This window comes from Prinia subflava, chromosome 10, assembly GCF_021018805.1.
Source record: "Prinia subflava isolate CZ2003 ecotype Zambia chromosome 10, Cam_Psub_1.2, whole genome shotgun sequence".
NCBI lineage: Eukaryota > Metazoa > Chordata > Aves > Passeriformes > Cisticolidae > Prinia > Prinia subflava.
Window position 1 is genome coordinate 20,767,946 of NC_086256.1, and position 576,716 is coordinate 21,344,661.

A 576,716-nucleotide genomic window follows, 5' to 3' on the forward strand; every position below is an offset into this window, starting at 1 on the left:
CCTGTGCAATCACAGCCATGCGGCTCCCATTTCTCAGGCAGTGTGAATGTGCTGTTTAACAACCCCAGCCCAAACACTGCATCACCAGTTACAGGTCTGCCACCTCAGACCAACATTTGGTTGTTTTATGCCTGAGCAGCTGGAGGAGAGGGCAGGTTGCAACACAGACCTGCTATCAAAGTATCAGACTGCTTGCAACCAGGCAGAACTAGAGAGAAATTCATTCCTAATTTAAGTCAAAAGGGACTGAAACCAACAGCTTGTACTGTGATCATTTGGATATCATCATCCATCAAAATAAACATAATGCAGTTTCATCAAGACTACAATAAACACTTTCTTCTAGAAATATATTTTTATCTGTGACATGTATGAACTGATAAGTGAGTAAGAATTCAGTTGTGCCCACAAGCTATCCACTCTCAGGCTGACAACAAGCATAACACTGAAGCAAATGCAGAAAGCAGTAAAGCAAAATAGATAAAAGAAACAGAAAACCATCTTCACTACATAATCCACATCCTCACTTCAGCTGCCTCCAGCCAGGATTGGTGGTACAGCACCCTGAAAGCAACATAAACAGTCAGGATGCCTTTGCAGAGATATAGAAAAATGAGCACTGTTCTGATTCATAAATAAACTTCAGCTTCATGCTGATTGCTCAAATCGATCTAATCTTTTTTACACGGTTATTAAGAGCAATCCAACACTCTTTAATCCAAAATTTACATCCAAGGAATACATATGCTTTAAAGGTGATGGTTGAAGTTCTAAATATCTGAAAAACATACACTGCAGTTTTGTTTCTAAGTCATGGTATGTTATAGTGCAATATTAGAACCAAATTGCATTGCAAACACACTGGTGTCTCTACTGTATCTCATGTAATCAACTGAGCAACATTCTTCCAAATGAAGAACCCATATAACCATACAAATTCCAGAAAAATCGTTCTCTAAAAGAGTTACATGCAAGAGAAGGGAAGGGGCAAATGGATTCCAAGTCAAAACTCATGGTCAGCACAGCAGAAGGCAGAAATATTGCATATTCACTTTCCTCCTCTCAGAGTCCTACTAACAACCTTCTTCAGCCTCCTACGTTGTCTTCAGTCATTTCTTGAAAGGGGTTCAATTTCTCTTTCAATCCTAAAATTTGTTTCTCTTCAAAAGCTTTTACATTGGCTGCCTTTTTTTTTTTTTTTTTTTTTTTTTTTTTTTTTTTTTTGGTATTATTAGATTTTTTAAAAGAGAGAAAAAAGAAAAATCTACACCTCAAATATGAAGGTCTTTAAATTAACCAGCTGCTGAAGATATACTGGAAGTTTGTCCTATTTGCATCCTGTTCTTCTCCCCATACTCCATGAATTTATCTGGATTACAAGAGGGCCTAATTTACAGTCACCTCAGTACATCTTCAGCAGTTTCACCAGGACCAATCTTGCAGACAGATCTCAGCTTTGATTTTCATAACATTCAATGTACATCATAATTTTTTCAACACATCAATAAGCCAATTGCTGATGCAGTTTTTTCTTTAAATTTTCTATAAAAGAAATATATCTTAAGAGAACAGCAAGTCTGATGAAGAATTGTTCCTCAAAAGGGCCACAAAACCCCAAGGTTTTGCAGTTTTTCTCTCCTTCCAAGAGACAACTGTCTCCTTACTGGGGAACATGATCATAATTTTTTTCTTTACTTGTATCCTGTACTGCATCCTGTGATAGCAACACCTTTCCAGTTCTTTTCTGGTTGCTTACTTAAAACAAACAAACCAACCAACCAACCTAACCTACCTCCATTTGTTTAATAAGGGGCACATTTGCAAGCTTCCTGAAATAATTACTTCCTGGTGTCACCACAGCTGCTGCATTTAAAATATTTGTGTTTCTCAGCTTGGGGAAAATTAATAAATGAAATACAAAAAATAATAAATCAATACATGTACACACATTCCCTCTGCTTTGGTTACTCATGCAGACAAAATAGTGGAGTGGCCATGAACCTCAGGCACAAACCCACTTTGTGCAAGATACCAAATAAGGATAACAAAATGACAGATTTCTTCCCAAAGAGAAGCCCTTCACTTTTCCTAATTACTCACTTTATCAATGCGTTCATCAGTTCTGATGCTTAAAGCTTTCCTGCCTTTTGATAATAGCTCTTAAGTGCATTTTTAAATGCTACAGGCTGAAAGAGGTGCAAGCACAAGCAAAGAACTGCCCTCATTCGGGGGTACCCAAGGCCCACTAAAGTCTTGGCTGAGCCAGCCACACTCAGGGCTCACATCCCTGTTAGACCCACTCAATTACACCAGTAAAAGAACTGAGTTTCATGTCATCTGAAGTGATGTAGTCTTGTGCCTTGGCCATTTGCATCTTTCTCACATTTGGATACACATTGAACTAGCACTGCTTCTGGCCAGCAGCCTCCCCTGAGCCTCTTTGCTTTTGGCTGGATGGGAGTAAGAGGCAGGTGGCTGTAGTCCAGGATTTCACAAGGAGCCTGCTTGTCTTGCAGTACAAGTACATGAGGATAAGATGGCTGAGCACAATTCTTCAGTCATTTCTGACTGCTGCTGCACATGAGTATCAGCATGGATCAGGATTTTCCAGATGCATCTGGCTGCATCCTATAGCTACAGGCTCCAGTTTCAGAATTACTTTGGGAACTTTGCAGCAGAAAGTGAAAAAGCAACACTACTTGATTCTTATTAATCATTTGTTTGTGCTATTGTCTTACACTACAATACAACCTGAATTTCAGCAAAGCATTATGTTTTACTTGAAATAACTGTTTCAAGTAAGCATGGAAGAAGTTATAAACTATCAACCTGAAATCTAAATGAAGCCCTGAAAACAAAAGAAAAAATATACAAAGGAAAGAATAAAGTATGAGGATGTATGGAGCTCAGTATTGAATTTAGTTTTCATTAAAATCCTGGAAGATGCAGAGAAATAATTTGATGTATCAATGTATAGGTATTTATAAACCAAAAGGAATTCTAAATGCAAACACACCAAATGAACACCAAGATAGTGTTTTCAGCAAAAAATTGCCTGAATACATAAAATGCATCTGAGCATTTGAGAAATCAGTGATGCTACAAGGGAAAATCCTCTCAGACTAGTCAATGTGAAGATAAGACATTAAAGCAGTCAAAGAGCCTGCCTATCTCTAACAGCTAACTACCAAATAATCATCTTGAGAGTGGAAGGCATTAGCTGACCTCCCCTGACAAAAACCTTCTTTTCATTGAAGTTAGCAGAAATTTGTCCCATTTTACTGTCCAGAATCCTGGGTTGAATTCCTAAAATAGGATATTTGATTACCAGAAGGCCAAGTTGGAGCTTTCTGAAAACCATTCCTACAAAAGGAGAAAGCTGTTGATGTGCCACCTGTTTGTGCTGAAAAACAGGGAAGCCAGACTCAGGCAGCCACTCACCTCCTGCCAATGGGAAGGCATAGCATTTATGATAAGGAAAACGTTTGTGGGCAGGCAAAAGACAGGAAATCATCCTGTACTACTTCACATGTTTTAACCAAAAAGACTTCCTAAGAATCCAAGCATCTTGATATAATAAACAAAACAGTAACCTTGCTCTTGTTTTTTACCCCTTTTCCCCAGCTTGTCTCCATTTTTCATCTTCCACAGGTTCTTTTCAAAGCCTGATGATGATTTCAAGGTAAACCCAAATCAGATTACAGGATAGCAGATGACAGGATAGAAAAAACTCCCCTCTTCACTCATACAAAAGGAAAAGAGATGCTGACAAAAATAATTTTGTGGTCTCAACTGACAAGTGATATTTTTATCAGAAGTCAAGGTGTTCAAGTGCATATAACCAAGATATGAAAAGCTAGAAACTGGCACAAGTAAGCCTTAAAGCAAGGAAAAGATGGAGGACTTTTATGTTTTTTCATAGTCTATTCAGTACCCAAAACCAAGAATCCAGAAAGGTTTTCCTGCATGAAAAAAGAGATCAATTGCTGACAGTGTGACACTTACAGGAAACACTGTGCACTGGATGAGGTCTGAATATATAGAAAACCAAGGAAAAACTTCACATTAAAATAAAAAGTCTCTGCCTAAAGTTTGGAAAACCTGAAAACTCCCATTTATGAAATATCTACTCAAAGAGTGAGAGAATATCTGGAGTAATGTTTCTAACTCTGTTACTAATAGACTATTTATTTTAAAATTACTGCTATTAGGCAACTGAATTTTTCATATCCTAAAGGCACAATTTACTAGCAGCCTCTAGTCTCATGCTGTGTTAACTGCTAGAATAAATAGGGCAGTCACACAGAATCTCTGAGACACTGTTCCAGTTTTCCATTTACAATGTTAAATCGGTATTTACATACTAATCTAAGTTCAGTAAATAAGTTTCCTTTTATGCTTAGTCAAAAATATTAATAATTTTTAACAACAGAACATTCAAGTTTATTTTTAGAGAATTCAGTAGGCAAAATATTTCTAAACACTCAGTAGGCAGTGAAGCTTCATCTCTAAAGTTACCCATACTTGTCTCACCTCAAGAATAAAGAACATAAATATTTCAGAACATTCTGCTACCCACTTTTTTGTAGCCTTTTATAAGTGAGTGTACCTGGTTATTGTTTGTGCAATGAGGCTGGGCCAACACTAGACTGCAAATCAGCAGAGATTTAAGAGATAAGGGGCTCTTTATTCAGGCCATCGGGATTCAATTTGCAGCAACATGGACAACCACGCAAAACAAAGTAATAGGGGCCATGGAACCTTCACCTTCAGAGAAAAAGCCTCACAAGCTTGGGACAAGAATTCTCAGATGTCCTCTGTATGTTGTATACTTCCATTTCTGCAGGCTCAGTTTTAGACATGGCATGAGACCCCACTCCCCTGGATGCCAAGAACATTTACGCTGGGAAAAAAAACCCAAACCACATCTCATTCCAAGTCTTGAATTTTACTGTCTGGAATTCCCACTTCAGTTGAAGTCAGTGGTATCTATAGCTGCCAGTAACCTGGGTTATAAAGCTTAAAATCAGAGACCTTGTTAATATGATCAGTAGTGTCCTAAATCAACCACAGACAAGACACTGACAGGCAAAAATTATCCTCTACCTTAAGACATCATCACCTATCCATTACCAGAACTTCCCCAGTCTTAGTCGAGAAACATTGCTCTTGAGAAAAAACTATCAGAGTGGAATAATGATTTAGTAACAAAAATATTGAAACTCAGATCTACTATATAGATTAAAGTTAGAAATTAATTACCCTGCCCTTGCTATATTAGAAATCATGGCAGATGTGTGCTAATTTAAGGCACCTCAGACTTAGCCATGCCATGAAATACAGAGCAGCACACATGACAAGTATGTCCCTCATTAACTGCCTTTCTTCTGCTGCAGTGGAAAGCAGACTTCATAACATCTGAATAAAGACAAAAAGCCACACTGAGAAGTTTCTCAGAGGTTCATTTTCAGGTATGTTATAACTTAAAAGATCACAAAACTGCTGTGGAGAAGACAGAAGTTTCTTTGGTAGCAAGGTGCATTTATAGTGTAGGTTTATATGAGGTCAGTGGTCCATGTGGCAAACCCAAGTCGAAAAACTATTTCACCCTCTCTCCATTTTTCTTAAAAAGCTGTATCAGGACTAAAATAGGACTGCAGGTCCATTACTGCCTGCAAAAAGCCCTTCAGTTAACTCTGGCCTACCTATAGACTTGTCTGTGTTCTGTGAGCCACCATCCCATCCTCAAGAAAGTGAGGGATTGCCAGAAAACAGCTCATTGAAGAAATAAAAATGTACTTCTGGAATGCAACAGTAAAGAAGCAATCCTCTCTGCTAAGATGCAGGTTATATTAAAGGCACAGTGCACACAAATACAACTTGCCTTAAAGACCTTGTGAAGGTAATATGGACTTCAGTCCACTAAGCCACAGGTCTAATCACCCCCAGCACAGCAGACGTGTCTGCTAAAGGAGTGATCTAATAGGCAAAACTGAGAGAAAATTCAGTGTGCAAGCATCACTTAACTTGCCTCCCATTTTTATTCTTCCATGTTTCTAGACCTTCTTTAATCACTGCAACTTGCACACAAGGTTCAACCAAAGAAAACAAAGCTGAAATTAAACCAACTGTGAACCACACTGCAGCACTTTCCCCACCCTGGGTAAAAAGCCACTTTACAAAACAGCCTGAATATATCGATACCCCAGGCACCATTTTAATGGCAATAAATGCTTATATGACATCAAAAGGCTTCAGATCCAAACGAGATAAACTGATGCAAAGTACGCTTTTTAAAGGAATAAAAACATGCCAGTAATAGAACAACACAAGTATGACCAGCACAAATTCAACCCCAGCAAATCCTCTCAGCACGAACTGGAGCAGAATCTGGTGCTGCAATCACAAAAAAGATACTTTCCCTTGCCCATGGGGGAGTTGTCCCTACCAATTCCATTCCAAATTTGCTGTTTTATATTGTCTCCTTTGCTGGGTTGACAAAGAGGTCGTACAAATGAATGCAGGTGGAATTACAGAGTTTGGTTTGTTGGCTTTAACTTCTCTCGTTCCCAGGGAGGTACCAAAGGGCAGATGAAGCGTGGGCAAGGACAGACAAAGGTCTGGCAGCAGAGAAGCTGTCCTGGCATGCAGTCCCTGGAGCAGGAACAACGCGGAGAAGGCAGGGGGCCGGAGCACCGGGCTGGCCACTAGGAAGCCCCGGAGGTATGCAGAACACCTGAGGATTGATGCAAGGCAAATCATCAGCCATTCCCAAAAGCCAGTGTTTAGTCTCCGGGGAAACTAATGGCTCCCAGGTGTCTCAGCCAGAGCACAACTGCTGTGGGACCCAGATATGCTAAACCAAACCTCCTCGAACAGAATTCATGTGAGCTTGCGGAGGTCCCTGTTGGGTGTCTAAGAGAACACAAGATAGGTTAAACTTGTCTGAAAGCTGTTCTTGGAGTGTTTTGTGATTGGCAGGTTTTCTACAAATTTATCTGCCCTGCTAGTTTGTCAATATCATTCTTATACAGAAATAAAAGGCTTTGGTTTTTTTCCCCCAAACACTCTATGTGTTATAAATGAAATAATACAAGGATTTGTAGAGATCCAGAATAATGGCGAATGATTGGTACTTCACTGACAATCGATGCCTTTAACTCCACCAGCTCTGACATTCATTCCCTGCCGCTGGAGACAGCAGAACTATGGACAGCAGTCACTCGGGAGCTCTTGTTTGCAGGTGGTGCATATGCAAAGAGCCTGCCATGAATCTGAAAAGGCATCTGAAAAGCAGCACGTTTCAGCTACCCGGGTGGTGAAATGCGCTGTTGAGCACAGCTGATAAGGTGCAATTTTGGCTGGCTGAGTAAGCACTGCCTTGCATAGCAATGTCTGGTCATGAGGTCCCAACCCATAGCTCAGAATTCCAGCCCAGTCTGCAAGGATGAGAGAACTTACAAATCCACTACCGTGACAGGAAAGAATGCAAAATGGATTTTAAAGGATACAAAATTGGTACAAAAGTATATGCGCAATGATATGCTTACAGTGTCCTTTTGCTCTACAATTAAAAATTAAATAAATATTTCCAGTAGTATGACCCATCTACCACCATTTTCTCCAAAACAAGAGCGTGGCAAACACTGAGTTGTACAGATCAAGCTCCCCTTCTAGACAAGAACAACACTGGAAATGTTTGGCAAGGCCTTTTGCCCCTTCTGGAGACGGTGTCCCGTGGCACTCTCGGGTGGGAGCTGTGCAGCACAGCCCGCAGCCGCCTGCTCCTGTGCCCTCGCAGGGCCACGGCTGCCCACTGCCTGCTCTGCCAGCTCCAGGTCCCAGCCAGCCAGCACAGCCTGCAGGGACAGCGTGCAGCAGAACTCAGCCTCCAGCTGTGCAGGACTATATTCTGAAGGCAGCCTCAACGTTGTCTTGGCTTCCCACTGTGGGATGGCATTCTCAGCGATGAAGGATTAGCCAGCTACAGAATGTCACATTTCTCAACAGCACCCTAAAATGCAGGACTGAAGAAGATGACAGTCCTCTGCAACAACATTCACCAAACAAGAGCCACAAATTTCTGGGCAATTTACCATTAGCTACTTTTTAAATATTTCTTGGCATAGGTGTTTGTTTACATTTGTTTAGAATTCAGGTACCCATGAAAGCAAACATCTGAATTTCCTTTCCATTTTCAGGATGCTTTGCTCATGGAGTTTTGCATAAATCTCAGTTTCCTTTCAAAGACCCCAGGAAGCACATGTGGTTTTTTAGAGGGGTTTGGGGGTTTTTTCCTAGGAATGAGGGTGGGACTCCTGGGGGGAACACAGAGAAAATCTCGTATGACACCTTCAAAGCAAGCAGTTAGGGTCTAGTTGCTCATTTCATGTTCAGGGCCTGCTGCTAACAACCGTCTATATGTGTCCACAGCACTTGTAGGTACTGAGATAAATGTATCCCTGGTGAAAAGTGCTAATTTCAATAGATACAGTAGGCAAGAATTTGAGTCACTATGTCCTTTCAAAATGAGCCTGTTGGGATTACAGGACTGCAGTTACGCTCAGATATAAGAATTAGCAAGATCAAGGCTACTGCTGGATCACAATTACAACTGAGAAAAACAAATATACTAATGAGCTGCCAGCCAAGCATATGAAAATGAATAGCAATTCTAAGTATCAGCTATTTGTAACAGCATGCTCATACTTGGACCTCAGATACCTTAAACAATCTGGAAGTTCAGCATACTGATTACTCTGAAAAAGGAGAAAAAGCCCATGTGGATAACATTTGTTAGGAGACAGTTATGTTTTAAGCAGATGGTAAAAAGTGTCAGTTTGAGGCAAAATATAGTTCTCCCTTCTGCTGAATAATTAATGAAAAGCTTCTTCCCCGCTATAGCCATTGTAAATGTGTGACTGAGTGGTCTCCATTTAAGAAGGCCTCGTGTATCAGCTCGAGGCACCTCTTACAATCAGGTTTTTTTCATCTGTTTTGCACTCTCCCTCTCCTGAACCTCTTCCACAGGACAAATTCTGCTGTGCCTCATCAAGCAGAGCTTCCATTGACAGTAATCAAGGCAGTCTGATTTAGCAGTACAGCCTCCTTTTATCAGAGAAATCCTGACTCCACTGAAGGCAGCTGAAGCTTTGACATTGACTTGAGCCACGCAGACATGCCATGTGCTGAGTTCTCCCTCTTCAGTGAATTGTATCCTTCTGCTGCTTTACACCAGGACAAAGGTCATTTTCTCAGAAAGAATCCTTTTTTCAAGTATTTGAATATATTCACTGGAAATGTTCAAATACACCTGAACTAAAAAAATAGATAATGGAACCAGCTCTAATTTCAGGGTTAGTATCCTAATATTTAGAGCTTCTTATGATACCAGCTGCCATGAGCTATTGTCATTATGTTCTTGCATGTGTTTCATAACAGAAGGAGGATCTGGGAGCCTAGGAAGACAGAAAAAAAGAAAAAAGGAGAAAGTGAGATAAAAAAGAGATAAAAATGAGAAGAAAAGGAGATGGTCAAAGAAAAGCACAAGAGATTATGCTCTAACTTACCACAAGCTGAAAGACTAATGTGGACAAAGTGGTGGGGCAGGTCATGAAAGGACATTTGAAGCCAGCAGGTCAATGCCTGACAGTAGTACCAGCCAAAGCAGAGCATGAGCAGAGGAGAACACAGGCACTTCATATTTCTCTTAATTAATGCATTTAGCTGCAATATTTGTCACAAAGTACTGGGTTTTTGCAAGCCCAGCACTAGTAGGAACTCAAAGCAGTTGTCAAACTCTATGTGTACTTGAAGACTTACGACCCAAAAGTTACCTCTGTCTCCACAGGCAGGGAAGGCAAACCCTTGGAACCACATGAGGCAGACAGCAAGGAGCTCCCAGCTCAGCAGAGCCTCTGTAATACTTTGAATCTTGACCTCTGGCTCTCCTCCACTGCCAGGGCTTACATCCCTGTCAGCTACAGCCCCCAGGATCTCAGGGAATCTAGCTTTTTTCTGGGAAGGGATGAAATTGCTGGTGGGCGAGGATGGAGTGGTGTGGACTGTTTGCATTTCCTTACCATGCTGAGATCACAGCTAAGGGTTGTTTCAGTGCAAAGTTACTGTTTTTTAAAAGCAGGGCATTACTGCTTTTCCTCACCAGTAAGGGACAGTTGTGGCAGCTGGAGGGAAGGCACATTTACAAAAATAGAAAAGAAGGCAAGAGCCACAATTGTTTGCTTGTGGTGGACTACCTGAACTCAGTGGTGTAGCCCAGGATACTGCACTGAGCTCATCTCTTGCTACATTAAAGGTTTATATCTAGAGAAGAGAATTCATTCATGCTCACACAGGGCTGGCAGATGGAAACCAGACCTTTTCTCCTCTCTCTGCTGCGCCTCAGCTCTGGGGCGAGACTCCAGAGTCATGAGGCATTGGTGCCATGGGAGAACAGCCAGAGCTCACAAGCAGAACACCCACCACTGGCTTACGGCAATAAACACCGGTGGGTTCCCTCCTATATTCACCTGAGCTTCTGCAAGTAATGACAAAAATGGTTTCACATCAGAGGGCATTTCAGTCAGTCAGTCCATGCATACAAATGCCCTTCACCGCAGCAGAAATGGAGTACGGAAATACAAGCATTAAGCACGCTAAGTTTTAGTATGGCTGTCAGAGTAGTGTAAACAGCTCTTCCTATTAGTTCCTGTGATCCAGATCCTGCCTGAAATTAAATCTTAAATCTCCTCTTGGAGATTGCATGCTAGCAGATTGCTTTGTATAGTACTCACAGCTTGCCTTCAAACGTGTGCTGCATAAATAGCTCAGGGAAAGGAAACAAACTCAAAGTCACGCTTGTAAATTATTTGATCATGCTATGCAGTATTTGCCAAATCCCCTCATCTTTCTACAGAAAAAGAGAGGTTTTCTGATGCCCTACCATCACAGCAAATTCTTTCAAGAGAAATCCCAAAGCTGACAATCTGCAGCCCCTTGTAAGACACAGCAAGGCAAACAAAAGACATCTGATACAGACGACTCTGAAGAATGCTGCTGTAAATCAGCTGTATCAGTCTTGCAGAAACACTGTGCTATTTCTTATAGGTTGTTTGCCTTCAGCTTTCCAATAAGGACTAGCAGTTAATGTAATGCTGCTGCAAGTTTACAGAAGACTCTTTTTTAAAGACAGTGTTTTTAAGCATTTGGTTTTCCTAGGCAGGATGTCTGCTGCACTTTGCCTGAAGACTTGTGGACCATTCCTGGAACTGGCATGGCCAGCCAGGTCCTACATCCCTTGCTGGATACAGCAAGGCTTTTTTGGCTTTTCAGGGTTGTCACGGGAAAGAGCTTTGCTTATGAAACAAAATTCATGTTGAAAATAAAGATTATTTGAATCCTTGCAGTGACCACAGTTCATGTCTAGGAATACTACCAGCATGAGATCCTGAGCAATGTGTGCACTGTCTTGAAGGCAATCAGTGTTCACTGATCAGAGATCTCGCTTTAGCAGCACTGACCTTGAGTTCTAAACACAATGGATGACAACAACCAGGTACTCATTTAAAAATGAGAGAGAACCACCCCAGGACTTCTCAAAAATCAAAGGCACAGAAACCGCTGAAAATGGCAATGGAGGAAGCAGCCTTTGAAGTGTCACATAAGTGTATATCATTCAAGTAAAATGCCATTCTGACAGTCAAAAACTCAAACAATTACTCTAACAAAAAGGAAATAAATGAAAATTGAAAATATTTAAATGCAAGGCCAGGCAATGAGCTCAGAGATAAGGATTTGTCCATCATCTGTTGGGGCACAGACAGCTTTTACTGTTGTGTTACAGCACCTTTCCTCAGCTGAATTTGCAGGGGAGCCAGGGATGCTTTTGTCCTTTTGCATTCCACCAATTTGCATTTTGACACGTGATCTGCCTGAAGAGTGAGTGACGACCTAATTCCGACCTTTGCTCATCTTTTGCATTTTGTACATTTCTGGCTTTTTCCAGCCCCTGCCAAGTATAGTGCTGGGTGTGAAATGGGGATCATTTTCCTTTTCTTGGTGCTGTCTCCAGTTCTAAAGGCCCATTAATTCAGCAGGAACAATAGTAACAAACCCAAGTAATAACTTCCAACCAAATGTTGCAGACAACAACAATAAGCTTCACAGGAAACTTTCAGCTAAAGCGCTAAGGATTGCTGAATGAGACTACAGCTAAAATCTGTTCTTTCTCCATGCTGAATATATGTAGTTTTAAAGAACTCTTTGAAAAGACAAGTGGGGTCTTTTGTCCACTCTAACTTGACAAATTTTGTTAATATCTCAAAGCAAGAGCTACAAATTCTCAGGATATTTGATTCCTGCCCTTTCTGACCCTAAAGCGCATCCCTCTGGTACTGCTGGACAGCAGACAGGCTGCCGAAGCAGGACAAGTGTATGCAGCCTCCACACAAGCACAGACAGCTACACAAAATGCTCACCAGCAGAGATTCAGCTGCTTTGATAAAGGAGTGCTTCAAACAGTAGGAATTTAGGGAGAGAATTACTTTTACTGTCATTGTAATTAATTGTAATTAAGCTACTCATGAAGTTAAAGGAAAAACTTCTTGGAAGGTACCAGCTCTTACTTTATGTTGTTACCATCAGAAACTGTAAGAACATGGGGCTGCAGGTGTGACTACAAAGGAAATAAGTGTTACTTTTGTATATTTTCCACAGAGAATAACCTGGGAGCCTGCAGTAAATACGGGGGGCATGATGCTCCTTTTTAAGATACTGTGATTAATTTTTTAGCTAAAATTCTTCCCAGGCCCTACTCTATTATTATGATACATGAATATATAAACATGCAATTTATCATTTCGTATTGCACTTCTTTTCTTCTACTGACTCACACCTGATCATGTTTACAAGCAGATGTTATGCTTTGATTCTCTTATGGTCCATGTAGAGGATGAAGAAGTGACAGCTCGGGAATGTGTTTATTAAGCAATGTGAAACATCTTCTTCTGTCTTTCAACACATACTGCATGATTTACCTATTCACAGGACATACAAGTTTATATACAATTCACCATTACATCCACCGAATTGTTACAACTATTAATGCAATTATGATATAAACTTTAGTGCAGGAAGGAGCAGTTTCTTTAACCACCAAGGTATTGGGTGTCTGAAATACCCCACATGTGTAATGTCTCCAGAGCATGTCTGCCTGTCCCACCATCACAGCCAGCAGATCCGTGGATAGCAGGGACTATAACAGAAAAGTCCACCATAGAAATGCCACTCACCCATTTTTCACTCCCAGAAGAAGCCTTGTGCCTGGACAGATGGCTGGGGCAGCTCCTGTCCTTGCCCAGGGTGTGAGGCTGGCACGCAACAGGGGTCTGTGCAGCACACAGCAGGACAAGGTGACAACACAGCTCTACTGCTGAGCAGGTTTGCATGGCTACACTGCTTCCCACACATCTCCTGCAAGGGTTCAGGGCCAGCCAGGGCAGCCTTGCACCTGGGCATAAGCTCCTGTTACCTCACAGGCATTCAAATTGCTGTCCTGCTCCTGGTGCCATTCTAATGAATGGTTACAAAACAATACCTGCCTGTGGTCTGGCCGTGCTCTTTAGAAAACAAAGAAACCCGCACAAACCCCCCACATTTTTTCTTACACTAAGAGAAATATAGGGTTGGTGAGTGTCTAGAGTAGAGAGTAGATAAACAAAAGCAACCAAGCAAGAAGTAGGATGATACAGCTAATAAAAAAGACAAGCTAAAACCACATATACTAATGATAAACCCTTTCTTTTCATTCATGAAATAAGCTGAATTTAAACTATTTGGGGAAGTGACCACCTTCTAACAGACAGATTGCATATTTAGGACTTAAAACAGATTGAAAGTGAAAATTTCCCAAAAATCATTGGGGAATTTAAATCCTTGTTTAATTGGTGCTGCATGAGTTGCCAGGAATAATTACTAAGGCTAAATTTAACTGCTCTGGCAGTATTTCCTTTTCAGACACAGATCGTTTTGGCCAAAGCCCAGGAGATCTAAAGCAGGTCCATCTTTCCAGTGCTGCCAGGGAAGACCAGAGCTGGAGGAGATGTGATTCAGAAGCCCTGCAACAATTTTGTGTTCAACGGCACTGAAAAGCAACTCCTCTGCTCTAAGGTGCTGTTTCAGGCTGAAAACTTTTCAGTGTGGCTGCAAACCGGTGAAACCAGATGCAACCAAACAGGCAAGTTTCCTGTTCTCTTCTGTGCTTTGGTGTGTGAGCTCTCGTTGAAGCCACGTGTTCAGCTCAGGAAGGAAAGCAAACCCCGACACCGCACAAGCGAGCGATGGAGGGTAACTGCTGCTTGGGGTGTGGGGAACTTGGTTTTGTGAGATGTAAAGAGGTGAGTGACATTTGCAGCCCAGCCTGAAGGTTGGTCTTCCTCAATTTCCTGCCTCTTACAGCCATGCAGGGGAAAGAGCAGAAGAAACAAGCATAAACTTGTTAGCCCCCTAATTTAATTTTAGCATCTTCCTCCCACTGTTTTTCCTATGAGAAGTTCAGGCATCTGGAATAATACTGTTGCATTAAGAAATGAGAAACAAGTTGCTGAAGGGCACTGGGATTCAGGCAGCTGAACCCAGTGCCTTCTGCTGGCAAAAACAGCTGCCCCTAAGAAACTTGGCCCCAGATGCTGCCTTCAGTTCTCGAGGTGCAAGGCCTAAATTTGAAGGCAAATCAGGCTCCCAGCAGAACATGATCCCAGCAATCCAAATGGCTCAGCAGCAGCTTCAGCACAGCAGTAGCTCAGGAAAAACACATCTCCAGCAGCAACGTGGAGGTGAAAGCCAACCTGCCAGTCATGGCAGCAGGACCTAACCTGGGTGTTAGCTCACTGACTCTTTTTGTGTTCTGCAGCAGAAAAACATGAGTCTAAAGCTCATCCCTGTTAGATTGCAACAACCAGCCCTGCCCCATGCACAACCTCAGCTTCTTCTTTCTCTAAAATGTAATTAAAGAGAAAGAAAAGAATGACCCATAAAAGCCAACTGACTGGGAATTTATGAATAATTGTATTCCAAATAATTACCAAACTGTTTAGCTATGGGAAAGAACACCAGGAGGTTTTATTGTTGTTGTTTTAACACAGAAATACTGCAAAGCTCATATTGGATGATGCATACTTGTTCTTCAAGATACAGTGAAGAAAAGAAGTACTCATAGCAAAGGCTGCCTTGCACGAGGTAAGAAAATTTTTATTTTGATCCAAAGTGGGAGAAGAAAATGCTGCAGGCATAAAAGTAGTTGTCCAAGTGTCAAGGGAGCAACCATAGCACGGCAAAAACTTTACATTATTTTAGCACTCCAGATAACAAATGTTTTAAAATCCAGAACATACTATCCTTACTGAAAGAGAAAATTTGCTTTTGTGGTTAAGATGAAACTGGAAATTCAAAACACATGTTAATTCCTAGTCTGCATGACATGGGAGTAATTTGATTCTCTGTGTCCCAGTTCCTCACCTATAGCTAAAAATACTACCTTTTCTTTTTAAAGGCCCTGCCTTTTTGATTATCAGCTCATGGAGCAGTTAATACATCTTATTTTGTATTAGGTACAGCATTAAGAATAAAGCTGGTATAATCTCAGATGGGCAAGCCTATAATAAAAACTTAAATTTATATGGTAAGATTTTAATTTTAACCTAATTCCACATCTTGCCAAGTCAACCTGGGATGAACTCAAAGGAAAGTCAATAATAGCATCACACCTCTGTTTCATGCACTGTAATAACCCTTGGAAGAAAAACATGCCATAGAAAGTGAAAAAGAGATGAACTACAACTGTAAACCTTGCACTAACACAGCAATGGCTTCAGCTCACCTGTATAGGCTGTGAATGTGGAGCTGAGCCTTTTACTTTCAGTTGCTCCATCGGTGGCTGCCACTGCCATTGTGTCACTCAGCACCCTGCTGCCATCTCCTCCCCTGCTCCTCACCCCTCACATCTGCACCACCATTCGAACCCAGCCTGAGGGAGCTGCAGGGTGGGGGCCATGGAGCTGGGCTGGGCAGGGCAGGGAAGGAGAGCAGCCCTGCACGTCCCCCAGCAGAAGCATTGCTTCCTGCCTGTCTCCCCTCAGGAGCACAGGCTCTTGTGGAGGTTACTCTGCTCCACTCCTTGCATCCTTCCAGTGCAGACACAACTCCTGAGTGGGGAATGTCTGCCCCCTTTGAGCTGCTGCTCTAAACCTGCAGCCTACAAGCTCATAGTCCTCCTCCACACCTGGGAATCAGCGCTCAGCCTGTAAACCTGGGGGTTCCACATGTTGCACATTACTTTGCATGCTTCCAGCCAAGATCCTGCCAAACCAGCAGGATCTCTCCAAGCACTACTGCCTGGCCTAAAGCAGCTGCTCTCAGCTCCATGGGCAGCTCCCTGCACTTCCCTGAGCCCCAAGTGTCCCCTTGCCCCACAACAGCACCCATCCGTCACCACTGAGCTGGCACCATTGCCTGCAGATGTCTCCTGCCCTGCACAAACCAGCTGGCCCAGTAGCCCCTGGGCACAGTTCCCTCCCAGTCCATTTCCCCTCATCCATGCTCAACCACACCCCGTGCCCTCTTCAGACACACTTTCATTCTTCAGGCAAATGCAGGCAAAACATCTGCCTGCCACAGCCTCTTCTCATCTCTCCATGCAGGCTCTCGGTTGCTCTCTCTTTGGAGGAACACCTGGCTCTGCTCCAGTGGGTGTTGCTGGCTGAGCTTGGTTTTACTTGCATGGCTGAGCCTATGCCATGCCATTTGCCAGGGTCTTTGCTTTCCTACAAATCACTCACTCCTCATGGGCCGAGCCTGAGCAGGCTGCTCAGAGCACATGGGATGGCTCCCATTGCCACACAGGTTAATAGAAAGACTGCTGGTGTTTCAACATCATTTGCAATAGCTGACTCCCAAACTAGCCTGGCATCTTGAGCTGTTAAATTCCCCATCAGTGACTTCTAGGGACAATCCTCCAAATGATTTGTCTGTTCAGAGCCCCAAGCTGGATCTCAAACCCATATTTCATATTCAAAATAGGCTAATCAGTGAATTTATAAAAAGAACTGTGGAGGCCTAGATGGCTGGCAGTACACACCGAATAATAATTCGAACAAACACTGCCTGCCTGTGATGATAAAGGACAATTGCACAGCACAGGCAAACACATCCCAAATAGACTGCAGTGCAATCTGTCTCCATATAGCCCCATGAGTCATGCTGGGTTGGAAAATACTTTATAAATGCTAGTACTGGCAGGCAATAATTTTAATTAGATACGGCCTAATTAAAAAAGAATAGAGGCTTTTATAGTTCATGCTTCCCCAGTGTGTACTAGGGATCCCCACTGGTTGGCAAACAGGAAAAATGTTTGTATTATTTAATAAGCACAATGTTATCAGCAGAGCTTTAATGCAGGATTTAATGCATTTGCTCTGGCTCACCAGAGTGAATGCTGACTGGCCAGGGTGCACCCTGGCTGAAGGAATGTCACAGGTATTTCCAAACCAGATCTCAAAATGTGTTAAAACGATGAAGTACACACAAGGAACTGGCTCAACCTACTGGGTGTTTATTAAGCTGTATGTGAGTATTAGGCAGATTCGCCGAGAATAACAATTGGCCTAAAGCTGCAAAGAAGCACCTCAGGTTGATCAGCTTCTCTGCAAGCATAGAGTAACGAGGAGACAGGAGTGATGCCAGTGCCCTTACGGCGGCTCTGTGCCCCCACAGCCCACCCTCCCCAAAGAGGACCATGCATTCCTGGGTGCTCAGAGCTGGGCAGCGCTGCCACACTGGCCCTCAGGCCTCCACTGAGGACATGGGAACAGCCCCAGAAAGCAGACATCCACTGCTCCCATGACCCAAGCCACTAGCAGCATGGATTCCTCTCTCATTTTTGCATGTCATTGTGTAATGCTTCCACTCTTCTGGGAGAGGAAGCAAAAATACCACAAGCAAAAGCACTTCCTGCAGTATTTCTGAGCTAGTCAAATCCAGGAAATAATGGAAACTACAGTGATGCACAGGCTATTTGGGTTTGTGGTGCTCTTTCGCATTTCTGTTATTTCCTGTGTTTTTCACAGGAATATCTGAAGCCATAAGAAAGATAAGCCTGCATATACCTACAGGATAGCATTAGCGTAGTAACTTCTCCTGGCACATCTTTAAAATAATAGAAACCTGTAGTGAGCGATGACTGCACATCATGGTCACCGCATTGCCACAGTCAGACTGCTCAGTCTGCAGTATCTGGAATCCCAGGGATGCCACAAGCAAATGGAAGATCATTATTCCTGCTCAGAGGATCCCAGTGAGCCCATCTCACAGACCAGCCCAACAAGCTGAGGATCTGCAGCGTCTCCCTGAGAGCCTGCTGCTTTGCTACAATCCAAGGACCTCCAGGAGTTCAAGCCACCCTCCACATTACTACTCTTGCATGTGGGGGTGCTGAGGTCAGGTATGGGAGGGCTGCCATGGGGCAGGGGCTGGCTGGGGCTGCCCGACTCTGGCGTCGGTAATTCTGCTGAGAGCAAGTGCTGCTTTCAGCAATCCTGTATTGATTTCCCTCACCCAAGGTCACCTTAGAAGATGATTTATATTAAGAAAATCAATTTTTCAAAAAGTCATTGCTGAAAGCAATGCGTGATTTCTAAATTCAGAGCACAGCTGGGCATGTGTCTGAATTACCCAATTCTTACTAAAGGCAGAAGGAAATCTGCCCATAGCAGCCACACCATAGCTTTACACTGGAAGCTTATACAATGAAATTTCTATCACTCACTATTGTAACTCAAGAAGATTTAAAAGCAAAAGACTGTTTCCTTATAATTTTGGCTTTTCTCAACCCCACCTGAAGTTGCTAGCAGCATCTGCTTTGTCCTGGGAAGAAAAAGGGGTTTTGAAATGCAGTCCTTTCCAAGTATTTTGTCCCAGTTTCATCATTTCCTTCCTCAGTGAAACATGCATATTCACCTCCTTTTATTAACAGACAATCAGATGATACTTAGTCATCCCTTAGTCAAGGCTCTGCACAGATGTCATGCAATGTGCACAGTAACTCAGCAGTGTCATGTCACAGGAATATTCCTTCAGCAGGAATATTTCCCCGCTTCCAAGTTCATTCATGTTTTTCTCCTAATGGATAGCTAGATGCTGTGCACACATAAATGTTCTGCATGGAGGTCTCATGGAGGTCTTATGCAGGTCTCAAAAACCTTTTAGCAAGTTCTTACCAGCTCTGAGGGTCACTCTTTGTGATCTCTGTGAGGACCCACTTGAGTGCCAGAGTCCCCGAGGTGAATCCTCACAGGGCAGTGAACTGGCTGCTGCCCTGGCTCGCTCCTGCCTGCAGGCAGGGTGCAACCAAACCAAAACACAAATGTCGCAGGAAGAGGTAAAACTGGAAGAGAGCGTAGCAGGGCAGAGGCCCCAGCTTGCTGTGGCCTGCCTGCAGCTGCATTAGACATTCAGGGCAAGTTTCCAAGGAAGGTGTAAATAGTGGGATGATGGTTAAGGCATCTTGACATGACATTTTCTTCTACTCATACCGCTAACCAATGGCCAAAGGACCTGGGTAGAAAAGTGAGAATTGGGCTATGAGCAAAAGAGCAGAGGCAAGAAAGAGCTGATGTCCCTATAAACCCCATGTTCAGCATTCTCCTAAAGCTCCTGAAGGAATTGATTTATACGCAGATTTTTCTCAAACTCTGTTTTGGAAATCTGTCCTCTCAGACAGAGCCTGCCAGCCAGAGCTGTAGTTATACCAGCTTGCTGCATGCTCACCTTCCTTCAGACTGAGACCGGTGAGACTTTACCAGCACTGGGGTCACCAGCTGGTCAGGCTGCTCTGCCTCACGGGTGGCTGCAGGACTCTGTGCTGGGGATTACAGCCTCTACATGTATTTCCACTACAGGAGAACCTGAGCAGCACAGCATCTGTGCAAATGCAGCCTGGTTCTGACAGCAGAGGGTCTGCGCAGACTGTCTGTGCATCCACACTTGAGCTGGATAAGGCTAAGCTTGCAATATTATGTGACTATTCCAAGCATTTCTCTCCAAGACTTGGTCTGCCATCAGTATGTCTCCTTAGAGGGCTGTGAACCACCAGCCTCTTCCCTCCTTTGCTCTCTCACTTTACCTCACCTCTCCAGACAATCACATAATTCCTCACTCTTGCTGCTCCAGTTTGCCAAACTGCCCCACTGTAGGCAGGAGATGCCATGGTCATCTCCTATTACAAAAGGAATAGCAGTTGCAAGAACAATAACTTGTCAGTCAACCTGCACAGCTCCTCTGACGCACCACAGGTACCTTCAAAGTCTGAACTATCATCCTAAAAAATGCTGCATTCTTAAAATAGTTTAAAATATATTTACACCTCAAAAAGTCACTTAAATAATACATTAGTCTGTGATAGCCTCTAATTTTTTGAAGTCTTCACTAACGCACATATTTATGCACATAAAAATGTAATTATGTGCTTTATATAGTCATTTATCTTCTTTTCAGTCCAGCATGACGAGCTGCCAGGGTGCTGTCAGCACTGCGAAGCGCTGACGGCACGCGATGCCTGCTAGCTGCATCCGAGCACTTACAGAATGCACGTGTCAAGTGCTGCACATTTCCTGGTGTCAGCACCATTTGCTCAACACATGACAAACAAAAGGATGAGTTTAGGCTTTCCTGCTATCTTTTTTTTCCAGAGAATGGAGGTGTCTGTTCCTGAATCTTTTAAGTGAAATACAGCTGAAGTGTTAAGATTACTGATATAAACCGAAGTTGTTACTGCAAACCTACAACACAAAACCTTCATAATTACATAAGTATAATAAATGGTTCTCTGAGTCATCTGTAATTGGGAAGCACCACTGAGATGCTTCTACTAACACAGCTGGGCCTGGAGCAAGCATTTATTAAAGCTCCTTAATCTGGGCTACTTAGCCATCCTCACTGAGGCTGAGTGTTCTACTTTGTGTTAAGAACAGCAAGATGAGCTATATACACACACCGGCTGAGGGAGGGAGGGAAGATTATGAATCCCCAGCCTTGCAAGAATAATTAAACAAATATATTTCCACTCTCGTTTGGTATCACAGTAAGTTTGGCAACTGTTTGCCAAGGTTATTCAGTGTATTAGGAGCTTCCTCATCACAAAAGCCTCCTTTGGCCTTCAGCTTTCAATTTTGTATTAACCAGTCCTGACTTGTCCAAAATGTGTTACAGGAGTTTTCTGGAGCCATTAGCATCCAAGTATTTTCACAATATATTTTCAGCCATCTGCGAGCAGACTAATACAGCAGTACTGACAGGTTCTTCTGTCTCCATGACTGGAATACATAAATTCAATTACATGGTCCAGACAATTTTTTCTGAAGCATTTGCTTTACATCCTCATTCTGTGCATTTTATGTCCTTATCTGTAGAACAATGCTCTGTACTAACTTTGTGGTTTGCTTTTTCCTTCACACATTTAAATAATTAATTTTAAAAATGTATGAACACATCAGGACCAATCTGCCTCAAACTGAAAATTAGAATATTGAAGCTCACAAATTATGCCATTTTAAAATTATGTAATTACATAATGGATGGTGGAGAGAAATAAGATACATCCATGTATTAAAATAAAAATGCAGGGTAGCATTGCCTACCTTGTTTTTACATTTGATGAAGTTAACCTTTCTTTTTTTGTCCAATATAATATTCTGCCTTAGTCTGCCATATTTTAGGTCCAACTGTATGTTTTTATTCACCCTGCCGTTAAGAGAAGTGGATCCTGATACCAAATTTGAAATTGAATTTATGAGTGCTGCCACTCAAAAGCAAGGATGAAGGGGTGGAAGGATATAAGACTATGGAAACATCAAAACAACTCAGATTGTGAGTTGTAGGAACTGTAGGAAAGCAAAACAGCAGCTTTATACAAACACTGAAATAAGGCCCTCAGCCCCCTCTGTCTCTTGTAATGGTGGTATAAATCCTTTCTATTGGGGTTTTTTTCTAAAGGGTTTTCCCCTTTCATGATTTGAAATGCTGGAGATGTGTGACACAACAGAAGGAAGGAATTTAACCAAGGTTTAGTAGAATCATGAGGGACAAAGAGTGAGTTTTCCCAATCCTGTAGGTTTCACAGAGATATCAGTGTTGCTAAGAGTTTTGCTTTGGAAGTAATCCAAACCCAAAATTCTGCCAGGAAGTGTGTACTACCACTGAGAAAAGACATCACTGTGCAGCAAGGATTCAGGCTTGCCAAATCCTCCCCAAAAAGCCAGCTCCTGCTTGTGGATGCTGAACCACCTGTGTGTGCGTTTTGGGGTGTGGCTGCCAGGCGTGGCCCAATAACCCAGCAGATACGATTATGACAAAATTATCATAATTCTACTAAACATTACGGGGGGAAAGAAAGCAATGAAGTTAGTAAATATTTAAGGTACTCAGAAGACACACTACTGAAACAGGTCTGTGGCTTTCATGGCAGGGCCTGAGAATACTCCCAAGAAGGAAATCAGTCAGTTCCTCCAATCTGCTTGCCTGAAGCAAACGGACAAGGAATGATACTGATATAGAGGAAAAATAGGTCAGTTTTATCTCAGCTATTTTATGCAGCTACTTTCTATGATAAATAAAGATTTCTAGTGAGGCAATCTCAATTTCTGCGTGATACATTATATATTCCACTCATTCATCTACTTTCTAAGATGAAAGACCTGAGTGACTGCACTGGGTTTGATAGAATATTAATTAATGCATAACACTCCAGTGTTTAATTTAGCAATGGGCTAACCACATGATAGTCATAAATGCTAAATGATTATTCCTAAGCATACAAGTTCTTCCTAGAGAAACCCAAGAAAGCATGGCATCGAAGATTTAAATATATGAATCCACAGAACAAATTAAGAGAGAAAGTAATTCAAAATACATTTTTTTAAAAAAACTGAGAAACCTCAAAACTGTATCGCTGTCTACCACTTAGTCCGAGCTATGGACAGCAAATGCTTTATCCACAGCAAACACAGTTTCCCTTCCTCCTTAGCAGCTGGCTGGGAGGAACTAAACTTAGCAGGCCTGAGGTATAGGAAACCAGATAGCACAGTGTATGGCTGGATAGGAAGTACAGGGCTCAATGTGTTTGAGGTTAAGATTAAGCCCTGACTTCCTTTGGGTCTATTTTAAACGGTGGCAAATGATGGCATGCTTTCTTACAATAAAATGACAGATGATCAAAGGTCAAAAATGATCTGTATGTCAAGCATTTGCAGAAGGACCTTTCTTTGGGGGACTGTGCAGGAAGCGTTTTAGCATGGTGTCTCATACTTCCCCTCATCCATGTTTGTTCAAAACATGCCAGTAACTGGGGAAAGCTGGATGAATGGCTGCAGAGAACTGGCCAAGCAGTGTGTGCCTGCACAAGGAAAACAGTTGGGTTTGGACAGAGGGAAGGAAAGACTACCATGGCCCCAGCCATCGCTGGCATGAGGAAAACACCATTAGCTGTGATCACCCTTTCAGGTGCAACACCTAGGAAACAAAGACACAACATGTTGAGGCCAACTTCCCAGCTCTGGAGGTAGCCAGAGATCAAAGCAGAAAAAATGTAAAAAACAATTTGGAAACCCCGCTTTTTCCAGCTGCCATTTTAAGTAGTTTTGTATTGCCTATAGCAAACAGGATGCACGACTCAGTGCATCACACTGAATACTAATGGCACACTTGCTAAATTTGCTAGCATGCACTCATGACTGGTGCTGAGGCAGCCAAAGGAGGACTTCAACTTTATGTGAAATTGAAAAACAAGAACACACAATTCTTCACCCCAGAAAGTGCGGGGGTACCTCAACACCACAGCCACCCTCTCCGTCACAAGGCTCACTTCCTTCCCACCCTCTTTCTCATACCTAGAAATCTGCGGAACAAAAGGCTGTGTTTGAAAATTCCTTTTAATCAAATTTTTCAGCTTGCTTCAGGCAGTGTTGCAACAGTCCACAGCTCCAGCTCTGACCTGGAGCCTGCTGGCAGCTCTGTAGTTGCCCCTGCCAAATACTTGTCCTACTTCACTAAGGCAAAGGAAGATGTTGTGGCTTACTTTTTGCTAAGAAAGATAACTGGGATCACTTTGCTTCTCTGAAAATCCACAAAACCCTATTTATTAGTTACAGTAAGAGTTGAAAATAAAACTGTTCAGCTCACAGTTTCTGAGGATCCTGCTAGCAACACCTACTGTCATGAAAAATTGGTCATTTTTAAGTGCAGCTGTGTGGACTCTTAAAAAGCAGCACAAAGCTGCTTTCACTGAGATTTGACACTGGCTTAACAGAGCAGGGAGAATTTTTAAGTATAGAATATTAAATATGTATTTGAATCAGAAAAGCCTTCTTGGATGTTAAGTGGGTGGGAAATCAGAACATTTTATAAAAAGCTGTTGTGTTTTCTCTACACCCTGTCCTTCTGCCTCTGGCAGCACAGCCCATTTAACTGGCTAACAGGATGCCAGCAGGAGCCCTGGGAACTGAAGGGCAGTTTTAGAATGCACACTATGGTCTAAAGGGTGAGAGGTGAATATCCTCTAAAATGCTTCTGTGTTGTAGAGAGGAACACAGGTACCATTTCCCCATGACCTTTCTAGGATTTCTTAGCTTCCCAAGTGGCTCTGTGAGCAGTTTTGGACTATAGCCAGCTCTGAGTGTGAGTGAAACCCCATGGAGAAGGCAGTGGGTACAGCCTGTTACAGGCATGCTGTATGTCCCAGTCCTGCCATGATCAGCAGGAGAGGCCCACACACTTCTCCTGCTCATGCAGCTCTTGGAGGGTATCTCCAAGCTCCTGCAAACAAGGCAGGGCAAGGAGATGCCAGCCACCATATAGAAGTGAACTGGCACAGGCAGGGGGTGTTTTACTGCTCTGAGTAGAAGAAACCCATCAGCAACGCAATCATCAGGAGAAAAAGATAGGAATAATCCCACCTAGATGCACATGACTATAAACCTAGCATCTGACTCACACTAAGATGTACAGTCCATAGTTTCTGGACTAGTGACTGACCTACCAAAAAACTTGGGATCAAAAAAGGATCCAAAGCATTCACATTCAGTGTGAAGTATTCTTAGTATCAGAACAATAGGGAAAAATAGCCAAGTTGCCATTTTGTGTTAAAGCTACCATACTGTTCAGTAAGTTTAAAGTTTGGGATTTCATAAAACCCAGTTTTTCTGTTGTTTTTTATAATAAAATAGGGAGGGCCCAGAACTGGACACAGGATTCCAGGTGCAACCTCACCAGTGCCATCATTGTTTCGTGCCTGGTGCTATGGCACTTGGCCGGGGAGCGACACAGCCCCCGGGGTCCCAAGAGGCCCAAGAAGTCACTGCTGGATCAATGGAAATAGGAACAAAGCAGGCCTCACATGCAGCCTGAGATTCCTATATTAACATCACATAACTCAAACACAGTGCAGAGGTGAGGACAGGACACAAAGGCATTGACAGTGGCTTTTAAGGGACAGAATCAGGGTGGAGTTTAGGGTCAAGGGGCCAACAGGGAGAAGACCGGGAGGGACACAAGGTGGGGTTTACAAAACACAAACCAATGGGGAGGTTAATGTGAGGAGATTTATATAAACAGACCAATGGAGCCTCGAAGAACAGGGAATTCCCCAAGGGGCAGTCCAGGCAGGGGCTGGTACCAGGGGAGACTGACACAGAACTTTCGGGAATAAGGGGTATGTATTAAGAAAGACTGACAACCCAATGGGTGGACACAACTCAGGCTAAACCACCACCCTGAGGGCAGGGGTAGGAACAAACTATAGGGTATTAAAGGACAAAATTACACACTACTACAGCCATCTACAAGGGAAAAGCATTTAGAAAACACTAAGCCATTTTCCAAGTATCCTAATTCCACCTTGTGTCTCTATCTGAAAGCTTTTACTAAACTCAAGTGAAAATTACTTACACTTCCAATTTCTGCAACCTATTCTCTGGCAGATCACCCAGCTCTAATGGGCAATTAACAAACATGAAAAAGGGATAACTCAGCAACTCTCCTGAAACAGAGGATAGCTCAACAAAATATTGAGCTCACTTCTGGCCCATTCTTCTCAGTTCTGGTCCATTTTGACAGATGTCAAAATGACAGGCAGGAGCAATTTGGTTAAAGTCAGGCTGTGGTTAAAAACAGGAGAAGCTGACACAGGAGGACACAAGAATCTGCTCCCTGGCACATTCTTGTCCCACAGCATGCTGTCTTCCTACATCATGGCAACTGTTAACATTGCAGCATGCACACTACAGACCAGCACAGTGAGGCTGCGGGAAAGAGAGGACACAAATATCTCAGCCTTCAGGTTCAGAGGATCAGCAGCATTAAGGCATTAATTCTCTCAGCTGTAAAAGAGCCCCTAAGATATGTTTAAGAGCAGACAGAAAAGCTCAAATGCTGTCACAGTGAAAGGTACAGAGGCTGGCAGGGCCTCATTTCCTCATGGGCTGTACCCATGTTAGCTGACTGCCAGCAAGGGGCATCCAGCCCCAGCTTTACCCTTGCAGGGTGACTCTCCGTGCCTGGGAGCTGCCATTGCTGAGCTTCCCCACCTCCAAACTGCAGTGCAGGGAATGCAGAGCAGCATCCTCAGGATAGGTAAGGCCACGACTGAGGCATGTGAGGCCATTGCTGCTGCTGGAGTGGATCCCAGGACACAAACTCATGCTCCATCTTTGGTGCCAAAGCTATTGCCAAGGCATTTCCCCTTACTGTGACCACCTTCTGGTAGAAGAATGGAAATTATTATTCCCGCAGGGGAGGCTGACAAGGTGGAAGCTGAGCTTTGACCCACATATCTATTAAAAAATACATTCTCTATGTTCACTTACATAAACTTTTTTTTAGTATTTAGACCACATTTTTGTTCGTAGGCTTTCTCAAAGCAAAACCTTACCCAGAGCCTTCTGGAGTCACTTAGGATATGATCTCCTCACAGAACACAGAAGGTTTGAGGAAAGCATGGGGCCTTGGTTAAAAATAATTTATGCTCTTTAAAATAATTTACATAATTTAAAAATATTCACTATATTTAAGCATACTAGACAGAATTCTCATAGTTTCATGAGTGCTTATTGAAGACTGTGATTGACAACATGATCTTCACAGAAAGACTTAGCATTTTCAGGTGCTCTAGCTTTGATTCAGCACTGAGTGAAACAGCAGTATAAATAACGAATATTGTCCTGTAAAAGCAATAGCCAGATATTACATATATTTTAATCAGGCCTGTTGAGAAGGCTCAGTATTTTTCTCCTGAACATTCTAAATACAGGCCTGGCATGGGTTTTCTGGGGGAAGCACAAGGGAGTTGTAGCCTCCCTTCTAATATTGTCTACACTTTGTGTCTGCACCCCAGGGCAGCAGCCATCCTTCAGTATGATAGGCTATGACCAGAGATATAAACTTTAGATCTGAAAAAGTACTGAAGTATTCAGAAAGGCTACACAGGATCATGGTGAAGGGTTTAATTCACACCAAGCCAGTGTGGCTGGAAGGATAAGCACAAGCATTAAAGCACAGGAGTTCTCTTGCCAGCTCTGCCACTAAGTCCATGCAAATCACTTAATCTTCCTATTTGGTTACCCCTTTGCTAAAAGGGGAATGTTAATATTTATTTGCCTTCCAACTCACAGGCATGTTGTGAGGATTAATTAGTTAATAACTGTTAAGTGCTTTGAAGATACAAGTGACTCTGCAGAATACTGAGTATTATTAACTAACATTGGGCTAATGATGCAGATAGGAGTGGCAATTTTTTCATTAGCTGTATCAAAGCAGAGACTAGATTCAGCACTGAGATGCATTCTAGCTAGTGAAAAATTAGCAAGGTTATGAGAAAGATTAAAAAATACAGTGAATTTATTTCCACTGGTCCACTGGAACATAAAAAAAACCAAAAAACAGAAAACCAAAACAAAACAAAAAAACCCAACCAAACAGCTGTGCAATTCCTGACCTAGAAAACTCCGCCTCTATTAATAACTCAAGACCACATTCTGAAAGCTGTTACTTTGCACCTTGATTAGTCATTTCCAATAAGCAAAATGTTACAGTTTTGAGTTGGTGGCAATTTCCACTCCTACATCTTGCCCTGCACCTGTGAAAATAGTGGCACACAGCTTAAGGCAGGCAAGAATCAACCGCTACATGCAGGCCTTATATACTAAAATTTCAAAATACATTTTCTTGGCAATTAATTTCTATCAAACTTCGGTGAGAAATCCAGACAGTTGTGGTACAGCTGAGTGAGAAGGCAGGTTCTGCATTCAGACAGATCTCCTGATCCAAAGGAAGGGATAGCCTGGGGTTTGTGAGGGCTGGCTGCTCAGGAACAGCGGACAGCTCTGCCTTACACTACTGCTATAATTCTAGCAAAGAAGGATGGTAAAGACACAGCCTGGAAAGTTGAGACAGCAACTAAAATAGCTTCAGAAGATGCTTCCTCAGAGCAGCTGTCCACATAGCTCCACTAAGGAAGCCAGGTGCAGCTCCTAAGAGACATCAGTAGCCTCCACCTGTGGACCTAAATCACTTGCTGCTTGTACAGAAAGACCAGGAATTCCTCAATTTCAATTACAATCAAGCATTTGGTTGATATTTGCAAACAATTTACAATTCAAGTATATAACTATTTATTTCTATCTTATTATCTCAAGTATGATTCTCAATACTGTAGTTCCAGGTCCACAAAGCAGCATTTTCACAACTCTCTTTTTTCACTTCTCCTCCTGAGCCAGCAAACTCAGTTTTGGTTTTTTTAATTTTTTTAATTACTTCAGTTGCAGCAGAGGTGGGTAAACACACAATGATTTTAGGAGGGAAAAAAGATAACACTCCATAGATCTCTTTTTTAGTAAGTCTTCATACAACTGTTCTCATCCTGGACAAAATTTTTAACTTCTATTATCTCACAACATTGTTATACAAAAAAAAGATTATGAGACAAAGCAACACGGAAGTTGAAAAAGCTGAGAAGAGAGAAGGATTCCATTTATCTCCAAAAATCTGCAAAACCTTTTTTGAGTGTTACTCAAACACCTTAAGCCCTGGTGTCTTTTGGCAGACACAAAGTTTATTGTGAGGCAAAGATGACCCAGGATACCACAGACTCGTTTGGACTGAAGACAGTGGCTCTCAGGCAGATGGATGCCTGAGATGGATGATTAAGGAAGCAGCACAGCCAGGCTCTGCTGCATTTGTTTGACCCAGCTGAGAGGAAGGCGGCAATTCCTCTATTCTCACTTCCAGATTACAAAGGTCAGAGGCACAATGTGGTTCTCAGAGGTACAGGTTTGACACCAGCTTGAGAAGCCTCATTTCTTGTTGCATTACAATGTGCTAAGTCCTTTGGGGATCCCTACCTTGTGCTCAGTTTCCTAGGTGCACTCATCCTGGGGAGGGTGGGAGAAATGCCTTTGTGAAATCATCCCCTCAACAACACTTTTGTCAGAAGAGAAGCAGCTGCTGCAGCTAAAACAGGTTGGGAGAAGAGTTTCTCTGAGTAAAGTGAAAGCTCCTGAAGCCTGACATTCAGTTACAAGGCATTGTACAGCAGGGTGACAAAATGTAATTAACCATTAGGTACATTAAAGTTATTGTAAAACTTAAATGCAGAGAATGTCTTCAACAACTGTATCTCAATACAGGAAATAGGTTGAATTTCACATTTCAGTGTAAGGCTCAAAGTAGTGGTGACTGTCAAGGATGCTGGGCATTTTAATAGTCTTCTGATGATTCAAGTTCTGTTTTCAGCTATTTACAACATGACTAAAGAGTATTGATTTGAAGTTAAGTTTTATGTAACTCAACTCTGAATTTGATCTATTTATCTTAGCAATATGTGGGGATTTTTCCCTTCTAAAATATAGCGGACAAAGACTATTTTGCATGTTAAAAATGCATCCATTGTGACATACCTCTTCCTGCATCTTATTTACTAAGCTCTAACATTAGCTCAAGATTCCTGGTTGACTGCAAACACCAATTCATATTATGAATATACCTACAATCCATTTATAACACTGGAAAGGTTAAAGACATTTAAGCAAGAACAAAGGCCAAATACCCACTCTAAACATCTTTCCCTCTGGACATATTGTTGCTTAATCAATTTTCACATGGGTTTTACTTTTGCTGCTGAAATTGCTGGCTGTTGTTTGACACTTAGTGTTCGACTCAAAATACTATAAATCTGAAATGCTAATGTGTTTTCCACTGTGTGTGATTCCTACCAATCACATACATCATGCACAGTTACTTTTATCTCAAGCCAAGACTAGCAAGGGCAAAACAGAGTCTTTTATTGGCTTCAGAGCTTCTTCCATTAATTTCCCTGCTTTTTCAACCTCCAAAGTAATCACAGGCTGACAGCACTATCTTGGATTTTATTTTGCAGTATTATGAGCCCCTCTTCCCTACACATGGAGAATCAGAGGGGCTGGGATCCTTCTTGAGGCAGAGGCACATTACTCGCAGGCTGCCTGACAACAGGGGAAATTTCTTTTTCTTTTTGAAAGGCACAGTGAAGGGGCAGCTCAGCCAGTGCAGAAGCTTCCGTAGAGCCTCTGGGAAGAAGAGGAAAAACACTTCATGCTCCTTGCCAAGACGTTTTAGATGCTAAGTGGAGCAGCAGCAAACCTGAACCGAGAGACTAAAGCCCTCACAAGCCAGCCATGCAAACAGGAAAACAACCCTTCAGGAACAGATTTTTTCAAACAATCCACAGCAAAACAAGCAAATGCACATTGTTACAAATATCATTGCCTCTTATCATACATGAACCAGAGATGCTGCTGTTTAAAGGATGAAAAAATGGGGTCTGATGAGCACAACATCCAGTGCTTCAAAACCTGCTAAATTACCAACATATCTCCTGCAGTTTGCAATGCAGGCACACACTCAGCTTCATCTCACACAGCTCAAGCAAGCAGATCCAGCACACTTTAAATTGTGTGGAGCAGATTTGGCACAACTTTTTTGCAGTTCAAAAGAACCTGCCACAACATCCATAGAAGATCTGCAATTGCTCACCCCGGTGTCCTGGGCACAGAGATGCTGTGAACACAGTACAAAGTCAGCACAAGCATCTCATAACTCTTGTTGACATTATGACAGCTCCCAAGGCCAAGAGCCAAACACTGTAATTCCTACTTGTGTTGCTCACAGGCTAAAGAAACACAGTGTCACTCTGAGGGCAAAAGCATTTTTCCATTTTCTTGCATAGCTGATTTCACATATAAAAGTTAACATTAAACATCTGACTAAAACTGGCCAGAGAACACCATTTTTTCTCTGGAAAAAAAAAAGAGTTGTAGCATCTACCATGGCTAAAATCCAAAGTAACATCAAAGTGCTCTTGTATCCAGGGCAGTGGAAAAAGATCCATCAGCATTCAAGACAGCAGACTGCCAAAGCTCCTGCCTACCAATTCCCATACAGAAATTGTGTTGTAAGACCCACACGAGTCATCGTATCTAACTCTGAAGAATTAAGAGGGCAGCAAGGAATGAGAGCGCTGCTACCCCTCTAAATGCTAATAATTTTAATATTGTTTTGTTGTTCCATCACATAGCAGCTATGCACTTTGGAAAATGAGATATAAGTGGATATGTAATGCTACAGTGATAGATGCTTACAGCAGGGTCATGAGATAATACAAATGCTGTTACAACAGATGTATTCAATGTTGTACCTACAGAGGTCATTAATAAGTTAGATTCAACAATGATAATAAACCTTGAAAACAAATTAACTGGTTGATTTTCCTCTTTACTGAGTCCACATATTTCTCATTTGTTCTGGCTGGCAGCATAGCAACCTATTAGTTAAGACAGGTTTGTTTGCTTTGTCAGAGCTGTTGTCCAGATGTCTAAACACATATATCATTACATAAATTACAAGTTTAAAATCAAATTGTTTGTTAACATCAGAGTGTAAATTCATAGAATATGGGGGTTGGGGGCATTGGTTTTTTGGGAGTTTTGTTTTTTTGGGTTTTGGGGTTTTTTGCTAGGCTTGAAATAAAATGTTACATAAAGGAGATGGACATTCAAACACTGAAAATCCACATCAACATGCTGAGTTTATTACAGAACAGCTCGCTGGAAATTATTGGGTACTAATCTTTTAATACTGCAGCTGATCCTTGGTCAACCTGCTACAAGAGCAAATTGCCATTCCCAGCTGTGCCATGCTATAAGAGGATAAACATCAGAGTGGCCCTTAGGAACAACCTATTTCAAGAATATCTCCTCAATCTTTTACAGCTAATCAGAGCGACATTAGCAGAAGGAAAGCTGCCAGAAGGGAGCGTATGTAAATATCAACCCAACTGGATGCAGTAAAGCACTGACGACTTTTTTTTCTTTAAATGTAGTAAGATATTTAAAACTCACAATTAAAAGACTGCAGAATTGAGACTCGGGGGTCTAACACACTAAAAATCTGGCCCTAAGTACTTAGGGGAGTCCTATCTCTGTCATTGCAATAAAGCCACAGTGGAGCTCAGGAGGGAGTTATGTACCTTAGTGCTCAGCCCATTTCAAGGAGAATGTGGTGGACTCCCAGCTCTGAAGTCGCAGTGCCAACCAGAGCATGATGTACATTTGGGAATCCAAATGTCTCTGGATCTTACAAGCTGCTACGTAAGATAAATTTCCACTGAAACAAGTTGTGATCAGCAATTTTTCACTCCACAAATGCATTTTCTCTTTCAGTTTCTACAACTTTCATTTTTATGTGCACTGGCTCTACCTTGTGCTTCCTTCACAATTTCAAGATGACTGCTCTAAGTCACAACTGAACAAGAACCCCTCTCTGCACTCCCAGCAAGTCTTGTCTAAAAAAAGGCTGTCAGCATTTGCAAGCTTTTTAAGGCAGAAAAATTTACTTGTTGTTTGCACGACACCTAAAGTTATGGGTCTTTGGCCACTAGTGCAACATTAACATTACATAATGACTTTAAATTTATAATCCTTTTGCTTTCTATTGCATATGGAAAAGTGTATTCATAGTACTTGTCAGATGTCAGATGACTAAACACCACTTCTTTTTATTATCGCCACCCCATTCCAAGATGACAGTACAGAGTAACTGCAGAATCACACCGTTTATTTAATGTACTACAAGATGGCAAATAACCTCTGTCATTTCCCAAAACATTTATGAGGAAAAATAAAAGCTTCTGGAGAAAACTATTTTACTGTTGTCTTTCCAGTAATTACAGAAATATGGACTAGACAATTTTTAATACTGATAAAACCTAGCATATGGGCAGGGCCAAGCTCTGTGAAAGCCATCCCAATGCTTCTACACTCTAACCCACTCTTCTAGGTCAAAATATCAGAGGAAGGAAAAGATATTTCTCCACAAATAACCACCCCCCAAGGCAGCACCCATCCCATGGTGTGGGCAGGAAGGGCTGTGTTCCCTGCCTGCTCCCTCCCCATCACAAACAGTTCAGCTGCATCCTTGCAGCGTGACCTAGGCCAGTGAACAGTTGCCTTTTTAACCACTGCTCTTGAGTGTTAATTGCTGTCTCTCTGGTCTTGGTTTACGTAGTGTTAGTACTCACACTGTCGGTTCCTGCTGGAATTACAGCCTGAAAAGAGAGTGGAGGGACACAAAATGTCTTGATATTTGACTACTGAAAACTGAGGAGTGGTGTTAATCATTGAAAATACGAGGAGATATTGAGAACTGCAAATAAAACAGATAGCTGAATATCATTTATACATATTTTCCATTACTTATGCCAGAGCTAGATCTGAAAGCTGGCACTAAAGAACTATTCTTCTTACCAGTTTTACAAGCTCTTCCTTGGCATGTGTGCCTGCTACAGCACAGATCAAAGGGCTTCACAGGATGGACAGGCATTATAGGCTTTTTTTCATCCCCCACTCACTAACATCTTCAACAAAAATGATAGATTCATCTTTGGCCGTCTACCTGCATGGGGAATATTCGTCCAACCCTCATAAAAACCCTGAGCCCAGTTTGAAGGCAGCCACCATTACAAAATTATTTGAGCCATGCAGAGAGTCCTTCCCATCAAAGCCGTGTGTCCTTGTGCTGACGCTGCCAGAACCACCGGAAAGGCCTCTCCAAAGGCACAGAAGTGACTTAAGTGACTTCCCTTTGGTGCCACTGCTTCCCCGTGTGCAGGAGGAAGGACGCTCTTGTGGCTCAGAGACTCGGCTGTCAGCATGTGTGCCTTCTATTCCTGGTGGTCACCAACTTCTCTTGTGACTTCGGGAGAGTTATCTAACTTCTCCACCCACCAAAACATCTGTCTGCTACACAACATAACAATTCAATTTTGCCCTTTAATGGAGATACTTTTGGAAAATTTAATAGCTTGGCATAGACCGGAAGCAGTGTAAGAGTTAAAAATATTATTTTCATGGTGATATTATTTAGTGGCATTTCAGTTCTCTTTGAGTAAAATTTTTATGAGATATATAGTGACTTTATCTGACTATTGTCTACAGTGTTGAGGCACACAGAGGCAACTATTTAAATATATCTACTTTTCTGCACCTGAAGATGGAGTGTGGCAAGTATAACCAAAGCAAGCACATCTTGAACTCACTACACCTTCATAGTTATGGTAATTTTCAAGAATAAAGACAGAAACACTATTTATATGTATTTCTTGTAAGTCCATCTCCAGGCAACTGCTATCAGATCAATATTCCACATCAAACAATTACTGAAAATTTTCAATGTCTGCCTCATTTAATTGTAATTAGATGTATTCCCAGAGCCCACCAGCACAGTGCAGTGTAACAGGTGCCCACCTGAGTGACACAGCTCACATGGCTCAAAGGAAGGAGCAGCTATATTGGGACACATTCTTTTACTCCCAATTCCCAGTGCTAACATGGATTTTGATGCAAAACCAAACAATGTGCAGGATCTTTGTGATGCTGCTCTCCTGCAAAGCTGGCTGGAAAGATGACACACAAGGAGGTGCACACTGGCCACATGCTAAAATATTTTCTGCAGGTTAAAAGCAAATAGACAGAGGCATCAGGAAGGCTTCCACTGATAGACTTCAAACACTATATATTTGATATAAAGCTGAAGGCAGCTTCTTTGTGAACTTAGAGTAAATCAATTTCTTTAATCTTGACATTAAAGAAAAAAAATGTTACCTTATGTAAATAACCAGGCAACCTTGAACTGGAACTTGCAATTAATTTCAGAGCTCATGTTCTCAGCCTACCGCAACAAAACAAATTTCAGGTGGCTCATCTGAACACAGCAACTGAAATAAACTCAGTCTGAAACAGAGGAAAAAAAAAAAGTTTGAGATATAATTTCTTTTCTTTACATCATACATTTCTCTCTTAATCTCTGGGGCTGCCTACCTTAAGGGCTGCTGTAACAATGCAAGAAGTGATATCATCCCAGGGAATTTTTTTTTCACCAGAAGTACTGTATCAATCAATCACCATTATCTATGACTTGCCACTCAGTTTTAAAAATAGTTCATATTAAATTAAGCTATTAAGCACTGGATTACAGGTGTCTTGTCACATTTTAATTTCTCAGATAGAAGCAAAGTGAAATTGCCATCTACAACATTCTGCTGCCTTGTATTATTCAGAACTTTCTGCTGAAATGATTCCAGATTATTGCAGAAATACTAATTCAGGTTTTGTTCATGGAGCTCCTGTGCAGAAGTTTTACTCCTGCAAGGCCCCTGTGCACAGAATTATCTGGTAATGCCACGTGCACTGTGAGTATGCTGGGTGTGCAGGAGGAGGTCAATGGGTTTTGTGCTCCACATTACCATCACTAAATATTGATGCAATTAGGGGACATCCCCAAGTAAGAATAAGGTGTTCAGGTCTGCCTCTCTGCAATTGTAGCACAGTTACAACATTGTTGTGTTGGTTGGTATTTCCTAAGCAGTAATCAGGTGTGCACCCAGTTTTGTGTTCTCCTTTCATACAACCACAGGAACAGCAATTCAAACTGTCCTGTTGTTTGACTGAAAATATGGATTATGTAAAAATGAAGTTCTTTCTCACCCAAACTGGAACTAGCAGCACTGCTTTCAAGCTAGTCATCCCCTCCAGTGAAAACTGCTTTGTTTAGAACCCATCTGATAATTTTCCTGTAGCATCTATGTCTACAGGGACAGCTGTGTACAGAAAAAAACCAATGGAAGCTGTTAATGGGATCAAGCTGTTAATTTTCATTGTCTTAGCTCCCAGAAGCTCCAAGAGCCAACATGGAGACTACGAGAGAAACTCAGCTTTCAGAACTGATTGCAATGCAGCAGTATGAGCTACCATCACTAATGAAGGAGTAGAGTTGTTTTCGTGACACAATTTGAGGTGTTACAGGGACCTTCCTTTTGTGGGGGTCAAGTTGAAAATCAGAACAAGTAGCAATTAATCCTTTTCCTCCACATGCATTAAATTCCTTGTCAACAACAAGGAATCCTCGTTCCAGAGGATCATAGAGCATGAACATACAGAGCTGCTGCATGTGTCTTTATCCCACCCAAATTAGGCTCATTAGTACTGTCCTGAGGGAAATAGTTCTATTTTTATCATTTGTCCAGTTATTTTTATCATTTGTAAAACTTCCCAAGAAATGTCATAATCTCCAGCTGTTAACTGAATAAATTAGCTATCAAAAACAGTATTTAAAGTCTGATCAAAGGAGGTTGTTCAAGCTCCTCCTCTTTACCTCCCCACTACAGCTAATAAAACTCAACAAATTAAAACCCACAAAATGATTAAAACCCAGAAACTCAGTTATGGTGAACAGAAATGGACAATAAATTCTCCTACTTCACAACCAGCTAAGGAAGAGTGAAAACAAAACGTTCTCCCTCTTACACAGATACAGTGCAGTCACAGGAATACAGAAGGAAGGAGAAGTTTGTCTGCCAGACATTCCTAAGGAGTGTGTCCAAATAATTAGGTGTAGGGAGCACATTTGAATACTGTCTGAGAAAACTCTGATTTTTTTTTGCTTGAAGTTCTCAATAACTAAAAATTGCATTAATTAACACCTGAGGGAATATTCATGCATTTTTCATACACGAAAACAGTCTGCATGCAAATTCCATCCAGACTCTCCTCAAGTGACTCATTCTGACTAGAGCCAGTCAGAAAAGAAAGGACTTTTCAGCCCTTGGACTCGCCCCCGGAGAGAGCACACTGCAGGCACGAGGGAAAAGGAGTTTGAGTTGGCTTAGGTTACATTTTGATTCATGAGGCCAGTGCCTACTGAAGGACAAACCAGCTGCTGAACACATTCTGCTTTAGTGTAACATCTTTTCCCAAGGTCCCTGGTAAGTTTAAAAAAACAAGGTGAATAAAAATTGCCTGTTTCACTAGAAAGGGAAAACATCTGACATGTTCCTAGGAAATTAGCTGTGAGAAATTATCAGGAGATCAGCAGTTTAAATAAAAACATTGAAATGTCTGCATGTACACAGATACAAGAGAAAGGCTGCTTTATTCTCTCAGCTTTCATATCAGCTGGCAGATGTTAATTTTCTGTCTCTTAAAATGAGCATCTCTGATTGGAGATTGCCTATAGAACCAAACAGAAATTAAGCATGTTAGTCAAAATGCCCCAAATTTTTACATCTCTTCTTCATGTCTCCACAGCACGCTTCTAGTTTTTGTAATAGGACTTTAAGACCTTACACTTTATATTTAGCTATGATATACAACTGCAAACTGAGGTTCAACAACATGATCCATGAGTTTAATTGTGAACACTGTATATTTCCTGACCTTGACAGTTTAAGACTTAATAAAATATTTATTACTGATTTAAACTCTTAAAGCTGAACCATATTTGTGTCTTAATTCTATAATCATCTGGTGACGCATCAGAATATGCAATCCCTAAAAATGGAAAAACCTCCAAAACACTCTCTGGCAGATCAATAGCTTTAAAGGTATAAATGACAAGAAGTAAAACTCCCTTACAAACTGTTTTTGTTATTTTGTACTGAATTGATTACTGCCTATGTACATTAAGCACTGACCCCAAATACACACAGAATGCTTTAATCCCATATATACCATTTCACAAATGCCTCAAAAAATGCGAGAGTGGGCAGCTGCCTGATGTAGCAGCCTGCAATGGGGGACAAAGTGCTTCAAGAGCATAAGTTAGTGACCCTTATTCCCATGCTGGCTACTGAAGCCTCTAAGCAGGTCCTTGAACTTGGGCCTCTGGAAAACAATGCTAGGTGTGAGGAAGCAGCTCCTGCTCTAGACCTGATCCAACCCTGATGCCCTGCTGTGGTCCTGGACAGCGCTCCTGTGGAGAGTCCAGGGCACGAGGAATGCTCTTTCCATGGCATCCTCTCCCTAAGGAGCCACCTGAATGATTTTTCATACGAGCAGTTGAAAGCCATCAAGTCACTAAGAATTTCAAAATTGAAGCTTACTTCAGGAGGACCCGAGAGGCAGCTTCCCCCTTCTGCAAAGCACCTTATAGAGAGAACCACAGGAAGGCTTTTGTTGAATTTGGGTCATTTTTGAAGGCCCATTCTCAACACATGCATTCTTGTGTTTATACTTCAACTATGAATAAGGTATACTTGAAAGTTAAATAGAGAGCCTGTAATTATAAGTTTCAAGTAGTTCCACTGAATAACAACTTCTGGGGATAGAGATGGATACTTTGAGCATAGGCTACTTACCAACCAGCTTTCATGGCAAACTCCAGCCTTTGTACCTTTACATTGAGTAAATCACCTAAAAGTCGACTTCTGGCACCTGGGAAACTTTCAGAACTTGGAGGATCTTAGATGTTATTTGACTTGTTTCTTATAGCATAATGAAATTAAAGGATATGCACATAGAGAATGACTAAAGAGGATTAATGCAACTAGAAAGAATGAAATATCCAATTATTTGTCCAAAGTTTCTCATGAGAAAATAGTGTGGTCAGACAGAGCATCAGATTTCAGCCCAGAATGCTTATTTAAGCCTTTGCATTTGCCTACATACTTCATTTAGGCTCGAGACTGTTTAGCTGAGGCATCCCAGGTTCCTCAAACTCCAGCAGAAAATGTTAATAGAATAGAGATTCTGGGGATGAAATACATTGTCCTGCTGACTGCTAATGGTGATCAAAAACCTTTTGTCTTTGTGCGTATTGCAGCCCCCAGTGACCTACAGCAGTAAAGGACTGTCTGTGATTCAGTCTGTTGCCATAGATTTGAATTATTCTCTTTTTAATTAGTGTCTCAAGCAATAGCAATCCCTTGGGGAGATTTCTGCCCTGTCAGGAAAAAATTGTTGACCTTCAGCTTCGGGTTTCATTGCTCACTTCGATCCCAGCTCTCAGTCCCCTCCCCACCTCGGCGGTGGGAAGCCCTCTGCACGCCCAGAGCCTGCGGCGGCAGACAGCCGCGGAGCGGGACACGGCGCGACTGGGATCCCTCCTGCGGTCCCTCACAATCCGCCTCTCCTCAGAGCCTTCCTTCCACCTGCGGGTCCCTCACAATCCACCTCTCCTCAGAGCCTTCCACCTGCGGGTCCCTCACAATCCACCTCTCCTCAGAGCCTTCCTTCCACCTGCGGGTCCCTCACAATCCGCCTCTCCTCAGAGCCTTCCTTCCACCTGCGGGTCCCTCACAATCCACCTCTCCTCAGAGCCTTCCACCTGCGGGTCCCTCACAATCCACCTCTCCTCAGAGCCTTCCTTCCACCTGCGGGTCCCTCACAATCCGCCTCTCCCGTCCCCTTCCAGCTGCGGGTCCCTCACAATCCGCCTCTCCCCGCTCCTTCCACCTGCGGGTCCCTCACAATCCGCCTCTCCTCAGCTCCTTCCACCTGCGGGTCCCTCACAATCCGCCTCTCCTCAGAGCCTTCCTTCCACCTGCGGGTCCCTCACAATCCGCCTCTCCTCAGAGCCTTCCTTCCACCTGCGGGTCCCTCACAATCCGCCTCTCCCGTCCCCTTCCACCTGCGGATCCCTCACAATCCGCCTCTCCTCAGCTCCTTCCACCTGCGGATCCCTCACAATCCGCCTCTCCTCAGCTCCTTCCACCTGCGGGTCCCTCACAATCCGCCTCTCCCTGCTCCTTCCACCTGCGGGTCCCTCACAATCCTCTTCCCCGCCCGTCCTTCCCCGAGGGCGCCGGGGCGGGTGCGCCCCCTGCCGGGCCGCGAGGGAGCTCCGGCCGGCGCCGGGCAGGGAAAAAACCGAGCGGAAAACAAGGAAAAAACCTTGGAAAAGGAGCCGAGAAGCGGCTGCTGCCGGCACTACCCTCCCCGCCCCAGCACTGACTGGTTCCTGGGTGGAAAGCCCTGCGCAAAACCCGAAGATTATTATTTGCAATTCAGAGAGCACGAGACCCCCTCAATCCATGCGTATTCTCCAAGGGCCCAGAGTACTTCCAGTGAGAGAAGGCAGTTAAAGCAGTAGACCCTGTAGTTTGGCACTTTTCTTCTTTAAAGCCAGAATTTACCACTGCAGCTCAGTGGGTTCTTAGTATTTTCAGAGAGAGAGAGATACACTCTTTACTGCCAGTGTTAGAAATTGCTGTATTAGGGTGTGAGACACTACCGCAAATTAAAAATAAACTAGGAGAAATGGCTAAAAACAATAATCAAGAAGGAAGCCAAATTTCTTTTTAGGGATGAGAGACTATCTTTAAAATTAATATTAATTTATCCCAGCAGGCAGCTTTGGCAATCAACTTTTTTTAGAACATGATTGATTTCGTGCTTCCATTAGGTTTGTTCTAACACTGTGGTATTATCCTAATCATCAAACCAAGAGAAAAATCTCTGCCAATAAAATGTATGATACTTCAACAAGCCGTGCTGTATGCCAAGGGCGTAATTTTTAATCAGAATATTATTTGTATCATAGCACAACTACACACTGAATCATCACAGTATGATTGTAGTCTCAGGGAGCTTAACACCTTCAAGACATGAAAATACCAGGACCAGAGATGCTGGGGAAGGACGTATGTAAGATCAGCAGCAGAACTGAGAGGAAAACCACCATCTGTAAGACACTCACCTACAGGATCACACTGCTTCCCATCAAAATGCCATACTGTGGAAATGAGTGCCATTAGATTACAGCCCAGCAATGCCTCATAGCGAGATATGGACATTGAGTACAAGTCTGGAGGAACGAGGGAGAATACTAAATAAAACTCTTCCTTTATCTGGTTTTTCTCTAGGATGTAGAGAGCAACTGGAGAAGCAAACTAAAATCAGATACTCCTTAATGGACCAGTGAGCAATATTTGACATCTAAGCCAAATTAACTTCAAGATGAAGGCAGTGTCGGGGCTGATTCAGAAGTGTTCCTACTCCAGCACAATTCCCTGTAGAGAAATCCAACACCACACTTGCATCTTTTTTTCTGCTGCCAAACTCTGTCTGATTGGCAAAAGAAAAATTAAACATTTATGTGGCAGATGGATCAGATGTGTGCACTGTCTCTCATTCATCAGTAGAGACACTTAATGAGGATAGGTTACATATTGCTGCCACCCCAGAGGCTTTGTATGAGCAAGTCATGGAGGTTTGGGGAATCCAGGAGTTTTCCACCCACATAGTGCAACCTTTTCCTAAGCCATAAAGAGTTATTTCAGAACTTCTGTTATGAACAAGATCACTGTGGTGATGCATGAGTCAGAATTTTATATCCTTCCTCATCCCCACCAAAATTTACAATTACATCTCAATCCTCCTTACCTACTGAAACCTTTGCAAAATCTGTCCAGCTAGTGAGTAAAACGATGCAACAAACTTGGGAAAGGAATTCTAAAATGTAGCTCTTTCCTGTATACTGCAAGCAATCTTTGAGCTGACAGTAAAAATCTTTACATTTGAGATACATATAGAACCTGAATTGCTAGCTTTAGAATTTATTGTGCAAAGGTGATACTTTTATGTGCATCTATTTTCAGATGGATGGCTTCAAGAGCTACTGCCAGGACTGAGACAGTAATCTGTACCACCAAGATTACCCAGAAATCCTATTTGTAAACCAAGTCCTATTAAAACACCCCAGCCTCTGAACTTCTCCTTTAGTCAGTTATTGCCCAGCCCCAACTATTTGAAAGGGTTGCTTAGGTTTTTCACACTGGAAGGAATGAATGTGACAGATACAGACACATACCAAAGCAATTTAATGAAGCTAGTTGGCCTGCAGTTATCAGAGGAGGCCATAAAAGGAGCTAAGAGTGTGGATTTAAAAATCCATGAAGTTGTGCTATGTTAACCTAGCAGGGTTAGATAGAGCAAATACACACAAATCCCTGTAAAAGTGCTATCAATGCAATGAATAGAACTGCTGGAAGAGGCAGAGGCTGTTACATCTACACAGCAAGCCAGTTAATGAATTTGTTTAATTAGAGAAAGCCAAATGGTTCCATTGCCAAACTGCAACACACATGCTATGGAAGCATGGGGAAGGCTGCAGGGACATGCCATCACAGAGACCCTCTGCTAGGGCCAACAGCAGTTCAATAGTTCCCTTCCAAGCCAACAGATTCCATGGTTCTGTGATAAAAAACATGGCTTGGCTGGGCTTATCCTGCACTATTATAAACTGCTTTTCCTCTGCTGTGAAGATAACAGCAGGGAATGAACTCAAACGCTGGGCCTGCCAGCCATCCCCCTCACAAAGGAGTGTTGCAACACGACAGCAGATGGCACTGCTGGAATGCAGTCCGAGCCTGCACATTTCCAGCTGCTGCACAAAGGAGATGCACAAACTTGGTGCACAGAAGAAAGGTTTTATACATGTATATACATAAATAGATGTATATACATACACATACTATGTGTGTTTTCTAAAAATTACACAGTACATAACAGACTTCTTTGTTAGCTCCTTAGCAAACCAGATGCAATGTGTAAGAGTTTAGGTGCACAACACTCAAGTATTTAGTTGCCAAAAGACAGAGAATTTTTACCCTGAACAAATATTAACAAAAAAAAGACTAATACTTCTACATTTTCAGACACCAAGAGGGCTTAGAAGCTAGACCTCAGTAATACAACAAGACTATCAATATTCCAAAATCACAGTGTTAAATATTCCAATTCTTATCAATTATGTTTTCCACAACGTACAGTTTAGGATCAGTATCTGGTTTTAATTCAAGTCCTAAAAGCCATTCCCAAGACAATTCTGACATCAGAAGGGGAAGCATTTAAAAGCCACACTTCCTTGCACAGCAAATAGCCTGCAGGTTGAGACATCCTTGATATTTTAGTAATTTATACACGGCAATATAACTTACTGCAACACACTTCTTGCTGTACCTTATTCAACCATTAAATACCAGAAAGGCACGAAGAGAAAGCTGCCAAGATATCCTGCCCTACCGGTGAGTGCAGCCAGCTCAGAGTGTGCAGCAAGGCAGGAAAGTACAGAACTCACCTCAGCCTGGGCCTCTGAAGGCTCATGTGGGCACCAGGCAGGCCCACACCCAGCCTCACCTGGGCATCAGGCGTTCTTTAGCAGAAGGGAAAGCTGCCAAGGGGCTTTCAGCACAGAGATCACCTTTCCACGAGCAGCTGTGCCAGCAGCTTGGGCTGGGCTGGTGCCACTGTAAGGAATGCCCCTGCTGCAGCAGGCATGCCCTGCCAGGGAGCCCACTGCAGTCAAGAGGGAAAGACACACACTGGCAGCACTATTTTAGATTTCATGCCATTTCTGCAGTGTTTGCTGGTGTTAATGGTATTGAATAGCTATCACACCTCACATATATCTTGAAGGGAAAATAAATCTTTCCCTTTCCCTTCTGGGCTCTTCTGGCAGAGCATTTGCAATTAAAAGCATTCTTGCCTCGAGTCAAATTGAATGTCAAATTGTTCACTTAGTCAAGAATCATACATTGTGCCTCTACCTCTTCCATTACTTAAAAGAAAACTTCTAAATCTTATGTTACAAGAACTGTACTTGCAGCAATCACAGACAAGAAAAGTTTCCCCTAATTTGTTTACAATTATCTTTAACGTTTGAAGGATTGGTGTGAAAAACTCCAAAGGAGTTGTCAAAGCTGGCTGCTAACAAGCTTTTAGTAGCATAGCCATGCTACACATGCAGAGTAAATTAAGTCAATTACCTTGAAAAGATTTTATATTGATCCTTTGACTAACAAGTAAGATTAACAACGAAGCAAGATCAGCAGTAATACAAGCATGTTTGTCCCTGATTATTAAGAGTTCTGTCATGCAACACACACAGAAGCAAATTATTGGCTAATACTGTTCAAGGAACAAGCAAAAATATTAAACATGTGGTCTTCCATTAAGCAATGAGACAGTTTTAAACAGGATAACAACTTATCTCAAACTTTTTTCACATATCAGTGTAATAGCAAAGCATAGTCTAGTCTGAAACCTATTTTTAGATCATTTGCCTTCATTTTTTCCATTGAGTATTATGCATATAATGCAATAAAGAAGTGTCATCTATCAGACCAGGAAAAAAAACACATCAGCCAGCCAGATAAGGAAACAAAGATTTATTAGAAACTGGTAGTTTTATAGAGCTAGAAAGGTAAACATACATTTATGAGACAAAGTATACACAATTGAATACAGTCATCATCAAGGCACATAATGAAAAATCAAATCTGAAACAGCTCATCTTTTCAACATTTGAAAAGGTCACCATAATTTCAGTACTCATAATGGCACTTGCACACTATAAACAAAATGGAAAAGTCTGGAAGATTGAAATGCTAAATTCGTCTTTATATCACACACACAATTCATTTGCTCATTGGTCACAGTTGAATAAAATTATCAGCAACTGATCTCACAAATCCCACAAAGGTACAAAGATATTGGCAAAACCAAGAAAAACTCAGATCAGAAAGGCATTATACATATAAATGATTTGGACAGAATGACTTTTTTTTTTAAAGTGCAAAGTCCAACGTTTCCCTAAAGGGAAGGTGAAAATACAGCTAGAGCTGCCATTTTCTAAAATGGGATAAAAATTTTTATAATACAGATTTTATGGAATTGCTATGTATCAGTTTATGGAGAATAAACACCAGCCATGGAAGCACTGAGCACAAATTTACATATGGTTGCTTTTTGAACAATATGGCCCAAAGCATATGTAGAACAAGGGAGAATCAGGCAGTTATTTTTGCTTGCTTGTCAGCTTGAAAAAAAAAAAAAAAAACCAGAAACCAAAAAACCCATGCACTCCTCATGCCTGCCCAAAAAAAGAAAGAATTAGAAGGAAGACCCTTAATGACCTTAACAGAATAAAGTTCTTCAGTAATCCAATTTCAGAAAGTGGTCTAAGAGCAGTTGCTTTTAGAAGGTCAAGGTAAGTATAATCTCGAATTTACCAAGATTAAGACACTACACTTTACAGAAAGCAGAAAAAGCCCAACAAATGAGTCTGGTAATAATTGTTAATCTATTTCAGTGTTCAGGCCTGAAGGCAACTGTGTGCCCCTCCACACACACCAAAAAAAAAAAAAAAAAAAAAAAAAGAAGTCACTTTGGAAGGATTTGTACATGGAAATATGGAAATACCTGACTTTCTGCATTGAGGAAGGGCTGCTTTGTTTTTTGAGGAGGAGCTGTTCCTCAAGCATGCTTTGCATGCTACCTTAACACCTTAACATCAATCTGACGGGCACCTGAGGTCAGCGCTGCCACTTGGTCACCTGGAAAAAACACTTCAGGACTTTATTGTCCCAACTTCACATCCACAGCTAGCGTGCACAGAAGACTGATCTCACATGACAAACCTGTAAAAACACCTTTACACAATAATGCAATCCTCTACTGGCTAAAAGCACATAGTGGATGCAGCCCTCTGAATAAGGGAAAGAATGGAGAGTGCAAAATGAGAAGCGTTCCTGTTCCCAAGGCAGCTATGAACAGCTCTGCCATTGGCTGGGTTACAATTCCTATCAGCTTCACATTGGATCCTCCATCCTGTTTGTAAATAGCAACTTGCACTTGCATGGAATGGATCTAACATCCAAGCTTCTTCTGTTCCTTTGTATTCTGATCCTATCAAACATGCAGCTGTAACCCAGGTTTTGCCATGGTTAATGGTGCCAACATTTACAAGTGCAATGACAAGCAGGTCCAGTGAAGCAAGTTATCAAAATTGCTGATTGTATTACAAAAATACCGTGTGAATCCATTTGAGGTACTCCAATATCGCAGAACAGCAGATTCTCAGGCTCTTTAAATAATGAAAAATTAAACAGAAGACAAAGGTGATGGGCTACATTTTAATGTGTTATTCCATCATTGTGTGTGTCCAAGATCCTATTTCTTATGAATTTAATCTTCAGTCTTCAAAAATAATAAAAGTGCTCACTTCTAGGCATGCAAAATGTTTCCTGTGAATTGCTTGAGTATAGGCAGCATGACAAAACAAAAAGTCACTTTCATGTATTCACTATCAAGGCAGTATAAACTTCTCCTACCTTTGGTTTGATCCAAGACAAATACACATTTAGAAAGGACAAATTTTTTAAAAAACCCCAATGACTAAAATACGCATGATTTCGTAAAAATAAAAACATACTGCTGATTTAAAGACAGTTTCTTGATTTTTTTCAACTCAGTGACATTTTAAAGTGCAATGTTGGTATCTGTTTAGAAATGATGAACTAAAATTTAAGAAAGTTTCTTCCCACTAAAGGGCAAATGTGGAAGTTGCAGCATCTCTCTATAAAGATCTGTCTCTAATTGTGAGAGCAGATTACTTGAGATTCTTGCTCTGGTGTTTCCAACAGTATTATAAATATCTCACCTTTTTGCTTCATTTCATGCTATTCCCAAATTCTGTTTCATTTTTTCATATACAACATAGCTGATGCTGACAGCTGGAAGCACTTTCATAAAATTAGGGGCTATGCCCCTATAAAGTCCTCGGAGTCCCTCTGTAGCAACAATTCTTCGAAAGAGACCAACCATGTTTAGCTGTGGAGCTCCTTCCACTGAGGCTAGAACAAGAAGATAATGTGTTATAAAATAGTTCTAGGAATATTAAAAATCTCGAGCAAGTTACAAACACCTAGATCATGAGCCTACTATCACAGGGCCATTGGAAAGAGATCTGTTAATCCCAGACATTTGGGAGATATCCACGTGTCTAAATCCCACTGGAAAGCATTATCCACCTATGTTCCTTTGGAAATCTAGGCTCCCGTCCTTAAGTCTGTGCCAAAACCTATGAAACAAAAATCTCAACTATGAAACTACCCATCTGAAATGTCCTACAGAGCAAACATTGCTATCTACACTCACAGGACAATTCAACCCCCATCATTTAATCTCTAAAATTTAGAAAACATGGTCAAGTTTAGAAGAGTGCTTCTACATGATGGCAGGGGCTGTGTCTGGTAGTCCTGTAGCAAATGTGGCTCTCAGACGATACAAAGCACCAGTGCTTGAAATGTTACTTTTTAAATTGAGTATAAAGAACAACAGTATTGGGGGTAAGAGGGAGAAGGGACCAACATAAAGAAGAATTTTCCAGATATGTCCTCAGTTTTTCCCAGCTGTGGGGTTTTTTATTCCTGTGTCTCTGCCAGAGCTACCCCACATGCTACAATTTCCATGTGACCACGCAGGAGCATTTTGAGTACAGCAGAGCTCACCTTGGGCCTGCATACGTGTTCTGATAAGAGCCAGGGGGTAACTGGCCAGCTGCCCACACGTGCTGGAGATGGTGCCACAGCCCAGCAACACAAAAACACCTGGGTTCGCAGAGCTCGAGGCATAGTGCTCTAGCCATGTACTCTTTAGGAGCTGCAGGGTATGAAATTGGACAGTAAGACGAGAGATCTGCATTCAAAAAGGCAAACAAATACTTCTTTATGCATAACACATCCTAAGGGCTCAATCCTGAAAAGCACCACTTTCACTGGGCCGGCTCTACATGCTTGAAGTGCACAGGTAAAAACACCTTAGCACACAGGGAAGGACTTCAACCAGACTGCAATAGTCAGTACCTAGAGGAGAAATCCTTGAAAGATCCAGCAGCAGGAAAGTGCCCATGCACCTGTAATACTTGGGGGAGAGCAGGAGAGAAACAACTCAGCACCCCACAGGGTGCAATGAAAGCTCACACAGCTGAGCACATCATCCCATGCAGAAAGAAGGATGCAAACTGGAAAAAACAAATTCATACAGCTTTGAAAATGTTTGTTCAAGCAGTTCTGGTGATTAATAATGCAGTGTCAAAAAAAGATTTGTCTAGACTGGAAAAAAAATTAGTCTGTGCATCTGAGTATTTAATACACTTTGAAGCAACATATATTATATAAAGTAGATAAAAGACTTTCAATATTGCTGGTAGGTGAAATGGGTGCCAGTTTCTCTGGAAAGAAAAGACAGCAATGTTTCAAGTTCCTCAAAAAAGCTGTGTCAGCCAGAAAGAATTCTGGTGACATGCACAGACATACAAGGAATTCAGGTTAATAGAATCCACTCATAAACCTAACAACTGGCAAAAAACCCAGTATAAACTATCATAATATGAATATCCTTTTAAAGGCAAATATTTCCTATAAAATGGGTATGTTCCAGTCTAACAAGGTTAGGTAAGTATGAAAGCTTGTGGTACTGCCAAGGTCTGTATAATCCTCTCATAGCACGTTTCCTGCTTGGTACTCCTGCATGGAAGGGCCCATCAGCCTAGGCACTCCTCAAGAGGAGCAAACAGAAACACTGAGGTCTGGAAATATTAGTGAAAAGTCTCAATTGTCTTTAAAATTGAACCAACTGTAACAGAACAATTATACAAATATTCTAAAAAATATTTACGCTTTTTGTAAATTAATTAATGACAGCTACACACATTCAGTGATCTAAACTCACCTCATAAACAGCAAGGTCAATGCCAGCATAAGGAATTATACCCAGAATATTAGGAATATAGCCTTTGTAGAAGGCCTTTGGACCTTCTCTTTTTAAAATCTTCTTTGCACAATCAAACATCCCAGAATATTGCCCTGTTTTACCCACAGCCAATCTGGTCTTTAAAACCTAAAAGGAAAAAAATAGCAGTCTTAATTACATACCTGTTTATTAATCTATTTTAGATACACAGTAGATCTCTGCTTATTCAGTTCTCTAGAACTGCTTTGCACTTTGGTGCTGCAAATCTCCTTTGATTACTGGTAAGGCATTGTTAGCAGCAGGCTTCTTTCAGGTTCTGCCCTCAGTGCAGAGCACCAAACACTACTAAATAGTATCTTACAAATTTTTAGCCTTTTAAAACTGCTTTTTAGCTTTATTTTCTTGATTAAAAGAAAGATATTTGATCAGGCAGCTATTTGATCAACTTGAAGGCAACAGTGTAGGCAATATTCAATAGAAGTATTAGCTAAGATGCAAGTGAGAAGAGTACTAACATGCTAGCAGATGATACTTCTGGTCTGGGAACACTAAAGCATAGTAAGAAAATAATATTTCAAGAAGTATGACACAGAGAGGTAGTTGAGGAATGTAAGGATTGTGTCCCTCTACTGAAACCCAGCACCTGATTAATAATGCAAGTAAGTCTGTACTGCATCTTAGGACAAAGAAATTAATAACAGCATCCAAAGGAAACCACAGAGGAAGTTTCCTGAGCAACAATTTGGTCTACTTCAAAGCCTCATAAGACTCCATCTTCCTCAGGAATTTCCTGGCATTTGGCTTCTCTCTCTAACTTAGAAATATTCTAAAAGCACTTCTAGGACAGCACCATATCTTTCTGAGGAAGACCAGAAGATACTGTAGAACAGTTCCCTTTTCTCCACTGATCAATGTAATCCAGACAATCTACATCATGTTTCAGTTCTTCCCTGACTTAACCCATCTCTGTACCCAGGTCAGCTGGGATTCACCCTCTGGAAGAGCAAGGATGCTCTTTAAAGAGATCTTATCATTTCAGCAATGATAACAGTTCCATTCCTACTGAAATCCCCACCCATGAAAAAGCTATTTAGGTTACATTTGCCATTACTACCCAATGATGTTGGTATATGTTTAGTCCCAGCCACAACATCTATTCCAACAAGGATCTGCACAAGGGGTACTTTCTTTACCTTCTGGGGAAGGTAAAGAAAGTAACATCCTGTGTCTGTGAAATGGTGTGTAACAGTTCCACTGGAGCAGTTAAGATAATAACACTAGTTAAATTGCAATGGGTAGTACCACCTCCAGATATGTCCCACAGGGAAAGAGCAGCCAGTCCACCCAGCCTGAGCTGTAGCTGTTACATCCTTCCCCCACACTGTTCTCCTTATCAGGCACAGCTCCCCATCATAACACAACAGAACTGCAGTTCTGTCCAGACAAGACCATTCCTTGCTTACATATAGCAGGAAAAGGGTTTATGCCCAATTTACAAAATGCTTGAATACATACTGAATTTTTAAATGTTCTTGGGTGATCTTTGTTCCTGCACTATGTTTTATTTAAATATTGTTTAAAAAAATTATACAGCAAAATATATGGAAAAATTACAAGAATCAGTTAGAACATAGTCTATTCTAAAATGCCTAGCACTGAAAGTCTGAAAGGAAGTCCAAAGTAAAAATACATCAGGATATCAGACTAGAGAGGAATTTTTACAGTATTTTCAAGAGCAAAATGGGGTTTACTTAGGAAACAAACCTAACATTTTGCAGGCTCCAGTGGAAGCCGATTCTCTTACCTCCATGGGATAAATAGATGTTTGTGCTGTTGCTCCAGCCAAAGAACCAGACACAAATCTTTCAACAGTGCCTAACTTGCCATCATCCCTAGTGAGTATCTTCTTATACTGTATAGTTAAAACACAAACAAATGTTTTTTAGGAGTGGCAAGAGTTATTATAAAAGACAAGAGCATAGTACAAAATGTATTTTCAAGCTGTTCTTAGTTTTTCATGCATTTACAGTTACATTTGCTAACCCAAAAAGATTCTCCAGACACAATAAACATTCCAGCCTGCAAGAATTCTTTACATTAAATACCTCAGTCACCCACAGTGCCATCAGGTGTTGTGCAAACAGCCAACTCAAGGGTACCTACACTGAGAACTCCAGAAAACAAAGAGGAACCAAATTCCCTTGCACATCCAGTTGTCCAACCAAAGAATGAAATACCAACTATCAATTTCACAGAAGCACTTTGAGCCTGTACACACTGTGTCATTCCAGGAATAAAGAATAATGTGCCCGAGGTTACTCTGTGGCACCAAAATCTGCTGTTCAGTCTTGCAACATCCCCAAGTTTATTTAATATTTTGTTGCTTTTCTCTCTTCCTTGTACGGAGATATGCAGCATGCTCATTTGGTCTTACTTGAGGCACTAGCAAGCCCCACGGAGCAAAAATAAAGCTCATTTAAATACACCAGAATGGGAGTTCGTTTCCCAAAGGAGGATTAGGCCTTAACATGATGCTTAAAGCTGATTCAGAGGTAAATATAACCCTGAAATCCAGGATGAGGGCATCATACATAGCACTGTGATATTTGACTTTAAATGACTCCCCTGTAAGTTCAGCTAGCATCATGTGTGAAGTTTTTGCCTGCTGTCACTTCAAAGCAGCAATCTAGATATTAATGCAATACTCCACACAAAGCCATGCAGAATCAGGGACAGTTTAAAACATGCCACAGATACAATTTATTTGCACTGCTTACAATACAACAGTAAAATCTGCCTAATAGTGAGTACTCTATAGACTATTTTAAATCTGAAAGTCACTCAAATTACTATGACAAAATCCCCAAGCACAACAAGTCCTGTATAATACAACAGTGAAATAATGAACAGTGAGAGTGATTTAGGATTTCATTTAGCATTAAATTTAATAAATTTAAATAAATAAATTTAAATTAAATTTATCATCCTACCTGTTCATAAGCCCAGAACTTAATAGCTGTTTCAGGAGCTATTTTCACAACATTTACACCATTCCCCCTCCACAGGGATCGGACACCACCTTCTTTCAACATTTGCTTAAAACCACTGGCTATATTCATTTTGTTTGACTTTGAACCATGAACCTAAAAAAAACCAAAACCAAAGTCACAGTAGAGAACACTGCTCTGAATAGATTATAAAACTCATTGGTATTAAACTGATTAAATATATCAACTAGCAAAACCATATGCACTAGTGAAAAAATCTAATTTTAGTAGCACAAGTACTGTAAGGTCATGCTTACATTTTTTCCCACGTGTCTATAAAATACCACTTGAATGAACACAAAAACTGGCAATTGTCAAAACACAGCCTGCAATTTAAACACTGACCTCAGCCCTCAATTTTTTCCCAACAGATCTCTAAAACCTGAAGTGAATCACAGGAAACCAAGGAATTGTTGAACATTTTACCTACCTGCATCATGACTTTAAGGCGATCTAAGGGTGCTGTACCTGTTCGAGAGACAGCACCAGCCACTCCTCCTGCCAGCAGCTGCTTCCACCACTGCCCAGTCTTCTTCTCTTCCTCCGTGAACTCATCTGGAACAGTCAAACTATCTCCTATATCCAACACCTTTATGAATCCAAAGCAAAGATGTGCAAATAACTATCTCGTTCCATCACCTCAGTTTTATCCACAGTTCTAATTCCAAATTAATATACTACCTAAGAATGTGCAAATAAAGCGCTAGTTACAAATAAAAACTATCTCTAATTTACATTCTATAATTAACTTGCTATGCATTGCTATTCAGTGAAAAGCAACTTTAAGTGACTTCTACATAGATATTATGCAACAGCACCACAGACTCACCATTTCAAAGACTGCACCATCATCATTAAAAATTACGACAAATTTCCTCCTGGAGTACGGCCCAAGCAAAGACATCCTGTCATGATCAGCAGTCCTTTAAAGTCAGCACTAAAGCTCAAATGCTTATATGTTGCAGCTAACCTTTCACCAGACAGTCTTGTGGGATTAGTTTGGTAATCTCCTAAGGTTGCTAACAAGAGATTTCTCTCACGGTCATTTATTCACACATGTGGGATGTCTCCTTCCCCCACACTCCCCAACATTTTAAAGCAGGGCTTTAACAGATGATGTATCAGAATATTCAATTTCTGATAACTGCGGTGTTTTATCCTACAAGATGAAGTTTGAAAAATGCCTTATAGATTTTCTTATCATCAGTTATACTCAAAGACACTTTAATTACTTTATTCAGCTATAAAAGTTTGAAATTTCACTAAGGGGGCCTTGTTTGTATTGTCATTGGATTTGATCAAAGAACAACATTAATATAGGTTTTAATGATAAAACTAAGGCATGACACTATGAAATTTCACATGTCACTTTTGTTCTTAAATGTAACCTACAATCATGATACATGAGCAAAAATACACTGTAAATCATGCAAATCTGCTATTACACATAAATTACATGTATAAAAAGAATAAAAATGTATTAATAACTGATAAGTACTGACCAGAATGTTTGTTAACTGATAAACCTTTGAACCATCATTGATTTTAATTGTAGACATTATATCCCTAATTTATGCTGCATTCTCTCTGTTAGTAGACAGAATACTGTCCTGGTAATTTGGGACAAAAATTGCAGAATGCAGAGTGTAAATATAGCCACTGGACAAAAAGGATAAGCACCAACTATTCTGGATATTGAACACAGAAGAGATTAATTGGAAAACCCTTTCATCTTTCTCACATTTGAGGTTTCAAGGTAACGTGTCATCAGTTGCTCAACTAAATGGAAACATTAAAAGGTCAATCAAAACTCTCAAAACATAAATTGAGTGTTCTGAGAGATACTATGCATATCTACCTGGGTTAAACCTTGTGTGTACCGAGACCTAAACAAAACTAAGAAAAAAAAAGATAAATTTGAGGGTGTTTATAACAGAAAGGCCGCAGCTACGATGATAATTCTATACCAATGTAGCTATCTGCTTGGAAGGGTCTGATAGCATTTCTATAATAAAAACAGAATTGTAAGAGCTGTCTGTCAATGCCAGGCAGGCTGGGAGGTCTCACATCTGCTCTTATCTCCAAGAGCAGCTGTGCTGCTGTGTAGCTGGATTTTGCCTGCTGTGATAACTGGGTCATCAGCTGACTGCAACACCAAGATCACAGGAGACTCCCTCAGTTCTTTCTTGGGGGCAACTAGTGACATTCCATAATAAAAGAAGAAAAACACAGATCTTATGTTTAATAATAGTAAGGAGCATTTTATTAAAGCAAAGGTTTTTTCTACCAAGTGAGCTGGGACCAGGACTATCTGACCTCACAGCAGTGCTCCAAGTGCTTTCTTCAGCAAACAGGGAGCTAACTCCCCTTAGCAAGCATTCCTGAACTGAGGTTGTACAGTGGCAAACACTCAAAGCTCTCAGATCTCATAAACTGTTTTTTATTATGGAAATGCTGACTAATCCCCAGAGATATAAATGGTCTCACTATATTCAAAGGCATCTAACCTTATTTTATTTCCTCCAATAATCTACAGGAAGGATATTTAGCAAATAGGATTACTGTTGGTTTACTTACTTTATTATTGCTCTTAAAAATCAGTCACTGAGGTGTCAACAGCTCCCTTCAATAACAACTTTAAAAATTTCTTTGCACAGTGAATAATCTATTGCTGCATATTCTGTATGCTTAAATTAAATTCTATGGCACAAAATAGCACAGAAAATCACCAGTAAAGCCAGCAGTGATTTTATGATAATTATAATGATACTGTATAACTGCAAATACTAATTTCAACATAAGAAACAGTTAAAATGTCTATATAATTTGTTTCAACAAATCAAAATGTACTGTAATGTGCAAAGAAAAATATTTAGTATTGTGGTTATTATTTTTCTATGAAATATCTCCAAAAGAGGAGAAAGATTCTGGCCTAAGAATTACTGATAACTATTTGCAAAGTTCAGATGAAGTTGTTCATTCAGAAGGAACTCCTCTGACACAAACCTGCTTATAAATGGGAGAGCATGAAGTGAAAAGGAAAACCAAACAATACAGATATGCTTGAAATATAACAAGTGTGAAGCTGTTATACTCAATATCACAAATTAACACAGCAGAGATGAACTTCAGAGCTGCACTAAGTCAAAAGAGAAGTGAACTTACAGTGGAATGCTTCCAATACCGAATTATCTCCTCAATGTCTGTAGCTGGATTAAACATAAAATGATCTCTCCACTCATTCCAGTCTACTGTCATTGTCCCATCAGCATCAATACTGAAAAGAAATGGAACAAAACTATATAAGGAAATAGTAATGGTGGGGTTTTGGTCTGGTTTTTTTCTTTTTCTTCCCCCTCCCCCCTCCTTTTTATTAAACTTGAGCTATCACACCAATAAGAACTGACTATAAATTCCATATAGTGACTTTAAGGCTGAATCTGCCATGGCCTTTCAATATGATGCTTCTCTCATCCCAGTGCATCTGTCCTATTCCATTTAAAAACATAATTCAGTGCTTCTTTCTATCAACAACATTTAAGAGAAATGAAGTAACAGTCTTCTCCCAGAACCAGATGCTCCAACAGTAACTACCAACACCTTTCAAAGTCATAATCCCATTTATCCCCCTCTCTGAAATAGAAAAATATAAAAATTAACAACACAAAGAAGATTAAGTTGCCTCAAAAAAAAAAATAATTCCTGACCTTTGCAGGATCTTTTCTGCCTGTTTTTCTGAAATGTTTATACCCAAGATCTTGAGGGACTGGACAACTTCTGAGGCTTCAATTTTTCCTTGAAACATATTAAAATAAAGATGATACATATTTAAAATGTGAATCTTAATAAACTTAGCACCTTGAAACTCATTGTAACAGCTGAATAATTTCAAAGATGATTTAGAAATGAACTTAACACAGATGATGTGTTTTGATTGTCTGCTACAAGGACGAAGCAAATGGGATGCAACTATACAGTTAGTTTAAAACTGGTTTATCTTTAATAGTAGGAATAGTCAGAAATTTCCTCACAGTTTCTCCACCTGGGGAACAAGGAGCCCCAGTTCAATGTACTTGGAGAAAATAGAAAGAATAAATAATCTTTTTTTTTTTTTTATTTATAGCAAACTTTAATTATGATGATGATAAGGCAAAGTAGTAAGGATTCCATATTCCAAATTTTTTGTTCCAGTTCAGACAAATATAAATTACATTACTTTTAATGCAGTTTCTTCAAACAATGTTTGAACAAATAAAATAAATCAAGGTATACCATCATTGTTTTTATCCAGGCTCTTAAATGCCAGTTTCATCTTTTTCTCATGTTCTTTAAGATACTGCATAAATTCTTCAAAATCCAGCTGTCCATCCTGGTTAGTATCTCCAGCTTTAAAAATTTTCTGTTGAGAGAAAAATGAATATTTTATTTGTCCAAATTACAGCAGCTCACAAAGTATCATTTTGTTTTCAGAACTTAACACGCTCAATATTTGCATACAGAGAGAAAACATTTGACAGTAAATATATATTTAAGAAAGCATTATTTATTATTTACATAACTTTTCTGTGCAGAAATGTTAAGGTTTCTTACCAGCACTGGCAAATTACACCTACAGGTATCAAATAATTTATGGAGGGAGACATGGGGGACAGGAGAAAAACCTGAGAGAGAACAAGTTTAAGCCTGTGAGTTTCCTGTACATGAAATCTGTCAGTAAAATAAGCAGAACCTTGATTATCATCTTAATCAAGTGGTCTATTAACTATGAATTATAAAGATAAAAAATACAAACAGCAATTAACTCTTTAAATGCTGACCAAAAATTGACAAAGATCTTGCCCCACTGCTACTTCCAGCCCCCAGCATTTGAGAGAACACAGCTTTCTGCTTCAAACTGAAGCCCGGACTCCAATTTGAAATGAACTTGTAACAAATACAAACATCTTTGTTTCTTGCATGTGCTTCCTAGGAATTGTCCTGCAGATAGAAACACTTCATGTAAAATTAACTATGCACTGAATGTGTGGTATGCAATTGCCAGGACTGCAGGAAATCAGTCTCAAGTGGGCTGCCAGCTTTGCCAGGAGTGGGCTGTGGGAGGCAGAGTCAAAGGCCCTGCTGAAGTCCAAATAGACAACAAAAATTCTTCCAAGTATTTTCTATGTAGCAGACTGCCTTGCACAAGTGTAATTTCTGAACAAAGTCACCCCAGGACATCAACTCGCAACAAGATTTGAATGACTGTTCTAATCTGCAAAATCTGGTTTTAATTTTGTTTATTCCTCTTTAATTAGTAGAGATCCTCAAAAGACCAAAGTCCAACAAGTTCTAGGCTACAGAAACTAAACACAAAGGAAGCAGAGAACTGGTGTGTTTGTTGCAGGTGTCTGAAAAAGACTGAAGACATCTAAATACATTTACGTTGCCTCCCTCATCTTCCCTATCCCTCTACAAAAAAGTAATGTACCTTAAAATTTCATCTCAAAAACCTAAAATTTATAAGATATCAAGGACTTCTCAATGAAATGGAGCAAAATGATGTGGTATGCCGCAGTGAAATGAGCAAATTATTTACCTCAAATAATACAGCAAGTTGTGCACAAATAGATATGCTCATTAATTCAGTTTCATGCCTTTGTCAATATGGTTAGAGCTGTTCAGAATTTCCCTTTACAAAAAAAAGTTAGTTTAGATTTATAGATATTTATGGATACAGACCTGACCACAACCTTCTAACAAAAAATTAAGAAAGGCTAGTAGATTAATCATTTAAAAAAAAAAAAAAAAAAACAAAAAAAAACCACACCACCCACAAAAAACAACACCACCAACCACCATCTTAATACATTACTCTAGTCTGCAGAGTCCCCTCTAAAAGACACTGCAATCTCAAGCCACCTTTTACTCCACACATGGCACCTCCTGCTGCAGGGTCCGGGTGTCCTGCTGGGCTCCCACGCTCTCCTGAGGTGACTTAGGTGGCGCTTGCAATCACTTTGCGTGAGTTCTACTCCACACAAATTGTTACTGTTCCCTCTTGCTACCTGAACTACACAAACCAAAATGCAGAACAAGAAAAGTGGTTTTCTGTCTCACAGATAGGACAAAACTTGAACTAAATTATAATTGCAAAACCTCCACTGCTGAGGATGATGCGAGCCAAAGCAAACGGGAACTCCAAGGAATTTTAGGGAGCTGGTAATTTCTGTGTGTGAAGGGGGGCACCTTTCAGTTCATCTGCCAAAGAAGTGGATTCCATATTGCAACAATGAGAAAATGGTAAGCACAAACATATGCTCCATTTCCTACTTTGTTTTGACAGTTATTTTCCAAGCCAGTCTCAGCCACTCTCAGTGAAGCAGAACAGAAATGACAGGCAACAAAAACGTATGGCACATGTGTTTTTCTCTCAGTACAAATCTAAAAGCTCACGCAAACAAAAGCCTCTTGGCTGTCTATGAAATGAACTCATTATGTGGGTGTTAAAGTTTCAGATTAAAATCAGTAATTTGCAAGTTTGTGGAACTAACAGGAGGAATGAAAGAAGATTGTCTTCTACTTGGCGGGCAGAAACTTCCTCCTGGAGGGTTCCACACTCCATGGGCATAGCCAGCAGGAAGACAACTCCTGGATTCTGTGGGGAGCCTGGCACACTAAGTCCTAGGTACAAACTGCCCCTTCACAGTATCAAATAATAATTCAAGTTGGAAGGAACCTCTGGAGTCCATTGAACTCAACCCCAGCTCAAAGCATGTCTAATTAGTTCTAATTAGATCAGGTTGCGTGGGACACATCCAGCTGAGTCTTGGACACCTTGAAGGAAGGAGATTCCACAGCCTCCTCAAGCAAACCACTCCATCAGGCAATCACTCCCCGCTTCGGTTCAACACTGAATCCAGCTCTGCTGTCCTGCATTTAATATAGTCCCAGATTTTGTATAATTGCACCACTTGTCATTGTGCCAGTGCCTGGGTCACCAGTTTCTCAGGTGGAGGAGAACTGGATGCATTTTAAAATAGCCATGCTTACAATAGAGCAGGAACCAACCAAGGTGCCAACACTCCCATAGGAGTCCTGGGAAACAATGTTTGGCATGCCTGCCACATAAAACCTGCCATTTCTTGTTACAGCCTTACTGCAGGATCACCTCACCTTTACAAAGCCCAGACCCAAATGTTTGTTTTTCAAGGCACACCATTTCTTTTCTCATTGTCTAAAAACTGTAACCCCAAGCAATAAGGATAATTCACTGGATAAAATGAAATGGTGACTACATAAAGAGTTGTTAATTACTGACAGATATGGGAGGACGTGATGATGACATGAGCCAGCAATGTGTGCCTGCTGCCCCGAAAGCCAATCCTGTCCTGGCTGCAGAAAAAGAAGCATGACCAGCAGCTCAAGGGAGACTACATCCCTCTACTCTGCCCTCAGGAGACCCCAGCTGGAGCTCTGTGTCCAACTCTGGGATCCTCAGCACAGGAAAGACACAGACCTGGTGCAGAGGGGCCTGAGGAGGCCACAAAGATGACCAGAGAGCACAGGCACCTCTCCTGTGAGCTGCCAATGAGGAAAGGCTGGGGTTTGTCACACTGAGGAAGAGAAGGCTCCAGGGAGACCTTACTGCAGCCTGTTGGTACTTAAAGAGGCTTATAAAAGAGATGGGGACAAACTTTTTAGCAGGGTCTGTAGCAATAGGACTGGGAGTAATGGTTTTAAATTGGGTATTAATTTAGATTACATATAAGGCAGAAGTGTTTTACTATGAGGGTGGTAAAACACTGGCACAGGTTGCCCAGAGCGTGGCAGATGCTCCACCCCGGGAACGTTTGAGATGAGACTGGGTGGGGTTGTGAGCAATATGATACAGTTGAAGATGTCCCTGCTTGTTGCAGGGGAATTGGACTACAAGACCCTTGCAAAGTCACTAGCAATCCAAACAACGCTATGATGATGTGATCTTTCTTTTTAATGCTACAGGCCTTCACAAACAGACTAAAATGCTCCTGTGCTGACCTATTTGGTCATGACACTGTCACCTTCGCCTTTTCTCCTCCTTTTTTTCTTCATAATTCCACAATTTTTGTTCTTTTTCTGTTGCATATGATGTTAACACAGCTAGTTTCGAAGTCCTGCACAACCAGGCAACACCAATGCAAGAGGCCACAAGCAGACTGAAACACTGAAGGTATTTAAAAAAAAAATCCCCATCATATAAATCATGTTGCAGTGTTGAATTCCTGCTCTGTCATAAGACCTCTGTATTTGGTGTGGAAATGTAAGTAAGTCAGCAGGTCTGTTGGAAAAAAAAAGAATTACAGGCAGGCTTTATATACACATCAAACTCCCTACCCTTCTCTGTAAGTGTCCTGATGAATTATGAGCTTGCTCTATGCCAAAGTTATGAACTTTAACACATTCATGGCTACAACATAAAGACAAAGAATGCAATACACTAGAAGTCTCGATGCTTTTATGTAGACTTTTCTTTTAAATTCAGTCTAATTTTTACATTATTTAGTATCATTCTTTGTGTATTGTACACGAGCCTTGACATTCTGTTTACAAAACTGAACTGTGCATGGAAGGTGGGGCTGTTGAGTACAAAAGATTACCAATCTATTCATTAGCTTGTTATTTCAGCTAATTAATATAATGTAAAGAATATTTAAAAGGAAATGATTCATCAAGAAGTTACTGGCTTCCTATCATGCTATCTACAAGACACAAGCACAAAACAGCACTTCAAGATACATCGCTGGTGCAAGCAGCAATTATGTGTTCTGCAACCTGCAACCAGAGTTCCAATGGGCACAGATACAGATGCTGCATACAAAGAACTCCAGCACCATCATCCTATCTTTAGACATTCACACACTTCACATTTGCTTTTAAAATCAGAGGTACTATAGATAAAACCAATCACAATTTTTTCCTGTTTTCCAATTCTTTCCCTCTAAAGAATTTTTTAGCCATTCATATAGCTCTGCAGTCTACAGTTTTGAGTTATTTAAATTATTTTAATATTATTAATTATAAATTACATTACTGTAATATTATTGGATGCCAAATCCAGTCACAGCTGAAGTATACACAACACTTCTCCCCTTACTGGACATGTAGCAGGCAACAGTCTTTTCCTATTTATATCTGCTAAGCCTACACAAATCCATGCAGAATATACCCCAAAAAACACTAGCAAAGATTATTTAAGTCAGCCGGGTCAAACTGCATCAGTTGGGAGATAAATCCAGCATAAAGGGGAAGGGCCTGAGGATGTGTTCACACAGCATTGTGAACACGAAGCACATGAACTAGACTGACACTTCACCTCCAGAAATGCAACACAACACAGTGAAACAGCAATCTGCACTGCTTCTAAAGGCCTCCCAACATGGCCAAATTCATATTTACTCTCTTGCCTCCCAAAGGACACTACCAGCATGTAAACTGTATCCAACCAGGCCCTTTGAAGCTGCTGCAGACAGACACCAGGAGCCCCCACTCCAGTACAGCAGACCAGCACCCTGTGACAGCTGCAGATGTTGCTGCAGAGCTTCCCTCTCCTGTTCCCTGTCCCAACCACTCCTCTTCCCTGCAACTGGCAGAGATCTTCTCCCTGGCCCATTTCAGCTAACAGAATCTCTAGACAACGAGACAAAAAAGGACAAGATGCAAGTATGTGTAGGCTCTCCCAAAATGCCTCGCAGAGGCTGCTCCTCCAGGACCTGGATAAACTCTCTCAACTCATAGCTATGAATTAAATTTCAAGAATCTGAAACAGCATACATGGAAGATGCAAACTATCCCTTGAACTTTCATTCAGCATTCTTTGCAAGTTACACTGGTATTTTTGACTTGGAGCATACTTGGTAGACTGAGTTTTCCCATTAAACAGAACCACTCTGCTATAGAAGCATCCTGGCCATAGTCCCCTCAAAAGATTTAACACTTTCCCTTGTTTTCACCTGGGACACACTGCTGTCTCAATACAGGGATTTAGCAAAGCATTTCAACACAGCAGTTAAGAGATGTCTCTGAGGTGAGGCTCCCCATATCTGGGAATTCTTGGCATTCCTGCACTTTGCAGCAAAAGAAGGAAGAAGTCATCATTCACTGTACCCTGTCACTGTTCAGGAAAAAACTATCAAGTTAGTATTAAAGAATAATTCATTTTATCTCCTTGGATGTTTAAAGTGTTCTTCAGATTCATCTTGCTCTTTCTTATGGAGACTGGGAGACTGCAGCACGTGCTTAAAGCCTCTGATTAAAAAGTTAAAAGCCTCTGAAGCTGTGCACACAGAAATGAAAGAATGATTTACATGTTTGCTTACAATGAAAGCAAAGTAAATTGAATACAATCAATTTTAAAGTTACAAATTCCTGAAGATACTTGTGCTATTTCACAATTAAGTCCCCATAACCAGTCATAATTATAACATCTATTATGACCTGAAAAGGGAAGTTTAAAAGAACTAAATGGTTCCAGTTTTCTACAGTCACATGACATGACATCTGTTTTGATAAGAAGTTGAAGATGCCAGACTGCTCTAAATCTATAGTACCAGGTTTTGGGCAAACTCTTAAGGTGAGAGGAAGCTTCAATGCATATAAAGAATGACACAGAGACAGAGAAGTACTGAAGCTTTTAAAACTGTAAATCTGCATATCAGGTATGATAAATTCTAAGAGTAGATACAGTGTGATATAAGATGCCCATGTATCTTCCTCAAAGTTGCCAAAGTAATCACTTTGTTTCTAGCCAAGCTGCAACATGAGGCTTCAGTTACCCTGGACTATTACCCTTCTGGTTTTGCCACATAGGGGAAGTTACCAAAAATCAAAATAAGTGCAAAAATCTTAGTAAAGCAGTGGAGAAATATTCAAGGACATATTTAGCTCAGTCACTAAACAAGTGTGTGCTTTCTGGACTAAGAACTGCTATGGGAAGCTCAAGCTCTGAAGCATTCTCTGGCTGCAGTTTTTAGAGGCCCGAGAAAAGCCCAGAAGGGAACAATGCACACCTGGGTCAGCCATCCCCATGCTGAGACATGCCTCACTGGACAGAATTCTGAATTTCCTATGGTTAAATGCACACACGCTTCAAGGATTTAAAGTATTTTTAGACTTGAATGGACTCAAATTTTCAGAAACAGTCAATAGTCTGATTGTTGCAAATTTAGTCTCATTAGACCCTGTCTCCACCACACAGAGTTGACTCTTCACACTGTTTCTTTATCCAAAAGAGCTTTAATGTAGCCAAAGATTAGTCCAAATAAGATTATTAGACTGGTTCCAGAATGTAGTTACTCATTTCAGTAACATCTTCCTGCTCCTAGCTCCAGAACTCAATGTATAAATAGCACCTGAATTTGAATACTTGGCTGTTCCTATCCCAAACTGAAGCTTGAAACATGGGGTTCACCTCCTACGGATTTACTGTAAGGACTGATTGCAGCAGAAGGATGAACAAAAATAGTATTTCACCCAACCACTCACACCATTTATGGTGCTCCCGCCTACAAGACTCACGGCATTCTGAAGACACAGCATGAGATCATTTGTGATCTGATCCCAGCATCTATTTTGTGTCTCTGCTTATCAAAGTCACCGTACAATAGCCATTAATACTGCTAGTAGAGCAACATTTGATAGTTACCACCCTGAATTCCTCCTTCACAGATAATGACACATAATGCCAGGAATCTCCTGCAAAGCTTTGCAAAGTAACCCATTCCTGGCAGGTAATACACGACAATATGAAACAGGAGTCACCCTGGCAGCCTCCACACAGCACACATTCCTGATTTTCCAGTCATTTGCTTTTGTCTGTCAGTACTGCCACAAGGCAGCTCAAGAACACAGTCAGGAGGTTCTGTCAGCTTGAGCTATCATGTCCTGCTATGGGGGAAAAATGATTCTTCCTCAGAGGGAGATGCAAGCCGCCTCCAAAGCGTGCCACACAAGTTCACAGCTGATGGAAGGTGCATACCTGTAGTCTATTACCCCAATGGATAGTAGCTTTGTCTCCTTTAAAAACATGCACATTCCTTCTAGAGAGGAACTGCATTTAAAAGAGCAAAGCAGTACTAGTACTAGCAGTACAAACATTAATTTTTACTGTGAAGGTGGTACAACTCTGGACCAACCAATCTACTTTGCAGTGAAACCCAGGAACACTCAAAGAGCCCCTTTTCCACAGGTTGGCCAGAAAGATGTGCAGCTCAGAGGAACAATGGCCAACACTCCCAGGTATGTGGATTTCACACTGTGTTGGAAGCCGGCCTTGCAAGAGGTTTTTGGAAATCTAACACAGGCCAGCATCAACATAACGAGGCTTGAGTCTCTGATGCACCCATGAGGCACCAAAGGCAACTCTGCTCTGGGATATCCCAAGCTCTGCCCGTGCCATGGTGCCACTATGCTGGCAGGGCTGAGCAGTTCAGGAGATAATACTTTGCCTGTTTGTAAAATATTTTCATGTCTCAAATAATATTTTCATGTCTCAATTCCTCACTCATAAGTTATTAGTAATTATAAGACTACTTCTGCCTCTCCAAATATGATGATTCCATATCTGACTTCATGAATAAAATACCTTTTTACCTTTTAAGCATTAAGAATAACAAATTCAGCGTCACTTTAGAGCTTGGAGTGGGAGAGGGCAGCTTTGAGCTGCAAGAAAGTACAGGAAGCAGATTACAGGAAAGAAGCAGAAGACAAGACTTACTGAGGCTCTTGTATTACAAGAAGTCTAGTTATTAACAGGTACACAGCACTACTCTAGCTTCTGGTTCCCACAGTGCCCACCACAGTTTGAACAGTGAGCACACAGAGGTTCCCCTGCACTCCAATTCTTCCACCCCTCCCAAACGAGAAGATGACTCATATTGTTTACTCTGTGTGCTTTAACAACTGAGGCAGCAGTTCCTGCTCTCTGTTACATCCAGGTACGCCTAGCTTATGTCTACTTCATGGGCATCCTGAAGACACTGAGAATAATCTGACACCTACTCAGATGTGCACTATTAATGAAGATCACTGATTTTGAGAAAGAACGTGGAACTTCAATTCTAAGTTGCTCAAATCTTCAGCAGCACACCAGGGCTTTCAGTGAATTGTGTGGGAAGACCACCTTTGTTAAACACCAGAAAATTAGCTGGTCACCCGTTTCCCCGTTGTTCAATATAAGTAAAACCCCCAAATTGTTACAGTCAAACTGGTACAACAGGTTTACAACAATGTGTGTATGATATGTATGATGTGTGACTGAAGTTCATAGCTGCCATGCTCTAAACACTGACAATTCTCATGGATAACCAAAAAGGCCAACCTGTCCCTCCTTTAATTACAAAAACCTAAGAACACAAATGTGCCTATTGTAAAGATGATTTTGACCGGCAGCAATACTGAAGTGAAAGTGTGCTTTCATTTATACTCTTGCATAAACACCATTCAACTCAAGAGGCCTGTTGGATACTTTTCTCTTAAGTACAGGACACAGAGAATTAAATATAACAGAAGGAGGCAAAACAGAGACCAAATAATGAGACCACAGGAAAGAACTGTCACACAATCGGCATGAGGTCACTGAATTATTGACCCAACACATCTTTCAACAATGGAGTTGAAATTTAAATTCCTTTTCCTGCACCTCTTTCAGAAAGTATGCAACAGCTAGTGCAGGCACGGCACTGGCATGCCATGGAATCACTCTTTGAACTGAAACAAGCAGAATTGTTACAACAGGAGCTTCCCCCCACACATCTCACCTGTACCTGCTCAGCCTAAATGAACTTGTGTGTGTCTTGTCAGCGCAGACTTGCCTTACCACACAAACACACGTGCCTACAGAATTGTGCATTAAATGATTTTATATGCCCATCCCTGGGGACTACTGAAAATAATTAGGAAAGAGAAGTTTCTCTTCCAGGTCAGACCTGCTAGAGTAAGGCAGCATCACACTGGAATGCTTGATGACTTAAGTTTTACTGACTTCTGAGGTCACGACATTGATACAAGGGACCGAGGAATGCAATAGTCCGACTGATCACTGCAGGAGCCACAGCACGAAGAGTCTCGGCACTGTCGGTTCCATCGTTTGATGGCCACTGTCACAAGTGTGCATTTCTAATAAAGGGCCTCGGTATCTGACAACAGTCCATGCCAAGAAGAATAACTTGCATGTCTATGTGTTTAGCTTAAATAACTAGTTCTGAAATTGCAACCTACGGCTATGCAGGTTTACACTACCTGCTGCCCAAAGCAAGCCCTAATTTCACTCTGATCTAGGTTATGCATGGGTGGAGTGGCGGACAAAAGCTGTAAATTACCAACCTTTATCACACTGGAATGGGAATGTACTATCGAATATCACTCAACAAGGAGTCAAAGGATGTCAGAAGTCCACACATGATGAGTAAACCTACTTGGCAGAGGAACCGCCGGCAACCGTACGCGCTCGGGACTCTTCGCCTACAGCCCGGGGCGTGCCTGTACAACACGGCCCCTGGCCTGGAACAGCGGCCCGAGGAAGGAAAACGCCAGGCCCGAGGCCGCCTTCATCAAGGAGCGGCCCCAAGCCCCGGACGCGGCTGCCCGCCGGCCCTGCCCCGTCCCTCGGGCTGAGCGGCGGCCGCGCCCGCCTCGCCCTCCCTTCCCCAGCGCCGCTCGGCAGCGGCTGCGGGCCGCGCTTACCTCCTCCGCCTCCTTCCCCAGAGGGATGCCCATGGCCCGGAGGCCCGTCTGCAGCTCGGCAATGTCCACCCTCCCGTCCTCGTTGAGGTCCAGTTTTCGGAAGAGGTTGGCGTACCGGGAGTCGCCATCCCTGTTCCCGTCGCAGGCGGCCGCCGGCAGCAGGAAGCCTCGCAGGAGCTGGAACATGTCGGGGCCGTGCAGCGCCTACACACGCACAGAGTCCGCGGCTCCGCCGGCTGGGCGCGGAGCAGACACCGCCCGCGATGTGCCAGCGCCCGCAGCTGCCGGGGGCGGGGAGAGGCCGGGAGGGAAGGGCCGGGGCGGGCCCGCCGGGCGGAGGGAGGGCGGAGGGAGGGCGCGGTGACCGGCGGGGCGCGTCCGCCCGTGCCTCCCGCCCTCCAGCCCCGCCGCTGGGCGGGAGATGCGCTGAGGGAGGAGAGCGGCCCGCGGCCCCTGGACCCCGCACAGCGCTCCCGCCCGCACTTACCCGCTTGTACCAGATCTGCGTCCCCAGCACACGCAGAGAAATACCACAGACGGTGCAAAAGACCTAGTTTGGATACTTGCGCTCATTCTCGGCCCCCCATTCTAGTCTAGCGGTGAAGGGCTCAGTCGGAGGTGTATGAAGAGCACCCCAGCCTAAGGGCAGTCTGAAAGAGCTTGGCTACTTGGCCTAACAGAACAAGCATTAGAAGAGGAAACGCCTAGGGGTTGGGGGTTTTTTCATAATGGCTTCATAAATAAATCAGTGGAGTTAATGCAAAGTACACAGCTGGCCTAAGGGTAAATGGATAGAAAATGTCACCGAACAGTCTCTCTCTCCACAAGAGGGTTGCAGTGAAAAGGAATTTCAGCTGCCACTGAAGTGAATCTTGCTTTCCTGGTGCATCTTCAGCCAACACACAACCATGGAAAATGCATTTCAGCCTTACAGCAGAAACTGTGTAACCTTGCTCACAGAGTAATTAATAAAGCTAATGTGCTACAGTGTCTGACCATGGACTAGTTTTTGATAAAGGGCTACATGCTACTAGGACTTGCATATATAAAGACTGCTGGATTGTGTTATAGGTTCATTGTGTTGCAGAGTAAGTGGTGTGGGAAGGGACCTCCTGCTCAAAGTGGGCTCATCCATGGACTCTGGCCAGGTTACTCAAGCCTTTACTTCAGCCTTGAAGACCTCCAAGGATGGAAACTGGACAATCTCTCCAGGCAGCCTGGCCTAGAGTCCTCACAGGGAGGAAGATCTTCCCTTCTAAACACTGAGCTGTTCTCATTTCACTTTGTCTGCTGTCTTTTATCATCCCCATATCAATATGGTATATTAGGACCATACACCACTACAAGAAGCCTGATCTTTTTTCCTTTGTAAACTCTGATGGTACCTACCTCTCTGTAGGTACCAGCAAGGTGGAGGCCTCCTCTTAAGTCACCCCAAAGCCTTATTTTCTCCTGGTTGGCAAGTTGAGTTTCCTCAGCCCCTCTTCACAGAGCAAGTGCTCCAGCCCCCAGACATCATAGTGGCCATCTGCTGAACTCTGATCTTCAGGTACTGGGAACCCCAGAACTGGACTGGTGTATAAATACAGTCTGTATGTGCAGAGTGGAAGGGGATAATCTCCATCTCCTGGCCATGGTCCTGTTCATACAGCCCAGAATGCTGCAGGCCCATGCTCAGATTGCTCTCTGCCAAGGCCCCCATGTCCTCTCAGCACAGCTGCTCCCCGTGGTTGAAAGGGACTATTCCTTCCTATATTCCTATACTCATGTTCATTCATGAATTTCATAAAGTCCCTGTCACCCCATTCCTCCAGCTTCTCTGAAGGGCAAGCGCACCAGGGGTCCGCCACAGTTTGTGGGAAATACTGGAAAACACTGGAATATGAAGAGCCTGAACAAACTTTACCCCTATCTGGAATAAGGAAAGTGAATACTGCTGAAAGTCACTGCATCCCAGCAATGCACTAATACTGCTGGGTAGTACAGCCTTTGATTCTATTTTTCTCCTCACCCATCATCCTTACATCTCTGTCTAATGAAGTAACTCTTTGGTCCCTCACCAGAATATGCAAGTAGTATCTGTACTCATGAGTGAATACAATACCTAGATAGACACACGGGAATGAAAAGCAGTGCTACCCTAAGCTCTCCCTGCCTACCAATAGGTTCCTAATAATATCCAGCATTGTGGCTGTCTCAGGTCTCAATGTTACACTTATTTTCCTATGTATCATACTAAGTGCTGTATGTGTATATTAAGACCATACATGAATTAGAACCACGCAAAAAATAACACCAACATTCTGTCATTAAAACATGTGAAAAGTTAGTGCCAATAGTTCAAAATTCAAGGTAATCAAGGAAGAGATGCATTTGTTCTTCCTGAACAAGACAAAAAAGTGACTTGTGGCAGACCTGGCTTTCACAAATGCATCCTGCAAAGGTATACTTTGATGTGCCATACTGTTCAGAGCTGTGTAGGAATAAAGAGGAGGTCATGGTGAAAAAGCAGATAATAGCTTGCTGGTTTGACAATAAACTCCTGCAAATAGATTCTGCTTTGGCTTGTATGCACAGCAGAAGTTGGAAGTAACAGCTGTCTATCATTGATGCAACTTTTATCATCGTGTTTATCCACGATGAGACACAACAGTGAAATTCATTCTTCAGGTTTGCACTGGTCCCCCTGAAAATGGAGTAGGTAGCACAGAGCTGTGCAGAAGGCTGAAATGCTTTGACTTTTGTATGACTGGATAATAATGATAATAAGAGCCTCAGGTATTTCACACATGTTGATAGATAAACCATTAGACATACACCTGAGAAAGCCATTGCTCCTTGCAAAATACAGACACTCCTTAGTCTAGTTAACCTCCTACAGGAACATCTGAGACAGTGACCACAAACACAAATCCAGAGATCTGCCTCATTTACATCAACAAGAAAATGAGTCTCGCCTATTATTTGGCAGCTAGCTCTACCACAACTATAATTTCTTCTACAAATTACCTTGTTTGGCAGGTTCTGAAGCCGTATGATTTACGAAGTCCCTGTTTGTTAAAAAGGCGTCTTGAATAGTCCATGACTTTGCACATCGATTTTTACCTTGCTTGAAGGAAGTGCAAATGACCTGCAAAGGACATCTGAGTCAAGAAATACTTTTGCCCGAGACATCTTATTTTAAATGTTTGGGTGAGGGCTTCTGGTTTTGTTTGTTTGCTTTTATTTTTCTATTACATTTATATTGATTTTAGTATAATATGGCTTTTTGATATTGATGCTGATTAGTATCAGAAGAGCAAAAACATAGCAAAAAACCCAACAAACATATAACTTACCAGAAAAAACTTTTAATTAGTGTTATATCAATACATATACAATAAATATTTAAATTACATCAATACAATCCACTTAGATGAAGTGCTATAAATATCACAGAACCTCAGAGACTGGAAGCAGACTTGATATATATTATTAATAGACTAAAAGATAACTCAGCTGAATTGCACTATTAGGTGTCTGCTCTAGATACTGTAGCTCTTTTTCCATCAGTAAGGAAGCTCTTCATAATAATCCTAAGATTTTGAACATCATCTACTGCATGAGCCAGAAATAATTTCTGGCGTAACTCCAAGGACTGCAGGGAAGTTGAGTAATTTTCAAATTATGAGATCAAATCCAGTTCTGCTACACATTTAAAATGGTCTGCTAAGTACATCCAGAAGTTTTATGTCACCTGATGGAGCAGTCTTCAGTTCACACACAGGGCAATATAATTAAAGAACACAAAGAAAATAAATATTTAAAAGGCAACAGACAAAGTTCAGGTTTTTAATTTATTAAGGTAAAATTAATACTTGCTTCATTATGTAGATATAATTAGCTCAGTTTTAAACTAACATTATAAAATAATTCTTAAAAAAACTGTATGGAATCTCACTATCCTATAATAAACTATAGCAAATTTAGATTATTTATTTATTTTCACATATTTCTCCTTACTGCTTCTTGTCTAGAACACATCATTGGATTGGCTTAGCATGAAAAAGGTACTGTGTCTTAATTCAGACAGATTGGTGCTGCAATTCAGGTAAATATCATTTACAAGCTAAGAAATCATGAATGAAAATCAGCAGTGGAGGTTCAGCTGGGTTCTGACTTCTCCTGTGACACATCCCCATTTTAGAGGGCACAGAACACCCCAGGACAGGGTCTGGTACCTGAGTTTGTTTACAGCACAGCTTGAAACAGCCAGGGCACACTAAGGCACAGATCCCTCAGAGGGTAATCCCAGGGACAGCCCTGTGGGTCTGTTCCAGACAGGCACAGACACATTTGGAGGGCTGAGACTTCAGTGAGAAATGTCATTATTACAGAGTACACACATTGCATTTAGCTCCCACCAGACTCATTCTTTGGTTTAATTTCATTTCAGGCATCCAAATTAATCTCTTCCACAACCAAGGCGAAGTGCTTACAATGTGCTGCTGCTGGAAGCACTGATCTGGGTACAGACCTTACTTACATCAGAGCCAGAGCAGTGATCCATCTAGAGCCAAACCTGGAAGCATTTCAACGCTTTTCTGATGCTACTGTTCTCAGGAAAAAGAGCCACAGGTCAGGAATCAAGGGCCCAGCGGGAAAACGGTGCCACAGAAAATGTACAGGCCAAGGGGATGAATAATGATCACATTAGCACGACCTCTAACAATGATGATGCTCTGCAGGATTTAAAAATCCCAGAGACCTGCACTTCAGCTGTCCACTGAATCACCCGTCCATAAAGAACATTGTCTATTAACTCCTGCAATTTTGTAACTGAAATCTTTCATTCTTCGGGAGAGCAAACAGCTCTTGAATTGTGTTATTGTACCGTAACTGGGGCATTCTGTAAAACATGTTTTTCTTGAATACTTGAGGGTTTGTACCTGTAACATCCAACTTCTTTAAAGATTTAGGAATTTCTACCTCCAGTGCTTTAATCTTACAGAAGTTTTTTATCAATGACAACACAGGATTGTTACATTAACTACAGTGTTCATCTTCTGCTATTCTGAGAATCCAATTTTTCTTTAAAATATTGATTAATAACTGGATCAATTGTATTTGCTGAATTTTAACAGACAATTTAACTGGCCTGTAGCCCTATTTTTCTTTCTACATCTTAATGAAATGGACCTTCCAGCTAAATAGGGTAATGTCTTTTATCAGACAGTTTTTTTAAAAAAGGTTTTTTAAAAAACTTTAGAGCTGGGTCTTTTACTTGAAAAGAAAGGAGGCTGTTGCTAAAACTTGATACCAACTAAGTTCTAATTTAGTCCCTTTAGGTGCTGAAAGCTTTTCACCTTCCCTTTCTTTGAACAGAGAGCTGCTGAGTACAGTACCCAGAGAATTTCTTTGTATGATATATTGTAGGTGCTTGTGGTCTGTTAAACAGAGGACTTTCAGGATTACTTTAGGGCATGCCAAAGAAATTTTCTCAAAGGGGAAGCTATAGGTCAAGGCCAAATGCCTAGATCTCCTCTCTAAGACATCTTTTTATTAATTTTACTCCAGTAAAAAGACTTCTTTCAGGGCCAGTTATTTCTTAACATTTAGGAGTTCTGTAGGGAATTCTTTGTTAGGAATGCAAAACTGACAATGGTATCAGAGCTACCCTTGTAGTTTATTTTTTACTAGAAAATGGTATATAAATTCTTTTTATGTATGTTTTAGGACAGAAAAAACCCAAGAACATTTCTTTTCTAGACACTCCATTTTTATGTTTGTTTGTGGTTTTTGTTTTTACTCTTTACTACTACATTTTTTTTTCCTAGGATGGTTGGTAACATTCAATATACTTAGCTGAATATTATTTGTGCTACCTGTATTCATCAGGTATGTGTTCTATGAAAAATCTATTTCTATGTATTTATACTGAATGAGGGGCAGCACTACTTCCACACGCTGCAAGAAGATTACGGGGCAGATCACACTGCATACGTAGCCTTACAAGTTCTTTTTCTTACCATGTGATTAAGTGCTCGCTTGTGGGAAGACATGCTGTGTGTTTCTTACGCAACGCTGTAAAGAGGAAACTGATCTGCTGATGGACGCTGCTCGGAGCTTGCTTTATGTTTAAATCTCCTGGAATGGTCTTTTAAGACAAAGCTGTTCCCTGGAGAGCATATGCTGGTGTTGAACTATACATTAAACAAGAGCGTGGCGTATGTGCTGCCGTAATCATCTGCGGCACAGGACTGTTCTTAAATGTAAACACAGATGTGTACACCCTCCTTCTCTACAAGACCCTGAGTATCTGTTGCTTGCAGCAGAAGCGGCGCTGGTTGTAAATGACAGCTTGAACGGCTGTACACGACCCCTATGGGGTTTAAATTACAGAAGAAGGAACCTAAATTCCGGGTTGAAATATCGACGCCTGATCGACGCTGCGTTCAGTTACGGTTCTGTAAATGCCCAGCTGCGAGCAGCACAGGAGGTGTCCGCTCCCGCGGGTCCCTGCGAGGCGGGGGAGCCGCCGGGCCGGGCTGCACAAGCCCCGCTCGGCCGGGCCGCGGCCACGTCAGCGCTCGGGACCCCGTGCGGGCCTGGGGAGCGGCACGCCGAGCTCCCGCTATCCAACAGCCTTGTCCTGCCCGGCCCGACTTCGGCAAACCGCACTTCGGCGTTGGAGCCCTTGGCGGCAGCGCTCGCCAGCGGCCCCGGCGGGCGCTGGCGGCAGCGGGCGGAGCGGAGGCGGGCGGGTTTGAAAGGGAGGCGCCGGCTGCCATGTAAGCGCTGGCCGGGAGCGCCGCGGCCGGCAGGGGCTGAGCTGGGAGCGGCCGCAGCCCCGGCCCGTCCCGCGGTGCCGCCCTCGCCCCGGGCATGGGAGCGGAGCGGAGCGGAGCGGGGTGGCCGGAGCCGAGCGGAGCTGCCGTGGGGGCGGCCCCTGGGAGGCCCCCGGCCCATGGCCTTCATCATGATGAAGAAGAAGAAGTTCAAGTTCCGCGTGGAGCTGGAACTGGACGAGCTCTCCTCCGTGCCCTTCGTCAACGGGATCCTCTTCTGCAAGGTGCGGCTGCTGGACGGGGGCAGCTTCAGCGGGGAGTCCTCCCGGTAGGTGCCTCCGGGACTCGCACGCCGGCTCTGCTGGGCTGCCCCATGCAGGCAGCCCCGGGCGCGCCGCGGCCGCCCCCGTCCGACGGGCTCCGCTCCAGTGCGCGTCCCCCCGAGCGCAGGGGAAGCACGGCCGCCTCCGCAGCCCCTCCGCCCGCTCCTTGGCTGCCTCGGGGCTCAGCCCGTTCGGGCAGGCTGGCGGGGGCCGGGGAAAGGAGCGGTGGCTGCCCCGGGGCTCCTGGCGGCTGTGGCCGTCTGATCGCCGTTCCCCTCCCCGAAGGGGAAGCTCCTGTGGCACGGCGTGGCACCGGGCAGGCTGGCCGTCCTGTCGTCCCGCCTGCTTTGCCAGCATCAACGGCGAGAGAACACGTGTGGGAGCCCTTGGAGCTCCCTGTCTGCGTGGCTGCTCGCTGGCTGGAGTCGTAACGCTGTAAAATAAATACTGAGGCTCCTAAACACGGAGTAACAGAAGAAAGGAATCCCTGAGTGACGAGGTTGTCCCAGAGAAACGGGTCTCTTGTGCCATAGTGCTGGGGCTGCTGGGCGTATGGGTGATAAGATACGAGAGAATTTCTTGTCCTCAAGCCTGTAGTCTGAGCTGTCCCCTGTGAGTTGTGTGACTTATTGTTTAATTACTGAACACTGGCTTGCTGTGTTTCGTTCTGCGGATATTTACATGGAGAGCTAAGTTCCATGGAAAAGTCCTCAGTTTTTCCTCTAAGTGCTCAGGTCATGGGTTATGACTTTGTTCATGCCCAGCTCTGCAGTGCAAGTGCAGCAAGGCAGATGTCCTTTTCCCCTTTCTTTTCCTTCAGTTGTGCCTCAGCAATGGAGCGGTCATCTGTCGTGACAGTGGCTCCGCAATCCACGGGTAGGGATGGGTAAATAGAATGCCAGTGTATTAATTCTTTCCAAGTACCAGGCAGAGGCAGAACCTTGTCAAGAGGAAGGATGTGTGCTGTGGCTTCAGGTTTGGGGAGGAGCAGACTCCCCTCCTATTACACTTGTTGTATGAGTTATTATTTTACTTTAATATTATTATGAAAAGGATTTACTGGAAAATGTCTCATAGAATTCTGGGAGAAGACAGTAACAAATCCATGAATATTTAGTTATTTTCTTATTATTGTTGTTACAGAGCCTCCTAAATTATTTGCTTTTGATTCTGTAAATTGAATTAATCAAGGAGAAGGAATAAAAATGAAACTTTGGCCTAGAACTTAATTTAACCATTCCATTATACTAGCATGTATAATTGAAGATAAATTTTTCTTCTGTATGGTTGGAAGTTGTTCAACTTGTCAGTGCTCTGTTCTCATTTTGGGTCTTTCCTCAACATTTTTCTTGTGAGCGACTTCCTAAGTAATAGATGATGATGATGACAATCATGATTCAGGCACTAATGTGCCATTACTGTCCTACTCCAGCCCTTATTGCTTTGAGGTCATTTCCACAGGCTGACATACATCTTCTGGACAGGATGGCTATTTTCAAGGGCTTGCTTTCAGCTGGGCAGATGGGTTTGACACATTAGGGTGATCTTAGTCTTTTTTGCCTTGCCTATTTATGATGCTAAAATTAAACTCTTGAAAGCTGACATTCATATCTTTGTGAATGGTTTATTAGAGTAAAATGTGTGTGGTAGGATGTAGTGTGTGTTGGGGAACTGGTCTAAAAAACTGTGTTGGAGCTGAAGCTTAGAAATTGTTCCATTTTCTTTTTCTGGGGCTATGGGTTAAAAACTAACAGCAGTGGAACATATGCTGGTATGTCAAGGTTCCTGTGAGTGTAACTCATTCCTGCTGGACTGAGAAGTGTTTGGGTATGCTGGTAGGGAGGTAAAGAATTCTGCTGCAGTGATCCTTCAGTGCTAGTTTAGGGAGTGCCTTTGCTCTTGGCTTAAGAATTAACAGATGAATTTTCAGAGTGGTGATTCAGCAAAGGGCTGAATAAATAAGGAAGAAATTAAGCTTACACCAGAGTGGTAGCATTTGAAAACTTCAAAACTTGTAAGTTGCAAACTTTCTGATGGCCATAATCTTCTAGTTGCATGCATTTGTTAGTTTTGCTTGAGCTGGCAGTTATATCCCTAAAGTAGTGATCTTTTTAGCTTTATAAAAGGTATTCAAAAAATTCTATTTTTTTCAGAAAATAATAGACAAACTCATTCCAAAAATTTTATAATACAGGGGGAAACTGACTCTGTTTTCTTAATAGCCTTATTTTTGTTATTCACTGAGGTCTAGTAAACTATAATTATCTTGGGAGAAGTTATGAAGTTTTCAAGTTGGTATCCATACAGACCAGTACCCTGCTCTCTCTTGCCTTAGAAAGCTTTTTTAGAAAAGTCCAATCAATAGTGTGTAAACCACCCTAGCATTATTAGCACTTTATTTCCAAAGCTTACTCACAGAGAAGAACGTCATAAAAACCCAGGGCAGCAGTTGCCCTGTAATAGGGGCCCATATATCTGTAGCAAGTTGTCATGAAAACAAGTTTCACGTGATTGTCTTGTAAGCCCTGTATGGAGCATGCAGTATGAATGATTAAAGTCCTGATCCTGCAAGCAGTGTGGTACCTTCATCATCCCTCTGATCACTGAAGTGAGGTGACGAGAGTGAGGAAAGTTCAAGCTACTGAAAAATAGGGTTTTTTCACCTCTCAGATCTTTGCTGAGAAAGAGCTACCTAACAAATACATTATGGAGGCATGGGCTGTGTTGTTGGGGACTTGTCACAATCCAGTTACTTTTGTGGCTCCCACAGATGTGTACATAAATTCTGTGACCAGGTGAAACCAGCGTGTATAGTGCAGTACACAGTGATCTGGCTGGTGTGTAAAACCACGTCACTTTGCATTTTTGTGTTTGCATGTAGTTTTTTAGAACTCCAATTAGAAAACTTCTATTTGAAATATTCCTATACACATCTGTGAATCCTTAGTGTAGGAAAAGAAAATTCTGGATTATAACACTAAATGTTTAATTACCTGACAAGAATATTCAACTTTTAAAGTAATCTGGTAGTGCCAAATAAAATTTTTATCCAAGGACATTGACCAGTCAAGTGGCAGCAGTGTTTAAACTGGGAAAAACCTTTGAGAGCCTCTGCAAGAGCAGGACCCTGGAATTCTGGCAAGAATGAATGTGTTACAAGCTTTGACTCTAAACCAGGGAAAACCTTGAAGGGTGTTGTGGAAGGGGGAAGGTTCAGTTTGGTTGTTTCAGCAAACTGACAATCAGCCATAGAGTGTAATTCCTGCCCTCACCCTTTTGAAATTGCATTCTAGCATGACTTCTGGATCTTTACCACTGTGTTTTAGATGTTAGAATAAAGGCTGGATTTTCAGCCAATAGACTGTGGATATATGCAGTGTCATGCTAACAAACCTCATTTTCATTTAGGCAACTTTCCTGGCTTCAGCCTGGTTTCCTGTGTGGCAAGGCATCTTTCAATCTTTCCCCGGGCCAATGACAGTAGATGTCTCTCTTTGAAATTGGATACATTAATACAGGACACTTGTGCAGATTCCAGGATACTGTGTGTCTATATACTGCCTGGTCATAAAATAATGTGCACATAATGGCTAATGCACCATGAAAGGACACAAGATTATTTCAGGGCAGAAATTACACCTAGGAATATCTTGAACAGAAAAAAATACTATTTTAAGGTACAGACTTGACTAAATTCTAAGCATATTTATTCATGGCCATTCTAATGTAGATATAAATAGATAGCAAGTATAGGCTTTCTGCAACTGCCCTCATTTTAACAGGCTGAATCAAAAATTAATAGGTCCCTAGAGCAGATAACTGAGGCTCATAGGCTGAGCTGTTGCTCAATCAGCAGTAAGTGAACAGATGGAATATGAGGAAATCCAAGAAATTTTGGAATAAGGATCTGATTTCTTGAGGGTGTACTTTCAATGCTCTACTCCATCAGCTGAGGCTACAGTAGCTGTAAGCCTGCTAGTTGCATTTTTAGCTTGGTTTCCAGCTGCACCCCACTCAAGAAAAGGACTTGGTTGGTGTGTTCTTCTGACTGCAGCTTTCAGCTTGGTCATATTCCCCTTCCTTTCAGATCTGATTTCTGACAATTTAGTCTGCTGATATTTCTATCTTCTTTCTTTTACACAACAACATTCTAAATGAAGAAGCTGATTATGATTCCTGTGTGTGACAGACACATCAAGGTGGCCAAGAGCTATAAGTTTTCCATCAAATCATTTTATTTTCCAACAGATTTCAGTAATGTGGGGGATTTTTTATGTACCCTCTTGAGTTCTGAGAGGAAGTCTTGTGAGATCAAGCATGAATATATTCTTACTCCTAATAGGTACAGGCTACAGCATCTAATTGTTTTCTGTAGAAATTGCCTTCTTATCTGCCAGATAAGTACTATTTTAATTCTGTTGCTGTATGGCCACCTCCTTCTCAACTGTCTAGAACTACATCTATCTTTTGTGAAATCAGCAAGTAGGTTTTCTGCCTCAGTGGATTCTTCAAGTTGGCTTTTTACCATTCTTTTCCTGATTGCTGCTATTGCATTTGAAAGAGAAAAACTCTCCTGATAGTAACACAGCTTAACTAACTCTCTGTTTTTAAATAACAGTATTTGTTAGAAAGTCATACCTGTCACATGGAATCACTGTCCCTATCACTCTAATCTTCCTGCATGATGTATGAATCCTGCTGACAGTCTTCAGAGCTGGATAAGGGTCCTTCTAATAGCATTTTTAGCTGTAACTGGATTTGCAGTTGGGAAACTTGAAACAAAATATGTTTTTAAGTACTACAAAGAATATTGGTAGTGGGATAAAAATCCTACCTTGCCATTTTGGAGCTGCTTTTTTCAGATTCTGGAATGTCCACTTAATGTTTGTTTCCTCAGTTGTGAAGAGATACTTGGTTAAGCAGCTTTCAGACCGTGTCTTCTGTAGGGAGGAAAAGGTAAGGAGGAGAAGTTCTCTACACAAAGTACAACCTTTTCAATATGTAGTGTCTTTGTATTTCTCCTTTCATTAATAGTTAGAGTAAAATGTGTTAAGTCAACTGATTTAAAGGATATGGTTAAGAAAAAACAAAGAATTAATCAGAGGAGTAAAGAATATTAGTTTTGAAGGGGTTCATCTTTGGGGTACAGTAGAGAAAAATAAAATGTTTGCACAGTCTGCTCTTTGCATGGGGTGTAACTGGTTACTGCAGATACAGAAAGCATCAATCTTGGGAGACTTCTGTTACTGTAAGAACTGATAAGAAAAGTTTGAGGAGAGATACATGACAGACATCTGTTAAAGAGGGAGAGGCAGTGAGGAAAGCTTTCATGCTTAAGGTGCCTGGCTTCTGTGGAATTCGCACTTGGGTTTAAAAGAGCTGGTGTTGATTTGTTTCTTCCCCCTGACCTCAGCACAGTACACGGAGTACAGTATTTTTCTGCCACAAACTTGCCATTTGCAAGTACCAGAGCACCTGATTGCCTTCATATTTTAAGGACTATTTCTGTTCATGGAATAATTTAGGGTGAAGGAGAATGCTAGAGATCACACAGCCCAGCTGCCTGCTGAAAGCAAGACTAATTTCAGTTGGATCAGGATGCTCAGAGCTTTGTCCTGTCAGCTTTAGAAAATCTGGAATAATGGTGATGCCAGTTCTTGTAGACAACCTGCCCTTGAAAAGTTGTTCACCACTTTCATGGTGAATATTTTTTTGCTTATTTTACTGGAATTTACCTTGGTTTTGCCTCTTTTCCTTTCTCTGTTCCTGACTAAGAAATGCCTGGCTCCATCTTCTAACCTAGTAGAGCTGACTGTAGATGGCAATTAGATCTTCCTTCACCTCATCATCACATTGTAACAGTCCCATGTTTCCAAATTCTCCTGCATCAGAGAAAAATTCATCCCTGACTCCAGACCCTCATCTCACAGCCCCTGGACTTGCTTCAGTTCATCAGTCTTCTGCTAAGAAGGCTCCAAAACCAAGCACACTGCAGCAGATACAGTCTCCAATGTTCAATTTCCTCTGACTTGCTGACTACAGTCTTCTAATGCAGTTTACCCTTCACAGTGCTGATTCCCTTCTAGGTCTCTGCATTTGCCTGTAATCAGCAGTTTTCCATCCGTGATCAATTTATATATCTTTTATAAGAAGTTGTTGACTTGAAATTCTGCTAGTTAAAAATATAACCTGTTTTATTATGACTAAAAACATGTGGAATTGAAAATGATTACTGTTTGAATTTTGCACGTACTAACAGCAAATTAACTGGGGAGCTGTGCACTGTAAACAAGTGGAGCTCTTCCTGCAGAGCCAGCTGTTTGCTTACTCCTGAAATTTGTGAGCCATTGAAGCTCTGTTTGTAAATGACTTGTTTTGTTCGGTTTTTTAGCAATGCTTAGGAAAAAATGTTTTTGTTGGGGAAAATGCATCCTCTTATATGCCTCAGGCATGGAGGAAACAGAATATTAAAGGAAAAGTAAACTGAATTTGTTCCTGAATGGAGAAATACATTAAAGCTTTGCTTAAGCTTATTGCTACAGCATGTATTTTGAAGTTCATGCTCTGAGCACTTCAGGTGATGCACTTTGCTCTATGAAGCCTAAATTTAGCATTTTCGTTATTGGATAACAATTTCAAGTGTAGCTGGGTACTGCTCCAGGACTCTGTTGCATAGGTGCCAGTATCTCTCTCTGAATTATGACATGTGAATTTTACATAGAAGTAGACTTTGAGTAGGAGGAGTGCAAGAAAGTATTTGTCTCTTCCTCCCCAAACCCTTCTGTCTCTCATGCTGAAGCTTTTCCGTTTAACAAGAAGGGATTTTCCCCATGACACTGGAGGTCCTTCAAAGTGGTTTATTTTTGGGTTTGTAGCTATTTGCTGGAACAAGCTATTATTCATAGATTTTATCCGTGTGGAAATGAACAAACAATCTGATGAACATAAACACCTTAAAAAAAAAAGTCCATCACTTGTTAAAAATTTAGGATGAGGAGGTGACTGGATTAGGATTTATTGTCTACTATTTGAGTTTACTTTTTTTCTCTGTTGTGTGTCAAAAGTAAAATCTGATACTTTTATTCAACATTTTAAGTGGCAATTGTGTACAGTACACAAAACATCTACAAATAAGGATCTGTTTATAGCTTAAATCTTGCATTTAAAATTGAGTCAATGTAAAATTGTCCCTCTAAAGAAAAAACAGTGATGGTAAGACACTATACTTTGGAGTCATTTTATCCTACTTTATCTGTTTATTGAATTTATTCTTGGTTACATACTACTGACAGCATTTATTCAATTACACCAAAGCACTACAGCCTACTATGTATTCCAGTGCATCTTGGTAACCAAGATACATTTTGATTAAGAAAACAACTGGTTTTGCTTTGCATGTGGTGAAGTGACGGGGAGGCTCATAGGAAGCTGACTCAGAACGGAAAGCTCTCCCCAGCACAGCTGCCAGGAGTTATCTGCGTTCATTGCCATAGCAGCCAATCAATACAGCTGCTCATTTTCTAAAGGCCTTGCACTTCACCAACAATCTTAGAAACTTTGATGTTACTGTTGAAGTTAAGTGTTCTGAGTATTTGACCTTTTTTCAGCATGACTGGAACAGATAGATGGTATTCCTCTTTACTAAAGAAATTCCTGAATTTAAAGACATCTTTTTTTTTTCTTTTATATAGTGGAATTAGAAGAACTGTTTAGTGGGAATAGGGGCAGTTGGTTGGGTTGTGGGGTTTTGGGGTTTTGTTTTGGGGTTTTTTTTGTGTCTGTGTGTGTACAAATTTTTCAAATCTCTTGTGATTTATGTGCCAGTGAAAGAAACGAATAATACTTTTTTTCTGACATCCTTATGAGAAGGAAGCAGAATTCCTGGTTTTATTTGATTTTATTTTAGAAAAATTAGACCATCAGTATCCACAACTGAAGCCTTTTTACTGCCACTTTTACTTCTTATTTGCAAATCTTGGCCTGTGACATGAGTGGACTGAGTCTATTGAAAGCAGAGTGGTTTCGTGTTATCTTCCTTACTTGAACCATTATACTCATCTAGTAGTATTGGTGTGTTGAAATACATTCAAAATCTTTAAAGGTTTTAAGGATACTTACATTTACCTTGCATTTACAAACAAAAATGTGTTTAATGTTCACTGCATTATCTTTTGCTGCAATGTGAGTGATGTCTGGAACGTTGTAGAATGTGCAGCTGCTTTGAGTTTGCTGTAGAAGCAGAAGGCTGTTCTGAGAAGCAGAAACAACTTGAACCATTATACTGAGTAGTACAAAGATTTTATGAGTTTACAAAAACACTTTTTCAGTGGAAAAAAGTGTCATTATTACTCACTGGAAATGTTACAGAGGCAAAAACACTACAAGAACTTAACCAAATGATGAATAGCAGCAGAAGTGATGCTGTTATTGGTAGAGCCAGTGGTGCTCTGGGTGACAAGGAAAGGGTGGGAAGGACGATGATGACTGCTGTCCTGCTTCTGTAACAAACACGCAATGAGAAAGGATTTTCTGACCTTTATGGATGACCAGGGAACTCTTTCAGTTTAGTGGCACTGTTCTATATGTGTCACAAATGTTAGCAGTTATCAGTTATCCCTTTTAAGGGTATATTTTACGGGATGTCTGTTTCAGTAGAGATGTAACTATTTGTAATTTGCCTTTTTGGAATTCTGGGGTTTTTTTGTGTATTTAAATAACTCACATGACAGCAGGATGGGATTCTTTTTTCCCCACAGTACAGGAAAGTTAGCAATGTAAAACATCCCAGATAAAGAGTAGATTATGGTGTTTACAGAGCATGTTCCTTTCAGGTCACATGCTTGAATGTGACTCAGTGTTGTATCACCAGAATCTGTTAGTCTGTTGTGGTCATTACACTGACTCATTTTAGGCTGGCTGATTTATTCCCACCTTAGGAAGTCACAGTGGCAGTGAGCCCTGGAGCTGGCAGTCTCACCAGCACAGCCAAGGCAGCTTTTGTGAGCGCCCTGCAATTCTTAATTTTTCTATACATATGATGAAGTCTGGCTCCAGCTTGTGCAGAACCATAGGATTCTATCTGTTAAAGACTTCAAACTGCTTCTTCAATAATAAGCTGTCAGAATTTAGTATAAAACATAGGAATGGATGTATTAGGAAGGTGTAAGAGGAAAAAGGAGAATTATTTTTATATGTGAAGACGATACTTCAGTGGTTAGACTGATAGAAGAGATTATCGGTTTCTTCACCAAGTTGTGGATTTAGAAAGTTCCAAGTTGTGAATTTAGAAACATCTAGAAAAGAACTTCTGATTATTGAGGCAAGTCCTCAGAATCACAGTCTTTATGCCCCCCATTAGTGACAAACTGGCCAACCTTGTCATAAAATACAGTAAAGACTTTTTATGCATCTACTTCTCTTATTTGAAAGCTGTTCCAGAAACTTGCTCTATAGTTTGAGACCTTCTAACTTTCAGTTTTAAATGGATGTTTGGTTATGCTTTATTTTGGTCTTAACCACTTCTCATTTGACTCAGAATTGTTTGTTCTCTCAAGTATTCGAATCACCACTGTATTTTTTTTCTTTTAAGATACAGTGGTTTTCTAGTTATCCTCCCTGTGCCTGTTTATTTTGGGGTCTGTTCTTGGTCAGAACTACCCAAACAGAATGTGTTCTGTCTGAGCCTTACAAAATGACATTCATAACTGAAAGCATCTGACATCCTGCCTTTTTCTCACTGCACCATACTGTCAGATTGTTATCCTCCTGTGAGAAACAGATCCCTTCAGATGTGTCAGCTTATTTTGCTCTCAAATGGCAAGCTCACAGTATGTAGCTGCAATTCTCATTTGCCCCAAGTGCATTACTTTGTGTCTGGTTATTGCACATCATCTCCTTTCTACTTCTCCAGGCCTCCAAGTTATGTAGTTTTGCTTGTATGATGCTCCTTTCCTCTGAAGTGAAAAACAACTTGTCACAGATGCTATCTTGAGCGCATTGCAAGCTCAGCAGCTTGGGAGACAGTGCCTGGGAGCTGATGTTCAGGAAGACTTCAGTCTCCTGAGGCAAACTGCAGAAATTAGACTCTCATTCATTTGCAAAAACACATGGCTGTTGAATTCTTCTGGAGGTCTAATGCTGTGTTCAAGGTTCAAAACTGTTATTAGTCATGCTACACTGTTAAGAGCAGAATGAGGGATTATTATTATTCATGCCTCGGACCATAATTTTCATAAAGTGGTCACTCTACAAAGAGTGGAACCAGTGTTTGTTCTTGAGCTGTCTTATTGAAGTGCGTGGTTCTCAACTAACACTGAGCATTTGCTTTTTCCTTGCAGGGAAGTAGTACAGGCAAACTGTGTCCGCTGGAAGAAAAAGTTCTTCTTTATGTGTAAGATCAGTGCCAGTGCCACAACAGGGATTCTGGATACCTGCACTTGCAGGGTGTCTGTACGGAAGGTAAGCAGGTTTTTTTCCCCCTCCTCTCCTCTTTCCTTGGTTGTTCTTCCTTTGTTTTGTTTTAATTTTTGAATGTCTGATAAACTTCATAAAGCAAATTTGAGCTGCAATTACATTAGGTATTCCTTCGGTCAAAATTTTGTAGTAATCTTATTACTTACTTTACTTTGACTAATTTATGGGGGGTTTATGTTTTTATTGAAGAAAACCCATTTTCCATCAGGGCAGCAAAGGAATTTCTCTTCAGTGTTTAGAAAGTTAGCTCTTGACACTTCCAGCAAGCAGCAGTGTGCTTGGAAGCCTGAACTGTGCTAAGTACCAGAATTCTGCATGCAGCACATCCTACCTTTGGGGCTAGACCTTGTCAGAGCCAAATGCCAGCTGGCATCGGGCACTTGCTGTTCCTCTCTCCAAGACAACACTGTCTTGCTGGCCTGCTCCAAAGGCATTATGAATATTAAATGACAATGGCATAGTCTAGCAAATGTGTGGGGAGATATTTTAAAATAAAGATTAATGCTTGCTTTTCTTAAAAAAAACCCTCCCAAAACACACAAAAAACCCAAAGAAAAATCCTGAGTCAGTATATTTAATTGCTTAATGGTGTGTCTTTTTTCCTTTTTTCTTTTTCTAGGAATTAAAAGGAGGAAAATCATATGCAAAGGTAAAGTGAGATGTGGCTAATTTTGCCTACAGATAAGCTTTTCTTTCTTGCCATTTTATGCTCTTTTAAAGTAATTCCAGAATAGTACCTCATACCCATGACTTCAGAATGTGCCTTGTAGTGACACAGTTCTGTTGCAACTTTCAATCACTGTGTTTAGTAAGTATATAACAATGTTATACCATCAGAATTTTTTCTTTTGGGTTGGTATGCCGAAAGGGTTAGTAAAAGTAAACATTTACATTAAAAATATAAAGAAAAGTCTCTTCTTTCTTTTTTTCTCTTGGTACTTTAAATTTTTAACTGAAAATAGACCTATGCTGAATTTTACACTCTGGGTTTGTTTTCTGCTTTTTGCCTCAGTCCATTCCTTTAACAGGCATCCTCTTACACATAGTTGAAAGAAACTGCGATTGAGTGGTACTCAATGTGTAATTAGCAAGTACCTTCATTTAGCCAAATGCTTACTAATAATTGTCATTTTCTCTTTAACAGCTGGGATTTGCAGATCTAAATCTAGCAGAGTTTGCTGGATCGGGAAATACCACTCGTCGCTGTTTACTGGAAGGTTATGATACCAAAAATACAAGACAAGACAACTCCATTCTCAAAGTAATTTCTTTCCTTTATCATACTTAAAGCAATAAGCAGAGAACAAGTGCTATTTTTAAGCACCTAATGAAATTTAAAACTTATTTGCTGAACCTCTTTCTGGAAAGAAAGCTATTTGAAGTAAAACCAAAAGTGTTGTTTAGAGACAATCATTAAAATCCATGCAGTAAAAAAATAGAATTTGTCCTGTCTTTGAAATGGAGCTGGATAGCTGTTAAAGAAAAGCTTTTAAAAGGTGTTCCTAGTCTACAGGGAGCTGAAAAATGAACAAGTTAATATATGGTGTCTTCAAGACTGAGCAACTTTTGTGCATCTTTCTGAGAGTGAATCTATTAATTGGCTTATCTATGCACAAGCCACCTTCAATACCTCCATGGCTCCTGGGATTTTCCTGTTTTCTGTTTGATAGTAATCACTGTAAGAGTTGGGGACAATTCTTGCAAGACACCCACTCTGACATTCTCTTCCCTTAGTCCAGGGAGTTAAAAAAACTGAATAAGCTCCATAAACCTGAAAATATTTCCGTTGAGATTGTTTCAGGTAATTTTAAAAAAAATTCTTTTCCTACTGAGACACTGGGATTAATTTGCCACATCATTCAGTATGTAGGCTGTGCATGGACTTTCTGATCTGACAGTCACAGACTGTCCAGAGCACTTGTCACTGATGGCTTTGACCTGCCTAACAAGCCTTCAATGCACTGTATCCTATGGCTTATTTACCCTGTGTGCTTCTGCTGTCTCTTATGTTAGCACAACCTGTCCTGAGAGCCAGCAGTTTGCTGAACACCCTCAGCAAAGAACATACCTCAGCACCCACTGGTCTAAACAATGTTCTGTTTGCTCATTCAGGTTTTAGGTTTCTTGGCTCTGTTTTTCCCTCGAAGCCATCTTAATTATTAATAATTCTAAGATTCTCCTTGATAGATGTGTCTTTTTCAGAATCTTGTATGTGTAACTATGTTACTTTAAATGGGATTTTGTGTTGTTTGTATGCCTAAGAAAAAAGATGTCGTTTTTTGCCTAATTGTGTTATTTGCACGTGTGATGATGGCATTTTATTTTCCTTTAATATAACATTTGTGGCTAATATAACTTACTTATATGACCACGTATGTGTCACAAAAATTTTTTTTCTTTCTGATGTTGGATTTTGTTTTCTTAATGTCTAGGTTTTGATCAACATGCAGCTGATGTCTGGAGACCCGTGCTTTAAAACGTAAGTTTGTAAAAAATCTCTATGGGGTGGTGTTCTGATTGTACATTCCATATTGAGAATTACACTTGTAATTTGTGTTTTTACATCTCTCCAATCTGGCAACAGTATTAAAAAAAAAATCCACAAAAAAAAAACCTTAACTGAATAATGACTAACATGGTAAAACTGCCAGTAGAAGTAAATACCTTGCTGTTAGGTATTTAGTGTTAAGCACAGAATACTCACCTGTACATCTGTAATGTAAAATAACCACTTCAAGGAAACTGTTCCTGCAGCAACCTTATATAAATATACTTGGTAGGGGGTGATCTGACTAATACTTATGTCTGGAAAATGTGCTGCTATACCTTTTATTCACACGTCTCAGATGATTTTGAAATATTCATTTGCAAAAAAACCCCAACAAACAACAGAAGTGTGATATGACTTAGTACAAGAGAAAGCACTTACAGATATTTAGTTAGCAGACACATTATGCAGCTCAGTAAAAGATGCAAGAGGTAACATGTGAGGGGAAAATTCACTGCTATACACTGAGGATCCTTTGGCCTTGTTGTCCCTAATCTGTAGTTAAGGAAGTGTAATAGTTGTGCTGTGGTTTTCTACCAGTCTAGCTTAGGTGATTCACCACAGAACTCTTCCATGTCCCCTTGCACCACTAAATGTCCTTTCTTCTCTCTTCTACTAACCTTTAATGAGAAGAATAGAACACTGAACACTGTAGAATCTCATCTTGTGGTTATTGAATAAATAGCAAGAGGGTACTGTCTGAATTTGTCTGACTGGGCAAAACTTTTCTGTATCCCTAGTTACTTAGCACCTCTTTTACTTCAGAACAACTTTAGTGGATTTACTTTAGAGTCAGACCTATTAACAACTACATCAGTGGAACTGATAAACAATTCTTCAAAGGCAACTAATCATTAGTCTTGGATACTAACAAAGCAAGTATTTGTTTTTTACTGCCTAGTACCCAAGGACTTAAAATTAGTACCTAAATAGCTTTTTGGCTTCCTAGGAAAAAAAACTCTTATTCAAATTATTCAGACTTGGCATTTTCTTCCAAACTGGTGATATAACCATTTCCTGGAACATAAACTTTCAACACAAACAGAACAAAAAATTTATCTATTCCAGATGTCCTTTGTAGAAGGAAAAATAAACCTTAAAACAGCTTCACAATCTGGAATCAGCTACGTATTTTATGAAGAAGCCTAGAAGGCTTGGTGTTTGATCTCTCAGGATGACATCCCTGAAACCATTCAGTTCTTGCTTTCAAAAGTGTGTTATGCAGTTAAGTCACACAGGCACTGTATGTCTAGAAGTGCTTTTTTCTTTCTCTCTTTACTTTCAAACAAGCTAAAAGGGCTATGTTACTCTGCTTGAAGACAGTGACTAATATATTGACTATGTCAAATCTGAAAATGTCAACAAATACCCATTTGTATGCAGACCAACAGTCTGTTCCCAAAGTAGAAAATAAGAGAGCATTAAAAAAAACAGGAGGTAACATCTTGAAACGTATTTTGGTTGTATTTGCTTGCAAGAGATTGCTTGCACTTTGTCATTTTCTAATTAGTTTCTTTTGCACTAGCAAAACACAAGCTAAGAGATTTATTAATTTAATAAGATCTCGTTTTTGGCCTTGGTATTAACTCAAACAAGTCCTTCAGCTGTATTAAAAGCCTTTTAATATTGAACTAAAATTTAAATTACATGATGCTTTTTTATTTCATAGGAGGCAAAATTTAGAGGGCAATATATGAAGATGGTGCCATAGGCTCCTTTATTAGGAGCTGGGAGGGTTATCAGCCCAGAATCATTTCCTGTCCTGTGACAGGGATGAAACAAAGCCAGGACTATGTCATAGCACAGAAGCCAACCTGGCCAACTGATGTTGGGGTTTTTTTTGACTTACCACCTTTTCATGTATTCCATCAGATACTGAATTACATATATTCTTAGCATGTAAGCTGTCCTGTCATTCATACACTTAAAAAAAATAAGAAACAAGTTCAAATTAAAGCTATATCACCAGAAAAGGAAAGGCCTTTCCCAGGAACCCCAGAAGCCTGAGGGCTGAGCAGATTGATTCAGTAAAATGTCCTTAAGCTCAACAGCAAAAGCTTATTTTTCTTCATTTCCTTCTACAGGGGACTAGGCAGCACATTTCCAGAAAAGAATTGTAGGTCTGTTAACTTGATGCACAGTATGAATTATGCCAACATATTTGAAAGGAAAACGACGTGCTGATCATTTTGGAGGGATTACAACAGAAGTACAGCAAATCTTAAACATCTTTTTCTTACAGGCCTCCTTCCACAGCAACATCTATAGCAATTGCTGGAGAATCAGAGTCTTTGCATGAAGACAGGAAAGGTGGAGAAAACTTAAAAGTAGCACATCTGGGTATAGCAGGTATAAAATAATGCTCTTAATTTTTCAATGCCTTTCCAACTGGCCTCATAGCTTCAAGATGTCCAAAATCCTTCAAATCTGAAAGGGATGCTGGCAGTTGGCATGCAAAGGAATCTTCTTACATGGCTTGTGAGTTTCTGCTTCAAACACAGCTGAACTTTTAAAGCACCTTAGCTTTTCAGACAGAAAACATCCGGCACAACATTCTACTATGATACTGGAGAAAGAATGGTCATCTCTGTAATGTTGACACCAAACAAATCTACAACTACATTTCACACAAATCTATCTAACCCAATGGTACTCTCTGTTTTGCTCAGATATATATTATAATTTTTATTTTTTAAAGAATATATATTCATTAACATGCATGGTATTTTTGCAGCACTTGAATCTCCAAAAGGTTTGTAGGAAATTAGTGTCAAGTCTCTGGGAAATGTGACTTTTGAGTCTAATCAAGATTACAGGCAAAGTTGCAATAAAGCTGGCTTTAGGAAAACTGTCTGACTTGCACGTGTTGCAGATGTCTCATCGAAGAGTGCCTCAGTCCCAGAGGAACTTGGTGCATGTGGACATTCCAGAACATCAAGCTATGCAAGTCAGCAATCAAAACTGTCAGGTACATGTTCACAATTTTGTCAAGAGTTGTTGGGGATTATTTTTCTTTCACAGGCTTAGACAGTGGAAGATAAATTTACTTCATATTTTAAAATTTTAAAAAGGGTTTGGGTTGAACGCTTTTTTCCTAGGAGTTTCAGCTGTGGCAAGGGTAACATTTTTCCCCTCTTAAAATTTACTGGATTCACTGGATTATCTCTTCAGATGCAAGACAGCTTTTTGCACCTTTGTTCCCTCCAATTAACATATCTGAATGAGATTTCTACCTCTTCCATGAGTAAAAAAATGGATACTTAGCTCTAAAAGCTGAAAGGGATGATATTTCTCATACTAACTGTTCTGATATAAACAGGAGTTACTTAGAACAAAAATGAAATGGCAGGTGGTAGAATACAAAACCTGGAATCAGTTATCTAGTTGAGGTATGCACATACATTCATAGGGCTTTTGAAAGTCCCTTTCTAAGAAGACAAAACACAGATTCTGCTTTTAGGATGGACCTGGCCTTTCAAGAACATACCTAACCCACCTCTCCTGCATTTTCCCAACAGGATATAGCACATGTCACTCTAGATCATCCAGTCTGTCTGAACTCTGCCACAGGAGAAACACCTCGGTGGGGAGTACCTCAGTGGGAAGTACCTCCACAGGAACTGGAAGCATTCTAGAGCCATGCGAAGAGACTGAGCCAAAAGTAACTGAAGCTGATATTGATACATCTACTGAAGATGCACCACCGGAAAAACAGTGCAGGTACGCTTAATCTGAAAGCCTTATCTAGCACAAGTAAATTACTTCATCCTGTCTAAGAGCTCTACATATATTTATTTCTGCAGACATCCTGTAAAGCAAGACTCTGTGGAGTCACAGCTGAAGAGGGTTGATGCTACCAGAGTTGATGCTGATGATATAGTTGAGAAAATACTCCAGAGCCAAGACTTCAGTTTAGACTCAAGTGCAGAAGGTATGGAGATGAATAAGCTTAGGGAAATGTGGTGCACATTACAGGTCTTAGCAAAACCCACTCTCTTCACAGTCCCTGTTGTTTGTATTCATAAGAACTGTGCTACATTTCCTACTTCATCTTATCTACCAGAAATTGAAAATACCCTTACATGATTCAGGGAGCTTTCCCAGATAATTACTTTAAGCCTAAAAGAGCAGGTGCAAATCTGTGACAAAGTACTTCCTCCAACCTACACCATGTCGGTGGTTCTTTATTACCTGAAGTATTTGCATCTGAAAGTATCAGCTACAAAACTGGTAGATTTAAAATTACTTGGATTTAGCTAGGGCAACATTAAAGAAAACTAACATATTTTAAATTAATTTGCCTTTTAGAAGAAGGTTTAAGATTATTTGTGGGCCCTGGTGGAAGCACTTCTTTTGGAAGCCACCATCTACCTAACAGGTATGTAGCCTGAACAACTAATCCATAGGCAATACTAAATAAAAATACATCTCATACAGTAATTATTCTGTATCTACATTCTTGACCTTTGTATCTTTCTATTCTGCATCATTTAAAAGCACCAAAAGAGCTAGGCTGTCAGTTTTTAAAATAGGACACATAGATTAATTCCAAAACAGAACTGATGTGTCGGCTGTAAGAACTGTAACTCCTAAAGTTTCTGAAGAGTCTCAAGGTTTTCACATACGAGCAATGTTTGAGTAGGGACACAGGAAACAGACACCAGTCTCAAATGGGAACTCTACAGCCTTGTTACGTTACTTGGGAATGGGAAGAAAATTTTAAATGTTTTACACATCTGCCTTTACAGTATCAAACTGTTACATCTTCCTGATAACAAGCCTCATCTTCTTCAGTTTAGTTTTTCTCACAAATCCTGTTCCCATTTGTTACATTATTTGTTTCAATGGTTTGTTCATCTTTCAACTTTTTGCAGCCCTAAACTCTTTCTTTTGATAATCTGCTCCAGATTATCTTGTTATTTAGAACCAGAGACCTTATTTTTCTTCTCTAAATCTTCTTCAAATATCCTGATATATGACTTGACCCGAATGTGTTCATCTTCAGATGAGAAAGCATGAAAACCAGGCAAGAATATGCTCTAATACTGGATTTCATTTTAGTTCAATGTAATTGAACATTTTTAGCTGAAGAAATCAGAATAGCCTCAGTATTTCAGCAATTCCTATGAACTTAGCTATAAAGGCAGTTGATAATATATTGAAAGTCATAAAATAATAGCATTTTATACATGCACGTAATACTAATGGTTAAAAGGTGTTTCCTTGGTTAAGAGATGATTCCTTGGCTCATCTGCAAACTGGGCACACCAGTATCTGTCTAGGATCACATGAATGGGTACAGAACACACTCCTGCAGCACACAGAGATCTGTCCTAATGCAGCTGCCAGAACAGGGACGATACAGTACTAAGGCAGAGTTTTAGCCCTGTTAAGTTTTTACATAATTCTGCAATTTGCTGTGGAAAACCACCCACTATGGGCTGTCATGTGGGAGGTGAGAGTTTTGTTTACAATTCAGAGTGAACAAAAGGCTGAAGATGTTTTTCTTGTATCTTAATGTGAGGTGACAATCAGTTTCTGGATGTTTTAGACACATTGATCTGTTTATTTATAAATGTACAGAAAGAGTATTAGCTGCATATGATATAGCTGTGGGGATGGGTACCCTACACATGAAGTTTAAGAAATTCTAGTGAAGTCCAACAGTAACTTCTTGTTCAGTAACATTACTTTTTGTTCTTTTTGACTGTAGTACAACAAAATCTCTTCAGTGCATTAAAGTGTAGGTGACTCCAGGGCATGGTAATAATGACCAATGTTTTCTATCCTTCACATTTAGCTGGTTTGGTATTTGCTGTTTGGTTGGAGAGGTTTTGTTGGGGTTTTTTTGGGAGGGCTGTCTGGGTTGTTTAAACACATTTGCTGATATGTGATACTTGCTATTTAGCTTCCATTTAAATTGACATTGAACTATTTTCAAACTTTCAGAGTAGGCTCTGGAGCATATGAGCAGGTGGTGATAAAACGCTAAACTGGAATGACAAATGAGGAAAACTTGGAGCTCTGGTGTTGATACTTCTGGTATTTGCTCTGTTGCAAGAGCTGAGAAAGACAAAATGAACTCAATGTGATTTTTTTTCTGAAAAGCAGTGGAATGCCTCTTGCTCATAGAGCATCATCTGTGGTATGAAGGCGATGTTTAGCTATATGTACCTTGTGAGAGCACTTGGACTGTTTTTGTAAGCTCTGTCTGATATTAGTGGAATTACTTAATTTCTGTGAAACGTCTGTGGAAGCATCTCCCATTTCAATATTTTATATAAGAGATTACTTGAGGTGATAGACTTTGTTTGTAATGTTGTTTCTAAAGAAACTTCTGAAAGCTGGTCTTAAAAGAACCTGAAAAAAGTAATTACTGAATTTGATCCTAGATGCCATTTTCGTTTTACAGAAGCTAATTACTCCTGTCAAGTCAGTTTTTATCAGGTCAAAGTGATGGCCTCCAGAAAACAGGCCAGCTATGTTTTAACATAACTAAACCCTCCTCTTAAGAGTACTGAGCACAACTTCATTGTAAAGTTCAACACAAGAGGTGAACATCACGTACATTTAAAACAGACCCCCAAAAATAAATAGATCTAAACCAGCCACTAATCAGTTGAGTTAACTGTAAATTAAGGCTACAGGTTTAAATGCATCAAATGTGACCTTTTTTCTGTTCAAGTGATGGAAAAAGTGGGATTCCACACCAAAACACTAAGGCACAGTAGCGTTTCATCAAGAAAGCAGCCTTGATTGTTAAATCTGGAATTCAGCAGCTGCTCCCACAGAAACTGACCTGAATAATACATGAACATTGAGAGTCAATGGGATGGTACTGTTTACAAACCTTGTCAGTAGTTTACTACCACTTTTTTTTTTTAATTGCAGTTTAATACTTCACAGTCAGTGCTTTGCTTGTGTTTTTAATGTGCCTTGCGGGATTGGGGGTGTACAGGGAGATTAAACCATTTACTAAAGAATTTAAGCTTTAAAACTAGGTAAACATCTATACTATTATTAATGTAACTTGTTAAGAGAAGCACTTTATTTTGACATACTCTGCACACTGAAAAAGTCTTGGTGTGCAACAGCAAAACTCTTTTTTTGCTATCTGTCCACTGTTACATTAGGTCAATGTACTGTATTTAAATTTGCACAAGTAGTGATTTGCCTGACAAGGCAAGAAAGAGCTCTTTAAATTTTCACTGAGAATATGAAAGAATCCATTTTTAAAGGGATGTGCTGGGTAACAAGTAGGTGTAATTATTGTAAACTGCAACTTAGCTAATTTTTTTTTTGCATTTAGTGGTACTGTTTATCTGTTAAGGCCTGGAACAAGTAAAAATAGTGTAGCCACTTTTGAAAGCTCAAAATGCTTTAAATTTTTCTTAGACTGATGTCTGACACCTTTTTATTGATGTAAAACTAGGCTATATTTAATAGGTTAAGTCAGGAAAAGCAGACTTTGTTTTCCAGAAATCCATAGTCGAATTATTAAATTGTTATTTGTATTTTTAAGGGAATTTCACCTTTGAAAGTTAGAATGCTGTTATTGAATGTGATGAATATGAGCTATTTCTCAGTTTTGGTACTTGCGTACTTTTATTTCTACTGTTAATTATAATCTCTTTAAAGTGTCTAATTAGGTAAAAAAATTAATACAAAGATTCTATTTTAGCTGCTCTTAATAGAAGTGTGGTATTATCAGTTTCTGTTCTCCATAGGAATTTTAAACAGAAACTACTCAACTGCTGGTATACAACTCTCTCACAGAACATTATAGTCTCCTTTCCTGTTAGAGAACGAATTCATACCAAAAAATCCCACTGCAAGCAAAAGATGTCAGAAATTTGAATGCATTCTTTGCTGTCAGTACTCTTTGACACTGCTATCTATACTTGTTGACAAATCCATTAAAACTAGTAATAGTTAAATGGTAGTTTACTTACATTCACTAGGAAAACTACATGTAGTTTGAGGAAAACAGACTTTAAAAAATGTTGTACAGCTACTTATGTAATTCTCAAGGGAATTTCAATAGCCCGTTGCATTTTATGTTAAACAACACAGCTAATGGTCATAGATTAGATAATTTATTTACTAGAAACAGTCTTTTCTTGCCTGAGCAGATCTTTTCAGTAATAGGGAAGTTGACATAGAAATCCAGCTTTCCATAAAACTGTATCTTAGTAATTTATTCTTCTGACTTGACTTACAGCTCTTCATGAAGTGATAATCTAATTGTGCTTCATGTAAGTGGAACATAACCTTCACATTGAGGTGCTGTATTTTTGTTTTTGTAAACTATGTTACATGAATACTGGAGACTTCCATGTTGTAAACTGTTTGGGATGTACTGGTGGATTATGTAGTTTTTTAACTATATTTAAATACAAATCTCTCAGACATTCAATAAACTCATGTCTTCAGCTTGGAATCTGTTCCTAAAAATTGCCTCTCTTTTTTTAAATGCAAAAATTTCAAATTTAACTGGAAGTTTGAGTCCATTTCAGTTTCTCTTCCTGTTAAGGACTTCTTTAAGTATTTTACTTTTTTCTGCTTCTGTGTTATCACAAAGTGACATCTATATTATCAGGAAAATGTATCATTTAGATCCCATTCTTTTTCTAATCTAGAAGGAAATTTTTAAATTCAGAATACTGATCAGTGTGTTCACCTAGTCAGACCATAACCAAACAATAGATATCCCCATTATTTCCCTTATATTCAGGATACTGCACTCTTTTCTTGATGATGGTGTTGGAGGGGTTTTTTGGATTGTGTTGTGGAGTTTTGTTCTTGTTACATTTTTTCCTTACAATTTTGAACAATAGCTGCACATGGCAACACAGAACATTTTTCAGGTAAACCAGACCCAGGTTAGCATTCACAATTACTGAAGTTCTTTATATTTTTTAATTTTTTTTCAAAAACAGAACAAAGATGTCAGTTTCATATTTAAATTCAGCAGAAACAACAACTGGTTTTCATCAAGGCTGAGTATGTATTCATCTTGAAAAAGGCATCTATAAATTTTATAGAAACTAAGAAAAAACTTGCCCCAAACTTATGTCTGACTCACATTATTCAGCACAATACAGTAGATGGTAAAACAAACTGTCCTTGAAACTAAGAAGAGACTATCAGAAATACAATAAAACAATAGAAAGCAAACAGAAACACTTAATTTCCTTCTTGGGAACTAATTATTATCACTCACCTTCACTCAATGAGGTGCTGCCAGATAAATACCACTGATGGAAGGTTAGAAAGGATTTTGTGGTCTAGTTAGCATACAGAACATACCATCTGACAGCTCCTAAAAAACCCACTTTCATTACTTCAACTGAACTTTGTGTGAGAAATCTGATCTAATTCTCTTCATTTTCATGTTCAATATTGAACATCACAGCAGAACCATCACTGCTCAGTGGGACCTTGCCAGCAATAAGCTTGCATAACTTCTCAAAGGTACCACAAAGTCGATTCACTTTGGGAAAAGAAAAGATTGTTGTGAGAGGTATGTAAACCTCATTTCCACTGACAAATGATTCCATGTTTTTCTCAAGAACCAGTTTCTCAAGGTAATTTGAAAAACAGTCCATTGATGATTGGAATTTGGATTTTCTCTCAGGATCATCATCATACTCCTTACGTTTTGACATTAAACGGTGCTTAATGATTTGGGCTGTGAAAATAACTTCACTGATCACTGCATTCTGCAAGTACTTCTCCTCCTTAAGACTTGGGTACACTGCTTTGAAGACCTTTACAACATACAAGAATACATAAAATGTTTATCACTATCACACGCTCAGATTTTAACCTTTGCTGTCCAAAAAAGCTTCTAAAATGTGAATATCATTTTGTATTCAATCCTGTTTCGCTTATTAAACAGTTTCAGGTAACAAAAACTAGGCAATATGAGCTGGTTTTCTGTATTACAACTGCACTGGCAGTTAACTGAACTTAAACAAACACCCCAAAACCCAACAGGCTATGCCTGCAAGCTACACTGGTGGTTCGGGCAAAGTAAAGCCCTGCAATTCTTTACCTCTTTTCAATAATATTCTCACTTCTCACATTATGGGGTTCTGGGAACAGTTCCATAGTGATGGAGATTCTACTACTTCTGAAACTGTCATCTGGAACCCAAGACTACAGCATGTCATTTATTGTTTTCAGAACAGAACATTAAACATGCTCTTACAGCTCTCAGGACTGCTAAAAATAAATTGTGACATCAAAATCTGTGAACCTGGAGCGTGTTCTACACTGACCTATACAAAGCAATTAAGGAGAAGTGCTTTATACCAACACACTACCAATCAAGTTCCACTGTCTATAATTATTTCTTACTTTCCAATTACATCTTGAAATGTTAATTATTCCCATAAATTTCTTACCTAATAAGAATGAATTTGATAAGAAACACACAACATTAACACTCTTGTTTAAACTCAAAGGATACCCTTGCCAAAACTCTCTCCAAAATGACGCTGTAACGGCAGCTAATGAAAGCAATTTCTAGCACATGTCCATCACCTAGATGTATTTCCAAGTTTGGTGAGCATTAAAGAGCACTTCATGATTCTATTAATGGCAGTAGATGACAGGTGACATTTCACATGCATAGAAATTTCAAATACAGAAATTACAAATGTTTTTATAGCTTGGATACCATAAAAGATAAAGCCATGACACCATTTTAGGTTTCAGTTCAGGTCACAAGTCATTTGAAGATATTTAGATATTTTTACAGGAAGAACTGAAATATTAGAGTATGTTCACTGAAACAAATAATTTACGACCTTATAAAATTGAATAAAACCCCAACAGTGTATTTATTTTTGCACTGTTACTTTATGTCAACTCTGAAAAAAGTTAGAATTATACCACATGCATTTAGTAAGACATGCTGCTTTAAAACTTATGTATCTGAAAAATCTTTGTGATTGCCAACAGCCACATAATAAATAAAATTAATGACTAGAGGAAAAATAGCTGGCAGAAAGGAAAACTTTCACTTCAAGTATAGGAGTATCTTAAGAATAATTATCCATATTGTTATTTAGCAAATACCCTAAAAGTTTAAGGCCTTTGTACAACTGGAAACACAAAGAACGAGACTGTCTTTTTCTGATGACAATCAGAGCTAAGACAGGACAGTAGCAGCATTTAATGGTAACAACCTCACAGGCAGTCATACTTTACTCTTTATTCATACCTCTAAAGGAAGAATATAATACTCACTGTCTTGTAAACTGCTTCAGCGGGTTTCTCAGATTGAACAGATTCACCAGTTTGAGGATATTTTCTCACAAACACACCTATTTGGGTACAAAACCCAACCTTCTCCATTCCTGTTGGTGGGTGCCCAACACCAGTAAATTCCACTGAGTAATTATAGCATCTGGCAGTCTCTAGAGCCCTAAGAAAGACAAATTATTCCAATTATATGAAATATTCATCTTTCTATGTGATAAAGATCCATTCTTAAGGAGAAGCAAGACTCCAAGGCTGTGAAGACTTGAACTCGCATGCCTGAAGATGAGAACTGTCACATCTTGTACCAGAGCTGGAGGATGCCTACTATGGTCTGAACCATTTAGTATCAGTAATTTAGCCATCCAAACATTACTTTTTTTTTCTAAAATATCTGCATAGTACGTTAATGCTCACAGTTGCTTAGGCACCAACCTGGAAGTCAGCTAAAAATCGATTTTCAAGAACAAAATTATTTTCAGTAGAACCCATAAAAAACATACACACCTCTAAATCACAAGAGACAAATTAATAATTGCTGTAAATACAGAAAGACCAAAATCTACCTGATCAAGGTCACAACAGTGTACATAACATCTAAATGAAAAGTATCTCTTAGAACATGAGCCAGTGTGAACAAAGGGAACCAAAACAGCACTACCTACCTTCATCATTCTCCAGGAAAAAGAAGAAAACTAACTTAACATGTCACATATTTTAGAGAATAATGTAATATTTCTATTTCACAACACAAAGGCTTTCTCATGTTTACAGCTAAAAAAACCCCTCACATTTCTTCAGTGATATCAATATTTTTAATTCAAATCTATCTAAAAGCAAAATCTAAATCTACTTGAAGTAATAGAAATTGTCTTTAAGGTATTCTAAAGGTAGATAATCACAGGCAGGTTTTAGTATCATTACACAGGGAGAAATACATGCTTCCAGCATTGCAAAACTATTTACTCAAAAATCACTGGACACTTTAAAGTGTATGGCAGAAACAACAGAGTTTAAGGGGCAAAATTTCCAAGATAGATACAGCAAGAGTTGGCTACTGAGGTATGGCATTCTTTACTGTACCATGGATTTTCTTCCACAACTACTTGACAATTGAATGTTATCACAGCATCGCACTTTCTCTTTGTTTTGTTTTTATTACATTCCTGATATTAAGGGCAAGATAGATCTCATGTAACCCTCTGACATGTGCATATGATTTGCATTAAATCCTTCATTGTGCCATGATCCATTGAACTATCCTGTGTTCAACGTGCCCCACTGCTGTGGTTATCTGATCAATCTGCTTGCATACTCTTACTGAGTGCTTTGATTACACACCATATATAGCAAGCCCATTTCTTGGATTTTATGAAGAATTTCTGTAGCAAAGTATTATGCAAAAAGATTAATTGATACCTTACATTTCAACTGTGTTAATTGTAATAAAGATGTAGCAAAAGTAAGTAAAAGTTTTAAATCTTTTTTGCAGAGCAGCTACAGAAAGCTAATTTAACCACCATTATAAAATACAAAACTCACAGAATATGCTTAACTGCTCTCAACAGCAGAGAAACCACCAAATCAGGAGGTGACACTTCAGTGACAGCAAACCACATCAGTGAACCATTCTGAAAATGCACAGCCACTCATTTCCCACTGGGTACTCAGAGCTGCATCATATGCACCCAGCATATGATGTTTAGTACCTTACCAGCTTTGAAACTGTGCTTGGCTCCACTCGAATTTGTGGTCTGGATGCCTGTATGCCATCACTCTTGAAAGCAGAGGGTTAAATTCAGAATTTGGAGTGCTGATCACAACTATGCTTGGAGCCATGAAACCAAACACCACTTCAGGAAACTTCTTCAGCTCTGATTCTTCCAGGTGCTCTATTCTGAAAAGAATAAGATGTCTGTGTTTAAAAACACACTACTATTATCTTAACAACCAGTCAAAATAACCCCAAACTCTGTAACTTGTAATTTTACACATACTCTGCAATATGAGCACTGGCACTGTGGCCAAGTGGCAGCACAGGGGTTTTATTGGAGCAAATCTCCTTTTGCATTTTGTACTTTTTCATCAGTACCCTCTTCCCACCACAAGCAATACCTGAATTTCTTAGTACGGTTAATTTAAACACAAGTGAGAAGATGACACTTCTCTACTTTCCTAATTCTACTCTTCTGCTTGAAAGGTTTGATCAGGCCTGTTTGGAGCATGTACAAAATTCCAAACTAAACTCTAACAGACTTTAAAAAAACATTCTGTATTGTCCTAATACTCACAGTTCAATACACGTTACCAAGTCAAAACCAAGCATGCAAGGATCTTTGTGGGCAACTGAACCATGATACAAGGTAACAGTCAGGGATCTTTCAGATGGTTGCAAATAATCAACAGGAAGAGGAGACAACATATGCCTACAAAAGTATTAAAAAAATGTTACAGGAAGAACCTTAAGACAAGATAAATAGTGCATATAAATGAACTAGCTAACACCCTGCATAGATACCTCATAACTCTCAGAAAGGTTAACTGCTTTACATGGATATAAAAAAGGAATATGCAATGCAAACACTTTTTGTAACTACCTAGAGTAGGACAGAAAGAGCAGAAGTTAATCCAGGAACTGTCCTTCATTTACAAAAATTTCCATTATACTCTCAAGTCACTTGGAGAGCCACTTGTAAATTCTGGTAACCGTTCAATTCCAGACACAGAGCTTGTCTGTTTTAGACAAGCTTTGCAGGGTTTTGGGGGGTGTTTCAGGCAAGCATATTACCCATTTTTTCCAAGGAAAATACACAGAGAAACCAAAGTACATGTGCAAATTTCATTCTGAAATACAGCACTAGACAAAACACACAATAAATATTAAATGTAAAAGGTTATTTCTCTTCATTCTTGAGAAAGAGCAAGAGATCCCACATATGCACTGAAATTGTATTAATTTGCTTTCAAGAAGCCTACATTCATCCATTGGACCAAAGCTTCAAAGATCACAAGAACCTCTCATTTTAGAGAGGTTCTAAATTGGACACCACACACTGAGCTAACCTTCCTATCTCCCAGTGATAAACAAAAGCAACTCCCCACCATGGTGACTAATAGTTCCACGTCCATTTCAAAAAGATCCAAACTGATCTTTCTGAAGACAATAATGTCACATACATGCATACATAGATACTCCTAACAGCAGCTCATGAAGAACTGCAGCCCATGGGAAGGACCCACGTTGGAGAAGTTAATGGAAGTCTGCTTCCCCCATGGGGCAGATGACACCATGGAGTAGAGGAAGGACTTCTCCCCCTGAGGAGGAAGCAGCAGCAGAAATAACATGTAATGAACTGACTGTAATCCCCATTCCTCATCTCTCTGCAACACTGCAGGAGAGGAAGTAGAGAACAGGCAATAAAGTGAAACCCGTGAAGGAGTGAGGGGCAGGGGAAGGTGGTTGTGAAATTTGCTTTACTTCCTATTATCCTACTCTGATTTTGATAATAAATTCAACTAATTTCCCCAAGTCAAGTCTGGTTTGCCCATGATAGTAACTGATGAGTGATCTGTCCCTGCCCTTCACCTCATGAACATTTTGTTGTATTTTCTCTCTCTGTTCAGCCAATGAACAGGAGTGATGGAGCAGCTTTTGGTGAGCTCCTGGCCTCCAGCCTGAGCCAACCAACCCACCACACCACTAGGTCAAGACAAACACAAACTTCAAAGCAATCAAGGAGCTTACATTTTCTCTTTCATTACATTTGCACAGATATCTAGCCCAGCTAATACTTCAATGCAACTGCAGAATTTCAGCATCCAGAGAAGGCTGCAATCAGCACATCCTAAATCTGCCACCTGTAAATTAAATATTAAAAAATGTATAAATGCTATATATTTCTAAGTAATTTCAGAGACTTGCATAAAACTCCCTACTTATCAAAATAACTTTTTAATGATAAAGCATTTCAGAATCATAGCTAAAATTTACAGCTGCAAGCAAGCAGGATAGATGCAGATTTGAAAATGATTTTTAAAAAATGTACATGAAGTTCCTGCAAGATTTTTAAAAAATTATTAACCTTTTGTAACTACAGCTATAAACAAGTACATGCAGGACATTCCACTGACTCTGGAGAATGTCTTCCACATGGGTAACAGTAAGGCATGATTTTAAGTCTAAAAGCTGCAGCAATTTTCACATTCACCACTTTTCACTGGGCTGTTCTCCCTCCAAAACACTGAGAACAGGCTCACCAGCAGCCAAGTTAGCAGCAAAGAATCTGCATAAAACAAGTTTACAGGTTCAGTCTAACGTTTAAGTGGGGAACTCTGGGCATATTCAGACCATGAAGTCAAATAATAAATATTCTTTCCTGTAAGCTAAAAAGATAGTTGAGTATGTAAACCAACCCCCACTGTTCTTTCTCAGGCTCAGTCAAGGTTGAAGGACACTGCTGTTCTCCATGTGAAAATCCTGAGTTGTTTCTGTCCAGTTTATCTACCATCTGTGTAAACAGCCAGTTCACCCTCCCACCCCTTCCACATCCCAAATCAGAAAATGCAAACCTTTAAAGACAGATGTAACACTGGTGAATATGTTATATTTGAAAGCAGATTACAGTGCCACTGCATCATAGACTGGATTAGATTTTTATTAGCTACTAGAAGTATGATTACATAAGTAATGCAGGTGCATCAGTTCCTTGCATGCCCCAAGATATTAACATCACTTTAAGAGTTAAACACTGCATACTTGACAAGATCTTTTGGGGAAGGAAGTGGGGAGGACACACTAACTGAGAGCAATCACTACAGAACGTTACTTAATTATTTAACTTTTCACAGTGAGTAGTGAAACAAAAGTTCTGGTGTATTGGGGGGGACACAGGTGACAACACAGGTGGAGGGCCACAAGATCTTAAGAAAGTGGCCTCACATAATCCCACACTCTCAGTGTCACTTCTCATCTGAGACTATCCATGCAAGTGGTGAGGTAAACCTGACATGCTACACAGAACAAACAGCTCTGGAAAGAAAACCCAACTACGAGGAAAGCAGCTTGAACCAAATTCTGCAGCATTAAACTAAAAACAGAATGCCCTCTACTCCCAAAACCAGTCTAAGACTTTTCTCTTGTTTAAATATTCTCCTCTTCCCATCAAGTAACATTAATTTTGTGTACCCCTGAAAAACAACATACCACCATGTATCTGCTAAGGCCATTCAGTTTAACACTTCTTCCACAACTGTTGTTTGGTAATTAGGTCAACAAGTTATTTAGGCATTTTGTCTTCCAGAGATACCAAGTGTCAACCTACTTTCAGGTTTATAACCTAAAGAGAAAAAAACATACCAACCTTCTTAGGTTTATATTTCTCCACTAAATCTTTAACGAACTGATGGCGTTGTTTGTACAAAGGAGGTTGAAATTTAATAATCTGCGTAAACTCTTCTTGCAAGTTCTTATCCATAGTATTCTGGGAACGCTAAAATAAAAAGTTAACTCTTACTTTCTGAAGCATTTCATGACGTATCCAATTACAAAGTTTGCTGGTTTTGGTGGTGTTTGAGTCCCAATTAAGCAGGGGTAGACCTGATCTCAGTTCTATTCAAAGGATGACAAAAATATTGGGACCAGCAAGATTAGGCTATTGTCTCAACATGTAATTCTGTAAATAACCTTATGTAAACAACTCGAAATCATATACACATCTAAAAAAGCAGATTTCATAAGCTGTTATTCTCCATCCACACCTGATGACAGACTACAACCAAACACCACTAAACGCATCTGGGCCAAGCTTGCACACAACTTGAGGCCTTTTACACATAAACAGAAATACGTATTTGTGTATATATACGCTCAAAAGCCGGCTCGGTGTTCAGGCCAGTCCCCCGCCGCCTCAGGAGCTAAGCGGGCCTGCTGGGCATCCCTCAGCAGCGCCGCGTGAGGCACCCAGCGCCTGCCCCGCCGGCTCCCGAGCCCACCGGGTCCTGAACCCCACCGGCTCCTGACCCCACCGGCTCCTGACCCCACCGGCTCCTGACCCCACCGGCTCCTGACCCCACCGGCTCCCGAACCCCACCGGCTCCCGAGCCCACCGAGTCCCGAGCCCACCGGCTCCCGAACCCACCGGCTCCCGAACCCACCGGGTCCTGACCCCCGCCGGCTCCCGAGCCCACCGGCACCCGAACCCACCGGGTCCCGAGCCCACCGGCTCCCGAGGCCACCGGGTCCCGAGCCCACCGGGTCCCGACCCCACAGGCTCCCGACCCCCACCGGCTCCCGAGCCCACCGTCCACTGCCTGCCGGCCCAGTCACCCCCTGCCCCGTCCCGAGACTCCTCCGCACTTCCCGCTCCACCTTCTCTCCCACGGCGAGCTCCCGCCTGGCAGTAGCGGCCGCCCCCTCGGGGGTGAGGCACCTCCGGGGAGCGCCGGGAGCTCCAGTGGACAGCCCGCAGTGCGGGGATGTTCCCTGGGGCACCTCTGGGCGGGACGGTAAAGCAGCACCAAGGGCCGGCCGAGGGCCCACCTGTTGGACTGACCCGTGCCAGCCTTCCTCAGTGTAATTAAATGTGATTAGCGGCGGCGAGCGGTGTGCCTACATTTTTACAATAAACCCCACAAACTCGACACTCCTCATGCAAGCTTGCGGTGCTGCTGTGTCTAAAGCCGTGTAGGCTAGGCCGTGGAGGGGAAACACGCTGTTGGGCTGGTTGTCGTATGTAGTGAACCAACCCTGTCTGGGTGAGTGAGGTAAAGAGCACAAACATCTGAAATCGATGTATTTTGCAGGGTTTCATTTACTCTTTTCCACACTGCGTGTCTGGTTTCTCAGAAGCTGCTCAGGAGCCAGGTCCTGGCCAGAGCAGTGGGCATCGTACCCAGCCCAGGTATGAAGTGAACAGGCCGAGCCGTGCCCTGGCCGTCACTGCCCTCCGGGGCTCCAGCACACTGAACATGCCCAACATTCATTCCTCCTTCCCAAGTAGGGAGGGATGCTGTGGATGTCCCATCCCTTCAAGCCCAGGTTGGATGGGGCTTGAAGCAGCCTGGTCTAATGGAAGGCGCCCCTTCCCACGGAAGAGGATTGGAAGTAGATAGATGGTCTTCAAGGACCCCTTCCAACCCAAGCCATTCTGTGACTTCTTTGCTTCTCCACTGCTGTGGAGGCAGAAGCGGCCAGAGCTGGCTGAGCCGTGGCCTCATTACCAAAAACAAGGCACGGAGGGGACCAGTTTTAAACTTTGTTAAATCGGTGGCCTAATCTACTGAGCGCTGTGTGACGGTGTCAGGAGCTGTCCCCCTCGGGCCACAGAGTCCCCTCGCTCTCCCTAGCGGTGTTGTCTTGCCCGCCACGAGGCGAGGGCGGGAAGAGCGGCAGGAAGCGGCCGCGGTGTCAGCGGGAGGGGCCGCGCCAAGGCTCCGCAGCTCCCCGCCCGCTGCCCGCCGCTCCCCGCGGGCCGGTGACGCGGCCCCGGAAGGCGCCGCCGTCACTTCCCCGGCCGCCATCTTGTCGGGGCTGAGGCAGCGCCCGCCGGCCCCGCTCCGTGTGCGCGGCCCGCCTGCCCGAGCGCCGACCCGCCATGGCCAACAACAGCCCCGCGGTGGCGAACTGCCAGGGGCAGCAGGCGGCCCAGCACCCGCCCGGCGCCGTCCCGCCCGTGCAGCAGCCGCTGCAGAGCGGGGGCCCCAAGCCGGCGGCCTCGGGCAAGCAGGGCAACGTGCTGCCGCTGTGGGGCAACGAAAAGACCATGAACCTGAACCCCATGATCCTCACCAACATCCTCTCGTCGCCCTATTTCAAGGTGCAGCTCTACGAGCTCAAGACCTACCACGAAGTGGTGGACGAGATCTATTTCAAGGTGAGCCCGCGGGCCGCGCTGGCGCCGGGCCCGGTTTGGTTGCGGCCCGCGCCTTTTCGCCCCTTATCTTTCGGTGAGGGATGGGAGTAAATATCGGTTGCGTTGCTGAGCTGGGGGAATCTAAGGCTCTGCCTTCTCTGCCTCACCAAAGAGGCGCGTTCCGCGTCGGATTCGGAATTGCGGAGCTGCAAATTGGGTTTGAAGAGGGCAGCGTGAGCCGGGGCGGTGGGGGCGAAATGGCCGTCGGAGGGCTGCGCCTTCAGCCGGAGAGAGCGGGCAGGGCGCGGATGCGCTGCCGCGCCAGAGGCCGGCCCTCCCCTCCCCGCGGCGCGGGGCCGCCCGCACGCCGTGCAGCCGCACCGAGGGCATGGTGGTGACCGTCTGTGTCTGCGTGTGCCTTTCGCTCTCAGTTCCAGGCTAGGATTCCCTCCTCCATAACTCAGCTTACAACTTAACGAGTTCGTTTTAGTGCTTCTCTTGGCGTTAGGTAGGATGTGCTGGGGAGATGAATGATCTGTATCAGGGCACCTATGTCTCGGTTCTTGTTTTGTTAGCAGGATTGAATCAGTTTTGCACCGAGGCTTCCATCAAGCCACTCTCCCAGGTAGAGGTATGCATAATTAATGCTAATCAACGCAGCCACTTTCTTTGTTCTGATAACGAGACCAAAGTTTAGATAATTCAACCTTAGACTCTTCAGTTAGTCACCTGTGTTTTGGTCGTTATTGGCGTATTTTTTCAGGTGAATTCATTTTGCTTGATAATGTTATTGTGTCAGCTGGTGGATTTCAGTATATTTGAAATAAATAAAATAAAAAGCAAAGGTAGCCTTTTTGTTCCATTTATCCAAGCCATATCAAGTTACTTAAGGCACTATAACTGTGAAAAATAACCGCCGCAATATTTTGAGATTTTTGACAGTGCGCTTACTTATGCTGCTGTTTTTCCACATAATGATAGCATTTCTCTGCCTGTGCTCTGTCATTTGGAGCTGATTATTTATTTCTCCTAGTGCTTAGCATTACATTTATTGTCAGCAGCATCTCTCCAGTTATTTACTACATGCTGCATGTGTGAGAGACTCATGACTGTCTGAATAGAAAGTAGCAGAGTGTACTTATTCAATTGATTTGTAGAGCTGAAAAAATGATGAAAAATGATTCAGAAAATTTGAGAGCTTACTCTGTTTTTAAAGTGAACCCCTTTAGATGCACCAAAAATGATTTGGTGCAATTTGCCATCTTTGTACTGATAGAGCTCAGCAGCAGTAAGCCAAATAGTTAATTTTTGTGACCTGCTGTTTCATTCCAAAAGTGATTTTATCTTAAATTTGGGAGGAATTTTGACATGCCATTAACAATCTGCATATAGATCTGATTTGTTGACTGAACTTGACAGTTAGTGACTCAAAACTGCATGCTAAATAAAGAGAAAATTCAGCCCCTTACTCACTCGTGAGTAATAGCTGAGAGGGAGAACATAACCTGATGGTTAAGATGCTTCATTAATATTAAGAAGATTTGAATTTCCTTCATGTTTTAAGATTTCTGAATAAATGCTGTGGGTTCTTTTGTTAATTGTTGTTGTTTGGTTGTTTGTTTTGGGTTTTTTTTTGATAAGCATGATACCCGTCATAGCAGCTGTATTTTCAAGTGTATTTGTCTGTCTAAGAAACAAGTGGCTCTTGTAGCAAATTTTAGAATGCTGGGTGCTGGATTATCAGGAAAGGTGATTGTAAGTCACAAAGGGTGATAAGGACCATCTTTGAAGATATGGATTGTGTCCAGATATTTAAATTAATTCATTTCTAATTCTGGGCTCCTGTTTCAGTTCTGTATCTACAAAGTACAGGACTTCCTCTTTCTTTATCCCTGACCTTAACACCATGTCCATGTCCTCAGCTTCATTTCATCTGTGTATTTTCAACAAGTTAAGCATACAAAGCAGTCTTTGTGGGATCAAAACTTCAAATACCCCTTTTTGAAATGAAAATTATTTTCAGGGTTTTGTTGTTTGTTTTAATTGATACCTGTCAAAACCACCATGTTTACACTGACTGTAATTAAAAAAAGTTGAAGACTGGCATTTGTGATGGTGTTATACTTGATCCTTTGACTAAAAAATACTTTTAATTTCCTGTGGGAGGCAATAATATATAACCAGGATATTCAGTATTATTTATGTAGTATTTGTGAACTTCTTATGCTAGCAGTACAGGAAGTCATAGTGGATTTTGAATTCTGCAGTATTGGCATCTCTCGTATTTCCTGTTTGGCAAAGACAGCAACTGTAAAAAACCAAACAAACAGTTCAGCAGCTTCTGCTGTTAGTATATCTCTGATTTCATGTGATTGTGTGCATAGTTGGTTTTATTTCATGTATTATTAAGGAATATTAATTTGTGAAATACTGTACATCATAAACGGGTACTCTCAATCCAGTGTAGCACCATTGTATCCTTTTTTGTCTTTTACATATATATTAAGTTGATGTGTCAAGGAAATATACTTGTCTATTGAACCAGATATTGCTTCTCTGAATTTCAGATGTAGCATAGGCAGTTATGTGGTTCTGAGCTTGTTTATGCCTATTACTGTCAAGTTTTAGGAATGGTGTTGATTACCTGTGTTTGTGCACTCATCCCTAAACGTATCTCACAAGATTTGTCTTGGGCAAATTTTACTTTTTGATACTTAGGAATCATTTTATCTACGAACATCACTGCAGTCTAAGAGAAAAAACATTGACTTTATATTAAAATACTACCCTTGATAAATGTATTTCTTGTGTCATAATAGTGAGTGATAAAGAAAAGAAATCTCTAGTGAAGTTCACTTCAGAAATGAGACTTTAGAATATGAAACTGTATATTTTGACTTTTGTAGCTGTTATCAGCAGTTATCACTAAACTTGTAAGGAGATGGTTCACATAAAGGCAGTTATTTAATCACTGAAGGAAATAGTAATGGTGGGGTTTAGTCATAAAGTACTTGAAAGTACGTGGAGTATAGAATAAGCATGGGTATTTCCTTTGGGGTTATGGGGTTCGTTTGTTTTAAATTTCAATCAAGATTTTGGCTGTAATTTCTTAATGTAATCATTTAAAAAGCCAAGTGCTTTGCTTTGCTTTAATGACAAAGCAGACTTCATCTTTAATTGGTAGAAGACAGTTTTTTAAGATTGGTTTAGGATATCCATTGTTAAATTGAACTTACGTAGTCACCTAAACATTACAAGGTTGTAATGGTAATTTCCTTTCTTTCCTCCTGTCCCCCACCTCACTCTTTTAGGTTACACATGTTGAACCATGGGAAAAGGGCAGCAGAAAAACAGCAGGCCAGACAGGGATGTGTGGAGGGGTAAGTAGAAGTACGTGCCTTCTTAAATTTTTCTGTCTGGTAAATAACTTTCCAAAGCATAGATAAAATGTCCTTGATTGTTGGCTCAGTCTCTACAAAGAGTAGATACATTCTTCTCACTTCCAAAGCTGTGGATGCAAGTACTGTTACTTTTTCCACATGGCTTTGCTTATAGATTTAGATTTTATCCTGTGTTAGTTCTCATATTCTTTTGTAGGTTTGGGATAATGTCTTTGTGACTTCCTGCATCCTCACCTGACTTTCTGCTTTTGAAAGGTGCGTGGTGTTGGAACTGGAGGAATTGTGTCTACTGCTTTTTGTCTGCTCTACAAATTATTTACACTGAAGCTCACTCGTAAGCAAGTGATGGGCCTTATCACTCATACAGACTCCCCATATATTAGGGCTCTTGGATTTATGTATATTAGGTAAGTATCCATATCCTCAACTAATGACTGATCTAATCTGCAGAAAGCTGTATTAAAATTCTACATTGTTTTTGTGCTTAAAGGTACACACAGCCACCTACAGATCTATGGGACTGGTTTGAATCCTTTCTTGATGATGAAGAGGTATGTCGGCGAGGGTAATAATTTATTTTCTTTTGTTTCTTTTCATGTTACTACTTTAGGCTTAAACATTGCTTGATAGAGTTTTTTGTAGTTTGAATGTTACAATGTTATCTTGTTGTTACATTATGTACATCAATTAGTGCAGGAAACAGGTTTGAGCTGGGACCTGGGTGATTTCTCTTAGATTTTGAAGATCTAACTGATTTTTTCATTGGTTAAGATGTTACTGTGTCAGATTTACAAAGCCACGTGGAACAAGTGTACTGAATCAGAATGCAGACAACAGGCTGTGTGAATGTGTGTCTTCTGTGTGTTTTTTAAAATCCTAGTTACTTTTAGGTAAGGTATAGGAAGTCATGAGAGTGCTAAATTGGTATTATCTATTTATTACTGGCATAGGGGAATTGATGCTTACATAAAAGAGTGGGAACTATATGGTAGAAACCAACATTCACCTTGGAAAATACTGCCAGAAATCTTTGTGGTTGTTATTAATGTCCTGGAACAACTAAACCCAGGATTTCTTCAGAGGAGAAGCAAAAAGCCTGATTGCTGCATAAGGTGGCATTATTTCTGGAGCCTAAATGTCTTTGTTAATGGGGCAGATCAAGAGATGAGTTGCTGAAGAAATTCAGTAAAGAGGTTGCCTTATTATGCAGTCAGATAGGAGAATACCTTTAGTATCCTAGTCCTGATTTACTGTTTGGAGAAACAGTAGGGAGCTGGTGGGTGAGGTTTCTTGGGCTGTGAAGTTGAATACACAGTCTGCTACATACTGCTGCAATTTGTATTTATTGAGCAGGATTACAGCCTATATTTAAGACTAGTACAGGAAGGATCATTTGCCATCTTCATTGTGACAGTAGGCATCTACTTGAAGAAATTTCAAGTGTTGTAGTTGCAAATGATGTCCAAAAACTGGTATTAAAATAGTGTTCATTATACCTGTGTCTAACACTGCAATGCAGTGTATTTATTTTAAATGGCTTCTTTCATGCTGAGTATCAAAAACACTGAGCAAAGGAAACAGATAGTAATTTCAGGTAAACTCATGCTGTAGTAGACTTTCAACAAAAATGTAACCAAATTGGGCTCTTGTTTGAATCAATGTAATGTCCTTCTCCCCCAGGTGGGGCCAGCCAGTCCTCTGCAACACTGGTCTGTTATTTAGGAGAAGGATTGGAGTGGTTCATTCTCAGGGTCCCACAGAGTCAATCCCAAGGACAGTAAAGCAGTCACAAGTACAATGCATTGTGCAGGTCTTAACTGGTATATTAGTCAAAGCACTTTTTTTAGTTTATAGATTTCAGTTCTTGCTGATACTGGGTATCAAGATGTGTTTGTTTCTTGTTGTTTAAAATCTCCCACTATATTTTTGGAATTAGTGTTTCTCTCCCAGCTGCTATCAGTAGCTTTGTGTTATGTACAAAACTGCTTGGGGCTGCTTAACTTTCTTACCAGTCCTGGTCAAGCTCAATAGGATGAAACAAATTTTTATATATGGAATTATTTAAACCTACAGGATTTTTTTTTCCCTCCAGTTCATAAACATGTGGAAGCAGTTCATCTTTTGTCATGCTGCTGTGAAAACCTTCCCAGGACACAGAGTTATTTTCAAAATGCTTCTTATGTTTATTTTGTTTAACTGTACGTACTCTCCAGGTGCTACGTTTAACTCCTCTTTTTCTTCTTTAGATCTCTGCAGCGATTATATTTGGAAAAACTGTATATCTGAACACTTAAATGTGTGTGAGTGCAAGCAGTTTTACGTTCAGATTTTCTCTTCCTGTTTAGATAACAAATCTCACTTTCCTTGTGTGCTTGCACTATAGGTTTGGGACTGACAATAGCTGACTAACATGTCCTGAGCTGTGAGAGGGCATAGCAAGAAGGCCTTCATGCGGTAATGACCCTTTTCAGAGACAATGGTCATCATGGATTATGCGTTTCCAATTATTTGTTCATTTATTTCTTTTTTTACATGTTTCTAAATTAGAAACCTCACTGCTTCATGGCAGTTGGTTTGCTATTGCTTCCAATTCTGTTAGGATGCCATTTTGTACTAGAGGTTTTCTATGATCATTTTTAGCTAGGCAATGATGTAGTTTATAAATTATACAGGTCACAGGGTTGGGTATGATGGTACACAGTTGAGCATCCACAAAATGGAGTATTAAATGTAGTTTCAGAGGACTTCTCAACTTTGTGGCATTTAAATACAATGCAAGATCATACCATGTAACCAGACCGTGTAAGGGGATTTTGCATTAATCTCTTCTTCGACAGTCCCTTACCATCCAGATGGCTGCAGGATTAGTATGTGCCTGCATGCATATATATTAAGTCCCATTCCCTATCTGTAACATTCTGCCAAATCCAAAGAGTGCAGAGTTTGAATTTCTGTAAGGAAATGTATTAGAATATGAGACAAGTAAACTTTCATAATCATGAGACTTCAATAGGACAGTAATGTAGCAGCTTTTTTTTTAATCGGTAAAGAATATTTTTGACCATCAGGATATTTTTTGCTTGTATTTTGCAGGACCTGGATGTGAAGGCAGGTGGGGGCTGCGTTATGACCATAGGGGAGATGCTTCGTTCCTTCCTCACTAAGCTTGAATGGTTTTCCACATTGTTTCCAAGAATTCCTGTGCCAGTCCAGAAGGCCATTGACCAGCAAATTAAAAGCAGACCTAGAAAAATCAAGAAAGATGGCAAGGAGGGAATGGAAGAAATAGACCGGCATGCAGAACGTAGACGTTCAAGGTCACATAAACATTATTTTACAAATGAATGTTAAAAGTTCAATATTGAACTACTTACTATCAGCAACATGTTGTCTTTTCACTGAGATAGGTTTTAAGGCAAGAGTTTATGGATGCGAGTGGATTAAAATAATCAGATGATGTTTTGTATTTTAGATTCAATACAGGCTCTGTATGTAAAGTATCAATTTGAAAGAGGATATCTTAACTATTGAAAGAGGTGTTTCATAAAGCATATCTTCTATTTTAAAAGGTCTCCAAGACCAAGATCCATCAGTCCCAGGAGGTCTCCCAGAAGATCCAGAAGCAGAAGTCACCATCGGGAGGGCCATGGATCATCTAGTTTTGATAGAGAACTAGAAAGAGAACGAGAACGGCAGAGATTAGAGCGCGAAGCAAAGGAGAGAGAAAAAGAAAGACGGAGATCTCGAAGTACCGATCGCTCGCTGGAACGGAGGCGGAGCAGAAGCAGGGACAGATACAGAAGCCGGAGTAGAAGTCGTGACAGGAAAGGAGATAGAAGAGACAGGGATAGAGAGCGAGAGAAGGAAAATGAGCGGAGTCGGAAAAAAGAGAGAGATTATGATAAGGAAAGAGGTAGTGAGAGGGAAAAAGATCGATCTAGAGAGAGGTCAAAAGAAAGGAGAAGTAAGGGTGACACAGAGGAGAAAAGACACAAGGATGACAAAGATGAGAAGAAGCACCGCGACGACAGGAGGGATTCCAAAAAAGACAGAAAGCATAGTAGAAGTCGAAGCCGGGAAAGAAAGCATAGGAGTAGGAGCCGAAGCAGGAACACAGGTAAGCGCAGCAGAAGCAGGAGCAAGGAAAAATCAAGTAAACATAAAAATGAAAATAAAGAGAAGTCAAATAAACGAAGTAGAAGCAGAAGCAGAGGAAGAACAGATAGTGCTGAGAAGTCCAGAAAACGAGATCAGAGTCCCAGCAAAGAAAAATCTAGGAAGCGCAGCAGAAGCAAAGAACGTTCCCACAAACATGATCACAGTGATAGCAAGGACCATTCTGACAAACATGATCGTCGAAGGAGCCAAAGTACAGAACGAGAGAGCCAAGAAAAGCAACAGAAAAACAAAGATGAGACTGTGTGAATACTTTCAGAAGTGGATCACATTGAATCCTATAAATGTTTGATTAAATCCTGCTTATTTTTTCTTAAAGTTGAGATTGTGCAGTAGTTGATGAGCACTCTTCTCCAACCTCCCTCTAGGCTGCAGATTGTCATTTCCTATTTTGGGTAGGGAAGTGCCTTTGTAAACCCATTCAATGCATTGACCGTTTCAAACCATTTGTTTAGTTTAATTTGTAATGCGGAGATTGTTCTTGCATTTTTATTGTTCAGATGTTTCTGAAATGTACAGTCTGTACATATGTCCTGAAAATGTTTTAATTCCTTTGGCATGGTTGCCATGTTGGTTAAATTTGTATGAGGCAATAAACTGCCACTAATTATACTTTCCTTTTGTAGACGTGGAGTTATGGTTTGTATCCTGAAGTTAGCATGGCTGTGCTTTCCATAATAGTATGGCTTTTAGGGATGGATCTGGAATGTGTATTATAGCTGAGATGTTTATGTGCGTACAATGTACATTGAGGGCTGCAGATTTAGAACTAACATTTATGTCCACTGTACCTGCTGTTTTGTCCAAAGCTCTTAAAATGTATTATGTTGATCACCAGTGGTGTTAAATGGAGTGGACTTTCAGAGATAGTGGTTTTGATGCAAGGATTTAGATTATGTTGGGGCTTGTTTAGTAATTCTGTAGAAAGGCTACCTCAAGCGGACACTGTAAAGGTTGACGGATGAGTACCGTAGCCATCTATGCATTTTATTTGTTTGAAGAAAATCTATGTAAGCTTCCTTTTTTTTTTTCTAGAGAACACAGTTTATCCATTTGTGGTCCATTAATGTTTTTAAGCAGCTGCACTCTGTCATTTATGATAATCCTGGGCTAATAAAGGCATTTAAGATGGGAAGAGGGAGGTAGGGAGAAGAAAAATACTACAAAGGATTTCAGTTTCAAGCTTCCAAAGCATTTTTATAAGTGTAAACATTTAAAATAAGAATTAACTGATAGTGTCCTTTTTTAATTCATATTTTCTACAAATAGTAAAGATCACAGTTTGTGCTGAATATTTCATCTGGCAGGTTTTTTTTTAAACAGGTTCCTAGAAGCAAAAACCAAAATGCATTATAGAAAAAGATCATATCATTAAAGTCCCAGTTTATTTCATAGATTATTCTGATGACTTGTATACTAAGTGAGGAGAACCATCTGGAATAAACTCTCAATTAATTCCTTTGTATTGAGTGTCAGCTTTTCCCTGCACGTTCATTGCCAGTTAAAGAGTGCTTCAGTTCCTCCACATTTTATTTTCAGATCAAGTGACACTTTGAATGAATAAGGGATTTTATGTAATAAATAACTTACAATGAAGATGTAGCAAACAAATGCCGCAGCCCAAGATAGGAAGAACATTAAGTGGGAATCAATCGTGAAGCAACCTGAGGGTAAAAATATTTGTGCCTTTTTTTGGTTCTGTGTGATGCAGGTCATCTAGGCATATTTCATTTTAAACATCCAGGTAAAACAGTGTTTTGACTTCCAACAGTAGACCTCATTCCATAGTATTCCAGGAAGCAAACTTTCTTCCTCCCTGCTCTTCCTCTTTTCTGAAGCTTAGTAGTCTTTCCTTTATCACCATGATCCTTAGTAATCAGCATTTTTAAGTACTGATGATGTTAGGGTTGTCTGCTTATATTTGTGTCACCTAATTTTAAATCTGAGCTTGAAACAAAACTTGAGCTTCAACAAATTCATTCCCTTGCAGCATAAAACTGAAATACTGAGCTTCCATTTAAGATTGGAGAGGAAAATAAAAACCCTGTCTAGCAGATTACTAGAACTGTCTCTGCAGTCTGGCAAGGGATTGCATGGATTCTGTCCAGACACTGAGGACAACTTTAATTTATCTTGTTTGTGTCTAGAGGGCTTCTTTTGGCCTTGTTTTTAACCTTCAGTTTCTGAAACTAATATGTTCTGGGCAAAGAGGCTGTAGAACCAGTGTTTTGTCAGGGAAAATGGATTACTGATTTCCAGTTGTTCCTTTAGGGCTCTTCCTCCTCTTAGACTATTGGGCAATACAGCGAAAGAAAGGTTCATTTGCAGGAAAAAACACGGGTATTTGAGAGACAGTCTTTGACCTGAACATGGACAAGCACTGTCTCACTACAACAAAGATGGTGAACATTTTGATACAGCTTGTGCAAAGACTGGCCCATCCCAGTATGTCTTTACAAGTGCAGTAATTTCAGGACTGTGTTTAATTTTCCTATTTTACAAGTAGTCCTTTTTGACCTTTGAATTTAATATGATCAATATTATGTACTTGAGTTAGCAGTGTCATGGACAGCACATTATTCACTGCCAACCAAGACCTGTGAAAGTTATTTGAACCAAGACACCTGTCTGAAACTATCCTTGGGATTTACTGTCATACAGCTCTTCAGTTTGTATCCTGGGTCTCTTAATTCCTTTTTGTCTTTCTGATGCTGTTTTATTTCATGTGTGCCCTTCCTTAAAAAGCAGAAGGACTTGCAGGGCTGTGAGAGCAGCTGTGATGAGCGGGGTGAGCTAGTGGAGGTGCCAGTGCTGCCCACTCTGGTGCCGTTGTTGCAGTGCAGTACAGCTGCACTGGACATTCATCTCGGGGGTATTAGAAGAGGATTTCTGCCAGTTTTAGCTGGAGGAGCTGTGGTTGCAGAGCTGTTGTCTCACAGTCTGTGCACTCCTCAGTTCTCAAGGTAAATGACCATGACCAAAGCCCTATGAACCCAGAGTTTCCATAGTATGCCACGTGTCCATAATAGTGTAGCTGGGATAGTTACCCTTGTGAAGCCTCATCTGTCTTGGAAATTTCCTGTGGCTCCAGTGCTAAGTACTGGAATAGTAATATTAACAGCCTCCTATAGCATACAAGTTCCCCTCTTTAGAGGAACCTGAAGTTTGATGAATTCTGCTGGCTTTAGATGTCTGAGCCCTTTGCCCCACTGTGAAGCACATGTAGCATTAGGTACGGATGACCAGCAGCTATTAAGCAAGGTACAACAGCATCTAAGTGCCACTCTTGATGTTTTGCAATGAGGTTGTCATTTTATCTTTTTTACTCTTCACCAGCAATAGTTAGATGTGGTAGAACACTAAATCTCAGTAAATTTGAGTCACGTCTGAAATCAGGTGAGGAGTAGATTTTTGCCAGTTCCTGCAGTGGATTGAAAGCCTATCTAAGTTTTGAGCTATTATTTCTGTGTCAGATGCAATTAAAAACAATGTTATTTTAAATAATATTTAAATTTGTTTTGCAAGTGTTCATATTTGTGTAAGTCCAACTAATACATCTTTACTATTATGCATTGAATTTAAATATTTTATTAAGCATTAATGAAGATATCTGGTGTGAAATAACCTAGGTGGTTTTAATCACCTAATTTGTTAGTTCACATGATTTCACAGATACTGCTCTGAAAGCATCCATTTTAGCATATCCATATGCTGCCTACCTCCAAGCCTTCAGCAGGAATTTTCATGGTTCTCAAATCTTTCAGGAGGGGTTGGGTTGCTTGGGGTTTTTTGGTAAGATTTTTGTTGTTTGTTTGGTTGAGAATTTTACTGCTTGGGGGTTTTTTTTGCTTCATGAAGTCCAGATCTTCATACAAGCAAATACTACAGAAAGAGCATCTATAAAAATATGACATCTGATTGTCCTTTCCTGTCATCTGAAATCAGCATGACCCATTAAAGTGTGTTTACCTCAGTCTGGAGAGAATCTGCAACCAATCCTGACCAAATGTTTTAATCAGCTCAATGAATGCCAGTGTCATTTCATGTATCAGCAGTGTTAGCTGTTAGACAGTTTTTATTAGACAATGTCTAATGCCTGAATAACACCTTGAGGTTACACACTGCCATAGTAGGAGGTGTGTATCTGGCTCAGTTTCACTGTGTTGCTTTTCCTCCCTGTTTTGTTAATTGTACACATCTGCTACCCACTTTTTAGAGCTGAATCAAAGTGTTTTGTTCTTGAAATCATGACTCCTCTCAGCTTTTCACCTTTTTTTTTTCCCTAACAGACATACAAATAACACATTCTGATACAATTACACTTCTTTTCAGTGACAAAAGGGAGAGGAAGCTGATGAAAATAGTACTACAACATTGTTGTTCATAGTGTGTAATTGAGGTCAAGGTCTGTGTGCCAGGGAAAATTAAGAAAATGTACACCAACAGTTTAAAACAGCTTAAAGTACATTAGAGTTACTATTAGAGCATGGAATTGTCAGAATTGCTTTGGTGAAAAGTAGTTTGGGGCTTGAATTTGGTCCAAAAGAAACCAGTTGCTTTAGATCTCTGAAAACCCAGTTAAATACTTCTGCTGTGGTGACAGTGTTTGGCAATGATGTCTGCAAAGAAATACTGAAATAGAACCCTCTAGGAGTAAGGCTGTTCATTTTTTTTTATTAAGTGAGAAATAAAACCAACTTTCTATTAACTATTGCAGAGCAGTTTTAAATAATGTTTCCTAAAGAAAGACTTGTTCACTCGTGACTAAATGCTGATCATGTTTTAAGAAGCAGCATATAATTCTTGGGCCATCTACAAGCAACTTAGTGAAGCGTGAGATTCCCGTGAGATTTTGCACAAGTGATCGGAAGCATTGGCTGAGATACCCAACACCTCACGTGTTGTCTGAAGAAAGGCAATTTCCAGAAGGGACAGTGGCTGTTTTTTATAAGCTGAAAATAGTGCTAAAAACCCAGCTGTCGTTGGATACCTTTGTACACATGAGCTTCTGAAGACTGTGTTAGATTACACAGGTGTTTGCAGAACCGTTGACCTTAAACTGCTTTCAAAGTCAGCCGAAAAAGTAACCACTGGAGAAGGTCCTGCCTGGATTAGTCTCAGAGATGTTTAGGTGTTCAGCTTTCCTGCTCCCATTCCTCAGGCAGCTGGGAATGTTGCAGTTAAGCACAGATGTGCCTTTCCAGCTTCAGGGGGAAAAAGACTGAAAATAACATTTAGGGAGAATGGTGTTATGAACAGTGTTAACATCCAGGACAGCAGTAGGTGAAGAGCAGCAAAAAGGAGATCAGCCTTAGGGAGGAAATGTCAGCAGTGATTTCTTGCCATCCCTCTGAGACAGGAGCAGAAATAGTCAGAACACCGGGAAAACACAAGTGAGTGCTGAAGAACATTATCTGTTTGGATTTTAAGGGCTTTTCTGGAGGACTATAGCATAGTGAAGTGAAGGCTTAATGAACTGAAGGAAGGTCGTTACAAATGGAGGAGAGCACAAATCAGAAATAGTAGAAATAAAAGATTTCAGAGGTAAATATGATGGATTTTAACAAACCACTTATGATACACAGGACTGTGAAGCGTTTTCCCTCCCATCTCAAAGGTTTAATCAGCAGGAAAAGTTGGATTCATACATTCTAATATGAATTATGATTCTTATAACTTACCTCCTTATCTGAACCAGAATTTCATCTAGATGTGTTTTGCGTTGCTCTTTCCTCTATAAATAACTATAAAAGAATTTGGAAATTAAGACAATTCCAGTTATGGAAAAGCAACTGTCTTGAGCAATTTTTGTTTCAGTGGCTTCTTTTGAAGTTGGTTCTAGCAGTTTACATAGGCAAATAAAGTACAGTCCTGCTGAAATCCAGGAGAAATAAGGTAGAATAGATTGAGATAAGCCACACTTCTTTTTTTACCTTTTTGAAAACAGCAGAAGTGCCACCTAGCTTCATTTGTAATGGGATGTGGGAAGGCTATAAAAGATAAACCAGCCTTTTATTATGTGCCATCAAAGAGTAGCAAGTGTTGTGACCATGCAGGCCACAATATAGGTAAGGTTTTGTTGTTTGTTTTTTTTTTATTATACATTATAAGATGGGGGAGGGGATGAGATAAACCTGTATAACACTACCAGAAGCCTTGACTATCAAATCTATATGCTATATGCATCTTATTTGAAGATGATGCAAAAATATTCTATGAACTTCATGAATTTTTAATGAATGTACTGCTCTTACCCATTCCAACAGAGCTTCCAGAACAGGTGACTGAAATGACATGAAACAGTGGTACAAATGTTAGGTGTCAGATTGTAAGCTGGGAAATATTAGTCTGCAGTATGTAGTCCATCTATACTATTACACAATCCCAACAGATAGCAGTAGTTTTATAATGGATTCAATCCATGCCTTGGGAAAGGCAAAGTAACTTCCCCCCCTTTAAACAAATTTTACTTAAAAAATGTGTTCAGGAGTGATTCATTGCAGTTATTGATTTGCTTATTTAAAAAATACATAAAGCAAAAAAATGCTTATTTATTTGCTTCTATATTCTAACTATTCCTAACCTCCCAACTAAACATTAACTTTGCTGTATTCACCAGGATATGGGTGATCAGTTAAGAGGCACCCGTGTAGACAAGTGTGCCCACACCCAAAATGCTGCTGTGAAGTTCCCATCACAGATACTGCAAGACTCCTCTCATAAAGTTTACTCTGCAGTCAACACTGGAACAGAAAAGTTCTATTCCATGCCACTTTTACCTGCATAACTTTGGATTACATTTTAGCCATTTATCATGCATGGGAAAAAAAAATATTCAATGAAATTTAAACTCTACCTGAATATATTTTCTTAGGACAAAATGAAGAAAATAAAGTGAGCTTTGGCCCCTTGTCGGTCAGTGGAGCTACCACCACAGTGTAGACATCTCCACAGGGTATCTTGGTGATATCACAGTGACTCAGACCTGAGCTGGGGGCACAGCTGAAATTGCCCTTTGAGCCATGTAAATCAGCTTTGTAGTTTATTGTTTCATCAGGAGCTCTCCAGAACACCCTGATGCCATTGTTGCTGAGTCTATAGAGCTTCACCCCAGAAGGACAGCATGCACCTAAGAAAGTAAGAAACATTAATGAGCAAATTTTGTGAACTCACAATCTATTATACATTTCTAGAGTGCAGTTTACATCAGATTACTATGACTGCCAGCATTTCAAGGAGAAAATTCTTATTTCACAAAGCCTAAATAATTCCTGAACTGAACTAGCAGAGAAGAGTTTTATTAGAATCGTTCTGTGGAGCTGGAAGTCAGTCATGTTGTACATGTTGGAATATTGTTGCTCTTACCTGGCATAAGACCTACCTTGGAATGCCCAGAATGCTTTTGAGGTCTCTAAAATTTAATTATTCCATAGCATGATTTAAATTAAAAAACTGTTTCTGGAGCAACATTATTAGAACTTCTTTATATGTCATACTGATGGCTGTCATAAGAACAAATCTTGATTGTATGAAAATAATCTGAAATGCATTTATTTAAAGAGGGAACTGCAGGTGTATTAGCTGTGTGTTGAATTTCAGCTGTGCTATTTTTGTGAGAGGAACACCACACAAAGTCCACTGTATATGAGTGTTTTTCTTCCCAATTGCATTTACCCTTTACGTACTGGAAGAATATCCCTGATAGGTGCAGCTGGATGTCAAACCTGTCTCACTAATGGCTCTCAGAGACACTGTGTAGTTGGTGCCACACGTGATACATCCCAGGAGACAGTAGGTGTGGAGGGTGTGACACTTGGCCTGTCCTTTTGGAGACTCCAGTGTTGTTACATATGTCTGTGCACCCCTCCCAACAGACCAGCTGATACTGGTTACTGACTGTGTCACTTGAGTTAGTGTCAGGTCATCAGGGCAACAAGGAGCTGAAAGAGAACAAAAACCAGAGAAGTGAGTTCTGGTTTGTACCTGGAAAATGGAAGGGATTTGGAGGGTTACAGGTAGAATAGTACATAATCAAGAGTAAAGGAATGAAGAAGTGCATACTTTTCAGGCACGCTGAAAAATAGCTGACTCTGCTGCAAGCTTCTAATAGAATGTTAGTTTAAGAGCAATTTGTCTCTTAACTATGGCTTACAACCCTGGAATTACTATAAAATGGCTGTTCACCAAGATTCTGAAAATTATGAAGATTTTTCATCAGAATATCAGAGTACATCTATAGTTCAATTAAGCAGGGTCTGTCTCTACCTCTCAAGCCATATCTCAGTCCAGCTCTGTCTCTGGTTAAAGCCTCTTCCTCTACAATGTAAAATGACTGCAGCCAAACTGCCTGTTAAAAATAGATCCTGCTGTATATTAATCTCTGTACTGGGCCTGGGGATTGTCTGCAGAGGTGGCAGAGGACGAAACCTGTTAGCAAATTAATAGCAGGAATAGTGGGTAGATGTGCTTTAATCTGTTCTTTACACTGCTTATTTGTTGACATGGACATGACCTCATTGCCTCTCCTGGTAATACTAAATATCAAAATGCTGACAAGGAAGTTATGCATTACATTAGTGACTTATGTTGTTACATTTTAGTTAGCTGTGCCAGAAGATAATTGGTTGCATTAAGGACTCTCTGAGGCAACTGCCAGATGACCCTTCCTTGTCACACACACAGACAGGGTTACAGAAAAGGACACCCAGCAATACATAGTACAATGTGCACATATTGTAAATAAAAAAAAAAAAACAAAAATACAAAAAAACCCCACCATAGAGTCATAGATCTATTTAATGATTTTAATATTATGCTGCTAAGTATGTTGTATATAGTATGTAACTACAATTCCCATACCTGTCTCTAAAGGGATACTGTAGCTTGGGAAGCTCTGTCCTGCTGGTGATCTTGCTACAGCACTCACAGAGAAAGCAGACCCGCAGGGAAGATCTTTTAGGGTACAGGAATTCCTGGTGCTGGTGCAGTGCCAAAGTCCAGCCTCTCCTCTGGCAGTGACAACGTAGGTAGCTTCTTCATTGTTAGGTTGCCACTGCACACTTATTACAGATAGACCCTCCTTTGAGATATTTGTAATTTCAGGACTGCAGGGAGCTGAAATATTTCATATTAATATATTTAAACAGATTGTTTATGCATACTATGTAAGTTACATATGAATATTAAATTCCAGTTAGAACTGACAAATTACTTTGGAAAAGTATATGATCCTTATACGCTTTACTCTTGGTGAGAATTCAGCAATGGTGACAGAACAGACAATATAACGATTTTGTGTATAAATTGTAATTCTGATTTTCAAAATATTGTAGCTATCAGAAGCTTTCAATACAAATTTGATGTAAGTTCTCTTCTTATAGTGTATTCTTAAGGACTTTCAGTTTTGAAGTTGCTGGTTTTTTGGGTTTTAAAAAAAATTTTATTCGTACAACAGTTGAACAGTAACATAGCGCTCCAGTGATGTTTCTCATCCACGAGTCACCGTGGTGTATAACAATGCTTCCTTCAGCTGAAGGAACACGAGTGCTCACAGTACCTGTTGCCACGTAGCGAGGCGCACAGGAGGCGCTGCTGCCGCGGGCCTCGCTGAAGGAGTACACGGTGATGTTGTAGGCGGTGCTGCAGCGCAGGGCCGACAGGGTGCAGGCCGTGGCCGTGTCCCGGCACAGCAGCACCCCGCTGCCGCCCGCCGCCCGGGTCTCGTACAGGTCGGCGCCTCGCACGGGAGCCCAGCTCACCCGCACAGTGTCCCCTGACACGAACACGGCCCTGAAGTCACCGGGGCAACAAGGAGCTGCGAACAGGGAAACGCGAATGGGAGTGGGAAACTGGTGCGAATAAGAGCCTTGTTTCATTTATCTATGTCTTCATGTCTTCTCCAAAGGCAACACTGTGCAAACAGTCAAATGAATCACAGATTTACTTCGTAAATTAATTCAGTACCACTCCTTCCAAATCAAGAGAGGATATACGAGTGTTTAGGTCAGACACAGGATTTATGTATATCCTTGGTTTAAAATTTTAAAGGTATATAGGTTAAATAACAATGTTCTTCTTGATTTCCCATTGAACTTACTACTTTTTTCATTTTCTAAGTATGAAAACTCCCTATGAGGAAGCTGAAGACTTTGGTACATTCTTCCTGAGGTAAAGCTAAAAAAATTATCCATATAGGGCTAGAGTTCAAATGTTATGTCAGGTTTGTGTGTTATTCATATGTCCTTGCCTGATGATCGTGAATTGTTAAACTGTTTTCAAGTTTGTATGCATGTGGTTGCATTAGACTATGCAAATTAAGTTTAATTGCAATGTGAACTGTTTCTTTTTCTCTGCCAACCTTTGTGTGTTATACCCAAGACCTGAATAAAAATAGAAGTTTAAATCATTATCTTCCCATAAAAATGTCCAAACAGCTCTACCATAAATACAGTTAAAGGAGCCAAATGAACTTCCAGGAATACATGGCTACTTACCAGTAGTGTAATTGAATACATCACCTAAAGGACTCTGCCCTGCCTTGTTATATGCAAAGACACTGATGAAATAAGTGAAACCACAGTCTGACTGGAAATGGCATTGAGTATATGATGTGTTGCAGTGCACTTCCAAGCCATCATCACTCTTCACAAAAACCACGTAATAATGACCCAAAGTGACACTGGACCATGATACCAGCAAGTGACCAGGTTCATCCTCCTCAACTGAGATGTTTACTGGTGCACAAGGAACTGAAAAAAATTAAAGAAAAAAAGAAAAAAAATTCTCAGTGAGATTATTTTTTTTCTTTCTTTAAGTTATACTCTTGGGGAACAAAGGAAAATCAGGAATATATAGAATTATTCTACTCAGCTTGAACAGTTGCTCTGTCTTGATCAAGAGAACAGCAACTTAGCTGCCTTTACAGAGGTTGCTGCTTGTATTTAGATGACAACTGGGTATGATTTTTACAGAACAAAATAGATGCTACCATCATGTTTTACAGAAACATCCGCTTAAAGAGCCCTCTGAACAAAAACAGTGACACCAGACAATATTTCAAAAGGAACTGGCATAGTGTGTGCTCACAAATAGTAGGTTTGGATGATAATTGGAATACTAGCATGAATAGAATTTGGCATCCAAAAGCCTCTACATGGGAAGAGCCTTTATATTTTTGTATCAAATTTACTGTCTGTGTCTGAGTAGAACTAGCCTTTAGGTTTCCTTTCTGTTGGCATTCCAAAATGCCACATTAAACTGCAAACTCCATGGCTTTTGTTGAAATAACATTTACCTTCTTGCTAGTTCAGTAAAGTGCAGCTTGCTGCTGTTTGAATATACATGCTCTAGCTGGAGCAGTGTTGGCTGAGATTACAGCCCACAGCTTAATAGTTGTCCCTTGCATAAGGCTCTCTCATCCTGTTAGATGCTCCACAGAGTTGCTCACATGATTCGTCTATCAAAAGTCAAAATGAGGCAGGTTACATCAAATAACTAAGTGAATAATATTGTGTATTTCAAGTAGCAGAAATTGCTTAGATTTTGATTATATGGGCAGTTCATCTAACAGGTCAGGAAACAACAATCTCTGACCTGGCAGTGGTGCTGTAGCTGAACTGAGCAAGCTCTTGTCCTGAATATGGTTGATGGCTTCTTCATTTAGTCTAGTGGTGTTACTTTGGCTGAATTTGCTTTTACTGACCCCCTTTCTAACTAACAACTTCACATGGCCCAGAACAGTTCTATGCTCAGAGGCAGTCTTTAATGCCATTTCCTCACAAATTTGTTCCACCAATGCAAGTTTTTGTCACAGAAATATGAAGAGTGTTTAGGCTCTTACCCCTATAATAGAGAAGTATATGGCACAATTCATGAACAAAGGTCAAAAGCAGAACTATCTGAGAATCACCTGTGAATTGCAATGGATGCATTTACATTTGAAATGAAAGAAGTAGATGTTAAAATGCCATAAGCTACATAAGAATCAGTGACACATACTAGTTTTTAAGCTTACTGCATCAGTAGGTTCACTGGATCCAGCATCATTGTATGCTGTGACAGACACGTGATATTCCGAGCTGCACTGGAGGGATGGCACCATGCAGGAGGCAGAACTTGTGTTACACCTCAGTTCCAGGAGTCCACTGGACACTGTGACACTGTAAGTTAGAGCTCCTTCTGTTGGCATCCAGGAGACAACAGCTCTTAAAGCGCCACTGTTGAAAGCTACTTTAACATCCACTGGTGCATTAGGACCTGTAGCAAATCAATTTGGAACACATAAATATAACTTACATTATGGTGTACAGACATAATCTCTTTCACAACTTGCAAACTAAATGCATTTTTCTGGGGTGCAAACCTTACCCTCATTCATGTTAAAATGACATTTTTAAAAATAAATAATTCTAGATGACCACTGCTCATGGTGGTCAATTAGAAAAATCCTCAAAATCAGTCTGAGCTTGTGTAACCCTTATCCAGACCTGTCCTAAGTACAATTTCAGTGACAGTAAATGGTATCTTTGCCTCAGTAATGTTCACTGAACATAGTCATGTCATCTGAGCTTTCATAAATTTTGAGATGGGGCAAAAATATGATCTGAAAATCTACTCAGTGTATCTTTGAAAAACATAATACAATCACACGTACACATAAATACTTTCTGGTATATTGTTGCTTGTTGTTTTTGGAATGCTGACTTGGTTTCAGAGAAGAAAATTTCTTACTTGTTCTTTGGTTATATGTGAAATCATCTCCAGGCATCCCATTGGCATTCCAGGCATAAGCCTTGATGGTATAGAGAGCTCCTGGGTCTAGATTGGTAAATATCAAGGAGGTATTGGTGGTGTTCTGCTTCAGCATTCTGCCCACACCATCTGATCTCATGAGTGACACAGAGAATCCAGCTGCCATAGGCACAGCTGTCCAGCTCACTGCGATGGAGTCACAGCTCAGAGAACGAACAGACAGGAGCGGAGCAGCCAGCACTGTGAGAAGGAACAAAATCAGGCTTTTGGTTTTTCAGTAGTACAGTGTGAAAAGGCCAGATTTGAAATGAATATACAGAAAAAACAATCACTAATCCTGAGAGACAAATTCACTGACAATAAAATCAGAAAAAATAATCAATGCAAGATCAACAGAATAAATTTGGAAAGTGATTTGGTGCATCAATTATTGTATTGGATGTTTTGTGAAATGAACAAAACCTGTACAGAAAGTGTGAAGGGCTGCATGCATTGAAGAATGAAAATCACCAAGAAGATACTGCATTTCCAGTCCTCTAAGTTTCACATTGTCTTACTATTTTATACCTTTGGTTGTTTCTTCATTTCTTCTATTCTTTCAAGTTATGCCTTTTGTTAAAGTAAAATACATAAATTCATACAAATTCTAGTGAAACTCACAACTGAACTTTTAATTTACTGTCCCATCATAAAGTAAAACATTAATTTAGACTTTTGTCCTGGTCATTAAGTCAGATGGCTGAATTCTAGTACTTGAAAACTGAAACAAGAATGTGATCAGTACAATTCAAAATAAAGATTATAATAATTCAGAACTGGCACATGCATGAATGCTTTATGTGATAATAACATTACAGAATTCAAAATAAGATTTTGAAAGTCCACCTGTTTTTACTTTTCTGAAAGGTGAAGGCTGGCTTTTTCCTCCTGAGTTTATAGATCTGACAGTGATTCTGTACAAGGTGGCGGGCTTCAGTCCCGTCACTGTGCCTGGAGAATTTTTTACTATAGTTTCAACAAAGGAATCTCCATCTTGTGCAGTCAGCATGTAATGAGTAGCCCCAGGTACTGCTCTCCATTCCACTGTGATACTGTTGCTAAGTTTTGAATAAGCTTGGTCAATAACAGGTATATCTGGAGCTAAAATGGAAATAATGATAGAGATACTGAAGCTGGAAAACACAGTCCTGTGGAATGCTGTGTGCTCTGAACATTTCACAATGACAAAATGTAGGACAAATAGTCTACACTTTCTATGAATGATTAAAATTCAAGTTAAATGGATTTTCAGTGAACATTAACAAAATACAGTCTTGCTATATTCTAGACAAAACTTCATCTTTCCATAAAAATACTCTAGTACTCTGAAATCACTATTGTAAGACCATTATTTAACCTAGGTTGCACTGAGAGGTTCTCCTTTAAAACAAATTAACTATTTACTAACTAAAGCAATAGACAAAGCAATATATACCAAGAAGAAGTGCATATTTTACAAAGCAGTCTGAAATAGGATGCTGAACCATAGCCATTTCTATTTCAAACATACATACAATAATCTAGTCTGGAAGGGATCACGGGAACTCACCTAACCCCTTGCTCAGAGCAGATATATTCAGGTATTCAATAACATGACAATCAAATATTGTAACAATGCTTTGGTGTTATGTTCTGCCATTCTAAAAAAGCTCTTATGTACTGCAGACACAAAATTAGCTATTTCATAGCCACAAGTAATTTATGTTCAGAAATCAGGACATTCATACTAAAATCAGCATTTATAAAGCATTGCACATATTGCAAGGTGCACTCACTAGAAGAGAGAAAAGATAAAGTGAAGGTACATCCCCCACAAAATGAAGAAAAGGAAAGTAGAAGTATTTTGGATGAAGTAGGTACCTTGAGGCAAACTCGCTCATTGCAAGGCAGCTCATGCAGGATTTGGGATACCTGAGCAGGTATTATACACAGCTGCTCAGCTAAGTGCCAACATCCATGTGCTACATATTCTCTACTTGACTGTTAGCTAAGACCTAGACCTGGTTAAGGATTTCCTGCATGGAAATTTTTATGAATTGTTACCAAAGACAATATTTTAAAATGAACTAAAAAAATATATAGTGCAGTATTTTGCTCCACGATTGTGAAAGACCTATCTGTCAATGTTCCATAGGCATGGTCAGACAATATCTGGGACCATTTTTACAAATGGGGCAAAAGAGAGTGTCTGACTGTAACTGATAAGGAAGTGCTTGTGACTAAGAGTAGATGTCAATACTTAGCTAAGTAGCTGTGTATTAAATTCCAAAACATTGGAAATATTTGTGCACAGGAGATTGTGCTTCTTCTGGTGTGGATTTTTTTCTTTTTAAGGAGCATGATGGAGTTTTCTTTTTAATTAAATTTTTAAATTTAATTTTTAAAACATACAACAAATAATTAGTTGCAAATATGGGACAGTGTGAATCCCATTTGTACCACAGCTATGTAATGAACAGCAGAATTTGTTCGTCTGAGTGTTCTCCCTGGTTCACACTTGTCTCAAGGCAAAAGTCTGAATATTTGCGTGTGTGTCCAACAGAACTGTGACTCCTAAAACTGAGATTAAAAATTTATAAAGACATCAATGTAATTTTAAAGCCTGAATCAAACATGAAAACAATTTTTGTTTATAAAGCTGCTAGACCTTATAGAATATTTTATTAAAAACCACGAGTGGGTGTTCTATTCAGACCCATTCAAAAATAGGCAGGCAAAACCGAAACACCGTTTTTAATATTTACCTGTGTTTGCTGAAAATATCTGAAAAGGAAGATGTAACAAAATTAGAAATACAAGGTGACATTTAGTTTGAAAATTAAAAATCTAAGAATGTTAGTAGCAACAACAAGTAGCAAAAATACTATGTTTATTAATGCATTTTACTGATATAATGTATTTGCTCAGATTCTTTAAGCATGGAAAAAAGAATACACAACCAATGAGATTTGGTACAGGTATGCAGACTACTGCTTCTGCATTTTCTCCTCTGAACCTGCCTATTAATCCTGCTTGCAGTTGTTTGCACACTTTGAAAGTATTTTCCAATCATATGTAAACAGTGCAACCCTGTGAAACTAACGAAATACCAATGTGGAAGCGGATGTCTGACAGTGCTCCACCCTAACTTTTAGTTAACTTTTCCGAAGAATACAGCATCATCGCTAAAAGTAGCTTTACAGCAAGTAAGCCGCACTCACCATTCCTAGGCAGCTGAGAAGCACTCCAGTGAACGCTAATGATTCACTTTCTGCCCTGCTCATCTTGTCAGAACTCGGTTCCAGCTTCACAGGGGGCGAGCTGAGGCCGGTGCCCGGCGCTGTTCCGCAGCGGGGCTGTCACTGCAGCCGCGCTCCCCGGGGACAGCAGGGCGCGCTGGGCTGGCCGCTCCTCCCTGCGGGACCGCAGCTGGACAGCGGCCACCAGCCCCGGGTGACACGGGGCCACTCGGCTTCTGGCCGCACGCCTGGTGGCTCTTCCCTTCTGCTACAGGGTGCAGAGTCTGTATGGTTTATACAAGACTCATAAAATAATTAAGCTAAATGAAATTTTGTCTTCGGCTCATTGTCTGTTGCATTTTTGCCCGCTCACAAGGATCTTCCTTGCTGTCGGGAATGATGCCCTCATCGTACTCCCCTTTGAACAGCACACCGCCATACAGACTGGGAACTATCTATTCCTCATTCCTGGCGTCGGGCAAAGAGAAATTTTCCTCGTATTCCTTCGTATTTTGTCCCAGCTGCTGGTTCCCCTTTGAGAACACGACTTTATGTCTTCAAACTGTAACTTCTGACACGATTACAGGCGTCAACAGCCGCTATCGTTCCAGGACCCAGGACCCGAGAGTGTTTTCCTTGGTGATTTACACGCATGTCAGCGGGAACCTGGGAGCCGTTTCCGTGAGGGAACCCCCATTTTCCCCTAGGGGACCAGGACTAGGGCAGGTTTCGGGAGCCACCCCGGCCGGGCGGTCTCCAGCTGCCCCTGCTCCCCACACCGCGCCAGGGGCGGCCTCGGGGGCCGGGAGCGTCTCCCGCCGTCCCGGGCTCACCTGAGGCGGCAGGAGGCTCCTTCCTCAGGGGGCGAGCCCTCGTCACCACTTCCCCAGTGGGAATTTCGGACCCCATGGTGGCACACGAAGAGCGCCCGGCTCCCGGCGGTCCGGTGCGGGCTCCTGAGGGGCTGACCCCGGCCGGCAGGTGCCGCCCCGCCCGGGATCGGGCTGCGCCCTCCGCCGCCGCCCCTGAAGAGGGAGGGGAAGGCAGCGCTGCCAGGCGGGGCTGGCAGCAAGATGGCGCCGGCGGTGCGGGGGCTGAAGAGCGTCGTGTGGCAGAGTGAGTGAGTGACCGTGGGGCTCCTTCCCGGCCCCGCGGCGGGAGCGCTCCGGGGCCGCTCGGTGGGCGCGGGCCGGCCGGGAGCCTCCGGCTCCACCTAGCCCCGTGTGTGGGGTCGGGGCGCCGCCGAGGTGGGGTCCGGGGCCGCTCCCGACGCGGCCGGAGCCGCGCTGCGTGTGGGAGCTGAGGGGGCCGAGCGGGGCTGGGGTAAGGCCCGGGCCCGGCGGCTGTGTGGGCGGCCGGTGTCCGGCGGAGGCTGTGCTGGCGGCCTCTGCGGCTATTGCAGGTGGTGACTCGGCGCTCCGGTGGGAGGTGGCTGCCCCGGCTTGCAGCGCTGCCGCGGGTGTCCGCAGTGACTGCGCTGCGAAGAGACGCTTGTGCCTTTTTCCGAGATAAGGGTCAGCTCTGCAGGCTACAGCCCGCCTGACGGGCTCTCGAGGAGCCTAAACTTAAATCAGCTCTTCAGACACTTCTCTGTTACCTCCGAGCTGCTACTTTCGGAGAGTGCTCCGGCCCCAGAAGGGGCTCTGCTCTCTCTCACGGAGCAGCACTTCCCACTTTGTGTTTGGCTTCACGGTTTTCAGTAGAAAAAGCTGAAGGTGTTCCCAGGTAGTCTTAAAAATGAACTGCAGATTTTTATCTCCGTGTTTTGGAGCAGGTTCTGCTGGTGTTTGTTACAGAAAATGAAGGTGTAACTGCTCCCTTCCTTGCTGGAGTAGAAAGGCTTACAGTATTTCAGGTAGTGTGAGACCTTTGGGGAAGAGGCATTTGCAGCCGCCCCATCCCGACCTTAATTGTACTGAGGTTATGACTCCGTGAGCTGCTCAGCCAGCCTGGCGACTGGCACTGAAATGGGAAGGTCCTGCTGCCGTCTTGTTTTCATTTCCCCCCTCTGCTTCCACCTGAAAGCTCTTTGTTTGTGTTATTAGAAGTGAAAAGCAGGAGTCCCTCTGGAGTTCAGTCCCAATTGCTGGCACCTGTACCCTGCCTGTGTGAATTAGACACCTTTGTTTAAAACTCAACCTTTAGAAATCCCCACTTTTGCTGCGTTGCTTATCCTGCTGTCTTGCTCTGTTATTTGTGCCTATGGCTATGAAGCCAATGTTTTGTCCTGAGATATCTTATAGAAGACTCGGACCTTAAAAGGGAATAATTTGATCAAAGCGTAAGTGTGTCATTAAGAGCCATAAAGACTTTTGACAATGGTGTTGCTAGCGTGAGGAACAAAGATTAGAGTGACAGTGAAGCAGTGTGAATAATAAAACATTTATATTGCAAGCTTAGTTAAGAGGAACTTCTGAAATGAATGCTTTGTTAGTCAGCTAGTTCCTCCTGTCTTTCCAAGACTACAACAACAATGAAAATTGATGAACTAAGTTTTAGACATTGTCTGGCACTTTTTAAATGGGTGATTGAAGACCACAAACTGCTGCTTCCTAATGTTCGGCAAACATTAAGTTGGGCTTTTTATGAAGGCTGATTTGTCTGAAAATAGCGATGCTGATGTTTTATGTAGCAGCTTGTGTCAGTGTGTATCTTGTTCCTGTAATCTGTGAATTACATAGCAGTCACACCTGTGGTGTGGAATTGAAGCAGAAGTGTGTGGAAAAGTTAATCTGCGCAAGTTTGTTGTCAGTCAAGTTCACGGTTATGAGGACAGAGAAAGCTACCTGTGTTTAGGAGACAGTCATTCCTGAGGATAAAATCATGAAATACAGAGAGCTGCTGTATATGCTTCATCTCTAAATGAAGCACTTTCCACGAGAAATTCTGTCTTTTATTTTTTCCCCAACTTTAGATTGTTTTGTAGATTTGTATAGTAAGTTCTAGCCTAGCCATAAATAGCTGTATTAATTTTTGTAAGTGATTTGGCATTTCTGCAATTCTGTTTTTTGTTCCACTTGCTTAACAGTCCTTTCTTCAGGAAGTGTGTTATAAATGGGTCATTAATTTTGCCAAGGTGTGGTTTGCTGCTTTTTTTTTTTCCTCCCCCCACACAGAGTTTTGGCAGCCTGCTGTTCTGTCGGGGTTGTGTGTAGTTCTTTTCCTAGATTGTGAAGTAAAGGTAGGAAAAAAAAAAGCCTTTGTGAAGTAATTGAATATATTCAGAGAAGACAAAATCTGAAAAGGTGTTAGGGTGTATGGTTGGTATAAAATCTGTGAGAAGAAAATGAAAGCCTGGACAAAAACGGAGCGCTAACCTGGGTTTGGTTTTTGTGTGTGCAGAATGCTTGCAGGAGAAAAAGAATTTTGATATCCTGCAAACCATTTTAGGCAAATTATTTGGGTGAAGCAGCTGCAGATTGAGGGCAAAATAAATAATAATAGTTGGAATAATGCAGGGGCAAGTACACGGTGCCTGGTACACTGATAGCTTGGAATAAACTTTCATTTTACTATGGGAGAAAACTGATTTCTATTTTTTAATTGCAGAAATGAGTTTCACGACAACTGATGCAAGACAATGCATTTGTACTTTGTGGTGTCTTTTATAGGCAAATATTGTAGAAAAAATATAATATTTGAGATTTTGGACAGGGTTGTTGGACACCCAGTTTATTAAAAGGAATTCTGTGTGATGTTAAGACTAATTAATTGGCGAGAGTCTTCCCAGAAAAGATGAATGTTAATAAAATTTTCATGTGGGTAAAATTTTGTTATTATACCTGTGTCCAGTCCTAGAAACAGGCAGAAGAATTCTGTGCAGGTATTTATCAGTATGGGTTTTTAAAAATTTTTCTTTTCAGTGCTCTGAACGTATGAGTCTAAATGGATTAATTTTTTTTCTTAGTAACAATTTGATTCCTCTAACTGGTAAACTATTTCTTCTTACAGAGCTGAAATCAGCAATATTTGATGACTTTAGCAAAGAGGAAGAATGGAAGGTACAGTTCTGTTAAATTTTTTTAAGAGTTCTGGTGTCACTTGAACAAGAAATCTGTATCTCTGAGTAGAGAACAAATATATAAAATTAATGGCTGGCATTTTCACTTAAGATTGTTTTCTGTCCACGTAATAGATTTTACTTTTGGTGACTCAAATCTCTGTATAATACATATTGAAAAATCTAGAGGCTAGTACAGAAAGAACAAATGGTTAGTAGTCTCCTTTTCTATTAGTTGTAAAAAAAATTAGAAACTGTTTGTGTTTTTCTTCACTTTCCTTTTGAAAGGCTTGTACTTCATTAATTTAAGAAATCACACTGCTCTGCAGTACATGTGGAACAGGATTCAGCAGTATGATACCTGTTAGAACTGCCTAAGCTATAAAACAGTTTTAAGATAAATACAGATATATTTGAGCAGGCCATGCGGTAAATTAGCAGGAATTGAAAAGAGATGTGTCCAAATGAAACTTCCAAAGTACTTTCTAGTATGAGTAGAGGGAACAAAGCACATATTTAAGATTGAGCTCATCTTTGGAAATCCTCTACATTAGGAGCTGCCTTCTGAGATTAATTTCCCCCTGCAATGTTGGTATATGCAGGTAATGAAAAAAACAGACTAATAAAATTGTTTAGTGTCAAACTTCTATGGCATGCTGTTGAGGAAATGACATGGGTTTAATAAAGTTGATTAATTTATCTAAATACTTGTGTGTTTTCTTTAAATATATTTAGGTAATGCTTTTAGATGATTACACTACTAAGTTATTGTCACTGTGCTGCAAAATGACTGACCTACTGGGAGAGGGTATCACAGGTAAGCAGAATTCTTATTCATATGCCAGTGGCAATATCCTGGTAAGAAAAAGGGGAAGACTGAAATTGATGAAATTGATAGCACCCTTGCAAGAAATGTTCTTTATTTGATTGATGAAGACAAGCAGTTATGGGATATTAAAATAGTAGACTTTCAGGCTTCTACAGTAATTAGTCAGTTGTGATGTTTGGGGTTTTTTTTAATGGAAAAAAGAAATGTTTAGCTGCTGGAAAGCTCAAATCCCCCTTTAAAATATTTTTTTTCTAAAGACTGCTCTAAGGGTTTTGGTATTTTTTGTGCCTTTTTTTTTGGTTTGGTTTGGTTTTTGGTGGGTTTTTTGGGAGGTGGGAATGGGTGTTTGTTTGCTGATGCTGTTTTTGAAATTGAAATAAATTCTCAAAATATAAATGAACTAGTTTTAATTAGCATTAGGTCTAGGTTTTTAGAAATGCTTGTGTAAGAGGGCATTGTTTAGACTTGGTTATTTATTCCACAATACTATTCTTATTCCAGTTACTCAGCATAACATGATTATTCTGGAAATACAATAGTAGAGCTGTATCAATTTTGCTTCTTAGTGTGTGTTCTAAATAATAAGTGCTACTTATCCTTTGTGAGAAACTTTTGGTGAGCATGTATCCTCTTCATCAAGAAGAAACCTTTTATTTTTAGTGAGCACACTGCTGAAAGGAACCTGTCCTTCCACATCCAGATGTCTGACATTGCTTATCTTCCTTGTTCCTCCCCCACAAAATTTCTGAGCCACAAGAATCTGTCTGCATTCTCAGGCCAGTGTATTGTAACACTATACAGTAATGACTTTATTAAACAGAGAAAAACAAGAGATGAGTGAAGCTGGTTTGCTGAAAATGTCTTAATTTGTGCCTGCAATTATGTTGGAACAGAGTATTTGCCAGGAAATAGGCAAACAAAGGACAGAAGAGGCTGTGGTCCAAAATGATGCCCTGCAGAGTTTCTCTCTCCCTCTCCCTCAGTGTGCTGGAAAGAGAGCTGTCTTGCCAAGAGAATTCCTACTGGGCCCCATAGCTGGAGTATGTTTGCATTGCCATCCTGTTGTAGAAGTGTAGAATACCTAGGAAGAAATTAGTCCCCCAACTTTAATTGTTACTGGACTGAGAGTTGAGAAAGCCTCATGGTAACCTTCTGAATTTAAAATAACCAAGAAATAAAGGCAGGCTCTTGGCAGAGGGTACATCCTTACCTCTAATATTGTGGACAACTTGATTGCTGTTACTTTATTTTTATTAACTCGGTATTAAAATATGTGCAGTGTTTTCACTGAAGATGCACCATGTTCCTAATTATAAAAATGTAATATTTTTTACTTTATAGTGGTGGAGAATGTATATAAAAGCCGTGAGCCTGTCCCACACATGAAGGCAATATATTTAATAACTCCCACTAAAAAGGTTAGTGTTTTGAATTGTTGCAAGATCTTTCAGACTGAAAAAGCCCCGTATTTTAAAATGTTTCTTTACTGTGTACAGCTATGCAGTATTTAACTTCTGTATTTTCTGTGATATTCCTCTGTGTGATGTCTAATTTCCCAAGATGAAAAGACAGTGTAATGCCACCATGGAATATGTTGCAAAGGTGTAGTTTGTGGTCAGTGTAGGCATTCTATCAGTGCTCAGCAATTGTAACCTCACTGAAATGAGGTTACACTGAATGTTGTATCACATAATGATGCAATATGTTGAAAAATAGAATTCAGAGTAGTGGCTGTGATAAGAGATTACTGCTACTTCCTAAAAATTCTTGAGAGAATAAATCTCAGCACTGTTACAGCTGGAAGATGATGCAAATACTGTGATGTGTGTGCTTCCTGAAATGAGCTTGGTGCATGACTGACCATCTGTAATTGCTTGTTATTCTTCATCTGGAATTAAAACTGCTAAACTTCAGTGTTTTCTTATGTATTGAATTGCAGTATTCCTAAGTAGGTCTTTTAATAGGGCAGGAGGCAATGAAGGCAAAGCTTTGTCTACTGTGTGTAGAAAGGCAAAACAGTGGCATGATGTTGTTTGTTTTTTTTTTCCTCATTTTTCTTGCCCCCATAAGTCTGTAGATGGACTGATTGATGACTTCATCACTAGATCATCCAGCAAATACAAAGCAGCATACGTGTATTTCACTGACTGTAAGTAAGCTTTTGGGTTGGTAACTTTGTATGGGTAAATAAATAAGCTGCTCACTTCTCTTGTGTGTAGTTGAAAATAAAAATGAGAAGTTTGGGCCCTGTTTCTTGCAAGAAGGTTTGAGACTCAAGTCATTAACCATATATCTGGGTTGCCAGGCTGTGGTCACCCTGCTGTGTACAATAGTAATTTCTTTTGCAGTTACCAAACAGTCTTTGTTATTCTTCACCTCTGCTTTTAATCTAGGTTATGTAGTTTTATTTTTAAGTATTCCAGTCTTCTCCTGTGTTGGAGTGTGGAGGAAGACAATTCAAGTCAAACAATGTATCTCTGTATAAACAAAATAGTACTAAAAACATAACTGCATGAGGACTTTGTACAAGAGCTGTGTTAGTAATTGGTTGCTTCAGGTAGTTCCTTCAGGCCTCTGAGCCAGCTTTTTCCCTTTCCTGAGAGAAGGGGCCTACTGAGCCCTTGCATGCATGACCTCAGTTGCATAGACAATTAGTGGGAGCAGGGTTAATGGGACTGCACATGGCCCTGCAGTCATTCAGTGTGACTAAAACAGCCTGGAAGAGGGGAAAACAAAAAACAAATGTGCTGCTGAAGGCAGAGACTGAGGCCTGCCTGTCTGTGTGGACTGTGCATGTCTGCTACTGGTTGTTCTCAAAGCAGTATTAAATTGCTGTTCAAATTCTTGGTTTCATGTTTAATTTCATGCTGAAGCAGCAGTTATTGTTCTGGAAAAGTACTGCTGTCTTGCTGCATGCTCTTTGGTTGCAAGTGGGCAAGCTTTCAGTTTGAATACTTGCCAAAACCTTTCCTGTTGAGAGGAATAGTGCCTGAGTTAGAGAAATAACCCTGTCACTTCCAAGTCTGTGTAGCATTCGTGTCATCCATGTATTCCTTAAATTCAATTTTTAGGCTGGGATCCAATGTAGCCTGGAAGTGTGGTGGAACACCTTAGAGATTTATAATTAAATTCCATATTTCTTTGTTTTGTTCTTAGATATGTACACCTGATTTCGTTTTGTAGCTTGGGACTACATGACAAGAAACAGCAGAAATGTTTACTTTGATAAAATCAACATCCTTCACAGTTGTAGAGTGCTAATGAGTGTTCAACAACCTTTTGCTTGCAAAAGGCCAGTATAAATTGAGCAGTGGTGCTTTTCAAAAAAGATCCCATAAACAAAATATTGATTATATGATCTATTTCACTTTAGGAAGAATAGGTGATTTTTTTTTTTTTTGTATTTCATGGTTATATGGGTCTTAATTTAATGCTCTAAATGCTGTATGCTTATAAATGAGCTGACAGCTAGAGTAGTACAAATTATTTATACTTGGATTCTCTTTTTTTTCTCCCTAGTTTGTCCTGACAGCCTCTTCAATAAAATTAAGGCTTCCTGTGCAAAATCAATAAAGAGATGCAAGGAGATCAACATTTCCTTCTTCCCTTATGAATCTCAGGTAAGTTTAATTCTTCATCTTAACAGTAGTCTAGAGGATTATTTTCAAGTGCTGCTGACCTTTTAGAAAACAATTAAATAGAATGTAGCTTTTGACTGACAAACTCTATGTGAGATATTTCCATTTGGGCACATTTCCAGTGCTTGCTTGTGCTTTTCAGATGAAAACAGATGCTCTTGTTCTCCAAAGCTTACTCTTTGCACTTGACCTCTTTGCAAGTCTTGTGTCAGCTGCGATAGGGAGGTTAAAGAAGGAATCTGTTCCTGAAGAGCTGACAAGTATTCTGGTTGGCCTTTAGTAAGGATTTGTTACTGCTGGTGCTGAGGTGTTCCTTTGATAGGTGGGTACGTTGGTGCATGGAAACAGGAGTAAGTAGGGCTTAGTGAAAGTCAGGAAAGGAGAACAAATGGACTGAGAGAACTGAAGGGGTGTGGAACAAAAACTACTACATCTTGACAGTGTTATCAGTGAGAGGAGAACATGGAAATCCTGTTTTCTCAAAGATCTGTACTGCCAGTGGAAACCAATGAGTGTTTTCCATGTGCAGCCACACAGTGGGTGTTGTGTTGAGAAATAATTTGTTGTTCATGCACTTCCTCAGACACAGAGGGCTGAAATGCACACTGATGCTCACTAAGACAGTGAAGCCCCCAAGCTCTGCCCAGTTCTGGGAGCTGGAGAGCTAACCAGAACTAACCACAAATGTTTTCTGTGTCATCATTATCAACATATCAAGGGTGACAACTCTTCTGTATACCAAGTGGCAGGTGAATATAGGAGGGATTGCTGCCAGCTCTGTCTCACTGTGGTGCAGTTTCCCGGTTTGAAGACACACTCCTTTTTATTATAAAGGGTTCTTTATTATTTTGGTTGAGAGTCCATCAGGGGATGATGAGTATGTGGCCTGTTTGTTTGTTTTCCAGTGAGGTTGATGTTTACAAGTTCTGTTTCAAGCTGGTTTTGGGAGCCCTGCCAAAGCTGCTCTTCTGTACCAAAGAATGCTTATGAAAATGTTGTGGTCCTGGTTCTCTGGAGGACTCACCATGAAAGCAGAAATCAGGACTACTTTTCTGAAGCTGGAAATAAGCAGCACTTAGGCTGGGCAGCACTCTTCTTGTTTTTACTGTAGTTTTGATCTGGGGTTGTGAGAACCTTTTGAATCCTTAGCAGAGGAACAGTGTTAACTGGTATGCCTGCTTTCTGGGATGCTCAGAGTAAATCATGAGGCTGAGTTCTGGGCAAAGTCCAGGTGATTACCCAGAGAAGCAAACACCTTTATCTGGATGGACGTTTTTCTTTGACTCTGTAGTTACAGAGTCCAGCAGAAGCTAGAGAAAATCCATTTACTGACAATGGGATTGTTCCCATGCTTGCATTCCATTAACAAAACTGTTGAAAAAACCCTTTATCTCTGTAATACTAAGCTGCTTTAATTAAGATTTAATGCATTTAAAGAATTTCAGCTATTGAAGGTAAATTCTTCATATTAAAAGCAGATACAATATGTAAAATTCTATTTTAAACCAGTTTAACATTGATACCTTCGGTGATCATTCTGATACTGCGTTGTATAGCTCTGTACGAGACACTGACAGGTGTTTAGTTCCTTCCATCTGTCCTGTAAGCCATTTGAAAAATGGAGTAATTTACATAGGAGAGTAATAGGGAAAGTCTGAGAACAGGGAGATGAGCTCAGCAGGGATACAAGAATGAAGTGTGGGCTTGGGTTTTTTTCTGAAGTGTCCTATATATAACTTTTTCTTGCAGCACAGAGTTTTAAACTATTAGCAAACTTTTTTACCAGGTGTTTTGGCAATCTGTAAGTTTGTCCTTTTTTTCTTGCTTATGCTTTACGTAGGTATTTACTCTCAACATCCCAGATGCATTCTACCGCTGCTACAGTCCCACTCTGGAAAGGACAAAGGATAAAGATGCTGTACTGCAAGTCATGGCTGATCAAATTGTTACATTGTGTGCCACGCTAGATGAGAATCCAGGAGTACGATATAGGAGGTGGGGCAAAATTAGTGTTGTATAGTAATTGCTTTCACTTCTAGGGCTGAACACGTTATTTGATCATAGCTCCAGGCTGCTGCATAGTTTGGTTTTTTTTCTTGTGGTTGTGGATGAATTGTTTTTAATCCACAAGCCTGAAATATGGAATGATAGGAATTTGTGAAGTGTCGGTAGAGCAGTGTTTTTCTGTGTACATTCATGTAACAGAATTTGCTATACCCTGTCTTGTTCTGAATGGTTTCATGTCTGGTCAGCAGGGTGACACTGATATGCTGCATTCTTGTATGCCACATGCATAATCCTGTAACAGAAGTGCTGCTGTTCAGCCATTTGCAGCTCTGCTTGGCACCGGGGAATTCAGAAACTGCTGGGGTACATGGGATCCGGATTTCTTGTAGCAGAGATATTGAGAAGAATGCCTCTTTTGAGCTTTGAAAGGGATTTACTATCTTTGAAGTCAAAGTAGGCTTCTGAAATTGTATTCAAGGGCTGCATTCTGTGGTGTCTTATTCTCTGCAAAGGTAACAAATAACTGACTTTTTCTGTTCTTTATATTTTTCTTTTTGCTTTCTTGTTTCCCACTCTGAGTGAAACTTTAGGTGCTGGGCCACGTGCCAGCTAATGCCAGTCTTTTGACTGAAGCTGTTTCTGCTGTGTGAAATACCTGAAGCATTCAAAGAGTGAAATCATGATGTAAAAGTGAAAATACATTGGAAATACTCAGAATGGAGTTTAGAAACTCATGAAAGCAGAGAATGAATCTTGGGAGTTTTTTGTTTTAAAGACAGCATTTTAGTGTTGTGATGAAGAAATACAAGTTATTTTTGCATGCTTCCTTTTTTCCCAGTGGACCATCTGATAGAGCCAGCAAACTTGCAGAGCTTGTTGAAAAAACTCTTGAAAACTACTACAAAACAGATGAGAAAAGCCAAATAAAGGTAGGAAGTGAACTAAAATGTTTGGGGTTTTTTTTTTGTTTTTGTAAGTCTAGGGGAAACATATTTGGAATATTGTTCAGCAGTTAAATTCTACAAATATTGGTCTTATTTAATAATCAAGGCAACTAATTGCTGTTTAGTTGTTTTTGTATATGAAAGCAATGTAGAAGTACTAACTGTTGGAGTTAAGCTGTATTTGTAGGATCAAACTGCTTTTATTTGAAAAATTAGCCCAATGATAATGTGGAGGGATGCTACAAACCTGAAGACCAGTGGGTAAATGTTGTTTTAATATCACCTTCCATAAGGCCGTGTGTAGAAGAGGCTTCCTGCAGAATTAAAATGTTTCCCCTGAAGGGATTTCTTGTCCACAAAGATAAAGCTGTTCACATAAATAATGTTTTGATCTGTCACTACAAATAAAGCCTGATTAGGGCAAATGCTTAAACACAAAAACATGAGGTACACCATTCTGACTTTGACTTTGTGCTTTGCTACAGAAATAAATGTACCTGCTGCTACTGCCACTTCACTAAATCCCGAAATGAAACTTTCAGTTGAATGTTTGGAGGTCTTTTTCTGTATTGCAGCACTATCTGTTCTGCAATACAAACAATGAAGTTATCTATTAAATCTCTGGGCAGCCTTTTTTGGGTTTTGTTTGTTTTTCTTTTACATTTTTTGTTAACTACATGACCAGGATTTAGATTTTTGAGTGTGTTGCAGTGGGCTAAGAGAATTACCTTAAAATTAGTATTTAAAACCACTGTATATAATTAAAATGTTGAAACACTTGGACCATAGTGCAGTGTTTTTCAGTTATTTTTCTAAAAATATCTGCAGTGCTGTGACTTAATGCAAATAGATTTAACATGCATTAACTTTGTACTGTATGTCTTAAATTTGTGTTTGTTTGATGGCTTTCTAGGCTAAAACCCATTCCCAACTAATAATAATTGATCGTGGCTTTGACCCAGTATCAACTGTACTCCACGAGCTCACCTTCCAGGCAATGGCATATGATCTACTGCCCATTGAAAATGATACTTACAAGCAAGTACTTCAAAGAAAAGAAGCTAAATAGTTTATGCTTATTTATAAAACCCCTGAAATTGTTTAGCTCAGTTGCACCATGGCAGTATTAGCTGCTTGTATTGCATAATGGTTGCTTCCTTATTGTTAGTCTTAACTCTTGAATTTGGAACTTCATTTTTTTCTTGACTTCCTCCCTTAGCTGAGATTAGGTAGGATCTAACTGGCATTTTTGCCAAGTTTTGAGTCCAACAAATTGCATGTTTTAGAACTAAGAGCTTTGTACTACTCTTGGCCTTGGGAGTGCACATTGAGATTTTCTAGATTTTCTTTCATATTCTCAACTTTTTTGCCATGTCAAGACAAGCAATGCTACTAACTGAATATTGAGAAAAAAACTAGATTATTTCTCAGGAATGCTCACTTTTATAACTCCAGTCATTTAATATGTGTAGTTACTAAAATGTACATGTTTTACTGTAAATACACATTTAAATCAGTCATGTTCAGTTTACAAGCACTGTTTGGAGTAGTGTAATGTTAATTTGCCTAAGTTATGTGCTTTACTGTCTGATTGTTCTGAAAACAAGGATTTTGGTAGGACTTTGCTTTCTGATGACCCACTACAGCATATGAGACCTGATGGCCTCATTGTTTAGCCAGGCAAAGAGGAATGTGATGCTTCAGTCAGAAGCACTGAGTGAAGATTTTAATAGAAAGTGTGGAGTTCTATGAATCTGGGTTTGATTGCTGGGTATGGAGATGTAGCAGAGTATGTTTTCTAGGTAGTCACGATCTGACTTTCATCATTAATCCTGTAATTTATTCATTCTTTTGCTTTCTGGAAATCTACACTGTGTGAGTTTCTGTAAATGTGGAAATACGATGTGGCATGATTGCTCTTATTTTAGGTTTTTTGCTTTTTATAGTCATGTAATAGCTGCTCTGTAATGCTGTGCAGCAGTTTCTTTTGTATGTGAAGTACTTTGTCCTGCTTAGCTTTTTGTTGGTGAATGTGACTTCATTTTCCTTTAGTTATAAAGTCTTACAGTACCCAGAGAGAACTGCACTTGGCAATTGCACTGTGTATTACTGTGTGCAGTTTGCATTTGAAACCAAAGGGAAATTGGCGTGCATGTAATTGTGTGTTTAAAACTCCAGTTACTGTTGGTTTAAAAGAATGTCCAGAGGCTATTGCCCCAAAGAATCTTTCTAAAATTCATCTGCTGCTTCTATGTTAAAATATGTAATCTGTAAAATCCTTCTGTAAATTATATTGTGTCCGGCAATAGCTTGGCTTATAAATTACAACCTTTGTCTATTACTGTTGTAACCATTTATGTTGATTAAACTGTTACAAATAGTACTGTAATAAGGGATGAGAGCTGGGGGAAATCCAAACCCCAAATAATTGTCTGAATTTTCTCTTGGAAGATACAAAACAGAAGGCTCTGGTGGGAAGGAGAAGGAGGCAATTTTGGAGGAAGATGATGACCTGTGGGTGAAGATGCGGCACAAGCATATTGCAGATGTGATAGAGTATGTGAATAAATAACAAAGCCAACTGGTTGGTTTCTTTGAAAGGGAGGGTGTTTGAGCTCTTCAGTGGGAATACAGGCAGTAATGAATGTGGTTTGCAATACAGACTGGATTCAGTTAAGTAATCAATGCCAGGAAGAAATTGTGCTTCAAAAATACAGTATGTACTCAGGTATGCAGTTATACTAATTCTACTTGCAGTTCCTGAGGTAAATGGAAATCAAGTCCTTTCCTGGCAAGTATTTGCAAATATTTTAAATCTGAAGTATTATTTTGCATACAGTACTACCAAGCTGCTGCATCAAATGACATTATGAAGATATTGAAAATAGAATGTTTAGTATTTCCTTTGTAAAAAATCACTCTGTTTTCTGAAGATAGACCTGTATTTCAGGCTTTTACTTTAATTCAGAAGTTATTGTTGCACAGTGCTTTTAAGATTTTAAGAAATGATTTAAGAATTTGTGCTGTTGCTTATCATTATTTTCTTCTTTTCTTCAGGGAAATACCAAAACTTTTGAAAGATGCTTCATCAAAAACAAAAGCAGCAGAAGGAAAAGTAAGTTGTTGAGGTATTTTTTTTCCTGGTAATTTAGTTATTTCCAGCTGATCAGATCCATGTAACTCATGGATGTACTGCTGAAATTGAGGCTTTTCTCAACTGGAATTTTCAGAGGTTGTGGGGGAAGCAAGGCTGCAACAGGAAGGGAAATAAGCATGTCATTTATTGGGGAATAAATGCCACTTGTGTCATTTCTTTCCAGTTATCCATATCTGCTCTGTCCCAGTTGATGAAGAAGATGCCACTTTATCGTAAAGAGATTAGTAAGGTAAGAGGTCTTTTGTAATCACAACTTGACAGTAAATAATTCTGTGCACTTTAACTTTGTTCAAGTCCAGTTTTAGTCTGTCATTTTCCTGTAGTGTGGTATATAGCTGTTCTCCAAGTTAATGTTTTCATCTACTGTAAAATTGAGAAAAGAAAACTTTTTTCCATTTTACTCTGTAAAAGAATGAAATAATTTGTGTGCTGTAAGGATTGAATGTATCAATATTTTACAAGGTATTATGGGGATCAGTCTCTGAGTGAAGGGGAAAACACAGAAAATGCCTGATGTTACTGAAGGATTGACTCTTGTAACCAGTAAAATGATGGATATGCTAGAAAAAAAATCAAGTTACAGCAACTTGTGATTTTTTTCTTTTTTTGTTCTTTCTGTCTTATAGCAAGTTGTTCATCTTAACATAGCAGAAGATTGCATGAGCAAATTCAAACCTAACATAGAAAGGCTCTGCAAAACTGAACAGGTATGTTTAAAAAAGCCACAAACCAAACAGCAACATTGCGAGTATTTCAAGTACCACACTTTTGTTTGCAGGAATAGGAGCTTGTTCCAACTGACTAAACTATTATGTCTCTTGCCTTTGTTCTGTGATCAGTTTTTGAAGTGTTAGTATTAAAATTAAGTGCAGTATACAAAGCTCTCCATGTCCCAATAAAGAAGTGTTCCTAAGAGTTTTGGGTTTGTTTTTTTTTTGTCTTGAAATCTGGCGAATTTGTATAAGGATCACCTTTGTTTTCATGGCTCAAAACTCTTATGAAGTTGCTTTAATATGTTGTGCAGAGGGAAGCCCTTTCTAAATGTCTGGGAAGAGCACCCTTTAGGGTGAGGCACTGCATTGTGTCTATAATTTACATTTCTAAGAATTTAGATATCACTGTTTTAAGTGTTTTAAGAGAGTTATATAGCGTTATTATAATGCAGTAAGTATTGAAATAAATGTCAGACTTGTCATACTGACTTTAAACTGATGCAGCTTGATTGTTTCCTGAAACCTGGTATTTCATGAAAATGCCTTTCAAAACACACAGAGAAACGTTGATTTAAATTACTTTAATGAATTTAACCATGGTGTCTGTTTTTTATTAATTTAGGACTTGGCTCTTGGAACTGATGCAGAAGGTCAAAAAGTAAAAGACTCTATGAGGGTCCTCCTTCCAGTTCTGCTCAACAAAAGTCATGACAGCTATGACAAAATCAGAGCTATTCTCCTGTATATCTTTAGCACAAATGGTATGACAAGTTGCCGTGGTTTTTTTCCTCAGTGCTATGACCTTAAACTCAAATTTTAGGGTAGTACAGTGGTTTTAGTTAACCTAAGTCTCTGCAATGGAGTTCATAGCTGGATTTAAAAGAAATCCTGTCCATCCCCTATGTCTTCTCTCAGATTCATAGCAAAGGTACTGCTGATAAGGAGTTATGAGATGTAGTTCAAGTGTAGATTCATACAGTGTTTTAATATCATTTATATTCTTACATGTGTGCAATAGTTTCTTCTTATTTTCACACGGTATTGAATCTGTTAAAGGGGGAGCTCCATGTTTGTTGCATCCTGAAGATTAAGTTAGGGGGAAAAAATTGTTATATAGAGAAGGAGCAAATTGGCAGAATTTTGTTTTGTGGAATCTGTAACAATATTGAGTTTTGGTCTGAGGATGGACCATTAAACAAAATTTTATGTAAAATACAGTATTGTGTTAAATTTAGAGTGGTTAAACAGAACAAACAAAAAAGTTCTGGACTAAATAATAGCCCAGAATATGTGAGACAAAACTGTTGTTACTCACAGTCACTTGGTAATTGTTGTCTGTTTTCCATATATTGAAGGAACTACCCAGGAGAACTTGGACAAGCTGATCCAAAACGTACAAATAGAAAGTGATAGTGATATGATAAGAAATTGGAAATACCTTGATGTTCCTGTTATCTCTTCAGTAAGAATATATTTATTTATTTTGTAATTTCCTACTGTCCAAGGACCTACAGCTACTCTTAGCAATATTATCCAGGTCTGGGTTTGGAAGCAGATAATTATAGGAATTATATTTTTTTGTAATTTGTTTAAGTGATAAATCCTTTGAAAATTATTCATGTTAGTTGTTTAAAGTAAGATACCCATTATATTCCCTCTGCAATGATCAGATGATGACTTGAGCTAGTTGATTTTGGGAACTGCCAGCTTACTCAGTTCCTTGTCTCTAAAGTTAGTATTTCTAGTGTATCCTGAATTCTAGAGGTATTAATTATTGTTCTTTATCATTATTATTTCCTTAAAATCTCATACTTATCCCCCCTCCTTCTGCTACTGACAGCTAATAAGTTTCAAAAATCCAAACACTAAATAATACAACCATATTTTGAAAATCTTTTCAGTTTGTTGCTCAACAGCATAAATACACAAGAAGGGACCGTTCTAAAGAAGAAACCTTTCAGCTTTCTAGGTGGACTCCTATTATCAAAGATGTTATGGAGGTAAATTTCACCAACTAATTAATTAATTCATGGGTGCAGTGCAGAAAGTTACTCAATTGAGCTGTTATAGCCAATTTTTTGAATTCCATAGTATTTGGAGTTAATTTTGTTAAATACATCTGATGGGCAAAGGGAGCCCTTCTAGTCTGTCTCTAATATAGAACATTAGACTGCTGTTAGTAACAGTCCTTATTAGAGGTCATTTTAAAGGTGAAGCAAATGAAAGTGAAAGCAGGAAGTGTTTTAGAACAGTTTGTCCTGGGATTGGCAGTATTTGGTATAATTTCAAGATCTGTATCTTCTTGGTTCTAACTCCGATGGCTCTTTAAACTGCAATTCCATTCTAAACTGTAGTGTGGTAGAGCCTGGAAGATGTTACTTGGCAGAAGTGTGGTTTCATTGTTCTTAAATGCTTCTTTTCCTAAGCATCAGTCAGGGACTGATGTCACAGGATAGTGAGTTTACTGGAGTGTTAGTCTGACCCAGTGCTGTCATTCATGGATTCTTGGTGGCTTTCACATGTTCATTTATGTTTTCAGGGGACTCTGACTTCTCTCATATGTTGCCATACAGAAATTAAATACATTAGGGTTATTACAGATGAAAAGCTGCTAGTGAAATCTGAACAGTTAAATCTGTAGTATATTTATAAAGAAAGCATGTGTACTCACAATTCCTTGTGATACACAAAACACTTACAATCCATTTTAGCATTATGGGGTCTAGCCTATTGTTATGTAGGAGTGTTATTCATGAGATGCTACTTGCAATTATTTGTTGGGCTGCATGTGTTGGCATGAAATTCCAGTTAGACATCCTTTCTGAAGGCTGAAACTTGGTGGGGTTAAGGTCTGTGTGGCTTTTTAAAGTGTGTCTTTATTTTGCACTTCAGGATGCTATAGAAAACAAATTGGATTCAAAAGACTGGCCTTACTGTTCCCGGTGTCCTCCCACCTGGAATGGTTCAGGAGCAGTCAGGTAAATGGTTTAATTTCCTGAAACATGATTTACCCAGGTCTCAGTATTTTTGTCATTTACATTCTAAAGCATTACAGAATTGTGCTTACTGAACAGTGAAATAACACATGTAAGGTAATGTTAATGTGCCAAGCGTGTATTTTTATTTAATCTGAAACATACTCAACTTGGTGGTTATTTTAATAATTCTTAGTAATGTATAGCTTTTTTATTTGTAGTATCTCCCTTTTGCTTCAAGGTTAGAAATAACCTTTCATATTCCCAGAATAAGAAGCTTATTGAGCTTTATTAGTGTGAAGTAGTTTCAAGAATGAATGTTCAGTACTGTGACTTAGGTAAAAAGTATGTTTTACTGGAATGTTTTACTTCTGGAAGGTATCTCTGCTATGTTAGTGGTGGTGACATTATTGGGGTTAATGACCTCAGGAAATTAAGTTAATCTTCTGTAGGCTCTCTCGTTAGGAAATATGGCCCTGTTAGGCATTTGACCCCTGTTGCCAGGGAGTGGTTTAAACAAGTCCAGGATAGTTGGAGATCTAGAAATGAATTCTCTGCTAATGAATGTGAAATGTATACTTAATGATTGTCACTGTGAGGTGATTTTGGAATTTGTTTTTAGTTCACCTGTACTGTTCCTTCTTTCTCCTTTTTAATTCCACTAGCTCTTGAACCTCATGACCAATACGTGCCAATTGAGAGCTCTATCACTTTTTATAGTGTTATTTAAATGGACAAATGAATAAAGACTCCCAAGAGTGTTTCTATCAGAGGAATGCTCACTAAGAGTGTTCCTCTCCCAGGAATCCTCACGGCACTAATCAGATGCTGGAATTCAGGGAGGGAAACATTAAGCATATCTTAAGCGTGGAATACAAACTTGAATTGGAAGTTGTACTAAATAAAAACAAAAAAGGGAGAGATACACAGCCTTAGGGAAGTAGTTTTTTTTACATCCACTTCTAATTAAACTGTTGGTGGTGTATCCTCCCCTTCCTGGGTATGCACTAGGGTGATCAGTGCAAAGGAATACTGGAGCAAGTCCCTGTATGCTGGAACTTATTTCTGTCTTACAGGCTGGTGGAATGTGGCAATCTTGAAGGCACTGTAGCAGAGAGATCAGGACTGCAGATGATTTAACCTGACTCTGCAGTTACTACATGTGTAATTCTAATACTACACATAGATTTCTAAGCACTTCAGGCTGCTTTTGTTTTTCCTAGGTATCTGAATCTGATTAGATAACAGACAAATATTTTCTTTAGTGATTCTGTTCAGGTTCAGAGATGGAAAACCTATGACTCCAGCTTTTTCAAATGAACCTCTCATGAAAAATGCTACTGGAATTGGGAGCATGCAGAGTTAGGCCGCTTGGCAGGAGTCCTTGGCATGTTAGCTGTGTGTGAAACAAGGTTTTTGTTTTGAATTTATTTTCCCCCAGTGATACCTAAACAGTTTGACTAATGTGGTAACTTAAAAAATTTAATAAAAACAAGTTATCGATTAATCTAAATACTTTTGCTGACATTATAATCAAGCCATGAACTGTATGACAGAAATTGCTGCTGGTTGTTTACTGTATAATTCTAATCAAAAATTAATCAGGCAAGCTGTCTAAAGGCCATCTTGTGACATCTTCTGCAGTGCACGGCAGAAGCCCAGGGCGAGTTGCAGAGAGGAGCGCAGGAGCGGTGCAAGGCTGATTGTTTTTGTCATTGGGGGAGTCACGTTCTCGGAGATGCGCAGCGCTTACGAGGTTTCCGAGGCCTACAAGTCCTGTGAGGTTGTTATTGGTAAGCTTGGGAAAGGGTGGGGTGTGTGCTGTACTACATGGAAAATGTGAGCATCGTTATTCTTAGATTCCCTCTGTTGGTTCACCACACGGATACTGTAGTCAGTGTATTACTTAAAAGCATCTTTACAGGTTATCTCAACTGTTTGATGCTCAGAGGGATTTTTTTTTTGCCACAAGATGTGGAGGATAAAACAGTTATGCTCTACAGAAGAATTATGTCAGATATGTCAGTGTATAGCAAACAGGATTTGAAGAGACATCTATTTCTTTGCTTTACAGTTTCCTCATGAACTTTTGCATCTGCTTGTGCTTTACCTTCAGTGGCACTTGCTGCTCTCACTGCTCTTGGAAGTGGGAAAGCTGACAGACTAGTGCAAAATTGCTCACTTTGGAAGGAAGTATTAAAAACCCCAACAATCCTAATCAAAATTACACCCAAAAAACTAAACAAATAAACCCCAAACCACTTTTTCAGTGTAGCTTGGTTGACTTTGCAACATTTTCCAGTTGTGGCTACTTGAGAGGCTTTGTATAAACCACACAATGATTAATGACTTGGGTCCTGAAAACTCCCCTGCTTAGGATTTGGCAATTGGCTGCTGGTGTAGTAATCTCTCAGCACTTCAGAGGTAGTAAATGCTTGTTCAATCAGCTGCTGTGCTTCAAATGAATTTTAAATAACATTACAGGAAATAATTAGGTGCTAAAACATGTACATATATATAGTATATAGGAACAGAGCTCCTCGGTACAGAACCTTAACACAGACCTGTGTCCACCTTCAGGGCCAGCTGATGGCTGGGTGCTGGGTCAGCTAAAGCATTCCAAATAGCTTAAGAGGTCTGCATCTGGCATTTAAATTTACTCTTCAGAGTCAGAGTGGCACTATCTACCATGATTTAAAATAAATACTCTTCCCTAAAACTATGCCAGCCTTGATTCTGAGATCTAGAGTCTGTTACCTCAAAATATTCAGGGGTATTGTAGATGTGTTTGTCTGTGGTTGGTTTTGCTTTGGTTTAATTTTTATTTGCTGCTTGCATTGATGGTGATTGAGGTAGGTTTGATGCTGGTTCTAGTTCTGAGTAATAAGGGAAAGACCAGGTCAGCAGGAATGTAGTTTAACCAGATTATTTCTTCATCTGAGACTTGTTTACAATACCATGTTTAGTATAGGTGACTCTTTCACTGGGGTATCTGGCACTCACCACAGCACCATCTTCCCTTTTGTTTAGAGGTGATTCTTTAGTTTTGTTTGTAAGCCTGATTTCTGAGGGAAGGTGAAAGTTGCCAAACTTCCACATGGATTACTGAAAGATTAACATTTGGCTGTGTCCCTGATTCAGAACTCAGGAATTTTAGCCCATTCAGAGTGACACTGCTTGTTGCCTTCAGACCTGCAGGGTGACCCTTCATGGCAGAAGTTATAATCACTCTGTGAGAATAGGAGAGGTCATTGTGCTTTGAAGAATAATAAGGATTTTCTTTGCTGCTCAAGACTTGAATTTTGCTTTTTCAAGGAAATGTTAGTCAGTAACAGCCAGTGCTCTGTAACTGCTATTTCTGTGAAACACTATTGTTTGTGATAATCTTGAATCCAGATAGTTTCTTGATTTTAGGGTAAAGCCTCTCACTAACTCACCCTTTCAGAGAATGGCAGGTTTCTTGCAGGCTGGGACAATTGCCCAGGTTCAGTCCTGTCTTTGAAACAGGGCAGAGCAGGACTTGAAACTCGTGTTCAAAGTAGGAGTCCTGATCTGGATGTCTGAGTGTGGGAAGAGGGACATTACCTACCTAACAGTGACACTTAACATGATGGTGCTTTATATGAAAGCACTTTGAAATGTTGCATTTACCAGTTTTCTAGGTGTAGTAAGAAACACTGGTGTGTAACTGATGTTTTAAAGAGGAAATGTCTGAAAGTCAGAATTTGACTGATACTTTGTTCTTTTGTCAGGTTCTACCCATATTTTGACACCTAGAAGACTACTGGAGGAAGTGAAGAGCCTTAGTAAACCCAAGGATATGGTCTGCATTAAAGATGAATAGATGTGGTGATGTTTATGATGTATTAAAAACACAAACAGTATGTACATATTCTAATGGAACTGACCTTTCCAAATACTGCACTTCAATACTACATGGTTCCTAATGGGAGGTTGTGTTTTAATTTAAATTTGCTGCTTTTGGGGAGTAGAAGGCAGAGAGATGAAAAGATAAACACGTGTGTTTCTTAGGTTCTATTTTGTATTACTTAGGTTCTATTTATTATTGCAAGTGCTTTTTCAAAGGGCATGTTTGTTCCTAACTAATTATGCTAAAAGTTATTGTAATTAGATATAAACTGGAATTGCCTTTGAGAACTGTGAAAGCTTTCTATAATAGAATTTTTTTCTAAAAATGACCGAATTAAAAAGGGCCTAAGCTCTTGGGTAAGGACTTCAAGAGAAAACTTGTAAATACGGGTTTACGGTAAAAATGTTTCATACAAGTCCAGTGTCTTAAAGTGTAATGTTTTCTGTAAAAATAACTTGCTGAAAAGTCTTTATGTATGTGTAATTGTGAAAACTCTAAAGGCTTTTTAGATGGTGCTGGGTAAGGTAGATAGTTAATCACAGAATTATTGAGCAGTTCCAATCACAGTAAATAACTTTGGGGAAATGCTGTCAACTGTGCACTGAAGTACACTTTATATTTAAGTATATACAGAGATTATTACTGAAGTTTTTTAAAAAAGTTAATTTCTTAGCAAATTCCTTATGGATTGTCTACATAGTCTGTCTGTTTCAGAAGTTGAATTGCTTGTGATACAGAAATTCCAGAACTAAGCATGTCTCTGAGGAAGTGGAAGCAAGGGGAAAGCAGAGGACAAAAAGGGAAGCAGCTCAGTCTTTCAGAGGGCTTGGTAATCTGGAAAAGAAAAGCACAAAGCAAACAAATTTACAAATGCAAGAGAATTTACTTTTAAAAATTTTTGTTACATACGAAGAAATATTTAAATTTGCATTGAAGGGAATAAAAAATCAAATTGTATGAATTCTGTAATAGTGGTAATGTTTAAATTTCTCTTTTAAAATTACTTAATTAAAATCACTGAAATTTTAAACACTCTTAAGTCAACTGGTTCATCAAATACCATGTACATCACAACCTTAAAAAATGCATCAAAAATATCTGTGTTGTTTTTGTGAATTTTAGTTTATAACTCTATCACAGTAAAAATCCAGAGTAAAAGTACTTATCTAAGAAATGCTGTGTTCAATGTTTTCTTACTCAAGATGCACACTTTGAAATTGATACTGAAAACTTATACTAAAATGATGAATATTTCTTACACCTTTGGCAAGAAGAACCCAAATTTGTTGTAACAGCTATATGTAGGTGCAATTTTTTTCCCTATTCCTAAAGCTGGAAAGTAGTGAAGTACAGAGGAAAATAGCTGACATTAGTGTTACACTTGAGGACTGAAATAATTGATTTCAGTAAAATCTATTGTGTTGATATTTTTTTTAGTTGTACAGAGTTGAAGAAATAACAGCTCACAATTCTGGATTACTTCTGTATATTCAGGAGTTAAGTCTTTTTCCATGTCTCTGCTTCAGGCCTAAGTGCTATCACCAGCTGATAACTCAAAAGGCTTAGTTTGGTTTTTTGCTACCCTTTATTCCCTTTTTCCATCAGGCAAAGCAAAGCCAAATGTTAGTGTAAAGGTAGAATTATAAAGATAGGAAAATGATAGGAAATCTGGCACCAATATGTAGCTCAAAACAGCTTATGAAGCAGGTAAGTGGAAGTTATATTCAAGACATTTGGGGTTTTTTCCCCCAAGGATCCTCTCTGTTACATTTTCTCTAGATCAAGAATCAGATGATCAAGAATGGGAAAGAGTTCTGTCAGTATAAACAAAATCTTAGTATTTCAGAGTACATGTACAAGGTCTATTATAGTTTTGAAAGTTCATATTTTCATATTATGCATATTAAAAGACTTATGTAGTGCTACATATGGGCCCAGCAATTGATTTTTAAAGCTGAATCTGGAAATCTGGGCAAGATTCAGAAATTACTAAAGAAAATCAAAGGTATGGAACAATCTTCATGTCAAGAATGGCTAGACTAAGATCCTTGATCAAGGGGAAAAAAGATGATGGTGGAGTGTGTGATGGAAGCCTCAAAAATCTTTTTAGTGTTCAGACTGAAGGATTATCTTCCTATTCAGTGTGTGAAATAACACATGAAACCTGCAGCTGTCAAATGAGAACAAAAAGACCTTTAGTATCAGAGGTCATGCAGTAATGACATGCTCTAAATTGTTATATGGGAAACAAAATCCTCAGTGTATGACAAGTATTTATAGGGCTAGTAAGTATAAATGTTACTGCTGGTTTGGAAGGACTCTGGGCTTGACAGAGACTGTTCTGAGGAAATGTCATTACATTATTGTCTTTTTCAGTCTGATTTATCTTAGGCAGTTGCTGTCAGGCACAGGACAGCAGGTGCAGGGATCCAGGATAAACAAGAGATTTAGAACAAGCTGTGATGAGGAGAGATTTCTGTGAAAGAGATGAATCTTTTTTTTTTTAATTACATCTAGAAAGCTGCAGCAATTACTTCATTTATTAAGTTCATTTGCAAATAATGGGGATATTCCAAATATTAAACTAAATAAAGCAAAACCAGGGATAATAAGCAGAGGCAAATGAAGTTATAAGGATGTGTACAGTAAGAGGCTAAGGAAGAAAAGAGTTGAACGATATTGTTGGCTGTGAAGGGTGGAAGAAGCCCTGAAAAAGCCATTGACTCAGGCTAGTGAGTAAGTGGCACATGGCAGTGAGTTTAGCAGTCACTGCTTGTATGAACAGTCTGGATTATTTCTGTACCCACCACTGATGAGATTGCTCAGGTTTGCCTGAAAATGACTGTCCTTTTTAAGGAATGCATTGGCATTTCTAATTTGGTTTTCATCAGTCCTTATGTGCTTGGGCTTCAGTGAGTAGCATCCCTGATAACAACAAGGCTGTTAACTGCTTGCCTTTAATCATTGCAGTTAAATGGATGTTAGAAGGAAAAGAATTGATTACTTTTCTTGGCTCACAGTATTTTACAATTTTCCAATCTACTTGCCATCAGCTAAAATGTCAAAGCCAAATATATCTGACAAATGAAGGACATCACATTGAAGGAACCAATTTAATTGTTACAAATGCATAAACACCAAATGGTGTAATTCAGTCATTGCAACATACAAAGATGTTTCTGAAAAACAAACAACTCTCAATGTAGGGCACTCTAAAACCAAAATAATTCCAAATGTTGACTGATTTGGTATCTTAAGATGACGTGTGTTTCTACATGTCTCAGGTACAGAGGCTGTTTTCTCTTGGTGTGATTAAGCAGCTGCTGTTGAAGTGTGGGAAGAAATGATATGTAATAATGACTGAGGTTTATTCTCACACTTGGGACAGGGGGAGAATCCAAGTCAGAAAGTTAATTTTGCTTGTTTAAGCCAATTTTTATTAAGCTGTCTTAAGTGAATACTTAGAAAAGGTATCTGTACACAGTAATGGGGATTAGTCAACCTACTGAGGACTTTCAGTAGAATTAATAATTTGTTCTACAGTTTTAAGACTGAGTGTAAATGTGGAATACCTGTATTCCAGTGTATGCTCTGGTTTGGTTTAGTACCAATAGGTACAGAACAGCTGACAGAGTTAGCTAGCTGACATTTCATGTTCATTATTTTATTTTTGCAGAGATACTAAGACTTAAGTATGAACCAGCAGAACAATAAGCATTTGAACTAGGTGATTAAAACTCTTTTCTTTTAACTTTAGCTAGGTCTTCTGAAACTGCTTGTACCATTCGCTCTGTAGCTTTCTTCAAGCTGTTTGCTGTCTCTATGGCATGATCCAGAGTAGAACTTAAAATCTGTTGGAAATAATAAAATGTAGCCTTGTTAATAGTGAAGGCAGTTGTATACATAGGTACTGGAAAAAGGTGATGTTTAAGGTTTTATCCATGATTTCCACTCTGAATACATGTTGAGAATTAAAAATTGAGTCATGTCACAGACTGCTCTAGGATTCAAGTTGGAAGTATCTGTCAATTATTTCTCATTTTGACTGTGTATTCATCTGAACTGAGGGACATTTCTGATGTATCAGCTCTAGTGTGGTGCATGTTTTTGGTGCTGAGAAGGTTTTGATGGTGGTTTGTCTAGCTGGGCTTTGTTTCAGTATACGAAATACAATTCTAGAGATAAGGTCCAGTGCTATTTTTTGGTGTGTTTCACCATTTATACAGGGACTAATTTGCACAACAAGCCTGTACATATGTGTATGAAGTAACACACTAACATATGAGCCAAAATGCTTGGAGTTTGAACTCTCTTGTCTTACCCTCAAATGGACCACACATGCTTAGGCTGTAGCAATCAGCTTGCTATGAATGGGATGTTCTACATCCCATGATGTAGGGAGGTAATCCTTTCAAGAAAGTTGTGTGGCTTTTAATTTTCACTCAGAAGTCTTACATTTGCATAGGAATCATTGGCATTTCTGTTTCTGAGGTTGATTGCAGATTTTCTTTGGGCAGATTTCTTGCTGGCTAGGTACTGATGTGAAAGGATAATTTTATCATATGTGCTTGAACAGCAGGTTTGGGCAGCCTCAAAGGATTTCCTAAAGATAAGATATATAGAATAAAATACAATTTAAGTAAGAAAAAGAACTTCTAAACTATGAATCACATACATACGCCTTGATAGTAAATGGTTGCAAGTTAATTTTATGGTGAGTAGAACTTTCCACTGAATTGTAAAGCACAGCCCATCATTATTTGTGTTCTATCTGCATTGCAATGAGACAGAAAATGTTCTAGAATGCAGAGTAAGGAAATTTCTCATAATTGCAGCACTCTGCTGCTGCTGTTACTTTCTCTCAGTGTTCTATACCATTGATTCTCAAGTGCAGCTGCTGCACTTCCAGGCAATTACTGCTATTGAGTAAAACTGTCTAAAAATACTGTGACAAAGCTTGTTTGCATTTCAGTCTAGTCTTTGCTACTTTTAGGAATCCCTTTTATTTATGTCTCATAGTGTAATTTAATGTTAACAACAATTAAAAGTAGGATTGTTACTTATATATAGTTGGTAGCAAACAGCTGCATCCTAATACAGGCCTGCTTTTGAATCTTTGAATGGGAACATCCTCTTAAAGTGACTTTTTTTTCATTACTGAATGTGTCAGCTAAAGAAGTTACATTTTTACTCTTCATTAAATTAGGAGTGAAGAACTAATCTAAGAATTATTTACATACGTTCTTAGAGTAAAAATTTTAATTTCACTAAAGAGTGAAATTCTAATATACAACATGCACTGCAAAAGATAAAACATTCTTCTTGCTTGTGATACCTGGTGTGGTTTTTCCATGCTGAATTTTCAGCAGTGGGGTTTTCTGTTGTACTACATAGTTATTGCTACAGCTTACCTTTCACAAAGTCTGGTTACAACTTCACCTGGCTGTTTGGTTTTTTGAGCCTTCTGACTGGAGAGTCTCCTCTGTGAATAAGCTGGAGTTGTTGAGGCCATGTTTAAAACAAAAATAGGGTAATTTTCTCTGTATTTTAACATTTTTTTCTCTTTAGCATAAATTAAAGATCAAGTAACTATCATGGCTGAATAAAACTTGAGTATGTTTAAAGTTTTTTGTAAATGAAGACAGATTAACCTTTTTGTGTTTGCTCTTGAGTTTAGCTGGCAAATGGAATGCAGATTTACATTCAATTTCATACAGTGGAAGACTGCAGTGGAGAAGTGTGGAATAATCAGTGTCATAATCCTAATAATTACATGAATACCACTTTGATTTGTAGTGTGACAGGATTTCTAGAGACAGATGGCTAAATTATACTTTCTTCTTGATGAAATTTTGTATTTTTCTCCAAGCATTTTTTTTCTTATGCTGGAGAGAGAGTCTAAGTGACTTTAAAAAGTACATGTTCAGATGATCAACATTGAATTTTTTTAATTAGGCTCTCCTTGGCTTTGCTGCATGTTGCACAATATGGGGGTAGAGCTGGAATTTTCTTTAGTGTTTGTTTAAACTATGTTAGGTAATGGCTGGCACTATAAAAGTTGGCACAGTAATTCCTAATTTTCATATCCTTTCATGTGGCTCTGCAAAATGAGATATGAAAGGGATTCCTCTCAAAAAGAACCAGGGAAAGTTACATCTGCCATGTATGGATATTAAACTTGAGCAGGTGTGTAACAGTTGGATTTCCAGTGCTAATGACTGCTTATACTAAATTCAGTGTGGCCTGGTACATGCAGTGTGGCTTTCTGCCCCTTTAAAGCTAGCCTGTGTTTGTTAATTACACACCGTACTTACAGGATGAACCACAGCTGCTTTTTCTACATAGAGTACAAGAGTGAATAGACCCTTTGTAATTCCTGGGTTTTCCTTGATCTCTGCTTCCCCTGGGGCATCTGCATCGAAGTCCTGGAAACAGAGACGTCTGGTTTAGAAAAACAAAACTATAAGCAATGTTTCCTTGTTCATGTTTTTGCAATCACTGTACCTTTTCTCTCTCCACGTAATCTCATATTTAATGATTTGTAACTTAGAGTGTCACAGTTGTCAAGGTCCTTGCTTTGTGAATCATTATAAGAATCATGGTCTGAGAAGTCTTCTGAATCGCTGCCTAAAATTCAAAAAGTAAGTTAGAAGGGTCTGAAATATGAGAAGCTTTGGCTGATGTGTTCAGGTAATTATTTGGCTTTCAGCACCATCATTTCAGAGCCTTTTTTGCCATTAATGCTACTGCAATTTGAGGAAGTACTTTTTGTCCCCAGGAGAATGGAGATTGAATTCAAGATTAGCTTTCAGCCATCTTCAAGCTCTGAATGTATTTTTCTGGTGGTGCTTATTTTCAGACCAAGATTTTTTTTTTTTTTAATGGAGTTCTCCATCTCCCTGTCCATAGTGTTATGGAAACAGTACAGCATAATAGGAATGGGATGAGATTTTGAGCAGCTCTTGTATGGCACTGCTTTAACTATTGCACCAACCAGTATAAACCATAATCCCAGTGTATTAAAAGGATATCACGAGAAAGTTTAGGACAACTGATGGACAAAAGGTAAGAAAACCTCTAAATTCAGACTTAAAACTGAATGTAGGACAGCTCATGCTATTCTCCTTTAGTTGCTGGTTACTGAAAGCTTCAGAATATTCTGCAGTGGAAAGGTAAAATTGTTTTTAAGTAGAATAACGAAGTTGAATCCAAAAACTGAAAGTGGAAGTACTCATATGAAGTGTCTCAGTTGCCAAGCTTGGAATCATCATCTAGAACATGAAATAAATGCACATCAGAAGAAAAAGCAAAATCAAAGCATTGTGTGCACATCAACAAGAGAATCTGTCATGCTCTTGCAAATGCTAGCAGTGGCAGTGTTTGGAAACTTATCTAGAAAGCTGAATTAAATTTATAGAGTAATTCAGGACAGTTCTTCTGGAGGTCATCTGGTTCTGTCCTCTCTCAGAGCACACCCAACATAAATGAAGTTGCTTAGAACCCTGTCCAGTTGAGTTCTGAATGTCTCTGACACTGGAGATGCCACAGCCTCCCTAGAACAAACTGTTCCAATGTGTGACCAAGTTAAAAATCTTGCATTCATATCTAACTGAAAATGGCCTTGCAGCCTGTCTGTTGCCTCTCAGTCTGTCACTGAGAGTGCCACAGTGAATTTGACCTACTGTTCTTTTAGTTTTCTTTTTATTCTTATAAAACTTTACATTCTTATACATATGTCTTTATTCTTTATTCCTTTTTTGTGCTCTGCTGAGCAGTAACATCTGTTACAACTACAATTTCATGTTGAGACATAAAAGGAATGTATTTCCTCACAGGATTCCCTTGCAGGTTTAAGCACAGTTCTGACCTTTGTATGCCCTCATGACTTACTCAGGTTGGTATCTGATAAGTCAGTTGGTTTTCTCTGCAGGAAGGGTGGAGATGTGCCACTTTTTCCATCCTGGATGTTTGTGTTTCTTTGAGCATAAAAACAGAATATATTAATTGTATCTTAGTATTTTTATGATGAGACTTATAAACATTTTATACTAATGATTAATTACTTCTTAATTGAGAAGAAATCAGATTTATTCATAGAGAGAACTTAATTTGTATCAGTTATCTGAAAAGGTGGTAAGCAGAAATTTAAATTAATAATTAATGGGTTGAAAAATAATGAACCCTTTACTTAAGGGACACATTCTGACAAAAGCACCCTGATGTTTCTTAGCTGTTAAAACTTAAAAAGTAGAGATCTTGATCATCCTGTATTGGACTAGTAAAGTAATGTGAAATCTTAGCTACATCCATCTGTTACCACTGATGGTGTTTTGATACAACATACATTAAATATGATTTGGTTTCTTAATAACTTTGAGCTGTTAAGGCTGTAATTTAATACCTTTAGATAATTAGAGGAGTATTTGAGATGCACCTTCTGAGAGAAAAAGAACGAGGTTCCTTGTATGAGTTATTTGATGTGTACTTTCAGCTTTGGGTGTACAGGATCACCAAGTTTATTTGGAAAATCTTCTACCCATTCATGAACAGAATGATCAGAAGATGGAAATAATATTCTTTCAGTGACAGAGAAAAAAGTGGAAGCTAGGTGAGTTTTACTAGACAACTATTAACCCTACCCTGTAAAATAATCAGACAGAATTAGGTTACTGTGACTGTGTTCTATGCTGCATGCATTCTGTTCCCAGAAGCTCTGCTTCTCTACCAGAACTTAGTTCAATTCTCTTTTTTTAACCTTAGATTGGTTAAGGGGAGACCACTTATTTTATTTTTCTAATCTCATTGAGATGTTTAACACCTATAAAATGCTTCCCAGGAGGGTGGAGTTGGTATTTAGAGTTTTCACAAGGTTTTGATCATTAATTATGTAAGGATCTGCATCCCTCCCTTTTCTTGTTCAATTAAAAATACATACAAATATTGGCAAATTATCTTTTAGTGGCACTGTACTCTGACTAGTTATTCACTTCCTGAATTTGTGTGGCTGTCATGAATTTTATAAAGAAGTATGATTTAACTCCTAGGTGAACGTGATGGAGGTGTTTTGGCTTCAGGAAATACTTTCAGACTGAGAAAGGTAGGAAGACCAGGCTAGGAGAAATTCTTGGATATGTAGTTATAGAATTCTGTTCAGTTTTTATTCTGGAAGTATTTGCATTGCATTTCAGTGATTTCAGTCATCCTAACTTTCTTATTCAGCAATTAATTTCATGTATTTTTTATAAAATCTTCAACAGCTGTTTCCAAGTTTTCACTTACATGTGAAGACAGAGATTGCACTTTTTGCCTTCTAAAGAAAGTTGATTTGTTGGTGGGATTACATCAGTTGTCTGACTTCTTTCTCCCTCATGGTTCTTGTGAAAAAATGGAGTTTCAGGACCTCTTCTCTGTGGAAAATCAGCAATGCTCGAAACTGGGGAGCTCTGTACAAAGTAACAAAGCATAGACACAGGTGCAGGTGGGCCTTGCATTGCAAGGAGTGACTCCTACCAAACAGCATCTCCTCAGGTTCTCTTACCATTTTTCTTTAAAGCCCAAGTTACCTAAAACACTGATTATGAAAGCATTTGTTGAGACTTACCTGTAGATTTGTAGAAAGCAGTAGGATTTTTTTGGGGAGGGAATATGTATGTGTATTTATGATTTGGGAGAAAATTTTACCATTCTTGGGAGTAAACTCAATTTTCTCTAGTACAATACTGTTTGTTCTTCTAGTAATTCTGCAGCTTAACATCTTGGAAAAGCAATCTTGGACAAAGTAATTTTTCCTCCCATGAAATTATATTGATTAACTGCCCAAAACAGCTTTGCAGAAGTTAAATTAGCTATACTCATATTTTCTTACTGTGAAATAAATGCTTTTGAAACTGGAACTAAGAACATTCAGTATAGTTGTGTTTTTATACTTAAGTTTCTGTTACAGTTAATTACATATCATGAAGTCAGTATTTCATTAAAAATATTTTCTTTTGAAGTAACGTGCTATCTAAAAGCATCATGCTCTTACTAGAGGAGAACATACAATCACACAATTGCACTTAGGTTCTCAAGACTTGCATCAATAAAACAGAATAAGTGTAGTCTTTAATGAAAGTCAGTTACCTCACAGAAAGACTGGGCAGATTCACAGGAGGTCGGTAATGATGACAGGCTGCCTTTGCTGCCTTCGATTTGTTCTTGAATGTCTTCAAGCAGCATGCCAAGTCTGAATATTCCTCCTTCCACCCTTCTAAATCCAATCACAACCCACAGTTACTTAAAACCCTCTAAACTGATCTTTTATGTCTTACCAAGATAACCGTAGTGGACATCGCAGTACATTTCTCATAGGAAAAGAATAAAATGTATGGAGTTGACAGAGTCCCTTTTAAGTATTTGAATTAATCAAACAGACATCCCAATTACAAGTAGGATGTATAAAGCCCAAGGTGAATTTTGGCCAAACAACTTTTAGTTTCACACATTAAGATAATATTTTCATTTCAGGAAAGCTCTAATGCATAAATGAAATAGAAGCTGTAAGACAGTCAAAGAAAATATACTGTATACTACTTAACATTTCTCTTCTAACCTCTCAGGATCAAACTCTCCAAGGTTGATAGGCTTGTCCTTGTAGTTCTGCAGCTGTAAGCTGTGGTGCTCTTCTCTAGCTTTTAAATAATTTCTTTCCAAGGCATCAAGGTATCTTTTCAGTTGATTTAATGCCTTCATCAATAAGAAATAATTCAATACAAAATGTCACGATAACTTAGCAGAAGTAGCTATCACTATGTCTTGCTATGTAAGCCAGATGTTATTTGCAGTGCTGTTGGTAAGAATTTTGGTACTTCTCTGAACTGAAACATGACTGCATATTGTATATTTACCTAATACTCTGTGCTGCTCTAGTATGTCCAAGTAAAACAATAAAAATTATTTCTGAACTGATGCCCTACATGTCAAAATGCCTAACTTACATGGCAGCTTCAGCCCTTTTATTAATAATTTTAAGTTGAATCCTTAAAAGATTTAAGAATTCATCCACCTACTGAACACCTTCATTTTTGCTTCCTAATCTCATACCTTTAGTCTGAATTGAGAAGAGTAAACATCCATTTGAGGTAAACATCAAGCATCTTGCCAGAAAATTGTAAGTCTACAGCCATTTCAAGTGCATTTCAAATAGCTCAAAATACATAAATTAATTTACCAGATATTTGTCTTGTAAAAAGAATGTTTCCTGGATCATATGCTTAGAGAAGTCTTCCACCTTCAAGACAAAATATTAGACTTGTATTATATTTAAACAAATTTGCCAAGTGAGTATGGAATTTGAGCAAGGGTGCAAAGTATACATTGAAACAGAGCTCTTACTTTCTTAGCCAGTTGCTCTGTCTGATCCTTTAGTATTTGAGACATCTTTTCTCCTAGTGTGAGTTGTGGCAGTGAATGAGAAGGATTTAGACACTGTGCTGCTGCTGTCCCTGCTAGTGCTGAGGCTGCTGTTCCAGGCTGCAGTCCTATGGAATACAAGGTAAGTTTGATCAACTGCAATTTCAGCCCAAAGGTGTAATCAAATCACATTAAATAGTCATTTGCATAGCTACTGTAATTGTATTTACTTGCTTTAAGCAAACCGTGTGTAGGTTGTACAGGGACAGGAGCACGTAATGTTGTGACATCAGGTGGTGTCCCAGTGTGTCCTGAGGAAATGGCAATGCTGGCATTTGCAAAGTCTGACTGAGGAAGTATCTGTGAAAATGAGAACCTTCATTATAGATACAATGTATAGAAGAACACTTATGGACCTGGGCAAAAAACTTTAACTCAAAGTACAAAATATTAATGAAATGTTCATTATAACAGTACCATTTCATTTTCTGAGTTGATAGTTAGATGTGTGAAGTGTCTCATTGTATAAATAGTTAAAATACTTCTGCTCTGTGTTGTGAAAATATAGAGGATTTGTATAAATGGCAAATACAATATGAAGGTGACAAAATAGTTTTAGGGGATAGTCATAGTCTTAGAGGTAAAGAAGAGTCATCTTAAAAAAGAAATGTATTTTGAGAGATTTACCTTAGGATCAAATCTCAGATGGTCAATATGATTCTGGATGTCAGCTTGCTGTGTCAGCATCTCATTTGCAGCCAGGAAATAATAAGGAAAACTATTAAAACTTGTATCTCAAGCAATTTACCAAGATGCAAATCTAGGAGTGGAATTAAGAATCTGTAAGGCTCAGTGAATGAGCTCCATGTTAGGGCATGAAATGGAGCAGCAGTTATCTAATTACTAATAAGGTTTAAAATAAATTAAGTAGAGTAAGAGAAATATTGTTGTTGAAAAAAATAATTTAGAAAGAATTGACTTGTCAATAAATACCAGTCTCAGTAGCTGAAGAGTGTTAGATGTGAAAAAAGGCAAAGATGTCTTAACATGGGCACAGTATAAAAATAGAATATTGTTCTTAAAAATGTATTTGAAGTATTTTTTGTGAATTTAAACACTTAAATATAACACTAGAAATAATTTATAGTGGATTTCCTGATGATTTGATAGGATGCTTTATTATCATAAGCAATGCTCCAGTGTTAAATACTGGAGTATTAAATAATACTCAGCCTTTAAATAATTGGTAATGACAGTTCTATATAAAGTCAGTTCCATAGAACTTTATTTGTGAAAGCATTTTTTGAGTCAAGTGCTGTACTCCCTGATACCTACAGAGTGCCTAGAGAGCTAGTCATGTTAGATTTTATGGGATACAGAATATCTTCTTAAAATAAGCCACTCTTATCCAGTATGAAGAATTTCTTCAAGCGTCCTCATTACCTGTAGCTGTCGCAGCAGTTCTGAAATACTCCTTTCTTCTTGATTCTGTACTTCAGCAGAATTGAAGTAATTCTTATTTTCCAATATGTTGTTCACAGTTACTGATTTACTTTGCAAAGTAGGAAAGGGTTTTGCTCTCTCAGTTGAAGGAACTGAGGTAATATTGTCAGGTTTTTTTAGTACTTCTGAAGCAACTTCAGAGAAGTCAGGAAGGCAATAGTGAGCTTGGCCATATTTGAGCTCACAAGGTGAAACTGTTCTCTTAAACAGGGGTCTGTCATCTTTCATATTTTGAAAGGTGTGTGTATCTCCAGTCTCATCAATTGATTGTGAATATTCTTGTCTGCACCCACACTGACCAGAAGAAAAAACAGGTTTCTTTGAAACAGATCTGTTTTCATTGAACGCGTTTCCATTTTTGTCACAAGCCTTTACTTCTTCGTGCTTTTCTAAGGGATATTCCTCAGAGCTTGTTGCCCATTGTTCATGCACTAAAGGGCCTTTGATGTGTTCTGAAGGCTCAGGTTTGCTCCCGGTGTCATCGATACTGTCAGTAAAGGACACCTCTGGTATTGTCTCACGTTCAATTAAGTGGCATGTGCTTAGTAATTCTCCCCTAGAAAAATGACGCAGAAGGACATTGGACATCCTGGAGGTAGTTACACGTTGTTTGGTCTCTGGTTTACTGGAACTACCAACAGGTAATTCCCTCTTAAAGGGAGCTTCACTTCCAGGCATTTCAATTGGAACTGCAGTTGTTCCTCTGGTGCCTCTGTGATGATTGGAGAATTCTTCAGGCTGGAGAGGAGTTTCATAATTGGCTGCTGCGTTTATGTTTTTGCTGTCTTCAGAACAGGCTAAGTTTAAAATACCAGAAATATCTTTTGTACAACTACAGGCATTCAAATTATCTGAATTATTGTTGTATTTACAGCTTGTTCCTACATATCCATCATAAACTAAGTAATCTTCCTCTTCAGTTGCATCTGTGCTACAGCCTAATGGATCAGAAAATGAATTATTCATTTGGGCTTTCATCCAGTCTGATAGTTTGCACTTTTTTGTAGTCTCCATATCCAGTTTATGTGGAATATCAATGCCATTGCTTTGCCAGTTGTGGACAGAGCTTTTATTATTGCATGGATCAAAATCTGGAATGTATGATTAATGGTTATTTTATACTCAAATATACACGACAATAATACCTAGCTATCCATATAATTAATATTTAATTATCTCCCTAATGTAGCTTTTTTAGAACAATCGTTCCGCCATGGATGCTTCCCTATTTGCACTAGGGTGAGTCTGCATTAACTGCTGTAAGAAATAAGACACGAAGGACAGAAGCATCGGGACAGCGGCCGCTGCCCGCTGCCTGTCCTTGCTCATTCATCCCGCTGTGGTGCTAAAGACAAATAACTTGCTCACAGAGCCACGAGTGGTACTAGCGTTCAACCTCAGGCTGAAGAAACCCAAACAAATCCCCCAACCCCTTTCTCTTACCACTCTAAAGCGTTTCTTTAGCTTATGCTCTAAAGAAAGATCACCACCTTTTTTCCCAATTTACTTCTCGTCCCCCTGCCTCAGATAAAATGCATTTAATTAGCAGCTCAGCATCATGAAATGCCTTGTTTCACCTTATCCGCAGTCGCTCGAGGCGGCAGAGGCGAACTGGCAGCCTCGCTTTCCTGCGAGCACCAGTGCAGCAGCGCGGCCGTGCCATTCCCGTTCGGGGCAGTGCGGGCGTGCAGCGGGGCCGGTCCGGGCGGGGCCGGTCCGGGCGGGGACGGTCCCGGGCAGTGCGGGTGTGCAGCGGGGCCGGTCCCGGGCAGTGCGGGCGTGCGGCGGGGCCGGTCCGGGCGGGGCCGGTCCCGGGCAGTGCGGGCGTGCGGCGCGGCCGGTCCGGGCGGGGCCGGTCCCGGCCGTGCCCGCGGCGGGCGCGCTCCTCCCGCGCCGGCCCCGGGCGCGCCCCCGCTCTCGCCATTGGCCCGCGCGGACGATGCGCCCGCGCCGGCCGTTGGCGGCCGCGCCCCTGGGGCCGCGCGCGCCGCGCCGATTGGCGCGTTCGAGGAGCGGCTGCGCGTGGGCGCCCACCGCCCCTCACGGCCCCTCACGGCCCCGCCGCCCGGCTCGCACAGCGCCGGCCCCTCGGAGCCCAGCTGGCCCCTCGCACCGCCGGCCCGGCACGCAGGTGAGCGGTGCGCCGGGGAGCGCTGCCTGCCGGAACGGGGGTTCCGGACGCGGCCGGGTGGGTTGGCGAATGAAGCGGCGGTGCGGCCCGCTCCGGGCAGTGCTGTGCGAGCCGGTGCCGTGCGCCGGCAGCCGCCGAGCGCCCTTGGCGAACAAAGGCAGGAGGTGCCGTGCCCGGCGCGGGTGGGTTGTTGTGTGCCGCTGTGTGCCACCGTCGCCCCGGTGTCTCTGAAGGGAGCCGGTACCAGCAGGGCTGTGCACCGGGCGGCTTTGGGCACTTGTTGTCCTAACGAGATGGATAAATAAATAAAACATAAGGGCAGGAGTGAAGCTGGCTGGTAATAGAGCCGGAACCAAAGGATCTGCAAGCATAACGCGAGGAGTGAGGTATACAGGGAACAAGCTCTAAACTCTGAGAGTTTGAGTTAGGCATTGTGTTGGGTCGTATCCAAACTCGGATTATCCCAGACCTAGTCTCATTTATCTGCTAGACTGTAGGTTTTGCTAGTGTGGTTCCTGCCCTTCTACTGCTTTTTCACTTTTCCAGTGGAGGAGCATAGTAAAATCAGAAATTGCTCTCTGTCCCTTTATTGATCTGATTGCTTAGACATAAATTTTACCCCACCTTGAAGCTGTGGTCTTTCTCCTGCTTTAGAAGCCTTTTCAGCCTAATGTGCTGTTCCTGTTAGATTCTTGCCAGTGACTGCAGGGCTTTTGTACCCTGGGTTGCCATGGTGAGCTCTGAACCATCTCAGAATTTGGAGGAACGTGCTGAGTCTTGAATCTCAAAAAGATCAGATAAGAGATGCTACTCCCTGCTTAAATTTTGTCTGGAAACTTTATACCTCTTTTAAAAGCGATAATTCTATTAGACCTGAAAAGTGCTAGCAAAAAGACCTTCTCTAAAAAAGACCTCCTAAATTCGTTGCTTATATATATTTATAGTGTGTTAAAACTAATTGGTAGGCCTGTCCAGTCATTCCTTCTTGCTAGTTTGATTAGTGGTTAGCAGCAGACTTCTTCTGGACTGTGGTTATGCATCCCTCTTCGATAGGAAGGACTTTGTACTTCCAGTAACTTCTGTATAAAGCTGGGACAAAACTTACCTGAAGCCTCATACAGCCTCGTTGGACTAGAGGAAACCTTTGTCTTCTCAGTTGCTTTATTTAGCATGCTGTTGTTTAAATGCTCTTGTAACTCTTTCAAGCATCTTAAAATTACTTAGGATTGTACATTGCTGCTACTCTTGCTGCAGAATTACTTCACAAATTTGTGGTTTGAAGGTCAGAGTAAGTTTTTAAAAGCTTTTTTTCTAAAAAGAAATGCTATTTGTCCATAGTTTTAACTACTGAACATAAGGGATTTTTTATTTTTTAGAGTTTATAATATTTTAGTTTTTCCTCATCTTCCACTTTTCAAATTTAATAGCCAACATAGTAGTACTTTTTGTCCTCCAGGTTTATTTTAGCCTTTGTGTGGTCAGTTTAACTTTCCACAACTTAGTCCTGCCCAGATCTGTAACTATAATCTTGGTTTCAGTAACTTTTAAAGTTAATGTCTTAATGAAATTGGTTTTGTTTGAGGAGTGAGTGATCATCTTAAGACTTTCTGAGGGATCAACCTGTTATTGTTATCACTGCTCCTGCAAATAAAAGCAAAGAGAGATACCAGGTACCAGAAAAACCTTAAACTTTTCTTTAGCCATTTAGTAGCAAGTCAGCTGTATGAGAGATAATATCCAAAAAGAAGAAAACCCCATTATTTTGTGGAAGACCACAATACTGGAATGCAAAATACAGGGAAGGCAGAAGTGGAAGGACTGGCAAGAGATGATGTGAAACACATACAGTGTTGAACAGATGATTAATGTCAAGTTGCCACTTGGGACTCAAATTTGGCAGTGTTAGAGGAATATGGTTGTTGTTCATATAGTAAAACTTCTTTGTATTATAAATCTTTTACTAATAGGAAGGAAAGCTTTCATTTAGCTGGGTTACAAGGAATATAAACCACATGTGATTTCTAAAGAAGGCTCTCTGAATCTATTTTATTTCTTTGTTATTTCTGTTTGCTACACTACTTTTCCTCCTGTTAGTGTACTCATAGGGGTTTTGTTCCTTGCATGCAGCACTCGGAGTCTGGACCTTATCTACTGGTTGTTGGTTTGTCAGAGAATGGGATGTGCTGTCAGTGTAATCATGCCTGTACAGAGTGGATGAACTGGCACTGGGGGCAGAATGGGCTGCAGTGCAGCAGTCACCACACTGATGGAAGGGACTGCATTGGGGAGATTTTGAATGGATTTGCAGCTGCATCCCAAGGGTTGGCATGAATATACAAAGCAATGTACAACTTGGCACCTCAACAAATACTGTTTTCCTTAAATCCCCATAGATGATGTCTATGAATATGCTGTACCTGTCTATAAGAAGCAAACAGTGTGAAGTAACAACACAATGGTCTTCTCACTGTTGTGAGCGTTCATCGTGCAGCACAGCCTTTGCAGGTTGTGGCTGTAGCCTCGTTAGAGAGGATGTTAATGGCACAGGTGATGCACCAGGCAGTGCTGCTGCCATTAACCTGTCATGGGTCACTGCAGTGGGCTAACAGAGGTTCTGTGAGAGCTGCAGCTGTTCCCTGCACGATAAAACCCTGCTGGAGTGGTAAGGATTCGTTATGCTGGATGGCTGCTTTGGCTCTGAATGAGCCCCACAGTGCCAACTAGGAGTTTTGAAACAGCATCTGTATTGCTTCACTTAAATTGCTGCTGTGTCATACTGCCAGTGATTAAGGATTGCTATTTTTAAAAAATATTAATTTGTAGTATCTTAAGACAACTTCTTCTGTTTCTTTGTAAGATGCTTGTACAGTGTTTGTCTTCTTTCTTTTATGTGCCAGGATCTCTTTTTAAGAGATTTCATAGGCCAAGAAGGAGCTAAGCTAGGTGGAATATTTTATTGGAGAGATTTGTGATCAACTTGCTCTATCAGCTGAAGTGCGAATAGCCAGCCTTTTGTGCTGAACCCTTCCCATGTGGGGTTCTTTCACTCTGGATAACATGCTCCAGTTCCCAAACTGAAGGTAGTCGAGTGTCTCGTTGCCAGGGGGAGGCCTCGTATGTGCTCATTTGCATGATGAGATTGTACCAAAGGAGCAGGGTTCAAATTTACCTTCAGAGCTTGGTAACAAAACTGTTACTGATTAATTGGGAATGATTTCAACTTCCGCTGTGAATAAAAGGATCACAAGTTACCGCTTTGTTGTGAACTGTCACTGCAGTCTGTTGTGGCATTTGTGCACTTAAAGTGTGCTTGAGTGCAAATCTCATCTCTAGTTGTGGGAGATGTTGGAAAGAAGGCAGCACAATATTTATTTTCAGTCTGTGAAGGACAATTTGTAAATAAACTTGGATCTGGTTCTGATAAAAAGAAGGAAAAAGGATAAGGAGTTCTAATACCTTCAGTGTAGCAACATGTGGAAAAATTTGACCTATATTGACTGTGATACTATTCTGCACAGTTCTTGTATCTGAAATCTTAATCTTGCTGCATGTAGAATTAGTTTTCAGTTGCCTGATTAGTTTTATGATGGGGTTATTAGTTATATTTTACTGGCACTTCATGTTGTCCTTTTTTATTTTATTGTAGTGTGGGATTCCCCTAATTCAGGATTTAAATAGATGGCTTACATTAACTATCTACAGGAGTGTCTGTGTGATAAAAATACTTGTGGTTACTTGTGTTAGCTACACGGGGTTCTTTAACCTGCACACTGGACAGTAATTGTGTACACTAGGTAGCAAGTTGTTTTCCAGTCAAGTACTGGTTCTCTTAGAAAAAGAAGGGGAAAGGGAATAAGCAGGATAATAATAGGAATAAGCAGGATATACAGAGTTTGAAGGCGTGGCATGTTGGCGACCTTTAGCATTACTTAAAGCCCCAAACACTCCATTCAGATAGGTACTGTACAAACAGGAAAAATCCTCCTCCTAATCTACAGAATAGGTGGAAAGTACACGCAGGAAATGCCAGAGGGCAGGTGGAAATGCTCCCGGGCTTGTGTTTGCCTTTGAGACAGTGCTGTGTGAGCCAGGGCGTCCGTCAGTTGTGCCAGAGGTGGAGTGCAGGGGCAGCCAGAGGAGTTAACCTGTGAAATGGAGGAGATGAACCTTCTCTCACCTGTATTAGAACCTACCATGGGCAGGATCCATTGGGTTTAGGCAGCCAGTGAAATAAAGAAAACCCCAAACAAAAATGTGTACAAATAGAATGATAAATTATCATTACCATGTCTGTCATAATGCAGAGCCACACTAGCAGTTAGGTAATGGATGTTGGACTATGTTCCTCTAGCTGTCAAATATGGATTTCATTTCCAGCTGTGGATGTGCTGAGAACTTCACTTCATTGTGAACAAAATTTGTCTCAGAAACGCTTGATGCCTCTCATTCTTGGGGGGGTTGTTTGTCTTTTTTAAAATTAATTTTAAGTCTTGAGATGAGTATCTCATTATTAGGACATTTTAAAAGGTTTTTTTAAAATACAGATAGAGCTAAATAAACTAGTATGATTTATATCCTGTAAAGTAGTTTTTGAGTTTTATGCAGTATTTTCCTTACCTTGTTTCATATAGTTATTAATATTTTCAATAAAACTATTTTGTGTACCTACTTGAGACTCTTTGGGACTGTTCTGGGGATACTTGTGCTCCTTTGTCACTGGGGGGTTTCTCTTCCTGCAGTCATATTGATGACTAAATTAGAGTAGATTGATGAGTAAATTAAAGTAATTGGATAGAAACCCTTTTCTAGATTTGAGTTTGTGTACAGTGCTAGAAAGAAATTTGGGAGAGGAATGAAGAAAAGAATCAGATTACTCAGGAGTTTGTGACACACAATGATAGTATTTGTGTAACTACTTATTTAGCAATTATTTTTATTTTTTTGAGGAGAGTTGTCATGAGTATCCTAACTTCTCTTATTGCTATTTTTCTGGTCTTTTGTCACCTCTTGTGCTTCTGTTGACCATCTGGAAAGGCTGCTGGTTACTGGTCATTAAGTCTTGGGCATTAAGTGGCTAAAAAGGGAGATGGAATAATTTTAGAGATAACGGAGTCAAGTTTCCCTCCCTCTCTCACTCTAGTAATTCTTTTCTTTTGATTCACAAAAGGCAGCTAGCCCTGCATCTGTCAGTTGTGGTTACAAAATGCCTGTCTAGCTGAATGCTCTCAGTTTGGTGATTCTCTCTCTAGCAAGGAGAGGATGGTTTCCTATATAAAAGATAGCTCTGTGCATGTCACTTGGGAAAGGAGAGGAACCCTCATATTCCATTTTCCATTAGATGTTATAAGTGAAATTCCAGGCCTGTGGAGCAGTGGGTTGATAGGATTACAGGCAACATCACCTCTGGGCCAAAGGAGTGCAATACCCACCCCTTCCAGCCATGTCAGGCTCTCTGCAATATTCAGCAGTGTGTTTTACATTTGTGTGGGCCCGTATTTATAAGTCAGCATGGTAAATATAGGGTGAGTGGAGGAGGAAGTATGTGAACAAAGAACACGAGACAGTGGTTTAATTTATTTGCAGCTTGTCTGATGAGCCTGGTGGCATAGGATGTTTAGGTGGGGTCTTTGCCAGGCTCTGTGGTGATACAGGCTCTGCAGCACGAGCTCTGTCACTCACACCTGGGAGGAGCAGGTGTTTATGAACTTCAGCTTTCCTCCTGTGTCCATTTAATGTGTGATGTGAGCTGCAGAGTGGCTTGCGTGCTGGTAAGCCAGTCTTATGAAAGAATCCCTGTGGTTTATTCTGGGGTTTTCTGCTCAACAGAGAAATCCATCAGGAGACAAAGGTAGCATTTCAGAGCAGGTATTGCTCCACATCATCATGATCCTGAATAAAACCTCAAATTCACCTCATCAGGTAAGGCAGTTTCTATGTGCACTCAGCTCATCAGCTGTTGAGCAGCTGTCAAAAGTGGTGCAGAGAGGAGTTTAAAATTAAGCTGCCAAGAATAACCACAGTGGCCTTGGTACATACAGTTGTTTCTTGTATTTGCATGATCCACTCTCATGACTAGTCACTTGTACTGTGCTCAGAGTTTGGAAATATTACCTTTTCCCCAGCATGGCACACATTTACTTAAAGGCTCATTTACAGGGGAATATGTATTACTGCAGAAATGCTAATGATGATGCTGTTCACTATGTAAACACAAAATTACACTTGATGTGAAATTTTAAGGGTTTTTTGGTGGCTTATTTTAGGCTTATTCATTAATTCAGGTAAATTTTTAACCTATCCTCAAACAGCATTGAAGACTGAAATAGAGAATGCCTTACTTCAGCGTTCCTTGTGCTATTTGTATTTATATGCTCTTTTATAGGTCTGAAGCCAAGCTAATCTCTGTGTTTCAGTAATCAGGTTGTTGTATATTTTTATTGTCTAGTCTGGTTCTTCATTCACAGGGTATGCAAAGCTCTGTTTTGTTTTTAGATGATCCAGTTCAAGCTTCTTGCTGTTTTTTCTTTTTTTTTCTCTCCTACCCATTCTGTAGCAGCTTTCTGAAAGGAAATTCAGACTTAGTTCACCATTGGGAAATTTGTCTTGATCCTGAAACAAGAAGTCTCTGTCACTGGTTTTTCTCAGGAAATGCAATTTGTGCAGTAGATCTGCCTCTATCTGTCCTTCCCTCCAGTAGCTTTTGAACCTCTGTCGGTGATGACTTCATTTGGCAGATGCTCCTTTGGCACAGATTTGTGCGGAGTAGCAGATGGGGAGAGAAGGCCTGACTTGATCCTCTCCTTTAGGGAAAGGCAGGAGGAACGGAACTGTCTGATATTCCAGCAGCCCCCAAGTGACCGCTCAGGGGCTCTCAGCTGTGCTCCGTGTGACTGCATCAGCAAAGCAATGCTTTTGATCATCTGACAAATTCCAAAAAAGAACGTGTGGGTTGAGAAGAGGAGCGAAGGAAGCTGCTTAAAATATACCATTTTGAGGTGATAAAGGAGAATAAAACCATCTTGTCCAACTGTGTTGTGATTATTAGTTCTGTGTACTGCAAATGAATCACACCATTGGCTTTCTGTTGCTTGCTGATGATTTTTCACCTGTGCAGAAATATGGTTTTCTGTCAAAAGTTTAAATGGAGAAAATCTATTGTAGACATTCAGTAACTAAGACTTGCAAACTGATTCAACTCATTGTCTACCATTGAGATAAAATTTGCAGTATGTAATGGAATCACTGGTGAAATGGAAAATGCTTTAAAAGGTGAAACACCTGTCTGGAAGCTGTGATAGCTAAAACTTCTAGCTTGCATACAGGCTTTGGGGAAAGAAATAGCAGCTATTGTTTTATGACTGTCAGGAATTTGAAACATACTGATTAGAATTAAAGATGGGGGCCTTGGTTTCATCTGTCATTTTTCTTGAGAGAGGGTGAGCCTTATTCCAATCTTAGCATTTGTATCACTGATTCAGTGCAGGGATGTTAATGGAAGGTTGAGATGTACTTTCATCATGGAAACCCCATCTGTATTTATATAACTTCTATATAAATCTGTGATTTAATAATTCATGAAAAGTGACTTTCTGACAGCAACAAGTACATTTTTTTAGAAAGAATTTTGAATTCAGGCAAATATACCTTTTTATTGATGGTTGAATTGAAAATCCTGTAGCTGTTTACAGCCAGGGTGGGTAATCCCTACCTGTGGCTCACCATTTTTTCTAATAAAGAATTGATACAGTGCACGTTTTCTCTGTTGTGGGTTATGAAGTGGCTGCCACATTTGACTGCCCAACCTCTGCCTTGCTTCATTTGATTTGGGGGTGGTGAGGCTGATGTCCGTTTCTGTTTTGGTATCAAACTGTGTAATTAGTAACACCAATTTAATTTTTCTCTTCTGAAGGAGACCCAATCTTTTCTCTGTGGGGTTTTTGCTGTTAGTTTGAAATTACAGAAACCTGTAGGACTTCCTGTATTTGGTAGAATTGTGCATTTTAAGGTTGTGTATACAGCTTCAGTTTTCTATTTATGCTTTTCTGAAAGGCAGCTCTCTAACATGGACAGAAGTTTTATGTTGCTCTGAGGTGTGGAGAGAATAAATTTAAAGCAACTTGATTGCATTAATACAGGGTTTTTTTTCATAGTAAGCCCCAAGTGCTATTTTCAAGCTACATAAAATTTTAATTAAAAATGCAAGTTTAGGAGAAGGCCTGTTTCACTGTTAGTTATGCTGGTAACTCCTTAGGCGCTTCTGCTGGAGCCCTGTGTCCCTTGAGCAATCCCACGGTGATACCGCTCGGGCAGGGCTCAGTTACAGAGGTGCTCTCGGTGGTTGCGGTGCAGCCGCTGGAAGAGCGAGGCTTTGTTTGTTGTGCTGCATCCTCCCAAGGCTGGTTACACCTGAGAGAGGCTGTCCGTGCAAGCCCTGGACTGCCGCCCCCTGCGTTTTGCATTCCCCACTCTAATGGATGGGGCTTATTTGGTTACTGATGACACGCTGGCACGGCTGAGGGCGTAATTGACATCCGAGTGACTTACGCGGGAAGAAGCCGGGGATGCAGAGCAGAGCAGTAATTTTGGTTGGATCTGTGATGATGATGTGTTGGCCAATGTGGGTGTGTACGTATCATCCTCCTAAGACTAGGAATGTGCTGTATGGCCAGTAAGGAGGGAAGAAAACAGCTCTTGGAAGATTGTGGCATCAGACAATGAGGACAGACGTGTAGCTCCGATACACTGAAGCTATAAACACCTGATGTAAAATGTACTGCTAAAAAACCTGGTATTTAAATAAACAGGCATTATGTTCTGACATACTTTTAAGTATAACTATTTTTTTAAAAATTAAAATTGCCTGTTTATTTTTAAAAAGGCTTTTAAAATTATTCAGTTAATTATCATTACAGTATAAATATACAAACAATTTACTACAGTCATCATTTTGTGATCTGTGGAAGTTGCCAGAGTACACACTTTTTACTTTGTGGTGTGTCCCTCTTTGGAGGAGAAGTTCCAAATCCCTTGGATTTGCTGAGCAGCAGCAGTGCTGGAGGGTTCTGTGGACTGGGCCCTTGGCCTGTTTGAGTTAGCTGAGCTGAGGCTGGACAGACTCCCGCAGAGTGAATACCTGGGACACAGCCTGCCCCGTGTGTGGGTTGCAGTGCTACTGGAACCTGTGGGTGTCACGCCTCATAATTGCAAAAATACACCCACACCCACTTGTTGATGCCAAATAATTCTAGTGATGAGCATGGAAGGGCAAAATAGTTGTTTAATTGGAAGAATGTGGGTAGTCTGTTTGAGGGCTGCAGTCCGGGTAGAGTAGGATGGGAAGCATGAATCTTCACAGCTGGGACTTGATAAAACTAAAGAGAGGAAAAGGCAGGAGTTAGACTGACAATTAAATATACAGGTTTACATCGTCTTCTGAGGACAGCTCTGAATCTGAGCTCTCATCCTGTCTTTTTGACACCTCTGAAGTCTCTTGATGAAATATGCATTTGTGAATTACACAAGTCTGTTTACTTGCAAAGGAAGGTAATATTAGTACTGAGGCATAAATATGTCACTGTCTCTACTAAAAATATATTTTAAAGTGGGTAAACTTTTGATTACAGGTTTTCTTTTCTGTTAATTTTTCCCAGCCAGCCTAAACATGTCCAATATTTACATGCTGGCTTCTGCAGTCCCTTTGAAGCAGAGTTTAGAGCTCACATTGCTGTGCTGCAAATTTTTTGAATAGGAAGCCAGTGTTAACACCCCTTGCCCTCCAAACTCCAATACTCCTCCCTTTTCTTTTGGGAGCAATGAGGAGAAAAGTGAACATAGAGCTCAAACCTTTGAGCTTAAATGTGCTGTGCTTACAGTATTCCAGGTGGGACAATCTCCAGAATGGAGGCTCTCCAGATGGGACTGCTGTGGGCCTTCAGCTCATGATCAGGGTTTCAGTGGTAGTGTTTACATGTAAAGCACTTTGTGATCTGTTCCATATTAGGCCGTTCATTCTGTAGCTTTCATCCTTAAAGGTTTTTGACTGGAACTTCATGAGGCCAGAAAATACTAACAAGGGTAAATTCTTCAGAGTCTCCAAGAGAGGAGAGTGTTGATTTTTGTTAAACCTTTTTGGCTTTCTCACTTGCCTACAGGAATTGCCGTGTCTGTGTAGAAGGCTTTGGCTGTGCCTTTAAGTTCTTGAATGACGTTTCCTGCTTGGTAGGAGCAGTGTTATGCTTTTACATCAGCTGCAAATGCTGATGAGTTATTAAGTATGAGACTTCAAGCCAAGCATCTTGTGTTCCCTTTGCAGAACTGCGGCTGAAGGAGCTTAAAGGGCCACAGATGAAAGAAAGAACATGAACATTTCTGAAGGTGTGAGATGTGTCTGGCAGTGACCTCCTTACCTCAGTAATAAAGAAGAGTTTTTCTACAGGAACTTATGGTATCTTTACTCCAGCTTCTTAATATACTAACTGGAACGGTGCTCTGACAATTCTTCATAATTAAGCACTTACCCTACCACAGAACTGTATTTCTTCCTCTACTGATAATGTAACTCAATGGCGGAAAATAATGTTTTGATAAGCATGCGTGAGGATCACTCCTTTCACGTGCGATACAGGTAAGACTCTGGTCATTTTGCTGTGAATGAATAAGTGCTGTTAATAATAGAAAGCTAAACAAGTTGCAGCAAATAGCTTGATATCTCTGCTAGTAGTGTTACTGAAATTTAAAATTAAACCCTTTTTTTTTTCTTGATTTTTGAATGATGAAAATTCACTTTTGCTATGTAGCAGATTATATTGGTATGATTGTATGGTATTGGAACTTGTATGGTAGCAGAATAGTACATATTGTCTGTATTTCTTTGTATTTGGGGTAGAATGATATCAAGTATGGTGCCTGCAGGATAACAGCTGCTCCCTCTTTTGGGCTGCCTGTGCAAATTGCTGAGTTTTGTCTGATAGAGTTCTCTGTACTTGGCCCATTACTGTTTTGATAAAAGACGAGGTATTTTCCTTGCTTTAAAGAAAGAGGTTTGATTGATATATGCAAACTGCCTTGATGCCTTGCACTCAAAAGTACTGTTCTTGCAAGTGAAGAGGAGATGGGATTTCCCTTGAGAGCTTTTATCATTTTCCTTCTGAAACCCCTCTACAGACATGGGACAATGTGTCAGCATTTCAGACTCGCTCTGTTGGAGCTGAACTACAGGAGCATTGTGTACAGCATGGTGTTTGGAAGGGTAAATCTTGCAGTTCATTCAGTAGGAAGAGACACTGGAAGACTGAAACGATTGTTTAAAAAGAAATAAAAAATGTGGTTCTTGTGTACTGCCCCCACCCCTACCCTGGTCATCCTTTCTTTGGAGGCCTTTTCCTCGCTAGCTAACAGCAATAAGGCAGTACCCGTATTTGTAAGACAGCACATGCTATGGCTTAAAATTAATTCTTTAACATTCTGACAATGTTAGATTTCTGTTGGAGTGGTCTTCTCTTCCACTTCATAGAACAGAAGTTCTTCATTTCATACAAGTCCAGTGTCCTGGTTAGCAGGCCAGCTGGAGAAGATTTTTCATGGTCAGTAAGGAGAAAAATCAGCAAATAAGCTGTAATTTACTGTTTTCTCTCTTTATTTTGCTGAGATCTTTATCCTGTGGCTTTGACCCCAAGTGTGTGAGCATGGTAGCTCTGTGCTGTTTCCTGGAGGGTCCAACTTCCCACCATTCCCCCACCACATTTCCCCACACTGGTGCTGATGCTCTCGGAACTCCAGACAATTGCAGAACGTCCTTCGTCACTGTTTAATAAAAGCAGGAGCTGCTCAGGGTACTATTAGATAAGTAAATGGATGAAAAATGAAAATGTCATGGCCAATTGACTGGTTTAAACTGACAAGCTAAAAAAAACTTTTAAAAATTTGGCAAGCACAGTCAGTGCACAATGTCTTACTGCTCTGTGCTGTATTTCAGTACAGGTTTGAATGAGACTGATTAAAAATGTCAACAATAACAATATTCTTGACCTTATTAAACTTTTCTGCAAGAACTATAATCTGATTCACATTTAAAAAACATGATGGCAAGATACTTTTAATTTAAAAATATATTAAACTTCCCTAAGACTTTGAGAAACTGTGGATTAATTCAATATATTGACCTGGAATTTTATGATGATTTTGACAGCTATAATTTGGAAATTCTTTATTTTGTTGGGAGTTTAAAATTTAGTGCAGAAAATAAAAGGTCATAAATTATTGGGGAGGGAGTTAGCAGTTTTAAAAAAAATTACCTGCAAGTATTATCCTAGGCTTGCTTGGCTGTGGCTGCTTTTTCCTTCCTCCTGGTGTTCCATTAGAACTGATTTTAAAGAAGTTGGGGCCCACTCCCAGGAAAGGCTTTACTATGGGTCTGTTTCTAGCTGTGCAAGTGTTTCTTTCTCCCCACAGTAGTTGATCAGTGTCACTTCAGCAGTTATAAAAATGCTTATACTGGTGGGAGGAGATTTTTGTTGTTGTTGTTTAGTGTCTAAAAACAAAATGCTAATGTTACTTGATTTGTATGAATAAATGATCTGTAGGGTGAGTATTTATAGAACTTGCTTCTGTTGGCCTGCTAAATTCATACACCATAAACTTGTAACTGCTTTTATCTTGACTGGAGCACAAGAACACAGAATTCAGGTGAGTGGTTTCTTTGTGTGTGAGTTGTTTCTAACCTCACCATCGAGTGCAGTCTGAGGGAAGCAGTGCTGCAGTGGAGCTGTGGGGGAGCTGTTGGCAGTGGTCACTTTGCTCAGGTGGAGGAGCCAAGGAATGGTGTGTCAGCTTCATTACACCACTCTGTGGCATTAGTGGTGCTGTGCATCTGAACTACAGACATGGCATGGGACTTGCTTTTTCTCCTGTGTGTCATCTGTACCAACACGTTTCATGGCAAAATCATGACAGTCATGTTCCCCCTCAAATGCAAAAAGTCCTCTTAGTGGGAATGGAACTGAGTAAAACTAAATTGTGTTTAGAGATTGTAGTAATCAGTGAGTCTTACAGCCTTCTTTTTCTGCCTTAATTCTTACCACTTTTCTTGTCCTTATTGTCAGATGAGAACAGCTGAAGGGAAAGAGACAAAAAGAAGGAGGCAATATGCTTAAGGTTTATATTCTTAGAAAAAATGAAGGCTTAAAATAGCTTGTGAAAAAGGTCAGAAAGAACGGGGCGTGGAGGAGCGGTGTAGAGAAGAAGAAAAGAAAAAGAACTGGGGAGCCAGGCAGGAGGAAAAGCTTTGAGGGCCTGATAGGATGAGGTAGTTTTACAAATGAGAAATTACTCAGGAGATGCCAGGCAGCTACAGACAGTGTAACAAAATGAAGCCCTGTGTGAGCATTTCCAAGTAATATCTGAGAGAACGGTATCCTGTTCAGCAGGAAAGGAATTGCATTAGAAGTGCACAGATGAATGGGGCTTGTTCTCCTCTCTGCAGATTCAATGTATCTCTTGTTTGGCCACTGGGTGTTGAGTAAATAATTGAATTCAGCACAGAGAACAGAGAAAGTAATGTCATATTCTCCTTGTAACTATTTAATGACTTCCTAAAATATTGATAACCTGGCCCTGTCTATTCTGCCTAAGTGCTATTTAACCATTGGTAGTGACAGGTGGAAAACACATATGTAAATCCAAAAAAAAACCACCACAAAAAAAAAGTGTTAATTTGCATAAGAGTCCTTTAAGTAGCAGAGGGGAGGAAAAAACAACTACTAACCAAACCTCATCTGAATCCAGTTTTGGTACTTGATGGAAAAGCATAGGAAACTTTTAAAATAACTGAGTGATTTCATAGCTCTTATATAACCTGAATAAAATATTAATACTGAGTGCAGGCAACTGTGAAAATAAATATTTCATTTTCTCAGTTCTATTTTGCTATAGCTTATTTAGATTTTGAAATGGTAGGTCAGAAAGAATGGATCCAGATGGAATTAAAGCTTTAATTTTCTGTACAGATTCTAGCAACCTGTTAACACATTCTCTCTAGAGTTTAGTGATTTTTGCATTTTTTTTATTCAAACAATTATTAATTCACATTTTCATACACTTCCTGTAATTCTGGTTGAATTTAAACACTTTGTAGTAACAGCTGATTTTCATCAGTCTGAGTATAAGCCATTTGCTTCTTATTTGTGTTCTGTAGAAAGATCCCACATATTTCATTTTTATAAGTTCTACTAAATCTAGAGTTGCAAAGTCAAATAATCATTTCAAATTTCTTGATGAAATGGTAATGCTGCCTTGGCATTTGGCATTTTTTGGAGTAGTGTGAAATGAGTGCAGTCTCTTAGGGGAGCTACATACTGCAGCACTCTCTGATATTGCTCTTGTACCTTTTTTAACTGCCTTCTCTTCACTGGTTATGTGGCTGATGCATCACAGTTAAAAATATTTATATCTATTTGAATGGAATAAATTCACTTACGGAAGCAAAGTCCAGCGTAGCATTTTCACTGTTACGTCACACACACATTTTGCTGAAAGTTCTGCTCTTTTTAGCCATTCAAGCTAAAAATCCAGAGTGTGGCTGTGTAATGGTGCAAATCTCTGCTCTGAGAAGCACCATATTTTCTAGCTGTCACTCTAATTGGACATGTCAGTTAACATGAGGTGCCCGGAGAGAACCTCTTTGGATAGGATTAAGATTACCCAATGAGGTGTTTTAAGTCTTAAACCTTCAGTTGCTGATGTTGTAATCATTTCTGCCTTGCACTTAATTGTATTTAATCATTTCTGCCTTCTTCTGTCTTAACATTCGACACGTGCACAATGTCATGAGAGCCAGGTGGTGTCTTGTAGCTAATAGGAATGCTTTAACTTCTCTGAGGAGAGTGTCCAACCTAAGAAATGCTGCATGTGTTATGGATATCCATCCTGAGAAGTTGGGCTTGGCAGGAACCTCGTGCTGGAGTTATCTTTTGCTGTCAGCACCTTTAGCAACTCCCAGGCAGACCGTGCTTTCGGTTTCACAAGTTAAACATGTCGGTCATCTCGATGTGCTTAAGCTGTGGCATGTCCAAGACCAGCAGGTATGGTCGTATTTTGTGTTTTGTACTGTGCTTGTGATCCCAATTCTTCTAGTCCTTTTGGAAGCCATTAGATTGTTAAAAAATATTTCCTTCCTGTTCAGATTTGAGTAGAGGTTTGTATAATCAATTTCTTTCCAGTTTAAGAAAATAAAGAAATGTAAATATTGCAGGTACGTTAAAAACTTCATAACTGCATCAAGTCAAAACAGGAGGTGTCATTTGGTGTTTCCACTAAAATAACTTCTGCAAAAGCCAGCATTTGACTGTCCACTTTTTGGCAATATTAGCACATACTTTTTCAACAGTTACAGAATGTGTCTTACAGGGTTTTCATTTTGAAGAAAATATTTTAAAGACCCCAAAATGCTGACTTTTTTGCAAGCTTTTTAAAATGCATGTATCCCAAAAAAGCTGGAGAACCGTATTGCTTCAAGATTGAGACCTGGAGCTGTTGTCTTTCTCATCTTCCTCTCCCCTGCCTCCCTCACATCTCAGAACTGGAAAGTAGGAAACGTATGGATAAAATTCTTAACACTTACTGAAATATTACATTTTGTATGCCTGAACTCACAGGGGCAAAAATGCAAATGAATGGGTCTTGCCACTGCAGTTTTCTATCAGCTTCTTTGTTCATGTTTAAAATGTAATATTCTACAAATTCATTCATGACTGCAGTATTTTGTACCTGTATAATTGCACAATTACTTGTTCAGAATAATAGAAACTATTCCAGTGGGTTCTGGAATAATGGTGTATCAGTGAAGTAACTTGAATTGACATACATTTTGTCATTAATTAAATCCAGATATTTTTTCTTACACTGAGAATTTTCATAGCATTGCTAGTACAAGAAATGAAGTGCCAAGGAGTGTTGAATTATACAGGAAGCAACTTAGGGAAAATTAGTCAGTCTTTGATACACAGAATATTCTAATTTAATTTTTTTCCTGTGAATCATTTTGCAAGTTACTATGGCATCACCCTAAAAATGTGAAGTGCTTGCATTTGTCAGAGTTGGTATTTGTCAGCAATAGCTTGATTTCTAGGTAATTTTTCTGAAATTATCTAGATGGTGAAAACTGGTTTTGAATCCTTCAGGTGCTGCCTATGGACAAAGCAGAGTTTGTTTTCCTCTCTGAGACCAAAAAAAATAAGCAATTGTAGCTGTTTGTTCAGATGTTACTTTGCTCATCACTGTTGAAGTTGTAATTTCCCTTTCAGCCTTAGTGTCTGTGATACTCCAAAGCAAAGCTCACTGGTTGTGGTGTGGTGCCGATTCCCCCTCCTAAGCAAGCAGAGGCCCTCTGAGTAAAATAGCCCTGTTCAAGCTGGGTGCTGGGCAGGCTGTGGCACTGGGAGTGACTGGTGGCTTCTCTGTGCAGGATGGAGGCCTCCTGCCTGGAGCTGGCTCTGGAAGGCGAGCGCCTGTGCAAGGCAGGAGATTGCCGGGCCGGAGTGTCTTTCTTTGAAGCTGCTGTTCAGGTTGGAACCGAAGATTTACGGACCCTGAGCGCCATTTACAGCCAGCTGGGCAATGCCTATTTCTACCTGCATGAATATGCAAAGGCCTTGGAATACCATCACCACGATTTGACTCTTGCAAGGTAATCGCTCTCCGTGTCATCCCACTCTGGCAGATTCCAGCAGCTGACTGTCCACTGTGCTGCCAGACCCTGCTGTTAATACTGCCTAATGAGTGAGTGTGGCAGAGGGCTGGGGGCCTGGCAGGTCACTTGGGTGCCTCTAACATGGCAGCTAATACTTGCTCTAGCACCATAATCCTGGAACTGACAGAGGCCTCACCAGGTTTCTGCATAATGAAGTGGCTGCTTTAAATCCACCCTTTCTTTACTGTTTCATGTTTCTAAAACTCAGTGTTTCTAGTTCTCTGTATTGCTAAGCTGCTCTCTTGTTTACTACAGAAACTCCTGAATGTTTGTGTACTCCTAATGTAATGCTGTGAAATCTAAACCCCTATCCCTTTCCTATGCTATGTATCTTTTACTGATTTGTATAGATTCAGTAAAAGGCACAGGCATATAATGTACTTAACCTCAATTTAGGCACAGATGTGTTCTTCCCCCGCCTTACCCTGGTCCTGTGCAGGGACTTTGGGGCATTTGTTTTGTTGTGTTATCCCCCAGGTATGACAATCTGAATGGTTCAGTGGCAGTCTCTTGCCTTAGTCTCATTTAGAATCTAGAAATGAAGTAGTGCCTTGAGCCACAGAGGAGACTGTAAGTGTTAAACCTCACAGTTAAGTATCTTGTGGAGTAAAAGGAGACTTCTACTTAAAAGGAGATGGTCAAGCAAAACACAAATGCAGTTAAACTCTCTTTCTAATGCTGCTATTGTCTTTTTAAATCACCTTTAAGAATTTTCTCTCTATTCTCTTCCTAAAAAATATGAATTTTTAAGAAAATGTTAAGCAGATGATCAATACCATGAATGCCAGCAGTTGGCCTGACAGAACGAGATGTCTGTAACCACAGACTGAACAATGTTTGAGTGCATTTCAGATATAAAATGAACTGAATGCATACACATTTATATGGTTGTGGTCTCTGTTCATAAATTCATGTAATTCTCTACCATACACTGACCATCTGCTTGGTTTAAATTATACACTGTTTTCTGGGTATTCATTTCTGCAATTTCAGGACAATTGGAGATCTACTGGGAGAAGCTAAAGCTAGTGGGAATCTGGGCAACACCTTAAAGGTACTTGGGAATTTTGAAGAAGCTATTGTTTGCTGTCAGAGACATCTGGATATTTCCAGAGAACTTAATGATAAGGTAAGAACTGAGCAGGAATCTGGATATAAAGTGCCAACACACATTCCTGAACTCTGTGGTACTAGTAAGGAGTGTTCACCTTTCAGAGGGATATAGTGAATGTTCAATTATTTATTCTAGGCAGTAAGGATCTATTAGTTGGAATATAGTTGTTTGTACCTGGAAGACTACAGGTCCAGGTTAAATATTACCCTATTTTGTGGTGGTTTTGTTTTTAATTTTTAATGGTAATTGACCTCAAGAATGTATCTTGCTCTTCAAAAAGGAGTAGTATGCAAAACAATTGGAATGAGGGATATGACTGGGTAGGTGATAACATGTTCACAATGGGAAGAGTGTATTGACAAGTAGTTAAGGAACTTTTTTCCCATCTGAGGACTGTACAAATAGTTGTTGTGACAGAAGACTTTGAAGTGAAATTTTAATGCCTTCTTTTACTTCTGGTTCAGGTTGGAGAAGCAAGAGCACTGTATAATCTGGGAAACGTGTATCACTCTAAAGGGAAAAATGTAGCTAATGCTGGAACTCATGATCCAGGGGAACTTCCAGATGATGTGAAGAACGCTTTACAAAAAGCTGCCAAGTATTATGAGTAAGTAGTGGCTTCCCATGTTGGGGGCTGGGAGGATGTGAGCGTGTAGTTCATCAGAATGTGGGAGATTGGCAGTGCCAGGAGGTAAACTGGAATGCTCCTCTGAGGCACCTGTCAGTTTGGTCTTCTCAGCAGGACAGTGCCCTGGTTTTTATCATGCCCTCACTGGTACTGTACCTGAGAACCCTTAGTGAGGAACCAGCAGAACTCTTCAAACCAGGCTGAGACAAGAGCACCTTGTTATACCTGTGTGTGTAACTGGAGGGGAGCAAACTGGCTCGAGTAAGAATGCAGTGGAGTTTGGTCTCTCACAGGAAATATTTCCTACTCAGGTCTATGGTGATTTAAAGACCATTAACATAGGCCAAAGTAGAATACCTCTGCCTTTTCCTTTATATATTTTTTTTTACATTATAATTTAAATGACTGACAAAAATCATAAACCTTTTAAAAATCACTCTTCTCCTTCTCACTTTCCCCCAAAACAGGGAAAACCTGTCAATAGTAACAGAGCTGGGTGACAGAGCAGCACAAGGGCGTGCCTTTGGAAATCTGGGGAACACACACTATCTTCTGGGCAACTTCAGGAGTGCAGTTTTAGCCCATGAACAGGTACAACAACAGCTACCAATGAATTCTGGTCTAGCAGTATCAGGTTGCTCCTGACCTTTAGTACCTGTGTTGTGTTGGATCGTGTTGCAAGCTTTTAAAGGAAGGTTTTATATCTTAATTGCACAAACTTCAAGTTTGGCTGTTCTTATCAAGCATTGACAACCTAAAGAATGCTATTTTTCCATGCATTTCTGCATGCAAATGTATGTTACAAAGTATAAAGTGCAGTAACTAACACAGTTATTTCACATTCTTAAGCGTCTCCTAATTGCAAAAGAATTTGGTGATAGATCAGCAGAAAGAAGAGCATACAGCAACCTTGGAAATGCCTACATATTCCTGGGGGAATTCGAAACTGCTGCTGAATACTACAGGTGAGTGACTGCTGATAAATACCACTTATACCTCTTGTACAGTCTGCTCCTGTTGTGTCTGATACTGTAGCTCTCTGTGGAACAGCCATCTCTTCTACATGTACTTTGGAAAAATTTCCATTTCTTTACCAAAGAAATTTTTCCTTTGTTTAACTATTCTGGTTCTTTTAAGGGAGGGGCAGTGTTAATGCTTTTATTTTAATCTTATGCTACTTTAAACAGATTCTTTATATATATATATTTAAATATCCACTTTAAATAGATTCTCTGCAGTACTGTAGACAGACATGTTTCCACTGAAGCAGGCATTACTGTCTCAGCTCTGGGTGAGTTCTGAGTGATGTGAGCAGCTTTCCCACCCTGCGATGGGTGCCTGCCTCAGGTGTGCTCACCAGCTGAGAGAGCTGGTGCACAGCAACACCAATTTACATCTTTAGTCCGCATTTTCAAGCCAGACTTGTCTTGATCTCTGCACCACTAAGCTGCTGTACCTGGGATAGTAAAAGCTTGGCAAAGATACAATATAGGTGTTATTAGCATCTGACTGGGATTACTTAGGGAAAAAAGCCTCAGTACTGAGCTTTTTGAGCACTCAAATTCTTGCTCAGCAGGGCTAGGCTGGCTTGGTGAGTATAGACCTGTCCTGTTCATGCTGATGGAAAGTAAGTATTGTAACACTGGTATTAAACAGTGCAAACTATCAGGGAAATTCCTACAAATTATTAATGAAGCAGTAAATTCAAAGATGCTGTTTGAAAAATCAGCCTCTCTGTAATAAAGCAGGTGGAAGTAGGTTGCAGTGGAGGGGAGTGGAAGACTTTACTACTGTGAGACTGTAAGAGTTTACAAGACAGTAATTTATTAGCTGATAATTTGCTAGCCTGCTGCCCTAATTTGTTTGAGTTGTATAACTGATTTTCAGTTGTGCATGTGCTCTTGTGAAAGCTTTTCCTTGCAGTGGTTTCTGAGGTTTCTGTCCCTCTGTTGCAGGAGGACGCTGCAGCTGGCTCGGCAGCTGAAGGACAGAGCTGTGGAGGCGCAGGCCTGCTACAGCCTGGGGAACACCTACACTCTGCTCCAGGACTATGAGAGAGCCATTGATTATCACCTCAAACACCTTGTGATTGCTCAGGAACTGCATGACAAGTGAGCCCTAAGAGATTGTTTAATGTGACACTCAGAGCAAATCCTGTTACCTTCAACTCTATTGTCATTGTTCCCCATGTGACAGCTGCATTAATGTGAATTCCATCCATGCTGGGCTTTGGTTTTCATGTGGAAAACAAAAATTACTCACAATGGTATTTCAGCTAATGAGCCTGAGATGAAAGACAAATTGATGAATGACTGTTTCTACATCATCTCCTGTCAGCACGTCTGTGTAAATGAAAGAAAAGAAATGCAGATCTGTCATTCATGAGTTCACTATAATAATTCACCCTCCTTTCATAAGAATCTGTCTTCTACTTGTCCACAAGTTAATAATATAAGGAGGCATGGGGAAAGGAGAATAATACAGCAGCAAATAATGTTTGTATTACAACCCTGATTTCTGAGGCCTTTTTTATAGTGTCAGGTGCAACCATAATTTTTTGCAACATTTAAATGTGCCTCTTAGGTCAGTAAGAATACGGAGGACTAATGAGACATGCAAACGGAGGAAAAGCAAAGTTAGGTTGCAAAATGTTCCATGCTTACAAAAGTGACTGACTTGTTTGCTGTGAGCTTAAAAATTTTGATTAAGTTTGTTCATATTTCTTCATAAGCAGATCACACACCTTTAAATACGATATTGAATGTTTTGGTGTTAGAATGGTATCTGATGATTGCCCTATTTTTTTTTGGCCCAGCAAATTACTTTGGCAGTGCTGTGAAAACCTGACCTCTGGTGTTCAGCAGGTAGAGGTGTAATTGCAAATGTGTGTTGTTTTCAGAATTGGAGAAGGAAGAGCGTGCTGGAGTTTAGGGAATGCTTATACTGCTCTGGGAAATCATGACCAAGCCATCCACTTTGCAGGAAGGCACCTGGAGATTTCAAGAGAGGTATGATTTCATACTCCCACTATGCTGGCTGTTGGTTTTTACTCTCACTCACACAGGTTTTATGTGATTTTTGAGCGATGGGATGCATGTTGAATGATTCCAGAGACAGCTGGTTCCATGTTACTTCAGCCACGCTCTCACCGCAGTCAGCTCCTTAGTTCTAGTGCCACCACTCACAACTCATCACGGACTCCACGTTAGTAGCCCAGCAGAAATTATTTTAGGCTTTGCTATGTTACCTGTTAGTTGTTACTTCTTTAAAAAGATGTCCTCAGTCTTCAACCAGGAAAACTTTTTCAGCCTTTTTCTCTCAAGTCTAGGGGACAAGGATTGCTTTACACTTACACATGTGAGTATTCGTTAAGGTAATACAACTGCTTCTTTTATGTGCTTGAAGGTAGGAGACAGAAGTGGAGAACTCACTGCCAGACTCAATCTCTCAGATCTTCAAATGGTTCTTGGATTAAGCTACAGCACAAACAACTCTATGATGGCAGAAAGCCAAGCTGTGGAAAACAGTATGAATGGTATGTGCCTCTTTCTGCAGTACTTACCTATAAAGAACTTCAAAAATAATCTCTTTGTTATTTACTGACCATGGCTGAGTGTGCAAGTTTGCTTGGTTTTCTCCCCAGCAGCTAAAAAAGATTCTTGCAAGTACTGGACCCCTTCATCCCCTCTGTTTTTGGAGGATTTATATTGTGAATCCCAGGTTACTGCTTGGTTTCTTCATGTGTTCTAATTGTGTCTGTGTCTTGGACCTTAGATGAGTACAGCTACAGCTTTACTAGTGACACCATAAATTTTAATAATAAAAGCTGAATTTGTCTCTTGAAGGTGGCAGACCAAGAGGACGCCGTTACAGCATGGAGAACATGGAACTTATGAAATTAACACCAGAAAAGGTTGGCACTTTGCTTCTTTCTGTTCTGCTGCTGAGATTGCAGTGCAACGTTTCTGAGGGTGTGCTCATGTGCCATTTGCCTCCCTTTCTTAATTTAGTTGATCATAGGAGCTCCATGACAGCAGGTCTAACAATACTAACAAATGATAGTTTTGTCAGGTAGGTAACAGCATGTGACAGGTGGTGGCTGTAATGGCTTGTGGGAAGCTTGCTTTATTCCCTGCACGAAAGAGAAAGAATGAGGTTCTGTAATGAGCATCAAAGGAATTCTTTCATCTCTTTATAGAGATGGGTTGAGGTTGCAGCATGGAAGTAATTCACAATAAAATTCCTAAGCTTTAGCTTAGCTCTTCTGAACAGTTTTTCTTTGGTTACAGTCATTTTATAAGCAATTAAAATGCATGCTATGTTTTCCACTTAGAGATTTCAACCAACTTGCAAACCATCAGAAGCTTCAACCTCCATCTTGAGTAAGGATGCTATTTCAGAAATGTTACAGCTGAGTCACAGGCAAAACAACTTCCCTCCCAAGCTCAGAATTCTCTTGGCGATGCGAGTTCCTGATTAAGATCCTTGTGTCTGTCTGAGATTTCCTTCACATTCTGCCTTTCAACAGTGGGCTGGCAGTTCTGCATAAATGCCTCCAGTGGCAGACTGAAATTGCTATTTTTCCCTCCACACTGGGATGTGTAATTCCAGTCTCTTCAAGTGAGACAAAGCGTGTCATGTTAATCAGTAAAATCTCACAGCATGAGTACAATCAGTGCAGCTGAAGTCAGCACTGGTGCTCAAGAGCCTCTCTGGGCACTGCTTTAGAGACACTCTGGCTTTAGTCTAGGGCAAGGCCTTTTGCAGGGAACCGTGTACGCTTCTGGCCACTATCAGCTGGGTTTCCTTACTCTCTGAATCTTATTTATCTGGGAGCTCTTTTAAAATGTGTATCCCCTTAACAGCCTGGGCCCTAAATACACTAGAATGTGGCCTGTAGATCTTTGGGATTAATTTATTATTGCAGTCTAGATCTTACAAAGGGTTTTTCAAGGTACTTGTTGGGTAGAGTAACTCCCATAAATGTCTGATATGTAGAACAACCGCTGCCCTGAGCATCAGGGTTTGATTGTGCAGGACGGCCTCTTCTCAGAGTCTGTGTGCTGGTGTTCAGTAAAACCTTGAAAAGGGAAGTCCACTGGGTGTAGGCAGTGTTGCTGGAAGATTTGTGACTGTGTTCGTGATTTCTGATGTTCAACCAGGGAAAAAACTGGGCTGTTTTTATGCAGTTACAGGAGTCTGTCAGTTGTGGGTAATTCTGTTTATTTTAGAGGAAGTTTTAGGGAAAATCTGTCAGGTTGGTAAAGTTATTCATTCTGTTGTTTAGTGAAAGGAGATGGTTATTCCTGTTTTTTCTTGTTCTGGCATTTGTCTCCCTGTTTTTTTTCAGTCTTTATTAGGAAGTTTGTGTACACCAAAACTTTAGGGAAGGGTGGCTGAGTAGCTGCATTTGTGTAAGGGTTTCTTTTGCTCTAACACTTTGTGTAGTATGGGGTGAGTTTTTAAATATTTTTTTCTTTCCAGTTTCAAAATGCCAGGTGGGAAATTCTAGCTGTGCATGCAATTCAGCACTTACATTAACTGCCTTTCCTGCACTGCAGTCAGCAAGGACAATTTCAGTGTGTTTAATTCAACCACTGTCTGATCATCTTTTAATCCATCAGGTGTTACAGCACAGTTCAGTTCTCAGATTGACCAATAACAGCACTAACCTGCCACCAGCAGCTCAGGAATCATAACCACATCCTTGTGGCTGCACGAACAAAACAGTGCAAAGCTGCCTCATTTTGGGGAGGAAAAGCAGCAGCAAGTAAGAGGTACTGGTAAATAAAAACAGAAGGCTTAATTTCCTGACTCTTGTTTTCTCAGGTTCCAAACTGGAACAGTGAGATTCTTGCTAAACAGAAACCACTGGTTGCCAAAACTTCAGCAAAACTTCATTTTGTAAATCGACTAAAAGGCAAAAAGTACAAAAATGGCACCACCTCCAAAGTATTGCAGGATGCCAGTAATTCCATTGATCATCGACTTCCAAACTCCCAGAGGGTAGGTGTGGTGAGCTGTGGAGATCACGGCCTTTACTCATCTTTGTGTGATCAGAATTGTGGAAAACACCTTCCTGCAGCTGTCCTGTTCAGTTTAACTTGATTTAAACACTGTGGCTCTAAACTGATGCAGAATCTGTCGTTCTACAGCTCTCTCGGGGGTGGTGCCAGCTTTAAGATTCTCCTTCTACTGAAATATTTTATTTGTGGTGGATTTTTTGAAGTTAGAGCTCAGCTTGCAAATCAAGTTTATTTCTAAGTCTCTTCCAGACCCCACTTCTCCAAACATAACAAAATCTAGTTTTTCTGATTCAGGCAGTGGGAGAGATTTTGGACATACTTTTTAGGCTATTACACTCTTGAGAAGTCAGTTCAAAATGGAAGAACTGAGTCATTTGGTCATAGACCTGAGAAGACAATGGCAACTGTTCATTGCTGCTCTTGTTTCTTTTTCCTCTCATGGGCATTTGAGGTTTTGTTGGATAATGGCTGAGGAGTAGCTCCCATTGTACCATGATCAGAGCACTGTTTCTTTCCATTTCAGAGAACAGAACATTTCTAATATAGTCCACTCTCCTAAAAAGTGCTCCCCTAGCATTATTAGCATTTCCTCCTGTGATAGATCTGTTTATAGAAATGGCTGACTAAAAAAAATCATTTAATAAATTTCAGATATGTAAATATCAAACACGTTACTGGACTGAAACTCTGATGCAGTTGTCCCAGCCCGTAGGCACTGTGAGGTCAAATACCCTAACTCTTCTCCTTTTCAGAAAAGCAGTCGTGAGACAGTGGCAGACGAAGGCTTCTTTGATCTGCTGAGTCGGTTCCAGAGTAACAGGATGGATGACCAGAGGTGCTGCTTCCAGGAGAAGAACAGACTCGCAGCTGCTTCAGCGGCAACATCCTCTACTCCACCTGCAACGATGATAAAATGTAATTGTTTCAAAGTGCAATCTGTCTTTGCCTTGATTTCGCCAAATACTCCTTTCAGGACGTATTTGCATGCAAGAGTCTCTAGAGTAGTGGATTCACTCCTGTGCTAACTTTAGCGTGCGCTGTCTGTCCGTGCAGCCCTCTCCACGTCGGCAGTGTCCCCGCACACGGACGAGTTCCTGGAGCTGCTGGCGAGCTCGCAGAGCCGCCGCCTGGACGACCAGCGCGCCAGCGCCGGCGAGCTGCCCGGCCTGCGCGGCAGCCAGCCCGGCCTGCGCGGCAGCCAGCCCGGCCTGCGCGGCAACCAGCCCGGCCTGCGCCGCCTCGCGGCCAGCGCCAACAGCGACCTGGACGACGACTTCTTCGACAGACTCATCAAATGCCAGGTGAGTGCTGCGCACAGCGTCCTCAGCTCTGGGGACGGCAGTCCTGCCAGGGAGCCTCTGTCTGTCATGTGCTTTATCTGGCAGGTAAGGAAGAATGTAACCCAACTCTCATCTTTTGTTCTCTTTTAATTATCCAGTGTCTAGTAAGGGTAATTTTGTATTTATACCACAGTAACTACTGAAAGTAAGAAATGCTTAAAAAGGGAAGAGAAACAAGTGGGGCTATTACAAGGGGTATGTAAAATGGTTTGAAGTGTTTAGACCTGGACTTCTAAGGAGGGCACCTGCTGCACCAGCAATCCCAATTTATCAGCGGAAAGAATTCAGTATCCAGGGTTTGGTGGTAATAGTGGTCATCAGCCCCATGAGGTTAAGTTTAAATGATAGTTTATGGCAATACACAAGTGAGGTGACTGATTTTCAATTGGAGCATGTGCATGTACCAGTTAGACCAAAAAGAATTAAAAAGACTTCCTGGTTTGTCTGATGGGTTGATAAGCAGCCCAAAATACAAAACTCAGACACCAAGTTCTCCCCAGGTCAGTAAGTATGGTAGCTTGGGTGAGAAAGCAGCACCTAGAATCGAGTCTACAGTGCTGAAGTACCACATTCTGTTGTAGCAGCTTGTCTGTTTCTTTTTGTGAGTCAAGCAAAGAATACAGAAATATTCTATTTTAGGAATGAAAAATATTTAAACTCCTTTAAACAAGCACAAAGGGTTGCTGCCTTTGAGCCTTTTTGTATCAAGGTGCCTGTCCCAGGTCTACCCCCCACTGACAGCTGTGCCATTGCTGCTGTGGCCCCACTCCCTGCAGCAGCAGCAGCAGCAGCAGCAGCGTGTTCCTGTGGAGAACAGCCCTCCCCAGGAGCAGAGCCCAGCCCTGCAGGGTTTGCCACCTGCGCTGTGGCCTTGGCATTAAACTGTACCCAGCTGTGGAGGCAAGGCCTTCCCAAATCTTACACCACTGCAGCCATTTTTTAGTCCCTGTGTAAGGAAAGGAAGACAACCACACTTCCTCATGTACGAGACCAGAAACACCCTGTATTAATGCTAAAAATTCTCCTTCTGAACTAAGGACACTTAAATCTCATTTTGCAATATGTCAAAGAACTGAACTGGGGGGTCATTTTCAGACACATAGGGACAAGGGTGTCAGAGGAACCATTTTACTTACACTTGGACTCTTAATAATTTCATTTAGCAAGTTTAACTTGAATCAAAACTTATAAATTAAATCTACTAGCTTTAAATCTGATAGTAAGAGCTTTTGGTAGTTTTTTCACTTAATATTGTTAACTTACTCCACATCACCTTGTTAATATGCAGCTTTTATTGCTTGGTCTGTCTGCAGGGTTCCAGACTGGATGATCAAAGATGTGCTCCCCCAGGAGCTGCCAAAGGCCCCACTGTACCCGATGAGGATTTTTTCAGCCTGATTTTGCGCTCACAAGCGAAGAGAATGGATGAGCAGAGAGTTCACTTACCCTCAGCTGTAAAGGGCCCCAATTCCAGCTGAAGACCCCAGAGGCGTGCACTGTACAGCAGCATCCTAGGGCTCATTGGGGTTTGCTGGAAAAGCCCTCTTGCCTTTTTAAGATGATTACAATTAGTAGCTTTGTCTCCTTCTGATTTTTTACTGCACTAGCAGCAGCATCACACTCATGAGCAGTAGTTACAGAGCTGCCCCGCTCCTGCAGTTGGCAGCTGCTTTCAGAGCAGTGTCTGAGGTACTGGTACTGGGTCTCCCTCTTCATTGCCTCTGTCTATCAAAACTTCCATGATTTTTTTTCTCTGTCAATTCTCTCATTGCTCATAAGTGGATTCTACCACTGTCTCAATCTAGTGTACGACTTAAATTTTTATGTTCTTTTTAAAGAAAACTTGATTTTCCCCTGATTTGTACCTCTTGAAAAAAGATCTGTTTTCTTTTATACTTTTTTTAAAAAAGTAATTAAAAAAAAAAAAGAAGAAATAGCTTCAGTATTTAGTCTTTTTGCAGAAACACAGTTTGGAAGAATCAATCATTTCTATTAAAAATCCTAGTTTTAATTCTGTTTAATAAAAAATAGTTTTTTCAAACATGATGGGTTTTTGGGAATATTTAGTTAACTGTTTCCTACATTAATTCAGAACAGTTTTGCAATCTGCAGAAGTTTTCAAGCAGTACTTACTTTCAAGAAACAGCTGTCCACACTGCTCTCTACAGCTTGTGCAGTACGTGCCCCTGCACCAGGAATCACAGGGGTGGTGGGCACTGGGCACCAGCTCCCCTGGGCCTGGGGCAGTGCCTGCAGCCACCAATTCCCAGTGTCACACACAGGAGCTGCCTCCTGTACCCGACCTCAGCTCCTGAGCTGGGCTGGAGAGTTCTGGGGAACAACCACTGCAGTGCCCATCCCCAGAGCAGCTCCTGGCCCTCTTCAGCTTTGAACTGGCTAAAACGCGCCTGCTACAACATCAGATTCTCATTCTCTGCCAATCCTTACACCAGGAGGAAATCCATAAGCTGTCCTAAAACCGAGCTGATAAAGAACATAAACCCAAAGACAGACTGAGACATCTGGGCTGGGAATTAGCATCACAGGAATTACTCAAAACTTATCTCACAAACCTGATTTCCAACAAGCAGCAACACTACAGAAGCTTGGGGGGTTTTTGGCCACTTAAAGGTTAACACCTCTGTTTCAGATTCCAGATGCAGTGCATGTACTTACTCTCCCAGATTTTACAACCTTGATGTTCTCTCTTCTACACTTGAGAATGAGAGCAGAAGTAGAAGTACATGACAATTAAAGATTAGACAAAACTTACAGCAGAGCCTGGGTCTTCCTTAGTCTCTTTCCTGGGAGTCATGTAAAACGCTCTTTTTCTTCTCTTCACATGGTTCCATGGCAGAACTTTTCCCTTCTAGGTTTTTATTAGGGTCACAGTTTTCTCCAGTCTCTCCTTCTGCTTTACCCGTCTCCCGTTTTTGCTGCTCAAGTGCAGCTTCTTCAGTAAGGTTTTCAGCTTGGAGAGTTTCAAGTCTATGAACTTCAGATTCAGTGTGCAACCTGTTCTGCAAAAAATTAATAATACTCTATTAATTAAGCAATCAAAAGTGACAGCATCTATTGTTTCAAATGCATCCCAGCTCAAGGGGCAGGGCTCACCCGAAGCATGACAAGGGTGAGTCTGCAAAACAGAACACATGAATAAGCCCAAGATAGAGTATAAATCCTGTTTGGAATCTTCTGTAGTTTGCAGGGGAGTCAGCACTGGTTTTTTCCTCCATGTTTCTTCTGTGGGTAATCACGACTGCCCAGGCTGACACACATACTGATCTCTCAAAACTGAAGTTATCTTTACCATAAAGGGTTTTAATTCAGTAGTTTCCTGCCACAGTTAGCCACTGCAAGATATTTTTCCAGAAGAAACACATCCAAGACACCTCTCTCAACCTGTTCCTTGGGAGAACGTGTACCTCCTTAACTCCCCTCTCCCCCAGCTCTGGGTTAGGCGTGTTGTTTAAGTGTGTTCTAGCAGGCACCACTGCACCCTGCTCAGTTTAATGGCAGCACCAGGAGCCACAGCAGGCTCTGTGGGCCTCTGGCCCCTGTGGGACTCTGGTACCTGTGCCTCCGGCTCGGCGCTCCTGCTGCCACTGCCCGCTCTCACCGTAGGGAGAGGCCTCGTGGAGGCGTCCCCTCTGTCCTGGTGGCCCCTGGGGACAGACAGATGCTGCTGCACGTGAGACTCCTCTGCTGTCCTCCCATTGTGGTGCCCCAAGGCAGCTCGCTCCTGCTCACCCGCAGGCAGAGGAAGACTTCTCCTCTGAGAAGATGTTAAGTATCTTAATGCAGACACTGATGATCCTGCACCATAGCAAAAAGCCTGGGGGGAGGAAAAAACCCAAACTGAGCAAAACATGCACAGCCTATGGTTTTCACACATTTCATATCATATAGCTGAAGGAGCCTGAAGGAGAAGCTCAGTGAAGAGAAGGAGCTCCAGCTCAAGCTTTCTGCAGTCTGACCACGCTGCAGGAACTGCCAGGCTGGATGCAGTTCACTGCTGGTGCTACACTGAAGATGTTTAAGGCTCTAACTCAATGCTTTCATGTGAAATGCCAACTACATGCATCATGATGTAATGACTCAAAGAAGAAATGGGAACTGAATTGCAATAAACTGTCAGAGAGTCTAAGATTTTAAGCAGTTTGATGTTATTATATCCCACTTGGGGAGTGGGAGAGGAATACAGTTTGAATACAAAACTTGGCTCTTTTAATTCCTAGACCAATTGTAGTATGAAGCCTTTGTCAAGAAAAAAATTCCCTTGCAGAAGTAATTTCTTTCTGCTAAGAAATCTGTTCAGTTGTACAAATGAGAAATAAGTAATATAATAGATAATACTTAAACATAAATGCATTTAATATTTGAAAAATCAAACCGAGCTTTTCAATGTAAGATGAATGTATACAAACCAGGACAGCCAGAGCCATCATAATGAGCACTGGAACCTGCAGAATTAATGGTATTTCCTTCATAAGTGCCTTGATGAATTCACCAATTCCTTGTCCTACGTGCTTCAAAGGCTCGGTTACAAAGTTGGTGAAAGTTATTGCCAAGGCCTAGAAAAATAAAGAGAAAACCACTGTTGTCACACAAACAACAACCATGAACAGCCCCTTTGGGCTTGGCACATACCTTTGTTGGTGGAACCAACAAAATAGGATTGACAAGCAGAGTTTCATAATACTTCTGACAGGGATCATCCTGAAACGTCCATGTACTTCTAAGCCATTCTGCAGTCAAAGCAGAGACATTTTTACTACTTTTTAAAAAATATATTTTTGACACAGCAGCAATACAGAAAGGAGCATTTCAGTTACAGATGGAAGAGAACTCTTCTAGATACAATTCAAAAGTGAGAATTATTTTTACACATCTGAGATTGGCTTGGCAGTATAGTTTATCCAGTCAAGGGGATGCAGGAAGGGGAAGGAAGGCTAGAAAGAAAGACAAGAACCTGAAGTTTTCCCCTGTATAATCAAGAAAGGTTTTTACGTGAGATCAGTTCCCAGAAGCCTCAGGGAAAAAAGTCCCATCTGTGGAAACAATGAACTTGCACACTGTGTTCACAGTTACTCCTGACACAGCGTCATCCTGTGTTATTGCTCATCTGCCAGTCTGCAGGGAGACTGAAATGCTCTACTCTGCTTGCTAGACTCAAGGGTCTGTTTCAGTTACAAGCAGAAGTCTTACTTCTTAAGGGAATTTTTACATTACAAACAAGTGATTCATGACATCAGTGTTTCTGCAGTTCTGTTTTACTGCAGTCAGAACACAAATCCTTGACATGTATCAAAACCAGAAGAGTCCAGAAATTACACAGGGAAGGCCATAACAAGCACTCTTTAAGAGCTGCCACCCTTCATCTACCTGCTACAGCACTGGATAGAAATAACAGCTAATAAAAAATAAGCTTTCTCTGTAAAATAGTAACACCAGAATAAACAACTCCAGATCCAATTACTGAAATCCACTGTACTCACAGGCCTGATACATAAAAAGAATCCTTGTCCTAACTCTGCCTTTAGTAAATGGCACTGAATGGCACTGGGGATGGTGGCTGGGGAGACACAGGTAAGTTACAAGAAAAAAAATAACACCATGACAGACCCCAAGTGCAGTGCTGTGATCAGCTCTCCCCCCAAGGCCTAGAAAACAGAGTCTTTATGGGATGGAAAAATGGTAAAACCACATAATCGTGTATTGCAGAAAATTCCCTGTACTACTCATGAAGAAATCTGAGTATCCTGGGATACTCTGAACTGATATTTTGTGATCTTTAATACTCCTGCAAAGTGCCAAGACACGAACTCACCGAAGAGCGTTCCCCGCCAGTCGAGCTTCTCCACGCAGACGCTGTCGACGTGGCCCATCTTGGCGATGTCAGCCTGGTGCTGAGCGAAGGCCAGCTGCAGGGGACACGGACAGGCCTCCTCAGCTGCCCCTGTGCGCCTCAGCAGCCGTGGCACGGCTCCCCGCAGAAATGACACCTTCCCCACTGGCCCCTTCTAATGACAACTCCCCACGTGATACGTCTTTAGAAAAGCTTACTACCTGAACAATTTAATGGAGCTGAGTTCTAAGAACTTCCTAGGAATGGACAAAACCCCTGAGATAATGGCTACCTCCAAGTTATTCTCCAAAAGGAGTCTGAATTGCCAAAGGACCAGACTCCAATAGTCAAAGATACAAGTTCAAGGCAAAAGCAAACTGATGACACCTTTCCTTAAAATGTTTCTGGAACAGAGACACAGCTGTCATGCAATTACTCATTAAAACATCCTCTTTTATTTTCAAATAATTCCCATAAGATACCTGTATATATTAGTTTTGCCTCACAGTTTGCAACTGATACTCAAAACAGAAAAAATTCAGTCAAATCATCTGTTGCAAACCCAACATTCTTCACTGCCTCAACCCAAGCCATTGGCACGGCATTCCACCCCGTGCCAGGGCCATCCCACTGTCCAGCACTCTGCTGTCCCTGGCTCTGACAAGCTGTGAGGAAGATTCTGTGCCTGGCTGTTGATCTGGTAGCTTAAATTCCTCAACAAAACGGATCCTATTGTACCACCAGCCACTTAATCATCATTAATGAGGCATTTATCTGGTCTATCACATCAAACACTTTGTACCAGGGAATCTTAAGGAAAAAACTCAGAATGTATTTCTGTGTAACTTTTCTACAAAGCTGCTTTAGCCAGAGGTCAGATCTGCCTTGCCCACATAGTGAAATCAGAATTCCAGTGCTCTCTGAATTTTGTGCATCTCTACAGCAGGATAAAGTTGTCAGGGTTTCTTTGGTTCTTTATGCCTTACACACCCAACATGCAAAAGAAAATGTTTATCCCTTTTTTTATTTTGCAGCTAATTAAAAGCTACATGTAAACTAACCAAACAAAACAACCTTAACTCCCTCGTAACTGTAACATCCTAAGCCAAAAAGCCATTAAGATTACACAACTTACCTTATACAAGTAAAGCCAATTCCATGCAAAACTGATGAAAAAGTTTATTAATAAAATACGTTTCAGCTGAACAAACCAAAGAATTCGTGTCCAGATCTCTGTAGCTATTACCATCACAATGCACAGTAAGCACAAGAGTAGCTGAAAAAGAAAAGAGGGACCCACATTTGGAACTTTCCAAGCTTACTGACAGTACACATGAAGAAACATCCACCGTTTGTTTTTACTGATGTCTTTTACACAGAATAGCTGAGCAGCTTTTCCTTGCTCCCACAGCCCATCTGAGCAGCACAAGGCAGAACAGTTCAGTGGCAGTACTAACACTCATTCCTGCCCCCAGCTGCTCATTTGTTTCTTGCAATATTTCGTTATTTCTGCAGTAGGATGTTTGTTACATTAGCCACTGCACTTCTGAATTACTGAACTGGTGCCAGCCAGGGCTTGAGCAGTTTGTGCCTGCTATGAACACAGAACAACTGCTGCCAACTCCTGCACTTTGGTAAAGAGACAAAGTTACAGTCTGGGGGTACCAGCAGGCTTCAGAGAAGCACTTCACAAAATGTCTTTCCACCTGAGGATCCCTGTCAGAGGTTACTGACAGCCTGCTTTTGTCATCTGGCTTCCAGGGACCCCTCAAATCTAGACAGGCTACTTGCAAGACCAGCATAAAACATTGGCATATTCTGAATTGTAAAGATTTATTCAGTAAGCTCCAGTTTACTAGAGACTCTCAGCTTAGCACTTCATAAATACCATAGTCAAGCTCTCCTCTCCAACACGACACAATTTTTCTCACAAAATTTGCAAAAGCCTCTGACCTGCAGGAGTTCAAATATATACTTGTCTCAGTATAAATATTTTCCAACTCTTGGAGAAGCCAACAGCTTCAACAAGTACATGAACAAGAGACAAACCTGGAAGATCTATAATGCACGACATGTCAGTTCTAGTGGTAAGAAAGTGCTAGAGCATAATGAGTCTAGCAGCACAGATATAAAAGACAAGAAAAAACCCCAAAACATACCAGAAAAAAGCCCCAAACCAAAGTTACCATGAGAACAGATGACTACAGGAATAAAAAACTTGAATTCCTTCTTAAGGCAAATACATCCTTCAGCAACCACAAAAAAAAAGTGACTCACTAAAAGTGTGATGGAAAGAATTGCTGTATCTGTGGAGTTAAGATGGTAATATTAATTGACTAGCACAGAGAAACTGAAGAAAACAGCAATTAAAACCAATAATTAACCTTTATTCTCTTACCAGAAACAAATTATATAGATCAATTCCAAAGGCGTCCTCAAATCTCCACTGCCAAGCTTGATCATCATGGTGTTTAAAATTGATCAGAATATCACTCAGGGCCTCATCCAGGGCCCCTGGCTGCCAGGCTTCCTCACTGACAAACCTGAGGATCTCCAGATACGTCTGTCTCGTAAGAATGATCTCAGCATCGTAATGGACATGGCCCACATTTTCCTCAGGCTGAATTCAAAGCAAAGCAAAACAATGGTTAAAAGCTGCTTATCTGGAAATAGAAATGCATCTATAGGCCAAAGCCTGATCATATTCCTTCTGTACCAGCACCCTTCCGATGCAGACTGCAGGATGAAAACATGGGACAGGGGCACACTGAGTTCTGCATGGACCCACCTCTCAAGCCTGTCAGGGTCTCTCTGGATGGCATCCCTTCCTTAGGGGTTTAATTCTATCTGGTTTAATTCTAACCTGATCCCTGTTCCTGCTTGCACAATCTCTCTGTACTCCTCTCAGGCTACCTGTCCTCGCTTCCACCCTCCACAGGTTAACATGGCAGATCTACAATACAGGCCTTAAAAACCTACAACAAACAACCCAAATCCGGCTCCCTCCAGTTTCCAATCATCAGCATGAGCAGAACAAGGTGTTCCTATGGCTACATTCCTGCAACAGCTGTCTAGATACACTGAATTCACAAACCCTTCCTTCGGATGCTTTACAGATCAAATGACAGCTGTGTCTCCTCAGCAGCACTGGATGCACAGACTTATATCACCTTTTCCTTTGCCATTTCAGTTCATTTCATTTAAAGTACACCAGCGTAATTAATCAATGCTTGGTAACTGTAAAAACTACATAAGGCAGTAATATGAATTCATTTTGATTATTTTTTAGAATTACTGTTCAAATACTTACAAGGCCAAGTTTTCCAGCTTCATTTAAAATCTTATTCAAGTATCGCTTAAAAATATAAAAGCTGCGGCTCTCGTGTGATTTGGCATTCCTCTTCTCACACTCTGCAATCTGCAATTGTGCAAAAGACACTTTTATTCACTTTGCTCAAACCAGCTTCTTCAGAGGAAAGAAAGACCTCCAAATGTACCAACACATTTCTTTAGTTTAGCAATGATTCCATGTTTAGTATGCCAGATAAAAAGCACATGCAGTAACTGAAGATACCACTTTCCATGGGACTGGCCAGCACTGGAGATTTCCCATCTGCTAGTAATATTCAAATCCTGACCTCAGTAAGGCTACAAACAAATGCAAACATCTGAATTTCCTTACATTTTAATCTGCATCAGAAAAAAAAAGAGGGAACTGCCAAAAATTCTACGTAACTAAAACAACATTTAAATGACACATATCCCATTGGGTATCCAAAGGGCTGAGGGCAGTGATCCATCCCCACATGCTGGGAGGGGGCCTGACAGCAGCCCCTGAGAGCTGCAGCTCTGCACACTGCCCTGTCTCTGTGACACAACCCAGCCCTTAACATCAAACAGGACTGAACAGCTTGAGAACTGCACAGGGTAACATCAGCACCTTTAAACTGCTGGCCCTGGACAGAAGCACCCAGCTCCTGTCGATTTTGTTACACTGTAAAACACTTCAGGAAATGCGTAGGCAGAACAACAACATGAAAATTAATTCAAACCACTTCCAGTCTCTCCTCTGCCTAGAGGTTCCCCTCCATAAAGCATAAATTACGCCAGCAATGCACCTGTTTGATACTATGCAAAAGAGCATCATCAGAAAGCACAAACCATAAAACATTGGAAAATATTCTGAAGAACAAACCTTTGCTTGCAAGGAATCTATTACCCTGGAACAACGTGAGATTTCAGTACTGAGTGTATCCTCAGCCTTTTCCTCAGAGCCATGGTAGTTTGGCTAAAATTACAGAAGAAAAACATATTTTTAGAATCCAAGAATTTGACCAACATGCCCTGTTACACTTCTACAGTCACATCACTTTAGAAGGAGTAAAGGAGCTAAAAACTGAGTACAGAGCTCTGCTGCTAACACTCTCCCAATGATGCTCCAGTTATCCCTCTGCTGTTATTGAGGCTCCAGATGGGCAATTGCTTTGAGTTTATCTAAATGCACGCTGCCTCCAAACAGTGAGGTCTAGCCTGTCCACCCCCACTTGCCCTTTCCCCTCCTTGGAGTGCTGGTGACCCACAGAGTGCATCAGATTAGATAATGGCACTGGCTAAAAACTGACTCAGCGGGCAAAGGGGCAGTTTGAGGCAGGCAATTCCCAGTGCAGCTGGCCATGCCGCCAAGCAGACTGCAGGAAAACACAAACCCACTGTGGGCTGCCTGCCCTTCTCTGCTCCAGAGCACTCCATGTTTGCTGATCATTACCCAGAGCCAGTCTGGGCAGTGCTGCTCACACACAGCCAGCTGTGCTCACTGAGGGAAGGCTCCAAGAGGAAGCACAACCCCACATGAACCACTGAACTCATGCTGGAACAAAGCTTGGTTTGGAGGGCTTGAGCGGCCCCCACAGCCTGCCCACCTAAAAACTCTCTGCAGAGCAGAAAAGAAATCCTGAGAAGGTGGACTAACACAAAGCAGTATTTTTTTGCATTTAAGATGTAGTTCTGTTTCTGCAGGAGACCACAATAAAGCTACTGCTTTTTTTATAACTGCTGAAGCAGTTGGGCTCCAGGTTAAACACTCCTAAGTTTGCTGCTGGATCTTAAGGATGCTAATGACTATCAGGGGGTCTTGGAGAAGATGAGGAGGTTGATGAGGAACCTGTGGAGAGCATTAATGCACTCTGCATCTTCTAAACTTCAGAAAATTATGTTCTGTAGTGTTTAAACAGCATTGCTCAAGACTGTAAAACCAAACTTGAAAGCTGAACAATGGCAAGAATGAAGGGTGCCCTTACAACCACCCCCAGTTTACAGTGCCATGTGTGCATATATGCACAAGATAACCAACATGCATCCCACGGTATTTACAGTCTGCTCTTCATACAAGACAGAGGATACAATTCATCTTGCTAGAACTAATTTTTTTTCCTACTTCATCTTCTCTCCAATGTTAATGAATCATTAAAAGAACAGCAATCCTGATTCTGATCTTCCTTCTGAAAATTGAGGCCCAGCATTACAAAACACCACTGACTTTCACAATAGTCCCACATAAGAAACAAGAAACTGGTTCCTATTGCTAGGAAACTGGTTAATTAAAATAAAATACAATAATTACCTTTAACTCCCCCAACTTTTATCAGTTAGTAACCGGATTTGCTAGATATTTAACACTATACTTGAGAAACCAGAAGGAGCTGCTTAACCCAGTAGTTCTCAGAGCAGTGGCCTGTGGTGCCACAATCTGCATAGATCAAACACCAGCTGTGAAAATACAAAAAGCCTGCCTGATATGACTTGATCTGAGGGCAACAGAAGCTCACCAGGTAAAGGTCCTGAACTAATTCCACTGGTTTTTCCCTTGCAGTTTTAACCATGGACACCAAGACTTGTCTGTGTATGGATTTAGACACAACATAATAAGCCCTTAAAAACATCACCCTGCTACCATTATCTACTGTCACTACTTAAAAGCAATCTTCCAACAGTGTTTAGCTTTTTGGGAGACACACACATCCTTTCTTTTTCTACCTTGTAAGGTCTTCTCATTGTTCCTGACGCTGCATCATAATTGAGCATATCTGTGGGGTCAATCCATTCATCTTCTTGAACTTTACAGCTCCCTATCAGCACAACTGCACAGAACACCAAAGGAAACAGCATCCTGTATCACTGAATGGAACAAGAAATTCAGGTATTTAGGTCAGTGTAACATGCTGTATGAAAAAAATGAAACAATCTTACAAGAAAAAAAACTAAAAAAGGAGCTTTTGAACAACTCTATTCTCCATTGAGCAGGATTAAATTCACTTCCATACTTTTCCCCAAGGAAAATGCTGGCAATAATATGCACAATAAACTGCATTACATGATCAATACCCCTGACTTTGTTATCAGCAGGTGTAGCACAGAGTTCAGCATTGCTAAATATTGTAAAATGGTGCAGAACTCCAGCTCGCTTCACCAAAAGGGCACTGTGTTAACAGTGCAGCAAATTTTTGTGTCACATTAAGAAGATTTGGCAGAAAAACCCCTTTCATCTCAGCTGTTGCTCAGATACCAGAGGGGCTGGGGGTGGCTGTGCTTTGAATCTGAGGGACTAGCACTGAAAAGGGAAGCACAGAGCCAGTGCAGCACTGTGAGTCCAGTGACATTCAGTAAGAGCTACCACAGTCACAGATTCACACACTGAGTCTGCTCATGTCCAACAAACTCTCCTGGCCAGACCACAGTCTGAAAATGTTCATCAGACCTCAGGTGGAAAACACTGTAATTTACTGGGCAGCAAACGCTGGATTGTCAGCAATAGCACTGTCTGCGGGAGCACATGAACACAAAAAAATAAGCAATAAACCAACAAAAAAAAAGTTACAGTGGAAGACGACTAAAAGCAAAATCACAAACAGAAGCTGGCTCTCTGAATTTCCTGGGGGAGCACTCGGTGTTCGAGCCTTACCTAGCCAGCAGGCATTCCTGTGGGGCAGGAGAGAGGCACAGCCCCGATACAAAAACGGAGTCTCCTCTGACCTCCGCCCCTCTTAAACTATATATGCATTGGTTTTTTTTGAGGGAGGGTAAAAGGTACAGCTTCAGTTAATGGCATTTCGTACTTAGGTGCCTAAGTGTCTTTAGTCAAACGTAAAGCGTGTACATATCTCCATTAGCACACGTTGGTGTGTGGAAAGCGATACGTCCTTTCGAGTTCACGGAACAACGTTCAGGTTTTGGTCACCTGTGGGGTCACTCCTTTGGCTTAGCTCCCCTCGGCCGCATTGCTTTAGAACAACCACGGCCACACCACCTCCTGCCTCTCCACCACCCTTTGTTCCCCCTGAGAGCGATACACCGCGCTCCCTCAGAGATCCTCCTCCTAAGGGTGCAGGCAGCTTGTCCTGGAGAGCTACTGCCAACGCCAACATTCCTCCTCGCTGAACTCTGATTTTCAGCATTGTTTCCCGAAGGGACCAGCACGACCGTCACGCAGAACTCACCCCGGCCGGCCTCGCAGGGACATCGCTGCCCCGCCCGGCGCCACGGCCTGGTGCTCTCGGTGCGGCCCCGCCAGGCCCCGGGCCCCGCTCCGGCCCAGGCCGGCACTGCGGCCCGAGCGCTGCGGGAGCCCACAGGGCCATGCAGAAGCGGCTCCGCACGCTTCTCCCCCACCTTCGCCTCCCTCAGCCGCACCGACACCGCGCTCCGCCGAGACACGCAGCGCTCGGCCCCTCCCCGCTCCTCCTCGCCCCGACAGCGCGCAGGCCCCGGCCGGCGGCGCCCGCCCCGCCCGCAGCCCCGCTCGCCGCCTGCGGTACCTGAGGGGCCGCGGGGTTCCCGGCGTCCACCCGCTGTGTTTACCCGCTGTGTTTACCCGCGGTGTTTACCCGCGGTGTTTACCCGCTGCGGGCCGCCCCGGCGGCCGCTCCGCCCGGGAAGCGCCGCGGAGCAGCGGCCGCGGAGGCGCCGCCCGGCCCTGAGGCGCCGTCTGGCGCTGCGGCCCCGCCCCGGGCCCGCCCCGGGCCCGCCCCCGCAGGGAGAGCCGAACCTTCGCTAAACGCCCGCCCAAGCACAACGCGGGGTGGGAAATGACGGATGGAAAACCAGACCCGCCCTGTAAAGACACAACTCGGAGTAAAATTCATGTCACGAAACCACTGTTGTTATAGACATGCCAATTTAAATTAGATTGCCAGCTTTGACCACAGAGAGACAACGAGAAAAATGCTTTTTTTCCTCCGAAGTAGCTTTGTATCTGCATCATTATATCACACGTACATATAATTGTATATGTATCTAATAAAGAAAAAATACACAAGATTTTCAGCTCTATGCCCACTGTATGATTACTTTGTGCACTGCAAATTCCAATACTTGAAAGCAGTATCAAAGCTCTTAAGTCTTTATAGTTCTGGCATACTTAAATCATAGGTCAAGCTGTTGTATCATAGTTGGATTGAGGAATTATAAACCAAGAATTAAAAATAACAGATGAAGCGGGTGCAGGTGTTGGAGGTCTTTATTGAGATTATAGCACAGATACACTTCTATAGTTACCTTTCCACTTTTATACGATAGTTAAAAATGCTTGCTACAGTGCACATTTAATTTAGTAACCAAGAGAATCCAAAACTTAACTGCAGTTCAAATAAATAAATAACCTAAAGTTTAAAGTTTATATTTTAAAAAGTAAAAGGAACTGTACAATATGAAAATATAACAATACATAAACATTAGAATCTAAAGTTTTGTAGAAATAAAACTGCAATTTCCCATACATAAACAGTGCAAGAAATAAAATTCAGATAAGCTTCTGAACTGGGAATTTAAACAATTCTTAAATTATCATGCAGACATAGCATTTTAAGCCATGCTGGTTTCTATTACAGCATTAATGGTATCCCTTTTACTTGAAAAACTGATAGCCATTAAGCTCACCGTGACAACTGCTGCCAATCCACTCTTTCCTACAGTACATTATACACAGAGGTATTCTGTTGCATTCAAAAAGTAAAATATTACATGTTTCTACTGAAAAAAGTCAATATTTTACTTTTCCCCCTCCAACATGTTAGCTGGTTCAAAACAATGTTATGTAGTAAAAACAGCAACATTATTCCCGGGTTAGATGAAAATAAAGAAAAGCCCCCACTATATAATGGACCATAATCAAGAAGTGGTTATTACCTAGTCAACCTTTAAAGTTCAGATTTTCCTTTACTAAAAACATTGAAACTGTGGAGATGTTACAAACTTTGAGCTCTTGTTTAAAAGTGATGAATACAATAAATCTGAAAAAACAGTGGAAGTAGTTTTTCTTTTATGTGTGTGTGTAACTAGTTACATACAGCCTTGATTAAAGTGTTCCTCAACTTAAGTTGCTATACAAAATTCTCATTGAGGCAAAGAACAAGGAATGCAATTAATACCAAACTGTAAACACATCATTCATGTTACTCTGAGTGCACATCAACAACAGAAGAGTTCTCCTCATAGACTTTGGCAACAAGACTACAATAGGTCACAGCAGCATGAGTTCAACATGGAAGACTGGAAGCACTGCAAAAGAATATACTAAAAACACCAAGACCTCCTAGAAACCAGAAAAATCAGTGACAGGTGCCCTCCTCCTGATAAGACACTCGCCTGCTCAACTGCTGCTCTCTCAAAGCCTCAGTATTATTCTTGTTTTGACAGTTCTGTAGTCTCGGGTCTCTGTGCTTTAGCTGCATAGTTGCCTTTGTTTGCACTCTAACCATTGTAGGTCCAAAGGGTTACAGTTCTGTCTGCAGAAGATGACAAGAAGGAAAGATCTTGCGTGTGCCACCTGCACTGAATAACTTTGTCCTTGTGCTCCCCTACCACCATCAGAGGAAGCTGCTTCGTCAGGTCCCCTGTGGAGAGGAACAGAGATCATTACTCATTTCATGAACCTGTACCCCAGCCCTTGGGTGGTGGCTCTCTTTTAACCAGTTTGCTTACTCAAAGCTTACATCTGTATTTCACCTTACGAAGCGTACTTGACCTCCCTTTCTCTCTCTCACACATCTGCACAGAGCATAACAAAAGGCTCCAGTGTTTCACTTTTTAGGCATTACTGGACACAGTACAACTTAAAAATGCAGATCCCCACTATTTTCACACAAAGTGATTAAAATTTAATGGTCCAAGAAAATCAAGTCAATTAGATATACCCAATAACTTTCATATTCTTAACCCAATAAAAATGAGAATTACTGTACTTTTTTAGGGTTTTTTTTAAGGGTCAATTTTGTGAATGCTGTCTGAAAGCGATGGCCATCTCACCAGGCAAGTGTTAACCAGTGGTTTTACTGTAATGAGTCCCTCACCCCCAAACAAGGTTCAGTTCACAGCCTACACTCTCCGCATCACAACCAGCCAATTTCCACCAGACAATCACACAAATACACGTCCAACCTTTCAAAGCTGTACTTTCCCCTTTTAAAGTAAAACCCGATCCTTGAGCCAAGTTGTGAGCTGCAGCATCAGAAGCCCCACAGAGGAGGTGTGCCCGTGTTACCTTGCAGGTCTGTCACCTTGATCTTCATGTCGTAGGAGCCGGTGAGCAGGTAGTGCGCGCCCGGGGAGAAGCGCACGGAGCGCACGTCGCTGCCGTGCGGGTGGTAGCTCTGCACCATGCGGCCCCCGCGGATGTCGTACAGCATGCAGCTCGAGTCCTCCTGGCCCGTGGCCAGCAGCCTGCCGCTGGGATCCACCGCCACCGAGGCCACAGCACTCCCTGCAGGCCACACAACCCCAGCAATCACACAGCACAGTTAGACGGGTTCTTGTAAATAGCCAGGTTTCTTTTACACAAGAACGTGCATTGTAAAAGAACATCGAAAGCTGGCCTCAAATTTAAGGTGAACATACCCAGCTCAGAATAAAAAGTCTTTATGTTTCAGCACTAAAACCTCTGAAGCCATAAGTCACACTTGAATCATAGCAAAGACACTATTAAAGCTGAATGAGAAAGTATCTATTCCACCACAAGAAAAAAAGTCACTCTTATGAAATAATGTAGAATACTGCAAGGAATTCACCCTGGCCCTAAAAATTCAAGGTCTTCAGTTAGGCTGCTGTCGTTGAATGCACTTAAAAGTGTCTGTTTGAAAGTCATAAGCAAAAGTACTACCCATCTTCTGAAAGGAAATATTACTCTAGGAACAAACAAACCAACCAACCCCACAGGTATAGATATCCTCACAGGTTCTTTAAGCCAAGGCACCCTTCTGTGCCACAAACCCCCCTGACATTCACTCTATATGACCTGGACACCTTCAAAATCTATTTCCATGCCAGGATGATTAGAAGCATGATAGCAAATCTTGCCTGTTCCATGAAACGTTGTTCCCACAACACGAACACAGCTTGGCACTCTCAAATCCCAAAATCTTACAGTCTTGTCTTGGGATCCAGATGCAATCATCCAGCCACTCCATGTATAAAGTGCTAAAATATGTCCTGTGAACAAAAAGACTTGTTAATTTGATTAAGCATCACTAACCCAACACTGAAATATTACAGTTGGGATTCTTTTTTGCATTCAGAGACTCAAGGATCCCGTGGAAAACCTGCATGTTGTGTGATCCAATGCACCAGTGTATGGCAATACCCAGATTTGTGCCTTCTCTGGAATGAGGTGTGCACTGTCCCCATTAGCTTAACAGCAAACATATTTAACAATAAACACTGCCAGCAAACGTATTTAACAACAAACACTGCCCATCTCCCCTCAAAATACCTCAAGAGCAATTGGGAGAGGAAAAAAGAATTCTTGCTCAAAAGAAAAACACAATGACTTCAAACCAAACTAACCCAACAACTTCATTAGAATATAACAGAGAGTTAGAAAGTGTGACAGAAGCCACACTGTACCTACCAGTGTGACCACTAAGGGCATGTAGGCCTTGCCCACGCTGACAATCTGTTGTGTAAATATTGCAGTCGCCTGCTCCAGCACTTATTAAAATAGCACCACCACTTTCCGGGCCTTCCATAAAAGCAAGGTCTCTGATTGTGCCATCATGCATGCTGAATTCCAAATCTGGTCCTAAAATAATTTAAAAATCAAGGAACAAAGTAAGGCATACTTTGTTTGTTAGTGCTGTGCTCTTTAAAGCAGCTACAGAGACAATACAGAGTATTTTAGGCAAGGGTGAACATGCCACCAAGTGCAACCATGGCTGTGCACTTCAGCACAGAACACACTATTTGAGTTACTACAGTTCAAATAAAATCTCTATGAATCTCAGGTTTGAGTTCACTTGAGCTTCCTCCTTCCTAAAGCTTTGCAAAATGTACATAGACCATAACCACTGCCACCTGCAGCCAAGGTTTCTTATAGAGTACATTGACTTCTTTTTGTAAACTCTGGTGAACTCAAAAGGTTCTCTTTGCCAGGAGGAAAAGATCATTGAGAGCATTGAACTACAAAGGACCAGGAGCCTAAGTTCAAAACAGAAAAAATATGAGCCACATTCAACATATTGATTAGGAGGAGTGGGCATGAAAAGTAGTATTTGCTGGGACAGAAACCTTTTTAAGATGGGTGAGAAGAGAGAACTAGGCAGGAAAAAAAGGGAACTAGGAGTGGAAATAAAGTCTTAGTGACAACCAAGCTCTAGAAGTGGGTAAGAACACCTGGTTGTTTTCTGCATATAGGGAGGAATTTGCCAGGAAATAGAACAAAATCAGAGTCTTACAAAAAGCAAAACACAGTCATCCAACTCAGATAAAACCCTAAAGATAATTTTAAACCTCTCAGTGGTTCTTTGCTGGATAGAGACCACAGTGATGATAAAAGGGAAAAGAGACTGAATTAAAATATTGGAATAAAAATAACAAAACATCAATGTAAACTGAATGGTTTTGACAAATACTGGAATTGAAAATAAGTTATTTGAACTAAACAGCCACACTGTACCTGTTGCATTACAAGTTTCTGCATTGAAAGGCAGCACTTTCACATATTTATCATTAGAACCAGTAGCCAACAGCTGTCCACAGGGGCTCCAGGCTACGCAGTAGATTGATCCTTTATGATGCTTATTCCTCTTGAAGCGAACTACAGGCTGTTTAGGAGTATTATAAGCACTGGTAGAAGAAAAAAACCAACAAAATGAACAACATATTTCCTTTCATTTCTAAGGAAAACCAAGTATTCTAAAATGAAGATACTATTTTTCTGTTATTTTGGGTAACATGAAATTCATATGACTACTTGCACTCAAGCACACATATATGATCAAAGGCAAAAGGATCTTCTAATTTTCTGCATTTTTCCTCATCTACCCAGTCCCTTCATCTGGAAATGGTTGACACAGATAAAAATATAGTAATTACTAGCTATAGGACAACAACACATTATCCCCAGAGTCCCAAACCGGTGTGAGTTTTCTCTACATCCTTCATACATCAATACCTTACTTCTACGGCCACTTTTGAATATGCATGAGTTCAATTAAGCAACAGTAGGCTAAGCCTGTGCAAGAAAAACAGATTTACCACCCTACGTTAATGAATGAATCCTGACAGCATCTAAATATACCATACATTATTATTTTTAAAACCATATCAGCTTTACACACTGCTGAAATAAAAGCAACAGTCCCAGTAATTTACATTTCCTTGATTGCAATCAATTCCTACAATGTTCTTCTTATGCTCTCACAGCAGGAAGAAATCAAGTGCTTAGGATAAAATACTGCAGTACCCATCTCCATATCACTCCAGTAACATCAACAAAAATTCAACAAACTAAATTGGTATTGAAAAGATTCATAAACTTTATAATAAATACTTGAACAGAAGTGGCAGAGAGAAAAGACAGAAGACAATCATCCAAGCCTGTTGAAAAACTTTGGAGATTAACATCGCTTTAGTAAAGAACACTAAAGTAAACCTACATGGCAGCTAATTTTATTTTGCTGCCAGAGAGGAAATCCATGACAGATTAGCCTAAATCAGGATCATTCAACACACTACAGAGCTTCCTAAATGGCCTAATGCCTTATCTCACACTCAGTTTGGATTGACCACACCGTAAGAGCTGAGGATCACTGACCCTCTCAGGACATGGGAGCACTACCCAGGTCAGAGACCCCTGCTGCCAATCCACTGCACAGAAACACTGGGATTATCTGAGCAACACTGGCACAACTGTAACATGTATCTGTCAGTGTTTCACCTTAAAGGTGTGCAACCCCACACTACTAATACACCCTTAGACAAAGGAAAACAACAACTCCAGACCAGCCTGTCCTGAATAATTCATCGGTTTGAAGGACAAGTAAAAAAAGAAATGTTTACTAGGCCCAGCAGAGCTTCAAAGGACAGTTATTCTGCACAACCACAGCTCTTTGAAAAGCACATAATTTGGAATGCGTGTCTAGACTCATGTTGTTACAAGGATTAGAGTATCTTTAAGATAATGTAATCTCTCTGCTGACTTGTAAATCCCATGATGATGTATTTTAGGCAAACTGCAAGCATCGTTAAAATCAGCAGTGAGTAGAAGAAGTACAGGTTCAGAATTAAGGAAATCTCAGTATTTCTTCCATGTCCAGATGCACTGTGTCTCTTGTCACATCAGACTGTGCACTCCAAGTACAGCTAAGGCTGCAGAGATGCTCAAACCTTTCCCAGCCAGCAGAATAAGCAGCTGTGCAGGAGCCAACGCTTTGCACTGCTTATCAGTCAAGAGGCTGTTTGGGCTTCAAGCCCAGTAAGCTGCCTTGGATTAGGTAACAGAAATCAATTCCCTTTTTTGTTGTGTCATACATTGCTCATAAATATTTTGGAATTAAACTTCAAAGGCTACTCTACTGATGATATTTAAGGAGGAAAAGAAAAATCAGATTATTTTTTAGACACTTTGGAAGCCTGAACATCAGTCCTAAGTGGGAAGATTCCCAAATAAAATCATTGTGCACACTGGTAGTTCCCTATAAAATTGTGGAGTTTTAGAAGCTTGCACTTCTCTCCTTCTCCAAGAAAATAATTAAAGTGGAGCAGAATTAAGGAGGTTACTATTAATGTGGCAATATTTATTTTCAGGTATATTTTCCCCATTCTATTAAAAAATGGGTGAAAAGAAAACTAAAAATGCAGGTGCACAGTAAACCACAACTGGTGCTTTTTCTGTCAGAGAACCAATATATCTAGAAAACAATGTTTAGAGTAAAAACGGGCCAACAGACACACTCTGGCAAGTTTTGTTATAGAAGACAAGAGGATAAAACTTTCTTTACTGTTAAGTCTGTCCTCCTGCCAGAAACTGAACCTTGTGAAGCCCAGCTTGTGCTGGCTTGGGAACTGACAGAAGCTTTCTCCCACTGTTACAGCTGGAATATCAACACCACAGGCCAAGCAGCAAACTCACAGAAGCCCAACTGAGACAAAAAATACCACTTTGATAAGGAAAAGTGTGGTCTTGTGCCCATACATCTTGGAAGTAATAAAGAGAGCTAGGAAGTAGCTCACAAATATACAAATACTTCAGCACATCACCTTATTTTTGTTTAGCAGTTCAGGATGCCAAGAAGAGCATTACTGTATTTATGGCAATAAAATAAAGGTATGAAATGTACAGCTATCAGTAGCTACAGAAAAAAGAAGTGCTATCATACAGAAAAACAAATGATTATATTTATATAATCATTTATTAATGATATATAATATAATAAATTATTATAATGAATATTGTATATATTATATAATACAGAAAAATAAATTATTTTCTTACCTTGGGTCAATTACTTCTGGATAGGCACAAACTCTCAAAGTTTTAGAGTTGGAACCAACAGCATATAAACTCCCACTGGGATGAAAGGCTACAGCTCTGACAGCTTGTGTGTCTTCTAGAGTATTAATGCAAATAAACTGCTTTTTTGACTTGTCATCCTGTGTAGGAGGGTAACAGTAAAATTAGGTTCTTCCATGTAAAACTGGACATTTAAAAGTAGGTGTGACTGCTTTGTGGAATAATGTAAAGCTACTGTAACCACGTATTAACAACTAACAGCACGGCAGGTTGGATCAAAGTACAGTTTTGTAAACAATGTCTGCTCCAAGTCCAAGAATGCCCTTGAAGCTCTTTTCTTCAACTGACTTTTACAGATAACATTAATTAGTATTTCTCATTCTCTCCCTAGACTTCCACCTGCTTTTGTTTTTCTAAACAGCCCACTTCAGACAGGCAATACTAGTTTATTTCTGTGTAAATACATTTGATCTGTGTGAAACTTGCAAGGGGAACAAAGTTGTCTTTTTACTGAAAACGGCCCAAGTCAAACAATTTCTAAAACAAATATAATATTAAACGTAGGATCAGATTTTCAACCTGTAACACAAGTTATCATTAAATTAGGCTAAATTTTATTACATCATCCTCCTTCTGACTTCCTGACCACCTTTCTAAGATTGTGATTTTTATTTATGTAGAAAACTTTGGAATGTACTTCTTGCAGTTATTTCCCTATTAACTATTCCCCTGGTTTTCAGACCATGCTGACTGGAATCCAACACTCAAAGTCTTAACCTGGAAAATACAAAACAATGGTTGTAGAAGACATCCCACTGGAACATCTGTTGTACAAGGAGAAGCTGAAAGAGCTGGTACTGTTTGGCCTTGAGATCAGAAGGGCTTTTCAGGGTGTGCATGTGTACATCTCACCAGTGTACATAAATACGTGACTGGGGCAGTGAAGAAGATGGAGCAGGACTCTTCTCACTGATACCCAGTGAAAGGACTGGAGGCAGTGAACACCAAATAAAATAAAGCAAATTCCACGTCAACTTTTTTTGCTGTGTGTTTAAAAGCACTCTTTTTACAAAACACTCTTGGTGTTTTAAAAACACTGTGAGCGTGGTCAGACATGGGAAGAGGTAGCCCACAAAGGCTGGGGAACATCCTCCATCCTTGGAGAGACTCAAAACCCAACTGCACCCAGCCCCAAGCACCCTGTTCTCATTGACTCTCTTTTGAGCAGTGTGTTTGGATTCAGCCTCCAGATGTCCCCTCCATTCTCAGTGGTTCTGTGACTGTAGGCACAGCACCAACCAAAACTCATTCTAAAGGGATTTAAGGATTAAGTACTGAATCTTTTGATAACACACACGGTAAAAGACAAGAAAGCTCACCTCATCGCCTCTTGTCCTAGATAAATTCCCTGAAGAGTCTTCTGACTGTGCCTGAGGGACAGCATGTTCTGATGCACTGTTTTGATTTGGTGAAGTGTTTAACATCACAAGACAAACAACAAGAGCAGGGATACATTTTTTGGTAAGTACTTTTCGGACTAAAGTTACAGTTCCAGTCATTTTCAGAACTGACTAATTTGTGTAGTGTTACACATGTCTGAATCACTACCACTAAACTATAACTTTTACAAGGGACAGCCCTTTTTGCAGCAGCTCCAAGCATTGAAAAAGTGAACTAAAGCTAAAAATATTTTTCAGTCCATAACATACTTAGGTATAGATACAATATATATGCACACAGAGAGGTGGAAGAATTACTGTTTCTTTCAGGTCAGCACTACTTTTAGTTAACAGCAGAACTTGAGTTCCTATTCTGCCCTGCTTTTCCCTTTAACTAGTTTGTATTTCATAAAATAGCTTCCCGAAACTTAGAATAACACAAAATAAACAAGAACTACGCATATAAGATGGAATAAAAAGTCCAAAATTAAAAACAAGCCCATAACAAATAACCACTATTCCTCATGCATGCAGTCAGAAAGAAAAAAAAGACTTTATAATCCCTACATAAATATTTGGAAAACACTGATCACGGGCTAAATACCCCTATTCAATGACCAATTAATGACCAATTACCACTCAGCTACCAATAAGTACAAAGAGCTGTCCCACAGTGCTAGCAGAAGGACATTTCCAGCCCTGACTGCTCTGCAGTAACTCACCTGAGGTTCCCCTGTACAGGTGACTCTTCAGGAAAGGGTATCTGATTAGCTGATCCACACTTGCGAGGGGTGCTTGTATTTGGGCTATCAGTTGTTATCCTCTGGCTACCATCTGAAGGTGCTGATGTGAAGTTACTTGCTGGATTTGTAGATGCAATCCCTTTGCTCCCATTACATTGCTGGCTAAGTGCTTGTACATCATTTCCAAGACTGTCCATGCCCATATTTAATTCTCCCAGTTTCTGGATAGATCTAATAACAAATGACAAGTTAAAAAACCCAAACAAGCTCATTATGAGAACTTACAGAGGGATATGAGTGGGTAGAAGAATGAAACTTCCCCAACCTGTTAAGAAACTGTTCAGTAAGGTTCTGCTGCTGGTCAGCTCCATCTTCTTGATTGACTCCACCTTCTAACAACATCTGCTGATACAACTGTCGCTGCTGCTCCTTCTGCTCTAAGTGCTGCTGGTAACGTAGCCTTTGTCTGTAGTATTCCTGAAACTGCTCCGTGGAATCACGAAGCTAAAAAGAAATGAGAGGCACAGATGGAATTTAAATAGTTAATGGTGGTATTTAACATAAATATTTACTTTCTGGATCAGTATTTCAACACAGGCACCAAAAAAAGCCAGGAGATTCATCTCTGAGGACTGATGATTTCATTCTTCCTTAAAACCAGACACAATTTGCATATTAAAAAGAGAAAGCACAGCCGGCCTATACTATTCACTGTTGAAGCAGTCCTGCCATAATTCTAAAGGAGTCTGCTCTTTCCTACAAAGCTTCCAAAGTATTACTTAAGATCAAAACAAAAAACTGATTGAAAATAAAACCCAGAAAACTATGTAAGTCACACTTTCATTACAAATTTAGTATTTTCTGCCACGCTGACACCTCCCTGCCATCAGTCCGCAGACCCAATTTACCTCTCCCAGCAGCAGTGGTCTATCCAAGTGTTATATTTTACTTTTGAAATTGGTGTCCTGTTTTAACTCTAAATTTCTTTATTTTCTAGGCCAAGCAAACACATGAACTCCCTTTCTCATAGTCTTTTCTCTTTTACAAACTGTCTTTAGCTTCCCACACTGCCAGCTGCCCAGGACTTGCTGCTGTCTGCATTCCCAAACCTCATTTTTCTTTCACTCTTCTGCTAACAGCTAGATAAGAATGAACAAACAGAAGACCAAATGCACTTTAGTCCAAGGCCAGATTATCTACTCTGAACTGCCCTACATTTTCTGAAGGAAAAAAACAACCTGCATATTTACCTAATAGAAAAAACCAGAAAAATACTAACAGAAAAAAAATAGTAACAGTAAAAAAAGCCTCGTGTGGGTTTTTGTTTGTTTTCTGGAGTGACAGCTTTGCCATCTATGATTTAAGTTGGATAAGGAGATCCTCATAGCTTAGCTCTGCATTAGTTCAGACAATTCATACACATTCTGTCTTTAACAGCCTTTGCATTTCTTCTATTAATAATTATTAATACTTGCATTATGTTTTTGTTTTCTGACACAATAGGGTTTTTTATTTACAATGGATTTTCTAGCGCTGTTGCATTTGCAACATATTTACCACCTTAGGTTTCCCATGGTGAATACTTGCAATTTGGAAACTCCAAAATTATTGACAGAAGTCAAAAGCATTTGTTTTCTGCGCTTGAAATTCATGAAGTATTCCCCACTCCCTGGGTTATCATCCTACACAAGTATATATTCTTGTCTCTACTTCTTTCCATGACTGATACTTGTTTGTTACAATTGTATTCAATCTTCTGCTTTTTTGTATTCTGTGCCACTATTTCCCAACCAACATGCAAACCTAAAATATGTTGCCCAGGAGCCCTATTCTAGAAACTCTGGCTTCTAAATCAGCCTCTACAGGAACACATCAAAACCAAAGCTCTGAAAGGAAACTTAAGTTAATTTCTTACTCCTACAGGTAAGTAGGAGTACACCACTATGATGTGGGAAACAAAACAAGATGAAATTGCACCTACTGTAATTGGTACTACATTTTCTACCTGTATGTAACAGCCTGGCCAACACCACAGCACCTCCTTGCCCTCATTCTCTCCCACAAATTCTGCATCTGCTTTATTTTCTATCCCCTCTTGAAGCCTGCACTGTTCTGTACCTAGCTAAGCTCTTCCTTCCCTTCCCACATGCATCCAAAACACCACTGCAGCAGAGAAGAGACTCCAAGTCCTTGAGGAGTCCTTGAGTCCTCCTCATATGTGGAGGACTTTGTTAATCTTACAGCAGACTTCACTGCCTCACTCAAGTATCCAGAGCCTACTAGAACACAGCCCTGTCAAAGCCAGGCTGGTTTTCAATCCTACACACATGTCATGAGCCAGGACAAAGTTTACTTAAGAAAATCAAACCTGAATCTGCAAACAGAACAGACAGCACACTCAATGCTATTTTTCACTACCAAATGTAGAGACTGATATTTAACTGTGGGAAAAGAATAGATTAGGCAACTATTTTCATTGTTTCCTTATGAGCTATTATTTCACTTACCCCATATTGCTGTTAAGACAGAAAAAAAGAGAAAAAGATAGTCACGGCACATGCCTTCAAAGATGAATCCAAAAAAGTTATACTATTGGACTCTGAACAGCAAAGATATATTTACAAGGGAATTGCCCACTTTTAATCTCTCTGTGTTCTAGACAAGGACTGATGTAAGATGACCTAGGAAACCAAGTGTTAACACCAAAAATTACAATCTACATGCTAGATTTCTCACTAGAACATGAAGAGGATGCTTAAGCGCTGTTTAATCTAACATTGTTGGCTTTTTTTTTTTCCTTCCTTTTAAAGATACACACAACAGTTTAGCTGGACTACTGATGTGGCAATGCACTCTAATCAGCTGCATTACAGACTCAAATGACAGCAGGACTTTATACAATGGGGGCACAAAAAAAGTAGTAGCTTCTTTTACAAGATGCAATATGGCATTTTTACTATAGTAAAAACAAGATTCAAAGCAACCCATTGTCATGCATGAAGTTCTCCACACAAAGGCAAATCATTATGAAGTGATCAGAACCCAGCTCAAAGGGCTCATTATTTTTAAACAAGCGAGCAGTACCTCATTTTTCTCTTGTTTGGCTGATCCCTGACTCTGTGCTGCATGGAGGGGTTCATTTCCTGGCGCTGAGCTCTGGCACGAGGTCTCACTGCCAATGGGGTGCTGGGGCTCCACGGGAGTATCCCTGCTCGCAGCAACATGGAAGAGAAGGGACACTTAACTGAGAATAATCAAGAGCAGAAAATAAAGTGGAGAAAGACAACACTCTAGACTAAGATCTGGAGACAAAAGCATGCAAACTACTTACGTCACATCAAACTGAAGATACTGCTTAGGAAAAAACATACACCTGCAATGTGTTACACTAAAGAAAATAAACTCCCTGACAAACAAAAAGCCCAGCCAGTTTCCAAAAAGCCTTACTATCATAGCACACCCCAATTTCATTTTTGACATGTGACTTCTACATCCTTTAAGTTACACAAAATCTTCCATTTCAAAGCAATTATGTACACAAATCTATCTGATATACTATGAGACTAAACTCTTCCCAAAGATAACAGTTTAATTATCACTACCAATCTAAACTGAAACTAATATCCATGGATCTTTAACATCCATCTGCTTGAATGTTCCTGACAGTGCAAGGTAGAAAAATGTTTATATTGGTGCTACTTTTCTTCCATTATAAGTTATTTCTGCATGACACTCTTTCCAAAACTGTTTTGCAATCAATCAGTAAATGTGCAGAACACATTACAAGCCCTGGATGCCCATCTTCAGTTTTATCAACTTAAAGTCTTTTACCCAGGGACTTGGAGCAAAGGTTTTTTAGAAGTTACTTTGAACTTTTTGGGTACCTCTGTACAATAACAAAAGTAACTCAGCTGACTAAAAGACAATTGCCTGGTAAAACCCAAGATTTTAATCAAATAAAACACCTCCTTTCAAGGTAAATATTAAGATAAATATTAAAACATACATTACTCTAAGTATTTTCATTATCACTGGTGAACTGACATCAGTTTGGTCGTGTTTGTTTCCTTTTACTGAGTTTAATTACAGCCAGTCTTTACCATAACACAACATATGGAATATTGCCCCAAGGCAAGGCTAATAGAGATACCAGCTGTGGCCTGGATTGATCCTCACAGCCCCAAATCATCTGCTGGCCACTGCACCCAGTGCAGGGCAGGGCTGGTACCCATCTGCTCCTCTAAGGGCTAAAAAAGCTGGCAGCTGCTTTCCAGGGAAGTTCCACTATAACCATTAGAAAGGGACAGAACTGCTGATCCAAAGAAAGGCCAGGCAGAAACACGATGATAAACTCTCAACTGATAAGCACCATTTCCCCCAGTTACCAGGACATTCCTCTCAAAAGCCAATTTTAAAGTCTACATTTCATTTAAGAACTTATTGATAGCATAACCCAACTATCTCAATACAAAACCTATAATACCTTCAGCTGCCCTACTCATCTTTGGTTTAAAAGATATGAAGTAAATATTTCAGCTGAGCTACTATTGTAACAATTTAAGTGATACAGGAATGCTACAATGATGACATATTGTCACTTCCGCGGACTTCACCCAGCTATGGTACTTGTTCAAGTATACTTAAGTAACTAATCTACAGTGTCAGGACCAAAATTATTTATCAAGACTTGAGGACAGAATGCAATGGAGAAAGAAGATGGGAGTTACAGCTATTTCACTGTGTCCATTGATTTATCTGGAATGGGAGAACACAGTAATACTGAACACAAACCCTAGCTAGTCCATATTATATATTCAGAGTTTATTTGTGCTCTGTGCTAGGAAACTTCAAGGCCCAAATTGAATCCATAAGGCTCAACCTCAAAAATGAAAATCTACTCAGATCATAAAAGCATAAGGAAGAAAACACCCTCTATACAGAGTTTTCACTACAACAGAATTTAAACAACCAAATTATGCTTCAGTGTTACAATTATGTTCAGAGGTCCAGTGCAGGTAAGAACACAGGAACAGTGCAACAAAGCCAAGGTAAAAACGGAGCTCTAGCAGCACTTACCGCTCTGGTGACTCTTCAAAAATGCTGTGACATTCAGTATTCTCAAGCATGAGGCTCCTGCTGAGGTTCTGTACTCCAGGGTAATGGAAATTGGCGAAGGAGTGTGACATGGGGGAGGTTTTGGTCCCGAGGTCTGTGACCCGCTTGTCGTGGTTTGTGAGTCCACACGAGAGCCCGTCTAAGGCAGGGTTTAAGGAGCGGGTCATGTAAGCGTCCGCCGACTGCGGCCGCCTCATCGGGGATGATGGATACGGAGAGAGTTTGCTGATAAGAGGTGTCAGAAGGTCAGCATAGGCAGCTTTTGTAGGCTTGAGGAGTTTATCAACATGAATATTAAGCATCTTTTGTTCAAAAGCACAAGAAAACACAGTAGCTGGCAGATTCTGCAGCCACGATAATAGGCTTAGGTCCAAGTCATCACAGCCATTACCACACAAGAGATCAATGCCCAGCAATACTTCACTTTCTGTGATTTCTTCTCCTGTAGCTTTACTCTGACAGAACTCCACACAACATTCATAAAGCAGTCCCTTCATTACGAGCTGAAACAGGCGATTGTTACTGGCTTTGAAGCCGGCCTCGCTGAGCTTCCTGTCTGCTGGGATGAACTCTGCCACCATGACACAGGCCTCCTCGAAGCAGTGCACGCGGGCCGTGCTGGGGTTCCAGTCCTTGAACTCGGCGTGGTTGGTGAGGCGCGGCAGCGTCAGCAGCAGGCACAGCTTGCTGTAGTCCTCCTTGGAGGGGCAGTACTCCTCCAGGGCGTGCAGGCACTGCACCGCCTCCCGCATGGTGAACTCCAGCTGCGGGACACGACAGCAGCGTTACAGCCCCTGCAGCACACGGCTGCCACACCAAAACACCTGAACAGCCTCTGCAGCACACGGCTGCCACACCAAAACACCTGAACAGCCTCTGCAGCACACGCCTGCCACACCAAAACACCTGAACAGCCTCTGCAGCACACGCCTGCCACACCAAAACACCTGAACAGCCTCTGCAGCACACGCCTGCCACACCAAAACACCTGAACAGCCTCTGCAGCACACGCCTGCCACACCAAAACACCTGAACAGCCTCTGCAGCACACGCCTGCCACACCAAAACACCTGAACAGCCTCTGCAGCACACGCCTGCCACACCAAAACACCTGAACAGCCTCTGCAGCACACGCCTGCCACACCAAAACACCTGAACAGCCTCTGCAGCACACGCCTGCCACACCAAAACACCTGAACAGCCTCTGCAGCACACGCCTGCCACACCAAAACACCTGAACAGCCTCTGCAGCACACGCCTGCCACACCAAAACACCTGAACAGCCTCTGCAGCACACGCCTGCCACACCAAAACACCTGAACAGCCTCTGCAGCACACGCCTGCCACACCAAAACACCTGAACAGCCTCTGCAGCACACGCCTGCCACACCAAAACACCTGAACAGCCTCTGCAGCACACGCCTGCCACACCAAAACACCAACAGGCAGCAACAGGACCTGTCTGCTATCACTCATTCATTGCTATGACTGCTGACATGTTGATTACAAAAGCACACAGAGTCTGAAATTGCTGATCCAAGCGTAGTTACAACAGAGACAAATTCCTAGGTGCTTTGACTTCCTAGAATCCCCCATCCAGTCCCATTTTTTACAGATTTATGGAACGTTTTCATGTCACTGGAGGTTTGATGGGCTTAAAATTTTAAATCTGTGAGCAGGCAGCTCCAATTCTATTGTAGCACAAAAGGTTACTTCCATTCTCAAAGCCTGCTGGCTTATTTTCCCCTTTATTTCTATAACCTATGCCAGTAGCTTTTAATAAAAGCCTTGTAGATTGTTCTAGTTTCCAGTGATTAGTAGCTTTTACACTGAGATCTTCTGTTCTTCAATCAAAAATGTTAAGAAAGTTCAAAGTGTTCTCAGAAGACCTCCAAATGAACAGAGGGCTTTATTACAAAGCCTGTTGATAGCTAAGAGCCAAGAACCATGCAAAACCTGACATTTTTAGTTACACAGATTTAAAAGACAGTAAAAATCCCCACTTAACTACGCTACCTAAACACTTCAATACAGCGGCCTTTGACCCACAACATGCCAACACATTTGGTAACATTTAAAACAAAATAAGTAACAATAATCTGAACTTTCCCCTCTACTGCTATCCTAGTAGCAGTATACAGATTGAGGGATCAAAGGACTAGTACTCCTCCTAACTAAAAATATGGACTTCTAAAATTCTCTACTCTGTCAAGAAAAAACCCTGAAGTACAATGTAAATGTAATGGGACAGAGAATTAAAATCAATTCAGTCTGGAAAACAAAATCACTTGTCTCAAAACTACTGTAATCATTTTTAATTTCATAACATTTTTGTCTTAGAAATTTAGTATTACTGTATTGTCAACATAAATGAAAAACTGTAACTAATTTCACAATCTGCACACTTTCTTTGCCAGTTTGAATTAATGTCTCTTTCCATATCAAAAACTTAAGTCCACAACTCCTGCTGTTTGCACATTTAACTGAAAGAGTCCTTTGTGAACACATCTGCTCCCTCAGAAAAACAATTCTGACCTTTCTCTCCAAAACCAACAGAAATTAAGCATAAAATTAATTCAAACTTTCCTCTGGCCCGAACTACTACAATAAATTTCTGTGATTCTGAGGCCTGTTTCAGAACACTTCTGGGGGAAAAAAACAGTGATAAAAAAAAAAAAAAGAAGAGCCCTGTACTTTAGCACAATGGTCTAAAGTAAATCTGAGGGTAAGGACCACAGACACAGCATATGGTCACTGATCTATCTGCAAAGTTTCAAGCAACCCTTTTATGTACAATTGTATTTGAGACCAGGGAGCCACACTCACTTCTAAAGAATACTGATTATTTATCCAGTGTTTATGAAACCATTTGGTAATAGCTAAAATTTATGTATTTAATGCTGGGAGCTTCCACTCTGCCTTTAATCAGACTAATCTCAAGAGATTTTCTGACAACAAAAAACATTCCCAAACCAGAGGCAATTCTTACATGCTGAGGCTCATCTTCTGCTGACATGGCATTGTTCACACATAAGGCTTCCAAGAACTTCTGCTTCATAATGATGTAACGAAACCTGCAGGTGCAAAGGGAAAAACTATACATCTTGCTCCAGTGAACATTGTTCTAGAGACAAGCAGGTTATTTTACATCAAATTTCTGAGTTAGGCATAGCTATTGTTATGACAAGGAACTCTTACACGAATTTTAACAAATTGATAACCACATCTTTTTTCAACATATTTTTTTTCAACACAAAACATTTTTTCCGTAACTGCTTTCAGAAATATTCTATTACAAATATTGAAGGCTAATTAGAAAGAAAACAAGTATAGCAATCATATTATTTCTTGAATAGACGTATGACAGAGCATCTATTAAAAGGTTTTACAACATGAATCATATTCCTAAAGTGTATGGCACATGACAACTCATTACAGACTGTGTGCACATACTTTAAGTGCAAGTTAAAAAACACATGCACACACTTTAGAAACAGCACACAGGCTAGAAAAAACCACCAAAAACTAAAGTGAAAACTCATAACCACTGTTTTTATAGACAATACTTAGAAATCCATGTATTTTCCAGAACTCAAAAAACCTGAACTCTGACATACATTCTATTTTACCTTTTCTTGTCAAATTTTTCCATACATTCAAGAGGCTGAATAAACTGAAGAACCTCATCCCACTGGCCATCAAGAATCAGTTGCCTAGTAAAAGAAAGGATCATTCCTTGAATGTCACTAGATAAGAACACCTCTTTTCTAAGTAAGCAGCTCATTTAAATACAAAACAATTTAAATACACTATGTCTTGCACAGGTGCCAAGGTGACTCTTTAGTAAGACTAACAATAACATCAACATCCAAGCCTGTCCTCAACATTTGAAAAAATAACTGCATACTGGAAGGACAAATTTTAAGTACTTCTAAAGGCACATCAAAAAGGACAAAATGTTAAACTGAACAAGCAAACAACAGAAAAAACCTATGTCAATGCATGCTACTGGTGCCTGGTCAGTGACTCAGATTGGCTCACAGAAGGATGTCAGTGACTCTAGAGCTGGAACACACTGCAGGGCTGGGCCACAGAAGGGGACCACAAAAAAGCAAAATACCATGAGGGCACAAGTTAAGGTCTCCTGTTTAATGCCACAGGGCTGGTGACTGAATCACAGGCCAACCCTTGTGTTTTCATAAATGTGGCATTAAGAACCAGAAAATGAAGTCCTACCTTAGGAAGAGCATGTCATCTGAAAACAAGCCATTAATGACCCCACTTTCTTTCTCAAGTGCCAGCATGCTAATGTGAAGTTTCCTTGAGTTCAGAAAATCTAGTATTAGCTTAATTATTTCAGCTTCTTTAACGTTCACTGTTTCTTCTGCCGTCATGATGGCAGCCTAAAAGGAAAGAAAGAATTTTAGCTCTAATCAATATCTTATTTTCTGCTTGGTCAGCAAATGTTGGCTGTCAACAAAAATAAAAATGCAGATTTACAGGACAGAACATAGTGGCATTACAAAAATTTAACAAGATTAAGTAACTGATTTTGAGGTAGACTATGAAGCCATAATTAAGATCTACCAATGCACCTGCAGCTTTTCCATTTCTGTCCTATGCATAAACAGGCCCAGATAAACAAACCTACCAAGAAATCAATCCTCTAGCAGTGTGAAAATATTGTGCTTACTAAGTCTGCAATATGTAAAATTTTCCTCCCTGAAATGCAAACAGTGAAGTTCAAAGAGTGTGAGAGTCACTTACTACGTCATCATCTAGAGCTCTCACATATAAACTTAAAATATTTCTAACCCATATAAAAAGCACAGCACACTAAAAATGCTATCTCTCCTTCCCTTAACTTTGAAGTAGCGTACGACAGCTAAGCCAGGGGTTTCCATTCTTCCTAAGAAGGACTATTTCTGTCTCTCCCCTGATGAAGGCTGTAAAGTGCCAGCCCAAGGTGTCCTGAGACAGGACTTGCTGGCTGCCACGCCCCAGCGCTCCCCTGCCTCCAGCTGTGTGCTCCTGGCCCTTCCTCAGCCCTCCTCCCTCTGTCACTGCAGGAGCTTTTCACCAGCTCATGGAGCTGCCTCAGTGTTCTAATGAGCTGTCCAGCCATCAGAGGAAGTGGGCAGATGTAGCTGGGGTCAGCAGGCTGCATGCTTGAACTTCCCACAGGCACAAGGTCCAAGCTCCTTTGCAACACAATTCCTTCAAGGATTATGAGAATTCCAGCATGTACTCCTCTTAGGAAACCTGAAGTAAATTCTTCTTTTGGCTAAGTCTTGCCTGATTCCAATGAATATGACTTAAAGTAGAAGCTGTTGAACTTCCTTTTCCAAATGGTTAAATGACTTCACAAGTGTCTCCTGAACTGATCAGCTGAAAAGGAACCAGGGATGACGGGAGAAACCCACTAACACAGCCAATCTACACAGTATTGCCTTATCAGGAGCCCTAAAAAACCAAACCAAATCCGCACTACAGGAGCGGCACTCCTGTATCTACAAGACTATGACTTAACAGCAGGAAAATGTCAGTTTAATCCCATGTCACTACTGCAGAAAGGGACAGTGCCTGTTCTCACCTCGGCACTCATCCCAGCCAGCTCGCAGCCCCACAGCTGGGCTGTGTGCTGAGCCAGGTGCAGCTCAAGCATTAACTCACTCCATGGGCACACGGGCACAAATGCTGACACAGGGAACTGACAGAGCTTTGCTTTCTGGCAGTAGTAAAATGTCAGCCTGACTTCAGTGCACTCTCATTATCAGTTTAAGACCAGAGAAGAAACCAGTACCAGTGAGGAAGCCTCAGCAGGAGCAAGAGCCCCAGGACAAAGGAGGGACTGAAGCACAGTGATCAGAAAAACGAAGAAAGGTGGAGGGGAGATGACCACGCAGAGCAAGATAACCACAGCAATAGGTTATAGTTCCCAATCTCTTTCCCTTATAATTCAAAAGAGGACATGAAAATTGTTCTTAATTCCCTCACGAAATCATTCACTTATCCAGATGCAGCAACTGAAAGACAATCAGCTGTGGGCAACCCGTGTTCAAGAGAGCTTGAAAAAGCCTTCATGTATCCTTCATGTATGAAGGATACATGAAGGATGCAGCCTTCATGTATCTCATCCTTGGAAAACTGGTGTTAACAAACTATCTACACCTCCTACTAGGGAAAGATGCACAGAATCTCAGTAAGTTTGAATAAACCAAATAAAACACACAGTATTAACAAGAAATGAGTTATTTATCAGACAGGAAAGGAAGAGACAATTATTCCTCATTGATCACCATAAAGCAATGCCAGTGAACTTGAAGGGATACAAAACCTTAGGCCTTAATAACATGCTTTTTGCACTACTGTCTAAACCCCCAAATTTTCCATCTTCCTCACAATTGCATGTCAATGTTTTTCCACATAAAAGTTTTTGCCAGAACGTTTGACTAGCAAAGCATTTGATTATAGCAGCACAGTTTATTTTGGAACAACAGAGACCTAGTTGTGCCAGATGAAATGGCCTAACTTCTTAAAATGGGTCTAACTCTCATTTTAGCCACAGAAGACTCCTATCACTAAGTATTTTGATGGGTTTCATGAAAGATACACCCAAAGACCATAAGCACACTCTCAGTTAGTAAAGTTAGAAGGAAAAAATAAACTTTGGCTTGCAGAAAGCTTTGCTGCAAGAAAGAAAGATACACACACCCACAAATCAAAATCCAGAACTTGCAGAAAGATGCTTTTTCCTTATGTTGTAGCCCTGTTTCAACTTCCCCTTTTGGCAACTGGATATGGATTTTTGGTCCCAGACCAAAAAATCAACCCTACCCTTACATACTGAAGGGAAAAAAAATCAATACAAATTCAAGCAGCAGATTAGTATTAACATGTTAATTCACAACCTCATCTAAAGCATTTGCACTTCTCTTTTATTATGCTTCATGACATTGGTGGTTTTTACGTAAACTAATTAACCTCCTTGTCAAAAGACAAAGTAAGCTTAGGCAAAGCTCTACTGAGATTCCCCATCAGAAAAAAAATCAGACTAAGAATTCCTTTGAAGAAAGGAACATCAGGTCCAGCTTTCTTTTAACAGGCTCTACTGGACACAAGTGTAAACAGGAAGCCACCCTACACAGCTTCAAAGTTTGTCTTAATTATTTATATATTATACTGATGACAAAATGAGCATACTATTCAGTACTTTCAGAGTACATCTACATTATGTAAAATCCAGCATCTGTGAGCTGTCTTCCATTTTCCACTGCAGTTTTTTTAAAGTAAGAGGTTTGCCCTGACCACAAAGCCTCTGACAATTTTAACACTTAGCTTCATTTACTTAATTTTCACAAATCAGGGTAAAGAATGTTTGCACCCTCCAGATTTGATATAGGACTAGTGACAGCACTTTTGGGGTACAGTACAGAAAAGTCTATTAGGACCTCCAGACTTAGTCTGGATACTGAACTCCTGAAAAAGAGTTGAAGTACACTGATAAGCTGATCCATTAACAGCATTATGATAATATTCACTGTGCATTCCCTATCAGTGCAACACAAATAGCTAGAAAAGAACAGTAAACCTACTAGAGAAGATTTTCACATAATTGACGGTTTTTAGTCTGATGAGCTCAGACTTCCCTTATAAGCATTATGCTGTCAAAGCAATAAGCAGCATTTTAGCATTAAATTATAAATAAAAACAAGATTACACATCACCCTCTCTGAAATCGATGAGATTTTCTGACATTCAGTGGTATGTCAGTACATGTATAAATGAAAATAATAATAATTAAAACCCAAAGAACATCAGGGAAACTCAAGATTAGAGCTCAAGCTGCATCTTTGGTCCATCACACTGTATTACTTTCTGCTGGCACATATGGCACATAACGTCACAATCTGATCAGCTCAAGCTCTAATACTCAAGAATGATTGAAGCACAGCATTAGCTTGAGGCATAAATGAAAGCAAACCAGAATTAGAGCTTAATATTTCAGGTGCCTTGTATTAACCACACTTCCGATACACTTTTTGTCTTGCTCCGTCTTTTCAGAATGGCACTTCTCTACATCTTCCTTCCTTCTCCAGTCCACCCCCTCTTATCTTCTGCTAGTTATGTATTTAAATTTATTTTTCTACATCAACAAACCCAGAAAACTTCTTACCACAAACCTGACACGTCTTTCTCTTTAACTTCAGGGGACAAGATGTTGTTTAAATGAGCTCTTTGGAACATAAGACCTAATGCTAAATCTCCCGGTGAGAGGCTTCACCCTTGTTCTGTTCTTACTCGTGTTCTAAGAACATGTTAACAGCAAGAACCCTCTCATAGTGTTAAAAGCATAGGAAAATAACTCTTAAAACATAAAACATCTTTATAGGCACTTATGCGTATAAATATACTATTTCAGGAAAATGTTTATAAACATTTAGAAGCACCTAAAGATAGGTAGCTTAGAGACAGTTTAGTGCTTTCTTAGAAGAAATTTAAAATGCATATGCATTCACGTGATAAAAATGAAAAGTAAATTTTAATATTGAAAAACAAACTGTGAAATTCTAAAGTAGGCATAATTCATATATTATTTATCAAGTGAAACAAAACACTTGCCAATAGCATAGAATATACATTTGGAAAAACAGGCAAGGAATATACAGTCTTTAACTATTCTGAAATACAAGAAAAAAATATTACGGTTCAAATCTTAAGTGTCATGCTGTGAGAGCAGTGACACATTTAAAGGGACGCTCGATGCCAAATTAGGAGCCTGGGTTCACTGACAGCTGCGATGCAGACCCAACAGCCTCAGCATCCTGGTGAGCTGTCACAGAAAACCTCCCTGTGAAAAAGTCATACATATTTAAAAAGCTGGCTATTTTGCATTAAGCCATTTCACCTTTGAATCTACCCCACAGTCACTTACATTTGACTCCTGTGCCTTCCCCGAGGCCACTCCAGACTTCTGACCACACAGAGCCCACAGGGCACTCGGGGCCCAGTCAGTCCCTAGTGACTCCGATTCTGAAGTGCCCTCAATCATCTTCCAGTTATTCTACATCAAAAGAATTTACCAAAAAGAAAGAAAGAAAGGAAAAAAAGAAAAAAAAAGAAAAAAGAAAAAGGGAGAAGACGATAGGCCCAATTCTTATCACAACTGATTCCCACAGCAGTCAGCAGAGCTTGCTGACACCCATTTCACCCCAAGAAATCCCAGAGTTCATTATCTCAAATGAAAAGCACTGAGCATATTAAGGTCTTAACAGAAAACCTTCACTAAACTTCGAACTCTGAGACCTTTTCTTCTCCAATACACAGCAAATCAGTGTCCTCTTCCACACCAGCCTTTCCTGCCTCACACAGATTTTTCGCTGCCTTGCCATCTAGTAATCCATTTTGTTCCCCTGCTCAGATCAGCTGTTGCTCCGGAGCCGCCCGGTAATCCCTGGCTCACCACGCTCCGAGGTGACCGCAGAGCTCAGCGCTCACCAGTCCCTGCTACCACACGCACATGCCCTGCCCAGCGCATTCTGCACCGCGAATGACAAAAAGGTGACATTAAATTATGCAATACTTCACATCACAGTAAAAATATAAGGCAGAAAAATAAGAAAAGCCGAACAACTTCCAAAGACCAGATATTAACGCGTTTCGACTGTAATACCTCCCGTTGTTCCAACATTTTTTTCCTCTCCACGCGCGATTCCATAAGAAATCCATCTCCGCCGGGTTTACAGCAGCCGCCCCGGTTCACTGCGCCTGGCCGAGCCCGCACCGGCATTTCGGGAACGTGAGCTCAGCACCGGCGGCGGGCAGGGCCGCACGGCCCCGGCGCGGCTCCCGCGGGCAGGGAGCGCGGCCCCGGCCCGCGCCGCGCCCGGGCTGCCCCGGCCGGCCCACAACAAAGGGGCGGCGGCGCTCGGGCGTCGCCGGCAGCCGGGGCGATGCGCCCGGCGCGGGGAGGGCGCGGACGGGCCCCGGGCCCGGCTAGGACACCGGGCAGCGCCCACCTAGCGCCGCAGCGGCCGCGGCCCCCGCCCGCAGCCCCGCAGCCCGGCCCCCGCCCTCCGTCCCGCCCGCTCACCTGCGGGGCCCCGCGGCCCGTGCGCGCCGGCACCGGCGGGGCGGGAGGGGAAGATGGCGGCGGGCCCGGCTGTGCGGCGGGCGGGCCCGGCCCGGTACCGCGGTCCGTCCGGTGCCGCTGTCGCTCCGCTCGCCGCCCGCCCACACCGCTGCCCGCCCGGCGGCGCCCCGGGGCCCTCCCGGCGCCGCTGCCGAAGTGCAAAGCGAAAGGGGCGGGTCGGCACCGCCCCGCCGCGGGGGCGGAGGGAGGGAGGGACAGATGGCGGCCGCCGCGCTGGGCGGGGCCGCTTTGTTCGCGGCGGGGCGAACGCGCCCGCCCGCCGGCAGGGCCGCGCCCCGCGCTGAGGGAACGCGGGGCGGGAGCCGGGCGGGGCTGCGGCTGCCCCGGCAAGTGCGGAATCCGCCGCGGCCCCGCCCGTCCCGGCGGGGACACTCACCCAGAGCCCGGAGTCACCTCACAAAGGGCGCCGGGCCGCGTTCCGGGGCTTCCCCAGCCGCCAGCTGCCTCCGACGGCCCCGAGGCAGCGGCGCTCGGAGCACAGGAGCAGCGCGGGAGCGGCACTGCCCGTCCGCCACCGCCCGGCTCTCTGCGGGTGCGGCGCGGCTTGAGGCTCGCTGGCAGCACCCTGAAGGGCTGCATGAGGGGCGATTCAGGCCAGCCAGGGATGGTTTTAGCGCGTTTATGCAGTCAGCTGCTTCTGGAGGCTGTGGAGCGAAGGACGCGTTCTTTACAGAAATCCTCTGTATGCCTGTGTGATACCCGCGTTTTATGAAGATGTATTCATAAATAATTTGACTTCAGTTACATTTTTGTAATTGTCAAAAGATTATGGCACTTCAAATCATTACGTGGAGCAGTCAATAAGCTTGCTCTGTGTTTATGTGTAGTGGTGAGATGTTAAAATGCAAGTACAGTACTTGGACAGAGTGCTTGTGAACACTCTGCAGTGCCCTGGCAGGCCCTCCCAAAATCGAGATGGTGCCAATTTTCTGACAAGCTGATGCACGATTTTTATTTTATTATTTTATTTTATTTTATTTTATTTTATTTTATTTTATTTTATTTTATTTTATTTTATTTTATTTTATTTTATTTTATTTTATTTTATTTTATTTTATTTTATTTTATTTTATTTTATTTTATTTTATTTTGTTTTATTATTCACGTATGCCATGCATCAGAGATCCAAGGAAGGTTGTCAGGGATTTCAGTGAAGCTGAACCGGATTCTCTGTCACATTCACAGAATGTCAGTGAGGTCAAGTGTATTTACTAACTGTTTTGATAAGGATCTGCTGAAGGGCAGAGGGGAACCGTGGGGTTTTTTCTCTTCTTTTTGAGCAGGAATACAAACAAATGTCTGAAAGGCTGTCCAGTGAGGAGTGTGCCTGTCTGCACAGCACTGACTCTGCCAGGCATGTGCAAGGAGTGTAAAACTCCATGGTTCCTTTTGTTCCAGTCCCAGCTTCACTTCCCAGGAATATGGATTTGCTGGTAAAACATTGAATACTTCTATTTAATTCCAAAGCTACTTGTTGCTTAGTTGCCTTTGGAGGTGCTGCTTAAGAGAAAAATGTAATTATAGAAATGAAACTGTTTTCCAATACATATGATACAGTAGGGATGATAAATCAGAGGAAGTGTGGAAAAACAAGATGACTTTATTGTCTAAAGTGAGTGTATGTATAACTTTACTGAGTATAGATATGAAAAGTCCATTTAAAATATTGTTTAACCTACAAAATTCTAGGTAAACACATGTAGGCTTTTAAATTTAATCTTGATTTTAGAGTGGTTTTACAGTAGTTTATTAATCATTTGTGCATTAGCTGTATTTTCAGTGGAGGTCCTGAGACCTAACCCGTGAGACTATCCCTAGATGGCAAGAAAGAAAAAGCTTCTTCCCACTTATGGACCTGAAAGGAAAATGATCAGTTTAAAATTATTCTGTTTCCTGCTCAGAATGTTGGACCTTTCACAGGTAAGCAGCAAATTCCTGTACTCTGGAAAGAGATTTCAAGAACTATCAGGAAGAAATATGGAAGAGCAGCAGTAGTTGGTGGCCCTGCTTTGGGGGGCAATCATACTATTATTAGGTTTTGGTGAAAATATAGTGGCATTCTATGGGAGGAGAGCTGATGGAAGATCTTGTTCTCTGGTTGTTTGCAGCTCTTTACTTAAGCATAGAAACATGTTTGGGATGGTCTGAGCTTGCTTTGAACTCCCCACTCATTACTGCAAAGGTAACTCCCACGAAGAGCAAAGCTGTTGGGTGTGGGTTTTAGAGCCTGAAAATCAGGATTAGTGGAGGAGGAGATCTGCATTGCCTAGTGACGAAACAGGGTGCTGCAGTCTGTGCCTGGAGCACTTCAGGAAACAAAACAGTATCTGCGTGAGTGTTTTACAAATGTTGCAGGTGAGAAATGAGATGGCGGAAAGCAGCACTGTGGAAAGGGACCTGGGGTCCTGCTCCATGACAAACTGGACACGAGCCAGCAGTGCCCTGGGGACAGGAGGGACACCCCTGTCCTGGGGCACCCGGCACAGCATCACCAGCCAGGCGAGGGGGGGGATTGTCCTGCTCTGCTCTGCTCTGGGGCAGCTTTGGGCACACAATACAAACCTGACACTGAGCTGGCAGGGAGCACCCAAAGGAGCCACGAGGACGGTGCAGGGCCTTGAGGGGAAGCCGTGAGGAGGGACTGAGGTCACTGGGGCTGCTCAGCCTGGAGGAGACCGAGGGGAGACCTCACTGCAGCTACAGCTTCCCTGAGAGGAAGAGGAGGGGCAGACACCTCTCTGGGGTGACAGTGGCAGGACCCAAGGCGATGGCCTGAATTTGTATCAGGGGAGGTTTAGGTTGAATATCAGGAAAAGATTTTTAACTGAGAGGGTGTTTGGGCACTGGCACAGGCCCCCCAGGGCAGTGGGCACAGCACCAGCCTGACAGAGCTCAGGAAGTGTTTGGACAATGCCCTCAGGCACAGGGTGTGATGCTCGGGGTGTCCTCTGCAGGGCCAGGAGCTGGACTCAATGATCCTTGTGATTCCCCTCCAATTCAGCCAATTCTGTGAGTCTGTGCTGGCCCTAAAATGGGCCAATCCCAATTTTCTGAACTTGTAACAGAGCCATTCAACTCCTTACATTTTATATTTACATATTCTTGTAAAACTTAGAAAAAAAAATCTGTTCAAAACTTTATTCTGAAACAGTTTTTACTCATTTCAAGAAAGGATTTCCAGAACTGAGGTGACAATTCAGCAGAATTCTTGCATAATCTATAGAATCCTTTTTATGTCAGCACCATAGCTCCAGTTTCAGGTAGCTTAAACAAGAAAAATACTGAGCCAAAGTATAATCTGGCTTCAAGTAATTTAAATAATTGCAGGCTTGTGAGGCCTTGCCAGGTCTTGTACTGCAGACATTTAGATCAGTGACGATGAAGAAATAATAAGACAGAGCTGCTGTGATGCAAAGCTCCATATTAGCTTTTAGTCTTTCTGCAAAGCTCCATTAACTGTGACATAAAAGTACATATAGATATTACTCAGTATGTCTCCATGAAGTTCACATACCATTAACTGCAAACCTAAACACACATGAAAAAAATCTTTTAGTATCTCACTTAAACAAATTTGTCAGTGGATAATGAAATACTTATTTACCCCTAAGCATTTTATACATCAAGTTATCTGTAATGTTGAATAGGAGTTTGAAGAAAGTTTTAAATAACATTTTTTCAGCGAATGCTTACCTTATTTGTGCTGTTTTCTGCCCTTTCTTGAATCCTGATGGTTATTAGCTCTTCTGATCAGTGGCAGTTCTGTCTAGCATCCATCAGTGTTATCCTTGAATTCAGAAATTTGATTCAAAGAACTCCATCTCCCAAAGACTTTGCACTGAAATGTGTGTGTTGTAGATTGCTTCCTTGCCTCTTACAGCAGTGGTTTCAAGTGTAAGAGCTGCTTTTCTTTCTTGCTAGAAGGAAAGAAGCTGGAGTAACTTCCCTACCAGGTTTGACTCATTGCTGTAGTTGTGTAAATAAAACATGTATTTTTTATTCTGTATGTAAGCAAGTGAAGTCTGAAGGTAAATGTGCATTAGTATGTATGCATATACAAACAGTCAAATGTATTTTTACCTAAATGGAACAGATTGCTTTTAAAAATAAACTGCTTACAAATGTACACAGGTATACATGTTAAACACCTGGAATATGAGTGCTTATAGGGGATTTTTTTCCTTTTGTTGTTTTTCATTTATTTAACTACAAAATGTAAAAGCAGCTGTAAAAGGGCTGTGACTGTCAAGGCAGATCTTTATAGCCACAATTCTTCAAGCTGCTTATTCAGCTCATTAAATTAGTAGCAAGGCAGCAAAGAAATGCTAATTTGCTATTTGAAGAGATCAAAATAGTTAAAGTTTAGCCCTCTTTTCTAAAAAGTTTGAAATAGAAATAAAAATTTTCAGTAAGTTTAATAAGTTGTTGGAAAAAAGACATCTGCCATGGATCTGATCAGTACAGCTGGATTTGAGAAGCAAAGCTATTTTTTGCATCACATTTGTGTGGCGATGGATCCAAAACCTTCCATTCCAAGCATAACTCTACACTGGATCCCACAGCAGCACAAATTCTGAATCAGAGATTCTGTACAAATTCAGGCACACAGAGCACTCATATTATGTCAAATTAACCAGGGCATGAGCTGAGGTTTCTCAGGGACAGTGTTATTTGCTAAAAGACAGAAAAAATAAAGTCTGTTCTAAAGCACATCTGTACAAAGGCTGTTTGTAGATGAAAATTTTGAACTGGGCTCACCACTGAAAAAAAAATAGCTTTACTGGGTGCAACTGTGTGTTTGTATCCCAATATAATCCCTTGCTTGTGTCAGCCTGTTTGTGATGCTGTACAGGGAACGAACTGAGCTGCCTGAAACATAAGCAGTTTTCAGGGCAAGGAAAGCTATTAATTTTCTTCCACGTTAGCTTTCAATTCAAAATTAATAGCCCTGCTGTCAGATTGCTGGTATTCTTGTAGTTACCTTTAAAACAGCTCTGCAATTCTGACACTCCTCATCTGTGTAAGTTAGCCCAGCAACTCAGTCTGCCTGTTGACAGTGCAGGCATGTCACTGCCACGTTCAGCAAGTCCTTGCTCTTGCTCTGCAACCCAGCAGGATAACACAAAATCCAAAAAAGGCAGGATTTGCACTGGAAAAATTACTAACTTACAAATCTGGAAGAGGCCCCTCATTTTTTTGATAGGGTTTCTCTTCAAGATAGGATCACTAACAAGTACAAAGTGTTTCACTAGCAGTCACACACATGCTTTATACAGCTTTATACATGCTTTATACCTTGACAAAGATAAGACTTCAGTTCACCTTGGCAGCCTTGCAGTCTGAGGCAAACCTTTTAACCTGACCGGTAATTTTCTGTGGCTTTGGAAAAATGAAAGCTGACCAGAGCCCAGAAGTTTATCAGATGACTTAAAACTGTGAAATTCACTTCTGAAGCCTATTTAATTATTCAATAGTCTTCCTCTGATAACATCAGGAATCTAGATTATCTATGGAAGTATAACCAAAGATGGGAAACAAAAGAAGAAATTGTAGTGGTGCATATTTCCTACAATTTCCACATTGCTGAAATACGAGAAGAAACAAGATTTAAACATTAATGTGAACATTCGATAAATTTAGTTTAGAGGTAAGCAAGAAAACAAAAAAAAAAAGTTATTTTGGTGCCATGCTTTTATTTAAATGAAAGGAAAAAACTACACTGTACCACATAAGTAGCAATGACAATATTTTACAGCACAGCATTTGAAAAAATATGGAAGCTATGCTCCATAGAAGTGGACAAGTAAGCACACAATACACTGTACATTTTTCAACAGTGCCCAATAAATCATAATTAAATAGCTGAATTTGGCTTTAAACAGCCAAATAATAAAAACTAACAGTCATACTAACATAAAAAAAAAATCAGTAGCTATTATGACTGTTAGAAGATGAAATTTTGCTCCAAAAACTAAGATGAGAGTTTGGCAATTCAGTCGTAGCAACAATAATAATACCCCTGATGAAAGCACCAGTGTGTTCTGGAAAGGTCAGTGATAAATACTGGCCTTTATGGAAAGCTTTCTTTTTTTTTTTTTCTTTTTCTTCTTTTTTTTTAAACATGATCCCAACCAAAGATCCACTGTAATTAGAAAATTTGCAGGCTTAAAAAGGAAAAGCATCTCTAGCTTTACTTTTCCTGTATTAAGTAAAACCTTATACTGCGAGCAATGAAATTTTCAACTGCATTATTCACATTCTACTTTTAGACATTGCACAAATCTTTAACCTGTTGACAAATGCAAATTTCATAATACATTCAGTTATATTTAAAATTACTCAAAGAATTCCTGTCACGTGTTTAAGCTCACTTTGATTAGGTTGATGCGTGTGTCTTTATGGTGTTGCAAATCTTCAGTTAAATCATAGAACAGATTTTAGAAATAAAAAGCCTCCCATGATAAAACTTCTTTTGAAGTTATTCACCATATGTGTGTCAGTTAACTCCAACCTCCTGGTTTCTTGAATCACTGTATATTATACACAGTTTCATATTGTTATTCAAGATGTTCCTACAATGGTATCTGTAGGAAGTGTCTAACAGGCAGAATGTGCAAACCCTCGTTCCCCCCTTTTTAATATTATTTATATCCTATATACACAATATGTATACACTTGAAGTATAAGAGTTACATATCCTGGTGATATACATGCAAACAGTAGGAATCAGCTAACCACAAATAGTTTTGAGCCACATACATATTAAACATGTATTTTAAAGTGTTTTTTCTTTTTTTTTTTACAGTTTTAACAAATATACATAAATATAAGAACATAAATTACAGTAAACTGACAGCATTTTTTGAGAAAATGTTTATAATCCAGATGCATCGATGCCTAAGGCCTTATAATAATTTAAAAAAGTACTGTTCTAAACTACTTAATGACATCTCATTCCTGTGCATCTTTTCTCTAAGTCAATGAGCACATCGTAGTAGTGAGGCAGTTTCTCTCAAAGCAGTTTAATGAGAGAAATACAAACATCATTTGAGTCTCCCATGAAACTGAATGGACTACATACTTATAGCACAACACTGTCTTATGTGAATGGAGTTGTCACAACACTGAAACACAACAGAATCACAAATCATTCAAGTCTTTTCCTGAGAATGAGATTTCCCTCCCCCCCAACAAATTCTCTGGTGTACGATGGTATCAAAACAGCCACAGATTTAGGGGAGGCTTCAAGTTTGTGTTTTCTTCTTTTTTTTCCAGAACAGTGCTATGTTAAAAGCAAATTATAAGAGAAACAAACACTGAAACGGGATAGTGATTCATAAAATAATCAAACACTGTTTTGAAATAAAATGCAGCCCTTTATAAATAATACTGAAATATGCCTAGAGTTTGGTTTTGCAAATGGTCATGTTGTAGATTTACTGAAATGTCAGTTAGGCTTTTTTGCCATATGTACTTAAAAATTGCTGTGTCACAAGACATCACCTGTTAGTGTCAAGAAAACAATTTATGAAGACACACTGAAAATTCTTCTCAGATGTCTGTTCCCTAGAAAACTGATTCAAGTCTGAGCTGGCAGATCTGAAGGCAGGAAGTGGCCTGGATCTTAAAATCAATGGGAATTAGATACACGACTTCTCAAAGATCTGTGACTTAGGGAATTCTGTGAGTCTCCTGAATATTTAGTGCTCTGTTAGGCAACATCAGGGATCTGGTTCTGAATGTTTCATGAGTTCTATTCTTTCCTTGAAGAAGCAGGACCTGACTGAGCGCTCTCTCTCCAGCTGGAACAGTGCAAAGCAATGAATGCACACTTGCTGAAACCATTTCAGAGACCTACCAAAACTTTCTGCTTTGAGTTTTACTGGTGTTATGAACATGCACATGGTCAGTCATGACATCTCAGATGGCAACTTACTGAAACAGAAATAATTGCATCACCTTTGCCCTGAGTTGTTGAATAATTCATTTGAAGGAAACTTCAAGCAGTTCAAAGGTTTTTCCTTTACTGTTTAGTTTATAAGCAAATCAATACTATTTAATTGAAAAAGAATTATAAATACACAGGGGAATGAATCTTGGTTTTGTTACAGCACACAGTAGGAGTCTTGGAGAATGGACCCATTCAGCTGTTATTCAGTGAAATACAATTTATCATTTAGTCTTTACTGCAAGTCAGTATGCAAAGTTCGATGGTATTGAGAATATTAAGAAGTTTTTCTTTAGTGAAAGAAAAATAGTTCAAGACAAGCACAAATACAAACATATAAGGCAACAGATGTAAAAAATGTAGTTTGAGTCACTAAAGAGGAACATTCAGTGCTTCAGTGTATCTAATCAAAATACAGAGCAAATATACTCTATATGTTGCATTAGCACATACAAATTTCCACACAAGTCAAACATTTCCGTAATCACTCATAATTATTCACCTAAGAGTTTATCTTCTGCACTCCTAAACACTGTGTTTACATTCCAGTTGGACATGATAATAGAACTCGCTGTCCAGTTATAAGTTCTAAGAGTCTTGTTGGCAACTAGAAATCTATTTCCTATAGGCAGTAAAGATGAAGTGCAAGTTTATCATAATTGTCTCAAGCAAATTTTTTCCCATCTACTATGCCTTGGTGGGTAAGAGTTTCTTAGGAGTTACTGGTCTCTTGGTTTGCCACAAATGGCTGTGAATGGTAATTGCATCAACACTGGCAGACAAAGTTTTGGCAGGTATGTGGCTAAATTGCTTCCTGTCAGAGTTGTATTTATACAGTCCTTCTATCATTTTCTTTGTGATAGATTTGGGACCTATTCCTGTTAATTTATTGATTTCTTCAGTATCAGGGCAGTACGTATACAGAGATCTGAACTGGCAGCCTGAATCCCGGAACAAGATTAAGAAGTTATTGGCATCAGATTTTTCCATTTCCTTTAAAAGAAAGAAAGAAAGAGAGAAAGAAAGAAAAACATTCAGAATATGAACATTGCATTGTAATTAGAAAACATTTCAATTCATTAGATTTCATTTTGAATCAGTTTTCTACCAGAGCTGAAACCTATGTCTAACTCTGTCCACTAAAAGACCTCATTTTCAATCATTAGAATGTGCTACGCTTCACCTATGTGAATTTTGATAGGGTAGATATCCATCTCAACCACAATCAAATTTATTTAGATAATTTCAGCTATACTTGCTTAGTATGCAAGTATACACTTGCTTAGTACCTCAAGAACAGATATCCCAAAAATCTTTTTGTAGACCAAATAAAACTCTTTTCATCATTCATTTCATCAAGCTGGCCTAACACTTGCAAGTTTGGGAACATTGACAAAGGAAGCTTGACACATGTCTCGATATGTCTGAAAGATCCTCTGGTGCTAAAATGGAATTTTGGTCATCCCTAAATCCACTCAAGCTTGGTCAAACCATGAAGTCAGTTGAAATGTATTGAACAAAAGTTCTGTATTAGCTGAAATCTTCACATTCCCATTCTACCTAACAGACCTGCAATGGGACACATGCTCTGAACACATACAGCTTCTATTAAGTGATGTATGCTTCACCCTAGAGTTAAGCATCACATTTTTGCAGCTATTTTTTTTCTGGGATTTCTGAGGGTCATTTTGCTCCCAGTTACTTAAACTGCAATAGTGTGTCCTGATTCCTGACTTGGTATATCCAAAAAGTGTCTGGAAAGACGGAGAAAGCAGCATCTAGACATGGATGCAAAAGGATTACAAAGAGAGAAAAGGGCAAGAAATACTGCTGAAGTTTATTCCAGAAATGGAATTCAGTCTGGATTGCAAGTGTCTGTGAGGTTTGATATCAATTATCTGTTGTATTTGTCATAGCTGGTAAATGGAACAGTCCTGCTGTTCTCAATGCTCAGACTCTGTGTTACTCCTTTTGCCTGGAAACACACTGTCCCTGAGCTCTTACAGCACTTGTGCATCTTCAGAAAGGTTTCTAGCAGTGTAAGAGAGAAGCCTGGAAGGCACCTTGCTGTAGCAGAAAGTCCTGAATTTGCCCTGTTGCTTGGAAACTGGAGAAGAGCCTAGAAGGGACATATTTCAATTCTTTCTGTTCTTGAGGGCACTGTGCTTTAGTTCTAAAGGTCCCAATCTGAGGATCTATATGTAAAAGGCAAAACGAATTTGTGAGCAAATTACAAAATCCTAGATATTGAAGTTCCCCCATCAAACAAGCAGTAACTATTAATTAAACATGTGAATTAATTCAGCTTCCTGTGCTGCATGCACAAGTAACAGCTCCTGTTTCTACAGCACGGGAGAACCTTTCTGCCTACACAGGAAGCAAGTCACAGAAGTTACTCAATCCCTTCACTGATTGCTGCCATAATCTGAGGCTTCCTTTCAATATTGCTATTTTGCTTTGTTTTGACAATGCCTGACTTTGATTTGACGTAGGTATTCGTACTTCTAGGGGAAATATACTCTTACCTCCAGGATCTTTTTCTTTTGACCTTCATTTACTTTTCCAGCCAGGCAGCAATGTGCCAGTGCATTCTGAATTATATACTTATTGGATTTAGCACTGGGTTCTTTGAAGAGCTTTGGTCCTATGCAAAAGGAACAACAAATAAACTAAATTAATCAATAAGCCAACAAAGAGTTACTTTGAATGCTGTGAAGCACTTCTGGTGTGGAACCACATAAAAACACAAATCCAGGAACAATACAGAATAAGGTTAGAGACTACAAATTTCACAAACAAGTAAAATGTCATTCAGCTGTCACTGAATTCACTTACAAATGTGTCCTTCATTATTAAATCATTATTATTGGCAGTCTTGGTAAATATTTTTTCTCTCAGAGGACCTTTGCTATGAACAACAAAACATTTTGCTTTTTCTAACCAAAATTTCAGTTGTCCAGGAGAGAGCAAAGTCTTTCTTTTTCTTTTTGAACACCTCTGATTTCAAGGGTGCAAGGTATAACAATGAGGCATGTGCAGTGCTTAGAGTAACTGTAGTCTGTCCTCTTTGGAATTCCAGAAATGTTTTACCCAAAACCAGGGATGAAAGATCTGGCCTTACACATCACCAGTTATTCTGCCTGTAAAATGATTTATCTGGTTGAAGGAGAAATCTCCTGGTTTAATTTCTGAAATGTATGTGTACTTGGGTCAAGACCATTAAGAAAAAAACAACACAAGTACCAGTTAGGAAAATAATGTACAAAGATCAATTATATTTAAGATTAAATCTCAGGTTGTCTAAGATTTGGCAGAAAAAACCCTAGAAAATACCTAAGCTTTTGCTACTCTTCTCACAAAGAAAGTGATATTAGGTTGGCAAAAGTGAGCTTTTATGATCCTGATGATGCAAGGTCTTGGCAGTATCACATGTGGTATAGTTAGAGAAAAGGGAGGAAAATACCATTATTATTTGATTCATAATATAATAAAGAATTAGTAGTCTGATCATAACGTTCTTAATAAACAATAAAGGATCTGTTAGGAAACAAATAGTGCAGAATATTTATATCTGCATTGCTAAGAAGATTTTTTGCTGTTGCAGTTTGGTTTTTGAATTTTGTAACTCCATTCTAAATTGAAATATGAGCACTTTGTGCCTTGCTAGAGACACTACTGAGGTACAGATTGATGTGTGAGCCCATGTGCTGTCCTGAGCCTGACTGCAGTTTATTGAGGTTATCACAAGTGCTATTGAGTCAGTGCTTTTATTTCGGATTTAAAAGATTAACCTTGTATTATTACCCTCTACTTTGAAGGGTAAAACTCAATCAAGTTTTAGCAAGCCAAATCAAGGTAACTGAAAGCTTTTCATGCACATAACCACCAACAGGCAGGTATTTTTCTGACTGTTGTCACTGACCTGTGTACTCTGTAGCAGAGGCGACTGAGGAAGTTGTAGATGCATTCTCCCAATCTTTTTCTCCGTTACGACTACCACAGCGACTTGGAGATAAAAATCCTTCCACAGATTCAGACCTAAACATTAATTTTAAAATCTATTAAGAAAATTCACAATGTTCAGCTGGGAAGCCTTCTGATATGAAAAGAAGGCAAGGTAGAACACAATTATTTGAATTTTAAACTATAAACTTAAATGCACAATATTTAATGCATTTTGAAAAGTTGGTCTTTAGGTGAGGTATATGTTAATTTTTGGGCTACATCTGTGGGATAGAAACCTAATAAATATTCTTGGTTGTGAAATAGAATTGCTAAGTAGAAATTCGTGTTACTTTTAACATGTACTGGCAAACCAATGTTATCTCATGTAGGGAACAAACCAGTTCTTGATAGAATGATGAATATGAAGTAAAAATTTAGTTCATTTATACTTATGACTGCAACAACTGGCAGTGAGAACTGCTGTATTTAAGACAGCAAAACAATTTCCCTTCTAGTTTTTGTTTTCACAAGCAATAACTTCTGGTGCTCTAATTCTTCAGGCTCCACTCAAATGTGGATAATTTTGCATTTAAAGGTCTAAACAAGATTGTCAAGTTTTTTCTAAATTATTACAAAATATTTAAAATATTTTTGATTGTGACTACTGCAAAAGCCAGTCAAATTTGCAGCTTGGAATAAAAGTTTTCTAAGTGAGAAAAAGGCACAGAACAAGGAAAAAAGTGGTATCAAAATTTCTGTGCATGCTCATTTCAGTAAAATCAGCAACAGATGAAAATTCAATTTATAATATATCCTACACCTTTTGTGATAAGCACCTGCATGAGGGAGGTGACAAACATATCACTGAGATTCTCTCAGTGGGATCATCAAAAACAATGGTGATGCGAGGACAAGGTAACAATATGGGTTTGGAAAGATACTGAAAATCCTTCCAACTCTGTTGCTTTTATAATGTTTTAGAAGTCTCAATCCCCTAAACAAATCCAAAGCCTGAGGAAGATGTACTGCTCATTACAAGCATGGTACAGCACTGTACAACTCCAGCTCCATACACAGGGGTGATCTCCTGCAAAGCCTGTGTAGATGAGCAACATCAAGCCCTTTGTAATAGCTAATATGGCTGGAAGGAATCCCCCTCTCAATTAAAAGGGATAATTTTTAAGAGATGACAAGAGATATTAGGCTAATTGGATCATTCATGAAAGTTTCTTATGTAATAACTGGAAGGTCAGTTCTTGAGAGATCAAAGTAATTAAGAAGTCAACTGAAGCCAACTGCAGGTTTGTCAGAGCTGATGAATAATGTGTAGTGGCCATGGAGACATGACATGCAATACCATAATATGTAGAAGTCCTTATCAACCCCCTTCTCCTAGTTTGCCTTTCTTCCCTATTTCTTTTTTATACAAAGAAAATAGTATTTGTGTGAATATTATCAAGTAGTTCCCAGAAATAGTAATTTTGAATGATAACATGGAGTTTGTATTAAAAAAACTAAGTTTTTTCTGTTATTTTCAGGTGGTTTTTAATGCAAAATTAATTCTAGTGTTTGGAAAAGGCTGAAGTCCTTGTGAGCAATTAGTAATTCCCTGTACAACTGCTAAAGAAAAAAAGCAGAAAAGAAACTTCCATGTTAAAAAAAGAAAAGCAGCTATGTAGTTGCACGTAGCACACAGGTTTAGTAAAATATCCACAGGTTGAGACTTAGATAAAAGCAGGTGAATTAAAGAGGCTGTGTGAACAGCATTTTGTTTTGACCTCATTTATACCTGCCCAACTGGTTTACATGGTAAAATTTGCAAAACAAATGACGATGGCTTGGTTCCTGAATGTCTGCCAGTGGGAACTACCCATGTCCCAAATGAGGAAAACATACCTGTTCTCAGATTACACAATATATACATGACCTCTAAAAAATTCACACTAGTTTTACATAGCTGATTATGAAATTTTATTAAATGAAATGGTTATTTTAGCTTTACCTTGGTGTTCTCTTGCCTGACTGCACACTCTCATTGTCCCCTGTATTCAGCGATGCCAATGAAAGACTAGATACTGAAAAAACACGATAAAGCTGTGAACCTGGATAAAAACAAAGTTAAAGCTTATAAACCTATGCAAGTAGGAGAGTCTGTTCATCAGACCAACACCAGCAGCTGGAAGCCAGTAAGAGCTTTTCTCCATGGGACTAACACCCAACCATGATATACCTGCATGCATATGTGCTGCACTTCATGGAAACATCTGCTGACACCCAGCCCTTGGCAGCCACCGGGGATGGGCTCAGGCTAAGCACTAATGGGAAGTGTGGACATGGGAATATTGGCACTATGCAAATCAAAGAATGCAATTAAAGTTAATAAGTCCTCTTGAAAAAGAGCTCAAGAGGCTTAATTTAAAGCTTGGGATGGATTCCTGGAAGGTGTTAAGGAAATACTTTAAATTACACAGGAAGATGGAGGGAAGCAGCCAGAGAAAATGTAGAACAACAACAAGGGTAGAGGAGGCTGTGACGAAAAGGATCACTGAGCAATCTGGTTATTTTTTGTAATTATAAATTGACAATACTTCTTCCAGACATTACTGCAAGTTCTTTTGCATCTGAAAGAATGCTGAGTTGTTTCACATGGTTAGTGTTGCTATGTTCTTAACTATACATGCAGTTGGTAAGTGAAACAGAAAAAAACCATGAAGTATAAAAGCAACTTTCAATTTTTAATTTTGTCCATATTGTGTGAGTTTAAGTAATCTTATGGTCACCATTTTATTAATTTATATCTTCATTTATTTATTTCTCTATCTCTTATCTCCCAACTTTTATTTAGTCTTAGCTCTACATGTGCAAGAGATTAGTGAAGAAAACACGGGTGTGTGTGAAACTTGCAACACATATTTGTCCCTCCACTGGGTTTTCAGAGCTAGCATTTTTGTTTGCTGATATATGCATGCATGCATAGCAGGTAAGTGACATTCATCTTTCCATTTCTATGCCAAATTTTGCTTTCCACTTTGGACACGTGCAGTTTCAATTTAGTACAGGCCACTGATAAATGCACGTGCTTGTTAGGACCAAAACCCAAGCTGGTGTTTTAGCATGAACAGACTCTTTTTCCCATAAACATTTGTTACCTGGTGGACCTTTGATTGGTGTCTTAGGTGATTCAATATGATCTCTATGAATAGATTTTGGACGTGGCTTTTTCTGTTTGATTGAGAGGGAACGTGGCTTTATGACAGTATCCATGTCTTCCATAAGCTTCAGTTGTTTCCTTCTCATATATTCCTGCTTAATAAATTCTCGCCGTGCTCGTTCATCCTCCTTCTTCTGACGTTCTTCTTCTGTTTTGCGTCTGAAAAATCACCAAAACAATTCAGCAGTGGAAACTTCAAATAAGGGATTTCAGCTAGCACGGTGAGGACAACACAGGCATCAGATTTTTGGAACTTCAGTGTTCTCAAACACCAGTAAAAGACAACTGCTTTTAAATTTTTTTACGATTTTCAGAGAGTTCAAACTTTTTGGGATATTGCTTCTACTAATACCAAATGCAGGTTTATGAGCTTCATTGCTGTAACTGAGTGAACACTGTGCACTCGTGCAGAGAACCCTGTGGGACACAGCTCCCTCAGACCTGTGCTCTGAGGAGCCAGCACAGCTCCCAGCCTGCGAGAGCTGCACACTGATGCCACCTGCTGTCCTGCAGGGCCAGCTCTGCACATCTGGCTCCAGCAGGAGATAACTCGGATATTAAGGTGCGATTTTTCGACGTGCAGGTTACACTTTTAACTAAACCAGACATTTTTATGTTCACTATTACTGATCATTTGGATCAGGACATGTAATGTTACCTTGTCTCTTCCTTCTTATGTTCTAGTTCTGCTTCCAGCTGCTGCTTTCGAAGCAAAGTCTCTCTTTCCCTTCTCAAACGCTTCTCCAACAACGCTGCTCGTTTCATTGCCATATCATTTTCTGCCTTTTGATCATCCTAGCAACCGTTTTTGAAGGAAAAGCACCAAAAATATTAAGATCTCTAAATTCAGCAACCAATTTTGCCAAGTCAGTAACACTTAATTCTGTACACTGGGTATCTTAACATACTCCTGCAGCATTTGGAATAAGTTTATTTTTGAAGATTTTTCTTAAGACTCTTAAAAACTTCATAATGGATTTTTTTCTTCCTGAGTCAAACAAAATTCAACACTTTGATACAAGAAAACTTTCCAAGTCAGATCCCACATAGCTTCTTATTTCAGCTTTGGAAGAGTCTACATGTATGAACATGAAGGTAATTATCACAAACCCCAATAATTATGCACCATATAAAAGGAACTTCTGAGCAAGTCAGGTGTTGTGTTACAACTGAGGAATGTTTCCAGACAAGCTAGGTCCATCTAAATACATGATACAAAATTTTGGGGTATTCTAAGATGGAAATAAGTCTAGACCATTGTCTTACAATATGTATTACGATACAGTTAAAAGTATGTAAAGTGTTGTATATAAAAGTATTGCACATTAAAAAAATGTACAATATAGCTAAAAGCCTGTCTGAATACACCCCTTTAATAAAAAGTCTCCAAGGAATGCTCCCAAATACAAACTTCAAAAGGGAGTCTCTACAGACTTAATAGATAATTCTTTAGCCAGCTGAGAGAGGGAGAGAGGCTCTGCAAAGTGCAATTCAAAAATGTGAATAATTTTTAAAAATGCAGGCTGTTATGTACTTCAAAAACTTTTACTTAGATTTGGGAGTGAGGTGGGGAAGTGAGGGTGAGATGTGAGCATGTTTAATCAAGATCACCAAAACATATGTTAAAAATAAATCTACATTCAGCATGCATCCTCCTCACCAAGACCTTCAGGCACTCTTCCGTAACTATGAACAGAAAGGGATACTCTACATGCTCAGAACTGCAGTATGGTAGAATCTCACCTCACTAATGATGCCAAATTAATCGAGTCCAAAGGATAAGCCTGCACATTTAGAGTTGTAGTACCATCTGCTTTGACTTTAGTCATCAGCAACATCCACGTTTCAATTAGAGATTCAAAAGCTCAACAACTGACATACACATCCACTAGTTCTCTTACCTTAAAAAAGAATCCACAACACACTTTCTGGTCATCTTCAAACTGTTCTCTATCACTCTCACCTTCATACTTCTCAACAGATACCTCGCTTTTTTCTGGTGGCTTCAAATCTGATAAGGAAACTTCAATTAAGCTAGCTGTTTTGGGAGCTGGAGGTGGTAAAATCGGTTGGTTTAGCTGATCTTCATTTGGGGTGAGGCAGACGGTTTCTGTGATAGGCTGAGATAATACTTCAGAAACATTAGATTCAATAGGCTTAATCTCCTTTTCCTCCAGCTTCTGCTCACCCTGTTTTGGCAATTTTGGTCCTTCCTCTTTTGCTACTTCTTCTGTAGACTTGACTTCTTTCAAAAGATTTCCCTTCAACTGAGGTTCGCTTACGTGTTCACCATCATCTCCAAAGCAAACAAATGATCTGGTCTGAATGGGAACCTGACTGGGAGAAAACCTCCTCAAACGGGGAAGACTGTCCACAGAGCGTGGGGCAGTCAAGGTACGGTTCAGAGGCGTTATTTTCAGTTCATTTGGCCTAGGAGTCCTTTGCATTTTAATGTGAAAGGAGGCATTCTTCTTGTTGGAAGATTGTGGAGACTGATGTGTAGAGCGAGGGGATTCCTGTGAGAAAGGTGCAACAGGAGCTGGAGCTCCTCCTTGCCTTGAAGAAGACTTAAAGTCCCGAATCTGCTTCTGAGGAGAAGGTTGAGGAGGGGAAATAACCCAAGCCTGTTGCTCTCTCATCTGCATCAGCATCTCCTGCTGAAGGGATAGACGTTGCATTTCTTGTTGTAGAAAGTGTAGGGAAGAGTTTAGTTTTTCAATAGATTTTGTATATTCTAAGAGATCTCCATCATTAAGATTTTCTTCTGAGGGGCTTGCTAAATTCCATTGCTTTTCCACATCCCCAGAAGTAGCAGGAGATTTTAACCATTTGCTATGAGAATTTTCTGGGTTTTCTTTTATTAATTCTGGAGTCTTACCGGTTTGGTCATCTGATTTTGGAGTTTCTTTTTCTTTCAACCGATTGCTGTCAGTGAATACCTTCTCATCTTCAGCTCCTGCTGCTTCCTCTCGGAGAGGTGATACCCCATCACCTTTCTTTTTCACAACATTGAGAAATGCTGTTCTTCCCATTTTCTGCCGCTGCTTTGTGAATGCAGCTTCAACTTTCTTCTTCTGTGCTTCAATGGCTCGCCTCTTCTCCTCTAGCTTCATCCTCAGCTGCACCATTTCAGAAGCCAGTAATTGTGTAGTGTCTCTTCCTTGAGGAACAGATGTCTCCTCAGGAATGTGGGCCCAAGCAACCATATGAGGGATGTTCAGCTCAGAACCTTCTGGGGTGGTTTTCTGAGAACTGCTTCCACTGCTTTTGCTATCTGTGTGATTCAGCTTCCTGAATTTCTGCTCAGCAAAGCTGGTCATTTTAACGCCTGAGCTCGAAGAAGCACTGCTGCCTGCCTGTGATTTAGTACTTACTGAGCTGGGACAGGGACTTAACTGATCTCTGTGATTGCTAGCCCGCATGTCATAATCCTGGAGAAATTTGGATGGCTCTTCCATGTCAGAGTCCATGCTTACAGTATAATCTCTCAAAGAAGAATCCTCATCCATTGTCTCTGGGATATCTTCTACATGTATTCCAGTATCTACTTCTGTGGTGTCAGTCACAGGACTCAGAGCACCTTTAGTGTCTGTGATTATATCTGGGGTAGTCTGATTTGGTTTAAGGTTTGAATTCAAGATGCTCATTTCCCGGTTATGAAGAAAGAACCCATTTGTAATTTGGTCTGTTTGCAGAAGTCTGGGAGATTTTTCAGTGTCATGAATTATCTGCAAAGCCTCTTCAATGCTCGGCGTCTCAATCTGATTGCCAAAATCATCCAGAACTGCCCTGTTTTGCAGAGCTCCGTTTGGAAACCTGTAGTGTCTGCTCTCATTGGCATTTCTTTGATTTGCATTAAGGGACTGATTGACCTTTGTGTTTTTAAGAGGTGTCGTGTCCTTTTCCTCTTCAATATCTTGACTCTCCTCTTCTCCATTTACTGGTTTGAAGGACAGATTTTTCCTAGAGTGCCTCGGCATGCGGTTGATGTTTCCTGACAGGCCTTCATTGCTCACAGATCTAGGAATTCCTCTGTTGGCAGAAGATACTGGAATGCTTTTCTCTTTGTCAAAAGGAATGTCAAACGAAACTCCATGTAATGATGACCTAATAGAGAGCAGAATAAAGAAAGTAACTGAGCAACTCATGGTTACTAATAAAAATAACGAAATATTTGTATTTGGTTTTAAAATTATTTTAAGCTGGTAGTAATAAAGGCACTGTTAGCTGTACTGTATTTTACCTAGCTTCAAATATAATAAACATGCATATATTTTTAGATAGATATTTTTAAATTGATAAATTGATATAAGTATAATAAATTTTTTAAAAGCACAATAGAATAGAACATGTTCTTCAGACTCAGCCAATGCTTTTGCTACTTTGGAACAAATTCTGGGCATTTTAGAAGTACAAGAATTACCATCATAGATCAGAAGGAAGATGTGAAAAAATACAGTTTACATCACTGTAAGTCTTACTATTTTAACTTTGGTTTAAATCCTACAGATTAAGAGTTTATGACGGGTCTAACCAAAAACTGAAACATTCAGCCTCGTTGTTACCATCCCCAAAATAATACAAGCTTAAATGCTACTGAGATCATCAGCCATGTTACTGTTACCACATTTCGTTCACTGTGATGAGTAAATATGAACATATTTAACACCAACAATTCAAATATCTGAAGTATAGCTCTTTCAGTGTAAAGAATAAGCTATTTATTTCTGAAGATTATTTCCTATTAAACAGTTTTTAATCCATGATATGGTGTATCTTTATTTTTCTGCTTTTCCAAGTAGCTTACAAGAGTTCTTATTACAGGACTCTGAAAATCCAGACTGCAGTGGAGCATTTCCTGCTACAACTCATAACCAAACCCCAGTATTTTGCAACCAGCCTGTAAGACTACTTACCTTTTTTCTTTGGGCCATGTCCCTACTTGCCCATCTACATAAGACATTGATGTGGACCTCCTGATGACTCCTAAGTGAAACAAAAATAGGACCCAATGTAACTACTGTGAAAAATGATTTTTAACATCACCTTCTGTTACTTTAACAAATTCATCTGCTTCACTACTCAGAACACTGCAATGGCAAAAAAGTGTTTATATACTGAAAATACAACCAGACCAACAAAGCCAATTTCATCCTGGATATGTATTTTACCCCTCGTCCTCAAAGAACTTACTACAAATCCTACTAAAATATACCAAAAATACTTGTTGTAAGCCATCTTCCACATAACCAAAACAGAAGTCAAATTAAAAAAAGCACAGACAATGCATTTGGTACAAACACAAACTTCCCATTTATACATTTTATAAATTACAGAAGTCAATTATGTAAATTAATTAATTTTTCATGTAAAGGTCTCCCCCTATTTCTGCATAAATGATGTTTGAATAAATACAAGCAGCATAGCAATTTACTTAGAGGATGACACCTTGTCTCATTGCCTCTCCCAGCCCTGTGTGAATTGTTACCTGGAACAGATGAATAAGGCTGCTGGGGTGTATGCAGTTGGTGAGGTGGTGTGTAAGCTGGACTTTCCAATCTATAAAGCAAGAGACATTAACTCAGAATTAATACATCAAACACCACAATACAAAAGGGCAACCAGTCACCCTGTCCTTGGCCAAGACAAAAACAGATTTATTTTTTGTGGTGGGAAAGAAAGTGAGGTGTAGTTCTCTTCTGGAAATATTAAATTATTAACTAAAAAGAGAACACCATAACAATCTTGGACTGGAACTAATGCAGGTAGGGCAAAAAGTCAAAAAGTTATTTTTCATACACAAACAGCTACAGAGCTGCTGCACAAGTTTTGTTAATGTACTTGTCTCCTGATTTATTTCATGTAAATGTCTCTATTAGAAGGTTCCATTTTTTAGGTTTGATTTCAGTAAAAAGTCTAAACAAACATGAGCAAAATGAGGCAGCTCCTACTGGCCTCAAAACTGAGTGATTGCAGCCAATATCACATACTTTCCATGCATTTCTATTTTCAGTTGCTCAGTTTGAAACTTCTGCTTTGTGTCTGGACTGCAACATGCACTAGAAGTGGATAAAGAAGACTTTGTGATAGACATGATTTTATAAATAAAAAATATATTCACTACTGAAGGAGTAATTATAGAGATTTCCTCTGTTTCTACTTACACAGATACTTTATTTGGTTTACAGAGAAGGTCTGTAATTGAGTAGCTGTGTTAATCCAGGATTGGATTAACATAATTCAATGTTTTGATCAAGGTGCTTTTTCATGATCAGAACAAAGACACATACATAAAGACACATGGATTTGTAAGTAAAACACTTCTAGAGAAGCCAGACTTCAAACACAGGCTGGATTAAATCCTTTCATGTTTTGAATTTTGTCCATTGAACTGAAGAGCACACTCCCAAACTCACATTTTTCAGTCAGAATATTTGTTTAGTGTTATTATATTATAAATACTCTATAGTGTAGAAATATCTCTAAATAATATTTGCAAGAAGGATATTCACATCAATTTAAGAAAAATACTATCTACAAAAGCATCTTTCACAACTATATATTAAGTTATTCATTACAGGTCCCCATAAATTCCTGATTTTTTGTGTCAATAACACTTCATGCTAGCTATGTGACATAGCTGTTTTAAATGGCATTCAAGATTTCTGTGAAAATTTTAAAATCCTAACGACTGTAAGTTAGCTTAAAAGAAAAGCATACTTTCCAAATTTAACCCTGCAGCCTGTGAAAATTTGCTACCATGAAGAGAATCTATAGACTTAATTCCCCTTGGGGAAAAGACTGATTCTGGCACCAAGCCTGGGTTCCATGGCAACCTCAGGCATCGTAACTGCTCAGTGCCACAGTCCCACTCCCTGCTCTGTGCTGGCGCTGGGCTCTCCAGCCAATCCTCTGAGTCATTTCAACAAGCTGAGGCAACACAAGAACATTCACTTTTTCCAACTGGGTTTGTTTTTTCTGTCTTTGTGCGCTGAAATGGCAACTCAAACTCAAGGGGGCAGGAATGCACAGTTGGGACAGGGAGGAAGGGCAGGACCACAACATCCTGCAGTCAGGTCTGCTCTGCCAGGGAACCTGCAACCTGTGTGCTGGAGTCCAAATCTGAAATGACTTCTAGGGCCCCTTCTTTGTCCTGCAGTGATCATCAGGTTGGATGAAATACCCTGCTTTATGAGGAGACATACAGCAAATGGCCTTGGGAACCTGTGCTTCAAAGGCTTTGTTCAAAACTACTGGTTCTTGTTCTCCTGGCTTGTATGCTCGGTTTATATGAAAATGAAATCATTGTCTACAATAGAAACACACTTTGGATGCATACAGAGAAAGAATTTGGAATCCCAGCATATAATGGTAGTAATAAATATTACTCCCTTATTAAAATCAGCATAGATTCCAAAACACTAAAAAGGTTCTTAGGAACCTTAAATCTCAAACCCAACCAAACTGTCACCCCTCTCTCCAAAAACCCCATCCAAAAACAACAGAAAAGGCTAAACAAGATTATCTGGGCTGGAAATCAACCATTTTCTAAATATCCAGTTAAAATGCTAATTTTATCCTTCTCCTCTGTGCCAGTTTAGACACATTAAATAAACCAAAATAAAAGCCCCAAAATTATAAATGTGTTGCAATGCTGTCTCTCATTCACTAGGTCCAGATGAGATCACTGGAAGGTTTTCTTTACCTTGACAAAAGAAAGATTAAAAAGAAGGCCTAATGTACAGTTTATGTCCCTTATCACAGAAGAATAGGTTGGAAAAGACCTTTCATGAAGTCCAGCTGTTAGCCCTGCCAAGGCCATCACTAAACCATGTCTGCAAGTGCCACATGTACACATCTTAAATACTTCCAGGGATGGGGGCTCCATCACTCTCCAGGCAGCCTGTTCCAATGCTTGACAACTCTTTTTTGGTGACAAAATTTTTGCAAATAAATTGGACAAAATATCCAATCTAAACCTTTCCTAGTGCAAATGGAGGCTGTTTCCTCTTCTCCTATCCCTTTTTCCTTGGGAGGGGGGACCAATCTCCACCTGCCTACAGCCTTCTTTCAGGCACTTGTGGAGAGTGATTAGGGTCTCCCTTGAGAAATTCATCAAGCGTATGATCAGCCACAGAACATTAGGGAAAGAGAATATTTCTATATTGCTTCCCAACCTGTACCAGGAATATTAACAACAATGTTTCACATTGTATTGGTGTTGTCTGGAATACAGTGAATTTTCTTCCTGGTGCAGTGCCGTGTTATGGATTCAGTGTGAGGGCACTGTTGATAGCACCCTGGTGTTTGAGCTGTTGCTTTCTCCAAGGCAAGGACCTCTCTGTGCCCCGTGCCAGTGAGGAGGTGCAGGAGGAGCTGGCAGGGAGTGTGGGCAGGAGAGCTGAGCTGAGCTGGCCACAGGGACACTGCAAACCGCGGCTGCTGTGCCCTGCAGCAGCTGGGGGAGGTGAACAGGAGGGGCTGAGTGCTGCTGGAGGGAGCAACTGTACTGTGCAACACTTGTTCTCCTCTCCCCTTTTCATTACAATTATTACTATCATCATCATATTTTATTTCAAATTATTCAACTGTTCTTATCTTGCGAGATTTACACTTTCTTTCTGATTCTCCCCCCTATCAGAAGGCAGTTGGGGTGGGGAAATCAATCACAGCATTAGTATTTCTTTTTACATATTTGAATTTCATGGCACTATAGTAACATAACCAAATCAAACTAAACCCATCACTCAGGGTATTTCTTGCTGTTATCTCATTTTACTTTTGTTATAACTTTCGGAAAGTTTGCTGTTCACAAAAGCAGCTCCACTTGCAATTGAAGAGGACAAGGCAGTGTGACACTTCTGTGCTGAATGCTGAGGGTTGTTTTGGACACTGAGAACAGCACGCTGTCCAAGTGCACAGACAGGAACAAGAGCCTGCCATGCAGCAGGGATGGAGGGCTGAACCAGGGGATATTGCACAAAATTCCACAGATTGTATCTGGTAACTCAATCATTGAGCTTTGCAAAAAGGCAAAAAACCTAAATCAAAAAATCTGTTTGATTCTGAAGAGAAAGGAGGACATTGTGGTGAAACATTACCAGTGATTCTCTGACATTACCTGGCTACAAAGTCAGAACCAGATGGACCATCCACATAATTTCTTCTGTTAGCATTCAAGCTGTGAGCAGAAGCTGCATCTTTTGCAGGTTCAGCTGCCAGGAAGAACAAAGTTCAAGTTATTATAGTTTAGTATTCAGTGAAATTACATAGCAGAAAAGCTGTCTAAAATAATCTGAAATAATGATTTTCAAAGATTTAAAGAACTTTCATTGATTCCATTATTTAGATTAAAACTTTCACTTTCCTTTCATCTTTATGTTCTCCAAAGCTCCTAAACCGGCCCTAATTAAAGAAATGGAGACTGACAAAATAGACTAGAAAAAGCAAGGGAAGAACTAATACAGAAAAATAAACTAAAAAAGAGCCACAAAATTAAAAGGAAATGAACAGTTTTAGCAAAAGTTGTTCTTCTGAAAGAAATGTTTCTGATAAAAGTTCTTCTCCCCAAACCCTCAGACTGACTAGAAAATAGGATTTTTGTCACACCCTTAACCAGTTAGCACTATTTAAAGATTTATATCAGATTTGTATGTGCTTTAAAGCATAAAAATGAAGAAAAGGTGTAAGAGCCACCCAATGAAAATCTCTTCCTAGTGCATGGAAAGCCAATCACAGCACTGCTGTGTGAACATTGCAGTTACCTGGGATATTAGTTACCTGAAAGTAGTCATTAACAGATCTCGAGATCTATCTGAGAGGTGGATTTTTAAATATGAGAATTGCTGCTGGAAGATGGTGCCTTTGCAGCGGGTACAAAATGCAATTTTCCAATTAGCTCTCTATTCACTTTGCCCAGATTTATGATTCTGTCTCTTGGTATCTTCTCAGCAACACAACTACTTCAGGCTAAATTCTGTTCTTGGTTTCTTATTACATTTGTAATTCTTGCATGGGCATAAATGGATTCATATTTGTTTAGGTCAGGAAAATTTGCAAGTGATTATACCACAACAGTTTAAATGAGTTTTTGGTAACAGACAACAAAACCTAATTATGATTTATAAGATGGGATGAAGATTTACAGTGAGAAGGAGTACTCCTTCTTTAAGGGGGTTGTACACTGCCAATCCTGTTAACTAAAATATTCACTGCAACTGTGAACACAATGGCAATCTGTACACATACATATCAAAACATGCATATTAAGGCCAATCCACAACATAATTACCTTGGGGGTGCACAACAACACGGGGCTGTACAAATGATGGCTTCACCACTTCAAACCACCAGAACAATTCTGCCATGAACACCATGTAATTGCTCTACATGAAAAAAAAAAAAAGATGGAGGGAAACTGATGTTAGAAAACACGCCTGCAAATAAACAGATTAAGCAGCATCAGGAAGATGCCTCCGTTTTCCAGCCAGTTTCAGGAGTTTACAGTCTCCACTTATTTTACAATCTCCACTATTTTTTTAGAAATAGGGACCAGTACAAGTGATCTGTAGCACCAATACATAACTTGACCAGATTGCAACCAATTGGGTTGAAACGTTTCGTAATAAGCATATGCTCAAGCCTGATGTCTTGCAGGGAGGGCAGAGAGGAGCAGGAAGGGTGGAAAAAAATGCCTGCCAAAGATCAGCCATTTCCATTAAAAAACAGCAGTGAAAAACCCATTGCAAGGCTAGGCAATGCTTTTTTCAGAAATTTTTAACATGAAAAATTATGGTAGCCCTTTGTTGTAGTACAGGAAACTGGAATCTGATTTTGGCTTTTGTGTTAAGCATGTGCCTTTGTCAAACTTGTGAAGCTCTACCCAAATTGACAAGCCTTTAATACAAAACAAAAAACAGCAGCAGAGTTTCTTGACTGCAGGTCAGAACAAGGTTTTGGCTCCAAAGGTTTATGCACTGCTGATATATATGTCCTACTGTATGTTACACAGCCATTACACAGCCATGAAAGACTGTGTGGGAGCCACTAGATTAAACACTAGGGGAAAACAGCTGAAAAGGAAAAAACAACTGGTGACAAACTGCATCAACAACAACAACAAAATCAATAGAGGAAAGCCAGGCAGGAGCAGTTATTTGTGCTCTAAGAGCCTATGAGTAGTGCACAAACCCAGGAGGTTGTTGACTGTGGGACTGAAGAGTTCAGAGGCCAAAGGTTCTGCATGTCCAGTGCCACCTCATATCTGGAAATATCAACTCAACCAGACCAGCAAACATCCAGGCCTGAGCTGGCTCAAGCAGATGCACAGACCTGTGACGCCAGTCTCACAAAGTCTGAAGATGTAAACAATGCTTATACATTAAACTGGGAAACCATAATTAAACAACTTTTTCAAAGAGTTTCTTTCAAAAGTTCAAAACAAAAACGTCATTCTAATTCCAAAACAAACCACAGGCATTAAGGATAAGAACGTAATTCTAAAATAAACAACATATTTACTAAAAAAACCTTGATAATAAATGAGATAATCTCAATTTTGCATCAGTATATTTGAAAATATATTTTTGAGTATCTGTTTGACACTTTTGCTTCAGATTTATTTTTCCTGAAGATTTCTAATACAGATAAGCCTCCACTTCAGTAAAGGGATACTCAGACCAAAACCTGCTGCTACACTGTACTATATGGTGAAGGGATCAGGCAGATGTTTCATAGTTATTACACAGAAGTTATAAATAGAATAGGAAAAACCCCATCGCTGCTTATTCAGCTTGGCAGAACTGAATGAGGAAAAGTGCACAGCAGAATCCTTTCCATTCAAGTAAATGTCAAGCACAGCATTTCAGTATCACACACTGATTTCATTAGGAAGCCTAGACCAAGAAAAAGTCAGTTGTATTTCTCAGACAAAATATGACTTTTAATACCACAATTTCAAAAATATTTTAAATTCTCTCTGAACATTTTCCCCTTACCCTTCCTTCTCCTTAAACTTTTATATTTTTAACTCAATTTTTAGTAAAAAATTAAATCATAATATGTGCTAATCATAGCTTTGTCCCCATCCAAAATAATATTGCATTTAGATACCCCAATTTCTCATGTTTATGTTGAAATGCTTCATTTCAACAAAAAATAGACACACAAGAGTGTGACTATTTCATGAAGGACAGACTCTGCTTCCGAGAGTCTACTTCTACGCAGTCCTGAGCTGCTGCAAGACAGTTTGGTTTTCTAAAGTCATCAAAGCAGTATTTACTGAACTAAAAATGAAAATGCTGTAGAGCCCATGGAGAACAGAGGCTACTTTAGATGTCTGATGGTGAGCCACAATGGAAATCATGTTTTCTCACAGTTATTTTTAGTCAGAAAGGGACATTAAGAACAATCGAAGGGAAAGACTGATGATCAGTAACAAATTTTTTTTGGAAAAACTAGCAGTGGGTCTGTACTAATGTTGCTATCCAGGGCTCAAAAGAATGTAGATATGATTTCCATAGATTTTTGCCTTGATTATGGTGACAGAAATTCTAATAGCTTGCCATATGATTATCACATGCACTCACACACAACAATATTCAGACGCATACAGTAATAAAAACTAAGGAAGCTCTGAGCAGTCCAGGCTGGCTTAAGCCCCCTGAACAGCAGATGGCAGACTTGCAGCTTCAGAGATCACTATTAGCTAAACATTCTCATTTAATTTAATTTCATTTAATCTCATTTAATTTCAAATACTTCAAATAAATGATACCTCTCTAATACCTATAGGTTTTAGATCTGCATATTTATAGCATAACCACAATATCACAATGATACATATCATTTGTTTTCAGGCTTGCATCCACTAAAATTGGGTGTGAGAGCAGCCATAGAAGCTTTTAGAACCTTTTCTCAAAATTACCATAAAATACACTGTAAATTTTTTTCCATGATGCACATTAAATTCTCTGTTCAGTGGGCCAGGAAAATCCACAGCTTTTTGTAATACAGTACTTGCTCCAAGACTGCAGAACCTGGAGTGTCACAAAGTGTCTTGAGAAGGGCCAGACTCCAGCTGTGTATGATCCAAGCACCAGCACTTTGTCCTCTGTCCTGCCACAGGCTACTAAATGCCACAACAACTCAGTTTTAAAATCCACTATGCCTTATTTCAGACCAGAACTCAGAGGGAAGAGAGGCTGATTAACAATAGTGAAAGCACACTGCTTCCCTTTAAATAATGAGTCGGGAACATTTGGTCCCTCTCAGGGAGAAACTGTCTCAAAAAACTGTTCCCTGGTTGAATCTTACTTTTAATTCCTGATCCCGAATCCTTTTAGCCCAGCCAGATGGGAATGAAATGGCTGAACTGACTCCCACCATGCATAATAAGAGCCTCACCACGCACAGCCAGCTGCTCTCCCAGGTCCTTAAGGGGCTCCACTGCCAGTGCAGTGAGCACTTGGTGAGCAGCCTGGCTGGCAGTGGCAGGGACAGCTGTGCAACACGTGTGGACATTGTGCAGCCCTCAATTTCTAGGATTTATCTATGCAATGTATTTGAACACTATTTTCCATGTCTCTGGTGCTGATTACAGCCTCTGCTTATGTTGTTTACAAGTAAAACCCATCAATATTACATCAGAAAGTACAAGTATTCCAAACTGCTCAAGTGCAATAAATATTTTTTAATATAAATCAATCCTTCAGATATCATATACTACTGTTCCTGTTCAATTCAGCAGTGGAAAAAAAAAGAAGTTCTGGATCTGAATCAAAAAAGATTTGACAGTGCAAATGTTTTTTTCTGCCACTCTGGTTAGTAATCAGGTGCAAAAATAAGGTATTATAAGCACTATTCCATGTACTTAGTTGTGATTCTGCACAGTTTGGAGTCTGGCCCACATCTAGGTCAGAGGAACGCCCTTTCAGTGAAGACACAGCAACCATCTCTCAGATTTGCGTCATTTCACATTCTGAAAGCTTTCATTCTGTAATAAATAAATAAATTCTGCATCAGCTTGGGTGAGCAGACTCTACGGCTCTCAGCACAGAGCAGGCAGAGAAGCAGCATCTGTGCTGAAGGACCTGCGAGAGCCGAGAGCTGCAGAGCCCCGCAGCCCTGCTGGATGCCCATGAACCCAGAGCAGCAGGACTGCACCAGGCCCTTACAGGACACACGCCTGTGTCAACAGCAGCCTGCACAACCCTGCCTGTCCCACAGGGGCAGCAGTCACTACATGCAGACAAAGATTATATGTATGTACACACCCCGAGGGACACACGAACCCCTTGAGAAACTTTCTGCACATGTCCCCCAAAGGCACTGGTGGGCCACCAGGAGCCCCTGCCTCTGGGAGACCACGGGGCTGGGCTCCAACCCAGTAAAAATGACTCTGAGTGCATGTGCATGAACTCTGTGAGCAAATGAGTGCTGTGTGTGAGGTTATCTCTTAGTCATAAGTGAGTCATGCTACTGATAATGGCAGCTGAATTAATAAAGTGTTCTAATATTGTGATCTGAGCCTCACCGTCAATCCTCTATCAGTGAAGAGGGAATATACAACACGTGTACATTAAATGAATAGCACCAATTTAGGATCACTATTTAAGAAAACAAAACAAACCCATACATTTGTAAAGGCTCAGGTAAAGGAACACTTACAAAAGACAACAATTAAATGCCTATCAATTGATGTGATGCCAAGTTCTCGTGTAAGCTCTCAAACCATGTCTAACACCAAATGATTCAGGCTGTCAGTTCCCTCTTAGACAGGTCACCTCCTAAATTACTTGTTCTTAGATTTGAAGTCTATGGCCCTACGAGAATGAAGTGGCAGAGAACGATCAAAAATTATCAAGAATATACCCAATTACAACCAAAGACATGTTCTTTAACTCTTTAGAAATAATTTCTGTGTATCTCATGTGACAAATGGAACATGCAAGATGTTTATTTTAATTCTTTCTCTTCAGGGACCATACAGTATCCTTGCAGTAATTATAAATTCCATTGGACAACCAAAGCACAAATGCTACATACCTCCTATTCTATCACAGTGCTAATCAACTGCTGGGACAAAGCAATAAATATTTAGGGTCCTGCAGGGTGGTTCATACTTCTTGTGATGGCACTTTATGCAAGGCTTTCTATTTCTACAAACTTGTTTGTTGAAAAGGCAAAACAAGTGCATATCAAGTCGCAATAACACAGTTCCTTCAGCTCTGTGTACTTTCCCAGATACAGGTGAAGAACAAGAGACTTAGAAAATAAATCCTGTCTGAAGATAAAACTGCTTACAGGAGAAGAGCAAAAAGCAATCTGCACAACTGAAGACAGATCCAAGATTTCTCTTATTTCCTCTTGTTAAATATGCTGGGAGGATTCAGAAAACATTGTGATTATATTTATGTAATCACTCTTTACTTGTGTTTGTCTGTCTCAAAGGAAAACAACCAGGAACCAGTACGGTCCCTTGTTGGTGCCTCAAGCATCCATGGAATGCATTGAAATATTTTTTTCTTTAATATCAGTACCCGTGTCTTAGTAAACATCTTATGAAGAACTTTACAAATGTATTTTTCTTAGAGGAGCAGAAATAGGCAATAAAGAGCAACAAAACTTTCTGCTTCCTTTGATTATGACACATTAAAGCTGTCTAGAAACCCAGACAAAGCTTATTTCTCCTCTGTGCTAAACCAGAACTAAGCCAACAGTTTCATCTGCTGTGAAATCTGAGAGCCTCTCTCAAAGACTTAGGATGCTCAGCTGAAGCCACTGTTTCTGTGCGTTGTGATGGAAAACCGAAGGCAGGCAGTGTCATCTTGGTCAAGTGCTGCACTAAATTTCTGCATCATATCCTGACTCCAACCTGCCTTGACTGAATGTGCCAGGACAGTGCAGGGTGCTCTGGGAAGAATGTAAGGTATGTACTTTGTGCTGGATCCCTTAGGAAGAGGTTCTGCTCTCTTCCTTCTCAAGAACTAGCACCAAGTCAAGATACCTACTGGAATTTCCAGGACCATGCAACGCACAGCATTGTAATTCCAAAAACCCTGCTGTGATTTTTTTCTTGGGGCTTTTTCTAGTAAGATATCAGCAGTTGGTATTTTTTACTTTTTCTGTCACCACTATGAATGTAAGAGATTTTTAAGCCAAAAGCACAGTGGCACCTACTGTGCAGTATGAGCCACTCTGAAAACAGACAGGAATCTCTGCTGATTAACAAAGACACATCTCTATAAATCCTAAGATTACAATATACATTTTGTAGGCTGAGATAAGAGTAGCTTCCACAAACCAGTGTAATTCAGTGTGCAAAATTAAAACATCCATTTACAAGTTTTTTTAAAGTGACAATAAAATTCTTTGGACAATAAACACATTTATTAAAACTTATTCTAATCAGATGCACTGGAAAACTAAGGAGGAGCTCCTTTAACAATCAATTTATTTTTAAAGCAAATTAATTCTTAACACAGGAAAAACAGAGTTTACTACACTAGGTGAAGTTTCCATGCCAAGTTTTAGAAGAAAAACCTTGGCAGCCTTGCTTTGTAGCATTTACATCTAAATAAGCTTGCATGCCACAGCAACTCGTAAAAACATGATCACAAAAGGATGTTCTCAGATTTAGAAATACTCTAACTCTTTGAAAGAACTCTAAATCCTAGCTAAAAACAGTGTTCAGAAACAGCAAAATCACTGAGTCTGCAGCACTTTAAAAGTGTAAAGTCTGATGCATTGGGATATTGACAAAATATTTACTGTAGTTTTTTTGGTTTTTTTTTAGATTGAAGCTTCCTAGTGCATACCGGCTTGAGAAATAATTGCAGCCATTACTATAAAACTGGTATGACTAATTGTGATGAATCAAAGCAAGAATAACCAATTGTGTTTCTCCCGTGTGTCTGTGAGCAGGGACAAATGCACTGAGTGTGGCTGTGGGGCTGGGAGGTGCAGCCAGGGCACACTGCAATGCAGCAGACCTCACCAGCACGGAGGTGCATCCCTGCATGGGAACTGAACACCACCAAGAGCTGCATGAATGCAGTCACAATGCAACTCTGCATGCACAAAATAAACCTGCAACAGCTAGGGAGTCTAGCCTTTGGTCCTACTGCCCTTACTCACCCTGGCAGCTCATTACTTATGTGAAAAGGATTGGGTTCAACCCTCCAGGAGACAACAAACCTGTATTCAAGCTCTGGCCTCTGTGACTCTGCTTGTGAGATTGCTAGAACATCATAAAAGCAGTGAAATGACCCAGATATTTAGAAACCAATTACATCCCATCTGCAATGGATATGCTGACTTCAGAAATAATAATATTTCATTCCCCAAAGGCAAGCCAACAAGAATCTTAAGCAAATGAAGGGTGTTTTATATAGAAGAAAGTCTTGGCGAAACATAATGAAAAATTAAAATTAAAATTAGGCAAGAAATCATTCGGTTGCTCCTTTTCCTTCTGCACAGGCCTAAAGGATTACAGAATAATGCTTTATTTTCCTCTTTCTAAAAAAGCAAAATCTTTGACTGAAAACACTTAATTGCTTATTCAAACAACTGTATTTGTTGGAAGTGTGTTACTGCTTGTATTTGCGGCATCAAGCCATTGGATTTTCCAATGAAATTAACTCAGAAATTTACACTTTTACAGAAGTGAAAGAGCTTTAGGATTAAAACCCATGAAATTATTGTGTATATACAAATGAGTAAGAACAGTGAGTAATAATTCCACGAACAAGTCCTCAATATTTCATCCCTTTGTTAAGGGCTTGATACATTTAAATTAACACTGATCACTATTCAATTTCAACAGAAAATATTGCAGATTACAGACTTTAACAATTAATTAGTAAGAAAGAAGATAAAGTGGGAAATGTTTTGCACAAAATCAAAGTTTTTACAAATCCTTTTACAAGTGATTTTTAAAAAATACTTTGAAATTACTAAGAAAACACGATGGCTAAAAGAAGTTTTTCATTCTGCTGAAATTTGTGTCTTGCATGCCATGTCACAAGAGAAGCCATACAGCAGCAGACCAAAAAAAGACTAAACACATCATTAGCAAAACAGTTCTGTGGATTTTGCTTGCATTTTTATTTAATTAGTGTATTTTTACCTTTATTGAAGAAGCTGCATAGAGCATATCCTCAAGACTGAAATGGCAACACTGGTTGAGGTATTCCTGACAAAATTCTTGAATCAACTGCAGATTATACAGGCTGTCAGCCAAAGACATTGTATCTTTCAAACAAATATCTAAAAAGGAAGAAAAGTAGTAAAGATCAGATACAACTACAGATTTGCAAAAAAGTGGGTTTTGGCTTTTACAGATTCAGGAGCATTTACTGGATAATTTCAGACTTAATTTCTGCACCACCCCTCCCCACCAGAGACTTTTATTTTTCTAACTCAGAAACAAAAGCAATTATTAATCTACATTTTATCTTTGCATTTCTAAATATTTAGATAATTTTTAAAAAATTAATTTTGTTTTTCACTGTTGACAAATTCATTTGTTTCTGTTTTGTCTTTTGTGAAAATATGTTATTCTCTCACCCCACCTATTTCCATGTAATGAAAAAATACATTTAATCACTAATATAATTTTTAAATATAACTAGATTCTCTATAGAGCAATGGCAGTAAGAAATATACACGTTTTTGCATACATTGCTCTGCACATATTAGTTCTTTGTCTTTAAACAAGGACCTAGGAGCACATTTTAGCATCAACCATCCTGAACCTCCACAAAAAACCAGCCTGGTCTTAGGTATTCGTGTTTGTGGGCTGAGATGTTTGAGATGAGATTTTGCAAGGAGCTGAAGGCTGTTATATGAATTATCACTCTCTGTTTGAAACTGCCATTTAAAGACAAAGAAGTGGTGCTGTGAACAGACTTGTGTAGTTATACAGTATTCTCTGACTACTATTTAAGCCTCTGTTGTCGTTTTATGACTGCTTCTTGGAAAGTTAAGTAGCAATAATAAGTCCCATGAAAAGGACAGTCTTAAAAAAAAGGACTGAAGAAAAGAATTAGATATACTTCCAGAGCATGCATCAGATTTTATTCCTAAAGCAACAATGTATGACAGAACTCCATATAAGTTTTGAATTGTTAAGGAGAAAAGGTTTCCTCATAAAAGGAAACTGCTTTGATGCCAGCAGGATAAGGATTCCCATACTAAAGAAAATCAGACATAGTCCATAATTCCAACCCCACAGATGATGATCAATAGGAAAAAGTGTTTGACTAAACAGACTAAAATGTGATTAAATTTAAATGTGCAAAATGTGAAATCATACATTTGAGTCTAACAAAATTCTAATGTGATTCACTGACTGAAGGTGATATGGAGCAGAGAGTTATCATGTATTAGCCAGTGCAAACACATGTGCCTTTGGCATCATGCAGCTACGGAAAAAACCAACATGATGCTAAAACACATCGGAAAATTTATTTCCAGCAGCAACAGAGGAGCACTGCACAAGGCAGGAATGGGATGTCAGTCTGGATTTCTCTGTACAATTACAACCATCCGTGGTCAAGAATGATAAACCCAAACTGGACAAGTAGCAGAGGGAGACTATTGAGGATAATAATGAGAATGGAAATCCACCTCAGCAAGGGAGACTGAAAAGGCTTGGTTCAGTAGCCTGGGCTAAAACAAGAGCAAGAAAATAGATAAAAATGTGAACATCAAATTAGAAGCTATTCAAGCCAAAGGACAGTGCTGAAAGAACAACAAAAGCACATAAGACAGGCTACAGGCACTCTTAGGTAAAAACCCAGAACAAAATTTAAAATCATGTAAAAGAATGGAACTATACAACAGTGGTAAGAAGAGTGCAGATTTTCAAGAGTTTGACAGTTTTAAGATAGAACAAGATAAATTCATGAAAGAGAGTACATAATAGTTAACTTCTTGACTCAACAGGAGTCCTTTCTAGTTCTGTATTCCTTCAAGGAAACCTAGATTTGAAAGTGAAATGAAGATGTAATGAGAAGAATTGATCTATTTCAGACTACAGAGAACCCTAGAATACTTTTTTCTTTTTTGTTAATGCATTTTTTTTAGCATTTTTGCATATGCATTTTTATTACCTGCCTCCTTCAGTTTCAACTCAGTAAAATTCAACATGCATCAAAAATTATATTACCTAAGTACAGGGAAGGTGAGCAAAATCTTATTAAAGTGTTTCCAGTTTCTTTGGAGTGCCTTTGAATTTACTTCTGAGACAATGACATGCACATTTGTATCTTTGGGGAAGATGATGTCAGGACACCTAACAAGAAAATTAAAACTGAAGTTCCAAGGATGACATGTGCCTTGCCCTGTTTAAAGGCAGATGCTGGAGGAAGGTGCTGGTCACACCAGACCTTTCAGCCTGTCTGTGCTCTCATCATGCTGGAACAGGACACAGGGACCAGTGTTACCCCAGTCAACACCACCCAAGTTTTAACTCTTCCCTAATCACATAGAATAGGATGCATTTGGCTGCAATGTTTATGTAAATTGGAAGTTCTGTTTATCAAAATTCTCAAGCTGCAGAAGAAAGGTGAATGAATGCATCTCTGTGCCTTTCATCTTCAATGCCTACTGTGCTGGAAGCACCTTATAAAGTGGTTGTGTGTATGAATTCCAGATTTCAGTCCTTAGCAAGCTCTAAACCCTTCCTCATATTCCTGGATTTCTCAGGATGTTTCTGTATAAGTGTTCCCACGACATCAAAGGTATCATAGAAAGAACACAGGCAGAAAATGATGGGTGTTAGCTGCCAAGACATTTTACAGCTCTTAGTTGCCAAGAGGAAGGAATAACTATACCAGGCTGCTGAGCAAAAGCATGAGATGAAGCTGCTCATCCTCACAGACAATTGCTATTACAGAACAGCATGACACCAATACATTCTACACTATACCTTTTTGGTTACTCCAGAAATGCTCCAGGTAGGTCTCAGGTGAACTAAAAGCCCAGAATACAGAGCAACTATTTGCCATGCAGTGCAGCTATGCAGAGCCTAACTCTAAACTCTTCTGAGTTTTCTATCTGTAACTGCTCAGATTCACAAAAAGCACTTAGGCAGCTTCAAGAATAAGAGTTTTGCAGGTAGTTTCAAGTATGCTTATTTTAATGTGTCAACGTAAAAGCAAGCACACTAGGGAAGGACATCTAGGCTCCTTTTACTTAAATGTAAAATAAATAGGCACAAAGTTTATATTAAACCCACCACATTCCCCTTATGCCTGCTGTATACTGCATTTAAGCACCTTCCTTCACACAGTTCTCAAACACAGACATTTCAGCTTTTACAGCCATGTACACAAGCTGAGAGACATGCCAGACATACCCTCCAGTTTAATGATGTCTGGACAGTAGAAGTGGATCAGGGCTGCCAGAGCACACCCGTCTGTGCCATCCTTCAGCAGATTCTCCACCAGTGGGATGCAGGGCAGCTGCTTAAGCAACGTTTGCTCCTTCCGGTAACGAGCCTGCGATTGGAAATGGGGAAATTTAGAGAAACAAAGGCTTTGAAACATATGAGGAAACTTATTCATACTATGGGGTTTACACTGTTAGTAAAATGCAGTATTCCAGAAATAGCTGAATATTCTCTATTTCCTAAAACTATTCATGTTATGCTACATTTTGAACAGGATAAATAATATAAGAGGAAAGGAACAATGCTAATACTGAGCTTAGCCTTCAAAATTACCCAGTTTTGATGATCTCTCTATAGCACACTAAACTAAATAACATTCTATGCCCCAATTAAAATTTAGCAGTCATTATTATACAATCAAAAATTACCTGTGTGCAACCACGGTGAGACAAGACCCTAGCTAGTGCAACTTCAGTTTACTGGCAAATCACTCTGAAGTTAACACTCCTAAGCATCTTGCCCAAAATCTCATTCATATAACTGACTTAATGACAAATACAGAAACAAGGAAATCTGCATTTGATCAACTCCATTTTTATTACTAGCAAGTGTCACTATAAGTAGTCATAAACATAGAGAAGTATTAATGGTCAACTGTTATGACCATGCAGTGACCCAGTAATAAATGGAAATATTTCAAAAATCAAGTCAGCATATAAAGAGACCATTAGGTTAGAACACTGATATAGCATTTATCTGCAGTGAAAATATTATCAATGGGTTTCTTCTTTTTTTGTGATAGGAGAGGAGGGTTTACTGAAAAAATGGACTTAACATCATTTCTATTTTTTTCCACTTCTTCCTGGGAAAAGAAACGGAGGTGGAAGAAAGTGTTATAAATTTTAATTTGTTTGTATTATTTACTAAGACATTTTAAAACCAGTAGTGAAGGGTTATTGCTGTATTTAAACCACTGAACTACTTAGGAGTAGCAGAGTGTTTCTGAGTTTATCTTATGCTATTTGAATGCATCTGTACACACTGAAGTGCAAGTCTCCCTGTAGGGGTCAGAAGTCTCTGTGGAAGTCACTCTTCCCAGCAAGGCTAAATCTGACTGTTCTACCTCCTACTCTGCACCTTTTGGCTGTGCTGGAGCAATTGCTGATGGGACTGGACCAAAACCATCGTACCTTTGTTTCTGCAGTGAATGAGTGCGTGGGCAGGGATGGAGGATTTATGGGTGGGGTAGGAATTGTTTAAGCCATCTGTGCACATAAAAAGGTCTGTGGAAGCACAGACTAACCCCGAGGGCTGTACTTACTGTCACTGGATTTCTGTCAAGGGTCACGTGGGATTATTTTAGTGAATGCCACTGTCCCCTGACTGGCCTAAGATGTAAAAGCCTCATCTGGTAACAGCAGCCACATCCATTCTAGAAAAATAGGCTTGTGCTTGGCCCAGAGAACTTATAACTTAACCAATTAATAATTTAAAAACCCCCTGAGACTTAGTTGTTACTTCATGCTTTTAGTGTAGTCATTTGTGTGTCAAATATGCTTTATAAAAATGAAAATCTCATTTTTATGTGCTAGAGGAAACATTAACACCAAACAAAAATCATGCTCCTGTTATGCATTATTAATATTATTTTCTCCATGTTTTTAAATCTCCCTAGTATCTCTAATGAAATAGGCCAATTATAATTGCAGTGAAAGTTTATTCTTTTTCATTCTATGGCAATCCAGTGACCCACTATGATGAAAATACTCTAAGTTTTAAATTCCATGTATATCCTCTTCAACATGACTGAAATTACGTCTATGAAATGCCACAATTTAATTTTAACTAAGCTTCAATAATGGTAACAGATACAGGATACAGATGGACTGAACATCATGATCCAACAAGATCTGTTTAATTTATGCATTTATTCTTTTGAATAATATCTTTTAATGGAGTATTCAAAAATATTTGAAATTGACAATACAGTGGTGCTGCACAGTAAATCCTGTGAGAAAGTACAATTCACTTTGATGGTGCCTTCACTGGCCTAATGAACAGTGCCCACCCATGCTAGAAACTGTGTCACATTTTTGAAGAGGACATAGAGGATTTAATTCATTGTAGAGAATGCCAGGAACATTACCTCAGGAAAGATAAACTCATATAACCTGATCTGCTAGGTTCATTAGTGTATAGCAGGCATCATGTTTCAATTTGGTTGAAAAGATAAAAGAAATTATACTGAAAAAATGAAAGACACTGGTAATTGCATTGCATTTTAAAGAAACTCCCATTTGAAGAAACTCTTCTCATCAGCTGCAGTGTTTGCTACTAAATGCATATTCAATAATGCAAAAGATGAACTTCTACATTGTAAAGCTCTAGGGCTAATTGAAACATAAATGCTAATACAGGCATCTTGTTTCTGAGACCCTAAACCATCCTGATTTAGTATCTTTGAGCTTATTCCACTTAACCTAGTCTAGGTATAGTCGGGACACTTGCCTAGAAACAAAGTCAGCTAAAGATGAACCAACAGTGCCAGCTACTCTGCCATAGGTGCCTGTGTGCATTCAGAGTTATTCACTAACAATGAATGCTTTCACACATTTACATACAGTAGATAACATGTATAAATGTGCTTATCAGAGATTTTATCATCCTCTATGCTCAGGAATACCTATCACTATGAAATGTGCTCTATGCTAAAGGGAAGAGACAGAAGACCGGCTGAAGTGTTAGAGCAGCCTGAGTATTATCAGCAGCACTCAGAGTTAACTGCATCTCCACTGAACTATCAACACCAAATAACATAAATACCACCACTGATTCAAGTTGTTTACAGATAACTGCCAAGCAAATTGGGTTAGCTCCTCAACAGATGGAGTATTTTAGAGTTGAATATCATTTTTATGCAAAGGAAGAGACTCACTAGTAAACCAACACCCTAGACAAAAACAGAACACAGACATTGTAAAACTGTTTCCAAGTAGCCCTACTCTGACAAAATAAGACAAAAATTTTTGTGATATAATGGTCCAGCTTATATTTTTTTCTGCATTGTTCCCTCCCTACCTTAATTCCAAAACAAAATTAAAGGGCTGTATTATGTACACTACAGATAGTGTGTGTCACAACTGTAATAGGTACCTTTAGAGGGCAATTGCCCACAGAGACCGCCAGGAGTCTGAACACTGCTCACTTTTCAACTGCTTTCCAGACAGAGTAATTTTTATTGTTACCTACATGCCTTGTTATTTTCAATTTCCTTTGCAATGTAAGAACAGTGATTCCTGACTTATGGCAACAAGTATCTGAGGGACTGCTAGATCAATTATTTGGTAATCTCTAAAGCAGTGATAGATGGGAATTAGTTCTTAGGAATTCAGATAAGAAGTATGTAATATTGCATATACCTGAACAGCTGCTCCCAGCCAAACCTTGCTGAATAAACAACCTGAATGCACATCAAGTGTGAATTCCCACATGACAGAGGAAAGTAATGTCAACTCCAAGGTGACACAGCACAGAGAAAACAATCTTTGTATTATTGCAGACATGAAAAGCTATTTTTAAATTACTTTTAGTCAAATTATAGTCTTGCTAAAAGTAGGCTGCTTTGGGTAATTTTGTGTGGGGAGAGATTAACAGCAGTCTTAAATCAGCTGAAAAAACGGGGAATTCTAGATGAATAGTGTAATGATTGCATATGCTTAGAATAAATAAGATTTCAGATTGCGTGTAGCATCAACAATCAAAAACTACTTTTTAAAAGAGAACTGGTATCAAATAGCATGTGTTTATGAAAACATGTGTTTTGAAAGTTTATGAAAAAGTAGTTTATAAATGTTCATTTGACATGAGTTAGTAACAGGTAGTACTGCCTTTTACAAACCCACTGACTGCCTGAAAAGTAATTCCTCATCCAGCATCGTATTTCACATTTCTTTTGCACAGATTACCTTGCAAAACAGGCTTCTGCAAGTATGCACTCCTTTGCAAGGCAATCTCTTATAAAACTATCTCATACAGATAAATGAAATGAATGATTAGACCAGCATGACATGGACAAAGCCATTCCCAAAATAAGCAATTTGATCAAAGTGAAGCAGTTGGGCAAACTTACAGGAACCAGTTTCCAAAACCATTTGGTAGGAGACTTCAGAGGAAGCAGTAGGAAAAAAGGATAAAAGCAAAAAGCAAAGGAAAAAAAAAAAAAGGAACATTTTATCAGATTTCATAAATTACTTTTATAAAGCAATTTTCTTTAACATTCTCAGTTTTGTATAACAGTGAGTTGTAATTTAATGGCAAGCATAAGTGCACTGTAACCTCTGCACATTGAGCTAATTAGCAGCAATAACACTGGAGAAATATGTCTGCACTCTTTGTAGATCAACATTATAATTTTCCCACATGAACAGCTAAGATTGGCAGATCAATGCAGTTTTATGAAATGCTTTCACACATCTAATTGTACTCTACATATGCAATCCGACTGAAGAATTCATTTGAGACTTGAAGTCATGATATCACAAGTATCAAAATGAACTCCAGCAGCACACATGGGGAAGCAGGGAAGCTAAAGCAATGAAAAAAGGGATAAACACACTGTAGTACAGTACACCCAACTGCAGTGAAGCTTGTGTTAGTTACTTCAAGCCAAACAGTAACATTCAACAAGATTTTTAAACAATCATATGACAGTTCTCAGGACAACAAGAGGTACAGGCAGTTATATTTTTACAATGACAAATCACATTAGCATCAGCTGCATGATGTGCAATGACCTGAAATGTAGATGGAGTTTTGACTACTGGCAGAGGAATTATCAGAACTAATACATAAAACTCTAAACTCATACACAATCCAAAAAAAAAAAAACCCTAATCTGAAGCACACTGATTTTATTCTGCAACTCAGTGCACTAGTTTGGCATAATACTTCTAGTATTAAGAATAAAAATATTATGTACCAGTACTATAAATACACACATAAAATGTCATCACTCTATTGATTTCATTGTAGAAGAATAAAAAATCAAGGCCATTACCAAAGAGCAGGAAAGAATTTATTTTGTTTTTAATGAAGATAAATATTTTCTGGAAATGGTAAATAAATGTAGTTGAAATCTGCCATGGAATAAACTGCTATGGAACCTTATTATTTTATGTCGTTGTTAAAATATTGTGCTGCTATAAAACCTTGAAAACAACTGTAGTAATGACACAGAGCTTTTATGGAAAGAAGCTATTGTGCACTAATGGGTGTGCAGCAGTAACACAGCTGTTCTCAACATCCCTCTCCTCCATTTCCCTGGATTGGAGCAGGGAAGGATCCCAAAGGCACTCAGAAGAAATCAACTGCAGGATGCATGTCAGTGTGTGGCTCTGGACACTTCTGTCACTAAAGCACTTTACGTAGGACTCAGTTGCTCTTCATCTCACTGAAAAATAGTGTATGGAAAAACATGCGAACTGGAAAAGAAATCATCTTAATTTTCAACTGCAATCAGGAATTCTAAACCGTATCATAAAGCAAGGTTTTGGCTACATTGGCTGAGATCAGATCTGGGCTGCCTGTTCTTCTGTTTCACACTGACAGGAACATTGTTCTTGCATCTATCTAAGTGCAGCGTATTTCAGACCTGGACTCAAAAAGCCCTCCAATGTCTATTTAATGCTAGGCTGAAGAAGCACTCTGGAAAAAAGCACAGATTTGTTTCAATTCCAAAGACCAGCTCCTCTTAACAGTAACAACTCAAAACTAGTAATCCAATATATATTTTTATTTATCCACCTGGTTGAAACTGTGATTGAGATGACTAGAAATATGCTTCAGAGGGATGAAAGACTTTTGAAATTTAAATTCAAACATTCCATAAGATTTATAAGTATACATTTTCTAAGGCCACATAAAGGAAAAGAGATTAAAGAAAAGCTGAAGTCTCTTGGACAACCTGGGAATTCAGTGGCTGTTCAACTGTCACCTTAGATCAGCAAGAATAAACTTTTTTGCCCTGGAACTTCACGGAACTCAGTCACTATGAAACAAACTAAGCAGAGAATCCGGGCTGACTTCTTCCCAAAAGAACAGAGGCTGAAAGAGGCTGAAAGAACAAAATAATCCTGCAGGTTGAGAGCCTATGGTTTTACACAATGTTTTTTTTACCCTCCCCTAACAAAAAGTTTTCAACACAGCTCTGATAAATTTATTTCCATATAAACTCATCTTACGGTGCCAGAACACAATAGTCATGCCTTTCATTAACTGCTTGTTTCTGCTGTCCTCCTTGCACCATCTGTGTGCTCATGCAGCTGTGCACTGATTGGATCAAGAAGCTGATTCTGCTGCAAACTTCTCTTCTTGACAGGTTAGCTTTGGGGAGCAGTGTGGATTTATGAAACATTCAATTCTACTGGAAAGTGGAACTACAGTGTTAGTGTTTTACCTTCACACACGAGGTTGCACTGTTTAAACTGATCATACAAAAAGTTTGAAGAATTCAGGTACTTAAATGAAGTTACATTTGTTTCTCTCATAGGATTTGCACTTGATTTAAATCTGTTATGTCTGATTCAGTCTAAACCACAGAAGCAGATAGAAGAAGAACGTGTTTTTTGGGAAGTTCCAACCTCACTGGAAATCAGCAATTTAACCAGTGCAACTGTACATTCACTACATATTATTCAGTGGAAGCCTGAAAATCAAAGCTATTTACTACAAAACTTGAAATCCTAATTCTGAAAAGAGATGCAGAGACTCTACCAGAAAAAGATGAGGTTACCACAAATCACCAGCTGATCAAGGTCCACAGAGGACTACCTGGAACTAAAAATCACACACACTCCTTCCTCTCTTATCTTCTACAGACAGCTAGTAGCAGAAGACAGGGAAAGAAAACAAAAGCAACCTCATAATCTGTTCATACTGATTTTAGCTATCCAGACATAGTAAACAGGTATTTCTTATAATTTGTAGTATCTAATAATCTGTATTTGATGTTTAAACCTTTTGTAAACGTGGATATTTACTATTCATTGCAAAAAGATTCACCACAGTTCTATAACAACACAGTAACACAGTTTGGCAGGCTTGAAGGCTACAATGAAATTATTTTTCACAACTGATTAATTTAAAAATGTGTAACTGTAGGAAATTATGAAATTATTTTAAAATTTACATGTTAACTTTGTTTCACCTTTCAGGTACTTAATTTTCCTGCTTCTTGGCCAGAAATTAAACCTAGAGAAGAACTTTCCCTATGGACTAAAATTATCTATTTTTGCCATGTTTGTTTGGCCATGTCTAATCAGCAGAAGGGGCATTCAGCATTTAAATTTAGTTCAGGTTCAAGACCTGACCATACCTTGGAAACTCTGAAACGTAAATAAACAAAGGTTTTGTCTAGAAGAGGGAGATAGCAAAACTTCTTAAATTTTCATCTGGGGTTCTCCATTTGAACTGCTAAATGCCTTGGTAACATGGAGAACATAAACTAAAAAGCCCCAGGCTGAAAATGATGGTGGAAGAGTGAGAAGCTGAACAATGGATAATCCCAGTTCCCCTTCATGCTAAGTTTAAAAAAAAAAGAGAAGCAGCAGTTAGGAATTTAAAAACATCAAAGAAAGAAAATAAAACAATTCAGATACTGATAATTAAGCTACAACTGTAATATAAGCATAGAAAATGCTAAATATATATATACAAGCATAGTTTAGTTTTTCCAAAGAATGGAAAATCATATAGTAGGGCTTTAGTTAATACAAAGGCAGAATTTAATTCCCCCCTGCTCATCTTTTTTAAAACTAAGAATACCTATTGTTACTAATAACTAAAGCCAAGCACAACATGAAATTAAAAAATATATATATATTTCAACAAGACCCAAACCTGGTACAGGAATTCAGCTACAGTTCTTTCACAGCTTTGCTGAGTGCAGAGGTAAGGCAAATACCATCAGAGATTTGGTGCTTTTAAAGGAGGAATACAGGACTGGTGCAATATGGAGACAGAGAACCAGTGTAAAACACCCGGGCAGCTGGGAATGAACACTGAGAGATGCTGGACAGGAGCCACATTTAACAGAAACTCCTGTTGGAGATGCTGGCCAACCTGATTTGATGCAATGGACTCATCCAATGCATCTGCATTAGTTTTCCTTGTAAAGCCAGCATTCAGTATAACCCACATTTAAGAAATACAGGGTTCAGTTGGGATGTTTCATGTGTTTCTAAACCTCAGATGTTTGCATGCCTGCAGTGACCATCACCTTTAGGAAGAGTAAGTGGAAACTTGGGAAATAATGTGAGACATATGACTAAAAGAAAAGCTGAGATATCAGAGCAGTAAATTAACCATCAGTTGAACAGTTTTTTCTCAAAAAACCTGGAAATTAAATATTGGAAAAAAAACCCTAGAATTAAATGCTCCTCATACTAATAAAACCCCCAAGCACGGAATACCTTACTTGACAATGTCATTTATACAACTGAATCCCTAGTGAGGCAAAAAGCACAATATGTACCTGTGAAAATACTATCAAAAAATCAGTGTACAGAAAAGATGGCTTTAAATATACATTTTTCCATGATATAGCAACTGTTGCATAATTTTGCTATTTTACCAATGCATTTGTACCTTGGCCAACAAAACTGAGCTCTTGTGTTCTGTTACAGCTTCACAATTCATCTAAAACACCACAATACCATTTTTAGGTAGATGTGTTATTCCCCTGAGTCCATTTATGGGATCAGTTACAGACTATATAAATTCTTCAACAATTGATTTAAAAATGTTGACAGTGAAGATATATTATAAACTAAAAATGTTATCCTCTTACTCCTAATATAAATTGCAAATGATAAGTGAAAATAAATATTACTGAATACTTACAAATGCAGATAATCTTATGGAATTGCTCTGATAATAGTTTTCACTTTGATATATATTTGTTTATCATACTAAGACTCTCATGCACTTTTGATTTTCAAAATTGTTCTCATCTTTCCAAGTGACCTAAAAACCACATAAAACTCCCTACTATTATTTTCAGGGAAAAGAAAAACCACTAGAGGACAGAGGAAAGCAGGTTATCTCCCTGTCCTCTGTTTACTTTGTTTTATCTAAATTTGAGAAATGAAATTGCTAAGGACATCTTATTCTCCAGATTTCTATGCTACTATCACTACTGAACACAGTTTAAGTTTTCCATGGCAGGACACGCACCAGGGTCACACTGTTATTTTAAGAACCACCATTTTCTTTTGCTGAATCACATCAGCCTTCATTGGCATTCCTCATATTTTAAAAAAATGCTAAAAATACACAGATATTCACTACACTCCTGTTTCTTGAAGCTGAGCATCTACTCCAGGCTGGTAGCCTGCCATTCCCTCAGAGTGGCACTGCCAAGGAGGCAGCAGCTCCCGTGAGAACAGGCCAGGCTGGAAGGAGGATTGCAGCCTTGCAGCAGCTTGGAAATCTGGGCTGTAGTCACACACAGGGATAATACCGAAAGGTGTCCAGACTGATCACCAATTCCTCAATAATAGTTACATCACAACAGGGTAAAGATCTTTCTGAAGCAAGGAATTTTTCATACTCTGGAACTGTCTGCTATCCCTACGTATTTTGATGGGCATAGAACCCTACTTAATTAACTGAGCTCTGCAAACAAAAGAAAAACAATCCTGTTAGGAGAGGGACTCAAACATAATCTGTTTTTATTGTACAGATAATAAAACCTGCAATCAACCAGTATTTTGGATCATAGCCAGAGAAATCCTTCCCATGGTATCATGTACAGATCTCTTTTGAGATTCATGCAATACACAAGGAAAAAACTGTGAAGAAAAATTCTGGTCTTTTTCATATCAGATCTGTCTGGGGCTTTAATTTACTCAAAAGTATTCATTATTCTTAAATTCCTTAGCACTAATGTAACAGATGTTTCCCTGCAATCGAAGATTTATTTGTCAGAAAGGACAACTGGCTATAAAAAGTGCAACACTATTAGTTTTATTTTTAAGTGTGTATTTTCATGAAAGTGATAAAACTTATAATGAAATGAATAGTACAAGTTTGCTTTTTTTAACAAGCAGTTAAAAGCTCGGTGTCTGCAATGTCTGTTTATAAATAGTTATTCTTGTTTAAAATATTTTAACTCCTCCACCTACCTTTTGACCTCCTGTAGATTCTGCACTGTGATGCTCTTTTAATTTTTGTTCCTGTTCCATGATGTCTTTCAAATGTTCATTTACCTAGAGACAAATTAGTTCATTCAGTTGTCTGTTCTAAGAAACAAGTCATAGAAATTAGGAGTTCTTCAAAAGGTCTATAAATCACGAACACAGAACTGAAGAGAGAAACCAAACACTTCAGACTATAGCCCTGAAGCAAAAGCAGCAAATGTCAGTCTCAGATGCAGTCTAAGGTCACTGCTTGTTAGCTTTACATTGTACAAACTAACCTGTCCCCTATTATGCTCAGTCACATTTGATTAACAGGGTATCCTTGTCACTTGATTTGATTATGCAGTGAAGGTAGATCACTTCAAGCAAGATTTATTCAAACAAACAGAATACCTTTGGGTTTAAATCTTGACTAAGTACCCAATGAGATGACAACTTATATAGAGTCAAAAAGAGACCCTTGGGCAGGCACTGTGGCACCTCAACATGATGGTGACATCTAAGATATCATATGTGCTATATATTACAGTATTATTTTAGACTTCCCATTTATCTGGTTCACACATGTTCAACTTACTTCTGCAAACTTTTCTTTTTATATTCCACAAATAGCAGGTGAAGGAACAGTCTGTATCAGAACAGTCCTGATATACCTACATCCACAAATACACATCCTAGCCTCTCACCTCTAATCAAATCACACAGACAACAAAGAAAAGCCCAGCGTGCTTTTCCAGCACTCATACCTTGTTTATCCAGTACATGACAGCATCCTCAATGTCATAGGGGACCTCTGCAGCCTGGAAGAAGGTGGAATACTGCTGGGTGCACGCGATGACCTTCTCAACGCTGACCATCTCCACGGTGTAAGCCATCATGAGGGTGTCGATCATGGCCAAGTGAGCACTCTGCAACGACAGGCACCAACACCTCATTAGTCTGCAAATCAGCAGATCCTTCTCATGTCTTGCTTCTGAACATAGCCACATACAAGGAAAGACCAAAACTGTACATGCTACAAGTTTTCTGTCTGATTGTCAGTTTTAAATTAAAAACAAATGGAAACTAACATAACAGACTTCAGAACACAGATTAAATTACAAATTAAAATAACTTCTTTAACCAAATTTAAAAAATTGAAAGTTAACAGCATAAGGAAGTTTAATGATTCAAACATCACATCACTTTGAACAGAGCTAAAGAGATCTTTTACATTTGCCACCATAGGAAAACCAAACCTCCTGATCAATGTTATTTGTCCTGGAAATAAAAGCTGAAACTGCCTGCTAAACAACCTTCATCTTCATGAAAATGCCGCATTAATAAGTGAAAGTTCATCTATATTTAAAGTCCTAATCCAGGAAGAAGACATGATTATACTAATCTTTAGTAAAAAACCCCTAAATGATAGAAAAACATTTGGTTTTCTTCTAGTAAACTAGTTATATTATGCAGATGTAATGTAGGTGCCACAGCTATAGATACTCAACTAGGTTTAAAATAATATACCTTCTGTCAAAAGAGGAGGTACATTTCTTCTGGTATCATATATTGAAAGATGATGACTATTTCACTGTCTGTCATAGTTCAAAATAAACAATCCCCCCCACATTTCAACACTATAGCAAAAAAAAGATGACAACCATGATTTACATTAGATTACTTGTGACTGAATCACAAAATTATGCTGGTTTTTAGAGGCAGTGCCTACAGCTAAACACATTTACTTCTCCTTCATGATTAGAAAAACAGAAACAGCTTTCTAAGTATTAAACAAGATTGCCTATGGATCAGAACAATTTCCAAAGACAGTATTTTTAAAACATCGCCTTTAAACACAGCTCACAATGCAAACAAAGATCCCCAACACTTGTGAACACCATCACATCAATACTATTAAAAATATTCATATAAACATCTCACAAGGTAGCTGTAAGAGCCATGGTAACAGCAATGAACAAGGGGAGTCACATAGCAATATGCTATCTAATCATCACAGCTGAGGTAATTCAAGCACATCACTTATTCCAGAATTCCCAGCAGGAAAAAGAAGACCAGATCCAGACTGTGTGCTGCTCTTAGTGCATGTATCATCAATGAAAGGGATCATGCTGACCTCAGAAGTGGGCAGCAGCATGTACTGTTTCTTTAAAAGCAGTTAAGTTGCTTTGTTTCACAAAAAAAGGCAAACTACACTTAACAGACATGCACCAAACTGAAGCTGACAGCCAACCTTCCTGGGACAAACTCCCTGTCCTTGCACCCTGGGTATGGCCTGAGAGCCAGAGGCCATCTCTGCTCCCAGCAGCAGCAGCACAGCTGGGCAAGGAACCAGCACCTCCTCACTGCTGCCACTACTGATGGACTCAGCCCAAATAAACTCCTTCCACCACTGTTTCCATGCCTTAGGAGCTTGTTTACAGACCTTGATGGACTAATGCTGATACAAATTCCTAGGCAAATGAAGGAAAGTGCAAGCTAAATCTTGCCACTCCAAGTATTTACGAAGGAAAGGGGATTGCCTGTGTGCAGCCCCAGGAGGAGCCTGCACTCCAGGGTGCAGTGCAGCAAGGCTCTACAGGGGGGTAGAGGCTCTACAGAGGGGTACAAGGCTCTACTGCAGTGCAGGGCAGAGGGAGGCTCAAATCAGGACTCAGACGAACTCTGAGTAAAAGAGTTTTGTGAGGGATTGCAGAGCCTGGGACAGCCATACAAATCCATGCAGTTCTGGTAGGAGTTCCCAGCGCAGATTGCAGAGGGGTGGTTCAGCACGTGTAACACACACCAAAGAAGGGCAGGTTTGGATCATCTCTGACATCTGGGGTCACTGCTCTAATAATTATCTTTCCTTGCTACATCTTGCCCAGTCTGAATGGCACCTGGGTTAAAACCTTGCGCTGTTTTCAGACTATTTTCAGAACCTCCCCCCAAAAATAAAAAGGAGACATTAAAACACCAAGAAAATGATGGATTTGCTTTTTAAGAGGAAGTAGTACACAAAAATGTGTTTTCCAGCCAGACATAAGAGTGGCCTCATAGAGAATGGTACTGCCAGGAGTGTGCCAGGAGTCATCCAGGCTGATCCAGAGCTGTTCACACTGCCTGCTGCACAAGGGGATTCTGTCCACCCATCACTCCCTGCCTGCAGAGGGACACTGCCCTCCATGTGAGCTCTGACAGCCACAGAAGCTCCCAGAGGTGTGAAAGCAGCATTTTCTTGCCCAGCTGTTGATCCAGGAGTAGTGCCCTGGCTACTACACCTGTGCTCTGAGACCTGCAAGAGAAACCAGCACGGAACTCCCCAGAGGGAATTTAGCAGCCTTCACCTCCCATGCTGGAGCATCAGCTTCTCTGGAAAACACCCACCAAGTGGACTGTCAGTGGAGAGAGAAAGCCACTGAAGTGCTGCTGGAACTGCCAACATGCTCAATACATTATAAATACATTAGAAAAAGTAAATTATTTACAATCATTTAACTGAGTCTCATTTTCACTGCTTCTAGCAAATCATTAATGAAGTGCAAACTACTTAAACAAACAGAAGGAAGAACAACCTTAGATAATAATTTGTACTATCAAAACTAGATGTAATAAACTTTTACTGACACTGGCTAGATCGTTCACAATCTTTATTTTATACGAGCAATCAAATACAAGCTTCTTCAGTCTCAAAAGAGACTCCAAGTTATTTTCTTTATAATCCAGCCAGAACACACAGAAGACTTTTAAAAACTAGCAAATAATAAAAAGAAGAATTATTATTATCCTGAGGAAAAACCCAATGAATTGACACTTTTTTACCTAGTAAAAAAAAAATCAAACATTTTATTTTAGTTTCTTTACTAATAAAAATATTCAAACTTAGTAACATATATGGATCTATTCCTCTAGAAAACTGCAAGCAACTAAATAAACATATAGCATAACTTATATCTAAAATAGCTGTTTGGTTTGTTTGCTGTGGTTTTTTTTTTTTAAGGGAGTTACAAGAAGAACAAGAAAACTACTTAATTGCATATACAGCCCTACTGGTTTTCTTCCACTTATTCTGGAAAGAGCAGACAAGCTGTGTTCTTTTACATCTCCTCCTTCACTTCACTCAATGAGAAAGAGTAAACTAAAAACTGCACTATGGTGTCCTACTCTTCCAAATATAGGCTTTGTCAGCATAACTGATGAAGTTCTCTAAAAAATCCCAAGTTTTAAGAAATTCTGTTGATAGTAATAAAGTTCTGATTTTTTTTGGCCTCTCTCACTGAACAGCACATTTTAGGTGCAGCTAAAAAAAAAAACAAGAGGGAGAGTTCATTTTTACTATTCAGATCTGCAGTTATGAGTGAATTGTGTAAGGAAACAACATTTCATATCTGAGGGAGAAACAGAAACCACTTTGAGCTGGGCAGAAACTGGGATCAGCAACGTCTTCTTTCCCCAAGTGAGCCTGGGCACAATGGCTGAAGGAAGTCCCAGGAGCTGCTGACAACTGGGATGAAGACAGTACATTAAATTTTGGTATTTCCTCTGAGGTGGCACCATTCAGATACACAGCCTAAAAAACCCAGGCAGGTTTTCATGCTGTCACATACCTCCCACATCCAGAATTGCAGCAAGGCATAAAGATGTATGATTGCAAAAAAGAAAAATAATTTTAGAGAAATAATTTTTAAAAATCCCCAAATGGGAACAAAATTATACAAAACATAGTAACAGAGAAATAAAATAAAAGAGAAATATCTTTTTAAAAAGTCAAGAGCAACACAGCAGCAGTGAGCAACAGAGGAAATAATACACTTTTCCCATAAGTGTTATGCAGAGATTTGGTTTAAGCCAATTCAAAGAACCTTTTATTTTTTCTTTGACTGCTTCACTACAATGGTGCAAAGTAATAAAGTCTTAAACACAACACAACAATATATTAAAAAAAATACAAAATGCTGGGTTCTTAGAGGCATTTTATTTTCTAAGACACAAATGTGGTTTTGTCTTTCCCAGCTACAGCCTGCACAGAACACAAGAGTTTTAACTGACTAATCTTACCAATCTCATGTAATTACTGGTTAGTTTCTGCCCTGTAACGTAGGTTCCACAGCTTTTCCTTCGACTGCTGAATAGTTCAATAAGAAGCTTACAGAGCTGCAGAAGAAAAATTATTCTGAGCATGGCTGCTAATGCTTTCCTGTCTGCATAACACTTGATTACAGAGCTTTCTTCACCTCCACTGAAGAACTAAAACCAACTTCATTAAAAAGTGTACTAAGCAAAAGGTGTATATGATACTACATACAGATACTTATGGTTAAATTACAGACAAATTACAGACAGCTCCTACATTGTTACCTGCTACTATGGATATTTCTTTTATTCCATTAAATGATACTCTGGTTGGGAGTTCTCTTTTGAACTCCCTCTTTAGGAAAAACATAGACAAACCCATTTCCCACTACAGTACTTGAAGAAAGAAAACAGAGGATATAATTGTTACCCTCATGCTAAACAGAAATAAACAATTAATTCACTCCTTCCTGGAGATTTTTCTTGTAATAAAAGTCCCCTAAATTCATGAGATATGATCTTTGTCAGACTGGCTTCTGTAAACAGAAAAACATATTGCACAACAAATACATATATTTCTACCTAAACTCACTAAAGATCTTGTCTCAACTGGATCAGACTTGAGCAAACATCAGAAGAGATCAGCCCTCTACATTTAGCTGGGAGAATTTTCATATCTCCCTTGCATGAGTAGTTAGCATGTAACCAACTGCCTCTGCCTTCTGAAAATAGAGGTTTGGATCCAGGTACTTTTCACACTCCAGTAAAAAAGCCCAGTAATTCCAAAGGCTTGATGAAAATTACTCTGATTATCAAGAATATAGATGGAATAATCACTGTAGGACACAGACTCCAGGAAAAAAGGTAAAACAAGAGTTGCTCATATCCATGGTAAAAGAAAGGGAGTAATAACAGGTGAGTATGGGCTTAAACACACAGGAAAGGTTGTGGTAAGAGCACTGGGAGGATCTCCTTCCATACCACGCTAACCCACGTCTGTGCACCCGGCCTCCTTGTGGGTTCTGTGAACAACAGCTTGAGGAGGATGGCTAGCTTAAGCCTCCAGGCCCCTCTCCCAGAGACCCTCCCCAAGAAATCCAAGCCTCAAAGGAATCTGCTAGAATAAAGAGATACCATCTAAACTTCAAGTCTCAATTAAAAATTGCAGAATTCCAGGTCAGGGAAAGTACAGGCTTGAATATTGTAGGAGGTGAGGAAAGAATTAATGAGCAGTATCAATAGGTGATAACCCTATTACAAATTTCAAAGCTATTGCTTCATTTGACCATCATTTTTACAGCAAAATGAAGACAATTTTGATACTACAAAGGAAACAAATTCTAAAATATTTCACTCAACAAAATGGAGCAGTCTGAAGTAGTCGGTTCTGCTCTGTTTGGTGATTTTTTGATGCAATTCTTCTCTAGCCTCACACAATACTTATGCTTAGCACAATCCTAAAATAAGCCCAGCTGTCTGGTTAGTCTTGTCCTGCAAGGGAACGATCATGCTGAATTACCTCCTTGCTGCATTGCCATGAGGAACAAGGGCTTGACTCTGACAGGATGCTTACTCAGCAAGAACAGGCTTTCCTCAGTCACACTGAGCACCTGGAGACAGGTTCTGCAACTCAGAGGGAATGGGGTTTGCTTTCAATATTTTTATAGCCTTCTCTATTTGGTTAACTTCTTAAAATTCGTAATCTATCAAATGAATATATATATTAAGAGATCATTGTTGGGCTGACTATACACACATGACACAGGAAACATAATTCACTTCTATAAAACGTATTTATCAGATACAGATATTGGCTGTGTTAAGCACTTTGATAGCATTTGTAAGTTTGACCTAAGGTTTCCTCGTTATGCTCTTTAGGGAACTTCCTAATTTGATCTACTAACTCAGTCCTAACTAAATACCTAACAGAGATTCCCAGATTTTCTGGATGACACAACCACATGAGACTTTGACCTACTCCAGGACATAGTGAAACAAAATACCTGCACAACAGACACTGGAATCAAGAACCAACAAATAAAAGGTGTTCATCACTTTATTTGAATTTCAACTTATTTTATAGTTTCACATGACCTACTTTGAACTTTTTAAATATACTTACCAATTGCAAGTTGCAGTTATTTACTGGGAGAATCAAGCGCCTAATGATAAAAACCACAAAGGCTCTTCAGTGTCTTTATGCTGAGTACTCCATGTTTCAAAGATAAATACTGGGAGTTAGATAGTTTAAAGTAAAGTAAGAGAGTAACACATTTCAACAAGTAATATCAAGAGCCTCAAAGTTCCCAGAGGACTTTGTTTCTGCAGATAATTCAGGATTTTCCTGGAACACACTGTCAAATCCTGTCCAGATAAAACTCAAAACTCTTTTATAAAAATTACTTATGTGCATTGTCTCCTTATGCTAGTTCAAATCAAGAACAAGCAGTAATTGTATTCAATATCATCTGAATGTCTTATTTTCACAGCAAGCTCCACTACTATTTGAAGAACACAGGAGTGGGAAAAAGAAAAACAAGGGTTTGTCTTATCCATATATCAAAAAAAAGTAGTTCCCTCTTCCTGACTCACTCATACCTGCATAGGAATGACATTAAAAGCACCGGTTTAACTTCTCTGGCAGCTCAGCTAACACCTGCAGAGGCAGATATCACCAGGAGGGATCAAAGCATATTCATCTCAGAACATCTGCTGAAGGAAGCCAGCCCTAGGAGTGCTGGCGAATTGCTGCTTCCTCATAGACAGGCAGGAGCAGTGGCAAGACAAGCTGGATTTCTGCAGGATTTGGGGTGAAGAGTTCAGGGTTGGGTGATGTGATAGAAGTACGTAAGAGGGGAAGTTGGGCAAAGAGAAAAAGGGGCAGAGCTCCCAAAATAAAATACATGTGTAGGGCTGAGGTATGAATCCATGGAGATAAGCCTGGCAAAGGAAACAGGGATGTCTCCTCCAGTGCATGAAGCGTGGCACTGAGCCTCAGCAGGCTGCAAGCCCCCTGACAAAGCCTTCCGAGCCACGGCTCAGTCTGGGATCAGAGCAGACTGCTTCTGAAACATCCCAGCACACTGCACACACACACAGATGCTGCCTCATCTGACAATGAAATCATGACAGCAGTTCTGAATGGCAGCTGTTCCAGCCCAGGTAACTGATAGAACTTGCCTTCTGACTTATCTGCATTCCAGTTTTGCTTTTTTTTTTGGATCAAACTAGTTAGTTACTCACACCCTTTATCTCACAATCCTTAGAAGGTTCAAAGATGTGAATGAATGTAAAATACCCATTTGATAAAAGGCATGCAACCAACTTCATATTACAATAATAATTTACTAAAAAAATCACCTAAAGTAATACAGAGCATGATATTTCACATAATTCTCAACATTTAACAAATCTACAGCCTTGGTTTCTGATGAACTGAATAGTAATAATGAGCATTTCTTTGTGTAGTACTAATGATGCTGTAATTGCAGAGATAACTAGTAAATATACTGGCTTGTTCAATTAATCTGTTTCAAAAATTGAACTCTCAATATCATTATGTTTGTAAAAAAGGCAAACAAAAACCACTGCTTTTCTACAAGAGAAGAGATGAAGTTATCTGTGGTTCTTTCCCTCATTTCTCAAACAGAAGAGGATCAAAGTAGGGCCAAATTATCAATGGAAATCTCCAGCTGAATTCCACACAGTTCTGGACTGGCCTTCCAGGGTATGTTTTTAACTCCTACGTTCCACTCAGTTTCCTCAGGAAATGTGCCTCGCAGCTGGAACTTGTGTGAGACACTTGTCACAATACAGAACTGGAAATACAGACTTAAATTCTCCAGGAAGGCATTTTAAGAACAACTACTAGCTATAAACAAGATATTTGGGGTGTTTTGTTGCAAAAACCATCTTTGTTTTTGAGAGTTATCATCCTTCTAGGTCCTAATTTGTATTTTTATAATGTATGCAGGAAATGTTTATCATTCAGCACCTTAGATACGGCAAAAAAAAAAAAAAGTAGTTTGGAAGCTAATGCCTCTGACATGTAAGCATCCAAGACCTAGGGACAGCTTCATTCTGTCACATGTCCAATATCACCGTATTTTTACAAAACTCCTGCTGAAGAACCTGAGAAAAGCTTCTGTGGTTTTTGTTAAATTGCTGATGCACAAAAGTTTATTTTTAGGAAAGAAACATGAGAATCTTTCTTAGGCTTAGCTCTCTTTGTTGATCTAGCAAAATATTTGCTTAAGAAATCAAAACATGCATGTTCATTTCAACATGCTATCTTCAAAAAGAGGAAAACTAGTTTCAATTTTTACATGAGAACATAATATGAAATCTTCCTGCATTTGCATATGAACAGGCTCCTGATAATTTCCCTGCTGTTTCTTTATTAACCATACAATGGGAGAGAAATAAGGTCATCACACTCATTACTGTAATGGCAATTACATTAAGAATAGGAGTTATTTGACCTTCTCTTCAAAGATTTTTAGGAATACCACATTTATAGACCATAACAGAGTATAGTAAGACATGAGAGGGAAATTGACCCGGACAAAATTTTTCTGCTAAAATAACAGCCAAGGTCAAAAGAAATTTCCTAGTCTCCCACTTCAAATTAACTCTATCAGCAGTGTTGAATTATTAAAACAGACACATAAAGTTATACTGATCACAAGAAATCTGTTTCTCCATAGCTGTTATTGTAGTAAAACCTTGCAAGTGACAAGCTGCTGACTAATAGCATTACTAAATCAGACAGCTGACCAACATTTTTTCATCTACTTATTAAAGGATTAGGACAGGCCAGCCACAACAGTGGCTGCTAAACAAGGATGTGGCCCACAGTGATGTTACAGCAGAAGTGGGAAAGGTACTTTATGGTGATTTCAATAAACATATTCAAGTGTTTCCACTTGTTTGGTTAATCTGGACTAAACAGCAAACTTTAGGACTGATCTTGAACCTCTGAAGTAGAGTATAGGTTCTTCAGAGAAAGACTCTTATATATGCATACAGAGGCACAAAAGAATTGCTTTACTGTAAACCTTAAGATCTATTTTTTATTGTTCAAGGCAACTGTACTAAGGAATACACTTTATTCTTAAGAAAGAGCAATCCGCCCTCATAGAGATCATGCTGGACCAATAATCCTTTTTAATAAATTACTTGGACCCGAGGATGTCCACTTCATCTACTGCAGCAGATTGCTGCAGGACAGCTGGCAGTAGTGTCCATCTCCATAAGCTTCTGCTAAGCACAGGGTCATAGCCAGGCTCTGTCTGCATCAGGAACTGCAGCAGACCAGCAGCAGCAGATTGGTACCCAGAAAAGGCTTGTGCTGACAACAGGATACCTACAAGAAGGACTGCAGTGCCAACTATCATTCTGCTTAAAAAATATCTGGAATTCAAGCAGTGTACTAACGAGGCAGTGGATTGTCTTTCTATCAGCATTTCACAAAAATGGGAAGGTTGGTGACATAGTAACTAAAGTACCTTTTCTTGAAAGTTACTTTGGTAAAGGTATGAAAAGTAGTTATTGATATTTGATACCATTTTCAGGTACAATTCCATCAAGAAAACTTTATTTTGAAAATGAAATGGGAAATTAGCTTGCAGCCTATGCACAGAAAATATTAAAATGCTTCACCCCAAGAATTAAGCCAGAACAGGAGACAACTGTGAACTAGAGGCTACCTCTTAGTTAACTGGCAAGCAAGGTAAAACAGTGCCCATTCTCATCCTTCTCAAGTATCTGCTTGTGAACCAGCACTTTTCAGGCCATGGAAAAGAATTTGAAAGTCTCCTTCCTCCACCTCTCTTTGGTAATGAAATAACTGCCAGTTCATAAGTCTTTCTAAAAATTAAAACAATAAACCACACGATCATCTTCTCATTTCTCATGCATTTTTGGTTTATAATGTTATTATTCCAGGATGGGTTGCATAATTAGTGGCTCTTGAAAGAGTGAAGTCAGCTGCAGCAATAACCTATTCACATTGTAGTAAACAACCATTTTCTTAGGCAAAATATCCCTCCCCCTATTCTCCCCAATAAGGCACACTGAGTAAAAGAGTAGGGTGATAAATGAACAAAACAGAGAAAGCAGCTGGAGAGAAAATCACAATGCAGAAATGGGAAAACTGCTACCTCCAATCCTTTTATTTTTCAAATAAGTACCTAAGATAGCAATAACTGGATGGTAAGTATTTTCTTTGGTTACAAGAACACCAATAAATACCAACAGTATTATTGTGCTACAAGCACCAGATATGTCATTGCATGCTGTCCAGAAACCACACAAGCCCTTCACATGAGGAAACCTTTCCTTTGGCAAAAGCAGTGATCCCCATACATGAACCTCACCTTGTTAATTGGAAAGCAGAGGGAAGATGAATGGAGGGAAGGAGCTGCCAAGTGTTTTATAGCTGTCCCTAAACAGTGGATTCAGAGACCACCAGCTGTAAACGTGAAGTCCCATCAGCAGTACCCAGAGTGCCACACAAGGATCAGGGCAGGCCCTGTGCAGGATTCAGGCAGTTCCACTGATTCCCAGCATTGTTTCATTGGCCAAAAGCATAAAACCACAGAACAAAAATCTCAGCTGGGCAGTTTGGCTGTTGGACATTTGGAGGAACTGGAAACAGGGTGGTTTTTTCGGATGAGGTGGAAAAGAAGCTGATTTAAGTATTGAGGAACGACATCAAGCCAGGCCAAAATCCCTGGCGAGGTACTGTTGCAAGGACTTAATTGATGGTTTTTCTGAGTGGACTGAGTAAAGCAAAGCAAAGTAGAAATTGTTGTTTTCCATTTTTTTCCTAATTTCTGAATGCCTTATTTTGCTCTGTGTTTCATGTCTGTGGTTTGTTTGGGTTTTTTCCAAACCTCCTTCTCATTAAAATTAGAAATTGCCTGACATCTGTTCTTTCTTTTCAAGCATCCAAACTCTGAAATCCCATAATCCGTAAATGGGAAAGGACGATTACTGAGAAACTTGGCTGAACTACATGTGAGACACATTATGGGACGTTTCAGCAATCAATTTAAAATCACTGGCTTCAAGCGTGTTATTTCAGAATTGCAGGCAGTATCTGTAACTTATGTTACCTAAAATACCCAAAGGAAAATTTTATCAAACATAAAGAGCTGGCTGTAGGCATAGGCAAGTCAATCTGTAGTATTTGAAAAAGAAAAAATCAATACTGTGATAGAACAAGATGGAATGGGCACTATTAGAAAAAGCTGGTATGCAGTTCTCACTGAAGAAGAAATATCACAGGACATGTACTGGTCACAGCTAACAAGCAGGATATATTCCAGCATCTACCTGATCATCCAGACATATGACAAGCCCAAATCAGTAAGCAATTTTGCCAAAGAAAATTCTTACAGCACATATTATAGATATGAAAGACTGTGCAGAACTTGATATTAAACATGAAAACTTGTCAATATTTTAAAATGTACTTTAAAAGATGGTTTAGATAATTTGGGGGTTGCTTAGAAATGTTAATTATTCAAACTTGGACACAGAGCAGTCACTATTTTAGGATGTATTACTTCCGAATTATGATGTTTATTTCAAGTTCTTTGTGGGATACATATGGACACACATCAAGAGTACTGTACACATCCAGAGGTACTGTAAAGGCCCAAGAATGAACCCAGGCTAGAGGAATGCCAAGCCTACAGGAGAATGTACACATGGTTTCTCCCTGAACAGAGGCCTCTGTGGTATTTTAGCTTTGGGCAAATAATGTGTACTCTATGTATATAATGCAAGCACAGTGGATATATTGATTAAATGCATTATTTTATTACCCCATGACAGATTAAAGGTGTGGGTACAGTGAAGTGAAGAACTAGTTCACAATCTTATAGCTACTGATGGAGAACAATCACACATGCACCTGTAATCCTCACTTTAAATAAGGTTTCATTTCTGAAAGAATTTCATATGTTCACATTGCTGCAAAGAAAAAGGACAAATACAAAAACTATTAGGATAAACTGATATGAATATTCACATTAGTACCCATGCTTTCTGTTGTGTCTGGAACTCATCCCATTAGTCCTCTTTGCACCTGGATGCAAAGCTAACACTAGCCATCAAAGAATGTGTGGTGTAGCACTTGCTACATCGTTTGGGTAGTTTAAAAGGCACTATCTAATTCAAACCAAAGTAAATGTTTAATACAAGTTGCCCATACTGAAGGAAAACCAGGACGAAACAAAATCAGTTTTTCATGTCCAAAGAACAAGCATGGAAAGGCTCAACCAGAGCAGCTACTACAGACAAGAGGAACACGACCATTCCTCCTCACTCCTTTCCTTCCAACCTGCAGCCTCCTTGCACCACCCCAGGATGTGCAGGCCCCTCACGGGACGCGTGCTCCCAGCTCCATGGCTCAGCCGGGCATGTGTGCCCTGAGCCCCGGGAAGGGAGGGGCTGCTCACACACCAGAGCCACACTGAGCTACCAGAGAGCCACAGCCAGGAAACGGTGCAAAATAGAGAGAAGGCGTGGTAACAGTGATTCTTTAAACCTTGCACTTGGACACCCCTTATAACACTTCTATCATTGATTAATATGACCTTTGCAGTGATTCTTGAATTAATCCCTATCTGACTATACTGGGATTCTCTTTACATAAATTCTTACATAGATTCTTTTGGCAATGTAGATTTACATAGATTCTTTTGGCAATGCAAGTTTTATCAATGACTGACTATAAAAGTTATTTTGAATGCTGTCTTCATCTTAACTTTACATTCTAAATGTCTTCTTTCTCTTCCTGTAGATCTGGCTCAGTAACTCTCACGTTTGTTTACATACACACATTTACACACCAATATATCTACAGCAATGAGGTGTCAGAGTGGCTTTGAATACATATAGCAAATGATGTTTGCAGTGGGCCTTAATGAGAATGAATCAGTCATTCAAACAGTGTTATCCCTTTGTGATATGAACAAGACAGCTTGTCACATTTAGAGACTAGCGTCATGCTTTTGCCAGAGTTCCAAGACTGCAAATGAAAATGCCACTTTGGCTTTTCCTAGCTTTCCAGTATTTGGCACTGCCAGTAATTTTTTTAAACTTCTTTTCATGCACAGTTAAAGATATAAATAATACCCTCAATTTCATTTCTACAGATACTAATATTGGTATTAAAAAAATGATTTTTTAAACAGTTTTATAGAAAAATCAACCATTGCAAACACCAGCCATTTGCTTAACAAGTCCTGTTCAGCTCTTTGTATTTTATGTGTATATATTATGACTTTTTCCTTCCTCTGTTGCCCTGATCCAACATTAAAACTTGCTGTTACATCCTGGTATTTCAACAAGACACTGGATGAAATAACTTAAATTCTCTTCTAATTACTGATAAAGAATGTCTAGTACTGAATGCATTCATATTTGCAAATATAATGCTACATTATGATAAAACATGCTGCTTGGCGAGATAAAGAAAAACAATTCTTTTACATAAATAAATAATTAATAGATACATATATACACCTGATTTCATAGTCTTCTCCCTCAGCCTCCATATTTTATCCTGCATTTGATTAATTCCATAAATATTTCACTAAGTCCTATCTTAAGCACTATGTACTGCATACTGACATTTGTGATAGGGGAAAACAAGTGACCTATGAAGTTTTCCCACTTCACCTCAAAACCTCATTAAGTTTTCAATATATAATCATGTTCAAACACTTTATGCAAATGCAATTAATTGCATCCCCTAAAAAGGCATCTGAAATATATAAAAGTGTAAAAGCAGTTTCTGTAAATATAAGCCTACTGTAACATGCTTTTTCACAGCAGCAAGTACAGAAGTTAAACAATATAAAAAGTTCAATTAGAAGTTCAATTATTATACACATACTTTTCTTTAGGATTTCCTACTCCGATATAAATCCATTGTTTTGCTCCCAGAAATTATGACAAAAAGTAGGCGATAATGGCACGTCTAGTTGCCAACAAATTAACAGTGTATTATTTTAATCTGTAAAGCACCATGTATACTGATGCTGTTGCAAGAAGCAGAGGAGTGGTGGGAATTATACTGTGGGAGCAAAAAAAATTATCTCCATTCTGGAAGAAGATATTCCTAGCAATAAGGCTTTATCACATCATGCCTACACACAGATCTGGAAGTCTCTGCTTTCTTGGGATTGTCACAGATTGATGATGTCCTTTTGACAGAATAACAGAAGCACTTTGGGGAAACACCTCCAAGCACTTGGCTGTGATTATCTTTTAGTAAAAAGAGGGTGTTAAGTGAGAAGTTAAGTTGCTCTGGATCAGCGATGCTTTGTGAATTGAGGAACTGTGAGCTCCAGTCTCTGGAGAAAATTTGCTTCTCTCACCCAGCCATCGCTCTACATCCCCTTGAAGATCCAGTTCCCCTCCTAAACCCTCTAATCTCTCACATTTTTTCTCAGACCTGCATCCTGAAGGCCTCCTTGAACTATTCCCAGTATGTGCTGGCTCAGGAAGGAAGCTCATCAGAGTCCACAGCTATTTGGTCTGCACTTCAGCCTTCCCTTTGGCAAAGGAGAGAATTTGGCACACTCTCCTCTAGTCCAGCAGCTATCTCCAACATGATTGCAAGGACTTGTACAAGAAAGAATTTCTAAAATAAATAACCAGCAGAAGAGAGATAGAGGCTATCCCTAAGCAGAACAAACGGCAAAATTAAAATGTCATTGGACTAGGATTAAACTTGCAAATTCAGATCATATTTTAAATTCTTTTCAAAGATTTGGGAAAGGTACAGAAGCAATGCAAAGACTGAAAAATCAGCAGTGTGTGCCATCAGGAAAACTAAAAGGAAAAATTAGTCAGTGGTTGTACTGGAAGAATGGTAGGTATTTTTCCAGATAAAATAACTGCCAGGAAAAAACCATAATCCACCATTTAGAAGATTATGATTTGGACAAGACAACAAAAGTGACAATATGGTCAAAATAGAATACATTTTAGAACAATATGAAAGCAGTCTTGCATGATTTATCCTTAATTTAGTCACCAAGATGGCAGCTTACATTAGCTAAAAGTAAATATGAACCAAGAGCTTCCTCATCCAGGGGAAGAGTGATGTAAGTGGCAGGAGGGACATGCAGTTACACCATTAAACACAGCACCTTTTAAACTACCTGAGTGCTGACAGGCTTTTGTGCTGCTGTCCAAGGTTTCAGCCTTAAAAAGCTAGCTTGTAGCCCCTTTCTTTGATTACTGAGGACATTTGTTGTGTTTAAGGGTGGGAACTGGCCTACAGAGAAATATTTCAGTTCTGTTAGGAGTTAACATATGACCTGGAAGCTGACAACGGTCGTGTATTTCCCTTTTTTAAAATAAAGTTCTAATTCTGTCTTCTAGAAAATATATTAATTTTTGATAGTCTTTGGATTATCTGCAAGTCTGCCAATTTCATGCTTAACCTAAATCTTCATCTCAGTCTGGAGCAAACAGGGAATGAAAAAAATACCATGTTTTTAAAACTACAAAAGGATTAAAGAGCAGTAATCTGTACACATTGAGCTATTCTTCCAATAAGTCTAAGAACACTGGGGACATTCCAAAAGATTAGAAGACGTGGAACAATGGAATTTTTTTTTGAGAGTCAACAGACAATACAAATAATTTTAATCCCCCAAAATCCTTCTTCTGATCTCACGTAAAATAATTTCAGATTCAACAAGCAGCTTGATTTATGTATGATAAATGAACACATGCCAATTTAACAGAACATAAGCCACTTTCTAAATTCACATTTAAGTGAAAAGTGCAAGACTTATGAGTGTAAGGCATCTAACTTGATACTAACACGTTCTGAACAAAGAGACTTCTTAATGCTGGATACATTAAACTGATTTATAGAGCAGCCCTGAGCATAGAATCAGCAATGAGCTGGTGAATTTTTCAAGAAACACCATATGAATGAGTTATCAGCTCACCACCTCTTAGTATTTTTACCAGTGGCCTGGAAGGAAAACTCATCATTGATGAGGTTTAACAAGAAGGCAGAATTTGTGGGAAAATGATGAATTATTGGAGTAATCAGTTCCCCCTCTAAATTTAGTAGGGTAAGAAGAGAAGTCCCACAGAAACAGGGACTTCCACCTTAGCTGAAAAAAGGCAAGCTACAATAATCAGAAAGACATTGCCTTCTCTAATAACAGAAAGCTTAAAATTGTTGAAGAAAAGGAACCTAAAATAATTGACACTACAGCCATAGATATAAGAGCATAATTGTGTCAAGTCATTAGGACATTAGATCTTGTTACAACAAGCAAGGGTGAATTCTCCTCCTCCATCCCCCATAAGCAGTACAAGCTGATAACACCAAGGTACATGTAGCCCATTACATAAGTTCTCAATTTCCCAATGCTTTGGGAAAACCAGATAAACTATCCTCAGTGCTTAGAGGCGTATGAGTATTTTTGCTGTTGTTGTTGAAAGTATATAGTACTTTAGGAGGATTGGGTTTTTCCGCCCCCCAAAGCTTTGATCTGGAAAAATAAGAATTTTCATACATATGCATCATACTTTTAGAATCAGGATTTGCTTCTCTCCAGCAGTTCTTTGGTAGCATGTATACATATTTCTTTATCAACTTCAGTATTACCATGCTATTTTACTTCCCAACTGCTTAAGTTAAGTATTCTTTGTATTTCTTCCTGTTGCTAAAGAAAAGCTAAAAGCAGGAGCTGGAGGAAGTTAATCCTTTGCAGGTATCTACCTTAAAAGATACATTTTACCATAAAGAATTTATCAACACAGAGGTTATGAGGCTTCCCTGACAAAATGATATACTGAACTGCATTAATTAATAATCTTTCTATAGGCAGCACACCATTATTTTTAACCTCACATACACAGCTGTCTTTACAGTGAACATCTAAGTACCATTAGATGGTTTGGTTTTGCTTCTGGGAGCAGGGAAGTTTAGAACAGGGGTAAGGATAAGAAACAAAAAAGTATAAAATGTTCATGATTGTAAAGAGAATTTTCTTTCCATCAACCTTCTGTCCATTTCACTGTTTCCCTACTATGTATTAGCATGTAACCTGGCAGAGTCCTGTATTTCACTCACAACTTTTTTTTTTCAGTCCATGCTTGAAAGTGAATTGGCTGTCTTGGCAAAACAATGCCCCAGAACATACCAGAGGGATTTACACAATTCTTTCTGTGTAATAGACCAGGAAGCTTTCACAAATGTTTATCACCTCACAGAGTGCCCTTAAGAAGGGAAATCAAGTGCAGGGTATTTTCCACCAAAGCCTATTTCAGCAACATAGGGTATAATCAGTTCCAAATTCATCTTAATATGACAGAGAAAAGTCGGAAAAAAGTCTGTATTAACCTTTTGCCCCGGAGCAGAGAACACAGAAGTAAATCACTGGTCAGCAGGCACGATCTGAGGTTAGGGACTGTCAGCACCTGAGGAGGAGCACGCCATGAGTGTCCCTGCAGGAGAGCAGCTGACACACACACGGATCACACAGGCTCACACACACCCCACAGACCTGTGCCCTGCAAGCCCTGACAAGGGCAGCTGCAATCCTGCCTCCAGTTTCCAGCACAACCCGCCAAGAAAGACAGCCACCAAAGGGAGGGCCTTTGGAATGGAGAAAAGGTTTGGGAAACAAAGGGCCCGAGAGACATTTCCTGAACACACAAGAGCTGCTACAAAAAGGAAGGGAATAAACTGCTCATGTTCACACAGGCACAGTAGAAATTAAAGAGTTGATACTACATGATAGATTTTACAAAGTCTCCTTTTCCTTATATTTCTTTCTGATGGTAGGGTTCTTCTGACAGCTGATAGGGCAAAACGAAGTCTCCCTTACCCCAGAACCCCAGGAATTAATTAATAATTTGCAGGTCAGCAGGCCAGCATCAGTAAAAACAGGGTGAGGCAGTACAACTTCTCTAACTACACCTTTGAATAAATGCTGTTGACAAACAGGCAGAAAATGTCATCCATCCTTCAACAGCACTTAATTGGCACCTACTGCAGTGGTTTGTTGCTTAAATACCACTTACTGCTATTTACTTCAATATATGAGTATCCTTTAATAATGTAACAGATACATCAGTTTCAAATTTAAGAAACATGTTCCTATATAATGAGATTTCATATTGCACACTATATATATTTAATAACTGCATAATGTAAAATTAATCTGATGACCATTACATGCTTACCCAATATCTACATATTCTCTCTGCTTTTCTTGTCATTTTTTTCTTTTAAAGACCATAATATTTTTAACCTGCCACTTCTTTATGAAACCAAACAGTTAAAAGAATTTCAATACACATTTCACATTGTATATATGTATGTCATAAATACCGACTGCTGCATCTTCTAAATTGTATTTCAAACACCCAACTTAGCCCTTATAAAAGCTCTTGCCTTTTCAGCTTTAGAGAGATGTCATCAGTCTTGACAGCTGACTGATTTGGATCTCTGGCTACTGCTAGATGATTATATAAATTATGCTAAAGATAACCATTTCCATTATTACAAAATCATAGAGCTGCAGGATTTCTTTCTAACATACACTTTACTAATTTTTCCACTGGTCTTAGATTCACAGTTTGGAAAGGCAAAGACATATGCTGGGAGACATCCTTCCTCATGACCTGCTGATACATGAGGAAAACCGAATATCATCTACATTTATACTAGATAAACAGTTTCCTACAGAGCACCATTACAGTCCATTTAAAACTTAAACTATTCATCAAGTTACCAGATAATATTTTAATGTAAATCTTGTTTTATTTACATAGGACAAATTCTACTGGAATTTGCTTTGGCTGATTTGGAGATGCATGTGTGCAAGGTGATACAATTTTTTACTAGTTCATATAAACCTACCAGTTCCTATAAACAATGGACATACATTGCTATTTACAGGATTTCCTTAACTGTCACACAAGAAGAACAGATGTACTATGGAGACCTGAAGATGCTTTATTTATTCAACTTCAGGAAAAGAAAATCTCATAATTTTAAATTCCATAGAGTCTGTAAGAACAAAGATTTTGTTATGATACATCTACTGTGATGACACACAGTGTGTTCAGTGCTGATAAAGGTGGGCAGATTGCCAGGATTATGTGTGCAGATTAACAAATGCAGATTCAAAATGTTCTTTTGTACCAGACTGGAGCAGCTGCTGCATTTTGGGGAGTACAAACTGTGTTCCTTCACCAGTCAGTGTGGTTTTGTCCCCTTGTTGCTGTGTGTATGTACCACACAGAGCTGGTAGTGAAGCTCTCCTTATGTTTACATGACAGACCCACACCTCCTGCTAAAAGCTGCTCACTATTTTCCATAATAGGAAGAAAGCAGTGCTCCTCAACTGCCTGCTACGACCATGTAAGATTCTTAGCTTTGTGCTAGCCAGTACAAGGTATTAAGAAAGATTTCTCTTCCTTACCATGATTCAAACAAACTGATGAAGAAATTCCTTCTAGGTAGTCTGTAAAAAAGTTCACAGATACATCTTTTCCTAACAGCTCAGTTAGTGAGCTCCAAAATATACTTAACCCAGTAGAAGTAAGACATTTCCAAAACATTTATTTAAATAAACCTTCTCACATTTTTGAAGATACAAAGAAAGTACAGTAGCAAACCAACAGCCAAAAGCTGAACCACATTACATAGCAGTGCTATTGAAACAGGAAGAAAGTGTTCTTAAACTGTGTTTAACAAAACAGTCCTTCTTTCAAGGTTAACGAAAATACTTCCTGACATTTTTAGAAAGCATTTTATACATGGTATCTGGCATTCTTTATGGGCTTAATTCATGACATATTTCATTCATTCCTTATTTATTTCTCCTTTAAACTCGTTTTCTTTTTGTGCTTCAGGAGTGGATTTTGGTCTGTTCTCAGGTGGTTGTTTTGGGTTTTTTTAATTAAATCACCACCATCACCCCCTTTTTCTCTAGCTCTCCCTCCCCCGCAGGTTAAAAGCACCACAAGGTGGAATAATAACTAAGAACACAATCAGAAGCTCTTTGACTGAAAACTTGACTTTGTTCAAGGCAGAAGAACACCAACTATTTTGCAAGGAAGTGAACAAGATAGAAATCAGACAATAATAATGCATTGCATTATTTTCTCATGAGAGGCATGAGACTTCACTTTGGGAGGTGCTATCTTCTCTTGAGGTTCATTTAATTTCCTGTCATTATTCCAAAAGCAGCAGTTTCATTCAGTAGATGTATCTCATTTGGAAGACATATTGCAATATTCTCTCCTCATTTTAGTAAAAGATTAAATTAGTTACCACAGTTAGGCTAATTTTACATTAGCCTAACATGAGAAAATGTGCTACTATTTCTAAATATTTCCTACTACATTCAACTGGCAAAGGCCAGCGTAAGGGCAGCTCTGTAAACATCTGTATCCATCAGGGATTTTATGGAGTTCCGAGAAGGCACTTTCAAGACAATACAAGCAGCACAGATTATTTAATAGCTCTGCACAACTGGTATCAACCCTACAAGAATTGTTAAAAAGACCAATCAGATTTAGTCACCTTCTAGACAAGAATTCTAAGTAATACAAGTTTGAAATGCCAGCTACTGTGCTGGAGCCTTAAGACCAAAACACTATATAGATTTTTGTACTGAAATAAAAGATGCTGGATTAAAAAAAAACAAAAAAACAAACCACCAAACAACAACAACTAAACTTAAAGCTAGAGAAATCATAGAAAGCCTTAGGGTTTTTAGCATTAGAGTTCCTGGAAAGGACCAGGAAAGCATCCCTCCTTTGTTATTCTTTACAGACACAAATTTGGCATCAGTAGCTTTGCTACCTTCCATATTAGTTGCCACACTTGGTGCAAAAGTTGAGCAGACAAAATTCCATGAAAACCCAAATGATGTTGCAGAGGCCTTTGTGGTTACCTGAGTCTTCCACAAATTTCTGATACAGATATACAGAAGTACAACACACCCTACTATAACTCACACTAATAACCTGCATGTTTTGCACTCACTAAATTCTAGACAAACATACTGCAGAAAACATCCCAAGACACCGCTTCTATTTACATGACACAGAAAAAAAGCATTTTCTACATACGAGAAAAACATAATTAAATACAAGCAGCAAGCAAAACAAAATACTCAGGCTATGAGTCAACAAAAATTGCTTGAAAAGAAGCTAATAGGACATGAAGTTGTAAGTTAAAATGGGTAAGTGCTGAATGAACTCTGTGGAGAGCTGCAGCAGTTCCCCTGGCCCAAGTGTGAACTGGCATCCTGTGTTTGAGGGAGCCTGGTACAGAACCACTGTGGCAAACAGGAGTTAGTGCAGTGCTGACTCGAGTGGGATGGTCTATTTGACACAGTAAATCCAGCAAAAATACTGGATCCCTATTTTCAAGCAAATGAGAACCTTATGAGGAACGCATGTGAAGAGATGAGACTAGAAATGGAACAAAAAATATGGAACCTCTAAAGATGGCATTTTCCCAGCCCAATCCCACAGCAGACTGGTTCTACATAGCACATCAGATTCACTGAACTCAGGTTCTGTTTCACCACTATATTTGCTTATTATTTTAATCTTCTGTGAAACTTACTGCTATCAAAGATGATTATATACCACAAGGCAGTTAGAATTTGGTGCTTTAACTAACAAATTATGGTATCTATGGGCTCAAGTCAAGCAACTGCAAATTCTTTTTATGTGTCTTCATCTAATAACTAATTTACACTAGCATGGAATGGAAACTTGTTGCATCATGCCTAAAACCAGAAAAAAAATTCTTCAGGGCAGAAACCACATCTTATTTCTTTGTTCTGTGAAGTGCTTAGTACACGTTGTGTTGCTTTCCAGCCCAGAGTTAAAGGAGCTGTAGTGCAGAGTGCAGCATGTAGCTGCAAGTAACCGGGTGAGCCGCTGCAGCCCTTCCTCAAGGAGAAACACACTGCTGATGAAAGGCACTGTCATTTCCAATGAATGCCGTCTGCCAGGGAGACCAAAAGTCTGGAGTGCAGGATGAGTTAACCACTTATTGTCTGTTATCTCATCCAGAAGGAGAGCCAGGCTCTGGCTGTGGTACATCCACACCGAGCACTATCAATCCCCGAGTCCTCCTGCCCTCCACAGGAGTTTCACTGGCTGTGATTGACTCCACAATCAGTTCCACACAACAGAAAAGCAAAACTGGTGCAAAGGTCCCTGCACTCACCTCTGCTCCCTCCTCAGGGGATTCACTTCAGTCACCTCTGCTCCAGTCCTGGGAAATGAGTACCCCTGGGCAAGTGGGCTACCACAGGTGTGATCCCAGAGCCCAGCTTCCAGGTTACATGCTCAAAAAACCTGCATTTGTGCTCCCTGAGACACCCCCACACTGCAAACCACCAGAGCAGTAACTGAAGAAATACAAATGTTTGCCTCAAATATGCACTGCTGATGACTACTAACTAGCTAATACAGGCACACCTAACTATAGCTATAATACATATATATCTCAGTTATTGTCCAGATTCACAAACTGCTACAGAAAAATTACTGCCAGACTTCCTCACAATGGATATCTCAAGGAAGAAGGCAATTTGCAGCTAAATGGATACACAACTTGCATGACAACACACTACTTTTTATATTTAACCCCCATAGACACAAATAATGTCTCAGAATTAGGAAAACAGCAGTTTTAATTCCTACCAGCTACTATGGACTTATTGCTGGGGTTTTGCAAGAGCTTCTCATTCCCTTTCCATCTTGGCTGAAAATTGCAGAATTTTAAGAAGGACTTAGGTGTTACCTGATTAATGATAGTAATTATGCATGGGTGTAAGCTTAAACTACTTGCTCAGCTGATTGACTTTCTTGCAACACTATTTTTCTGAATTGAGAGTCCAACTTTTAACAAAAGTTATGCCATTTGATTATATTAGGCTTAGCATGGCTTTTATACTTTCCCACACTGAAAATATAAAAAATATTTGTATGGCATATATTCTTGGATATAGTATTTACACACAGGGTATTCACTAACCTTTTTCAAGTCATTGTATTTTATTTAAGAACTAAATATCTTCAAATGCCTTGCAAGTTAATAACTATTTTTTGTAGTCAGCTGAGAATGTTTTATCAATATACAATAATAAGCTTAGGCAAACAGATTTTTCTGGTGTAAATTTGATAAAAGTCTGTAACATTATCATATCTCTATACCCCCTAACAACACTGGTTTTAAACAAGTATTCAAGATTTGACATTATTACTCCTCAAGCAAGGAATTCAGATCGTTTTGGCCCTATCAGATTAAGGACAGAAGACAGAAGTCCACTGCTGGGGTAGTTATGCAACTTCTGTTTCCCTGCAGAGTGAACTGAGATGCTGATTTTTTATTCCTTTCCCCACATGGCAGAAGTGCATTGCAGGGACTTGAGGGAGGAAAGCATTTCTTAATTCCTCTCTGAATCTGTTTATTCTTCCCTGCACTTGAAGCAAATTGAAAGAGACCATATGAATACCAAGTGACCAGCCTGATTAAATATCAGAATTCTCGTAAAATTATTTGGCATGGAAAATAGATTATTCGGTTAATATAAAATTCCTGTCATAATGGAGAAATTTGTATCAAAATCTCCTCTGACTTACCCTGTAAGAACAGATATATATGTTTTTAAAACAGAGATCCAATGCTTATATGAGAAAAAAATTTAAAAAAATCCAAATTGCCTTCTTGTGTATCTGACATTTGAAGATTTAAGTCAGTTTTGGTTATGAAGGGAATACAAAATTTAAAAAAGTAAATCAGCATAGAAAAACAAAGTTAAGCTTGACTTGAACAGTGAGCTATGGATATAATAGCTGAAAGGATTAGAAAACAATTGCATCATTATCAGAACCATGCTGAATTCTTATGCTATTTCTGACTTCTATAGCAGGTCAAAATCTCACATCTCCATATGGGGATGCCTGCTGAAGACAGATTTTTTTTTTTCTTTTAAATGCAACTGGAACTTGCCAACTGACACAAATATCTTTGCAATTTTTTTTTTACAACATAGCTTCAATAAACTTTTTAAACATCAGATAATTCATTTTCTAGAGAAGTATAATTTCCAGGAGAAAAATACTCTGGTTCTTGGTTCAACACTGTCAATTCCAAGCCCTAGACTATTTCTGCACTGTTTGAAGTCGAGGAGAGCAGAGCTAAGCCCAGACAAATTTCAACCAGAAGAGAAATAAGATGCTATTTGGTTCTTTTGCTCCCCTACCAAAATTAAAAACAGGGTGATCCTATCAAACACAGAGCTAACAAAAGTAAACACAGAATTAAGTTCTAATATCTTGCAATACATGGAGAACAGAAACTGAGATACCACTGAATAACCCAGCTTTTGGTTTCACCAGAAATTAAACAGGACATGTGAACAAACCAAAACATGAGAAAGAGCAGAAGAATTAATCAGAGCACACAGGGCAGGCTTTATCACAAGCCTTTACTGCCATGGGTAATTCACAAGTGCCCCATTCCACCAGGGCAAACTACATACACATGTATGTACACACACAGAGAACACACACACAGCATGTGCAGCCTCTCAAGTTAGATACCACTGCAGGCAAGTCAGGCATGACTGACAAGCAAAGTGCCGTCTATCCTGACCCAGCACATTCATCTGCTAGACTTTTCAGACTTAAATATGTAAGGTGCTTCAGAGAAAAGTTCCACCTAACAGAGAGAAGACCAAAATGCCTGCTTCATTAAATAGTCACATGTGAACTAAGTCAACAATTAATCCCCACAGACGTCACTGTGCAAACATCCACTCCAAGGAATTCCAAGTCTCTTGGCCACAGCTACACATGTAATAATACACATGCAAAACTAAAACACTCCCTACTCAAATCTTTTTCCACAGTACCATTTTTTACTATAACTCGCCCCTTTTCAGCTAGAGAAAGTACAGTACATCTGAGAAGGTAACAAGAAATAGCCACTAACAAACACCAATATCTTTCCCTTATTCCTGGGGAAGACAGGCTAGCAAAGGGAATAACGACCATACTATGTTCTATGAAATTACTCAAAATTACATTTTACACAGGTTTAACACAATCTGGTCTACTAGAGGAACATATGTGTTAATTACAATTGAAAACTTTCTGTTCTACATAACTGAAAAAGAAAAAAACTCTTCCATGCTCTAAAACAGCCTATACATCTAAATTTGTAAGACTTGTAGAAACTGTGACACATGGAATAACAGGAAAGGATACTGGAAGGCATCAAGGGAAAAGACTGTCAATACTGCAACAGCCAGATTTGAAGTTCTCTGCCAACTTTACTAATGGAATAATAAGGAAAATGGTTGAGGCTTTCCAATTCAAATGTAATGCTGCTGCTAGGAGCTTGCATGGGAATGAGGGCATGGTTTGACAAACTAGAACTCTTGGGCTCAGGATGTTGGTATGGAGCTTCGCAGCCCTTTCCTTGGCAGCTGTTCTGGACAAGGCTGTGGCTCTGCCCAAGCCAGCTGTGTTCCCTGTCCTGGCCACAGCCCAGCTGCCTGAGAACTGACAGCAGCAGCACTGCACCCTCTGCTCCTGGGACTGCAGTGGGGGCCAGGGCCTGGGCACAGCAGGAACCTGGGGACACCAACTCCTACATGTTCATGTGTCAGTAACTCCCTGCTGAATATACCCAAACAACACTGGGAAACACACAAACAGCCCCACGAGCATGGGGGAAACAGAAAATGACCACTGAAATGCATTTTAAGCAACACGAATTACTAAATCAAACCATCAGCTAACCAAACCAGGTAATACTGACACCTTTTTTTTTTCCAATGAGAACTCTAGGAAGATGTGACTCTTACAACTACTACAGACAGGGAGCAAATTAAAAGAAGCAAATGGAGAAACCGGAGGCTCATAAATGCAAGTCAGTAATCTTATTTTCCTTCAGAAGCAAGAACAGAATTAAGTTTTGCAAAAACAAAGTCAGAAAGTTTATTTCCTAAATCTGACTTCTATGAACATTAGGAACACTCCTAACCATCCACAAGTATTGCAAGTATCCTGCAAATTTTGCTTCACTTAGAAACAGAATTATTTAGATTGGAAAACACCAATCTCTAAGATCACCACAGCTATATTCATTTCCACACATGTTCACTCTAGAGGCAGCTACAGCTCACTGACCACAAACACTTTGTTTACTTAATTTACTCTCTATATTAAATATAAAAAGGTGAACATTGTAAGTATTTCACTTTAAATGTATTAGCATCTTATTCTATCATACTGCCATTTGATAAACAAACATATGTAGACATCCTTTTTACAGTTAATTTTTTATAACTCAGCTCCAAACAGAAGAAAACCTATGATTTAGGAGCTTACAAACAGAATCATTCATCAGTTGAACTAATGTTTTAGTTAGCAGTTATATAAATGAAAGACATATTTTTAAAAGTCTCCACGAAAAAATACCATTGTTGTGTGTTTTACATTGACTGGATGTGCAACAGGTGACTATTCAATATTATTAGGTTGAATTGCCTGCCATCAAAACTTTTTTTTAAGCTTTTAACCAAAGATTTCTGCCCAAGAATAATGTTTTCAAACTTTTCCAAACAGAAATATTCACTTACAGTCATTACTGTAAAACTGAAATCAAAGTGATCATATTGTCACTGTTATATTTAAAATTTTAGCATTTTAACTAAGTAGGAAGATAGGTGTATTCTAGCATTAATACAGAAGAAATACACCTGCACTGATTGCTGATGATGTGGAAAAAAAACTCAAACCAAAACAATTATAAACTTCCCAGTAATGAATCCCACTGAACTCCTGAAAAAGTTTTTCAACATAACGATGCATTTTAAAAGATAAATCTGTAGGTATTGGGAATACAGAGATGGAGAGATGTAACACACAAGCTCTGAACACTCACCATCTGAATTGGTTTTTTGTGAAGATCTCGTTCAGTCACCAACTTCTCTTGGTCAGTGACATAAAGGCCTTTTTGTGCCAGGGCTTGTATAACAGCATCATGACCTAGAAGTGGTTTTGCAGCATCACTCTTGAGAATAAGGCTCCCAGCACGGCAGTAGAGCTCGGCAGACAGCAGCAAGTTCACAACAGGTGGTTTGATGTGCTCCTGGTCATACTGGTCTGTGTAAAAGGGTTCTCGGAGCTCCTCTGGAACGTTTTCTACAAAACACACACAGAGCACAAGTCAGGGTCAGAAAGGACACTTAGAGTATTAGGGGATTTTTTAAAACTATGTGAACTCTATGTTAAAGAAAGCTTAACCTAGGGGAGGCCAAAGTCTATACCAGCAATTATGTTATAAAATACTGGGAAAAAATCCATACAAAGGCAATATTTGAACTATAAATAGAAATTTGAGCAAAATTTAAAATGTCTCACACTGCAAAGGCCACAAGAGAAGACCAACCTGTGGTTTACAGCATCATTACATTAAAATTTCTTGGCTTCTCAAAATACATGCCCAAACATTCTCATTTCCTTTGGCATAATATTATATAGGTCAGACATATAAAGGCAGAACAACACCCATTTAAATACAAACCCTGGACTCTACTATGATAACAAAATGGAACTGAAACATTATGTTTCAGACAGAAAAGTTCAAAACAAAAAGCAGCCTTCTAGTTTTCCTATATGCAGAATTTTGATTACTATACTGTTTATTTCAAAGGTCATGCATCACAGAATGATGACAATCCAGCAGTTAAACATAAATATGTGGGCTTTTAACTGAAATTAGAAGAATGGAGAAAGAAGAAAAAATATTATCACTTTCTTTCTGACACAATACTGAGTTCTTATTGGCCGTGTTGTGTTACTGACTTCCCTTAAAATTGTGTTTTTCCTTCTTTTTCAGTGAGCTGGCTTAGCACCCACAGAAAGCTATGCAAGATTTTGTCAAATCTGCGCTGAGATTTTAACTCCAAAATTAGCATTCCAAGACAATCCAACAATATTTTCAAATATTGTACATAACACAATACAGGCAGACTATATTTATAATTGTCTACCACAAAAGTAATAATTATAAGTTAATTAAATATGGTACTAGATCAAATTAAATTAAATCATGAGTCAAGTGGAAAATAACTTTCAGATTTTCAGGCATACACACTGCAAGATGCTTCATTTTCCTCCTGGAAGAATTTCATTCTCTATTGTTGCAAAATTAGTTAAGCCAACAACATTTACGGGATAAAGAGCATGTGATTCTTTTCCTGAGTCCAAATGCATGCAAAAAGCCCATTTAATTGCTAGAAGAAAAAATAAGTGCGTAGGAAAGCAGTGATGCAACTCTAAGTTGCTATTGCTTTTGCCTTCAGCTGGATAAATGGCTAAACAGACAAGGTTTGAAGCAGTCTGGAGTAAACAGCCCAGTAAGGGTGGAGCAGGAGAAGGGAGAGAAAAAACAGAACATGCCATCACAAGATAATGACAGATTATCTTCTTCCTCATACATATTCAACTGCAGTTCGTGTGGTTCCATTATGGGCTTTGCAAGGTGCCAGCTGCCTTCTGGTTGTGAGGAAAGATACACTTTATAGAGTGCAAAAAGTGAAAGAAATATTAACACTTGCTTTAAATGCCAGAAGGATGGTAGGAAAGGGTAAGATATTGCTGCTTCTTTTCCCAATTCAGAGTATCAAGGGAAAGAGGTGTAGTTTGTAATTAGCTTAAACCATGAGCCTAAATTTGGCAAGAAAACTGACAGCTCTGCTTTGGAATACAGATCAAAATATACCATCAGCACAACTACTCTGCCCTTTAAAACACAAACCTAATGCCTAACAGCCCTACTTTTTTACAAGATGACAATAAAACTGCCAACAAAATTATCTACCAGTGTCAGGAGATATTTCCATCCTCCCTTCCACCTCCCAGTTTCACCTACTGACTACAGGATCCAGAGTCATCCAGTCCAACAAAAAGCATTTCTAATTGAGGATCTCAGAGCTGCTAGATACCTGCTTCCCCAGGCACTGTTTTCAGCTATCTCAATTCTACCTGATCTTCCTTCTCTTCCCTGTTTGTCCACACATTGTCTATTTAAATATTAAGCTTGTTATTTGTGAAGTCCCTAATGGTCCATCTCCAGTACCAGGAGCTCAGCTCTCACCAGGACTTTATCCTCTACAATTCCAAATGCCAACTCTCAAAACATCTTTATGCTATTTCTTCAAGCTAGAGAGGATTAGAAAACATTTTCTGTAAATATCTCACAATGCACAGGCAGCAGATTTTGCTTTTGAAAGAACAGAGAAAAACCCCACAACAAAAACCCAAACCAACCAACCAAATAAAAACCCAAACCAAAATCCACACACCCGTTTTGATGCAGATGAGAATTTCAATGGGGATGGGGGGAAGCAGGGAAGAACAGATAGTCATTTGTAATTTCTTAGACTTAAAAAAGCCTCATTCCTATTAAAAAAAAAAAAGAAAGAAAACAAAACCTCTTGAGGCAGGAGTACTTAGCTACACTCAAACAGAAGTCACATACTCTGTGGTTCAGATTCACTGAAGACAATGACAGATTTCAAGTCTGAAAATTTGAGCCAGAAGAGAAATCTCAAGACAGTAAATAACAAACCCAATGCCTGTTAATTCTCATCTTCTGTATCACTGAAGTACATCCTAAAGTGACAAGATGCAATAAATGCATTTATCATGAAAGAAGGACATCCGCTGCTGGGATTTAGTAATTAAAAACTCAATACAGTTATAAAAAAAAAATCAACATGATGACTAGCAAAGGCAAATAGAATTATTTATAAAGCTTAGTTCCGCTTCTGGAAATACAGAAAAAGACAAAATGACATGTATGGCATCTCTTTTACTTCATGAGTGTACACCAAAATAAAACTGGAAAAGAAACTTATTTGTCTTCATACAAATAAAACCAGAAAAATAAATTTATTTTCTATAGAAGAATAGAATATGGAAACAAAGGGCTAGAAAGAGAAGCTGTGGCTACAAACATATTCTGAATGTATAAAAAATGTGAAAGTATAAAAACATGGAATCTCTGGTGCAACAAGATCAGAATCCTTTATAAATTTCCTTTGAGTTCCCTTTGCATGGGCAGAAACACTGCACTTTGCCCCACTTCATAGCATATTAATATCAAAATAGCTCTTGATAGAAGATTCAAGTTGTGTTCTCGCATTAGAGTTTAAAAAGAAAACAGAAACCCCCACAGCAGATAGGTAACAGAGAAAACTCTTGCCTCAGAGTAGAAGTCCTTCCAGAATTGGCATGTGCTGCCTCTGGAGTCCTGTGGCAGGGAATTACAAGGCTCCATCCAGTTGTCAGCAGATTACCAGAACAATCAGCAGGGTCAAAAGCCTTTATTAACAATTCTGTCAGGACTAGAGATTGTTAACCAGGCTCTGCTAGGCAGAGAAGAGTCTTAACACTAATCCCCAATATGTGCATTTTACCAGTCCAGCTGACAACGAGGAATCTTTCAAGATTAAACTCTGAGGTAAATGACCCGTTTTAAAGAAACACCTTGCTGCACACCCTGCCATGAAGCACCATCTGACCCGAAATCCGCGGTAATGATGTCCCAGGGGCGTGCTGGGGACACGGAGCGCAGCGGCTGCACAATGAAACGCAGGTGAGCGCAGGATCCACACAGAAGGGGCAGGATGCACCTGCACTCTCCAGCACCAACAGGTTCTGGAAACAGGGACCTGGATAGAAGGCAGTGCCCATGGGATGATGCAAGGAGAGTTTTACAAGAGAGACCACCAGAGCATGGGCACAGCGTGCCTGGGGACCCAGCTGTGACACTGCCACTCACAGGGACTTTCAAAAGTACTGACAAGGCACTGAGAAACTTCTTCTAGCTTTGAGGCTGGCCCTGCCTGGAGAAGGCAGCTGAACTAGACCACCCTCCTTTTTCCTAGAATTGTGAGCAGGACCACAACTTTGGAAATCATTCTGACATTTTGAAATTTGTACATATTGTACTATGAAGAGAATAAATGAAGCTAGTGGGCAAGTTCAAGACACAGAGAACAGAACAAAAAAGAAATAATACCACATTAGCCCAAAACTAACTCAAATTTAACCATCAGGCTAACTTCAAAAAAGTAATCAATATATCTTCAGGTGATTTTTCATAAATGATCAAGGAATCAAAAGTCCTGCAGATGTTCTTTTCAGAGAAGAAAAAACATTAAAAAATTAAGAGCTTATTCAAAGCTTTAAAGCAAACACAGGATTATTATTGCTCCCTGTTGAGGTTTAACCCCAGCCCCAACTAAGTTGCCCAGCTGCTTGCTCTTCACCCCAGTCTCCCTGCTGGGATGGGAGGATAGGAAGGAGAATTGGAAGAAGGAAGATCCTGCAGCCTGAGATAAAAACAGTTTAATAATTGAAATAAAGTAAAATATTACAACAACAATAACAATGAAAGGGAAAAAGAGAGAGAGCCCATTCCCAAGCAGCACTCAGCCCCTCCTGTTCACCTCCCCCAGCTGCTGCAGGGCACAGCAGCCGCGGTTTGCAGTGTCCCTGTGCCAGCTCAGCCCAGCTCTCCTGCCCACACTCCCTGCCAGCTCCTCCTGCACCTCCTCGCTGGCACGGGGCACAGAGAGGTCCTTGCCTTGGAGAAAGCAACAGCTCAAACACCAGGGTGCTATCAACAGTGCCCTCACACTGAATCCATAACACGGCACTGCACCAGCTACCAGGAGGAAAACACACTCTATTCCAGACAAAACCAGAACACTCCCAACCGTGAGATAGAAATGCAACTTAACTTGCCATTTAAACAGACCATTTTAAAGGAAAGGAATGGTCTAAAATTAATTCACACATAACACTATTGAATTTACCTTTAAAAGTTGCTTTATAAGAAAACCTCTCTGCTCAGATAGGTATGAATTACTCCTTGGAAGACAGTATGATTTCCTGCTTTGGAAAAAAACCTGTCTGCTAATGTGAAAAGTCTACACTTTCCTTAAAAACAAATGGCTTTTTTTGTAAAGTTTCCATGCTTCCACAGAGATGAATACAATCCTTTACACAACTATTGAGTTTTTCAACTTTGTATCAGTGAACAACTTCAGATTTACTAATGTTTGCCTTAAGAATGTCCAAAAGCTTAGAAGTCTTTGTCAACAAGGTCTCTATGTTGTTTGTTTGTTTTGGTTTTTAATTCCTGAGGACAATATAAACAAGTTAAAATATTTTGCCGCGGGCTTTCCAATTAAATGATGCCATCACTTTTGGAAGCCACAAGGCCACATTAAGCCTGAGTCTAGAAAACTTCCTCTCTACAGGTTACTGACGTCAATGCACAAAGATGTTAAGAAGAAAAAATTATATGTAGAAGACTGACACATAATACAGAATTATTTAATGAAAATTCTAATACCTTTAACCACTTCCTAGTGCAAACCAGTAGATGAATGGATGCCAAGTCTTAATGGACTGGGCAGTTTTCTTCAGGCCAGCAGAGGTATGCTTTGGCCATGAAGTGACCGTGTCAAGTTACCTCATTCAGAATCCCACCTGCCAACAAGGATTCTGGTGCCACATTTACAACCTGGGCACAAGACAGCAGAGCTTACACAGAAGTCAAGAGTCCAAGAACTGAAAAGGGGTCAGAGAAGACAGAATTACATTATTTAACTTACAGTGATTTCTTTTAATGGACTCAATAGAAGCGAGAGACTTTTCAATTTGCTAGTTTATATTGGAGACACCATCAAGAAACAAGATTTTCAATCAGAAAGTGGAAAACAAAGTAAGAGAGTAGAGATTACAAAATAATTTTTCCTTTTGGATTTGTTGAACCAGTCTGCCACTTCCACTGTTCTTGGCTAGCAGGCTGGAGGTGTAGTTCTGTCTAGAGACAAGTATCTGAAAGACCAACGCTCAATTTATGGCACACTCAGCTTCAGTATAACCATTCTTAACTTTGTCGACCTTACTAGGATGAACTCCAGATATTCTTGAATTTACCATCACAGAAGTATTGTGAATAAACAGATCCTACCCTCCTGCCTCTAGATGCCACAAAAATAGACTACAGCAATTATCCACTGCTTCAACAGCTGTTCTGCACTTAAAAGGGATTCCTCATTCAAAAAAGGAAACAAACACACAAAAACCAAACCAAAACAAAAAACTCAAACAAAACACTAACCTGCCCCCCCCCAACCCAAACCCAAACAAACAAAGTCCAAAACATTTATGGAAAAAAAACCATGCACAGGCTCTACTTTCATAGCCTGACCAGACTTTAGTTGTTTTTTGAACACTGAAAATCACGTAAGAAATGCTGTATTAATTGTCACACTGTCCATCCAATCCAATAGTCTGCCTTCAGCAGCACAACAGGAAGTGCTTCCCACAAAACCTACAGAATGTGTCTGGTACTGGCACTTCTTATTAAAATAGGAAGATTAGTATCTAATTTACTAAAACCTGTGTATTGATTCAGGTTTTAATTAACAAAAGAATGCCTTAGCATTAACCCTGCCAATAAGGGGATCAATTTTAATTAACATAAATGCCTTCAGAACTTATTTTTGGGACAGGTAAGTTATGAGAAATGTAAAGATAATAGTATAATTATAATCCTATGTCACCCAGCTAGCACCTTGATGACTATTATAGACAAGTTATGATTTAAATATCCTATGAAGTATGGGAAAAGCTGTTTCAGAAAATTAGAGATAAATACTGAACTTATTACTAGACTTTATTAAGCCAAAAAACCCTTTTTGCCAGCCATAAGTAGATAGATGTGAATGGACACATCTTCTTTGGTGTCTGGCTTACAAGTTCTCCTAGTGTAAGACTGTTTTTACTGAATAAAAGAAAACAAAAGAAAAGAAAACTGTAGGAAACAACTAGAATGTACAACTCTTACATTTGGCAAACAGATTTCAAACATTACATTTCTACTCTAGCAGAAATGTTTATTATTACCACCTGATGCAGTAATAATGTATTGTCCAATTGCACAGAATAAAAAGAAGGGGGAGGAGGAAGAACTCAAACTACTTTTCTCATAAAATCTTGAGAGCTTTTCACTTCTCATTTTCTAGAATGACCAGCAATCATTCAGAGCTCTCGGTTTAGCAAAAGTTACTATTTTCAGGAGTGGAATTGTATCCAGTTGTGCTAGCTGTAGAATGGAAATTACATAACATCTTATTGAAAAAGTAACACAGTCCTGATCAACACCATACAAACAGTCCTCAAGTTTGAATGAGAGCCACCTTTAAACATGGAGTCACTAAAGTAACCCAACAGATTACTCTAAATCATAGGGTGAAGGGGAAAATTTTAAACTATATCTGCAGTAGTTATTGCAATAGTGGTCAAAAAATAGAAAGAGAAACCAGGTATAGGGAGAAGAAAAGTATTTCACCTCATCACCTGAAATCAGTGAGCCCTTGGCGACAGCCTCTGTCAGAGCTGTTACACTCTGCAGACAAGCACTTGGAGTTGTAAAGGCAAACAGGCTCAAAGGCATGGAGTCATTGAAAGAACAGATTCTATACCTCAAAGGAGGTATAGAATTGTCTACTGCCAATCCTGCTACTGTCCCCTTACTGCTCACCTTCCTTTACATTTGTACACACACAGTCTGCAACCTCAGAGACCTCTGCCAAACCTAACAGATCCAGAAGCTCATCCAATTTTATGTTTTTACTTAAAAAAAAAAAAAAAAAAAAAAAAAAAAAAAAAAAATCTACAGTCAAACTACATTACAATGTGTTTTACTAAAAGGAGTGATAGAAACACCTTCCAAGTAAAATATCTCAGTAAATGATTTGTCTAATCCACTGATTTTAGTAGGTCTGACTGAAGCATCAATTTGTCAGCAACTATTTTAGAAAGGTGATGGAATCTATAAAATAAAAATTCTCACTAGAATCTCAAACATTTGGTTTTGTACTACAAACCCTTCTAAAAAGTTTTGCTACTGCCAGACTGAATACAAGTGAAGAAACCAGGCCTGCTAGAAAAAGATTAAAATAGGTTCTGGCCTGCAACATCCCACACAGAAGATGAGAATATTTAGCTACAACTTGTTTCTGTCAGATACACAGTGTTCACTTCCTCCCTCCATGATTCTACTGGCAACATGGGCAAAGAGCAGTCAGTAGCCACAGATGAATTCTAAAAACATTAATCATCAGGAGAAAGCTATTTTTAAGTTTCTTGGGTAATATTTAGTTGCAGATGATCCAATTTGTAATCTATTGCTTCAAACACCTATAAAGGATACATTTAATGTTAAAAGGTATATGGACTATTTTATTTTGACTTCAGAAAACACAAGAATGTTCAGGACAATTGCTCTTTTGCAGTAAAAGAGTCATGCAGCTTTTATTTAGCTTTTAGTTTATTCCTGTCAACCTGTCAAAAAAACAAAAACAAAAAACCCCCTCATGCTAACCAGTCACATGTATTACTGCAGCAGAATAATGTTCTATGGATAGTAAAGTAGCAATAGATTTAACTTGACTTAAAACTATTCCCATAATTTTCTGAAAACCATACATGAGATACTCTTCACTTGGTAACTAAAAATTGGATGAAAAGATATTTGAAAACCAGTTTTCCAAGAGTACTCAGATGTCCCCCACCAAAAGGGAAGAACATGTACTTCCAGGTTCAAGAACTCACATCCTTCTTCACACTAGACAAGGTTCTAGAAAAGTGATTCCAAGATACAAAAGGATTGAAAGCCCTTTGGAGGACAAACTCATAATTCAAGATGATTTTGATAAGTGGAAGGGGTGGTTTGAAACTAGGATGCAGTTATGTAAGTATAGCTGCAAAGCAGGAACCTACAACAGTAGAATTACAAGATGGGAACAACTGAGTAGGCAGCAGCTCTGCAGAGAAAGATACGGAGCTACAGTGAATCACAGACTGCATGAGTCAACAACTCTAGGCTGATGCAGAAATGGCAAGCGTCATATTTTAGTGAATAAATCAGAGTATTATAGGTTGGAAATATGAAGTAATTTTGCATATTTACCTTGTACTGGTAATGGTTTAGCTGGACCAATAGATCTAGATTTAAGTACAGAGCTCATGTAAACAAACCACAGGGAAAAATTACACAAAAAACCAACCAACCAAAAAAAAAACCCCAACCCCTAATAAACCCAGAGAATATAAAGGTTTGACCTACAAAAAAGAAAAAAGTCTGTTTTATCTAAACAATATAACAGACATCGTTTGTATTATATGAAAGGTGTTACAAAAATGTAAGGTGCCCACCATTCTCAAAAGCACCAGGAAGAGGGTAAGTACTGGCTTAAAAATGTAGCAAAGGACATCAAGATTCTGTTCAAACATCTAAAAATAAATAAGGTCCAAACTATGCGAAGTCTATAATTAGAGATTTTTGAAAAACAGGCTAAACAAACATCTGTCAGGAATGATGTATATTTAGCTCAGCCTGTCTTTTGGAGCATGGATGGATAACAAATTTTTCAGGCACATTTTCTATTACTATAGCAGACTGAGAAAGCAAAAACTTCACATTCCAAAATAGTGAAACCCACTTCTGTTGTTTTAGAAATAAAAAGAGCACAGACTACCACAACATCCAAACATTTTTCAGCTTATTTCTAAGAAGTAAGTCCCATTATACTTTTAAGTTGAAGGCTATAGTGTCTATACCATTCATCCAGTTTCAATATGGGAAGAAATTTTTCTATACTGAAATGGTTAACTGCCAGCATTGGGAGACAAGGCTGAGATTAAGTATTTGCAGATTTAATTTCTAAGGTCAAACCTTCCCCCTTTTTTACTTCACACTTGTTAATTTTCCCCCTTTCAGTTCCTGCACGTTGTGTCACTTAGACAATTTGGTTATTACAAAACATTTAATCTGACATGTCCTAACACTGATATGTTGTCTGGCAGCAAAACACCCAGGCACAAAATCCTACACACCCTCAACACTTAAATATGAATTCCTTCTTCAATTAGTATTTCTTAAACAATTCTTCATAGGAGATGCCTTCAACATGACTGTTAATACATTCTTACTCTCTTACGACACCTCACTAATAGGACAACTTCTTTTGACCTGCTTATGTTGTAGGCCAAACTCTACACTTGTAGTTTTACCAAGGACAATAGCAATAGACAATTTGTCTCTCAGTTTTTGGACACAGTAAGGACCAAAAGTCATTACTAATGTTAATTAACAGTACCTATTTCAAAGTCTTTTTGCAAGACCAAATTCACAACACGTAGTTGAGCTGTATCCACAACTCTGACTGCATTGAAATATGGTTCTAAGACCATGAAAGCCATCCACTGAAATATGTATCCCTTTGATACATATTTTGATTTCTTTAATGGATACAGATTGTAACGGCCTATGCTTTTCATTAATGAAAGTGAACTGCAATATTTTGTTTCATAGACGGTAGGGAAAACCCCTTCACCTTCCCCTGCAAGCTTAGGGAACTTCAAAACTTCAAGCATAAAAAAAGAAATAAAATGTGGCACCCATAAACACACTAATAATCATCCCTTGTATTTCCTCTGTACAAATGTATATAGCAATGGTTAGAAGACATGACTGAGGCTGTGATCTATTCCCGAGAACTAAAAGAATTTAACAACCCCAAACTTCCTTCCTTCTTGGAAAAGGTGAAGGTCGGTTCTTCTGTTTCACTCCAAGTATAAAGGAAGCATTTGTACTGCAGACATGCAAGTCCTGTACACTGTCTTTCCCTACTTCAACCAAACTCTTCTTCGAAGTTTCTAGTTACATTAACTAGTGGAAGAACTGGGACCAGAAACACAACAAATGTGTGTGCTTACCTCTCTTCATACTCTTATATTACTGCAGTGTTTAGAGAGCAGATGAAGCAATTATTCCCTCTAATCATGTTTCATTCGAGCACCTCAGAACAACCCCAGTCATGAAGAGAAGGAGTAAAGCAATTTGGTTTGGATCACACTTTCTACAAAAAGTAGCAGAAAAGTAGCCTGCAAGTGGCTTTACACGTCCAATAGAAATTCAACCACTATAAACCAAGACATTTCAGCCATAGGTTAAGAATCTGTCAAACTCCAGTTGAAAAAAGTTTTCAGGTTAGAAGGCTGGGTTATATAATTGCACAAGCATTGTACACTCAGAATCCCATAAGTAGATCCTATAGAACCAAGCTACCCAAAACTATAGTGATCTCTGAAAATGTTAAATTAAGCACTCCCAAGAATTTTTCTCTACTATTTTACCTCTCATACCTGAATAGCTAATGAAGTCATATATCAAAATATTACTTGTCTAGATTTCACAAAGGAAAGCAAGCAGAGTTCATCAACAAACCTTTATATGAAAACAATGTTTTGATCTTTTCTTTCTTTTTAAAGTGATGTACTCACTGAAATTTCACTAGGGCCAAGCATTTTAAAAGTGGCTTTTTAGATGCATCACATCAAATATTATGAGTTGCCAGAAGCATGTCCCATAAAGACATGCTAAATACATACTAACCCTGGCTAAATCCATAACAGCAACCCGGCCCTAAATGTAAAAGGTGCAAAATTCCACAAGGAGGAACCTTTTCCTGTTATTTTACAAAAAAAAAACCCAACAAAACAACAAAAAACCAGGGGCAAAAGTAATGATCGTTGATATCTACCTCACCTTTCAAACAAGCCCATTATTTTTAATCATAGAAATTTAAATTATTACAATACTACAGCTATACTAAAGCCAAACCACACAAACAACAAGCAAACAGCCCCACCTCCCCGCAAAAAACATACAAAAAACCCAAACAAAACCCCTCCAGCTTGGTAAATTTTCAAAATGCTTCCCTCAGAAGACGTCTGCAAGTCTGGTATTCCTCAAGGCCCAACAATATTTCAGGCACAGAATAATAGGTCTGGTATTCCTCAAGGTGCAAGGTTTTCAACGACAGAGCACCGATGCCTTTCGGAGGCACTACAAATCGATTCCATTTACACTTACAGACAAGGAGAGCCTTCTGCATTGTGCAGGCCAAAACCTGCATTAAATGCTCTTTTTCCTGAAACCTTTCTTATTGCTTAGCCACTCAAATGGCTACAGGCTACTGTCACACACGTCAAAACTAAGAGCACTCACCCATTTCCATTGCTAGCCCCCAATTCTGCTCCTACTTAATATCAGGAAAATTTCAAGATGACAGACAAACGTGGATTGCTGAGGTTTTTTCGCATTGTAGAAGTGTGACCCGAGTAATAAATGAAACACCATTTACAGAGAAAGATTCACTCAGATAAAATAATACGAGCGCCAATACACAAAATTTACTTGCTGATGGAAAACAGTGGGACTACTCCAAACAGACTACGTGTAATTAAGGAAAAACAAAAGAAAAACAAAAAAACCCACAAGGTTAAGAGATCTTAAGGATAAAGGAACAGACCAAAGGCATTTCCCACACATCTCCCCCCCTCTCAGCTCCTCAGGGAATGCCTCGCACGTCCTCAGTAGCGAAGCAACCAAGCAGAAACCAGCATCAAAGAAAGGGAAGAAGGAGACGCCACCTACCTGTCCCAAAGGCTTTGGCCACCAGCCAGGCCAGATTACAGGCGATTTTCGCTCGGGAGAAATCATAATGGTCAAAGGGTTTGATGGCAGGAACAATGAATGTCTTCCTCATCTCCTTGGCGTCTGCGGCATCCCCCATCTTCTCACAGGACCCCCGGCAATTGGGAACTTACATGGTTGTTTCTCCGTCCTCCTCCCACGGCCGGGAGAGCCGGCTGTAAATACGGCGGCAGCAGCTGAGAGCAGCGCCGGAGCCAGCTGTCCGTAAAGGGCTAACGCCGCCTCCCGCCTTTCTCTGCACAGGAATGTAGCCGAGTCCGAGTGTCCTCTTCTTCCTCCTCCTCCTCCTCGCTCTTTGTCTAATTCACTCACGCCGCCGTCCCTCCGCCTCCGAAAAAATGCCCCCGGCGGCCCCGGCCCCGCGTTCCCTGGGGAGACTCTGCGGCCAGGGCTGGGCGCCCCGGGCGGCCGCCAGTCCCCCGGCCCGGGGCGGGAGCCGCCGGCAGGGCCCCCGCAGCCGCCGCAGGCCGGGACGCGGCCCTTCCCAGCGTCGGGATGTCAAAACGCCGGGGTCCGGCCCCGAAACGCCGCACGGCCCCGCACCGTCCCAGCGGCGGCCTCTGCGGGCCGGGAGCAGAGCCGGCTCCCCGCCGCTGCCCCGCGGCCCCGGCGCCCCCCGGCCGGCAGCCCGCTCCCCGCGCCGCTCGGCGATGCCGCTGCGGTTCTCCACCCGCGGCTGCCGCACTGGACGGGCGAGGGCGGCTGCGCATGTGCGGCCAGCGCCTCCCCGCCCGGGCGGGGCGGGAGCCCGAGGGGCAGCGCCGGGGCGGGCCCGGGCCGCCCCCTCCCCACGGGGGCCGCGGGCGCCGCGTCAGGCGGGGTCGCTCGAGGTGGGTCCGGCCTCGGGTGGGGCGGCCTCGGGAGCGCGGACAGGCCCGGCCCGGCCCAGCCTCACCCCGGCGGCAGCGGGAAGGGAAGAGGGGGAGTGTTTCCCGCGGTCAGGGGGCGCCGGCGGCGCTGGGAAAGGGCGGTGTCCCTCGGCCGCGGGTCCAGCCGCCCCGGCGTCGCCGCTCTCCGCGGCGTGGCCGGACGGGCCCGCTGCGGTGTCGCCGGGGAGGGTCGGGATCGGCCGCGCGTGTCTCGCCTGTGAGGGGGCTGAGGAGGCGCCGGGGCGCACGGGGGCCGGCGGGCCCGGGGCGCGGTGGCTGGAGCGCTGAGCGCTGCCGAGGAGGCGGGCTGAGCATCCCCCCCGTGCAATTGTCCCTCCTGTTTTAAATCGGGTCTGTATCTAACTTTGAAAATACTCTTGCAGAAAAATGACAAAGCCTTAAAATGGTTCAGGGCCTGGTCACGTAATCGCTGCAACAACAGCAGGAGTAGCGATTTGCCCCAGAGACCATCTCCTCTCTTACTCACAAGTACCTGGGCTGTTTTTGGGAGCTTGCAGGATCACGTTCACAGTGGGCTGCGTGGAGGGAAGCATTAGTCACGGTAGGAAGCAGTAACTGCGTGATTAATGACTCAAACAGGACTGGCTGGGTGCTCCCGGTGCGGTGTGAGGGCGCGGCCGTGCCGCTGAGGGGAGGCGGGCGGGGGCCGCTGCCTCCCTGGGCACGGCCGCTGGGTCATCGGGGCGCCCGCGGGGAGGAATCTCCTCGCTTTGGCAGCAGATAGTTGTTGTAGGTTATTGTCGATATATTTGCTTTGTATGTATGTGTATATATGTATATCTATCTATATATGTGTATATATATATCTATATGTGAGGTTTGGAGTAATGTCTAAGTCTACCCTTCTTCCCCTAAACAATAATTAGATCAATTCTTAGCATGACATTCTAAGATTTCAAATAATATTCTGGCCAGAGTGTTACTTCTTTGTGTTTCAAGTGGGCTGTGAATTGATCTGCACAGAGATATTTTCATTGCTGTGTGCTTCTAGCACTTCAGGTGCACAATGAGACAAACATCACGATTATGAGGCAAGAGTACTTTACAGTTGTACTGACATGTATCTACATTTATTAATAATGAGTAAATGAAAGGGTTGTGGAGGTCAACATTTGAAGAAATTGTTGCTGAGTATTCCCCATGCGCTCTCTGGGATGGGATTCCCAAACTGTCATGCATACCATTCATAAGTAGTGCATGAACGAGGAGCTGCTGTGGGCAGTACTCGGCAGAAGGGAGGGAAGGAGAAAAGTTGAGAAATCCTTGCTTTAGCAGGCTAAGGACTGAAATTCCCAGATCCTCTGCAGCAGAAATAGTAATAATAATACCAAATTAACATACAGGTGCACTTGGAAAATGTTCTCTATTAAGAGAGACTGTATGCTTAGTTTTCAACAATTAATATTTTCCTGAATTATTTTTATGCATACTTTGGAAATAAGTTACATTAGACACTTCACATTATTTTAACTAATTTTACACTGCCGATAAAAAATTATTTTAACTCTTCCTGCATATTTAATAACAAACACCTAAAATTCATAAGCTTTAAAACCTCAAAGGATTAGAGCTAAGAAGGAAAAAAACCCCTGTGTTCCAGATCCCAATTAATTTATTTCTTGCATGACTGAGAAAGTACCTCAAAATTAGGAAAACATGTTTAGAAAAACTGTAGGGCCATTTTTTAGCTATAATGGAGTTTTTTGTGGGTGCAGCATTTGTGCTGATGAAACCTGTTCAGAGTCACCAAACAAAATATCAAAAAGCTGTTTTGTGGTAACTGCAGTCAAAATCGGGTTTCACTTGCTTTGTGCTCTTAAAAGTGAATGCATGAATATAAAATCTAATATAAGTAAGTGCAAAAGAAGACATCACCACCAGTTGCTGGAGTTCCTGTGCCAGTTCTTCTACTTTTGCAAAGATGCCAAAATGTCATCTTGCTTATTGCATTGTCGAAGACATCAACAGCCAACATGGAAAATTATTAAAATCTGCTCTAATTGCTCAGAGTAAGTAAACAGGAAAACGAATGAGGAGTCATCCCTTTCTGCTCTGATCCACTTTATACATCTTGAAATATTTTAAATAGTGAGAATCTTTCCTGTATGCAATCTTTCTGCTGCACAGTGTTTTATACTTTAGCGTTAATTCCAAGCAGAAAGAGAAAGTATTAAAACAAGCATCTCACAGATTTTTAACTTTTTACCTTCTTTCTCTCTCCCTTTCCCCTCCCTCTACCTCAACTCAGAATCCCATTTGACTAGTTTTATCCTGTGATTACATCATAAGCCTAATTGTTCACTGTCATGTGTCTGGCCATTTTCACAGTGGTGTACCAGGCCTGTAGTGAGTGTCAGGCAACAGGAGCCAATATCACCGTGAAGCTGTGAATAATGATGTGCATGGCAGTTGTTGCTGATAGTTCTAACCTTGGGAGAGATGGAATGAGTCCTGACTAACAACTTCATACATTTTTTCCATTTGTTTTAAGACTCACTTAGCCTCTGAAGAGGCTATGTGTAGAGTAGGAGCCTGTAGACTAATTTCAGGCTAGCACTAGATTATAGTGTTCAATCTGGAATAGCATTTCACTCATAGTTTCTTCCTTCACAACACTTGATGATAAAGGCAAAGGAAAATGTTTTAAATTAGAAGTACCATGGCTGCGTTTGCAGTGGCACTGTCAGTAGCCAGACGGGGTGCTGCTGAGCAGCCAGCTTATCAGGCTACCTCTGCAGGACAGTAAAAACATTCCCACTTCAGAATAGCTGGTCATATTAGTGCAAATCCACAAACACAGCAGTTCACAGCAACTATTCTGCTGAGTAATGCTTCAGTTTTGAGGTTGGAAACAGACTTGGAATAACACCATGGGCATATTATCTTTAATTGCTGTTATCAAATTTGCCTAATTAAGATGATCCCATCTGTTTTCCTGAGCTTAGGGGATATCAGTCATGATAGAAGTGGTTTGGTTGAGGGGAGGGGTGCACCCTGTGGCCTGTAGCCTCTGCAGTGATGCTTCAGGCACGACTTGATGTGGTGCTGTCAGCCTGTCAATGCACAGACCAAGAACCAGTCGTGTCCCAGTGGGATCCCTGAGGAATGTGCTTGTTGACTTCAGCAGGTTTTGTGTTACATATGTGAGATTAAACAGGTGAGGTTATTACAGCTTAAGGATGACTTATGAAATGGAATTATTGATAGTCCAGCCTCTTAAACCATGGTATTTTATTAAATGTATTTCCTTATAGGTAGTGGTAAAACTGTCAGAGTTAAGAAATTATATTTTTAAATAGCAATCCAGCTGCCTATAAGCAATCTGAGAGACTCCTGGAGTGTGTAGAGACATTTTCCTGGTCCAGGCATTACATGAACCAAACAGAAGAGAAGGATGAGGGGAGCTGGTGCTTACCAATGCAGATGAGCCCATTAAAGAGGTTAAGATTGGTGGCAGCCTGGACTGCAGTGCCCACTCCCTGGAGGAGTTTGTGAGGACTGTGAGCCTGGCAAGGGGCTAAGTCAGGAGCCCAAACTTTGAAAGAACAAACTTCCAATTGTTTAGGAGTTGGTGAATGAGATTCCCTGGGAACTGTCCTCAGGGACAAAGAAGCTGACTAGAGCTGGCAGCTCTTAAAAATACTTTTCTTTAAACTAGGTGATCCTTAAGATCCCATCCAACCCAGGCTATTCCATGATAATCAAGTGAATGATTGAATAATTAAAGTTCTTTGCCATTATTACTAACATGCATGTATGTAGTTTCTGCAAGCTAGGAGTTTTCTCAGAGCATGATTTTGGAATGGAATGAGTTCTTCCTGTTTCAGGATAATACAAAAGTACAAGAACAGTTACATAATTACTGTCTTTCAAATTCTTTGATTAATTTGTCATCAGAAAGTGCTGAGGGAAGAAAACAGTTTACCAATTTTATACATTCTAGTAGTTATGAGCCAAAGAGAAAATAAAGGTTTGTATGACATTTTACTTGAATCATCTGTGATTTTTCATACAATTAAAACTAAAAGAAGAAAAATTGGAGTAATAGCTTCTTTAGTCGTTACTGCTACTGAAATCTGCACAGGCAAAAAGCTGCTCAATGAGAATCAAGTGTGGTACCTAATAGTCACTTCCCTTAATACTTGGATGCTACTGGTTTCATTTCCTCAAGCTGGCTTTGATCTAATGTAGCTCTGCAAAGAGGGGGGAAAAATCTACGTCTTCCCCCCCACAGTTCCACTGGGTCACCAGCCAGGCAACAAATCTGTGGCAAAACCTCTCATCTCCCTCAGCATTCAGGCCTGGTTGGTTTGTTTTGTCTTTTTCTCTGGTTACTTTGGTGTCTTCTTTTCTGAGATTTTTAAAATTTGCTTCTAAGTTTTAAAATCTGATTTCCACACTGGCTTCTTTTTTGTTCTTCCCATCTGGTGGAATTGCTCTTGTTCTAGGGGGTTTTAGATGAGCTGTCTTCCCACATATGCTGTGCAATGCTCTCTAATTCCAGGGCTTTCTTCTTTCTGACATTCCACTATTGCCAGGTTGTCTGTGAAGAAAAAAATGCCCTGCTATGACTTGTATTTTTACTATAAACTTTAAAACATATGGAAAAGATCCTACCCTCTTTCATTAAGTGAAAGATGTGCACTATATCTTTATGACCACCCAGTGCTTGACGTGTTTTCGAAGGAAAATTCTGAGGGTGATTTTTAATGAATATAATCTTTAAATGGCTTAGCTGCACACTGTAAAAGAGATGTATGGTGGGAAACTTGCATTCAGAAAAATACTTTGTACAAAAATAAGGCACCATGTTATTACTGTTGTTAGGTAATGCTTTATTTGCATCCCAGTTTGGAGGAAAATGGACATGACTCTAGTTTTCAAACTGTACATTCAGGTAAAAGAAATTTAAACCAGTTAGTAAGACTTTTTCACTAAATCTGAAGGAGTGTGACTACAAAATTATGCACTTCTTTGTGCTGTGACTGGCTTTTTTTGTGCTGCTTCCACATGTGAAGAAAGATCTGAACATTCATAAAAGCTCATTTGTTTTGAGCATATACATCATTTATTAGAAGAGCATGAATAGACTTCAGTTTCCCATGTTTTGGCCCTGCTTCCAGTTTTCACTGAAGCTCATGTGTGTCTGAATGAGAGCAGCAGTACAGAGCAGAGAATGCTATGTTTGAACAGTAAATTTCTGGTATCATTTCACTGCAGTGAATTTTTTTTTAATGGGATGATAATGAAGATGATTTAGGAAGGGAAAGCAAGGGAATAGCATAGAAGACTGTCCAATGAAGTTTGGGGGTTTTGTTTTTTGTTTGTTTGTTCGGAGTTTTTTTAAATCTTTGAAACATCATAATCTAAATTTTCACTGATAGTTTTAGAAATTTTCCATTTCCCTTAAATTACTGAGAAATTGCATGTTATTGAGGATTTTTTTATTACTTTAAGGAGCAGGTGTACATAGCTGGTAACTGTTTAAAAATCAGCCATGGAAAGTGTATTTCAAAGATTTTTATTGTAACCATTTTTGTGTGGGTAGTGAGGTCATCACAACCTGAGTGTATAGAACTCTGTTACATTTAATACTCTTTTGGCAAAACTTAATTTGTTTATAATACTTTCTGAGTAGCTTTACAGGGTGTTTGCCTTATGATTCATTTGAAAACATGTTCAAGATAGAAAAATGTATGGGATATTTAAGCCATGTACAGAACAATTTGATTTAAATACTCCCCCAATTTTAATATATATTAGAAACATGGAAAGAACAACAATTATTTTAATACTAGCCTTAAACCAAGTATGTGTATATATATATATATATATATCAATAAAATCTTGGCTCCAACAAGGATTTTTTTTTAAGTTTAGGTTAATCCTATGTGTTGCTCCCATTTGAAATCACTGGTGCTACAGACATAATTAAATATAAGTGTATATATAATTGGTTTTCTAGATTAAAGATGTCATGCCATTTATTTGTACTTGAAGGAAAAAAACCTGGGTGGTTTCTTTCTTGTAGAAAGTTTCAAAAGAGAAATGAAGTACAAAAGTTTTCTCATCTCTCTGGTTATTCTGTCCTGTGGTATTGTTGCTCTGTAATACACGTGGCTCCGTTAAAGCCTGGAGTGTTCTCTCTGCTATCTCACCTGGGCAGGGAGCAGTCACTTCAACACACAACAGTTCCACTTGTTGGCACAAAGAAGAGAAATGCCCATCATCTTCCTGGTTGTTGGAAACAGAGCTCTGTCTTTGATCACCAGTGGAGCTGAATGTGGGTAACCTCGCTGTCCAGGGCGTGTGTGAGCCCCAGTTGTGATGGCCACTGGCCTGGAGGCAGCCTGAGACAGACCAAGCACCCCTGGGACTCCCACTTCAGCACAGTCAGAAAGCCCCCCATAGTCCAGGGTTTGTTTTGACAGCCACAGCTCCATTGTTATGGAGGGTAATTCACTAAAGGAGTAGAGAATCAGCCTGGGGGAGAGGATGCTAGTGGGCACTGTGCTGAATCTAGGGGGTCAGTCCATGAAACAGCAAAAGTAACACTGGAGATTTTATTCAAGGAGGGAAACTTGCTGGGGTTTATACCTATTCCCTTTGATCTGGCAAGTCTCTGTGTTTGTGTCAAACTCTTTCCTCTTTTTTTATTTGTTCTTAACAGAAATGAAGCAATTGCCAGATTGGAGAATGTAGGGCAACAGAACAGATTTCACTGCAATGTGCCAGTGTGTGATACAGATCCAGCTTGTTCAGATGTGTGGGTATTTTGCTGTGCATTGGGAAACTGCTGAAATGGGGTGCTTGAAAGTCCATATTGAAGCTGATAGTCTGCACTTTCAGCAGTGGGAAAAGCAGTAAGTTATGGTCACCAAAAGTGTTGGGGAAGCAGAAATAGTCTCAGTAAGAAAGCGTGTTCAAGGTAGAGGGCACACAGCCATGCTTTATTCTCTTTTACCACCAAGGTCTTAAGTGGTACTCTACTGGTATAGTTAGGAATACTACTTGACATTTTTGGGTAGAGATGAATTGGAGATGGAATACTTCAGTGGAAACAGAAAAAAGCCCAAACCACATGCTATTTATGTTGTAGCATGTCACAGGACTTCTAATCAAAGACAAGGATACCATGGTGCAAATGCTGAACAAATGGATGAACCATTTTAGATCAGAGGGAGAATAATACAAGTTTTAGATATTGTAAGACTGTGCTAATGGTAACAAAAAAAGGCTTTGATTACAACATTGCTCTGATTTTGTTAAAGAGAGCCCAGTCCCACAGAAATATCCTCACTGCTGCTGGAGTACAGGTTCCTTGTGTATCAACAGCAGGTTAGGAGCCATCTAAATGGAGATGGTGTGTCTGTGCTTCTGCTGGCTCTTCTTTAATCATTAAAGGATGACATGTCATGCTACCCAGGGTCAACACCCTCTTGTAACCACTGACTCCCTTTGTGGCTCCTTGCAGAGCAGACAGTGTCAGTAAGACAGAAGCTTTTGGCAGCTTTGCCTTTTTGCTCCAAGTTCCAGTTCATGCAAACTCTCCAAGAATGGTAATGTCTTTATATGCCCAGCATGTTAGCTGAGTTGTAAATAATCTCAGAGGAACTGTGGCTTCATAGACTTCCCGTAGTTTTGATTTGTCTTTGCCTGTAAGGTAGGTAGAGATATTCTGGGGGATAATGTGATGTAGGTGAGAAAACACTGGCTAGTCAGGAAAATCAGCAGAAACTTTTTTAAGATACTCTGTCTCTTGTTTTTTTCTGGCCTTGTTTCTTCTAGTGTTTCCTTTGAAATGACCTTACCATATATATTAAGAAAAGTTTATAATTTATTGATATTGATGATATTTACATGTTTTGATTATCTCCTTTAGTTTTTAATTGCTGGTAGGTTTATTCCTCATAGGTGGAACTCCTATTCCTTTACACTACTCAGGCAACTGTCATAGCCTTCTTGTTTCTTGACACCTGGCTATTACCTGCTAGAAAGCTTCCTTACCTTGGGCTGAAATCTCTTTTGTGCCTGAAATCTATTTTCTGTATATCTTGCTAGTTGCCACAGGAAAGAATATTGCTTTGGCCAGGAACTCTACAAAATGGCCTGGTTGTAATGGGTCAAGAGGCAAAAAAGAAATGGGTACACTGAAATGGGACTTCTGTGTGGCTCAAAGCTTTGAATAATTTGTTCAAAAACAAAACAAAAACAACCTGAGATAATTTCACATGGAAATTCTGGGCTAAATTTTAAATAGCCAGGTTTTTTCACAATGTGGCATTACACCCAGGTCAGCTGAGTTGTATTAAGAATTAGCACAGATTTATTCAACTGAATTGTTTGGCAGATAGAATAAAGAGTGTTTCATATACATTTCATACAGTCTTCCTTAAAAAAAAAATACACATCAGTGAAATCTTGACCATACAGCACAAAGTCTCCTTTCACACTGCAGTACTTCAGACTCATTTAATACCCAAGAGTTAGAAAACATAAAATGATCTGGGGTGCAAACTTGATAACCACAAATTTTCTTACAATAAAGCAACTAAAAAATACATGAAATGTTAAAGTGTTTACCTTATTTAGTGTAAATTTAATTTATTAAAAGACTCAAAAATGTATTTTAAAACTCATAATCTGAACTTTTTTGAACTGAGTATTTTGCTGGAATTTTTTGCCGCCAAGTTTCAGATCCCAGAAAAATAAGGTTTGCATGAAAAGTTCTTGGCAGATCTCTCTTGGAACAGCACAAACAACAGTGCTTAACAAGGAGGCATTCATTATTTCTGTCTTGTTCCCCTCTGCTATTACAGCCACCAGCTGTAAGGTTACTGGCATCTTTGAATCTTCCTAATAAAAAGCATGGGGAGCAGCCATTCAAGGATGATAGTGAGAAATATGTTGCATTTTTCAGGTTTGCTTTTGTTTTTTACTAGCCTTTGTGCTTTGTCAAGCTGAGTTAATGCATTGTCTGCATGTTCTCACAGCAAAGTTTAGGAAAGTAACAGTGTCAGAAGGACAAACCTGTTTGTCTCACTTTAGCGGTCTGTGATCCTTGAGTGTGCAATTAAAAAAAGTGTTTTGCTTTTCAAAACTAAAGCCATCTGACATTTAACTTTTTTGTTAAAAAACATCATGGATAAATGACCTTCTTGGTGAGCATACATTTCTATTGCATTACAATCCTTTCAGAAGAACTTCTAACCACAGTTGTAATTTTTTTTTGTAAACTGAGCCACAGGTCTTGTATCCTCTATTTTGCTTAGCAGTCGTGTACAATGGCTTTTTTAGCACCTGACAAAGTCCCGTGCTAGTGAAATTAGTGCTAGGTGTGCCACAGGTCTGCAAAATTAATATCTGAGCCCTGCAGTATGAGTTGTTAGGAAAAAAATATCCACAAGGTGTGTTTTTAGTTACATTATTAAGACTGTATTTCATACTCTTTACACAAATAGTGATGTTTGAGAACTTCAAAAATCTATAGGCTAGAGCTCAACAGAAATAGGCACTTGGAGCAGTGCTAAAGGCTGTCATCGAGGAAAGTTTTGAGACCTGGATCCTGGAGCTGTGCAGGGATCAAGCCCAGTGCTGGTAGAAAGACCCTGAGTTTGGCCTCTACTCTTGCAGCAGCAAGTGTAGTTACAGCTTTCCATGCCCTTTAGTGATTTTTTGGTGAGGGATTCAACTGGGGCAAACTAATCCTTCATGCAGAGACAGAAGGAGCACCAAATGTAATGTAGGGAAGCATGAAGGCTAAACCCAGTGGTTAATACTGGCATCAGTTTTAACCAGAGAACTGATAAAAAGTCTGGTTTGCAGCATCTCTTTTGCATGTATTCCAGGCCTTTCTTGCTGGTGGTTTCTGCTGCCAAAACTAGCAGTGCTGGTAGGAGCTCTGGTGGAAAGAAAAAATTATTAGCCATTTACTCAAAAGGTTTATGTCCTAAATCTTTTCTTGAGTCTGTCACAGTATTGGATTTTAACTCTGTTTCCTTCATCTGGCAAGCTGGAACTTGGTGACTCCTGTTGTCTCTTGGGGAATTTCTTTTTTTCTCTTCTATCCTTTTGCATGAGACCCCAAAGGAGGGGGGAAAATGGTTTACTTTCAGTAAGTGCATGTTGTGTGAATGTTATTTTACTGTTAGAATAGATGCCAATCTCTTTTGCCTCCAAACAGACTTACTAATTGGAACACAAATATATCCTCTCAGAAAGAGAAAGAGATTAACACAAAAGGAGAGAATTTTAAATTCTTAATTCTAATTACATTATATTTCAAGATTTATTTAATCCTGTTAATTTCCACCTGAATTCTCTAACAATCTGGATTATAGTTTGCTGCCTACTGGAGTCCCTGGAATCTGGCAATTGTGTTTGCAGTCTTTTGATCAAATCCTTGTTCTCTAAGTCTCACAGACCTAACAGAGGTTTGTAAGTTTAAATTTGTTTAAATGATTCTCATACCCTAAAATCATTCCTTCTAATGGCAAGAAGCTGAACTATCTTGTACACAAAGCTTGGTAATTGAAGTCACTGTAGTTTTTATAGCTCTGCTAACAGTATGGTAATATTGAATTAGGGAGTCCATCAGATTTCAAAATAAATATTATATGCAGTATTTGGGCATGTAATCATATACATTAATTATGTTCATAATTTTTTCATGAATCGCCTTATAGAGTTATTTCCCTGTGGACTAGTGGCATTTAATGCTGAAGCTTCAGGGCAGGATTGCTGTTATTTGTGGGTTGTTTTTCTTTTTCTTGAAAAAAAAATATACCTCCTCAGTAATATGCTTTAAGAATTCAGATTTAATTAGATTATTTTTTAAATTCAAATTTTACCATGGATTTCTGCAGAGACTTAATCTTGGCCAGTGATACCTTAAAATGTGGTTCTTCAAACAAAGACAGTCCTCAGGAAGCCTGAAAACATTACTTCAAGTCTTTTTCTACTGATTATTTACTTTCAAAAACTGTAGGATTTGCCTGTTTAGATTAAACAAAATTAGAAAATCTAGGCCTCAGAATAAGTGTACTGCATGCAATAACTGTACAAAATCGGGACATTTTGTATGAATATGAATTGTGTAGTTAATGTTTAGCCACCATTATTTGTTTTTAGATTATCTGGATTTTTCCTGTGTGGTTCCTTTAAAACTGTAATTCAGAAACCAGTGGAATAATTGACTCACTGGTTCCTTCAATCAAAGAACTATTCATTAAATACACTTTGGGTTAGAGCTGCAGTTGAGTACCTACCTAAAAATCTGCTATGCAACTTCAAAATCCCCAGACATTAAAGAAACAGACCAATATTTAGTTTTACGGCATCAGGTGGAGCAGACACAGGCACCAATCCCCAAGTAAACATGCTGTGGCTTCCATGCCTCCTGAATGGAAATATATTCTCCCTCCTTTCCACCCAAGCAGTGGATATTTTGTTAACTCCAATTATATGTATTCAAGTGTGGCACACTTGAAAAAAAACAACTCCAGAGGATAATTTTTTTTATTCTTTAACTGACATCTTCATAAACATAATGTTCTTCATTCATTATAAGTTACTGAACAACAACAGCAAGTCCCTGGAATTCCCTAGTTTAGAATAATGTAACATGAGATACATATTGGGATATTTAAAACAATTAATAGCTTAAAGAAAACCCAAAGCTGTTCCTCTTGATGTGATTTTAGACACATTTTAATTGTCAGATTTGTCAGTCCTGGCACTGCCACTTGAGGGAGTGACGCACAAGGTTGGACTCCAGTTTGAGTCCATTCTCAGCAGATTTGGATATGCTTGGAGCTCACTCAAGGTGGAAAATTCAGACAGTGTGTGAAGATATTTTGGCTACAAAAGAACCTTAAAATGCTCTATATTCAAGTGTTTTGGACAGTTACCCTTTGGGATGGTTTTACCTGTTCCACGAATCCCTGTGTGGAACTTGAGAAGACCTTGCCTGCCAGAGGTGTGCAGAGGTTTGGTTCTGGGACGGTTTGGTTCAGGTCGGAATTAACGGGGTCACTGTGGGCAGTGTCGCTGTGGGGAGCTGAGGTGGATGGTGCAGTCAGGCTGCTCTTTGCAAAGCTTGTGCTGCTGTCTCTGAATTAGCACATGGAATGCCTGTTTCTTAGGGATTTACTGTGCCTGGGAGTAGAGGGATTTCAGTCTCCTGCTTTAATCCAGTCTTGTTTTACTGAATTATTTATTTGCAAGTGATGGGAAAGGTTGATTCATGCTTCAAAAGAAAGGCTGAGAGACATTATAGGGCAAATGTCTGTTTTTAAACTGAGGGCAGGAATCCTTTCTGTATATTTGATATATAAACCTTGAGCGAATATGAAAAAACCTTGATATAATTTAAAATAGACCAAAAAGTGGGATACTTACTATTAATAATCTGTTTGTTATGGTATTCATTATTTCTTTTGACTTTTAATCAATACTTACTGTCTTTGTTATTCTAACAAATTCCTGTCTTTGTATTTCTAACAGAAATTTGCATAAAGTTGAAATAATCTGTTGCTGTATATTTATGTAGTAAATCTGTCAGTATGTATTGGTTCTTTTGTACACATGGGGTTGTGTGTGCATTGTTACATTTCTGTAGTTCCTAATATTTACTTTAGAAGTTACTCTGAAGAGACACTTTAATTCTATAAGGACTATATTTGTGCAGGGGTTTCTATAACAGTATGTGATACCTTTCTGAGCAGCTATTGAACCCATGAGGGTAGGCGAGGTGGGAGTATAGTAAAGCCTTGATGTTTTACCAACTCAGTTAAATAACAGTGTAATCATACAAAATACAAATGCTACCCTGCTGCTCTGGAAACCTTAACATTTTCCTTTATGGCACCCCAGATTAATTGTTCAGAATGAGCAAAAATTACTATACATAATTGCTCATGGTTTTCTAGCAGGACTTAAATCCACTTTTATTCAGCCAGTGCTTGAACTAACTAGTTTTTAGGAGGAAAAATATGAAGACAAACCCCTTTGTAGCATATCTGAGAGCATCTTGTCTGGGATATTTAATGTACTCTAAAGGTACAAAAATTGGAATTCAAAAATCTTATTAAAATGCCATTCACCTCAGATCTGATTAGCAGCATCAAGAGCTGAGAGGACGGGAATTAAATTCACCAAGACACTTCTTACTCTCACATATTCCACATTCTGAAAGAAAACTTAGGCCAGTGAACGAACTAGAATGTTTATGTTTTATTCCAGGAAAAAAAAAATATTCAGTGAGCTCACAAAGTACAATATCTGTTTCAGAAGAGGTTTTGTTGCATCTATACTCATGAACTTCTCCATGTAAATAAAGAATAATTTACCACATTCTGTGGGAGCTTGCACTGCTTTTCAGTGGTGAGCACTTCTTATAAAGCATGTTACAATTTTTGTTGGAAGAAATAATGAACTATGTATAGCTGTCCAGCCTTTATGAGCCACTCAAGGTACAGTAGCTCTATTGTTACCTGTTATTAGTCATCTCTTTTTCAGATTGTTGAGTCTACATAGTTGTTTCTTGCATGGAAGACCTTTCATGCCTCTGAATATCCATAGAGTCCTTTTCTAAATCTTTTTACAATCTCTACTGTAGTCTTTCTCACTCAAGATGAGAATTTCCTACCAAGTAACTTTGTTTTTTCTTACTGCTGTTACACACTGAAAAATTAGAAAAAGCCGATACATGTAGGATGTTTGCATTTTGGTGCATGGACTGTATAGGGTATGAAACATATTAAATATTTTTGAAATAATGGTCTTTGTTTAGCCAATGATGTTTTGAATTCCAGGAAATGACCTTGTAAAAATGGAAGTACAGAAAGGAAATTTGCTTCTGTTAGGGGAGGAAAAATGAAGGAAAGAAAGTTAGTGCGAACAAAGGGGAATGACAGAGGCTGAATCTGAGAAAGGTGGGGATTTTTACAGGAATGTATGGAGTGTGGGTGGAAGGTGGCTGACAGTTTTTCAGTCTAGTGATGCCCACTTTCTAAATGTTCAATAATCTTTTCAATTCTAGCAGTTAATTAAAAATCCCAGAGAGACCCAGCTCCCCTATTTGCACTTTGTAGCAAACTGCTACAGAGAAATGCAGATTCCTTTAAGATGGACCGTGTTTCACGTGTGACTGGACTTGAATGTTATAGAATGCTGTAGGCAGCTGCTTGAAAGCCCCCAGCTTTGTGTCTGTGTTTTACCCTCCTCTCACTGCCTCCTCTGACTGGTCCTCTGAACTAAATTGTGCTTCCAAAGGGGCTGTTAGGATTATGATTTTCGCTTCAGCAAGAAATAGTGGTGGTGGTAGTCACCAACAAGAGTGATGAGGCAGAGATGGAATTCCCTGTCAATGTGGATGCTTTCAGATTAATGGAATTAATGTTGGAGTAGAGGGAGGAGGTAAGGGTTAGGGCATCTGGAGTGCCTGGGAGTACATCAAGCCAGAGAGCTCCCTGCAGGATATCTTTGCCATGCACCAAACAATTTATTGTCATAGGGTATACTTTTATTTTGGGAGTACTCTGGTCCTCCTGCGTATGGTCCAACCCAGAATCTGTACAGACACAATGACACCACCTATGACAGGTCTTGATGTAGTAAGGAAGCACCTGTACCTGTAAGGGACAGGTTGACTGACCTCCTTCTGGTGACAAGGGTCCTTGGAAAGCGAGGGAGTGGCAGTGACCACCCTGTTCACAACAGCCAAGCAGCTAAAACCATTGGCCTTCTCAGTGGACACATATCCAAACCCAGTACTCTTCATGAACTTGGCTTTGCCTGGGACAGCAGTCACATTTGGGCTGTCTTGCAAAGCACAGCTTGTCCATAATTCTGAAAGTGTTTTCTGCCCTGTAGTGAAATGTGATAAATTCTGTATTCTCATGCCTTGTAAATATGCCTTGTAGTGTTAATGTGCTTATTTATTGTTGGAAGTAATAACTTACTCAATTTGAAATACATGAACAGCTGTGTCACTGTGCCCATCATAGCAGGTTGGGCCATGTATTGGACTTTTCTCTTGTGTACCTTATGGCTCCCTTGTGTGCTGCAGGAACATCTTTGTCATGTACAAACGTGTATTTCTGTAGCATCTATGTCTGTAGGATCAACTTGGGCTCTACCTGCACGAGTGCTGGACATGGCCCTTCACAGAGCCAGTGTTCCAAAATGTGGAATGTGTAAAATTTTCATAGGAAGGGTTGTTCTTTGTTTGGTCTTTGTGTACTTTCAAGCCAAATCAACAAGAAGGGAAATTTAATCCATGAAACAAAGAGCAGCTAACAAACGAGCTCCAAGCGATGTCCAGGTGTTAGAAAAACAAATTACTTGTTGGTAGAATTACTTGTCACAAATTAGGGGTTGATACAATCTATGCACCTCAGACCTGTGGGGGAGGTTGGCAAAGACTGAGATGTCCACTGATACTGCACACAAAAGAGTCCAGAATTTACAGGAATGCAGGATTCACAGGAATTCCCAAGATACAGAAGAAACTAATAAAGACAACTCAGTAACTGTGCTGAGTGAGCTCCGACTGGGTAAAAGGTAATTGTGGCAAGAGGAGATCAAGACCACCGACTCATGGCCCACCACCCCAAAAGAGAAAGTCTGAGCGTGCAGACTAATTAGCACGAGAAGTGAGGGAATCATTAACAACAGTAGAATGCTCATAAGTAAGAGAACCATGAAACTTGTAGCCAGTGATCACGAATTTCTTTGTCGGCTACAATGTATAAATAGTAACAAGTTTCGATAATTGGCGTGTTTGATTTGTGGAATACCACCGCGCACCCAGGTTTGCGCAACTCAGATAATAATCAGTGTCTCTTCGAGTGTGTAATTATTGCCTTGTTGCACACTGGGCGACGAATGCGATGTTAGTGGGTAACGAGCCCGGGGCGGCGGTTCCGGTAGCCGGGCCCGCCCCTGCCCGGCGGAGCGCAGGCCCGGCCGCGGGGCCCGCCCGCTGCCCTGCCCTGCCCTGCCCTGTCAGCCGGGGCCGGGCGGGAGCGCCCCGTGCGGCCGCCGCCATTTTGCGCGGGGGGCGGCGCGCGGCCCGGCGGCGGCGGTTCGTGAGGCGGGGCGGCCGCGGCCGGACTGCGCCTGCGGGCGCGCCTGGCGGGCAGGGAGGGCCCCGCGCCGCCTCGTTCTGCCGTGGGGTGGGTGTCTCTTGCCGGAGAGCAGGGCTGCGAGAGCCTGGCGTGCTTCCCGGGGCCCCCGCCGGCCCCTCCCGAGCAGTGCGTCCGTCAGCCCTGCACCGGACAGGCTGCTGAGCTGGCACAGAGGTTCGTTGTGGGGGATTCTCATTAGGCGCGAAAGATTCAAAGGTGATGTTTGGCTTCTGGTCCGGGAGCGCGGCGGAGCAGCGGCCCCGGCCCCGCGGTCCGCCCGCGGAGCTGCGCGGGCCGGAGCTGCTGCCGCGACCTCGGGACTGCGCCCAGGTACACAAACACCTGGCTGTGCACACAGACGTAACTTTTCATATTAAAAAAACCCAAAACAACTCTTGTAAGAAGAAGTTCGTAGAGACTGGTAGGCACAGTCCTTTTATTCAGAATAAAATTGCCGTATTTTGTGTACTTTTTTACTGATTGTACGATAGCAAGCGATTGGCGAGTGTATCTGATGCATTTGGAGACAAGTACTGAAAGTTTCAGAATATGAAAGATGGTTATTTTTGAACACTTAATTTGTCCTGTATTACGATGTATATTTGGCAAATTGATCGTTTAAGTCTGTGCTTGTTTATGGAGTCCGTGAACAAGCAGAGCTAGACTCTAAACCTCAAAAATTTGTATTCTTATAATTTTAAGTAGACTTCACGAAGAGCAACAAAAGGAGTGATCGTGGGTGGATCCTGTATTGAATTTGACATCGTTTCCAAAATTGATTGTTTTATTTGGTTTTGGTTGGCTGAGTTGTTTTTCCTCTAGCTTAGAAGAATGCTTGCATCTGTGGTTTCCGCTTAGAAATAGGTGAACTCTCCAAGGATTTAAATATGACTGACTTGCAAAATGGGTAAATTTCCACACAGTGAAAAGCGAAGTTTTTACTCAGCTGCAAAGGCCTAATACTGACAATTAACTGTAGATAGTTCTCTATATTGTTTCATGCTTCCACAGTTACTTTAAAATACTTCTTGATATTGCATCAACATTGTTATGATTGAGATAATTTTTAAACAAGCAGATTCGAGATCTTTTCAGAGATTGAGAGTTGCTTTCTCTATTTGTCACTATTTGCTAGAATTTTTTTTTGTGCATGTGTGGTAACAGTAAATGTACCTTTTTCAATTGTAGCAATTTCTAACAACTGTCACCATTTTCTTTCTAGTATACTGAAGCATGTTTTTACCACGATCTATTAAAGTCAAGAGGGCTGCTGATGAGGACAAAAGTTGTACAGCTAAGAAAAGTAAACTGTCTTCTGCAGGATCTTTGCTAGAGGAGACCCCAGAGTTCCAGGAGTGTAAGTCAGTTGGAACAGAAACTTCTGCTTCAACAGACAATTCGAGTGAAATTGTACAAGAACACACAGAACCTGCAGCTGCAGACCTTGGAGTTGCTCATGTACCATTGGGAAAGGACAACCAAAATAGCGAGGATGATGGCTCTTTGGAAGAACCCATCAAATCCTTCAGCAAATCCCAGCGGTGGGCAGAGCCTGGAGAGCCTGTGTGTGTTGTGTGCGGCCGCTACGGGGAGTACATCTGTGATCAAACCGATGAGGATGTTTGTAGTTTGGAGTGTAAAGCCAAACACCTTTTACAAACCCAAGCAAAGGAAAAGCAGCTAACATCTGACCAACCCTCAGATTCTCAAGCAGAAGGTCACCTGCTTGATGCACCTTATTTCTACAAAGATCATCCCTTTATTTTAGGCTTGCAAGATGAGCAGGTTGAGAACCTTAAACTCCAACTGGGGATTGCTGTCCAGGGCCAGCAAGTTCCAAGACCTATTGTAGAGTTTGAACACTGTGGTTTTCCTGAAACTTTAAACAATAATTTAAAGAATTCTGGCTATGAAGTCCCAACTCCCATCCAAATGCAAATGATCCCTGTTGGACTGTCAGGGAGGGATATTCTGGCTAGTGCTGACACGGGCTCTGGAAAAACAGCAGCTTTCCTGCTTCCTGTTATTATGAAGGTTTTGAAAGAGGTAATGAAACTTCAGACAGTTAGAGAAAGCAGTTTGCAGCTTTGTCTGTTGGATTCCCAATGTAATGGAGAATGTGATTGCAATGCTTTTCATTAACATTCAGTGATTTATTTGACGTTTGATTGATCTTGTTTTGTTCTTGTTTTGTTCTTGGAGGGGGGAGGTGCTGATTATTTTTAATAAAATTGAATGTTTTTTCACTTTGGTCAGGAGATGAAGCAACTCTTTCAATATTACCTATTACACTGTCCCTGCTTGTTGAGCAAGTTAATTAAATTCTGCAGTAAACTTCCTAAATTACTTAAAATAGAAAGAGAAAATAATTCCAGACCCTCTGTAAGTTCTTCCTGTATCTTCATATATCAAATGGCTCAAAGACATTTCTTGGAATTTGTATAACTTCACAGAGTAATTTCTCTTGGAATATATTTGGTTGACTGTCAAATAATTACAGGAATTTGGGTTAAAAAACTCCTGAAATCCTCTAGTTACAGAATAACTACTTTTATACTTTTATAACATGGGAAAAAGAGGAACACTTCTGCTTTAAGACATGAATATATGATTAGAAGCAATGGCAAATAGTGTTCTGTACCTTGTGTGTGGTTCAGAGCTGTATGGGTTTTATTCAAAAAGAGATGCATAAAAATGTATTAGAGAATTCTGGACATGATTCTAGTGATGCTTTGTACTGTTTAGATCCTTTATAGAATGTATATACACACAAATGTGTGTAATTTTTTTCAAAGGAATAATTGAAAGATTTCAGTAACTCTTTTATTCTTTAAGATACTCTAGCAACTCCTAAGGTCTAGTTTAAGAATGAAAACATTATGTAGAAGTAGGTAAGAAAAGGGGTATACACTCCAGTAGTTCCTCTGTGTGATTATCATTAAAGTCTGCAAGACAGATACATGTTTATAGTAACATGTGCAAAATTGGAGTCTCAAAGAAAAATGCATCTGTACACAATCTTTCCCATGCTTCATCTCCAGGGTACTGTACAAGTTAATGTATATATCGAGAAGTAATTTTATTTTGCTGCTTAAAATAATTCTCCTTTTTAATGTAAAACATTACTTTGGGAGATTTGAAAGTTTTTTATCTAAATAATGAAGCAATTCCACATTGATGGGATTTTCCCTCTCGTCTCTAGGCAGAAACGCCATGTGCCCTTGTTTTGGCGCCGACGCGGGAGCTGGCGATCCAGCTGGAGCGGCAGGCCAAGGAGCTGATGGCCGGCTTGCCCAACATGAGGACCGTGCTGCTGGTGGGCGGTCTGCCCCTGCCCCCGCAGCTGCACCGCCTCAGGCAGAGCGTGAAGGTACAGCCGCCTCGGCATCCGTCCACAGAAAGGGAAACTGTTACTGGTGACACCTATGAACACACAAAGAGGCCTTTCTCCTAAGTCTGAACTACTGAAACATTTGTTACCGCCTGAAAATTTTACAGTTGCACGATTTTTAAAAAACTTTTTCACCTCTGATTAAACATTTAATAGCTTTTTATTTGTTTGTTTTTAAAGTTTCATGTGTGGTATTGCTGCTTTCAAAGACTGAAATGTGCCAGTATTTACACAAGGAGTTGTAATTGGGAGGAAAAAGTAGTTTGTTTTTCATGCAGATTTTATTGCTTTTAACTTAGATACCTTCATTAGAGTTCTGAAAGGTCCATTTCGTCTTAGAGCATCATAATCTATAAGTTTTCTAGAAGTTTTATGACTTGCTTGTATGCAAGTAACTTCACTTATTACTGCCATTGTTATGTATGTGATGATTTTTGTATGATGGTCCTCTGTCCTTTCATGGAATTTCATACTCCTGTGGGGTTTTTTCCTCTTCTTTTTTTTTTTTTAGGTGATAATAGCAACACCTGGAAGACTTCTTGAGATTTTAAAGCAAAGTTCTGTTCAACTGCATGGCATAAAAATTGTAGTGGTGGATGAAGTAAGTTTTTATTTATCAAAACTCTAGTAACCTATACAGAGGTCCTGGAAGAGGGATATGAGTGACTAGTCTCACTTAGTAAATATACAGAGTGTTTGTTACAAAAGTACAATATGTTTCTGAGGAGACAGTTTTATTTTTTGACACAATTTGAAATGTGTTTAAACAACACATGTTCTATTGCTGTAAAGACTTAGGCCTGACAGGATAATACTGTTAGACCAGTGTGAACCATTTGTTTTTAATTTTCTCACTTAGCTTTTCTTCTGACTGTAAATACTCCTGCATTTGGATCGTTACATGTTACATTGTGGTTCTTCTGTCAGTTTAAGTTCAGCATCTTGCTGTTCATGGAAAAAACGTGATACAAATCTAATATTTTTCATTTAGGTGGATACCATGCTAAAAATGGGTTTTCAGCAGCAAGTATTGGATATTTTGGAAGACATCTCTCATGATCATCAAACCATACTGGTGTCAGCCACAATTCCAGTGGGCATCGAGCACTTGGCAAATCAGCTTCTGCACAATTTTGTCAGAATAGCAATTGGAGAGAAGAATCTACCGTGTTCCAATGTTCGGCAAATTATCTTGTGGGTAGAAGAACCATCTAAAAAGAAAAAACTGTTTGAAATACTAAACGTAAGTTTAATATTTTTCTCATAAGAGCAATTTATAAAATGATTCATGTCTTTCCACATCTCTGTCAGGTCCTCATCTCATGATCAGGAGAAATTGAATCTGTGCTGATGATGAACAGCCAATGGGTGTAATCCTTTTTAAAATAAACTGTTTAATTTTACAGGATAAGAAGCTCTTCAAGCCGCCAGTGTTGGTGTTTGTGGACTGTAAACTAGGAGCAGATCTGTTGAGTGATGCTGTTCATAAGATTACAGGATTGCAGTGTACAGCTATGCATTCTGAAAAGTCTCAAGTGGAAAGAACAGACATATTACAGGTTTGTGCCTGCTCAAGTTAAGGGTGTTTTGGTAGATTTCAAATGTCCTTTTTAAAAAATGGGTCTTCATTTGAATGACTGAAGTCATAATTGACTGCTTTTCTGCAGTAACACCTGAGGTATTGCTGGAGCACATGAGACAGGACTAAGCAAAACTGTAGATAATAATCCTATTTAAATGTTGATAAATATAAAGACTGTTTCGCAGATTATTTGAAATGGGAATTCAAATAAGCATTTAACTGTAACTAGTAATTTCTGGAATTAAAATTGTGGGTTTGATCTCTTTGGTTATCTCTCTGAATTATATTCCTGTTTAAATCAAGAATGCAATAGAATAATCCTGCTGTTCTTATACCAAATAACTAGCTATTAACCTATGCTTGGAGAGGTTCAAAATACAAATAAAGAAAAAAGAATTAATTTTGGTTTGTTCCTTCCTTGCCAGGGATTGCTTCAAGAGAAGTATGAAGTTATAGTAAGTACTGGAGTCCTTGGCCGAGGGCTTGACCTTGTCAATGTCAAACTGGTGGTGAATTTTGATATGCCTTCAAGTATGGATGAATATGTACACCAGGTAAATAAACCAAAGAAAAGTATATTGAAATATGACATCCACCTGGGGAAGTTTAATTGTAAATAGTAAGATCATTTTCCTCTTCAGAATATTTTTTAATAGGAAAGGAAAAAATGGTGCTGGATATCTCTTCTGTAAGTCTCCTATGTAAATTACTTGAATTTAGAGTAGTGTTACTATTATCTCCTATACAAGTTATGAAAACCTAGAAGAGTGTTTTTAAATCACTTACTTTTGCAGCATTCTTCCTGTTTTGTACTCTCTTGTATCATTTTGTGTCTATAGAAAACACAGTTTACCATTTTTTATTGTGTGAAGAAGGTCAAATGCCCCTCTTGCAGGTGCAGCTCATCTGTGGTGTGGGGTATGCATTAATAGTCATGAACTTGATTTCTTCCCCTCTTTCTAGTCAAGCATCTCCTCTGGTATCTTTTTTCTGTGATTTCCTGCTTTAGAGCAGAGGATCTGTGGGTTGCATGTATGTGAAGGTTTATGTGCCCAGTCCCCAGCCTTAGTTTAGCTGGCACATCAAGAGAACTCATTCCTGCCCTCTTTGTGGCATGAGGAGGGCACAATGCTGCTGTGTGCAGTTCTGGGAACATCAGCTGTGGGAAAAGGCACCAAGCTGGAGGGAGTCCAGGTGAAGTCAGGGGCTGGCACACGTGACACTTCAGGACAGGCTGAGCAACTGGGCTGGTTTGGGCTGCCCTGGAGACTTAATTGCTCTCTTCCATTCGGGTGATTACAGAGGAGACAGAGCCAGACTCTCCTTGAGGATGCCCAGGGAAAGGACAAGAGCCAGCAATTGTAACTTCCCGCAAGGGAAATTGTGGCCTCATAGCAGGGAGAAAGGATTTGCACAGCAAGGGGGGTCAGGCAGTGGAGGAGGCCAGAAGGATGAGGGGACCTGTCTGCTTCAGCCACTTGAAACAAGGTGTTGAGGGAACTGATGTGACTTTGAAGTAAATCTTGTTCCGAACAGTTGAGGAGGAGCTCTGGAAGTTACCCACTGTAATGAGCTCTTCAAGTAGCCTGTGTTACTAACTGCAGTATTCCTCTCTGATTCTAATTATCTTTCTGCCAAAGTTTCAAGCATGTATTAAGTAAATAAAAATGGTCTTTCCTAGCATCAAAACTATACCAATATTAACATGTTAGCTGTTTGTAAACAGAGAGCCTGTGTAGATTCTTCTCCAGTTTGTTCAAGCATTTTAGATAATATTGGTAAATAACTTAAAGTTACAAGGACTTTGAAAGTAAAGGGCATTTTTGTGGCCATGCTTGCACATATTGTGCTTGATATGAAACATAAGTATTTGGCATCTCTACAGTATTTTTAAAGCCTTTTGTTTGGATCAGATTTGCTGTAAGCCAAAGTTTGTACCTCCTATCTCAGTATCAATATTGGACTTATGGTATGTCCCATAGATAAGTCATAATTTTAAATGCATTTCAGCTACAGCTTCAGATCTACACATCTTGAATTCAGGAATTTTATTGTAAATACCTTTGTGCTTAAAGGATGAGAGAGATTTGGCCCTGTCACGTAGGTTTACTTGCTGTTTTGTAACAAAAAAATAAACTTCTAAGACTGTTTGAAGGACTTCCATTTAATATTGCTAATTTAAAATGCATTTATGCTTTTTCAGGTTGGAAGAGCAGGGAGATTGGGTCACAGTGGAACTGCAATTACTTTTATCAATAACAACAGCAAGAAGCTCTTTTGGGATGTTGTGAAGAGAGTAAAACCCACAGGCACCATTCTTCCCCCACAGCTGCTGAATTCCCCATATCTGCATGACCAGAAGAGAAGGGAACAACAGAGACTTAAACAGTTACAGAATAGCCTTGTAACAGGAGATAATATTATGGACATTATTAAAAAACACAACAAAAATAATTCTCAGAGGTAATAAAGGCATATTTATAGTTATGTAATTACAATAAAAGTATGGTTCAAAATAAATACAAAATGTTGCCTTGTATATTGCATTTTAAAAAGAAATTTCTAGTTTTTTAAGAAGTCTTCTTTTTATCTCATCTTTAATTTGAAATGCAGACTATTGTGTGCTTGAATTACTGTAGTACCCAGTAAAACCCTCTTTCAAAACCAGTAGTCCTTAGTCTTGCTGTCAAGGAAAAAAAAGATTAGTGGCAGATTTGCCTCTGAAAATCTCTTCCTGTTAGTTTAAAACATCTTCCACTGGGAATGTTTCTCCACATCCTCAGTATGCTCTCCTGAGGTTTCTTAAGAACATACATGCAAGTTTTGTTTGTAAACAGTACTGAAAATGTATTTTCTCCGTTAGTACCTGTGGACCAGCTGGAAGTTCTGCTGAAGGACTTTACAACACCAGAAATAACCTGTTATTAGTGAAACTTCAGGGAAGAGAAATAAGATAAAACCTCTAATTTTGATTTTATTTAATCAAAATTACGTCTTCTTTAGAGATGGAATTTGTTGATTTTTCTGTCTTGTTTTAAATAATCCACTCCTGTCTAAAAAATGTTCTTGTGTAACTTTCCTACAGACCAATTTAGACATTGGTATGTTTAAAAGCATAGGCACCCCTGCTGTACCAAAATTCCACAAATTATGTTCAACAATCACGAAATGAGACAACAAACAGTTCTACACTACCTTTGCCCCAGGAACTAAGTGCAAGTACAGGTTGTGTAAAAGTAAAATTGTATCAGCAACCCAGTTCAGTTATCTTGTAGCCAGTGTTGCTATTGTTACAGGGTTTAGGTGTTTTCCTACTTTTTATTATCATTGGGTCTTTCACTGATACATCGATATATGTCCGTTGATTCCAGCACCCTGTTTTCATTTCTTCCGCTGGTGCTGCTTGGAGTGCCAACATTGCCTAAGTATCACAGCCACTGTCCCATTAATTTCTTTCCCACCCATTTTTTCCTCCTCTTTCCACTTGATGCGGTGGGATGGCGGCACTCCCCGGGCGCCGTGGCTGTACGGAACGGGTGGTACCGGGTGGGCTGGATGCGGTGGGCTAGATGCGGTGGGATCGCGGCACTCCCCGGGCGCCGTGGCTGTACGGAACGGGTGGTACCGGGTGGTACCGGGTGGGATGGATGCGGTGGGATCGCGGCACTCCCCGGGAGCCGTGGCTGTACGGAACGGGTGGTACCGGGTGGTACCGGGTGGGATGGATGCGGTGGGATCGCGGCACTCCCCGGGAGCCGTGGCCGTGCGCGGTCGCCGCGCCTCAGCCCTCGCACCTGCCCGCCGGGCGCCCCCTGGCGGCGCGGGGCTCTGCCGCGGGGCGGGGCCTGGGCGGGGCCTGGCGGAGCCAATCGGGCGCGCCCGGCGCGTTCAAACGGGGCGGGGGCGGCGCCGCGGCCCGAGCGGAGCCAGCGGGGCTGGCGGCGGTTGAGGACGGGCGCGCTCAGGTGAGGGGCGGCCCGCACGGAGCTCCCGCAGCCCGGCGGGGCTCTCCCTCCGCGGGCCGTGCTCCGGGCAGCCGCCAGGCTCTTCTCTCCGCGGGCCGTGCTCCGGGCAGCCGCCAGGCTCTGGGCCCCGCGGCTGGCGGGTGTGGAGGTGCTGCTGCCGCCTCCTCGCCCTCTCCCTGAGGGCGGGCCCGGGGTCGGCCGGGGAGGGAGGGGAGCTTTGCTGAGGGGGGACAGAGCGGCCGGTTGCTGCAGCTTTGAGCGCTTGCGTTTCTTATCTAGTTAGTGGTTGTAATTCTTTAAAAACGAGGAATAAGCGTATTTCTCGTTTTGAGTTCAGTTCTCTCAATGTGAGCCTCATTCTTTATTTTAGAACTAAGGAGCCTTTAATGGGGAGTTTCACTTTTCTCCAGGAAGACTTTGTGATTATTCGTAAGGCGCAGCTGTGGCAAGACAAGGGGAGAATTTACAAGACTTTAGGCTGCATGGAAAGGATGGACTTTTCAGAAAACTGACACTATTCATAGCTCACACCCGTGTTTCTCTATTTACTGACTACTAGAGGGAACCACTAAGTTTGTATTTTACCAGTCATGTAACATAGTTCCCTGTCTCAAACTAGATTGAGCAATAAATTCACTGGTCTGAAATGTTGATGTTTTCCTCACAAGATGTGAGCTATGAAAACTGTGCAGTCATGACATGTGTAAGCGGATGTAATTGCACGAAGTCTGAGAGTACTCTGAAAGCTATTACTAAAAGTGTAGCATTAAAGGAAACTTCTGTTGGAGCAGTGGCTAAATGATTTCTTCTACATCACTTTTTTTTCATGTTGCTTTCCTTTTTTCCCTCTGACCATCTGACCACGTACCGCTGTCGTTAATGACACTGCAGCTTTTGAAGGATCAAAGCCAGGTGACTTCTTGTTGACTTGTAATCATGAATTATTGCAGCTGGCAAGTCTGTGGTGGGTATTGATATCAAAACCATTACAACCCACTAACTGTGATGCAGATGCAACAGGGAAAACATGCTTTCCTAAGGCATAAAACATGCTTTCCATTACATATATAGAGCTTTTGAAATATTTACATGTAGAAAAGACAGGGAGTATATTTTATGGTTTTCTTTTGTCCCCTAGGCTAGGTATCTTTTGTTTTGCTATGTGCTTTATGTACCACAGTGCACTAAAATAACATCCACAGGTACTATTAATGGTCATCTTTGTTAACTGTCCTATTCTGATACTGTGTTATATATTGCATATCAAAATTCTGAAAAAATCTTCCTTCCATGTTCACAGACTTCCTATTCAGGGTTAACTTTGTTGTTCTGTTGGAGTCTGTTAGCTGTGAAACACAAAGAGTGTCAATAGAAGTGAGTGAATGGAGACATGATCTGGAATTTCCTTAGTTTGGAAATCATAGCCATGGTTATCTTTGTTGCTCCATAGTTAGATTGTTCTTTTTCCCAACTGGTGCTCCTTTGTGATGCTTGGTTTACTTTCTGAAACAAATCATAGAACTCAATAAATCAAATCACATAGCTTGCTGTTGGAAGCAGTCATTCAGATACAAAATAATTTCTTTAAAAATACTGGAGATGAAACAGGATATTAATTGTTCTTAATGTTTGGGAACATGTACTGCAGTGTATGTGAAGAGCTCCCCATGCAACAAAACATAACTCACGCTGCACATAAGCATCATAAACATTTTTTTGCTTTGTCTCTCCAGATTCCTCATGAAGCAGCAACTAGAAATAATCCTTTAGGAGAGGTGCTGTACTTGCCAATGTTTGGGTTTTAATTAGCTGCAAGAGAAGATGCCTATTTACACAGTTCCTGCCAGGAGCCCCGCTGGAACGCGATGCTCAGCGGCTTCCTCACACCATACCCCAGCCAGCAGTAAAGCATCTGGGCTGAGGTCACAGGTGTTGGGAGACAAGGACTGCCTGCCTTCAGGCCCTCAGAATAAGACTGAGGACGTGAATAGGACCTATGTGATTTCAGCTTGTGAAAAAGTGAGTGATGTGTCAACTTCTTTTAAACTGGAAGGCAGATTAACTCTCCAGAGGAGAACTGGAGCAAGCAAAAAATCAGTGTCCAGTGGTTACACAACACAGAGTACAGAGGAGCTACAAACAGAGAAAAGACTTACTCTGCAGAGGCGTGTGAGGACTGGCTCCACAGAGAGGAGTAAACTTAATCAGAATATTGTGCCTAGAAAAGGAAATTATGACTCTGATGCACAAGGAAATGACAAGATTGCAGTTCCACAGAATATTAAGGGTACAGGTGGTATTAAACCAAACTTGAAGTTAACTGAAAGTCAGTCAAGTACCAAGTTGCAGCATAACCTGAACAGCAAGGACTCCTTTAATTTCATTGGTGGTGTCTGTGAAAGTGCTATCAACACGTGTTTACAAGATAAGACAAGCACTGTTGACACAAAGTTCCAGAATGAAGTTCCTAAATCAGAACGGTTTGTTACCTCAAAATGTACTAATAGGCTGTCAGGAGAACAGCTGAATGAAAAAAGCAATATAAATAAACTTGCTGGGAAGCAAAGGGTACAGCACTTAATGATAAACCACAGCAGCTTGGAAAGACCAAGGACACCAGGAAAAGTTTTAACAGAAAGATTTACATTTACACCAAAGAACAGCACTTCTCAAGATCCACCATCTCTCAAGCTGCCCTCAAATGAACCAACACCTCATCTGCCAGTTTTAGCCAAGAAACTCCCTAGTGTGTCCAGCTCTCTTCCTGTGAGTACAAGCTCAGAAACAAAAGGGAACACAGAAACTCTAGCTGAGAGCAGCAGTGCTGGGGAAGATGTTTTCAAAGTGAGAAACAGCAAAGTGATCGTAGCTGTGCGGGTGCGGCCCTTCACAAACAGGTTTGTATCCTGGGTTTGCTTCTGGTGCTAGCAGTGCCTGTTGACTTCTCCTTTGTGCTTATTTCATCACTGATCCAATATGGATATAACACATACCTGGAAATTAGCTGATACTTCATGCAACACCAGGATAGATTTTATTAAGAAACTGAATTGACTTTCTTGGTATTTGGGTCTGTTTTTCACATGCTCGTTAACAAAAATGTTTTAAGCCTTAATACTTTGTATGTTCCTCAACCAGATATTTTTAGCAATGATCACTGATTTTTTTATTTTCCATTAGGCTGTGAAATTACTACCTTAAAGCATGTAGCTCATATGTTGTTATTTTCTCACCTTTTCCATTCAGAGAGAAAATTGAAAACTCAATCCCTGTGATCTCCATGAGTGGTTCAGAGACAACTGTACAAAATCCATCCACAAACCAAGTTTACAGCTTCAGTTACGACTTCTCATTCTGGTCTTTTGACAAGGGTCATCCCAGTTTTGCAAGCCAAGCAGTGATTTATGAAACTCTGGCACTGCCACTCCTGGAAAGAGCTTTTGAGGGATACAATGCTTGTCTTTTTGCTTATGGGCAGACTGGCTCTGGAAAGTCGTACACGTGAGTTGCTACTAATAATTGTTAAAATTCTGCCAATTGTTATGCAGTGTTAAGTCATGAAAGAGGTTGAATGGAATAGATTTCAGAGTGATTGAATTGTATCAAAAGGTTATTGTGTATTTTAAAAATAATTAAACCAGTATTTATAGCAATTAAGCAAAAGTTAACTTTGGAATATTTTTATGGATGTGACCCTAAATTCTTTCTACTTTTAATGGGGAAAATAAAAAGTTTTCAGAGATTTTAATGAAGGAAAACCTTTATTAATGCAGAGAGCTTGTCAGATTCTCCCAGTGCTCTTTTTCACCACTGTTTGTGCATGAAGTGGCATAGTAAAGTATAGCGTGTTTTTTGAGAAGACATTTAAGTGATCATTATAATCACGATCCTTATGCTTCAGAACTTAAATAAATCCAGATGTTTGTGGCTCTGCTTATTTGAAATCAAATCTTTGCACAAAATAATGCCAGATAAGTAACATTTTTAGGCTTTAAAGCCAATTGTGTATACCTCATTTAGGTTTTGAAATAGAATGCCTAGTGAGCTGTTTGGTTCGCAAACATGCATCTATTAAAATTAGTTTGAGTTTTATAATTCCTATCAGGTGCTATAGACTTTTAGTAAAGGTAGTTGAGGACCAGAAATGTTTCGGTTCAATTCACAATAAATACAGAACTTACACAGAAGTTCCCTTTTAAGTGGGTTGACTTCCATTTTAAGTTGATGAACTCAGTTTTTACTTACGCTGTTGTTTTTACCTTGGCCTAAAAGAAAGATAAACTCAGGATTGCAACTGCTATCCTATTTGTACATTTGTTGGGATTTTGTCTGGATTTTTTTCTTTCACTTAAACAGTAACTTACCTTCAGCCCTTTGTGTTTTGAACAAGGCTGAAATTAGTATCAGGGTCCTCTGGCCAAGTTTAAAAAACAAATTTCTGCTGTGCAGTCCTGTGTGTCTCTAGACTGCAGGTGGATTAGTCCACGTGTGCTGCTGTGGCAGAACTCAACAGGAAAAAACTGCACCAGAGCTGGAGACAGGCTTAGGTTGCACTGGAAGTGTCCAGAGAATATCGAATGCAGGCATGTTAAGGTACTGAACATCTGTAGGTTTAGTGTTTATGGTACAACTTACTCTTCAGCTGCTGTAGAGCCTTTGTTTTCCTGGGGTTTTCAACCTATTTAGGTTGGATGAAATTGAAAATACTGCTGGATATCACCTTGTCCAACTCCACACTTACACAAGCACCAGTTTAGGTCAGGTTAATTTCTGCTGCTTGTTGTTGTATAACTCAGAAGTGTGTGGCATGGCAACAGCAGAGCTGGAAGTTTACATTAAAACTGTCTGTGGAGAGTGACAAAACTAAACCAGGAGTTTTGTGACCGCAGGATGATGGGATTTGATGAAGACCGAGGAATAATTCCAAGACTTTGTGAAGATCTTTTCAATCAAATAGCACAAATGGACAAGGAACAGGTGATATGCTTCTGCCATTTACCCTATTGGAATTGGAAAATGATACTTGAGTACTGATCCCTTTATTAGTGTTCATATTCTTTTGCCGATTCAAGCCTTATCTGTATTCATAGCTCCTGAAATAGTCAAAATCAACATTGCTTTGTTTCCTTAATGGCAGTAATGCATGAAAGAAATATGGACATGATACTTTTGTTGCATCACTAGACTAGGATTCTTTCCTCTGTATTGCATATCTTACATTTTAAGATTTATGTAAGGAAAGGCAAAACAAAATCCCAGTGGGCTCCATACTTTCAGTGGAGGCAGTAAAATAGAGCTCAAAACTATGAATTTATCGTTAAACATTGTGTATCAAAGCAAAATACACTGTAATAGTATTCAAATTCTGGTATTCAGCTTGGTAGTCTAGCTGAAACAAAAAATAACTACCCTCACTTTCTTAGTATTTTTTTCTCTGTTGGTTGTTTGTGTCTGTAATGACCAACTTGAGGTTCAGTTACTCAGGCAAACTTTTCTGGTTTTAACTATTCCAAATTTCTTTACTGCTTTATATTTAAATTCTAGGCTTTCAACCCTAATACCTCGTAAAATCTAATATTCTAATCCTTCAGCAGATTTGATAGACACTGAGGAAATTAACAAAGTTATTTATTGCTGAGTTTGGCTATAGAGTATAACTTCTAAAAAATGCAGGGCTTTATTTTATTCCTTTGCTTTATGCATTGTAAGTGTTTTTGTTAAAGTGAATCGTCTTGAGTCTCGTGTTACTCCAGTGCTTTAGGGGCTTTGCTGCAATTTTCCTTCCTTTAAAGAAAATTCCATTCTTCTTGAAAACAGAAAAAAACCCCCAGACGCCTTCAGAGGAAAAAGATGTGTTTTCATGGAAGTGTTGCTGTGGTGTTTTTGTTTGGGTTTTTTTTATTGCTGTAGGTAGAATCAAGGTTACCTTTCCATTAGGTCCTTCTGTTCCATGTCAGGATGTTGACAACAGCAATCCATGCCTTCCCCATGACAAACATTGTGCTGTAGAAGCACGATCCCTAAGGGACAAAACGGTATTTTCGTGTACTAAAAACCCAATGCTGAAACTTCTGAAATGGATATATCTACTTTTTTTTAGTGCTTTAATATAGCTTCCATCTGGGAATGTCTATGGATGGAATTCCAGTGAACTGTGTTTTTGTTCTTAGCAAAGGTGTTACAGTAGATAACTTTTAAGGGTCCCTTTCAGCCCAAACCATTTCATGGTATCGTTTCTCTTGGAAAGTCCCTCCAGCAGAAATGTTTATAACACTGAAAATCAGGATCTGGTAGCCTAAGTTAATTTTTGAAACAAAGGATGATGAATATGTTTTGTGGACATTATTAATAACTATTATTAATTTTATTAGGTTTTGTATCATCTTGAAATGAGCTTCTTTGAGGTATACAATGAGAAAATTCATGACTTGCTTGTCTTTAGAGCTGAAAATGGACAGAAGAAACAACAAGTAAGTTGCACACAGGATCAAGTACCTGCATAACCTCTAAGTAGTGGCATTTATTCTGAAACAAAAATGCACAAATGACAAGTGATCACGGTTTTTTATCTAAGTATCTTAGTTGTGAACAATGGGATTCAAATAAAAAGAAAAAAAAAATCACCACATGACTTAAAGCAAAATGCTTGTCACTGGAGAAATGTTAAGCAAAATAGAAACAAAATAATTCTGGAGAATCTATCAAAATAGTTAAAAATCTCCCCTTATCTGCAAAATGAAGACAATCTTATCAGCCTTTATAAAAAGTCTCCTAGACTATATATAATCTCCAGCTTATCATAAGAATCTTCTGTACTGTAACTTGAGTTATAGTCTTGTAATTTAGATGAAGCCTGGTTTTTGTTGCCTGATTGTCTCTTAAGGAGCTGGAGAAGTAGGGAAAGGAACAAGATTGGCCTGATTAACTAGTTAAGGATCACTAGTTAAACCAGTTTAGCTAGTGATTGTGTATTAAAATATGTAAAACTGCAAATTAAAGAAATTTGTCTTAAGTAGTGTAGGTAGGGAAGGAATTTATTATGTCTGATTTATCAAAAAAAAGTACCTCCTGTGCTTTGACACTGAACACTTGTATGTAAATTGAATATTAGTTTATGATAGATGTGACAGCTGGTATGCAAAAGGTGATATGCAACATCCAACTTGCTGTTGAAATGAGTCCTTTAGCCTAAGCATGGGACTTAGGTGAAGTTGTAAAGAAATTAGGACTCTACTGTCTTGTCTAAAGCAGGAGTGCTTTCACTCCGAGTTTTGCCAGTGATTTTGGGGTAAGCTACTTAGAAACATCATAGATTTATGTTGTAGAATCTTTTTTAAAAGCTATTCCTGAGTACTAGCTCTAACTGATTCATTCCTAATAATTTTTATTTTGAAATTCTTCTCATCAGCTTCGAGTAAGAGAACATCCAGTGTTAGGACCATATGTGGAAGGCCTGACAGTGTAAGTCTTAACTGTACTTATTTTAACAGATGTGTGGTGTAATCCTGAAAGAGGATATGTCAAGGCTCTATGAACGCTTGTGTAGTCACCAGTAAATTAAGCAAGATCCCAGTGTTATGTAGTTTTAGAAAAATGCATACCCATGACTAGTTTAGTATATTTTCTTCATTGCCTTAATGAATTCTAAAAGTGTGGAAGTCTCAAGACAACTGCAGCTTTCATTATATATTTGTATTCTGTTTGTAACTGAAAAAATGTTTCAGAACTCAGGCAGCAGGGAAATCTGTAGAAAAAAACCTGTCTGAACCCAAACCTTTCTTTTTTCTCCCCACTCTAGAAATGTTGTCCGTTCTTACTCTGATATTCAGGTAAGAGTTTTTTGGTTATTAAAAGGAAATACAAATATTTCTGCCTGCTCCTTTTCTGCTTGCTGCTGAAAAATAATTCCATGGATGGGAAGAAAATGTTGGACAGACTGTCCAGTAGTCTATGCTATTTCAGCTGATTTTGTGAAAGAGTGATGAAGACTAGTCCTGTATAATGGAGCTGAGTAGATTTGTACAGTCAAGTGTCACTGTTCACATTGTTATTTCTAAAGTTTAACTTTTAATTCCTCTTTTATAATCAAAATTTGTGTTAATAACTGTATTTGCAAACATTTAAATCTTCAGTTAACCATCCAAAGTAGGGCTTGGGTTCATGTCCTGACTTTTGTTTTACAGAGTTGGCTTGAATTAGGAAACAAGCAGAGAGCAACAGCTGCTACAGTAATGAATGACAAGAGCTCTAGATCTCATTCTGTCTTCACCCTTGTCATGACACAAACCAAGGTATTGCTGGGGTTTTTTGTATCTGTTCAAATCTGGTAGTAAAAAGTTCTTTTGTGTTCTGCCTAGAAGGCTGTGAGAATATACTGGAGTAAAGCACAGGGCATTTTAACATGGCTTTCTACACCACAAGACTTGTTTTGTTTTACATGTTTTAAGTAGATTCTGATGTCTTTGTGCTAAATATATTTATAGCAGCAGCATAAATATGTCCTGGCTGACAGATCTAGGAGTAGTTCCAAGCTTCTCAGTGTGATTTTTGAGATGTAACAGGAATCCTAACTGAGGCCAGATTGAATTTCACACATTTCAGCTTCTAAGAAGGTTAGGCTGTGTGAGGTGTGTGGCTGTGCTGAGTTCCTGCAGACAACAAACTGGGGCAGTGGTAGGAGAGGCAATTTCTGCTCAGTTTTAACACACTTCACTGAATAAATGAAACATCTTCTTGCTTCAGGATGCCTTTTCCCCAGGGTCTCCAGGATAGGGACTACAACTCCTCATCTGATTTACAGATGCTTAGAAGACAAAACCTGACTTAGTGACATGAACCTGAAGACAGAAATAGAATAGGTAGAGATCCTCAGGAGTCCATAGACTGTCAGTTTTCTCCATTGACAAGTGACTTGTTGGTTTGGGGGTTTTTCTTCTTGATTAGTTTATTTTTTGGTCCCACTTTCCTGGATTTTCTCCTTTCTTCTTCCCCTTGCCATTCTCACCACTAGAATATTGATTTTTCTCTATCATAGCTGGTCTTGAGCTTTTCACTGACTCCTTAACTGATCTTCATTGGTCTAAGTCAGTAACAGCTTACTGATTTGCATGTTTGTTGGATAACTGCAACTGGATTGACTGCAGTCATCAAACTTCTGGCCCAAAGCCCTCATTTGGTAATCTGTTGGGTTTGCAGTTTATGTTTGTGCAGATATTCAGCCACAGCCAACTGATAGTATGGTTATAAGTCTGAGCTTAGTCTCCTTTAAGGGATGTACACGAGAGTATCCAATCAAAAATTAAATGGCAGCATGAAATTTTCATGTATTGTGAATAGCTTGTCTGATTTCTGCTTATCCTCAGGCTTTTTATTTTGGTTTGAATGGCAGCATCTCCCTTTCTTTCCAGGTAGACTTTGTGAATGAAGAGCAGTGTGATCGTAGGCTCACCAGTCACGTAAATCTAATTGATCTGGCTGGCAGTGAGTGCTGTACAAAGGCTCAGACCACTGGAGAAAGGCTGAAGGTAAATCAAGAGTGGAAATCTGTGGAAACGGCTTGGCTCCTAGGAACACCCTTAAACTCCAAAGCATGCTCACCTCACAGGACCTTTGGGCAGGAACTGTAGCTATAAAAGGATGTGTATAGCCCTTATGCTTATCAATATTACGTTACATTTTCCAGTGAGGGTGGGTGGCCTGAATAAGCTGTTTGGACTGTGCAATGTGGCAGATCTTGCTTAGAACACCTCTCCCCATGTTATAGAGGTGTAATGATCCTGCAGGAGGGGAAACTGTGACTTTGGAAATCACAGATCAAATATCACATGGAGTTGAGTCTTGCCCCTTTTTGGGGACATCTAATTAAATAGATTTTTCTAATAAGAGACTTCATTTCAAGCTGCCTTCATACGTTTGATGGTTCTTAACACTACTTGTTTTAAAGGTAGGGTCTTTGTTGTTTCCAAAGGAAGATGCTCTTGCATCTTATTGGTTTTTTAATAACTGGTGATACGTAATGTGGTACAGCTGTAACATACATTGAACAAATGTAATTAATCAACAGCACAAGTGATAACATCACACAAGAAACTGCAACTGCATTATAAATATTTTTATTTTTGCTTTGTGTAGGAAGGTGTGAGTATCAATAAATCACTGTTGACCCTTGGAAGGGTTATTTCTGCACTGTCTAAACAATCTCAAAATGGAAAGAAAACTTTCATTCCTTACCGGGAATCTGTCCTTACTTGGTATGTACATTCTATGGGGATAGAGGTTTTCTGACACTGTGGTTTTCTCATCTATTCATGAGGCCCCGCTTTCCATCCTTTCTCTCCCTCTCTCTCAAATGCATGTGGAGGGAAGAAATTAGACTGTTGCATCAGATAAAGACCAGACAGGAGCTTGGTTTGTGTTTTAAGTAGCTAACAGTCCCTCTCAACAAGCAAGACCCTGGGTAGTTTGTACTTAATCTGTTCCAATTGGGAAGTTTTGAATTTTTCTCTGTGTGAGGGCCAGGGATTGACTGGTGTTCTCTGTGCACGCAGGCTGTTAAAGGAAAGTCTGGGTGGCAATTCCCAGACCACCATGATTGCCACGGTGAGCCCAGCTGCCAGCAGCACGGAGGAGACGCTCAGCACCCTTCGCTACGCCAAACAGGCTTGTTCCATTATCAACACTGCCAAAGTCAATGAAGATGTAAATGTCAGACTAATCAGAGGTGAGACTGACATCTGCACTCTTTCAGGGGTGTCACTGTTGTGCGTGTTTAGCTTATTTCCTGTAAGAGTTGTTACTACTAATACTCTGTAGTGTTGACTGACTTCTTGTCAACTAGACTAATACAAGCTTGGGATGTCTTCCTTTTAGTATTATTGTTCTTTGTGAGCTTTTTTATTTTCCAAAATGCAGATGGGATCTTAGGCTACAGTTGAGAACTGGAAATACAGAAAGGTATCTTGTTTTTAAATAAATAACAGGATAAATTTTGTACTGTTGTACTGTGTAGTGTATTTTGCCTTCATTTTTTACGTGTACTGTGTGTCTGGTTTGTCTAATGTAGAACTAAAAGCTGAAATTGAAAAACTGAAGGCAGCTCGGAAAAGTGCTCTGAACACTGATCGTGAAAAATACAGGCGTTATTTGCAGGAAATTACATCTCTGAGGGTAGAATTGCACCAGCAGGAGAGGAACATGGCAGAAATGCAAAGGTCAGGCACTCACTAATGTCTTAATTTAAAATGGAAATGGTAAAATTTATATGCTGTAATTTTTCTCCTAATATGTTATGCTATTTTCTCCATCTATTAAGGGCCTGGAAAGGAAAACTTGAAGAAGCAGAAAAAAGGAAATTGGAAGATATAAAAGAATTACAGGTACATGTTTTTCTGTAGGACATAGTACAGAAAATATAACCTCAGCAAACCTTGCAGAAGAATGAGAGTAGCTGTAAGATTTGGTTTCCTTAATACTCATCTTTTAACAGATTGCTGTGACTTCTTAGAAAAATGTAATGTAGATATTTGAATGCATAAAGTAAATAGTTTTTTAATGCATAACTTTTTTTTAATCTAGAAAGCTGGAATTGCATTCAAAATGGACAATAATTTACCAAACCTTGTCAATCTCAATGAGGATCCTCAGCTTTCTGAGGTGCTGTTATATATGATCAAAGAAGGAGAAACTACAGTTGGAAGGTGTACACCAAATTCAAAACATGATATCCAGCTTTCAGGAGTGCTGATTGCTGATGACCATTGGTTTGTAGTGGTTTTTTTATATTATAAATTTCTTCTTGCCCTTCCCTTTCTTTTGGAGTCACTCTTCCTTCTGGCAGTAAAAAAAAAAATAGTTTTCTAGCCAAGAAAATACTATGTAGGGATATTTTTTGTAGTGCTCGATGACTAAGGCAACTACCTTCTGTTCCCTCCAGAAATCTGTTAACTGAGGTAGTTTAGTTTCTTTGTTCATTTCATTCATGTAGCTAGGTTTTCTTCTGCAGCATTTCTACATGAATAATACCTGATCAGAATATGCTGTGTGATAGATAAATGTTACATTAAGTTCAGTGGAAAAGTGAAATGCCCTGACAATTCTTTATTTAATAAAAATAGAGAGCAGCCTGGATGTACTGCAGAAATATTGCTTGAAGTTTATTCCATGCAACTGATTCCTCCCAAAATGCTGTAAGAAGTGTAACTAATCAGTTACTAAGAACATGAAAGTCACATTATCAAAGAAATTCTCAGATGGTAGGGTAATGTAGTAATTTTCTAGCAGTGGATTCCTAGATATAAATATAGGTTCTCTACCAAAATATAGGTTGTCATTCCTTAATTATTGTACCTAAATAGTATTAAGACAATACACATCTAGGAAAACAGTAACACCTAAAGCCTGCATTTTAGTCTATTAAGACACATCACTTGCAATTATCATGAGCTACTAATACTGCAAATGTTTCCTGTTTTCAGTGTTATTAAAAATACTGATGGCAAAGTAAGTATTATTCCACTTAGAGAAGCGAAGACATATGTAAATGGGAAATGCATTTTGGACCCAACAATTCTGCATCACGTAAGTAATTGATCTGCTAATAGTAATTTGTGCATGTGTGGGTTTCTTTGCATTGTTAATATCTCAGCTTCACACTGCAGGTTTTCTGAGAACTGTGTAACCATAAATACTTGTCTCTTCCTCTTTGATTTCTAACTTCACCTGCATGTTTTAAGCACTGAAAATTTGCTTATAAATCTGAAAGTTTCAGCAGATTTTTTTCCCCCAATAGGGTGATCGAGTGATCCTTGGGGGAGACCATTATTTCAGGTTTAATCATCCAGCAGAGGTTCAGAAAGTTAAAACACCTTCTTGTGGCACTTCGTGTTTACATGATGGTCCAAAAGATTTTGAATTTGCAAAGAATGAGCTGCTTGTTGCACAGCGAGCACAGTAAGTATTGATTCTTCTTGTTCTGAAAATAGGCTCAGTAGTTAATTTAACCATGCAATTAGTTTTAGAAATACCTGAAGATTATTTTGCAATGGGGAAAGTTGGAAAATAGCAACTCCATTTATAATGGAAGTCACAGACTTGGCTGAAATGATGTCCACCTCTAAGGTTCAATCACCTCAAGCTAGTCCAGCTACCAACAAGGTAGACCACTATCAGAGAAACACTGAGCTCCAGGGGTCCTCAGAGTAGTGTTTCTCCAAGCCTGTGATGAGTCTGAAAATGACTTCTGATGTTTTAAAGAGGTTTAAAGTCTGAGAGGTAAATGCCTTAGGAAAGTGAGAAGAACCCAAAGCAGTAACCTTAATCTTCTGTGACGATGGAGAATTTGAGAGACAGTGAAATGTTATTTGTACTTAATTCTGGGGGGCTATTAAACCACAAGATGCATTGATTAAAAATTTAATTTTGCGTCATAATGTGATTTAGTGAGTTCCCATTGCAGTCTTTAAATTTGTGAAACTAATATAATAAAAATGAAAATTGAGTGGACTTTGAAATTCTGGAACGTCTTCCATATTTACATTGGAAGTGTCTTCATTTTGTCCATGAAATCAAAAACCATGTAAAGTATGTAAGTTTTTTTGTTGAGAAAAAGATTATAATCTGTATGCACCTTACAAGAGATGAAGAGCAGCAGTCTAAATACATGACACTTGTAGGCTTGAATCAGAAATTGAAGAGGCACGACTCAAAGCCAAGGAAGAAATGATGCAAAGTGTCCAAATAGCAAAAGAGATGGTTCAGCTAGAACTGACCTCACAAAAAGAAGCGTATGAAAGCAAAATAAAATCCCTGGAAGCAGAGGTGGTAAGTTGCCATTGAAACATTACATAAAATATATCAATAAAGCAAACCAGAAACTGTAGTATGTGGTATCTGTTTGTTTGGTGCTTGGTTCAGCTTAGTTTGTGTGTTTTTTGTTTTGGTTTTCGTTTTCTCTTACATATTATAGCAGCATCTCAGAGAATGCAAAGCCTCATTCTTAAAAAAAAAGTCAGCCTTAGTAACAGAAGAATTTGTAAAGCAGTAAGGTAACTCTTCAGAGTTATTCCAGGGATTGTAAAATGTAAGCAAAGAAAAATACCTACAGATTCTACCTTACTGCATGAGGCTTTAAAGTCATTTTACTGGATTGATTAATACAGTCTTTTTTCTTTCCAAGCTCGCATGCTACTTTGCAGTTGGTTTTTTTTTTTTGGTACAGTTGCAACATATATAAGTTGGTGTAGAATAGTACATCATGGTAAAACAATAACGATGCATCTCATCTCTTACATATTCTATAGAAGACCTAAAGTGATGCTTGGGAACTGGGATATAACCATTGCTGATGTTGGGCTGTGCAGGTCATAGAGGCTGCAACTTTTACATGTATTGAACATCTGCCTGAAGGATGGGTCAGAAATGCTGTATAAAGAGTATTCCTCCTCTCACTTCTCCTTTTTGCTATTAGAGAGAAGAATCTCGTAAGAAGCAAATCCAAGAACTGAATAACCAAAAAGCCACAACTAAAATACAGGAGCTGGAGAATGCAAAGAAAAGCCTTGAGCTAGAACTCCACTTCAATAAGAAGCGTTTAGAAATGGAGACCTTAGCTACCAAGCAGGTAATTGAAAAAAACCTTTTATGGCAATAAACTCTGGTTTGGTTGGGGGACTTTTTTTTGGTTGTTTTTTTTAAAAATCAATTATTGTAGAAGAAATGATTTAAAATACTTCTGTGTGATTTTATGCAGAAGAAATAATGTTTTGTTTGCAGCCCGAGTATGGTAACGTATTAATGTTGGGGATTAACTAATGCTGACCTTATTTCTTAAATAATGTGGATGGTTTTGTTCCTGCACCAAAATTTAGCAACTGCTGCCTTTGGCAAAAGTTATTACTCCAGACATTAAGTAATGACTGAATCTTGGCTGGTGTTCATATCTATCTGACTGCTGCAACGAATGCAACCTTTTTAAAAGCTGTTCCTTTTTAATTCCAGTATTTTTTGAGCATTGCAATATGTAAGCAAACCTAGAGGACTGTCAGTTTGAAAATTAATTATTTTATATTAGTATAGCAGATGTCCAGTATAAAATTAATTCTGGAAGTCTTTAAAATGGCAGGAACAAAAAATTTATCTTCAATAAACAGCATTAAGAGTTTTAGGTTTTTTTTAACCACTGCCCATTTTCCCCCAGGCTCTAGAAGACCATACTATTCGTCATGCAAAGATAGTGGAAGCTCTGGAAGCTGAGAAGCAGAAAATTGCTGAGGAAATACAAACCCTTCAGAAGAATCATGGAAGTGGGAATAAACCTGTGATGAGTATGTGGATGCATAATGTTACACAAGCAACACAAAGGCTCCTTTTCTCAGTGGGCATGAGTGATGGGTATTGATACAGGAACTTCTTCTGTTCCACTAATACTTCTCCAGTGGTCCTGAACAAGAGGAGCCTTCTGGCTGTTACAATCCTTTCTATTCATTGTGTATGAATTGGACTGTTTGTATTGGACTGCATTAAAAGCTCTGTTTAGGGTGGTTAGGTGGGCATACCTGTAGTCTGTATTTATTCCAGTTACTTACAGGTCCTTCCCTGTCTGTCCCCACTGGTCAGGCATTAACTCTGGAGTAGCAGAATTAATTTTCTTCCATTTCCTATATTGGATTAATAATAATAATACAGTGTCTGGTCTTATGCCTCTGTTTCTGAAATACCCTTTACTCAACCATTTAAAAGGATTATCTTGCCTGGAAGGGTAATGATTTCCCAATGTGCTGGGAATTCTTGGAACTATTGTTGCCTAAATTACTTTTTTACTTTCAGGTTGTGGTTTCCTTTCTTTTTTAACCCTAAAGTTGTTGCATGACATTGTTTGGTTCACTAAATCAGTATGTTCTATTTTCTTTATTAGCTCCACTGAACTGGAAGTCTCTGAAGCTGTCTGTGATGATTAAAGAGGCTAACACCATTAGCAATGCATTAGGGAAAAACACTGTTTTCTGCAGGCCAGTATCTGAGTTACTTAATTATAATATGTATATGTCATGGATATATAAGATTGATGTATATATTTGAGGGTGGATTTGGGATCTACAGTGAGCTGTTGCTGTTTCTTTTAACAAGTCTTGTGCAATTGAACATGGCAAATTTATTTTCCAAACTATTGTTAAGTGTGTAGCTAAGCCTTGTTATTTTGAAATGTGAATTTCTGATTTGAATTTTAGATCAAAACTTTAAAGGTATGCTATAGACAATTAATTTTGAATGTAGTGTGCTTTGGAGGTGAATCTTCTGATGCCCATGTCTGTCTTACTTAGGTTCACATATCTTAGTGGTCCTAAAGCATAACTGTGAGATGCATGCTGTCTGAAGAAATTTTTGTATTGTATCACATTTTAGTCTCTGTATAATCCTACCTACAACTATCTTGTTTATTTTTGAAATGTTAATGTGGTTCTTTGTCTTGATTTTTGTTGTCTTCTTTTTACCTTTCTCCAATTCTTAGGCATGACAAAATTGATGATAAAACAGGAACAGGGTCTTCTATTCAGGTGCAGGTCCGTAACATCAAACTGGGAATAACAACTTTTTGGAGCCTAGAGAAATTTGAATGTAAACTAGCAGCAATGAAAGAACTCTATGAGGTCAGTCACAATTGAAGAAGAATCATTGGTAATCAGTAATATTTTGTTGAAGATAAGTTTTTTCATTATGCTGCATTTGTCCATCAAACAAAAGGAATACAGTAGAAAGAAATTATTCAGGTCATTTTGTGTAAAGAGTAAGAAGCAGTAAAACATGGACTGCTTTGTGATTCTTTTGGTTGTTCAATTGTTTTATGTTGTAGAAGAACTTGAATTTCTAAAGTATCACTTGAGTTTTCATTATTATGTCCTACTTATCCATATGTTGACTACCTTATCACTTTTTTCTGTTTAACTCTCCTCCTCCCCTGTGTTTCCTTTATTTTTTCAGAGTAACGATAGAAATAAAGCTGTTGTTGATGTGTTTTATGATCCTGCTGATGAGTGGGAACCTGACCTTTCAGACAGCTCCATTTCCTTGCTTTCTAGAAGAAGGTAAAATTAATTTCTAGCTACTCTTCTACACTTGAAACAAAGCAAAAAATTGTGTAGTTGTCTAAATATGCTTTTGTTCCATTCTCATACACTGTCATCTGCTGAGTCTTCTCTTGTTTTCACTCATTCTCTTGGATTTTCTCCATGGACAAAAGAAAGGAACAAAAGTTGTGTGTAGAACTTTCCAAAGTATCAGTGCAGAGTGAAATGTTTAGTTTTTAGTGTTTCATTCCCACTTCTATACTATCAAAGCATTGTTTTTCAGGAGTAAATGGCAAATGGTCTGGAACCTTGTATTTGAAGTTTTAGCCTTATAACAATATTTATAACTGACTCACACATTTATGCAAGCTGTAGCTCATCATGGAAAGGCTTGACACGGACAAATTCTTTTCTTTTCAAGGTTTCTCATATTCTTTTATCATCCTTTCTTAGAAGCAGAAGCTTCATGAAGAACAAGAGAATTTCTGGATGTTTGTCCGAGATAAAATTGCAATCTATTCAGAATAAACAGACTTCCTATCTATCAGGTACTTGCTAAATGGCAGAATACCTTTCATTTCATACTGAGAATTTAAACCTCCTACATGCATAAAAAGTAGGTGCTTCTGATAGCTGTTTAAAAACTGTGGGTTAGAAAGCAAAATTAAACATGTCCTGTTTATGATACCATCAAATTGATAATGTCAAGCTGTTAACAGTAGAGATTTCTGTATTTTTGATTATTCTTTCTTAGGACAAAAACTTCTTGACCAGCACTTTGAGTCTAAATTAAGAAATTTATCTAAAACATTACTGTGCTGAACTATGTGGGTTAACTGGAGAAAGAGGCTGAATCCTGATACAGTAACATGGAGACTTCATTTGCTTGAATTGTTGCTATTCATTCAATTACTGAGGTTTCCCCAAGCTTTTGGCCAGGTTTTACAACCTTTTTTTTCCTGAACTACAGGATTCTTTAGTCTTACAAATATTGGAATGCATTCATTTATTTTAGATTGGTTGGGGTTTATTTTTTTATTTCTCTGTAGATTTGATTGTTGAAACAAATGTATTCAAGTTAAAGGATTTCACTTTGGAATTTGTAGTAACAGAATTTATAGACTACTATAATATAGTATTATATTATATATATACTATACTATAATATTTTATACGTTTTATCTAAATGAGTTGTCTTGAGTAGGTGAATGTCTATATAAAAGTCATTAAAAAGACACTGACTGCTCATTCCTATGAAGAGTTTCATGCATTTATGTTTTGCTTTTACCTTGTACAGATTCACTGAACAAGTCCAGCATATGCTCAGGCATTTCTGAATTGTTTCTTCCTGGAATTTGCAAGGAATCTATAAGTTCAGCTTTAGATTTGCTGGAACAGAATCATGAAGGAGGAAAAAGCATAGCAGATAGTCTCCTAACTAATTTATTTATAATTTTTTCTGGAGCGTCTGCCATTTCAAAAGCCTATGAACAGCAAGATGAAGAATGTCAGGAAAACTGTAAGTCTCATTTTCATGGTGGTGTAAACATTTCTAATGACTTGTCTTTGAGATGCACAAGCATTCAGGTGTTTGTCAGTCACAAGAATTAATGTTCCTATGTTCATTTGCAAAGGGGATGGATCTGATAGATCTCTTTCTCTTGTAGTTTTCTCTCTTGATCGTGCTGCTCAGTCCTACAGCATCAGAATTGTCTCTGCTTTTGACCAGATTGTGGTTCTAAGTAAACTCTGGCTTAATAATGTCCAAAAGTGTCCTGGATCTAGAAAAGTTGATGAAGAAATGAAACAGGAAATAAAGAACTTGGGAGGTTATTTACAGTTGCTGTTGCAGGTAAAACATATTAAGGAATTCATCTGTGTATAGAGAACTTCTCTGCATTAATGAAGTATTTATTACAGACTTGCTAAAAGCTCTTACATGTCCAATGTGTGCAATAATGCACCTAAACAAGATAAATAGCCAAGGCTGCATTTTTTCTGGCTAAGTTGGTAGTTCCATGAGGCAGTGGAGAGTAATGCAGACCTTCCTGACAGAAGCATTGGTTCTTACTCGTAAAATGGTAAAATTAAACACACAATAAGAGCAAATGATAGTTTAGATTATGAAGTGCTGATGTTTATAAACTCATAAACCAGTTGCCAGTGATTATTATTTTTGTGCACACTACAGCCTTGTGAATTTTTTTTCTTTTAAAACTATGTGGTGTAAAGGTATTGTTGCTCTGTGGTTGCTTGGTGTTTTAACTGTGCTAGATAAGCCACTGGAAGCAGGAAGATGTAAAGCTTAAAATGCCTGAGTATTGTGTGCTAGGAACACTTGCTGTATAGAAAGAGTGTGTGTTCTTTGACCAGAGGTGCTCTGTGGCCTGAGTGAAAGATGTGCCTTTGTTTCCAGGGGTGTTCTTCAGATATATCCTCGATGGTAGCAGAAGCATGGAGCAAAGTAAACCAAACAGTAAAACAAGCAGTGAAATACACAGGACACGTGGCAGTAGTCACAACAACTGATATTTCATTTCCTGAAGAGAGCAACATTCCTGCCTCTAGTCTACAGGTGAAGAAATGTTCCTTAGAAATACTGATAATCAATAGTAATTATAATGTTGAGGTTACACTCAGCATCAGTAACTGTACTCAGGAGCAAATTGTTCCATATACCAACTGAATTAAGTATATTTAGAGTTTATCTAATACTTCAAATTTAGGGTGAAAATGGATCTATTGATACCTTTTTTTTTTTTTTCCTTAAAAAAACCCACATCCTTCAAATCTGTATAAGTTAAACTTATGAAGAAAAAGTGTACGGTGCTTTTAGGACTGTACCAGCACTGAGATTATACAAGTCTGTATAATATCTGTTTCACTGAAATTCACTACTTATATTTTAGTAATCTCTGTCTAAGTACCACACTGAATTTACAGAAATCTGAACTGAGCTCCTGTGGTCCAAGGAAGACATATCTGAATAGATCTGTACTGAATAACTTGCTTGATACAAAATTATTTCAGGCCTACTTGACAAAATGTGTTTTAATTCAAGACCGCATCAGTTTCTTTAACCATTGCATTTTGAACTTTTGTTTTAAAAGGAATTTGTACTTGCCATTTACGATGGAGTAGGCTCAGGACTGGAGTGTCTCATTGATGCTGTACAGGAGAAAGCAAGAACAGTGCAGAAAGAACTTGTGAAACAATGTCCACAAAATGAGGTGAGGTGAAATGAAGATTAAAAACTGCTACTACAGCTTGGAGACACTTGTTCATGTTTTAGTTTTTGTGCTTGTATGTTAAATCACAAAGAAGATGATACTAAAGGGAGTTACACAAAATAGAGAATAAAGAATAAGCAACATAGTTAAAAATATTTCTGCAACTGTTGGAAAATTCCAGTAGAGAAATTAGGGTACCTCTTGGAAACACACCACTTTTTTAGTGGATAAGCCCTTTTGACAGAAGGCCTGGCTGAATTCCAAGAAAATGCTTGGGAAACACTGTCGTCTTCTGAGTGATAAATTGTTCCTCTCAAGGAAAGCAAAACTTTCTTCCTACTCTGTTTTTTGCTATTGTCATTTTTAATCCTACAGGTAGTAGTGAAACCATCCAGAATATTTTTTCTTTTGCTTAACTCCCAAATACTTTGTGTTTTGAGCACTCTGCTTTCCAAATAAAGCTGTTCACTTGCAGCAAATTCTTAAGTATCTGCAGGATTTCTGTACATGCCTGTCTCTGGTGCAACTAATGTGAAGTTGAAAAGAAGAGCTACCTCTGCCCCTTAGAATGACAGTGATACAAAGTTACAGGATAACCTTTCTTTAGTGAATATTTAAATATGTTCATTTGATCCCCTCACAGTGCCACAGTGAGGGGTTTAAAACCTTGCAGATATAATTAATGTTTTCTTTGAAAAATTGCATGTTTAGTTGTAGAAAATATTATTTCCTTTGGGTATTTCTCCCCTTAGTATGTCAGTGTTTGTTTTTTTTTCTTTTAATGTACTTTGACTTGAATTAAGTATACAATATAATTAAAAGTTTCTTTATAGATTCAAAATCGAATAAAGGATAACGTGGTGGCATTAGCCAGATTCCTTGAAAATAATATGTCTTACTGCAGAAAGGTAAGAGAAATGTTTCATAAAATGTGTGCTTTGAGTCTGGTTTTTACATTTTAAGGGTGCATTTATCTAAGAAGAAGAATGTGTATATATATGTCTCCACTGTATATTTACAATTGTATGATAACACTTCCTGTGACTGGAATGCTAACTTTCCTTGCTACTGCATTTCTACTCTTATTTTAATTTTACTTAAGATAAAGAATTTCTGGAGGTACTTGTATCTTCCTTTTTGTGCTTATCTTGAACAGCCTAACTACTTGTTGTGGGGTTTTTTTTAAGTTGAAAGATCAATTTTGCTAGTGTAATTGTTTTATAACTGCTGCCATAGTTTATGACCACAGTTACTGGTATTTTGTATTAAAAGCCAGGATAGATGATTTATCTTCTAAGAGCCAAGCATTTCCTGGATTTTCATGTCATTTCCTTTTTTCTTCTTGTCCTAGCCCTGTCAAACATGTGCGCTTCTTTTCAGTGCTGTTATATGACATGACATTGATTTGATTTTGTGTATCAGCATTGGCTTGATCTAAGTGACTGAAACCATAATAGGCACTTTTAGTCATTAACATACTGTGAGGTATTTGATTCTCTTTAAATTGCTCTTTATTAATACAGAAAGAAACAGAATCTCAGTTGCCAGAAGAAGACTCTCTATATCGAGAAATAAGGAGGAGCACTAAGATTGCTGTGAAGTATTTGGAGCTGGAGCAGTGTTTGACTGAAATCTGTCAAATTGTTTCTTCCATGTTGCAAGGTATTGAGCTGACACATCACCCGTAACCTACCGGCTACAGGAGACTTGTAAAGCGAGGGAGAGGGCTCTTTGGTATCTGCAAAATGCTGCATTTAATTCCTCTTGTTTCTGTTTCTCATAGGGTTATACAGAAACACCAGCCCTCTCAGGAGCTTTGCAGAAAATATTTCTGTCATTGCCGGATATTTTAACAACTATTTCCGTTTATTTGCCTTGTCCTCTGCAAACAACCCTATCCAGAAAATGCACGTGCCTTTTATGGACCTGGAGGGATTGGACTCTCTGGTTGATTCCCTTATTATGAATTTTGAACTTGAACAAGGACAGCCATCACTGCAATCTCAAATTATTTGTAATGAAATTACTGAGACTCGAGGAGGCCAGGTTGAAACAAGTCAGGTTGAATCTGCTTGGAAATCGAATGGGATTCCAGAATGCAAACAGACTCCAGAGCTTTCACCTGGTAGGATAGAATGGGTATAAAATGTTAATATTAAGAAATTAAAAAGCACTCTTTTCTATTGCAACATATCACATAAAGCTAAAATTTATTGCTAATATTATTAGTGAATGAGTGGTGGGAAAGTGAAATGCTATGTTTGTGTAAGTACCCTATTATTTCACCAAAGAAAAAATACACTCCTTGAGAGGCTGTCAAACTTCACAATATAATTCCTTTTGTTTTACTAGAAGTCTATTACTACCTAATTTTGTAAGAAATAAATTAATTTCTTTGAATTTTACTTCACCTCAGCTGCATTATAACCTAGTAATGCTACTGCAACTTGAAAGTGTTTTTTATGCCTTTTTTTGAACAGAGTAAAATTTTTGTATTTATTTATGTAAAAGAAAACAATGAGAGCTAGTAAAAGTACTTTACAACCTTATTTGATGAATGCTTTTTAAAGTGGTTTTAGTACTATTCATGTTGGAATAGAAGCATATCTGTTTTAACATAACATATAAATTATCCCAGGTCATACAGTGCTCCTCAATCCACTGCTCCCTTGTGCTTATCACTGTTTAATGTCTTACTTTTGGTCTGCTGGCTGAGGTTAACAGGAAGGATGGAAGTTAATTTGCATGGGTTTGAGGAGGCCTGGACTGAGCACAATTTACTCACAAGAGTGCTGAGAAATTCTTAAGGTAAACCTAAGGTTTTTTCCTATACATCAATGTGCCTGTTGTGGTTTAAGCCCAGGTGGAAACTAAACACCACGCAGCCACTCTCTTGCCTCCCCCACCTGTGGGGGAGAATCAGAAGGGTAAAAATTAGAAAATTCCTGGCTTGAAATATAGACAGCTTATGGGGGAAAGCAAAAGCCATACACACAAGCAAAGCAAAACCAGGAATTAATTCACTGCTTCCCACGGTCTTCCCCATGGGCTGCAGAGGAATCTCTGGTCCCATACCTGGAGCATCTCCTCTGCTCCAGCAGGGGCTCATTGGTCCTTCCCAGAGACTGCACTTCCTCATTAACTGCTCCAGTGTGAGTCTCTTTCACAGAGTGCAGTCCTTCAGGAGCAGCCTGCTCCCGTTTGGATCCCTCATGAAGTTACAAGTCCTGCCAACAAACCTGTTCCAGCACGGTCTCTTTTCTTCTTGTGTCCACAGGTCCCTGCCAGGAGCCTTCTCCCTCCCTGGCTTGCCCTGGCTTTCCCTCCTTCAGGCCCACCTGTGCCAGTGTGGGCTCCTCCATGGGCTGCGGGTGGATCTCTGCTTCCACATGGACCCAACCCCAGGTCCCAGGTCTCTGGTTGTGTTCACACTGGATGTCCAGTCCATTCTGCTCAGCAATAATAAAAAAAATGTCTCTTTTATCATCCTTGTGTTCAGCACAAATCCAAACCATTGTCCTAAACCAGCTGTGGAGATTGACTGACACTGACTCAGCTTATGCCAGCAAAGCCAAGGCAGTTTGTTACACTGGGTTACCAGTATTTATAGGTCACTATGAATTCTGTTTGTACAGAATTTTCCACATCCATGCCTTTGTCCAATCCCCTTAGAAATATGATATTCTGAATATCCTTCTTACACTAGTCATGTCCTTCATTATGTCTTTCACCAGCAAAGCTCTTGTTGCATTTCCCTTCATCGAAGTGGTCAGCGTCAGAGTGACCAGACATGATGTCTTCACTTCTGCTTGTGCCTTGAGTTTATCTGTCCCTTGGCTCTCACTGTACCGGGGCTGAAAGGTCTGCGGTGCCACCCAGTTCAGCTTCTGTAGTTCTCTGATCTCTGACAATAAGCTGCCTTGAAAAAAAATTAACCCAGTCTAAGCCAAAACCAGCACAGCTTCCAAGGGGGATATTCATGGCTATGATCTCTCATTCTGGGGAAGATGTCCAGCACCTTGAGAATGTCAGTCTTTGAGGACTTGGAAAGCTTTTATGTGAGAAGACTGCAGTAGAATCAATGATCATGATCTTTTGAATATTTGAGTTATAATTGATGCTGTTATTCAGTGATTTTGTGCTTTTCTGATGCAGGGGAAATGGGGAAGGTAATTATGTTGCTCCAGTAACCCACATATGTATTTCCTAAAGACTACTACGCTGTAGTACTTTCCCCAAAAATGTCTAGCAGTGCAGTCCTGCCACCAAAAATACTCAGCACTTTTTCTTGCGGCTAATTATTTCCTTCTTACATGAGGTGTGATGCTTAATTGCTTTCTTAATGTAAAGGCCTTTGCAAGTTTACTCAAGGGTTAAGAAAGTATATTCAGTTGTTCAGATTTTTATGCCTTTAAAATGAAGAGAAGCTTGATATATTTATACTTGTGTAAATGTATTATTTTGTATTTGGCGGAAGTTCTAAAAATGTAACTGGTTCTTTTTTGTGTTGTGTATCTAAGCATGGGAAATGTAAACAGTAAAACTACGTCATGGACCTGATCACTGATTTTTCAATTCTAGTGTAAATTCCTTGTTGATTTTCTTCAGTTGATGTTGAGATCTTTCTTTGTCACTGAGAGTAATGTTTTCTTGCTCACAAATTGTAGTGTCAAAATATTAAATATTAGTAAGAGGTGTTTTCTGTAGCTCACAAGAGAAACAAACCAAAAAATTTCCTTACCTACCTAAAATTTCTTTCCTGTACCAAGACACATTAATTTCCCTCAACTAACAGCACACATCTGTAGACTGAGTGCTCATGAACTAATCTATGCCTATTAATGTCAGAACAGTCAATTCCTTTCAATGTCTGCTACTCAAGATTATGGTGTTATGTCAAGTGTTCATTGCAAAATTATGCTTGGGTGTTAGTGATGTTCCACCTGCTCACGTGTTTAATCACGTTAGCTTTTGTTCTTGTATTTAATGAGCAGCATTGCTCAGAAAACATATTGAGATTTGTAGCTCTGTGTATTGTTATGAGATTTTTTTTTTCCTTTCTACAACTGAAAGGAAATTTTTTTCCTAACTATAACCGAAAACCAAGTTTTTCACAAACTTAAAGCTCAAAATGACTTTGAGTTTTTAGCATTTTGGAAACTCTGGAAGTGACCGTGCAAATTAAGGGGTTTTGAGAGACTTTTAAATGAGGTATTGGAAGGGCCATCTTGATTGCGAAATTTGGCTTTTGCAGGATGAGTGAAAATGTGCCAGTAACTTCCTTCTGCTCAGTTGGAGCTTGTTGTTTTGGGTTTTTTTTGCAGTCTTTTTGTTTGCTTTTTCTTCTTCTCTGTGCTAACCAACCATCTCTAATCAACCCTTCTCTCATTCCCATTGCTAATGCACTATTTTAGAGTAAGATGTTGACAAAACCTGCTTCTGCTAGTGCTTTCTTCAGCTTGGTGCCCTTGTTGCAGTCATACATCATTGAGGTGCTTCATTCTCACCATCCATACGGTGCCCATGTATCAGCAGCGAGCCAGAGCTCCCACACCCTGCTGCATTAACACGTCAATGTGCCTCGCTGAGGCCCCAGCCACCCATGGGTGCAATATACCATAAGGTAAGGTGTATTTATAGCTATAGGCTTGGGTATCTAGAAATTATCAATGCCAAGGAACTGGCATCACAACTAATAGTTATTAGAAGACCTTTCATTAACCGTTATTAATGGAGTAATAGAATTGTTTCCAGCAGGTAACTGTTCACACAGTATTTTCACTTACTGCTTCACACTTTACTTGCACCCACATATAAAAATCACTCATGGCTACAAGGCTGGAGCACCAACTGTAAGCTGCTGACTCTGAAGTGGAGGCTCAGATTGGCTTTGATGAAACTTTGATGTGCCAGGCACCTCAGCCTGTGCGCTGCCTCTTTTTGGCTGCTCTTTGCTAGCTCCTGTTTCTTCATCCACAGGTACCCACAGAACCATTCATACACACTTACACAGAACTTTCATGGTTTGGGCTGCACCTTACTCAGTAGCTGAAGGCATGCTTCTGCTAAAAGCACTAAATTTGCTCTCAAAAGGCTTTGGGATTCTCAGATCTACAGCTTTCACTTCATGACACTGAAAGGAACTGTCAGTGAACATGTAGGAGGGGTGGGAAGTGCTATGAAGAAATGTTTAGGCACCTGACTGAGATGTATTGTTTTCTACAGTCATGATAAATTTACTTTGTTATATATATTGATGTAATCTGTGGTTTGTGGGTTGTGGTGTTGGTGTGGGAGTTTTGTTTGGGCTGCTGTTTTGATTCTTTTTTCTTTCTTTTTGGTTGATTTTCTTCTCTTTTTCCTTCAGGAAGTTATTCTTCAGTCAGCTTTCAGGTAAAAAATTGGTTATTCCAGTTATTGGAACTATAGGTGCTTGACCCATGGGTTTTAATGACTGACATAAAAGGAGACAGGCTTTGTTTTAATTGAAATGTGAAATGCAGAGACAGGGTACTCAGACTGCTAAACCCTAGTTTAATTTGAAAATGTAGAACTGAGAAAAATCTAACATGAAATCTAAAATGAAATACATTCCCTTTGCAATAGAAGTCACTTTAGGAAATGAATAAGAAATAATTATTTCTTCAGTTCCATTTTAAAAATATTATTAATTAATAAAAAGGCGTAATGATTCTGAGAGTACTCAAAGTTAGCCTATCTTTATTGAGACACATTGTGTGTAAATGAGCTTTTAGAAGAAAATGCAGTCTGGCTATGCTTTTTAAAGAATGTCTATTAGTCTTAGAAATTAGGGATAAATAAACTCTTGTAGTACTTGCTTGAAAATTCTAGATGAAGGAGAACAGCAAGCTGCAGTTTAGATTTAATTTGATCCAGTAATGGCATCTGCAGGCAGAAGAGGAGACTACATCTGATTTACCTCTGCAAATACTACCTGTTATTTTTGGACAGGAAATTTCTTCTCACTCTTCGTTTATGTGAAAATACTGTGGTTTGATGAGTCCTGTCACTTTTATGTGTTTTTCAGCTTTTATGATTTCAAGGTGGGTTTTTGCTTTGTTTAGTTCTGATTTTTTTTTTAAATTATTATTTTAAGACAATATTTTAATTCCCTTCCTAGCTTTTTGTAGGATATGAGAGGATTTATGCCTTTTCCCAAGAAAGAACTGTGCTTTTTTTTTTAGTCTTGATTTTTAATTTTTCTGTATTTAAAAAGCCCAACAATTCCCAAATTTTCTTTGTTTTATGCTCTTTTTATGAGCTGGAATTGGTACATGCAACAAGATTTGGTTGTTCTTGGAATTTTTTCCTGCTCCATTTTTGTTTGTTCGTTCTTGTTTTAGTATGTTTATGTTCATGAGTAGCATTGGCTTCTAGGATAGAAGACAGTTTATATAATCCAATCAATATTTATATGATTTGATTATTACAGTGAAAATGGGACAAAACAGATCATCTGAGCTAATGCTTCATCAATAGCAAGCACCACAAAACAACATAATAAATATTCCTTCAGGTGCCTTTGAATAGGAGCCGGGGCAGCTCACCTCTGTCCTGCTGGGAGTCTGTTCTGGGCACCCAGGCAGGACGATGATGCCACTGAAATATTCCCACAGCAACTGGGAAAGTTTCTCTTGCCAGGCTGACTGTGGAACCCTCTATCCACAACCCTTTCCCATTTATTAACACTTTAGAATTCCCTTAGCAGTCCTCACTCTGCCCCTTGTCAGCACCGCAGCGAAAACATGTCCACTTCTATAGTTGTGGATTTTTTCTCTCAGTTTAGGGAACTTCTGCTGGCACCCCGTGTGTGTTTCCCGAGAGCCGTGCTGCTGCTGGCGGCGGTGTTTTCTCCTGCCCGGGCTGGAGCCGTGTGCCGGGGCTGCGCTGTTCCCGCAGAGCCGCTGGATGGCGGTGCTGCCCAAGGGCAGCCGCTCCTGCTGCCGCCGGAGGAAAAGCTCCAGAGAGCAACTTTCCTTCTATACAGCCCCTTAATTAACTAATCGGCAGCTTAAAGCACAGCTGTAATGTATGTACAAAAATATCCGTTACCACACACTTCTTTTTCACGTTGTTAGTTTAGATTTTTCATTTTTTAAAAAGTTGATATTAAGGGAAAAAAGCATCTAATTTTGCTTGTGAATAATACAGTGCAGTAATATATTTTTTTTCAAAATCATGAGTGAATTTTGAAAATAGTGTGCCTAACTCTATAAGCAGTCTCAAGTATTTTTCTTGTCATGTTTACATGAATAGCACAGAAAAAAAAGGTCATGTTTAATACTGGGATATGTAAAGCTAGGAGAGATGATGGATAGTAGAGCAAATTTTATGGCAGTTTAACTTAATTCTGAAGCCACTTCTAATTGCCAAAATGCCTATAAATAAGCTAATGTTTTGCTGCACAGGGGCTTGGGTGATTCCTTTATTCCCCCTTGTGTCTTCCACAAGTCACATAATGGGTCGAGAATGAAATTCAAAAGGGAACTCGGAAATTCTGAGTTCAGAAATTCTGACTTGGAGTTTCCTGTTGTAACTGGTGGGTAAGAAATATCTTAAGATCTTTTGGCTTTTAACAGGTGAACTTGGTAAACAGAGGTGTTGTAAATGTGTTCAAATTGTGAAACCAAGGTTTCTTAGGATTCATGTTTGCATTGAGTAAGGCACATATTATTGGGAAAACCTCTTAATGTCTGCAGAGAAACTCAATACTTAAGAATTACTTGTTTAGTAACTCTTTTGTCCCCTGCTAAAAATAATCCCCAGTGCTTGTTAGCATGTCTTACATGATAATTTCAAACTGTATGCAAAAGTCTAAGAAGATCTGAGATAAACTATACTTGTCTTTCCTCCAGTCTTGACTATGCTTCTTGTGAGAGTGAGGTTGTAAATCAGATGGAGAGGAGGATTGTTTTTTTTTTTTTTTTTGAGAGAGGGTCTTTGTTTAATAAGCAATCTACATTTATGTGCAGTCTCACCTTTTCAATAAAAGCATAAAAATTGGTATGGAGCAATCCAACCTGGCAATTATTGTGCTTACAAAGCTTAGAGCACTTAGTAACTATTTTATTAACTCTGTCTTGATAGCATGGGATTCTTACAGAATTGTTTTGTCTGGCAGTGCAATGGAATAAAGGAGTTAGCCTGTTCCACAAGCACATCTGAAATTAAAGCAATAGTTTTAAAGCTGTCTCATATCTAAAAAGATAGCCAAACCAACCAACCAACCTAAAATCCAATTTGTTTTTCAAATAATGAGCATTAATAAATATTCTGTGTTTTGCAGACAGATCAGTGAGAGGAACACTGGATACATTCTCTGATGTATGTATCAAATCTGGCACTAAAGTTGGGTGGGATTTTTTGGTTTTATTTTTTGTGGAGTTTTGTTTGGTTTTGTTTTTTAGAAAGCCAGAAGTAAGTACTTTTCTTAATAGATGTAGTTTAAAGAAAGGATTTCTCTTAGCAGAGTATTAATATACTTGGGCCATAATAGCTATAGCTTGATCTTTCCATTTCTGAAGCTATTGAGTCATGCTAAAACTGTCTCCTGTTCTGCAGCTGCAACTGCATGAAAATCTACAGTGTTCCTCATGTAGTAGATCTCAGAGTGCTTTGAAAAGGTGAGAAACTCTGTCATTCAACAGATGGAGGAGAAATTATTCAAATAGGTTAGGTGGTTCCCATTGCTCAGCTGCAAAGCAAATGAGTGATCTGCTTATGAATAGATCTTACTGAAGAAATAGATTCTTAATTTTGAGAGGGGATCTGCTTAGATGAGGTGGTATTTTTTTAACCTCTATATAATAGACTATGTGTAAGTTGTTTTGAGAATTCAACTATAAATATAGTGCACCTTGGCATAGATACCATTGCAGCTCTGTAAATGAAGTTTGTGAGCTACAGCCTGGGTAGAGACAGACATCCTGGTATTAAATAAAAGGAAAAGTAGGCTTTATCCCTTGAACTTAGGAGTGCTGCCTTAGGTCAGCCTTGCAGTTTTGCCTGCCCATGCTTTTTAATATTGATGTTAGATCATGTGTGGCTGTTCTTACAGTACCTAGAACTCTTGCGGGACCCTGCTTTTTCATCTGACATTTAATGGCCCCTTTTCTCTGTGCTGGAGACTAGACTTCCATGCTATTAGTTTACAGCTGTGGTCCAGGAAAGATGAGGCTTCACTAAGATCTACAATAGATAAAGCACATTTCTGACACATTACACTGGCAACCCTGTATTGGTAGGCTCTGCTGTCCAGGGAATAAAGATCATTCTCTGCTCTGTGCTTTAAGGCAGCGCTGCTGTCCTGGGAGGGCATTTACAGCATTCTCTGCTCAGAGAAGTGAAGACATCAGTGATGTGTTCTTCACAAATGTTGTGTCTTGGCCAACAACATAGTTGGCTTTTCTCCTCAGCTCTCAGATAACTGGGGATTTGTTGTTCACAGTATCTAAAAAACTATTTTGTAAACAGAATTGAAATTTATCCCAGTATTTTGGCAACATCAACGATTGGATACAACCAGATAAACCTAGAAATAGGTTCTTGTGGCTTAAATTTCAAAGTTTATTTGAGGCTAAGGTGTAATGTGCCTGAAATATTTGTCTGCCTTGTCTAGATGTTAGAATGTGGGAGCCATGTATTTTAGCAGGATGCTGATACCTTTTACATTTACTCAGTGTTAGGGTGATTACTGCTTAGCAGAATTTCCCCTGTTACGAAATGTCTTAATTTCCTATGTCTTTTGTAAGGAAGGAGTTATCTGCCAGGGATTTTCAACAGGAAATTAATAATTCATAGGCAGTGCAGGGCAGCAGGTCCATTTCCCATTTCTTTCTGGGCTTTATAGTTACAATAGGATGTACTTTTGTCACTATGGAAATGAAAATGTAACTCTGAATGTGCCAAGCTGGCTTTTGTGTTGAATAAGGTAATTTTATTTTGGCAGTCACTTTTAGTCATTATAACATTTGAGTATTTGTTTGCATAAATTGGGAGTCATGTACATTTCTTTTGACAGTTTCAATGATCAAAAGTCAATAAAAGTCATATTCATGTAGAGTGGTGGTTTAGGACCAGGTGTTTGATTTTTCTAAGCATGGCCTGTGATGGATTTCTGTGCTAGTATGTTTTTATAAATAAAGAGTAATCACATTTCTATGGGTGTGCACATATTTGTTTTCTATTATTTCTGTACTCTTAAATGTCACTATATCCAGAGCACACCAGTATATCCCATCTGCATGGGATGCTTAGTTCTAAGTTGATGGTGCCTGTACTTTATTCGCCTGTACTTTTACCCACAGGAAGCTGCTTTTGCCCCTTGACTTTCTCGTTAATTTTTATATGAGAAATGTATTGACTTTTCTATTGTCCCCATTTATGTCCCAAGGACTTCAGAACTGAAAACATAGGGGAGAAGAGGAGAGCTTGAATTTGAAAACTCTTTCAGGTCCTAAGAATTAAAATTTTTCTTTTATAGAGATGCTATTTTTAAATGATGCTATTGTTCCTAGAAATGCCATCTAGAACAAGAATGAGTTGTATCTGTTTTGCAGGAAGAGGAAAAAAATCCTTCAATCTCCAATATGATGAATATGACAAAAGGTAGGAAGGTAATACATATTAAAATAAATAGCAATTTTATTGTACTTGCCATGTTTTTCATAGGGTTAGAAAAACAGTTAAAAGTATTGCATGACTTTCATGATTTGATTCTAAATTCAGAATTTCCACGGTAGGTTTACTGTGTCCATTCTGTTATGCGAGTACAACATAGTCATCTACTTGCCAAAAAAAAAAAGGCATAAAAATAGATCTTATAATATTACATGATAACATGCATCACATGAACAGCATATAGGAACTCTCAGAATTCTGGAAATAAGAGATTTAAAATGGACAGGAAAGACTTCCCTTGACATTTAGACAGTTGATGCCATCCTATGAAATAAAGGGTAGAATTCAAAAGTTAAGCAAGTTCATGCCAGTGGTAATTACTACTGCTCCCTTAAATGGGTGGTATAAATAGTGCTGTTTGATGTTGTTTTGTAGCACAATAATTATGCTAAACTCTTTCTTTTGCCTGTGGATCAACTTGAAAACTGTTGATGCTGTGTTAATAATAGCAGCTCTGGGCAAATACACCTTTTGAAGGCTTATAACTCACATGCATTTGTAATGTAGTCTTGGAAATAGTTGTGCCATTCTATGGAAATTAGAAAATTCTACAAATGCCACAACAGGCATCTAGTTCTTGTAAACCCATACCACTATTAAAATCCACAGCTCTTTATAAAAGGACTAAATACAATTCTTCAGTGGTTTGATAGCTGCATAAATATGAAAGCTACTGAAGTGCTGGATCATAATGGGAGGGTTTGCAAAACCTGCCATGTTCCGTGGGTGCACAAATTCCATTAGATAGGGAAGGGACTCTGACTTCTAAATCTGTTTGGGTATTCTGAAAACCTCCTTGCAAGGTTGACACTGACACTGCAGAGAGATATCCCAAGTGCACTTAATCCTTCCAAGTGGTATCTTGAAGCAGGTAGGCTCCTACTGAAGTGCTTTAATGCAAAGCTGAGTTTAACACTTGTGGCTGCCACCATGGGCCAAGGTGGTGCGACACGGCGTGCTGGGACCGCGTGCTCAGATACCAACAGCTCTCACTCAGCAGCTTCAAAGGTGCATTCCCAAAAGCTGTGGAGAGGTGTTCTTTGGTGTCCTTTACCATGGTGGGGAAATGGCAATTTGCCTTGTTCTGCTTTTAATTCACTGATGTTACGGCACCTGAACCTGCAGCTTTTTTGGTGTGAACAGGCCTGAGGCTGATAGAGGCAGGAACTAAATGCAGCAAGGACCAGAAAATGAGTGAACAAGCAAGCAAAGTGCAGAACTGCCTGCTCACTTGTTCTAGTGAACAAATATTACTGCAACTCACACTGAAAAAATTAGACTGCTCCCTACTCCTTCAGAACTTGCAGAATTTGAATATCAGGGGAACTGGAGATATATACAAACAGTGGTCATTGGGATCCCCTTGGTTTAGATAAAACTCACTCATGGTAGCAATAATGTCAATGGGAAGTAAACTTATTAAAGCAAATCCCAAAAATAATAAGAAATCTATCATCAATCAAAACATAGCTACTTATATTTAGCTAGTGAAATTTGGTACATTCTATGTATTTATGTATTCTGCATTTTTAATGTACTTCTGTTTTTTTTTCATGAAGAACTATATCTATAAAGAGATTCTTTTTAAAAGATAGGGTAAAAACTATTTATATTCTAGGTTGTTTTAAGGATACAGTACTGTAGGTATACTGTTGATCTCAAGTTTACTAAAATTCACATCTATGGTATAACTTAGAGAAAGGACAAGGGACATTCTTTTAATTTAAAATTGCACCCCAAAAAAAGTCAAAACAAAATTTTGAACAGTTTTGATAAGCAAGGCCTGTGGATATTCTGACTGTTGCTTGATTTTAAAAAATGTAAATATAATAGGTTTTTTGAAAAATAAAGTAAATAATACAGTGCTCCTGACATTTTTTCAGATGAACAATTTTTCAGGAAGATTACAAGGCTGAGTAGTCAGTTTTTGAGAGGTGGAGTATAGTTTAGTTGGTGGGCCTGCTGTGATTGGAATTGATTAATGGGTGTTGTGATAAGCATAGAAACAGATCAGTGGCAGCTTATCCTGCTTTCAGCTGTCACAGCTGTGCCTCTTCACTCTTCTTCTGGCCCTATCACACTCCCTGGCAGCCTTTAAAGTACCTCCTTCCCAGTGGAATTTCTGCAAATCATCTACTCAAATGCCGAGATACCCTGGAAGCAGCTGTGGCTGAGAAAATTTGTTCAGGCTCACATATTTGTTGTGATGAAGAATATCACGTTAGAGAATCCTTTCCTCCTGCTGGAGGAAGCACGCTGTGCCATACCCTGAAGAGAGTTAAATGATGATTCTGATGGGCAGGTGGGCTCCTTAGTCAAGAACTTTCAATGCTGGCTGGAACAGGAACACAGTTTGCAAACCTGCTGGCTAAGAGAGATCCCTGCTGCTGCTTGACAGTTGCAATAAATAACCCCTGAATGTTAATTTTATTGTTAATAGCTTGGGAGAAGCAATGCTGTTACATGTTTAAAATCCTTTTTTTGTTGTAGTGTTCGAAAGATTTTTCAAATGCAGGTCTTAGAAATTCTGAATGTGTTTTGAAAGTATTTCCCTGGTTTTCTTAATGTGATCTCCAGTGTGATCACTGATGCAGGTAGTTTGATAGGAATCATTCAGTTTTAGCAGGAAGTTATAGGTATGTGGATTTTATACAAAATAAAGGTGGGACCCTGAGGTCCCTTCTAAGCTGACATTCAATGAGCCAAACTTTTGATGTAACTTCATGGATTTGTGGAGGATAGCCCAGGAATTATGTGCTTTTCAGGATGCTCTGTAGGATTTCTCTAACTACTTACAAAAATACTTTGTTCACTTTACTGGAAAATGAATAAGCCTAGATCATGGAAATACCTGTACTACTCTTTCTGGACCTTTTGTAGATTATAATACTTAGTGGTAAATAGTCTTTTTATGAAATCTCTGGGTGCTGTAAATCATTGTTGGCTTCTCTGTATGCTTTAAATGCCTGAGGGAGCTATCCCAGCATTATCAATAAATATTAAAAAAACACTTTTATCAAACTCAGGCAAATTAATTTGAATTTAAAAGCAAATTATGAACACAGAAGGTCTCATCTCTGGCAAAATCTGTAGGGTGTCGAACTGATCCATCAAAGCAGTGCACAGTTTATCCACTGTGGCAGTCTGGGAACAAGAATAAGTTTAGACTCTTCAGGAAAATAAAAACTCAATAAAAACAACTAAAAAAGATGTTTTGTTAGGTTTCTATTATAAGAGCATGTACAGTTCCTGTGTTGTTTATATGGACAATAAGTCACATTAATGGGAAACTATTTCTCAATGAGAGTAAAAAAAAAAATCTTATTTCTATTTTTAATTATATTTTACAGAGGAATATATCTAAGACCATTTTAAAATCATGTTATTTATTTATTCTGCGGTTATATCATATGTCAGCTGTATCATGTAATGTCTTCTGGCATATCAAAGCAAACAAAGGCATGTTACATTAATGACTTGTCTGAGACTGCTTGTCTATAATTCCATGCTCCTTTGCTATAGAAAAAACATGGCCCTGAATCTTAAGCAGCTTTTGAATAAAGGCACCTACAATTATGATATGATAAAAAAGTACATAGGTTTTTGACTTAATGCTTTTGGTTTTCTTCATTTAGTGGGTTTTGCTTCAATTTAGATTTGCATGTTCTGCAATGAAAAAAGGGATATTTTAATTCAGTACAACTTAAAAATTCCCTGTTTCTATACTATCTAGTGCTGCCAAAATTGAATATTTTAAATGAGAACTGATTAAAAGGAAAGAAAAAATGTGATTGTACACGTAGTGTAATTGTTAAGTTTTCCACATCTTCATCTGCTACAGGGGTCTTGTTCTTTGGGAATTCAGCCTGCACTTTTGTCCTTCCTGTGATTTCTTATTTCAAGCTTGATAGAGAAAGCATCCACTGTTGTATCATTTCCTTAGTGCTAACAGCTTTTATTCTCTTCAACAAGTGTTTACAGAAAAGTGTTGATGCTTATTAATCTGTTTCTTGTCTTACAAATGTGCTTATGCATGATTTGTGGTAAAATTGGCATTTCTGACAGCTCTCAGTGTAATCTGCATAGCACAACAAGATTGTTACATTGAACAGATGTGGCTTGGAGTTGTTATTCTTCGTAATTACCATCATTAAGTGAAAGCATGTGTCAATCAACTTTGTACTTTAAACACACCACTCATTTGTGAGCCACATGCATCTGCATTTCAGATACAGATCTAAAGTACTTGGGTTTGAAATTTATTTCTGTTGTTTCTATTTGATACAATACTCCATGAAACACATAATGCCCAAAGATGTCAAAGCAACTGATCATCAAGTTAAGAAAGGCTTTACTGGGGGTTCATGTAGATATAATTTTCTTTTTGGAGGGAGAAGAGAGGAGGGTGATAACAGTAGATTCATCCTCCTTTTCTGGTGTAATGGAATAGCATTTAAGTTTAATGTTATAAATTTCCAAAGTCACTCTCCTATTTTGATGTTTATGACTCTTATTTGAGGGAAGGAGGTTCTGTTTAGTTTGATTATTTGGGGTCAAAAATTAATCTGCACCAGTAAAGTGACAATGATGCCTTTTAAGAACAAATTTTGGGCCGTTAATGTTGCCAGGATACCTTTTAGGGTCACGTATGTTCATACTGGTAACAAACAGGATTAGATCAGGAAATTATATTTTGAGTGGAGTTGAAAACAAAGGAGCTTGATTGTACAACAAATGACAATAGAATCTGACTGAAGCACACAAAAGCATGGACATTTGGAGATGACATTCATTTTCTCCTAATTTCCTTCTATGTGGACTTCAGTTCTTTGTGTCAGGGCCAGTAGAGATGATGGCACCGATGTACTGAGGGTCTGTGGGTTTTTCACCCTGTCCCGTGACACTTCTTCAGTGCCAAGTAAGCTGGACTTGTATATAAGCCACAGAGTGACTCTCATGTTGAGGTGGAATTGCCTTCAGTTTTTGGGGGTATTTTAGCCTCTACTTTTACAATGAAAACATTTATTCTGTCATATTTTTTTTAAATCCTCCTAAATTAATGAAAGAGAACGAAACATTACATTTTTTTCTTCAATTTTCCTTCAGGTTTTTGCCTGCTGCATTAAGATGATTCTGGTATCCTGGATGTGGATGTGGATCTACTTTCTGACAAAAAAACCATTGTACAACTATTCTTTGGAATATTTCATGAAAATTTATTGTCTAGGTCCTGCCAGAGGCATATAAGATTTCATATGAATGCTGATTATTTTTAGACTTAATCATCCTTAATCATCCTTACTGAATCTTCTAGAAGTTCTGAAGTAGAAATTTAAAAGAATCTATTTGAAAATTAGAAGCCATGAGCTACATCCAAAGAATAAATAATAAAAACTAGGAAATAACTCCTCTTTTCATCGAATTGTGAAGAAAGAATTTTATTTGCAGTCCAAGTCTAGAGCCTAATATAGAACCAGAAAAAACCTAGAAATAACATAGGGAACCCAGCAGTACAGTCTGACAGGGAGTGAAATCAAGTGTATTTTCTAATCTCAGCCCTTTCAGTTAAAGATGAAAGTGACCGTTTCATCATTGTTGAAGATAGTGTTATGTCTGCTTTTATGTTTTGTTGTATAATTTATTCTAAATGCTTTAGAATATATTTAGAATATATAGAATGTATTCAGTATTCGGTAGAGAAATGTAGGACTGGACAGTGCAACACACATTATACAACAGACATAGTCTGCTTCTGTGGTGAAACCCCAGCATCTCTACATTTCCTGTAGGCACACCTATTCTCTCTTATATATTGTTTTTTATTGGTTGAACTTTTCAGGAAACTTGGCACGTTTGCTGTCAGATACCAGCTTTGTTTTAGTTATTCTACCATGTTATGCTTTCAGTTACTTAAAATATGAGGAAATATTGCATGGAGGTAATGAAAAAATTAACTTTAAAAAGAGATATAAACTTTTTTAATATATTTGATTTTATTTTGGCAGTTTACTTGGATTTCAAAGGTTAGTGTATTTTTTACATTAATTACTCTGCTTTGGAACATGATGTTTTATTTATTGATGTTAGGGTCTGTCTATTTATTTACGTGTATAAAATGGACAATTGTTTAAACACAATCTTTGCTCACTAAGATAACATTTTCATGGCATGATGGCAGAAATAAGAGAAGAATCTGAATTGCACACTGCATGCAAATAGAGCAGATATTTTATTCAGATGATGCTTTAACATTTATTTTTTTTTTAAATATTGTTGTATTTTAGGGAAGTTGTACTGTTGTTCTGCTGGGAGAAGCCTGTACCTTCTTGAAGTGGGTGAAATAAAATATTTAAGTATATATGAAGATGGATGTAGATTCCTGGCCTTCTGACCACTGAGTTCCTCTGAAGTAGAAGCTACATTGTGAAAAAAACACTTCTTGAGATGTTCTTAAAATTGCTGTTATTTAAAATAAGCTAAAGGCTTATTTTTAAAAAGTTTTGCTTTGGGTTCACAAGAAACAATGTGCTATTAGGCTATATTTAGCAAATATTTCTATATCCTTATGTCAACCCTTAGTGCTTTCATGGAAAAACAACCATAATTAGCATCCATTTTTGAGAATTTAGAACTTAAAAGAAGTTTTAAATTTTATGTACTAATCCTTCCTTTCCTCCTTGCTACCATGATATTATTTAAAGGGAGAAAGGCAGCTTGGTTTTGTTTTCATTTAAATATCAGAGTAATCTATTTTACTCTAATTAGAAGCAATGAATAGACTCAATCTTAAAGGTCTTTCCAACAGTAAGGGATTCTATGGTTCCATGAAAAAAATCCAACTTTTGTCAGGGACTTCTTATTTTATTATTATCTTGGAAATAACCAAGGTTATTTTCTTGGAAATGGCAGCAAAAGAGAACATAACTTTATATCACTTTAACTTATTTTCAATACAGAAAATTAAGAGGTTGAAAGAGTAGCTTAAGTTACTCTTATCCTCTGAAGCTATATAAGTTGGAAGTCAAGAAAGGCATAGAAAAAAGATGTTGTTTGTAAAGATATTTCAGTGTTCCATGTGTGCTTAGAGATAGGTTTTGTAGACATTTAGTGGTATTCATTTCTGTTATGCATGTTTTATTTATTTTACTTTTTAATGTAGAACCATAAACAAATTTAGCAGTAACTATTTAGGGATGTTGTATGTCCCTAAAATGGGATGTGTTTGAAATCTGGAGCAGGCCCATGTTGTGTTGAGAATAGTAAATTTCTTGTAAAAATCCACCTATTAGGGCATTTTCTCCTCTTGAGGTGCATATAGAGCTTTCATGAATGTTAATGAGGTTTATAGAACTGCAAAGGAAAATGTGCACCAGAGTCGATGTTGTATATGTGATATTAACACCCCACAGGGCTTTTGTATTCCCCTTCATGTGCTGTGGAACCCAGAGATGCACAAAAGACCAGCTTGAGTCTGACATTTTGTTTGTTGTGTTTGGCAAAATTGCTTTTGAGTGTAATTGGCTCCTGACAAACCTGTTCCTGTCCCATTCTGGCAGCAGTCTGGATATTTATTGATACACGTACATGTGAACAAATTCAGTTGCCTAAATTTGAATTGACAGCTGAAAGAAAGCTTTGGCTTTCCCAATGGTTTATGCTGGGTTAAATGGGGATTAGTAATTGTTTAACTGTTAAAATTTCATTTTTTGTATTCCCATGACTTTGGCCTTGTTTGTTTGAATGCTAAAATTATCTTCAGAATATTAATCCAGTGCCTTTAATCCTTCATTCAGTAGCCACAACTCAAACAGTTTCACTTGAATTTAATATCTATTCCAAAATGTAAGGAAACATTTTACCTGTGGATAATGAGATCTGACAGTACCTGAGCTGCAGAAGGAAATGAAATCACTATCTATAGAAAATAATATTTTTCTACATATTCAGGTTAAATGTGTGCTCATCCTGGTAGCTGAAACATCTGTTTCTAGCTTGTTGTTCCTCATGGCTGCTTCTCAATTGGATTTCCTCAAGCAGGTCCAAAGCTTGTCACCTTAGCCAGGGTCTGTTAACTATCACCACTGGCCCCACATTAAGTAGGAGGTTCAGGGCTAAGCTAATAACTCTCCTGCCTTTCTGACTGATCACAGTGATTCTCCCTGTGGCTACTTATCATGCTGTGCTCCTGTGGGAGGGTTATCTTCTTTGTCTCTTCTTCAGCTGGGAATTACTTTTGTTTTCTTCATTCCTAAGTTTTCAGGTGCTGATTCTGAGAGCCTTGCACTTTCTGAAGCAGCTGTTTGATTTCCACCCATTATTTCTCCCTTATCTGTTTCATGCTCTCTCTCATATCTAAATTTTGCTGCTTTCCTTTTCTCTGGCTGTAAATGCAGCTGCTGATTTTCAGAGCAGAAGTTGTAATTAGACACAAGGTGGAATGGATGCAATAGAAACATGAACCTAATGCTAGTTTGTGTGAACCTTGAATCAATTCCTGTGTTGTCACAGGTGAAGGGATTTTCATGATTTTTGCTTTAGTGTACAGTGCTGTTTAACATTTTTATGTGTCCTATGTAGCTTGTTCGGCTGTACCTCCCCTGAGTTTTCTAAGAGAGTTCAGGAGAGTTGAGTGAGAGAGAGGAATCCGTGAAACTGCTGATTTGTGGTCATTGGCTGCCTCGAGGCATCACGTAGAGCGAGAAGTCTATGAAATTGTTTTGGTTGGCTTTAATGGGCATTGAGTAAGGCCCAGAATGAATTCAGTGAAGGCTTTTTGCTTGTTGAGAACTTTAGAAAAGATGGTGGTAGTGCAGGCAAATCCTTGTGTCTTCCCTGGAAATGCCTCTGGAATTACAGAACGAACTTGAATCTGATTTAAAAAGTGTATCAGGCTTGATATAATATGCGAACTCTTTGAGAATATATACAGTAAAAACTAAGTTTATTTAATTCTCACATTGGGGTCTGATGAGCTGTTGTGGCTTTAAATTCTCTCTGTCTTGAGTATGATGGTTTATGTCACTGTATTAGCTGTTCACCTGATAAATGGAAAAGACCCTGGTGTAAAGTGTTCGACAGAGTTTGTGTTTCAGGGAAAACTCAAATTGTGTGGGGAAAAAATTTGGCAAAGAGAACCAATATTGTTATCTCTCCTGTATTAAGTCTGGAAAAAAAGCTTCCTGGGTCATGACTAATACTGTGGAGAAGTGAAATGTTGTTTTACTGAGTAAAACTAGACTGTCATCCTGTTCAGCTTTGGTTTTTGTCTGCATGGGAAGAGATCAGCAGAAGGACAACCCTGTGTTCTGTGAATGGCAGCTTTTCAAATTGAAAACAAGCGTAAACATTGCATAACTCTCACACAATTGTATTTCTCACCTTTTATTTTACTGTACTATGGTTAGCTTGGGATTAGTCAAATCAGTCACAAAACTTGGTATAAGCAGGGACATGAAAATATAGTCCCTCAGTGAACAGCTAGTTTTTCATCCTAACAGGATGTGCTTGCTTTCACTTTATCATGCCAATAATTGTGAAGGCTGAACTGAGTTATTAGGCACTCTTGAAAAATTTTAATGATTTAAAGTAAGATTTCTCCAAATCTGTTAAGCAGCAACCATATTTTCAGTCCATGATGTAGCACTGTGAATTCTTAGGTCTCTTTTAAAGGTCATGAAATGAAGGAAAATTGGTGATGGCAGCAGATGAGAAATGGCATCTGAACTGAGATGCAGCCTAAACAGGAGTGATCCCCAAACTGCTCATGAGATAAGCCTTACAAGGTTGCATAGCATATGTCAGAAATAGTTCTAAGTGAACACGAGAGAACAGCAATGACAAGGAATGTTGGAGACTAAAATGTGAAAAAAAAGGGCAAAATTAATAAGCAGAGATGAGTGGGAGATTACAGGAAGAGGTAGGGATGTCTGGGAAACATGAAAAATACATAAAAAATCAGAAAGCAATTGGGCACCCAAACCTCTGTGTGATTGTGCATTCCAGACAGACATGGCAGACAGCAGGACAAGAGAATAAGGATCCCCATCATTAAAGTTGTCTTGCCAATTAATAAACTCTGAATTTCTTCCTTTAATTTCTTTCTCACCTATGGGTAGTCATTTCACAGTTTCTTACTGTCCTTTAGTCATAGTGTCCTTCTAAATCTCATCCTTTGTGGCCCATCCTCCTCTTCCCATTCTTAATTTATTGTTCTAGTTTTCCTAAAATATCTGAAGGTCTCTTCTTTAAACGCTGTATTTGGGTCACAAATAGTGTGGAAATGTTGCACTGAAAAGGCTACTAGAAGAAAATTCTTGTCAGAATTTTTTTCAATTTTTGTTCATTACTTTTTAAATATTTAGAACGCTATGTAAGTATGTAAGTATAACTACTAGCCAAGCTCAGACTATAACTTACTCTCATTCCTAACTGATTAAATTAGGACAGTGATCTACGTGGTCAGCTCAGCTGAGCAGTGCCAGCCAGGAGATTTATTATTTCAATCACTAAAACTTGCTGGGGAGTTTAGTGAAACTCCCACCCAATGTAATGGCCATGTTTTGGTTTAAGTTGTATGCGGTTTATTCTCTACAGAAAGTCTGAAATAGGCCACTTGAACAAAATTATGAAATTGAGAAGGCTGTATTTCTTTTATTTTTTTATCTGCAACATCAAAATAAATTTAAGAGGAATAGATAGAGCATTACAAGTTCTAATAAAAAGTAAACAAAAATAATGTTTGACTTTCTCTGATAGCAGTCTGTATAGTCACTTAAACACAGAATACTAAAAAATATTGCTCAGAATAAAATATTGCTTTTTAAAACGTATTTCAATTAATTCTGCAAATATCAAAAATATGACTCTGACCATGTAGAGGAAAGAAGGGAATAAAGAGAGGGAAAAGATGACAGAAAAGTTATTATTAGATCTGTAATGATCAGAAGTTTACTCTAGGGTTGAGGTAAAACTTAATGGTTCATAAATAGCAAATTCATTATGTTTTTAATACTCAGGTTATATTAACACTATATAACATCTTTATGGTACCATTAGTACCACTTAATACTAAACTAAGTTTGGAAATAAACATTTCCAAATCTTTTCTTTCATGGAACAATTGGCCAAATAAATTATTTTTACAATAAATATTACCTGATTAGTGCATGGCTTCTTCAGTTGTAGACTTATACATGTTTTATGCCAACCCTTGCACAGAGTTCTTAAATGTTAACAAATTAATTTATTTTAAAGGCCATATCAAGGTGAAAACACCAGGGCCTTAGGCAGCAGGACAATACATCACAGAGCCATTTCTCATTCAGTTACAGTAATGGCAAAGGATATGTTAAGACATAAAATGTGATATGGTTTGTTAAATATTCATTTATAATTTGCATTCATTATTAAATCATGTGTTAGAACTAATCTTTAATCTCAAAAATACATAATGTGTCATGAAGTCTATTTGAAAGCATAACAATAAATATTTTATGCTTTTTATGTTGCTTTTTAAAGGTTGACTAGAATACACCAAAACGCTTGTCATTAATGTAATTTAATTATCCTGAGGAGATTTGGTCTACACTGATATTGATTTCAATAATTTATTTCAACCTTTAGGTCAACATAAAACAAATACCTGTTTAGGAGATTGGCTGTTGTATGATTAATGGCACAGGGCTCCCCCAGCCCACCAGACAAGGCTGCAGTTCATTGTCTGAGCCCTGGCGGTGCAATGCGGTACCTCCGAGAGGTTCATTTTCCCGAGGTCCTGAGCAGTCTGCTGGGTGATTGCAGTGCAGCTGCTTCACTGCTGTGACTGCTGGAGATCTCCTCTAGTGACACAACAGCCTGAACATTTGTACTGCTGGGAGCTGCACATATTGCATCCCACTGCCTGCAATGTTGTGTGTGCTGGATACCCATGGAGCTGCTATTCCATTCCCAGCTCACACCCTGAGAGGAACAGCCTGTACGAGAGGGGCGAGGGTGACGGAGAAGTGATTTGTATTATAGGAGACTGGGAGCTACTCAACGAACCATGTAAAAACAGTTCATTAAAATGTTGATGTGCTTGGCTGGTTAGTGCAAAGAGAGCTTTATTGCTATCTTACAAAGCCTCAGTAACTTCAGGTTGGAGTCAGATCAATGCATCCGTAGTAATTCAGACAAATACCCAGTTTAGGTTAAGAACCACCAAAACAATTGGCAAGAAACAATCTTCCAAACCAAAACCCACTTGAGTATTTGTCTTGTACAACTACCCAATATCCATACTTATAAAAGATTTTTGGACAGAGTTACCATGTGTCAAGATTTCCCCAGACCTTTTCCCTGGAACCCTTACATGGCTGTTAGGTGGGATCTGAGGTGTCTGGACATTTTCTAATTCTGCAGCGCTCGTGCCAAGGCTCTGGGAATACTTGGGATGCTCTTAAGGTACATCGTGTGTCCTGTGTCTGCCCTTTATACCTCAACATATATACAGCTCTGGAAGAATTCTGGTTATCCTGCTTTTGGAGATTACTGCAAAGAGAAAAGAAGTTAAGCCTCTAAATTATACCTCTCATTTAACTGTGGACTTGATGTATGAATAAGAGCTTATTTGAAAATAACTGCATCAGTGAAACGGCCTTGTTTGTTAGTTTGTCCTGAACGAAGAGTATGATTACCCTAATTAGATGCAATGGGATTAATATTAGCAAAAGTAAACCCACAGTAAAATGAAGTTTCCTGGTTCCTGTCAAAGGCGATGGCAGAGAAAACTAGAGTTGTTCACACCAGCTTAGCAGGCAACTAGTAAAGAAACTCTGCAAGGAGAATGTGACATCCTGGGGACTGTCCAAAAGCAAAGAAACAGGTCTGCATAGGAACCCGCAGGAAAATGGGCAGAGCTGTCTCAGAAGCCCTGCAGGGCTGCCTGAGAACTTACAATGAATTGGGTAGTGATTAATAAAGTAATGAAGCAAACTGCCCTCCCTGGAAAGCAATGCCCTCGTTGAACAGTAGGGAATCTTCTCTTATTGCTCACATTCTTCTGAAAACTGCTAAGAGAGGAGAGGGATCTCTTTAAAAGATGCATAGTCAGAGCAAACCCCTGACTCCTAATCAGCCACATCCTCTCCCTATCCTTCTGGAGAATATGGACCATCAATTTCCCCATAAGATGAAGGGGAGGCAAAGCAATAGTTTAGCATCCTATGCATTATCTCTCTTTTTATGATTACAAATAGAACACTTATGTTCACTGACCCATATCTCATACCAGACATCAGTAGCCAGGTCCAGATTTAGGTTATTGTTCCAGCATGGGATTAGGCCATGCGATCAGAATCAAATTTATCTAATATGATCACTTGATTGTGACATTTCTTACTGGGGCTGTACGTGTGCACAGCTGAAACTCAAAGACATAAAGCAAATGCTCTTAAGGCCCCAAAGAGCAGTTGTCAGTGCTTTCACAATGAGCTTCAGAAAGCTTGAGGAGACACTCTCTATTGGGTTAATTAAGCTGTCCTTTTGCTTGCAAGTTTAAAAGGGAAAAGTGAGTTTGCTCCCCATGTGGCTTTCCCAAACTCTTTCAGCTGTAGCTCTAAGCTTAAATGACCCTCAGTCCTGCAGCATATCAACTTGATATATATAATTGATTGCTAAACTTTTTTTCAGCTTGTTAAATAGTAAGGCTAAAAATAAGTAATATGTGAATGTTGATTGAAGTGCTTTTGTAGAGAGGGGTCAGAGATATTAGCAAGTTAAAAAGAAAGTGTGTGAGCTCTGCTGTGGTATGGTACTTCTAACCTGTACACTTTATTTCAGATAATTGATCCCACATGTTTACTCTAAGGACATTTTTGTCAGATTTCAAACTGCAAATATTAAATTTAGGGTAGGGTGTGCTTCAGCTAGGACACTATGCAGAATGCTCAGCAATGTAGATTGCTGGTATTATAATGGCAACCATTATAAAAGGAATAATTACAGTAGCTTGTAATTGTGTGGTGAGGTAAGAGGAAAAAATATTAAGGTGTAAAACCTCAGAGTAACAGTAAATCTGAAACGGATGAAGACAGACATTCAAATTATAATTCTCAGCAATTTTGTTTTCATTATAATTTGTGGGGTTTTTTTTAATAACTGACATAAAACATTGTGTTTTTCAGGGGTTTGTGATATCTAGGCAAAAAATAGAGTCTGCCACAAAATCTTTGTAGCTTCTTTTATTGAGAAAGGTATGATGCTGTTACACGAACAGACTGAAAAACACTCTGATTGTACATGCAGGAGGTTTTACAGTGATTTGGTATCTGCAACAGAACAAATGGTTTATAAGTTTGTTAAAAAGCAAAGAATAATTATCCAGTCCTTGTCTGCGAAACAATGCCTCAAAAGTTTAAAAAACACAACTTTTTAATACCGATATGATTTCCTATTTTTTTATCTCTAAACTATTAGCACTGTTAAAGAAGAGGTGAGACTTGCTAGAGTTGCCCAGCCATGTTACTATCAATGAAATTCACAGGATTAGAAGAAAAGTTTGGTCATTGCTGTTTCTCTCTAGCTATGCCAGTTAATGCCAGTCACAAAACCCATTCCCTATGAGTTGAACACAGACACGTCTGACAGTGAGTACAGACTCAGGGCTTTGTGTAGATATTGTTGAGTAACTAATGCAGAAAAGCAAGGTTTAGTTTGCAGCAATCCAAGCAGGATTTGAAACAGTCATTTGGGGGTGCAAATTTCAGTGTTTGTTGTACAGAACTTCTGAACTGTCCCCTTCTTCTCCATAGCTTGGTTTGTCTGTTTTTCCTAAACAGTCTAAAAGTAGAATCTGTTTTTGTATTGAACACTTTGAAAATAAATTGAGATATAATTTATTCTCTGGAATGTGGTAGTTCAACGGCTATTTTTCAAAAGAATGTTCTATATTTGTATCTATGCTACTGGAAAAAGGACAGAATATTTGTCTGCATGGTAAAGTGTAGCAGGCGTTTGATATTATTAAGTCATAACATTATTTTAATTGGTAATAGCATCTGCAAATTATATGTACCACTTTTAAAAATAAAACTCAACTGAAGTGATTTATTTTAAAAATTGCTCAGGAAGATATATTTCACTTTGGAGATTTTAGATTAATTTATTTTTCATGTAATGTAAAACTCTAAATGTTAGGAAGGTGACTCTAATGTTATTTCAGCTCCCCCGTTTACCCATAAATAGGAACAATGCTTTCAATGTCGTAAGTTTTATTTTGATAAGTTTAAAGATAAGATAAAATGGATTTAATTAAAAAACCCCCAGTCATTATTAGGGTACTACTTCTAAAAGGCTTTGACTATGTCACAACTTTTTAGCTCCAAAGGACAGTATGTGTTAGCTAAAATGGACTTAGAATCAAAACCAGACAAAAGCTACACACAATAAATCCTATTGTAGAGGAAAAATGATTGGGAAAGTGTCAAGAGGAAATGAGAAAGGAATATCTCTCTTAACATGGTCTGTTTTTTAATTAATTTTGCAGAAAATTATCAGTAAGCCTTTTTTTTAATGGCACGGTATCTTGATTATACATAATTATCGTTAACTTGAAAGCTTTGTAACTCAGACAAAATATTTCTGGAATAAGTTTCATTTAAGACAGCAGAGCAACAGTGAAGTTAGAAACATGTTTGTGTCTTTTTTTTTTCATGACTAGCCCATGTCTATTCTCTATGAAATTGATGTCAAAAAAGTATTATATATTTTCAGTGGGAAATAGAAGGCTGCCCTCTACTATCCTTGTCAGGACGTCGTATCCCTTTAATCATACTTTTCATTTCAGTACATTGAAATTTCCGTTACCAAGGACAACATCATAAATAAAAGTGTTTGTGAAATTTTTACCTGCAGCTTCCTAACTTTGTGCATTAAGCATGAGACTAGCAGAGAGGTGGTCAAATGTGAAAATTTATAATCATTTATTACGTACGGCTGAAGCGAGAAGGGAATAAAAGCGTGAAGGCATACATCTATAAACTGGAGCAGAAAAGCTTAAATGAAAAGTAAAGTGAATTTCTGTGTCTTGTCATAAAGTAATGAGAAGCTAGAGCTTTATTCATAGCAACCCAAGATGCATTTACTCTCAATCTAGCTTTAGCAGTAAATGCTTCCCTGATGTATTGCTTCGGACTTACAAAGAAATATTTGTGCTCTACATAATAGTATAGTTAGGAGAATTACTGCATGGCTGAGGAGATTCTATAAAGGTTTATAGCTGGTGCTGTTACTGTAATTTAATCACAATGTAGCTAATGTAGTACTTTAATATCGCACGTTACTTTTTTTATTTACCATTTATTAGTAGCTGACAGTCAATCATCACCACATCATAAACAAATCACCCAGGATTCTGTAGGAACCCTGAAGTTCCAGAACAGATGACTGTAACTCTTACATGTGCTCCATAACGAACTAGACATCAAATTATTTTTTAATGGAACAATCATGTAAGTCAGGGTTCTTGTTTTCATTCAGTTCATCAGCCAAAGAAAATGTTTTAAGCTGTGAATACAAATAGTGTTGCACGTTGTGCATACATGTTTGAATTAGAACACCAGCCCTCTACAAGGAATACAGGAGAATGTCTTCCAAAATATGAAGATTTGGGTAAAAGGCCATTTACATTCTGATGAATGCATTTATACAGACTAAGAATTGTGCTCTCTCACTTTCAGCCACCTTTTTGTTACATTTGTTCTCATTTTTAAATGGAAAAAAGTAAATGTAGCTGTGCTCTTGAGGCACCAAAATAGCAAAAAATATGTTGGATTTTTTTATCTTAAGAATGATAATTTTATTGCCCTTTTTAGATGCCCTGTAGGATCAATTTATCTCAGATTTGATTTCATGATCCGGTTCTAGTACAGAATCACAGTATTTCTCTGAAGCTGCTGATGTTAGCAAAATTAAATGCTGATTGGAACTCTGAAAGTACTGCCTCTTTGGACTGAAACCTGTTCTTCTCTCAAGACTAAAGATCTTTTAATTGCAAACAAAATCTTTTTTGCCAGTCCTCTGCAGCTGTGGGGGAATGCCTGGTAACCAAAGTCAGCCTGCCATGCTGATTAACACGTAGCAGTAACCAGCCTCTCAGAGATGTGCATTTGTGCATGTCCTGGGCGTGTTGCAAAGGAACTCCTGAACACCCAGGGCCTTCCATCACTTGAAAGGCTTGCCAAAAAGTCCTGTAATGCACACCCTGGCATGGCTTATTGCTATTAGAATGTGACTCTTTAATTCAAATTTCATGGAATTTACCCTTTGATGGTGAAGAATTATTCCTAGAAGAAAAATGTAAAATATTTGGAGGAGGTATGTGGGAAACCCCCCTGCTTTGCCATCAAATAAATTAGAATATTAAATCTATCTCTTCTTTCATTCAGCATTGCATTGCTTATGTCTCCACAGGCTCTCCAGACTAACTGGACATTTCCAAGTAGTAAATATGATGTAAAGGGATTGCTGTTGATTTGACTTTTCTTAAGTGACTTTTAAAAAGACAAAACAAAACAACTCTCCCCACTTCGCTATTAGGAGAAGCCTGTGAGCACCCTTTTCCCTAAAATTACTGGACAAATATTTTAGGTCCTAGGGAACCTGTGAGTTTGTTTATGTATTCATAGACCCTTTGATATATTTTTGAAGGGAACCTGAATCACTCTGTATTCCCTTGTAGTTAGCTCAGGTAAATGGATAATTGTGCCAAGTACAGCCAAATGAAAATGGCTACTGAACATTTAAACATAGAATTAATGGTAATATGTTAAAAATCTTGTGAAAGGAAGATACTAGTAAAAAAACATCCTCATTTCTGTCTCTAGCTTTCTTTTTCTTTGGAGTGGCTCTCTCTTTCAGCGCATTCTTGAGTGGTCACCAAAGATCCAATTTAAATCACACTGCACAGGGATCCATTAATTTTTAGACATTATGTGCTATTCTGAATTGTAACTTCTAAGGGTACTTTCTGGTTAAATGAACCTTGAAAGTGTGGGTTGTTCTTAGGTGTAAATAATGTGGTTTAATTTGGATCTATCCACCTTTTAAAAATATCCTTCTGTGAGGTCTTTAAAAACTCCCAAATGAAGCCAAATGAAACTTAAAAGGTTTCGGGGTGTTTCTTATTGGGTGGTGGTGGGGTTTTTTGTTCCCTTAAAACCCTCCCCTCCCCACTTAAAATGTTTTTATTTCTTTTGACATGAGAAGAGAGAACATATGCATTTTGGGTCAATCCTAAAGTATCAATTAATTTCAGCACTTATTTTGAGACAGGGATTTTAAAATCAATTATTTATCCAGCCATACAGTTCAATGATTTTTTCTTTTTTTGTAAGATAAAGTGTTGCAAGGTTTTTTTTATTAATTATACCTGAGATACTGGTTTGTATTTAGTGTTTTTCAATCTTTTTCTAGAGGTTAACTATCACCCTCAAGTGAGCAGTTTAAGGATTCATTGTATATTATATGAAAATTATGAAGAGTCCTTCAAAGCGTGGAGCACAGGGGGTTTTACTGCCACAACACACGACTGAAATCAGAATTTCAAAGGCATGTTTGGAACCCAACATACACAGCAATCCAAATGGGTGAGAGACCTTGATCGTGCATAAGGAATCAGAACCCATCCTGGCTTTCACAGTCCTGTGGGAGGGCTCATGGAAGAACTCAAATTGTAAACTGCACGTATTTGCCATGCAACAAAGTGAAATGTAAGTATGACCCTTGGAAACTATTTTCACATCAACATTTTTAGACTTAGAATAAATTCCTAAGTTTCTCCCTCAAAACAATCTACTGTACATTTGACATGTGGATCTTTGGAAGCATCTGACTTTTTCCTTTTTCATCAGAATTATCATCCATTTGAAAATATAAAAACCTAATATTTGTAACCTTTTTCATATTATCATGAAAACCAGAGCCCATCTTGCAAGCAAGGATTAAAAGACACAAAAACAGGCAGTGATAAAAAACCTCAAACTTGCAAGCCTGTTTCTGGGTAGTTGCTTATTTGGGTAAGTTTCAGATCCACACCAAGACATCAATAATTTAATACATCATTTTGAAAATACAAGTGTATACCAGCAACTATTTCCCACTTCTGCAACAGCAGTTAGATTCTAACTCATTGAGAAATTAATTTTGAAATCAGTACAACTGGGATGTCTGAAGACCTTTGCAAATCTGGACCTAAGTGATTATTCTCTGTCCCAGAAATTCAGAAATAGAAATGTGTTGTATCTGTTAAGAAATGACATTCAAATTATTTCTAAGGACAGCACTTTTTATGAACAGGTATTTAAGTTTTAAGGCAGTTGTTGCATCAACAACAGGACAACAGTAATGTCTGAAAATCACCAGATAGTGATTTCCCTTTACAATAGAAGGTGAGGATTATTGAAGAGAAGGATTCACTGTCCCTGCACTGGAGGAGCTACAGGCAGTACATAGGGCTGTCTTTATGCCTTTCTCTAATAATTCAAGAAGGAGTTTGGACCAATACCTGTCCTGCTGTGTGCCAAGAGCCTTCCTGTACTGAATTATGAATTATCTAATGCTGGGCAGAAATTAAAACTTGGGCACAACTCCTGGTTGAAAGCCCAGAGGGGCTTCTGCTCATAGAATATGGCAGCACCAGAAACCTAAAACAGGAGGAAAAGGTGTATTTGGAATGAGGCTTCAAACACTGCTTCTTGTACAGTGAATCTGCACATCTAATCCACACAGAATTGATCTGCTGTGAAAAATGGGGGAGAGGATGTGCCAAAACTGTTCAGTCACATAATAAGCAGATTACATCTATGGGAAATAGTGTCCATTATGAATTCATCTCCCTGAAGAGAATTTAGATAGAAGGCTTTTATAAGGGTTTTTTTTGGGGGCTTATAATGAAGTCTAGGATGAATAACATTCCATCCAGAATGTGTGAAAGTGTATGTGGTTTTTTTCATTATAAAGGCATAGTTTAAGCTATACCTATTCTGTCTAGAATTATAGTTTTTTAAAAAATCCAACACATTCAATTGTTAATCTCAAATCCTTATTATTGTACAGTTTTTGTTACAGTAAAATAAGAATGTTTAGGATGGAGTCTGAGTACCTCTTCTAAATGCTTCACATGTGTGGAAAAGTTTCTGTTCATTTGATTGGGCAATATTGGAGTGTTTTTTAGCTATTCTATATGGGTTTATAAGGCTCTGCCTCATTTCTAAGCAACTCAAGAAAATTAGAAAAGCAGATACTGCATTCAGCATACTTCACTTAAGTTTTTTCTGATGTCTACAGCTTCAGAAAAGCTGTAACCTTAGGCTTCAATTATTGTTAAACAAAAAAGAGAGTAACACCCAATAGCTTGCAATATGTGTAACAGCCTTGGGATCTTTTGCAACACACTTCCCTGTTTGAGTGTATGAGCTGGAGCAATTCTTGCAAATACAAACCTGTAAATTGCAATAATAATACTGGGATTGCATTTTGTGTCCTAGCTTTCCTATGGAGATTTTGCAGTGATTCTTGCAGCATAATCGGCACCATTGTAATTCTAAATATTTCCCTTCCTAAGAGGTATTTTTTTTCTCACCTCTAACAATATTGTAATGCTCTGAGTGATCTAGCCTAAACTCATTAACCACCTTGTGAGATGTTATTAAATGTAAGGAATACAAAATTTAGCTCAGTGTGGTACGAATCAACATTTTTTGCACCACATACACGTTGCAAATAGATTTTGTGCTTATTTGTGTGTGTTGATTTATTTTGGGCAGAGCAGAACAGGAGCATGGATTAATTTTTGGGGTGAAATATAATCCACTTCCCTTTATGTTCCCTAGTTCAGCAAGGTACTTGGAGAAAGTTTTATAAAATGGGAAATTGGGGGTTCGTGACAAGAGGAAACTAATCTCTGAGCTGATGACAAGCACAAGGAATAGATGCAGCTGGAAGAAGTTATAAGCCTGTAAGAGTAGGTAGAATGGAACTTGCAGTTCTTTCCCCGCAGCCAGTATTCTAAGTACAAAAATGCACAGAAAGACACGTTTTGTGCAGCAGTGGAATCATGCAAAGGCAGAGCAAGACCAAGGTCTGGGCACACCAGTTGTTTTCAGACCACCATGTGTAAATGTGTATGAATAACAGATTACTGAAAAAAAGAACTGAAACGTGAATCTCCTCTCTCTGTGACTGGTGCTCCTTAGATTTTTGATGTGTATGGTGATGGTGTCATTATGGTAATTAATTTTCCCAGAAAAAAACCCAACTGGCTTCATGCCTTGGCTTTTTCATGCTCTGAAAGTATATCTTGATTTGTAAAGTATAACTGGGAAAGAAGAAACAGAAGCAGGAAACCTTTTCATAGTATGATAAAAACCCTTTAAAACCCCTGAATCCTGTAGCCCTAATATAACGTTTGTAGACTTATTGCAAAGGTCAAGAATTCTTCTTTAAGGACAGGCAGAAAATGGATCATGTTCACCTCAAAAAGTAGATTAACACAAGCTTGTCTAGGCACTCCAGCAGGAATCTTGGTAAGGGTAAAAGGAAAAAATCTGTTAGATGACACATTAATGTCAGAAATTTGTTATACTTGGCACACGAAAGCTTATCCTGACACTTAAATATCCTATCTTTGCTTATGCAGAGAGGTGGACAGCTGGCATCTCTAAGTCCTTTCCAACTTTTTTTTTATTAACATGGATATTTCCTATCATTCTAAACACACCTTTGTGCAGAGAGGTTATTGCTGGCTTTATCGAAAATAAACTTTAGGGCAGGCTTACATTTGGCAACATGGAATGCTAATTTACTCAGGCTGTGGAGAATGAGCAGTTCTTTTGATATCCTAGATCCCCGTTATTCTACTGGCACTTACATATCATTTCATCTAGCATTTTCTATGTGGATCCTTAAAAAACTGTAAAAACTCTTTTTGTACTTCAGTCCTGTCAGTGTGGAATCCAGAGTTACATCAACCATTTCCACTTCACCTGACATTAATAGAAATATCTTTTAATATGGCTCAGAACTAGGGATGAACCATGTGGTTCTTGATGCAAACGAGGCAAAGCACAATTTATCTCCAAGGCCAAAGCAAAGGCTCTGTTCCAGGGTAAGTTATGGATTTGCTCCAGGACCTGTGCTATGACAGTTTATTACTACCAAATTTCTGTGGATCTGTTAATTAGAATGTCAAAATTTCTGTTGGTGTTTGTTTGTTTGTTTTAATTCTAGTTTTTATAGGCAGAAAATCCAAATCAACCACATTGTTTGCTCCTGTTTGCAAAGCCTGCAGGCTGAGTGGTAACAATGAGAGCTGAAATAGTTTCCTGTGGGACAATGACTTTGAAATTTCACAACACTGCTGTTTCAAATGTCAGACTTCTTAAATGTGGAAGTAAAGATTTCAAACTTCATCAACTATGGTAGAAAAATCCCATAATTCTGGAATTTGATATTCTTTGCATTTAAACCGATGTTGGATGACAAAAGTTTCCTGAGGCTTACAGTTTCTAGCACTGATCTAGATTTAAAACAAATAGTAAATCCTAATCTCTACTTGCTAAGACAATTTTAATTTTTTTAGGATTACAGAAAGACTAATTGTGTGAGTAACATGAATTCTATTTGTAGGCTGCAGTTTCCATCACAGCAATTATGTTATTTTTTAATTTATGAAAAAAGCAGTATTATTCCAGTATAGCTGCATATGATCTATCTTTATGTCTTCCATAAATCTGAACATTTCTTGCAATCCAAACATTTTCAGTGCTGGAAATTTTTAATGCTTTAAAATATTGACTTCTTTTCATTAGGTATGGATTTCTTTAGAATATATTTCATTGATTTTTATTCTTCTACAGTTCTATCTAGTGTTTACATGCATATTTTGCTAATATGGTTTTATTTCATTGATCTTTTTAGGTATGACAATAAGGATTTTAGTAGCTGTGAATTCCTAAAATTCAAATTTCAGTTGTCAAACAAATCAGAGACCAAATGCTTAAACAGGAGAAGGATGAAGTAATTGCACATTCTCGAGAATGTGTATATTGAAAAAATGCTGAAACTGAAAATATTGAAAGTATCAGTGTAACAGTCTCAACACATCAAAAAATGATTGCAATTTATTGACTAATCTTGAATGAAATACAATGTTCAGAAAAAGGAAATGTCAAATAGTAACAGAAGGAGAGACAAACGTTAAAATCATTGAAAAAAACTTCTGATAAAAACGACTGCCATGCAAATTTCTGTTGCCCTAAAGCAGAATGAACTTGTGATAAGAGTGTCGACTTTCAGCGGTACCACCCAAACTGGAACAGATCCTGACAAACTTGCTAGAGATTAGAACTGTCCACGGGCTGATTTATTCAAGATAGCAAGGACAATTTGGGCAAGAGCTGCCAAATTTCAAAGCTGAGCAATCTGTTCCCGCCCTGCCCAGAGTGACAATCAGAGCTGTAAGTAAGCAGTGCTTTGCCCGGATTCCAAAGGGCAGCATTCAGCTCAGCTGAGGGTTTTTGACTTCTCCTTAGCCTGCCAGGAACACATCCTGCTGTGGCATGAGCCCTGAACAATGACAGGTGTGCTTGCACATTCTCTTTTCTCCAACGTGGCCAGATTTTCTATCTAGAAACCTTTACCTTTCCAAGGTGGAGATGGCTTATTCTGGATGTATATGGATTTGTTACTGAGCACAATGGCTACAGTTCCTCTGGGGGTTGCCATGTGCTATCAGAACACAAAAAATACAAATGTGCTTTCTATGCTTCTTCCTAAAGGAATTTTATTTTATTTTATTTTATTGATCCCAACAGGTAGAATAAAAAGCTCTGGATGAAATTACTGGCTTGATCACAACATTGTTTAATTCCTAGAAGTCAAAGAACATCTGACCAGCCTGAGCAACTGAGGCAGCTGCTCACAGAACCACACTGCTCCTGACACCAGGCCCACAGAAAAACCAGAGAAGCTCTTTTTGAAATTAATGAGCTAAAGAAACTGAACTATCAATTATGTCAGACCATATTAATAACATCTCAAACCACCTGAGGCTCTGCACCTCTTTATTTTCACCACAGATGGACCACACACTGCCTTGTACAGGTAATTGCTGATGACAGTGTTGTGTGCAAAATGACCCCTCCTTACCAGTTGTGGGTGCCAAGACCTCATAACTCATTGCAGGCAATGAGTTTTAAATCCTTGTTGGGCTGATTCGATTAGAATAATTTGATGTGAGTGGACAACTCCACTCTGAGATAAAACAAGACAAAAAGCTCCCAAAAGCCTACAAGAATTAAGAATTAAGATAAGAAAGTCCACAGCACTTCATATTTCTAACAGAAAAATATTCAAAGGAGCTGTTATCAAGCTCAAGAAAAACAAAAACTTGGCATGCCAATTTAAGATCTGGAATATTTAATAATTTGTTTCAATTTTCTGTAAAATTAGTGAATATCCAAACTTAAGTAGTTAACCAGTTTGTTTTTCTGGGATGATACGATTTTCACAGATTTCAGAAGAGACTCAGAAGCAATTAAAAACACTATTTTTGAATACCTGGGTTAAAAAGAGCATTCTAGTCTTGGAAGGCTTGATGTATATTTTTAAATTTTGTTTTACTCTTTATATCAGAGCAACCAGTATTGTTTGGAACTGAGTTTTGGCAAGAATTTTAACTCCTGAAAGTACCTGAATAACAAGCAGCATGTGGTTTTACTCACTCTCTTCTGGATCAGCCTGAGAAAGATTTTTTTTCTTTCATCTTAACAGCTGGTTACTCACTGCCTCTCTCTCTATGGCAGTTACCCATAGCAGCCTCTTCCCTGGGATGGAAATCCCTAAAATCCTGGGAATTTGAAATGAAAGTAGGAGGAAATAAAGGCATAGATTTGTACCCCTCCTTTTTCAATGCAGATTTCACATGACTCTGTGTCAGGAGACTCAGAGTGCTCCACTAACCCTGTATTTAGAGAGGTAACTGGGATTTTATTCCACAGTTTGACTGGAAGTCTTTTATGTGAGTTGCCAAGGTTCAGGACTGTGGCAGTTCTGTTTCCACACAAGCAACACAATATAATTGTGATATATATTGTAGGAAATCATACCCAAAACAACAGCTGGCTCTTTTTTGAATCTATTCTTACTTATTGTTGAGTTCATTGATGTAACCTGAAATTAACTGAAAGGAATTGTTGGATTTTAGCTTCTTTGAAAAATGAAATAAAAGAAATTACGCTGAAGTTCTTTCCTCCAAAGGTTTTATGCTGGCATTTGGTAATCCATGGAACTATTACATATGAATGGTACCTCTTATTCCTCCCTGCTTCATAGGATAGTGATTTTGCTGATGAGCAAATCCAATGAGAATTAATTAATTCTCCAATGAGAATTAATCCAAATGGCTTCAAGTAATTTGCATGTTGGATTAAAATGCTGCAATTTGTTTGCTATTCAAATGCAGTTTCTTATCAGAAAATATTGTCGGTTTGAAAATCAAGAGCTATTTCCCCGACATATTCAAGTGGGCAGTTTTAATATTACAAGGCAGGGTAATTTTATAAATAAGTTTAAAATTAGGTTATAAACCCACAGTGACTCTGAGTTACAGAAGCATTTTCTATAGCAAACTATAGATATTTTGCACTTATTTCCCTTTGTTATTTTATTCTTCCCAGTAATTTGGGTGTGTTTTTCATTTTCTGCCTGCAGATTGCAGGAATCAGAACCAAGTTGCACTGTTAACCCAGATCCTGGACACACACCCTTCAATAAGGCAAATATGTTCAAAGAAACTCATTAAAGTGAGTATTTTGTTTGGTTTTAGCTTGTTTAGTCTAATAAGAGACCAGTGTGAAGCAAGCCCTTAAAAGAATTTGGTGATTCATGTATACTATCTGCTTGGGCTATTTTTTTCTCTCCTCATACATTTCTTATTTTCTTTCAATTTCTTACATAATTAAGTGTATGCATTTGTCAATACATATGTGGGAGTATATTTTTATTGTAGAATTTGGTAGTATATGTTTTCTTACTTTTAGTTTTACAGAAAGAAATATCGGAAGTAGAGGTTGTTCACTCCTCAGTTTGCCTTAGCATCTTTATATTTTCACTTTTTGAAATAAATTTATTTTATTGGTCGAAAGACCATTCCAATATAAAATTAAATTTTCTTATTAATGTTATAGATCCTTTGGTGCTAAGTTTCTCATTTTCAAACTGCTGAATATCACAATATAGTTGATGCACTCCCATGTTATCAAATAAATGCTCAAGGTACAGCTTATAATGTTGAAAAATAGAAAAATAAATTGACCTTGATGAAGTGTGTCTTCTTTTGTCTGTTCCCAGGAAAGTTTATTTCAGGTATTTCTACTGCTGAAATGATTAGAGTTAACAGCTTTTTCCCTCCATTTTATTTTACAGGGTCTCTTCATCTTCCTGATATATGGGGTGTACAACACAGAGGTAAGTCTGCTTGGAGTATCTCAAGGCTGACAGAGTGAATGAGAGAAATGACAGGTTTCTTATCTTGATAACTGAGGGACAAAGTTGGCTTTCCATACGAGTGTCCTACTGCCCTTCATGCTTGGACTGCCTTATATGCATCCCAGCTTACCATTAAACACAGACACCCTGAATAAAGGGACAGACTCATTTCTCATAGGCATTGACTAATATTTTACTGCTGCTTTAAGTTTTTTGGATTCCTGGTCTGTCTTTTAACACTTAGCTAAACCTGACGGTCCTAAACTGTCGTAATCTAATGTGCACTTTGAAATTAACTGCTCGTTTGCGTGCTAGAAAATATTTAAGTTATAAAAGGAGTTAGTTTTACTTACTCAATAAAATTTTGAAGTACAGAAATGGCATAACTATCTACTTTTCTGCATCAACCAGATATGTTAAAGATTTTAAGATCTGACCTGAGCCTTTGTACCAGTCAGGGTTATGCAAAGCACTTGCTATTTATGGGCTCATCTCTCATAAAGGGAAGTATCTTTGACAGATAAAGCCTAAAAATCATAAGGAATCTATCCACCTTGTTCTGCTACTTCCATCACATCAATAATAAAAATTAGTGTGTTTAATTCCAAGTTTTTAAGCCAAGGTACCTCTGATGTTTGCATTTTTAAACCTTACAATAATACAAAAAGCTTTCGAAGTAAATACTCAGAAATTAAGCAGAATTCTATTTATATTTTATCATCCTCCAAGGAGGGCATGGACTATTAGAAAAATAGTGGAAAAGGTCTCGTAATTAACTGAAATAAGGTACTATTTCAAAGTGACGATTTTATCTCGTTCCTAGTATAAGAATAAATGATTTCTACACGTGCAGCTCAACCCATGGTCATCATTAGCACGGGTTTCGCTGCACCAGTGCGCCAAAGGAGCCCGACCGTGGCCCTGGGGAGCTGGGCTGCCAGGGAGGTGTCGCAGCCAGCCCGGCTGCTCCCAGTGCTCCCAGCTGGCAGCTGGAAAGGCAGCGGTGAGTGTCAGTGTGCCCGGCTGATGGACACACCCCGGTGTGTCAGGGCGCGGAGAGCCCCCGGTATCTCCGTGCCCTTACGGGCATCCCGTGCCACTGCTTTGGCTTCAGACAGCAACACCCTCGAGCCTTTGTTAAAAACCTCCGTTTCAGCCTTTCTGCATCTGCCGCTTCCTCACACGGGTCAGGAGCGCTGCCGCGTCCGGAGCCCTGCACAGCCCGGGGCTGCCCTGGATTGGCCCGGCACTGCCGCGCGTTGCGGAGCAGCACCCGCGCTCTGCTCCGGGGCTGCGCGGGCGAGCGGCGGTGCCCGGTCCCGTTATCCGGGCTGTGCCGGCGGCAGAAGCCGTGCCGGGCTCTGCCTGCGGGGACTCCGCGGCTCCCGGGGCGGCTCCCGGCGGTGCCGCCCAGCCCGGTCCAGCCCAGCCCCGCCCGGCCCAGCCCAGCCCGGCCCGGCCCAGCCCGGCCCCGCCCGGTCCAGCCCAGCCCGGCCCAGCCCAGCCCCGCCCGGCCCGGCTCCGCGGCGGGCAGCGCCCACCCCCCGCCCCCCGCGCTGCGCCTGCGCGCCGGGCCCGTGCGGCCGGCGCTCCCAGCGTGCCGCGCGGCGCGCATGTGCGGCGGGGCGGGCGCTGCTAATTCCATTGTGGAGCGGACGCGGCGATATTTGTAACTGGCGGCGGCGGCGGGAGCCGTAAGTGCAGCCGGGCCGGGGCCGCCGCGGGCGCGGGGCGGGAGGCGGCGATGCGCCCGGGCGGCGGCTGCCGCGCCGCCGAGGGAGCCGCCCGCTGAGCCGGCGCGGTCCGGCTGGCTGGCGGGCGGGCGGGCGGCGGGTCCCGCAGCCCCTCTGGGCCGCGCCTCCTCTCCGGCCCGCCTTCCCGGGGGATGAAACTCGGCAGCGGCTTCCTCGGCGGCGGCAAGAGGGCGGCGGCCATGGAGCCGACGTTCCCCCCCGGCATGGTGATGTTCAACCACCGCCTGCCCCCGGTCACCAGCTTCGCCCGGGCGGCCGCGCCCCCCGCGGCGGCCCAGCACCCCCCGCAGTGCGTGTTACCTCCGGCCGCCGCCGCCGCTTCCTCCACGGCGGCGGGCGAGCCCCCGGCGCCTCCGCCCCCGCAGGACGTGACTTTCAAGAAGGAGCCGGCGGGGGCTTTCCCCTCCGCGCCCTCCTCGCAGAGGAGCCCGTGGGGCTTTCTGCAGTCCCTGGTGAGCATCAAGCAAGAGAAGCCCAGCGAGCAGGAGGAGGAGCAGCAGCCGCAGCACCATCACCACTACGGGGGGCTTTTCGGGGCAGCGGCGGAGGAGAGACCCTCCGGCCTGGGCAGCGGCGAAGGGAGCGGCCCGAGCGTGATCCAGGACCTCAGCCTTCTGCACCACCTGCACCAGCATCCCCACCGAGACCTGCTGCTGACCGGCAGAGGCGAGGGCGCTCCGGGGAGCGCGGGTGAGCCAAAGCACGACGCCCAGGTCAAGAAGGCAAAGAGGCCAAAGCCAGAAACTCAGGGAATCAAAGCCAAGCGGAAGCCAAGCGCTTCATCCAAACCCCCCCTGGTGGGAGATGGGGAAGATGCCGTGGCGTCCCCCAGCCAGAAACCTCACGTCTGCGAGCACTGCAGTGCTGCCTTCAGGAGCTCCTATCACTTGCGCAGGCACGTGCTCATCCACACCGGGGAGAGGCCTTTCCAGTGCAGCCAGTGCAGCATGGGCTTCATCCAGAAGTACCTGCTGCAGAGACACGAGAAGATCCACAGCAGGGAGAAGCCCTTCGGGTGTGACCAGTGCAGTATGAAGTTCATCCAGAAGTACCACATGGAAAGACACAAGAGGACGCATAGTGGAGAAAAGCCATACAAATGTGACACTTGTCAGCAGTATTTTTCAAGGACTGATAGACTGTTAAAGCACAGAAGAACATGTGGTGAAGCCATAGGTAAAGCAGGGGCTGGAATGGAGCCCGGATCATCAAATAGCATGGGTAGCTTGGCTGCATTGTCTCAGGGAAATACAAGTTCCTCAAGGAGAAAAAGTAAAACAAAAAATACGTCCACGGAAAACAAAGGAAACAAGTGTAGCAGCAAAATAGCTGAATCTCAAGTTACAAGTAATGTGGCCATGCCAAGTTATGCAGTTGATATTCCTATTGTGTCTTCCAGTGGTGGTCTAGTTGGCACAGGCGTAGAAGAACTTCAGAAAAAGGTGCCAAAATTGATCTTGAAAAAAGCGAGCAGAAAACAAGCAGACAAAAATTACCTTAATTTTGTATCACCACTGCCAGATATTTTGGGGCAAAAACCACTATCTGGGAAACAGAGTGGCTCTCTAGGCCTAGTAGCCAATACCGGTGTAGAAACTATTGGCCTTCTCCAAAGTACAGGTGGTAAACCGGGTCAGATAAGTAGCAATTACGATGATGCCATGCAGTTTTCAAAGAAAAGAAGATACTTACAAACTGCAAGCAGTAACAGTGCCTTTTCACTTAATGTCGGACACATGACTTCCCAGCAGTCCGTCATCCAGTCTCCGGGTGTTAGCGTTATGGATAACGAAGCTCCCTTATCTCTTATCGATTCAGCATCTTTAAACAGTGACATGAAGTCTTGCCACGACAAGTCTGGTATTCCCGATGAGGTCCTGCAGAGCCTTTTGGACCAGTACTCTCACAAATCGGAAGGCCAGAAGGAAGATCCTTTCAGTATAACTGAGCAGCGCGTGGACTTGCACACCTCAGGAGAACATTCAGACATGGTTCAGGAAGAGAACTTGAGCCCTAACTCTCAAACAGTTTCAAATGATAAGGCAAGCATGTTGCAAGAATACTCAAAATACCTCCAACAAGCCTTTGAAAGAACAAGCAACAGCACTGGTTTTGCTTTTGGACCCAGTTTCCAGTTTGTTAGCTTGTCTTCAACTCTCCATAACCACACTCTGTTTCCAGACAAACAGATATACACTACATCTCCACTTGAGTGTGGCTTCAGCCAATCTGTTACCTCAGTATTGCCAACTGCGTTGCCAAAACCTCCATTTGGGATGTTGCTTGGCTCTCAGCCAGGCTTTTACTTGTCTGCTTTGGAGGCTTCGCATCAACAGTTGACTCCTTCTCAAGAGCTGGATGATCTCATCGATCCGCAGAAAAACTTAGAGACTTCATCGAACTACCAGTCAACATCTCAGAAACTGACTGGCCAGAAGGAACAGAAAAACTTAGAATCCTCAACGAGCTTTCAGATCCCATCTCAGGAGTTAACCAGCCAGATAGATCCTCAGAAGGACATAGAGCCTAGAGCAACCTACCAGATCGAGAACTTTGCACAAGCGTTTGGTTCTCAGTTCAAGTCGGGCAGCAGGGTGCCAATGACTTTTATCACTAACTCTAATGGAGAAGTGGACCATAGAGTAAGGACTTCAGTGTCAGATTTCTCAGGGTATACAAATATGATGTCTGATGTGAGTGAGCCATGTAGTACACGAGTAAAAACCCCAACCAGCCAGAGTTACAGGTAAGGTCCTGACTGTGACCAGGCTGTGGGGTCTTCTTAATGTAATTTGTTTTACTTTGACAACACTGCCATTGGAATGTTTCTACACGGTCCTATTAAGAATAATGTAACATGCCCTTTCAATGCAACTTTTCATATTTAGTTTATTTTGTTAGTGTGATTTTTTTAGCTCTGTTTATTATGGTTTTTAATCAAAAATCAATAGTTTTTAAAATAGCGTTTTTGTTCAAGTGACAATGTGTAGCAATCAAATTTACATTATGTAGATTGTCAGGGAATAGCCCAAGAGTTTAAAATGCAAAAAATTAACTTTGTTCCTAGGACTAAAGTTTATTCTAATTGCTTTACTCTCAGGAAAGTCTAATGAAGCGTGGGAATTCTATGCACCGCTAGTGTATTGGAACTTCCAATTTACAGATGATGACAAATATATCTCAGCTTTTTAAGGAAGGGATCTTTGACATTTCAAATTGCTGTCTCTTACGTCAGCTGATCTGAAAGAATTTTGCTACCTAAATCTTGTTGTTTTTAAAGTACTCCTGTTCTTCCAGGTGACGCTCATTCCAGGCAGGTGGAGCAAATGTTCTCGGGTCTGCACGATGAGCCCAGCACGGTAGCTTTAATCTGAACAGTAATGTCCCCAGAACTGCTGTGTAAGACTGTAATTCCCTAAAGAGATTCTGTTGACACAAACCATGAGAACAAAATGTGTGCAGCTGGTTCATGTCACTAGAACCCCAACTTGAAACTACAGTCCTAATCCAGATAGGGTTTTGGGATACGTTATTTGTTACACACGGTTCAAAAAAGTGCATCTCCTGCTCCTCCCCTTTTCACATTCTTTTAGTGTAAAGGGTTCCCTCTATTTTATTGTGTTCCTGGTTCCTCTGGACTTGATCTTGGTTATCTGCCTGTCCTCCCTGCCCCCCCTTCCCATCCCCTTTTCTTTCTTTTCTTTCCCTTTTCCCCTACTCACACTCTCACCCCGATGTAATAGCTAGCCTTTAAAAAGATTTACATTCCAGAAAGTGCATATCTTACGATGTGCTTTCTGATGTCTTACGACATCAGATGATGAACAATGAACACCCACCTGTTCTAGAACTATGTCGAGGTTTCCATGTAGGATAAGAAATAATCTACTCCCAACTGTACATAGTAAGGCCCCTGTCCTGCATCAGGATGGGCTACCACGGCCCCCTGTGCCCAGCAGTGTCCCCGTGCTGTCCCTGGAGCTCCCTCCAGAGAGGGGCTTGCAGCAGTTCATCAAGGCAGGCTTCTAGGGCCTAAGGCTGCAATTCCAGCAAAGGATTCTGCTGATGGCATCAACTGCAAAAGTAGAACTTGAGTGGCTTGTTAATATCAACAGAACTTTTCTTTGGAATTATTGCCTTACTTTATGTATATTTTGTGGTACATTATTTATTATATGTGAATCCTGATTAATGCCTGTGGAGCCATGGAAACCTGCTAGAAATACTGGTGGCCATTCAAAGCTGCTGAAACGCAGTGGCACTGCTCTAAACCACTTTTTGCAAATGATTTTTTGATTAGTTTTTTAATGTAATTTTGGTGATGTTTATGATGATGGTTTTTTATGTACTCTTGGTGATGTTTCAGTCTTACGTACTTTTCTGTTGTCAGGAAGGTACCAGTGGTTGTTTGCAGTCTTATTGTGTAATCAGCCTATTACAGGCTTCCATGTATAATAAAGTTATTAACATTGTGCAAGTGTAAAACACTTCTGTTATGAAAGTGGTGTATTATTAAAAGAAATTGTTACAAAAATCCTGGGTAATTTCTCCTGTTGTCCCTCACCACTATGAATAGAAACCTGAGCCCATTCGTGATCTCTTTTGCTAGAAAACTTTTTTTTTTTTTACCCTCACTAATCTAGAGTTTTTTCCTCATAGTATCTGTGTAACTCCATTAACTTTTTATTTATACTTGATTCTGTATTTCACGCTATTTCAGTTTAAATAATCAAACAACAACTGTTCTCTAAACACAGAACCCAGCCTGTTACCAGGGATGGCATAGTCCGTAACCACTGTGTTGGCTTTTTAAATACCTTTTCTTTTGTTTTACAGAGGTTATAATTTACATTCTTTATATTGTGTGTGGTAGAAGTTGCATATGTATTGTTCTGACTGTTTGCTTTAACTTAATAAAACCCATTATTCACAGAATCATAAAGGCATCACTTCTATTATCCAGTCATGCTTTTGAGAACTTGCTAAGGAAACATAAGGAAATTAAATGTTGAGAAGGAAGGATATAACTTACTGGAAGGTTTTCAGTTTCCTTTTGAGTCAAATAATCAAAAAATCATTCTGAAATGGTTTCTAAATGGGTCTAATTCATACCTTTAGCTAAGCAAAACTTAACAAATGTCCTGAAGTCCAATTCTTTGTACACACTCATCTTTTCAAATCTGTGGTTTTAGTTAAAATATCTAAACTGTATATTGTTAACTACCAAGACATTTCATAATTGCTGGAAGTTCAGAATGACAGATATATAATACAGTAATTTAATTAAAGGTAAGGTTGTAGAAAAGCCTCTATCTGCTTTTTGAGGGTCTTATTTGGCTGCAATTTCCCCCTCACCCTCCTGTTAATTCCTGCATTATAATGAAAGTCCTGTAAAAGTAGTACTAGAGCAAAATATTTTAAAAGCATTTTGGGTAATCTGAAGATAGGTTGTGGATTTACATGTTCGGTGTTTTCAACTTTGCATGCGAATTTGAATCAAGGCAATGACATGGATGAGAAAAATCCTTGGCATGGTGAAAAACAAGCACAAAAACCTTACAAAAAGTAAATATGGAATCTGTTCAATGTCTAATATTCAGAACATTGCTAGGAATCATTTAAAAGCATGATGGGAACTTGTAGTAGGATTTTACAAGTTCTTTGCACAGCTTAGTCATTCAAACATGTTTCCAAATAGAGCAGAACCAAACCTTTTTCTACTCTAATATGGAGTTCAAAATTTTTTTTAATGAAGGTAGGGATATGTTAAATTACATGGAAATCAGGCTATAGCTTTACCTGGTACATATTCAAAACCTACACAGTCAGTAGCAGTTAACCCACATGAACTTTAGGGATGTGTCAGTGAGAGAGGGAAAAGGGAAAGCAAAACGCCTCTTGAACTCTCTTCCACTTTATTTCAAGGTTTAGTTTGTACTTGTTTTTAAAAGAGTTATGGGAGGGGAATGATAACCTGGTTCCTACCACCAACAGGACTGTAAAGAGGAATTCACAGATGTAATGATAGGAAATGGTGCATAAACTGTTACACTTCCTCCTAGAGTGGTTCACATAGCATTACTGCCTTGGAACCTCGTGTGTTATGGTACCTTGAGCTGCGATTACATCTCTGTGTCCCAGGGCACTCAAACTGCATTGCCTGCATATGATCTAGAAGAGCTAACTACAATTTGTTGTAGTTCCTGAGTTACTTCAAATGGACACAGACTTGTGGGAGAATATTAGAGTAAGAAACCAAAATGAAAGGAGAATGAAAAAAAAGTGAAAACAGAATGATTTGAAGGGTCTGCAATTACAGGTTTATGGACTACTGGTAAAGAAAAGCAGCTTGATGCCTCATGGAGACCTTGAGAAGCTACTGGAATAATTCAATGTATTCTATTAGTAGTTTTTTGTTTCAATTGTTTGGTCTTCCCCTCACCCCCAGCATTATATACTTGATACCAGTGTATTTGTCTGAATGATGCTTCTATTTTTATTCCCACCGAGTAGAATCAGTCTTGTTCATGAGAGGCTGCTGTGGTGGCTGTGGAAATGTTTGTAACACCCGGGAAGATACATGTGAGAATGTGTAAGTTACCAGCTCGATGCTCTAGTGGTTGAAGAGAATCAGGTCACTTTAAAATCAAAGATCCTGTTTACAGCCCCTGCTGACTAGCAGCTTTAAACATTGGAGCTGTAATGTTCCAGTCTGTCTGTCTCATGCTCTGTGCACTTTCTCTGGGAAACTTCTGCAAAAATTGCCCACATATTTCCTAAAATTAGATTAAGGAAGAGAACTTCCTTGTTCCACTTGTGTTTTCATCCCATGTTTCTTTAAAACCAAATCAGAATCATCCCTCCCCAGGTAGGACTTTGGACTGTGTTGATGGATGTCCCTTGTTGAATCACTGTTTTTGAAAGATGTTTTTGTGTTCAGAAATGTGAAAGTTTGGTAGCTGTATCTCCAAAGATGATCCCTGCAAGGACAGTGCATCAGGCTGTTTCAGTCATTTGGTATGTTAGCCCATCTGGCAATCTTTTTTCTAATGTGTTTTATACTGTCAGACTGGAATCTTTTCTTGCTGCTGATAATTCGGAGTCTTCACTTTCAATGTTCTTAAGTGTGTTTTGTGCATTTTTTTTTTGTACAAACACCTAGGAAAATACAGTTTACTACTGCACACATCATTTGGAACACAGGATGTATACCCTGCTTAGCATGAGGAGCTCTCATACAGTTTGTAATCTGTGTTGTTTGAAACACATTTCTTGTGCAGCCTCACCCTGCAGAGTCCTGCCTCATGCTCTGAGTGCACCCTGCTCGATGTGGATACAAACAGCAAGGCAATGTTGCTTGGAAGAAATTCTCTGTCATCATCTCATCAGTCTGGTGTACATTGGAGATGGGGTGAATTGAGGGATCAACAGAAGATTTAGTTCTGGCATTTTTTTAGCTTATAATGCTTCATAATCTTTACAGTAATGTAAATTTTTGTATATAATGTACTGCTTGATTTTCATATTGATACTTTTCAATATTTTGATTCTATTAATTGGATAATGGATCTGGTAATCTTAAACCCAACGTTCTCATAAGTAGTGGGATGATGCCACACTAGAAAGCTGTCTGTTTACTTGGTGACCTGGCCTGAAATTTGTTAAAATATTGTATAGCCAGACTCAAAATGAAGAACGAATTAATAACTAATTTAAATTTTTTAATTATTATTTTAATACATTCTGTCTTACCTGAAATGTATCTTAAATAGTCTCTTATTTAGTGCTACAGTTAGCAAAACATTCTGTGAGCTAATGAGGCATGTAGTGGTTGTTATGCAGGATCTGCAAAAAGCAGATATCTGCAACAAGCAGATATCTGCAACATACAGATGTTCTGTAGTAGCTCATGTGCCACCTTTCATGCTAAAACCTGCTTTATCTGAAACTAGGTTATTACCCTTCAGAATATTCCTGTGTCTTGTTCAGTAGGAACCTTTACTTTGTGCTGTTGGCAAAAGATTTCATTTTGATTTTTATCTCAGCGGTCAAAAGGCTGGTGGTTTTTTCATCCCAGATTTCTCCTTGCAGTGTGTACTTCTCTGTGTGCACATACTCTGTTCCCCCTGGATAGGTCAGAGTCTTGACTGGGACATGATGTGTGTGGGTGCTGGCATATGGCCAGAAGTTATATTGAGGATGGATCAGGCTGCTCAGAGATTCTGAATACTCTTTTTTCTGGCGGGAGGAACAATACCTCACAGGTGGGAATGTTTCTGTATGGTATTATATTCTGAGATGAGTGGGAATAAAACTGCGCTGAGACCTGTGTAGAGTGGAATTTACAAAGAAACTCATGTGCAATTTGATGAGTGACAAGGTTTAGAATCACTTTAATTTGCTTTCCAGTAATGAGGAAATATATAGATGTGTAATAAAACATCTTGCAGGTTTTGCTGAGGTGTTTGAAATTCTAGTGGGTAAAATATGTCAATGCATCTTCTTACCTCTTTAAGAAAATGATCTCTAGAATGAAAAATACATTCTCTTGGAAGCTGCTTGGTAGTACTGGAAAATGAGACTAATGAGGATTAGCTTCTTCAGCTGCAGAGGGCATTCCTGTTGTGTTAGCTATCTGCTTGGAATTCGGTCAGGGCGGTGCTGACACATTTACTGGTGGAGCTGCTGGCCCCATGCTGTCTGCAGGGGCAGAAGGCACTCCAGGGTCTGGCAGAGTCCTGCCCTGTGCAGCCGGGCTCAGGCCAGGGGCTGGGCACTGGGAGAGGGCACAGCCAGCTCCGCTTCCTGCAGCTCTGAGGGGGCTTCAGGGCCCGCTCTTCCACGGATTGATTCACTTTGTGAAACTGAAATGCCAAAAGTCTGCTAGCTCAGGTTTGGCCAGAGGGTTGAATAACCCCAGGGCTTATTCAACAGTGATCAATGGAGATGTGACACTAAAACTATTTAACCTGTTTAGCTTAAGAAATCTGTGAAAGGTAGGTCAGATTATATCGTGTTTGTTACTTGGTCCATCAGGCCTTATAGCATAAGCATGACTTGGTAATCTTAGTGTAGAGTTAAGTCTGTATGAAATGTGTAGGTGATTTAAAAATTTACTTCATGAGCATTCTTAATTAAAACTTCTTTCCAGTCATTGAATATTAGTCTGGGGACATGAGAGTTAAACTAATTACTCTTTTTGTGTTCTTGGAACTTGGATTTTTGGAGAGATGGCAATTTTTGTGCAGAGATACTAATTTTGATTATTTATTTTGGAGTTGAGAGACACTTTAGAGTAAAAGTATTTTCATATTTTGTTTTATGTGTTCGTGGAAATCATACTTCACACGTTATCTTAAGAGTGGATGGAAAAGGGAGTAAGACTGCTGAAATCATTTGTTTTTACAATTTTTAACACCATATTTTGATGCTTACATGTTTTGTTCTTCTCACAATGAAGCTAAATTAAAATCTCTGAGAAAGAGGTCCCTCTAATATAGCATAATGAAGTCTTTAAATGGGTACAGTTGTAGGTCATCGTAAATAGGAATGCAGTGACCTTTGTCTTGACAATGAAGCTGACACAAGCTTCTCAGAGCTGTTCTTTTTTTTATTATTTCTCCGCCAGAAAGGACACAAATAAAACAGAGGATCTCCCTTCTCCCATCAGTGAACAAAATCAAAAGACTAGAAAATGCGTTGTAACTTGTCAGTTTGCAAAATCTAGAAATAACACAGACTTCTTTCTCATTATAGACACTGCTGCAGGAACAATTTGTGGCAAGGAGTTGGGAAAAGAAGGAAAGTCTACTTGACTGGCCGTATGACTGGTAAAGGGCCTTCTAGTTTCTTAGGGGACTTTCCTATAGCCTGCTTTGATTTTGGGATACACAGCAGCAAGGCATTCAAAATTATTATTTGTACCTACTTACAGTTTTGTGTCTAGAAAAGTCACAGATCTTCCTGTCATTATTTTACACTCACTTTTGCAGTACACTGCAGGCTTGCAATGCCCTGTGTTGGAACCTAGCAAGGCTTGAATTTCTCGGTGGCCTGTGTGAAAAAGCAAAGCATTTTGCAGAAAGCGCATAAATGTGGCTGTCTCCTATGGGGAGCTCTATCCAACTTCAGCAGAGGCTTGTGAATTGCAGTGCTCAGCAATTTTCTTTAACCATGGAGAATCATCTGTCATTCTTAAATAATGACACTACCTGCTCCTTCAGGACTTTCTCAAGGCTTCAGCAATGTTGATCTGAACTGTGCTGCCTCTTGTAGAGGAGAGGCCTGTGTAGCAGAGCAAACTCGAATGTGAGCAGTCAAGGTAACGAATGGGGGCTTGTTCCTTTTCTAAGAAGTTGTATCTATAAGACTGGTTCTCTGTGATCAGATAATGATTTTATTTATTTTCAGCCAAGGACTAATACTACTTTTTTTTTCTTTTTTTTTTTTTTTAAGAGAAGCTTGTTTACTCAATGATGATGAGTGATATTCCCATAAGGCCACAGCCTGGGTGAATACCTGGAACAGGTATTTTTACTGGGAATGTCCCTCTCTGAGAATACGCTTCATCAAAAGGAAAAAAAGTAAAGTTAAGAGTATGCACATGTTATTTCAGAGCTGTGTAAACTAAAAGAGTGAAACAGCAGTTAACATACAAGAGTATAAGTTTTTAAAACCTATTTCAGGAAAACAATACACTGATACCAAATAAAAAGATCTAGTGGACTGTGAGAAGTGACTTGAATAGATGAAAATAAAAAGGTGTGTGGGACAGTATGTTAATAATTGGCTAGAAATATTTAACTTGTTGTTTTCTATAAAAGACAAGACTTACTCATAAAGCTTACTTAATAAGCTGGTGACCAATTTGATGCCAGAACAGCAGTGTGCCCTTGTGGCAAAAAAGGAGTCCAGCAGTGCCACAGGGATGAAAAAGCACCTGGATTCTCTTTGGTAGTAGGAGGGGCTGAGGGAGCTGCCAGTGTTCAGCCTGGACAACACCAGGCTCTGCAGGATCTCATCAGTGCCTACAAATACCTAAGGGGAAAGAATGAAATGAGGGAGCCAGACTTTGCAGAACTACCCCCTGACAGGACAAGAGCCAATGGACATAAATTAAAACACATGAAATTCTCAAGAAGATTACTGGGAGGGTAGTCAAACACAGGAGTAAGTTGCCAGGAAAGTAATGGAATGTCTGCCTGTGGAGATATTTGAAGCCCAACTGCACATGATTCAGGACAGACTGCTCTGCCTGACCTGGCCTGAGCAGGGGATTTGGGTAAAATGAACTCAAGAGTCCTTTCCAACATCAATAATGACATGATTCTCCACAGTTTTGTTTGATTGGTGGTCTGTGCCAAATAGCAATGACGTGCTCCACACAGAAGGGACAGTGAGAGTCTCTAGGAACCCTGTAGTACAGTGGTGTGTCTGAAAGTGCATTGTTCAGTGGAACAAATGGGCTCAGGAATGCAGGATGTTGCTGGGACTCCTGGTAGGTAGTTCAGAGTTTCTGATGTCTAGCTTGGACACTTAAGTCTGCATTAACTTGCAGGCTTTTTCCATGACCGGTCTTCCTTAGACTGTTGTTAAAGATTAAGAAGAAAAGATGGTGAAAGCATTGTGAAATAAAATGTTTGCTGTTTCCATTAAATACAATACAAAATATATAATATAAAATATACTTTTTTTCATTTGTTACTTTGTTCTAATAACTTTCCTCCTTTCATTTCTTGTTAACTGTAGAAGTTACAAAAAGGAAACATCTGACACTAATTTACCTGATTTGGGAGATGGTAATTGCTTTCTCACTCTTCTCCCCAAAGTTAGCTGAAATGGCCTGAATTGAAGCTGTTCTTGTTCAGACCTCATGCAGAGCGAAGCAAGGAGAATGCAGCTCCTGGTTTTGGTTCAGACTTTTGGCTTGAAATCTTTCTTCTGGAGAAAGGCCCACACAGAGCATTATCTTATCAGCCTGTTGATAAGTGGTAACAGCATTAGGCTCTTGCAGGCATTGCTGTCAGCTGTTGTTCTGGTCACGGGCTCGGTTGTTGCAAAAGACTGTCTTGACAGGGTGAGACAGCTTTTTTTTTGTTTTTCATTTTTAAAGAGAAAGAAAAAAAATGATTAAAAAAGATGGGGATTAAAATGTGTGCAGTGGATGGATGACAGCAGGAACACAAGTTTTATATTCCAGATGTTTTTCGAAGCTTAATCAAAGCTGGATATTATGGTGCTGTTATTTGGGTCGTCCTTGGTGGGTCTCGTCTGGCTGTTCTCGACATCAGGGCAGCAAAGCTAAATGGTGCTGCAGTGAATCCTGAGCTTCCATGTGGTGATAGCTGTCACTTACAATGAGAAGTTTCATAATTTTCAAACATCTGTTGTAGATTTAATTTTAAGTACTTGCTTTTAACGGAGGTCAGCATTTTTCTGACATATTTGCAATAGGCCTTTCTTTTCTTTGCTCCACGATTCTTTTGTTTGTTAGACTTGATTTCATCACAGACCTTGGGTTTTATCAGAGGGCGTTGTTTGGACTAACTCAATATTTCCATCTTCAACTTTTCTGGCTTCTATAAATGGTAAGTCTGTGTTGGTTTATGCTTACAGGTACATGTTTTCATGCTTTTAAACCCCTCTTTGTGCATACTCTGTGTATACTTGTGCGTATTAGTTAAATATGCATAATGTAAATGCAGTAAAAATTTCTGTGAAAATCCTTGGTTCTCTGAGATGTTGCAACAGAAAGATGTTATAATTTTTAAAGGGTAGGTATTGGATGAATGTTCATCTAGAGCATTAAAGGATATTATCCTTTTTGACATGCAAAGCCATATGATTGCTGAATGCTGTGATTATTGATTTTTATGAAATTTCTTGCTCTAATAATGTGGGAAGGCAGCCCTTTATTCATGTATGTCAGTCTGTAATTACTGAACTTAGGGAGATTTTCAGAAAATATTAAACAACTAGCCTCAGGACAGATTAATGGCTTCAGGTAATCTTGATATTCTTCTATTGTTTTTCTGGATATATTTTTCCTTTTTATGTTTTGGGTTGGTTTGGTTTTTTTAAGACAGTGATCTGAGAAAAAAGCCAAAATGCCCCAAGGTGGACTTTCTATTGGGGATCATCCTTTGGTGCAGTAGGTGGGTCAGAAGCCCTTGGATGAGAAAGACCATTGGCATTGGAGCTAGGGAGTGACTGATGGCAGCAGCTGGTTTCACCCTCCATGGCACAGGACCAGGGGAGAACACACCTGTAGAGTTGTTTTCATGGCAGGTGCTGGTGTCTCAATAATGGTGTACTGGGGGTAATGTTGCTCTTTTGCATGGGTTAGGAGGCAGTGACTCAAGAGGATGGGCTCTTGTTCTCTTGGCCTTGACCCTGTTCCTTCTACCTTGTTCCAGTCCTGCTTCTCTTTGTGCACTTAATGCCAGTTCTCTCATTCAGATCTCCCTGTTCTCTGCCTCTCTCTTAGCTCCTGCTTTGCTCTTTCCATCATCCTATATGTCCCCTCCTTCAGGCCTAATCTTATTTCTGCTCCTGCATTCCTTGCCTGATCAGTTTCTGCATCCTGTTACATGTTCTGTTCTTCCCTCCCATTCCAGATTCCTTGTCTCTATGTGTATTTTCCCTTTGTCTGTGCCCAGATTTTATTTCTTTGTGTGAGATGCAGAGGGCTGATATTTACTTGTCATGGCAGGAGACACATATCCTAGCCCACTGGAAGAATTGGGCCAACTACAGTTTTTCTGAAATTTGTATCATGTGGATGAATTTAGATAGATTTTCTTGACAGTAGACAGTAGTGTACATCTGTGACACAAGGGTGCATTCTTACTGAAACTTTGGAAGTACCAGAGTGTTGGGTGTGGTTTTTTTTTTGTTTTTTTTTTTTTTTTTTTGTTTTTTTTTTTTTTTGTTTTTTTTTAATAGTTAAAACAATGTATTTTTCATTAGTATTCTTCCTGGAAACAAGCAGGGCTTCGTGTATAACTAATATATATATATATGTGTTTTCATGCACATATGTGCACAGAAAACATCTGACAGTGTCAAATGTGGTTGATGAAAATGTGATCAGCTTTGCAATCACAAGCTTGGCCACAAGATCATGAAAGGTTTTGGGGTAACATTTAAAAGGCAAACTGTACACTGTTAATTAGAGTAGATCAGTTGAAAAAATATTAAAGGTAATAGAAATAGGGAGAACTTTTCACAACTGAAGCACCAGGAATTGCATTGCCTTGGGCAATAATGTTACCAGATACAATAGGTATTTATCTGTTGCTGCAGGTTCCATATTCCTGTAGAGGAGCTAGTGCTGCAAATGACCAGTTGTAATGCAATAATCCATCAGACATCTCCTCCTTTTGAAGGCTATTTAATGGAATGAACTGCAGTGTAAACAAGTTGTATGGCTACATATATGAAACACCCAGAAGGATGTGACTCATTCTGTTGCCCTTCCAAACATTTTTTTTTAATTTCCAATGGAGAATTTTAGAATGATATTTCATTGTCGTAAACATTTAAGTATTCCAAATATCTCTATGTAAATTAATACCAAATCTTCCATCCTTTTAAAAAGTAATTGGAATTTTGTGGAGGATATTTAGGAAAGGCACTTTCTTCTTCCAGTAGTACCTGCAGCCAGAAATTAGTTTTGGTTTACATGTTAAATTGGTGGTGTTGCCTAAGTGAACCACTCTCAGCCTTCAGGGAATACTGAGCAGTAGTTTTGGGAAGTGGAATTTGAGCTGCCCAGATAATGAATTAAATGCTTGTACAGTCTTTTCTTACTGAATAAAGAAGATGACATCAATTGCACTTAAAATGTACTTTTAAAACCATTTTAATAAAATTTTCACAGTTATTTTGAGTTGAACCAGATTAACTTAGCTTGAGGAGTTATCTATTTTGAGCTAAATAGGAATCATCTTCACATATTGCAGATTGACCACAGGAAAGGTGTTATACTTTTATTTTAAAAGTTTGTCATAAGCTAAAGCAGTGCATCACATACAATTGAAGACTTTCCTGTCTGTCAGAAACACTGTCTTGTGCAGTGCAGAGTGCAAGAGTATTGTAAGTAAACTTGGTAGCAAATGGTATTTTTTATTCCACCTTTTTTGTGATGAGAGGAGTAACAGTGTGAGGGATTTAGGCTTTTGCACAGTCAATGGTCTTGTGTTCTGGGGCTGCGTTTTGAATGCTTGCAGGTGGCACAATAACTGAAAGAAGCCAGCCTGCCTTCTGCAGTCCTTGGCTGCTTGCTCTCTTCAGGAAAAAAAAAAAAAAGAAAAAAAAAAAAAGAAAAAAAAAAAAAAAAGAAAAAAAAAAAAGAAAGAAACAACAAAAAAGGCAGCTTATTTTTCATGTAGATAATACATTTCATCCCATTCTTTGCAGCTCACAGAAATACTTACCCCTTCACAGGTGTGCATGGGGGCACTGAATGAGACAGCACTAGTGGTTTTCTATGGAAAACTTGATTTAAATTGATCATCAACGTGTTTTTCCATTAGTTTAATTGCTGCTTGTTCCTGTTCTTTTGTTGTACTCTATCTAGAACTTCAGGTCAGGAGGTCAAGTCTGCTGGCATATTTTCCTGTGCCTTTGGAGTGGCGTTGCCTCTGGCCCATGCATTCATCTCCCCTGTCACACTGTTGGTGCTTTCTCTGCTGTACTCACTCTAAAAGCACTGTTTATGGCTGGAGATACTCCCTCCAAAACATAAACATGAATAATTTCATTTATATCTGACATCACTGTAAGTGATAGAAATGTATGTGATTGTGTACAGTATGCTAGGAACAAATTATTTCAGTTATAATGCTTGTTATTTCTAACTGATTACACTGTGTCTGTGCTAAATTCACCTGAAAGGAAAGAAATGGCAGAGAGCTTCTTTTGACCTTTTGAAAGTTGAGCGTTGCTGCTTGATGTATGCACAGATTTTTCACTTGTGACAAGAAGAAATTCTGTGTCATCCTCATTTATAATGTATAGCCTCTCTTTCCATATTTATATTATTTAAATAAAGAATACTGTGAGTTCTCAGAAATGCTGCCATTCAAGTGCAGAATGATGGTACCCAGCCTTCCAAGTGTACAGTTTGGAATATGGTGAGGATCCTCCTGGCTTAATTACTGTGCTGCTGCTTTTCTGATTAATGACTGAAACCTTGACTTACTGGACAACCAAAGACCCATCTGAATTTCATTGTTTCTGAGGACATGCACAGCTTTGACAGGTCTAGAGAAGGAAAAAATTAGCTGACTTTTGGCTAAAATTCACCAATTGCTCCTTTGAATTAATCAGGTCTTCTTGCTCAGAGAGTACCTATAAGTGTGAGAAACAGGAATTTCCTAATTCTTCAATCGCTAAGTTTTATTTAGACAATACATTGACAGAAGTTATAGAGTCAAAATATATTGTGGAGCTGGATTCTCCACAAATTGGCACCTTTCTGAATTCCAGTAGAAGCACTTGTGTCCATAGTTAGGACAACTACTTAGCAGTTTAATTGATTTCTTAGGAAGGGGGATTTCTGAAGGCAGTAGGGTCTCTGAAAAATTCATTGATTAAAAATAAATCAATCTCACAGCTGCATAATTTTGTGATCTGGTTGGACCCGTATATCTAGAAGACCACTTGGTTGTTCTGTGGGCTCTGATGCTGGGAGATGTTAGATGAATTCATAAGCATCATTGGCACTGGCTGTGCATGGCTGCAAAGACTTCTGTAGTTTCCTACTTTTAAAATTGCCTGTAGGTTGTTTAGCTCTTAGTGCATACACACCATCACAGCATCCCTAATCAAACCTCCCTGGCTGTATTCTCACCTCAAAGTCAGATTTTGTTTACAAGACTATGTCAGTAAGCTTTTGGAAGTTTTCAGTTTGTTGGTTTTTTTTTTATCATCTTACACTATTATAGCACTGCAATATTTAGGATTACAAATACAGCTTTATTTAAAACAAACAGCTTTCAGTGAAATTGCATTACTTTTCTACTACTAAACACAGATTTATATGTGAGGACTAGAACACTGAAGGTCTCTGAGTCCAATGTTATAAATGTGAATGCTTCCAGTAGCTAATATTTATGCTTTTTCTTATTTTCTGAAAGGTAATATTACTTGTTAGATACTCATAGTGAAGAGTTGAATATCCTTTTCTTTGTATGAAAGTGTAGCAGTCTTCTCTGACTGATTGTGCAGTCATGACATAGCTGAGGTGAAGATCCAACTTCAAACATTGCAAGATAAATCATTTCCACATTCTTGCTTAAGTGGCTATTTTAGTGTAGAGAAGCACATTTTCTGTTGAGTGCTAATGCCACTGTCTCCTTGACCCAAGGTCTTAACTATTCTGAGCAGAGTAGATTTGGTACTTAGTGTAAGAAAGAGTTTGCAAGTAAAACAGTTGTGCCATGTAGAAATTGTGAAATTTCTGTACCTTGTGGGATTGTCCATTGATAAAAGCATTGACTGAATGAAGTGTGCTTTATACAAGGTATAAAGAGACATATTCTCCTTTCTTTTTTATAGAAACTGGAGTGGGTGGCTGGGATTACAGGCTTGTGTAAGGGACCTCTGAGAAGGGTGCATGTTTCTCAAGTTATTATTTTGGCCAGCTGCTCTGCCCTTGTTTTCAGCAATGAGATCTATTAGCATGAGGCATTTAGCTAAAAGGGGAGGAAGTAGGAGTGTTTAATGTTGCTTAATGGGAACAAGACTGTAGTTTTATCTTAATTTTGCTGTTTGAGAGCAGTCTGGCAATTAACTCATGAGAAACAAAGACAGAATTATTTTGTAGTCATAGCAGATAAATCTCTGGAATTTTGTTAACTAACAATGCTGGTTAAGCTTCAGTAGCTTTATGGCCACTAGGAATATAACAGAATTAACTACAGTCAGCTACATTTAACATGAGCTCAGGCTATGGCCATTTCTGCTTTCAGTGTGCTGCCTTTGAGATGTGTTCCTGCTTTCAGTCTCAGTTGCCAGTACTCTGTCATGATGTTCCCAAACCCCTTGGGCAGAGCCTCTTCTGCCCCTGGACTGTACCAGCTTGTGGTGTCAGATTTTTCCACAAATACAGACAGGCCTTGACTATCTGAAAGGCTTTCTAAGTTTCAAAGAGGAAAAGGGAGAAACAGGGAGAACGCATGTGCAATTATTCTGCTCTTCTTTCGGCTGAACTTCTAAAGTTGAGCATTTACTTGGGAGTAAAAACAAGGATGCTCTTGCCCTGGTGCTACCTGGTGATTCTCCAGTTATTTTTCTTACACAGAACTGTCCAGCTTTATCTGCCAGCATAGAAGGAGTGTGGGACAAAGTCTCTCTGCTTCATGCTGTTCCTGCCTTTTGCAAGAGTAGTCTTGCATCTCTTGAAGAGATGAGCTATTGTTTGGAAAAGCCTTTTCCTATTTCTATTGTTTCCTCATCCCAAAAAAATAAACTGTAAAAGATAGCTGGCATTTCCCTTTAAATGAATTTTGCTGGGTTTAATTCAAGCAGCAACTTCAGTGACTGTTTATCAAATACCATCACACTGCTTACTTTTTAAAGGAAATGGAAAAATGTCTGACACAAAGGCCTCTGAAATTAAACACTCAATAATCACAGTATACCATGATCTTACCTACTGGAAATACTGTATGTCAGTGTTAAAAATAAAACATAGACTCATTTAGTCCTGAGCATTTGCAAGTAAATTGCTTGAAACTGAAGAGAATGGATGGAAAATGAGTTTTCCTGAGAAATAAACTTGGGTACTTCAATTTGTGCTTCTTACAATAGTAGTATGCATAATAAATGTAAAGTTGTTATTTAGTAATGCGAACAATAATGTCAGCAATAATAAGGATGGGTAATGACAGTCCAGCAGCATTTTCTGGCTGAGGATACCAAGGGAGAAACTGTTATTACTCTGCAGTTGGTAAAGTGTAGTGTATATATATTTTCTCATTCTCATTTCCTCCAAGCTGCCTGTCAATCAACAGTTATTATGCTCTTTTATGCCGGTGCATTATAGGGTGGACTAGAAAAGCTGCTCATGAAAGATTCAGCTGCATTAAAAGAATTTGTTTAAAAAACAAACTCCTTACTGGCTTTACAGGACTGCCCAAAGGAGTCAAACATTTATGGATATGGCAAGAAGCTAAGGAACCATAAAGTGTAAGTATGGAATACTGAACCATAAATAGAAGCTGAAAAGTAAAAGCAAGTGTGGTGTGTTTTGTGTAATAAACATCTTTAAGGATGCAAAGGAGCCATAGAAAAGTCACTCAAGACCTTGCTTCCCTTTCTATTCCTCTTCAGTTCACATTTGCACCCAAAATTAGATTTTAGCGAGTGAGAAAACTCAACGCTCTTTTTTCCCTTTGGAAACATGTTTAATGACACTTGCCTGGCTGCTTCATATTTCTAGTCTTTCTTTTCCCTCTTTGAAATGGAAAGATTTACACAGCGTCTGCAGAAGTATGAAACATGACAAAACGATTAGGTAATTGTTGGGCACAGTATGCTGAACATATAAAGCTGCATGTGACAGCATAAGGTATTAGCTGCAATTGAAGATAAATGTATATTCACATACTCTGCATACTAATTGGTGAAGTTCTGGTTGAGCTAGCATCTCCCATTTCCTTCCAACCTGAAAAATGTTTTCTTTAAAGTGGGATTGCAGTAGTGGTTTGCATTTAAATTTAAGATGGTTTTATATTTTTATTTTTATATGCCTTGATTCTAATAAGAGTAGTTGTAGATAAGACACAGGACAGATTTGCCTGTTTTTAGCTGGAAGTGCTTTGAGAAATATTAGATCTTTTTATTGTTCTTTCAGTTAAACAGTGGAATACAAGTTATGCACTACAGGATGAGTTCACAGTTCTCAGGAAGCTGCAGGTCAGTCGCATGAAAATTATTTTTGATAACTCCTTCAGTGTGGGGAAAATGTAATAAAGGAATAAGTGACATTTCACAAAGTGTTCCTGAATATACAAAGAATATTTAGTGTTAATTTGCGTATCCAACATTACAAGCCTTTCATCATAAAAAATTTTCTTTTAAAATTAATATTTCCTTTCACCATTGTTCTGAAAAGGAAGGGGAAAAAGAAGTCTTTGAAGTAAGTACCTATAGTTGAAATGAACGTGGACTGAATTCATTGTAACACAGAAGCAACATCATCTCAGAGGAGGAGATTAGCTCATAAAGTACTTGGTGCAGTCAAAATATTTAGTTTGACATTTTTCTCGCTATGGCTCTCAAGGCTTTGATCTCCTTGCAGAGAAAATGGAGATTTACAAGGAGCAAATTAGAGCCTAAATATTTAGTAAAAACTTACAGTACTTAGAACAATTTTAAAAATGGGGCATTTATTAATTGGATATTAGCATTAATTATTAGTGTGAATAAAAGCATGATTAGTTAGGTTATTATTTGGCACATTTAGCGTTGAGAAGAATCCCTTAAAATTGTTTTCATGTTTGCCTTAAATGCTACCCTTTTTCTCCCCTTCAGATTTATTACAGTAGTACTAAATTTGTAGGTTTTCAAATGTAGAATCTGAATTTCCTCAGCCCTTTTCTGCATAGCTTCTTGCCTTCTTGTTTTCTGCTTCCCTTCAGTTACCTTTTTCTTACCCTGAATCATTGTCTGTTAATTTTTATTTGTTTCTCTTCTGGCCCAACCATGACTGTGACCTTTAACACACAAAGAAGGACAATTTCTTCTTTTCTGGTGTTATACATTTATGTGCAGGACTATGTTTGTCTTTGCAAAGAAACTACCTCTTCTGTCGTTGGCCTCAACCAATGAAAAGCTCTGTATTTAAATTCTTTATTAAGACTTCTGTGCGTGGAACTTTTTTCTCAAACTCATGCACCTCCCATGTGAAGAAAATGCTTGCAGGGTGCTGCCACGGCTGTTTCCCTTGGACTGCGCTGTAGGGATTTTGTACTGTTTGACTTTGCAGGGCCGGGTGGAAGGAAGCACTGGGGAGCAAAGTAGCTCTGGCTTGAAAGCGTCAGCTGTTGTAGAAGCTAAAAGCAAAAATCAGCAGTGTGCTGAAAATAAATTGTTGTCTGGGAGAAATATTTTATCTGTGGTGTTTCTGTGACCACTGAACAACTGAAATAAATGTTTGATGTGTCATGAACGCAGCACAACATCCTCATTAGAAGAAGTTCAAGGTTTTTTTAATAGAACAAGAAACCAAATTCTCCATGTTTCTAAACACAGGTGGGCAAAAGTTTCTCATGTTTAAGTGATTCTTTAAAAAATGTATTCTGGATCAGTATTTGAAATGTTCTTTTGCATTGCTGCCTGTAGTTTTGACACATTAATTTACATAACCAATTATTTTTAGGATCTGTCTCCTTGGAGTGGTTAACCTCTACTGTGTTGCAGAAGAACGTACTCCATGGAGAACGTACTCCATGAAGATGCTCAGTGGAAGCATCTACTTTTCTTTTGGTTGCCTCAAAATTAATTTTTTTATGTGTATCCTCCTCCTTTTGTAAGGTTCAAGGTCAGTTTTATTAAAAATAATTGCGTGATTCATATCAGTGACTCACTGTTTTGCCCAGCCCATCAAAACAAATGGTGAGGCCACCCCAGGAGTCTGCCTTGGGTTAACACAGTGTGTCAAATGGGGAAAGCTTTAGTACGCAAATACAAACAAGGGTCTTGGAAAATCCTGGGCAGAGGAGAACGGGCTGTTTGGCAGTTTTGTAGTGTTTCCATGCTTCTCCTTTTGTGACAACAGATTTTGTTTCCCAGAGCCTGTTTGATCCTCAGTGTCACCGCGTTTAACCCGCGGGGCCCAGGAACGCCCTTGAGCGCGCGCGGGGCCCGAGGCGTGAGGGGCGCCCTCATGGCGGGGAACAGCGCCCTGCCGGGGCTGCAGCCCTGCGGGCCCTGCGCGGCACCGGCGGGACGGGCTGCGGGCAGGGACGGGCTGCGGGCAGGGATGGACCGAGGGCAGGGAGCGGCTGCAGGGCGGGGCTCAGGCCGGCCCGTGCTCCCCCGGCCCGGCCCCGGCGCCCCCGCAGCCGAGCGCTCCGTGGCCAGCAGGGCGCTGGGGATGCTTTGAGCGCTGCGGGTTGTGCTGGCCCTGCCGAGCAGCCGCGTTTCCCTTGTACTGGCAGTGAAGTGCTGAGGGATGAAGAGAAGCCGAAGAGTTGAGCATTCCTCTACTATTTCTCTTCCTCTTTGCTGACTTTGGGGTTCCCAATACTGTATTTCCTTCCATTGCTTATTCTTTCCAAGAATTTTTTTTTTTCTGAGCGAGCATAAAGTCTTGCTCATTCCTTGAAAGTAATCAAATTCAGCCTTCTGCAGTTTGAATGAACATCTTAAGGCAGATTTACAAAATAGTCAACAGATGTGTGTTCCCTGCCATCAAATGGGAAAGCAGTTATGGTTAAGATGTTTCCCTTTGTTTTTTCCTCCCCCCCTTTTCCCTTTTTCTGGTATATAAAATAAAATATGGTCCAAGACATCCTGGAGGGAATTGGGAGTTTCCATGAAGTTGTCTTACACTATTTTAAAGGAATACTTTTTATTCCTAAAAATCACGTTAGGCAATTCCTCATGTTGCACTTTTCTGCCAAGAAACGCGCAGGCTTGCACTCTGTTTGATTCAAACACTCACTGTAATTGAATCCCGTGTTATCAGCGGCTGTGCTTGTTCCCAGTCACTAACAGGGTACATACTTTGCTGACATCTACATATGAATAGGTTTGAAACTTGTTGTGTCCTGTCATCACTCCTCCTCAAAGAAGAGGCTTGGTGAGGAATGAGCCCTCAGGAGCTCCAGACTTGATGGCATTTATGGAGGGGCCGTCAAAATTCCTTTAATAGTTTATTATTCAGTGGAGAAACAGCCTATGATACTGTCTGAAACTCCTGAGTTTTGCAAGTTTTGCTGTATTTTAGAGCATACTGTTATCAAGTCAAGGGTTCTTGGAGCATGGTGTTTTGTTTTGTTTGTTCCATTTTGATCTGATTGCTTCAATTACATCCACCAGCTAGACAGTGCTGTGAGGTATTTGCAGGTTAAACTGATCCTTGTATCCCAATGATAAGAGTTATTTTCCATATCATGATGATTCTGTGGTGACTCAGATGTTTTAGTATTTAAATAATTCTATTTAATTATGCATTTTGTAGAAATTATTACTTAGTTGTAATTTTAACTGTTTTTTTCATTCCTTAACTGAAAAGAATTTTGCAGAAAATGTTAGATTGTTTTTTATTAATAATTATAGAATGGTTAAGGTTGGAAGTGACCTTAAACATCATCTACTTCCAACCCCCAATTACTTCTTGAGAATATGCAAAATTTCAGCTCAGGTGAGTGGGGAGAAGCTGAACAGCTCTAGATGTTACTGTTTTCTGCCCTAGGTAAGGGAGAAGGAAGAGTGCTCAGAATCAGGGAGCAGCTGCAAAATGAACCACAATGTTGGAAGAGGTGCAGCAAACCTGGTAAATTATTGTCTTGATACTGCCATATGTAAAGGTGAAGGAAAATTAAGAGGAAGGGGAAGCTCATTTAGCAGGGTGCATCTAGTGTGATTTCCAGCCTGCTGAGTGAAAAACCCCGACCAGCCCAAACTGTCCTTAACCTCCCTCTGCTACTGAGGTTAGGAAACTGCAGCAAGGGAGATGTGCTGATGCTGCTCATTGGCTTTCCAAAAAATGAGCTGTTGCAGATAGGTAGGCAGTAACCCAGGACTTGGGTTTGTGCTTCTTTTTTTATCTTTAATAATGGCATTTGAGCTTGTTTCAAGTAGTTACTGATGTAACTCACAGATGGTTCAAAAATTACATTTCTTTCTCTGAGAAGTACGATCTTCAAGCAAGGAACTTTTTCTCTGCTTTTTCCTTCATTTTTACTTTTCATTTTCTGTTTTTGACATGAAGATTTGGGCCAGCTATCTGTCATTTTTGCCTTCTAAACAATTTACAAAGTTGGTGTAGCAGTGCAATGTATGTAAACTGTGTGTCACAGGTTGAGAACAAATTTATTCCTGTATTAATTAGTTTATAATTCCTACTAATTTCTGTAGAATTTAAAGGAATTTAGAGTAAATGTATTATCATTTCAAAATGCATCCTGCAGAGATGTATAATATTGAATATCTGTTCCCATGCATGAAAACTCCTTTCAGTCAAAACTGCCATTGGTTACAACATAAAGGTGGTGGGGTTTTTTTTGGTGTGTTTTTTGTTTTATTCATTTGATGGAATTTGCAAGTTTCACTCAGCTTTGGAGACTGTTGTAATGTTAATTTAAAAGGCGTAAGTTATAGCACTGAATGGACTTATTTGGAAAGACCATAAGTTAAATCAAGTATTGACTATGAAGTTTTATTACTAGATGTTTAATCTTGGACAAATGGAAAAAGTGGTGGTTGAGTAATCTATTTGGTTTGTTTGGTTACTGAGTTAGGGAGCTTCTTCCTTTTGCTAATTGTAGTACTTAATAACATCATGGATTGTACTACTGTTGTGGAAAGCAAAACTGGAAATGGAAGGTAGTGGATCCTTTGCAGTTTCTGAGCAGATGATTCTCTAAATAAACCAGTGGTTAAAATAATTTGAAGCAAGCACGGTGTCACTTCTACAGCCAAAAGAATGGTGGCTGTTTTCATGAGCATCACTGAAGAAGAGGTGTAATATGTGTATGTTTGGGAGATTTTCCAAAGATTCTGGAGCAGAAGATAGAAGTGGCCTAGAAACACTTTGTGCAAAGCCATGTTGGAGTCATGAAACACATTCTTGATGCCCAGTAAGTGTTGACATAATTTTCTTTTTTAATATTAAATATTTTTTAGAGTAGTATTCAAGAAACATCCTTAACGTTGGTTTCTCTCCCTTTTGGGTTATCAGATGTGAGGTAGACAGAATAGCTGCAATCATTTTATCTGCTATGCCTTTGCTGTGGATATTTGTGATTCACAAACACACAGATCAGTGTCTCAAGGGTTTTTTCTCATCCTTTCCTTGTGCTGTAATAGATTTATAATGAGTTAAGAGTAAATGTAGAGATAATCTGTAGTGCCAATGGCAGCCTGTCACAGAGCCATCGCACCTCACCTTTCCTCCCGAAAAGCTGGCCTCTAAAAGCCACTGTCATGTTGTGTGCCTCAGGAGGTGACTCTCCATTCTGAACAAGTTGTATTGGCACTTTCTTTTTCAGAACTGTATATGCTCCTGCATTAAGTTATGCTGGCTCTGAAGTTTGGTATTTGGTAGATTAAGGTGTACTTCTTTCCTTCTTAGTGCCCCTGGCAGTTGTGTTTTATGACACATGGATAAATCAGCCCTGTTGTGTTCGTGTGCTGTTTCAGGGATGGTTTTGCATCTGTATCAAGCCAGTGGGCAGGGAATCTTAGGATGAGCAAGAGTTTATCTGCTTCAGCAAACTGGAGTACTGGTCTCTTCCTGCATGTTCTTGTTAAAATACCCATTTGCTTAATGACTGAAGACAAATGCATGAAGGATGCTGTGACCTATGTCTGGAATCATTAAATAGGGTTGTGATGATGAAGAAAGAATCAGGAAAATTAGGTACTCCTTCAAGAAATTGTGGTTTTTTATTATTTTTGATGCTGAGACTAGCTTAATTCACAAGTCTAACAGATCTCTGGTTTTTCTTGACCACAAGCTTTGAAAAAGATGCAGGCTGTTTTTCATTATTAAATACTATCTTTCTTGTGTGTATCAGTGTAGTGGTGACCAGACAAAAACTGACTGAAGCACAGATTATGTTGTTATGCAGCAATTACTTAAGACATGCAGTAATCTTTTTCTCTTCCTTTCAGCTATGCAGCAGGTTCAGTTAATAGATCCACTGCCATGTTTGAAAGTTTCTCGCTTAATACAGACCTGTGTGGTGCCTGCCCAGCCTGGCTTTGAGGAGGCTCGGTTCTGGGCTCTTTTCCTTGCCTGAACCATGCAGCCCAGTGTATTTTTAGTGCTGCAGTGTATTTAGGTTCTTAGATTAGCAGCAGCCTCTCCTGGACTGGGCAGTCACACATGGGCAGAGCTAAACCAACCGGGAATGCCTCCACAGAAGATGGTGCTGGTGTCTCTTGCTGCTGATATTCTAGAGAGACTCTTAAGGAGGGTTATGTTATCCATCTGATGTCTTAATACCATCCAATCATTTAGGTGCAAAACATATGAAAAGTTGTGAGTGCAAGGAGCAGTCCCAAAGTACCTTAATCCTTCTATCGATAGCACCGCTATTGGGTTACACGGTTTTAATCCCAGAGGAGTTGTTGCCTGACATTAAACTGTCCAAATAGTATTTATATCTGCTGCTGCCCTGCAAGATCACTTAACCCTGCACAGCAGTTTAAAAGTAGTTAATGACAGACCCAGCATGACTTGCCCCTTATGAATGATCACATAAGTTCGACCTGTGCTGTCATGGTTTATGGAGGAAGGCAGTTTGTCCATAGCCTGCTTCAGCCACAGCAGGTAATTTGAAATGAAATGAGACAGTTTCTACAAGCAGATTGATTTGGGAATCTTGCCTGTTCTTCCCTTTGACCCTTGACAAGTTGACACCACAAAGATTGTGACTTTAAAAAATGATTGGGTGCAAATACATTTAGGTAGATGATTTACTATGTGTTAAAGCAAGGACAGTGCATTTAGGATGGAGCTGTGAGGGAAGGTAATTGTAAACTTTAACAACTCGTGTTTTATGTTTCTGTATCTTATTAATTATCTGAGTGGGTGATCTTCTGATAACAGGAGACCAAGTACTGTATCTAATAAACTGTGTATAAGAGTCCACAGACTCTGCATACCACTATTCTGTATTTCAGTTATGCAGAAGTAAGTGTATAGGATTTAGAAATGCAACTGGAATGCTTTCTTTGAGCTGCAAGGGTTAAGTCTGAAAATGAACATCTGGATGAATAGGTTTCCCAATCCAAAGATGTCTTTATTTTGTTATTTTTTTTGTAAATGCAGTCATGCAAATACAAATATTGAAATAGCAAGTTCCAGCATACCACAGATAACTGGTAAATAGTGAATTAATGAAAGGATGCCAGGGAGAGAGAGAAAATCACAATTATGTGTCTATAAATACTCTGATTTTGCAAAGCATATGCCCTCTTAGTTAAAAAGAATTATGTAGAGTTTATAAGACACTAAATGGAGATTTTATTTGGGTGCCTTTTTCTGATTCATGTAATTGGATTTTTCTCAAACTATTATGTGATTAAATAGATAATTTGAAAATAAATAGCTAAAATTTATTGCTTCTGAAGAATTACTCTACAATGATCCAGGGCAGTGTGTAAAACACAAGTACAAATGTTGCTGAAGTATGTATCATATGAATTTCATTACATTTTAAAATTGAATGTTTAATTAAATAACAGTCCTAGAAAGCCTAAACTAATTTTTGATAACCCACCTAGCATGAAATGTGCTATGAGTGTGTAGTGTAAAGGCATAATACAAAGTCAGTGTTTGCACAAACATTCATCTCTCTACAGGTCTTTCTCCTACTGTCTGTTCAAAAATGCTTTGTATGAAGCATTATTTTGAAGGTGCTTATAAAAAAATTCTTATTGGTCTAGGTTGAAATTGCTTAACACCTTTTTGACTGTGTCTTTACTGGAGAATATTAGAAGTATTTTGCTGAAACGTTTCTTTATGTTGTCCATTGGGTTTAATAGACGTGCCATTTAATAAGCTCTCTACCTGTAAGGATAGACTATTTGACCTTTGTGACCTGCCAGTGGTAGACATAGTATAAGATTGCTTTGTGAAATAAAGCTGTCGGTAACATCAACAAAATAAAAAATGATCGTATTCCAATACTCTCTGCTCAGTACTATGACAGCACTGAAATATGGAATAAAATTGAAAGTAGATTAGTTTTGGGTCCTAAGTCATGTTTTGACAAGATATAAGAGAGGAGAACATATCTTTGAACTTTTAGTTTTAAAGTTTTTTAATGAAAATATTTATCATTTTGTAAGGTTCCTTCTTTCTTTATCACAACGGGGCTGTATAACCTTAAAACAATCCATTCTCTTATTGTGAGGGATATAAATACTGTACTATCTTTTATATTAAACATCATAAAGGATACATGCACAGTAGGAGATTGCTTGACACTTGCAAGTAAAGGACTGTCATGTTAATAAAAAGCTTATTGGAGAGGTTGAAAAATCAGTCATTAATAAGCCACATATTTTTAAACTATGTAAAGCATGTAAATACTGCAGGCAAGAAGGCAGGCTTTGCCATATTTTCTCCTCTCTTTCTGGAATACTTAAAGGTCTAAAGCAATAGTGTAAATGAAAATTATCTGATTGCCTCTTCTGTGCTTATTGTAAACTTTGTATGATTAGAAGAGAAATTAATTTTGTTTTTGCAGTTATTAAATCCAATGAAGAGTTTGGGGGGAGCAATGATGACATGACTGTAAATGTTAGAATTTAGGCAACTTGCTTTCAGTCTTTTCTGAAGAAAAAAACAAACCAAAAGAAGAAACCTTTAAAGAGGGACTAGGTAAAACCCGTCACCAAAATCCGCTTTCTACTATAGCTGTGTAGTGTGGGACATGGAAGGGAAAGTATAGTAAACAGTGACCATAGTCTGTCTGTTCATTTCCATGCATCAAAAATAGAAATAAATTGAATTTTAACTTCTCAATCCTGGGTTAACATCATCAGCTATTTCTTCTTGTTTGTTTTTTAAATACTACCTTTTTTGAAAATGCCTTTTAGTTTGGTTATTCTCATTTGTCTCTTCTATTCCTCTAAGTGTTCAATTTGGCAGTCTTTTTTAAAAATGCTTTTAAGTTAGCGGAGTGGATTTTTTTTCATGGCAAACATATATTTTTGAAGCCAAAGAATAAAATACCTTTCCTGAATGTAGTCACAGTATTTCTGCAAATATACGAGTCTCAGCCAATTAGAGTATTCTCTGAAGAAAGGTGAGATTTTTTTTTAATGGTAACTCATAAACAAAAATATTAACATAAAATCAGGTAGAAAATTCATACAGAATTTCTGTCTTACCCAGTGCCTCTAAGAGGACTGCTATGATGTGCTTTTAGCAGAGGTTTATCTTCTTGGAGCATGATATAACTCCAAAGTTTAGTAGAATAATGTAAACCAATAACAAAGGAATGTTGCCCATCCTCAAACTGTGCCTGAAGTTGTTTGAAATGAAGAGAAAAGCTTGCAGGAAAATCTACCTGCTCTGCATTGGATTGTACTAAAGGACAAATGCATTTGACTATATTACAACTTAGTGGTTTTGCCCTTTCAGATGATGTGAAAGCATTGTAATTGGATTATCCTCTGGCCCCCCCACAGATGGCTGAGGTGCTGTGTTGCTGAGATCTTTGGTGGAAACTGTTCTCTTTCTCTTAGAATGAGGTTAATCCCCATCACTGCTGGTTTCTGTAAGCCAGGAGCTGTGGCCTCAGTAGCAGCACCTTTGCTGTTCTGGGTTCTCAGTGCTGCAGGATCATTCCAATGCCAATGGCCAGCGCTGCCCAGAGAGCGGGGCAGAGGTGGAGAGCCTGGAGTATCAGGCACCAGCAAACACTGAGGAGGAGTCTCCTGCTGGAAGTACCGTGTGCCCCCTTTTCTGTGGTGAAAAGCTCCTGGAGAGAGTAAACACTTCCTGGCACAGTGAGGTGCAGTTTCCATGTGTGCCTGGCTGGGGTTGTCATCAGCAATAGGACATGGCTTTTTTGTGGATGATTCACTTAAGTAAAAGGAAAATGCTTCCCTGCTTCCCCACATTTTGCATCAGTAGTCTTTCTTGTGGCAGGAGTACTTATTTTTTTCCTTTCACACTTATGTGCATATTTAAAAATATAGTTTATTATGCTATTTTTCTTGCTTTCTGGTGATTTTGCAGAAGCCTGTTGTGTTGGAGGTGGGCTGTAAGGAAGTGAACAGCATAGTGAAGCACATGGTTTTGTCTGTATCTATTCATTTGCTTTTTCATTTCACCACGTGTCTTCTCTATCCTACCTTACTGTTCCTTGCCCAAATTACAGTGATAGAATTGTTCAGAAAATGGGCAAGAGAAAGTGGTGCTTGTCTGTCTATGCCAGACAATTTTTTAGTCATTACATTGCTAACTCCCTGAGATGAACCATGTGGAGTTACAAATGGACTAATCCTAAATGAGTTTTTTATGAGCCAGTATTCGTCAGTGATGAGAACTGTTGTTACAAGATGATCAGAAATTTGTTACTTTAAATTCAATTTTTTGGAAATCTTTACCTCATAGTGTTAAATAGAGACTGAGAACATTGAAACAATCGAGCAGATTTTCTTACTTTTCAACAGGAAATTTGGGGTCTTATGCCTATTTCACATGGTATGTGTTTCTTAAAACCTCTGACTTGTTTAAACAGCTGTGTAACCGTATATCTGTTAATTTAATTGCATTGCATCAAAAACCATAAAGATTTAAGCAGAAGCTCCAGATTCTCCATAATTGACCCGAATAATTGGCTTAAAAGTGAAGGTGTAAAAAGTAACATCTAAAACTTGATATTAAACCTAAGGTAGAAGGGAGGACCGGGAAGGATCAAGAAAGGAGGAATGGGGTAGCCCAAGAGACGATGGTGTAGCATACACTGTCCCACAGATCTAGGTCACTCATAATGCTGCATCCTCCAGCATTATGACAGTGGATAAAAATTATGACATTATTATCCATGGACAGTTGTGGGTGATTTTGAGGAAAGTCTCACTGTAGTCCAGACAGACTTGTGGAAGGCAGCTGTCTGTCACTGCTTTGCTTGGTCTTGGAAGACAGCCTGAGACTGAATGGGGAGATGGAAATTTTTGAGGATGGGCCTATTAACCCTATATAGGGAAACTGTCAATTAACCCATTATATACTTTCTGAAAAGGAACCTTGCCTTTTAAGAATGCTAAGTTGCCTGTAAATCAACACTTGACAAAGAAGTTATCCCACGGATCATATGGTGGGCTCTGAGCTGGATTGCTTGGCTCAAGCGTCTTTCGACTGGCATCGTGCAAAAAGCCTTTCTTGTAAGTTCAAACTCACTGCACACTGGCACCAGAAATTTAGCTTAGATTTGCCCTTTTGAACAGACGTACAGGAGAGTGCTGATAGAAATGGTGAACACAGTATAAAATACAAATACATAGTGTAAAATATATATAAATTATTCACCAGTAAGTATATTTCTGTGGAAACTCTCCCAGTTTTACTCTACAGAATATTTTTAAGCAATTGATCAGTCTGTGTTTTCTTTCCCTTCCTACCCCATCTGTGATTATTCTCATTCCTTTTTACAAAATGCATCGTAGTTGAGTTTACTTGCTTGGTTTTCAACTTATAGCTCAGTTCTTTAGAACCTTTGTTCAAAATTCCTCAAAAGATTTAAATCGCTGAAATAGGACTAATTCGGGAGGCAGTATAAACAGAGGAGTTCTGTAATTTTTTTTTTTTTTTTTTTTTTTTTTTTTTTTTTTTTTTTTTTTTTTTTTTTAATTCCATAGTATCCATAGTGACCGAGGCCCCGGGACGCTGTGCCAGGAGCGGTCCCTGTCGGTGTCGCGCTCGGGATGTCGAGGTGGTTTAGGCGGGCACGGCGGTGCCTTCGCTCCCGCACTGCTCCGGGTGGCCGAGAGGTGGCAGCGCCACCTGCGCTGTCCGTGCGCGGGCTCGGCGTGCGGGGACGAGTGCGGGAGCCTGGTAAAGCGGGGAGTGCCCTGCGCTAACCTGGCAGTACTTGGGTAGCATGAAAAAATATTATTGGCGCTGTGCTTTGCTAAGTGTTCCGTGCTGACGGAGACACAGAAAGTGATGCTAATGATTCCGAGTGTTACATGCGGGCTCCGTGCGTGAAACTTCAATGGCTGAGCAAATGTCTGACTGTGTAAACCCAAATTTTCTCTTCCCCAGGGCGGGGAGGGGCAGTTGATAACACAAGTCTCAGTCAGCTGCCTGAGGCCCTGGCACACTCTGCATCTCCTGTCAGCCAGGGCCGCAGCAGAATCTGCACAATCCTTAGCTGGTCGTCTGCTGTTCACTGAAGGTTTTGATTAATGACTTCCAAAGGATGCAAACTGAAAGAATTTGCAATGGTGGTTTGTCTTCAGTTATTCTTGTAATTATTTTTATGAGTAGACGCGCTAAAGAAATGTTCTGCATTTTGATGAGGACAGTTTGCTTTGGAAACCTACCTTTATAGCAGCTATTACTGCTGCATGTCACTTTTATGATCACAGTGAAATCATCTTAAATACAGCTTTTTTTTGTGTTGTACTGAGGTTTTTTTCATTTTGAGGATATATGTTTATTTTTTTATTTTTTACCATATTGAGTTAAAGTCAATGTTACTGCTTAAAAGTGACATTTTTTCCTTCTTTCTGCTTCTGCCAAATGTTTTTCCATTTACTCTTTCTTGATGTTGCCTGTATGGTGCTTTTGGAGGAAGAGGACTTGATGTTATTCCCTTCAAGGGCTTCACCAACTGATTTTCACCTTTCCATTGGTAATCTGTGATAGGTGAAATGCACCTCCTTGTATGTGTAATTCCATTCTGTCAGGCTCCAGAGTTTGTTTTGGAGTTAAGCTTGCAAATGGAGGGCACTTGCTGGAGCTGGTGGAGGTCTGTTAGTAGATTGTATTGCTCTTTCATTGCGTTCCTAATATGAACAAATGCTAAAGGGGCTTATAAAATGCCTCCTATTTTCTCAGACAAAAGAAAATGGTAATAGACTTGGGCATTGGAAAGCAGAGGAAACTCCTTAGCAATGGGAAGCATGCTGCTTTCCCCGTGGATGAATGAGCTGTTCTCCACGGCAGTTCAAGTCCCAATCGACTTGGGGAGAGAGACGGGAGACCATAATGATGAATGAAGCTGAGTGTCCCAGCTGACAGTGTTGTTCACTTATAAAGTACTCTAAGTTATTTACTGATTTTTTTCCCCCCCAAGGTTACACTGCTGTACATAACACAGGTCAGATCTGTACAAGAAATACTATAGTCTAAGGTGTTTCTGGTAGTTCTTTTTCTGCCCTTTCATCTCCTCACACTCTTCCTTCCTCCTCTTCTCCCCACCCCCTTCTGTTGGAGGTAGAGTTTAGATGATGACAAACCCCATCTATCTGACCAGCCCTGGGTCTGCCTGTACAGCTCTGTGTTCCTGCAGTGCACTGTGTAGCAATTGCGTGTCAGCTCTAAAACAAAGTTTATGATGTTTTTGAAGACTCTGTTAGTTTCTTCCAATGTTAACCTAGAAACAGCAACAGCAATTCACTACTCTGCAAAGTTATTTTATGGATCTGGTGGTGCTTGCCGAGAGGACTGTAACCCAGAAATGGCGGCATCCTGCAGGGAAGAAATCAAAAAGGAGTGGGCTGGATATTCAAGTGATTAAAGAGCTGTGATATTGCATGGCTTTGTCACTGCCACTATGGTCAAGCCTCCTGTGGAACTGCTCTGTCGTGCCACCAGTTAGCCAGGGGAGCTGAGTAAGATACAAATGCAGCATGAATAATAGTGGCTTCCTTGCCACTTCTATTTACCTGGGACTCATATCTCCTTAATTCTGAAAGGGACTTTTATGGGTTGAGAGAATGGGTGAAAATATCAATATTATGAACCCTTATGATGTATGCCAGCAAGGTTTTTTTCTTGTTGTATTTTGAATATGACTCTTTTTTTTGAGTAATTATGACTTTTTGTGTTACTTCTGCATTATCCCAGCTACTGAAAAAAAAACCCTGAGAAACATATGTAATCCTCTCCTTGAATATGTTATTTTTCCTTCTGCCTCATATGGCAACCCCATAATATGTGAGCACTATCAATCATGCGTAGGCTAATCTACAGTCCTTTGTGGAGGTAGGGAATACTATAGAATGGCACCTAAAGTGCACAGTCTTTGGGGACTTCTGTGGCATCACATAGGATGGTTTGCCCTGGAGTTTCTGACTGCAAAACCCATGTTCCATAAACCATCTTGCTTCTCTAATATATAAAAGAGGTAGAGGAGTAAAACTGAAAAAACCCACCCCAAATGTGTATCTTGAGTGTTGCAGAAAAGCTCTGGATATTTGCAGTTTGAATAAATAACACACAGACAAGATCATGTGCACAGCAGTCTGTGCACATAACAAAGAGCTGTTTTTCATGTGAGCATGTTTTTATATGGAACAGTAGCACTCTTCAAATACTCCTTTGTGATATTTTAGTATAGTGCTTTCATAAGAAGATAAGACTTGACCAGTGTGCTGTTAATCCCCTGTATTCAGAAGAAACGCAGTTAAGTGTTGCTAGACTTGTTCCAGCTATTTCTGTGCAGGGCAGCTGGATGCAGCATTCTCCTTTGTCTTTTTCTATCTGTGAAAGTTGTACTGCTTTTCTTGTAGTTTCTGACACAAAAATTTGTGTTATATTTTTTTTCTGAAAATTAACACTGTTTTATGGTAGCATTAGATCAGCTTCAACTATTTTGTTGCTCGGATTTATTTTGGACTCTCAGGCAAACTTTCTGCCATGGGCATTGTGTTGCTGCAGGTGGCATATCCTTGGCTTCATTTGGAGAATATGGTAAAATGTATATCAGCCATTTGTTTGTTCCTACTTGTAACCAAGAGGTTTTAGAGGTGAGGTGGGATGAGTGGGAGCTGTTCTGTAGTTTTCTGTAGCTGCCATAGGGTTCTGGCTGCCCTTCTTTGGGAATCGGCCAAGGTTTGGTGTTGGATGGTTGTTGGTGGTAGCAGGTCACAGGAAGCAATGACCCCGTTCTGTCCTTGAGACCACTGCCATGTGCTGTGCTGAGAGGAAGCTTCAGTGCCTCAAATGTCATGTGGCTGAGTTGTTGCCATTTAGTGATCACTGTGGATCAAATTCTGTTGTCCTCAGGTAAATACAGTTCCTCTGCAACCTTTAGTGGATGTTTTGCTTTCCTTGGTTTAGCCTGTGTGGGTTTTGAGGGATAAACCATGCCAGTGCAACTGTAATTCCTGCTTATCCTTCCTGTTTCAGGATAGCCCCATAGGGAGGGTATTTGGTGAGGTTGGAGATGTGGTAGTGATTTGTGCCAAGATTGTGTGGTGCTGGCAATGCTTTTTTGCTGTAATCCTTGTGTTGCAAGTTTTCAGGAGAGTAGCAAAGGCTTGATCGTTGCTGAAAAGGAATCTCTAGGAAACTATCCCTTCATGTGTGGTAATGAAACTCTTCTTTCCCAGAGGACCAGGTCATTTTAGAAATCCTGAATTACACGGCACTTTGATAGGGAGGTGATGATTTGGTTAAATTGCAGACAGTCTTAACCCTTTCTGAGGGGCATCATGTCCAGCTGGAGGATTTTTTTTGGAAAACAAGTATATGTCTTTGTCAGCTGGCCTGTCCTGCAGGTTCATACGAGCTGCTGCTGTCCTCATGTCCCCAAAACAAGGCCGAGGTCTCCTCTGCAGACACTGACTGTCTTTGCCAATGCTCTGGACACACTGACAGTCACCTGCCTTAGAGAAGGGCAGAGCTACAAGCATTTCCTTCTACACCTCTGTTGCTCTGCTGAGCAAGAATTTATTTTATATATATAAAATGTTTATAATAAAATGGAAAATCTAGAATAACATGTATGTAATACCACTGAAACTAAATTTATAAATATACAAGGTCTATTCCTCATCCTGTAATGAGTGAATGTAATATTGAGATGGCCCTTTGTATTTCTTCCAAAAATACAACAAAAAATATTATGGAGTTGGCTCAGAAATAAAACTATTTTATTTTTTAGCTATAAAGTAATATTCAGCTTCTTTGGACTCTGTCAGTGTTCAGAACCTCCATGGTACATTTAGATTTTTTCAAACATGTACTTTATTTTTAAATTGGACTTTTCTGTAATCTTGTCTCTCCATGAGCCTGATGTTAAAGTGGAACATGGAATACTCTGCAGCCTGCAGTAATACTCTGTAGTCTGCTGTAGAAAGCAAGTGCACTATGTGATCCTAAATAAGAATTAGCTGATATTTTTCATGTCTTCTGTGTGGATTGTTTGCAGGCTCACTGTGGGGCTGTCCTTGCCCACACAGAATTAAACCCACAGCCCTATCTATTCTGCAGAAAACACAAAATAGCTTTTAATGCATGCTTTCTTTTTCCTGGCAGAAGGAAATGTAAAGATTTCAAGTTGGCATAACATTTGACTTAGTAGAAAAAGATTGGTTCAGTGGATACCTGTACAAATACTTTATTAGAAGTATTTTATTTGAAGTAAACCTCTGTATTTGTATGTGAAATAAGGTTTTTGGTAGGATGTTTTTTCAAATTTCCAATGACATGGTGTAGGCCTGTAATATTTATTTATTGAATGAATGTGTTGAATGGCTCAAGAAGTAACATGCCTTGTTCTTCAGAATATTCATATTAAGTTTGTTACTGGTGTGGGAAAGCTCTCATATCTATAAAAATACTTAAGGCAATGCTTGGAATTGTAGATGAAGGATGTAATTATATTCTGTAGGGTTATAAAGGCTATGAAAAGACATTACAGAAAAATATGCAACTATTTAATGTCTGTTTAATGTAGAAAAGGAGAAGCTTTTAAGAGAAAGATTTTAGGGCAGCTGCCTTGCTTTTCTGAGTGAGAAGAGAGGAAGCCCCTGGAGGCAGGAATGGGTATAGATTTTGGAGATTTGGGTCTGGGTTTCGTGTAAGTTGCTGCTGACCATGTAATGTATTTTACGTGTTTTGCTAGAGCAAGCTTTGAAGTGTTTGGTGAGGCCAGAACTTCAGCGTAGTGATAGCTTTGAAGTGGTGGGGATAAACAGGCCTCTCCTTGAGCAGAAATTATGTGACTAGCTTCAGTGGAAGGAAAAACCTTATTTTTACAATAAAGCGTTAATAGCACACATACATGCCATTAGCTTTGGCTTAGGGATGCTGATATTGACAGGGGGAGAGGAAAATTGCTTTGACATCTTAGTGGCCATGTTTGAAAGGACCTCTCTTTTATCTCCATCTGAAAAGGTTTTGCCAGGATGATACCCTTTGTTTTTGCTTGCAATGATGTCAATATTTTCCATTGTAACAGGAGAGTGTGTTCCGTATTTAGGTTGCCTTCTTTTCGTTCATCTCTGCTGTGGTCGTGCTGGCTGGCCACAGTGCTGTCCCCTCCTTTTGTTCCCTGACCTGCAGGCTGGTGCAGAGGTGACTCTTGGAGCCAGAGGACAGGGCAGTGCAGCCCCTGCCTCTTTCCAGGAGAGCAGCTTCTCTGTCTAGGGCCATCCTTCCTCTTGTGCAGCGTACTGCAGTGTGAGAGCCGTGAGCGCCACGCATCTCCCTCTGAGTCAAGTCTCAGACATGCTTAAGAGGAGTTGACTTGCCAGCACCAGAAATCCCTTGTGTGTTTTGGGGAAAAGCAGGCGACAGGTTGCCAGCATAACTCCTCTTTTTTCCATAGTCTACCTAATCTGTCCTTTAGTCAGTGCTGCCGCGGGGGATTGCCTTGCCCAGGGGAGTGCTGTGTGTCCCTGTGGCAGTGCAGGGCTATGGAAGCTGGGAGGGCAGGGGTGCCTGTTTGCCTTCACCTGACCGTAGAGCTGTGCATGCTCCTCTGTGCTCCCGGCCACCTTGAAGTCCCGTTGAGGCAGTGCAGACTCCTCCTCTGGTCCACAGCCCCTGTAACGTTGTCCATGAATCCCAAGTGCAAAGGCTCTAATAGCTCTGCAGTAACGTGAGGTACAAATGCAGTGTCTGTTGCATTGCAGAATCCCTGACAGCAATACCCGGCCTGGGAATTGTAATTGAGGTCCTGTAGTGGTAGCAAGTTTCTGGATCGTGTCATGCGGGGCTGATAGACTGATTCTGCAGCCCAAAGGGAGCACACTCTGGAGGAAGGGGTTCCAGATGGCTGAACATGGTTCATTTGGCTCAGTTTGTTGGAATTGCAGGGAGCAAATGACTCAACTCTACTTTAATAAAGCCTTGTGGATACCAGAACAAAGGAGTTGAGGAGACTGTAAGGTATGACAAGACAATTGAGCCAGGCTACTTAGCTGCTTATAGACCCTAAGAGAATTGCTTCTTTGGCTCTGTCTGAAGGTATATCATGAACAAACTTATCAGGTGCTTATGCTTTAAATAAGAAGGTTCAAATATATTATTTTATATTTATTATCTAGGTATATAAAACATACAATTATTCATAACATCTATTTATATGTAATGGTATATATATTCTTTTTCTGGTGGTAAGCTATTTTAAAATTTGCAGTTGCGGTAACCTCTATATATGTATTCAGATTTCAGATAATGACTCCATCCGTCAGGCTGAGTGACTGATCTTCATTTTCTCTTTGAAAATGGAGATCAGCTAGGCAATTTAAAATGTGTTGCTTTCTTGCAGGTCCTGATTCTGCAATCCTTATGTGGAACTGTATTTACCTGAATGAATAGTACCATTGTACTAATTTGCAGGAATAATTGCTCTTTGGTTTAGTAAGGGTGACAAAGTTGAGCTTTAATTTGCAACAGCTAAGACATGTGCTAGTGATTTTCTCTTTGCTGCATATAAACAAAGAGTCAGCACAGAAGTATACAGTTTAAGGTTTTTTCCGTGTTGGTATTTTCTGTTTGGTTCTGAGGTATTAAGGGAAAAATCTGAAGACAGCATTTTTTCATTGTATAAGAATGTTTGTCTAGACTTGTTAAAACAGGGATATATTTCTTCCTTCACCTTTAAAGAAGCAAAACATCAGTGTCCAAAAAGTTCTGACATTAAAACTGCTTCTCCTCCTGGGAAAAAGAAATGGGAAGAACCAAGTCCAGATTTAAAAGAAAAAGTATTGACGGAAGCTTAGAATGAAATACTTGCTTTTGAAGAAATAGTGAAGTCAAGGCTTTTCATGGAGATGTTGCAGGAACTATTCTTGAGCATACATGTGATATAATCCTTTATCACACCTTTATCACACCTCTTGGCTGTAGCTGGTCAGTTTATTCAGGTCAGTGGAAACCCAATCCCTCTTTACTCTCCATCTTTCCTGACAGTATCAGGTAATAATGTAAAGACAAAAAACCCTCCAAAAAATCTTCCCCTCGCCCACCCCCCAAAAAAACAAACCCCAAAGCAAACAAAAATGAATTGTATCACACATTTCACTTTCCTCTGCCACCTTACACAATTTTTCCCATCACCTCTAAGAAGAAACTTTTGCCTCAGAAGAAGTAATGAGATAGAAAAATACAGGGGCTTATTTACCTTGGGTAAAAAACAGAAAAAAATCAAGAAACGTGGTCACTGAGGCTGCAAGAATCCCTACACATTTGAATAAATGACAAGGAAAATAAGGTGTCAAGCCTCTTAGTCTTGTGATGAGTGGTGGAGGCTTTTCTTTTTTAGTAGGTCAGAAATCCTTATTCTCACCTCCCGGTTTTGTATTTTTGTGGATGAAAGAGTAGGGGCTAGTGAGAGAAGATGTTGAACTTCGGGGTTCTTGCTGTTGGATGCTCAGGACAGAGACACCTAATGATACATAACTAAAGATCTTGAGTTCTGCTTAAAACTGCCTGATCCTTTTTGGTTTTTCTTGCGATTTTTGTTTGGTTTTTTGGTTGGTTGTTTTTTTGAGGACAGCAGGGAATTTCTGTCATTTTTCTTCTAGTGAAATGCAGTTCTGGGTAACAATTCTCTTTGTTTTGGTGGCACAGTCCTAATCTGGCTCAGTGAAAGCCACTCATGAAAGATAGGGCCTGACATTTGGAAATCTTGTGCTATCACAATAAAAAAATTGTCCTTTCCCCCACAAATTCTGCATACTTATTTTGTAGAATAAGTCAACTTCAAACAGTTTGCCCACTGTGAAAAAAAAAATGTAAAATTCAAAAGTATCAGTGCCCATTGTTCTATTGTAACATCTGTTAAATATCACCCCTTAGTTTATTTTTTAAAGAAGTCTAAAGTAGTGCTACAGCAAGGTATATGTAGGCCTGTTTCTGAAAAAAGCTTTATTTGACATTATCCTTGCCATATCAACTGTCCTTTATCACTGAGTTTCCTCCAGTCTCTTCCTATAACTTTAGCAAGCTGGACAACAACCTCTTTTGATTTGTATTCATTCAGTTTGATATAATTTCTTTTTTTCCCCCAAGTTAGGTAATTTTGCAAGTGTTAGAGCATTTGTAGAGATTGGAATACAATGCCATACTTGCGATGTCATTGTAATGTGGTCACCTATGAGAAAATGGGTGCTCCTGGGAGGGGGCAGGTCCCCTGAGGCCCCCGAGGTGGTGGCAGTGGCACACAGAGGTGACAGCTCGAGTTCCCTGTGTGCCTTTTTCTTTGGATACAGACCAATGTGACAATGCTCACGTTGGACCTGCACCCCCATTCCAGTCTTGAGGTCACCTGTTAGGATTGGGGAGAAGGGGCCACCTTGAGCTTGTGCTTTGGGTTCCTCAAGGACTGAGTTTTCTCCCTGGGCTCTCTAGGAGCTCCCCTGAAGAAAGGAGCATGGAGCAGCTCATAGCATTCCAAATATCCTGCTGGGAACAATCTGGGTTCCTGCTTAAGAGAAGGAACCTGCTGAACCCTTGCTTGAAGGGACCAGGCAATTTTAGTTGTTTTCCCAACATTCCAACCACATTATCTAAATATCTCTTAATTCTGCATGCACAGGTAATGCTCTGACACAATGTGTGCATCTCAAAACTTATATTGGAGAGAGGCTCCACTTAGGTTTTCTTTTCCAATCGCAGGGAAAGTGTAATTTTAATTCTTAGTTCAGTTTAATATTTCACAAACTTTAAACAGAACTCTTTCAAGGGCATGTATAAAGTGTATTATCTTAGTGGGCTTTCATGTGGGAGGAACTTAAGTAACAATTCTACACAAGTAATAAAATGTCAACTTCAGATTTTCCCTTAAGAGACTTTCAGTTGTACTGCACTGACTTGGTCATGGGCAGCTTTTGCCAGTAAGAATTCAGGACAAATGCATGGAGAACACTGAGGGATAGTGAACACTAAAGCTGCAAAAACTAAGGCAAATCCTCTAGCTATGAAAGTATTAAATAAATCTCTGTGGCATTTCTTGTAAGTGGATTTCCTTGTATATTAAACTGGTTTGTAGGAATAGAGGTATGTTTTCTGTTCCATGTTTGCTCCCTTCCTTCTGATCAGACAGTGGTGTACCTGCTGTGATGGGAACATTTATTCAGCTGGAGTGAAACCATCAATTCATTTTTGCAGAGGTCACCAAAAATCCATCAGGTGGTAATGACACTCAGTCACTACTGATGTGGGCTGGATGCGAGCCAGTGATCTAGAGGGGAAAGGCAGTCTAGCCCATTACCAATCCCCTGGAGCCATTGAGTCCCCCACTTTTTGCTCATCTTTCTGCTTCTACAGTTCTCATAGGTTAATCTTTCTTTTTCTATGTCTAATGTGATAATCTTTCTTCTCTTACATATCTGCTTTTGACTTTCATGACAGTATGGCTGACAAACATCCTCAGCATTTTTCCTTCTGATGCAGAAGGTATTAGTCAGTAGTGCAATGGTCAATAGGGGTTATTAAAAAAGAAGAAAAAATAAAGAACAAAAAAAAAGGGCCAGAGAGAGAAGGGAAAAAAGCCACTAGACAAAGGGAAACCTTTATTTTAGACCTTCACTGTAGGAATAGCTACTCAATGTTTTAAAATGTGTATTTTCTAATCATAATATGGCTATGAAGGCTTACTGTCTGTATACTGTAGCTATGGTAGAGTGTCCTGTAATTCAGGGCAAAATACAGAAGGAGGAATAGCCACCTCAGCTACTAGAGGTGATTCCACTGGGAATTTGTACTTTTCATGCTCTTGGTGTTGACATGGAGATTTCTGGAGTGATGTGAATGTTGAGAACAGTCCCACTGTCCTAGACAGCAGCAGTGTTTCAGCATCTCAGCCTGCTGGGACTCAGGTGCAGGGCTGTGCTTGGGTGGCTGTGCTGTTTCTGATGTTTGGGTTGGTTTGAAAGCCTGTGTGTGTATGGACCAATTGATAAGAATCCAGATTCAAAATGAGATACTGATGAAGATTTGCCTGGACCATATTTATTTTGAGAGAATAAAAGCCATGAATTATTCCTGACTTATTAGAATCGTTCCTCCGTACTGCTATACTGTATAAATGCATCCAAATCAGTATTTCCAATAAGAAATTAAAAATGAGCTGTAAACTATTAAGTTGCCTAAGTACATATTTATTCTGGAACAGGATTTGCAGACATTCTGAGAATACTGCTGGAGTGTACCTAGTTAGGGAGAAGAAATATCCTGTGACAAATTAATAACTTGCAGGAGTTGCCATGAATACTTTGGGAGGAAGATATGTGCTGAGATGATTTTCCCTAACAAACCAGAGTCTATTTTTATGCACTTTTGTCAACCTAAAAAAAAGCTTTGTTACTCAATTAAGTCTTGTTGCATCATCTTAGATTAAAATGGATCTTTTGCCCTTTATTGTGCGATATTCTGATGAACTGGGAGTTATAATAGGAACATCTCCTCTTGTATCCTGTGCTGTTTTCCTCCCCTCCTCCCCTTCCAAATTAAAGAACCTGGGGCCTACTGTTTCCATTTAGCAGAAATTGTTTTAAATTAGCCTGGAGGTGTGGTTACTCCTGTAATCCACTGCTTGTAAACATATGATCCTGCCAATAGAACTGCACAGGGTATTTTAAGCTGATACAAAGTGGACTTATGCCAAGAATTTTTTTTTTAGGAATAATTAAGTCTATTTTTCAATGTCATGCTTTTCTCTATTCAGCCTCAGTTATAAAATAGTCCTGAAAATAATTTCAAACCTTCTGTGAGGAAGTAAGTTGAAAGTGTTGAAAATTACACTACAGCAAACACAGCAAGCCTCCTTTCCCTGTTACTGGAAATTTCCTTTAATTTACATATAAGAAATCTGAAATTACTGGAAATGAATTGGTGCAAAGCTAATATTGCCACCACTTCCCTTTTGCATTTTATTACACCTTGTATCTTTTCAGGAACAGTTTGCACTTATCAGTGGAGCTTTAAATACTGCCCTAGTGAATAAACATTTCATTTTAGTAAACAATCCCCAGAAATAGATTTTTACCGCAAGTAGTTTGTTTTTAATAACACATGCTGCCTCTTGGAGTTAGATCCCTAAAGGAACTGTAAAATGAATTTCTATCACAGCATCTGACTTCCCTTCTTTGTCAACCTTCTCACAGATGTGTTGAGTTCCCTGTAGTTAGAGGTCAGCTTCTGTTTATTAAAAACTAAATCAAAACAAACCAAAAGAAAAAAAAAACCCAAAAAACAACGGAGTGGGGAGATAGAAAAGGAGTGTACATATATGAGATAAGTATTTAGATGCCAAATTGAAAATTTTGGGTCCAAAAATTTTTTTCAAGTAAAAAATGCTGACTCGGAGAGCACCCATCTCAAATTCTTGAGTGTGGTATGAAGGTTGCTGTTAGGAAGGCAGCATTATGATTCTTTATGGTCCCTGTTTAGTCAGAGAGTTTTCACTGTCATTTTGAGGTTGCCCACATTTTTCAAGGTTAATCTAATTTCTGGGGAACTGATTTTGAATCTCTTTAAAAATAGCTTAAACAAAGCAAGATTTGCCTGTGCAAAGCACTGTGGAAGCAATGACCACATATTCAAATCAGGTTCTGCAGCAGAAAGCTTCCCTACAACTTGTGCTTTTACATGTGGTGCTTGGAAAACACCTTGGTCTGTCATGAATTTTCAGAAAAAAAAATTCAGCTGTGAGACTTTTGTGGACCAGAGGAAAAAATCAATCCCTTGTGGATTCATCGTGCTTGTATATGAGGATTAGGCTAATGCAGATTCACAGGGAAAAATCAATATAGATTTCAGAAATCCCTCCTGCTAACGATGGAACTGATCATGCAGTTCACAGGCTTAATTATGTATCTTCTTTATGAGACTACAGTAATATCTCTTCACGTGGGCATACAAGATGAATTTAACCTTCACCCTATACTAATATTTTTCTTACTGGAAAAGTATAAGTAAAACGCTAAATATTACTTGCTTGATCATGGAATAATAAAAATGATAGACCATTGTATAATTTGTTCAAAATAACCGTACTATAAGGAATAGATTAACTTCTCCCATCTGTCCACCAAAACATCAAATATAAACACTATTTCCAAAGTAATATTGTCTGCAGAAGTTGCAGCATTAGGCAGAGGTTTATGGTAATTAGTGTTGCTATCAGATTTTATGCTTTTATGGAGTGATATTGCAGAGATCTTGTAATCTGTGCAAGGGGAGGGTAATTGCTCAAGGGGAAAACAAAGGACCCATTTATTTTAAAGGGATGCACGTTTCATGTGAAATCTCCCAGGTTGTTCTGAGAGCCACTGAAACACAGTGAAAGCACTAGTGATTTTTTTGCCTAGGGATTGCAGAACAGTGCTCCAGGATGGAGTTGTGTGAAGACGGAGAGAATGCAGGGATGGTTCACACTCAGTGAAATTTATGTTCACCTTAAGTGTATTGGTGGTTGTAACAAGAGGGGCAGGTCCTGGGGAGTCTTTGCACTGCCTGCCATGCTTCATTTTGAGATGTGCCAGCCCTGTTGGTGTTAGGCAGGTTGCTTTCCCCAAAAAGGTCTCCATTTCTCAGAGTCATCTATCCTGGGTTTCACTGCATACACTGTTAAATATTAAATAACATATTAAACTGCATTTTCTGCCTTCTAACCCCTTTGATCTGTCTCACTTCTGTCTCCCACCCACCCACCCCAGTTACAGTGACTTCAGCTGGTTCTGCAGTGCTGTGGGGTGCTGCATTAAGGTGGAAGTCATCCTGTGGTCCTGAACAAGGGGGATCTATTTGAAACCATGGTGTCTTGTGATGCTTACAGAATAAGCTGAGAGATTTTGTTACCATACTTTGTGCTATGATGCAAGTGGAAAAATGGAAGTAGTTTTATTTGGTGCTCCCTAAGGTACAAGTAGGGTCCCAAACAAGCATACATAAAAGAAAAAAATATTTGCCATCTATTACTGACATTTTTGGGTATATTTTTAGATTTAAAAAAAAGTGAGAACAAGCACTTGGGTTAATATGATGTGTAGCTGAGCTTGAGATGTATCCATTCTTTGTTGCTTCTAGAATAATGCAGCATATGGTGGTTATTGTTGGATTAAAGAAGAGGCCCAATTTTAATTCCAGTGGTAATCATGTGCTTTTTTTGCTGACTTAAAAAGGCTGATGAGAAATGGATTTAGAATATGGGATCTGAATTTTATTACCTTGATATTCTCTTAAAATTGTCAGTTCTTTAGAAATGAGGGTGTGCTGGAGCTGTAATGTTAATGGCAGCTGGGCACAGCTGGGGTTGGTTTGGATCCTCTTCTCTGTGAGACTCCACCATGTGATTGCAGAATGGAGAGTGATGTGATTTGTTAGGTGTTTAGAGTAGTCAAAATAAATCAATTTGGCCTGAGATGTAACTTTGAGATGTAATGTATTTCTAATATTGAATGTATAAAAGATGTTTTAGTTCATCATTAAGAACTAAAATGAGGAGGGAAACCCCAGGGGTAGTGACAATTAGGCTCAAATGGAAGAAAACTGTCTAGATGGGAGAAACAGAGACCTCTACAACATTTCCAAAAGCATAGTTTGAGTTTGTCTTGCATCCTGCCATGAAGTGGATGAAGACAGTGTTCAGAGGGAGAGTTTGCTGTTTTCTAAGATTTTGTTATTTTCAGTGTTATGCTAACGTAATATAGGAGGGGATTTACAAGGAAAATAAAATTCATTGATGGGAATTTCCATGCTCTTTCAAGTATACTTGGTGTTTTCCAAAGAATTCAATCTCTTGACCCCATGAATGCTTTCAGATTTCCTATTTCCTTCCTACAACTTTCAAACGTAACAGCCTCTTCTGTACTTGACTTTGTTTCTCCTCTTGGTAATATTTGCATGGTGAACAGTCAGATTCTCTCTTCACCATTATCACATTTCTCTTGAATAAAGTCATAACAGGTTCCTCAAGGCAAAATCTGCTTGGTCTGTTGAGGTGTTTTTGTCTTTTTTTAAAAACACAAACAGTATTCTCTCTTTTTTTAAACTTTCATCCTTGGGCTTCCAGGTTTCAGTCAGATGTTTTTCTATTGTGCTTTGCACATTCTCCTTAATTTTTACTGTTACTTGTTCCTGTTCAGTCTTCTCTGCAATAATTCTTCCAAATTCTCAGCCTTTCTTCCTGTGCTTTCTTTGTGACTGCATTCTACATTTGAAGATTTGAATTGTATTTTCATGTTGATGACATCAAAATTTCCTTTGAAATCTTTTCATGTTTCTCTTGCCTTTCCTTGTTCTGGCTCTCTCCAGCTCAGCTCCAGTCATTGTTAACTTCCCCAGCTATGTTGCCATTCTCTGGACATGCTCCAGCCCATCAATGTCTTTCTTGTCATGAGTGGCCCAAAGCAGGATTTGAGGTGTGACCTCACCAGTGCTGAGTACAGAGGGGCAATCACTGTCCTGGTCCTGCTGGCCATACTGTGGCTGATACAGGCAGGCCAGGATGTTGTTGGTCTTCACTGAACAATGTCCAGTAGCTCTCATCCCAAGCCATCTACACTCACTGCCTTGACTCCAATTCCTTATCTGCTCTAGTAATAAGTCACTTGCTCCTACTTCTCATGGAGTACAGGAGAAAAGAAGTGAAAACAGCAGCACCTTCCCTGTTCAGCCACCTTGCTTATGGTGAAATATAGAAGGCAGGAGCTTGTGCTCTAAAAAATGTAAAGGGGAAGCAAATATGTTCTCTCCACAGCCTTGTTGAAAAAGGAAAGGAAAAGGGGGTGGAAAAATAGGCAGGGAGACAACAAACAGATACTTGAGAAGCTCTGCCCAGAGGAGCTTGGTCTATCTGCCCAGAAGTGTTGAGTGCTGCTGTAGCAGGACTTTGCAGCGTTGCCTGTGCCACTGATGCTGATGGTGTGAGCAGTAGCTGTGTGTATCAGATCAAGCACCACCTCCTGTTTGACATTCCCGCCAAGCACAATGGTTTTGGCTGTAGCCTAATGAGAGAAGGGTCTGACCACTGAAGGTGGTGCAGATCAGAGCCAAGCCCTTCACTGATGGGCAGCTGTTGAGGCACAAGATCAGTTTGTACTGCTGAGCATGTGAAGTGTAAGAGGAACTAAGGCAGTCATCTGTACAGTCATCTTATAGGTAGTTTACTAGTAAAAGTTAATTTACTCTTGGAGTCCTGTAAAGTGATGTATGCAAAATGCTGATGTATGGATTTGTGTGGTGGGATGACAGGCAGCACACAAAGCGAGTCACAGCCATCTCATGCTGCCTCTCCCCTGCACATTTTAGGTAGCAGCCTTGTGAATGTGGATTAAAAGGGAGCAGTAAAAAATTAAGCAATAATAATGTTAAATAATTTGTTAAAACAGTATTGAAGGGACTGTTAAACTTTCTTAAGTCCTTCTCACTGTTCTTTATCCTTTGGGCCTATCTGGTCTCACCTAGTTTATACAATGTTTCTATTGCAGTCATAAATAATTTCAGTTACCACTTTAGCTGTTTCTAGGCTCAGATTCAAAGTGTACGTGGCACATAGTGCCTCCTGAAACCCTGCATGCTTTGCAGTGTTCTCTCTTATATTTACTCAAATAGAAGTGGATATAGTGTTTTCTTCTGAAATTTTTGGTCTGACTCCTGTGACTCTGACTCCAGTAAGTAATGCCAGTAGCATGGGTAGATGGATCTGACAGGGCTGAAAACTAACAGCATGTCAGACGCTTTTCTCCAATGAAGGCTATAGATCAGAGCTAGGAATCTGCTGGAGCTGGAGAGGGTGACAGGGGAATAACATCCCTTTCTCTTCCATCGACAGCGGTAATAACTCCTGCCTCCCTAGGGACAGATTGTAAAAGCCAATAGCCAGAAGCTGTGAAGCAGGGAGGGTAGAAGAATTGAAAATTAAAGAGGGAGTGAAATTTTGTGTAAGGCTTTAGTGAGATGTTGGAATAAACCATCAAGTGTCATTCTTTTAATTGCCTTATTGTTGACAGAGTTTTTGCAATGTTGGGTTTTATTAGTTTGTGAAGTTAAAATACCAGTAAAATACTAGTTAAAATGATTAAGGTATACCATTCATTCTTTTATATGTAGCTAGGCATTGTGCATTCTATGCTGTTAATATTGAAAGTATGTGGAAAACATGTTTTGCAAATACTGCTTTAAAATTAAATAAAACAATTTTGTTAATATTATTACTATACACATAAACATATTTTGAGCCTGGTTATGCTGTACACTGCATAAAAATCTGATCATTAATTTAAATGACTGTTTGATTTATAGGTGTTTTCATCATGTATGAAATTCCACATTGTTGAATCTTTCATAGTTCACAAGCATTTAAACTTTGGCTGCCTTTTTGTCCAGGAGGAGTGTTCTGGTCCTGATAGATTTTACTAATGTTATGATACTTGCATTATACTGTGGGTCTTTAATTCATTTCTTTGTGGAGCAGTAGCTTCTAACAGGTTAATGACAAACACTTGAAGAAGCAGAACCATAACAAAAAGGCACAGCTCCTGCACTTTTAAGAACTAGAAGTGCTTAAAAGTGTTATTTTTATAAGAGTTGTTCTTGCTTAGTTTTTAAAGTGTGACTGGTGTTTAGTTAAATCTTTTACAGACTCAGTTCACTGAAGGTGACAGAAGTACTCACTTGAGCTCAATGAAAAGTAGACATGACAGTAAATTTTTCAGTCAGAGACAGGAGATCTTGTTATAGGAGTCAGTATGGGGGTCAGGGCAGAGCCTGTTGATGATTGAGGAAAAGAGAAGTAAATTCATTCTGCTTCATGCACTTTGTCAAGTGCCAGTAGCTTACCATTGAGAACTAGTCACCCGTTCTAGTCTTACGGCCCTAGAGGTCACTCATTTGATATAAATCATAGCACTGCATAGGCTCAGCAACCTATTGCCATTCCAGATGAAATAAAAAGAGAGGAATGCTTCATTCTGAATTAAAATGGCTGTGAATATCCCACCACATGTTGCTGTTCAATGCAATATGTGGTTAGATATTGATCTCCAAAATCAAGTCATTAAAATGTGCAGTTTTTGTTTATTGGAATGAAGCAATTAAATGGTTCAGTTATGCCAGACCTTACCTTTTCTGATGAAAACTATTGATTTCTTGCCACAGCTTTATAAGCGACAATGTTTTTGATTACTCTTGACAAACCTCCTTGGAGTGTTAATTAAAATTGTACCAGATGAGCAGGTGTGGGAGATCATTAGATCGCCCGGATCACACACTGTACTTCATATTCTGCAGCCTTGCATAATGAATAGGGCACAAGAGGGGAAAAACAATATCTTCATCAGCAGAATTAGCATCTTCTCTCTCTTTTCTTTTTTAACTAGGTGACATTACATTTTACAGTACATCCATTTCTCATTTACTGAATAACTTCTTTTGAATCCTATTAAATTAAATTTCTTTTGAAATATTACATTGTTACAAAATGCAAAAAATTAAATACTCAAGTAGCTTGTGTGTGAATGGTGATAAACTTGCAATACCCACCTCATTCTTTCAAAAACAAAGCAGAAACGTTGACATTTTCTGAGATATTTTAATAATGTCTGCATTTTTCTTTTGCTTAACTACATGATTATGTAAAATAGCCTGAAAACTATTGATTATATTGGTTTTCAAAGAGCAAATTATTCCATGATTTATTAATTTACCATAGGTTTCTTGTCTGATATAATGGTAATTGGTTGATAATTTTTTAAAACCATAATATTATGCTAAGAAAATAACAGTGTGTTGTAGTTGTGTTGTACAGTACAAGGATGGCCTATGGTACTGATTATGAAACCTGTGCAAGGCTGTTCTGTTGACTAGGCAGTGTAAAGGAAAAAAATAGGAGTAAAACGAACTAAGAAAAGGATGTAATTAAGGATGTGATATTTGTTTGGAACAACAGAGGGGAATGGGCAGAATATGTGATCATAAACTCCTCAGCCTATAAATATATATAGCTGCCATTAACATCACAGGTGAGTTGCAGTTGTCATTAACTGGAAGCCTGTGTGATGTGTTTGTAGCTCAGGTCTTATTGAATTGTCAGTTTGGGCCTTAGAGGCTTTAAACTGAAAAAAAGTGGGGATAAGAAAGAAAAGAAATACTTGGAAATACCTGGAAAAATGTGGTGCACATGCAGTGTCTGGGATAGGTGTTCTCTGGAAGGGAACCAGGTAGACATCATATACCCTCTGATTAAGTTGCCTTCTCTGTGCCTGTCTGTCTCTCTGGAAATTAGATAGAACTTATTGTTTGCAGTTGCAGTTCATAGTATTGCAGCGCTTATTTAATGTTAATAAAGTTATTTGAAGTCTTAGCATAACTGTAAATTCAAATCACAAACAGACAGGAATTTCTTAATGATTAATTAGCTGTACATTATGCTTTTGAAAATCTGCCCAATGTAGAAATAATACTGAAAACAGGCAATCCTGTGTTAACTGTTCCTATTGCACAATTATAGAAGCCAGCACATTGCAACAATGGAAGAGAAGGTTCAGAAGTTACCTGCACATTGAGGGTATTTTCTTGTAGCAGAAATCCAGCTGGATGAGCTGAGTTGTCCCATTGATTTTAGGTGAGCAATATAAATGAGCTGGATGTTATTAACTCCATCTGTAGTGACTCCTTTGCAGTAGGAGTGGTCTGTATTTGAATGTTGTAATTTGATCACGTTTTTGAGTGTGAATGCAGAATGTTGATCACGTATATTTTTGACCTGATTCTGGAAGATGTGGATATTTTTGAAGTTCTGTAAAACATTCTTTAAATAATGAATCTAATACTTGTTGACTTCATTCACAGACTTTGCTTCTTTCCGTTACATTTGAAAAGGATGACATTAATTTGAATGCATATAATTTGCAGGACAATTTTCTGTAGATTTCAAATACAATTTGGAGGGTTTCTCAGCAATCTAGAAAAGAAAGTATTTCTATTTGTATTATTATGATTTCTTTAGGGTCAGAGTGAAAGAAAGGGGATGTTATTTGCAGAGCGACAGAAATTGCCATGCACAGTGTTTGCTTGGTAGCTCCAAAGTGGCTGAAACAGGATTCATCCTTGCAGGATGGTTTAACACGGATACCTCCAACAGCCAGTGTTGCTTGGTACCCTCTGGAATAGCCTTCAGGAGGCTGTTAAAGCAGAATGGAAACTCATCTGTGCTCTCAGCCCCTGTCAGAGCTGAGGTTTCATGTGGAAACCTTGGGCTGTTGCTGCCTGTGTGCTACCTTTGTGGTGGATGAATAGGATACTGCAGCAGCTTGTAAGAGTCAAGCGTGCAACAGCTAAACTTTACAGGAAAAGAAGAGTTACAAAAAAGGTGACATACTGTAACAGTATAAGTGAAGAGAAAGAAGAGAAGATCGTATCCTATGAGCATTTAGGGTGGGTTTTTTCCCATGTTTTTCAATACATTTGTGCCTGATGATTTGAGATTTGAAAATCAAATTCTATTTTAATGAGTATTTTAAATGTCTCATGTGATTTAGTAAATAATAATACTTCCTCAGGTGGAAAACCAGTTCTGCACTCTATGATCAGCACCCTAAAAAAGGCTGAGTGCAATAATTTCAGTTTTTTACCCAAGATTTGAAAATAATTTTTTTGGTATGTGAATGCATCCAAATAAGCTTTCAGATTCCAGCCTTTTCTGCTTTCCAAAAGTATTGGTTTTATAAAACTGAACTGTAGTGGTGTTTATGTAAAGATGCAGAACAGTAGTAATAATAATAACAATAATAAATAATTTCTATTTGACATAGTTTCTTTAATTTCAGGAGTCAAAGCATTTCACAGTCACAATTCCATCACAATCAGTGATTAAATGTGAAATGACCAGAGTACCTGAAATACAGCTTTGATTGCCAGCTATCCAAAATATAGGCAGCATATGATGTAGTATATTATTGGATAGCCATGGGAAAATCTCCATGCTTCTAACTGTTGATTTCCTATCTTTTCTTCAGAACAATTACATCAGTGCGTTTATAAGTAATTTTTTTCTTTTGTGGCATTCCCATGGCTGTTAGCCACGTTGCATGTAAAATGAGTGAAACCTGGACTCTCTCAGGATTAGTGGTTCTCTTTATTCTTTGCTCCGTATTGAAAATCGTTCCTGTCAGCTGGTGCTCTCCAAGCTGCCTGGAAGAACTTTGGCATAGTTTTCCTAACCTTTCAAACAGTAAAGGCAAAACCCTGCTTTGATTAAAAAAAAAAAAGAAGGCAAAAAAAAAGCCGGAGGACTTTGGCCCCGAGCCATTAAGGATGCAGGCGGCTGCGCTGCGGGCTGACAGCGTATTCCACAAACCCTGCAAAGTTCTCCTCGGGGTCCCTGGAGTGGCTGAGGCACTTTGCTTGTACTTAACATATATCAACTGTCACCCGACAGCAGTCGGTGCTGCACCGAACACAATGGAACATCCAGATGGTCTAAACAAAGCCAACAAATGTTCACTGCTATTAAAAGCTGTTTACATCAACTTCCAGTATTTCATGTGCTGAAGTTTATATTGTGTCACTACTGGGGTGCTCAGCTCCATCCTCAGTTCAGAGCAGGGATTTCTAAACTATTGTTGCTTATGTGTTAAAATAACATTCCGAATATGCCTTAAATACATGCCACTGAACTTTTTATTTCCTTTTAAGTAGGAAATTGGTCATTGTATGCTAATCGCATGCTTTCAAATATTGTAATTGATTGTCCCCTCTGATTTCCCCTCGCTTTTCCCCCAGTACCTCCTTCCAGCGCCTCCCCCCGCGCTGGCCTGTCCCGCCCGTGTGCGCCTGCCGGGCACAGCGCTGTGCCGGGCTGTGGCACCGCCCGCACAGGGTGCCCGCTGCTCCCGGGGAGCCGAGGGAGGCAGCGCTGGTGCGCGGGGTGCTTTGCGTTCATCCCTGCGGAGCTCGGGGGCACCTCCTGCTGTCCTGTTAGTGACACGCGTGAAGGTGACAAATGGACATTTTACACCTCCTTCCTCTGACCCTTGTTCCCGGCGTCCGCTTTACTGGAAATCCACATCCCTGCTTCTCCTTGCTGAAATAAATTAATTGGTGGGACACAAGAGTACCTCGGTCTATTGTTTTTCATGAGGCTGCAATAAAATTCTTAGGGAGACTGTGAATGAGGAAATCATTCCAAACCAGTGCTGTATTTTGCAAGTGTGATTTCTGATTAAACAAATACCGTTCTTGAATGAAATGACCAAAAAATGCTTAAAGCACTGAAAATATACCTTAATTGCAGTGATTTAAAGAATGGAAAGTTATAATATTCTTTCAAATATATGAGTGCAAGATCACATGCAAGCTATTATCCATCTGCGGAGTGTTTATTTGCAAAATAAGAAAACAACTGTTTTTTCAATTAATTTTAAAATGAAACCTGCCTAGCCTTCCCTCCTCCCCACAAGTACCAGATTAGGGCATTAGAGAAAAAATACAAACAAATTCAATCCCTAGCCTTTCCAGGTAAGAATTTTTTCTTTGGTTTGCACCCTGTACTAATCTAACTATTACTGGACACCATGATAAAAATAATAATATGGACAAAAATGAACCTGAAAAACATGTTTAGACCACAAGAATCCAATACTGGCATTCACTACCTCTTTATAACATCAGTGGTGTTTATCCCAGCATACATCATTCACCTGCATGTTACTTGCAGCACTAACTTTCACAAAATGGATAAAAACATGCCTATTCTGAGAGAGAAATCCCCTCCCACTTCATGTAACTGTAACAGGACCACTGCAAACATGTTCTGAAGGTCTATGGGGTATGACAGCAAAATTCTTTTTACAATGTTTATAGCTTGGAGAAGATTTTCGAAGATGTAAATGTATGAATGAACAATTGAAATTGTCTGAATCTTGCTTGGTGTTTCTAAAATCTAACAAAACAGAGGTACTTCTAGTAGAATGTAATGTGTTACAGAACTATTTTCCCTTCTGCATGTGACCATAGTGTAAGTAAAAAATACTAAATTTTACTATCTGTTTTCACTATTAGTTACAAAGGGGATATGGCAAATAGTGCATTTTCCTGTTGTGTTCTAGCTGAAACAAGACTAATTCCTGTTCTCAGAAGCTTCGAGCATGAGATGCCCCGATTAAAATTTGATTTGCAAAACTTTTCAAAGTTAGTTCCATTTCATTGTGAGCTTTATTAAATATTTAACTTTAGGCTATTTATTTGAAAATCTTGTTTGTAGGATTTCCCCCCACACTCCTCGAAGTGTTGCAGAGAACCAGAACAAACTCCCCTGTTTTTCATGTTCCCTTCATTATTTTTTGTTGCGTAGCTAGACCTCCTTTCCATACTCTGTACAAAGACCAAATCCTTGTCTTGGCTAACATCCCTAGGAATAAAGTTGCTGAATTTCCTTTAAGTTTCCCAATGCTCATGCTGTTTTCAGAGATGAAGTGGCTCCTTACAGGCATCGTTATCTGGACTGTAATGGAAGGAGCCTGATACATCTCTCTGTCATGAAAGGTCTGTGATTCACCTTATTGTCCTGCGTGGTTTTGGTCATTTTCCTGTCCTGGTGCATAAACAGCACTCTCTGCATGGAGATCAGCTCCTGGCATTACACAGAGCTGTGTGTGCAGGACACACACTCTGGAAACACCAGGTTTGGCATAATGAGGCTGCACAGTGTTCAATTTTTATAGGGTTGGTGCATCAGAAATGTGAAATATATATAAGAAGTAGATTTAAGTCCTGGTGGCATTGAAGGCATAGAGTTTGAGATTTCTTTTCTGAAAAGTCAGGCTAGTTCCTATGTTGTGTTGGAACATGACAATAAAAGAACCAGATATTATCCTGCATTACAAAATGATTAATCTCTGATGTTTCCATCCCAGGGAGTTTATTGCCAAAACTGTAGGAAGTGGATGCATAAGGAAATGTTTTACAATAATGATGACATAATTAATCTTCAGTATTTCTCTAAGCAAGACCTTTCCTGACCATGCAAAATGATAGAGAAAGAAAAATTTTCCTTTATGTAAGGGAACCCTGAGAGGTACTAGGACAGAAAACTCTTCCAAAGGCATGGTTTTCGTGTTTGACAGGGGTCAAGCTTTGTGCCCGGGGTAGATGAGCCTTTTGGAGCCAGATTGTCAATCCAAGCACAAGCTGCTCCGTTTCCTGTTTATGCCTGTGCAGAGTTACACATCCTGACTCGCTTGCCTTCAGCTGCAGGTTTTTCCGCACTCCCTAGGAGATTTCTTCATCAAAACGGTTTGTTATTTATCATTTAAGTAAGCCGTTGGAATTTTGTTAATTCCTGTTTTATTTAACACATGCAAGACGGTGTCATTAGCTAAAGGAAGATAATGTTAAGGTAGTAAGAGTTACTGATACTACTAATTAAGTGACCTTTGCAAAACAAAATCTGATCAGCCTATGCCTGAATGTAGAGAACTGATGCCAAGTTTACTGCTTCACAGAGGCCTGGCCTATTGTATATCTGACCTGAGGTTATCAGCAATTGAAACCTGGTCTAGTAATTTAAAAATAAGCTTTTTGTATATTACACATTTCCATTTTTCCATCTGTCATAAGATTAATTAAACATGTTTCAGCATAAAGGGACATTTTTAGAAGAGCACTTTGCTTGGTACGTTTATGAAGCTCCTCCATGGACAGAGACTGTGAGTTTTTTTTATTGTTCAGCAGTATAGCTCCTAAGTAGTCATCTTTTTCTTTTAATTCCCCAACCAATAAAGTGGACTGAAAACCAAAGAGATCTGACAGTTCATGGCGCTTTGTCCTTTCCCTCTAAATTGGAGCGCAATGAGAAAAAAAATTTGATTATAGCCAGGTTAAAGCTATCAGAGTTGTTCTGCATTGCCTAAGTCATGATTTCTTTAAAGTTTTACTAAATTTAATGAGCTTTCTTAATAGGTACCAAAGAGCTTTTGTTAAAGGCCTGTATGCCTGGCTTAAAAGCTAAAGAAGGGTAGTTACTGAGGAAGGACATTGCTAGTTAGGCCTTACTTCCAAGTAAATGTGGGTGCTATTTGATAAAATGACTGACAATGAACTACATATTCCTCCCTCCACCTCTTTTCTTGCTTTACTGTAGCTAGAAATTAGATCTTTAACACATGCTACACTGATTGATATAAAAGGACCACAATGAAGTTGGAAGAGATTTTATTACTTTAACAGTGGACTTTGCCATAAAATAATTAATATATGGCATGAGCAGAGTGAGTGTGTAATAAAAAGTCAAAGTGTGTTGAACAAGCATAATTGCAAGAAAAGAGAAGGCATTTTGCAGCTTCTGGAAATTTGACAGAATTGGGAGGAGCCATATTTTCACTGTACTCAGTAGGAGCAGAATCGTACATGATGTTCAGCTGGAGTCAATTGGCCTCATTTCAAACTTAATAGTCCTTTTGGCCTTTACACCATCAAATATTATAACTTGTGACATACTGATAAAGACTGGCAAAAATAGCAGCTGTAATGAAAATGAAGAATTTCTTCCTTTGATCACTTTTTCTTAGCTGTGCCTAACTTCATTAAACTTGGTAGGACTACCTATTCTTATTAATATGGTTTCTATTGGTATGGTATCTAAGTACCTCCCAAGGATTAATGGGTTTTAATTTACTGATACCACCATGAGGCACAAACATCTCATTGTTCCCATTTTAGGAGACTGAAACTAAGCAACTTTATGCATTGATTTGTGTAACTTAGTGTAAGACTTTTTGAGACGTCTTAGTTCCGCGGTGTTTCCACTCCCCGCTCTGAGGCGGGCTCAGCCATTCCTCCTAGAAACTTAAGTACCAAAGATTCACATCTGAAATCTTCATTCTGAACTTTGTGCCCATTCAAAACTCCCCCTCTCTCCACAAAATGAAACCCAAGGCAAACAAAACCCTCCATATAAACCATCCTAATCCACAAGCCAGCTTCGGAAAAGTCTTTACGCAAAAAAAATCTTGCATTTGCAAAACTGAATGAATTCCTTTTATCCCAAGGGTTGTTTATATTTAATGACAGAGTAGAGCTGAGGTTAAGAAATTTGGTTTTAATAGATGTTAAATTAATCATTAAATGCAGACAGGTTTGTTTCCCATGTTGTTTGAAGTCAAAAGGGTGGGCAGAGGCTCTTTCCAGACATTCCCTGTTGTCTTGATAAATTTTCTTAAATAATAGCTGATGAGAATATTTATATCTTGAGTAATGTGAGTATTGTTTGACTATTTTTTCTATTTTTATCATCATTTATTGTTTGCTTCTTACATTATAGATGTACCTGATGTAAATTGCAGAAAATAGCATTTTAAACGCTTTTCCTCAATTGTCTTCTAAGTACCTGTAAGATCATGAAAACACCCTGCAGTACCAAGTTAACTTTAGAAGGGTTAAGCAGCAATTCCCTTGGTGACCATGTTCACATTGTGAGATGCATCAACACACATGTTTTGTCTATCAAGCCAAAAGAAAATCCCATTTAGGGCTTTTCCCCACAGTAATCAAGGCTGAAGACAGCAAAACAGCATTCCCTTCAGAGAATGCAGCAACAACATGAACTCAACCTTTGTTAAAGGCTGAGCTCTGCTACCAGTTCCTTTTGCAATATATTGTAGTGTGACTTAGTTTCCTACAGTGAAGCAGCCAAGGTAAAAAATACAAGACTGCAGAATAATGTACCAAAAATGTGCTGCTCTGCATAAAACTCCTGAGTTTGAGCCTTGCTGCTGGTCAGAGCTGGCCTATTGACCCCTGTCCACTCTAGCTGAGTAAACCTGCAGGTCGTTGCTGAGGCATGTTTGCAGCAGGAAAGGTCTTGGGCTCTAATTAAATGCAGAAGTTATGCAAATAGGCTTTCCAGATGTTTTAGTTAATCTAATTAATATAAATCTGAACCTAATGCCTTCCTTTATTTTGAAGGTGAAAGCAGTGTTGTGAAATACTTGAATCTTTGAAAATGGTATTAAAAATGGCATTTGTTTTTCTCTTTTGTTTTGCAATTTTTTTTTCTTTTAGTTACAAAAAAAATAATTTTTGCCTTCAAGAAACATTTTGGCTACCGTCTCTGGAAAAAAAATTGGCTGGCATAAAAGCAAACAGCCTGTGGATTTGGCAAGGTGATAAACACAAAGATTTCTCTTCCATTTGCAGTAGAATCTTGCATTATGAGAAACATGAATAATAATCTCACTTTTATGCACCTCGGGATGGCTTGCTGGAGACCACTCAATTTTACTTCAAAAACCAACCAAATAAAACTAAGACAAGCAAAACAAGGTATGTTCACAGATTTATTTTTGTTTTAAAACGTCCTAGGCATATTTTTGCGAAGGACACTTAGTTTTGACAGCCTCTTTGTAGAATTCTCATCTGCTCTGATCATTTGATAAAGGCTAATTTTTCTAGGTTGCTTTGCTTTTGTTTATTTTTTTTCTTCAGAATTCTTAACCTTTTCATACTTTCAGTGTATTTTTAAATTATTGCAAAAATTCCCCTTCCTTCTCCTGTGGCTAAGCAGGAAGCCAGCAGGATACCAATACTGCTTACTCACGGAAATTAAAAACAAAACAATAGGTAAGAAAAATAAAGAAATAGAACAAACAAGAGACACTATCTTTTCTGTTAAAGCTTAATGTGTTGTGCACTGGGTATTCAGCGTGCTAGAGCTTAAAGTGTTGAAACTTCTGCAGAGACTTTCTGCAGAATTAGGCTCTTAGTTATTTATTTCAATGTCTGCAGCTGAAACATGGGGTTGAGCTACTGGTCTGAGTGTGTGCCCAAACTCCAGGGAGAAAAAGCAGTAAGTCAGCAATGGTGGCCTTGCAGTTCAGAGTCCAAGTTCAGTAGTGATAGTTTTTGGAGAAGCATTCTGTTTATTAGTTTATTTTTGTCATAGCCCTGCAGACACCAGTGTTCATGGGGCTCCCCAGGCAGGCACAGGGGATGCCAGGCTGTCTGGATTTGTGTGTTCTCCTACCCTCAATGCGTGAGGTGTCTCACTCTTGTCAAGTCTTTCCTGAGGTGCCTGGAGTCCTTTCCCCAAGCAGAACTGCAGTGTGTGCTGGGAGAGCATTGTCCTTTGACTGAACCAGCCCAGACAAGGGCACAAACACGTCCCCTGCTTGTGCAGTTTTACCTTAGGGGGAAAGAAAAGGGGAAAGTATGCTTCCATCTTCTTTTCCCTTTCTTCCAGTGATGTGCTGATGTGACCAAGTTGCCTATTTCCCCTTGAATCAAAATACACCTCATTAGGGCGGCTATTTGAAACATCATCTAATGCAAATGTTTTACTTCATTTATGTAACTTGTAACTCACCTCTCCTTCAAAAGCACTGATTCCAAATCCCAAGTCTCCCATTTTTCTCCAATGTTGCTTATTTTTTATTTCTTTAAGTTTTCATTTGTAAGTTCATATGAGTGGAGACTTGTATCCAGTTCAACATCTTCTCTCTAGACTTTGGGATAAATAGGCATCTTCATTTGCCACTGACGTGTGTGAAGAACAGCTCATAACATGACTGAACTCCATTGATTTTTCATCAAAGTTTAATAAGCTGATACAGGTCAAAAGCATTGGAAAATTTTTTATAAATTACTGTGATGACCTAAACAAGAAAATGGGGAGAGCTGGCACCAGATACACATTGAGTTACATGGAGGATAAGATAAATACATGCATAAATATGTGTTAAATTATGTGGAGGATAACAAGGTCTTAAAACTTTTTGGTTAATTATTTTGAATATTGTGCTTCAGATTATGAGATTTATAGCATTGCATGGCTCTCCTTGTTTTTGTTTTCTGTTTGTTTAAAGGTGATTTGCTCATAACTGCTTTAGTAGGAAATGGATCTTGGAAAAATACTTTAATTGCTTCCCAAAAAGAAAACCTCAGCTTTACATGTGAGCCCACTGAAACAGTTGACTAACATTGTATGAATCCATTCAAATCAGGGGAGGTTCCAGTTGTGCTACAGCTTTTAATCAGATCTGGGCAGAATTGTCTGATAAGTTCCCTGAGCTGGTTGCAGTATGAGTTAGGTCAAGTTTGAAAATCGCCTGGACAAAACGCAGATCCAGTGGTACATCACTTACAGATGCCCTTTGGGCTTACAGGACAGAAAACACCCATGCAGAAAACCTCAGTAGCTTCTCCAGGAGTTGGGGATTGCCCCTGGGCCCCATCCTCTTCTCTGTGCTGGTCTGTGACCGTGGTGGGGGAAGCCATGCATGGCCCATTGCTGCTGCTGAGCTTGTGGCCACAGGCCAGAGTGGCGGTCTGACCACCGGCCACGTCAGGCTGGCGTGTCATCCCTCAGGACGTGAATCTTTCATGAGCAGCAAAACCTTTTTATGGCTTAACTTTGTTCCTTGAGCGTGCAGACTGCAGAGGAACAGGATGTTTACTGTATGTACAGTGACCATTCCCACTGAAGAGGGGCTGCCTTTAGGGTGGGCACAGCTCCTTTGTGGGAATTGCCTCCTGTACCTCGGCACAGTGGTGTAGGTGTGAGTCCTGAGGACCTCTAATGTGTGCTGTGTTCCTCCCAAATGCTCTAAGAACAGAATTTATTACAAGTAAGGCATCATGTTAAACGTAGTCCTCAGGTCAGCATTATCAGATGAGGTCTCACAGGCTATGGTAAAATCCCCTTTATCACTAGCTGATGTTTTTGTGTTGTATGTGCCATATACATGGCTTCATGAAATGGTGTAAAATTTTCTTTAAAATTCGAAATATAGTTTGTTGAGAACATTAGTAAGTTTTGGCCACAGGTTTTGTGGCATGGTGCAAGCATCCTTTAAAGATAACCAAGAATGACAACTTTCACATGGATCTAACACAGTGAAAAATGAGCCTTGTGCTCCCTTGCTACCTGGCCAGTATAAGAGGGGACAATTCAGTGCATGAATCCAAAACCCTCTGGAAAGCATTTTTTATAGCTCCAATAAAGTCCTCTAGCTAGTTCAGTGTTTGCTATTGACACCAAAGACACCTGAATATTCCTTAATATACTGGAATGTCCCAGATGGTCACTAGTAAGAATTGTGCATTTTCTGGTATGGCACACAGTTTTTAAAGGTTCCTCTCTATTATCATCTTCATTGCTGTCCTACAGATGAAAAACCAGGCAATTTCCTCTTTGCTTTATGCGCTGCATCAGTGCAACGGCCGTGTTCCAGCATGATGCACTCAAAGTGTCAAGTATGAACCCGAAAGTGGGGGGAGGATTCTGCAGAAGCTATAAATTCCCTCTTTTCCAGAGGTTATTTCTGCTCTCACCCTTGATGTGCAGAACTTATTTCTGTGCTTGGGTTAATGTTTAGGTTTTCTTTATAGATCCTCTTTTATTCTAAAACTAAATAGAAATCCTTCTGTTCATCTATTAAATTTGTGGGTTCTGTGTACTGTACAATATGTTTAAGGGAGGGGGATATTCTTTTTTGAATTATAGTTTTTCAAGCAAATTGGTTATTTTCTCTATAACCTTTCCTGTCAGTGCCTTCAGAAAGGCAGTTCAGCAATCCCTTAGGTGTTTATATTTTATGTTTAGTATCTTATAATTAAAATATGTTTTCATATCATTTTAATTTATCCAGTGTATATGTCAGGCTCAAGATCTTTGCACAGTGTCTGTTGCTCCTAAGACACAGTAATTTGTTAGTAGCTTAGCATCTGATCTGTTCCTCATTTCCTTCACACAAATGGGACTTGAGTATGTTGCCATTAGTATTTATTCTGATAGAAAGTATGTATAGCAAGATTGCAGACAGTTAGCAGATTTCAAAAGTCAGTGGAGAAGTGATCTTTTAGTCAAGGTGGCTCACCAAGGAAAAAGCATCTCCTGAGGTGGGGATGGGCCCAGGAAAGGCATGTGGAGGACAGGACGGGGTTGCCCACTGGTGGGGGGATGGCAAGGTCTCGACTGCAGCCTCCTGCCTTTGCTCCAGCTCTGCTCTCAGGTGTAACTGGAAGTGTAGGGTCCTGTGGGCCACCTAGTCTTGTGATTTATGCTGAATATTGGACATGGCAGGGTACAGAAGCAGTTTATTTTCCATTTCTGTTCTGCAATGCCCAAATTACTTTGAAATGTTCCTGAAAGTCACTCAACTTGGATAAGTTTGGTGTGTCATGTGTCCCCCTGCCTTTGCTGTAAAGGGGATTCACCCAGGTGAAATATTTTTAGACCTACTGGGAAAAGAAACTGTATTTATGTGAAACTGTTGATTTTTTTTTCTGTTATGTGACCATTGTTTTTAGACAGGAAAAAAGTTATTTTACGAATCCATTCCTACCCTTTGAACATTAAGCACCTTTTTACTGTTGTCTTGGTTATATTTTCTCATGAATCTCTTACTCTGCTAATGGGTGTTATTTTTTTCCTTCTCTGCAAAGAGTTGTGACTTTTCGAATGCGTATGACTAGCATTTATCCCCCTCCTTTCCAATAATGTTTTGACTATTTATGTTCTATGCTTCTGAAGGATTCCGCACTGTGGGAAAACATAGAATGCTGTGTAGAAAATAAATCAAAGAATATTAATGGATTCAAATGAAGGGAAATGAAAATTGAATCCAGACTAACATTTCCCTGTAAAATTATTGGAATGAACACGAGTATAATTTAATAGAAAGTAACTGTGGCTTAATAATGCTGTACTTTATCCTGCATGTGAATAGTGAGAAATGTGGTGTGCCAGGCAGGGAAACCAGTGTTTCTTACAGTTTTCATTGGACCACTGGAAAACAGTAATGTAGGGAATCGTAGTGATAAATCCAGAAAAAACAAGTTGACATCCATAGAATTGGCTTATTTATGTGTAAATGATACCAGAGCTGCAGTTAACTCCAAACACTCAGAAAACTTTAAACATGGACTTCTGTCAGAGGCCTCTGAATTTTCTTCTTGTCTTCTCTGTCCTCCCTGCCAAGTTCCTCTTGTTTTCCACCTCCCTGCTTGGCAGTTCCTGCTCCCCTTGCATTGTCTCAGGTCTGCTCAGCTGCCCAGGGAGCTGGGCACTAATGCCAGCATGGGGCTGGCATCAGGTGGAGGCACTCCAGGAGCTACTGAGGTGAGGACTGCCAACACCAGCACTGCTGGGCTCTTGTCATTGTCACAGAATGTGACCTCCACTGCCCTAAGCAGGGATGAGGGACACCCAGAGGGGCTGCAGGAGATCCCAGCACATGGGCACACCCCACAGGCTGTGGGAGCAGCCACAGAGAGCTGTTGAGGAGCAGTGGCCCGTGTGCCACATGCAGCCAGCTCTCAGCAGGAGCACGGAGAGCCTGCAGTCTATGGACAGCCGTGGGTGTGTAGGAATAGGCTGTGTCTTCTCCAGTGGGACAAACGCGCTGCCTTGGACATGCCACGGTGCTGAGCAGGTGGGGGAAGCTCCCCGAGGATGGGCCTTGCCGCAGCCGTGGCGATGCTCACGGGAACTTCAGGCGAGCGCTTTAAAATGCAATGTATACTTGTTTCCTGTAGGGGAAGAGCTGTGCCCTGGGGACATGGGCAGTGCTTTGAATGTAGGGGGCTGGTGTCTGAGCTAACTTTTCTGGTGCCAGAAAAGGAGGAGCGTGGGGCTGAGGAAAGGGAATGCAGCTGAAGGATTTGTGTATCTTCCTGTTGTTTTCAGCAATAATTGTCTTTGAAGTATTTGAAGTGAAATCAGTGAAAAATGTATGATAAATAATAGGAGGAAAGATTTACATTTTGGCCATATAAATATTTTTGGACTAAGTTTTTAAGCTTTCACCTAAGTGTATTAGGCTCTGCAGTCCCAAAGAACAACTAGTAGCTGTCATTTATTTTTATTTCCCTTTTACCGTGTAATTTTCATGGGTTGGCAGGGTTTGGGGCAGTCGTCTGAGAAGTGATGGGTGCCTTTACTTGTGCAACCCCTGTGCTGAATTCCCTTTTGCCACCAGGCTCTGAGCCTGGCTGACAGGTGCTCTTGCTCTTCTGCTCTGCTGCCTCCTGTGACAATCTTGATGTCTTACAAGGTATGTTAGGAGAGAGGGAGAAAACTTTGTCCCTTAAAACAGAGGCAAGCAAATAGCAAAATACCTGAAAGCTTGTAAGGCTTTATGTGAAAGAGGGAGGTTCAGGTACACCATTCAGTGTTACTGATGTGTCTGAGAGCCCCTATCCACACTCTGGTCTCTGCTTTTGTTTGTGCTAGAGGAGTGACAACAACAGAAGCACAGGGACTAAAGTTTTCCTTTGTGGATGTTGCGTGGGTACAGTTTTTCTGAAAGGTTTTTGAGGAACACACTTCCTTCTTGTTTTTCTTCAGTTTATTTGTGAGGATTTTTTTTCTTTTCTCTGTTTTTTTTTTTTTTTTTTTTTTTTTTAAATTTCTTTTAAACTTTGCTTCTCAGATTATAATTCTGTTTTCCTCTTTCTGTCTTTATTTTGCTGCAGGTACTTTGTTTTAAATTTTTTGTACTTTTTCTTCTGTTCCAAAGTGTAGGCTGGTTTTGACCTTTGAACTTTCGCAAAATATCCCTTCCCAAAGCAAGCATGCCTTCATAACCTGCTTTACTTTGTACATATATAGACTCATTGATCAAACTGGATTCGGTGTGGTTTTGGCAATCATGCAAGTAAACAGCAAGAGCAGATCTACATATTCAATGTGAACAGTGAAATGCAACTGTATTATATCAGAGAAATTAAAGAGTGATTTATCTGTACCAGCATTACCTGTATTGCCACATGATTTGTGTTACTGTCTTCACTGACTAAAGCCTCTAAATCTCATGGAAAGGCATGATAGAGATGATCAGTTAAGGTCTTTTTAAAGGATTTGAAACAGGGTGGAAGTCCTTTCTTTTTGAGAGGTCCCCCCCCATCTTTCTGTGAATAGTCTCTATTAATATAACACATAGGTCACTAGTATGGTTTATGTTCTGTGTCATGAAATTAGTAACTAAAAAGGTTAAATTTTCATTTTGTTAAGTTTCTCCATTGGTTGCCAGGAGAGGAGAGAGGTTGGTGGGTAGTGCTGGGTGCATAAGTGATATGATGAGTGCACACTGTTTTGGTTGACTTTTTGATACATCACTGCAAATGTGAACACAGAGCTAAATAAGTGAAGCCTTTAAAAATTAATTCCACCCCTTTTCTGGCAATGCTTTTTTGACTAAGGTTGTCTGTAAGAAACCCTTCATTTTACGTTGCCTTTGCTGGTGGCTTTAAGGAGCTGCTGGTTGTTTGCAGCTTTTGGGTGTGACTGCAGAGGGGTGAAGCCCCAGCACTGTGTGCAGGGCTCAGGGCAGAAGGCAGGCGTGACCAGCACTCCCCTCATCCCCAGCTACCCTGGCACACACAATGATCCACACTGGGGGTGGGTTAGGATGTAATAGGTACTGGGCTGTGAAATACATTCTTAGATTCAATATTTATGTTACGAGCTTCTGTCCCTAGTGAAGGCTTATTTCTCAGAAATTAAAAAGAAAGAAACAACTCCCACCCACCCCAAACAACGAAAACTCTACCCAAACTCATAGGATGTAAATAAGTTGAAAACCCCCCAAAACTTCTCTTGAGAGCTTTCTGGCTGTTGCTATCTTTTGGAGTAATACATTGTTCAAGATACAGCACTGCTGTGATGTATTAGACTAATGTATCATAAGAGTGTCACAGCTTTGATGATGTATTAATGGAATACATTGTTAAGGTGCCATAGCTCTATGATGCATTACTCCAGACATGACCAACTGCAGGGGTTAGCATACAAGCATGTGTGTGTGAAAGAGTTTCTCTACCTGAAAGTTCATGTGCAAGAAGTTAGGAAGACCTGAAAGTCAGGAGCTTCTGAAGAGAGGAGTTGAGCTGGGTGGGACCAAAGTGGAGGCTGGAGCTGTGTGCTTGCAAAATCTCTGAATGTACAGAAAACACAGGGAGGGAAGAAGAAATTGCCTTTACTGAATCAATGATGAATTTTCATTCCCTTTCAAAGAGTACAGTGATATGTGCTGTATTACCTGAACAAGTTCAGCATTTTTCAAAAATGTCTTGACAAGTTTTTTTTCAGGGTGTTTTTTTCAATTTGTTGTCATATTTTCTGAGAAAATTAGGTTGAATAGGTTTTATGCAGCTATAAACACTTCTGTCATAGCTGTTATTCATCAGTTTTTCATTGTATATGTCAGCTATTTCTGGTTTCAGAAAAGGTAAGTTCTGGTAAGCAGTCTTTTAACAAAGTTTGTTTTTACCACATTTCCAGACGTACCCAGCTTTGGACAAGCTTTGGAGAAGCAAACTGATAAATCATCTTCACCCTGAAAGTAATATCAAACTTGAGAAAAAGGCATTATAAAGCACATTAAATACTGATGATGATACTCACCTCACACAAAAAGACTTTATGTGTTTTGTGTGTTTATACTTGCAGGCTTTCTACCTCTTGCCTGTTTTAAATGCCGTGTATTGTCATGTTATGGATGTTATGGACTGCATGTGTGTCCTTGAATAGAGTCTACTTTTTGCCTGGTTTTGCTGTAAATCCAGCTCACAATTGTTCTGGTCTTGCAATGGCACATATTTACTAAATTTAAATATTGCTATTTAATCTAATTAAACTCTTAGGGATTTTTTTCAATTCATAGAACTGGGTACAAGATTTGCCCATTATTGATTTCTTTTTCCTTCTGCCATGCTTAGAAAGAGAAGGATGCAGAGGTAGATGTAAAATACTGCTTTTTGCTGAATCCATAGAGCGGAAAGTGTGGGAATATTTCCAGGTACTGAAAACCAATCTTCCCAGAATAAATTGCCCTTTTACTCTTTATGATGAGAGGCATAAAGGATCCAGTGAAAAGGTTCATTTTTCAGGTTTCATAGCACACAACATTTGCATAACTTTGCCCACTTTTTACATCACAGTATCTTGAACACTAGATGGCATTGGCATTGTTAGTGTAAGTGGGGAGGAGATGGAAAACACTCAAACCTCCTCCCTTCAATGGTCCCTATTTTTCTTCCTGCCATTTGAGAAACCCAATCAGACATGAAAACCTTCAAGTTCCCAGAGTTAGAACCACACCAAGTGCTGAATTTTCAGGTAACCTTCACTGATTGCTGCACAGTCAGTGCAGAAATGACCCAACCTACATAGCAGATTCCTGCTACTGGGTGGCTTTGCGCTGTGCAGAGCTGAGACTGCACCCGCAGCAACCCCAGACATAACCTGTGGAAGACACAGTGCATGAACTTGCCAGCTGCTGTGTTATGATGCATTCAGTCATTAGCAGACTGCAGTTTGATTTTTGCTTCTTTAAATTCTGATAAGCTCTGTAATAGTTACTGCAGTGGTCAGTTCTGGTCCTGTCACCACTCTGACCCTTAAGTACAGGAAACTGTTATGTTGGTGAGTATTCTAGGCATCTCTCATTAGAAGCAGCAGTTAACTAGGGATGTTAAAAGCAATCTACATATATAGATTTGGATCTTTTCCAGGCCAGCAGAGCAGTGTTTGCAGCATGAAAACTGATATTAGAAAGTTGAGTTGCTGTCCTTTAATAGTGCTGGTATGAGCTTGGCTTTGAGTTCCTAGATGCAGAGCTTGAAGAAAGTCTTGGGAAGCTGATTGTGAGAAGTAATTTTTCTGAGTTGTTTCTGCTTCAAAGCTTGATGTGAACTGATATTAAGTGACTAAATCTGGGATTAGATGGCATCCCTGCATGATATGTTAGTTTGGCATCTCTTCAGTGATGCCCTAGACTTTCTTTAAAGATCTATTCTGACCCAAACCATTCCATGATGATAGAAGTTTAATTCTATTGACTGAACCTGTTTCTTCAGGGATGGCTGTGTAAAAAAGGGCTGTGAAACCATTTGTGCCTGGTATACCATAGGATAAGATCTGTAATAGACCCACAATTCCCTTCTTTCAGACATATGCTGTTTAAAACACCCTGGGTGGTTTCCATCCCATAAATTTACATTATTTTTGGAATTTATATATCATAAGTAGTAAAGGAATTGTTTGAGAAGCAATGCTTTGTTCCTACAATATAGCAGCATATTTCATACAAGTTTCTGTAATTTTTGACTGGGGAGTCATGTATAACCTAGTATTAGAAGCAGTTATTTTAATGACAGTTTAGTGACTTGTCACCAGGCTTGGAGCAGATGGGTAAATATATTCCCAAAAAATTGTGCTTTTTGTTCTGTGATTATCTATTTTTTACTGATTAAAATTAAGACAGGAGGTGGCAAAGTAATGAAAGAAGTAGAGTCTGAAAAATGGAGTAAAGAAAGCAACTGAACAGTTTCATAAGGGTAGTAGTAGAGAGAAGTATAAAAGCAATGCTGTCTCTTGCCTGCTATTCCTTTATTAAGCATAAAACCTTTTCAAATGCCTTTTATGGTTGTAGCCAGCAAGGGACTCAGCCCCAGGTCAGAGCTTTGTCGTGCTAGTGATTAACATACAGCTTCCTGTGCAATGGATGAATTTAAGGTTTTGTCTTCAGTTAGGGTTGGTGTTTTTTTACACTATCCTAGCGATGGTATCAGTGATATTAGAGAGCAGTACCTTTCAGTTGTAGAAGCTGTATTTCAACTCCTCTGAACACAAAAACACTCACTGCTAAGGGAAAGTGATAGAAACAATCATTCTTAACACACTGCCTGTGTGTTTGGTTAGCCAGAGCTGGAGTGTGAACACGCTGTTCTCAGTGTTTGGAATGCACTGTTTGGAAGAGCTGCAATAGCTGTGTCTGTGGCTTTACCTTGCACAAATCATATGCCACCAGTCACATGGTCCTATGGTCAACCCAGCCCTTATGGTGTGTTTGAAATGTTAAGGGTTCCTCTCTGAGGAAGCTTTGAACATCAAGGGTACACCTTGGACAGTACAAGAGTCTGGCCAGGGCTACACCCAGGATAGACCCAAAATGGTCACAAAATGGACCCCCGGTCACGAGGTCTCACACTTCTATAAGTTTTGGTCCATTTGCATATTGGGGTTAATTGTCCAATTACAGCTTCAGGTTGTGAGGTCCCATCCTTCTTGTTCCACCCTTCAGTCCACCCTTCAGTCCAAAGTTTGTGCTTTTGGGGCTGAAAACTTGTAGCAGTTGTCCTCCGTCTCAAGCTGGAAAAGGATTATTTTGTCTACCTGCTCAGTGAAGAGAGCTTACTAACACTTAATATGAGGCTCAGAACTACATTCCTAGGCAGCACAGAATCTGAAAAACATGGAAGCTAAAACTTGATGCAATCATGGGAAATCAAAATAGATTTTCTATCTGTTAGCTTCGCAAGAAGTTCCTTGTAACTGTAACCACTGGCCCAATGAGCCAAGTCCCCCCATCAGCTCCATCACTTAATGATGTCTTTTATTACAGTTCAGCAACCCAGTTGAGTGAGTAGCTGCATGGTGAACTAAGTGCCTCTGAAAGCTCAGCAGTAAAATTTCTGCACATCAGTTGCTGTAAAAATGTTCTCCCATGGCTTGAGTAGGCATTTTTAGTGTGGTTTAGCAGAAATTACACCCTAGGAAAACAAATCAGGAGAATCAGTAGCCATTAGCCTACAAGTAATGATCAAAGTTCAGTGTGGTTGAGAAAGGTTTTACAGTGTGTTGATATCACCAAAGACATCTCTGTGGTCAGAGCTTCAACAGCAAATACAAAATGAGACCCATTCCTATCCCAGTTTTTTTAAAAGTTTCTTTTTTTTTTTTTTTTTTTTTTTTTTTTTTTTTTTTTTTTTTTTTTTTTAAACAACCCTATGCTATCCTCCCTCCTGGCTCTTCCTTGCAGAAAAGCACACTCTTGTGTGGATTAGCTTGTGGCGTTTCCAATTTGCAGTGTTTCAGAAAACAGAAACCAAATAAACTCTGTTATGTGAATGGACTGTGGAAATAAACTTCTGTATAAGAATGTGAATTTACTGCCCAGAGTCATTCTCAGCTTCTCTGTTTGCTCTAATTGGTTTGCTTTGATTAATTACGTTGTTCGCACTTCTGTTGTGATTTTGCACACTTCTCATTAAGCCTTGCCTTTTACTTTTCCACTCTTACTGATGTGTGCAACAGGCGTGCTGACTACAGGTGTGCAACAGGCGTGCTGACTACAGGTGTGCAACAGGTGTGCTGACTACCTTTTAGCATCCTGGCTGTACAGTGAGAAAGATTTCAGTCAGCAGTGCCTTGGTGGTTGTACCCTTCTTCACATGCCATGTAAATACTGCCTGTAAACAGCCTGGGCTGGGGTACAGAGATCCGTTTGTAGTTCCAGAGGTAGATGGTACCTAGGGAATGAGGCATGGCAAAGGTCTGAAACTCCAGGGTTTTATTTCTAGGGAAATTCACATCCTTAACATCAGTTTTGTAATGCATGCTCCATTTCTTGGAAAAGGCCCTGCTTGGTTTTACGTTAATAAAAGATGTGTATTTGGCTTCATGTCAGAAACAGGAATTCAGAGACTTTGAAAAACCTTTGAAGACTGTTACAGCTGTAATTGGTGTGTTTTGTCTTGGGTGGAGAATTTGAAAGGTTTATTTCGAGAATATGCACTCTTAAGGGCAGGAACTGTTACTCATCTGTGTTTGGAAAGCAGCACCAACACAGTCTGGATAACAATGATACTACAGAAGGTTAAAAGAACAATTAAAGAGTGGAAATAATGACCTAAGGGAGGAACACTTAACTTAGCATGCTGACAACTGCACATCATGTGTTTGGGGAAATCCAAGAGGGGAGAGAGAGAGTGAGAGAGTTGTCAGAGAGACTAGTACTCTCAGAAGAAATATGTTGAAAACTCTGCTTACATTTCATAGAAATGATATCAAATAACTTGAAGAAAAATCCTTTGAAACGGAAAGAGGGAATTTGTCCTCATTTGTATTTTCTCCCAGGAGAGCTTGCCTCGTTTTTTGGTTCTTTCTCATTCCTTTCTGAGCACCTTGGGACAGGGGGAGTCTGTCAATAAAACAGCATCTCCAAAGCCCCACTTTATTGTGTGCAGGGAGATGCACTCAAAAACTGCTGGATAAATCCAGCTTCCCAAGGCCACTCCTCCAGAGCAGCCTGGGTGCTCTGGAGCCAGCCAGTGTCCCTCCAGGGCAGGTACACCAGAGGTGTCCTGACACCATTTAGCAGCTAGTCTTTGTGTTTGTTGCAAGTTTGAAATGTTACTGGGACAGTCATGTTACTGAAACAGCACAGGTGTAGGTCAGCCTTGGCTGTGTCCTACAGGAGGATCAAGGCAACGCATCCTGGGCATTTTCAGGGATTACAGGTGAGTTTATGGCTGAAGAGATTATGAATTCCTGGGTTGTGTGCTCTGCATCTCCAGAAAACAACTCTCATACAAGCTGAGCTACAGACCTGCCCTTCAAATACCTCATGTCTGACAGACCTGTGGAAACAGAACAGAATTTATATACACACAATTATACATACAAAATCATCATCATCATAAATAAGAATAATAATTTTAAAAAGGGAGAGAATTTTTGCTCTTTTATCCATCTTCTGGAACACATCAATTTTATGTCTGTATATGCACTTTTTTCTAAAATAAATCTTTAAACTACAAACAAATCATCATTTTCTTCCTGGCTACACTGGTTTGTATTGTATTACTTACAGCTTTCTTGAGAAGGCATTAAAACAAAGCAGAACAACTACAAAGTAACTACCAGGAAGAAAACAGGGTTTTTCTTGTGTTCTTGGCCTCGATTTTATCACCCTGAAGTGATCACTTCCTTTCTGGAACTTTTTTCTTGTTTTGTGTGTATTATTTCTCTGTGTAGTTGGCCGCATGAGAACAACCTCCTAACAGATCCAAAATGTAAATTAAAAAAAATTGGTGAGGAGTGAAGCTAACAGCATCAATAAAGTGATCCTTTAATAAATCAATTATAGTCTAAATATCTGAACAAACTGTTACTAAAATTCTATTATTTTCTTCACAGCTCCCACAGGCAAGAAACGAGCAGTGATTCTGTGTTATTAATCACTTCCAAGTACATAATGGGGAAACACAGTTCTAGAGCTGCAGATGATCTCCCTCAGTCTCCCTGCTGTCTGTGTTTCCAGGCTGGCAGCTGCTGACAGCGATGTGCTGTGCTGTCGCACGGGGAGCAGTCAGGCTGTGCAGTGCTTGCTTCCAGTGAGTGCCCCTGTTGTCTCCATCCTGAACCAAACATTGCTGACACACCACTGGTGCTGCTCTGCAGGATGCTCTCAGCACTCTGGCACACCAGCTGAGGTACCAGCCAGCTTTTCTGACTGCAAGGAAAAGTGTCTTGAATGTTTCACTACAGAAAGTACAGTGGGTTTTCTTCTTTAATTTTTTTTCTCTGCCAGATGCCCAAGGGACAAAGTTGTGTCAAAGTTGGATAAATAATAATTTAAAGCCCCCCAAAACAAAAAACCCAAACAAAATCAAAAATCCACAACAAAAAAAGCAAAATTTTGTTCCCTTTCCTCTTTTTGCCAATGGCTATTTCTTTGGTCATGTTGAATATTGCTAAGCATGTTGTTAGTGAAAAAAGGGCTGTTTTCAAATATTTTAATCCTAGCCCAGATGCCACTGTTTAGATTCATCTATTAATATTTCTGTGCAGTTCTTTAACTAAAATTCTGGGATGTTTCCTCTTTCCTCTCTGAAAACAATGTTTGGTGTGGAGTGTAGATTGTTTAGATCTGTTGAACTGGTCACTGTAAGCCAAGACACAGAGGGCTGATTGGTGACCTTGTCTTGCTTTTGGCTGGAGCTTCTTCAGCTTGGTGTGACCAGGCCCAGCAGTCGCTTTCCTGTTTTGACATTGGTGGTCACTCTGCTGCTTCACACATGCAGGCAATACTGTCCTTGACTTTTCCCACTCGACAAATGAAAACTCTCCTGAAAATCCTGATGTGTTGGTAAAGTTTCCTTATGAGTTTTGGTTTTGATAGAAGAAAAGGGAAACTAAAGTAGAAATGGAGCAGAGGGAACCTGAGTGATACAAAAGGAGCGGGAATGCAACAGAAGGGTCCCATGAAGAGTGAGAGCTCTCACTGGGAGGGTGTGGGGAACATCAGCTGGGTTTCAGTAACACAAGTGAGCAGAGGAGGGACACTGACACTAAGAAAGAACCAAAAATTGTGACAAATGTCCCAGCCCCACCTGCTCAGGTGCCGCACCCTGAGCTTCAGTATCTGAGGTTCTGTGTGCAAAAGCATGCTGGACTTGGGGGGAGTTTGCAACTGCAAATCCAGGAACTGTGGGGCTCATAGGAAAGTGATCTTAGGAATAATAGAACATTGCCATGGAATATTTCAACTGAATTTGTGAATTGAAAAACAATTTGACACAGTTTGTTAGGCAGCTGTAGTGTTTGATTCTAAATAAAAGCCTACTCCAATAATAAGCTTGTTTTCACAGCATGAGTTGAATGAATTGATTGAATAAATTCAGTCAATTATTCCATGTCATGTTTTTTCCTGAAATTTATATACAATGAAAAATAAAACCAAGTTTATTAAACAAAAATTAAAACCAATATGACTTACTATGGCAGGTCCCTAAAATACATACACGATAATTTATTCAGGCTGTGTTAATACTTCAAAACCATTATAATAATCCAGCGTATTTTATTTTTTCATTATTTTAGATTAAAAGTGAATCAAGATTAAATATTTATGAAACATAAATATCCTCATGTCTCCTCCGTGTCCACGTGCTTCCTTTTTTATTTTACTTTTGGAGCTATTCCTCCCCCTTTATCTCTTTTGCTCTCTACTATAGTTTATGGACTGATCATAATAGACATTTACAATACTCTATATTTTTTACTGTTCAAACACAGACAGTCCTTCTCTTAATGTACAGTTCTAGTGTGCTGCCTTGGTATAGGAAGCAGAGCTCTTTGCAGAACTTCCCTTCTTTGATACATGTTGATCAAGATCAAGTTGTAAAGAGCAGGACAGCTGTGGTGATGTAGTGCAAGGTATAAACAGCAGGGTATTGATTTGGGATGTCTGCTCTCTGCTGCTCTGCACCAACACTCTTCTGCTGACACGAGTGTGAGGACACCACTGCGAAGCAGGAATCGAGCTGTGCTGTGACTGAAGCTGTGTGTCCCCCAGGGAGCTGTGCCTCATAAAATATTTGATGTAGGAACAGAAGGATGTTTGAGCATGCTTTAGAAGTTCCCAGAGGTGGCATGTGGGGTGTGTGCACACATCTGTAGGCATGCCAGCAGCTACGGAATGGCTGTCAGCATTTTCTGTTGTACAAACAGGAGCCTGTTTGGGGTCCTTCCCACAAACAGGCTTTATTCCCTCTGCTGCAGAGTCCCTGCTTTGCTCAGTAATTGCAAGTGACAGCCTGGATTGGTGGTATCCAGCAAGTGTTCAGCAGCATCAGTGGCAGGGTGATTGACGCGGGCACCGCTCAGGGAGGTTCTTGCTCTGTGCAGTTCTGCTCTGCAGCAGCATGATGAGCAATCGGTGTTACTGGCGGCATTCTGACATGCTGCACCTCAGCCTGAGAGGCATCTCACCCATTTACACCCTGATCCCAAACACAGGGAGGACAAGATGGCAATGGACACGGTTGTGACTCCAGTGCTGTTTGCTTTGGCCTCTGTTTCATTAGCAACTAATGGTCAACCCTGCAGACCTTGCTGAGACAGGGGAGCACTGGTCTGGGCCTCCACGAATACAGACAGCATCAGGAGCTTGTGCCCCACCACCTTGCTTTACCTCAAGTCTGAATTATCCCCTGGGGCACGCACTGGATGCTCACAGCAGTTAATGTAGGACTTAGAGAAGTTACAGGGAAATGGAAATGGGTCAGGACCTTCCTGGGGCAATGGTGAAATCCCAGCTGGTATTGCAAGTCCAAGCTTGCATGCCAGACTTCAAAACTATCAGTAAAATAGAGTGCATTTTGTTATGCATTGGAGCAAACCCAAAGGTTTGCAAAGCGTGTTTGATGCAGAGTCTAAATCTTGTCCCACCAATGTGTGCCAGACCAGACTGTATCTATCCAGTAGCTTTTAGTGCTGCTGCCTTCTGCTGAAATCCACAGGCACCATAGGAGACATCAGCTCTGTACTGCAGTCAGGTCCCCTTTTACCTTTATCATTTAGGAAAAGTTTTTCTGTGGACAAGTTGCCCTTAGAAAATGAATCTTTGTTCTACTCAAGTGCAACTGAATTTGCTCGACTGTCACAGAAGTATTTGGGCTCATGCCAGTATCATAGTATAATACAGATCTAGGTTCTGCCCTAAAAGTTTATCTGCAACTTTCTTGGCTTGCTGTTAGTTTAATGCTGTTTGCCATTCCAAATTCTAACAGATGTAGCTATATAGAACTTCCCTGGAAAAAACCAGCAACTCTGTCAGAGAAGGTAAAAATAATGTTAAAACTCTTGTGATGTATTTAGACTATGGGCTTGAATGTAGGGGTTAATAGAGTGTAATTCAGCATTCCAGGAAATTGTCAAGATCACAAAGTATTGTACTGACTTGACCTGTGTTACATTGAACTCACTCTTTCCATGTTTCCAATAAAAACATACAGCAGATTGTTCCAGAAGCAGTGTCAAACTCAGTTAAAAATAAATCCCCTCGTACTTTAAACATGTAGTGTGTATATAAATATATTGCATCAAAATATATCTCTTGTAAGGAAAACTATCAAAAATACATCAACCCTGAAATCTCCCCTGGGTCTTCTGCAAAACCATGGGTTTCAGTTATGATTCCTAAAAGTTAAAATAATCCTCGTTTGTAAGCCAGCAAATCCTCTGTGTTTTACTCTGCTTTTATTGCAACACTAAACCAGCTTTGTTTCATTCAAGTGCAGGACTTGTAAATAACTAATTATAGCCGTGTTTTTTCCCTTGGAGCATTAACATTTGGCACCTGAGAGAACAGCCCCGTTTCAGCTTCCAGACAGTTCAGGCACAGCACTGGACTCAGAACAGTAGGGTACAGCTGACGAGCTCTCCTGGACCACTTCACCCCCTGCTCTCAGAACAGCAATCAAATGAGCCAGAGGGCAACTTTAGGAAAATATTTTTCTCTAGTAGCAGTAACATCTGTCTGCTTGGCAGCCTGCACTGGCAGTTGTGTTGGAAGCTGTGGGTTTGCCCCTGGCCCTGCCATGTATTTACATTGCTGAGAGGTTTTCCTGAGCTCTGCTGGATCCTGTTACCTGATTTTCTTTTGTTCTGTCATTTTCCTTCCCTGATGCTTTGGCTGCTTAACTCTTTATGGGTACATGTGTGTGCAGTATGAGATCAAAAGTATTAATTTGAAACTATTGAGTGGTAAATTTCTTTTGGATTAGAGATTCAGATTTTCTGATCTATTTTAGCTGTGTTTTACTTGGCTTCAGCCTCGGCAATGTCACCATTGCTGTCTGAGCTTTTGAAGGTGCTACACTTGTGTCTTCCACTTGTATCAAATGCTCTTTGGTGCTCATATTTCTCCTGCATTTTACTCTCCTCTTCTGATTAACTGATTCTTGACTGATGCTTCATTTCCGTGGAATGATGGTATTATAAAGACAATTATAAAGTAATCAGCACGGGCATATCAATATTTATTGAAATACTGAAAAAAAAAATTCCATTGGTGATGAGAAACTCTTGGCAAGAACTGACATGACAATATGTATTTCACTGATACAGTAAGAGAACTTCAACTTCAACAAGTAACTCACTGCACATTCTAAGAGTTGCATGGATTTAAATCCAAGGCAGCTGCAGAACATCTGTAATACAAATAGTCAGACTTTACAGATTGTCTGTTTACAAACACAGAACAACTATAATAAACCAGCCAAAGCCAAACCTCCTGGATTTTAGTCTGCTTTTGCTAATATATCCTGTGATCAATAAGGCAGTCAGAAGAAAATGCTTGGTTACAAAGTAGTTAACAATTAACGTGAGCGGGTTCTTTTTGTGATTTGTTTTGTTTTGTTCGTGTACTTTGGGCAATACCATGGGATTCTTGGAACCCTGGACGTGGGCAAAGATATGTTTGATCATCTGAAACCATTTCCATTAACCTAAATTGTTCCTTTATTCTACATTCTTATTTTAATTTGTCTGTCCTGTATAAGGATAATGTTGCTGGGAATAGTTAGCAATATTTTTTCAGCATTTTTCTTACTATTCAGTGATGTTCACTGTAGCATTTCAACAGGAAAAAAAGGAGAAAATACAGAATGCAAACGCTTGAATTAATGCTTTGCTTTTCTTTCAAAAAAGGGAAGAATGACCACACTTATCTCGTTTTTGTATTTCACAGCCACTGTCAATCAGCACCCGCACTTTGCTGTTGATTTTGTTTGTTTGAGGGAGAACACTGATATTTAAATAATGCTTCTGTCTGCCCTGGGGGGACTGAGGGGCTGTGCTTGGTTTGCTCGAGGTCTGTTCGTGTGTGCTGTGGTACAAGACAGGCATGTTGGAGTTGCAGACCCTTGGCTTTGCTGTGTTGGTACCCTATGCATGGACAGAATATTAGAGCTGATTAATACAGGCAATTAAAACAGTGTGCTTCGTATTAATGCAGATGTAATAACTGATGTCTTTGGTATACAATGTATGAATGGTTGGACAAAAAGTGAGAGAAATGCACCTTTTCAAGTTCACATGAAACAGAAAAAGTTATAACTCACATAATTTACAATAGATTTAAATAAACTACATTTAGGATTATGAAGATTTACAGACATTTAATCAAGTGAATGATTTTAATTTGTAAAGACCCTTCTGTGTCCCTGAACTATGTTCCACTAACTTGAAGACATGCTACAGTAAACACATATATTTGGCTTCTTCATTCTGGCTATATCTTATATAAAGATGAAACCAAAGAACAATAAATTAGCATCATAATTGTCTACACTGAAAACTATCATATACAATATAAATAAACTATTCAAAAGCCAGCAATCTTCATGAAAAAAATTAAAGTATTAGGATTTTATACAGTTTCTACAAGTGATTGTGCAGCCGATAATCTCAAAAATTAAAGTAAAAATGAAATACCCCTCTTGATTTTAGTGTCTCACGACATACAGTAATTAAGTACTGGTAAAATAATTACCAATTTAAAAGAAATAATAAGGAAATCACTGCTCTGCAATTTTATCACAGTTTTTTCCCCACAGGACCTAAAGAATGTAAACACTATGTTTTTGTTAATGTTAGAGATTAATACTTTATTTTGAAATGTACGTTGATCTACCTGCGCAGTTACCTTTAAGGGTAATGAAATAAGGCAAGACTTATAAATGTGGCACTACATGTTAATACTGATATCTTCACTTGGACAGAGAGAGAAGTGTTTGTTCTTTTCTAATATTTGTTCTGCAGCAGACTTTGGCCTACATAGACACAGCAGTATCACTCTTCTTTATTTGCAAAAAAATTGGTGTATTACCTAACTTGAAAAACAGGAAGTTTCATTAGATATTGGGTGTTTGAGTTGAAATTTGGTTTACAAATTACTGGCAATTTTAAAGATGATTTCCTAATTAGCTCCATGGCATCCTCTGGTTGTACAATTCACTTGTCACTTCTTTTATCACAAAACTATTTAAAAAATTCTTTTAGTTTTTTAATATCAGTATTTGATGTCCTAATTTCTGTTTTCTCATCAAAGAAAGTTGTTTGGGATAGCTAAAATATTTCCATTTCCTTTATTTGGAAACAGCCATGAATGTAGAGTGGAGCCATCTTTTAGCTGCTGGTTGAGCATGCAGTCGAACTGGCTAATTTACTTTGGGATATTTCCTTAGCTACTTAACAGCTGCCTGACAAGAGCAGTAGAAGAGGGATACTGCCTGATGGAACACCATGAACACGTGACAAAACAAACGTCAGCACACAGTTAGGAATGCCAAGCTGGCTGGACACCAGACTCTTGCTGGGAGCGGTTTGCGGGCCCGACAGCCTCTGGGCTTTGGGGGCCGCAGCACACAGCGCGTGGCCGAGGCCAGCTCTCTCTTGCAGCTTGTTCAGTGGATGCCACATCATTTAGCACAGAAGAAGTAAGTGTTGGGTCCTTGCAAGGATGACAGAAGATGCTGTAGATGCAGTTTTGCATCTGTTGTAACTGTTTTACGAGTCCTTCTATGCAGTGAAGGAATTTAGTGCACTCAAATTCCCCACCGTCTTAGCTCAATAATACAGATCAGTTATTTTTCACCTAGGTTTCTTCATGTTGGCAATCAGCAGAGTTAAATATACAAGGATCATTCTGTCCTTTTTCATGTTGACACTGGTGATGGTATCCACTTGGTAAGTTCACTCCAGTATAAAGTCCTATATAGATTCCTTTGGGGATGTGTAGCATATGATTCACAGTTTGCAATACAAATACCCTGATACATCACTTATTTACTATTAGTATTTGATTATTATACCATTTTGCAAAGTCTTAAAACCACGTTTTAATTAGTGTTGCTTGGAGCAGTTCAGAATAATTTCTTTTCCTTGAAAGCAGAAGCTCTAGTGGGTATAATTTATGCTCTCTTTGCATGCAGCATCTCAATGAGAAGGTTGTTACACGGCACGTCCCCGTTCAGGTGTTTGTAGTAGAGGTATTCCTCTGCCTGCATACTGATGGCCCGGATTTCTGGTAGTCGCAGGAGAAGCTGCCCAAATTTGTCTGTTTGCTGTGGGTAATTACACATTGTGTAGTCCAGCAGAGCAGCATTCACTTGTTCCTGAACACCTTCCACAAGCTGGAAGTTCTCGAGATTTTTGACATCTGAATGATAATAATAATAAAAAAAAAAGGTAACAATTCAGTTGCATTTTAATTCCTGTTTAGGAAGTCAGTGTTTCACTTAATGGATGTATTTTTTTGCCTCCTGACAAAAGCATACTTTACAAGCTGCTGAATATTCAGTGAACCCTTCTGCCAACTTTCCTGGGAAAATGATCACAAAAGAGCTTTAGTGGAGTGTCTTGTTGAAATTCTGCATATACCTCAAATCAATTAGACACCAATGGAGTCTGAGCAAGGTCAGCTCTTTTCATAGCTAACAAAAAGAAAGGTTGAGGATTCCTCAAGTAGAAGACCATAATATATTGCTAGCAAATGAGTCCCAGGAGGAAGCCCTATCTTTAACCTACTATGTTACACAATTCATATAATTCTGTATTAATTTTTCTGACCCAAGGTGAAATCTGTGTCCAGGGTATGATGTAGTTAATTCTAATAAAAAGTGACAGCGTTCTTGTTTCTGTTTGACATTTTCTAAATGATTCTGAAAGCCTTTGACTTGTCTAGCCTATGTTAATGAACCATCTGGTACACTCCAGTGACTGCCAAAATAATATTCCCTACTAGAAACTCTCTAAAATATATATTTCACTGACTAATGATCTTTATAAAATGAAATCATTGTCCTTTGGGTGGAATACTAGATAAGAATAGTGCCCTTTAAGCTGCCTATGGTTTTTGAAATCCAACACTGATTTTTTTTTTTGGTATTGGACAAGGGGGCATTTACATCAGCACGGCAGGTACAGTTTGTTCACTGTGCCTCTGTTTGATTATCTTCTGTTCCTATACAGCAAGTTCAAGCTCTGGAAATGCTGGTCAGAGATAAGTGCCAGCATATTATCTCCTCATTGTTTGCTCCCCTGTGTAAAAACCACTTGGATGGAATTGTCTTTTACCATGTCTGGTGAATGCAGAAGTTATTCTAAAGCTTGCAAATTAGAGTGCTGCTCTAATGCAGGAAGAGGGAAATGATTAAAGTGCACTTGCTGGGAGAGATGTTTTGGTTGTGTTTGATCATTTTTACCACCAGTAGAGTACTTTAGCACTTTCTTGTAAGCACTTGCTACTGGGCACAACTATGCTGCTAATTCACTTTGTATAAAGACAAATCTGTTCATCTGTGGATATTCTTGGAGCCCAGGAGATGCAGAATTTGGCAGAATTTGGTTCATTGTAAATGCCAGCCTTTGATTGTGGGGAAATGAGTGTTTTCCTCTGCAGAATAGGAACACACATTGGTCACACGATCCATCAGGAGCCTGGGAGCTGTGTAAATTGGGTCTCACTGCAGCTTTTCCTAGAAGTGCTTTAAACAGAGCAAATACTGGCTCCTGCACATAACTTTGTGCTGGAACATGAGGGAAATGTTTGGAGGAGGCAAACACTGTCTTTAGAGCGAGAGGGTAGGAAAGATGCCACGGGTGCCAGGCTTTGGGCAGGAGCTTCTCCCCTCTGGAATGTGCTGGCTGCCAGCTGCGCGTGGGCTCCCTCCTGCATGAGCCGGGGCCAGGGTTTCCTGCCGGGGTTGTTATTGCCTGCCTCTTTCCTGTCCCAGTTTCACTGTGCAAATGAGGCGAGTGACTCCTGGATTTGTGCTGCTTGTTTGGGAACTGGGGGCACAACATCCACCAGAATTTTGCTAGCTGACTTAAGGAACTCGCCAGTAATATTTAAATTGTGATGGCTGTCCAACAGGAATCATCTGAACTTTACATTATCCCAAGTGAAGAGGACTGGGAACTTCAAAGCTGCTGTGCCTGGTCCCTTAGCTATTCAAACTCATTTATCCAAAGTCTTTTTGCCAGTATCTCTGGAGATCTTTGGATAATCATGTTTTCCTGTATTACACTGGACATTTTCTCACACAAAATATAGCTGTTTATTATTTTATGTACCTACAGAAAACTCCCAAGGTATTTTGTAGCTAGTGTAACCTGGTTTAAAAGATTGGGTGTTCTAAGCATATTTTCATAAAGTTAAGAAAGAAACAGCTATCACAATTAATTTAAATAGGTTGTTTCAGATGCAAAATATAATCGTGAACTAATTGCTAGAACATAAAAACTCCCACAAAAAACCAGGGACTATGCTGAAGTTTAACCTGTTACACAGCAATGTAAAATGTATGATGATTTCAGAATCAGTATTTGGAACTTTTTTTCCTCTGTAAAAATAGCTTTAAAAGTCAGGAAGTTTTACAAACTGTTAGCTGACTCAACTCCCTTTAAATGCAAAGGGCATCTTTCTGTTGCTCCTGTCTGTTTTGAACCATACAGTGTATGAGATTGTGCTGGCTTCTTGGAAAACCAGGTTCATCATTATTTTTACCCCCTGTTTAAATGCTATTGCATGGATTATATATCTATTGAAAAATCACAAGGCAAATTTTTACAGCGATTAAGAAGAAACAAAATCTGAGAATTGCAAATTTTTAATAATTTTCTACAGAAGTGGCAAACTTCCGTGTCAAGAGGGGGCATAATATTTTGTGTATGATGTATTACCCCCAGAGACAGGATCAGTGCCTTCTGGCAGTGGGTGCACAGTGCAGTGAGGTGCTCCTGTACAGCTCTGTGGCCTCAGGGAGTGCCACGGGCACTGCAGATCTGCAGGGGAAGGGCTGTGCTGTTCTCCTCCCTCATCTCATGGACACTTCCTTCAATACTCACATGTGGCAGCACAAGCACTGCAGCCGAAATGGAAAAACAAGTCCAGTTGATACTAACAGTAAACCAAAAGCAGTTCTGGGCTCCTATGCCACATCCAGCCTGGGGAAATATTTTCATGTCCTTCCTCTAAACGAATTCTTGCTCTTTGTGGTGAGGGTCGATGCTTGTAAACAAGATGTTATTAGTTAACAGCATGTAGATTTTTCCTGACTTTCTACACTGAATCAGAGACAGTCCAAGTAATTATAGTTTAGGACATCACTACACAATTCATCTGTGTGTAGATCTCTCCAGGACTACAATTACAGCAGGAGGGACATAGAGGCAACCTGGTTTGGGATAAGTCTCCCTGAAGTGACCGAGATCTCTGCATATGACTTCAGATATGTGTTCTTATCTCATATACATTAACAGTGAATGCTGCAGTAAAGCAAATGAGCCAATCTGAACAGAGAGAAGTCAAAGGATATGTGCCGAGAGCACTGTGTAAAGCTCGTCTCTCAAGCTCTCCTGGGATATTTATATATTGTCAAAAATAGGTTTGCTGAACCCATAATTGCAATAAAAATGATGGGGGTTTTTTGAGAGAGAATTGTGAACTCTAGCTCTGCTAAAGATGAGCAATAACAAAGGAAAACATATGAATATTAAGTTATTTCCAGTAACTTCAAGTTATGCGGGTAGAACAAGAAATAGTACAGTTTTCACTAGTGGTACTTAGAGTTAGCTGGTAGTGATACAAATGAGATTAAATAATACATTTGGGGTTTAAGTAGGTGATTTTTCTGTGCTTTGAGTTTGGTTTTGTGCTCAGTCTTTATTATGTAACTCCTGCTAGACAGATTTAGTTTTACAAGTATTTCCTCTGACTGCTAAACAGTTAACTTGGTGAGACACCAAGCCATGCTGTTGTAACTGCTGAAGGCAGTCCTGTACAATGAGCATGAAATCTGCTGCTGCTGTGTACAGCACAACACATGCTTATGCTTTCACATGATTCCCCACTCCTGTTTTTTTTTTTTTAACTTGGATGTCTCATTAATCTTTACATCGGTTAGTAACAATTTAAAGTACACATGTTTAAGTGTAATGCAAAAAATCATTTTCTGAAGTTTAGATGGTTGTAAATTAAATGAGTAGGAGTAAGTTCCCCCCTCCCACCCACACACCCTTTAAATCCTAGCAGCTAGAAAAAGTGTTTTGTGTTGCTACAGTAAGTATCAGTCTCTTAGCTCTTCTACTTTATTCACTCAGGGACTAATTACCAACTTTTTACATGAAACAGCCTTACTGTGAGCTCACAGTGGGGCGCGCATCTTTTTCTATCCTTATTGAAAAGTAAACCCTTAGGTCTTCTGGAATATATTATATGTTTTACAAGAAATAGCAATTGCTTTTCTGTCAAACAAAGAATTTTTGTTCTCTATAGCTTACTTTTGGCGATTAAGACAAAAACAGTACTATAGTGTGTCAGGATCTGCTCTGCAGTCACAGGAAAGATCTGCCAGTATTCCCAGATATCCCCCCATTTTGATTATTTTCTACATCTGCCATAAAACCGAGCATTAAGCTGAAACTGCATACAACATTCAGCCCAAGGAGAACACTTCTGCATATTTTCCCCCAAAATGGGTCTGGTCTTTAGAGGGGAAAAATATTTAGGTTTCAGAGAGATTTTCTCCCTCTCATATTCCAAACATGAAATACTGAAAATTTGGGGATGTACTAATCTATAGAGAGTTTCCTTTGGTCGGGGAATTTTGAAAAGAAAAATGAAACAGAATGAGAGATTTAACTGTGAAAAATAGTAACTCCTTGGGAGCACTAAATATTTCCCGGAGAAGTCTGGTTACATCTTACTGCTTATGTCTTTTATTCGATGCTGTTTCTACATGAAGCAATGAAGAGGTGTGAACACAGCTCAGCTGCCTCTCTGCATTTTGCACCATTGCTAGGGCAAAATAAGATTTCGGGCCTCTCCATGGGAAAGAGGATTTCTCCCTTTCACAGGGTTGCTTCCAGTCTCATGGAGACTCCAGGCACTAGGGCTCTTTACCAACCCTGACCCAGCTTCCTCACCCCAAGGGGCTGATGAGCCCCATCACCTAAGGACTTTATTGAAGCCCAATGCCTCGAACACTTAGCAGCCCTTGGAACGACCGATTAGCTCATAGATAAACTGGTTTATCTTCCAAACTCTGCTGAGGGTGGTTTTGGCCAGGATGGCCTTCAGACTTGCCCTCTGAGAGGTTTGCCTGGTTCTTTCCAGCCATGCTCTGTGGCTTAAGAAGCAGCATCTCCTCTGCCTGGGAACATTCTGTTTTATCAGGGAAAGGGACAGCGTGCCTCCTCACATGGCAGGGCTTCTCATCAGCGGCTTTTGTGTGAGGCCAATTCCCATTTAGGCTTGAAGATGGAATATGTTCGTTCTGATGAAGGCTTTTAGCCCAAAATAGTTCAAGGAAGGAGAATTAACCAGGACTGAGGTGATGTTATGGAACCTCCCTCCATTTGGACAGTTTTGTACTACTTTTTCCTACTTTCTGCTAGCCCTGTAAGATCTGAGTTACAGGACTTTAAACACAGGTGGATTTTTGACACGTGCTAAAAACTTTTTGAAGGCAAGTGTAGTAATTGTTGATACAGTGCCAATCTCTGAAAATCACTCACAACTCGCCTTCATTGAAACTAAGGGCAACAGCAGCAGTTCCGTATGGCACATCTGTCACGAAGGCAGATGCATGCCATTCTACAGCTAAGCCTTCTTGACAGACAAAATGCTATAATGAAGGAAGATTTATAGTAAAGATAAGCTCCTTACTGCAAAATTCCCCTCCATTTTATTGCAGCAGGACTGTGCTGAATATTATTCACTTAGAAGTCATGGGAAACAATTCTTGAGAGATGTTTGTTAATCAGTGATAAGCTGCATATATTTAGCACTTTCCAAACCTTGAAAAACCTCAACACCGTAAGAACAAAATGCACTTTTCTTATGACTCCCAAGTCCAAACTGAATGTGTAGAAAACTTTTCCTGTCTTTAGGATTCTTTTTTGGCAGTGGCTAAGTGTCTGTAACAGTGCAACAGTCGATCTCTGACTATTTATTAGGGTCATAAAGTAATTTTCATTTTCAGTTGAACGTAACATCTGATAAAGGGCACATTGTTTTGAAAATCTTAATTAAATTCTTCTATAGCAGAATGTGTCATTCATGCCCAAGTATTGGGCAAGTCTGTATATATTTTTAAAATGAAAATAAGATACTTATGAGAACAAGCTGCAATTCTTAGTCTGGATCCTATTTCACTCCCTCAGTTTTCAATCTTGATGGACTTTTGGTTTCTTTCAGAACAACTCAGACTCAACGAAAACACTTTCATATTGCTTTAGAGTGGAAGGTTTCTTTCTAATGTTATTTAAAATATTGAAAGCTATTTTTCTGTTCTAAAAAAATTGTAAAATGATAGACTCTTACCAAGAAGCTCCTGATGTCTGTTAAAAACCATGCTTATTGATTTTGCGAGTAATTTTATAATTGCTTTCACCACTGTTAGAGAGACATGGGGAAATCAGGTGGATTCCTCTCCTTGTGCGACTGAGGAAGTAGGTTACTATATTTCAATTGTTTCTTTCCTTACAGCCCCAGTAAAGACAAAGGGCAAAGCTTAATTTGATTACTTGAATCTTTATGACTGATGTAATTACTGAGTCATCATTCAGGAGAATAAAACATCTTGACTTTTAGCAGCTCAGGCTGCATTTACTCCCTTGCAAGTCAAACAAACAAACAAAATCTCCACTCACTTCTTGTGCTGACACCCCGGGAACCAACATCCTTATTACTTGCATGTGAAGCATACGTGATATGGTGGCCATTGAAACACAATGAAATAAAATCCTGCCAGGCATCTGATGGAAGGATTGCTCACAGATCCTGTCCCAAAGTCCACAGCCAGCTACACCCCTAAATACAAAGTCCAGCATTTCTCACTGCAGCTTGGGAGGGAAAAATACATCCAGGTACAGCCACAAAGCCAGGGGTGGTAGATCCACACAGCCAGGGGTGTGGAGAGCCAGTGGGGCTGAAACTATGGCTCAGCCCAGAAGATGCGGGGACAGGCCACAGAGCACAGTCCCAAGCAGTGGTTCCACTGCTGGCACTTTGTCTTTTCCAGGCTTAAACTCCACTACCACCTCACTTTCTATCACTTTCTGAAGCTCCCTCCCTGCCTGCACTTCTGCTCCTACTGAGGTCCCAGCCCGGCCCTTGACCTGTGGTCAGCAGTGAAATGTGTTGCTTGTCTCTTGCTAATCTGGGACTGAGGGCAGTCCATCCACGGCCCAAAGGTTTATTCTGTAGGTATTTTAATCCATGCTTAAGCATTCATTGATGGATTATGTTCCACATAAAAGAGTAGCTGCTGCTTTCTTTGAAGACGTGACAGAGGAACAGGAATTTGGAGAGCAGGTGCTCTGTTGTGTCTTCAAGGAAATTCCTCAAACAATTGGAGTGTCTCACCATGCCAATGGGTGGTCTCTGCTTGCTACAGGCTGTTCTCAGTGAAAGTGTGCTCCAGTCTTCAGGATGAAGCTGTGCTGGTGCACTGAAAAAATTAACCCTATGTAATTAACCCAAATTTAGTGCCTGCCTTTGTAGGCTGGTGGAAAGGGAACCTGCCTGGGCTGATGTGGCTTCCTGGTTCCTGCTTCTAGGCTGCTTTGTACATTTGATCTAGTGACTGCTTAGGGTAAATGACAGATCAATCCTAGAAAAAATGTCTCAGTCTATGTCTCTCTTTTCTAGGAAAAAAATGTGCAACCATTGCCTTGTGGAGGCATGGTCATATTTGTATGCGAGCACATGTTGGTCAATGAGGGCAGAAATGATTTAGTGAAGGTCTTGCAGATAAACCGAGAAAGAAAGTGAGTCAAAACTCTTTTTTTTTTCTGAACTCTTCACCTCATCCCAGGGTCATAGTGTATGTTTGGGCTTTGAATATTCAGTTAGAATGAGCATTGATAACAAAACTACTGTTCTAATTATCTTGTTATCACCAAGCTTTTGTATATATATATATATATATATATATGCTTACATGCAGGCAAATCTACAGCCAGAGCAATAGTATCACAGTATCAAATTTCATAAAAGCAGAAATTAGGCTTATTATAAGTTAAAAATTAGAGTAAATAGGAAATTTATTGAACCAAAGAGTTTCCCCAGTTACTTTCTGCAACATCATTTTAATCTTCAATAGCACACAGCGTTGTTGGTGTTTTAAGGGAATTATCTGTCAATGCCTGAAATTCGTAGGGTGTGAATAGTTTAAGACGTCATAAATATGTATGAAGTTCCTGGGAATGGTGATAGGACATCATACAAAGTCCTTGAAGTTAGGAACTGAGGCAGAAAGGGTGTTATATGCAAATTGCAATAATAGTGTGGTATAGTTTTAAGAGGAGCAAAAAACAATCTATTATTTAGTGAGAAGCAGCTGAATATTTAGAAAATAAAGAATGAAAATTTTTGAGAGATTTGCTTTTACCTAGAAAAATTTTGCTGTGCTTTTGCCTAGACATTTGTAACTTTTCTGAATGTTTGCCTTTATTGCCCCTATGAGAAGCTTGCACATTATCTCTCCTTTCCCTTTCTATCCCTGTCTTGCTACTCAAGTACTGTTTAAAGTAGGAATAATGGAACAGATTAATCTCAGAGGTATTTCTACTGTTGCCACTGGAACTTGACCAAGGGGTGATATAATCCAAAAAGAAGAAATATAAATATTTTCTAGAAAAATATAGGATATAAATTTCTACTGAGGTTAAAACACAGAAATGCAGCTGCCACTGAAGCCCTTTTGAGTATCAGGCTCTGTCCTTTATAAAGCCCATCTGTCTCTGCAGAGTATAAAAAATACATGATCATAAAAAGCAGTACTCCTTAGGGGAAAAAATCTCTCAGTACTAATCTTGTAGTCACTTCACAAAACAGTTTTTAATCCCAAATTTGCATTTGATTTTCAGTCAGGAACTTTTGTGGTTTTTGCAAAGTTTTCTTATTCCATTAGAATAAGATATGAGGTACAGTTTGTTCAGGTGGCAAGTCCAGACTATGAATAAACCAACGTTATCATATGAAAGAGAATTAAACAGGCAGATCCAAGTGGGGATATATTAAGCCAAATTTAAGCTCCAGTAGTTGAATTTAGCCTGTACTAGATGTCTGGTTTGCCTCAGGATATATTCAGCTTTCCAGCTAATCGACTGAGGAAAACTGCCTCAGGTATGATAAAATTTACAAGAGAGCTCAGTCGAATAGCTCTTGTTATAAATACTAGCTTAAAGGCATTCTTCTGGTCTTTGGGATCAGAACTGTATTTGCATTTAATTATTACATTTCAAACTTTTTCAACTTGGTTAAAAATATTAGACTAGCCAGTTTGGATTATATCATTAGAGTGCTTTCCAGATAATGATTGAACTTCATACCAGATTTTTATTACTGGGTGAATATTGTTTGGCTTTATTCTTTTGTTTAGATCCAAATTCCCACAGGAGCAAAAATTATTATAATATATTCTCACTGAGAGAAGGAGAATTAAGCAAAGGTGTTTTAGTGATGTGCCAATCTAAGAGGTACAGCACTCTACTATGATTTTCTGTCAAGATAATTGACAAATAATTCAGAGTTTTAAGCCTCTTGCACTATTTTCAGACAAGGCTTAGTGTGAGAACTAATTGTCTTTTAGTCATTGATTTCAAAACCCCATTTTTAGCCTTTTCTGAGACTTTTCAAGACATGGTTTTACTAGTTCAGTATGCCAATATTTGCGCTAACAGTTTGGAGGTTTTTTTTCACTGAACCAAGTTGCAACAGTGGAAGCTGATTCTAGTTCAGAAAGAACATGAAAAGAAAATCACTTCTGCCTGTGTAAGATATGAGAAGTGGAAATCAGCAACAGAACTATTTTCTTATATGATTGTGCTGAAATAACACAAAATGAAATGCTTTCAATTATTTTCTCAGTACTGAAAGCACAGTAGAAACACATACATGATGCCTGTTATCCAAACATTTGAATTCTACTGTTATTAAGAGGTGGACTCTACTTTGGGCAGTTACAGTTATTTTCTGTGCAAATGTAGCTGCAGACAGTCACAAGACGTTGATGGTACACCAAAGCTGGTGCTTTTTTAATCCCCTATCAAATTAGCACTGCCAAAAAACCATGCTGGCTTAGATGAAAAGAGCCAACAGGTTTGGTAAGGTCATATTCAGGAGTGTACCAGTCACCAGATCACTACCACACCTGTCTGCAGCAGCCCATGAATTTGCTTAGATGTGCAAAGGAGTACTGCCAGTATTGGCTTCATGGACAATAAACACAACTAAGGGAGATCATGTTCTGCTGCAGTATTTGAGAGCATGCTGATTCTGACATTTGATATGAGTGGAAGTTGCAAATTTCACTTTTTACTGTCCCAGATGTCTGAGCTTAGTTGTGGAAATGGTTTAGCAAATGGGATGACAGAAGCCCAAATAAGGACACTTTTTGGTGCAACTACACTGCAAGTGTCAGTGCTGCCTGGAGGACACTGGAGAGGCACCCAGTGTGTGTCATAGACTCTTTGGACAGTTTTCCAAAGACTTGGATGTGTTCTTCATCCTTATTCCATAAACTTTTAAATACACAGATGTGAAAGCTAAAGAAAAGCCCACCAGAAAGTGCCTCTAGCAACAGGGTTATTCATCAGTCAAACAGGGTAGGGAAGTGAGGAGTAGAGCAAATACTCTTACACGTGCATTTCTAACATGCAGCTCTTAGGAGAGAATTTTTATTTTTCAGCTACCTCTGATTTCTTGACAGGAAGTCCTAGTCAGAAAGGAATGGACACTCTCAGCAAGGTACTGCCTCAGCAGATTTTTAACATTTCAATTGCTCAGTAAGGAACAGAGCAGGAAAACTCCAGATTTGTGCTCACTGCTCAGCTCAGACTGAAATGTTTTGGTCAGATATGGATGAGATGTTTCCATAGACAACACAGTCACAGCTTAACAGGGGGAGCATGAATTATGGGCCTTCAGATCCCCACTAGCCAAGAAATTGTGCTTTCCTGTAGCCTTGGAGCCACGACAGGCAGTGGGATATGCATTTGGCAGGATACAATTAATGTGCGCACACATGTGCATCCTGACGCTTGTTTCATGGAAATCCACAGGCTTTCAAAACTAAGGTATTGATCATCAACCACTGAATTTATAGCTGAAAATCACCATGGTCTCAAAATGCCAAAGTTCCCACTAACTCCTGCAGCAGAGCTGCCCACCCGCCCTGCAGGGACTCCTGCCCAATTGCTGGGGAAATGACCTGAAACGCTAAACGGCCCAGGCTCCTTCAAGGAAACACACTCACTTACTTACTGTTCTTGCCTTTCTTCATTTGCATTCCCTAATTGCAAGTTAATGTGTTCCCAGAGGCAGGCAAATATTTTTAAACCAAAAATTACATTATTTTTTCCAAACCTTGTGTTGAAAAGCAACTCAGTGCTTTTCCTCAACTCCATCCTATTTGTGTTTAACACAGAGATTATTGGTCTGTTCACCAGTCAGCTTGCTTTGGCTAATAAGATACACTAGTTCAGCAAAGATTAACACAATTCTTACCACTTCTGTCCAACCAAGTTAAGCGCAGCCCAGTAATTTATTTTGGTATTAATTTCCTCTGCCAGCCTTATAGTTAAAAATACACAGATAACAGTACAGAAAGTACAAATCAAGCCTGACACTTTAGGGAAAAAAAATCACATACTGGAAAACTTGACATAGATCCAATGGTGTCAAAAATCTTAAATATTTGTTGTTTCCAATTCAGACATTCTTCATTTAGACCAGAATAACAGCCATCCGTAGTGTACCTTACTGCTGGTGACTATTTAAGAGCTAGGTGCTCTCACAGCATGGTACTCTTTATGTGCACAGTAATGAAAGTTCACTATTGATTTTTCTGTAGCTGCTTGTAACTATTATAGTTGATACATCAATAGAAAAGGAAAGCACAATGTTTCACAGGAGGCAGAAGATCAGAGAATACATGACGTTGTGACAGTAAATCATGGTATAATCTCAAGAATTGATAGATGGTTACTGCTAACTTGAAACCCATGGCTTTCTCTGTAAGACTAACCTATAATCGTCCAATATGTTCCAACAGACTGACTGCCTGTAATAGTGGTAAAGGACACAACACAATGTTTCGTCTCCAGAGTAATGGTTTCCACAAACCAGGTTGTTGGGGTGGAATTCGTTTTGTGTGCTACCACAAAGGAGGGAGAAAGAGTGGTGGGAATGCCATTTAGACAAATGGTTACAGGTTGTAGGGAAAAGACTTTTTAATTTTTTTCAGAAAAGAGCACAGAAGGATTTTGTTAAAAAAAAAAAAAGGAAGAGAAGTTGTCATTAATTTTTAACTTGCAAAAGTCTGCAGTTAGTTGAAAAGGAAATGCAAAAGAGCTGATTATTCTTGAGATCAAAATATTAGAGGTGTTGTGTCAAGAAAGGCAAATGCAGAGAAAATACGTTTACTGTAGCTGTTTCCAGTTCCACAACATCCTGAAAGGGAGCCAAAGGCACGTAAGTAATGAAAGCTCTTTTAAGTGTCTGCTTCTCTCTGCTGCATTTTTGAGAGGCACAACAATCTCTGAATTTTACAGTATACCTAGTGAGTTTTTAACAGGAAAGTTCTTAATTGCTTTGTTCCCTCTTTATTCCCTGGCTCATCTCTGGTAGCTTCATCTATGGTTTTAATTAATTGTGAGGGTCTTTTTTTTCCTGTCTCAAAACAGAAAGGGAGGAAGTACTGCTGGTAAGAGGTGGCCAGCTGGAGCACAGTGTGCAGTCTGGATGACAATGCTCCCACAGTAACCTCTCACAATGTTCCTCTCAGGAAGACATTTCCATTGTGCAGCATTGTTTCCCCGCACTTTTTTAGGGCATGTGAGTTTGATACTGTCCTTTTCAATTTGCTGGTGACTCCATTCTCTGGAGGGAAATGTGTCCCAAATAGGATGGTCCTAGACAAGAGGAAAGGACTTTCTCAGGCTACCACCCATCCAACCTGCCTCAGCCAGGCTTGAAGAACATAATGTCCTGCTTAGGCTGTAGGTTTTCCCCTGGTGAAAGACTGGAGAGTGTCGTCTATCTTGTCCCAAGCAGTTTGCTGATCTCTGTTAGAATTTTTGGTGCTGGGGAGGAAAGATGCTCTTGTAGTCTCCTTCCCCATTCTAATGTTGAAATCTTTCTCTTTGCTGAGATGAGACTTTCCTTCACTTGGCAAGCAGAAATGTTATTTAATATGTTTATAATACACATCAAACCCTCCCACTACTGAAGATGATATTAAAAGTAGGACTTTATTTTATTTCAATAATTTTATAAAGAAGACTCTTAAACTGCCCTTAGGATGATGTGTAAATTAAATTTTTGCAAGCCACATGGACAGTTTTGGGGTTTACTCTTTCAGTTTGTCCCGTGCTAAATGGCTCTGCACAGGACCAGGGCAATACTAGGAACTCCTGCTCTGAAAGGTTCATCCATTCTTGCTAGCAGCATTGCCAGAACCTAAGGAATTGCAACTTTCATCCTCCACCCCTTTCCTGCCAGCAGAAATCATTTGGGATACACTCCAAGCCACAAACTTGGGAAAGAGTGTTTCTGCACAGTCCCCTTCTGTCTCCCAATTCAAGATTCCAGCTGAGTCCAAGGCTGGGCCATAAAGTTTGTTTCTGAATTTTCCTTCACTGTTTCATTCCTGTTTGTTTCTGTTTCCTCCCTTCCCGCTTCTGGCTTGGCTTTGATCACAGTTCCATGGTTTCTCTTTCCTTCCTGGCCTTTTCCCCCTATTTTTTTTTTTTTTTTTTTACTCTATCTCAAGCCCTCTGGTCTCTCTCTGTTCCTCTGATCCACACCACTGCTGTCCCTTGTTTTCATCAATCACTCCTGGTTCCTGGTCTGCCCAGATATGCTCCTCTCTACCATTCTTCTCTCATCCCTCTTGCAGATCATTTTTTTCACCTGTGATTTCATTGTTCTCTTACAGCATTTCTCCTCTCTATTTTAATTCCCTTGTTCCTTTAGAGTATTTCGCCTCTCTATTTTAATTCCCTCAGAGACAGACACTGCTTTTGTTTCTCATTCAGTGCTCAATCTTGTACAAGCAGCAAAGGGGTATGAGAAAGAGGCAAATTTGCCATAGTCTACAGTGCATCTCCAGTAAATGGCCAACATTACCCATGTATAAACTTTCAGCTAAGAGCCTCTGCACTGTGTTTTCTTGACTAGAAATACATGAGGCAGTTTTCAGTCTATATATTCTGATTTTAAAAGTATTTAATGAGTTGTCTGTTACTACTGCAAAGTTAATCTCATTCAGTGAAACATTTAAGAATATGCTCAAATTAAGACTATAGGGTAGTGTTACTGGCTCCAAGATTTAGGATATTCATTCTCTTATCTGTATTTTTAATATATTATCATTTATTTCCATGTTATGCTGAGTAGTTGACTAACAAAAGTAGTCACTGATATCACAGATTTCTGCCAACAGCAGCTAAAAAGATTCTATGTAATACAGTATATTTCCTTTGTTACCTATATGATACATTTAAACTTGCAGCTTAAAGATCTAAACACGGTAAGGAATTGTAAAAGTATTCCAAAAGTAGAGACACCTACAGATGTGGGTTATGTGCAGGTAATTTTTCCCCCTTACAAGAGGAGTTTAAAAGCCATCCTTACTAGTATTCTATAAACACAATAGGGAAAAAGTGCAGAGCACACTGATTGGGTTGTTCTGAAATCCCCACTGTCTCCACACAAAGGCAACAGTACAGAATACAAATATTGCTTGATACCCATGTTTCTAATTACTTGCAAGATTTGTATCTAACAAATATATGACCTAATTTTCTCTCAAGCATCTAATCCTATTGTTATTTCAAAACCTTGTTAAATATGCATTTTAGAAAAAAAAAGGACATGAAAAGGAAAAGTATTTGCTGAAGATGGTTAATCTTTTTTCCATGGCTTGCAGCTGTCAGACAAGCAGACAACATAACCAAGTAATGAACAGATTGAATCAAATTCATGCCTCGAATAATGTCATTGTACTCAACAGTTACATGAGGTATGAATTTGAAGCATTCATTGCATTTAATGAAATAAAATCAGGACAAATCAGCAGCAATTATTAACTTTCCTCTGTAATTTAGTGTAGTTTATTCAAAAAACTCAATCACCCATGAAACAGAAGGCTTTCTCTGGGATTCCTGGAAGAATTTTATCATTCACTACTCCTCCATGCAGGGCTGAGATGAATGATTAAAATTTTATTTATTAAAAAATATTGGTTTAATTCTGAATTGTTCCTCATAACCCAGCATTTGTATTTTATTCCTTTTATATTACATGCTTTTTTCCCTCTAAACCATTGATTGTAGATTTCATTAAGACAGATACCTGGAAGATAGACACTGTCCTACTTTCTTTCATGCTGCCTGCACTTGTGTGCAACCTGCATAGGAGGATGGACTAAAACCTGTCAGCTCACTGAAATAGTATTCTCAGGAGCAAAACATTCTTTTTCAAAGTCATCACTCTATATACCATTTAGCATCATTAGAAATTTAAGGAGAAATTTTTAATTATTTGTCTTTGCTGTGGGTTTTGACAGGTAAGTGAAATGAGTATGTCTTTGCTTATCCATAAAGAAATAAAAGCCAGGTCAAGCTCTCCCACTTTCTAAAATAGTCTCTCAAAAGATGAATTGTCAAAATTTTTTTTTGCAAAGTTTTAGACTGTGAAAATACAACAAGAAAGTACTTTCATGCTAAGTGATTTATAAAGGAAAGGATCAAATTTTCTCAAAATTTAATCAAGATATTTTGAATCAGATTCCTTTTAAAATGATGTTTGTTATAAAATCTGTGGAGATTTCAAACAGTGTTGTTCCAATCTGCCTCTACAAAGTATCTTTAATACTCTGGATTTTACCACTATTTACGAAGATAGATAACTATTGCTTTTGTTTACCAGATTGCATAGTTGAGATATTATTTTAGAGACTTCAAAGTAATGGAAGCAGAAGCAGAATTAGAGACAAAAGGGCTGATTTCTCTGTTGAGCAATGCTGCATCCATGAAAGGAGAACGTCCCTCATGAGATTATTCTGAAATGAGGTTTTGTCCATATTCATTTGCTTTATTTTCCCAGTGGGTTAAAGTAGAAAAGTGGAATAGCTCTTCCAGTGGCAGAGTGGAGTAGCCTGGCTGCTTCGCCTGAGATCCAGAGAAGAGTTTGATGTTCCAGGAGCAGCCTGGCTGTTTAATGGTTCTGCCGGCCCTCATCATCTCTAGTAAGAAATGGATCCCTGGTTTCTGAGGCAGTGTGGAACACACAGCACTGAGGGATTATGTAAGATTGCTGGTAACTGTTCGCATTAAAAGTTACCAAATTTGAATTTTTCAAATACAGAAATATTTGTAAAACCTGAAATTAGAAGGCATGATAAATTTCAACTTCTTGACAATTTAGGGACAAGAAATCATCATTTTACCTCTTTCAGTCTTCTGCTCACTGCAAGCCATAAGTTTCCATCCAGCAGTTGGGCATCAAGTCTGTAACTTTTGACTGAGCTCTATCATAATAATTTAGAGAAGTGCCATCTTGACTTCAGATTTAAAGAAGCTGAGTTTCATTCTATCCAGAGATGAGATCTTCCAAAAGACAGTGATCCTCACCTTTAAATTTGTATTTCTAATACAATTTATCCCACACTAATATTACAGAGCTAATCCTGCGAATGTATTCTCACTGAGTTTCATGGGATGTGCACAGGGGACATTGTTTAGTTGATTAAATTGTTTACAGGTACCACGTTGCTGCAGCAGATCACATCATTTCACCCTTTGGCAGTGGCACCCTTCCTATCTCATTGCTTCCTTGTCTTGGCAGCTTTCCTTTGCCCCCTGCATTCACTTTCAAGGCCTTGTGGCTGTTGCTGCCTCTCCTCTCATGGGTCATTCAGTGTCACCAGGTCATCTCCTGCCCCAGACTCGCCCGGAATGCCATCTCCATTTCCCACCCACCACCTTTCCAGACCAAATCCTTTTCCACTTTCTCCTTTCTGCTTCTTGTGCTTAATGTGCCAGATATATTTATCAACCTTCTTCATTCTCTTTCAAAACCTTTTGGTAGTGATATCTGAGGGAAGCCTGGGCTGGGTGAACTGGGACTGTCCCTGTGATCTCTGCGTTGTCAGTCGACACGTGTTCATCAGCACATATGGAGACTGTGTACTTTAAAGGAGCATTTAAAAATGTCACCTGCCATTAAGGATTCCTCATTATAAAATAAGTACATATTGATAAGCTTCTCACAGTGAAAGGATCATCCTAGCTAGATGTCTCATTCCCCATTTATTGGGTTCCCTCCCAGGCACTCTGCATATGAGACAGTCATTTCAAAAAGTCTATTTGAAATGCTTCCGAAAAACAATCAAGAATTCAAGTGAGCAATTTTTTTGTCAGAAATTGGTATGTGGAAAAAGGTACTTAAATAAATCTTGATTTTATCTATTAGTTAGCTGTCAGCTAATAATAAATTATATTTAGTTCCTCCCTTGTTATAAATACATATTGATTAGTTTTAAACTCTGAACTTCAGAATGAGTTATATCTGGTCATTGCTAAACTGCTCTCTTCACTAAGAAAAATATCCCCAACACCTATTTTACTGCACTTAATTAAGACAAGCATCAGCTTTATGTACCTTTATTTGCCTCTGCCAAGTCTCTCTGGTATAAATATTGAGCAGTCACGTCTCTTGAATACTAATCGATCCTGCCTGAATCCAAATGATTACATAAAGTTTAGGCAGTGTTTCTTTGCCAGTATTAGCCTCCAGAGCATACTGTGGTTGGACATCAGGGTTGAGGCAGCTGAATCAGACAGGTACACAGTAAGCATTTCTCTAAATTCAGATGTAATGTGGGGAGCCTGGAAGCTGTGCCAGAGAGCTCTCCAGAACCCCTCAGCTGCTGGTTTATGTTTACCAGGTGCAATTGTACAGGCATCCTTGGGTAACAGAATGGATGAATCTAAGAAAACCGCCAACGGTTAAAATAAAACCACCTCTTATGACAGCCCAATAAAACACGTGTATTATGAATAACACATATATAAAAAGACCCATAAAAATAGTTGTATATTTACAAACTCCCAAAAGTAAAAGCAGTGAGAGTGATCACTTTGGAGAAGGCATTAAGCCCTGAGTACTGTTTGCTCCTGTGAGTGAGAACTGGACATATTTGTAATGGCAAGTCCATGCCTGGATAAGCTCTCCAGTAGTGACTTGCACTGGCTTGCCAAGGAAGACTGTCATGAAATACTTCTCACTTCAAAGTCACAGCACCTACTTCATCTTTATCTGCAATCAAGATCTACATGCAAACTTTGCCAGGTTATGTCTTTACATCTGTAGTACACTTAGTTATCTATAATCCTGCATGAATTGATGCCTATCTAATTTTCTGGTCTTCTTTTCTGTTTTCCTTTTGGTTTGATAAAATCCCCTGTCTCACTAATTCCTTAATTTCATTCTCCTATTATATTTGTTTGTGTGCTCTTAACTATCATAATTAGTACAAAAATTTAGTCAATGTTCCCTGTTATATTACCTCCAGCTGATCCTTATACTCTTATTGTCCTGTCTGCCCACATATGATATTAACCTTCAGCAAAAGTTATGGAAGTGAGAGTATTGACAGCCTCATTTTCATCACAGTTTGCTGCAGCATTTTTAAAATCTTTCCTGTGTATTTAGACTGCAAGGTCCCTGAGGCAGAGATCCTGCTGGTCTGTCAATCTAATAGAACAGTGACTAGAACAGAGATGTTACACAAAGTACACTCAAAAGTGCAACAGCTGCTTTTTCAGCTGCAGATTGTTGTGTAACTGCATCGATGTGAGTTACTGCACCAGGTGAAACAGAGCACAGGCAGGCTTTGTGCTGCTGCTCCCTGAGTGCACGTTTAACAGGAACACCCTCCATTCTTCTGAGTGCTGGGGGTAGAGTCTACCTTGAGTACGCTTCATTTCAGCCTTTTTCATCTGCATTAGGATCTAAAAAGGCACATTTATTTTCCATATGTGCAAATGGTGGCACCTAGGACTTCAAATACCTCCTCCCATCTCAGCTCTGACACTTTACGGAGACTAAAAGCAAGGAAAGATTCATTTTCTAATATTTCTCTTGCTAATATTCCTCTCATATTAACAGAAATGAGAACGGAGTATTGCAGATCTAGATGAATTTCTGCTGAATTTTCTGCTTAAGTAAGGCTGTAATTTGTGTAAAAACTGAGTTCTTTTTTGCTGGTTTTTTTTTTTTTAGTTGCTTAAGCAGGAGCCCATTGTTTGATGTCTACCACAATTAAATGTTTATTATTTTTACTGGACCCTCTTGTCTCATGTTAAGTGGGATGTGAGATCAATCGTGCCCCTGCAATTATTTGTCAATTGCATTGATAAAGCCTTCATTTCTCAGCTGAGGTACATTTGTCTGTGTCCTGACAGTGACGAGGGAGCAGCACCAGGCAGCTCCTGCCTAGTCCAGCATTTCGCTCCACGGCTGGACAAGTGCCTGGACACGGCTCAAATGATGTCTAACTTTTTCCTAGTGGCATTCCACTTTACACACTGCTCCCATGGGAGTTTGAAAAATCATCCTTGCTGAGTCCACATAACAAAAACTAGCAGGACAAATGGGAACTTTTTGTAAAGAGAAAACAAAGGCTGATTTCAGGTTAAATGACCGGTCCAGAAAAGCTACTGGATGGTAAAATGAAGAAGACAGAAAGTATCCCATTTAAGGCACTCATTTGGTTCTTCAAGCTTTATTTAAATGCAGTCATTTATAAAATTTAATTGATGAAAATTTCTTTTGAATTTTTTTTTGTGATAGGAAGCAAATTTTGATTCCAATAAAAAAGAGTGAAATTCTCTTGGCTTTAGTGAAGTCAAAATTGCAACTCCCAGTGAAGCATATGAATCTATTTCAGCCCTAGAATTAGACAATTCAGCAGCATATATGGGGTGATTTGTTTGCTTTTGTTTATTTGTTTTATTTCTAATTCTGTTTTATGACAAAGAGAGAAAGGAGTTTCCAAACTAATGTCATATATGGCAATGAAAATGCAAAGAGCTTGATAAACTGACACATTTTCTATCTGTAATGTTTCTTGATTCAAGCCAGCAGTTATTAAAGACAAATTATTTGTATTTAGTTTTTGGTCTACTTTTTGAGAATGTGTACTGTGGGCTGTACTGGTTATATGCCATAGAAAAATTAGGTGTATTTTTACTCTGGGATTAGGATAAAGAATTCACATTATCCTCAATTTAGCCAACTCTTAGAAAGCTAGAGATATTTATTGTATTTGGTGGTAAATCTGATAATCAATTACAGAACTGTGTGATCAGCACCTTTCTCAGATGTTTGCATTCCAAGTGTCAGACATGAGCTCATCCAGTAGTGTTAAAAGTAGGTTTAACACTCAAGTCAGTCAAAGACTTCTTTATTCCTTCCCATTTTTGCAATTTGTGCCTGGCCACTAACTTTCCATCAGTGGTGTGACTACAGCTGCTGCATTATCGTATCCATGTTGGTTCTTCTTCATTGGAGGAAACCTCTCAACTGCAACTAAGAAGTTGAGAAATCCATACTTGCATATCTCTTGAGCTAGGTTTTTTTTTTATCCACCTATTTTTAGATTGGAAGAAAAATTGGCTGACATACTTGAGTTAAATTGTGGTTTGACATATTGATTATCTTCACTCCCTAAGGTGGAATTAAGGGGAGAATATCTCTATATGTGAAATCACAGAAACAATGCCCCAGAAAATAGACATGTTTTGGGTTTTGCAAATATAATGTAAACATCATTCAAAGAAGGGTTGGCAAGGGGAACTGCAGTGAAAGACTTTTATGTACAGAGAGGTGAGAACTACCTACCTGTAAAGATATTTGCTTTCTACAGCTGAGAGAGGAAATTTAAAAATTATGTAGCTCTACATATTTAAATATTCTATAGCACTGGACTAAAGAGAAATCACACTTAAGAGACTATTTACGAAACTGTTCTGGCTTATTGAATAATTGTTGAGTCCACTGTACCATGATGTATTTGGCAGTACTGGTCAGAGGGACCTGAGCTCCTGTGCTGGGGGTTCACTCAGCAAGGTGTGGCCAGGCCAGGCAGCCTGACTGCAGGAGGAGCTGTGCACTGCCAGCCACAGCAGCTACACTTAACACGCATCTGGCTAAGCCTCAGCAGCATCTGCTTTAATGCTGCCAAAAATCAAAAACATTTCCCTGTATAAACCCTTTGGCACTCCTCACGAGTAGATAACGAACAATTACCTCTTTCATTTAAAATCCAGCAAGCAAAACTGATATAATTTAATTCTATTTTGAAAAATTCTTCCAAGTGCTTTGGGTTTTGAACATGGTTTTACTGTTAGTTTACTGAGATAATCACTTCTGAAATGTTAAGAAAAAAGAGACCAAATTCTTTGCCCTAAAGGAGATTGCTGTCTTGTGGAGAGACAGACAGGACGGTACAGCCATGAATAACAAACAGCTTTACAAGGCAGCCTCATATCTATACAGTTATTAAAAACCAAACAACTTCTTCTCAATAAATTACTTCTGTGGATTATTGACTTCATATTGCCTTTGAGAGGCTTTATAGTAGACATTTATTTTTCAATCAAGCACTGGACTAAAGAGCAATATAAAAGGTTTCATTTGCTTGGTTAACACTCATATAAACATGCTCAGAAATGTAAAAAGACTATGTCTGGAAGCACTTTTTATTCCACTAAACATACGACCAGGCTGTCAACAGCTGAGGTTTCTGAAATATTTTTTTTTACAAAGTGATACATTACTGGCATTAGGACCAGTTTTCTGTAGCGATGCCTAAGAGATGTAGATATGTGCTAAATGCACCTAGATATTTAGGTACAATAACTGCTCCCAGTTATTTATGCAGAATTTGATGCTTAGCTAGTTCTGACAGCCCTGCTGAATGCCTACCAGCATTGTTAGGCACTTCAGTGTCTTCTAAACCTGACTTGCTCTTGGGCTGTGAGGTGTCATTAATTTCAGCTGTATGATTCCTTTGTTCTTTTGGGCACAAACTTAAGTGCTTAGCTGGAAAGGGTATCTATGTTTTTCATTTCAATCTGTCATCATTCTCATTAAATATTTGCCTCTGTCCTGTGGGTCAAGTGGTACCATCTTTGCATTTTACTCTTTGTATTGTAACATCTAGCTCTGACTATTAGTAAATGGAATTCTGCTGTATACTAAATACTGAACTAATCATTTTCAAAGGTGTCAAACCTGCCTTGGCTACATCACTTTTCTATGGAAGTGATGTGACTACAAGGCTCCTATTAACAGCAAAATTAGCTTGTTTATAGTAGCATAAATGAGAGAAAAACTGGGTGACCTGGCTTGGTACAAGTTTGCAGGTTATTCCTGCCCAAGTGCTTCAAAAGTTGGGCACAGTACCTGGCAGAATTAGAGGAGCTAGAGGTGTGAGAATGATTCCTAAATCAGTGCAAAGTACCAGAATAGCTGATGAAAATCATTAAATAAAAAGCCATCTAAATGTGAAAATTTTCCAAATGCACTTCATTTATTCAGCTAATTTAAAACGTTTCTGAACTGAGATAGATTCTCTAAATATTTTATCAGAAGAAAGCTACAGGCTTTATTTGTGCCACTGTATAATGACTGAAAAACCTACTTATTAGGAATTAGGAAATATGAATTCTTGTTTTCTATCAGATTAATTCATAAAACATAATTTCTGCAACAGATGGTTTGTTTTGCTTCTCTGAATCTAAGATATTCAAGCAATGAAGCCCTGAATACAAAATGTTAATAGTTACCAAGGAAATCCATCATCTCTTCCTAGGATTCAAAATGAACATACCTCAGAATGATCCATTCTGTTAGCATCATTCTAATTTCATTCTAATTTGTAAAATCATTCTTTTCTATCTTCTGCATGTTCTGTCCCCTGTACCTCTGAAGTACTGGTCTTTTATGTTCGCTGCATTTAAAGGGAGCTTTATCTACAATTTTCTCAAGCAGGTTCAAATTCTGAAACAGCTAGAAGGGACATATTTAAGACTGTAATTGAGATCTACATTGTGATCAAAAGTGTCTTTTTTAATCTACTTGTAATTATGTTATGATAATTTATTTTTAGAATTTTATTTCTTTACAGATTTTTTTAAACCAAAAATGAAAGAAAAGCATTACTAAATGTCTCCACTGCTGATATCTTTCATTGTGTCCTTGGCTCACCTGCTCACTGTCTTTGCAGACAAAAACACCTTTTCAGTAAAACAGAAGGTTTTGCTATGGAGTCTGACCTGGGTCTGACCTTATTTATGATTTTAAGTCTCTCCTTTCAACTGTCTGCCAGCAAAAAACCATTCACTTGGGCAAAGTTCATTTAGATCAGCTTTACAACAAAGTGCAAACCTGAAACACAGGACAGGCAGAAAAATCTCTTCCCGTGAAGTCAATAGGAATCCATCTCCCTAAGATCTTTTTTATTCTTGGCACCAATGATTTTTCTCAACTGATTTATTGGATGGCACTGGTTTAACTAATTTGTCTTGCATAGGTATCTTTCCCATTCTGTCCTCTCCACTAGTACAAAACAACCTTCCCTTTAAAGGTCTAGCCAGATCTGTCCTAAAGCTATTATCATTAATTTGCACTTTAGGAGTTCCTTTCACTTTTAAAAAACTATGAGATACATTCTTGATTTATGGGTTACAGGGTGACAGCCATCACATTCAAAGATAGTTTATACTTACCACAGCTGCCTTTGAATAGGAGGGAAATTTCAACCATATCTCCATTCCATATGCTTTACAAAACTGTATTCAGTATCACAGAAGAGCATGGCAATCTGTATTTTCTACTGTTCTCTAGGATGTCTAATAGAATTTTATCCTTGTTCTGGAAAATTCAGTATTCACATACCAAAATACAGAAGGTTTATAATACTCCATTAAATTCTGCAGGTTTTAGGAGTCATTTCTATGGAAATACACTTTTAATCCTTATACATAATTTCCCTGCAACTGATAATTTAAAAATTATCCTCAGATTACCGTGAACCTCATTAAACATATTTCAAAATCATATGTTTCATGAAAGATTGAAGAAAAGCAGTATATTTTCCACGTTTTTAGAAAAAACAATAAGTATGAAGATTAGGCTGTACCTACCTAAACTAAACAGCACCAGAAATTTGAGACAGACAAATTCTCGTAGGTCAAACTGCAGCGAACGAAGCTTTGCTACCAGTTCTTGTGCATGGCTCATAAGATTGTTGAGGGTGGCTCCAGCTTGGGATACTATTACGGAATAATCCACCTGTAAAAGAGAATTGTATTCCTGTCTCGTTGTCATGCCCACACTTTAGGATGTTCCAAGTAATAATATACAACCAGAATACTCCTGGATACAGAAATCAGTCTTAATTTAATGATGTAAAATGATTTTACATATAAACCAATTTTAACCCAGTGGTTTATATTGAAAATAACATTAAACCATATATCTTAATGGTATGTGATATCACTGTGAGTGCTGGTTTGTCTCGATTAACTTTTTTAGAAGCTTTAAATATGAGAGCTGCTTATGACACTGGTAGCTGTCCACATCTCAATTTGTTTTGTTCCTTTTTGTGTCTCCTGTTCTCATTGCAATCCTAGGATCCTATGAAGAATGACTGATGGAGTGATCTTCGTGCCTACCCTGGCTGTGTTTCTCCTGAGGGACACAACAATATTCATGGGAAACAGTCCCGTGTCCAGAACTTGGCCAGAAACTTCTATTCAGGCCCAGAAATGTTCGTGTATTCCCATAGGAAACAGAGGTATTGTGTAGGTGGATGCTGTTCTCCTCAGCTACACAGAATCCCTGTGTTTGTCGGAGTGGGTTGGAGCTCACACGTTGTGACAAGTGCTGCCCTGCAGGGGAAGGAGGGCTGGCAGGTGTGTGACAGCCCAGCTGCCCTGGCGTTGTCCCCAGAGTGCCCGCAGAGCACAGAGCTCCTTCCCCTGGCCTGGGGGACAAGGGGCACTGCTCTGGGCTCTGCTGCCCTGCTCACGCTGCCTCCTGTTCTCGGGGCAGGCTGAGCTGCCTGGGAGCTTTCCTTGTGTACAGAGGCCCAACGGAAAGCTGGAGGGAACACGTGGGCTCGGTGGGGAGCAGGGTGTAACTGCTGTATCAGAATGGGTGACCTGAGCTGCAGCTTCAGCTTCGATGCTCAGCCCACATTTCAGCAGTGCTCCACATCCCCTGCAAGTGCCACTGTCCCAAGGGAACAGCCTGCTGTGCTGCTTGTTCCCCAAGGACCCACTCCTGGCCAACTGCCTGAGACCTAAACGGGTCAGGGACACATTTTCCAAATGCTCCAGTATTACCAACACCTTTCTCTTGTAGGAGCCTCCAGAGCAACAGGGAAATTGCTAATCATACTTCATCTAAGTGAAGTCTGGCTGTAAATTAAGACTAAACACAAAGATAAGTTCTTGCTTGGGGTTAGTCATTTGTTTAAGGGTATCAGTGTTCTTAGCCTATCTCTAAGGTTTCATAATAAAGTTGTTAATAAAGAATGGAGAGGTATCACCACAGGAAACAAATACTGCAAAATTTTGTTTTTCCAGGCTCTGATCCCTTAAAATCTGGGTTTTTTAAAAAAAAGTTAAGGAACATGCATTTTGATATTTTTAAAAAAATATTTTATTTTAAAACTATTGACTTGTGAAACAAGGAAAAAAACCTTGAAATACTTTTAACTTGACAAAATTTCAGCAAGAAAAGATAGAAAGATGACTAAAAGAAACTAAAATTAACTTTCCCTGGTAATGACCTTAATATAATCAATAAGCTACTGACTTTCAAGAAGAGATTTCAGAAATATGTATTCTTATTGGTTACAGTTTCTGAATGGAGGGTAAGAATAACAACACTTTCAGTGTTGGAGCAGTTAGAGTTGAGTTCATGCTTCAGTGAAATCAATGGATTATGCTGAAGTATCCTGTGAGGTAAGTTTTATTGCTCTCTTTTACACCTGGGGAAACTTGCAGTAGTGACATTAAACTGCTTACTCAGGGCCAAAGAAATCTGTGGCAAAACTATGATCTGATCTTTGGAAACCCCAGCCTATCCGTCTTTCAAAAACCTCTTTCTAGTTCATCTCTTATTTATCACTCTTTCTATAGGTGCATTTATGCATATTTCTTTATGTATATATACATATATAAATAATAAGAAAAAGTAAAGTAACATACCTCAAATAATTTTTACTCAAAGTTTAATGTAGTGACATGGTCCAACTGCTTTGTATTGAGAAACTGGTCACATATAAATATGAAATTTCACAACTTAATTTCCCTTTTGTAATAGTTAAGAGGGGGGAAAAAAAGCTCAAAATCCCTTACTGAGCTTCCAATTTGTGGGGAAAATATGCTACTCCCTTCATAATAAGAAGTTAAGATGTCTGAATGTCAAGAATATCAGTGGCCTTAGTGCAGCGATTATGCCATAATGGAAAAACCCAGTAGATGCCTGGATCTCCCAGCATCCCTCTACTGGAGAGCTCTCAGGCAACCTGCTCCTCTTTCAGGTGCATTTAATATTTGCAGCACCAGCAAATTTGTCTGGGAGGCAAGTCCTCATCTGCCACTCACCAGGAACAGGCTGTATTAAATTTTTATATTTATTGACATTTCATTACCATAATTGACTGCAGTTGGTTCTCTAGTAGAAGGCACAGGGCTGCCTCCTAAGCAGGAGAATTGGTCCCTTGAGTAGGATTTGCAATTAAAAACAACGCAGAATGGATTTTTTTTTTAATTGTGTAAATATGATGAGTTGAATTTTCAGCTTTAACTAGAGAATAGTAGGTGTGCAGAAGGCTTTTTTCAAGAGTGAGCAAAATTATGAGTCAGTGGAAAGACGACCCCCAAAGGTGTCAATCAGTTTATACAAAAGCAACTGTGCATGAAAAAGCCTCAGTTAATGTCTATTCTGAGAAAGTGGTCACATTAAAGACTACACTGTTCTGCCTGCTTGGTCCTTTATGCAGAAATTGATACTAAAATGTGTATTAATTCTTTTACCTTCCAATCCATGATTAAAAGCACTTTTAAAAGATTAAACCAGTTTGGATTTTGTGCAAAATGCTTAATTGCATAGTGAAGTCAGCATTTACTTTATATTGTACATTTTACTTCATATTGTATATTGATGCAAATATTCTTGCATCCAAATTAATATTACATTTCACATTGATTTTGATGTTGAGGATGTTGTCTGGCATTTTTGAAAACAGCAGCTTTGTCAAAGCTTGCACATAACGTAATTTGGAAGTAAAACAATGGGCTGAAGTTATGGCTACACAAACAGAAGTGTGAATTCCTCCTGTACCCTGAGCTAAATAAATGCTGTGGCTGAAGGCCAAAAATAAAGGGAGCACCTGTGGGTTTTTTGTTTTGCAAATGGTGTTTCATGGTAATTAAAGATTTTTGAAGACAAATCCCTGGTTTTGCTGGGCTCAGGTAGTAATTTTTCTCCAGGAATCAGATGGTGGCTTCTGGTATCAACTCTTCTCTATGGTCACAAAACAGTCTGACATTTAATGGTGGAATTAAGTTCTCTTTTTCTTCTAAAATTAAGGAGTGTTTGATTTTTAGAATATGACTGTGCTATCATGGGGAATTACTGTGAGGAGCTGCACCATCCCTTTCAGTGCTTCAGCAAGCTTGAAATAGTCTAGAATATGATTGGAGTGCTTTTACTTGTTGATGGTGTTGCCAGGTACTGACTATCCCTGAATGCCATTCCTGTCAGCCAGACAGGAATTGCACAACTAAGGAATAAAGCCCCTGCTGTGGCTCTGTTCAACATAATCTAGCAGACTAAGGCAGTTCAAGTTAATAAAAGATTGATTCCATATTGGATTTACTACTGTGAGTTTGGGGTCTGAAGGCAGAGGCAGTGGGTGCTCAGGTGCAGCAAAGGGAGCGCCCTGCTCCTCCTGCTCTAGGGGTGCACCCTGGCCAGCACCTCTGGCCACAGGGGGGCTGCTCCCGCAGCGCCCTCTCCTCTTCCACAAACAGCACTGAAGCCTGGGCTGGCCCACACTGACCTGCCCTGGGTCTCTGAGCCCTGACCCTGCTCCAGTAGATGCTCAGTGGGTGCATGAGTCTCATCTCAGAAGCATGCATTCAGTATAGAGCAAACAAGGGCATCTGCTATTGCAACCTTTCCATTGTTTCCTAAGATACAGATTTCAGTGGAAACTGCTGTGGTTATTAAACTCATTCTGAGCTATTAATAAAATGATTTCATTAAAAACAGCATTTCTGTTACATTTCTAAGCAAATAAACATGGAAAAACTTTGAAGAGGTGCCTGCATACAAAAATTGAGGAGATTTCAGAATGGACAAAAGCCACAGATAGGCTTGCATCTGCTGGTTATCAGGTTTGGATATATTAATTAAAATTGTGTTGACTTATGCAGCATAAGATGCTTGTCATTTTAATGTGAGGCACAATAATAGAAGATAATGAAGTAAGTTGCCAGTGGCCCTTTCCCATAGGATAATGTTATGGTGCTTGATAATTAACTATAATATGCAAATATTAACACTCCAAAGTACTGCAGAGTGCAATCGATTCCATGTCTTTATCAAAGTATTATAATGTACTTTTGTGGTTTTTTAATATCGGGATGAGATGATACAAAATCTCTGCTGTTTGATATTCAGTAAAGTTCATCAGAAGGCAGAGAATCACTGGAAAAATTTTTGTGAATGTCTAGGTAATAGCTCACAAGGCTGTGCTAACTCAAACTGCTTCTTCATGAGCTTTGAACCATGTAAATTCACTCCCCCTAAGACCCTCTTATTTTGCACAAATTTCTGCTCCACTGCTTTAAATCCTTTCCCACCAATGAGTAGTCAGGACTGGATGTGCTCACCTTGGATCCCATCAGTATCACTGCTCCAACAGGCAGTCGGGACAGACTCATGTGAGGCTTTCTTCAAACTGAGTTTCTGAACAACTTGTCTTTCATGCTGGGCAAGCTTAAAATCAGCTCTGGGATTTTACATGAGTTTATGGTGACAGATTAGTTCACTAGCATGGGATTGGTGTGAAGGACTAACAGGCTTGGAGAAATGCTGCCAGACTCCAGGCAAATAACTTGTGTTTTCTTTATGGGAGCCATGTGTATGAAATGACAAAGAAATGTGTTTCCTGTGAAGGCAACAGAGTTAGTGCCTGGGAAATGGAAGAATTCTGGTGTACAAGGATTCATGCCGGGTTCTCTCTCCACAAACTTTTACTGGAACTGGGATTTTAGACTTAAAAGACTAGTGCTATGATGGTTTCATGGCAACACAGCAAAGCACATGTGAATTGGGATCAGGTTGTTCATAGGTATGTCCATAGCTGCTTGAAAGGCTCAAAATGTACACATTTTTGTACAATGTACACAAATATTTAGACAAACCTGAATTCAGGGCACTTCATGGTTATAACTGAATTTTGATGCATTTTACCGAGTTTAACTGAGCACATCTAGTTCATCCCCAAGGAGCAGCCAGTATAATATCCTCATATCTTCATAAGGCATGAGGCCCTATTAACACAACCTTACTTTCCTTTAGGCAGAAGCCACTCGAGTAAGGAACTGTGTAAAAAAGCAAATACTGTACTGAATAGCGAAATAATGATTGCTTGATCTCATTTGTATTTACCTTGAATCAAGTCCTGTGTTTACTATGTAAGGACTTCTGTATTTGGCCCTCAAATGCCAATACCTCTTTCGTGCCCACTACAACTATGAAGCCTCACTGACTACAACACAAATCTAATGGGAAAAAGAGACTCACTAATTTCCAAAAACATAAGAAGTAATAGGTTTCCATGAGATATCCATGAGCTTTCTATACCTATGATGAATATGATGATCCTACAAAGGATGTCCTTTGCAGTCACTCCTCTAACACTTGTATTTTTGTGCTTCAGTGATACTTCTGCAAGGGTGATCTTTCTAGACAATGTCATCAAGATCTCATGCTCTTTCTCTGGTGTGATGCTTTAGAATACAAATCCAAGTGTAAAGATTCATTTGTCTGATGACTTCAACTAAATCAGTAGTTTCAATAATCTCAAAAAATCTCAGATTTAGAGACATTTTTGGATGGCCTTCTTAATGGGAAAGGCTTTGGCCAGTCTCAGCAGAGGAAGTATTTGGCAACAATGAGTAGAGTGTAAGTATGAACAAAAGGAGCCAATGAGGCTACAATTCAAGTGTTGTGCATCCACTGTTGCAGGAGCAACAATGTTCTGTGCAGAGCTTTAGCATCTGCCTTATATGTGTTGAGACTTGGAAGCTGGCAGTGTATTGTTTGTGTAGAAGATACAAGAGGAAAGTGCTCATGTTGGAGGAATTAAAATTCTATAATTAGAAATGGTCTGTTAAAATTACATGCCACATGGCAAGCCTACAAAACTCAGCATGTGGAGAGCATATTGGCAATGATTTACAATTAACCACCACATTGCAAATCACTCCTTAGCTGTTTTCTATTATGAAATTTTGAGAGTTGTAAAATGCATTTGTGCTACTTTATTTCCTTTTGAAATGGTAATTGCTACTGCTGAGGGGCAGTACTTAGTGCAGAAAATGAAGTGTGCAGCGCAGGGAGGAACTTGTTTCTGAGGAACTGCTGAGGAATTGTAATGATCTGAAAAAAGTGCTTTCTTGAAACACATACACACAAAAGAGCTTCATTTATGAAACCCCAAATAAATAACAAAATAAAATAAAAGTCTCTTTTTGCACAAGGGCCAAAGCTTACTAGTTTGTTGCTGACTGCACTTTTTCCCTATCAAAGTGGGAACAGTGGATTGACACTGAGTAAAACCCATAAGCCAGTGTCTTGAGGGAAATGCAGATATATGGAAATGTGATAGGAGTGCCCTAAAGTAATGGGTTTTGAGCCAGTGTGTTTGAAAATTATCAAGTGTTCTTCTAACTACTAGCCCATTTTCAATACCTAGTACAGAACTGACAGTGGTACTGCCCTGGGGACCTGGATAAAGTTTGGCTTTTGTGTGTGGGGAACAGAGGCTGTGCAGCCTAAGTGGAGAGAGCAGGTATGTTCTAATTAAGTGGCGATAAGCTCCCCCCTTACAGCTTCCACCTTGATGGTGATTGTAAAAGGGATTGTGTTTATGAGTGGCTTTTATGGAGGGATATATTAAGGAAAGCAGGGAGTGAGGCTTCTCAGGTCTTAAATTTGCTAACTTGTGACAATAAACTTGATCTCTCAGGTAATAAAGTTGGCAGTCTAGCTCAGGTCCTCAGTTTAAAGTTATTATCTTTGAAAGCCAGATGATTGACTGTAATTTCACTCACAGTGCTTTGTTGGTAGCAGAAATGAAAACATCTAAAGCACTTTTCATCAGAAGTGTCAGAGTGCTTTCCACACCTTAATCAACTAATTTTTATGAAATGGTGGCATGGTTTTCCCCTGTCTTTTCTGTGGGAACTGAAAGGATCAGTACTGTAATCAGAAAATATGCAGGAATGGTGCACTAGCAAAGACTCATAACCCCCAGGTCTAGAAGTGTGGCTTCCCAGAGTTATTATAAAGATTTTACAGAGGATACAGACACAGTCGGAATTGTGCTTTCATAAATATATTTGAACAGATGTTGTGTCTAAGAGTGCAACATTATGAGCCAATGCTTCCAAGATGGTCCATCTTGACACTTAGGAAGAGGGACAGTTGTATTGGATCAACTTATTTTAAAAGTAACTCACTACTGAGCAGGGTTGTGCAAAAGCAGTGCACAGCAGCCGAAGCCAGGAATGGTTCAGGAAGGGTAATGCAGAAATACCATGCATGTCCATGTCCACTGCCATGGAGTGATAGTGTTAAAAAAGGGTTCAGCTGCAGCTGAAACTTGTAAGGGATGTCGAACTGCTAGTCTGGGATAAACCAGGAAAATGTGGGACTGCAGCTGGATTCAGATGGTGATTTTGTGCAGCAAGTACAGACCAGGCTGAGGCTCTCAGGGCCTCCTTTGCCTCAGTCTTCCTAACAAGATCTCCTGTACTCTGTGCATTGCATCAGGGCTCAAGGAAAAGGAGAGTGATGAGCACTGGGTGTAAGGTGGGAATAAAAAAGAGTTCATGGGAGAACTAAAGAAAAACTTTCTCCCCGTGGAAATTGTCAGGCAGTGGTACTGGCTGCACATGAATATCTTGCATTTTCCATCCTTGGATGTTTTCAAAGCCCAACTGGACCAAGCCCTGAGAAACCTGGTTTGGGGGTTGGACTGTGACTCCTTAAAATTCCTTCCAGCCTGGATTATCCTGTGATTTTAAGATCTGTAGCTCTGCAATTCTCGATATTTTAAAACTTCTGCTTAGCTCACCCAGCCTTGTGCATCTAAATAAAAGAGTTTCTTCAAGGAATGATTTTTACCCATGAAAATTATTTAGAAGATGCTGGTTTAAAGTAGATGGTTTTGATGTGGAAATTGCATACGAGTCATGTAGTGGCACAGCACTGGCACTGCTGCAACACCTCGACTACCAGCAGCCTTTGTGTGAAACATGTGCCATGCACAGCCCAGCAGGGCAGGCACCTGCTCCTGGAAGCAATCTGGCTTTTCCCTGAGGATCCAGTGGGGCCAGAGCTGAGTGAAACTGGAACAAAACAGGGGCATTATGGGGAGATTTCAGAAACAGCAGCTAGAGACTGTAATTCAGGCCTAGTGTCTCCCTGTTTCTCAAAGAGAATCTGTGATACATCCATGGAAGTATGTTCTGCAGTTGTTAGGAACTGTGAAATGGGAAAAAGGACTGACTGCAGAGTTCTTATTGCTGTGGTAGTGATATTGCTCCTGCTCTCAGCATAAGAGCAGAGGCAAGTAAAGAAGGTGATGGGAGACTCTGAGGGTGCTTGCACCAACTTCAAAATTGTAAACTTTTGTGACAAATTTTGGCATAGGAAAGGGAATTTGGATTTTAAGAAGGATGTATTAAAACTAGTTTATAAACAGGCAAAAATGATTGCAGTCATTCCAATATAGCCAGGTTTTAACCTAGTTGGAGTCTGCCTGGAAATGCACAGCTTCCCAGTCCAGCTGCTGATTTGCAAGCAGTACATTTAATAAGCATCCTGCTACCTGTTATCCAACAGTGAAGAAACGTTCTGCTTTGCCTTGAGATCATGTACAGCTGGGGTTTTTATTTTCAAGAAAAGATAAAAGTGGCTAATGAGGTAAAAATTATTACTGTGGGAATATGGGGACAATGGCTAGAATTTAAGGGTAGTTAGATGCCTCTAATGATTTCAGTGGGACTTAGGCACTCAGTACCTTTAAAACAGTGCTAATCACATAACAAAGGAGACACCAATTTAGCAGTTCTCCCAGGAACAGAAACCTGTCAATATACTTATAGCTTTATAAACAAGCATTCTGTGTGGTAAATGAAATAATTTCCAGTAAAATTGTCTGTCTTGCAGAGCATGAAATGGAAAGGGAATCAGTCATTTTCTCAATGGCACCGATATAAATCAAGAGTAATGCAACTAAAGTAACTTTTGCTAATATAATTAGGGAGTACAATGATATCTGAGATAGGTCAGTGACTTCCCATGAAGTGCAGGAGTCAGTTCAATAGCTAGAACCTGAGTTTTCCCAACTCCTTTCTTAAACAAGTCAGTCATTTCTCCCTTCTACTGTAGACCTCTTAATCATAGATGCTAACAGAAGAATCAGAATACTTCTGATTCTTACAAACATTTGTTCTTAGTGTTAAGAAATGGTTGCAGCTTTAAAATTATATCTGAAGTTGTAAGCAGATTCCGCAACATGCAGACACAAATGGTGTTGCACAGGAAAAGGAGCTCTTTCCCATGTGTGTATAAACTGAGGCTGTTCAGTTTGCAGCTACTTAAATACCAGAGCCATCATTTGTTTTCACTTCAAGTCAGAAATATAATGTGCAGGCACACTTTGCTTTTCTTTGATACTCTTTTTTTTTTTTTTTTCTCTGTTAAAAGCAGAATAACAATCTTAGGAATAAGGTTCTTGTTTTACTGTCAAGATCGTTGTGCTTTAGAAAGCATAGCAGAGACAAAACTTTCTATTTCTTTTTGTGTTTTCTCAGTTTTCATAATATTTACTACATTATAGCTCTTGCATTTTGGGAGATCTGTGTATCTGACACATAAAGAAAACTACCCCTGGACAGCTGTGCAGAAACTGCAGGGTGCACACCTGAGACAGTTTCTGAGACAGGACCTGCTTGTATAGCCTATGGACAGAATAATTTTCCTGCAATTAGATGTCTCAGCTGCCCAATTTCTCACACATGTGCATATGACTCTAAAAGCAAGGTATTTCTGAGGTAGTAAGCAGCAGGTTCTCTAGATTTCTGACCCATCCAGTGTTTCTCTTCAGTAAATCACAATTCTGAAGGGAAGAAAAGCTGTATTTGCTTAAACCTAAAGCATTAGGTTTGGGAGTATTGTTGTCAAAAACCATTTTAGCCCCAAGGAAATACTACTTCTTGAGAAACATTTCTCATCTGCTATTTTTCAATTACTGAAGTATTTGAAAAGCAAATTGCTTATGTTTATATCTGGTTTTTTAGTTTTATCTGTAATCAGCAGACTAGAAACAGAGTGCACAAGTGATTTTACCTGCAGTACTTGTGGAGGATGTCTGAGAACACAGGAGTGCTTCTGACCTAGTTAAGTTCCTGGTATTTTGAAATTTATTATAAAAACAAGGCATGACTATTTCTGTCAGACCACATACTCACTTGTTGCCCAGTAACCAGGAGGATGGAGCCTTCTTTCCCATGTACCACTTGCCGGTAAATGTGATCGAGAATTAAGAGTTCGCTCCAGCAGTTCTGAAGCAACTTCATTTGGTCATCAACCTGTAAAGGAAGCACAAACATTGGTGGCATCACTCTGGGGTAAGTCTGACATCACACTAGGGAAGCAGTGCTCCCTCACACAGCTGGCTGACATCAGAACAGAGATGTTGTCTAAAATTATTCATGCCCAAAATTGCTGTTTGCTGTTGAATAAACAGAACACTGCTGTAGCCTTGATCTGTAAAATTTAGAGAATGATTTAGTCTTAGATTCTAGGAAAGCAGAACTATGGCATTGTTATGCAAAGTAGTAATAATTGTATATTTATGGCAATGGGATTTTATTTTTACCCAAAGCAAGAAGAGCAGGAAATAATGCTCATGTGAACTTTCTCTTCTTCCCCATCTTGGAACCTTAGCTTCTGGAAATAATAAGGAATCTGCAGGTTCACAAGTGTTATTGCTTGGACAGGCCCAAGTCAGAGACAGGTCCCTTGCAAACTAAAAAGTGAAGAGAGGTTAAAAAACTCTCTAAAAATGGCTGTAGTGCTATGAAAAGAGAACACTTCTTAATGAACAGAAGCTGAGCAGCTTTGGGTGTCACTGGTAGGGCAAGAAAGGGCCATGCATAAATCGGTGGTGAGCAGTGAGACACATCCCTGAGTGGATTTGGGAACAGAAGGAACATATTGGGCACCCAGCACAAGGAACCTACATTAAGATTACTGAAGTTATTTGGGATCTATGTCTTAGAGAACAATGAAATTTATCCCTAAACTGACTCTAAATGCAACTGGATTGCATTCGGTCTTCTTCACTTAAAGGCTGAAAAATAATTAGGATTGTCATAGAAATGGAAGAAAAATAAAATCACAAATTAGGGGAAGGTAGACTATGAAATTAAGTCATGGTAAGCATCAATATCCTCTGAACCTATTCTTATTAAGCTTCTTGAATTATTTTCAAATCAAAGTCTTTGACTTTTAATGGATGCCCTGAAAGATTTGAGAGATGTATACATTAACCTTGCTACAATTCAGAGTGGCAATAGCACCTATGTCGTTCAAAGGACTCTAAGAACCTGCAATTGTTGAACAGATTAAAAATGCTATAAATGCTATAAATCTAGTTTCAATTGCTTTAAAACTAGATTTTGTCATACACAGGAAACCACACTACAAGGGGTAATGTTGTATGAGCTGAATTAGATAATGCAGTAGATGTTTCCAAGTTTCATCAAATATGGCCTAATGAATTTTAGAACTTTATTCTTTCAGGCTTGTTTTCTAGTTGTGTAGTAGAGAAGGAAGTAACATTTCTTGCTAATAGATTTTTGTACTGTCACCTGTGAAAGTTACTATTGTCTCCCTCTTTCCAGTCACTTGTCACATACCTCAGACTTTAATATCTGAAACACTGAAATCTTTGCCTTTTCCATTTGTCTTCCCTTCACCTTCAAAGGCACAAGAGGTTGTGTGTAGCCGTTCATGCTTTCCCACACTGAGCAAGGCTGATTTGGTATTAAAAATCTTTTCCTCTGCCCACATGTATCTGACTGCAAAACTATTTCAACAAGTGATTTGTTAGCTCAAGAGAGGACAGTAAATCATCACATTCATACACTTGGGCCAGGTTTAAATTAATTATTTGAAAAACATATTTGAAATGTACAGATTCTGTTACTCTTGCTTTTTATGAGAAACTATTCATTGATCATTTTCTCCTCTGAACAAAAAGGGTTGAAAAAATCACAAAAATCAAAGACATCATGTTAATATGATAATAAATGATAATATAATCCAAATTACCATTTCACACAAAGCTATCACAACTTACAGCCAAAGAAAACAAATTTTGAGAGAGTTTACACCTTCAGCATCCATGTCATAACACTTAATACCTGAATAAAAGGTCAAGCACTTGACTACTATAAATGACTGTATATTTCCAGTGTAAGCCAGCTGTCTCAGCCACAGGCTTTTGAAAATAAACCATACTTTACAGGTCTGGCTTTCTGAAGATCCCAACAGCAGCTAGTCCACAATCAAAGCTTACCTCCCAAGCTTTATCCTATCATTACCTAGCCAGTGCTGTGAGAACAGTGTGAGATGGCAAAATCACAAAAAATTGTTTTGTACATAGTCTGCTCCTGCTGTTTTACAAGACTCAAAAAACTAGCACAGGGAACATCTGCTAGTTGTTCAGAAAAACTACTCCCCTGTATTCACTGTAATTTAACCAGTGAAAGCCCATAAAATGGATAGCACAACCAGCTCTATACACATCCCAAACACTGTGTTGCCTGCAGAAAACTATTAGATCCAGCTGCTTGTGCCATTTCAAGAAAGATGGTGGGGCAGCAGATGCCTCCCAGTTTGCACTAGGAAGAAAGAAACATGTTTTTAATGAGGATTGTGTATTACTAAAAGATAGGACAAATTACCAGTTCCTGCCAACTTCTGAAAGACTCGTAGATGAGGAAAAGCATTTAGATCACATTGAACAAAACCAGTGATGCACCACTTCTTATGTCAGAAGGAGCTGGTAAAGTTTATTGCGTGTGTAAGTGCAGCCCGAACACAAACACCTTTGTGTTTCTGTGGCAAGTCGATAAATGAGTTGCTGAAGCATGTTATCTGTCAAAATGAGAAAATCAGCCTTTCACCAAAACTTTTATGTGCCTTAAACTGAATGTGCCTGAAACTGATCCTGAAGGCAAAGAGACTCTGCTTTGGTTTGAAGAGGAAGGTCCTCCACAGGAAAATCCTCTTGTGGACTTCAGTCTTCTGACTCCAAAGCTGTAGAAGGCTGCTCTGCCATTAGCAGTGTAAGCAGGAGAGAAGCTAAGATTCTGTCACCAAGATACTTAACTCCAGTCTGGGACTAGACATAGTCAACAACATCTTCAACTGTGGTATACAATGAATTAGAACAAGCTTACAAACTTTTAGTGCTGTCAAAATTTTGAGCATTTTTTCAGTTTGTGGAGATCTTTAAGAGCATTATCCGTGTTTTAACACCAACAAGAAAAAAGCTCCTGTTGTCCTAACTACTAGGAATGCATATAGATAAAAGTTGAGCATCATGTGGCCAACTCATGCCTTCTGCAAGAACATTCCCCAAATCTGCAGCTGCTCCTGCCATAACAGAACACTAACATGAGGATAATGTAACCTGGGTCTCACCTAAGCAAGTTGTCAAATGAGATTCCCACTTGACAGCTATCGAACCTCAAGCAAAAGTGTGAATGAATACTGTGCCCAGATGGTCAAATTTAGGCTCTTCCTGGCCAGTGGCCTTCAGATGAAGACACACCATTGGGGACAGCATAGATGGAAATTGTTGCTGAAGAAATGGCTTTTTAAAAAGATGTGGAAGAAAGTAATGAAAGGTCTGTGACTCAAAAGAAGTGGGAGATCATTTCCAGCAGGCAGGGTGGCATGCAAGAGGAATAATGTTACAAGTATGAAATGAGTAAAACATCACACATGTAAAACTGCTCTTAAGTGTCAAGGGAAGCAAAGGGAGTGCCTAGGAGGCTGCTTTACGGGAAGAAAGGTGGTAGGAGAAGACAAAGGGGAGCTGGATCTTGGGTAAAACCTCGAAGGTGAGGGGGACGAGATGCAGACTTCAAGGGTTTGTGTGACTGCAATTGATGCTGCTGGGGCAGAGAAGGAGTAAATACTGTTTGTTAGAGAAGCAGAGAATGATGGTTGACAACTGTGTGGTATTGTTCATCTGCGCAGTAAACTTGATTCTGTCGAGTGCCTGAATACAGGCTTGAACACAGAATTCTCTGGGGGTATGTCTGAGTTGCTACATAGCCAACTACAATTATAAGGTGACTTTAAAGAATTTTTTCCTGAGTTTTCCACTAACAAGGATTGGAAAACAGGCATGCACGAGAATAGATTTAGCTGCATCTATTAGTTTGCATAATTATCTTGCCAATATAATGGAAGCCACATAGAGTATTTCCAGCAGTGGAGGAAATGGATTCTCAATTTGGAGAGGAAAGGTCTAACCCTGAGAACTGTGGTGACACACTATCTCTTGTCAGAAGAAGAAGGTAGGAATGAGAGTGTCACATCTGCCTGCTAAACTCTGGCCTCCCCTCGGCTGAGCCCAGAGCTTTTCATATGGGATTCAGTGGAAGTTTGTAAGTCTCACTGAGGCCTCTATTGACACTGAAATACACAATCACACCTTATCAATTATAGTTAAAGGGAGGACTTATCTCAGAAAAGCTGGTTACTCATCTGAGGACTTATCTCAGAAATGCTGGTTACTTACTTTTTCATCTGAAAAACTATTTGTGCTGATGTTATGGATGAGGAAGGCTAGTGTGACACAAGAGTAGTATTGTTGTAGAGTGTATGCTTCCCACAGCACAGAACGTTAATCATTATAAACTTTTGTTTTTTCTGAAGAACAACAATGAAATTGCCAAACAGCAAAATGAAGAATAATGTGTATGCTTTGCTGAAATTCAGCTTAATCTTATCAAAACCACACTGTGTCTTTCTTTTAGGAAAGTGTTTCACAATATTTCGCACTGTAACCAACAACTGTGGATTTATTGCAATTTTTCTTCTGAAGAGGTATTTTCAGCCTGACACTTGATGAATTACATGTTAAAAATTTCAGGGTCATGGGTTTTTTGTGCTGCTCTAAGTTAAATATTTTCCTTATAATTATTGCTGCGGATTCAGTTAAATAGTGCGCTCACCTTTTACCCAGTTTACACCTCTTTTTCTCAGAAGCTGGAGAATCCTTTTTCATTTCTGTTCATTTACATCAACTTGCCACTGTAGCTTTGGGCTTTTCTGCTACTAAAAATTTAAAAGGGTATCTAATGATTTTAAAAAACCACAATAATTGAAATTTATGTGATAAAACTGTGCTGGATTCAGCTGAATTATTTTTACTTATGCGTCTAAGAGGGAATGCAAATCTGGAATAACATGAAGCATTCATCTCACAGTGCCACTTTTAAATTCTACGGCCATTGAATAGCCATTTCCTAGTGAATATGAAGTGATTAAACATCTGTCTGAACTGTTCAGCCTGAAGCACATAGGTTCAAGGAATGCTTGAACTTTCTTTCAAATGCAGTTAGGAGATCACTCACAAGTCATTGCAGACATATAGTTTGAGTTGTTACTCCATTTTCTTATGCAATAGTGGTGCAAATCACCCCAAATCAAAGTTTTATAAGACAAGTGCACTCCAGAGACTATTTTTTACTCCTGAATGCATACATGGTTTCCAAATCATTATACAGGTAGGGAAGGATTTGGACTCTCCAGATGGGTTGTTGCTAACAGTGGGAAACCTCCTGTGCAAGGTTGCTGTCAAAAAGCAGCACATAACAGACAATGTGGTTTTAGAAGTGAATGCACATAACTTTCAGAATCAGTGAATGCCCTAATAAAATGTGATTACTACCTATAACCTCAGTAATAAAACGCTACAAAGTTCAAGAAGAAATGATTTAATATTAACTATGATTGTTCCGGCTCTTTACTAGAAACCTGTGTGTTATAAACATTTTTAGGTGAAGGTAGGGAGTGATCTTTACAAGTCTGTGTTTGGTTAAATGACTGTCCTGTTTCCATCTAGCTCTAGAATTCCGAAGTATAAATCTATCCAAGTTTGGTACTGCTTTACATTTGTCTTGATTTAAAAATGAAAAGAAATACAGAAATACTTCAGTGTGTGCCTTTTCCTGTTACACAAGTGCAGTTGAACTTGGAACATGCCCATGTGTGTATGTGCAACTCTTTCTTTAGTAACTTCCAAATCCACCCCTCAGAACTAGAATATTTCAACGGGAATTTTTTCTATCCTAGGTATTAAGTTCCTGTATGCTTTGTGTGAATCAGTGTCCACATAGAGCAAAGTAACCCATGAATACCATGCTGAAAGAAAGGTTAAAGTGCTCATCCTTTATTCAGCAGCAGGGAACTGAGAAAGAGGAAGAGAGAAGGGCTGAAATGCTTCATTATCTCCCTGCTTATAGAGCCATTAGTATTTGGAATATCAAACTACTTTGGATTTTTTTTAAGGACATACACAAGGAATTTATAGCACAAAGCAACATAATAGTCCCATACTTTTTTACACTTCCAGACTATGGAGGGGCATGTGTGTGGTGCCCGTGCTTTGAAAGGAGTGCGGTGTTTCCTGCTTGAGAAATGCAGGCAGGGAGGGTGATGGCTTTGCCACAGCTTCTCCACTCACATGCCCCTGGACAGCTCCGTGGGAGATCACCAGGAAACATCACTGGGATCACAGCAGCACTGCCCAGCCATTTCCAAGTTTCAGTGCTGATCTTCCAGACAGTCAAAATACTTTACAAAGCAGCCTTGAGCATCAGCTCACACGCATCTTGTTTTCTGGCAGGAATAGAACACAAGGTGCCTGAGTCTGGGGCCCTCAGATTGCTGAAGGAGTAGAGGCAGGCAGCAGATGGTGATCCTACTAAAGAATAAGATCTCTCTTATGGATCTTTGGACTTCCTTTAGAAAGTTTTCCCATCTTTTAAGGAGAAGGTAAATGACCAATCTCATCTCTACAAGCATCAGATGAAAGGGCTGTTACAATAAACTTTCTGTCTATATAAATCTATTATATAGGGCATCAAATGTGACACATAGCACTCCTATTTCTTTTCCTTTTCCTCACATTTATCTTTGTGCAAACCGCATGAAAATGACTTGGTATTTCACAGTCAGCATTATTTCTGATGAATTATAAATGTGTTTTTCTTAAGTTCTTTTTCGGGTCGTTGTGGGTTTGTGTTTTTTATTTTATTTAACTGAAAATAGGAGAAGTATTTCTTTTTAGTCCCAACTGAAAATTTTGCTTACAATGCAGTGTTTCTTGTTTCTCAAAGTGAATAGAAAGATAAGGAAAAGGGAAAATGAATTATTCTTGCCCTCTGTTTCACAGAGTGAAGGAGGTACCTTCTTTAGCACTGGATCCATAGAATTTACCTTCAAAATCCTACTCCTGTGAGTATTTCTACAGATGTTAGTACAGCCTAAGCTTATGCATAGTTGGGTCTAGAATTTTAAAAGAATTAGATAAAGCTATGTAGTTTATGTAGCACTTTTGGTACTGGAGCTGTGTTGATCCCTTGAATTTCTCTGGAAACACACCTGCTTTTTCTTATGTCAACAAACTAACCGCAAAACTGTGTTGGACCATGTTCTTAACTCTTAACTTGTGTGAATATCAGTTCTTTGACTTGCAATAAAATCTGAATTAGTCCCACCTGATTAATTGTTAGCCTTGTGGGTCTGATCTACTTTTTGGGCTACACAATGATGTCCTTCAGGGAATCAGAAGACAAAATTGTGTCTAGAAAATTTTATGGTACTGTTAGTGAATTTATTCTTAATATATTCAATCAGTAGTTTCACTCTATTGTAGAGCAGCCTGTGATTAAAGTCTCCGTGGTCTTCTCCAAGTCACATATATTTTAACATTATCTGAAAGAACTTCTAATGTCTATATAATGTTCTACATTATCTAATTATCTAATTTCTATATAATGTTCCTTTCCTGTTTGGTGATTAATTGGATAAATTGTGATTTCATTTTTCTTGCAGTTACTGTACTGCTTCAGGTGAAATTTATTCTAAGAGACTACAGGTAAACTCCAACATTAGCTCTCATTTGTAAAATTTCTTAGATACCACCAACATCAAATCTCAACAGTAATCAATACAACATATGGGGTAGATTTTTAATTTAAAGACAAAGTTCTAGTATGAAATAAAGTTATTTTTGACAAAATAAATGCTCTATTAAAACTCAATCAAGTAGGCATCATAAGGAAGATATTTTTATCTTTTGACAAAAGATGTGTGCTAATTTCATAAACCAATCTTTAATATGGTAAAAAGTGAGCAGAGTAATTTCTCCATACACTTAGGGTCCCATTCTTTCAAGTGATGCACACCTTAGAATGCTGGTTTTTACTAATGAGTTTTAAAACAAGAGTTTTAAAACTAATAAGTTTTTAACAAGAGTTAAACCAGCTCTCATTTAAATTACACTCTGTGGTTACTGTTCTGTTTAACAGGGTTAATGTTTATTTCCAGTACAGCTGTTAAGTGGGTGTGGAGTATGGGAAAAAGGCAAGTCATAAGTGAAGAATAATCCTACTCCCTTTTAACAAGTGTACACAGTGTGGGACTGTATTCACTATTACACCAATGAGAATATGCAAATAATCTTCTGAAGTCATGACTAAAAAGAAGTTAATGTTAGAGCACTGTAAATGAGAGAAGAACAATTTTCCAGGTGAGTATTTGTGACAGTCAGGGTTGAACACTGACAAACCACACAAAGAATCCAATACACTGAATGTTTCATACCATTTGTAGTTATCAGCATATCAGAAGTTTTTTTATTTTAAATGTTGTTTATCTTTTGATTGCATGGCACTGCAATATTTTTCAGGAATAAAAATACATTGGTTTATATTTTACTTTTCATAGCCCTCTTAAAACTTTTGACAGACATACAACTATGGAATGGCAAGTATTTCCTTCTGCCCGTACTTGAATCAGGGAAAGACAAGGATGTAGAGTCTCCAGCCTGAGGGCTGGACACAGAGTCACCTGTAATGCACTTTGGCAACAGAGGCTAGTGTTACTGTGGAACACTGCACTTGCCATACAAATGTATTCCACTGTGTTTTCCTCTGATTTGTAGTAGAAAAAGCCAGAAAAAGCCACAGCAAAAGCAGTAAGAAATCATGAGAAACAGTATCTTCAGTCAAGGTGTGAAAGGAGATGGTATACTGATGAAGAAAAAATACAGAAATGTTGTCTTACATCCTGAGAGCTGCAGCAGTAACAGTAAGTCACTGGGGCATAGATTAAATGAGAAAGAAGACCCAATGCTAACCGAGAAAATGAAAGAAAAATCAGCCTTATGAATGGGTGTTGTCATGTATTAAATCAGTATCCATCTGGCTTGATAGAAAAAATTGCTTTAAAAAAGCCACCAAAGGAATCTGAAGTCATACAAGAAGGTTATGGAGGTGTAGTGATGCATGATCCAACTAGGTACACAGGAATGATCCGAAACACTTACTACTTCTCTTTTTATCTTAAAAGCATTGCAGGAGGCTCTCAGCATGCAGCTACTATCATCTAGCTAAATCCTTTAAATTAGGAACATTGTCTTAAAAAAATTACCTCCTTTCCCAACACAGCCAAGTGTGAAAGAGCAGACAGAGCCATGCTATTAAAAATCACAGGAAGTCCTGATTGAATGAATGTTTAAGGAACAGGCAAGTGTGTATTAAAATGTTTTTTTCCAGTCATCCTTTCATTTGGCTTTGTTTCATTTATTCCTACTTCCTGTTTCCTGTAGTCTAATTTGGAAATCTCTGAGGTACCATTAAAATAAGATTGTCACAACTCTGCTCAGGTCCCATATTGTAATTTGCTCTGCAATTAGGATTAATATTAAATTTAAAAAATATCTTTGAAGATACTGGTTTTATTTGGGTTGTTTGGTATGTTGATGGGAGGACCTTTTGCAGTCCAGAACGCAGAATGAGTAGGAACCTTATGGGCAAAAATGACAGTAGACTGTGACACAAACCAGTCAGCCTCTGACTTTCTCTGCTGTCACAGCTGGACACAGGTATCCAAACTGAGTCTCCAAATTGGGTTCCTACATGTCTGCATACAATGGAAGACTAGCTGTGTGTTTAGGAAAAATGGAGAGTGTATGTACATCTAATTTATTGGGTTTTTCTTAGCTTGTTTCTGAATGACAATAGAGATGATGAAAAACAAAATCAGGCTGCTCTAATTGCTTCCTGTTCACCCCTGAGTGCACCACACACAACTGCAGGAGCTAAGTTTCAATCAGACTGGGAGAGGCTTGTTCAATGGGCAACAGCTTGAAATAAAATGGCAACCTTTTCTTCAAAAAATCCTTGTTTGCATTGCTTATGTTCAAGTATCTGGCAATCTACTGTTAATCTAGGTCCAAGAACCGGTTACTTTGGTTTGTAATTAGGTTTAATATGAATTTTATTACTGAGGTTTTGACACAACTAAAAGATTACTATAACACCCAAATGTAAGAAGTTTTGTTGTTTAATCCCAGGTTAATCCCAGTTTTACCAACATAGAGTGCATGACGACTCTGCCTCTAATAAGTTTGTCTGAGTTGTATTAGAGCTTTTTAAAATATGGCTATTTAAATCTATATCAGGGCAATTTTTCTGTTACATAGAATAGCTTGGATGATTTAAAAGTATAAATGAATGCAAGCTTATACAAATATTCAGCATTGTGTCACTGACAGGTAATGGACTGAATTCTCTCTTTGGCTAATCTGCCTGAGGGTCTGTTTCTTTTTGAGTATAAGGTCTTTAGGGAAGGGACTGACTATTACTGTCTTTAGGCAGTATCTGTTTATGGTACCACAAATCAAATAGCAGAAAAAGGTTGCCTGACTGCATGGAGCATACATGGACTCTTCTCTGTAAATAAAATTATCAGTCTTTCAATCTAGACTGCCAGCCTGCAAAACAAACCCAGAATGTCCAGTCAAATAATACAGCAAGATATTATTGGTGAAACTCACTGTTTCCTTACAAAAATATAATCATCAGCTTAACAACACCACGAGAATATTTTGCTCAGTAATTTTTGTGCTGTGATATAATCATATAAGCTGACATCTTATAAACCTGACATCCTATAACCTGACATCCAATAAATACCAAAAGTTGTAGCATTATACAGCATCCTGAGCTTGGATGGTGCTCAAAAAATTCTCACATTATGAATGTCTTCAAGACTGATTCTACAATTCATATGCAGACAGAAATCCAAAAATCTCTGGGTTTCAAGAAAAGGCTTCAATGAGCTGGTCCTTAGTTTTATTGCTTTTTATCTGCAAAGCCTTTGATAATGCACACATTTTTAAAGTACACCCTAAGATACGCCAACTTCTAAATTCAGCTTCTTGAGACAGCTCCTTTTATATTTCCTCTTGCATGAGCACACACTGCACTAAAATCCAATATACTGTATCAAATACATGCATTTTGCAAATATATGACTACTTGATAAATAGAGTCGAATGTGGAGGGTTTTTTGGTTACTTTTAGCAAATGAAGAATGTGCATAGTTTAGTTTGTAGCTCACATATTGTATTCAAATTGCCTCTTTCTACAGTGCAATGTGCATATGAAGTTCTCTGAGATGTCTGAACTAGATTCACTGTAAGTACTTATCCAGAATATGCAATTAAAATGTAATTAATATCTAGATATCATCAGTATTCTGTCATTGCATAAGGGGAATGGACTAGGTGACCCATGAAGTCTATTCCTACCCTCATATCTATTATGATTACCTTATATTAGTAAAATTGCTTTTTAAGGTCACTTATATGTCATGGTTCCCTTTACACAAATATTTGGTACATTTGGCCATTTATGTGTATTTTTTCCAGTTCTGCTTAGAATGGGTTCAGTACAGCTAGAGCATCAAATGAAGGAAAAATGTGATGTTTTGTAGTAAATAATTCATAAAACAACGCTACGACCCCTATTCCCCATGAGGCACCCAGATAATGAGGCACCCAAATGAAACAGTGAAAACATGCACTTCCCCTGCCATGGGTGTGCCCCTGACAGACTCCTCAGGGTCACAAACTCATCAATCTCTTTTCACACATGAGCTAATCAATTCAAAGAGGGAAGTGCCAATGAGCTATTAGATCAATATGGTGAAGTATGGAGATTGATCTTATCCCAGAGTGACTACATTAACAGACTCGTCAGTGTGACCTCTGCCCTGCGGCGCACATTATACAGGATTGCGAGTCTGAGATCTGAATGAAGACCTCAGGTCATTGCTTTTAATAGTCTGCTTTGCTGAAAGAATTAAAAGTAAATCTGTAAAGGGATGACTAATGAAAATATGAAGTGTTTTCTGCTCCTCTAGTCTTAGAATGCTTGCAGAAATCACGCCAGCTTTTCACAGCAGCCGACGGTATCGACTGTCTCACACAGGCACCTGCTCAGCTGTGCCGGGCTATTGGCATTGGAGAGAAGAGTTTAATACAGCCACTGAGAGTGTGCTCTCCTGCCACAGAATTTAATAAATGAAACCAAATGCAAAATGATAAGAAGTATTAGCTGTGTCAAAATCACTTAAAGTCTTGGCTGAACTGCCAGACAGAGCTGGACTGGAGTCCTGGTGCTCTGAATTATTTAGCTGGTGTAAGTGGGATGGCAGGAGCTGCCTCTGCTGTGGAAGTTGCTGAGTGCTGCCGTGCACTGAGTGTTCCTTCAGCAAGCAAAATGTTCCCCATACTTGCATTAACTCAAGGTGCAGCCCTGGGAGTCAGTCCGCTTCCAGTTAGGCCAGAGGCCAGTGACTTTGGGGAGAATTGATCTGATCAGAGCAGCCTGGTTCACAGGATTTACGAGCAATATGTGCATACATTCTATAATGCTCTGCTGTGCCTCAATCAACCTGTGCTGCTAAATGTCACCAACCCTGCAGGACACCTGTACATGAAGTGACCACGTGTAATACTATAAGCAACCATTTCGGGCATCTGATTTTAAAGACTCATTCTTATATATAATTTCAGAGATGCTGAAAAAAAGTACACTTTTTTGTCTCAGAGCATGATGTTAATATTGTTAATATTTTTAAACTCTGAATAATTTCATGGCAATGAAACATTTATGTATATAACACACTTTTAATACTGTATTTTTATTATACTGAACATTTTTATTGTTCATTGTATAATTGAATCAATGAATTAGGAAAAGGTTGCTAAAAAAGGATTAATGCATTTTTAATGAAACTAAATGACATAACTTCTGCTAGTCACTGAGAATAATGGCAGATCTATCAGGTTTATACAGATAAGAGCTTTGTGAGTTTATGTGAAAGCCCACATAATGGCCCTCATTTAGCTGTAACCTAGAAAAACAGCCCTAGCAATCCTATTCAGGATTTTAATTCATTGTTTATGTATATGATCTCTCTTCCGCCTTGTGATCAGATCACCCGTCTAATGATGCAAATATGAATCTCTTTAGCAGACACATCTATTTCCAGTTGTAAAACATTTACTGAACACAATGCTCTTTCAAAGTCTAAATGGAAGAACCAAGCACTGCAATACCACTGGGAAATGTTTCTGAACTCAGGGTAACAGATAGGGAAACCAGTGAGAGCTGTGCACATTAATAGTGAGAATGTGAACATTTCAGTGCTCACACAGCTCAAATCCTTAATTAGCACACCAGCCTAAACTATAAACACTTTTCAGGTAGAAACTACTATGCTTGAAGATATCCTAGTCAAAACTCCTTATATTGGTATAACACTGATTGAAATGTTTACACTGGACAAATGTCATATAGAAAACTGTAACAGCAGTTGCAAACTTGGTTCTGAATCCTGCAGAGATATTGTGGTCTTTGCAACCCAGCTTTTATTTTTTGATTGTTTTGGAATGGATATAAAAATAGGTAGCAGAAGGTTATCTTAGTACATGATATATTGGGGAGGAGGGACTTTATAATGACACCCTTAGAAATATATTTGCATTTTTTCAATTTGAGGTATGTTACCAAATTTCAAGAGAGTGATTCTAGTACTTTTCCTGCCTTCCAATGGAAACTGAGAGTATGCAGAACATGTGTGGTACACAGGATGCTGCAGTATTGCTCAAGAACTTGTCTGAATTCTGTGAGACCGCATAATTCATAGCGGTGAACCACAGTTAAATAAATTCACCACCAAATGGGCATACTTTTTCCTACCACTAAATTGTGGTTTTTGTAAAAACCTATCCTTTCCAAACAAACTAAAAAGCTGTTCTATAATAAAAGCGTTTTAGATCTAGAAGGAGTTTAAATCCTGATACTTGTATCTTTCCACTTATAAAGCAAGGAAGCTAATACACATCCAACAGCACAGGTCTCAGACGGGCTTTGATTCAGGAAAGCGCTTGTCCTGACCTCACTGATGAGAAGCTGGTGCTTATATATTTACACTACAATGAGGGTGATTCTCCTGAATAAGGCCAAGGGTAAGTGAACTTACAGCATATACAGAACTAGAATACCTTTTCCAGAAATAATAATTACACTGTTTTTTTTTAATTCAGTGCCTCACACTCAACAAGTGCTAGAAGTAAATGCTGCCTCCCAATGGAAACGTAAAGTTTGTTTCCCAATAAAACAAATCACAGAATTTCTAGTCCAATTGTTTTACATACCTCTAATAAGAAAAGAAAAATTTTCATTTTGGATTTCACAATCAAATGTTTTGGTTTATGAATTTTGTACCAGTGGGCTCACTATGTACTCCTGGAGTAAGGTGGATGCCTTTTCCCTTTAAAAACAACCACTTGAAAACTGGTCAGAAAGACGAGGAAGCAAAACTGGAATAGTGGTAAGGTTCAAACAAGGTCATGAAGTTCATGAGAAATACAAATTATCCTATGATTCTGGAATTTACCATACAGCTTCACAACTCTTAATTGCAATATCACTGTCACACGTGTGCTACCAACAGATGCATCTGTCTGGTCACAGAATCTGTGGCTGCATTAGGGATACCTGCTAGCGGCATCTATTTAGATGCTTGTTATGTATCTGAGTGCAAATAAGTAATACACAATATTTTACAGTCAGTGAGCCATGTCACTAACTTCTTTGTAACACAGGATTGGATTTAAAAAAAAATCACTTAAATTTCCACTGTAAGCAAGGGCTTACGGGCAGAGAACATTTCTGAAAACTTTCAGAACGGAGAAATAATCTTCTGGGAAAGTTACAATAGATTCAAAATACATGTCTAGAATCTAAATGCTTCCTCAGCCTCAACAGAATAAATAATGCTTTCTAGGTGCAGCTCTTTTGACAACATATATATAAATAAATTAAAAATGTCTGTAGATTGACAAGTGTTTTGTGGGCTTATACTGGAAAGCCAATAACTAATTATGAAAGCCTGACTTGACTAATCAATTATTCAGATGAACATTAGGTGCCTATTATATGCGTAAACATGGGAATTATATTTCCCCTAAGTAACTTTCAAAAATAACAAACCCAAAACATGTAAATTTGAATCAGACAGAAATGGCACTATTGTGCCCTTATTGCACATGCAGAACTCCCACTGAATTATTCAGGGAACAGTGACTCGGGAGCCTCGGTCTTCTGACTCTGAGCTGCACAGCAATAGCAGCACATGCCATGTAGTATTTGTTATGCATGCAATATTGATTTAGCTCATTCTTGCTGGTCATGTTTCAAATTCATTTCACATTTAGGAGATAGGGAAAAGGAGTAGTGTCTCTGGATTGATATTTGCAATATATTTTTATGCCTGTTGAACACAAGATTATCTGATAAATTAATAAGGTTGTGTCTTTTGATTGTATGAAGAACAAGCCTTTGAAAATGAGCACCAGTGAGGTAATGAATTGTGTTTTGAAAAGGTTTATACTTGCTACATTCTCCACCTCCTGTACGTAAAGATTGGAAGAGCGCTTGTATTACAGAACGGATTCACTTATGTTTCTTTAAGGCACAAACCACAACAAAGTAATGCAGAATTGTCCTTTGCATTTAGAAAAGACCATGCTCTTAAACAGCATACAGCAACAGGGAAACCAGAAATAGATGTGACCAGACACCTGCTGACAAACAGTGACAAATCCCACTGACACTGCAGTGACCCCCAGTTAGTCAAGATTTAATTAAGGAGTATAATTAAGTCAGTGGAACAGAACACTAATGAGTGGTGGTTTTTTATACGGGTAATTACACATAAGAATACAAAGTAAGCTAGACCCCTACATATATCATTAAAATGAACAGTATAGAATGACAACCAGGGCTTAAATATTTTGGTTTTTGCTCTGCAGTAACACAGGTTGAAACACCCCATCCTGTCAAGCATGTGTAACATGCTCACAAATGCTCCTGGCCCAGCCATGCATGTGTCTAAGCATGTTGGTAACATGACCTTGGTGGCACAATGCACATCGCCACGGCGCGTGCACGGCTCTGCCAGGCTCTGTCTGTCACTGTGCTCGCCTGTGTCTGTACTGGGCAGGGGTCACTCGGGCTCCTCTTCTAACAAATGACATTCTGCTGCTATTCTCTTACAAGTAACACAGCCTCTGGATTTCATTTATCACAAGTGTTGATTATGAGGAAGGCATAGGTTACAAATTGTTCCTATCTGCACATTGGGCACAATTTACCTTTGCAATCAAATGACAGATTTCTTACAGCAGATCCAGATCCAGTTCTCTGGAATTTATTCTGGGAATCTTCAGGCAGTTGAATGAAATAGCTGAAATATCTCTGACTATTTGCTTATATTTCAAACAGAAAAGTTTTGTAAGGTAGATTTACCTAGACCAACATTTTAAACTAGGGTGGAAAACATCATCATGAATAATGATGACAATGGTAAGGGAAAAACAACTTTCCTATGGTCCTGAAGATTTAAAAGAATGCCTGTGTAGTTTGGGGCCAACCCTCTGCTGGGATTACTCTATCTGCTCCCAGCTGGTAGCCTGCAGTTCATGACAGCCTTTTATCCATTATCAAAGCAACAAGTGGAAAAGCAGATCCTCCTGCCTGCTAACATTCTGTTCCATTCTCTCTGTAGAATTTCTGCTTCTAAATCTTTCCTTTTAACAAGTCCTCAGATTTCCTTCCTATGGCTGCAGGAGACACTAAATATCTCTCAAGTTTCTAGCTCACTTGTCTAACTTAAACTCTGTAGAACACTGAAGGAAGAAAGAACAACTGCACTGCACCAGCACATTTTCTACAGGAACTGACTGAAATGCAGAATGAGCCTGATCTTGTTCATTCTGGAGCACTGAGAGTTTAGCTGAGTTCAATGACAGCAAAAGAAGAACATAATTACTGAAACAACATGGTACTAATATAATGCTTTTACAATTTGTTAGTACAAGTTTTACTGTTGCAAAAACAAAGCAAACAAGCTGCATTGAAACTTATGTCCTATATCCTGCATTTACTTTGTTTTTTAGTACCATAGGAAAAATAAAAATGGTAGAATGAGGAGATATTTAAGTATAACTAATGAAAATTCTTTCAAGCAAAATCTATCTACTGAAACGGAACAGTTATTTGTTATTATAACAAATATGTTATTATAACAAAATGAATATATTTTATATAGTAAAAATACACATCCCACTTTCCATAAATTCATGCTATCATGGAGTAACAGGTCTTAGGTACACAATCCTGTAACAGTAACTGCAGTCAGGTAAAAATCAAGAGAATTTAACAAGCTGTTATGTGGGCTACATTAAACAAAAATATATGTTAAGATTTTGGGGTTTTTTGTTGAACAATTTGTTTTTTAAATAGATTTTCTGACAATTTATGACACTCATGCAATGACAGAAGATGCCATGGGAATGCCATTGTGGCGGTGAATCTGGGACTTGCTCCCTCTCTGAACCAAGGCCTTTGCCACCAGACTCCTTTGTGCTTGCCACCACTCCTTTGTGCTGGCCACAAGTCTGTGGCCAGACTCCTCTGAGCTGGTCACAAGAGATGGAGCAGGGCCAGGTCCCGCCAGTGCCGTGCCCTGCCCACAGCTGTCCTGTCACGCTGAGCAGAACCAGCTCTGGGGCCTCAGGTGCTTTGCTGAGACATGAGAGTAGCATCTCATTTTCATGAGGTGCCTGAGGTAAACATTCTGGAGAAGGACACAAAAATTTCAAGATATGAAGTTTCTATTTTAGGCTTTTTTCCCCATTAGCTGAAGTACATGCAAAACCCTAACAGAACTGTAATACAATAAACCAAGGGAGGTCATAAAACTTATGCAAATTATTTCCCCATTTTCATTTTTCTGTGGGCATGTGCCAGTATAAAATACAGGGTCAGCAGGAGTGACTTCTGCATGGGCTGCAGACACACGAGTGCATAATGGGTCCCTGACATCTTCTTCTGCCCCATTTTCATCCCTGCGAGGCTGCCCCTGCCCAGCCAGTATGAATGAACAGAAGTGCCTTTCATCCCCCACTTGCCTGGCGCTTCAAAAGCAACTACGAAAATAGCAGCAACAAAAATCCAGCCGCCTGCCAAAAGGCCCGCACACGTCCCATTCTCACAGGCATGCGAAAGGTTGGAGAGCTCAGCAAAATTTTTATGTACGGGAGCAGGCCCAAGGAAAACTCACACGCCATAACCAATTGTGGACAGAGGATCATCTATCAGCAGACAAATGCAGGAACTCCAGAATGTCTCTCCTCAAATGAAATAATATATCTTTGAAAGCCAATGCCCGTTTTAGGCCTGAGGCCCATATATCAAGCCTGAGAGGCTTGTGGATACGCTCCAGGGCCATTAACCTTCCACCTGTTTCCCCTTGTCCTTCAGGATGAGACCCTGCCCTTGATTTTACTCCCTTCCCCTGTTCATCTTCCGACAGAGTGTAAATGTAAAGCAGAGGGCCTGTGAAATAATTCAAAGGCAATGGACCAGGGACATGGTTACAAATCTCTGCCACTGGCACTGTGACTTATGCAGGCAGTTTGTCACACATGAGCCAGGTGACCTCTGTGACATAACAGAGAAAAATATCGCCCGAGATCAAAAGATGAGATTCAGAGCACTCTAAGTAACTGTGGTGTACACAGCCGCGCTATGCGGTGGCCAAGGGTTTCCTCTCCTCCCAGTGCTCCTCGCTCCGCTTACTAGCGGGTGAGACACACTCCTGCTAATTTCAATAATCTCTTTTTCTTTTTGGAAATCTTCCCTGTAACCTGAACATCGAAATTTGTCTCCTTCTGAAGACCCTCTTTTTCAAAAAAGATAATTAAACTGACAAGGAGAGACAGCAAAGTGTCATTCAGCAGATAAAAATAATGCATAAAAAGCAGCACGGCTGAAAATGGTGGATTAGTCACTTTTGCAAACAGGTCTATTTTAATCAAGTAATTTTTGAAATTATAAGTATTGCTAAAACTTTGAGCAATGATGTCTCTAGTATTGCAATAAAAAGTGCTCAAAGTCTAAAACATTTATTGGGATTCAGGTCTTATGATGGTAAAACTGAGAGTACAGTTAATATTAAAAATTATGTAATAGACCCAGATAATACGCTTCTGTACATATTCATATTTTACACAGAGATATCCTACAGAATCAGCATAACAATCACTTGAAATAATCCCGGTCAGACTGATTTTTAAAAAAAATCTTGAATTCATTTTTCAAGCTGTGTGCTACATAGGAAGTTTCCCAGCTGTTTTGTACATTCAGGACTCTCTGCTGGGTGCAGACAAAAGGGTAAGGCCTAATGCAGTGTTTCTCTTTCACTCCCTGTAACCTAATGGTATGTCTGGTATGGACATTTAATTTTGTCTATTTCATAAATTAAGGAAAACCCACAACTGTCACAGTATCCGTGGCATGATGATGAAATGAGAAATACAACTGTAGCTAGATCAGCCTAAATCCCATTCTAATCCTAAATCACTTTGGCACTTGCCAACATCTAGTTGATGAAAAACTCAGTTTGACTCATGAATGTATATAAAAATACACTCATGCAGACATACACAGAGAGAAATTCAAACACAAGTGTGCTAAGTGTTACCTTATCAGCTATTTTATCCTGCTTCATCTCATGCAGACTTGGAAAATTTTGCAGCATTCAAGCTCTTGTTCAAAATCACCTCGTATTCCACTATGGAAATATATATAAATTCACTAAGTCTAAAGCATAAAAAAAGTTGGACAATGGATAGGTTTTGAGGCTAAATCACGCAGCAGTTACAAAGGAACACACAGCTGAAAATCATTTCATGTTTCCCATTGAGTAAAACCTGACGCACAGCAGTAAACCACTCTGTTGCAGAATGCTGCAACAGTAAACAGAGTAAATGTAAGATTAGTATTATAAAAATATTACTGTGAAGTGTTACCACATGCATTTGTAAAAATAAGACAGCTGTTGGATTTTACAGTGCTAAAATCTTTTGCTTTTGTTCAGGCTGTATGATTAAACACACATTTTCCTCTTTTTAGTATCTCTAAAGACAGTCTGTCAGAGACACAACAGTCAGCAATTACAGGTCAGTTTTGTCACCAGTTTCACTGAACTCCAAGTCAAATCCAGATGTCTTCATTTTTGAAAATACCTAGTGTTGCTTTTACTGTAAAATATAGGTGTTACAACCAAATTTTCTGCCAGTCAGATCTTTAGCTCTTTTACATTCCTACTGAACATATTAATTTGTATTTACTTTGAGTTTCACTTAGGCTTTCTGTGGTTTTTTTTAATATATTTGATGTATCCCTGAAAAAATTAATATTTAATTTAAAAAGCACCTAACTCAATCCATTGCCTTTTACAGTAAGTATGATCTAGTGCATCTGCTTTTGTAATATTCATGAAATCTGAAAATCAAGGCTAGGCATCATATGCTACCATCATATGCTAATAGAGGGGTTTGCTCATTTGAGTGTTTGATCAGTTTTGAATGCCCAAATGGCCTATTAGAATTTCCAAGACAGGAAATACTGTAAAAGTTATTATATGTATAAAAATATTATTATATGGATATAACAAATTTTACTTTTCATAGATACACCCTCAGATTCACATGAAATATTTTGTCTCATTTACTTCCTTCTATGTACTTTTTGTGTAAATAGCTACTGAGCAAATATTTTATAAAACTGAAGGTTAAATTACCCGGATTCTAAAGAAGAGAATTGGACTCATGGTTATTATATAACAGAATATCTTGTCTTGAGGAGAAAAGCCTTAAATTAATTGATGTACGTAGTACACACATGCTACAAGCCTACTTAATTGTATTTTTGAGTTGATGTGCCTCTCTGATGCAGGCATTTGAAACAAAATAAAGCAAGGGGTATTTAACATTAACAGTAATTTAAAAAATAATAATTTGGGGCATGAATCATTCCTTACATTCCTTTCCAACTACAGACAATTTCTGTTGGGAAAAGTGCCATATAGTATCGACAGTGACAACAAATTGTATTGTCCAGTGAACATCTGTTTCCGACTCCCACACTGATATTGCAGGTTGGCTACTTCTGATTTAGTCTTCACAGGCTGCCCAACCACAGAGGAACTGGAAATTACTGGTACATTCAACTTTTATTATTGGAACACAGGAAAACTTTATCATCATGCTGGGAAGTTCTGTGTCTTTTGAAATATTGGAAGGAGGATTATGTGAGCACAGAAAGCCCCATGCGACAGTTCTTACGAAGAAGGAGAAAAGTGCCTCCTGTTCATTGTGTCTGTCCATACACATGGGTGTGAAAGTCTGAGATTAAAATCTCAAAATGGAACAGCATTTCTGTTTTCAAGATAGGATGTTTGATGATGAGGGTTTGGTGGGTGGTGTTTATTCTTAACAAAACCAGCAGCGTTGTAAAAAAGGACCGGATTCTCCCAGTCTTGCTCAATATGTAGCATAGTGTTCCTATACAAAATATCTCTGAAATTCAGAGCAGTTTCTGTAGGGCAGAGCAGACTGAAGTTTAGTTTGAATTGCAGGCTCTAGCCCCAGAGAATAGAGCTGTTCTAACTTGTATTTACTGCACCAAGTTACTGTGATAGCAATTGAAACAGTACGGCTGTGTTAACTAGCTGAAATTACTACTGTTTAAAAAAATCAAAGCTAATGCTAAGCAATCTTTTCAGAACTAAGGGGAGCTTGTTAGAATGATCAATTTCATTATTCTCATAGTCACACCACCATTGTTAGAAAAAGGTTAAGTTCCACTTTGGCTGGGAAAAAGAAGAAAAAAGATACCTTCTTCATAGGCACCATGTACCAGTTTGATAAAGCTCAACTCCTGATCTGTAAACTATTTTACAGAGAAAGGAGAGCAAAAACTCCACTGAACTCCTGTTAACACTAATTAGAGTTGCCAGCATGCAGTGGAATCAAAGGCAAAACATGTGGAGCTCCCACTGAAGTCAAGAGGAGAAGGGTGTGACTTAAAGGAGAGGCATGCAAATGAAAAATAAATGTGGTTCAACATTACCAAATGAGCTGCTCATGTAAATACTCGCTTTGAGGTCTAACCCATACTAGTGGGAACATTCTCCCTGAAAGTTCATTCCTAGTCAGAGACAGGAATTGTCCTTGACCACACTTGCCAAATAAGAACCTTTCTTGTGAATGATGGGTCCAAACCATGGACCATGTAAAACAATTGCCATGTGTTTCTTTCTGCCTAAAGTTGTTGCTATTGTTACTGTTCTTAAGATTTTTGTTGTTTATTCACTGTACTATAAGCAACGACCATTATTTTCCAAGTCCTGCATCAGAAAGGCAGTGCTACTCCTTACAGCAATTTTGGATTTTTCAAAGACTTGAAAGTCTACGTAGAATCTTAGCAATATGGCAAATATTCCAAATAGTGTTAGGACAATCCACATGTCGGCCTCAGATGCAGAAAATTGCCTGTTCTTGTTTTTCACGAATATGATATGTACTAACCCAAACAATACTCTGTAGTATTTGTGAGCAGCTGGCTTGTGAGCTATGTCCTGCTCTTCTCTCCATGTGTAGATAAAATGTGACAGTGACTGTGGAGTTGTCAAAAAAGAAACTGAAACTATTTTATGCTATAGTGACCTGGGTACGAGCCACACATTAGTTTTGGCTTCCAGTTGCACACGGGATTATTTGCACCACCAACTAATTTAGTCTCATGCCTCCTAGCAGCCAGTCTACTACACCCCTGCCATCTCCCACATTTCTAAGGACAGGGTTGTTATTGCCCTAAAACCACTGCACAGACAAACAGAAGCAGAAACAGAAACTTTGGGCAATTGTCACTACAACTGTCATTATTCTTTCTACATGGTTTTGCTGTTACCTGAAGGAAAGTTAATACTTAGGATTGAATAACATTGTGGTTTTATTATGATTTTTACTAAGCTCCAAAAATATCAGTATGGTGACTGCTGGCCTATATGACCCACACACCATGAACATTTTTCTCAAATATTTCTGCCTTTTCCAAAAAGATTTTTGAGGGCTCATCACTGAAACCACTGACTAACTGAACAAAAATGTCACTGGAGCCCAAAGCCACAAATAACTGAAAGAGACAAAGAAAGAGAAAGGACAAGATAAATTAGATAACAAATAAGGCATTTAGAAGTAACATGTAGCAAATGAAACTTAAATGCTTGACACAGGCAGCTTTATAGAAGAAAACAGAAAACTGGCAAATGCTATGGGTGAAAATGGAAATACAGTATTCAGTATTAACTTGCACTTCTTATTTGGACAAAATTCTCGTTGGTTACAGTAAAGCTTTTTCTGATATGCAGTACAAGACTGGATCCATAAGCACAGCTTTACACTGAAAAATACTATATACAAGGCTGATTTTTTCAACTCTCTATTGAGGAGAGCAAGCAGTTATAGGTACATATTTATTTCCTGGCACAGTGAATTCTAGCCATAGCATGGAAACAAGGAAGGTTCCCATCACTGTTGGTCTTTTCTGCCCGTACCTTGAAGAGGGATGAAGCAGCTCAGTGATCAGACAGCCCTGTCTCTGCCTCCCCTGAAGTGCTGGATCGTCCCTCAGACTAATCAGTTGCCTAAGAGATGCAGAAAGCTGCTTCTTGAGTGGTGAGGGATTATGACTCAGCACCACCAGTGTGCTCATTACTCAGGACAATCTGGGAGACTGCAGTGAGTATTCTCCAATAAATATCAAAAGGTATCCAGATGAAACAAAGAGACAGTGTTGACTGTAACACCAGAATAAAGATACAAGTCTTCCTCACATTCAGTGTCACTTAGCCAGGGTGATGTTTCCTGTACTCAGCAAACACGCCAGTAAAAGAATTTCCTTGGCATAGAGACAACATGGAAATGTCCTTTTAAAATCAGTTAATACCAACAGAACTCATGAGCTAGCTGGAACCATTTCCTATGCTATGGAAAGAACACTCAAATAAGGTTAACTAAGATATTTCACCCTCCCAGCCTCCCCCCTCCCCATCTATTTCTGGATGTCTTCTTTTGTTCACCCTTTGCTAATTATAGTGGCCTTGCTTAGGTGATATTTATAGTCTTAAAAGAGTTGCCTGACTTTTAGAACACTTTATTCATGTATATTTCCTGTGTTTATTGTTGCCTTAACTAATTTTTTAAAATTAATTTTACTTCATCCAAGATTTTATTTAGCAACAAATATCAAAGTAACTTTTCTTTCAACAAATGCAAGACCTGTATTTAGATGAAAAAAACATTTTTTCTATTTCTGAATTTCCGAAAACAGATTTTAGTTTCTTTCCCTCTCCAAGTGATGAGCATGACAGAAAACTCCAGAATCAGACAAAATGAAATTTCTTTTTTCACTGCAGTATGGTTACTTGGTATTTTATTTTACTAATTTATCCTTTTTTGTCAGTAATGCTAACTTTAATGAGTGGGGTGTTCCCAAGACACAATGTTAAATATTTTTTCCCAGACTACCCTGATGTTTTCCTAACCACCAATAATTGAACTTCCACGGGTTACAGAAATGGAAAAAAGACACTGAGAACATCTACATAAAATTATATCTTCCCTTTCCTACCTGCACATTTCATCACTTTTTAAGGTTTCCTTCATTCCTTCTTAAATCTGCCCTTTTGTTTCTTCTGTAGTTGCACTGCACATGTGCTTATAGTGATGCCAATAGAAACAACTTTCAGTCCCTATTTCAAGATAACAAATAAAGAACATTTTACGGAAAAAAAAACTTGATGCGTGCCTTTCAACTTTATTGAAAGCAGATGGATTTGGGGAAATATTAGAGCAAAACTAACTGGTGGTTCACCTTTCAGCAGAAAGGCTTTCTCCATCCCTTGATGCTGCCGCGCAGTCATGCGCGGACACCGGGAATTAGCGGAGAGCACCCGGCACCCGCGGCTCCCGGCCGGCGCCCGGGTCCTGTCCCCGTGTCACAGGAGCCCGTGGCTGGGCTGGCCAAGGGCACGCAGCCCGCCGCAGCCACTCGAGCGGGGCCGCAGGGCAGTGAGCGGCGCCTGCCCTGGGAGGGCAGCCGGAGCCCTCCGCCCCTCGCGGCTGGAGCCCGCGGCTGGGCACGGACCCCGCCCCAGCCCGGCCCGGCCCGGCCCGGCCCTGCCCGCGCTGCAGCGGCGCTGGAGCCCAGAGCTGCGGGCGGCACCTCGGGCCGCCAGCCCCGGCCCCTTCGCTCGGCCCCGAGGCAGCCTCAGAGGAGCAGAGCCGTGGCTCGAGTTAGTCGCCTTTTTCGGCTTTTCTCCCATGTTATGTGCTGATGCTGGGGACAAGCCCTCGTCTCACCTGCCAGCCCCGACACTCCTCATGGCCCCACCTGGTCCTCACTCACGGGGCCATTCAAGCTCCAGCCAAGGCCCTGGGCTCCCTCACTACTTGTACGTGTCCTTGTCTCGTCCCTTCCAATCCTGCCGTGTCTTTGGGACTCCCAAGGCTCTCTGTGAGGGAGGTGGCGTGGGACAGTCCTGTGGGGGACAGTCCCGTGGGACAGTCCTGTGGGGAATGGCCGTGTGGGACAGTCCTGTGGGGAATGGCCGTGTGGGACAGTCCTGTGGGGCATGGCCGTGTGGGACAGTCCTGTGGGGAACAGCGGTGTGGGACAGTCCTGTGGGGAATGGCCGTGTGGGACAGTCCTGTGGGGAATGGCCGTGTGGGACAGTCCTGTGGGGAACAGCGGTGTGGGACAGTCCTGTGGGGAATGGCCGTGTGGGACAGTCCTGTGGGGAATGGCCGTGTGGGACAGTCCTGTGGGGAACAGCGGTGTGGGACAGTCCTGTGGGGCATGGCCGTGTGGGACAGTCCTGTGGGGGGACAGTCCTGTGGGGGCATGGCCGTGTGGGACAGTCCTGTGGGGAACAGCAGTGTGGGACAGTCCTGTGGGGAACAGAGGTGTGGGACAGTCCTGTGGGGACATGGCGGTGTGGGACAGTCCTGTGGGGGGACAGTCCTGTGGGGAACAGAGGTGTGGGACAGTCCTGTGGGGAATGGCCGCGTGGGACAGTCCTGTGGGGAACAGAGGTGTGGGACAGTCCTGTGGGGACATGGCGGTGTGGGACCGTCCTGTGGGGAAATGGCGGTGTGGGACAGTCCTGTGGGGAACAGCAGTGTGGGACAGTCCTGTGGGGAACAGAGGTGTGGGACCGTCCTGTGGGGAAATGGCGGCCTCTGCCCCTCAGTGAGGCTGAGGTGATGGTGCTGCCGTGCCCAGCAGTTTCTGTGGCACACGGAGAGCAAATGTTTCAAATCCATTTGGTAAGGGGCTAAGATGGTGTGTTGTGATTTAGCCAATATTAGCTCTGAATAAAACTGTGCTAGAATGGAAAATATTCAAGTCCTTTAGTATGTTCCTGTGCTTATACAGCTGTATAAGGTGTCCAACCTGTTTTGAGTAGTTCTATTTGCAGCACAGTTTGAAGCTCTCAGCTTTGGGCCTTCTGTCCAATAATGAGTCTGATGACTGAGTGTTGTGGAAAACATATTTGTGGTGCTACTAGAGGCAGCACCAATAACATTTGTGGTGAGGAACTACACGGTTTCTCACTCTCCTAGGTACATTTTGTTTAGATGTTGTACTTCTACAAGGCTTTCATATGGCTCTATACACAAACATCCATTTATGTGATGCAGCTTCAGCAGGGCTTAATAGGAAGTCTGTAAGTGACTTCAGTGTGGCTGGGATTTCATCCTTACTGCAGGTGATCCTAAAGGCTACAGGTTAACAGAAGAGCATCCTTAAATCTGACCAGCCTCGATAAATTTATAGAGGCAAACTTGCACTGTAACTGGGAGCCATCCCATAGAACAGAAATATGAAATATACAGGTATTGTATACAAGTGCTGGTTCTGAATGATACAGGTACCATACAAAAACTCTGGATCAGAATGAAACAAGTTCTCTTCCTGCAGTAAGATCTACAGCCTGGTTATACAAAAATGTCACAATTTGCAGATGGAAAATCAGCTCTTTTTGGGACTTTTTTGGGAGGCAAAAACTTGCAAAAACTGGGGATCTTTGTAAGTAAAGATCTGTCATTCTGACAATAAAAATGTGACCTTACTAAGTGAAATCAGGCAATATATCTGATTTTTCCAAGAGACTGGAATTGTTTAATTTTCAACGTGTAAAGCTCTCCATCATTTGGCAAAATGATCAAGCCTTCAAAGCAGAAAATAGCAGCTAAAAATTGTCAGAAAATACAACAGACAGTCAACATGGCTGAGCATTCCCTGTTCTTAGTACAGCAGTTATTGTTGGAGTTAACTTTAACATCCCCTTGGGCTACTCACAGCATGCAAGATCTAAAGAGCACCGGTTCTTCATCTCGCCCTACAGCAGTGTGATATACATTTGCTAACACACCCAAGTAATCCTTCTATGTCACTGCTGGCAATTGTCAAACTTAAATTGGAAGCTTACATTTTGAAGGAAAACAATTAAACTGTAATATTAAACTTCTGTTTGGTGTAACCAATATCTCAAACTCAGATTAACTCAGTGTCTGCCTCAGGACCTGTAGCAGGAGCGGCTGTAGCTGTGTAATTCCTTGTGTCCATACACCAGGCTATTGCATCTCTGTTTAGGGGCTGGCAGCTTTTTGAATTGTTACTTGCTCAGATTTTCTCTGTAAGTAGCAAAACTTTGTTCCTGCACCATGGCTGTTCACGGCAACCTGGGTAACTTTGCTGCTGAACTGCTGGGGGCAGGTGCACTCAGGTGCACAAACACCTACATGGAACATGGTTCTTAGTCACAGCATGATGCTTAACTGGGTGTTAGATAGAAAATTACTAAATCCAGAGAGACTACTCAGTCTCCTGCTATCAGGGGTGATAACATCCTACACCAGAGTGAAACTAAAGTACCAGCTCTGACATGGAAGGTCGTAAGAGAATGCCATCTTCCTCTTGATGCCTGAAAATGTACCAGCACCGAACAAACTGTTTAGAAAGGCTGCAAAATCACATGCCCACATGCTTAAATACAGTGTTTAGTCACAGCCTTTCTCCAGAGAAGAGCCAGATCATCATGAAGTTTGTTCTAACAATGTGTTCCTCTACATTTTTAAATGTTTGAGGAGTATTTCTCTTAGATCCAGATATGCTGGAGACAGCAGTTACACATGACTAATCTGATTACTGATATCAAATGTAGTCCTGCACCTCAGTTTCTGGCAGCTTTCCTGACTGAAAGAACTCTGCAGAAATTTTATTTCATCAGCTATGTGAGTTGCATTTCCTGTCCTGATAAACACACACTACAAAGTCCAAAAGCACTTCAAGTTATCAAATTACACTTGATTACTTAAGTCTTCATAATATATCACCCTTTCATCATCCTGAAAATTTTAAGGTATTTCATAGCTGATCTTTTTGTAAAGAAACAAAGATCTAAAAACAAACAAACAACCCCCCACACCCCCCAACTATAAAACAAAACCACAAAAAAAAAAAACAGAAAAAAATTATTTTTTGCTATTCTGTGCTAATTCCATTTAATAATTGGATTTCTGTACTGTAATTCCTTATTTTCTATGCATTTCTTGATACTCAGCTACATATGGACTGAAATTTGAAATTAAAGCTAGTATATAGAGTATTACATTATTACATCTATCTAAATTGATTTCACAGAAGAAATAAGAGCCTCCAGGAATTCTGTTAATTCTATTCACATTAAGTTTTCACTTACAGAAATAAGTTGAAATTCTGATAATATAGTTGCACTTCTGGGGAATATATAACACAAAGCTAGGCTTTTGTTAGCTTATGAACTGCAAAAATATCTGTGATCCCATTACAGTGCAAGTTCTATAGACAGGGTCCTTTGGAGATCTGTGATTAAACCACTGTTTCTTTGAAGGCCACAGCTAGTGTAAGCATGAGCAAATTTATACTTACAGCAAGAAATCTGGCTTGGGACTGATAAAGTCTGACATCAAGGAATGGTCGAAATTTGCAAACTCAGTGAATAATTGTAGGATGAGCTTCTTTACCATGAAGTGCACTGGTTCTTCCTGCAATCATTCACTACAGGGTTTGTGCTCACATGGTACTTTGACCTATGGCATCCTCACTAAAATAGCCAAATAAGGCAAGGTAGTTTTTTTGTGAGTCACCATTCTTTTAGTGCCTTTTTTTTGTAACTATTAACACTTAGTTGATTTTTTTCTGATCCTCAGCCAGAAGAAAATATCCTGAGGACTGTTCAACAGTGCAGGTCCTGGGTTTCTCTGCTCCAGGCAGAGACTTTCTTTTATGGGCTCAGGAATACTTAGCTCTGGAAGCAGTCTTTGAATTTTCCCTGATGTGGGCTGATGAGCCAAGACCAGTCCGGAGAAGCTGTCTGCATCCTTCCTTGGGGCCAGGCAGCCTTTGGACTCTAGAAACTCTTGCAATATTTTCTTTTTAGCTTTGTACAAAGACCTTTCACCTGACTAAGACAGCTGGCGACAAATCTAGCATCCCCAGGGCATTCCTGAGTTTTCTTAGCTGAGGATAAGATGGATATATCTTACTTTTATATTTACTAAGCTTTCAACAACTCCAGAATAGCGAACAAAGACCTTCTTTACTACTACTATTAATTACTATTACTATTATTATTAATTAATATTACTAATAATTACTATTACTATTATCCCAAGCCTCTTGGGATGTTACTTCTGTGTTATTTCATTTGTGCATAAAGAACCAAACAGAAATATATCTCATTATGAATAAAAAAGTAACATGTAACATCAACCCCCGGAATTTTCCACTTAATAATTCCTTACAAAGTATTTTGACTTCACAAGACATGTAGGGATGTTTGAAATTTTAGCAGGTGTTAAATTCAAATTTACTGGATTGCAATTGGCTGTTTTGGATCTTACTCTGACATTATTATTAATCCTAACTAGTTGGCTTCTTTAATTTTTCCATTTGTTTCTGAGATCCTACATGAAGATGAAAGGATCTGTTCCTCCGCAAGTGTGAACATTACCCTTAAATTACACACTCAAATCCATACACAGGTCATATTCAAATACTGTGCATGCTGTGGGTGGTTCTATGCAGTCAATATTTTTCCCTTTTACATCCTTAAATGTGTAACATATTCCAAAAAAGGCGATGAAAATTTGTAGATCAACAAGTGAGAAGATTGTGATAAGCTTAAACTGGTAAAAGCTTCAGAAAATAAAGTTTTAAAACAGATTTTTTTCATTTGAGATTTCTTTTAAAAAAAACAAATCTGCAGTCAATAGGAAAGAAATAAGGAAAACTTAAAAACTGTAGCTCAGTGGTGGGTTTTTGTTATTTTCTCTAGGGTAGATGTGGCCAAAACCACTGATGAACTGGGACAGCATTTTTTATCATATTCTCCCCTGAATTCTGCTAACTACAAATCTCTAGCAGAAAGAAAATAACTGCTCCTTTATATTAATTGAAGAGACCAGAGTATAAGACAAAATTTAGAATGAAGTGAAATGATACAAATGTTTACAAATAATTGTAAATGTGCTGCCTAGTAACTCACAGCCAGTTGTGCGAGGTGTCGCTCATCATGACAAAGCCAAGATGAATTGTATGCAAACCACATTTATAATTTTGTATTGTTTAATTATTCGAGTAACTTAAAATTTTAGTCCCAGAGATCTGCTAATGAACCTGTCTTATCTGAAAGACACCTCAATATTCAGTTGTTTAGACAGGTAGGAATAAGAGTAAAATATCTTTTTGGGCAAACACATACTTCTCAGGTGTGAATAGACAGGGAACAAAGTTAGGTGTTCTGAAAATCTAGTTGCATCTTTATCACAATTGCCTCCCTTTCCTTCTGCATTTAAAATATGTCATATCTTTAGGTGGCTTTTTTTTTTCCTCTCCCACAGGTACTCACATCCTGTGGAGCAATCTGAAATAGCTGCTTTTGCTACCTTGATCAGAAGAACCTGAAGTCATGGATAGATAGAAAAGAATTGCATTCAGTAAAGGTTTGCAAATCTTTTGTTTAATATTGTTCTTGTCCTCTCAGCTGAAAAGAGAGGGCTGTATAAAAAGTAGGGTCTGATCTAAACATTCTTTTGAAATCGAAAAGGTTAAAGTTCTTAGCATTGTGTATAATCTGGTCCCTAAATTTTGGATGTGGATGGATTTCTGGAATGCTGTGCAATTATTGTTCTGGAATGCTGTGCAATTTTGTTGATTTGTCCAGCTATAAAAAAATAATCTGGATATGCCAGAAGGTATGAAACTGCCTGACCTCAAAGCTTCCAAGATACAAAGAGTACAAACACTAAGGTGAAAGCAATGCCTTCTAAAAATGTATGAAAATCAGATCATGAGCCAAAGGCTCTATGTAGCAAACTTTTAGAATATGTATTTCCAGAAGTCTGTGTGTACATGGAAATGTATAATACATCCAGAACCAGGAGAACTTGGTCTGCATTTTCATAAACAAATTTCTGCATCTTTTGTGGCCATCCTAGTAAAACACAGGTTGGTTGAAGACTATAGTGGTTGGAGGAAAAGACCATCTTTAAAACTGTTCCCAGTATGGTATGCTGAATGCTTATAAAATGTCACTTTAATCATAAATGGAATTTTAGGGCAGATTGTCACTTAAAAATTTGTACACTGAAAGGTATATGCATGACAGTAATTTTTAACTCTAGAGTACTTCACTCTAGACTAAAAAACTCCAAGTGTATGGATAGAAAGATCTGGTCTCAGATATTTACCACATAGTCTATTCAAAATATAACATGTCCTCAATTTTTAAATTATTTAAAATGAGTAGCATGGCTTATAGATGGCTACAAAATTGTATACAACTGAAATAGCAAACGTGTGACAGTCTTTTCCTCTCTTTAATGTTTTTTGGTTTTCCTCTCAGAGTAAACTTCCTCTCTTCTTTCTCTTTGAATAGACTGAGCTTTCAATGATTCCTGCAATCATTCTCACAAAAAATGGAGAGAAGCTGGAGTTGCATATGCAGCATACACAGCTTGCTTTTCTTGTAATCATGCCTTCTGTCATGTGTCCATGTCCTTATGGCCATGACAGACATACTGTTGTGGCAAGTTCTCTGAGTGCAGCTTTTCAATGGATCTCCCTTTTGTACTCTGAACTCATGTAGATCCAATTCTCAGTGAAATCCTACAGCAATTGTTATATTTGGAAGATGAGTTATTTTCTCTTAGCTTGAAAGTAGTCAGAAATTATGGGCAGTCACAAAACTTTACAGATTTCAGTAGCAAATACTTGTGGCAAAAAGCACCTCATCTCTCTGTAGCAGACAGACACAGCAACTAGCAATGTAACAGGGAAATTCAGATGTGAGTTGGGTTCATCATCTTGAGGGTTTTTTTGAGACTGAAGATTATTCTTTCCAGAGCTAATTTCTGATTCAAGACAGTTGTTAAAAACTGTAATTCATATCTATTGTCTGATCTCAAATTTCAGACTTAGAATTCCAGACCTGCTCATAACAGACCACAAATCTGCTTTAACAATAAGTCTGAAGAATGTAAATGGGGGGATTTCTGTCCACCAGAAAGCTGTGCATGAGGACTTCCTGGGTGCTCCAGCAAAAATAAAAGCCTAGAGGTCACTGTAGCAGCCTAGACTAAAGGAATCCGCCATGTATCAGGGGTGATGAGAACCAAAAGGAGTCCTTGAGGTATCTACTTTCACCTTGCTTTCTGTTCCGTGTATATCCTGCTTAGGTTTCAGCCTGCACAGTTAATTAGACACACAGCAATGAATAAAATAATATCCCAATGAGAAACTGCATGTTCCAAATATAGACTTATAGAAAGTGTGAATGGAGATGGTCAGAAATGGCATTTCCCCATATGTTAAATAAGGTAATGAAATAATTAAATGAAATGAATAAATGAATGTGGATGGTGTAACGGGTGTGCTTACAGCCCTGAGAACAAGACACGCAGTGAGCAATGCTGGCAGGGAGGGAGCAGAATTATGTAAGGCCTTACCGATGTTAACAATAGTTGTGATAAATACTGAAGTACAGAAAAGCTGAAGTGAATATTGAATCTCTGCTACAGCTAATTACAGGCTCAGGTGGAAGTCAGCAGCAAGTTTCTCCTTCTAACAGTCTGCCTACTTCAAGCCAAATAAATAAAGAATGAGGTGCTTGGTGGGGAGGAAACAAAGCACATGCTTTCCTGCTTGAAGTACAAGATTGTTAGAAATTGTATTTTTTTCTTGACTGAATGATAATATAATGTAAAATTGTTACCTACCTTAAGTTCTCTAAAGAAGATGCTACTCCTAGCCCACTCAACAATGGAGAAGAGGGTTTGGTCAGCCATTTTACACATAAGTCCGAATGTGTTGAGCTTCTCATGTTTGCTTCTGTTGGCTTGCTCTTGCTGCAGATATGCCATGATTTTAGCTTGGACTTGGGGCTCATCAGGCTCACATTTCAGGAGTTCCAATATCAGATGTGGGATACTTGCTGGTGAGCTTGTTTGGTAACTATCCATGTATGAGTAGCCCATTATTGACTCTGGTGAGCTGGTGTAAGGGTCAGGGTACTCGGACTTGATAGCACGGCTTGGAAAGTGGCCATAGGTTTGGTAGCCTTGCAAACTGCCGTGGGGAGGCATTGTCATGCTGATCGGAGAGGTCACAAAGGGACTCCTGTCATAGTCTGTGGGAGGCAAGGCAGTGTGGTTCAGAGGTAGGCCTTTAGAAGCTGAATGGATGTTCTGGATTGCAGAGGATATTGTCAGGTCAGTTGGCATTGCTTGGATCACCTGAGTCATGGCTTCCAGTTTCAGTCCATTTGCTCGGATAAGAGCTTTCTTCTGCTGCTTCAGTGCCCTGTCTCTCTTGTACATTGGTCCAAACTTGTTCCGGCCGCCACGCATTCGGTCAGCTCGCACAGCTGTCAGGGGGAAGGAGGAAGCAAATCATCATTAACACTTGGAATCGACATTCTTAATCAAACATATATTAGGAAAGAGCAGAAATGTAAAAATGTAACTCTTATTTTTTATCCCCAAATTCAGAGTTGCATTTTTATATCTAATTAAAAGGATTTATTTTGACTTAACAAATGTCACTTTTTTCTAGTGATTTAAATGTCACATGCATATATTACTAACAAAGAAGGACTTCTCTCTACATTGATTAGGACACAGGGACAAACACAATGGATGGCCACAGGAATTTCACACCTGCTATGGGATCATGTGGAAATCTCAATGTACATTTGGGTTTATATCAAGCTACTATGTCATTAAGAAACAAGGGCTGAAGTCCAGAATTTGTCTGAGACGTATCCAGCAGACCACATTGTCTCATTATAATAAATCCATTACTGCCTTCCACCGCAGCAAAACATCTGAAATGTAAATTGTGAAATGTTCAGTAGTCACAAAGAGGAGTGCATTTCTCTTGGCAAAAAGGAAGCATTTCATTTTGATGATTCTGTCCAGGTTGGTGTAAAACTTTGAGATTTCTAGTTAGCTGAGCTCTTTGGAAATGTTTAGCTGCAGTTGGAATGTGCAGAGAGAAAGCTGTCAGCTTGCTGCCTTCTACGGGGAAGATAGAAGTGAAACAGAAACTATTGACACTGTTCTGGCTTATAATATCTCTGGAATTAGAAATAATTAAAACAAATCCTACTCAGCAGCTGCCTTGGGAGTCATACTGGTGGTCTCTGTCACCACAGTGTCTGTCACCGTGGGATATCTGTAATGGACTAGTGGGGAGCTTTCACCAAGCCCACCTTGCCCAACGGCAGTTAGATTGAAAGAGGAACCTTTGACAGCCTGGTGACACGTTGAGACTGCTGAGATTGCTGGAGGTTAAGTTCTTGAGCTTTTTATCTTAGGGATTAGTGGGACATTAAAAATTTATTATGAATGCTAGATACGCATAATACTGTACCTTATCGTAAGGACTTTAACGTTTAATGATTTTTTGGTCCATGGTAATTTATGAACTAGACTTTTAAGGCTATATATATCACTATCAGGGAAATACACATATAAATGTCACAAGTATTTACAATTATGAGAACACATATTCTTCCAGTTTTCTAAACAAGGGAAAAGAAGTTGTATGGATGTGTAGATAAGGAAGCTAAAGTGTATTTTCTGCAGTATCTTTAAAACTACAGGTGTTTTGTTTGAATTTGTAGGAAAAATGAGCTGCCAATATTACTGCCGAATGTTGACTTTAAACAAAATGCATGAAATTAATTATATCACTAGCAAATGTAATTGATTTTAAATCTGTATACACAGTATCCTCACAGGTACTGCACAATTAAAAACTGTGAGCCGCATTGGATTAGCAAGTGCTTTTGTATAAATCCTACTTAAATTTAAGGTGAACTTGGTGTAATGACAGAAGACAAAATTTGGTCTTGTATCATTGTCAGCAAGTGAGAGGAGCTAAAAGCAGGAGTAGATGAATGTACTTTATACTGCTTCCTGATGCCAGCAATGACAAAAGGATTCCACATGTCCTGTAATTGTACTATTTGAATTTGGAAGCACATGCAATGATGCAGAATGTTTCGTGCGGTGTGTCAGTGCTGGCTCAGTCTTGTGGGCAAATACAACACTATTGAATCAATCAAACTGCAGGAGGCTGATTTTTCTGTTTATCTGCAGTTATATCAACAGCTTCCCTTTGCCAGAGCCTGGTGGCTGACTGGCACTTATCTCTTCTGATTCCCTTCGTGGCTTATGGTTTTCCTCCTTGGCCTGATTTTTTCTGGTTAAGTGTCTAGAGCAAATGTCATTTCATACAATTGTTACAGTAAGGAATTCAGGAGCTTGTCCTTGGCCAAGGAAAAATGTCATATGCTGTGAAATCTGAATTTTAATATTTTATGTATCAAAGTTAGAATGAACCATGTATGATTCACAAATTCAGGTTGATGATATTTTTGCATTTGTTTATCTCAAAGGGTATTGTACCCTTTTCATTGTTCTCTGTAGATGAGAAAGTGAAATGAAGTCAAAAAGTGTACTTTAAAATGCCTTATCCTCTTTCAAATGCAATAGCCTCGCAGGTATAGCATCACAAAAATATAGGACACAACTTTAGAGATTATTTGGTTCCTTAATCTCAAAGGCGAGTCAGTGTGAGAAAAACCCTTATTTTATCTGTTTCTTTGTGTTCTGCCTTGTTGTCAGAAGAACATATGTAAAAAAAATCAAAACAACTCAAACCTAGATAAAATACAAATAAAATCAGATCATGCTCCGTAGCAACTCAACAATTTTTTTTTCCTAATCTGGACATTTGTTACAAATTTTATGCTGAATCTAAATTAAGTCTTTTTTAAAATCTGCAAAACTATTCAATCTGCATCCATGAATTCACAAACTTTAAAAGCCTGAAATATCAAACTATATACTTATATGACAAAATGGATTATGGTTTTGACTGGTTCCTAAATGGTAGTGATCCAGCATTTACTAACTAGATTTTTTTAATACAGCAACAATTTCACTGACCATACAAAGTAAAATTGTATTATAATTTATTATAATTTATAATTATTATGAAGCCATACTATATAACTTTTTAATATAAAATACAATGCATTAACATCTTATCCTATAATTTTATAGTATAGTTGAAGATAGTAGCAAGACTATAGCTCTTACCTTCCAATTTCATTCCAACACTTAGACATTTTTGAAATCGACAGTAAGGACATCGTTTTCGCTGTGTTTTGTCAATCTGGCAATTCTGATTTTCTATACATGTGTACCTTTTGTTATTCTGGACTGTTCGCTTAAAGAATCCCTGTATGATAGACACAAAAATTAGCCTGTTTTGCTTGAACGTGTGTTTTAGCATTTAATGGAAATCACTGTAGGATAATTTTCAGATGTCATTCAAGCACTTACAAAGTTACATAGTTTATTTTAAATGAGTCAGCTGAACCCAGGAGAAAGCCACCAGATTCCAGAGGAGGTTTTCTTGTGTTAGTGCCATGTTTTATAGACTTAATGTCAAAGCTTGGTGAGACTTTAAGGAGGCTGTAGCCTTCTGTGCTTCTAGCACCGGTGGCAGAAATAGTGACACTTTTGTATTCTTTAATCATTGCAGAATTATTAAAGTCTTCCTTTAAAAGTAGTTTTACATGAAATAAGTAGGAACACTGTTGCAAAGATAAGAGAAGTACAGAGTACCTCTGGCTTTTTTACATCCCAGTGGGGCATGCTGGAGGCATAGTAAGTGCTTGTCACTCATTTCTCATTGATTATTTTTTTAGTAAAAATATAGTGGGCTAAGTTAATTTTTTCATGCAACTAAGTGTTTTAAATTGCATTCTTCTGGCAAAGGAGCTTCACTTACAGTGCACTGCTTAAATAACTGTAAAAAACCTGAAAAAAAATTCACATGAAAAATCTGACCTGTCATAAATTCACAATTATTTAAACCCTATAGCATAATAGACCAACACAGGTATATTAATCTTTCTATATGTTAAATTCATGTAAAACTACTTTTACTTGACTTTGTGTGTCAAGTGAACTCTAACAGTTACAGTTTGCATGAAAAATGTGCATGGTCATTATAACAGCAGAAATCGACATTGCAATATTGCAGGATGAAAATAAAAATATTAAGAAAGCTGCATTAGATTTTTAAAAAGCTGATCTGCATTAAGAACAATTGGAAGATTACTTTATCCTCCAGAAAAAGAAATATAAATCAACTAAAACCAATATTTAGCACAGTTAGCAGTGAAAGTTGTTCTAGGACTACATCACAACAGCAAAATGGTAAAAAAAACGGACAAAACTGCAATGCAAAACAGTCCAAGTTTTCTGCATTTGTGCAGATGTCTTTCAAAGAGACTTCTACATCCTAATGCTTTTTGATGGTTAATTATTTTATGTGGCTGTATTAAGAAACATATCAAAATATATCAAAAATAACGCAAAATATTATACATCTGGTTTATTTAATTATCCCTGCTAATACTTGAAACATTTTTACTGTACTTGTGTTTTTATGGAGTAATTAGTACAGAACCTTGCAGCTCTCACAGGTGAGAAGTCCATAATGGTACCCAGACACTTTGTCTCCACAGACTGGACACAGCTCTTCAAGGTCTTCATCATAAGAGTAATTCACCATTTTAAACTGAGACACTGGGGAAAAGGAGAAATAGCATATTCAATTAGAATTTACATGACTAATTCAAATATTCTGCAACTTCCTTATCTAGAGAGAAAGCTTACTTAAATATGCACACCACTGAAAATAAGGAGAAAAAAGTTTTATTTTAAAAAACAAATTGCATGGAGACATGCAACTTCCCATCATCAGCAAATCTGCATGGTACTTAGCAAGGGGAACAAAATGCAACAGCTTCTAAGTTTTATGTTCTAGATATTTATACTTATAGAGTGCCTTCAGCCTAGTCCTTATTTTATGGAATCACAAACTGAAAGAATTCATTTTAATCCGAACATGATCAGGGGCAAGCTTCAAAAAAGCAGAACGAAAAGATAGTCACTTGTATATTGAAAGTAATGATTTCCCCTCAAAGTTTTCTTTCAATAGCAGCCCGCAATTTTTTACCTAGACTAAACCTGTATCTCACGGACCCAGCACTTTTGCACCGTATGAAATCCAAGTTAGTTACTCGCAAAACCAGCTTGAAACGACGCCCTCCGCCTCTCCCAAGCCCGTGGTCTCGGGGTGCCGCCACCCCTGCGGGCCGGGGCTAGCGCTGCGCGCCGGCACCCCCGGCTGCCGCCGCCAGCAGGACCGCGGCCGCGGGACAGGCGCTTCTTAGCTGTCCACGTGTCGGCAGAGGGACACGAACCGGGACCCCCGGGCTCGGGGAGCGCTCAGGGTCTGCCCGGCCGGCAGACTCGGCGTCCCCGCTACCGAGGGCTGCCGTGAAACCTGCACGCCGGGGCCGCCTGAAGTTTCTGCCGCTCGGAGAAAAGGCGGGGAGGAGCCGGCGGTCAGGAGGGAACGAGGGGCTAAAATATGTGGAATGAAATCACGGAGCGTGCCCACTCGAGCCGGGCTCTCCCCACAAGGACCCCAGTAACCCCTCCAGTTACTACTAAGAAGAAACCCTGCTACTCAGTGCAGGGCCGGTTTCCTTCCCCTTCCCTGCCGCTAAACCTCCGACCTGTTAGGCAAGCACTGTGGCAGCGGAGCACTCCTGACCACGGCGAGAGGCGCTGGGCATCCCCGCTGGACAGCTTAGGATGTGGCCTCTTTGTCTTTAACTCCGCGGCTGCCGCGGTTCGAGGGCACCAGGACGGTCAGACTCGGCCCGAAGCCCTCGGCCCGGCCGCCCGGTTTGCCAAGGCAAGGGGCTGCACCCCGGCGCTGGAGGCAGCTCCCGGGGAGCGCGGGGACATTGTCCCGCCGTCACACTGCCGGCAAAACGCTTCCTGAGCCACCTCGGCACGGCCGGGGATCGCAGCCTGTCAGCGGCGCGGGGCGGACACGGGGCGGCCGCAGGCGGCGGAGGAGGAGGGCCCGGCCCTCCCCTCTGCTCCCGCGGTCGCTGCTCCAGGGTCCGGCGCTGGGACGAGTTGCCCTCCTCGTAGGAAAACGTGGGAAATCAGGGGTTTTCCGAGCGCCGCGCCCTTGCACGGAGCCTCCTCCACGGGAGAGGAAAGGGGCGGTCGGGTCGCCCCCAGCACCTCCGAAGCCCCTGGCCCCGAGCAGGCTCCCGAGAGGAGAGGGGATAATTTCTAGAGAGCAGCCGGGACCGGAGCTTCTGCCCGGGAGAGTCGCGCGGGGCGGGCATAGCGGGCCGCCGGCTCCAAGGCAGGGAGCCGACCCTCGGCGGGGTCTGCGCCGCCTCCCTCCGCGCATCGCTCCGGCCCCGAGTAGGGCATCGGGAACAGCTCGCTCCCGCCAGCCCACATAGACATTTTCAGCTCCATCCCAGCTCCTGCATCCCTCTGCCTTCCTAGGTACCCCGTAAATCCGCCACGGAGTCAGAGCTCTCTCCTGCGAAGTTTGGCCACGCAGCCTCTGCCACCTGCACGGTATCCATGGGCGCCTCACCCGCGGGACAGAGCCCTCGAGTCCCATTTCGGGACGGCGTGTGACACACGGGGTGCTCGCCAGAACTTCCACGCCTAACTCCACCTGACAAAAACTTCGAGGCAGTTTTGCGCGGAACGGGGATTAGACCGAGATTCCCTGGATCTGCAGCAGGGCTGGGCAGGGTCCGACGGGACGACTGCGCCCGCGGGGAGGCTGGGGCCGGCCGGATGCTTGGCGGCTCCTCGGCCCCGTTTGCATCTTCCGAGCAGGGCCTTGTCGTCGCCTCGGCCCTGGCACCCGGTACCCGCTCGAGCCACCCTGAAAGCTGTCCCGCCAAGGCAGGGGCTCGGCGGGGCGTGGAGCGGGCGCTGACGGGGCAGCTCGCAAGCAACTGCCGCAAACTTTTTTGGCTGGACGAAGAGGCGCTTTGCCGAGGGAAACCCGAGCGTGCGCGGAGGGGGAGCGCCCTGCGTCTCCCCCCTTACCTTGCATGTTTTCCGGCATCTGCCCCTGTTCCCCATTCGACCGGGCGAGTCCCAGGGCCTCCGTTTCCACTTTGGGTAGCATGACAAGGCGGCTGCGGGCCGGGCTGGGGGTTCCGTGTCCGTCCGCGACACCAGCACCTGGACACGGCAGCACAGATTTAGCTGGTGAAAGGGGCGCTTGGCTGCTGCTGCCTCTTCCCCCTCTTCCTGTTTTTCCCTCCCTCTGCTCCACGCCAGCCCTTGCCCAGCGGCAGCGGGAGCACCGAGCGGCCCCGGCCGCCGGGAGGAGCCGCCGGCTGCCCGCGGCTAGAGGAGCCGCGGAGCGGTAGTCGGGCTGCAAGCGGCGGGGGGCGGAGGAGAGAGAAGGAGGAGGAGGAAGACCGGGGGTGCTGGGGAGGAAGGAGGAACCCCGGGAGCCCGCAGCAGCTCCGCCCGGGGCTCAGCACGGCGGCAGCCCGGCGCCCCGATCCATGCGGAGCGGCACAGTGCACGGGAGCACTCTGCCGCCGCTGGTGCTGCTGGACAGGGTTCCCACCCCCGTCCCCCTCCTCCTCCTCCTTCCCCTCCCCCTCCTCCTCCCCCTTTTCCCCCCGGTACAAGTGCGGAGGTGCCGAGTCGGGACCTCTAGCCCCGGGCCCGCGGGGAGGCGCTCCCGGAGCCCGGGGGCTGCAGGGAGCGAGGTCTCCGGCGAAGGGGGGGCCCGACACCGCCGCTGCAGCCAATAAGGCAGAGGCGGGATGAGCAACACCCCCAGCGCACACACACGCACAGAGCACACACAGTGGCCCAGCGCAGTCACCCCCTACCCTGTTCTTGAACGGAGCTGCGGTGTGAGTGTCTGGGCTGTTGCTTCCCCTCCCCGCCCCAGCAGAGCCCGACGGGCCACCGGCCTCGCCAAGCCGGGCTACGCCTACACTGCCTTCAGCGACCGTGCCTCTCTGCCAGTGGGCAGCCACGCTCAGTCTCTCTTGGGGCCGGAGGGGCAATGCCTCCGCCCGGCCAGGGGCGACTGCAGAGCCCCCGGCCCTCGCCTTCCTTCTGGGTGGGGGGGGATGGACAGTGGAAACCCCTGCCCTTGCGGCCACGTTGCCGCCGCGCAGCCCTGGAGTGTGAAACAAGCAAGCGGGAACCGCGTTGGAGCTCGCTGTATCTCTTCAGCCTTTTTGGGTCTCCCTTCCCTAAGTTTCTGGCGAAATCGGTCAGTGCCAGTCGCATCGTTTGCACAAAAGCCAAAGCCCTGGCAGAGCCCCCTTCCCCTGCTCACAGTGCAGCAAGCGGCACTGTTTTCCAAGTTGTCCCAAAGAACTCGTTTCTCGCAAGTGTGTGCCTGAGCGGCGAGAGCCGAGCGGTCCCGCGGCGCGGCGTTGCGGGGGCTCCGGGGGCGACTAGGTGCCGACCGCCGGGCGAGCCTGGCCGGAGGTCTGCCTGCCCTCCTTGGCCTTTCCGCCCCTCTCTCCGGGAGGGATTCCGCGCCGTTCCTACCGCGCCTCATAGGTTTGACGGTGTGGGATGAGCGATATTTGCACCTTGGAAAGCATCCGAGCCTCTCGTCCGAACGTTCGGTTGCCCGTACTCCTCTGACTCTTTAAACTGTATAGGGTGTTGTATATATTAAGAGTTGAAAATGTTTGGCGGTGAAAACTGCTTCCGATGGAAAGTGGGGCGCGGAAGTGTCTCCATCGCCGAGTATGTTATTTCCCATCGGCTGGGAGAGCGATAGTGAGAACTGGCGGCTGTTGTAACTCACTCAGTGGTGCTGATGATCGCAGGATAACCCGCGCCGGGACAAGCGCTCCACAGGCAGAGAGCGGACTCGGCTGTGCTCTTAGCTTTTTGCATCCCGTAGCTGGGAGACCTTTGCTAGCTCAACGCAGATTACTAGCCAACCCAACACAGCACCACCGGAGTAGAAAGTCTTTTTTCCCTTCTCTGTGCCGCGTTTGATGTTTGGGGGATGGATCCAATGCTCAAAGAGGCCCGGACCTCTCTCTCTGTCTCCTTCCATTCTCACCTTTCTCCATTCCCTTTCGGGCGGGAGCGCGAGCGGGCCAACAATACCAACATGTTATTTCTCAGTTATAATTTCACAATTAAACAGGTCGTCTGCGAATAAGTTTTAGGACAGCAATATGGCGAGATGCGGGAGCGAGCAGGTCGATGGCTAAGACGGGTTGGCTGGAAACCGTCTAGAGAGAACGACCCCGTTTCTTGGCAGAAGTAGCTCGGGTTGAGACCCTGTCTTGACCCTTGGGAAGTTATTCCCAGGTGCATTAGTTACAAACAATCTCTCTGTCAGACGCCACCGTGTAGCATCGCCTTGCGCTGAGCCCGGGCGGCTCAGCACTGGCGGTGACAGCAGCACAGAGCCGACTGCTCTCCCTTCCCCGGGCGCCCGCCCTGAGGGCTGCGGCTCGGGGGTCTCCACGGCGGGGCCGCGGCCCTCCGGCCTTCCGCGCCTGTGGCCGCGCCGCCTGGGCCCGATGGGCGGCCGGAGCGCCCCGCGGGCGGCTCGCAAAGGAGCGGCGCCTCCTCGCAGCCCTTCCCCGTAGGAGAAGAGCCGTCAGAGCACAGCCCCAAACGCATTTACAAAAGACCATCAGGACACCTGCAGACCTAGGTCCTGCAGCCCACCGGCTCCATCGGGGACAGCCGGTCCCCTCCCTCCCGCTGGCCGCCGGGTTGGTCACGCCGCTTAGCTACGCCCCGACGGGGCGCTTCGTGCTGCCACTCTCGTGACTGCTGCTCCGGCAAGGCCGTCGCGTTTTGGGGAAAAGCCGGGAAAGGAAACGCCGCATCCCGACAGAGCAGGCGAAACCAGCCCGAGTGCTGCGGGGTCAGGCGGGCTGCGGCCCCCGCGGGCGCCGCGGCCGAGTGCCCCGGCAGGCGGGTGACTCGCGCATGGCCGGCCCTCCCCGGACAACACTCCCGCGGGCACGGCCCGAGCACCGGTCCCCGGGCTCTTCCCTCCTACTCGGGGGCTCAATATCATTCTGCCAGGGAATAGTTTGGAGCGAGTTCCAACTGTACATGGCAAAGTCACTCTGCGAGCTATCGCTATGGATGAAAATACTTTGGAGTGGTTATTACACATCCACATTTCCTCGAAGTAACAGTTTAGGGCAGTACATATTATAAATGATACCTGGTCCCTTGTGGGTACGTTTAATTTAACATGGAGTTCTAGCTCTCACGATTGCCTTGAGCAACCTTAATTACCCTTTCTTCTAATCTCTTCTCCATTCCTTACCAAGTTCTCCAAACTTTTTTTTTAATGCGATTTCTCTCCTGAGTTTGCCTGCCTAGTTCTGACTTTGCCTGAAGGTCTTGATTGACGCGTGTAATTATAATTATAAAAGATGATGGCTCGGGGAGCTTCCAGCAGCCTTGATTAGTACAAGGAGCAAGACCTGGAATACTTTATACTTCGCTGTTTAAATGTATGTACATTTACATTAACCCCCCCCCCCCCCCCCCCCCCACTCTGTAGTGTTAAATAATCTGAAGCTTTTTCACCTCTTTGTTTCCAAGGTAGAGGTTTCCGTGTGATGATATTTCAAGGCAAGTTCCGATTGCTTACAGCTTCCAAGAGGCCACAGAACCTGATCTAATTTCAAAGTCTTTTTCCCTAAGCAGAGACATTTCCAACTTGGAGTGGTCTGCTCGATAAGAAACAAATAGCTTGCTCTCTTCGGGCTTTGTGTCGAGGGGTGTCCCGGAGAAGGTTTGATTTACCTTCCCAGCAAAGTAGCAGAAGTGAACGTCTGTGGGGTGGGATATGGGGGGAAGGGGGGGAGAGATGTTCAAGAAAAACTTCCCAGAAGCAAATGAAATAAATAAATAAGGTGAGCACTGAAACTCTTCCGCTGGGAAGTCTAAATCCAAAACCTATCAAAAAGACTTAATGGCAAGTATTGAAAGAGAGAAATCCGCATCCTGTCTCCCTTTCTCTCCCGCTGAACATTCCCGTTTGCCGCCAGCGCAGAGCCGCTCTGAGCTATCACTCGGTGAGAACTGACTTCAGCCAGGCTCGGGGAGGGAGTCAGCACCACGCGTCCTGTCCTCGGCACAGCGACGCAGCCTCGGGCACAGGCTGCAGCTGCCACGGGCACGCAGTGACGCTGCCCCGGGGAGTGCCCCGGAGAAGGCAGCGAGGGGCAGCGCGGCGGGCACGGGACCCCTCTGCAGCTGGGAGAGTTCAGAACGCGAGTTTGCTGCTTGACCTCACACACCTGTCACGCCCAACTTTACGAGACTGTTTACACCAGGAAAAGCATGGTCAATATACCTCTCCTCTCCTCTCCTCTCCTCTCCTCTCCTCTCCTCTCCTCTCCTCTCCTCTCCTCTCCTCTCCTCTCCTCTCCTCTCCTCTCCTCTCCTCTCCTCTCCTCTCCTCTCCTCTCCTCTCCTCTCCTCTCCTCTCCTCTCCTCTCCTCTCCTCTCCTCTCCTCTCCTCTCCTCTCCTCTCCTCTCCTCTCCTCTCCTCTCCTCTCCTCTCCTCTCCTCTCCTCTCCTCTCCTCTCCTCTCCTCTCCTCTCCTCTCCTCTCCTCTCCTCTCCTCTCCTCTCCGGCTTCGGGAAGGAAACTGTCTCCTCTAGAAGAAAAACAACAAGTAGCCCAGAACAAAACTCCCTAACTTACAAAATCAGTCCACCTCAAACACAAAAATACACTTCCCCTCTTTTCTTCTTTTTGTTTGTTTGTTTGTTTTGGTTTGTTTTTGATCCACTGTCAGCAAAACAGAATGGATGCCTCAGACTGAAATACTTGTGTAGTAAAACGCACGCCACAGAGGATCAGGTCTGTGCCTGTTGCCTTTCTTTTATGCCACTAATCATTCATTTTTGCTTTACGGAGACGTCGTTCCTCTCCGGTCCGGCATGGAGAGCAATTTCCAGACCGTCTATTATTGACCGAGAAGCTATTTTTCAAGCTCGGCCAAGCTGCTGCTGCCCGCCGGAACGCACTGCTCTCTTATGAGCACCTGGCAGCAGCGTGATGCAGAATGACAGGAGACTCCGGAGAGCGGAGTGAGCGGGGCCAAGTGGGTGGTAAAGCATCGCTCCGATTGCCTTTCTTTTATTGGTGAGTCATCGGTGAGGTGTCGTAACACTTCACCGCGTCCCGCCGCCGTCTGCTCCGGCCCGCCCGGGTCGGGGTGCGGGGCCCCGCCGTGCCCGTGAGCATCGCCCGCTCGGGGCGCGCTCCCTCCCGCGGGGCCGCCCGCACGCGTGTGGGCAGGGACGGCCGGGTACTTCTCGCTGCAGGGCAGCTTTCCCACCGGCGCTCTGCTGAACTCGCTGGGAGGCGTGGAAGGGCTACGGCATGCCCGGCCGCCCTTGGGGACGGGGTGAGCCGTGCCCAGAGCTGGCGGCGGGGCTTCCTTGGATCGATCCTATCAGCAGCAAAACCGTAGTCTGTTTCGCTCAACACTTAAAGACCCAGTTTTGCAAACAGGGACTCTGTTAGAAATTCCCCCCTCCCCTTCCCGCCCCGAAACGACACGAATTCTGTATGGAAAACGCCTTCTAGCTCCGCACTGGCTGGACCTGTTGCCGCTAATGGTGCGAGGGAGGAACGCGCTCGCTCTGATCGCTGCCGTGTGCCGCGGGAGCGGCGGCTTCCCCCGCAGCCGGAGGCGGGGAGGCGAACCCATCAGCGGGGCTCCTTCCCGCGCCCGCCCGGGAGCGGAGCCGCTGCCCCGCGGAGGCCGAGGGACTGCCCGGACCGTCCCGACGCTCCCCTCCGCCGCCATCCCATCGCCCCTTCCCAGAACCGATAATTGCTTCTGATGAGTAATCTTTGTTTCTATCTGTGCTTCCCTTTTGGAGCCGAGTGTGGAACCTCTAGTTAAAAGGCTAGAGCTTAGTCTGGAAATAGAACTCCAAATATATTTGTATATACCGCAAGGCTCCTGTCAGGGCTGAGCGCCGGTCTCTGTATCATGAGAGATAATTGATTTCTATCCTGCACAGACAGGCTTAAAAATGAAATTTCTTTTACTGAGGCAACTGACCTTGATCTGCTGGTGGAAAAAAGAGATGGTTTAGGTCTGCTTCTTCCCTCCCCCTCCTCCCATGTTTCAAAGCTTGGAAAACTTTATTTAAGAATAATTTTTATAGCTGATCTTTATAATGAAAAAAGTTTAAGCTCATACATATCTATCTGTCCCAAGATTTATCCACACATAATGTAAAATCATAAACTGTGAGAAGATAAACTAGGCATAGTTTGCACTGAGAAATCTTGATAAGGGTTGTGTACATATGCATGTCTGTTCATTACACATAAGAATGTATTAATATATATTAATATATAAGGCTGCATAGCTATGTAATATGTATATATGTACACATGTAATATGTGGGTAAACTCTGGACATTAATAATGATCTGTCATGAGGAGTTTTAATGGGTTTCCCCACAAGACAGAATCACACAACTCCTCTTGCAGACAATTCTTCAATTTCACCCTATATAGAAAAAACAATTTTGAGAGCTGACCTTTAAATTACCTACACAGACAAGTACCTTGAGGCATTTTGTCAGTAGTGGAGATCTCCCTCAGAAGACCACTGGCATCATCTTTACTTTTTCTCATGTATTTTGGTATTAAAAATCAGACTAACAGAAAACAAATGGAAGTAAATGTAAATACTGCCCCTTTTGTAGATAGCTCATTTGCAGTATAAGCAAATGAGGACAGGAAAAGTGAGAAGAAAATTGATAAAAATAAAGAGTAACAGCAAAAGTCCACTGATAAAAGAAAATAACCTACAACATGTCTTACAGTCCTCACACAGCTCAAACTGTTCACTTCTGTGAAAACTTTGCCTGCATAAATGCTGGCCAAAATCCTGATCCAAATTTTTAAAGATATGCTGTCTTTGTTAATCATATGAAAATGCTACTATTCCTATTACTACCAAACATAAAAACTAACTTTGCCAAACTCGTGAGCCCTAATTTTAATACTGTTAATTGCCTGAGGCCATACATTAATATTAAGATGGCTGTAAGTATTCTACAAACTGAAAAATGTCACAGTTGGAAACTACAAGTAGATTATTTTTTCCTCTTGTATAACCATTTTTAGCTAATGAAACAGTTATTTCTGTTAAATAATCATAGCTAATGCTTATAAAAATTGCATAGTGTCTCTGATGACACTAAGACAAGAGTCTGATTAGAGGCAAAATAAAACTAGTCAAGTATCTTTGTATTGTTTCAGAATCTGGTAGAAGAAAAACAGGATGGCACTCCCATAAAAACCTTTATAAGTCCATAAGGTGTTTGTGATCAGGAAGATGGGATGTACTGTTAAGATTTTGTAATTCTAGTTGCCTCTTTGATCATATGACTATAAACCTAAAAGCAGGTGTCAACAACCAGTAGTGCCCACTCACACTCCAGCTCCAGGCTGGTTGTGTTTGCTCTCTAAAGGAGAGATCCACTGCTATTTTTATCAGTGGAGTCTGATTTGCATTCATGGGAGCTGGAAGATGCCCTCCTTGCTGGGAGGAAGCTGTGACTTGTCAGTGCTTTATAACAAAAGCTAACTTATTGGCAGATGGGGGAATGCACAGAGCACATCCAGCAAAGCAGGGCTCCCTGACAAGGGCAGCTCAGCCTCTGTGGTGGGAAGCAGCAAGGGTCCCTGGCCTGAGGGGCTGATGGGCTGAGGGTGCAGAGGCTGGGACAGCCTCCCACAAACCCATCCACTCTGCCTTCATTAGAAAGGAAAAAGTGACGGAGATGCCGAGAGGGACTGGACAAAAGCAAAAGTCTAAGGATAGGATTTACTCTTATGAGCACATGACCCTGCTGCTGATTGTACTTATAGCCTGGGAGGACAGCTTTTTCTCCTAAAGAATTACTCTCCAGTGCAAATAAGAACAGAATCTGGCTCCTTCCTCTTTGGTTCCCCCAGCTCCAAGCAGAGGCCCTCAGGTTGGTGTGGGTTCCATTTAGCCCTTACAGGTATGTGGTGATCAGCTCACAGGGCTGAGTTAGGTGAGCTTTTTAGGGATGCTACCATGGCTTCTGACTTAGCAGTGGCATGGAAGGACAGAATCCTTCTCCTGGCTCAGAGTACACAGGATTTTGGAAAGTTTCACAAGCTTTAGGCCTGCTTATTTCTGGGTCATGCTTTGTGAATCTGTCCCGGTATATTTGTGATACAGCACATGTATAAGTGGTATGGTGACAAGAGTCTCTGCTACTCCCTGTATCAATCTGTTTTCTCATATCCACGTGATTTTTGGGAACTGAGACCTGCTAGTCTTCTAGGAAACAATGAAAATGGCATTTAATTGGTCCAGATATCACAGGTGAGTGTCGTTTTCCCCTTTCTCCTAGGGTTTTATCCTTTCATGTTAAGAAACCTTATCTAAGTGACCATTCCTCAGATACATGAGATGTAAAATCATATTACTTTCCCTCAGGAAAGAGAACCAGAGGGTCCCTCTGTGCCAAGCAGAAAGAGCAACAGTTAGAGATAGGCCTGGAGAGGAAGCTGGACTACACCTTTTCCATGTATTTCTGTAGCCAGAGCTGTGCAGAGGATACTCCACACATGTAGGGAATCACAAAGGCTCTGAGGGGACATCTGGCTGAAACACATTGGAGTCCAAGGTGGGAGCCGTTCCCTGGGAGAAGCAGCAGCTCCACCCAGAAGATAAAGATCAGCTATATTTGAGGCTATTTCCTGCAGCTGTTGCTGTGCCCTCCATCCCCACGGTCCCAAAGCTTCCCCTGATGGCAAGGTGCCCACATCACACCCAGCATCAGGGTGAACTGTGATGACGCACTTTGGGGCAAGAGGAGGAAAGCGTGCCCTGATTCCCCTTGTGGGCCAAAGATCCCTTCTTTCATCCCTGCCAGGAACTGCTGGGCTGAGGCACAACCTTGCAAAACCCTGGGCTGTGGAACCTGCAGCTTTTGAAGTGGCTTCTGCTCCATGAAGGAGAGGTTTCCCTTGGTAAGCCTTCTGCAGCCCTGCCAGTTTCAGCTGGGCACAGCCTGGTGGGACAGGGGATGTTCGCCCTGGCAAAGGAAAGACAGCTTGCTCCAGGTGTGTGGTGAGAGGCCGCATGGCCTGAGACAGGAAATGTGTGGAGAAGGGCAGGGAGGCGGTGGGGATGTGCACCCAGTGGGGCTCAGCCACAGCCTGGGACAGCCTGGGACAGCCTGGGACAGCCTGGGACAGCTGGCTGTGCAGTACCCCTTGTGTCTGCAAGCCAGGGCAACCTGTGCCTGATGGCCTTTTGACAGGGAGCGCATGCAGTTTCCATATGCTACTGAAAGTATTCACTTCTTCGCTGCTCTGAAATCTTAACTGACTTCTATTATCCAGCCTACTCCCACTGGATGGCATATCTTAATTTTCAGCTGTAAGAAACCATCTGCATTTGACAGAAACTAAAGTATTACTGAAAAGACACAAAACCATTCCTGAGGTTTTCTTCAATCAAAAACCAGAAGCAATTTAAATAAAATTTTTGCAAACATTTCTACATGCCCACGCACAATTTCACAGTTATTATCAATTGTAATAGATAAAGATACTGTTAATTGTCCAATCATATATATTTGATAATTGCATTATCTCTAGAGAAAATTGCTATTCTATGCATCATCATCTGTTTTCTTGTATTTTTACATGGTATTGTAAAATTCTCTCTAGCCTAAATATATGTGGAAATTAATCATGGGCTCACCCAGTTGTAGCGATTTTTTTCAGTTTGGATACCCACAAATCTAATATATTTATGCAGAATCTTCAAAACAGTTAGAAAACTGTTACTTACCTGCTGATGTAAGTCCATGTTTTATAGATTCCTGTATGATGGCTGCGTGGGAACCAGAAGACATTATTAGGTGCAAATATACCGTACCCTTGGGTACAAGGGGTACAGCATTGAGTACAGGAGAGGTGCAGCCTGTAAACTTTTCTGGCCTTGAGACCCAGGCTATGATAGCCTTCAGTGAAAGTCGGCGTGATGAACAACAACAAAAAAAATTATCCAAGAATTCAGAAAGTAACAAGCATGTCTTTGAGTGGACTCTGTACTTTTTCCAGCATTAGTGACCTGCTGTAAACCATGTATCCCATTTCATGATAGTCTCTAATCAGAAGCATTGCAACTTGTGATAGGTTTGGCACCATCACGTGATTTCGTAGAGCTTGATAAGAGACCCTGTTATAAAGTGACAGCAAAAGAGATAAGAACTGTTGGCAGATAATGGCAGAGAAATTATTAACTTAGAGTGGAGAGGTGCTATGAAGCCCAGAGAGGGGAAGGTTGTAAAGTTGTGGGGTCATAAGATCATATTGAGTGGATGAAAAGCCATACCAACATGAGAGTAATGTCTATAAACTCAGACTTGTGACCTGTCTTCTTGATGTCATCATCTCTTTGCACAGTGGACAGCAAGCATGGTTGTTTTGGCTTCTGTAAACACTCTTTGGATGGCAAAACAATCAAGCATTAATTCCTTAAGGGAGGCTTCTGAATGTGCTGGGGATTCTACACTCTGACTAACAGCACCAGCAAATCTCTGCTGATAGTTTGTCAGACAAAACCATTTTATTGCCCCAGTCCTCAGGCTGGAGAGTAGCTCCAGGTTGCAGCCATTTAGTTGAAAGCATATACTACTTTCTCACTAAAGAGCTTTACAACATGGTTAAACATTGGTATCCCAGCATTATGATACGCAGAGTATTGCACTCACCTCTAAGGCTGTGAGGCACAAACCCTACCCCCAGCATGTCAAATGGCAGCCAAGCGTTTGGCTTTACAATTTTTACTAAAGTTGGCGGCTGTGCAGATGTCTGGGTGATGTTTCAGCTCAGCTGTGAGCGGGTCAGGTTCTGCTTTCACCCTGTCCAGAGGAAGGGCAGGGACATGCCAGCTCCCAGCCCCAGCAGTGCGCCTTGCTCTGCAGTGCCACCGACACCTCTGCAGCTCCGGCCCAGTAGAGTCTGCTTACACTTTGTGAGATCACACTCAAGCCTGAATAATCAGATGATGTTTTATATTTCATGTCTCTTGAAAAATAGAGTGAAGCTGTTCCACTGTGGGCTAGACCTGAAGCCTCTTGAAGCTAGTGAGGATTTTTTTTCTCTTTAAACTCACAGAGGGCTGTAAAGCAGCACATGCCTTTTAACATGCTTTGTCATGATGGTTAGATTTTGGTGATACAGTGGCAAATAGATAAGTTCAGGTACAAATTGAACTGCTTCTGTAGGCTAGGATGAGAGCTTGAGAGCTGGGCTGAAAATGGGGCTGGTGTGTCAAACCAAGCAGTGACTGGGCCTTACAGCCAGGAACCCTGCATTATCACTTGATCTGTGCAGTCCTGCCCTCCTCTAGAGGCCCTGTTAGTAAGGACGACAGGCTGTAGAGGGAAGGTCTGATTTTCCAAATTCTTATCTTCATATTTGTCACTGGAAAAAAAAATTACAAATCTGGTTAAACAGGCACTGTGATTATTTTTTAAGGGTCACTGATATTTTTTATCTTTTTAGACTGAGTGAAAGCTGGAAACCAGCTTTTAAAACAGATTTAATATAAACCTAAATAATTGGACTCTGTCTCTTTTAATTCATTTGGTTATCAAATAGATTTTCAATTCTAGTCATAAAAAGTGGAAAGAAACATTTATTCCATCAGAAAAAGCATATCTTTGGGGATGGGGGATAAAATAAATGAGAAGTGCTGCAAATTATACTGTGGCTAGAAACTTTTCCATTGTATCATCAGAGACATTGCTGGAGCACTGTTGGCCCATCTTCAAGAGCTTCTATAAAGGAACCTGCCGTTTTTGGGGGAGAGAGATATTAAATCATAGGAAATATAAAGAAACTTCATGCTTTTGGCTTCAAACACTGTAATTCCTTTTCTTTTTTGCATCAGTATCAAATGTCAGGGTCACTGAAAAATGTTCTGTTTTTCCCTTTCTGATACTTTGTCTCCATGGACAGAGGAATGTATGCCAGGTGCATAACCAGACAGACTTTCTTTGCCTTTCTTTATACCTAGTCCAGTAGGAGAAAAGAAACTCCTAGGGAAATTCCAGGACAACCTATATCAGCCTGTGATCCAGCAGCTCGATGTGTTTAGCAGGGATCCATTTGGAGCCCAAGTGAAACAAATCAGTAATGAGGTGTACGAGTTGTGGCACTGAAGTACCCGAGTTCATGGCTGATTGCTCTGCTTGATCAGGAATTTGGAGCTGTAACTTTTCATGTCCCTGGTAAGGCAGCCACCGACCTCACTCAAACAGCTTCTCCTAACTGGTTGGAGCACCATCGACTCATCTTGTATTTCTCTGGTTTTTAGTACTCCCCCCTGCCTTTCTTACCTTCCTCTGTTTTCATCCTGAGAAGGTGAGATGAGCTAATTTCATTATTTCAAACATGCTTTTCTGTCTCAGATATTTCAGGAAGATAATTAATTGATAAACTTTTATTTTCTTTTTTGTTTAGCCAGTTCTTGTGTGATGAAATTGTCCCTTGTTTGTCCCTCCAACAAATGTCCCTCAAAGAAACTGTTCCTGATTTCAAAAGCTTGGCAACAATCCCTCCTTTGACTCTTGCACATCGAATTATTTTGCAACCATTTACCATAAAAATGGAGTAAAAAGAAGTTTCTCCTCTCATGGGCATTTCCATAGGTGGCATTTCTTTTGGGCATGTATGAATATTAAGAAATAAGCCTCGAAGATGGACTGACTGAAATTAAAAATGATCTTTCCAAACAGCTTCAATCCCTGACTTGTATATCTTGATGTAAATTTAGAGAGCTCAGTCATGATTTTGTAATTTTCATGTAACATTTTGGATATTGCTTATCTGAATTTAGCATGTTCCTTGTAATTTTCCTATGCCATCTCAGTGTATTGTTTTTTTTGTTATCCAGACAACTCAGAAAAGCTCTGTGCTCAGCACAGCGTACAAACGAGGGACACGATCCTCATTGTACTGAAAGTTCAGGGCAAATGTGGCATTGATCCTGGCATGGCGCCCTCCAGGCATGAGCTCTCTGCTCCTGAGACTAGTTGGGTTGGCTTCAGCTGGAGCTTTGCATAGCTGGAAAGAGATTTGCAAACTCTGTTCTTTGATCTAGAAATCACTTTTAAAAACTTTTCTCTATTTCAGTCATTCACATGTTCCTCCTGATCTATCACAGACATTTAAAATTCTTTTGGATGCTTCTGTGTATTTTCTCTACGTTCATGAATTTTATTTCACATATGCAAAACCAAGTCATTTAAATATGGTTTTAGGCCTTTTCCCTAGTAGTTCTGTAAAAGAAATTGGGAGAATTTGATACATCTGATGATCTTTACCTTTTGGATTTCCCAGTTATTACAGTACTGAAATTAAAAGTTTAATTTATTAAGCAATTTCCATCAGTTCATCCTTAATTCCTGTTTCGTCTTATGGTACGGCTGCACAATTAAATTTTTTTCTTAGTTTTGTTTTTTTACTTGTATGTATTTTACACATTATGTTTATCATCTGGGTAGAATGCAATGACATTAAAATATGGTTCAGTGTCTGCCACTCCTTTACTCAGGATTTTCAGCATATTGGAAAGGAACTCTGGAGAGCAGAAGCTTCTACATGGTACCTTCTCTGTGGGTGTCAAAATATGAACTGTTTCCCTTGATTACATTTGTCAGAATATATTAGAGTCTCATGTTTCTGTTCTCTGTTTACATGAATACAATTTAATGTAAACCATATTTGGAGATGAATAATGAACTGTAGGAATTATAAAATTGCTTCCTGTGACTTTTCCTTAATAATTACAAAAAATATTTCAGTGAATATTTCTGCTGATAAATTAATGTCTAGAGGAGGAGGTAAGTGCAGATATTTGTAAACACTTTTTTTAGGTTAAATGAGCAATCAAGTAAAACTGAGTTCTGTGCAGATGGAAGAATACAGTTGTGGGTCACAAAAGTTCTCATTTAGCCTTAATTAAAGGGATAGTATGAGCTTTGTTGGGACCCACATTTAGTGCTAGCTCTCTGCACTGAAAAGATAAAACTTTTTCATGGCATGAGGAGTTTCATCTGCTGGTCTGTCTATCTATGTAAGTAGCTTCAATTTAAATTTCTTGTACACCTTCCTTTTTTCCCCCACTAATCTATCTTATTGGTGTACAAAGAAAAAGTTATTAAATAGTTATGGACCTTTCCAAAGCTTATCTAGGAGATATTTACTGGTAATGGGAGCAGAGTGTTTGACTTTGTGAGAAAAGAACAGATTTCAGTGAAACAGGCAGGGGGAAATGACTTGCACGTATGTAGCAGTAACAGGTGTTGTGAACTCATCCATCATCTCAGCACTCAAGAACAGACAACAGTTTCTTCGTAGAACACTACTAATAAAATATCAGGAATTTATTACTTTGAAAGGAGGAGGGGAGAAAGAGGTGAGAGGGAGTCCTAAAGTGAATCTTAAGTGAACTTAAAACCTTCTGAACTTGGTATCTGGATTATCTTTTTGGTTTCTTTTAAGATACATACATAGGGATTTAGGGATGACTGTTTCTACCCCTGTCCCTCCACCACAAAAACCTTCCAGAATCTTTGTAGACAGGATGGAAATACTGAGTTTTACCTCAGGAAACTAATTTGTGAAAGACCCTGAGTGCTCTGATGAGTTTCTGATTAATTTCTACTCCTGAAGAAAGCTGCATGTATGCTACACCACACAGACTGGCTTTGCTTGAGACCACGGAGTAAGTGCAAGCCGAATGCCAATGGAAGGTGTCAGACTGGCAGAAGAGAGCACTTCAGAGTGGCACTTCACGTCTCAGCAGAGGGGGTCTCCTTACTGAACATCATTTATTGCACCAGGAACAGAAGGATGTAAGGAGGCTGATGAACTCCACAGCCACTTGGCAGGCCACATTCCATTTGGAGGGAGGAGACACCAAGGCTTAGTGCGCAAGTGGCTGGTCAGATCTGGTGTAGAGGAGCACTCCCACTTCTTTCTGTCTTCCCAGTGGGCACGTGCAGAATCTGTTCCAATTTCCAAGCTGACTTTCATCAGGAAGGACACTGGGCAGGGAAGAAAAGTGGGGTAAAGGCCATTCAGAAATAAGGATTTCTGATCATCTTATTAATAACTGTGAGAAATGTAGCACCTGGCAAGAGAGATAAGTGGATTTTCCTAAGCTCTCTTATAGGCAGGTAAATATTGTTCTGGTTTATGGCACTAATAATTAAACAGAACACTGCTCTGTCTCTTGGCAATTTGAAACTTAAGGTGGTTGGTTTCTGGAAGCATGAGCTGAAATCTGAACAAGAACTACTTTACATATAAACTTCATAATAAAAGGCTGTGTATATTCTGTCCAGTGGATATATTTCAGGAAAATATATAGCACTGAACGCATTTTTTTCATTGTCTTCCAAGTAATCTAGGCACCACTCTTGGTAAATATAGCAGTTCTTAAAAAACAGACCAAGTAGACTTAAGATCTGAGAAATACTAATTCCTTCAAGAACATAATCTCCCTAGTGCAGTTTTATGAATAATAGATTAGTATAACATTAATTAATATTTTTGTATCTTTTATACAATGTGCCCACAGTTTGTTAGACAGTATACTTATTTCATGTGCTTAGATCACAGTAAAAAAAATTGCAAATGGCCCTGGAATTGAAGTACCTATAATTCTGGGGAAAGCAGTAGCACCTGGGACTTCTCAGGAGTCCTGACTTTCAGAAACCGGCTTTAAATTAGACTGTTAATACATTTGAAATGGCATGCAAGTATCGTTTGTATAGTGCCTAAACCAAGTTCTGTGTCCCAGACTAGGGCTTCTGGGTGCTCCTACCTCAGAGGGAAATATGAAGAGATGTTCAGGTACCCTCATTAACCTCAAACCTACGTAATTCTTACCCCAAAATTGTTACTCTTTCCTTTGGTCACCACTGCCAACAATCCAGTTAGACTGAAATGCTTTTCAGTGGCCCAGACAACAGTGTGTACAGTTGAGATGGAGAACTGCTCACCACCTCTAGAAAATACTGTTTTACCAAGATGTCTATGCACTTGAGACAGACATCTTTACTAACGCAACAGTAGGGTGATAAAAGAAAAGGAGCTTTTGTCAGGACCCCAGGTCACTATTGGGCCTTGAGGGCCCTGATCACTTTCATCTG

General features: G+C 39.9%; 15 protein-coding genes and 2 long non-coding RNA genes across 33 annotated transcripts; 9 read left to right on the forward strand and 8 right to left on the reverse strand.

Annotated features, from left to right (window-relative positions):
* Positions 1-44,557: 44,557 nt before the first annotated feature.
* On the reverse strand, positions 44,558-66,981 carry SLC25A24 (solute carrier family 25 member 24). The gene is made up of 10 exons (XM_063407649.1): positions 66,683-66,981; positions 56,258-56,384; positions 55,693-55,780; positions 55,151-55,262; positions 52,416-52,574; positions 51,929-52,081; positions 50,743-50,850; positions 48,918-49,085; positions 47,696-47,846; positions 44,558-47,038 (listed from the first exon to the last, which is right to left on the reverse strand). The coding sequence occupies exons 1-10, from the start codon at positions 66,866-66,868 to the stop codon at positions 46,860-46,862; spliced, it is 1,431 nt and encodes a 476-aa protein (XP_063263719.1). The 5' UTR covers positions 66,869-66,981; the 3' UTR covers positions 44,558-46,859.
* A 5,332-nt stretch (positions 66,982-72,313) lies between these two features.
* Positions 72,314-95,233, forward strand: EEIG2 (EEIG family member 2). Its single transcript, XM_063407650.1, has 11 exons — positions 72,314-73,777; positions 84,110-84,230; positions 84,865-84,894; positions 85,390-85,506; positions 86,678-86,724; positions 89,036-89,142; positions 89,666-89,761; positions 90,312-90,513; positions 90,597-90,724; positions 91,102-91,171; positions 92,743-95,233. The coding sequence occupies exons 1-11, from the start codon at positions 72,891-72,893 to the stop codon at positions 92,783-92,785; spliced, it is 1,848 nt and encodes a 615-aa protein (XP_063263720.1). The 5' UTR covers positions 72,314-72,890; the 3' UTR covers positions 92,786-95,233.
* HENMT1 (HEN methyltransferase 1) lies at positions 93,666-104,558 on the reverse strand. Of its 2 annotated transcripts, none has more exons than XM_063407652.1 (7): positions 104,429-104,558; positions 103,422-103,550; positions 101,807-101,919; positions 100,353-100,487; positions 99,776-99,958; positions 98,050-98,227; positions 93,666-96,563 (listed from the first exon to the last, which is right to left on the reverse strand). In XM_063407652.1, exons 2-7 carry the CDS (start codon positions 103,533-103,535, stop codon positions 96,168-96,170), a joined length of 1,119 nt encoding a protein of 372 aa, XP_063263722.1. In that variant the 5' UTR covers positions 103,536-103,550; positions 104,429-104,558; the 3' UTR covers positions 93,666-96,167. The 2 variants fall into 2 exon arrangements, with proteins under 2 accessions (XP_063263722.1, XP_063263721.1); XM_063407651.1 differs by having other exon boundaries at positions 104,361-104,446.
* A 993-nt stretch (positions 104,559-105,551) lies between these two features.
* On the forward strand, positions 105,552-114,100 carry PRPF38B (pre-mRNA processing factor 38B). 2 transcript variants are annotated; one of them, XM_063407662.1, is made up of 6 exons: positions 105,552-105,932; positions 109,223-109,291; positions 109,568-109,719; positions 109,803-109,863; positions 112,406-112,629; positions 112,882-114,100. In XM_063407662.1, the coding sequence occupies exons 1-6, from the start codon at positions 105,654-105,656 to the stop codon at positions 113,735-113,737; spliced, it is 1,641 nt and encodes a 546-aa protein (XP_063263732.1). In that variant the 5' UTR covers positions 105,552-105,653; the 3' UTR covers positions 113,738-114,100. The 2 variants fall into 2 exon arrangements, with proteins under 2 accessions (XP_063263732.1, XP_063263733.1); XM_063407663.1 differs by lacking the exon at positions 105,552-105,932 and adding an exon at positions 106,423-106,542.
* Positions 114,101-114,367: 267 nt separating this feature from the next.
* On the reverse strand, positions 114,368-130,367 carry FNDC7 (fibronectin type III domain containing 7). 2 transcript variants are annotated; one of them, XM_063407655.1, is made up of 13 exons: positions 129,478-130,367; positions 129,022-129,040; positions 127,124-127,378; positions 126,218-126,478; positions 125,486-125,743; positions 123,982-124,236; positions 123,045-123,302; positions 122,348-122,602; positions 121,174-121,428; positions 120,345-120,617; positions 119,743-119,772; positions 119,170-119,232; positions 114,368-118,709 (listed from the first exon to the last, which is right to left on the reverse strand). In XM_063407655.1, the coding sequence occupies exons 1-12, from the start codon at positions 129,538-129,540 to the stop codon at positions 119,195-119,197; spliced, it is 2,220 nt and encodes a 739-aa protein (XP_063263725.1). In that variant the 5' UTR covers positions 129,541-130,367; the 3' UTR covers positions 114,368-118,709; positions 119,170-119,194. The 2 variants fall into 2 exon arrangements, with proteins under 2 accessions (XP_063263725.1, XP_063263724.1); XM_063407654.1 differs by having other exon boundaries at positions 114,368-119,232.
* Positions 130,368-130,509: 142 nt separating this feature from the next.
* STXBP3 (syntaxin binding protein 3) lies at positions 130,510-152,659 on the forward strand. Of its 2 annotated transcripts, none has more exons than XM_063407660.1 (19): positions 130,510-130,611; positions 133,447-133,496; positions 134,231-134,312; positions 135,666-135,742; positions 136,395-136,473; positions 137,844-137,944; positions 139,803-139,957; positions 140,808-140,898; positions 141,827-141,951; positions 143,365-143,469; positions 143,971-144,028; positions 144,234-144,299; positions 144,697-144,777; positions 145,406-145,544; positions 146,139-146,245; positions 146,685-146,783; positions 147,676-147,761; positions 149,403-149,551; positions 151,511-152,659. In XM_063407660.1, exons 1-19 carry the CDS (start codon positions 130,569-130,571, stop codon positions 151,600-151,602), a joined length of 1,785 nt encoding a protein of 594 aa, XP_063263730.1. In that variant the 5' UTR covers positions 130,510-130,568; the 3' UTR covers positions 151,603-152,659. The 2 variants fall into 2 exon arrangements, with proteins under 2 accessions (XP_063263730.1, XP_063263731.1); XM_063407661.1 differs by having other exon boundaries at positions 130,558-130,615.
* A 293-nt stretch (positions 152,660-152,952) lies between these two features.
* On the reverse strand, positions 152,953-166,238 carry AKNAD1 (AKNA domain containing 1). Its single transcript, XM_063407653.1, has 15 exons — positions 166,101-166,238; positions 164,464-165,614; positions 163,708-163,767; positions 163,251-163,380; positions 163,003-163,148; positions 162,839-162,898; positions 162,221-162,354; positions 161,752-161,878; positions 160,909-161,072; positions 159,520-159,605; positions 158,134-158,256; positions 157,944-158,054; positions 157,041-157,122; positions 156,085-156,232; positions 152,953-155,480 (listed from the first exon to the last, which is right to left on the reverse strand). The coding sequence occupies exons 2-15, from the start codon at positions 165,535-165,537 to the stop codon at positions 155,361-155,363; spliced, it is 2,565 nt and encodes an 854-aa protein (XP_063263723.1). The 5' UTR covers positions 165,538-165,614; positions 166,101-166,238; the 3' UTR covers positions 152,953-155,360.
* A 270-nt stretch (positions 166,239-166,508) lies between these two features.
* Positions 166,509-195,278, forward strand: GPSM2 (G protein signaling modulator 2). 3 transcript variants are annotated; one of them, XM_063407656.1, is made up of 15 exons: positions 166,510-166,654; positions 176,967-177,278; positions 183,114-183,335; positions 184,392-184,527; positions 184,977-185,119; positions 185,608-185,731; positions 185,990-186,105; positions 187,096-187,251; positions 188,040-188,148; positions 188,546-188,675; positions 188,986-189,053; positions 190,970-191,146; positions 191,919-192,081; positions 192,220-192,467; positions 193,820-195,278. In XM_063407656.1, the coding sequence occupies exons 2-15, from the start codon at positions 177,217-177,219 to the stop codon at positions 193,982-193,984; spliced, it is 2,019 nt and encodes a 672-aa protein (XP_063263726.1). In that variant the 5' UTR covers positions 166,510-166,654; positions 176,967-177,216; the 3' UTR covers positions 193,985-195,278. The 3 variants fall into 3 exon arrangements, with proteins under 3 accessions (XP_063263728.1, XP_063263726.1, XP_063263727.1); XM_063407657.1 differs by lacking the exon at positions 166,510-166,654 and adding an exon at positions 173,627-173,649; XM_063407658.1 differs by lacking the exon at positions 190,970-191,146 and having other exon boundaries at positions 166,509-166,654.
* CLCC1 (chloride channel CLIC like 1) lies at positions 191,377-206,367 on the reverse strand. 3 transcript variants are annotated; one of them, XM_063407666.1, is made up of 12 exons: positions 206,166-206,367; positions 204,388-204,528; positions 202,550-202,642; positions 201,665-201,772; positions 200,753-200,974; positions 199,490-199,630; positions 198,337-198,430; positions 197,157-197,254; positions 196,934-197,080; positions 196,126-196,341; positions 195,280-195,526; positions 191,377-192,063 (listed from the first exon to the last, which is right to left on the reverse strand). In XM_063407666.1, exons 2-11 carry the CDS (start codon positions 204,517-204,519, stop codon positions 195,299-195,301), a joined length of 1,479 nt encoding a protein of 492 aa, XP_063263736.1. In that variant the 5' UTR covers positions 204,520-204,528; positions 206,166-206,367; the 3' UTR covers positions 191,377-192,063; positions 195,280-195,298. The 3 variants fall into 3 exon arrangements, with proteins under 3 accessions (XP_063263736.1, XP_063263734.1, XP_063263735.1); XM_063407664.1 differs by having other exon boundaries at positions 196,081-196,341; XM_063407665.1 differs by lacking the exon at positions 206,166-206,367 and adding an exon at positions 205,848-206,002 and having other exon boundaries at positions 196,081-196,341.
* Positions 206,368-206,848: 481 nt separating this feature from the next.
* Positions 206,849-231,703, reverse strand: WDR47 (WD repeat domain 47). 3 transcript variants are annotated; one of them, XM_063407674.1, is made up of 15 exons: positions 231,523-231,703; positions 225,666-225,832; positions 225,059-225,142; positions 224,419-224,503; positions 221,391-222,193; positions 219,399-219,522; positions 216,640-216,818; positions 216,294-216,545; positions 215,512-215,587; positions 214,115-214,272; positions 211,295-211,464; positions 210,251-210,421; positions 209,701-209,832; positions 208,889-209,107; positions 206,849-208,241 (listed from the first exon to the last, which is right to left on the reverse strand). In XM_063407674.1, the coding sequence occupies exons 2-15, from the start codon at positions 225,821-225,823 to the stop codon at positions 208,099-208,101; spliced, it is 2,754 nt and encodes a 917-aa protein (XP_063263744.1). In that variant the 5' UTR covers positions 225,824-225,832; positions 231,523-231,703; the 3' UTR covers positions 206,849-208,098. The 3 variants fall into 3 exon arrangements, with proteins under 3 accessions (XP_063263744.1, XP_063263743.1, XP_063263742.1); XM_063407673.1 differs by lacking the exon at positions 231,523-231,703 and adding an exon at positions 231,103-231,239; XM_063407672.1 differs by lacking the exon at positions 231,523-231,703 and adding an exon at positions 230,365-230,383.
* A 7,886-nt stretch (positions 231,704-239,589) lies between these two features.
* CAMSAP2 (calmodulin regulated spectrin associated protein family member 2) lies at positions 239,590-319,698 on the reverse strand. 4 transcript variants are annotated; one of them, XM_063407667.1, is made up of 18 exons: positions 318,964-319,698; positions 306,316-306,575; positions 279,023-279,184; positions 278,262-278,345; positions 272,210-272,242; positions 268,048-268,189; positions 264,814-264,953; positions 256,978-257,071; positions 255,808-255,901; positions 252,175-252,245; positions 251,603-251,672; positions 248,588-250,793; positions 247,345-247,481; positions 246,625-246,845; positions 245,478-245,577; positions 243,453-243,568; positions 242,056-242,174; positions 239,590-240,523 (listed from the first exon to the last, which is right to left on the reverse strand). In XM_063407667.1, exons 1-18 carry the CDS (start codon positions 319,100-319,102, stop codon positions 240,218-240,220), a joined length of 4,494 nt encoding a protein of 1,497 aa, XP_063263737.1. In that variant the 5' UTR covers positions 319,103-319,698; the 3' UTR covers positions 239,590-240,217. The 4 variants fall into 4 exon arrangements, with proteins under 4 accessions (XP_063263737.1, XP_063263739.1, XP_063263740.1 ...); XM_063407669.1 differs by having other exon boundaries at positions 245,478-245,550; positions 318,964-319,697; XM_063407670.1 differs by lacking the exon at positions 272,210-272,242.
* A 43-nt stretch (positions 319,699-319,741) lies between these two features.
* Positions 319,742-343,543, forward strand: DDX59 (DEAD-box helicase 59). 3 transcript variants are annotated; one of them, XM_063407676.1, is made up of 8 exons: positions 319,742-319,853; positions 337,266-338,089; positions 339,246-339,413; positions 339,946-340,035; positions 340,426-340,677; positions 340,841-340,993; positions 341,442-341,570; positions 343,220-343,543. In XM_063407676.1, the coding sequence occupies exons 2-8, from the start codon at positions 337,277-337,279 to the stop codon at positions 343,481-343,483; spliced, it is 1,869 nt and encodes a 622-aa protein (XP_063263746.1). In that variant the 5' UTR covers positions 319,742-319,853; positions 337,266-337,276; the 3' UTR covers positions 343,484-343,543. The 3 variants fall into 3 exon arrangements, with proteins under 3 accessions (XP_063263746.1, XP_063263747.1, XP_063263745.1); XM_063407677.1 differs by lacking the exon at positions 319,742-319,853 and adding an exon at positions 319,980-320,243; XM_063407675.1 differs by lacking the exon at positions 319,742-319,853 and adding an exon at positions 335,971-336,217.
* A 1,375-nt stretch (positions 343,544-344,918) lies between these two features.
* Positions 344,919-369,831, forward strand: KIF14 (kinesin family member 14). The gene is made up of 30 exons (XM_063407678.1): positions 344,919-344,981; positions 346,715-347,878; positions 348,228-348,482; positions 349,871-349,958; positions 351,353-351,451; positions 352,390-352,442; positions 352,780-352,810; positions 353,165-353,272; positions 354,389-354,505; positions 355,113-355,231; positions 355,529-355,701; positions 356,044-356,191; positions 356,293-356,356; positions 356,556-356,740; positions 357,455-357,557; positions 357,769-357,929; positions 358,652-358,799; positions 359,446-359,598; positions 360,175-360,301; positions 360,892-360,985; positions 361,486-361,624; positions 361,956-362,059; positions 362,495-362,589; positions 363,339-363,560; positions 363,709-363,893; positions 364,458-364,616; positions 365,152-365,271; positions 366,105-366,179; positions 366,795-366,933; positions 367,055-369,831. Exons 2-30 carry the CDS (start codon positions 346,803-346,805, stop codon positions 367,414-367,416), a joined length of 4,902 nt encoding a protein of 1,633 aa, XP_063263748.1. The 5' UTR covers positions 344,919-344,981; positions 346,715-346,802; the 3' UTR covers positions 367,417-369,831.
* A 35,277-nt stretch (positions 369,832-405,108) lies between these two features.
* ZNF281 (zinc finger protein 281) lies at positions 405,109-410,200 on the forward strand. The gene has a single exon (XM_063407679.1). The coding sequence runs from the start codon at positions 405,380-405,382 to the stop codon at positions 407,996-407,998; it is 2,619 nt and encodes an 872-aa protein (XP_063263749.1). The 5' UTR covers positions 405,109-405,379; the 3' UTR covers positions 407,999-410,200.
* A 71,744-nt stretch (positions 410,201-481,944) lies between these two features.
* NR5A2 (nuclear receptor subfamily 5 group A member 2) lies at positions 481,945-560,967 on the reverse strand. 2 transcript variants are annotated; one of them, XM_063407682.1, is made up of 7 exons: positions 560,533-560,967; positions 558,056-558,174; positions 556,675-556,816; positions 553,285-553,931; positions 519,851-519,970; positions 509,210-509,357; positions 481,945-485,141 (listed from the first exon to the last, which is right to left on the reverse strand). In XM_063407682.1, the coding sequence occupies exons 1-7, from the start codon at positions 560,612-560,614 to the stop codon at positions 484,894-484,896; spliced, it is 1,506 nt and encodes a 501-aa protein (XP_063263752.1). In that variant the 5' UTR covers positions 560,615-560,967; the 3' UTR covers positions 481,945-484,893. The 2 variants fall into 2 exon arrangements, with proteins under 2 accessions (XP_063263752.1, XP_063263750.1); XM_063407680.1 differs by lacking the exon at positions 560,533-560,967 and adding an exon at positions 559,173-559,440.
* LOC134555748 (uncharacterized) lies at positions 497,219-511,037 on the forward strand. Its single transcript, XR_010081480.1, has 3 exons — positions 497,219-497,465; positions 509,699-509,862; positions 510,932-511,037. It is a non-coding gene; the product is annotated as an uncharacterized LOC134555748 (long non-coding RNA).
* Positions 525,853-534,047, forward strand: LOC134555323 (uncharacterized). Its single transcript, XR_010081406.1, has 6 exons — positions 525,853-526,463; positions 526,864-526,925; positions 527,526-527,568; positions 528,637-528,782; positions 531,129-531,175; positions 533,873-534,047. It is a non-coding gene; the product is annotated as an uncharacterized LOC134555323 (long non-coding RNA).
* Positions 560,968-576,716: the final 15,749 nt, after the last annotated feature.

Excerpts from the sequence above, each read along its gene's own strand:
- WDR47 (XM_063407673.1), bottom strand. The coding sequence starts at position 231,219 with ATGCCGGTGCGGGCTCGGCCAGGCGCAGTGAACCGGGGCGGCTGCTGT. Across the intron at positions 214,273-215,511 it reads CTAGGACAAGAGGCGATGAG|GATGACAAGTCAAAAAAGCA; the intron begins GTGAGCTTTCTT and ends CCTCCTACACAG. Across the intron at positions 210,422-211,294 it reads AGAAACTTGTAATGCAACAG|GACCAGATTTGGAATTCAGC; the intron begins GTACAGTGTGGC and ends AAATTATTTTAG.
- FNDC7 (XM_063407655.1), bottom strand. The coding sequence starts at position 129,540 with ATGAGCAGGGCAGAAAGTGAATCATTAGCGTTCACTGGAGTGCTTCTC. Across the intron at positions 125,744-126,217 it reads CACATATAACCAAAGAACAA|GTCCTAATGCACCAGTGGAT; the intron begins GTAAGAAATTTT and ends GATTTGCTACAG. Across the intron at positions 120,618-121,173 it reads CTATCAGGGATATTCTTCCA|GTGCATGCTGTCCTTCTGGG; the intron begins GTACGTAAAGGG and ends TTACTTTCTTAG.
- CLCC1 (XM_063407664.1), bottom strand. The coding sequence starts at position 204,519 with ATGCTGTTTCCTTTGGTGTTCTGTGCAGTTGTGCTGATAGGGAGCTGT. Across the intron at positions 197,255-198,336 it reads CTGGCGGGGAACGCTCTTCG|AATGGCTTAGAAGTACATGG; the intron begins GTGAGTTCGTGT and ends CTTTGACTGCAG. Across the intron at positions 195,527-196,080 it reads GCGCCGAGCCGGAGGCACAG|AACAGGTTGCACACTGAATC; the intron begins GTACCAGAGTCC and ends AATTTTTTGCAG.
- HENMT1 (XM_063407652.1), bottom strand. The coding sequence starts at position 103,535 with ATGGATAAGAACTTGCAAGAAGAGTTTACGCAGATTATTAAATTTCAA. Across the intron at positions 101,920-103,421 it reads AGAAATATAAACCTAAGAAG|GTGGCAGATTTAGGATGTGC; the intron begins GTTGGTATGTTT and ends TTTAATTTACAG. Across the intron at positions 98,228-99,775 it reads CAAGCACAGTTTCAAAGCTG|GGCTCTAGAGACTGCCAGAT; the intron begins GTAAGGTACTAA and ends TGTCTTTCTTAG.
- DDX59 (XM_063407676.1), top strand. The coding sequence starts at position 337,277 with ATGTTTTTACCACGATCTATTAAAGTCAAGAGGGCTGCTGATGAGGAC. Across the intron at positions 338,090-339,245 it reads TTATGAAGGTTTTGAAAGAG|GCAGAAACGCCATGTGCCCT; the intron begins GTAATGAAACTT and ends TCTCGTCTCTAG. Across the intron at positions 340,678-340,840 it reads AACTGTTTGAAATACTAAAC|GATAAGAAGCTCTTCAAGCC; the intron begins GTAAGTTTAATA and ends TTAATTTTACAG.
- CAMSAP2 (XM_063407667.1), bottom strand. The coding sequence starts at position 319,102 with ATGGGGGATGCCGCAGACGCCAAGGAGATGAGGAAGACATTCATTGTT. Across the intron at positions 257,072-264,813 it reads ATGCAGCTTCTTCAATAAAG|AGCAATTACATGGTGTTCAT; the intron begins GTAAAAATACAC and ends TTTTTCATGTAG. Across the intron at positions 251,673-252,174 it reads GCCTTATTCATCTGTTCCAG|GAGTCATCAGGAGGTCCACA; the intron begins GTAACAATTCAC and ends TGTTTCACTTAG.
- KIF14 (XM_063407678.1), top strand. The coding sequence starts at position 346,803 with ATGCCTATTTACACAGTTCCTGCCAGGAGCCCCGCTGGAACGCGATGC. Across the intron at positions 360,986-361,485 it reads AAAAACACTGTTTTCTGCAG|GCATGACAAAATTGATGATA; the intron begins GCCAGTATCTGA and ends TCCAATTCTTAG. Across the intron at positions 363,561-363,708 it reads TGAAGAATGTCAGGAAAACT|TTTTCTCTCTTGATCGTGCT; the intron begins GTAAGTCTCATT and ends TTTCTCTTGTAG.
- EEIG2 (XM_063407650.1), top strand. The coding sequence starts at position 72,891 with ATGTGCTGCCGTAATCATCTGCGGCACAGGACTGTTCTTAAATGTAAA. Across the intron at positions 86,725-89,035 it reads GGAGACCCGTGCTTTAAAAC|GCCTCCTTCCACAGCAACAT; the intron begins GTAAGTTTGTAA and ends TTTTTCTTACAG. Across the intron at positions 89,143-89,665 it reads AGCACATCTGGGTATAGCAG|ATGTCTCATCGAAGAGTGCC; the intron begins GTATAAAATAAT and ends CACGTGTTGCAG.
- GPSM2 (XM_063407656.1), top strand. The coding sequence starts at position 177,217 with ATGGCGGAAAATAATGTTTTGATAAGCATGCGTGAGGATCACTCCTTT. Across the intron at positions 185,732-185,989 it reads CAGTTTTAGCCCATGAACAG|CGTCTCCTAATTGCAAAAGA; the intron begins GTACAACAACAG and ends CACATTCTTAAG. Across the intron at positions 192,468-193,819 it reads ACAGACTCATCAAATGCCAG|GGTTCCAGACTGGATGATCA; the intron begins GTGAGTGCTGCG and ends GTCTGTCTGCAG.
- NR5A2 (XM_063407682.1), bottom strand. The coding sequence starts at position 560,614 with ATGCTACCCAAAGTGGAAACGGAGGCCCTGGGACTCGCCCGGTCGAAT. Across the intron at positions 556,817-558,055 it reads TCACCTGTGAGAGCTGCAAG|GGATTCTTTAAGCGAACAGT; the intron begins GTTCTGTACTAA and ends TCTATCATACAG. Across the intron at positions 519,971-553,284 it reads TCTTCTTTAGAGAACTTAAG|GTTGATGACCAAATGAAGTT; the intron begins GTAGGTAACAAT and ends CTTCCTTTACAG.
- AKNAD1 (XM_063407653.1), bottom strand. The coding sequence starts at position 165,537 with ATGGAGACTACAAAAAAGTGCAAACTATCAGACTGGATGAAAGCCCAA. Across the intron at positions 159,606-160,908 it reads TGCAATCTCTGTCTTCACAT|AAACACAAACATCCAGGATG; the intron begins GTAAGTGAAAAC and ends TTATGCTCAAAG. Across the intron at positions 156,233-157,040 it reads GTAACCAGACTTTGTGAAAG|GAAATCCTTTGAGGCTGCCC; the intron begins GTAAGCTGTAGC and ends TCTTATCTTTAG.
- PRPF38B (XM_063407662.1), top strand. The coding sequence starts at position 105,654 with ATGGCCAACAACAGCCCCGCGGTGGCGAACTGCCAGGGGCAGCAGGCG. Across the intron at positions 109,292-109,567 it reads AGACAGGGATGTGTGGAGGG|GTGCGTGGTGTTGGAACTGG; the intron begins GTAAGTAGAAGT and ends TGCTTTTGAAAG. Across the intron at positions 109,864-112,405 it reads CCTTTCTTGATGATGAAGAG|GACCTGGATGTGAAGGCAGG; the intron begins GTATGTCGGCGA and ends TGTATTTTGCAG.
- SLC25A24 (XM_063407649.1), bottom strand. The coding sequence starts at position 66,868 with ATGTTCCAGCTCCTGCGAGGCTTCCTGCTGCCGGCGGCCGCCTGCGAC. Across the intron at positions 50,851-51,928 it reads AGTTCTGGGCTTATGAACAG|TATAAGAAGATACTCACTAG; the intron begins GTAGGATGATAA and ends TTAACTATACAG. Across the intron at positions 47,847-48,917 it reads TTGACCTTGCTGTTTATGAG|CTCCTAAAGAGTACATGGCT; the intron begins GTGAGTTTAGAT and ends CATACCCTGCAG.
- STXBP3 (XM_063407660.1), top strand. The coding sequence starts at position 130,569 with ATGGCGCCGGCGGTGCGGGGGCTGAAGAGCGTCGTGTGGCAGA. Across the intron at positions 133,497-134,230 it reads GCAAAGAGGAAGAATGGAAG|GTAATGCTTTTAGATGATTA; the intron begins GTACAGTTCTGT and ends AAATATATTTAG. Across the intron at positions 144,778-145,405 it reads GGCTCTGCAAAACTGAACAG|GACTTGGCTCTTGGAACTGA; the intron begins GTATGTTTAAAA and ends TTATTAATTTAG.
- ZNF281 (XM_063407679.1), top strand. The coding sequence starts at position 405,380 with ATGAAACTCGGCAGCGGCTTCCTCGGCGGCGGCAAGAGGGCGGCGGCC.